Source organism: Anas acuta, chromosome Z, assembly GCF_963932015.1.
Source record: "Anas acuta chromosome Z, bAnaAcu1.1, whole genome shotgun sequence".
Lineage (NCBI taxonomy): Eukaryota > Metazoa > Chordata > Aves > Anseriformes > Anatidae > Anas > Anas acuta.
The window spans coordinates 60,463,542-61,040,257 of NC_089017.1; the positions used below are offsets into that span (position 1 = coordinate 60,463,542).

At 39.2% G+C, this 576,716-nt stretch overlaps 4 protein-coding genes and 1 long non-coding RNA gene across 22 annotated transcripts; 2 read left to right on the forward strand and 3 right to left on the reverse strand.

Annotated features, from left to right (window-relative positions):
* Nucleotides 1–191,045: 191,045 nt before the first annotated feature.
* On the reverse strand, nt 191,046–251,823 carry HSD17B4 (hydroxysteroid 17-beta dehydrogenase 4). 2 transcript variants are annotated; one of them, XM_068666468.1, is made up of 24 exons: nt 251,669–251,823; nt 249,173–249,226; nt 246,538–246,645; nt 245,965–246,024; nt 244,917–244,938; nt 244,768–244,814; nt 243,924–244,008; nt 241,065–241,252; nt 238,768–238,859; nt 238,141–238,165; nt 236,332–236,460; nt 226,561–226,667; nt 225,645–225,878; nt 225,115–225,166; nt 223,699–223,770; nt 222,210–222,313; nt 218,064–218,129; nt 207,350–207,419; nt 204,491–204,597; nt 204,131–204,217; nt 202,641–202,730; nt 200,776–200,914; nt 193,246–193,373; nt 191,046–191,469 (listed from the first exon to the last, which is right to left on the reverse strand). In XM_068666468.1, the coding sequence occupies exons 1-24, from the start codon at nt 251,724–251,726 to the stop codon at nt 191,380–191,382; spliced, it is 2,214 nt and encodes a 737-aa protein (XP_068522569.1). In that variant the 5' UTR covers nt 251,727–251,823; the 3' UTR covers nt 191,046–191,379. The 2 variants fall into 2 exon arrangements, with proteins under 2 accessions (XP_068522569.1, XP_068522570.1); XM_068666469.1 differs by lacking the exon at nt 251,669–251,823 and adding an exon at nt 249,452–249,534.
* A 14,075-nt stretch (nt 251,824–265,898) lies between these two features.
* On the reverse strand, nt 265,899–329,856 carry TNFAIP8 (TNF alpha induced protein 8). Of its 6 annotated transcripts, none has more exons than XM_068666957.1 (2): nt 329,702–329,856; nt 265,899–267,766 (listed from the first exon to the last, which is right to left on the reverse strand). In XM_068666957.1, coding segments are annotated over exons 1-2 (567 nt in total). In that variant the 5' UTR covers nt 329,703–329,856; the 3' UTR covers nt 265,899–267,200. The 6 variants fall into 6 exon arrangements, with proteins under 6 accessions (XP_068523058.1, XP_068523060.1, XP_068523055.1 ...); XM_068666959.1 differs by lacking the exon at nt 329,702–329,856 and adding an exon at nt 299,462–299,484; XM_068666954.1 differs by lacking the exon at nt 329,702–329,856 and adding an exon at nt 285,749–286,047.
* A 2,685-nt stretch (nt 329,857–332,541) lies between these two features.
* On the reverse strand, nt 332,542–424,356 carry DMXL1 (Dmx like 1). 10 transcript variants are annotated; one of them, XM_068665924.1, is made up of 46 exons: nt 424,111–424,356; nt 413,446–413,571; nt 407,828–407,905; nt 405,807–405,885; nt 405,070–405,202; nt 402,704–402,770; nt 401,093–401,268; nt 399,728–399,917; nt 397,219–397,387; nt 391,162–391,374; nt 388,504–388,754; nt 387,692–388,376; nt 387,035–387,156; nt 386,511–386,600; nt 386,098–386,200; nt 383,939–384,055; nt 382,458–382,697; nt 380,037–381,740; nt 379,330–379,440; nt 377,887–378,056; nt 373,974–374,071; nt 373,106–373,271; nt 372,065–372,317; nt 369,305–370,395; nt 367,961–368,152; nt 366,681–366,757; nt 366,343–366,470; nt 364,372–364,620; nt 363,876–363,989; nt 355,759–355,922; nt 352,246–352,385; nt 351,836–351,921; nt 351,090–351,291; nt 349,744–349,861; nt 348,383–348,445; nt 345,932–346,018; nt 345,142–345,263; nt 344,890–345,031; nt 340,941–340,991; nt 340,603–340,663; nt 340,046–340,173; nt 339,788–339,880; nt 339,253–339,344; nt 338,570–338,622; nt 336,651–336,868; nt 332,542–336,237 (listed from the first exon to the last, which is right to left on the reverse strand). In XM_068665924.1, the coding sequence occupies exons 1-46, from the start codon at nt 424,195–424,197 to the stop codon at nt 336,013–336,015; spliced, it is 9,324 nt and encodes a 3,107-aa protein (XP_068522025.1). In that variant the 5' UTR covers nt 424,198–424,356; the 3' UTR covers nt 332,542–336,012. The 10 variants fall into 10 exon arrangements, with proteins under 10 accessions (XP_068522025.1, XP_068522023.1, XP_068522026.1 ...); XM_068665922.1 differs by having other exon boundaries at nt 388,504–388,757; XM_068665925.1 differs by having other exon boundaries at nt 382,458–382,682; nt 388,504–388,757; nt 424,111–424,355.
* Nucleotides 424,357–424,438: 82 nt separating this feature from the next.
* LOC137847651 (uncharacterized) lies at nt 424,439–432,991 on the forward strand. The gene is made up of 5 exons (XR_011091019.1): nt 424,439–425,068; nt 425,185–425,292; nt 427,395–427,493; nt 431,300–431,366; nt 432,751–432,991. It is a non-coding gene; the product is annotated as an uncharacterized lncRNA (long non-coding RNA).
* A 12,964-nt stretch (nt 432,992–445,955) lies between these two features.
* On the forward strand, nt 445,956–552,218 carry DTWD2 (DTW domain containing 2). Of its 3 annotated transcripts, XM_068667205.1 has the most exons (7): nt 445,962–446,161; nt 469,371–469,469; nt 475,739–475,829; nt 480,978–481,072; nt 504,005–504,194; nt 531,118–531,246; nt 533,981–535,367. In XM_068667205.1, the coding sequence occupies exons 1-7, from the start codon at nt 446,007–446,009 to the stop codon at nt 534,149–534,151; spliced, it is 930 nt and encodes a 309-aa protein (XP_068523306.1). In that variant the 5' UTR covers nt 445,962–446,006; the 3' UTR covers nt 534,152–535,367. The 3 variants fall into 3 exon arrangements, with proteins under 3 accessions (XP_068523308.1, XP_068523306.1, XP_068523307.1); XM_068667207.1 differs by lacking the exons at nt 531,118–531,246; nt 533,981–535,367 and adding an exon at nt 552,086–552,218 and having other exon boundaries at nt 445,956–446,161; XM_068667206.1 differs by lacking the exon at nt 469,371–469,469 and having other exon boundaries at nt 445,963–446,161.
* Nucleotides 552,219–576,716: the final 24,498 nt, after the last annotated feature.

The window sequence follows — 576,716 nt, forward strand, 5'->3', positions numbered from 1 at the left end:
GTGACACAAGCTGCCAGAGCGACTGAAGCGATCTGGAGTTACGCTTCTCCCCCTTCTGCGTTCAGATCCGTGAAAGGAAGGAGAAGAGGGGAGAAGAAGAGGGGAGAAGAGAAGAGAGGGGGAAAGAAAAGGACAAGAAGGGAGGGAAGTGGAGGGAAGGGGAGGGAAAGGGGAGGGAATGGGAGGGAAGGGGAGGGAAGGGGAGGGAAGGGAGGGAATGGGAGGGGAGGGCAGGGCAGGGCAGGGGCATGTAGGGCATTGTAGGGGAGAGTAGGCTAGTGTAGGATAGTGTAGGATAGTGAGGGGAGTGTAGGGGAGTGTAGGGGAGGGGAGTGTAGGGGAGGATAGTGTAGGGAGGGGAGTGCAGGGGAGGGGAGTGCAGGGGAGATGAGCATAGAGGAGGGGAGTGCAGGGGAGTGTAGTGTAGGGGGGTTTGGGGGAGTGTAGTGTAGGGGAATGTAGGGGAGGGGAGTTTAGGGGAGTGTAGGGGAGGCGCGTCTAGGGAAGGGGAGTTTAGGGGAGTGTAGGGGAGGGGAGTGTAGCGGAGGATAGTGTAGGGAGGGGAGTGTAGAGGAGGGAAGTGTAGAGGAGCATAGGGGAGTGGAGTGGAGTGTATGGGAGTTTAGGGGTGGGGAGTTTAGGAGAGGGGAGGGGAGTTTAGGGGAGTTTAGGGGAGTTTAGGGGAGGGGAGTTTAGGGGAGGGGAGGGAAGGAGAGGGGAAGAGAGGAGAGGGGAGTTTAGGGGAGGAGAGGGGAGGAGAGGGGAGGGGAGTTTAGGGGAGGGGAGTTTAGGGGAGTTTAGGGGAGTTTAGGGGAGGGGAGTTTAGGGGAGTTTAGGGGAGGGGAGTTTAGGGGAGTTTAGGAGAGTTTAGGGGAGTTTAGGGGAGGGGAGTTTAGGGGAGGGGAGTTTAGGGGAGGGGAAGGGAGGGGAGGGGGTGGGTATTGGTGGGAAGTAAGGAATGGGCCAGGGAGGGAATGGGAGGGGAGGGGAGTGCTACCCTAAATAAAATGGCCAAATAAGTGACATTTTGGATCTGGAGCCAAATATGTATGTTGCCATTCATTCCACAACGCGATTCATCACTGCAATCTGCGTTTTGCACAGTGCCATTAAGGGTTTGGCATGCACAGAGGTGACTGAGTATTTTCAGAACTAACTTTCCTTCCTAACTGATTTGAGACTTTTGCTGGTGTTATAAATGGCTCGGTCTTCCAAATAGGGCAAGAATCAAAGTTTACAATGTATGAAAGGAACGCATTTCCCTTCAAGCTCTCTATTGACACAAATTGCTAAAACCTTCCTCACACTGGAATGCAAAAGATCAGGTGATTGGTTAACGTAGGGTTGGCAGCTGAGCAGGGGAAACATCTTCAAAACTTCCAAATATTTCCCCTATGCACAACTCCAACTCCTTCTTCTCTGCTCTCTGGTTGTGAAAGTTTCTGTCACCTGCTCAGGAAGCAGAAGCAGTCAAATGGGATTTCGAGGGATCCAGCTACAGCATCAGTGCCAGTTAGAGGAAGCAATCAATTCCCAGGTAGTCCAGGGTTTGAAGAGAGTTTAAGCAGCTTTCCAAGGAACATGTCCAAGTACAAAGCAACCAATTGATCTGACTCTCCAGTGAAAGAAAAGGAAGTGCAGAGCAGCAAATGCTTGAGAGAGGGAAACCTTTTTGAAGCACAGCCATTTTGGGCCGAGACCTGTTAATGTGCTAGGCAGTCCCAGGAAGCATCAAACTGTGAGCCGTGCTCTCCAGCACTGGCGTACTGCACTTTCTGGAGGTTCTTTATTCTGTAATCAGAATTCCAACAATCTCCTCAACAGCATACAGATCCAAAAGCCACAGACCCAGATCAAACAGCCTCCCATCTGGTTGTATCATTGTCAGGCATGCATTCTTTTCTAGTAACTGGTCCTTTCTTCCTTAGTTCAGATCAAACACAAATAACAAAATTCAGATGACTCCTAAACTCTCCAGACAGCTCTGGTGTTGCTGTAGGATGGAATACAATTGTTTTCCTTACAACCGACCAGTTCTTTCCATGTCTGTTCTGGACCTTGGGATCTCTTTTGGGAGCTACATTACGCAGAGAACTACAACAAGGCTGAGATCACCGCTGCCTCAATGTAATGCAAAGGTGAAGGCCTTTATGACAGCCAGTTTGGAAAGGAATGCAGCCCCATCTTGTCAGCATCAGAGCAGAGCCAGCTCCAGATGGCTCCAAAAAGGACCTGCTGCTGGCCAGAGCCGAGGCAGGGAGTGCTGCTGGGTGAGCTTCGGGGGAGCACATTTAAGGAAGGGGGGAAAATACAATACTGCTGTGCAACAGCAGCTGGGAGAGAGGATTGTGAAAGCGTGAGAGAAGCAGCCCTGCAGCTCCCAAGAGAAGTGCCGCAGGAGGGCAGGAGGTGCTGCAGGCAGGCAGGCAGCAGCAGTTCCCCTGCGGGCTGTGCAGGGAGAGGCCCCTGGTGGAGCAGGCTGTCCCCCTGCAGCCCATGGGTCCCCCATGGAGCAGATCTGCACGCTGCAGCCCCCCCATGGGTGGAGGAGCCCCCGGTGGAGCAGGTGGATGTGGCCTGGAGGAGGCTGCGGCCCATGGAGAGCCCCCGCAGGAGCAGGCCCCGGGCCGGAGCTGCAGCCCGTGGAGAGGAGCCCACGTGGAGCAGGGGCAGAGAGGGACCGAGAAGGAGTGGTGGAGATGAAGTGCTACAGACTGACCACAACCCCCAGTCCCCCTGTTCCCCTGCGCTGCACGGGGGGAGGAGCTGGAAGAGCTCAGATGGGGGGAAGGAAGGTGGTTTTGGTTTCTTTCCTTTGGTTCTCACTTGGCTAGCCTGGTAGTAGTAGTAGTTAGGCCGGAAATCTTCCTGTCTCCCTATGCTGAGTCTGCTTTGCCCATCACGATCCTTGTTGAGCGATCTCCCTGTCCTTGTCTCAACCCTTGAGCCCTTTGCATCGTATTTTCTCTCCCTTTCTCTTTGAGGAGGGGGAGGGAGAGAGTGGCCGTGATGGAGCTCGGCTGCCCACCCACCGAAAAGCACTGCAGCTGCAAAGTACTGGAAAAGTTTTCAGAAGCAACAAGGTGTTTAACAAGGAAATGTAGAGTTTGCTTTTTCAGGCTTCCTAAATAATTGGGCTTATTTCATACTCCCAACTCGGAGGAGGAGAATTGTTGATTTCACCTTTTCTCTTGATTTCACTTTTTTCTTCCTTGGAAATCAAAGGTGAACAGCTCTAAAAGGAAGGGGAACGTATCAGAAGCAAGCTTTTTTTTGCTTGTAATCCTTTCTTAAGGAAAAGATTTATCACACACCTTGCACAGATGTAGGGGGGCAGAGAATAATTTTGGAACTACTCCAATTAAAGTCAGCTTGGGGAGAGTGGTACTTCTCTACTTGTTTCTGAGACATTCACATTAGCAACAGAGTGTTGTGTTGCCGCTGCCAGGGGCCTACGGTGATGACTTCAGAAACAGAATTGAATGATGTCACTGTGACACCTTGGTAACAGCTGCCTCTGAGCAAGTTTAGCAAGGAGGGACAGAGAAGTGTGCTGGATGAAACCACGTGAGGACTTGTGGATCCCACGTTGAGGTGCATCGAGAGGGCCCACCCTTCTGTAAGTGTTTGGATGCTTCATCTTAGTCTTCTGTAGTTTGTGTCAAGTCCTTTCACAAGCATGAAGTTTGGTACTTTGGCTCAGTGATGTAGCTGCACAGAGTGACAGGTGCAAGATGTGGCTGAGGGCCTCTGCACGCTCTCTCTTTCCCACACACGATCAAGAGAGAAGGGTAGACAAGTAAGAGTGTGCTGTGGTCCTGCCATAGACCTCAAGTACTACAGCATAAACAAGAGACTTAAAAGTAGCCCATCACATTAAACTTCAGGACAGCAATGCACTTCATCAGCTGGTCTGGCCTGTTGAGTGGAGTGTCTCAGGATGGAGTGTATGAAGATGCACTCCATCTGCTTTCAGATTAGCACTTGCAGTGAGCAAGCTGCCTGGCCTTAACATTTTTCATTTCATTTTTCACCCGACTTTTGCTGGTTCTTCTTGGTCTAGAAAAAACAAACAAACAAACAAACAAACAAACAAAAAAAAGTGAACTCAGATCAAAATAGAAGGATTTCCTTTTCATTAATTCCATGTTCTTAACTTGACAGATTTGGTTATTGACGTAGAAGGGACATATCTGGCCTGACTGCAACACCCATGCTTGCAGTGTGGGACAGTTCTCATAAAGGTGATCCAGGGTAGTTTCTGGAAACGAAGACATCAGATGGCAAAGGTAATCTCCAAATCTCTTTTTTTTTATTTTTTTTTTTTGTGCTAATGCAGGAAAGGCAAGTAAGAGTAAAAGTAAGAGTCCAGATAGTGTAAGAAGCAGCAGCTGTGAAGGAAACTTCCTTCTGGCTGATATGGCTCCATATCTAGTTGTGGAGGTCATAGTGCAGGTGGAAGCATGTTCTCGTCCAAATACTTAGCTCTCTGTTCTCACAACAGGTCTAGCAGCAGAATGTCTTTGAAACAGCTGTGCCTATGACCAAGTTCATGCATCGTGGTAGACAAGGTAAAAGCTCTGGACAAGCAAAGGGGAGGGATGGATGGGCATGCAATACGATCACTTCAATCTTATCTCTCTAAGAAACCTTACTGAGAAAACAAAACAGAACAAAACAGAACAGAACAAATGAAACAAACAGCTAGCTTGCTGGAGACATTGTCTGGGAAACAGTGAAAACACTTGCAGACAAAAACATATCAAAGGACTAACACTTTGAGCTTAATTCTAAACCAACATCCTCAACTCAAACTCTTGTTTATGTTCGTTACAGACTGGTAGAATAACATGTCACATTTGATGACTGCAGCATAGATGTCAGGAATGCAGCTTGGGATCACCTGCTTCTACTTAGAGTTCAGTCTGAAGGGATGAGCAAGTAATTGTTCCTGGGCTGATGGAAATCTGTTCTAAAGTCTGTTTTCTAACACTCTTCTAGATGCTTCTCTGTCCATCGCTCTGACCTGCCAACTCTGGTGCAAGTGTGCAGTTGTGGCAAGAGGGATTTCCTAGTCCTGATTTGACCTGGTGGACACCAACTTTCCTAGTCAATTGCCGATGTTGCTGAGGAGGCAGCAGTATCAAAGCCCTTGTTGATGAAGACAGAACAAGTTTGGGGAGGCTTTGGCATTTCTGCACAATGCTGCTTCCTGATTGTGACCCAAGACGCAGATTCTGAACTAGGCAAAGTAAGCTAGAGTAAGCTAGACTGCATGTCCCGGTCATTTTCTTTTCTTTATTTATTTTTCATTCGTCGCTTGTAAGAAAATCTAAATCTTTCAACCATTTGTTTGAAAACACAGTGTTATGGAAATGATTGTGGGTGTGCTCCTTAACCTTGTTTGGAACCTGTTTAACCTCGCTTCAGTTAGAGGAGACCTGTGCTCAAATTTATGCTTACCATGATCAAGTGGCATCCTTTTTCCTTTTGGTATTCTTGACTTTGGCGCTTGCAAGTGAGGTTGAAAAGAGTTCTCAGGATGATTCTTCTTTTCCTTTGCAGTATCCCAAACTCCAGATTACATCTGATCTTCATCTCTGATCTGAAAAGCTTCGCAGGCCAAAAGAGAATTGAGATGAGGAGTGAAATACAGAATGCTGGTGAATCTTTCCAGTTCCCACCCGTAAGTTTTGTGAGAGAAGCAGGTGCGTTGCTGTAGTGGTAGGAAGTCAATAAGATAACGATCATGCCCTTGAAGGCGAGTAATGGTAGAAAGATGAAGAATGCAAGGCCCTGCTTAAAGACAGTCTTTAGGCTGCTTCTGGATCAGCAGTTTGTTTGGTTCTTGCACAGCCTCATCTCCACTTGCTTAGAAGCTGTGAAGATGGGAAGAACACTTGGTGTTTTTCATCCACTCTCAACCTCATCTCCATTTACTCCAAAGCTGTGAATATTGGAAGTACACTTGGTTCTTCCAATGATGTGAAGAGCCAAGTGTCTTGGGTCTTCCATCAACTCAGAGATAGCAAGAGAATAAGGTATTTGCTTGATAGGACAGTACTTAATTTAGGTATTTATTAAGTGAAGAAGAACGCTGAAACCAGCCAAAGCCGTATCAGACATGGTAAGGCCATGCTTCTGTTAGGAAGTAATTCAGAGTGCTTCCATGGTGTACTTTGGACAGATTAACTCTGGTCCTCTGGACTAAGCACCCCCAAGGGACAATTCTCTGAAAAATCTCTCGGAAGGATCTGTCCTTATCTCTTCCACTGTAGTCTCCATGAGGAAAGGATAAATATTCATTGCCCATGTGGAAAGGAGCTCCTCATGTAGTTGTTTCTAACCAAAATCTCCTTCTTGTGTTCTGTTGACAGAAACCACTTGGCGAGCCAAGCCAAATCACCGAAAATGGAAGTAGTGGAACTACTGCCAAACCGTGCTGCTGCTTCTAAAGCAAACTGCAGTGTAGGTGGGGACAGAGCAAGGGGACACAACCCAGCCAGGGCGAAATTGAAAGTCACCTGTCTGAGCCGCGGAAGGAAGTCAGCGTTTCCCAGTTTGAGACTGTTCCCTGACTGGTCCCACAGCAGCTGGAACGCTTCCGATTGCTGCTGATGGATTCCCATGGATCAGCCAGTGACACAAGCTGCCAGAGCGACTGAAGCGATCTGGAGTTACGCTTCTCCCCCTTCTGCGTTCAGATCCGTGAAAGGAAGGAGAAGAGGGGAGAAGAAGAGGGGAGAAGAGAAGAGAGGGGGAAAGAAAAGGACAAGAAGGGAGGGAAGGGGAGGGAAGGGGAGGGAAGGGGAGGGAATGGGAGGGAAGGGGAGGGAAAGGGAGGGGAGGGGAGGAGAGGGGAGGGGAGGGAATGGGAGGGAAGGGGAAGGCAGGGCAGGGGCATGTAGGGCATTGTAGGGGAGAGTAGGCTAGTGTAGGATAGTGTAGGATAGTGAGGGGAGTGTAGGGGAGTGTAGGGGAGGGGAGTGTAGGGGAGGATAGTGTAGGGAGGGGAGTGCAGGGGAGGGGAGTGCAGGGGAGATGAGCATAGAGGAGGGGAGTGCAGGGGAGGGGAGTGTAGGGGGCTTTGGGGGAGTGTAGTGTAGGGGAATGTAGGGGAGGGGAGTTTAGGGGAGTGTAGGGGAGGCGAGTCTAGGGGAGGGGAGTTTAGGGGAGGAGAGGGGAGGGGAGGAGAGGGGAGGGGAGTTTAGGGGAGTGTAGGGGAGTGTAGGGGAGTGTAGGGGAGGGGAGTGTCACGGAGGATAGTGTAGGGAGGGGAGTGTAGAGGAGGGAAGTGTAGAGGAGCATAGGGGAGTGGAGTGGAGTGTAGGGGAGTTTAGGGGAGGGGAGTTTAGGGGAGGGGAGGGGAGTTTAGGGGAGGGAAGAGGAGTTTAGGGGAGTTTAGGGGAGGGGAGTTTAGGGGAGTTTAGGGGAGGGGAGAGGAGTTTAGGGGAGGGGAGTTTAGGGGAGTTTAGGGGAGGGGAGTTTAGGGGAGTTTAGGGGAGGGGAGTCTAGGGGAGGGGAGTTTAGGGGAGGGGAGGGGAGTTTAGGGGAGGGGAGTTTAGGGGAGTTTAGGGGAGTTTAGGGGAGTTTAGGGGAGTTTAGGGGAGGGTAGTTTAGGGGAGGGGAGTTTAGGGGAGTTTAGGGGATTTTAGGGGAGTTTAGGCGAGTTTAGGGGAGTTTAGGGGAGGTGAGTTTAGGGGAGTTTAGGGGAGTTTAGGGGAGTTTAGGGGAGGGGCGTTTAGGGGAGTTTAGGGGAGTTTAGGGGAGTTTAGGGGAGGGGAGTATAGGGGAGCGGAATTTAGGGGAGCGGAAGGGAGGGGAGGGGGTGGGTATTGGTGGGAAGTAAGGAATGGGCTAGGGAGGGAATGGGAGGGGAGGGGAGTGCTACCCTAAATAAAATGGCCAAATAAGTGACATTTTGGATCTGGAGCCAAATATGTATGTTGCCATTCATTCCACAACGCGATTCATCACTGCAATCTGCCTTTTGCACAGTGCCATTAAGGGTTTGGCATGCACAGAGGTGACTGAGTATTTTCAGAACTAACTTTCCTTCCTAACTGATTTGAGACTTTTGCTGATGTTATAAATGGCTCGGTCTTCCAAATAGGGCAAGAATCAAAGTTTACAATGTATGAAAGGAACGCATTTCCCTTCAAGCTCTCTATTGACACAAATTGCTAAAACATTCCTCACACTGGAATGCAAAAGATCAGGTGATTGGTTAACGTAGGGTTGGCAGCTGAGCAGGGGAAACATCTTCAAAACTTCCAAATATTTCCCCTATGCACAACTCCAACTCCTTCTTCTCTGCTCTCTGGTTGTGAAAGTTTCTGTCACCTGCTCAGGAAGCAGAAGCAGTCAAATGGGATTTCGAGGGATCCAGCTACAGCATCAGTGCCAGTTAGAGGAAGCAATCAATTCCCAGGTAGTCCAGGGTTTGAAGAGAGTTTAAGCAGCTTTCCAAGGAACATGTCCAAGTGCAAAGCAACCAATTGATCTGACTCTCCAGTGAAAGAAAAGGAAGTGCAGAGCAGCAAATGCTTGAGAGAGGGAAACTTTTTTGAAGCACAGCCATTTTGGGCCGAGACCTGTTAATGTGCTAGGCAGTCCCAGGAAGCGTCAAACTGTGAGCCGTGCTCTCCAGCACTGGCGTACTGCACTTTCTGGAGGTTCTTTATTCTGTAATCAGAATTCCAACAATCTCCTCAACAGCATACAGATCCAAAACCCACAGACCCAGATCAAACAGCCTCCCATCTGGTTGTATCATTGTCAGGCATGCATTCTTTTCTAGTAACTGGTCCTTTCTTCCTTAGTTCAGATCAAACACAAATAACAAAATTCAGATGACTCCTAAACTCTCCAGACAGCTCTGGTGTTGCTGTAGGATGGAATACAATTGTTTTCCTTACAACCCCCCAGTTCTTTCCATGTCTGTTCTGGACCTTGGGATCTCTTTTGGGAGCTACATTACGCAGAGAACTACAATAAGGCTGAGATCACTGCTGCCTCAATGTAATGCAAAGGTGAAGGCCTTTATGACAGCCAGTTTGGAAATGAATGCAGCCCCATCTTGTCAGCATCAGAGCAGAGCCAGCTCCAGATGGCTCCAAAAAGGACCTGCTGCTGGCCAGAGCCGAGGCAGGGAGTGCTGCTGGGTGGGCTTCGGGGGAGCAGATTTAAGGAAGGGGGGAAAATACTGCTGTGCAACAGCAGCTGGGAGAGAGGATTGTGAAAGCGTGAGAGAAGCAGCCCTGCAGCTCCCAAGAGAAGTGCCACAGGAGGGCAGGAGGTGCTGCAGGCAGGCAGGCAGCAGCAGTTCCCCTGCGGGCTGTGCAGGGAGAGGCCCCTGGTGGAGCAGGCTGTCCCCCTGCAGCCCATGGGTCCCCCATGGAGCAGATCTCCATGCTGCAGCCCCCCCATGGGTGGAGGAGCCCCCGGTGGAGCAGGTGGATGTGGCCTGGAGGAGGCTGCGGCCCATGGAGAGCCCCCGCAGGAGCAGGCCCCGGGCCGGAGCTGCAGCCCGTGGAGAGGAGCCCACGTGGAGCAGGGGGCCTGGGGGGAGCTGCCCCCACCCGTGGGGGACCCGTGCTGGAGCAGGTTGCTCCTGGGGGATGGACCCCATGGGACGGAGCCGTGTGGGAGCAGTGCTTGAAGAGCTGCTGCCTGTGGGCAGCCCCCACAGGCTCAGTTGGGGAAGGACGGCATCCCTGGGAGGGACCCCATGTTGGAGCAAGGGCAGAGAGTGACTGAGGAGCAGGGGAGATGAAGTTATGTAGACTGACTGCAATCCCCATTCCCCTGTTACCCTGTGCTGCTCAGGGGGGAGGAGGTGGAAGAGGGTGGATGCAGACAAGGTGTTTTTGGTTTCTTTCCTTTGTTTCTCACTTCTCAAGCTTATCGCTCTTTCATTTCCCAAAACTTCTTCACCTTTTTCCTCCTGCACTTTATTGCCTAGAACAAGCCTACTTCCTAACATGCTTTCTACTCCTTTTACCTCTGCTTTCCCCAGGCTTTTAGGAAGCAATTGACATTTCTTTATTATAGGAATGACGAAGGAGGACTTTTTTCCTGCTTTTCTTCATCTTTGAAGACCTCAGCTACTCCCAGCTTCTGTAGGACAGTCAGAGGCTTCCTGTTCAATTTCTATTGAATCATTCAATAGCTGTGACCTCAAACATGATGTTTGTTTTAACCGTATGCTGATGCTTTCACCAATAGAGTAACTAGGCTTATGAACGACTTTGTTTTTTTTTTTATCATAAGGCAGGATTGGCTTATGCTGCTGAACCTTTAACTGGCAGTTTTATATCTGAAGGGTTAGGCTACTGAAAGTATGTTCTTTGACAGTTCCTTTTTAAACTTTCTTAAAAAAAAACCTGTCCCAAACATATCCTCAAATTCTAGCATCATGTATCTGTTCTTAAACTGTTCAGAATATAGGTACATTCTCACAGAGCTTGTTTGAATTCTGTGATTCTGTTTCTTCTCCTACTTCAGTTTCTTCCCATGGGGACATGTATGGGGCACAATGTAGTTTCATCCTTATCATTTATGTCTTACTATCATTTGGCATTATTAATAGTAGCAAATATAATTATATTCAAAACATTCCACATGGTATCTCAAGATTACATTGAAATAGTCTTCCTAAATTAGGTGATTTCTATTCCATATTTTTTTTTCCCCCAGTGATAAAAGATATCTCAGAACTTAATTTAACAATATGTTAAACATAATGGAAAGATACAGTAGGAGCACTCTTCCATGTAATTAAACAATAATGCCAATAATTAGATTTCATTTTGATGCTAAGAGAATTATCACATTTGCTTAGGCAGAAAAATACAAAGCTCATTTGAATCCTGATACAGTATTCTGCAAATATAAAATGAAGTAAGATGAAATATTCAAAGAAATATGAAATATTCAATGTAATAAAACTGAAAGGAAAAACTCTTCTGTTGTGTCACGTTTTGCAATTTCCCATCAGTTCATCAAGTTGAGTAATAGAGGAAAATTACAACAGAATATCTATTAAAATACTTATGAAATCAGTGAGAAAAAATCATTATACTAAACGTAAGACTGAATGCCTTTTTGACACACACTGACAAGCTACAAAAGACAAATATAGTAGAATAGAATTCTGCATAGAGACTGATATACACATTTCAGTATACAAATCATAAGGAAGACTTGACTACAAAAATGTAGTCCATGTAGATGACGGTATCTTGAAACTATCACGAATCTTTTCTCAATAAGTAAATAATAATAATAATAATAATAATAATAATAATAATAATAATAATAATAATAATAATAATAATAATAATAATAATAATAATAATAATAATAATAAATATTCCCTATTTCTCATTTTATGTTGTAAGGGTTCACATCCCTCTCCAATGCTGAGTCTGTTACTCACAGTCCAGCAGGAGGATAAGCTATTTCACTACCCTGAGAAACGCTTTATAATATTTTTCAGACTGACACTGGGGCATGATTTACGTAATGAAGTATACCTGCCTGGTAATTCTTGAGGGGGATATTCAGGATCAATTACCATAATTTAAGCAGAAGAAGAATGAATTAAAAATAGAGAACAATGGCAGCAGAGGAAAAGTATCAAGAATTTCAATAGTGAACCAAACTGTATTTTTACGTTTACATATTTAGATTAAAGAAAATTAAAGTGTGCTAACCCAGCCACAGAAGTCTTGAAATACCATTTCAATGCCAGTTTGCTGAATGATATGTGAACAACACTGGGAATATCAGAATGCAAACTGAGTTGGGTTTGTTGTAATTATGGGGAAGTTAATTAAATTATTTGCTTTAGTTGATAATTACAGCCACTTTAAGTGTCTATGTACATTGCCTTGCTTTTCATGTTAGTGACTACTAACATGACTTCTGTACCTAACTGCATGATTAATTTTTCCCAAGATTCATAGTACACAGAAAAGCTACATTCCTGTGACAATCAATGTAACTTATGTGCTCCAGTGACAGCAAATACTGCCAATATAGAGAAAGAGAGAGAAAAGGAGAGGAGAAGAGAGGACAGGACAGGACAGGAGAGAAATAACTGTACTACAGCCTGATGATTTCTCAACCTAAAACTGCCTCTTACAGAGATAGGAGATCTGCAAGGAAGACGGAGTTCAGCATGAGAAATTTCCATTGAGGAGTAAGTACAAGTTGAAAAGCAGATTCAAAGGGGCTGGATCTAGCAGTGGGAGAACAAGCACATTAGCTGTGCAGTTTGCAGGGAGCGAGGAAATCAGCAGTACAACCAGAAACATTTGAAGGAGCACAAGAGAGTCTGGAAGGGAGTATGCATAGGAAATTTTCATGTGGAGCTGCCTGCAGAGAAGTGGAAATGCACTCATGGATAAGGAATTAGAAGCGTATGATGAAGACAAAATAAAATGTGAGGAACTAGAAAAATGAGTCTCAAGAGAATAATTAGCTCCTTGGGAGACAAGTTGAAACAAAAGCAGCTGCAGGAAAAAATATATATATGTGTTTATTTATTTATTTATTTTTCGTTGAAAAGGGTGGGATAGAGTCTTCAGGCTCAGCCACTGCAGAGAAATGTGTGCAGCAAAGAGCTGGGCAACAGACAACCACCACCACCACAGCAGACTACTTCCAGCCAGGGTCCCAACCTCATGAAAACAGATAATGAAGTGTTGACAATGAGGTTCTGTTAAATCATTCCAGCCTCCAAAATAAGAAAGAAAAACACTTCAAGCTTATAGAAGGTGACCTTGATTTCATGTGACTTGTGAATTAAAGTACTTCCTGACATCACTACAAGAGATGCCTCAGGTACAGAAAGTATTATGCATTCTGTAGAATAATAAGAAATAATTGTGTAACTATGAGAGGCATTACATTTCTGAAGTTGCATGACAATAATCATTAAAGAACTTCCATAGTTCTAAGCTTCAATGTTAGGTTTTCCATGTCTACTATGGATGCACAATGTTTTGGTACATTAGACAGAAGGAAGTGCTTAGATGTTTTATGTGACATTTATTTTACTTTATATTGCATTTAATGCAATCTCTTGGAGTGTCTTATAGCACAAAAAGAGTATCAAATCAAATTACAACAATGTTAATTAAATTCCCCAACAAAGAGAGATTAAAAAAAAAAAAAAAAAAAAAAAAAAAGGCCAAACTTTGCACTTCTTAGTCATTCATTACCTAAGCAAAATATTTATAGCATTAATGTGAATTGTTTCAGTAATGGCTAAACAACTCAAGATATGACATAAACAATGAAAATGAAAGTTAGACTTTCACTGTATTTTATCCTGCAAAGCACTTTATCCAGATTAATTATTTATATTGTGAACACTTTTGGTGTAATGCTAAGATTTTTTACAACTCAATGCAACACCTAGCAGCTACGCTACTTTCTAATATGGAAGAGAGCTTCCACACATACTGTATGAAACAGCTAATAAAAAACATTATTTACAAACTAGAAGCTTTCCTGTGATGTAGTCTAGGCTCTGAGCTACAAGAGAGATCTTCATTTCTAGGAGAGGTCCCGGATGACTGGAAACTGGAAAATGTTGTTCCAATTTTCAAGAAAAGCAAGAAAGAAGACCCTGGTTATTCCACACCTATTAGTGTCATTTTAGTGCCTGGTAAAAGCATGGAGAAGATTGTTCTGGGAGTTATTGAAAAACACATTGATTGGTCATAGCCAACATAGGTCCATGAGAGGAAAGTCCTGTTTAGCTAATTTCCTTTAATTATAAGGTTACCCATCTAGTTGACTAAAGGATGCCAGCTGATGTAATCTTTTTGGATTTCAGAAAAGCTTTCAATACTGTTTCTCACAGTATCCTTCTGGACAAAATGTCCAGCATACAGCTAGACAAATATGTAATATGATGAGAAAACAAGTGGTTGATGGGTCAGGCTCAAAGGGTTATAGTAAATGGGTTAAAACTGGGTGGTGACCAGTTACAAGTGATGTTCCCCAGGGCTCCATTTTATGGCCAGTTCTCTTCAATGTTTTTATAAATGACTTGGATACAGAACTCAAATGTATACTAAATGAGTTTGTGAGTGACACTAAATTAGGAGCAGCTGTTGGCTCCCTCAAGAGTAGAGGAGAGTCCTGCAGAAAGTAATAGAATAGAGGGCTGGGCAATCATAAACTGAATAAAATTTAACAAAAGGAAGTGCCAGATTCTGCACCTGGGCAGCAGCAACCCTGGCTATACTTAAGGACCAGGGGACAAGAGGCTGGAAAGCAGACCTGCAGAAAGGGGTCTAGGGGTTTTGGTTGATGACAAGTTGAATATGAGTCAACAGTGTGGCCTTGCAGCCAGGATGGCCAACCATATGTTGGAGTGCATCAGGTATGGCTCTGCCAGCCAGTCAAGGGAAGGGATTGCCCCATTCTATGCACTGCTGCAGCCTCACCTTGGGTACTGTGTGTAGTTTGGGGCATCATAATAGAATGAGGATATGAAACTATTAAATAGTGTCCAAAAGAGGGCAGGAGGGCAACAAAGATGTTGAAGAGTCTGGAGAGCAAGATTTATAAGGAGTCACTTGGTTTGTTCAGCCCAGAGCAGAGCAGGCTGAGGGGAGGCCTCATGGCGGCCTGCAGCTCCTTCACAAGGGGAGCGGAGGGGCAGGCGCTGAGCTCTGCTCTCTGGGGACAGTGACAGGACCCGAGGGAACAGCATGAAGATGTATCAGGAGAGGTTCAGGTGGGGTATAAGAAACAGGTTCTTCACTGGGAGGTTTGTCTGGGCACTGGAACATGCTCCCCAAGGAAAATGGTCACAGCACAGAGCCTACTGGTGTTTGTACAATGCTCTTAGACATGTAGTTTAATTTTTAGTTAGTCCCAGAGCATGAAGACATGAGTTGTACTCAATGATCTTTGAGGGTCCCTCCCAATTTGGGATATTCTGTCTTGTTCTTTTACAGAGCTTCACTGAAGAGCAGGTAGAAACAACATCAGACAGTGAAAGGTATTTATAAAACTACTAGATAGCTCATAGTTTTATGTTTTCAAAGCAGGAAACATGATAAAGTGCCACACTATTGGGTAAAGCTCTTTGAAGTGTGTAGGACTGCTATAGAGTTTAGGGTAGTTTTTGTTCTGCTATCATGCTTTAATGGTCTCCAGCACTAGAGAAAGTCACAAAAGCCGCTGGAATATGACTATACTAGGACTTTTCTATTATTATTAATTGTATTCACTATTATATCCAGCTAAGGATATATTATTATATCCAGCTAAGGATTTATTTATCTAAATCTCTTAGGTGTTCTGTTAACCTACTGGACTGACTAACATGCAACAGGAATAAATTTCAGATTCACTGAATAACTGGAACTTCTTTTTAAAGTTTATTTTGAAAAAAAAAAAAAAAAAAGTTGTCCAACTTAAAAGTTTTAAAACTCAACCAAGAATATGCCTAATCATTGAAGTACACAAGGAGTACAAAGCTTTGCAGAACAGTTTCAATTTTTTTCTTCACTTAAACTCTTGACTTTACTTTTTGCCCTGAAATTGTCATTGAGAATTTCACAGATTTCTTTTCCTGACTGATTACAAGTGATTCAAACCTAAGAAACTTGGAAGAATCATTGTGTTTTCCCTCATCTACATGCAAATAGAGGTATTTGCTAGTGATAGATTTCATTTGCCACAGTTAGTAATAACTTTGAACTTTTGTGTGTGTGTGTACTGATTTTTTTGTGTATTGTTTAGCTGAATAATAAATCAACTGGCAAAAATTCCCAGTGTGGAAGCATTAAAATGAAAATGCTCAGGAGCCAGAATGTGTTTATAACCAAAGTATGGTTAACTTCTACCAAGAATCAATACGATGAAAAAGCACAGACACTAAAGAATCAACATGGTATGGTCATACTCAGATTATAAATAATAAATTTAGTAATTACAAACAACAATACATTAAAATAAATAATTTCTTCTCCTGGGGGGAGGGGGGAGGGAATCCCATCAAAACTAATATGCTATGATGGTACAAATTACTTCTTAATGTAATTGCTACAATAGAATCCTGCCAGTACATATCTGTTCACTCCAACTTAAAAAAGTTTATTAGAAAATGCTTTTTATACAAATTTGTTTCCTGTATCTATGGAGAAGTATAGCGTTTTCGTTCTCTGAAATTGCTTTAACTCTTAACAGCTATTGGAGTTTAATTAACAAATCCTTACACTGTAACAGCTAAGAAGCAAAGGAACAAAAATGGTTTTTTGGGCAGTAACTGGTGGCCCAAAGTAAGTCACCTTCCAGTTCTCCATGGTTTTGTCAGTAGCCTCAGATATGCAGCTACGCTTGTAGCCCATAGCATTGTCATCTTACCAGGTTGTGTCTACTTCTCTCCCTGTACTATAGTGCTACAAACACAGGAAGAAGATACTCTCTGACAGCTTGGTCAGGGAAAACCTTGTTCATGACCCTATTGTTCCATTGTGCTATCACATCAACTTCTAGCAGATTACATAATGGAAAAAGAGTGTTTTGCTACAGCAATCCAATAAGCAGTCCAATAATAAATTGTTATTCTTCGGGTCCAAATAAACCTATTCAACAATCATCCCTGGAAACCACACAAAGAATTAGTCAGAAGCTTAAATATTAACATTCTTCCTTATCAGAAAAAGTAATAGTTTGTATGCTCTTAGAAGTTACCCGTTGACAAAGAGGAGCACTAAATGTATATATTTTCCACATTTGTTACTATGTTTTTCTTCTTTGTGCTAAATGAAAGCTTTGAAACACAAGCAGTCACCCAGAACCTAAGAGAACATCACTGCCTAATCATCAATACCACTTTTTGTCAAAATTAATTTAATCTTAAATCTTGTTTACTGAAAGCTAGTCAATAGATAGTTGTCAAACATATTCAAAAAATACAAATTGTTTCATGCAATCAGAATGAGTCATGTCAATGAAAACTGCCCTTTTCACATGTAGCTGCAAAAATGTAAAAGGTTGCAGGGAAGAAATCATGTGGCATTTTATACCCGTCATCTGAAAGTCACTAACAATCCTTGTGGTTATTGCATAACCAGGGCTCATCAATCCTAATCAACTTCAGTTCTAAAAACCCTTCAGGACTGAACTGATGAGAGCAAGGTGAGGTTGGCTCAGAAGAAAGATTTCACAGGGAAAAGAGTCTGAGCAGCTGTACTTGAAGAGCAGTGCTACACTAGTGTGCTATAAGCTATTATACAGACTGAGAAATATGTAATCAGAAGACCCATGTTTGGCATAGCCTAGAGGGTTCACATTGCAGGAATGTAGGTAAAGGGATTCTCTTCCATGCCCACATGAAATGTGCAATTGCTAAACAAAAATGCCCTAGAACAGGCAGCAGAGCACTAGCCAGCAGGCTAAAGTAGTTAGCTGCGTTTCACAAAAAGAAGCATTAGGGCTGCTTCCTTCTGCCTGGGAGTTCTGGCAGCCAATATTTGTGTGCCTCCCTTTTTGTCCTAAGGCAAAGTGTCTCTGGACAGCTCCTGAGCTCAACATGGCATCAGCTCCTGAGCTCAACACGGCATAGCTAAGGTCAGGATTTTAAAAGGTCATGTTTAATAGAATTTGAAATGTACATAGCATTTAACTCTAGCACAATTAAGTGTTCAGTTCTAGGCATGTTTCTGACACAGCATCCAGAGGAACGATGCCATCAAAGAGAGTGAACAGGTCTAAAAGTCAAGGGTATTTTGCAGAACTCTTACTGCTGGGGACACGAGAGAGAAATTGTCTTTGAAAGTTAGGGAATTTTTAAAATAACCTAACATACTCACTCTAAATCATTTCTTAAAAATATTTCATATTTTTAATCATATTTTTGTTCATATTTTACAAACCGTATCTAAAGCTTAAAAAAAAAAAAAAGCTTGCACTCAAAGTGAGCTTTTATCTTTAGAGGCAGTGCAGGGAGAGAAAGTGAGAAGCAGTACCATTCCACATTCCTTTTTTTTTTTTTTAAAGCTTCAAGGATTCTTTTCTTTGTCATGTTTTCATAACACTGTGAGTTTGTTCAGTTTCAGAGAGTTGTGCTAATTAAACTATAGACTAGAAAATCAGACCCCTCTTCAATGTAAAAGCCTTGAATGAAATGAAAGATACTAATTTTTTTCATTTCATAGTCATTTCTGAAGTTTACTTTCAGATTGGCAAGTTTAAAAAGGTTACAAAGTGATAGGCACTTCCTGCCAGTTAGAAACCTGAAAAATATTTATAAAATTAGATTTAGTTTTCAGTTAAAGCTGGCCTTTTGTAGCATACTGTGGGTAACATTCATCTTGCTGAAAAGTGTAACTCAGAGTAACATATTTATTATGAATAAAGGCTCACCCTTTTTTCCTTTTTTTTTTTTCAGAGTGGGAGTGGTTGTTCACATGCTGTTGTTATCTGCTTAGAAGTAGATAATTTTCAGTATTTTTATTATACTAATTTCATTATTAATTATTTTATTATTAATAATTGTATTTTTTCATATAAAATGACAGTTTGCTCTGATTTTCATTCAAAAGTGTCTGGTCATTTTTTACTTTGACCCATCTCTGGAGCTGTGCAGACATTTCAACCAATACTCATTTTCTACAAGTGTTCTAATACAAACAGTATTTCAGGTAGATTGCAGCTCCTTGTAATTCCTAAAGTCACACTCTTCTTGGATAGTTGGTTGTGTACACGCTTAAGGCACACGTATTTTAGCATATACATTTAAACATGTTTTTCTCCTTTAATGTATGTAGGCATAAGTGTAAACATTTGTTTATAAATATACAGTACTAAGCTATGTAAGAGATGGGACTTCCAGTGGATTTGCATACATATAGGACAACACCAGACAGTAGGCATCCCTATAGATATCTACTCTTAGTATGGGCCCAGGGAAATTTGGTCAAACTTACAGACGTTTCTAGATCTGATACTTTAAGGATGATGCAGGCACATTTGGCTACAGCTGTCACCATGGGTGCAGGGATGGCTCTTTGCTTTAAAAGTCACAACATAACACATTTCACAGATGAGCAATTGAATCTAGTATGGAGTAGTTTTGTATTTCCATGTCTCTAAACATTTGACATTCAGAAGAGAAGTGTTAGACTAGAGACTGTATCTGGAGACCGACTGTTAAAGCCTTCTTTTTGCCATCAGAAGCACTGGCTTCACAGTCCTCAGACATAAGAGCATGGTTCTCCCAACCAGCCCAGCTCAGCTGGTCATCGTTCACCTTGATTGACAAGATAACACTGATCATTAACCTCTGTGCAAAGATACGGTGCTGATTGCATCCCTCTGCCCACTCTGATGTTCAGCAACACATTATAAACAGATGGCATATGCTATACGGCATAATTATGGGTTCATTTCTTTCAGGACTTTTTATTAGCTGTTTCATGACTCATTTTGTAAAATGCAAGAATCAATAACTACAACGCTAGTTCTTCTGGTCCTCACTACAGTCTCTAATGATTAATGTATGATTTAACTAATGTGCATTATAACATAAGATGATAAAGTAAAACTGTGACATAATTCATAAAAGCCTGGGTAAGAGAAGTCATTTTGATCAGGTGTTTCTACCCATAAACTACCCCCAAAAACTCTGTCCTAATTTGGTCAACTGCTTTTGAAAAGCTGTTTATGCAAAAGGCATAAAAATCTGAAATGTGCCATTGTGTTGGATCTGTCTGGGATAGAGTCACCTTTCCCTGTAGCAGCCCACACAGTGCTGTGCTCTGCACTTGTAGCTGGAACAGTACTGCTGTCACTGCAGTGTTGTGCCTATTGCTGCACAGTGCTGGCACAGCATCAGGACTCCTTCCAAGCCCCCAGGAGCCAGCAGCCTGGGGGTGGGTAAGTGATGAGGAGGGGACATCACCAGGGCAGCTGACCTAAACCAACCAAAGGGATATTCCATAACACTTCATGTCACACTCAGCAATGAAAAGGGGGGCTCTTGTGGGGGAGGGGGCTGTTCCTCCTGAACAACCCCTATGTGTTTTGAGGCCCTGCTTCCCAGGATGTGGCCAAACATTGATGGGAAGTAGAGAATATTTTTTTTTTCCTTCTCTCCGTGCTTCCGCGCAGACTTATTGTTTCTTTTGTTTCATTCCTTCCCATTCCCTTTAATCAAACCTTTCTCATCTCAAACCTTGAGTTCTCTGTGTTGTGTTTTCTCCCCCTTCCTCTTTGAGGAGAGGGGGAGTGAAAGAGTGGTTGTGTTGGAGCTCGGCTGCCCACCGGAGTAAAACCACCACAGCCGTTACATTTTTTCTTTGAACTGATTGCTGCATTAATTTATTTTGAAATCATTCAGATTATCCAACCTCACAAAAACATTTGCAGCACCAAGAAAATTAAAATGTTGGGTTCCATGACTTTTATATTCAGTAAGAAAAAGGTATTATTGATTCATTTAAAAATCCAGAATAAATTCTCACTTCTTTCAATATCTGAAAGGGTTGTTATAAACCTTTACTTAGAGCATCAGCTATGAAAAGCCTTCAGAATCCATTTTTAAACTGTAAGTGGTATAAAAAACCAGCACGTTTAAACACAATTAAACAGTACCCTGCCAGTAGCTTGAAATAAAACATGGTTATTATTTACTGCTGTTTTGAAAGCTGTTCATTTTCTCGAGAAGAATGTTCCATGTGTTTACAGTCAGAAACATATATTAGAATGTTTTATGCTAAAAAGTGTGTAGATTGCACTAAACAATAATCATAACTGATTTAGCAATTAACACCTAAGTTGCTAATTATATGACAACACATTTGCATAGAAATTTTAGCTGCATTACTACAAAGACTGACTGGGCCAATATCCCCCCTCAGATTTCATCCATTTTTTCACATTCACTATAAGCATTAGCTTAACCCCATAAAAACTATCAAGATAGAATCTGTAAGACATGAACAGCATTCCTACACAAGGCTTTATTTGACTTATTTGTTCACACAGTAATAGCCATAATGACATTATGTATTCTAAACAGGAAAACTGATTCCAATTTCATACATGAAGAAAAGATTAAGCTAAGTTAGTTTTGTGTACTTCATCTTTCACATGGGGTTTTGAAATCAGCAAGGCAAATCTTCTCATTCATTAAGCCCATCTAAGGACAGTTGCAAGTGAATCTACATGTTCTGCTTTTGTGGCTATATTAAATTTTTTTACCATTCCTGATGATCTTTAAGAAATCAAAGCAATCATACATATAGAGTTTTGAAAGAATAAACTCTTAGGAAAGTCAGAGTTTGTAACATAGGTTATGAACTTGGATTCAAAGGCAAATGTTTTCACACACTGCTTGACCTGATAATGGATACAGTGGGATGCTATTTATGAGCACAATAGCTCTGAGTTAGTGAGAAACAGAATGGCCATGGATGTTTGCCTCATTAACGTTTGCTTTATCTGTGCTTTAACTGTACTCAACCAGAATAACATCCAGCTCAGGACCTGAGTCCTTTTTACATTACCAAGACACTGTAAGGAGTGCTAAAACTCTTGACCTTGGGCCATCTGCAAATATTGGGTCAACACCCGCAGACACTTCCATTGATCTAATATTTTCACAGAAGCAGAGATCAAGGCATAAGTTCTGAAACTCTTACAAGCATAAATATTTTGAGGGGCCAAGGGCTATTATTTGGATATTCACTTACTGCTTGGTAGTAACTCAGATATTTACAGACAGAGGAGAAGACCTGCCTTTGTCCTTAGAGCAGTGTTGGTATTTTTTTTGTATTTGCTCTGCTAAGATAATTATCTTCCCTGTAACCTTTGGAGACAAGCGTGACTTGTAGCAATAAAGTTTCATCGGTCCAAACTAGTTTAAAATATTTATAGCTTTTGGAAACATACAGTTAAGGTGATATAATTGTTTAACAATTCCAGTCTAGGGAGCAACTCATGGTTTCTCATAAACAATATAAAATTGGAATGAAACATTTCCACATAAATCTTTTTCTATCGAAGCCTTTTTTTTTTTAAAGAGGCTAGCAGACACATTACTAGTTCTGCTATAAACTCAATCACCAGAAAAAAAAAGAAAAAAAAAAAAAAACACACAAAAAAAATGCAGTGTATATATCACATACACAAACTACTCTTTTAACATTTTTGTTGATAGCAATATTGTAGTTGCAAAGATCACCCACATTCCTTTTTCCTTTTTTTTTTTTTAAACCCATTACTCTACCCCATCAGTTTTCTTAGCTTTCTTTTCACACTTCTAGTTGATTCAGGGTTGCCCTCCTCTCCTTTGGGACCCCTTGCATATTTTCTTGATGAAGAATATACTTATTTTTAAAATGGTGTCAGATCAGTCACTCTCTTTTGTGCCGCCTCAGTAACTCCAGCTTTCGCAGGTTGTTACAGGAATGTTTTCAAATGCACTTCTCAGCCTTATGGCATACTCTCAACACCCAGTAACCTTTGTGAAAATTGGTATCCCAGGTTAACACTTCCCCCTCCCAATACCAAAACGAAACTATATTTTGCTGTGATGTGTAAAAATCCATTGTTACTTATGGAGGTTGTTGGGACAAGTTTGTTTTTATTTAGCAATATGAAAATGCTTCTAATTGATTTATTCTGGTGCATATGGTTTCCTCTATGATGGCCTTATGTTCCACTCATCCTATCCCACTACTCATTTGCCACAAACTGTTCAAAAGTAGATTTAAGTTTCTTGGAGTAGCAAATTTGTCTACCTATATGCTCATTTATATATGCTGTACCTACACGCTCTTGCAAAGGTGACTAAAAAGTTAGTTTAAGCCTTTAGACATTACTACAATAGAAGCAACAAAAAAAAGCAACATGACATCAAAGCTCTGTTTGGTTTTCCTGTGAGAATGATTGTTAAACTGATCACGAAATGGAATGATTTTTCAGTCTTTCTGGCAATGCTATGAGTCATCTGTTCTCTTCCTGTCCCTTTCTTTGACAACCTGCCTTGGCCACCATGTATCCAAGAGTAGTAACTCACCCCTGTGAATCACCATTCAGGATTTAGATATTTCCAATGAGTCATACTTAACCTTATAGAAAGTAGAATACTTAGACTACATAAATTGTGCACTTTAACCATGGTGTGTTTAGAAGTCCATGACTGGAACACAAAATTACATATTTCATTGACAGAATCAAAATCAAGTGCTGAACCATTTCCCATACTTTAAACTCTGCATAAGCAAATCCAACCTTTTGTATTCAGTTAAATAGTGTTGGTCAAAGTATACATAACAGATAGCTCCCTTACAATTTTTTTCCCTCACTGCAATCAACTGCTTACCAAATTTAAGAACAACTATACTACCATTGTATTTGCTGTCTACAAAGCCTGATAATATCAAAAAATACCAGCCACAAAACAAGAAAATTCATATCCAGAGATTAAAAATAAATTAAGAGACTGCATTTCAGAAATTAGGCACACTGAAATCCTCTGTTTGAGAAAATTTATTGCGTTACATTTCTTTTTATCTGCTCTTCATTGCACTGTATTATTTGATTACATTTCTGCCTTCTGTTGCATAAGTTCCCTGTAAGGGAAAGTTATTCATGATTAGCATTCACCGTCTCCTGCCTGCGGAGAGCACCTGTAGTTAATGAGAAAATAGGGTAGACTTTTTTCCTTTTTTTTTTTTTTTTTTTGGTTTAATTTCCATTCTTATTTAAGAAAGGATTTAGCTCTTCAGGACAATGAGTGTCAAAGAGATTGAGACACACACATGGAACAATATTAGGTAAGATGGTTTGCAGGCTGCATATTTTCAAAAGAATTTGTTGGCTCCAAATGGCCAATGTTTAGGGGAGATTCTAAACTAAAGCTATCCCCATACACAGCAAACTCACCCTCTAACCAGGAGGACTCTTGCTGTTCTAAACAAAACAGCTCCTGTAATTTGCCATAACTGTCTCCCTCACTGTGGAGAATAGTCAGACTTATTAGCATCACTGATAAGCACCAGCCTTTGGCAAAGGGGAATGAGCAGTATGTTCTTGTTTATCTCTTATACAAACTATGTGGATGGAGGCCTTGAAGGTTTGGTGTGAGAGGCTGCCAAAGGAAGGAGTCTTGCGTTGGTGGGAATAACCACATGTATCAGTACAGGCTGGGGGATGACCTGCTGGAGAGGAGCTCTGCAGAGAAGGTCTTGGTAGACCATGAGCCAGTAGGGTGCCCTGATGATCAAGAAGGCCAGTGGAATCTGGCATGCATTAAAAGGAATGTGGCCAGCAGGTCAAGAGGGGTAATCATCCCGCTCTAATCTGCCACAGTCAGGCAGTTCTGGTTTCCCCAGTACATAAAAGACAGGGATCTCCTGGAAAGAGTCCAGTGGAGGGCCACAAAGATGATATGGGGCCTGAAACATCTCCCCTATGAGGAAAGACTGAGACACCTGAGTCTCTTCAGCCTTGAGAAGAGAAGACTGAGAGGGGATCTTATCGATGTTTATAAATACATGAAGTGTGGGAGACAATGGGATATGTTCAATCTCTTTTCATTGGTTTGTAAGAACAGGACAAGGAACAATAACCACAAAATGGAGTACAGGAAGTTCCATACCAACATGAGAAATAACTTCTTCATGGTGAGGGTGGCAGAGCACTGGAACAGGCTGCCCAGGGAGGTTGTGGAGTTTCTTCCACAACGCGGCTGAAGGAGCTGGGCTTGTTCAGCCTGGAGAAGAGGAGGCTCAGGGGCGACCTTATCGCTCTCTACAGATACCTTAAAGGAGGCTATAGAGAGGTGGGGGTTGGCCTGTTCTCCCATGTGCCTGGTGACAGGACGAGGGGGAATGGGCTAAAGTTGCGCCAGGGGAGTTTTAGGTTAGATGTTAGGAAGAGCTTCTTTACTGAAAGGGTTGTGAGGCATTGGAACAGGCTGCCCAGGGAGGTGGTGGAGTCACCATCCCTGGAAGTCTTCAAAAGACGTTTAGATGTAGAGCTTAGGGATATGGTTTAGTGGGGACTGTTAGCGTTAGGTCAGAGGTTGGACTCGATAATCTTGAGGTCTCTTCCAACCTAGAAATTCTGTGATTCTGTGATTCTATGAAGATATTCAAGACCCATCTGGATGCCTACCTGTGCAACCTACTCTGGGGAACCTGCTTTGGCAGGGGGGTTAGACCCAATGATCTCTGGAAGTCCCTTCAAACCCCTACAAATCTGTGATTCAGTGATATGTGACTATAATACTCAACTCTTCATCCAAATCATGCTAAACATAACCACAGGGAGGGAAGAGATAAGGCGGAGATATAAAAGAATGTTAGGAGTTAGTTGGTGAAAAAAAAAAAAAAGTGTTAAGAAAAAGATTTAGAAAAATGGAAGAAACAGCAGGAGAAAAAGAAATTGGAAACCTGGAAAAGGCAGTCAATGGGCTGTGTTCCTTCTCCTCAACCAAGACAGGGAGCCCTCTTGATTGTAATGTCAGAGTTTTTTAACACCTTGTAGTACACCTATGCATTCAAATTCCTGACTATGGGTGGAGGAAACTTCATGTATTTATATTGATGTAAAACTTGCAACTACAAAATGTAACAATGGACAGAGCTTGCAGGTATTCCTTGCAGGTTTTGCATCAGATATTCCTGATGCAAAACACCACTGGTATACAAGTCCTACAAAACCAATTTTTTTTGCTCATATGGACTTTAAAATATGAGAAGAATGACAAGTCAGTGTGCTATTCCAAGCTGATACACAACAGCATGTCTACATAATAAACACAATGGGAAAAAGAATTAGTAAGTCCCTTGTATTCAAATCCAAGTCTGTAAACAGTTTTAAACATTCAGCAGATCACCATAAGAAAATGTTTTATAATGTTACAATATTTCAACATCAAACAAAATACAATAATCCCAAGGTTCCTAGAGTCCATTTTCCAAAATTATAAGTCACTACTTACTGTGTTATGTATTGCACCTTGCAACTTAAATAGTAAGAGAAAAAAAAAAAAAAAGAAAAAAAAGTTACCTTGGACGTTGATGCAATACTAGCTATCTGGGAATGCTCCTGTTCCTGAATAGATTCCTACAAAAAAAACAAACAAATATTTTCTGTACAGTGAACTTTGTCATCATCCACAGCCAATATAGTGGTACCACATAATTATAATACATATATTAGCAATTTTTATGTTAGGCATTGATAGTGTATAGTGATTTCAATCTGATGGGCAGCTAAGATACTCTGCACCATTCTCTCACCCCCTTCAGATGAAACGGGGGAGAAAATATGATAAAAAAAAGTTTTATGCCTTGAGATAAGGACAGGGAGATTACCCACCAGTAATCGTCAGGGGCCAGTAAGACTCAGAATAGGAAGATTAATAGAATTTATTAACTACTACAACTGCTAATAATTCTACAAGCTAGAGCTATGAGAAATAATAATAACAACTTCCCACCATCTACTCCCTTCTACATCCTCTCCCCAAAAAGCACAGGAGAACAGGAAATGGAGGCTGTGGTGAGCCCATGATACTTTGTCTCTGCCGCTCCCTCACAGTCCCTCCCTGCCCCTGCTCCCGTTGGGGTCCCTCCCAGGGATGCCGTCCTTCCCCAACTGATCCCACATGTGCTGACCACAGGCAGCAGCTCTTCAAGCACTGCTCCCACACGGCTCCGTCCCATGGGGTCCATCCCCCAGGAGCAACCTGCTCCAGCACGGGTCCCCCACGGGTGGGGGCAGCTCCCCCCAGGCCCCCTGCTCCACGTGGGCTCCTCTCCACGGGCTGCAGCTCCGACCCGGGGCCTGCTCCTGCGGGGGCTCTCCATGGGCCGCAGCCTCCTCCAGGCCACATCCACCTGCTCCACCGGGGGCTCCTCCACCCATGGGGGGGCTGCAGCGTGGAGATCTGCTCCATGGGGGACCCATGGGCTGCAGGGGGACAGCCTGCTCCACCAGGGGCCTCTCCCTGCACAGCCCGCAGGGGAACTGCTGCTGCCTGCCTGCCTGCAGCACCTCCTGCCCTCCTGCAGCCCTTCTCTTGGGAGCTGCAGGGCTGCTTCTCTCACGCTTTCACAATCCTCTCTCCCAGCTGCTGTTGCACAGCAGTATTTCCCCCCCTTCCTTAAATCTGCTCCCCCGAAGCCCACCCAGCAGTACTCCCTGCCTCGGCTCTGGCCAGCAGCAGGTCCTTTTTGGAGCCATCTGGAGCTGGCTCTGCTCTGATGCTGACAAGATGGGGCTGCATTCCTTTCCAAACTGGCTGTCATAAAGGCCTTCACCTTTGCATTACATTGAGGCAGCGGTGATCTCAGCCTTATTGTAGTTCTCTGCGTAATGTAGCTCCCAAAAGAGATCCCAAGGTCCAGAACAGACATGGAAAGAACTGGTGGGTTGTAAGGAAAACAATTGTATTCCATCCTACAGCAACACCAGAGCTGTCTGGAGAGTTTAGGAGTCATCTGAATTTTGTTATTTGTGTTTGATCTGAACTAAGGAAGAAAGGACCAGTTACTAGAAAAGAATGCATGCCTGACAATGATACAACCAGATGGGAGGCTGTTTGATCTGGGTCTGTGGGTTTTGGATCTGTATGCTGTTGAGGAGATTGTTGGAATTCTGATTACAGAATAAAGAACCTCCAGAAAGTGCAGTACGCCAGTGCTGGAGAGCACGGCTCACAGTTGGACGCTTCCTGGGACTGCCTAGCACATTAACAGGTCTCGGCCCAAAACGGCTGTGCTTCAAAAAGGTTTCCCTCTCTCAAGCATTTGCTGCTCTGCACTTCCTTTTCTTTCACTGGAGAGTCAGATCAATTGGTTGCTTTGCACTTGGACATGTTCCTTGGAAAGCTGCTTAAACTCTCTTCAAACCCTGAACTACCTGGGAATTGATTGCTTCCTCTAACTGGCACCGATGCTGTAGCTGGATCCCTCGAAATCCCATTTGACTGCTTCTGCTTCCTGAGCAGGTGACAGAAACTTTCACAACCAGAGAGCAGAGAAGAAGGAGTTGGAGTTGTGCATAGGGGAAATATTTGGAAGTTTTGAAGATGTTTCCCCTGCTCAGCTGCCAACCCTACGTTAACCAATCACCTGATCTTTTGCATTCCAGTGTGAGGAATGTTTTAGCAATTTGTGTCAATAGAGAGCTTGAAGGGAAATGCGTTCCTTTCATACATTGTAAACTTTGATTCTTGCCCTATTTGGAAGACCGAGCCATTTATAACACCAGCAAAAGTCTCCAATCAGTTAGGAAGGAAAGTTAGTTCTGAAAATACTCAGTCACCTCTGTGCATGCCAAACCCTTAATGGCACTGTGCAAAACGCAGATTGCAGTGATGAATCGCGTTGTGGAATGAATGGCAACATACATATTTGGCTCCAGATCCAAAATGTCACTTATTTGGCCATTTTATTTAGGGTAGCACTCCCCTCCCCTCCCATTCCCTCCCTGGCCCATTCCTTACTTCCCACCAATACCCACCCCCTCCCCTCCTTTCCGCTCCCCTAAATTCACCTCCCCTATACTCCCCTCCCCTAAACTCCCCTCCCCTAAACTCCCCTAAACTCCCCTAAACTCCCCTCCCCTCTCCTCCCCTCCCCTCCCCTAAACTCCCCTCCCCTAAACTCCTCTCCCCTCCCCTAAACTCCCCTAAACTCCCCTGCCCTAAACTCCCCTAAACTCCCCTCCCCTCCCCTAAACTCCCCTCCCCTCCCCTAAACTCCCCTCCCCTAAACTCCCCTACACTCCACTCCACTCCCCTATGCTCCTCTACACTTCCCTCCTCTACACTCCCCTCCCCTACACTCCCCTAAACTCCCCTAAACTCCCCTAAACTCCCCTCCCCTCTCCTCCCCTCCCCTCTCCTCCCCTAAACTCCCCTCCCCTAGACTCGCCTCCCCTAGACTCCCCTAAACTCCCCTCCCCTACATTCCCCTACACTACACTCCCCCAAACCCCCCTACACTCCCCTCCCCTGCACTCCCCTCCTCTATGCTCATCTCCCCTGCACTCCCCTCCCCTGCACTCCCCTCCCTACACTATCCTCCCCTACACTCCCCTCCCCTACACTCCCCTACACTCCCCTCACTATCCTACACTATCCTACACTAGCCTACTCTCCCCTACAATGCCCTACATGCCCCTGCCCTGCCCTCCCCTTCCCTCCCATTCCCTCCCCTCCCCTTCCCTCCCTTTCCCTCCCCTTCCCTCCCTTCTTGTCCTTTTCTTTCCCCCTCTCTTCTCTTCTCCCCTCTTCTTCTCCCCTCTTCTCCTTCCTTTCACGGATCTGAACGCAGAAGGGGGAGAAGCGTAACTCCAGATCGCTTCAGTCGCTCTGGCAGCTTGTGTCACTGGCTGATCCATGGGAATCCATCAGCAGCAATCGGAAGCGTTCCAGCTGCTGTCAGGGAACAGTCTCAAACTGGGAAACGCTGACTTCCTTCCGCGGCTCAGACAGGTGACTTTCAATTTCGCCCTGGCTGGGTTGTGTCCCCTTGCTCTGTCCCCACCTACACTGCAGTTTGGTTTAGAAGCAGCAGCACGGTTTGGAAGTAGTTCCACTACTTCCATTTTCGGTGATTTGGCTTGGCTCGCCAAGTGGTTTCTGTCAACAGAACACAAGAAGGAGATTTTGGTTAGAAACAACTACATGAGGAGCTCCTTTCCACATGGGCAATGAATATTTATCCTTTCCTAATGGAGACTACAGTGGAAGAGATAAGGACAGATCCTTCCGAGAGATTTTTCAGAGAATTGTCCCTTGGGGGTGCTTAGTCCAGAGGACCAGAGTTAATCTGTCCAAAGTACACCATGGAAGCACTCTGAATTACTTCCTAACAGAAGCATGGCCTTACCATGTCTGATACGGCTTTGGCTGGTTTCAGTGTTCTTCTTCACTTAATAAATACCTAAATTAAGTACTGTCCTATCAAGCAAATACCTTATTCTCTTGCTATCTCTGAGTTGATGGAAGACCCAAGACACTTGGCTCTTCACATCATTGGAAGAACCAAGTGTACTTCCAATATTCACAGCTTCGGAGTAAATGGAGATGAGGTTGAGAGTGGATGAAAAACACCAAGTGTTCTTCCCATCTTCACAGCTTCTAAGCAAGTGGAGATGAGGCTGTGCAAGAACCAAACAAACTGCTGATCCAGAAGCAGCCTAAAGACTGTCTTTAAGCAGGGCCTTGCATTCTTCATCTTTCTACCATTACTCGCCTTCAAGGGCATGATCGTTATCTTATTGACTTCCTACCACTACAGCAACGCACCTGCTTCTCTCACAAAACTTACGGGTGGGAACTGGAAAGACTCACCAGCATTCTGTATTTCACTCCTCATCTCAATTCTCTTTTGGCCTGCAAAGCTTTTCAGATCAGAGATGAAGATCAGATGTAATCTGGAGTTTGGGATACTGCAAAGGAAAAGAAGAATCATCCTGAGAACTCTTTTCAACCTCACTTGCAAGCGCCAAAGTCAAGAATACCAAAAGGAAAAAGGATGCCACTTGATCATGGTAAGCATAAATTTGAGCACAGGTCTCCTCTAACTGAAGCGAGGTTAAACAGGTTCCAAACAAGGTTAAGGAGCACACCCACAATCATTTCCATAACACTGTGTTTTCAAACAAATGGTTGAAAGATTTAGATTTTCTTACAAGCGACGAATGAAAAATAAATAAAGAAAAGAAAATGACCGGGACATGCAGTCTAGCTTACTCTAGCTTACTTTGCCGAGTTCAGAATCTGCGTCTTGGGTCACAATCAGGAAGCAGCATTGTGCAGAAATGCCAAAGCCTCCCCAAACTTGTTCTATCTTCATCAACAAGGGCTTTGATACTGCTGCCTCCTCAGCAACATCGGCAATTGACTAGGAAAGTTGGTGTCCACCAGGTCAAATCAGGACTAGGAAATCCCTCTTGCCACAACTGCACACTTGCACCAGAGTTGGCAGGTCAGAGCGATGGACAGAGAAGCATCTAGAAGAGTGTTAGAAAATAGACTTTAGAACAGATTTCCATCAGCCCAGGAACAATTACTTGCTCATCCCTTCAGACTGAACTCTAAGTAGAAGCAGGTGATCCCAAGCTGCATTCCTGACATCTATGCTGCAAAGTCATCAAATGTGACATGTTATTCTACCAGTCTGGAACGAACATAAACAAGAGTTTGAGTTGAGGATGTTGGTTTAGAATTAAGCTCAAAGTGTTAGTCCTTTGATATGTTTTTGTCTGCAAGTGTTTTCACTGTTTCCCAGACAATGTCTCCAGCAAGCTAGCTGTTTGTTTCATTTGTTCTGTTCTGTTTTGTTCTGATCTGTTTTGTTTTCTCAGTAAGGTTTCTTAGAGAGATAAGATTGAAGTGATCGTATTGCATGCCCATCCATCCCTCCCCTTTGCTTGTCCAGAGCTTTTATCTTGTCTACCACGATGCATGAACTTGGTCATAGGCACAGCTGTTTCAAAGACATTCTGCTGCTAGACCTGTTGTGAGAACAGAGAGCTAAGTATTTGGACGAGAACATGCTTCCACCTGCACTATGACCTCCACAACTAGATATGGAGCCATATCAGCCAGAAGGAAGTTTCCTTCACAGCTGCTGCTTCTTACACTATCTGGACTCTTACTTTTACTCTTACTTGCCTTTCCTGCATTAGCACAAAAAAAAAAAATAAAAAAAAAGAGATTTGGAGATTACCTTTGCCATCTGATGTCTTCGTTTCCAGAAACTACCCTGGATCACCTTTATGAGAACTGTCCCACACTGCAAGCATGGGTGTTGCAGTCAGGCCAGATATGTCCCTTCTACGTCAATAACCAAATCTGTCAAGTTAAGAACATGGAATTAATGAAAAGGAAATCCTTCTATTTTGATCTGAGTTCACTTTTTTTTGTTTGTTTGTTTGTTTGTTTGTTTGTTTTTTCTAGACCAAGAAGAACCAGCAAAAGTCGGGTGAAAAATGAAATGAAAAATGTTAAGGCCAGGCAGCTTGCTCACTGCAAGTGCTAATCTGAAAGCAGATGGAGTGCATCTTCATACACTCCATCCTGAGACACTCCACTCAACAGGCCAGACCAGCTGATGAAGTGCATTGCTGTCCTGAAGTTTAATGTGATGGGCTACTTTTAAGTCTCTTGTTTATGCTGTGGTACTTGAGGTCTATGGCAGGACCACAGCACACTCTTATTTGTCTACCCTTCTCTCTTGATCGTGTATGGGAAAGAGAGAGCGTGCAGAGGCCCTCAGCCACATGTTGCACCTGTCACTCTGTGCAGCTACATCACTGAGCCAAAGTACCAAACTTCATGCTTGTGAAAGGACTTGACACAAACTACAGAAGACTAAAATGAAGCATCCAAACACTTACAGAAGGGTGGGCCCTCTCGATGCACCTCAACGTGGGATCCACAAGTCCTCACGTGGTTTCATCCAGCACACTTCTCTGTCCCTCCTCGCTCAACTTGCTCAGAGGCAGCTGTTACCAAGGTGTCGCAGTGACATCATTCAATTCTGTTTCTGAAGTCATCACCGTAGGCCCCTGGCAGCGGCAACACAACACTCTCTGTTGCTAATGCGAATGTCTCAGAAACAAGTAGAGAAGTACCACTCTCCCCAAGCTGACTTTAATTGGAGTAGTTCCAAAATTATTCTCTGCCCCCCTACATCTGTGGAAGGTGTGTGATAAATCTTTTCCTTAAGAAAGGATTACAAGCAAAAAAAAGCTTGCTTCTGATACGTTCCCCTTACTTTTAGAGCTGTTCACCTTTGATTTCCAAGGAAGAAAAAAGAAGGTGAAATCAACAATTCTCCTCCTCCGAGTTGGGAATATGAAATAAGCCCATTTATTTAGGAAGCCTGAAAAAGGAAACTATACATTTCCTTGTTAAACACCTTGTTGCTTCTGAAAACTTTTCCAGTACTTTGCAGCTGCAGTGCTTTCCGGTGGGTGGGCAGCCGAGCTCCATCACGGCCACTCTCTCCCTCCCCCTCCTCAAAGAGAAAGGGAGAGAAAATACGATGCAAAGGGCTCAAGGGTTGAGACAAGGACAGGGAGATCGCTCAACAAGGATCGTGATGGGCAAAGCAGACTCAGCATAGGGAGACAGGAAGATTTCCGGCCTAACTACTACTACTCCCAGGCTAGCCAAGTGAGAACCAAAGGAAAGAAACCAAAACCACCTTCCTTCCCCCCATCTGAGCTCTTCCAGCTCCTCCCCCCGTGCAGCGCAGGGGAACAGGGGGACTGGACTGGGGGTTGTGGTCAGTCTGTAGCACTTCATCTCCACCACTCCTTCTCGGTCCCTCTCTGCCCCTGCTCCACGTGGGCTCCTCTCCACGGGCTGCAGCTCCGGCCCGGGGCCTGCTCCTGCGGGGGCTCTCCATGGGCCGCAGCCTCCTCCAGGCCACATCCACCTGCTCCAGCGGGGGCTCCTCCACCCATGGGGGGGCTGCAGCGTGGAGATCTGCTCCATGGGGGACCCATGGGCTGCAGGGGGACAGCCTGCTCCACCAGGGGCCTCTCCCTGCACAGCCCGCAGGGGAACTGCTGCTGCCTGCCTGCCTGCAGCACCTCCTGCCCTCCTGCTGCACTCACCTGCGGGGCTGCAGGGCTGGCTCTACACCCCTCTCTCCTAGCTGTTGTTTACCAGCAGTTCTTTCCCCTCTTTAATTCTGCTCTCCCAGAGGCCCAACTAGCATCACTCACGGCTTAGCTTTGGTCAGCAGCAGGTCCCTTTTAGAGCAGCTGGAGCTCGCTCTGCTCTGACACAGGGTAGCTGCTGGGCTCTGCTCACTGAGGCCACCCCTGTAGCCCTGCCACTACCAAAACCTTGCCACATAAGCCCAATACACAGTGCAAGTCTGTATATTTACAGATCAAAAGAACAAATGCATACTTCTGTTTGTACAGAGTTGTCTGTTATGAAAACCTGACATAGCATATTGCTTTAATAAAAACTTCCTTTATAGCTGGACTGTTGTAGAGCCCTGTTCACTGTCTGTTTTATACAGCAAAATAAAGACAAACTCTGAACTAATTGCCAGCAGCCAAACTTGGACTGTGAACTGTGTGAGGGTCTTCTAGGTGTATTAGTAATCAGAACTCTTAGATATTCATTCTCAACCTGCACTATGTGAACAATAATAATAATAATATCAGTGATCATCAAAATAGTTTTTAAAAGATAAATCACACATAAGTGAGATGCATGACTGTGCTAATGACGCTATTTATATAATCAGTATGCTATTTATATAATCACACTGTAGTCATAAACTAAATAATTTGGTAAGTATCTCTAGTTGCCTCTTGTGTCAAACCACAACAAATCACCAATAAAGCAGAGGTTTACTAGTTGTCAGTAATTTACTAATGCTCCCCAGTATATTCCTCTTTGGTCTAGCATTTTAGCTGAATTTTCTATATGTCTATACACCCAGATTTATGATGGAGATAAACAGTGTATTCCACTACTATGTGGAACAAAATAGGACATACCACTAAGCAGAGAATAATAGCTTGTCTTCTCTCTGTTTCCTCCCTTCTTTTATTCTAATTTGCTTCTGGAGGGCAAACCTGTCTCTGGCAAATGCAGCTGTACTGAATTACTTTTCATCTCTTAAAGAAGATCTCACAGGTGAAAGTCTTCTAAAGATACTGCCTCCATTTTCAGGACGCTTTTAGGATAAAATGATCCTAAATAGCAACTTCAACCAAATATGCCCTGCAAAATGGTGTTCTTCCCTTGTATAACCAGACCAAATAAATAAATAAATAAATAAATAAATAAATAAATAAATAAATAAATAAATGTTAAAAAGAATAGCATGTAGATAAGACATTTGAGTAGAGAAAATAAATGGAAACTTACCAAAAAATAATAATAATTCATACAGCATTTCAAACATACTTAAATCTTATTACGTACCTACAGCCTACTTAATTCAAAATATTTTCCAATCAAAAGATAAGAATTATCCCAATTTTAATATGCTGTCTTACCATTTCTTCTTATTGTTGTTGCTGTAACTAATTTTCTTTTAGCACAACACTGAGATCTTTGTGTTTTTGTGACCTTAGTTAGAAGCAAGGAGATTTGGACCAAAGAAATGACAAAATCTTACTTGTTTTTACAGAGTGTAATATAAGAATGCTGTGATTTTGTGGTGGTTTTTTGTTTGGTTGGTTGGTTTTTGGTTTTGGTGGGTTTTTTTTGTTTTGTTTGTTTGTTTTGTTTTGTTTTGTTGGTTGGTTGATTGCTTATTCTGTGTGTGGTTTGGGGTTAGAGGGTTTTTTTTGTTTGTTTATTTGGATTGCTTTTTTTCAACACTCCCCTACGGGCAAAGGGAAAGGGAAAGGAAATGTGAATGCAAAAGCTAAATAGCAAGATCAAAGCAAGATCAAAAGCTAAAGCAAAAGGAAAGAAAGATTGAGGGAAAAAAAAACAAAACATATATATATATGATACATATATACGATACAGATACCTTAAAGGAGGCTGTAGCGAGGTGGGGGTTGGTCTATTCTCCCACGTGCCTGGTTTAATACGGTAATTAATATTACCGTTTATTCAAAAAAATAATTAATTAATAATTATATATAAACGGTAATTAATATTACCGTTTATTCCAAAAAAAAAAAATGGGACTGTGAGTTTCATGAGCTAGAAAGGTGCCTCACATTAGGTATTGCCATGCTGCTACTCATAAATCCTTTCATGTTCCTAGTACTTTTTGTTACCTTGTTCCTGTAAAGGCATGGTTCACAGTAATCTCTGCTTTCATTTGTTCCAAGTTTTTAAGTGTCTGTAAGGAAACAATTGTTGAAACAGCTATAGAGCTTTCCACCTAAATCTTAGCTCCCATTCTAACTGACAAATATAAGTTTACTTTCTGTACATGTATCACTTCTGGGCAAATAGTCATAACACAAGCTTAAAATACTGTTAGCTGAAGCACTGAATTCCAGCTGCAGCACTTGGAACAATTACAGCCAATTTGAATCCAATAATTTTACCACTGTCTAACTCAATCCTCTAAATTGATAAGTATCACTTTGCAAATGCTAATGAAATTCATTTGACTGTGGTTGTTAATGTGTAAGTCCGTGTGCTCTGCTAGCAATAATGGCCTGGGCAAATACAGAATGAGGGACTGGGTGCTTACTGTGAGATTGTTGTTTTGCTTTGTTTGTTCCTTTGTTTGTTTGAAAGTTATTGTTATACAACTCAAAATCTTTTAGATAAAGCTTTCTGATTTTATTTTCCCCAGTTTACATGAATACTGATGCTCATAAATAGTACTACAAGTAGAGTACTGGAATCTCTATCTTGTTATAAAAATATCTGCAAAGCCTTTCACTTTCTTTTCCATTATATTGGGTCAAAGGAGGAGCCGTCCTTTCAAACTCTGAAAGAGGGAAACTGCTAATCTACCATACATGCACACCCTGTGTTTTTTTCCCAAACCTGCCTAAGTGTCAAATCAAGCTAAGATTTCATGAAGATACGTACACATGCTTTATATGACTTTGCTCGACTCTAGTGACTTCTTTCATAATAAGGCATTTGGCATCTGTCAGGAAATGATGGACAATGGCACTCTGACATCAGCTTGAACATGAAAAGTTTTCTCATCCCATGGGGCTAGTCTTCTGGAATGATTTCCTTGGGATGTGAATACCTTAGATCACCAGGTAGCTGGGATTCTTAATTCAACAGCTTTCAACTGTCACATATCTGTACACCATAAAATGAGCAAATAATATGTTGCACATAGCCATTTCCTGGCTTGCTCTTTAATAGCAGCTTTTTCTCACCATGAACTGTATCGGTAAATCTAACAGGTGGCATGTTGTATGCAGGTTAGAAAATGGAGATCACTTAACTGCCAGGTTTGCTGTGAGCTGAGTGGATGTTATTTATATGCCAGATTATTGGGAATGTGCAATCAACAGCAATAACATGAATGCTCTTAATCTCTCTGCTTTGTCAAATCTAGATTTAAATCATTTTTTAATCACTAATTTTGAAACATGCATTTCACCAACAAAAAAGACATTCTGCCTTTCAGTTATTTAAATTTAAAAATAAAAAGAGACAGAAGGGAGGGGAGGGAAGGGGATGGGAGCGGATGAGAGGGGACGGGAGGGGAGAGGACGGGAGGGGAGGAATTCAAACACTGGTTAGTTTCAAAAGTCCTTAAAAGAATTCATGTCTCATCAAAATAATATTGTTTACACAATAAGGATTTTATTAAAAAAAAAATGTTTACTGTGACAAGAATGTCATGAGTAAATGAGTATATCTAAACTGATAGCATGCTAACTGCATTCCTATTACTTTTTGTTGTTGTTGTTGTTACTAAAATCAAATACCTGTGAAACCTATAAACCTACCAAATCAGTACTTAACAGCAGATAACATCTAAATGAATAAACCAAGTTCCACACACGTAATTGTATGGACAAACACAACATTCATGGACCTAGATTATAGACTGCCTTCAAATTAATTTAAACACAGATTTTTAATAGATGTCATTTATATTTTTTTTCATCTGGTACCTCCTCTTTCTTTTATTACTATGGAAAAAGATTCATGGAAGATCTGGCAGTGTTTAAACATTATGTTAGGAGTCCATCTTCTTTCCAAAACTGTATATAACAAAATACCTCTCAAAAGCTACACAGTATATATGTGACGTATTGCAGTATAGCGTTTGCTTAGCAGTTGTTAGCAGCAATCCAAGAACCTCAGATTTCCATGGTGATACAGATCTATACATTAGACCACCCTTTACTCCTAGATGCTGACAGCAGAACCATCTGTGCTATATTTACAGTAACAGGACCTGCTGTTACCCTTTTGTGGTGTTAAAATATTAAGGCAGAGAACTGCACTTTCAACAAAGCTCCTTATTACCTATAAACTCTTCAGACTTTGGAAGACTTCTGGTGAGCTCCTTGCTGCAGACCACCCTCTTTCTCCCTGTACAGTCTGTGCTAGGAGATCAATAAGGACCTACACAATCTAGCACAGGGAAACAGGAACACTCATGCTCCAGCTACCCACTAGCCCTGTTTCTTCATCACCCAATTTCAGAGAAGATAGCAGCTAGGAATAGCTTCATAATGAGAATTTCGGTCTTCTCTTTTGTGAGCCTGGAGAGTATAAACAGGTATATTTCAATGAGCCAGCCATTCAGGGAATTCTTACCTGCAGAGAGAATATACTGGGGGGAAACTTCTAATGGAGAACAAGCCAATTCTTACCTTCTAACTACAGAATTAGAAGAGAATTCCTTAGAAAGCAAATGAAGTGACATAAATCACAGATCAGAAACCTGTCCTGAAATTTAGCTCATTCTGAACATGACAGATTCCATTTTAGAGATACCATTGGAAGCTTCACGTTGCTGTTTAGAAATGTATTTTGATTTGAAAATCCATTAAAAACCTTAATGTAATAATAATAATAATAATAATAGTTTCTTTTCTTAATTTTTTTCTTCACTCAAAGAGGTAAAATATTGCCTGACAAATCATTTTCCTTCTCCCTAAGAACTGAGAAACTGGTGGATGAAAGCAATGCTGTAGGTTAAATAAATTTGACTTTTATTATGACATTTATCTTCTGTTAAAAATGTTTTAGAACATAACATAACAAATTCTGACCTGCTTTTGTACACATTATATATTGTATGTATTGTCCAGGCACACTCATTTCTTTGATTTCTCATCTCAGCCTTTACAAATGAAAATTCTTCAGTAAAATTTTCATGGCCTACGATGCTTCCTCCCACTTACCTCTTCTCCATGTGCTGCACTGCACTATTGCATTTAGCAACTCTGTAGTCCACTCTTGTGATCCTCACCACAGACCATAATCCAGCTGCAATTTCCTGTTTATGTTAGACTTCCTCCAGGGATGGCATAACGCCCAAGGTTCAGTTACAGAGTTTTGCCTGCACATCAGGCTCTGCAATGGTTTTCTCCTCTAACACAAGATAACAAACTCCTTGGTGACCTGCAATCAAGACTATCTGCCCACAGCATTTTGCTTTGTCTCCTGTTCATTTCCAGCTTTCTGACTGATACATCTATCTTCCTCTTCTTGGATAGGGCAAAGTCCGTCCTGGTGCTGAATCCAACAAATTGCATGTCCAGTTCCACCAGCCACTCAGGTCCTGACCAGTAACTGCTAGATTTTGTCTGCAATACAGATAAGAAAAGAAATGTAGAAATAAAAAATAAATAATATTCCCAAAAGTGAACACTAAGCAGATGAAATGCACAACCAATAAACAACATAGTTGTATTTTGGAAATGACTGTGAATTTCCCCCTTGAAAAATTCACATCCCAAATTGAACAGCTAAACTCAATAGGTAACAAATGTGCAACCAACCTTATAATCACAAACCTTTACATCAAAAAAATATGAAGAACTGTGAAAAAGTGGGAAGCAATATGCAATATTGCAGCATAAATAAAGCTGTTTAAATGAGGTTTCATGAAAAGCAGGATTAGGACTATGGCTAATTAGTATTTGCTTTAACTATCATAGGGCATAAAGAAATATATGAGCAGTTGCATATAAAAACAAACAAACAACAACAACAAAAAAGAGCAGTCTACAAAGGTTGAAAACAAGTTGCATTGCTACAGTCTTCAATTTGATAACATTAGGGAGCATGTACATAAAAATAACTGTGTTCTAATCAAGGCAGCACAGCTACAGTGAAGTGGTGTGCATGTTTTACTAGTTCTTACAAAGGACGAGTGTCATCCCCTCTGGATGAGGGTATCGAGTGCACCCTCAGTAAGTTTGCAGATGACACCAAGTTAGGTGCGTGCGTTGATCTGCTCGAGGGTAGGAAGGCTCTGCAGGAGGATCTGGATAGGCTGCACCGATGGGCTGATGTCAACTGCATGAAGTTCAACAAGGCCAAGTGCCGGGTCCTGCACCTGGGGTGCAATAACCCCAAGCAGAGCTACAGGCTGGGAGAGGAATGGTTGGAAAGCTGCCTGGCAGAGAAGGACATGGGAGTATTGGTTGATAGTCAGCTGAATATGAGCCAGCAGTGTGCTCAGGTGGCCAAGAAGGCCAACAGCATCCTGGCTTGCATAAAAAACAGTGTGACCAGCAGGGCTAGGGAGGTGATCGTCCCCCTGTACTCGGCTCTGGTGAGGCCACACCTCGAGTACTGTGTTCAGTTTTGGGCCTCTCACTACAAGAAGGACATCGAAGTGCTGGAGCAAGTCCAGAGAAGGGCGATGAAGCTGGTGAGGGGTCTGGAGAATAAGTCTTACGAGGAGCAGCTGAGGGAGCTGGGTTTGTTCAGCCTGGAGAAAAGGATGCTCAGGGGCGACCTTATTGCTCTCTACAGGTACCTTAAAGGAGGCTGTAGCGAGGTGGGGGTTGGTCTGTTCTCCCAAGTGCCTGGTAACAGGATGAGGGGGAATGGGCTAAAGTTGCACCAAGGGAGGTTTATGGTGGATATTAGGAAAAACTTCTTTACCGAAAGGGTTGCTAGTCAATGGAATGGGCTGCCCAAGGAAGTGGTGGAGTTACCATCCCTGGAGGTCTTTAAAGGATGTTTAGATGTTGAACTTAGCGTTATGGGTTAGTGGAGGACTTGGTAGTGTTAGGTCAGAGGTTGGACTTGATGATCTTGAGGTCTCTTCCAACACAGACAATTCTGTGTTGGAATATTTACCTTTTCACAATAGCACAGTCACTTCAGAATGAAATAATATCAGAACAAAATGCTGCTGCCTGTAAATATTTTACATAAAAGAAATAGAATATTTTGATAGGGTCAAAATTATTTTTGGTATATTTTATTTCATACTGGAAGTCAAAAACTTTCCATTGCTACTAAAGAAATAGCTGAGTTATGTTTCTCTCCAGACAACAAAAAATACTCATGGAGTTCATAATGTGGAAGAGTAACAAAAATGTGCAATGCAATAAAAGTTTTCTAAACAAAGGTGCACCTGTCACAGAATAGGACATAAAAGGCAATTTCTGGAAGCTCTTGTGCAGTCTCTCTTGTAAACTATGACAGCAAAGATAATGGGAGAAATGAACTGATTTATCCCCCTGAGAACAGAAAACCAATGAGGAGAGGGGAAGAATTATGTTACCTGAAGTTGTGCTGATGCTGGTATTCAGTACACCCACCTTAGGTGAATCAGAGCACATAAGAAAACTTAGTGGAAAAGAAGCGGTTTCCTCCAGGGCAATAGAAAGTTCATGTGTGACATGCATCAATATCAAGGCACAAAACTTCTCTGCACTTCTGAGGGACTGAGGAGACCTGGAGCAGTCATCTGCCCATCCCAGTGGAAAGGGATCTTTCCAAGGAATAGTGTGCTGGAAACTCAGAAAGAAGACTATATCCGACCTGATGCTCTTCTAAGCTGGTTGTTTTCTCCACTCCCAAATTGTGTATCACTTACTTCTTTGTGCTGAGCTCAAAAGAAAACAACACAAATCTGAACTGGAGACTAAAATGTCCTGCAAGGATCTGTAACAGAAAAAAGGTTAAAAATATATATATATTTGAACTGTAAAGTTGTAGATGTACATGTATAAGTATCAACAGATTCATCAAGCAACAGTGAAGTTTTTAATTGTGAGAAATGAATATAAATGAATTCTCATTTTAATCCTCCCACTGCTTCTTTGTCTGTGAATTATGAGGGTATGGATGATAACAGAGGAGAAGGGGGAAGGAAAGTAGAGGATGGCATTATATACACACAGTAATAGGAAATATGTAAATAACATTCTGTTATCTCCTGAATCATTGTCATAAGACTTCATACAGTGATAAATGGGTGATTAGCTAAGAGGAAAAGAAGCTATCAAGGACTGTGGGAAGCAGAAAAATACATGCAAGTGGAATAGGGGGTTGGAAAGCAGAGTGAAATAAAGTCAATATTGAAGGTAATGTAAGAGGAGTCTTTTCCTGCAAAGTTACACCTGAAGGACAGAAACCATTAGAAGAGCCCAGGTAAATAACGTACTTGCAGCTCATATCCTTTCTTATATAAATCCCACAGAAGAGCTTGTTTTCTGGGCATGGTAAAAAATTAATATTGATAATATGCGAAGAAGTATTAATAGAAAAATCAAATATTAATAGATAGTACTAACCCATGAGGGTAATGTGCATATTTATAATACATACAGTCATAACAACCTAAGGCTTTTTAATGATATTCTGAATTAAATATGGTACTTAAATCAGTGCAAATATGTGTTCAGTTGTCATGTTTGCTCTTTGTAGACATTGTAGTACTGAGTTATCTATAAGATGACGGAGTTCAGGGAAAATACCGTTAAAAAGATAATATATTATTGAACTGTGATTCTCTCTTGATGTTTTCTATATCTCAGAAAGCAGACAGGTTCCATTAGACAGATGCTGCAGATAAAATATGTGTGTTTCCAGTCCTGTTCACAGAGTTTCTTCAACTGAAGAGCAAAAGTTAACATTTGCAAAGCTTTAGTACAAATGAAAAAAAAATGGCCATACAAAGGGCCAGTACATCAATACATCAATAGTATCTCAAGACCTGTGCTCATGTTCTGAAGTTTTTAGAGCCTTTGGGGTTATTTGGGGCCATACATCTCTGATGTTGGTTTGAGAACAGCCCCAGCTTCCAAGCTCTGAATGTCTGGATCACTCCAGACTCCTGCACCTGGCTGAGACCCAGATTCATGAGAGTATGGTGTTTTGCAGCTCCATAGTTCTTACAGTTATGGAGCCTGGGAGTTTTGTGAGGCACAACCCTATGCAGGAAATTTCAGTCAGAGACCCTCTAGAGGCTCAGGCAGCTGCTGGGAGGCAAGGTCAGAGCAGGGGACAACTCCAGGTCTGTAGGTCCTGCTTGAGTCTCTAGGGACAGCTCAAACTGAAGAGGCTGCCCAGATAGGTACCCCTAGCAGGGAAGAAGTAGTTGTAGATTTGCTTTATGGGAAATGTATAAATTACCATAAAAAGGCCCATAAAACCTATTTACATCTCCATCAGCACAACCTAAGCAGCCCCTTAACGGAGACATTGTATTCCCCTGACTAAACGGAGGTTTGTCCCGTGGAGTCATCTGCATCTGTCCCAAGTCCTCCTCAGCAGTCAGTGGCAATCTAATCAGGCTGATCATCAAGGGTTGGGACACTCTTATCTTAAAAGCAGGCATGTAAAATATATGAGTTAAATAGAACTTACTTCTTTCTATTAATAATGAAGCAAGCAATTATGCAATGACAAGTCTATGTGCAAACATCTGTACAGTACAATTGACTTTGAGTCAGTCTGATGCTCTTAGTTCAATAAAAGGCCAATTTGTGTTTCGAAACACAATCTGTGTTGCTTTGGTATCTAGCACAGCCAGATATTACAAAAGTAGTTTGTGTTTTTTTTCCCTACCTGATCTCTCCGTTCTGCTCCAGGGCAGTCTCCTTCATCAGTAATCCTGTACAGGCTTCTTAGCTTGACTGTGACCCTTAAGTATGCTAGAAAGCAGGGTTGAGTCTTTCACCCATCAACATTGCCTGTATCTTTTTAGCTACAGGTCATTGTCTTTGCAGTCCTTCATACTTTCAAGATTTTCTTCCTGAGCAGTTGTTTGGCATTTTACTGCTGATGTAAATACATCATATCCATATATATATATATATATATATATATATACACATCATATATATATACATATATATATATATTTTCATGATATATAGATATGTAAGTATATCTCAACATCTTGCTGTAGTAATTTTGTCAAATTTAACAAGTGGCATAGGTACATATGCAAATGTGCAGAAGAATATCAGTACTAAATTCTTCATAATCCAATTTCCAAGGTAAAATATTTGAAACATACAGTAAGGGGAAAAAAATATGGAAACTAGTTAAAACATTAAAAAATGCAATATTATAACTGAGTAAATTAGATCTAGTAACATTTTATTATTAGCATACTAATGTCACACTTCAGCTGTTCTTGTATTACCATGCAAGCCAGTTAGAATTTGACTGCTCTATTTATTTATTTTTTTGACTTTTCTGTTTTAATACCAATGCCAAATGCCCATGAATGGAAGAAAAGTAAGTTGCAAAGTTGTAAGAAAAAGAAAGTTTATTCACTACCATTCCATGATTCACTACCATTCCATGGTAGTGAATAAAAGAGCCTGAGTCAATCACATCATTTTGTTTAGGCCTGTTACTGTAATATTTTTTTAAGATATACCTCAGCTATGCTATTATATCTATACACTTATGTTAACATGTTTTATATTAACTTCTAGACAGAAGATGTAGCTATAGATTAGATATAGATGTAGACAGATATCGATATGACATGCACATATATATACACATGTATAAATCGATACATATACATACGTATGAACATAATATGAAATATGGTTGTTTTCTCTTCAAATACTAGGTATAAATGTCACAGTTTCATATTCAGATTTACAGATACTCATTTTAACAGAAGTGAACAGGGCTAGTTAAGAAAACAAGACCTCATCTTTATGTTTACGTCCCCTTCAGAATCTAAGTATGGAGGAGGAGGTAATTATGAAATGTCAGCTGTGCTCAGAAATTCCAGCATACACACAGTCTTTTTTGGTATGAACTTCAAATATAATAAGAGTCAGTTAGTTTTCAAAGGCCATAAGGCTACATCTTCTCTGTCAACTCTCAGAAGTGTTCCAGGGTATTTATTGTTGAGATGGCTGAATATTTTCCTTTCTGTCAGTTATGGAATGAAAATGACATATACATGTGATCCCTTTGTTCAATATTCAATATTAACACCTTTAATGCAATACAATTTGAGCATTTCAATTGGTCTTTATGTATCTCAGTCTCTTATAATCCTTTCTCGGCCTTACAAGTAGCAAAATAAAAGTTCATAACATGCTTATAAATGTATATAGACACATCTGTGTTATTGTTTGAATACATACACACACCTGAGTTAAGGAAAAAAAAAATCTTTGTGAAAGTAAAAGCTTCAGAAAAGTGGTAGTGTAGATCTTAAAGATGATTTCTTTGCTAATAAACTGATTTTAATCCATGCATTTTTATGTCCTACTAAAAAATGGAAGACTCACATTAGATTTAAGATTGCTTCCTGCACCAAACACCATGTATTTAGTAATCTTTTGAGAGGCATCTAATATAATACAGTACTCTATAACTGTATTAAAAAGCCACCATACCAAGTAATTTATTATCTGTGAACTGATGAACTCTTTCTTATTTATGAATTAGAAATACTTGGTATGATAATGGTTAGTTACCTTAAGTTCTGCAGGGATGAAAAACCCTCAGAGTTCTGGGTCTTCAAGAATTCTAGTATAACTGCTGGAAACCTCAGCTTAGAAGTGGTAACCTACTTAGTAAATAAAATACATGAATTTCAATAAATTCCAAATGTGTTTTGCTCATCTTTGCTTAGGAACAAACTATGTACATAACAGCTCAGAGAAAATAACACTGTTGAAAATGACATGACTGCTTCTACATAGCTTGTGTTTTCTCTCAATTATCTCAACAATCCTTCTTTCTTAAACACTTAGGACAACAAACATCTCCTAATATAACAAATAAAGTTTATCTGAAGGCAAAATTTCATAACTTAAATTCTAATATTCTTCCGTGTTAACAGTTAAGTTTTGTATAACTTATAGCAATACTATGTTATCAAACACTTCCTTAATTTAGAGGATATTTTATCACCTAAACTTATGGTTGCATTAAGTGCAAACATAATAGAGTCAACCCTCTAGTCATGTTAATAGAGCTGAAACTGACATGCATTACAAAGCACTGCAAAAAGGACAAGGTTTACACCTGGCTGAAATTGTTTCAATGGGATATCAAAATACTACTCTACTTTAAGATACTAAGGCTTGTCCTTTTAGGTACTTTGTCTATATTAGACATTTTTGATTATACAACTAAACAGATAAAAGTGATTTCAAGTTTTTAATATCCTTTGAAACACACCTACATGTATTTTACAAAAAAAAGTCAGGATCTGAGGATTATTGAAAATATTGTGTCCTGCAGAGCTGGAGAGGGCAAAGGAAATGACCCTCTCCTTTCCTTAGGGCTTTTAGCTGGATGTAAATGAAGACTTGGGACATTTTTTCAAGACTCCTACATGTCAGGCAGCTGTCAGAGCAATACTTCCAAACTGAAGACAAATGCCTAGAAGCAGCACTTCTGCCTCCCCAGCACCCAGCAGCCCACTCTTCTCTACACCCTGATGTTTTCAAAGCCCTCCATTAACATTTACATCCTCTAGAAGATCTTTCCTCAGGAATGATTTGGTGCTGCCCTGGTAAGTATATTGGCAGAAGTAGTCTCCCTTAAGGAAACTAGGAAGTGCTGATCAGTCAGGAGATGTGCTGGTGATAGACAAATTTCATTACTGTTACTTGGTCTTTTTGTATTATTTTCTCCTGTGGTATATTTTGACCCTTAAAAGGAATTTATATTTTTCTTTAATTAGTCATGCAGTAACCTGAGATGATTTTAGGATTTTATTAACCAACTGCTAAATAAAATAATAAAGGAACCTATACACTCTGAGGCTCATTGTCTGGTAAGAGGTTTTATTTCAACCAAAAAGGGAGCAGTAAACAAACCATAAATTCCAGTCAAGATTTATTTATAACTTTGGTATATATCTGTATATATGTTTTGCTATATTTTTCAGATAATACAAAAAAAAAAAAAAAAAAAACCTTCATTACTTTCTTGAAACTTTATTTCTCAGTGAAAAAGCCTAGGGGAAATTGTGTACTGAATTGGAATTTGTCATTTTCTAATTATATTTTTTAATGATTCCAGCTAACCAAATTTACAAAATAAGTTACCATGTTTACTATCATCATCTAAGACACTGCACCCTTGTGAATATGCTCATGTATAAATGGTTTGTAGTGAACATTACATGAACATAGCTCAAGTGTAGGTGCAGACAATCTACAGGCTTTTTCATCAACTTGATAACAAGTTACTACTTAAAAGATGTATGTGTGTTTACTTGAATCATATGGATTCCACGTAACCTATCCCTGTGAATATTTCAAATACCCAAAAACAAGATAGCTGGTCACTTAATTCAAATTATTTCTTACTGTTTCATGACTGCAGGAAAGGAACAGTAGCTTAAATTTCATTCCAAATAATCTCTATCTTTGACCGTTGAATGTAAAGCTCACCACAAAAGACCAGAGTTGTTTAAAATTTGTTAGATGTTTACCTGGCAACCTTGTTACCGTTTTGATGGCATGGTAGTCCTTTCATTGGCTTCACTCAAATTCAAACTTTGTAGCTTAGTATTTTTGCCCAGAAGTGGCCTGTACAGTACAGTACTTGCCTTTCTCCATGCCTTGTCTTCATTACATTCCCCAAGAGATGGTACAACTATGTGCCACTGGCACCCACCAGGGACAGGATGTGTGCTGCATGTACACAGTGCTTGTTTCTCTAATTACACAGTCCTCAAAAGGCTTTGGAGATAGAGATCAGTACTCCTGTGCTTGCCGTGGGTGTTGAGGGAAAGCCTAAGTACATCATAGCCATGCAGGTAACATTTGGGTATGTGTTTAATACTATCTGCTGTCCATAAAATTGTATTTATTTATATCAATTATATCTATATTCTTTAATTTTTTCTGTGGATAGACTCACATTTACTTTTTGGTGGCTATCTATTCTGATGTCCAACTAACTTGTCTATTCTTATCTATATTGTTCCATAGGCTTGTGGTATTTTTAGTATTAACAATCTCACTAGAAAGATAAGCCTTCCAAGTATTCCAAGATCCTGTGAAAATTGGCCAGCAAACTCTTTTAGAGTATCTTGTTGTAAATTGGTCAAGCTCAGTGAAATAAAAGTTTTGTTCTTTACATGCTCTTTAATGACTTCCAGGTTGCAAGGGGCTTAAGGAACATTACCAATATCTTCTGATCCTTCTTTTCAAGAGGAAAAGACATATTCAGTGAAAACTTTCACTGCTTTTGTCAAGCAAGCTATAAGGACAAAACTAGTTGTGTTGTGCAAGTTTATCAAATCCAATGCAACCCAATTATTAAGGCAAATGCACCTCAATCTTATGTTACAGTTTTTCCAGTTACTTTTCCACACAGTTATATCTGTAGATGTTCACAGTTCTTGCTGTTTCTGTTTGTTTGCTTGTTCTTCTTTCCTTCTTCCTTTCTTTCTTAGCCTCTGGTCCTATCCTATCTTGGTGGCCACATTCTCTTTTTTTATCAGCCTCCTTGAAGCTATCAAATCTCTCCCTCTTGCTTAGTTTCTTACAGCCACCTCATTTATTCCTCTTAGTTTCTCTCCCACTTCCTTCTGTAAGACAAGATTCCCACTGTCTCTTTTTGACTTCTTCCTTTGTCAAATGCCCTCAATGGTTTGGGGATTTCATGTCCTTCCCTGTCATGTGTTTATAAAAAGAAGACTCTGCATGAATTCTCAATATCTTCACGAAAGCAGTCTCAATAGAAACAACTGAGTGAAAATATGAACACAGATTCTTTATTGCCTCAAGTATCACATTTCTCATGCATGAGGGAAATAATATTACTCATTAAAAATATTATTATTAATATAAAACCTGATTACTTAAAGTATATGCACTGTGTAGTCCTTTAATAGTAGAGCTCCTTGTCCCCTTTCCTGAAGATTTTAAATGATCTATATAATTATTTGTTATATTTGTAGGCTGAACATTCTTTTGTATTAATTAATCTGCTCGGCTTCATTCCCACATAATAGTTCCCTGAAAGAATGTAAACATTAAAATACTAACAAATATTGTGTGGCTACTGTTGTTGAAGGAATTTCTTATTGTTGTTTCATTTTTTTGTTTGAGAGTAGGCAGGCCATGGAGGTTCATCTTGCAGTCTTTTATATTTCTGCTAATGTAAAATGACATAGTCTTTCATATTCCTGCCAAAACTTAAATTCTTTAGTCTATTAAAGACTAGGAGTTTCATCTGTATAAAATGACAAAATATATCACAATGAAATTGTCAGAACAACTATAATGCAAAGGAGATGTGGCTTAATTAGAGCCCTCTCCCTAGATAGACTGAGCTTGCCAATGTAATTTTAATTATTTCTGTCTATTAAATCTACGATCACCTATTACTATTGCTATATAACATATCAGAAAAGTACTTCCTTCAGGAAGGCATTGTCATGTTTAACAAGGATATATTATCATCTTAGTATGAATACCGTTATCATTACAATTGTTGTCAATAAGTTAAATTCAAAAATTATTACCAAATAGAAATCTTGATAGTAAATCAGGAATGGTTAAAGTACGCATATGGAAATATTGATTTTCTAACCGACCACTAGAAGTGAGAGGCCAGACTCTCCATACTCCAGAAAAACTCTCTGTGTTGCCTGTACTTAAACCAGTGAAGTATCTGACTCATTGCCTTTGTTTTCTGACTCATTTTTTCTCATACTTCATTTAGAGGCTTATTCATTCACCACCTTATTCATTTCCTGTCTGTTTTTAATAGACACATTTCAATATCAGTTTACCTGCTGTTTTTATACTTTTACTTCAAAGTGCAAATATTCATACAGTATTAAAATTGATTCATACAACCAGAAACAATGATTGCTGACCTAGCAAGGACAGTCAGAATCACCTCAAATGGTTACAACTCACAGACGACTGAGAGAATTTGCCTGTGTTTCATAAGTGGCTGGTTGGGTTTGGGCCCCATAACAAAACAGTGCTGAAGTGTTATTTGTCTTCTGTTTACATAGTCATCAATTTGTGTCCACCTTTTGTCAAGTAGCTGTTGATTTGTCAAAAATGAGAAGCCAACCAATACAGACAGGTGCTTTTTCATGCATTTTCCTGGGTACAGTCTCTTACTTCAACAATTATTTCTTTGAGCATGAAGTCAACTTTCTGTCTCAGATTTGGAGCTCTAACAATCTGTCTCAGATTTGGAGCTCTAAGTTCTAACACAGTTGTTTTTAAGTAAAACAGAGTGTAATACCATAATAATAGCAATCACTTACATTATTAGCCCCAGCTCAGAGACCATAAGTCCTATTATAAATGGATATTCCAAGCTAGACAGAGGAGTATAAATTACAGAGCAATAAACTGAGAAATACTATAAACTGAGATCTGTGTAACTAGGATAAAATAATCACCACTATAAGTCAGATAATTTTTTTCAGAAGAAACACATAAAAATACCATAGAATTTTTCAATCACTTCTACCTGTGAAATATATGACAGGAGTGAGAAGTAGTGTGATGACAAAAAGAAAGCAGGGAAGAGGCATTACCACAGAGTTCCCAACTTGGTGAGAATATTTACTTATCAAGGGAGATAACACAAGAAATAGGAACAGAAAATAATGTGGAGAGGAAAATAATTTTTAAAAACACCATTTATTGTGCTGTGGAAACACTTAATAGTGGGCTAGTATAGTAGGCTTACAAGGGTACTACTGGTTATATAGCCCAGAGACTTTTCAAAAACAGCACAGGTGAATGGATGCCTTTAAAACACAGAGGATGATTACAAAGTGCTTGCCAAAGCCTTTCCACCTTTACTTACCATATCGTTGTGTATCATCCTGTCTTTCCACATCCACACTGGAGATTCCAGGTAATAGAGAGAAATAACATTGTGTATTCCCATATGCACACATATTTACACCAGGTAATACACTCGTGTTAGAACTGCTGGTCTTTTGAGTCCTACAGAAGGTAGCTCCCCTTACTGCTCCTTCAGCAGAGAGACAAATTTGCTTGGTCAGGTTGAATTCTTTGCTCAAATATTTATCTTCCGAGAGAGAATACATAGGCCTAATCTAAGGTGTTTTGTGGGTTGGATTCGATACACAGATAGGTGGTGTGGCCATGCTAGATTGTTTGGTTTAATTGAATTTCAGAGGGACTCTTTATGAAGCCCAATGCTAGTTCAAGAAGGGGGCTTTATTTATATTTTTTTAATTAAAGACTTTTTAAATAGTAGACATAATATATATCAGAATGTTTCAATCAAATGAATTAATGTTTTAAGTATTGTCTGGCTTTGTTGCTGAATAATGAAATGAAAAAATATGTTTTTTTCACTAGTTATGGATTTTAAAAGAAGAGGTAATTTGACAGAAGCTATTCAGATTTCATTGAGTGTGAGATTATTAAGCACTTAATAAAAGACAAAGATTTTTTTATGCTTTTGCAGATTAAGAATGTGTAGTCAGTACAAGTTAACAATAAAACTTTCATACTGGTATTTGATTTGAGGGGGAACTGAATAAAAACTTGAGGAATGTTAGAAAGTAAATAAGTAGAGGTCAGTATGCCTATGCTAGTGCTTTTTCATAACAATATCTGTATTGCACATAAATACATTTCAGTTTTATTTTGACCAGTTATATTACCTGGCAGCACATCTGGATAATAAATAAGAGTTCTAGTACGTAATATTCACAGGTTAAACAAATATATTCCTCAGAAACTTCTGAGATTCATTATTAGCAATGCAAATGGTAATGAAAGTTCTCAATAAACAGACTTTACACTACCAACCTTGAATATTTTTGACCTTGTGAAAGATTCAATGTCATGCATGTTGCATTCAGTCTTCTATTTTTTTTCCAAATTTAAACCAATTTTGTAATGAAATACGTTTTCTGTATCTAAAACAATGGGTTACATTTTTGGTTTTGTTTTTTTTCATGTGTTTTCCAGATAAGCAAATAATTTTAGGCACTGTGCCTGATACAATCTGAATCGGGACAATGATCCAGCTGCAGTGCCACAAGATTGTTCTGCTTTTAGTGAGGACTCTCATTTTTCTTACCAATATTTTTCCATTTTGTGTCAATGAAATATGTACCAAAATTCAAATATAAGATAAACACCCCAATCAATCTTTTGATTATTCTCTAACTCTCAAAGTCAAACAAAATTTCACAATTCTAGGGGAAAAGACAAAAAAAAAAAAAAAAAAAAAAAAAAAAAGGAAACAGATTCACTAATATAATCAGTGCAATCAGTGAGTTTTCTGTAAGACCACCTGCAAAGCATGTTGACCTGCAAATGCATGCTGACTTATCCTAAGATTTAAAAGAGATGAAGTACCCTCAGTCTGAGGTGGAAATTGGTTCCAAATCTCCTTTACCTTGAGTGAATGCCTTAATGCAATGATTAAAAGCAACACCCCTTTCAGAACTTTGTCTTTTTGGGTTGTATCCATATTTTCTATCTTGTTATCTTTAATAACCAGTTTCTATTGGAATAGAATACAGCAACCAAAACTACAGGTTTGTAAATGCTACTGCTTTCTCTCTCCCTCTCTCTTTTTTTTTTCCAAAGTTACCTAGTTACATCAGAAACTGGGAAAGACTACACAACACACACACAAAATATGTGTAAATTCTGATAAGACTTCATCCCAACACTTTATAAATGCCACAGTGAAACTGCATCTTTCTGCAACCAATAGCGTGAATAGAGGTATGATGCTTTGAAGAACCCTTTGAAAAAGCAACCCAGAAATAAAAATAGCTGCTAAAAAACACTGGTGTCCAGCATAGAGCTGAGCAGGACATTCCCCCAGATTTGTTAGGCTCCTGCTGTCACTATTTTATTATGCCATTATATGTAACTTTGAATCGTATCATGTTATATTATTATACCCCAGTAATTGCATACAGTACATATTGTATGTTCTCCGTTCTAAAAAATGTGTGTCAGTAGCTGAAGCCAAAAAGCTCTTATTAACTAGGTGTTGGTACTTTGGAATCTCACCAGCAGCCTGCAATGGGGAGGACGTAGTGACCTCCTGAAGAACACCAGCAAATATGTAACAACACACAATTCCCCTGGACAAAACTGTTGATCTACCTGTTGCTTCCCAACAGATGGGGAAGACAACCTGGGACACTCTTAGAGCAGTGGAAAGGCATCTTGGAAGCAGACAGTGAATGTGCTTGCGGAGTTTGACCTGGGATTGCCCCAGAGCACAGCCGACAATCAGGATACCTATATCATCAGTAATATGCCTTAAAGATAAATATTCATTATTTGCATTCATCTTTATCTTAAAAAGAAGTAGTTTACATTATAAATTTTTAAAATACTATCAAACAAACAGTAGCCTTAACACATACCATTTTATAGGAGGCTGAGTAGACAAAATAGTTAATTTTTCGAGGGTCTTCTAAAGACTCTACTAAAATCTAAAAATTCTGCTAACATACAAACACTTGCTAAATATTCATCTTTTCCCAGTGGTATTTTTCACTTATCATGTTACAGAATATTTTAGCAGAAAAGATAGATAAGGGATAGATGTACATCAAACATAAAATAACAACCATCATCTTATTATTTTCACTTGGTAATATTAATTACGGGACCAATAAATTCCATGTAGAAAAAAAAGAAATGTAAATTGCTTAAATTGTCAATCCATGCTACTTAATACTCATGTAACAGATATTACTCTGTAAAATTAAACCCCTTACAAATACCAAAGAAACTGATAGATGCAGTGAAAATGACTATTTGGTCAACCACATCATATTAATAAATTGCAGGAAAATTCAGCAAGCAGCATCTAATCTTTCCAGTTGTTTTAAAATCCAGGTTCATTTCAAGACAAATAAACCAAGCTGTGTTTGTTATAACAAATTTCGTCACTGGGACAGGGAAGTGGGGGGAAAAGAGCAGAAAAAGCAACTGAGAGTCCAGACTGGGGAAGTATATCAAAGCTGTAGAAGAGAGCCCACATACACCAAAATGGCAGGTAATATTTGCAGCTACTATTTCATAACTTTTAATTGCTAAATCAGGATTTCTGTGAAGGCCTAAACAGAATTTGTACTTGTACTTCTAAACAGAATTTTGCACTCCTTCTGCTCTTCATAAATTGCCTTCTGCTGTTGTATAAAATTGTATCTCAGAGATATAGGGCTTGCTATTATGTACAAATACCACACAGTGGTAGCTGAAATACCACAACCAGTTCTTACTACATGTAACATAAAACAAAAGGAACCTAAATACAATTTTATAGTATTCATAAATACTGAGTTTTGAGGTGGCCTCAACATGCTTTGTGAGCATGTGTATTTTCACATACAGTTGAACCATTATTTGCTGCATAATTTTTTCTTTTCCAGAAATCCTCATTTTCAAGGATTTTGTTTTCCCGTATTGTATCTGGTCAGTACAAGCAGTCTTCAGACTCACAAGTAAAACAGCTTTCTTGCCCTGTCCTGTGCAACAGCACTGCTCAAAAGGTAAGGAAACTACCGGCAGCCTGAGACATCCTTATGTTGTTGTTTGTTTGTGTTTTTTTTTTTAATGATTATGAAGTTGATAAACCAGTTTTAGTCTGTGCAAAGCTTTACATCCATTTTGTCTCTGTCCACCTCTTCCCTGTCTTCTCTTAGACTCCCATGCATTAGTTAGAGGTGATTATAGGAGACAGGGTTATGCCTCCATACTTTGGAGATGATATTAGGCTCTGTCAAGTGGAGATATGAGGGACTCTAGCACACAAAGCCTCCTGGGACTTTTTACTGCAAAAGCTACATTATAAACCTTCACAGACACAGGAAGATTAATAGTTTAATTATGCTATTAACATGATACATTTTTAAAGGCTGATCACATACATACAGACGTGGCTTTACAAAGAAATAATGCAAAGGGGTGTTTAAAAAAAGAAAAAAAAAAAAAAAGAAAGAAAGAAAAAAGGTACAGTTATTAGAACCAGAACACTCTGTCTTATCAGCTCATGCAAAAAGGCCACTAAAAGACCTCTCTAAGCCCAGGACTCAGTGAAATTATATCATTTTGCAGCTACGTATTCCACATTAAGTTTAATTAAATAAATTTAATTAATTTAATAGTTGAATGAATTATATGTTGCTTAAATGTAATTCTGATTTCCCTGTTACATTCACAGTCTGTCAGATGTAGTTCAGATTATTTCATGAAAGTCCAGTATGAATTGTATAGAAATGCTCTCCATGTTAAATACCTCAGCCAGTGGGGAAATATGCACAGAAAAAAGGATGGCTTGAAAGAGCATAAGCTGCTACTGCTGATTATTGGATTTATTTATCCTAATATTCTTTCCTAATAAGAGAGTTAACAAAACCATGCATTGTGGGTAACTGAATTCTAGCTACAAATACAGGGAACATTTTACAAAATAAGCCTACGTAGATATGCATAGATATGCAGTGATATGAAGATGAAAAAATAATGAATACTAGAAATGACATATTTATATGCCCTTAAATAATTGGAACCAGAAAGCTATAAATGCAAAAAAATAATTCCAGCCCAACAGCCACATAATTTTCTGCTCAGCAAATATTATACAATTATTCGTTAATATTCATAAAATGTATCTTATAGGTTAACAGTTGACACTGTACAAAAAATAACTTGACACTGTACAAAAAATAACTATAATACTGTCCATTGGTTATATAGTTTGATGATGTTTTGAAGGTACCTGTTTAATGTAATGTAGTTATAGAAATCACAGTAGAAATACTGAGAATGTTGACTTCAATTTCTTTGTGCTGGTTTTGAAATTGTGGAAAAAAATGTTAATTAGGTACTTACTTTTCCCAAGAAGATGTAAATACATTTGATTCTGATGGCTGGTTGATTTCTGAAACTGGATTTATTCTAGAAAAGCACAATTACACAGGTAGTAATCGCATTAATACCTGTATGATCCGTACTGTCAGAACAGCAAAAACTCTTTTAAAATAATGGCGTGACAGGTTTACACAGGTAAAACAGTAATTCAATCTTCCCATATATCTATACTAAAGAATTAGTTGCATCTCAGAGAAGTTGTACTGACAACAATAGAGAAAACATTGAATTAAATCATAGCTGTTTGTGCACTGTAATACAATGATAACTTTTCAGTTGGGTGTGCTGTTTGTGACTATCAGATGTGGCTGGCAATCACCTCAAATTAAAAAAAAAAAAAAAAAAAAAAAGTTGAAAATACCTGTTAAAGATTCAGATGTTATCTCTCTCAGATGTTATTGTTGCAAATGATAACAAATATGTGAACTAATACTACCTAAGAATTATGCCCAGAAGTTCATGTACAACAAACTAATTGAGATCAGAACTCAGCCCATGTTTGGTGATTTTAAACAGGTTTCCTTAACTCTGGGAACAGTAAAACCCTAAGCAACTTGACTTCACATTCTGTTTTATGTTTCTTTTTAGATGTATAAAATACTATAAATTCCAACTGACTTGAAAATTTTCCAGGTCTGCTTTATCCAGCATACTCATTGGTATTTCCCAAATGTCAAAGATAATTTCAGGTATAAATATGTACTTTCAATTTTTTTAAGTTGCAATCTCATCACCTGTGCAAATCAGAGCTGATAATCTTCCAAGTGAGAACTCAAAATATTTGGAGATCATGATATTTACAAGACAAACAAAGTTGTCCACTGCTATATCATGTACTAGCACCAGTAACCAAATTAGCATAGTTGTTAAAATTGCAAGCATAATGCTGACAGCTGGCTGACAGCAGCTACTTATAATTCAGCATATAGTATTGCTGTTAGCTGCCCAAAGCAAAGAAACAGGTTCCACCGAACCTGGTAATAAAAGAATGTATATTAAAAAAAAAAAAAAAGCATTGTGAAATACCTAATAAATGTCTGCAGGCCACATCTTGCAATCAAATTGCCATGAGAGGAATGAAAAAAATGTAATTAAAAAAAAGCTTACTGCTGCTGCACAGGTGCAGGTGCTCTCTGCAGCACATGAAACAACGCACCGCACCAGCAGCAGGTGTGCTGCCCTCTTACATGCCGCACACAAGGGTGAGGTGAGCATGCACAGCTTCTGTAAGGTAGGTGCTGTGAGACATCAGCCCACTGAGGTAAAAACAGCACATGCTCTCTGCCACCTTAACACCAACACCATGCAATGCAAAGCTTTGTTGGCCACATGTTCAGCAATGTCTACTGCAGTAATACAGCTAAACACTTCCCAAAATCCATTTTTTACTACAATACCACTCAGTAAGTTATCAATGCAAAAGGAGGCATTCTTACAGATCACAGGGATTTAGCAGTAATTTCTGAAGTACAGCATACTTACATACGTGTATATCTGTTTGAAGAATAGTAGTAGAGTCTTGATGTGGTATATTGACCAAGGCCATATAATGGTCAATGGGCATCAGCAATGCACCCATCAGGTAAAGGTCTCAGGTACACGAAAGAGACAACAAGAGATCAGCAGGCAGAGACTATAACAATGAAGAAAAGTGGTAATCACACCATGCCAGATAGCAAAGGTTAAAAAATAATAATAATAATAATTAATAATAATAATAAGTGTAGAAGCTAACAGGTACTTGAACAGAGCAGCTGGACTTCACATCACTTTCTTAATATCTACACTCAGATTTGCAAAGCTAATTTCATTTTATGCACAAAAGCTGTTCATAAATGTTGGCAATCCATTTTCCTTCTCATCAGCTCAAACTGATTTTTCAGTTTCAACAACAACACGGTTGTTACTGTTCACAGTGCACAGTTAACATGGCACCCTTGTGTACTGCATAAATTTGAAGACTTCCTTTGCCTGCCTCATGAGTTCTACATTTAGGGACATGCAAACAATCTTTCTGGGAGTGCTAACTGACAGCGCTGTTAAAAATACTGTGTGAGTCTCTTGCTATAATTTAAGAGCTAAAGAGGTAGTATTGAAGAAATATCTTCTTTTTTCTCACTTTGTCAGCTCTGTAGCTGTCTCCTTCCCCAAGCACAGACCTGATCCTTCATGCTGTAGCTGCATGATCATAACAGAATAGTAAATCTCTAAACCCTCTGCTTGTAAAGGAAGAATGAGGGAACAATTTGCTCTGAATTATGTTTCTGGCTTGAGTTCAACTGCCAAGAACAAACTGGGAAGGTGTTCACTTTACAAAGAATAAAGGAAATTAAAGCAGCAAACATCAGACCACTTGAGAAGCCCACTAAGCCCAAGAAGAAAATAATATATATTCTCTGCTAATCTCATCTGGAGAGTTGTACATACACATATGTAGGTACACCAGCTGAAAATGAAAGAAATTCCATAAAAAATCATTTACCAAAATTGAAGTCCAAAAATTGAAGTCCTCAAGAGAGACAGCAATGGCCCAGCCTCTTGTAGTCACTGTTTGCCAATTTTTTGTACATACATCTTTCTGAAGTGATTTGCGATTTTGTTGTTTTCTTCTCCTTTTATTGCAGTCTTTTGTGAATGGATGCATCAGGAAAAAAAAAAAATATATATATATATATATATATATACATATATATATATATGCTTCTGAAAATATTGGGGCAATCTGTTACTTTACATCCATAGCAATACTGAAGACATCCATGGAAATTTTCCCAAGGTATGCATATAACAGAAAGAACTTTAATTAGTTTAAGCTGGTGACAGTCTACTATTAAAGCTAAAGTGATTCAACACCAGGTAAAAAGTTTGCAGCATGGCCTGACACATCAAGTATACTGTGTCACCCATGCAATCCTGTCTCTTCATACTGCTGAATGGAAAATGTGGGATTTACAAAAGGATTTTCAGGCTGTTCTCATATTCTGAAGGTCAAAAATCACTAATTTCTGATGTATCATCACAAAAGCTGTCTATCAGTGACTATCATTTTCTGTCCCTCACTGCAGTACCTTATGAATTTCAGTCTTACAGAAAATTATTTCAGTTTCCCCGTATTTTAAAGTTGAAGCCAAGAAAGCCCTGCTACTATTGCTATACCGTTCTTTCATTCCAGTGGCGTGCTAGAGATGCCAGACATCAGTGCATCTGATTTTCAGACACTGACCTTGCTGTTCTTTTGCCTGTACCTGTTCTGAGGACACAATCAGACTGCCAAGAAGAACTTACATTATTTACCTTATTCTAGTAAGAATTTTACCTTTTCCTGGACCTGAATCCTGCAGTGTTAAAAAGATGTTTGGTGTGTTTTGTTTTTTGTTTGTCTGTTTGTTTAAATCTTGCTTCTGACTAAAATTGAAAGCATACGTGTGTGCATATGTATAGCTTTTACTTCAGGCATATTATTCATTTTCCAATGAAAAATAAAACAATAATTAATGGATTACAACAGATTTTATCAGAATAGCCTTAAATAACGCTAAATGACAAAGAACGTGTACCTCATGGCATATGTTATCATGAGAAGATAAACATTGTACCACCTTGCCTGAAACAACCATTAGTTTCATTTCATCCTTGGAGTACAGCATATTTTTCCAGCTCATTTTAAAAACTGTTGGTCCTGAAAGGGAAAAAAAAGAAAAAAAAAGACATTTCTTCAGCACTGATATATAATATACAACCAATTGTTTTTACTGTAAGAAGGAAAAATGTCTTAGCTCTTAGTTCATTAAAGCAGCCATGGTCTGACCAAGAATATTACCAAGAACAGTAAACTGTAAGATGCCTACTGATAAAGTATGACTTAATATAAAGGCAAAAATAATTTATGTCTCTAGCAATATTTGCATTTACAGCCCAGGTTTTTGTTTTATCTACATGAATACAGTGTATATGCTGAAACTCATTTTAAGATAATCTTTTTTCCAGAACAGGTGTTCTTCAGTGTAACACTGGGCTGTAAGTTCCTTCTTGTCTCAGACTAATCAGAGGCTGCTAATATTTCTCATCCCAAATGAAATCTGGTTCAGAAATGTCTAGTTTTGTACTTCATGTCTTTCGTACTGCCAGAGCAATTACTGAAGCTTAGAGTTAATCAGCAACGTTCCAGGTGAAAAAGCTGTCATTTCAGTAAAGAGTTCTGGTGACATAACAAAATGCAAGGCAGCCATTTTATCAGAGAACACCTCTGCAATTCCATCCACTCAGGCTGTCAATTAAAACATTGTTTTACTGAATAACTGACACCAAATTCATAGCAAAGGAACTGTCTGACTTCAGATTCATTCTATTAAAAAAAATTACTGGGTGACACCTTAACAAAAGGAATATTCTGGCACCTGTATATTGTCATCTTCAACATCAAATTGCATAATACTGCCACAAAAGTGCTGACAAGTTCTGGTCACAATAATAGAAAAAACAAGAGCTGCTGGCTGTTTAGACACATTTTTTGCGCTTGATATATGTAATGGTGCCTAAAGATAGCTTGATAGCCCACATTCAGTACCTTACTTCCTCACAAGAAACAACCGGTCTGGGAATTTATTAGACTAATCCTACCCTAAGTTCCACAAACCTTCTGTGTGATTTCCCTCTCGGTGAAAAATGCCTGGCTAAGTAAGTTAATGGTGTTGTCCTCATTTTAACACTTGGGCTGAACAAGAAAAGCAAGCTGTTTGCAGGTTTGTTAGGATAAATGACTTCTTGTGCCACCTTGTTATGAATCCCAACCATTTGGTCCCAATAGATGTGTGTTCCTTAGATCATTTCAGAAAAAAAAAAAAAAATATATATATATATATATATATATAAAATAATAATTAATAATATTAAAAGAAATTAAAAGAAATCATATATATTAAAAAGATTAAAAGAAATCATATATAAGTCAAGTAATTATAAAATAAACAACAAAATAAAGCCCACATTTTAAAAAGCCCAGCTGTTAAAACTGATCTCGTCTCAGACATAATTTTGAGAATTTATCAATCTGTACATTTTTAAGATAAACTGTAAAAATGTCATTTTCATTTCTTCAAAGTTAGAAAAGCAGCCTTAACATTAAAATGAAGTTTTAACTTCATTTTCTTGGCAATTACTTTTTCCAAGTAGACCCAATCCTACATCACAGAAACAAACTGCAACTGTTCATGTTGACGAATAAGATCTTTATAGACTTGCATATTGGCAAAAAGAATAATGTTCAGACTATATATTACCAATGTGCCCAACTTTTTTGGAAGCATATAGAAGAAAGAAAAAGTATTTTCCTAAATAAACTGCCTTTCTCATGGAATCAAAAGGAGCTAAAAAAATGTTATATAAGTTTTCAAAAATACACTTGAACATCTAAAAAGAAAAAAAAAAGAAAAAAAAAAAAAAAAAGAAAAACACAAGTTCTTATACATCCCCAAATAGTTATTTCTTGCAACTTTCAAGTGAAAGACTCATTAATTTTATTTTATTTTTTATGAAAGTTCCCTGAATCTTATCTTGTTAGTAAGATTTTCTCCAAGTAACTTAAGCTCGTTAATGGCTACTAATGAGTACTAATGAAGTCATTAACATACATAAAAGTTGTTTAGAGTACGTACCTATCCAGACCTGAGAGTATGCTACAAAAAAATGTACAACCAAAAAATTAGCTTGAGTAAAAAAAAAAAAAAAAAAAAAAAAAAAAAAAAAAAAAACATGTAAATACAGAAGGCAATTTAGCTAATTTGCCACTGTGCTGTACTGGAGAAAGGAAAGCTCTCTGGAAAGCTTCTCTAGTCAATGCAGAAAAATATCCCCTAAACCAACAAGATTTTGATCTAAACAGTGATGAGAAAAGTCCAGATGTATCATTCATGTTGGTTCCTGTTCTAAAGGTTTTACTGCAAGAAGTAAAAGCCTGACAATCACAGAAAGATACCACCTATGAATTTTATCCTGAAGAAATAGGAGAAATGATTTCATCAAGACAACAAGACTATTATGCAAGATGGACTTTACATGTGCATAATGTTATAATAAAATTATACATGTGAACAACAAAGAAACCTTTTTGGATGCAAATCAAGAGCTATCCTGTCGATATAACCTAAATTCCAAGGAGGAGAAAAAGGTTTCTGGAGCATAAGCCACTGGTGTTTTCTAATAAGAAGCCCAAAAGAATGTAAAGGCGCCTTTGAAATACGTGAACATCTGGACCTTGCTAATTGAAAACAATGTTACATAAACAAGAAATAAAAGTTTTCCTCTCTGTCTCATATGTCTTTACTAGAGAGAAATCAATTTTCTTGACACAAGTACATTGATGTAATTGATAAAAGGTTTAGCTGGAGTATTTCACCATATGTGCTGCTTGGATCTGATGAAGTTTCATCTGCAATAAAACAATAAAAGCTACATTCTGCCAAGGCTTTAGAGGGATGGCAAGTTCTAGGGCACTCTGCGGAGTTTCTTTGGTGAATCTCTGTGAGCAAAATATCCACAGAGTAATGCAGATTGTTTCCTCTGAATTCAATCAGCAACAGAGCTTGTAATATCCAGCAAAGAAGTAGGGAGTGACCTACTCTCACTTCTGTGACACTAAGTACTACAAGTGATGACAAAAAAAAAAAAAAAAAAAAAAAAAAAAGGATCCTACAGTGAATTTTCTACACAATTTAGGGAAAAAAAAAAAAATCACACTGCAATAAGACCTTACAACTATTGCAAGCAGATTCAAATTCCAGTCTGGAATGTGCACACTACATTCAAATCAAACATACAGGCGGTCTTCTGTACAAGGACTGGTTCCTTACTCTCTCCACTGAGTAGCAGATTATCCCTGATGCCTTTTTTGCAGCTGTCAATTCTCAGTACATTTCTTTGCCAACTAACAGTCAAGACTTGACCATCCCCACCTTCAACTTCTGTGGCCACTATGTCTTCACCATCCCATATTCTGTAAGTTGTCCAAAACTATAGTGATGATCACTAACAGATGTACGAAAAGAACAACTTGAACAGGAGAATATGATCATTAATGATCACTGATCATTGTCAGTGTGCATTCCATGATTGAAAAGACTGTATAGACTGCAATAAATACCAGTCAGTCTGCCAATGGTAATTATATATTCATCAAAGAAAAAGTAAAAAAATAAAAATAAAATAAAATAAAAAATAAAAAATCCAGTACTGTTGAATTAATTTAACATGTTGACTTGTACCCACCCCTATGTTGCCACATAACTGTGGAAACTGAATACAGTTTCCCAGCATATTCTCCTTCTCCATGTTTTGCTTCTAATGCAGCTCCCCAGAGTCAGGAGCTCTCACATTCAAGGCTGTTGAGCACTAAGCACAGGAAGAACTCAGTCTTTGGGAGGATGGGTTTTTAGCCAATCCATAAGGTGAAGAGTAAGAACCCACTACTGAAACTTTTCTCTAGGTTTCTGTAATCTTTTGGCTTTGTTAGTCTCAGACTCAATTAAAAGAAAGGAGCAAAACATTCCTGCTTCCTTCCACCAAGTTATCACTCTATTACCCATCCTCTTCACTTTGCAGAGGGTGCAATAGCATTTGCCTGTTTAATAATTACATTAATCAGAGGATGCCCCTCTGATTTAGCTTACTACTGGCCTCCAACCTTGCTTAAAAAGAGTGTGTGCGTGCGGGGGGGTTGGATAGCAACAAAACAGTAATTGTTTGTAGTTTCCTTGTTTATGTTTTGAATTAAAGACCACTCACAACTCCACTACTTTCTGTCAGTCAGAGAATGAGCCAATAACAAAAACAATGCTCTATTATTAAAAACAATGATCAGCTTTTAACTTTGAGAATCTGAGTAAGATTGTGTTAACAGCACTGTAGCTATGGAAACACACTGCTGTTCTTATTTAAAGATATTAGTCTGCCCTAATTTTAAACAAGAGTTTGAATATCTATTTTGAGGAATTTATATAACTTCTGAAGAACAATAAATAACTCGGGTCAAGCAGAACATGTCAACAAGACAGTCAGCTAAGGATGAGTCAAATATCTACTAGTCATATTTGTATCATGGGACATTCCTGACATTATACGAGCTGCCAAAAGTGTATTGTACTTTAATCATAGAATCATAGAATGCCCTGGGTTGGAAGGGACTTCAAAGATCATCTAGTTCCAACCCCTCTGCTATATGCAGGGATGCCCCCAACTAGATCAGGTTGCTCAGGGCCTCATCTAACCTTGTCTTGAACACCTCCCAGGGATAGGGCATCCACAACCTCTCTTGGCAACCTGTTCTAGTGCCTTGCCACCCTCTGAGTGAAGAATTTCCTCCTAATCAGTAATCTAAATCTCCTCTCTTTTAGTTTAAAACAATTGCCTCTCATTCTGTTAATATCTGAATGAGAAAAGAGTTGCTCCCCATCTTTTTTATAAGCCCCCTTCAAGTACTGAAAGGCCACAATAAGGTCACCCTGGAAACTTCTCTTCTGTAGGCTGAACAGCCAAACATATTTCCACAACCATATACACAACTTTGTACCAACCATATTTCCATATATAGACAACTACTATCATTCTGTAGATAACACCATGCTGAAGACATCAAATATCATAAATGTCTAGAAATTTTGCTTGACTAGTAAATTAAGCAAAACTGTATCCATTTTTTGGTTCTCAAATAGTACAATTCATTTTTATGAAAGAACACTCTACTCTGAATCAAGAAATAGAATAATATCTAACAATAAAATTAAACCTGGTGTCCCACTAAAGTTAGAAAAACTGTTTAAGCACGCTTGCATTGATTTTGATAGTCTTATTTATGTAGAATCAATATAGAGCATAGAGAAATATGAGTTTAAAAATGAAGGACTTAAAATTAAAAGGTGGCTTCTTAATCATAAGATTCAGACAATTTAAAAATAAATATATTCTAAGTATTTAATGGAGGCTGAGCTGCATTTTAATTCTTGTTATATGAATACAAGTATCTTTCTTATTGGGATACTTACACAAGATTTACAATGTGTAGGAAGATGCAGCATGGTGGTTTTCATTCAAAAGCAAATACTGCACAATTCACATCTCAGCATGCATTGTGTATGATGTATCTGAAGGAGCTGTTTCCAGCTTCAGCAGTATGTCCCTATCCCTTTCTTCACTGCAGCTTAGCTCTGCCTCAATGCCAATGACTGGGTGAAGGAGAAGATAGGCAAGAAGAGCTCTATAGACTGTATCTTATCTCCTTTCCTCTTGACATTGCCAGGGGGTGTGTCAGCAGCTCTAGGACTAAACACATACACTGATGCTCAGCCCTTAGTACAGACTAGAAAGGTAAATAGCCTCTTTCATCTTGAAAGGGGAAACGAAATAAAGGTTGCTTTCATACAAACAGAGTAACAAATATTTTAGAAAAGCATTAGAACAGTGAAAAATTGGTAGAAAAAAAATATATATATTTTTTCCTGGTACTTTATGCCTTCCTTTTTTATTTGTTACTTTTGATCTAACATATTCTAACTTTGTTTTCCTTGTCTAACACTGCTATTGTAAAGGTGAGCCTACTGTAAAGTAAATTACTCTACTGTTTTCTTGATAAGAAAGTTAGAGTAACTGTACAAGATCAGAGTAAAGACGCAACTAGTGCCTCTCTTAGAAAGAGGATGGGTAAAGATTACTAGAACAGCCTATTTCTCTGACTTCAGTCCTTTGATGTTTACAGACTTCCTGTAGCAAATTCAGGTACATTGAATTCAGTAGGTCTCAATGGACTAACATTCCTATCAATAAAAGTGAGTGTTTGTTTTCTTTTTTTTTTTTTTTTTTTTTTGGTTTGGTTTGGTTTTGTTGGTTGGGTGGGTTTTACTGTTCTTATCATAGAGTCATAGAATATCCTGAGTTGGAAGGGACCCATAAGTATCACCAAGTCCAACTCCTGGCACTGCACAGGTCTACCCAAAAGTTTAGACCATGTGACTAAGTGCACAGTCCAATTGCTTTTTAAATTCAGACAGGCTTGGTGCAGTGACTACTCCACTGGGGAGTCTGTTCCAGTGTGCAACCATCCCCTTGGTGAAGAACCTCTTCCTGATGTCAAGCCTAAACTTCCCCTGCCTTGGCTTAACAGCATTCCCGTGGGTCCTACCACTGGTGTTTACAGAGAATAGGTCACCTGCCTCTCCACTCCCCCTCACGAGGAAGTTGTAGACTGCGATGAAGTCCCCCCTCAGCCTCCTCTTCTGAAGGAGGCTGAACAGGCCCAGTGACCTCAGCCGCTCCTCATACATCTTCCCTTCTAGGCTCTGGACACTCTCCAACAGTTTAATGTCCTTTTTGTACTGTGGTTCCCAGAACTGCACACAGTATTCGAGGTGGGGCCGCACCAGTGCAGAGTACAGCAGTACAATCACTTCCCTCGACTGACTAGCAATGCTGTGCTTGACGCATACCAGGATATGGTTGGTCCTCCTGGCTGCCAGGGCACACTGCTGGCTCATATTCAGCTTGCTGTCAACCACAACCCCCAGATCCCTCTCTGCGGGGCTGCTCTCCAGCGTCTCGTCGCCCAGTCTGTACGTAAAGCCAGGGTTGCCTCATCCCAGGTGCAGGACCTGGCACTTGCCTTTGTTAAACTTCATTCAGTTGGTGATTGCCCAGCTCTCCAATCTGTCCAGGTCTCTGCAAGGCCTTTCCACCCTTGTTCTTACCGTTTTGTTTTGGTTTGTTTTTTTATTCTTTGTAAAACAATAAAACCCAGCATCCTGATCTTCTAGAATACCTGAAAATACTATTCTCACACACCAATTTTTCAAAACTTCTTTTTATTTTCTGGTTGCTTTTATATTTATTTATTATATATATATATATATATATATAGGTTGGCATTAGGTTGCATTGGCATTATAATTGGCATTATAGGTTGGCAAATTATATATATATAAATATATAATAAAAATATAATAATATATATATTTTTTTCTGCTGAATAGTTTGATTTTGCAAATTGATTACCAACCAATGACATTGTGGTGGGTTGGCCCAAGATGGCAGACAAACACCCACACAGACTCTTAGTTTCTCTGCCCCAGTGGGACAAGGAGAAAGTAAGAACAGGAACCAAAAAAGGTCATGATGTTTATAGTCACAGGCAAAACAAATACAATTCCGGGTATTTGACTTAAACATTCAATTACTGAATTGGATATTGTAAACAAAACAGATAAGCATTTAAACACACCTTTTCTTCTCTTTCCCTCAGCTCAGCTTCATTTCAGACACCCTTTTCCCCCTTTCATCATCCCCATACCCTACCAAAGTTTATGCATAGTCCCATTAGTCATGGGTGACACTGGAGTTTGGGATCAGGGCACAGCAGCTTCTCTCTGCTCCTCTTTGTTTCTCAGTCTTTGTTGCTCATTCCTTACTCATTTGGTCTTTTCCAGTATGAGTCCACAGGCTGCACAGTTCCTTTGGGTGTGCCTGTTCTACCATGGAGCACCTATCATTTGTCTGGCTGTTCCTTTCTCTCAGTGTTTATCATCATCCCTTAGATGTGTTTAGATGCCACACAGTCTGCTGATGGCCTCAGCTGTGTCCTGCAGTGGGCTTCCTGCAGAGCCAGCTGGAACAAGCTTCATGAGAAACACAGAAGATGAGGAAGACATTTCAAAAATGACCCCCAAAACTCTTAAATTGTATCATCAACTGCCCACACAGGAATATAGATGACATTATAATTTGCAGCAGACTATTTCCAATAATTTCTATTCATCATATTTCTATGGCAATTTTTTAAAGACACATTTGAAATCACAGAATGGTTGAAGCAGGCAGGGACCTCTGGAGATCATCAGGTTCAACTACCCTACTCAATACAGATCACCTAGAGGCACTATCCAGAGAGCTTTTAACTCCAAGGATCCACAACTTCTCTGGGAAACCTGTGCAGTGCTCTGTTAAAATCTTCTAAAATATTGAGAGTTGTTATTTTTCTCCATGAAAACCCCAAAATTTTACTTATTATCTATTCCAAAAATTCTAGAAGGCATTAATTAAGCAGTCCTGAGAGGCTTCTTCTCATCTTACTTGTAGTAGCAACAAGTTTCAACTCCACAGCTCAGAACCTGCAATTCCATTGACCAGCCTACATTTCTACATAAGTTTTTTTGCCTCACATTTTATTCTGTCAGTTGATCTGAAAGGACACACTTCTGTTTGGTGCTTTATGCATTGTATCTATTTGAAGTGAGCTGATTTCTACAGAGACTGTACTAGTAGTCTCTCTTAGAAATGTATTATGTGTTTTTTTTAACTTTCATCAGACCCTTACATAATAGCAAAAAGACGGATGAATCATTTGTTTTCTAAGATTTGTAAGACTCTGAAGAGAGTTAGGGGCAATGACACTTTCTATGTTCTTACACAGCATATAATGCCTGTCAATATCTGTTCATGAATATCACTAATTCTTTTTGACCTTTATATCTGTTTCCTCTTGGCTGGCTCCCTCAAACTATATGTATTTTTAATTTCAGTACTGCAAACGCTTTTGCAGCCCCTCAGTTTATAATGATGTACTTTATCATCTCAAAGGTTTTCAGTTTATGTTAGCTTAACACAATAACTTGATAGTGTTATACCATGAGACATGCTTTGTGTATTATAAACTTTTGTTTATTTTATCAAGAAGATATGCAGATTTAGCAGTGTTAGCTAGTAAAAATAAACTGAAATGTATTTTACTGTGGCTGTCAATAGTGAAAAAAATGAAGTCTGAGTATATCATATATTAATTTAACAAAACAGGGCCCATTAATCTCATAAGGCCACTAAAAGAAACATACTTAAACATACTGGTTCCTTGATACTAAGCCAAACTAATTTGAATATCTTTCTCAGTCACTTCTCTGATACTTAGTATAAAAATTATAGTAAGATCTTATAGTTTTGCATGTAATTCTCTAAGAGAACATCATATATAGTTTAGTCAACACTGGACAGGATTTTTTGCCCTTATAAAGGGCAGTATGTTTGCCCTTTATAAGTCTTTAAACTACAAGTTTGGAGCTACATAAATAATTTCACCTTGTGGTGTCAGGTTGCCAAGCCCAGGCAATACACACCAAAATTATGAAAATATCCTCACTAATACAATATTCTTATTTTCTCATAATATGTGAACATTTTTAAACTATGCAAATGAACAAAAAGAAAACATTGGAAATATTGATACCCCCTTCGCAGCAATGATCCATGGGACAATTTAGCTTTTTAGGTATGCAAACCCAGAGCATGCAAAACACAGGAGACTAGAGATGAAGAAAAAAAAAATACATAAACACATAGTTTAGCAAATATTTAAGCAAATGCTGGCGTTTTCAGAGTACATATGTATAATGCCAGAGAATGTGACTGTCAGATTCCCAGCATGCTTACATTCCACACAGTATACGACAAGATATATAGAAAAAGACTGCATTTTACAACTTGCTGTTTCTTGGATCTTTCAGATCAATTTCATCATACTAGCCCACACTTTCATTAATTCAGATTATTAAACAGATATCATCAGTGTCTGATGCATCATAGCCATTTGTCCTGTTAATAGCTAAGCTTAAAAGTAGTCAGGCTTGGTCTCAGGATATACCAAACAAATTGCTGAGTGCCTGTTTTGTAGACAGAAGATCATAAAATCATAGAATCATTAAGGTTGGAAAAGACCTCCAAGATCAGCTGGTCCAACCATCCCCCTACCACCAGTATCACCCACTAAAACAAGTCCCTAAGCACCATGTCCAACCTTTCCTTAAACGACCCTAGGATCAGTGACTGCACCACCTCCCTGGGCAACATGTTCCAATGTCTGACTACTCTTTCTGAAAAGAAATTTTCATTTCATTTTCAACCTAAACCTCCCCAGCACAACTTGAGGCCATTCCCTCTAGTCCTATCTATCTGTGAGAAGAGGCCAACACCCAGCTCCCCACAACCTCCTTTCAGGTGTTCATAGAGAGCAGTAAGGTCTCCCCTGAGCCTCCTATTCTCCAAACTAAATAACCCCTGCTCCCTCAGCTGCTCCTCATAGGACTTGTGTTCCAGGCCCTTCACCAGTTTTGTAGCCCTCCTCTGTTCATGCTCCAGGGCCTCAATGTCCTTCTTGTAGTGAGAGGCCCAAATCTGAACACAGTACTTGAGGTGCGGTCTCACCAGAGCAGAGTACAAGCACCTCAGTATCCTCAGGTGGATCCCATCTGGCCCCATGGACTTGCGACAGTCCAGGTGGACCATCAGGTCTCTGTTTCTACCTGAACTGTGTGGGGTTTCTTTTGCTCCCCATACCAGAATTCCAGGTCAGGAGGCTGAGTACCCCAAGGATAAGTGGTCTAGCTAGTAAAGACAGATGTAAAGAAGGCATTAAGAACCTCAGCCTTTTCCTTATCTTCAGTAGTCATGTTCCCCCCAGGGTACAGCAAAGGATGGAGGTTCTCCTTGGCCTTCCTCTTACCATTAATATATTTATCAAAATATTTTTTTATCTGTAACCATAGTGGCCAAGCTGAGCTCATGCTGGGCTTTGGCCTTCCTGATTTTTTCTCTGCATATGCTGGCAATTTCCTTTTACTCTCCCCAAGTTGCCTGTCCCTTCTTCCACCAGATATAAACTTTTTCTCCCAAACATGGTAGAAGAATGGGTAACAACGTTTTTAAACTTAACCTGATACTCTTCAATGCTGCATAAAATTGAGTGTCTAACTAGCTTATCATTTGTGCCCACTAAAACTTTGCTTTAAGAGGAACTGGATGGATATTACTGAAGTATTGCTACAGTCCAGCAATGGTTTACATCTTGACAATTTCACATCATGATAATCAGTAACTGGTACTTGCATGACTCAGTATAGAATCATTATATAATAACAGTTAGTATATGCTTTTTTCACACACTCTTTATCACCCAAGGGAAATGCAGTCTGTTTTGGGCCTTCTTCCCTCAAGGATGATTCATCATTTAAAGCAAAAACTGAATAGAATACTGCCACTTTTTCTTGTATATTTATATACACTGGAATTTCTATTAGCTTATTCTGATCATTTCTTGTCCTATGCAGCCATAGCCGGAGGCAAATAGACTACATTGCTGTTAAAGTATAAGGAGGCCTGTGCTTAAGACAACAGGGCCCTTGTACATTGCTGAGAATGCAGTGCAATGTTATCTGTTATAAACAAAATAATGGCTGTCCCAGAAATAAATATTCATCTAGTGTTGTCTTCTAAAATTTAACACCAGCAGATAATATTACTGTAAGAAACTTAAAAATATGTAGGGGATAAAAGTTAAAAGACAGGTTGTTAACAGTTTCTTTTATATTTTAAATTAATTTATTTTAGTGAAAAACACTGACATTCTAGATGTCTTTTAAGGGTATATACACATTTGAACACTAGGATGAGAGTATTTGATACTTTTTTCCTTTTTCTGAAACAAATTTTCCTAGTCTGGTGAATAATTTAAGAAATATTATCAACACAAGAAGAACAAAAGCAAAATTTATTTGTGGCTTGTAAGATATTCTGGGTTTACATGTCAAGGTTTTGGTAGTGGGACACTGCAGGGGTGGCCTCTAAGATAAGCCCAACAGCTACCCCATGTTAGGTATGGGCCAGTTTCAGCCAGCTCCAAAGGGACCCGCCACTGGCCAGGTAAGACAATAAGCAATGTTGGTTCTGTATCTGGGAGAGCAGATTTAAGAGATGAGAAAAAGAAAAGAAAAAAAAAAAAATTAAAAAAAAAACTGCTGTGCAACATGCAACAGCAGCGTGGACAGTGAGGAGTGAGGAACAGCTCTGCAGCCCCCCAGGTCAGTGCACGAGGAGGGCACGAGGTGTTCCAGGCACACAGCACAAGTTCCCCTGTGGCCTGTAGAGAGGTCCCTGGTGGAGTAGGCTGTCCCCCTGCAGCCCATGGGTGGAGCAGATCTCCACACTGCAGCCCATGGAGGAGCCTCCGGTGGAGCAGGGAGTCTGGGGAGAGCTGCCACCCATGGGGACCTGTGCTGGAGCAGTTTGCACCTGGGGGATGGATGGACCCCATAGTACGGAACCATGTGGGAGCAGTTCTTGAAGAGCTTCTGCCTGTGGGCAGCCCACCCAGGCTCAGTTTGGGAAGGACGGCATCCCGTTGGAAGGACCCCATGTGGAGCAGGAGCAGAGTGACCATGAAGGAGCAGTGGAGATGAAGTACCATGGGCTGACCACAGCCCCCATTCCCCATCCCCTGTGCTTCCTGGGCAGACAATGTAGAAAAGGATGGATGAGGGGAAGTTTGTTTTAGTTTGTTGTTTTTTTGTGTTGTTATTTGTTTGTTTCTCACTGTTCTAGATTGTTATGAGTAGTTAATAAATTCTACTGTCTCTCTACTTTGAGTCTGTTTTGCCCAGGACGAGAATTGTTGAGCGATCTTCCTGTTCTTATCTCAACCCCTGTGCCCTTTCCATTGTATTTTCTCCCCCTTTCCCTTCGAGAAGGGGGAGTGAAAGAGTGACTGTGGTGGAGCTAAGCTGCCCACCTGAGTAAAACCAACAAAGATATCTAGGTTAGTGGAATGATATAAATATTCACCAGGAAATATATATATAGTTTTTATTATTTAATAAAAAATCATTTATATATATATATATATAAAATAAAAGTACAAACCAACAAATAAATAATTCCAAAATAAACCAATCCAAATTAATTATTTAAAAATATCATTCATAAATTAGGAAGGTTATTCATATTGATTAGTATGCAAAATTTCATGTTTTACAGAAGTTGATTTTGGAAATTACAGCAATTGCTTGCATCTGTCTTACATGCTGCAGGAATTATTCAAGTAACAGAACATACGCAATTTTTGAATCATGCAGTTGTCCCCATAGTAACATGCCTATCTTTATAATAAACAAAGTTCTTACGGTACTTACATTTATCAGAAAATGAGCTCTATAAACTTAATTTTACATGAAAGCATCCCACATCATTTCCATCTTCAATATTTACTGTAGAAATCCTTTTTTTTTTTTTTTTTACCTGAAACTGAAGACTACTTTTGTGATATACACCTTGCCTACAGCAAGTTTCTTTTCCACATAGAATATAAAGTTGATTATTTTACTCATGTAGCACATGGAACATGCTAGGCACTTGCAGAATAGCATGCTGGGCCACAAATATGCATAGTTTAAAGACTGCCCTGAAAGAAAATAGATATCTTTCTCCTGTCCAGTAACAAACATAGAATCATAGAATCATTTAGGTTGGAAAAGACTGGGATCATCTAGTCCAACCTTCTACCTGCCAACTTCACCATTAAACCATATCACTAAGCACATCATTATATGTTTTCTGAAGACCTCCATGAATCGTGACTCAACTGCTTCCTTGGGCAGCTTGTTCAAATACTTCACAACCCTTTCATTTTAGAAATTTTTCATTAATATCCTACCTAAATCTCCCCTGGTGCAACTTGAGGCTGTTTACTCTTATCACTGGTTTTTGGGAGAACAGACCAATCCCCACTTCTCTATAGCCTTCTTTAAGGTAATTGTAGAGCACAATAAGGTCTCCCATGAGTTTCCTTTTCTTCGGGCTAAACAACCCCTCTTCCTCTGACACTCCTCATAAGACTTGTACTCTAAACCCTTCACCAGCTTTGTTGCTCTTCTTTGCACATGCTCCTGTATCTTGATGCCCTTAATGTAAAGAGGGGCCCAAAACTAAACACAGTATTTGAGAAACAGAGCCATGTACAGAGGGACAATCACATTCTTAGACCTGCTGGTCGCAATGTTTCTGGTACATGCCAGGATACTGTTGGCCTTCTTGGCCACCTGATCACACTGCTGGCTCATATGCAACCAGCTATCAATCAATAACCCCAGGTTCCTTTCTGATGACTAGCATTCCAGCCACTCTGTCCCCAGCATGTAGCACTGCATGGAGTTCTTGTGCCCCAAGCACAGGACCTGGCACTTAGCCTTGTTCAACCTCATACAGTTAGCCTAGGTCCAGCCTTCACAGAGGCTGTATAAAAATTTAAAACCTATGTATCTCCTTTGGCAAAATCTTTATTTTCTTGATGAAAATGTAGGTGTCAGCTTACTTTTTTGCCCAGTTCTTCTGGTTTTCTCAAGATGTTAGCCAACACATCCTCATTTTCCTGTTCATGTTTCAACAACTTTTTATATTGGTGAAAACTCTGTAAAACACAAGGACTTTTTTCATTAACTGCTCTAAATATTTAGTTAGAGCAAACAACAAAAAAGCAGTCTTAAATAGGCTGAATAAACACTTCCCCCTTTCTCCTTTATATGGCTCAGCCATGTCAAACTATTAAGGTTCTACAATCCTATAGCTGCCCAATAACTCTGAAAGAAATTTCCACTCACATCAATATTTTGCACACTTCTGAAGACATGAGTGTTCAGAGTCCATGAAACCTACACATAGGAAGTTGGTCAAGTTAGCAAATAAAATCAACAATAAGGTACCCGGAAGTCTAAAATAAGTGAAATATATCTGTTTACTCTCTCCTTTAAGATATCTGCTATGGCATCCCAAAGTTTTAGGAAAGTTTTATGAAACCAAACTTCATACTTGAAAGTCAGCTTTTGCTGATTAAAAACACAGTCATAAATGTAGCTACAGAGTCAAATGATAAACAGGAATCAAACCAAATATATTCATATCACAGTTCATGTTCTCACAAGAAACAAAATAGTTCTGAAAAAAAACATGACACTTACAAAGCATACGAATGATTGTTTTAACACAGTTCATCAATATCTGGCCTACAGATGTCATTACAAGAAACACAATAAGTGAAGGTCATTTTTCTTAAATTAAGTTGTGGGTTGTTTTTTTTTTTTTTCTGGAAAAATAAAAATACATATGTAGCAGTGACTCACAAATGTTTAATTTCACAGTCTACAAATCTCAGAGTGAATTGCTCTGCATTGCTCCTGAAACAAAAAGCACTGAGAAAGTATACATGTACATCATTGAATTTCATTGTTGGATTACTGATGATGAACTGTCTTTTAAGAATAAGAAACTTCTTGTTGAATCAGTTACATTAAAAGCTTAGATATACATCAGTAAACAGATGCAAGAGCTGTTCTGATTTCGTAAACATCAGAAATTTACAACATAAAAAGTTTAAAATTATAACACTGTGCATACAAAGAAGATGCTTGAAAAGAAAATCTCATGGCTATTCATGATGACTTTGTGTCATATAAACTTGCTAAATATAATGGATGTTTATAAAGAAAGACTTTCAGAAAATTTGCAGACATTTCTGTAGTTATTTCCCTTACAACCCCTAAAAAAGTTAATGGTGTTATCCTTTAATTGAAAGCAATTAAATGCATGTTCCATTTGGAAGGCATAGATGAAGATCAGAAAAGATCTAAACTAAATCTCCTACTTAACCCTAGACCACCCCTAAACATTCAGCTGTCTAATGAATGACAGAGTGTAGAAGGATTCTACTTTGACTGTTGCAAAAACTGCTATTACAAATGTCCCAAAATGTTTTTGAAATTCCTTTAAATTTTCTTCATAGTTCAATGTTTTGTCATCTTATTTCATTCAAAAAAAAACTTCGAGAAATTAACCTGAATTCCCAGCATAAAACATATTTTTTAAGATAAATTACGAATCATATGTAATTTATCAACTGTAATTTATCAACTCCATGCAAAGGTGTATTTCAAACTCTATTCTAAGGAAATAGGCTTAAGTACTAACAGATACCTTACATTTTAGAATCTCATTAGCCATAGAGGAGTGCTAAAAGAATCTTTTTTCTCTGGGATGTGGTGGATGACATTTCTGAGAACAGGGGGGAGAATCACTAATACTGTACATAAAACCTCCTTCTGCTTTGCACTGAAATGAGTCTCAATCTCTTTCAATCCGCACCAGATGTGTCTTATTTTGTTTCCAGATGTTTGCCTTTGTACCCATGTACCCCGCAAACAAAGAACAGTGCATATGCCACACAAAGAGCTGCACAAATTTGCTGTGATGTCTTCTATGAATTATAGGGTTTGCTTTGATATTAGTCTGCATAGTTATTAAGTGGCAATGACTTTCAGGTTTAATGTAATGTATAATAATAATAAAAGGTTTTATTTCAGAATTGGATTGTTTTATTCAAAGACCATGATTTTGGCTAATTGAGAATGAGGAATCATTTTTCAGATTTTTACCAAATTTATTGCAAATCTATGGTTTGCTTTTAAATTCAGATGATACTCCAGGTTTGAGGAAAAAATGGGAATTAAGGTTATTCTGGGATAAGATGTCATTTCCAAATTCACTTTATTTAGACTTCATTATCCTGCATTAGTAAAATTACTCTGTATTAGAATTATATAAGTCTTACAGATGCTGAAGAGATTTAAAGTACGTTTGTTTAACCACTGTGAGTGTGCTAAAAATAGGATACCCACTCTACACCGCAAAAGAAAACATGAATGAAAAATTTGGCAGTTACCATTCAAGACAAGAGCCTTTTTACCTTGAATTGCTTGAACTCCAGACTTTTTTGGTATTAATGTTCTGACATATTTTGCTTGTGGGCAACACAAACATAAAAAAAGAACGTGCATATCTGTATGTGTTACATGGAGAGTGTAACAAACTATTGCTGAATCTGAGTTATTGCCCATATTGCCTGTTCTAATACATTCATGGAGTTTTGGCTTGAGTCAATATGTCACAGATGGCTCTTTGTAAGATATTTTTTTCTCACAAATAGATTAAATCATTATATAAATTAATTTCTGGATCCTACTTTTATTAAATGACATCCTACATACATCTATCAATGCAGTTTTTAGAACATTTCTCATCATTTAAGTTTTGAAGAACGATATGCTGAGAAATACCCCAGCACATAGTGGTGTCCATGTACACAGAATTTTCTTTTTTTTCAAATAAATATATATATTGAGCATTAGTTTATTACATTTAATTCACTGAAGCCAATTATCACACAAGAACCTTTTCTAGCAAAAATTCAATATATAAAGTTAATAAGAGCTCTATACACTGTCTGCTTTCCCAATACTTCGTTCACTTTTCACTGTTTATTTAAAGTCACTTTTAATTGTTATATCAACAATTAGTATTATGTAATATTTGTAAAATATTAAAATAAAATATCACTCTTTCCAAAGATAGAATATATTAAACATGAATATGAAAGGAGGATGTTTTCCAGAAGAGCATACATGAGATTTTATTTTACTTACACATCAAATTCTACTTTTAATGCTCTTTATCTTTCTGTCTAGTACAATCTTTTGAAACACATACCTGAAATGCTGTCTAACATCTGCAACAATAAGGATAGTAAATTATAATGCCTCAAGAAGGTTCTAGATCATAGATTAACAAAATAAACGTAGATTACATGACAAAGGATTCAACTGAATCCTTTCTCTTGTCAAATCATGTAATAAAAGAAAAAGAAAAAAAAAAAAAAAAATTGTATGGGAACCTTGTCCTGCATAAAAGGAAAGACCATTGCCAAAAGCAAAGCAATTTTTTTTCTCAGGTTTCAAGTATTTTCAGCAAAATATACTGTTACTTGTATTCTTTATAAATCAGTGTCTGTTCTGAGAGAACTATAAAAATGTATTTGTTGGCTTCTGTATCTACATTCTCATTTAGTTTGATTTCCACAACAAATAAGTGTTGTTATAAAGGAAAAACTACCTTTCTACTTTTTCTACACTATAAACTTAACTGGCTGAAATGAGTCCTCCCCACCAGGGGCACCACCGTCCCAAATAAAGCGTGTTGCCTGCTTGCAGGACAGCCATACTCAGTGTGTGCATATGCAATGGCCTTAAGGAAGTAAAGACAATTCCTTTGTCTTCAGGGCATAGTCAAAACAGATTAAAACTTGGAAACAGAACTAAATTGTAAGTGATATACAAGATGATGGGCTAGAATCCATCTTATCCTGTCAGTGCTCTCTGTGCCTTGTTAGGTAAACTAAATGCAGCAAATACTAATTTTATAACTGAAATCTGCAGGTATGTCACTGAATACCCAAAAACATACATATGTCCGATAACAGTCTCTCTCTTTTAACCACATTTCACAGTAGTGCCACACATTAAGCACAGACACAGAACTTAAAGGTGTTCTATAAAAAATCAGCCATGAAGGGCACTGAACTTGAAGAATGTGGTTACAGATTTCAAAGTTAGAACCTACAGACTCAAGAACAGCCCTGGGCTTTTAGATTTGAGCCCAGATTAAAAACCATTTTATTCTATTTTCCTTTTTATCTATACCTCTTATTTGTGGTTTCTCCAATAACTGAGTGCCACTAGGAGCAAAATAACTGAATATGAAATATTCTGGGTAGGCCGTACAATATAATCCTACTTTTCAACAGCAAGTTTCTCTTACAGAAATACAACAATGAAAAATGAAAAACTGCCTCCTGGAAAAGGAGCAATACATAAAGGTATGACCAGTAAAGCTCAAAAAGGTCAGGTGTCCTGAAAGAATGAGACCATATCAGTAAAATGACCAGCAATAAATCAATGGCAGGTGCTGCAAATGGATTTAAAACCCAGCTCTCTGTGTAATTTGTCAACAACCAGACAGTCAAAGTTGGCAGCTGTGGCAGGGACAAGAGGAAATCTCATAAAAGGGCCAGTTCCATATCAAAGTACCAAATCTTACATGTCAGGCTAACGTTGAGAAATATTTCATACTGCAAAGGTCTTATTTAGCATTTTCTGCTCTTAACTATGCAGTCTGCTGTTTGAATGCAGTTGTGAAGATTTCCAGACTTCATATTTTCAGTGTTCTAAGTAATAAGAAGCTTTGGCAGTGTTACAAGAAGTGTAACGAGGAGGCCAGTTGGGTTCATTTTGAGTCAAATAACCTGTTTCTGAAAATTACAGACAGCTATACACAGTGACTAGATTATTCACAATGCTAGTCAGTTTGCTTCCTACAGTAGAGAGCACAGTGGTCAGCAGTAGGGATAATTTAAAAACTATTATGTAATTATTATTCACTGCCAGTTTAATTGCATTCTGCAGAGAACATAATCATCCAACAATTTGAGCAAATATGCATATATTCTGGGGAAAAAAAAAAAAAAATAGGGATTAATAGAGCCCAGCTTCTTCATTCTCCCAAGATTTTAAACACTGCATCAGCTGTCAGTGCAAACCAGTCTCCCAGTACGAATGAGAGTGTGGAAAGGAAATTCAAATATAGTCAGCTATCATGGCTTCTCTGTCTTCATTTTTGTCAGATGTAGTCAAGCAAGACAAAAACAGGCAATGAAGTGATTTCATGACCTAGTAATTCCCAGATACAAAAATAATGATTTAATCGGAGCACTTTATGATGTTTTGCATTCCGAGGAGAACTGAGTCAAGGATTCAGAACGTATTAAGGTGGTTCTCTTTTTCCAACAAGGAAAGCTGAGCCTGGTTTAAACCAAAAAGAGGTTCCATCTGTTCTGGTTGTAGCAAGTTAACAAAACTAAATTAGTGCCTAGACTGGGAAAAGTTCATTATTATCTTCATCTAATATTGCAGAGAGAGAAGGAAAGCATCCGTTATCATAAAACCTTTTCAGTATCTTATTTTTCTTTTGTATATAGCAACAAAATCAATAGACCATTGAAATTGTAAAAATGGGTGTAGCAGTCAGAGCTGATAAAGCTCATTCACTACTGCCATACAAAGTAGGAGGCAAAACTAACTGCCTCTGGAAAGCCGTGAAGTACCTTACAGTGCTTCACATCTGAAAACTAACCTCAGCATCTGGTAGTAGCATGCTGCTGTCAGTGGTGTTAAAACATAAAAACACCCCACAAAATGGTCAGGTGCCATGTGAAGGGCCATACTACAATGATCTCTCCAGCTTCCTCCACCTCTCACCAAAGAGAGGGTTTCAGTGGACTGTGGATCTGGAGATCCCACCAGGAATATGACCATTCGCAACAGTCTTCAGGCTCTCAGCAAAAGCTGATGTCAACAACTGGGGATAACAGTCAACAACAACATATATCCTAAAACAGTTGTTTGGATGATGACCCAAGAGCAATTTAAAAATACATACACTGAATTGGTGCTTTGCCTCAGAATTAGTACAAATGCTAAGAATATTACACAAAATTGCTGATACATCTTCTTTAAAAATCTGAGATTTATTTAGATGTTAATTTAATATTTAAAATAATATTATAATTATAAATAATATTTAAAATAATAATATTTAAAGGGGGGGGGGGAAGGGGGCCAACAGACTTTTAAATATATTCTTTTAACACCTAAGCTCCCTTGAGTAAGAGTAGAATTTAGGGAAGAAAAATTATACTTAGCACAGATCAATTGGGGTTAAAGACTCAGGAAAATTCTAATAAAAGTATTGTAGAAATAAAAATAGAAACTCTTCTATAAATCTACCAAGACCAGTGAGGAAATACTATGATAATGCAGTTCCCTTACTGTAATTACATATCTTGAGTATATTTTCACTATTACAAAACACCAATTATTATATCTCCAAAATAAATATTCCTTAATAATGAAATCTGATCAATTCATCTTGTAGTTTAGAAGCAAACTAATTCTGTAACATTTGCTTTTTGTTTAAGAACTTTATTCAATATTATTATCTACCTGGAGATACATGGCATGTTTGTACATATGTCAACATCTACATCAAGTAAACTGGCTGTTAGGTCTGTGTTGTGAAAGCAAAAAAAAAGCCCAAATGTTGCTATTCAATGTTTATAAACCAAAAGAAAATTCCTTTCAGGTACTTTATATAAGAAAGGACATTTTATTACCAACAAAACAACTTTCTTTACATGCGAAGACAATCATAATAACTGATATTGCAACTCATTTCCAGTACCTGAAAGATGGCAGGTAAGCTCTTTGAACTTTTATAATTTTACTTTTTTTTTTTCAGCAGACTTTTTATTTATGCAGCAAAGGATTGACCTATCTTGCAGCAAAAGTTTGATATAAAATTCCTAGAAAGAACTGTTGTTTCTTTGTTTGTTTTTGTTTGTTTCTTTTTTATTCCCAAACTTCTTGAGGGTCTTTATACTGTGGGGAAAAAAAAAAGAAAAAAAAACTGTTCATTTGGTATTAATTTAATTCAAATAGAACGTACTAAGAATTATTTGTTCTTGAATTTCTTGAATTTATTCCAATAAATTCCTCAAAAATATTTATTTGTCTTTTTAACCACAGAACTCCTGCCAAATTTGAAACTAATTAAATTCAGCCTTTTTGCAAACACAACTGACTGGCTAAACACTGTTTAAATGCAAATCTGGTGTTTCCTCAGATACTTCACAGATCTTCCACTTCCAAGAGCCTGCCATTATAATACCCTTCCCATTCCCTATTTTTTACTGCACTTTACTTATTTCCATGATGATAACTTGGAAAACTTTTGTCATTAATTTTTTTTTTCCAATAAATAACATAAATAAAATTTATATTTCTGTGTAGAAATGCCTATGAATAAAATCTGTCAAATTAGAATTTAAACAGAGACTAAGAAATTTGAAACATTTGTCAATGGAATCTGGTAAGTAGATGTCTATTTCCCTTAATTGGTTGATCTGAACCTCAGAGCAGCAAAGGTAAGAATCCCCTGCCAGTAAATTTATTTTTTTAGCCTCCTGGGCAGGGAATAGAGAGAAATTTACTTTCCAATAAAATATATTTTACTTATGCTGTAAATTTAAAATCTATTCCTCCAAATTTTCGATTTAGTTACAGAAAAATTGTTGAATTAAGTAAAATATCTTTGCTTTGCTATAAAATTAGTGTGCCACATTGGATATTCAGTGGTGTCAACCACAAATTAAAGAATTTCCATCTCCCCATTGTACTGTTACATTATAATGTAGTAGGTTTACATGACAAGGTTTTGGTAGCAGGGGCCATAAGGGTAGCTTCTGTGAGAAAATCCAGTGGCCCCACATCAGGTAAGGGCCCCCCTGCCGTCCAGAGCAGAGCCAGTAACTGATGTTGTTTATGCCTCTGTGAGGGCAGGAGGTGCTGCAGGCAGGCAGGCAGCAGCAGTTCCCCTGCGGGCTGTGCAGGGAGAGGCCCCTGGTGGAGCAGGCTGTCCCCCTGCAGCCCATGGGTCCCCCATGGAGCAGATCTCCACGCTGCAGCCCCCCCATGGGTGGAGGAGCCCCCGGTGGAGCAGGTGGATGTGGCCTGGAGGAGGCTGCGGCCCATGGAGAGCCCCCGCAGGAGCAGGCCCCGGGCCGGAGCTGCAGCCCGTGGAGAGGAGCCCACGTGGAGCAGGGGCAGAGAGGGACCGAGAAGGAGTGGTGGAGATGAAGTGCTACAGACTGACCACAACCCCCAGTCCAGTCCCCCTGTTCCCCTGCGCTGCACGGGGGGAGGAGCTGGAAGAGCTCAGATGGGGGGAAGGAAGGTGGTTTTGGTTTCTTTCCTTTGGTTCTCACTTGGCTAGCCTGGTAATAGTAGTAGTTAGGCCGGAAATCTTCCTGTCTCCCTATGCTGAGTCTGCTTTGCCCATCACGATCCTTGTTGAGCGATCTCCCTGTCCTTGTCTCAACCCTTGAGCCCTTTGCATCGTATTTTCTCTCCCTTTCTCTTTGAGGAGGGGGAGGGAGAGAGTGGCCGTGATGGAGCTCGGCTGCCCACCCACCGAAAAGCACTGCAGCTGCAAAGTACTGGAAAAGTTTTCAGAAGCGACAAGGTGTTTAACAAGGAAATGTAGAGTTTCCTTTTTCAGGCTTCCTAAATAATTGGGCTTATTTCATATTCCCAACTCGGAGGAGGAGAATTGTTGATTTCACCTTCTTTTTTCTTCCTTGGAAATCAAAGGTGAACAGCTCTAAAAGGAAGGGGAACGTATCAGAAGCAAGCTTTTTTTTGCTCGTAATCCTTTCTTAAGGAAAAGATTTATCACACACCTTCCACAGATGTAGGGGGGCAGAGAATAATTTTGGAACTACTCCAATTAAAGTCAGCTTGGGGAGAGTGGTACTTCTCTACTTGTTTCTGAGACATTCGCATTAGCAACAGAGAGTGTTGTGTTGCCGCTGCCAGGGGCCTACGGTGATGACTTCAGAAACAGAATTGAATGATGTCACTGTGACACCTTGGTAACAGCTGCCTCTGAGCAAGTTGAGCGAGGAGGGACAGAGAAGTGTGCTGGATGAAACCACGTGAGGACTTGTGGATCCCACGTTGAGGTGCATCGAGAGGGCCCACCCTTCTGTAAGTGTTTGGATGCTTCATTTTAGTCTTCTGTAGTTTGTGTCAAGTCCTTTCACAAGCATGAAGTTTGGTACTTTGGCTCAGGGATGTAGCTGCACAGAGTGACAGGTGCAACATGTGGCTGAGGGCCTCTGCACGCTCTCTCTTTCCCACACACGATCAAGGGAGAAGGGTAGACAAATAAGAGTGTGCTGTGGTCCTGCCATAGACCTCAAGTACTACAGCATAAACAAGAGACTTAAAAGTAGCCCATCACATGAAACTTCAGGACAGCAATGCACTTCATCAGCTGGTCTGGCCTGTTGAGTGGAGTGTCTCAGGATGGAGTGTATGAAGATGCACTCCATCTGCTTTCAGATTAGCACTTGCAGTGAGCAAGCTGCCTGGCCTTAACATTTTTCATTTCATTTTTCACCCGACTTTTGCTGGTTCTTCTTGGTCTAGAAACAAAAAAAAAAAAAAAAAAAAAAAAAAAAAAAAAAAAAAGTGAACTCAGATCAAAATAGAAGGATTTCCTTTTCATTAATTCCATGTTCTTAACTTGACAGATTTGGTTATTGACGTAGAAGGGACATATCTGGCCTGACTGCAACACCCATGCTTGCAGTGTGGGACAGTTCTCATAAAGGTGATTCAGGGTAGTTTCTGGAAACGAAGACATCAGATGGCAAAGGTAATCTCCAAATCTCTTTTTTTTTATTTTTTTTTTTTTTTTGTGCTAATGCAGGAAAGGCAAGTAAGAGTAAAAGTAAGAGTCCAGATAGTGTAAGAAGCAGCAGCTGTGAAGGAAACTTCCTTCTGGCTGATATGGCTCCATATCTAGTTGTGGAGGTCATAGTGCAGGTGGAAGCATGTTCTCGTCCAAATACTTAGCTCTCTGTTTTCACAACAGGTCTAGCAGCAGAATGTCTTTGAAACAGCTGTGCCTATGACCAAGTTCATGCATCGTGGTAGACAAGGTAAAAGCTCTGGACAAGCAAAGGGGAGGGATGGATGGGCATGCAATACAATCACTTCAATCTTATCTCTCTAAGAAACCTTACTGAGAAAACAAAACAGAACAGAACAAAACAGAACAGAACAAATGAAACAAACAGCTAGCTTGCTGGAGACATTGTCTGGGAAACAGTGAAAACACTTGCAGACAAAAACATATCAAAGGACTAACACTTTGAGCTTCATTCTAAACCAACATCCTCAACTCAAACTCTTGTTTATGTTCGTTACAGACTGGTAGAATAACATGTCACATTTGATGACTTTGCAGCATAGATGTCAGGAATGCAGCTTGGGATCACCTGCTTCTACTTAGAGTTCAGTCTGAAGGGATGAGCAAGTAATTGTTCCTGGGCTGATGGAAATCTGTTCTAAAGTCTGTTTTCTAACACTCTTCTAGATGCTTCTCTGTCCATCGCTCTGACCTGCCAACTCTGGTGCAAGTGTGCAGTTGTGGCAAGAGGGATTTCCTAGTCCTGATTTGACCTGGTGGACACCAACTTTCCTAGTCAATTGCCGATGTTGCTGAGGAGGCAGCAGTATCAAAGCCCTTGTTGATGAAGATAGAACAAGTTTGGGGAGGCTTTGGCATTTCTGCACAATGCTGCTTCCTGATTGTGACCCAAGACGCAGATTCTGAACTCGGCAAAGTAAGCTAGAGTAAGCTAGACTGCATGTCCCGGTCATTTTCTTTTCTTTATTTATTTTTCATTCGTCGCTTGTAAGAAAATGTAAATCTTTCAACCATTTGTTTGAAAACACAGTGTTATGGAAATGATTGTGGGTGTGCTCCTTAACCTTGTTTGGAACCTGTTTAACCTCGCTTCAGTTAGAGGAGACCTGTGCTCAAATTTATGCTTACCATGATCAAGTGGCATCCTTTTTCCTTTTGGTATTCTTGACTTTGGCGCTTGCAAGTGAGGTTGAAAAGAGTTCTCAGGATGATTCTTCTTTTCCTTTGCAGTATCCCAAACTCCAGATTACATCTGATCTTCATCTCTGATCTGAAAAGCTTCGCAGGCCAAAAGAGAATTGAGATGAGGAGTGAAATACAGAATGCTGGTGAGTATTTCCAGTTCCCACCCGTAAGTTTTGTGAGAGAAGCAGGTGCGTTGCTGTAGTGGTAGGAAGTCAATAAGATAACGATCATGCCCTTGAAGGCGAGTAATGGTATAAAGATGAAGAATGCAAGGCCCTGCTTAAAGACAGTCTTTAGGCTGCTTCTGGATCAGCAGTTTGTTTGGTTCTTGCACAGCCTCATCTCCACTTGCTTAGAAGCTGTGAAGATGGGAAGAACACTTGGTGTTTTTCATCCACTCTCAACCTCATCTCCATTTACTCCGAAGCTGTGAATGTTGGAAGTACACTTGGTTCTTCCAATGATGTGAAGAGCCAAGTGTCTTGGGTCTTCCATCAACTCAGAGATAGCAAGAGAATAAGGTATTTGCTTGATAGGACAGTACTTAATTTAGGTATTTATTAAGTGAAGAAGAACACTGAAACCAGCCAAAGCCGTATCAGACATGGTAAGGCCATGCTTCTGTTAGGAAGTAATTCAGAGTGCTTCCATGGTGTACTTTGGACAGATTAACTCTGGTCCTCTGGACTAAGCACCCCCAAGGGACAATTCTCTGAAAAATCTCTCGGAAGGATCTGTCCTTATCTCTTACACTGTAGTCTCCATTAGGAAAGGATAAATATTCATTGCCCATGTGGAAAGGAGCTCCTCATGTAGTTGTTTCTAACCAAAATCTCCTTCTTGTGTTCTGTTGACAGAAACCACTTGGCGAGCCAAGCCAAATCACCGAAAATGGAAGTAGTGGAACTACTTCCAAACCGTGCTGCTGCTTCTAAACCAAACTGCAGTGTAGGTGGGGACAGAGCAAGGGGACACAACCCAGCCAGGGCGAAATTGAAAGTCACCTGTCTGAGCCGCGGAAGGAAGTCAGCGTTTCCCAGTTTGAGACTGTTCCCTGACTGGTACCACAGCAGCTGGAACGCTTCCGATTGCTGCTGATGGATTCCCATGGATCAGCCAGTGACACAAGCTGCCAGAGCGACTGAAGCGATCTGGAGTTACGCTTCTCCCCCTTCTGCGTTCAGATCCGTGAAAGGAAGGAGAAGAGGGGAGAAGAAGAGGGGAGAAGAGAAGAGAGGGGGAAAGAAAAGGACAAGAAGGGAGGGAAGGGGAGGGAAGGGGAGGGAAGGGGAGGTAATGGGAGGGAAGGGGAGGGAAAGGGAGGGGAGGGGAGGGAATGGGAGGGGAAGGGAGGGGAGGGGAGGGAATGGGAGGGAAGGGGAAGGCAGGGCAGGGGCATGTAGGGCATTGTAGGGGAGAGTAGGCTAGTGTGGGATAGTGTAGGATAGTGAGGGGAGTGTAGGGGAGTGTAGGGGAGTGTAGGGGAGGGGAGTGTAGGGGAGGATAGTGTAGGGAGGGGAGTGCAGGGGAGGGGAGTGCAGGGGAGATGAGCATAGAGGAGGGGAGTGCAGGGGAGGGGAGTGTAGGGGGGTTTGGGGGAGTGTAGTGTAGGGGAATGTAGGGGAGGGGAGTTTAGGGGAGTGTAGGGGAGGCGAGTCTAGGGGAGGGGAGTTTAGGGGAGGGGAGGGGAGGAGAGGGGAGGGGAGTTTAGGGGAGGGGAGTTTAGGGGAGTTTAGGGGAGTTTAGGGGAGTGTAGGGGAGTGTAGGGGAGGGGAGTGTAGCGGAGGATAGTGTAGGGAGCGGAGTGTAGAGGAGGGAAGTGTAGAGGAGCATAGGGGAGTGGAGTGGAGTGTAGGGGAGTTTAGGGGAGGGGAGTTTAGGGGAGGGGAGGGGAGTTTAGGGGAGGGGAGAGGAGTTTAGGGGAGTTTAGGGGAGGGGAGTTTAGGGGAGTTTAGGGGAGGGGAGAGGAGTTTAGGGGAGGGGAGTTTAGGGGAGTTTAGGGGAGGGGAGTCTAGGGGAGGGGAGTTTAGGGGAGGGGAGGGGAGGAGAGGGGAGGGGAGGAGAGGGGAGTTTAGGGGAGTTTAGGGGAGGGTAGTTTAGGGGAGGGGAGTTTAGGGGAGTTTAGGGGAGTTTAGGCGAGTTTAGGGGAGTTTAGGGGAGGTGAGTTTAGGGGAGTTTAGGGGAGTTTAGGGGAGGGGAGTTTAGGGGAGTTTAGGGGAGTTTAGGGGAGTTTAGGGGAGTTTAGGGGAGTTTAGGGGAGGGGAGTTTAGGGGAGGGGAATTTTAGGGGAGGGGAAGGGAGGGGAGGGGGTGGGTATTGGTGGGAAGTAAGGAATGGGCCAGGGAGGGAATGGGAGGGGAGGGGAGTGCTACCCTAAATAAAATGGCCAAATAAGTGACATTTTGGATCTGGAGCCAAATATGTATGTTGCCATTCATTCCACAACGCGATTCATCACTGCAATCTGCGTTTTGCACAGTGCCATTAAGGGTTTGGCATGCACAGAGGTGACTGAGTATTTTCAGAACTAACTTTCCTTCCTAACTGATTTGAGACTTTTGCTGGTGTTATAAATGGCTCGGTCTTCCAAATAGGGCAAGAATCAAAGTTTACAATGTATGAAAGGAACGCATTTCCCTTCAAGCTCTCTATTGGCACAAATTGCTAAAACATTCCTCACACTGGAATGCAAAAGATCAGGTGATTGGTTAACGTAGGGTTGGCAGCTGAGCAGGGGAAACATCTTCAAAACTTCCAAATATTTCCCCTATGCACAACTCCAACTCCTTCTTCTCTGCTCTCTGGTTGTGAAAGTTTCTGTCACCTGCTCAGGAAGCAGAAGCAGTCAAATGGGATTTCGAGGGATCCAGCTACAGCATCAGTGCCAGTTAGAGGAAGCAATCAATTCCCAGGTAGTCCAGGGTTTGAAGAGAGTTTAAGCAGCTTTCCAAGGAACATGTCCAAGTGCAAAGCAACCAATTGATCTGACTCTCCAGTGAAAGAAAAGGAAGTGCAGAGCAGCAAATGCTTGAGAGAGGGAAACCTTTTTGAAGCACAGCCATTTTGGGCCGAGACCTGTTAATGTGCTAGGCAGTCCCAGGAAGCGCCAAACTGTGAGCCGTGCTCTCCAGCACTGGCGTACTGCACTTTCTGGAGGTTCTTTATTCTGTAATCAGAATTCCAACAATCTCCTCAACAGCATACAGATCCAAAAGCCACAGACCCAGATCAAACAGCCTCCCATCTGGTTGTATCATTGTCAGGCATGCATTCTTTTCTAGTAACTGGTCCCTTCTTCCTTAGTTCAGATCAAACACAAATAACAAAATTCAGATGACTCCTAAACTCTCCAGACAGCTCTGGTGTTGCTGTAGGATGGAATACAATTGTTTTCCTTACAACCCACCAGTTCTTTCCATGTCTGTTCTGGACCTTGGGATCTCTTTTGGGAGCTACATTACGCAGAGAACTACAATAAGGCTGAGATCACCGCTGCCTCAATGTAATGCAAAGGTGAAGGCCTTTATGACAGCCAGTTTGGAAATGAATGCAGCCCCATCTTGTCAGCATCAGAGCAGAGCCAGCTCCAGATGGCTCCAAAAAGGACCTGCTGCTGGCCAGAGCCGAGGCAGGGAGTGCTGCTGGGTGGGCTTCGGGGGAGCACATTTAAGGAAGGGGGGAAAATACTGCTGTGCAACAGCAGCTGGGAGAGAGGATTGTGAAAGCGTGAGAGAAGCAGCCCTGCAGCTCCCAAGAGAAGGGCTGCAGGAGGGCAGGAGGTGCTGCAGGCAGGCAGGCAGCAGCAGTTCCCCTGCGGGCTGTGCAGGGAGAGGCCCCTGGTGGAGCAGGCTGTCCCCCTGCAGCCCATGGGTCCCCCATGGAGCAGATCTCCACGCTGCAGCCCCCCCATGGGTGGAGGAGCCCCCGGTGGAGCAGGTGGATGTGGCCTGGAGGAGGCTGCGGCCCATGGAGAGCCCCCGCAGGAGCAGGCCCCGGGCCGGAGCTGCAGCCCGTGGAGAGGAGCCCACGTGGAGCAGGGGCAGAGAGGGACCGAGAAGGAGTGGTGGAGATGAAGTGCTACAGACTGACCACAACCCCCAGTCCCCCTGTTCCCCTGCGCTGCACGGGGGGAGGAGCTGGAAGAGCTCAGATGGGGGGAAGGAAGGTGGTTTTGGTTTCTTTCCTTTGGTTCTCACTTGGCTAGCCTGGTAATAGTAGTAGTTAGGCCGGAAATCTTCCTGTCTCCCTATGCTGAGTCTGCTTTGCCCATCACGATCCTTGTTGAGCGATCTCCCTGTCCTTGTCTCAACCCTTGAGCCCTTTGCATCGTATTTTCTCTCCCTTTCTCTTTGAGGAGGGGGAGGGAGAGAGTGGCCGTGATGGAGCTCGGCTGCCCACCCACCGAAAAGCACTGCAGCTGCAAAGTACTGGAAAAGTTTTCAGAAGCAACAAGGTGTTTAACAAGGAAATGTAGAGTTTCCTTTTTCAGGCTTCCTAAATAATTGGGCTTATTTCATATTCCCAACTCGGAGGAGGAGAATTGTTGATTTCACCTTCTTTTTTCTTCCTTGGAAATCAAAGGTGAACAGCTCTAAAAGTAAGGGGAACGTATCAGAAGCAAGCTTTTTTTTGCTCGTAATCCTTTCTTAAGGAAAAGATTTATCACACACCTTCCACAGATGTAGGGGGGCAGAGAATAATTTTGGAACTACTCCAATTAAAGTCAGCTTGGGGAGAGTGGTACTTCTCTACTTGTTTCTGAGACATTCGCATTAGCAACAGAGAGTGTTGTGTTGCCGCTGCCAGGGGCCTACGGTGATGACTTCAGAAACAGAATTGAATGATGTCACTGCGACACCTTGGTAACAGCTGCCTCTGAGCAAGTTGAGCGAGGAGGGACAGAGAAGTGTGCTGGATGAAACCACGTGAGGACTTGTGGATCCCACGTTGAGGTGCATCGAGAGGGCCCACCCTTCTGTAAGTGTTTGGATGCTTCATTTTAGTCTTCTGTAGTTTGTGTCAAGTCCTTTCACAAGCATGAAGTTTGGTACTTTGGCTCAGGGATGTAGCTGCACAGAGTGACAGGTGCAACATGTGGCTGAGGGCCTCTGCACGCTCTCTCTTTCCCACACACGATCAAGGGAGAAGGGTAGACAAATAAGAGTGTGCTGTGGTCCTGCCATAGACCTCAAGTACTACAGCATAAACAAGAGACTTAAAAGTAGCCCATCACATGAATCTTCAGGACAGCAATGCACTTCATCAGCTGGTCTGGCCTGTTGAGTGGAGTGTCTCAGGATGGAGTGTATGAAGATGCACTCCATCTGCTTTCAGATTAGCACTTGCAGTGAGCAAGCTGCCTGGCCTTAACATTTTTCATTTCATTTTTCACCCGACTTTTGCTGGTTCTTCTTGGTCTAGAAACAAAAAAAAAAAAAAAAAAAAAAAAAAAAAAAAAAAAAAAGTGAACTCAGATCAAAATAGAAGGATTTCCTTTTCATTAATTCCATGTTCTTAACTTGACAGATTTGGTTATTGACGTAGAAGGGACATATCTGGCCTGACTGCAACACCCATGCTTGCAGTGTGGGACAGTTCTCATAAAGGTGATTCAGGGTAGTTTCTGGAAACGAAGACATCAGATGGCAAAGGTAATCTCCAAATCTCTTTTTTTTTATTTTTTTTTTTTTTTTGTGCTAATGCAGGAAAGGCAAGTAAGAGTAAAAGTAAGAGTCCAGATAGTGTAAGAAGCAGCAGCTGTGAAGGAAACTTCCTTCTGGCTGATATGGCTCCATATCTAGTTGTGGAGGTCATAGTGCAGGTGGAAGCATGTTCTCGTCCAAATACTTAGCTCTCTGTTTTCACAACAGGTCTAGCAGCAGAATGTCTTTGAAACAGCTGTGCCTATGACCAAGTTCATGCATCGTGGTAGACAAGGTAAAAGCTCTGGACAAGCAAAGGGGAGGGATGGATGGGCATGCAATACAATCACTTCAATCTTATCTCTCTAAGAAACCTTACTGAGAAAACAAAACAGAACAGAACAAAACAGAACAGAACAAATGAAACAAACAGCTAGCTTGCTGGAGACATTGTCTGGGAAACAGTGAAAACACTTGCAGACAAAAACATATCAAAGGACTAACACTTTGAGCTTCATTCTAAACCAACATCCTCAACTCAAACTCTTGTTTATGTTCGTTACAGACTGGTAGAATAACATGTCACATTTGATGACTTTGCAGCATAGATGTCAGGAATGCAGCTTGGGATCACCTGCTTCTACTTAGAGTTCAGTCTGAAGGGATGAGCAAGTAATTGTTCCTGGGCTGATGGAAATCTGTTCTAAAGTCTGTTTTCTAACACTCTTCTAGATGCTTCTCTGTCCATCGCTCTGACCTGCCAACTCTGGTGCAAGTGTGCAGTTGTGGCAAGAGGGATTTCCTAGTCCTGATTTGACCTGGTGGACACCAACTTTCCTAGTCAATTGCCGATGTTGCTGAGGAGGCAGCAGTATCAAAGCCCTTGTTGATGAAGATAGAACAAGTTTGGGGAGGCTTTGGCATTTCTGCACAATGCTGCTTCCTGATTGTGACCCAAGACGCAGATTCTGAACTCGGCAAAGTAAGCTAGAGTAAGCTAGACTGCATGTCCCGGTCATTTTCTTTTCTTTATTTATTTTTCATTCGTCGCTTGTAAGAAAATGTAAATCTTTCAACCATTTGTTTGAAAACACAGTGTTATGGAAATGATTGTGGGTGTGCTCCTTAACCTTGTTTGGAACCTGTTTAACCTCGCTTCAGTTAGAGGAGACCTGTGCTCAAATTTATGCTTACCATGATCAAGTGGCATCCTTTTTCCTTTTGGTATTCTTGACTTTGGCGCTTGCAAGTGAGGTTGAAAAGAGTTCTCAGGATGATTCTTCTTTTCCTTTGCAGTATCCCAAACTCCAGATTACATCTGATCTTCATCTCTGATCTGAAAAGCTTCGCAGGCCAAAAGAGAATTGAGATGAGGAGTGAAATACAGAATGCTGGTGAGTATTTCCAGTTCCCACCCGTAAGTTTTGTGAGAGAAGCAGGTGCGTTGCTGTAGTGGTAGGAAGTCAATAAGATAACGATCATGCCCTTGAAGGCGAGTAATGGTATAAAGATGAAGAATGCAAGGCCCTGCTTAAAGACAGTCTTTAGGCTGCTTCTGGATCAGCAGTTTGTTTGGTTCTTGCACAGCCTCATCTCCACTTGCTTAGAAGCTGTGAAGATGGGAAGAACACTTGGTGTTTTTCATCCACTCTCAACCTCATCTCCATTTACTCCAAAGCTGTGAATATTGGAAGTACACTTGGTTCTTCCAATGATGTGAAGAGCCAAGTGTCTTGGGTCTTCCATCAACTCAGAGATAGCAAGAGAATAAGGTATTTGCTTGATAGGACAGTACTTAATTTAGGTATTTATTAAGTGAAGAAGAACACTGAAACCAGCCAAAGCCGTATCAGACATGGTAAGGCCATGCTTCTGTTAGGAAGTAATTCAGAGTGCTTCCATGGTGTACTTTGGACAGATGAACTCTGGTCCTCTGGACTAAGCACCCCCAAGGGACAATTCTCTGAAAAATCTCTCGGAAGGATCTGTCCTTATCCCTTACACTGTAGTCTCCATTAGGAAAGGATAAATATTCATTGCCCATGTGGAAAGGAGCTCCTCATGTAGTTGTTTCTAACCAAAATCTCCTTCTTGTGTTCTGTTGACAGAAACCACTTGGCGAGCCAAGCCAAATCACCGAAAATGGAAGTAGTGGAACTACTTCCAAACCGTGCTGCTGCTTCTAAACCAAACTGCAGTGTAGGTGGGGACAGAGCAAGGGGACACAACCCAGCCAGGGCGAAATTGAAAGTCACCTGTCTGAGCCGCGGAAGGAAGTCAGCGTTTCCCAGTTTGAGACTGTTCCCTGACTGGTACCACAGCAGCTGGAACGCTTCCGATTGCTGCTGATGGATTCCCATGGATCAGCCAGTGACACAAGCTGCCAGAGCGACTGAAGCGATCTGGAGTTACGCTTCTCCCCCTTCTGCGTTCAGATCCGTGAAAGGAAGGAGAAGAGGGGAGAAGAAGAGGGGAGAAGAGCAGAGAGGGGGAAAGAAAAGGACAAGAAGGGAGGGAAGGGGAGGGAAGGGGAGGGAAGGGGAGGGAAGGGGAGGGAATGGGAGGGAAGGGGAGGGAAAGGGAGGGGAGGGGAGGGGAGGGAATGGGAGGGAAGGGGAAGGCAGGGCAGGGGCATGTAGGGCATTGTAGGGGAGAGTAGGCTAGTGTAGGATAGTGTAGGATAGTGAGGGGAGTGTAGGGGAGTGTAGGGGAGGGGAGTGTAGGGGAGGATAGTGTAGGGAGGGGAGTGCAGGGGAGGGGAGTGCAGGGCAGATGAGCATAGAGGAGGGGAGTGCAGGGGAGTGTAGTGTAGGGGGCTTTGGGGGAGTGTAGTGTAGGGGAATGTAGGGGAGGGGAGTCTAGGGGAGGGGAGTTTAGGGGAGGGGAGGGGAGGAGAGGGGAGGGGAGGAGAGGGGAGGGGAGTTTAGGGGAGTTTAGGGGAGTGTAGGGGAGTGTAGGGGAGGGGAGTGTAGCGGAGGATAGTGTAGGGAGGGGAGTGTAGAGGAGGGAAGTGTAGAGGAGCATAGGGGAGTGGAGTGGAGTGTAGGGGAGTTTAGGGGAGGGGAGTCTAGGGGAGGGGAGTTTAGGGGAGGGGAGGGGAGGAGAGGGGAGGGGAGGAGAGGGGAGGGGAGTTTAGGGGAGTTTAGGGGAGTTTAGGGGAGTTTAGGCGAGTTTAGGGGAGTTTAGGGGAGGGGAGTTTATGGGAGTTTAGGGGAGTTTAGGGGAGTTTAGGGGAGTTTAGGGGAGTTTAGGGGAGGGGAGTTTAGGGGAGGGGAGTTTAGGGGAGGGGAGTATAGGGGAGGGGAATTTAGGGGAGGGGAAGGGAGGGGAGGGGGTGGGTATTGGTGGGAAGTAAGGAATGGGCCAGGGAGGGAATGGGAGGGGAGGGGAGTGCTACCCTAAATAAAATGGCCAAATAAGTGACATTTTGGATCTGGAGCCAAATATGTATGTTGCCATTCATTCCACAACGCGATTCATCACTGCAATCTGCGTTTTGCACAGTGCCATTAAGGGTTTGGCATGCACAGAGGTGACTGAGTATTTTCAGAACTAACTTTCCTTCCTAACTGATTTGAGACTTTTGCTGGTGTTATAAATGGCTCAGTCTTCCAAATAGGGCAAGAATCAAAGTTTACAATGTATGAAAGGAACGCATTTCCCTTCAAGCTCTCTATTGACACAAATTGCTAAAACATTCCTCACACTGGAATGCAAAAGATCAGGTGATTGGTTAACGTAGGGTTGGCAGCTGAGCAGGGGAAACATCTTCAAAACTTCCAAATATTTCCCCTATGCACAACTCCAACTCCTTCTTCTCTGCTCTCTGGTTGTGAAAGTTTCTGTCACCTGCTCAGGAAGCAGAAGCAGTCAAATGGGATTTCGAGGGATCCAGCTACAGCATCAGTGCCAGTTAGAGGAAGCAATCAATTCCCAGGTAGTCCAGGGTTTGAAGAGAGTTTAAGCAGCTTTCCAAGGAACATGTCCAAGTGCAAAGCAACCAATTGATCTGACTCTCCAGTGAAAGAAAAGGAAGTGCAGAGCAGCAAATGCTTGAGAGAGGGAAACCTTTTTGAAGCACAGCCATTTTGGGCCGAGACCTGTTAATGTGCTAGGCAGTCCCAGGAAGCGCCAAACTGTGAGCCGTGCTCTCCAGCACTGGCGTACTGCACTTTCTGGAGGTTCTTTATTCTGTAATCAGAATTCCAACAATCTCCTCAACAGCATACAGATCCAAAAGCCACAGACCCAGATCAAACAGCCTCCCATCTGGTTGTATCATTGTCAGGCATGCATTCTTTTCTAGTAACTGGTCCCTTCTTCCTTAGTTCAGATCAAACACAAATAACAAAATTCAGATGACTCCTAAACTCTCCAGACAGCTCTGGTGTTGCTGTAGGATGGAATACAATTGTTTTCCTTACAACCCACCAGTTCTTTCCATGTCTGTTCTGGACCTTGGGATCTCTTTTGGGAGCTACATTACGCAGAGAACTACAATAAGGCTGAGATCACCGCTGCCTCAATGTAATGCAAAGGTGAAGGCCTTTATGACAGCCAGTTTGGAAATGAATGCAGCCCCATCTTGTCAGCATCAGAGCAGAGCCAGCTCCAGATGGCTCCAAAAAGGACCTGCTGCTGGCCAGAGCCGAGGCAGGGAGTGCTGCTGGGTGGGCTTCGGGGGAGCACATTTAAGGAAGGGGGGAAAATACTGCTGTGCAACAGCAGCTGGGAGAGAGGATTGTGAAAGCGTGAGAGAAGCAGCCCTGCAGCTCCCAAGAGAAGGGCTGCAGGAGGGCAGGAGGTGCTGCAGGCAGGCAGGCAGCAGCAGTTCCCCTGCGGGCTGTGCAGGGAGAGGCCCCTGGTGGAGCAGGCTGTCCCCCTGCAGCCCATGGGTCCCCCATGGAGCAGATCTCCACGCTGCAGCCCCCCCATGGGTGGAGGAGCCCCCGGTGGAGCAGGTGGATGTGGCCTGGAGGAGGCTGCGGCCCATGGAGAGCCCCCGCAGGAGCAGGCCCCGGGCCGGAGCTGCAGCCCGTGGAGAGGAGCCCACGTGGAGCAGGGGCAGAGAGGGACCGAGAAGGAGTGGTGGAGATGAAGTGCTACAGACTGACCACAACCCCCAGTCCCCCTGTTCCCCTGCGCTGCACGGGGGGAGGAGCTGGAAGAGCTCAGATGGGGGGAAGGAAGGTGGTTTTGGTTTCTTTCCTTTGGTTCTCACTTGGCTAGCCTGGTAATAGTAGTAGTTAGGCCGGAAATCTTCCTGTCTCCCTATGCTGAGTCTGCTTTGCCCATCACGATCCTTGTTGAGCGATCTCCCTGTCCTTGTCTCAACCCTTGAGCCCTTTGCATCGTATTTTCTCTCCCTTTCTCTTTGAGGAGGGGGAGGGAGAGAGTGGCCGTGATGGAGCTCGGCTGCCCACCCACCGAAAAGCACTGCAGCTGCAAAGTACTGGAAAAGTTTTCAGAAGCAACAAGGTGTTTAACAAGGAAATGTAGAGTTTCCTTTTTCAGGCTTCCTAAATAATTGGGCTTATTTCATATTCCCAACTCGGAGGAGGAGAATTGTTGATTTCACCTTCTTTTTTCTTCCTTGGAAATCAAAGGTGAACAGCTCTAAAAGGAAGGGGAACGTATCAGAAGCAAGCTTTTTTTTGCTCGTAATCCTTTCTTAAGGAAAAGATTTATCACACACCTTCCACAGATGTAGGGGGGCAGAGAATAATTTTGGAACTACTCCAATTAAAGTCAGCTTGGGGAGAGTGGTACTTCTCTACTTGTTTCTGAGACATTCGCATTAGCAACAGAGAGTGTTGTGTTGCCGCTGCCAGGGGCCTACGGTGATGACTTCAGAAACAGAATTGAATGATGTCACTGTGACACCTTGGTAACAGCTGCCTCTGAGCAAGTTGAGCGAGGAGGGACAGAGAAGTGTGCTGGATGAAACCACGTGAGGACTTGTGGATCCCACGTTGAGGTGCATCGAGAGGGCCCACCCTTCTGTAAGTGTTTGGATGCTTCATTTTAGTCTTCTGTAGTTTGTGTAAAGTCCTTTCACAAGCATGAAGTTTGGTACTTTGGCTCAGGGATGTAGCTGCACAGAGTGACAGGTGCAACATGTGGCTGAGGGCCTCTGCACGCTCTCTCTTTCCCACACACGATCAAGGGAGAAGGGTAGACAAATAAGAGTGTGCTGTGGTCCTGCCATAGACCTCAAGTACTACAGCATAAACAAGAGACTTAAAAGTAGCCCATCACATGAAACTTCAGGACAGCAATGCACTTCATCAGCTGGTCTGGCCTGTTGAGTGGAGTGTCTCAGGATGGAGTGTATGAAGATGCACTCCATCTGCTTTCAGATTAGCACTTGCAGTGAGCAAGCTGCCTGGCCTTAACATTTTTCATTTCATTTTTCACCCGACTTTTGCTGGTTCTTCTTGGTCTAGAAACAAAAAAAAAAAAAAAAAAAGTGAACTCAGATCAAAATAGAAGGATTTCCTTTTCATTAATTCCATGTTCTTAACTTGACAGATTTGGTTATTGACGTAGAAGGGACATATCTGGCCTGACTGCAACACCCATGCTTGCAGTGTGGGACAGTTCTCATAAAGGTGATTCAGGGTAGTTTCTGGAAACGAAGACATCAGATGGCAAAGGTAATCTCCAAATCTCTTTTTTTTTTTTTTTTTTTTTTTTTGTGCTAATGCAGGAAAGGCAAGTAAGAGTAAAAGTAAGAGTCCAGATAGTGTAAGAAGCAGCAGCTGTGAAGGAAACTTCCTTCTGGCTGATATGGCTCCATATCTAGTTGTGGAGGTCATAGTGCAGGTGGAAGCATGTTCTCGTCCAAATACTTAGCTCTCTGTTTTCACAACAGGTCTAGCAGCAGAATGTCTTTGAAACAGCTGTGCCTATGACCAAGTTCATGCATCGTGGTAGACAAGGTAAAAGCTCTGGACAAGCAAAGGGGAGGGATGGATGGGCATGCAATACAATCACTTCAATCTTATCTCTCTAAGAAACCTTACTGAGAAAACAAAACAGAACAGAACAAAACAGAACAGAACAAATGAAACAAACAGCTAGCTTGCTGGAGACATTGTCTGGGAAACAGTGAAAACACTTGCAGACAAAAACATATCAAAGGACTAACACTTTGAGCTTCATTCTAAACCAACATCCTCAACTCAAACTCTTGTTTATGTTCGTTACAGACTGGTAGAATAACATGTCACATTTGATGACTTTGCAGCATAGATGTCAGGAATGCAGCTTGGGATCACCTGCTTCTACTTAGAGTTCAGTCTGAAGGGATGAGCAAGTAATTGTTCCTGGGCTGATGGAAATCTGTTCTAAAGTCTGTTTTCTAACACTCTTCTAGATGCTTCTCTGTCCATCGCTCTGACCTGCCAACTCTGGTGCAAGTGTGCAGTTGTGGCAAGAGGGATTTCCTAGTCCTGATTTGACCTGGTGGACACCAACTTTCCTAGTCAATTGCCGATGTTGCTGAGGAGGCAGCAGTATCAAAGCCCTTGTTGATGAAGATAGAACAAGTTTGGGGAGGCTTTGGCATTTCTGCACAATGCTGCTTCCTGATTGTGACCCAAGACGCAGATTCTGAACTCGGCAAAGTAAGCTAGAGTAAGCTAGACTGCATGTCCCGGTCATTTTCTTTTCTTTATTTATTTTTCATTCGTCGCTTGTAAGAAAATCTAAATCTTTCAACCATTTGTTTGAAAACACAGTGTTATGGAAATGATTGTGGGTGTGCTCCTTAACCTTGTTTGGAACCTGTTTAACCTCGCTTCAGTTAGAGGAGACCTGTGCTCAAATTTATGCTTACCATGATCAAGTGGCATCCTTTTTCCTTTTGGTATTCTTGACTTTGGCGCTTGCAAGTGAGGTTGAAAAGAGTTCTCAGGATGATTCTTCTTTTCCTTTGCAGTATCCCAAACTCCAGATTACATCTGATCTTCATCTCTGATCTGAAAAGCTTCGCAGGCCAAAAGAGAATTGAGATGAGGAGTGAAATACAGAATGCTGGTGAGTATTTCCAGTTCCCACCCGTAAGTTTTGTGAGAGAAGCAGGTGCGTTGCTGTAGTGGTAGGAAGTCAATAAGATAACGATCATGCCCTTGAAGGCGAGTAATGGTATAAAGATGAAGAATGCAAGGCCCTGCTTAAAGACAGTCTTTAGGCTGCTTCTGGATCAGCAGTTTGTTTGGTTCTTGCACAGCCTCATCTCCACTTGCTTAGAAGCTGTGAAGATGGGAAGAACACTTGGTGTTTTTCATCCACTCTCAACCTCATCTCCATTTCCTCCGAAGCTGTGAATATTGAAGTACACTTGGTTCTTCCAATGATGTGAAGAGCCAAGTGTCTTGGGTCTTCCATCAACTCAGAGATAGCAAGAGAATAAGGTATTTGCTTGATAGGACAGTACTTAATTTAGGTATTTATTAAGTGAAGAAGAACACTGAAACCAGCCAAAGCCGTATCAGACATGGTAAGGCCATGCTTCTGTTAGGAAGTAATTCAGAGTGCTTCCATGGTGTACTTTGGACAGATGAACTCTGGTCCTCTGGACTAAGCACCCCCAAGGGACAATTCTCTGAAAAATCTCTCGGAAGGATCTGTCCTTATCCCTTACACTGTAGTCTCCATTAGGAAAGGATAAATATTCATTGCCCATGTGGAAAGGAGCTCCTCATGTAGTTGTTTCTAACCAAAATCTCCTTCTTGTGTTCTGTTGACAGAAACCACTTGGCGAGCCAAGCCAAATCACCGAAAATGGAAGTAGTGGAACTACTTCCAAACCGTGCTGCTGCTTCTAAACCAAACTGCAGTGTAGGTGGGGACAGAGCAAGGGGACACAACCCAGCCAGGGCGAAATTGAAAGTCACCTGTCTGAGCCGCGGAAGGAAGTCAGCGTTTCCCAGTTTGAGACTGTTCCCTGACTGGTACCACAGCAGCTGGAACGCTTCCGATTGCTGCTGATGGATTCCCATGGATCAGCCAGTGACACAAGCTGCCAGAGCGACTGAAGCGATCTGGAGTTACGCTTCTCCCCCTTCTGCGTTCAGATCCGTGAAAGGAAGGAGAAGAGGGGAGAAGAAGAGGGGAGAAGAGAAGAGAGGGGGAAAGAAAAGGACAAGAAGGGAGGGAAGGGGAGGGAAGGGGAGGGAAGGGAAGGGGAGGGGAGGGAAAGGGAGGGGAGGGGAGGGGAGGGAATGGGAGGGAAGGGGAAGGCAGGGCAGGGGCATGTAGGGCATTGTAGGGGAGAGTAGGCTAGTGTAGGATAGTGTAGGATAGTGAGGGGAGTGTAGGGGAGTGTAGGGGAGGGGAGTGTAGGGGAGGATAGTGTAGGGAGGGGAGTGCAGGGGAGGGGAGTGCAGGGGAGATGAGCATAGAGGAGGGGAGTGCAGGGGAGTGTAGTGTAGGGGGCTTTGGGGGAGTGTAGTGTAGGGGAATGTAGGGGAGGGGAGTCTAGGGGAGGGGAGTTTAGGGGAGGGGAGGGGAGGAGAGGGGAGGGGAGGAGAGGGGAGGGGAGTTTAGGGGAGTTTAGGGGAGTGTAGGGGAGTGTAGGGGAGGGGAGTGTAGCGGAGGATAGTGTAGGGAGGGGAGTGTAGAGGAGGGAAGTGTAGAGGAGCATAGGGGAGTGGAGTGGAGTGTAGGGGAGTTTAGGGGAGGGGAGTTTAGGGGAGGGGAGAGGAGTTTAGGGGAGTTTAGGGGAGGGGAGTTTAGGGGAGTTTAGGGGAGGGGAGAGGAGTTTAGGGGAGGGGAGTTTAGGGGAGTTTAGGGGAGGGGAGTCTAGGGGAGGGGAGTTTAGGGGAGGGGAGGGGAGTCTAGGGGAGGGGAGTTTAGGGGAGGGGAGGGGAGTCTAGGGGAGGGGAGGAGAGGGGAGGGGAGTTTAGGGGAGTTTAGGGGAGTTTAGGCGAGTTTAGGGGAGTTTAGGGGAGGTGAGTTTAGGGGAGTTGAGGGGAGTTGAGGGGAGTTTAGGGGAGTTTAGGGGAGTTTAGGGGAGTTTAGGGGAGTTTAGGGGAGTTTAGGGGAGGGGAGTTTAGGGGAGGGGAGTATAGGGGAGGGGAATTTAGGGGAGGGGAAGGGAGGGGAGGGGGTGGGTATTGGTGGGAAGTAAGGAATGGGCCAGGGAGGGAATGGGAGGGGAGGGGAGTGCTACCCTAAATAAAATGGCCAAATAAGTGACATTTTGGATCTGGAGCCAAATATGTATGTTGCCATTCATTCCACAACGCGATTCATCACTGCAATCTGCGTTTTGCACAGTGCCATTAAGGGTTTGGCATGCACAGAGGTGACTGAGTATTTTCAGAACTAACTTTCCTTCCTAACTGATTTGAGACTTTTGCTGGTGTTATAAATGGCTCAGTCTTCCAAATAGGGCAAGAATCAAAGTTTACAATGTATGAAAGGAACGCATTTCCCTTCAAGCTCTCTATTGACACAAATTGCTAAAACATTCCTCACACTGGAATGCAAAAGATCAGGTGATTGGTTAACGTAGGGTTGGCAGCTGAGCAGGGGAAACATCTTCAAAACTTCCAAATATTTCCCCTATGCACAACTCCAACTCCTTCTTCTCTGCTCTCTGGTTGTGAAAGTTTCTGTCACCTGCTCAGGAAGCAGAAGCAGTCAAATGGGATTTCGAGGGATCCAGCTACAGCATCAGTGCCAGTTAGAGGAAGCAATCAATTCCCAGGTAGTCCAGGGTTTGAAGAGAGTTTAAGCAGCTTTCCAAGGAACATGTCCAAGTGCAAAGCAACCAATTGATCTGACTCTCCAGTGAAAGAAAAGGAAGTGCAGAGCAGCAAATGCTTGAGAGAGGGAAACCTTTTTGAAGCACAGCCATTTTGGGCCGAGACCTGTTAATGTGCTAGGCAGTCCCAGGAAGCGCCAAACTGTGAGCCGTGCTCTCCAGCACTGGCGTACTGCACTTTCTGGAGGTTCTTTATTCTGTAATCAGAATTCCAACAATCTCCTCAACAGCATACAGATCCAAAAGCCACAGACCCAGATCAAACAGCCTCCCATCTGGTTGTATCATTGTCAGGCATGCATTCTTTTCTAGTAACTGGTCCCTTCTTCCTTAGTTCAGATCAAACACAAATAACAAAATTCAGATGACTCCTAAACTCTCCAGACAGCTCTGGTGTTGCTGTAGGATGGAATACAATTGTTTTCCTTACAACCCACCAGTTCTTTCCATGTCTGTTCTGGACCTTGGGATCTCTTTTGGGAGCTACATTACGCAGAGAACTACAATAAGGCTGAGATCACCGCTGCCTCAATGTAATGCAAAGGTGAAGGCCTTTATGACAGCCAGTTTGGAAATGAATGCAGCCCCATCTTGTCAGCATCAGAGCAGAGCCAGCTCCAGATGGCTCCAAAAAGGACCTGCTGCTGGCCAGAGCCGAGGCAGGGAGTGCTGCTGGGTGGGCTTCGGGGGAGCACATTTAAGGAAGGGGGGAAAATACTGCTGTGCAACAGCAGCTGGGAGAGAGGATTGTGAAAGCGTGAGAGAAGCAGCCCTGCAGCTCCCAAGAGAAGGGCTGCAGGAGGGCAGGAGGTGCTGCAGGCAGGCAGGCAGCAGCAGTTCCCCTGCGGGCTGTGCAGGGAGAGGCCCCTGGTGGAGCAGGCTGTCCCCCTGCAGCCCATGGGTCCCCCATGGAGCAGATCTCCACGCTGCAGCCCCCCCATGGGTGGAGGAGCCCCCGGTGGAGCAGGTGGATGTGGCCTGGAGGAGGCTGCGGCCCATGGAGAGCCCCCGCAGGAGCAGGCCCCGGGCCGGAGCTGCAGCCCGTGGAGAGGAGCCCACGTGGAGCAGGGGCAGAGAGGGACCGAGAAGGAGTGGTGGAGATGAAGTGCTACAGACTGACCACAACCCCCAGTCCCCCTGTTCCCCTGCGCTGCACGGGGGGAGGAGCTGGAAGAGCTCAGATGGGGGGAAGGAAGGTGGTTTTGGTTTCTTTCCTTTGGTTCTCACTTGTCTAGCCTGGGAGTAGTAGTAGTTAGGCCGGAAATCTTCCTGTCTCCCTATGCTGAGTCTGCTTTGCCCATCACGATCCTTGTTGAGCGATCTCCCTGTCCTTGTCTCAACCCTTGAGCCCTTTGCATCGTATTTTCTCTCCCTTTCTCTTTGAGGAGGGGGAGGGAGAGAGTGGCCGTGATGGAGCTCGGCTGCCCACCCACCGAAAAGCACTGCAGCTGCAAAGTACTAGAAAAGTTTTCAGAAGCAACAAGGTGTTTAACAAGGAAATGTATAGTTTCCTTTTTCAGGCTTCCTAAATAATTGGGCTTATTTCATATTCCCAACTCGGAGGAGGAGAATTGTTGATTTCACCTTCTTTTTTCTTCCTTGGAAATCAAAGGTGAACAGCTCTAAAAGTAAGGGGAACGTATCAGAAGCAAGCTTTTTTTTGCTCGTAATCCTTTCTTAAGGAAAAGATTTATCACACACCTTCCACAGATGTAGGGGGGCAGAGAATAATTTTGGAACTACTCCAATTAAAGTCAGCTTGGGGAGAGTGGTACTTCTCTACTTGTTTCTGAGACATTCGCATTAGCAACAGAGAGTGTTGTGTTGCCGCTGCCAGGGGCCTACGGTGATGACTTCAGAAACAGAATTGAATGATGTCACTGCGACACCTTGGTAACTGCTGCCTCTGAGCAAGTTGAGCGAGGAGGGACAGAGAAGTGTGCTGGATGAAACCACGTGAGGACTTGTGGATCCCACGTTGAGGTGCATCGAGAGGGCCCACCCTTCTGTAAGTGTTTGGATGCTTCATTTTAGTCTTCTGTAGTTTGTGTCAAGTCCTTTCACAAGCATGAAGTTTGGTACTTTGGCTCAGGGATGTAGCTGCACAGTGACAGGTGCAACATGTGGCTGAGGGCCTCTGCACGCTCTCTCTTTCCCACACACGATCAAGGGAGAAGGGTAGACAAATAAGAGTGTGCTGTGGTCCTGCCATAGACCTCAAGTACTACAGCATAAACAAGAGACTTAAAAGTAGCCCATCACATGAAACTTCAGGACAGCAATGCACTTCATCAGCTGGTCTGGCCTGTTGAGTGGAGTGTCTCAGGATGGAGTGTATGAAGATGCACTCCATCTGCTTTCAGATTAGCACTTGCAGTGAGCAAGCTGCCTGGCCTTAACATTTTTCATTTCATTTTTCACCCGACTTTTGCTGGTTCTTCTTGGTCTAGAAACAAAAAAAAAAAAAAAAAAAAAAAAAAAAGTGAACTCAGATCAAAATAGAAGGATTTCCTTTTCATTAATTCCATGTTCTTAACTTGACAGATTTGGTTATTGACGTAGAAGGGACATATCTGGCCTGACTGCAACACCCATGCTTGCAGTGTGGGACAGTTCTCATAAAGGTGATTCAGGGTAGTTTCTGGAAACGAAGACATCAGATGGCAAAGGTAATCTCCAAATCTCTTTTTTTTTATTTTTTTTTTTTTTTTGTGCTAATGCAGGAAAGGCAAGTAAGAGTAAAAGTAAGAGTCCAGATAGTGTAAGAAGCAGCAGCTGTGAAGGAAACTTCCTTCTGGCTGATATGGCTCCATATCTAGTTGTGGAGGTCATAGTGCAGGTGGAAGCATGTTCTCGTCCAAATACTTAGCTCTCTGTTTTCACAACAGGTCTAGCAGCAGAATGTCTTTGAAACAGCTGTGCCTATGACCAAGTTCATGCATCGTGGTAGACAAGGTAAAAGCTCTGGACAAGCAAAGGGGAGGGATGGATGGGCATGCAATACAATCACTTCAATCTTATCTCTCTAAGAAACCTTACTGAGAAAACAAAACAGAACAGAACAAAACAGAACAGAACAAATGAAACAAACAGCTAGCTTGCTGGAGACATTGTCTGGGAAACAGTGAAAACACTTGCAGACAAAAACATATCAAAGGACTAACACTTTGAGCTTCATTCTAAACCAACATCCTCAACTCAAACTCTTGTTTATGTTCGTTACAGACTGGTAGAATAACATGTCACATTTGATGACTTTGCAGCATAGATGTCAGGAATGCAGCTTGGGATCACCTGCTTCTACTTAGAGTTCAGTCTGAAGGGATGAGCAAGTAATTGTTCCTGGGCTGATGGAAATCTGTTCTAAAGTCTGTTTTCTAACACTCTTCTAGATGCTTCTCTGTCCATCGCTCTGACCTGCCAACTCTGGTGCAAGTGTGCAGTTGTGGCAAGAGGGATTTCCTAGTCCTGATTTGACCTGGTGGACACCAACTTTCCTAGTCAATTGCCGATGTTGCTGAGGAGGCAGCAGTATCAAAGCCCTTGTTGATGAAGATAGAACAAGTTTGGGGAGGCTTTGGCATTTCTGCACAATGCTGCTTCCTGATTGTGACCCAAGACGCAGATTCTGAACTCGGCAAAGTAAGCTAGAGTAAGCTAGACTGCATGTCCCGGTCATTTTCTTTTCTTTATTTATTTTTCATTCGTCGCTTGTAAGAAAATCTAAATCTTTCAACCATTTGTTTGAAAACACAGTGTTATGGAAATGATTGTGGGTGTGCTCCTTAACCTTGTTTGGAACCTGTTTAACCTCGCTTCAGTTAGAGGAGACCTGTGCTCAAATTTATGCTTACCATGATCAAGTGGCATCCTTTTTCCTTTTGGTATTCTTGACTTTGGCGCTTGCAAGTGAGGTTGAAAAGAGTTCTCAGGATGATTCTTCTTTTCCTTTGCAGTATCCCAAACTCCAGATTACATCTGATCTTCATCTCTGATCTGAAAAGCTTCGCAGGCCAAAAGAGAATTGAGATGAGGAGTGAAATACAGAATGCTGGTGAGTATTTCCAGTTCCCACCCGTAAGTTTTGTGAGAGAAGCAGGTGCGTTGCTGTAGTGGTAGGAAGTCAATAAGATAACGATCATGCCCTTGAAGGCGAGTAATGGTATAAAGATGAAGAATGCAAGGCCCTGCTTAAAGACAGTCTTTAGGCTGCTTCTGGATCAGCAGTTTGTTTGGTTCTTGCACAGCCTCATCTCCACTTGCTTAGAAGCTGTGAAGATGGGAAGAACACTTGGTGTTTTTCATCCACTCTCAACCTCATCTCCATTTCCTCCGAAGCTGTGAATATTGAAGTACACTTGGTTCTTCCAATGATGTGAAGAGCCAAGTGTCTTGGGTCTTCCATCAACTCAGAGATAGCAAGAGAATAAGGTATTTGCTTGATAGGACAGTACTTAATTTAGGTATTTATTAAGTGAAGAAGAACACTGAAACCAGCCAAAGCCGTATCAGACATGGTAAGGCCATGCTTCTGTTAGGAAGTAATTCAGAGTGCTTCCATGGTGTACTTTGGACAGATGAACTCTGGTCCTCTGGACTAAGCACCCCCAAGGGACAATTCTCTGAAAAATCTCTCGGAAGGATCTGTCCTTATCCCTTACACTGTAGTCTCCATTAGGAAAGGATAAATATTCATTGCCCATGTGGAAAGGAGCTCCTCATGTAGTTGTTTCTAACCAAAATCTCCTTCTTGTGTTCTGTTGACAGAAACCACTTGGCGAGCCAAGCCAAATCACCGAAAATGGAAGTAGTGGAACTACTTCCAAACCGTGCTGCTGCTTCTAAACCAAACTGCAGTGTAGGTGGGGACAGAGCAAGGGGACACAACCCAGCCAGGGCGAAATTGAAAGTCACCTGTCTGAGCCGCGGAAGGAAGTCAGCGTTTCCCAGTTTGAGACTGTTCCCTGACTGGTACCACAGCAGCTGGAACGCTTCCGATTGCTGCTGATGGATTCCCATGGATCAGCCAGTGACACAAGCTGCCAGAGCGACTGAAGCGATCTGGAGTTACGCTTCTCCCCCTTCTGCGTTCAGATCCGTGAAAGGAAGGAGAAGAGGGGAGAAGAAGAGGGGAGAAGAGAAGAGAGGGGGAAAGAAAAGGACAAGAAGGGAGGGAAGGGGAGGGAAGGGGAGGGAAGGGAAGGGAATGGGAGGGAAAGAGAGGGGAGGGGGTGGGTATTGGTGGGAAGTAAGGAATGGGCCAGGGAGGGAATGGGAGGGGAGGGGAGTGCTACCCTAAATAAAATGGCCAAATAAGTGACATTTTGGATCTGGAGCCAAATATGTATGTTGCCATTCATTCCACAACGCGATTCATCACTGCAATCTGCGTTTTGCACAGTGCCATTAAGGGTTTGGCATGCACAGAGGTGACTGAGTATTTTCAGAACTAACTTTCCTTCCTAACTGATTTGAGACTTTTGCTGGTGTTATAAATGGCTCGGTCTTCCAAATAGGGCAAGAATCAAAGTTTACAATGTATGAAAGGAACGCATTTCCCTTCAAGCTCTCTATTGACACAAATTGCTAAAACATTCCTCACACTGGAATGCAAAAGATCAGGTGATTGGTTAACGTAGGGTTGGCAGCTGAGCAGGGGAAACATCTTCAAAACTTCCAAATATTTCCCCTATGCACAACTCCAACTCCTTCTTCTCTGCTCTCTGGTTGTGAAAGTTTCTGTCACCTGCTCAGGAAGCAGAAGCAGTCAAATGGGATTTCGAGGGATCCAGCTACAGCATCAGTGCCAGTTAGAGGAAGCAATCAATTCCCAGGTAGTCCAGGGTTTGAAGAGAGTTTAAGCAGCTTTCCAAGGAACATGTCCAAGTGCAAAGCAACCAATTGATCTGACTCTCCAGTGAAAGAAAAGGAAGTGCAGAGCAGCAAATGCTTGAGAGAGGGAAACCTTTTTGAAGCACAGCCATTTTGGGCCGAGACCTGTTAATGTGCTAGGCAGTCCCAGGAAGCGCCAAACTGTGAGCCGTGCTCTCCAGCACTGGCGTACTGCACTTTCTGGAGGTTCTTTATTCTGTAATCAGAATTCCAACAATCTCCTCAACAGCATACAGATCCAAAAGCCACAGACCCAGATCAAACAGCCTCCCATCTGGTTGTATCATTGTCAGGCATGCATTCTTTTCTAGTAACTGGTCCCTTCTTCCTTAGTTCAGATCAAACACAAATAACAAAATTCAGATGACTCCTAAACTCTCCAGACAGCTCTGGTGTTGCTGTAGGATGGAATACAATTGTTTTCCTTACAACCCACCAGTTCTTTCCATGTCTGTTCTGGACCTTGGGATCTCTTTTGGGAGCTACATTACGCAGAGAACTACAATAAGGCTGAGATCACCGCTGCCTCAATGTAATGCAAAGGTGAAGGCCTTTATGACAGCCAGTTTGGAAATGAATGCAGCCCCATCTTGTCAGCATCAGAGCAGAGCCAGCTCCAGATGGCTCCAAAAAGGACCTGCTGCTGGCCAGAGCCGAGGCAGGGAGTGCTGCTGGGTGGGCTTCGGGGGAGCACATTTAAGGAAGGGGGGAAAATACTGCTGTGCAACAGCAGCTGGGAGAGAGGATTGTGAAAGCGTGAGAGAAGCAGCCCTGCAGCTCCCAAGAGAAGGGCTGCAGGAGGGCAGGAGGTGCTGCAGGCAGGCAGGCAGCAGCAGTTCCCCTGCGGGCTGTGCAGGGAGAGGCCCCTGGTGGAGCAGGCTGTCCCCCTGCAGCCCATGGGTCCCCCATGGAGCAGATCTCCACGCTGCAGCCCCCCCATGGGTGGAGGAGCCCCCGGTGGAGCAGGTGGATGTGGCCTGGAGGAGGCTGCGGCCCATGGAGAGCCCCCGCAGGAGCAGGCCCCGGGCCGGAGCTGCAGCCCGTGGAGAGGAGCCCACGTGGAGCAGGGGCAGAGAGGGACCGAGAAGGAGTGGTGGAGATGAAGTGCTACAGACTGACCACAACCCCCAGTCCCCCTGTTCCCCTGCGCTGCACGGGGGGAGGAGCTGGAAGAGCTCAGATGGGGGGAAGGAAGGTGGTTTTGGTTTCTTTCCTTTGGTTCTCACTTGGCTAGCCTGGTAATAGTAGTAGTTAGGCCGGAAATCTTCCTGTCTCCCTATGCTGAGTCTGCTTTGCCCATCACGATCCTTGTTGAGCGATCTCCCTGTCCTTGTCTCAACCCTTGAGCCCTTTGCATCGTATTTTCTCTCCCTTTCTCTTTGAGGAGGGGGAGGGAGAGAGTGGCCGTGATGGAGCTCGGCTGCCCACCCACCGAAAAGCACTGCAGCTGCAAAGTACTAGAAAAGTTTTCAGAAGCAACAAGGTGTTTAACAAGGAAATGTAGAGTTTCCTTTTTCAGGCTTCCTAAATAATTGGGCTTATTTCATATTCCCAACTCGGAGGAGGAGAATTGTTGATTTCACCTTCTTTTTTCTTCCTTGGAAATCAAAGGTGAACAGCTCTAAAAGGAAGGGGAACGTATCAGAAGCAAGCTTTTTTTTGCTCGTAATCCTTTCTTAAGGAAAAGATTTATCACACACCTTCCACAGATGTAGGGGGGCAGAGAATAATTTTGGAACTACTCCAATTAAAGTCAGCTTGGGGAGAGTGGTACTTCTCTACTTGTTTCTGAGACATTCGCATTAGCAACAGAGAGTGTTGTGTTGCCGCTGCCAGGGGCCTACGGTGATGACTTCAGAAACAGAATTGAATGATGTCACTGCGACACCTTGGTAACAGCTGCCTCTGAGCAAGTTGAGCGAGGAGGGACAGAGAAGTGTGCTGGATGAAACCACGTGAGGACTTGTGGATCCCACGTTGAGGTGCATCGAGAGGGCCCACCCTTCTGTAAGTGTTTGGATGCTTCATTTTAGTCTTCTGTAGTTTGTGTCAAGTCCTTTCACAAGCATGAAGTTTGGTACTTTGGCTCAGGGATGTAGCTGCACAGAGTGACAGGTGCAACATGTGGCTGAGGGCCTCTGCACGCTCTCTCTTTCCCACACACGATCAAGAGAGAAGGGTAGACAAATAAGAGTGTGCTGTGGTCCTGCCATAGACCTCAAGTACTACAGCATAAACAAGAGACTTAAAAGTAGCCCATCACATGAAACTTCAGGACAGCAATGCACTTCATCAGCTGGTCTGGCCTGTTGAGTGGAGTGTCTCAGGATGGAGTGTATGAAGATGCACTCCATCTGCTTTCAGATTAGCACTTGCAGTGAGCAAGCTGCCTGGCCTTAACATTTTTCATTTCATTTTTCACCCGACTTTTGCTGGTTCTTCTTGGTCTAGAAACAAAAAAAAAAAAAAAAAACAAAAAAAAAAAAAATTGAACTCAGATCAAAATAGAAGGATTTCCTTTTCATTAATTCCATGTTCTTAACTTGACAGATTTGGTTATTGACGTAGAAGGGACATATCTGGCCTGACTGCAACACCCATGCTTGCAGTGTGGGACAGTTCTCATAAAGGTGATTCAGGGTAGTTTCTGGAAACGAAGACATCAGATGGCAAAGGTAATCTCCAAATCTCTTTTTTTTTATTTTTTTTTTTTTTTTTGTGCTAATGCAGGAAAGGCAAGTAAGAGTAAAAGTAAGAGTCCAGATAGTGTAAGAAGCAGCAGCTGTGAAGGAAACTTCCTTCTGGCTGATATGGCTCCATATCTAGTTGTGGAGGTCATAGTGCAGGTGGAAGCATGTTCTCGTCCAAATACTTAGCTCTCTGTTTTCACAACAGGTCTAGCAGCAGAATGTCTTTGAAACAGCTGTGCCTATGACCAAGTTCATGCATCGTGGTAGACAAGGTAAAAGCTCTGGACAAGCAAAGGGGAGGGATGGATGGGCATGCAATACAATCACTTCAATCTTATCTCTCTAAGAAACCTTACTGAGAAAACAAAACAGAACAGAACAAAACAGAACAGAACAAATGAAACAAACAGCTAGCTTGCTGGAGACATTGTCTGGGAAACAGTGAAAACACTTGCAGACAAAAACATATCAAAGGACTAACACTTTGAGCTTCATTCTAAACCAACATCCTCAACTCAAACTCTTGTTTATGTTCGTTACAGACTGGTAGAATAACATGTCACATTTGATGACTTTGCAGCATAGATGTCAGGAATGCAGCTTGGGATCACCTGCTTCTACTTAGAGTTCAGTCTGAAGGGATGAGCAAGTAATTGTTCCTGGGCTGATGGAAATCTGTTCTAAAGTCTGTTTTCTAACACTCTTCTAGATGCTTCTCTGTCCATCGCTCTGACCTGCCAACTCTGGTGCAAGTGTGCAGTTGTGGCAAGAGGGATTTCCTAGTCCTGATTTGACCTGGTGGACACCAACTTTCCTAGTCAATTGCCGATGTTGCTGAGGAGGCAGCAGTATCAAAGCCCTTGTTGATGAAGATAGAACAAGTTTGGGGAGGCTTTGGCATTTCTGCACAATGCTGCTTCCTGATTGTGACCCAAGACGCAGATTCTGAACTCGGCAAAGTAAGCTAGAGTAAGCTAGACTGCATGTCCCGGTCATTTTCTTTTCTTTATTTATTTTTCATTCGTCGCTTGTAAGAAAATGTAAATCTTTCAACCATTTGTTTGAAAACACAGTGTTATGGAAATGATTGTGGGTGTGCTCCTTAACCTTGTTTGGAACCTGTTTAACCTCGCTTCAGTTAGAGGAGACCTGTGCTCAAATTTATGCTTACCATGATCAAGTGGCATCCTTTTTCCTTTTGGTATTCTTGACTTTGGCGCTTGCAAGTGAGGTTGAAAAGAGTTCTCAGGATGATTCTTCTTTTCCTTTGCAGTATCCCAAACTCCAGATTACATCTGATCTTCATCTCTGATCTGAAAAGCTTCGCAGGCCAAAAGAGAATTGAGATGAGGAGTGAAATACAGAATGCTGGTGAGTATTTCCAGTTCCCACCCGTAAGTTTTGTGAGAGAAGCAGGTGCGTTGCTGTAGTGGTAGGAAGTCAATAAGATAACGATCATGCCCTTGAAGGCGAGTAATGGTATAAAGATGAAGAATGCAAGGCCCTGCTTAAAGACAGTCTTTAGGCTGCTTCTGGATCAGCAGTTTGTTTGGTTCTTGCACAGCCTCATCTCCACTTGCTTAGAAGCTGTGAAGATGGGAAGAACACTTGGTGTTTTTCATCCACTCTCAACCTCATCTCCATTTCCTCCGAAGCTGTGAATATTGAAGTACACTTGGTTCTTCCAATGATGTGAAGAGCCAAGTGTCTTGGGTCTTCCATCAACTCAGAGATAGCAAGAGAATAAGGTATTTGCTTGATAGGACAGTACTTAATTTAGGTATTTATTAAGTGAAGAAGAACACTGAAACCAGCCAAAGCCGTATCAGACATGGTAAGGCCATGCTTCTGTTAGGAAGTAATTCAGAGTGCTTCCATGGTGTACTTTGGACAGATTAACGCTGGTCCTCTGGACTAAGCACCCCCAAGGGACAATTCTCTGAAAAATCTCTCGGAAGGATCTGTCCTTATCCCTTACACTGTAGTCTCCATTAGGAAAGGATAAATATTCATTGCCCATGTGGAAAGGAGCTCCTCATGTAGTTGTTTCTAACCAAAATCTCCTTCTTGTGTTCTGTTGACAGAAACCACTTGGCGAGCCAAGCCAAATCACCGAAAATGGAAGTAGTGGAACTACTTCCAAACCGTGCTGCTGCTTCTAAACCAAACTGCAGTGTAGGTGGGGACAGAGCAAGGGGACACAACCCAGCCAGGGCGAAATTGAAAGTCACCTGTCTGAGCCGCGGAAGGAAGTCAGCGTTTCCCAGTTTGAGACTGTTCCCTGACTGGTACCACAGCAGCTGGAACGCTTCCGATTGCTGCTGATGGATTCCCATGGATCAGCCAGTGACACAAGCTGCCAGAGCGACTGAAGCGATCTGGAGTTACGCTTCTCCCCCTTCTGCATTCAGATCCGTGAAAGGAAGGAGAAGAGGGGAGAAGAAGAGGGGAGAAGAGAAGAGAGGGGGAAAGAAAAGGACAAGAAGGGAGGGAAGGGGAGGGAAGGGGAGGGAAGGGAAGGGGAGGGGAGGGAAAGGGAGGGGAGGGGAGGGGAGGGAATGGGAGGGAAGGGGAAGGCAGGGCAGGGGCATGTAGGGCATTGTAGGGGAGAGTAGGCTAGTGTAGGATAGTGTAGGATAGTGAGGGGAGTGTAGGGGAGTGTAGGGGAGGGGAGTGTAGGGGAGGATAGTGTAGGGAGGGGAGTGCAGGGGAGGGGAGTGCAGGGGAGATGAGCATAGAGGAGGGGAGTGCAGGGGAGTGTAGTGTAGGGGGCTTTGGGGGAGTGTAGTGTAGGGGAATGTAGGGGAGGGGAGTCTAGGGGAGGGGAGTTTAGGGGAGGGGAGGGGAGGAGAGGGGAGGGGAGGAGAGGGGAGGGGAGTTTAGGGGAGTTTAGGGGAGTGTAGGGGAGTGTAGGGGAGGGGAGTGTAGCGGAGGATAGTGTAGGGAGGGGAGTGTAGAGGAGGGAAGTGTAGAGGAGCATAGGGGAGTGGAGTGGAGTGTAGGGGAGTTTAGGGGAGGGGAGTTTAGGGGAGGGGAGAGGAGTTTAGGGGAGTTTAGGGGAGGGGAGTTTAGGGGAGTTTAGGGGAGGGGAGAGGAGTTTAGGGGAGGGGAGTTTAGGGGAGTTTAGGGGAGGGGAGTCTAGGGGAGGGGAGTTTAGGGGAGGGGAGGGGAGTCTAGGGGAGGGGAGTTTAGGGGAGGGGAGGGGAGTCTAGGGGAGGGGAGGAGAGGGGAGGGGAGTTTAGGGGAGTTTAGGGGAGTTTAGGCGAGTTTAGGGGAGTTTAGGGGAGGTGAGTTTAGGGGAGTTGAGGGGAGTTGAGGGGAGTTTAGGGGAGTTTAGGGGAGTTTAGGGGAGTTTAGGGGAGGGGAGTTTAGGGGAGGGGAGTTTAGGGGAGGGGAGTATAGGGGAGGGGAATTTAGGGGAGGGGAAGGGAGGGGAGGGGGTGGGTATTGGTGGGAAGTAAGGAATGGGCCAGGGAGGGAATGGGAGGGGAGGGGAGTGCTACCCTAAATAAAATGGCCAAATAAGTGACATTTTGGATCTGGAGCCAAATATGTATGTTGCCATTCATTCCACAACGCGATTCATCACTGCAATCTGCGTTTTGCACAGTGCCATTAAGGGTTTGGCATGCACAGAGGTGACTGAGTATTTTCAGAACTAACTTTCCTTCCTAACTGATTTGAGACTTTTGCTGGTGTTATAAATGGCTCAGTCTTCCAAATAGGGCAAGAATCAAAGTTTACAATGTATGAAAGGAACGCATTTCCCTTCAAGCTCTCTATTGACACAAATTGCTAAAACATTCCTCACACTGGAATGCAAAAGATCAGGTGATTGGTTAACGTAGGGTTGGCAGCTGAGCAGGGGAAACATCTTCAAAACTTCCAAATATTTCCCCTATGCACAACTCCAACTCCTTCTTCTCTGCTCTCTGGTTGTGAAAGTTTCTGTCACCTGCTCAGGAAGCAGAAGCAGTCAAATGGGATTTCGAGGGATCCAGCTACAGCATCAGTGCCAGTTAGAGGAAGCAATCAATTCCCAGGTAGTCCAGGGTTTGAAGAGAGTTTAAGCAGCTTTCCAAGGAACATGTCCAAGTGCAAAGCAACCAATTGATCTGACTCTCCAGTGAAAGAAAAGGAAGTGCAGAGCAGCAAATGCTTGAGAGAGGGAAACCTTTTTGAAGCACAGCCATTTTGGGCCGAGACCTGTTAATGTGCTAGGCAGTCCCAGGAAGCGCCAAACTGTGAGCCGTGCTCTCCAGCACTGGCGTACTGCACTTTCTGGAGGTTCTTTATTCTGTAATCAGAATTCCAACAATCTCCTCAACAGCATACAGATCCAAAAGCCACAGACCCAGATCAAACAGCCTCCCATCTGGTTGTATCATTGTCAGGCATGCATTCTTTTCTAGTAACTGGTCCCTTCTTCCTTAGTTCAGATCAAACACAAATAACAAAATTCAGATGACTCCTAAACTCTCCAGACAGCTCTGGTGTTGCTGTAGGATGGAATACAATTGTTTTCCTTACAACCCACCAGTTCTTTCCATGTCTGTTCTGGACCTTGGGATCTCTTTTGGGAGCTACATTACGCAGAGAACTACAATAAGGCTGAGATCACCGCTGCCTCAATGTAATGCAAAGGTGAAGGCCTTTATGACAGCCAGTTTGGAAATGAATGCAGCCCCATCTTGTCAGCATCAGAGCAGAGCCAGCTCCAGATGGCTCCAAAAAGGACCTGCTGCTGGCCAGAGCCGAGGCAGGGAGTGCTGCTGGGTGGGCTTCGGGGGAGCACATTTAAGGAAGGGGGGAAAATACTGCTGTGCAACAGCAGCTGGGAGAGAGGATTGTGAAAGCGTGAGAGAAGCAGCCCTGCAGCTCCCAAGAGAAGGGCTGCAGGAGGGCAGGAGGTGCTGCAGGCAGGCAGGCAGCAGCAGTTCCCCTGCGGGCTGTGCAGGGAGAGGCCCCTGGTGGAGCAGGCTGTCCCCCTGCAGCCCATGGGTCCCCCATGGAGCAGATCTCCACGCTGCAGCCCCCCCATGGGTGGAGGAGCCCCCGGTGGAGCAGGTGGATGTGGCCTGGAGGAGGCTGCGGCCCATGGAGAGCCCCCGCAGGAGCAGGCCCCGGGCCGGAGCTGCAGCCCGTGGAGAGGAGCCCACGTGGAGCAGGGGCAGAGAGGGACCGAGAAGGAGTGGTGGAGATGAAGTGCTACAGACTGACCACAACCCCCAGTCCCCCTGTTCCCCTGCGCTGCACGGGGGGAGGAGCTGGAAGAGCTCAGATGGGGGGAAGGAAGGTGGTTTTGGTTTCTTTCCTTTGGTTCTCACTTGGCTAGCCTGGTAATAGTAGTAGTTAGGCCGGAAATCTTCCTGTCTCCCTATGCTGAGTCTGCTTTGCCCATCACGATCCTTGTTGAGCGATCTCCCTGTCCTTGTCTCAACCCTTGAGCCCTTTGCATCGTATTTTCTCTCCCTTTCTCTTTGAGGAGGGGGAGGGAGAGAGTGGCCGTGATGGAGCTCGGCTGCCCACCCACCGAAAAGCACTGCAGCTGCAAAGTACTGGAAAAGTTTTCAGAAGCAACAAGGTGTTTAACAAGGAAATGTAGAGTTTCCTTTTTCAGGCTTCCTAAATAATTGGGCTTATTTCATATTCCCAACTCGGAGGAGGAGAATTGTTGATTTCACCTTCTTTTTTCTTCCTTGGAAATCAAAGGTGAACAGCTCTAAAAGGAAGGGGAACGTATCAGAAGCAAGCTTTTTTTTGCTCGTAATCCTTTCTTAAGGAAAAGATTTATCACACACCTTCCACAGATGTAGGGGGGCAGAGAATAATTTTGGAACTACTCCAATTAAAGTCAGCTTGGGGAGAGTGGTACTTCTCTACTTGTTTCTGAGACATTCGCATTAGCAACAGAGAGTGTTGTGTTGCCGCTGCCAGGGGCCTACGGTGATGACTTCAGAAACAGAATTGAATGATGTCACTGCGACACCTTGGTAACTGCTGCCTCTGAGCAAGTTGAGCGAGGAGGGACAGAGAAGTGTGCTGGATGAAACCACGTGAGGACTTGTGGATCCCACGTTGAGGTGCATCGAGAGGGCCCACCCTTCTGTAAGTGTTTGGATGCTTCATTTTAGTCTTCTGTAGTTTGTGTCAAGTCCTTTCACAAGCATGAAGTTTGGTACTTTGGCTCAGGGATGTAGCTGCACAGTGACAGGTGCAACATGTGGCTGAGGGCCTCTGCACGCTCTCTCTTTCCCACACACGATCAAGGGAGAAGGGTAGACAAATAAGAGTGTGCTGTGGTCCTGCCATAGACCTCAAGTACTACAGCATAAACAAGAGACTTAAAAGTAGCCCATCACATGAAACTTCAGGACAGCAATGCACTTCATCAGCTGGTCTGGCCTGTTGAGTGGAGTGTCTCAGGATGGAGTGTATGAAGATGCACTCCATCTGCTTTCAGATTAGCACTTGCAGTGAGCAAGCTGCCTGGCCTTAACATTTTTCATTTCATTTTTCACCCGACTTTTGCTGGTTCTTCTTGGTCTAGAAACAAAAAAAAAAAAAAAAAAAAAAAAAAAAAAAAAAAAAAAGTGAACTCAGATCAAAATAGAAGGATTTCCTTTTCATTAATTCCATGTTCTTAACTTGACAGATTTGGTTATTGACGTAGAAGGGACATATCTGGCCTGACTGCAACACCCATGCTTGCAGTGTGGGACAGTTCTCATAAAGGTGATTCAGGGTAGTTTCTGGAAACGAAGACATCAGATGGCAAAGGTAATCTCCAAATCTCTTTTTTTTTATTTTTTTTTTTTTTTTTGTGCTAATGCAGGAAAGGCAAGTAAGAGTAAAAGTAAGAGTCCAGATAGTGTAAGAAGCAGCAGCTGTGAAGGAAACTTCCTTCTGGCTGATATGGCTCCATATCTAGTTGTGGAGGTCATAGTGCAGGTGGAAGCATGTTCTCGTCCAAATACTTAGCTCTCTGTTTTCACAACAGGTCTAGCAGCAGAATGTCTTTGAAACAGCTGTGCCTATGACCAAGTTCATGCATCGTGGTAGACAAGGTAAAAGCTCTGGACAAGCAAAGGGGAGGGATGGATGGGCATGCAATACAATCACTTCAATCTTATCTCTCTAAGAAACCTTACTGAGAAAACAAAACAGAACAGAACAAAACAGAACAGAACAAATGAAACAAACAGCTAGCTTGCTGGAGACATTGTCTGGGAAACAGTGAAAACACTTGCAGACAAAAACATATCAAAGGACTAACACTTTGAGCTTCATTCTAAACCAACATCCTCAACTCAAACTCTTGTTTATGTTCGTTACAGACTGGTAGAATAACATGTCACATTTGATGACTTTGCAGCATAGATGTCAGGAATGCAGCTTGGGATCACCTGCTTCTACTTAGAGTTCAGTCTGAAGGGATGAGCAAGTAATTGTTCCTGGGCTGATGGAAATCTGTTCTAAAGTCTGTTTTCTAACACTCTTCTAGATGCTTCTCTGTCCATCGCTCTGACCTGCCAACTCTGGTGCAAGTGTGCAGTTGTGGCAAGAGGGATTTCCTAGTCCTGATTTGACCTGGTGGACACCAACTTTCCTAGTCAATTGCCGATGTTGCTGAGGAGGCAGCAGTATCAAAGCCCTTGTTGATGAAGATAGAACAAGTTTGGGGAGGCTTTGGCATTTCTGCACAATGCTGCTTCCTGATTGTGACCCAAGACGCAGATTCTGAACTCGGCAAAGTAAGCTAGAGTAAGCTAGACTGCATGTCCCGGTCATTTTCTTTTCTTTATTTATTTTTCATTCGTCGCTTGTAAGAAAATGTAAATCTTTCAACCATTTGTTTGAAAACACAGTGTTATGGAAATGATTGTGGGTGTGCTCCTTAACCTTGTTTGGAACCTGTTTAACCTCGCTTCAGTTAGAGGAGACCTGTGCTCAAATTTATGCTTACCATGATCAAGTGGCATCCTTTTTCCTTTTGGTATTCTTGACTTTGGCGCTTGCAAGTGAGGTTGAAAAGAGTTCTCAGGATGATTCTTCTTTTCCTTTGCAGTATCCCAAACTCCAGATTACATCTGATCTTCATCTCTGATCTGAAAAGCTTCGCAGGCCAAAAGAGAATTGAGATGAGGAGTGAAATACAGAATGCTGGTGAGTATTTCCAGTTCCCACCCGTAAGTTTTGTGAGAGAAGCAGGTGCGTTGCTGTAGTGGTAGGAAGTCAATAAGATAACGATCATGCCCTTGAAGGCGAGTAATGGTATAAAGATGAAGAATGCAAGGCCCTGCTTAAAGACAGTCTTTAGGCTGCTTCTGGATCAGCAGTTTGTTTGGTTCTTGCACAGCCTCATCTCCACTTGCTTAGAAGCTGTGAAGATGGGAAGAACACTTGGTGTTTTTCATCCACTCTCAACCTCATCTCCATTTCCTCCGAAGCTGTGAATATTGGAAGTACACTTGGTTCTTCCAATGATGTGAAGAGCCAAGTGTCTTGGGTCTTCCATCAACTCAGAGATAGCAAGAGAATAAGGTATTTGCTTGATAGGACAGTACTTAATTTAGGTATTTATTAAGTGAAGAAGAACACTGAAACCAGCCAAAGCCGTATCAGACATGGTAAGGCCATGCTTCTGTTAGGAAGTAATTCAGAGTGCTTCCATGGTGTACTTTGGACAGATGAACTCTGGTCCTCTGGACTAAGCACCCCCAAGGGACAATTCTCTGAAAAATCTCTCGGAAGGATCTGTCCTTATCCCTTACACTGTAGTCTCCATTAGGAAAGGATAAATATTCATTGCCCATGTGGAAAGGAGCTCCTCATGTAGTTGTTTCTAACCAAAATCTCCTTCTTGTGTTCTGTTGACAGAAACCACTTGGCGAGCCAAGCCAAATCACCGAAAATGGAAGTAGTGGAACTACTTCCAAACCGTGCTGCTGCTTCTAAACCAAACTGCAGTGTAGGTGGGGACAGAGCAAGGGGACACAACCCAGCCAGGGCGAAATTGAAAGTCACCTGTCTGAGCCGCGGAAGGAAGTCAGCGTTTCCCAGTTTGAGACTGTTCCCTGACTGGTACCACAGCAGCTGGAACGCTTCCGATTGCTGCTGATGGATTCCCATGGATCAGCCAGTGACACAAGCTGCCAGAGCGACTGAAGCGATCTGGAGTTACGCTTCTCCCCCTTCTGCGTTCAGATCCGTGAAAGGAAGGAGAAGAGGGGAGAAGAAGAGGGGAGAAGAGAAGAGAGGGGGAAAGAAAAGGACAAGAAGGGAGGGAAGGGGAGGGAAGGGGAGGGAAGGGAAGGGAATGGGAGGGAAAGAGAGGGGAGGGGGTGGGTATTGGTGGGAAGTAAGGAATGGGCCAGGGAGGGAATGGGAGGGGAGGGGAGTGCTACCCTAAATAAAATGGCCAAATAAGTGACATTTTGGATCTGGAGCCAAATATGTATGTTGCCATTCATTCCACAACGCGATTCATCACTGCAATCTGCGTTTTGCACAGTGCCATTAAGGGTTTGGCATGCACAGAGGTGACTGAGTATTTTCAGAACTAACTTTCCTTCCTAACTGATTTGAGACTTTTGCTGGTGTTATAAATGGCTCGGTCTTCCAAATAGGGCAAGAATCAAAGTTTACAATGTATGAAAGGAACGCATTTCCCTTCAAGCTCTCTATTGACACAAATTGCTAAAACATTCCTCACACTGGAATGCAAAAGATCAGGTGATTGGTTAACGTAGGGTTGGCAGCTGAGCAGGGGAAACATCTTCAAAACTTCCAAATATTTCCCCTATGCACAACTCCAACTCCTTCTTCTCTGCTCTCTGGTTGTGAAAGTTTCTGTCACCTGCTCAGGAAGCAGAAGCAGTCAAATGGGATTTCGAGGGATCCAGCTACAGCATCAGTGCCAGTTAGAGGAAGCAATCAATTCCCAGGTAGTCCAGGGTTTGAAGAGAGTTTAAGCAGCTTTCCAAGGAACATGTCCAAGTGCAAAGCAACCAATTGATCTGACTCTCCAGTGAAAGAAAAGGAAGTGCAGAGCAGCAAATGCTTGAGAGAGGGAAACCTTTTTGAAGCACAGCCATTTTGGGCCGAGACCTGTTAATGTGCTAGGCAGTCCCAGGAAGCGCCAAACTGTGAGCCGTGCTCTCCAGCACTGGCGTACTGCACTTTCTGGAGGTTCTTTATTCTGTAATCAGAATTCCAACAATCTCCTCAACAGCATACAGATCCAAAAGCCACAGACCCAGATCAAACAGCCTCCCATCTGGTTGTATCATTGTCAGGCATGCATTCTTTTCTAGTAACTGGTCCCTTCTTCCTTAGTTCAGATCAAACACAAATAACAAAATTCAGATGACTCCTAAACTCTCCAGACAGCTCTGGTGTTGCTGTAGGATGGAATACAATTGTTTTCCTTACAACCCACCAGTTCTTTCCATGTCTGTTCTGGACCTTGGGATCTCTTTTGGGAGCTACATTACGCAGAGAACTACAATAAGGCTGAGATCACCGCTGCCTCAATGTAATGCAAAGGTGAAGGCCTTTATGACAGCCAGTTTGGAAATGAATGCAGCCCCATCTTGTCAGCATCAGAGCAGAGCCAGCTCCAGATGGCTCCAAAAAGGACCTGCTGCTGGCCAGAGCCGAGGCAGGGAGTGCTGCTGGGTGGGCTTCGGGGGAGCACATTTAAGGAAGGGGGGAAAATACTGCTGTGCAACAGCAGCTGGGAGAGAGGATTGTGAAAGCGTGAGAGAAGCAGCCCTGCAGCTCCCAAGAGAAGGGCTGCAGGAGGGCAGGAGGTGCTGCAGGCAGGCAGGCAGCAGCAGTTCCCCTGCGGGCTGTGCAGGGAGAGGCCCCTGGTGGAGCAGGCTGTCCCCCTGCAGCCCATGGGTCCCCCATGGAGCAGATCTCCACGCTGCAGCCCCCCCATGGGTGGAGGAGCCCCCGGTGGAGCAGGTGGATGTGGCCTGGAGGAGGCTGCGGCCCATGGAGAGCCCCCGCAGGAGCAGGCCCCGGGCCGGAGCTGCAGCCCGTGGAGAGGAGCCCACGTGGAGCAGGGGCAGAGAGGGACCGAGAAGGAGTGGTGGAGATGAAGTGCTACAGACTGACCACAACCCCCAGTCCCCCTGTTCCCCTGCGCTGCACGGGGGGAGGAGCTGGAAGAGCTCAGATGGGGGGAAGGAAGGTGGTTTTGGTTTCTTTCCTTTGGTTCTCACTTGGCTAGCCTGGTAATAGTAGTAGTTAGGCCGGAAATCTTCCTGTCTCCCTATGCTGAGTCTGCTTTGCCCATCACGATCCTTGTTGAGCGATCTCCCTGTCCTTGTCTCAACCCTTGAGCCCTTTGCATCGTATTTTCTCTCCCTTTCTCTTTGAGGAGGGGGAGGGAGAGAGTGGCCGTGATGGAGCTCGGCTGCCCACCCACCGAAAAGCACTGCAGCTGCAAACTACTGGAAAAGTTTTCAGAAGCAACAAGGTGTTTAACAAGGAAATGTAGAGTTTCCTTTTTCAGGCTTCCTAAATAATTGGGCTTATTTCATATTCCCAACTCGGAGGAGGAGAATTGTTGATTTCACCTTCTTTTTTCTTCCTTGGAAATCAAAGGTGAACAGCTCTAAAAGTAAGGGGAACGTATCAGAAGCAAGCTTTTTTTTGCTCGTAATCCTTTCTTAAGGAAAAGATTTATCACACACCTTCCACAGATGTAGGGGGGCAGAGAATAATTTTGGAACTACTCCAATTAAAGTCAGCTTGGGGAGAGTGGTACTTCTCTACTTGTTTCTGAGACATTCGCATTAGCAACAGAGAGTGTTGTGTTGCCGCTGCCAGGGGCCTACGGTGATGACTTCAGAAACAGAATTGAATGATGTCACTGCGACACCTTGGTAACTGCTGCCTCTGAGCAAGTTGAGCGAGGAGGGACAGAGAAGTGTGCTGGATGAAACCACGTGAGGACTTGTGGATCCCACGTTGAGGTGCATCGAGAGGGCCCACCCTTCTGTAAGTGTTTGGATGCTTCATTTTAGTCTTCTGTAGTTTGTGTCAAGTCCTTTCACAAGCATGAAGTTTGGTACTTTGGCTCAGGGATGTAGCTGCACAGTGACAGGTGCAACATGTGGCTGAGGGCCTCTGCACGCTCTCTCTTTCCCACACACGATCAAGGGAGAAGGGTAGACAAATAAGAGTGTGCTGTGGTCCTGCCATAGACCTCAAGTACTACAGCATAAACAAGAGACTTAAAAGTAGCCCATCACATGAAACTTCAGGACAGCAATGCACTTCATCAGCTGGTCTGGCCTGTTGAGTGGAGTGTCTCAGGATGGAGTGTATGAAGATGCACTCCATCTGCTTTCAGATTAGCACTTGCAGTGAGCAAGCTGCCTGGCCTTAACATTTTTCATTTCATTTTTCACCCGACTTTTGCTGGTTCTTCTTGGTCTAGAAACAAAAAAAAAAAAAAAAAAAAAAAAAAAAAAAAAAAAAAAAGTGAACTCAGATCAAAATAGAAGGATTTCCTTTTCATTAATTCCATGTTCTTAACTTGACAGATTTGGTTATTGACGTAGAAGGGACATATCTGGCCTGACTGCAACACCCATGCTTGCAGTGTGGGACAGTTCTCATAAAGGTGATTCAGGGTAGTTTCTGGAAACGAAGACATCAGATGGCAAAGGTAATCTCCAAATCTCTTTTTTTTTTTTTTTTTTTTTTTTTTTGTGCTAATGCAGGAAAGGCAAGTAAGAGTAAAAGTAAGAGTCCAGATAGTGTAAGAAGCAGCAGCTGTGAAGGAAACTTCCTTCTGGCTGATATGGCTCCATATCTAGTTGTGGAGGTCATAGTGCAGGTGGAAGCATGTTCTCGTCCAAATACTTAGCTCTCTGTTTTCACAACAGGTCTAGCAGCAGAATGTCTTTGAAACAGCTGTGCCTATGACCAAGTTCATGCATCGTGGTAGACAAGGTAAAAGCTCTGGACAAGCAAAGGGGAGGGATGGATGGGCATGCAATACAATCACTTCAATCTTATCTCTCTAAGAAACCTTACTGAGAAAACAAAACAGAACAGAACAAAACAGAACAGAACAAATGAAACAAACAGCTAGCTTGCTGGAGACATTGTCTGGGAAACAGTGAAAACACTTGCAGACAAAAACATATCAAAGGACTAACACTTTGAGCTTCATTCTAAACCAACATCCTCAACTCAAACTCTTGTTTATGTTCGTTACAGACTGGTAGAATAACATGTCACATTTGATGACTTTGCAGCATAGATGTCAGGAATGCAGCTTGGGATCACCTGCTTCTACTTAGAGTTCAGTCTGAAGGGATGAGCAAGTAATTGTTCCTGGGCTGATGGAAATCTGTTCTAAAGTCTGTTTTCTAACACTCTTCTAGATGCTTCTCTGTCCATCGCTCTGACCTGCCAACTCTGGTGCAAGTGTGCAGTTGTGGCAAGAGGGATTTCCTAGTCCTGATTTGACCTGGTGGACACCAACTTTCCTAGTCAATTGCCGATGTTGCTGAGGAGGCAGCAGTATCAAAGCCCTTGTTGATGAAGATAGAACAAGTTTGGGGAGGCTTTGGCATTTCTGCACAATGCTGCTTCCTGATTGTGACCCAAGACGCAGATTCTGAACTCGGCAAAGTAAGCTAGAGTAAGCTAGACTGCATGTCCCGGTCATTTTCTTTTCTTTATTTATTTTTCATTCGTCGCTTGTAAGAAAATGTAAATCTTTCAACCATTTGTTTGAAAACACAGTGTTATGGAAATGATTGTGGGTGTGCTCCTTAACCTTGTTTGGAACCTGTTTAACCTCGCTTCAGTTAGAGGAGACCTGTGCTCAAATTTATGCTTACCATGATCAAGTGGCATCCTTTTTCCTTTTGGTATTCTTGACTTTGGCGCTTGCAAGTGAGGTTGAAAAGAGTTCTCAGGATGATTCTTCTTTTCCTTTGCAGTATCCCAAACTCCAGATTACATCTGATCTTCATCTCTGATCTGAAAAGCTTCGCAGGCCAAAAGAGAATTGAGATGAGGAGTGAAATACAGAATGCTGGTGAGTATTTCCAGTTCCCACCCGTAAGTTTTGTGAGAGAAGCAGGTGCGTTGCTGTAGTGGTAGGAAGTCAATAAGATAACGATCATGCCCTTGAAGGCGAGTAATGGTATAAAGATGAAGAATGCAAGGCCCTGCTTAAAGACAGTCTTTAGGCTGCTTCTGGATCAGCAGTTTGTTTGGTTCTTGCACAGCCTCATCTCCACTTGCTTAGAAGCTGTGAAGATGGGAAGAACACTTGGTGTTTTTCATCCACTCTCAACCTCATCTCCATTTCCTCCGAAGCTGTGAATATTGGAAGTACACTTGGTTCTTCCAATGATGTGAAGAGCCAAGTGTCTTGGGTCTTCCATCAACTCAGAGATAGCAAGAGAATAAGGTATTTGCTTGATAGGACAGTACTTAATTTAGGTATTTATTAAGTGAAGAAGAACACTGAAACCAGCCAAAGCCGTATCAGACATGGTAAGGCCATGCTTCTGTTAGGAAGTAATTCAGAGTGCTTCCATGGTGTACTTTGGACAGATGAACTCTGGTCCTCTGGACTAAGCACCCCCAAGGGACAATTCTCTGAAAAATCTCTCGGAAGGATCTGTCCTTATCCCTTACACTGTAGTCTCCATTAGGAAAGGATAAATATTCATTGCCCATGTGGAAAGGAGCTCCTCATGTAGTTGTTTCTAACCAAAATCTCCTTCTTGTGTTCTGTTGACAGAAACCACTTGGCGAGCCAAGCCAAATCACCGAAAATGGAAGTAGTGGAACTACTTCCAAACCGTGCTGCTGCTTCTAAACCAAACTGCAGTGTAGGTGGGGACAGAGCAAGGGGACACAACCCAGCCAGGGCGAAATTGAAAGTCACCTGTCTGAGCCGCGGAAGGAAGTCAGCGTTTCCCAGTTTGAGACTGTTCCCTGACTGGTACCACAGCAGCTGGAACGCTTCCGATTGCTGCTGATGGATTCCCATGGATCAGCCAGTGACACAAGCTGCCAGAGCGACTGAAGCGATCTGGAGTTACGCTTCTCCCCCTTCTGCGTTCAGATCCGTGAAAGGAAGGAGAAGAGGGGAGAAGAAGAGGGGAGAAGAGAAGAGAGGGGGAAAGAAAAGGACAAGAAGGGAGGGAAGGGGAGGGAAGGGGAGGGAAGGGAAGGGAATGGGAGGGAAAGAGAGGGGAGGGGGTGGGTATTGGTGGGAAGTAAGGAATGGGCCAGGGAGGGAATGGGAGGGGAGGGGAGTGCTACCCTAAATAAAATGGCCAAATAAGTGACATTTTGGATCTGGAGCCAAATATGTATGTTGCCATTCATTCCACAACGCGATTCATCACTGCAATCTGCGTTTTGCACAGTGCCATTAAGGGTTTGGCATGCACAGAGGTGACTGAGTATTTTCAGAACTAACTTTCCTTCCTAACTGATTTGAGACTTTTGCTGGTGTTATAAATGGCTCGGTCTTCCAAATAGGGCAAGAATCAAAGTTTACAATGTATGAAAGGAACGCATTTCCCTTCAAGCTCTCTATTGACACAAATTGCTAAAACATTCCTCACACTGGAATGCAAAAGATCAGGTGATTGGTTAACGTAGGGTTGGCAGCTGAGCAGGGGAAACATCTTCAAAACTTCCAAATATTTCCCCTATGCACAACTCCAACTCCTTCTTCTCTGCTCTCTGGTTGTGAAAGTTTCTGTCACCTGCTCAGGAAGCAGAAGCAGTCAAATGGGATTTCGAGGGATCCAGCTACAGCATCAGTGCCAGTTAGAGGAAGCAATCAATTCCCAGGTAGTCCAGGGTTTGAAGAGAGTTTAAGCAGCTTTCCAAGGAACATGTCCAAGTGCAAAGCAACCAATTGATCTGACTCTCCAGTGAAAGAAAAGGAAGTGCAGAGCAGCAAATGCTTGAGAGAGGGAAACCTTTTTGAAGCACAGCCATTTTGGGCCGAGACCTGTTAATGTGCTAGGCAGTCCCAGGAAGCGCCAAACTGTGAGCCGTGCTCTCCAGCACTGGCGTACTGCACTTTCTGGAGGTTCTTTATTCTGTAATCAGAATTCCAACAATCTCCTCAACAGCATACAGATCCAAAAGCCACAGACCCAGATCAAACAGCCTCCCATCTGGTTGTATCATTGTCAGGCATGCATTCTTTTCTAGTAACTGGTCCCTTCTTCCTTAGTTCAGATCAAACACAAATAACAAAATTCAGATGACTCCTAAACTCTCCAGACAGCTCTGGTGTTGCTGTAGGATGGAATACAATTGTTTTCCTTACAACCCACCAGTTCTTTCCATGTCTGTTCTGGACCTTGGGATCTCTTTTGGGAGCTACATTACGCAGAGAACTACAATAAGGCTGAGATCACCGCTGCCTCAATGTAATGCAAAGGTGAAGGCCTTTATGACAGCCAGTTTGGAAATGAATGCAGCCCCATCTTGTCAGCATCAGAGCAGAGCCAGCTCCAGATGGCTCCAAAAAGGACCTGCTGCTGGCCAGAGCCGAGGCAGGGAGTGCTGCTGGGTGGGCTTCGGGGGAGCACATTTAAGGAAGGGGGGAAAATACTGCTGTGCAACAGCAGCTGGGAGAGAGGATTGTGAAAGCGTGAGAGAAGCAGCCCTGCAGCTCCCAAGAGAAGGGCTGCAGGAGGGCAGGAGGTGCTGCAGGCAGGCAGGCAGCAGCAGTTCCCCTGCGGGCTGTGCAGGGAGAGGCCCCTGGTGGAGCAGGCTGTCCCCCTGCAGCCCATGGGTCCCCCATGGAGCAGATCTCCACGCTGCAGCCCCCCCATGGGTGGAGGAGCCCCCGGTGGAGCAGGTGGATGTGGCCTGGAGGAGGCTGCGGCCCATGGAGAGCCCCCGCAGGAGCAGGCCCCGGGCCGGAGCTGCAGCCCGTGGAGAGGAGCCCACGTGGAGCAGGGGCAGAGAGGGACCGAGAAGGAGTGGTGGAGATGAAGTGCTACAGACTGACCACAACCCCCAGTCCCCCTGTTCCCCTGCGCTGCACGGGGGGAGGAGCTGGAAGAGCTCAGATGGGGGGAAGGAAGGTGGTTTTGGTTTCTTTCCTTTGGTTCTCACTTGGCTAGCCTGGTAATAGTAGTAGTTAGGCCGGAAATCTTCCTGTCTCCCTATGCTGAGTCTGCTTTGCCCATCACGATCCTTGTTGAGCGATCTCCCTGTCCTTGTCTCAACCCTTGAGCCCTTTGCATCGTATTTTCTCTCCCTTTCTCTTTGAGGAGGGGGAGGGAGAGAGTGGCCGTGATGGAGCTCGGCTGCCCACCCACCGAAAAGCACTGCAGCTGCAAACTACTGGAAAAGTTTTCAGAAGCAACAAGGTGTTTAACAAGGAAATGTAGAGTTTCCTTTTTCAGGCTTCCTAAATAATTGGGCTTATTTCATATTCCCAACTCGGAGGAGGAGAATTGTTGATTTCACCTTCTTTTTTCTTCCTTGGAAATCAAAGGTGAACAGCTCTAAAAGTAAGGGGAACGTATCAGAAGCAAGCTTTTTTTTGCTCGTAATCCTTTCTTAAGGAAAAGATTTATCACACACCTTCCACAGATGTAGGGGGGCAGAGAATAATTTTGGAACTACTCCAATTAAAGTCAGCTTGGGGAGAGTGGTACTTCTCTACTTGTTTCTGAGACATTCGCATTAGCAACAGAGAGTGTTGTGTTGCCGCTGCCAGGGGCCTACGGTGATGACTTCAGAAACAGAATTGAATGATGTCACTGCGACACCTTGGTAACTGCTGCCTCTGAGCAAGTTGAGCGAGGAGGGACAGAGAAGTGTGCTGGATGAAACCACGTGAGGACTTGTGGATCCCACGTTGAGGTGCATCGAGAGGGCCCACCCTTCTGTAAGTGTTTGGATGCTTCATTTTAGTCTTCTGTAGTTTGTGTCAAGTCCTTTCACAAGCATGAAGTTTGGTACTTTGGCTCAGGGATGTAGCTGCACAGTGACAGGTGCAACATGTGGCTGAGGGCCTCTGCACGCTCTCTCTTTCCCACACACGATCAAGGGAGAAGGGTAGACAAATAAGAGTGTGCTGTGGTCCTGCCATAGACCTCAAGTACTACAGCATAAACAAGAGACTTAAAAGTAGCCCATCACATGAAACTTCAGGACAGCAATGCACTTCATCAGCTGGTCTGGCCTGTTGAGTGGAGTGTCTCAGGATGGAGTGTATGAAGATGCACTCCATCTGCTTTCAGATTAGCACTTGCAGTGAGCAAGCTGCCTGGCCTTAACATTTTTCATTTCATTTTTCACCCGACTTTTGCTGGTTCTTCTTGGTCTAGAAACAAAAAAAAAAAAAAAAAAAAAAAAAAAAAAAAAAAAAAAAGTGAACTCAGATCAAAATAGAAGGATTTCCTTTTCATTAATTCCATGTTCTTAACTTGACAGATTTGGTTATTGACGTAGAAGGGACATATCTGGCCTGACTGCAACACCCATGCTTGCAGTGTGGGACAGTTCTCATAAAGGTGATTCAGGGTAGTTTCTGGAAACGAAGACATCAGATGGCAAAGGTAATCTCCAAATCTCTTTTTTTTTTTTTTTTTTTTTTTTTTTGTGCTAATGCAGGAAAGGCAAGTAAGAGTAAAAGTAAGAGTCCAGATAGTGTAAGAAGCAGCAGCTGTGAAGGAAACTTCCTTCTGGCTGATATGGCTCCATATCTAGTTGTGGAGGTCATAGTGCAGGTGGAAGCATGTTCTCGTCCAAATACTTAGCTCTCTGTTTTCACAACAGGTCTAGCAGCAGAATGTCTTTGAAACAGCTGTGCCTATGACCAAGTTCATGCATCGTGGTAGACAAGGTAAAAGCTCTGGACAAGCAAAGGGGAGGGATGGATGGGCATGCAATACAATCACTTCAATCTTATCTCTCTAAGAAACCTTACTGAGAAAACAAAACAGAACAGAACAAAACAGAACAGAACAAATGAAACAAACAGCTAGCTTGCTGGAGACATTGTCTGGGAAACAGTGAAAACACTTGCAGACAAAAACATATCAAAGGACTAACACTTTGAGCTTCATTCTAAACCAACATCCTCAACTCAAACTCTTGTTTATGTTCGTTACAGACTGGTAGAATAACATGTCACATTTGATGACTTTGCAGCATAGATGTCAGGAATGCAGCTTGGGATCACCTGCTTCTACTTAGAGTTCAGTCTGAAGGGATGAGCAAGTAATTGTTCCTGGGCTGATGGAAATCTGTTCTACAGTCTGTTTTCTAACACTCTTCTAGATGCTTCTCTGTCCATCGCTCTGACCTGCCAACTCTGGTGCAAGTGTGCAGTTGTGGCAAGAGGGATTTCCTAGTCCTGATTTGACCTGGTGGACACCAACTTTCCTAGTCAATTGCCGATGTTGCTGAGGAGGCAGCAGTATCAAAGCCCTTGTTGATGAAGATAGAACAAGTTTGGGGAGGCTTTGGCATTTCTGCACAATGCTGCTTCCTGATTGTGACCCAAGACGCAGATTCTGAACTCGGCAAAGTAAGCTAGAGTAAGCTAGACTGCATGTCCCGGTCATTTTCTTTTCTTTATTTATTTTTCATTCGTCGCTTGTAAGAAAATGTAAATCTTTCAACCATTTGTTTGAAAACACAGTGTTATGGAAATGATTGTGGGTGTGCTCCTTAACCTTGTTTGGAACCTGTTTAACCTCGCTTCAGTTAGAGGAGACCTGTGCTCAAATTTATGCTTACCATGATCAAGTGGCATCCTTTTTCCTTTTGGTATTCTTGACTTTGGCGCTTGCAAGTGAGGTTGAAAAGAGTTCTCAGGATGATTCTTCTTTTCCTTTGCAGTATCCCAAACTCCAGATTACATCTGATCTTCATCTCTGATCTGAAAAGCTTCGCAGGCCAAAAGAGAATTGAGATGAGGAGTGAAATACAGAATGCTGGTGAGTATTTCCAGTTCCCACCCGTAAGTTTTGTGAGAGAAGCAGGTGCGTTGCTGTAGTGGTAGGAAGTCAATAAGATAACGATCATGCCCTTGAAGGCGAGTAATGGTAGAAAGATGAAGAATGCAAGGCCCTGCTTAAAGACAGTCTTTAGGCTGCTTCTGGATCAGCAGTTTGTTTGGTTCTTGCACAGCCTCATCTCCACTTGCTTAGAAGCTGTGAAGATGGGAAGAACACTTGGTGTTTTTCATCCACTCTCAACCTCATCTCCATTTACTCCGAAGCTGTGAATGTTGGAAGTACACTTGGTTCTTCCAATGATGTGAAGAGCCAAGTGTCTTGGGTCTTCCATCAACTCAGAGATAGCAAGAGAATAAGGTATTTGCTTGATAGGACAGTACTTAATTTAGGTATTTATTAAGTGAAGAAGAACACTGAAACCAGCCAAAGCCGTATCAGACATGGTAAGGCCATGCTTCTGTTAGGAAGTAATTCAGAGTGCTTCCATGGTGTACTTTGGACAGATGAACTCTGGTCCTCTGGACTAAGCACCCCCAAGGGACAATTCTCTGAAAAATCTCTCGGAAGGATCTGTCCTTATCCCTTACACTGTAGTCTCCATTAGGAAAGGATAAATATTCATTGCCCATGTGGAAAGGAGCTCCTCATGTAGTTGTTTCTAACCAAAATCTCCTTCTTGTGTTCTGTTGACAGAAACCACTTGGCGAGCCAAGCCAAATCACCGAAAATGGAAGTAGTGGAACTACTTCCAAACCGTGCTGCTGCTTCTAAACCAAACTGCAGTGTAGGTGGGGACAGAGCAAGGGGACACAACCCAGCCAGGGCGAAATTGAAAGTCACCTGTCTGAGCCGCGGAAGGAAGTCAGCGTTTCCCAGTTTGAGACTGTTCCCTGACTGGTACCACAGCAGCTGGAACGCTTCCGATTGCTGCTGATGGATTCCCATGGATCAGCCAGTGACACAAGCTGCCAGAGCGACTGAAGCGATCTGGAGTTACGCTTCTCCCCCTTCTGCGTTCAGATCCGTGAAAGGAAGGAGAAGAGGGGAGAAGAAGAGGGGAGAAGAGAAGAGAGGGGGAAAGAAAAGGACAAGAAGGGAGGGAAGGGGAGGGAAGGGGAGGGAAGGGGAGGGAATGAGAGGGAAAGGGAGGGGAGGGAAGGGGAGGGAAGGGAAGGGAATGGGAGGGAAAGAGAGGGGAGGGGGTGGGTATTGGTGGGAAGTAAGGAATGGGCCAGGGAGGGAATGGGAGGGGAGGGGAGTGCTACCCTAAATAAAATGGCCAAATAAGTGACATTTTGGATCTGGAGCCAAATATGTATGTTGCCATTCATTCCACAACGCGATTCATCACTGCAATCTGCGTTTTGCACAGTGCCATTAAGGGTTTGGCATGCACAGAGGTGACTGAGTATTTTCAGAACTAACTTTCCTTCCTAACTGATTTGAGACTTTTGCTGGTGTTATAAATGGCTCGGTCTTCCAAATAGGGCAAGAATCAAAGTTTACAATGTATGAAAGGAACGCATTTCCCTTCAAGCTCTCTATTGACACAAATTGCTAAAACATTCCTCACACTGGAATGCAAAAGATCAGGTGATTGGTTAACGTAGGGTTGGCAGCTGAGCAGGGGAAACATCTTCAAAACTTCCAAATATTTCCCCTATGCACAACTCCAACTCCTTCTTCTCTGCTCTCTGGTTGTGAAAGTTTCTGTCACCTGCTCAGGAAGCAGAAGCAGTCAAATGGGATTTCGAGGGATCCAGCTACAGCATCAGTGCCAGTTAGAGGAAGCAATCAATTCCCAGGTAGTCCAGGGTTTGAAGAGAGTTTAAGCAGCTTTCCAAGGAACATGTCCAAGTGCAAAGCAACCAATTGATCTGACTCTCCAGTGAAAGAAAAGGAAGTGCAGAGCAGCAAATGCTTGAGAGAGGGAAACCTTTTTGAAGCACAGCCATTTTGGGCCGAGACCTGTTAATGTGCTAGGCAGTCCCAGGAAGCGCCAAACTGTGAGCCGTGCTCTCCAGCACTGGCGTACTGCACTTTCTGGAGGTTCTTTATTCTGTAATCAGAATTCCAACAATCTCCTCAACAGCATACAGATCCAAAAGCCACAGACCCAGATCAAACAGCCTCCCATCTGGTTGTATCATTGTCAGGCATGCATTCTTTTCTAGTAACTGGTCCCTTCTTCCTTAGTTCAGATCAAACACAAATAACAAAATTCAGATGACTCCTAAACTCTCCAGACAGCTCTGGTGTTGCTGTAGGATGGAATACAATTGTTTTCCTTACAACCCACCAGTTCTTTCCATGTCTGTTCTGGACCTTGGGATCTCTTTTGGGAGCTACATTACGCAGAGAACTACAATAAGGCTGAGATCACCGCTGCCTCAATGTAATGCAAAGGTGAAGGCCTTTATGACAGCCAGTTTGGAAATGAATGCAGCCCCATCTTGTCAGCATCAGAGCAGAGCCAGCTCCAGATGGCTCCAAAAAGGACCTGCTGCTGGCCAGAGCCGAGGCAGGGAGTGCTGCTGGGTGGGCTTCGGGGGAGCACATTTAAGGAAGGGGGGAAAATACTGCTGTGCAACAGCAGCTGGGAGAGTGGATTGTGAAAGCGTGAGAGAAGCAGCCCTGCAGCTCCCAAGAGAAGGGCTGCAGGAGGGCAGGAGGTGCTGCAGGCAGGCAGGCAGCAGCAGTTCCCCTGCGGGCTGTGCAGGGAGAGGCCCCTGGTGGAGCAGGCTGTCCCCCTGCAGCCCATGGGTCCCCCATGGAGCAGATCTCCACGCTGCAGCCCCCCCATGGGTGGAGGAGCCCCCGGTGGAGCAGGTGGATGTGGCCTGGAGGAGGCTGCGGCGCATGGAGAGCCCCCGCAGGAGCAGGCCCCAGGCCGGGCCGGAGCTGCAGCCCGTGGAGAGGAGCCCACGTGGAGCAGGGGCAGAGAGGGACCGAGAAGGAGTGGTGGAGATGAAGTGCTACAGACTGACCACAACCCCCAGTCCCCCTGTTCCCCTGCGCTGCACGGGGGGAGGAGCTGGAAGAGCTCAGATGGGGGGAAGGAAGGTGGTTTTGGTTTCTTTCCTTTGGTTCTCACTTGGCTAGCCTGGTAATAGTAGTAGTTAGGCCGGAAATCTTCCTGTCTCCCTATGCTGAGTCTGCTTTGCCCATCACGATCCTTGTTGAGCGATCTCCCTGTCCTTGTCTCAACCCTTGAGCCCTTTGCATCGTATTTTCTCTCCCTTTCTCTTTGAGGAGGGGGAGGGAGAGAGTGGCCGTGATGGAGCTCGGCTGCCCACCCACCGAAAAGCACTGCAGCTGCAAAGTACTAGAAAAGTTTTCAGAAGCAACAAGGTGTTTAACAAGGAAATGTATAGTTTCCTTTTTCAGGCTTCCTAAATAATTGGGCTTATTTCATATTCCCAACTCGGAGGAGGAGAATTGTTGATTTCACCTTCTTTTTTCTTCCTTGGAAATCAAAGGTGAACAGCTCTAAAAGTAAGGGGAACGTATCAGAAGCAAGCTTTTTTTTGCTCGTAATCCTTTCTTAAGGAAAAGATTTATCACACACCTTCCACAGATGTAGGGGGGCAGAGAATAATTTTGGAACTACTCCAATTAAAGTCAGCTTGGGGAGAGTGGTACTTCTCTACTTGTTTCTGAGACATTCGCATTAGCAACAGAGAGTGTTGTGTTGCCGCTGCCAGGGGCCTACGGTGATGACTTCAGAAACAGAATTGAATGATGTCACTGCGACACCTTGGTAACTGCTGCCTCTGAGCAAGTTGAGCGAGGAGGGACAGAGAAGTGTGCTGGATGAAACCACGTGAGGACTTGTGGATCCCACGTTGAGGTGCATCGAGAGGGCCCACCCTTCTGTAAGTGTTTGGATGCTTCATTTTAGTCTTCTGTAGTTTGTGTCAAGTCCTTTCACAAGCATGAAGTTTGGTACTTTGGCTCAGGGATGTAGCTGCACAGAGTGACAGGTGCAACATGTGGCTGAGGGCCTCTGCACGCTCTCTCTTTCCCACACACGATCAAGAGAGAAGGGTAGACAAATAAGAGTGTGCTGTGGTCCTGCCATAGACCTCAAGTACTACAGCATAAACAAGAGACTTAAAAGTAGCCCATCACATGAAACTTCAGGACAGCAATGCACTTCATCAGCTGGTCTGGCCTGTTGAGTGGAGTGTCTCAGGATGGAGTGTATGAAGATGCACTCCATCTGCTTTCAGATTAGCACTTGCAGTGAGCAAGCTGCCTGGCCTTAACGTTTTTCATTTCATTTTTCACCCGACTTTTGCTGGTTCTTCTTGGTCTAGAAACAAAAAAAAAAAAAAAAAAAAAAAAGTGAACTCAGATCAAAATAGAAGGATTTCCTTTTCATTAATTCCATGTTCTTAACTTGACAGATTTGGTTATTGACGTAGAAGGGACATATCTGGCCTGACTGCAACACCCATGCTCGCAGTGTGGGACAGTTCTCATAAAGGTGATTCAGGGTAGTTTCTGGAAACGAAGACATCAGATGGCAAAGGTAATCTCCAAATCTCTTTTTTTTTATTTTTTTTTTTTTTTTTGTGCTAATGCAGGAAAGGCAAGTAAGAGTAAAAGTAAGAGTCCAGATAGTGTAAGAAGCAGCAGCTGTGAAGGAAACTTCCTTCTGGCTGATATGGCTCCATATCTAGTTGTGGAGGTCATAGTGCAGGTGGAAGCATGTTCTCGTCCAAATACTTAGCTCTCTGTTTTCACAACAGGTCTAGCAGCAGAATGTCTTTGAAACAGCTGTGCCTATGACCAAGTTCATGCATCGTGGTAGACAAGGTAAAAGCTCTGGACAAGCAAAGGGGAGGGATGGATGGGCATGCAATACAATCACTTCAATCTTATCTCTCTAAGAAACCTTACTGAGAAAACAAAACAGAACAGAACAAAACAGAACAGAACAAATGAAACAAACAGCTAGCTTGCTGGAGACATTGTCTGGGAAACAGTGAAAACACTTGCAGACAAAAACATATCAAAGGACTAACACTTTGAGCTTCATTCTAAACCAACATCCTCAACTCAAACTCTTGTTTATGTTCGTTACAGACTGGTAGAATAACATGTCACATTTGATGACTTTGCAGCATAGATGTCAGGAATGCAGCTTGGGATCACCTGCTTCTACTTAGAGTTCAGTCTGAAGGGATGAGCAAGTAATTGTTCCTGGGCTGATGGAAATCTGTTCTACAGTCTGTTTTCTAACACTCTTCTAGATGCTTCTCTGTCCATCGCTCTGACCTGCCAACTCTGGTGCAAGTGTGCAGTTGTGGCAAGAGGGATTTCCTAGTCCTGATTTGACCTGGTGGACACCAACTTTCCTAGTCAATTGCCGATGTTGCTGAGGAGGCAGCAGTATCAAAGCCCTTGTTGATGAAGATAGAACAAGTTTGGGGAGGCTTTGGCATTTCTGCACAATGCTGCTTCCTGATTGTGACCCAAGACGCAGATTCTGAACTCGGCAAAGTAAGCTAGAGTAAGCTAGACTGCATGTCCCGGTCATTTTCTTTTCTTTATTTATTTTTCATTCGTCGCTTGTAAGAAAATGTAAATCTTTCAACCATTTGTTTGAAAACACAGTGTTATGGAAATGATTGTGGGTGTGCTCCTTAACCTTGTTTGGAACCTGTTTAACCTCGCTTCAGTTAGAGGAGACCTGTGCTCAAATTTATGCTTACCATGATCAAGTGGCATCCTTTTTCCTTTTGGTATTCTTGACTTTGGCGCTTGCAAGTGAGGTTGAAAAGAGTTCTCAGGATGATTCTTCTTTTCCTTTGCAGTATCCCAAACTCCAGATTACATCTGATCTTCATCTCTGATCTGAAAAGCTTCGCAGGCCAAAAGAGAATTGAGATGAGGAGTGAAATACAGAATGCTGGTGAGTATTTCCAGTTCCCACCCGTAAGTTTTGTGAGAGAAGCAGGTGCGTTGCTGTAGTGGTAGGAAGTCAATAAGATAACGATCATGCCCTTGAAGGCGAGTAATGGTAGAAAGATGAAGAATGCAAGGCCCTGCTTAAAGACAGTCTTTAGGCTGCTTCTGGATCAGCAGTTTGTTTGGTTCTTGCACAGCCTCATCTCCACTTGCTTAGAAGCTGTGAAGATGGGAAGAACACTTGGTGTTTTTCATCCACTCTCAACCTCATCTCCATTTCCTCCGAAGCTGTGAATATTGGAAGTACACTTGGTTCTTCCAATGATGTGAAGAGCCAAGTGTCTTGGGTCTTCCATCAACTCAGAGATAGCAAGAGAATAAGGTATTTGCTTGATAGGACAGTACTTAATTTAGGTATTTATTAAGTGAAGAAGAACACTGAAACCAGCCAAAGCCGTATCAGACATGGTAAGGCCATGCTTCTGTTAGGAAGTAATTCAGAGTGCTTCCATGGTGTACTTTGGACAGATGAACTCTGGTCCTCTGGACTAAGCACCCCCAAGGGACAATTCTCTGAAAAATCTCTCGGAAGGATCTGTCCTTATCCCTTACACTGTAGTCTCCATTAGGAAAGGATAAATATTCATTGCCCATGTGGAAAGGAGCTCCTCATGTAGTTGTTTCTAACCAAAATCTCCTTCTTGTGTTCTGTTGACAGAAACCACTTGGCGAGCCAAGCCAAATCACCGAAAATGGAAGTAGTGGAACTACTTCCAAACCGTGCTGCTGCTTCTAAACCAAACTGCAGTGTAGGTGGGGACAGAGCAAGGGGACACAACCCAGCCAGGGCGAAATTGAAAGTCACCTGTCTGAGCCGCGGAAGGAAGTCAGCGTTTCCCAGTTTGAGACTGTTCCCTGACTGGTACCACAGCAGCTGGAACGCTTCCGATTGCTGCTGATGGATTCCCATGGATCAGCCAGTGACACAAGCTGCCAGAGCGACTGAAGCGATCTGGAGTTACGCTTCTCCCCCTTCTGCGTTCAGATCCGTGAAAGGAAGGAGAAGAGGGGAGAAGAAGAGGGGAGAAGAGAAGAGAGGGGGAAAGAAAAGGACAAGAAGGGAGGGAAGGGGAGGGAAGGGGAGGGAATGGGACGGAAGGGGAGGGAAAGGGAGGGAAGGGGAGGGGAGGGAATGGGAGGGAAGGGGAGGGCAGGGCAGGGGCATGTAGGGCATTGTAGGGGAGAGTAGGCTAGTGTAGGATAGTGTAGGATAGTGAGGGGAGTGTAGGGGAGGGGAGTGTAGGGGAGGATAGTGTAGGGAGGGGAGTGCAGGGGAGGGGAGTGCAGGGGAGATGAGCATAGAGGAGGGGAGTGCAGGGGAGGGGAGTGTAGGGGGGTTTGGGGGAGTGTAGTGTAGGGGAATGTAGGGGAGGGGAGTTTAGGGGAGTGTAGGGGAGGCGAGTCTAGGGGAGGGGAGTTTAGGGGAGGGGAGGGGAAGAGAGGGGAGGGGAGGAGAGGGGAGGGGAGTTTAGGGGAGTTTAGGGGAGTTTAGGGGAGTGTAGGGGAGTGTAGGGGAGGGGAGTGTCGCGGAGGATAGTGTAGGGAGGGGAGTGTAGAGGAGGGAAGTGTAGAGGAGCATAGGGGAGTGGAGTGGAGTGTAGGGGAGTTTAGGGGAGGGGAGTTTAGGGGAGGGGAGGGGAGTTTAGGGGAGGGGAGAGGAGTTTAGGGGAGTTTAGGGGAGGGGAGTTTAGGGGAGTTTAGGGGAGGGGAGAGGAGTTTAGGGGAGGGGAGTTTAGGGGAGTTTAGTGGAGGGGAGTCTAGGGGAGGGGAGTTTAGGGGAGGGGAGGGGAGGCGAGGGGAGGGGAGGAGAGGGGAGGCGAGTTTAGGGGAGTTTAGGGGAGTTTAGTGGAGGGGAGTTTAGGGGAGGGGAGTTTAGGGGAGTTTAGGGGAGTTTAGGCGAGTTTAGGGGAGTTTAGGGGAGGTGAGTTTAGGGGAGTTTAGGGGAGGGGAGTTTAGGGGAGTTTAGGGGAGTTTAGGAGAGTTTAGGGGAGTTTAGGGGAGTTTAGGGGAGCTTAGGGGAGTTTAGGGGAGGGGAGTTTAGGGAAGGGGAAGGGAGGGGAGGGGGTGGGTATTGGTGGGAAGTAAGGAATGGGCCAGGGAGGGAATGGGAGGGGAGGGGAGTGCTACCCTAAATAAAATGGCCAAATAAGTGACATTTTGGATCTGGAGCCAAATATGTATGTTGCCATTCATTCCACAACGCGATTCATCACTGCAATCTGCGTTTTGCACAGTGCCATTAAGGGTTTGGCATGCACGGAGGTGACTGAGTATTTTCAGAACTAACTTTCCTTCCTAACTGATTTGAGACTTTTGCTGGTGTTATAAATGGCTCGGTCTTCCAAATAGGGCAAGAATCAAAGTTTACAATGTATGAAAGGAACGCATTTCCCTTCAAGCTCTCCATTGACACAAATTGCTAAAACATTCCTCACACTGGAATGCAAAAGATCAGGTGATTGGTTAACGTAGGGTTGGCAGCTGAGCAGGGGAAACATCTTCAAAACTTCCAAATATTTCCCCTATGCACAACTCCAACTCCTTCTTCTCTGCTCTCTGGTTGTGAAAGTTTCTGTCACCTGCTCAGGAAGCAGAAGCAGTCAAATGGGATTTCGAGGGATCCAGCTACAGCATCAGTGCCAGTTAGAGGAAGCAATCAATTCCCAGGTAGTCCAGGGTTTGAAGAGAGTTTAAGCAGCTTTCCAAGGAACATGTCCAAGTGCAAAGCAACCAATTGATCTGACTCTCCAGTGAAAGAAAAGGAAGTGCAGAGCAGCAAATGCTTGAGAGAGGGAAACTTTTTTGAAGCACAGCCATTTTGGGCCGAGACCTGTTAATGTGCTAGGCAGTCCCAGGAAGCGTCCAACTGTGAGCCGTGCTCTCCAGCACTGGCGTACTGCACTTTCTGGAGGTTCTTTATTCTGTAATCAGAATTCCAACAATCTCCTCAACAGCATACAGATCCAAAAGCCACAGACCCAGATCAAACAGCCTCCCATCTGGTTGTATCATTGTCAGGCATGCATTCTTTTCTAGTAACTGGTCCCTTCTTCCTTAGTTCAGATCAAACACAAATAACAAAATTCAGATGACTCCTAAACTCTCCAGACAGCTCTGGTGTTGCTGTAGGATGGAATACAATTGTTTTCCTTACAACCCCCCAGTTATTTCCATGTCTGTTCTGGACCTTGGGATCTCTTTTGGGAGCTACATTACGCAGAGAACTACAATAAGGCTGAGATCACCGCTGCCTCAATGTAATGCAAAGGTGAAGGCCTTTATGACAGCCAGTTTGGAAATGAATGCAGCCCCATCTTGTCAGCATCAGAGCAGAGCCAGCTCCAGATGGCTCCAAAAAGGACCTGCTGCTGGCCAGAGCCGAGGCAGGGAGTGCTGCTGGGTGGGCTTCGGGGGAGCACATTTAAGGAAGGGGGGAAAATACTGCTGTGCAACAGCAGCTGGGAGAGAGGATTGTGAAAGCGTGAGAGAAGCAGCCCTGCAGCTCCCAAGAGAAGGGCCGCAGGAGGGCAGGAGGTGCTGCAGGCAGGCAGGCAGCAGCAGTTCCCCTGCGGGCTGTGCAGGGAGAGGCCCCTGGTGGAGCAGGCTGTCCCCCTGCAGCCCATGGGTCCCCCATGGAGCAGATCTCCACGCTGCAGCCCCCCCATGGGTGGAGGAGCCCCCGGTGGAGCAGGTGGATGTGGCCTGGAGGAGGCTGCGGCCCATGGAGAGCCCCCGCAGGAGCAGGCCCCGGGCCGGAGCTGCAGCCCGTGGAGAGGAGCCCACGTGGAGCAGGGGCAGAGAGGGACCGAGAAGGAGTGGTGGAGATGAAGTGCTACAGACTGACCACAACCCCCAGTCCAGTCCCCCTGTTCCCCTGCGCTGCACGGGGGGAGGAGCTGGAAGAGCTCAGATGGGGGGAAGGAAGGTGGTTTTGGTTTCTTTCCTTTGGTTCTCACTTGGCTAGCCTGGGAGTAGTAGTAGTTAGGCCGGAAATCTTCCTGTCTCCCTATGCTGAGTCTGCTTTGCCCATCACGATCCTTGTTGAGCGATCTCCCTGTCCTTGTCTCAACCCTTGAGCCCTTTGCATCGTATTTTCTCTCCCTTTCTCTTTGAGGAGGGGGAGGGAGAGAGTGGCCGTGATGGAGCTCGGCTGCCCACCCACCGAAAAGCACTGCAGCTGCAAAGTACTGGAAAAGTTTTCAGAAGCAACAAGGTGTTTAACAAGGAAATGTATAGTTTGCTTTTTCAGGCTTCCTAAATAATTGGGCTTATTTCATATTCCCAACTCGGAGGAGGAGAATTGTGGATTTCACCTTCTTTTTTCTTCCTTGGAAATCAAAGGTGAACAGCTCTAAAAGGAAGGGGAACGTATCAGAAGCAAGCTTTTTTTTGCTTGTAATCCTTTCTTAAGGAAAAGATTTATCACACACCTTCCACAGATGTAGGGGGGCAGAGAATAATTTTGGAACTACTCCAATTAAAGTCAGCTTGGGGAGAGTGGTACTTCTCTACTTGTTTCTGAGACATTCGCATTAGCAACAGAGAGTGTTGTGTTGCCGCTGCCAGGGGCCTACGGTGATGACTTCAGAAACAGAATTGAATGATGTCACTGTGACACCTTGGTAACAGCTGCCTCTGAGCAAGTTTAGCGAGGAGGGACAGAGAAGTGTGCTGGATGAAACCACGTGAGGACTTGTGGATCCCACGTTGAGGTGCATCGAGAGGGCCCACCCTTCTGTAAGTGTTTGGATGCTTCATTTTAGTCTTCTGTAGTTTGTGTCAAGTCCTTTCACAAGCATGAAGTTTGGTACTTTGGCTCAGGGATGTAGCTGCACAGAGTGACAGGTGCAACATGTGGCTGAGGGCCTCTGCACGCTCTCTCTTTCCCACACACGATCAAGAGAGAAGGGTAGACAAATAAGAGTGTGCTGTGGTCCTGCCATAGACCTCAAGTACTACAGCATAAACAAGAGACTTAAAAGTAGCCCATCACATGAAACTTCAGGACAGCAATGCACTTCATCAGCTGGTCTGGCCTGTTGAGTGGAGTGTCTCAGGATGGAGTGTATGAAGATGCACTCCATCTGCTTTCAGATTAGCACTTGCAGTGAGCAAGCTGCCTGGCCTTAACATTTTTCATTTCATTTTTCACCCGACTCTTGCTGGTTCTTCTTGGTCTAGAAACAAAAAAAAAAAAAAAAAAGTGAACTCAGATCAAAATAGAAGGATTTCCTTTTCATTAATTCCATGTTCTTAACTTGACAGATTTGGTTATTGACGTAGAAGGGACATATCTGGCCTGACTGCAACACCCATGCTTGCAGTGTGGGACAGTTCTCATAAAGGTGATTCAGGGTAGTTTCTGGAAACGAAGACATCAGATGGCAAAGGTAATCTCCAAATCTCTTTTTTTTTTTTTTTTTTTTTGTGCTAATGCAGGAAAGGCAAGTAAGAGTAAAAGTAAGAGTCCAGATAGTGTAAGAAGCAGCAGCTGTGAAGGAAACTTCCTTCTGGCTGATATGGCTCCATATCTAGTTGTGGAGGTCATAGTGCAGGTGGAAGCATGTTCTCGTCCAAATACTTAGCTCTCTGTTTTCACAACAGGTCTAGCAGCAGAATGTCTTTGAAACAGCTGTGCCTATGACCAAGTTCATGCATCGTGGTAGACAAGGTAAAAGCTCTGGACAAGCAAAGGGGAGGGATGGATGGGCATGCAATACAATCACTTCAATCTTATCTCTCTAAGAAACCTTACTGAGAAAACAAAACAGAACAGAACAAAACAGAACAGAACAAATGAAACAAACAGCTAGCTTGCTGGAGACATTGTCTGGGAAACAGTGAAAACACTTGCAGACAAAAACATATCAAAGGACTAACACTTTGAGCTTCATTCTAAACCAACATCCTCAACTCAAACTCTTGTTTATGTTCGTTACAGACTGGTAGAATAACATGTCACATTTGATGACTTTGCAGCATAGATGTCAGGAATGCAGCTTGGGATCACCTGCTTCTACTTAGAGTTCAGTCTGAAGGGATGAGCAAGTAATTGTTCCTGGGCTGATGGAAATCTGTTCTAAAGTCTGTTTTCTAACACTCTTCTAGATGCTTCTCTGTCCATCGCTCTGACCTGCCAACTCTGGTGCAAGTGTGCAGTTGTGGCAAGAGGGATTTCCTAGTCCTGATTTGACCTGGTGGACACCAACTTTCCTAGTCAATTGCCAATGTTGCTGAGGAGGCAGCAGTATCAAAGCCCTTGTTGATGAAGATAGAACAAGTTTGGGGAGGCTTTGGCATTTCTGCACAATGCTGCTTCCTGATTGTGACCCAAGACGCAGATTCTGAACTAGGCAAAGTAAGCTAGAGTAAGCTAGACTGCATGTCCCGGTCATTTTCTTTTCTTTATTTATTTTTCATTCGTCGCTTGTAAGAAAATGTAAATCTTTCAACCATTTGTTTGAAAACACAGTGTTATGGAAATGATTGTGGGTGTGCTCCTTAACCTTGTTTGGAACCTGTTTAACCTCGCTTCAGTTAGAGGAGACCTGTGCTCAAATTTATGCTTACCATGATCAAGTGGCATCCTTTTTCCTTTTGGTATTCTTGACTTTGGCGCTTGCAAGTGAGGTTGAAAAGAGTTCTCAGGATGATTCTTCTTTTCCTTTGCAGTATCCCAAACTCCAGATTACATCTGATCTTCATCTCTGATCTGAAAAGCTTCGCAGGCCAAAAGAGAATTGAGATGAGGAGTGAAATACAGAATGCTGGTGAGTATTTCCAGTTCCCACCCGTAAGTTTTGTGAGAGAAGCAGGTGCGTTGCTGTAGTGGTAGGAAGTCAATAAGATAACGATCATGCCCTTGAAGGCGAGTAATGGTAGAAAGATGAAGAATGCAAGGCCCTGCTTAAAGACAGTCTTTAGGCTGCTTCTGGATCAGCAGTTTGTTTGGTTCTTGCACAGCCTCATCTCCACTTGCTTAGAAGCTGTGAAGATGGGAAGAACACTTGGTGTTTTTCATCCACTCTCAACCTCATCTCCATTTCCTCCGAAGCTGTGAATATTGGAAGTACACTTGGTTCTTCCAATGATGTGAAGAGCCAAGTGTCTTGGGTCTTCCATCAACTCAGAGATAGCAAGAGAATAAGGTATTTGCTTGATAGGACAGTACTTAATTTAGGTATTTGTTAAGTGAAGAAGAACACTGAAACCAGCCAAAGCCGTATCAGACATGGTAAGGCCATGCTTCTGTTAGGAAGTAATTCAGAGTGCTTCCATGGTGTACTTTGGACAGATTAACTCTGGTCCTCTGGACTAAGCACCCCCAAGGGACAATTCTCTGAAAAATCTCTCGGAAGGATCTGTCCTTATCTCTTACACTGTAGTCTCCATTAGGAAAGGATAAATATTCATTGCCCATGTGGAAAGGAGCTCCTCATGTAGTTGTTTCTAACCAAAATCTCCTTCTTGTGTTCTGTTGACAGAAACCACTTGGCGAGCCAAGCCAAATCACCGAAAATGGAAGTAGTGGAACTACTTCCAAACCGTGCTGCTGCTTCTAAACCAAACTGCAGTGTAGGTGGGGACAGAGCAAGGGGACACAACCCAGCCAGGGCGAAATTGAAGGTCACCTGTCTGAGCCGCGGAAGGAAGTCAGCGTTTCCCAGTTTGAGACTGTTCCCTGACTGGTACCACAGCAGCTGGAACGCTTCCGATTGCTGCTGATGGATTCCCATGGATCAGCCAGTGACACAAGCTGCCAGAGCGACTGAAGCGATCTGGAGTTACGCTTCTCCCCCTTCTGCGTTCAGATCCGTGAAAGGAAGGAGAAGAGGGGAGAAGAAGAGGGGAGAAGAGAAGAGAGGGGGAAAGAAAAGGACAAGAAGGGAGGGAAGGGGAGGGAAGGGGAGGGAATGGGACGGAAGGGGAGGGAAAGGGAGGGAAGGGGAGGGGAGGGAATGGGAGAAAAGGGGAGGGCAGGGCAGGGGCATGTAGGGCATTGTAGGGGAGAGTAGGCTAGTGTAGGATAGTGTAGGATAGTGAGGGGAGTGTAGGGGAGGGGAGTGTAGGGGAGGATAGTGTAGGGAGGGGAGTGCAGGGGAGGGGAGTGCAGGGGAGATGAGCATAGAGGAGGGGAGTGCAGGGGAGGGGAGTGTAGGGGGGTTTGGGGGAGTGTAGTGTAGGGGAATGTAGGGGAGGGGAGTTTAGGGGAGTGTAGGGGAGGCGAGTCTAGGGGAGGGGAGTTTAGGGGAGGGGAGGGGAGTTTAGGGGAGGGGAGGAGAGGGGAGGGGAGTTTAGGGGAGTTTAGGGGAGTTTAGGGGAGTGTAGGGGAGTGTAGGGGAGTGTAGGGGAGGGGAGTGTCGCGGAGGATAGTGTAGGGAGGGGAGTGTAGAGGAGGGAAGTGTAGAGGAGCATAGGGGAGTGGAGTGGAGTGTAGGGGAGTTTAGGGGAGGGGAGTTTAGGGGAGGGGAGGGGAGTTTAGGGGAGTGGAGAGGAGTTTAGGGGAGTTTAGGGGAGGGGAGAGGAGTTTAGGGGAGTTTAGGGGAGGGGAGTTTAGGGGAGTTTAGGGGAGGGGAGTTTAGGGGAGTTTAGGGGAGGGGAGTCTAGGGGAGGGGAGTTTAGGGGAGGGGAGGGGAGGGGAGGGGAGGGGAGGCGAGGGGAGGGGAGGAGAGGGGAGGGGAGTTTAGGGGAGTTTAGGGGAGTTTAGGGGAGGGTAGTTTAGGGGAGGGGAGTTTAGGGGAGTTTAGGGGATTTTAGGGGAGTTTAGGCGAGTTTAGGGGAGTTTAGGGGAGGTGAGTTTAGGGGAGTTTAGGGGAGTTTAGGGGAGTTTAGGGGAGTTTAGGGGAGTTTAGGGGAGTTTAGGGGAGGGGAGTTTAGGGGAGGGGAGTATAGGGGAGGGGAATTTAGGGGAGCGGAAGGGAGGGGAGGGGGTGGGTATTGGTGGGAAGTAAGGAATGGGCCAGGGAGGGAATGGGAGGGGAGGGGAGTGCTACCCTAAATAAAATGGCCAAATAAGTGACATTTTGGATCTGGAGCCAAATATGTATGTTGCCATTCATTCCACAACGCGATTCATCACTGCAATCTGCGTTTTGCACAGTGCCATTAAGGGTTTGGCATGCACGGAGGTGACTGAGTATTTTCAGAACTAACTTTCCTTCCTAACTGATTTGAGACTTTTGCTGGTGTTATAAATGGCTCGGTCTTCCAAATAGGGCAAGAATCAAAGTTTACAATGTATGAAAGGAACGTATTTCCCTTCATGCTCTCTATTGACACAAATTGCTAAAACATTCCTCACACTGGAATGCAAAAGATCAGGTGATTGGTTAACGTAGGGTTGGCAGCTGAGCAGGGGAAACATCTTCAAAACTTCCAAATATTTCCCCTATGCACAACTCCAACTCCTTCTTCTCTGCTCTCTGGTTGTGAAAGTTTCTGTCACCTGCTCAGGAAGCAGAAGCAGTCAAATGGGATTTCGAGGGATCCAGCTACAGCATCAGTGCCAGTTAGAGGAAGCAATCAATTCCCAGGTAGTCCAGGGTTTGAAGAGAGTTTAAGCAGCTTTCCAAGGAACATGTCCAAGTGCAAAGCAACCAATTGATCTGACTCTCCAGTGAAAGAAAAGGAAGTGCAGAGCAGCAAATGCTTGAGAGAGGGAAACTTTTTTGAAGCACAGCCATTTTGGGCCGAGACCTGTTAATGTGCTAGGCAGTCCCAGGAAGCGTCCAACTGTGAGCCGTGCTCTCCAGCACTGGCGTACTGCACTTTCTGGAGGTTCTTTATTCTGTAATCAGAATTCCAACAATCTCCTCAACAGCATACAGATCCAAAAGCCACAGACCCAGATCAAACAGCCTCCCATCTGGTTGTATCATTGTCAGGCATGCATTCTTTTCTAGTAACTGGTCCCTTCTTCCTTAGTTCAGATCAAACACAAATAACAAAATTCAGATGACTCCTAAACTCTCCAGACAGCTCTGGTGTTGCTGTAGGATGGAATACAATTGTTTTCCTTACAACCCACCAGTTCTTTCCATGTCTGTTCTGGACCTTGGGATCTCTTTTGGGAGCTACATTACGCAGAGAACTACAATAAGGCTGAGATCACCGCTGCCTCAATGTAATGCAAAGGTGAAGGCCTTTATGACAGCCAGTTTGGAAATGAATGCAGCCCCATCTTGTCAGCATCAGAGCAGAGCCAGCTCCAGATGGCTCCAAAAAGGAGCTGCTGCTGGCCAGAGCCGAGGCAGGGAGTGCTGCTGGGTGGGCTTCGGGGGAGCACATTTAAGGAAGGGGGGAAAATACTGCTGTGCAACAGCAGCTGGGAGAGAGGATTGTGAAAGCGTGAGAGAAGCAGCCCTGCAGCTCCCAAGAGAAGTGCCGCAGGAGGGCAGGAGGTGCTGCAGGCAGGCAGGCAGCAGCAGTTCCCCTGCGGGCTGTGCAGGGAGAGGCCCCTGGTGGAGCAGGCTGTCCCCCTGCAGCCCATGGGTCCCCCATGGAGCAGATCTCCACGCTGCAGCCCCCCCATGGGTGGAGGAGCCCCCGGTGGAGCAGGTGGATGTGGCCTGGAGGAGGCTGCGGCCCATGGAGAGCCCCCGCAGGAGCAGGCCCCGGGCCGGAGCTGCAGCCCGTGGAGAGGAGCCCACGTGGAGCAGGGGGCCTGGGGGGAGCTGCCCCCACCCATGGGGACCCGTGCTGGAGCAGTTTGCTCCTGGGGGATGGATGGACCCCGTGGGATGGAGCCGTGTGGGAGCAGTGCTTGAAGTGCTGCTGCCTGTGGTCAGCCCATGTGGGATCAGCTGGAGAAGGACGGCATCCCTGGGAGGGACCCGACGGGGAGCTTGGGCAGAGAGTGACCTTGAAGGAGTAGCAGAGACAAAGTGCCATGGGCTGGCCACAACCCCCGTTCCTCCTTTCCCTGTTATAATCACTTTATGATCTTTAAATCTCTGAGCACTCAAATTAAAGAAATACTGTCATTGCTACAGAATGTCTTTGCTGTGCTTCTGGTCAAACTCACCACAAAAGAAAGAAAGAATCAAGACCATGGATGGAAAAGGTGAAAAATAAATAAATAAATAAATAAATAGGCAAAAAAAAAATGTAGAGGCTAAATAATTAAACTAAATGGGGAAAATGTTTAATGTAGCAAAACTGTGTGATTTTTAGTGGCAAACCGAAGTTGTCTTGACTATACTTTTTACCATTATCAATAATTCAGTGATAAAAAATTGATTTTTTTACTACAAATTTTATTTAAAAGAATTGGTTAGTGAGGGCACAGTCATTGCTACCAGAAGTTTTTAGTATATTGACAGCTATAATCCATAACTTCTAAAGGAAAAAGTTACTATTTTCTGGATGTAGATGAATTAACAGCACATTAGTGGTTTCATAACACCTCCACAATACAGTCATCCTTATAATCAGTAAGATACTTTGCTCCCACACTGAAAGTGTTCTGACACTTCATGTACATTCAACATACTCACAAAATAGCTCAATATTTACATTTTAACTTGAAGAATATTATCTTTCCTGTTTGCATCTCAGCTATTACTGTGCTTCCAAATGGCAGACTGGAGATGGTAACGTGACTTTGATTTTTTTCCATGTTGCCTTCAATATTCACTGTGCAAACAGACTATGTCAAAATCCACAACTTAACTTGTACAAATTGGTATCTGAAGAAAAGAATAACTATAACACTTAATAAAAGTTATAAAGAGAAAATATAGAGTGTTAAGTACGAATCTCTTTTTTCTTTTTTTCTTTACCACAAATCAGTGAACTGCAGCCCAGATATAGAAATCTAAATCTAAATCTGATTTTTTGTTTACCAAGTACCAAAGTCAGGTTTACAATAACAAAAGCAGATGATTACTTAGGAAATATCGACATCACACCTATGAATGTTTTTGAAAGGTCAGAGAATGTTGTGCTTTTTAAGGTTTCAAAACCACACAACTTAAAACCAAGAATACTAAATATCACGGGATCTATATGGACATTAGAAGATATTGAATTACATATTAGGTGTGGGAGATATTTGGTAATGAGATCTCCAAGAAATATCACTTGTCTTTGCTTCTTCTGTCCCCTTAACCTTCCTGCCCCTGCCCTCCCCCCCCCCCCAAAAAAAAAAAAAAAGTAGGGATTTAATCAATCTGTATTGATTAACCAGTCAGTTTTAAACTCAGTTCAAAATCATAATTAAAAGACAAAATAAAATACCTGGGGAAAACATAACTTTAAGGATAACCAAAACTACTTTCATAAAATGTCATACTTTATACTATTAAGGCTATATCCATTTCGTCATTTTATATATATATTTATAAACAATTATGCATATTTGGTCACTTTATATATATATATATATATATATATATATATATATATATAATATTATTATATAATATATATATTTATAAACAAATATGCATATTATATATACTTATAATTTCCTGGTGACATGGCATTGTTTTTACTTTATAAATTATACAAGAAGAATTTAGCAAACATCCACTTCTACACTTCCTAGCACTGAATTTTCTGACTCAAAAAGTCTATTTGTGGAAGATTAAAATGAAAAACAAACACTTTAGTATGCCACAAACATCAGCAAACCAAGAGAGACATAATCCTGTTTTTCTTCTACCCCTCTCTTACAGCATTAATATCCTAACACCACTCAACCCAAGCTGAAAAGAAGAACTGCTGGAGCAAGGAAATAGTCCAGGCTTCATTGCAGTGAAGTCATAGCTAGATAAACAGGCAAAATTTAAACACACAGCGATACTTGGAATTGTTGTATTGTAAAGTCTTTCAGAAACAAGACTGAGCAAGTAAGAGTTTGGATGCTGATGTATTTTCCTTTATCTGCAGGATTTAAAGATTTCTGTATGATACTGTTGTCAAGTCACCACAGATTTCACAAAGTCAGAAAAAGTTATTCTCCGTGTCTTGAAGCTTCAAGGGTCTAAAACCATTTTGCTCTCTACCTGTCTCTGGGATGTCACCTGGGATAACATGAGCTTCTTTTATGCATTTGTGCTTCTCAGTGAGATCTGGCTGAGCCAGCTGGATTTTATAAATCATCACAACATTGACAGCTTCCTTCCACTCTTCACCCTGCACTGAAAAAAAAAAAAAAAAAAAAAAAAAAAGAAAAAAAAAAAAGGTGCTTGAGCATTTTCCAGGATAAAGCAATTTTCTACTCCATCAGCAACAAAGATGTGGTTAGCTGCAGTATAGTCTACACTGGGGAGAACTGCTGCAAACCACTGCACAAATGAAAGTGGAAGAAACAGACCTGACTGCTTTAAGCAAGTCTCAGCAGGCAAACCGACCCACTTGGTAAGGACGAGGAAAGGTTACCAAGGAGCACTCTTCAGGACCGTTCCTATACAAGCAGAAATTTAAGGATGTTTTTTAGAGAGCTGCAGCTAATCTGGAATGGTCTTCCAAAAAGAGGTTTAAAATTAATGAAAGGTCTCAGAAGCAGGACAACCAAAATGCTTGCCCACTCCACCAAAGGCAGTGTGCCCTCAGTGCAGCCTGAACCATGTCAAAGGCAGAAAAAAAAGACTAATTATCAAAGTGTGACATCGCCTCTGGAGAGGGAAGTAAGTGGGGGAAAGAGAAATAAAAGGACATGTGCTACTGTAAAAATAACAATATGACCTATAATGAGAGGCTATTCTAGCTTCATAGCTCAAAAACCAAAATGTTTTGTGTTGATTTTTTTTCCCTGGGGTTGTTTGGTTTTTAGGAATAATAAACTGTAGATCTCCAAAGAAATTGCCTTTTACAAAGTTGTCATATCAGGATGAACGAAAAGCAAATTGCTACAAGAATGAAAGAGTCCTCAACATATTATTTTCAAAGAACAATCTATTCTGTGTTTTGTTTTGTTTGTTTCTTTGTTTTTTTAATCGAAAAAGGACAAACAGGTTATAAAGGCATACCGTGGTCAGTGCTGATAGACTTACACATTAAAAACATGAATTCTCTTTTAATATAATCATTATTGTGTTATCAAACTTCAGAACAGCAAAGAGTTCATTTACTAGAGTATAGTAATAGTAGAGAAGCAGTCAGGGTAATGCAGACTGCCTTCAAGGATAACAACAAAGCAGCCCAGCTCAGCCCCTTAGACCTTACATAAAAGAAAACATGAACATGAAAAAATGAACAGAGGCTTCATCCCCTGAGGGCACAAAGAAGAAAACGATCAGCACCCTGATAATGCAGAGAGCACGGGCCACATCACTTTGCAGTCTTACTGATGTCAAAGGGAGCATCCATTAGGGATAAGCATCAGAGCCCACCATATGGTTTTCAGACACTGATCACAGTAAGGATGTTTTTTCTGGGTTTATATACATCATTTCTTTACTACAGACACAGTGGTGGGGACTTGCTAACTAAGGCTGCCTACTGCTTATAGCTTCTATTGTCTATATCATTTATAGAAATCAGAATGCAATAAATAGTTCTATTTAAGTTGCCTACTACCTTCTAATGTATCTACAAAGTATATTGTATTATTAAAACATGGAAAAAAAAGAGTACAATATAGAAGCAATAAATGAAAGAGTGAACGGATTCACTTTTTCAGTGACTAAGATCGTATTAAACCAAATGCCACACTAACACACACACACACACAAATAAAAATTAATAAAATAAATAAATAAATAAATAAAAAATCACCTGCACAGTATTCAAAGTCAAGGCAGTAAGAAATGGGTAACTGTGTGTGTATACCATTGGTAAACTAAAGGAAACAGCATAACACAATACTGTATGTTACTAAGTGGTAAGAGATAGTTCTCAATACCTGATATATTATTTTTATGACCCAATGCTCAAATGCAAATGAGAGCAGGACTACTTCATGTTATCTGTACTCTTCAAACATTTTACTAATGTGTTAAAAGCTTACTATCTTCTCCATACAAGTTATGTGAGGAAATGGTCCCTCTGAGGAACACATATAAGACGATGACAGAATCATTGTATAACTTCATGTCCAAATAGTTTCTAGGAGAAAAAGAAGTTCTGTTATTCCAGTAGCAACTGTTTCATTTGTCCCCAAAACAGGCACAGGTGTAATGTTTATCTGGCTTGACGAAATGCCACAAATCCAATATTTAATATATTAGATACAATTAATAGGAGGTTTCTTTAGACTGTTTCATATTCTGTATGTTGTTTGGGAGACCCTTTATATAATATGCCTTTCAATGATGTTTAGAATTCTAAGTAGCCCAAAGTTTCTCTTCAGACAGCAGAAAAAAAAAAATCTGTTTTTGTTTTTGTTTTTCTTTACATAGCTACAGAGAGATTTTGCAAAGAAACAGCACAATATATACATCTGCAAATTCATAACAAAATTCATACATCCATTCATACAAAAAAATCCATACATCCGTCCTCTTCATATTGTGCACATGGGTAAATTCCACTCAGGTCTTGGCAGAAAAGAAAGGTAATGACCACGCCTATTATTTTTTTTCAAACTACATAAGACAGGATGAATATTTATTGCTGTTTTCAGGTGTGATAAAGATGACCCAGACTGCCCAGAACATTCACGCGTAAGCTGTCTTCTTGAATCCAGTTATTCTCTGCAAGCAAAATCCAATTTCAATAGAGAAATGATGTGTAATCCCAGGTGAGAAATTCCAGGCCATGTCTCAGAGAATATACATCATAACGTCTTTCCAACTTAGAGGTAATAAAGTGAAATCAAATCACATACAGATTGTATAACTTATTAAGCACCTTTGCTGTAGTAACAGATTAATTGCATGACAGTCATTTATTTGATCTTTGCTTGCAAATCATAAATGATTTCAGGTCCAACTAACAACCTACATATCTGAGCAGATATTAACTCCTCAGATACATGGAAAAACACTTTTAAGTGAGTTGGTATAAAATGACTTAGATGTCAGTGCATGGATGTTAATATTTTCCTTGTTTTTATGCACTATATTCTACATTTAAACATTAAACATAAATTGTTTCTAGTAACTCCTACATTAACTAGACTATACTCTCTAGTGCTTCAAAAATAGAGTCTATCATCCTGTAGCACATTGATTTTTCTTTATAGGCACTTATAATATGAAACAATAGAATGTAGTTACGTAATTCTCTCAATTAAGCAGAAGTAGTTGCATCTATCAGCACAGTAAGATTATGAAGCTTTCTATAAGGCAAATGAATTAGCTCCTTTTAAATACAACACTAACATTTTGATTGGAATATGCAGTGACCCAACAGAAAGTTTATTTGTTTTCTGTAGTTCTCCAGGACCAAATGTTAGGACTAGAAAATTGAGCCTTGATGGGTTGGCTTTCACAATTGCTTTTACTGGGTAGAAACTTCTTCCACATACAAGGTTGTATCTTCCCTGTGGACAAGTATTACTTTTAAAGGCTAACTAGCAGACAGGTATCCAAAATATTTAATGCCTCCCTGACTGAACAGGTAGTCAGTCAGGTATCTGATAGTCAGATATAAGAACAGATATTAGATGATTCCAGTGAAACCAAAGTTTAATCTGTTTATTCAATCTGACTTCAATGAACTATGAAGCTTTGGGCTATATGGGTTTGAGCTGATGGAGTATGGATTGACTAGATGGTAGGCAAAGGAAAGTGGGAGTGGAATGAGCAGGCTGCAGCCAGAAAGAAGAAATAAAACATAGAAAAAAAAAAAAAAAAAAAGAGAGAGAGAGAGAAAAAGTAAATTTGATTTCATTTTTTAATCTGATGGAAAGTTTTATATAATGTGACTTTCTCAGGACAGATCAAATGTGTAATTCCATCATAAGTTATTGCCAAGGTAAGGTGTTGAATCAAACATTATTTTATTTAAACTAGCTTATTAATTTGGTTTGCATTTGACATCCTGAATACCAGGATGACACAGATATTTGTCCAAGGTTTAGAATCAGGATTTTTTTCCAAATGATTGTGAAGAACAACTATTCTAAAATACCCACATCTTTGAAAAATCATAGAATAGGAGTTAAGCATAGCTACTTCAGCAGTTGTCATCCCACAAAGCATAAAATACTCTATCAGTTTAGTTAATCTCAAATGGTTACTAACAGCATACCCAAAAGCACCTTGGTCAAAGCACAGAAACCTAATTATATGTTAGATGGATCTTTCAGCAGCTTCAGAACATGACTCAGCATCCAGTGTTACAGAGGTTTTTCAATCTGGAAAATGTTGCAGTATTTCCAATGCAAACATACAATGTAATCAATAGATATTAATTATAAGAGCTAAGCAATATATTTCTTTGTTTATTTATTTATTTACAGCTCATATGCTTTCTTCTACTATTTCTCTATTTCTCAAGTAGTCTGTCTTTTTCCACAGGTGAGCATATTACACACTTGCATCTTATTCATTACTGAATTCTCTCTTCCACTTATGATTATTTATTTCTAAACCATCATTCTTCTTCAGACAACACTGAATCTATTATCTTATTTCAGTGTGACAAGGAAACTACACAAGTATCACAGGAAAGCCTTTTCCTGATTTTTCCATGATTTTTCACCCAGAGTGTTAATGAAATGGGACTTTTCAATTACATTCGGTGGCAATGTAGAGAACAATATGAAATAGTAGTAATGCTACATCATTAAATTTTCAATAGCCTGAAATGTTAAGGAATAGAACTGATTATAGCAGATATTCAGCGTACCCCCAAAGAAGAGCATGACAGCCTCAAGAGTAGCCAGAACCTACTGCAACAGGACATTAATCCTTTCAGCAGAGGCTTTCATACACATCAAGTATGAAAAGACTTGGTCAACATGTACTGGAAAATTGAAAATGAATCAGCTCTATTTTTACAACTATAATTTCATTCCCCTTAGAAATATGTCTGCACGATATGTTTGTCCTTTATTTTAACGCCTACTAAATATAAGTGTGTACCACAGACCCATGGCTTATCTTGAACTGCTTCTTCAGGACACTGTGTATGGTTTGTTAACAAAACAAGTTGTGTGTGTGTGTAACAGACCAGTCTTAAATCCTCTCTTTTTCCTTTGCCACCAGTTTTACATCAGAAGTGGGAGAGCTGCATTTGTACTGTACCATTTGTACCACACCAGCAGAGTCCTCCACTTGGAATGCTCTCAAGCTGAACCTACCGTTTTTTTTATGAACATTTTCACAGCTTTTTTTCCTCACTGGAAATGGCACCTGGAGAACACATACACAAGTAGTGAACTATGGAAGAGTCTTTCAAATATTGATTGAATGAAAACACAAGGTAGTGATGTTGGTGCAAATATATAGCTCCTGCAAGTCATCCTGACAGTGAGTCAAGAAAGCTGGCACGGTCATTGCTAAGAGGCTAGTCCTGCCTATAAACTGTACTTCATTATTTTTCATTCAGCTCTGCACCCCACTGGAAAAACAATCAATTGGTCTTTTAATTTGCTCTGAAACTGTTAAGAGATAATCTGGCTGTAAAGAAGTTTTCAATCCCTAGGAATTTACTGATGGTTCATCCCACGTTAAATAAATAAATAAATAAATAAATAAATAAATATAAAACAAAAAATAATTAGAAATAAAGCTACAGGGTTTATTGTCTTGGTAAGGTTACTTTAAATGAAATCTATATATACATCCTTAATTTTCATTCATAGCAATATCTTCTACTAAGGATTTTAAACATTAATATGTAAGAATAAGATAAATTCATTTTCTTCTTTCTGTCTTACTTTCAATTCAAAGGGATTCCATGCCAATATACAAAACTGCATTAGACCATGGAATCTATTAACATGAGCCTCCCTTTCAAAATCAAGGATTCAAGCAGGTCAAACATTTCACGGGTATTAAAGTCAAAAGTAAGCAAAGTGACATCAACAATGTGGTATTTTTCAGTGTATACGTGAAGTCTGTCTGTGTGGTTTTTATTTTTTAATGTAACAAAATCACAATCAAATTCAGGAAGGGCATGTATACAGGTTCAAAAATTTTAAATCTATTAAAAAAATAGAATGCTTGAATGCAAGATTTTGAAAGTGAATTACACATTGATAGTGAAAACCTGATATCCTCTTGCAGGTTTAATACAAAAACTACAAATATTTAAACACCCATTAAAATACATAATTGTCATCTTGGGTCTTTTTTCTATGAAAGGTACCTTCAAGAAGTAAATTTGATTCTACTTGTGTGATAAAATTGCCTTCCCCAAAAAGCCAAGGCATTATAGGACAATTAGCAGAGCACTCCAGCAGTAGCTTCTCTGTAATAAAAGTAGTATCAGACTAGTGTCAGACACAGACGAGTCCTTTTTATTTGGTGATTCCTAGCCTTAGCTTTGAGCAAGCTAGTTCAAGCACTGTGCATTTGGAGTCACTGTTTAGACCACTGTTCAGGGTAATTTTTGTGGGTTCTCAGATCCCTTCTTAAATGCAGTGACCATAAGCAGTGTCTAGTCATCCTCTTCATAGCCAATATCTGTTTGCTTTGCTGATAACATGCAATTCTCCATCCCAAAGTTGCAGTTCCCCAACCCTATTTTCTCCCTTTTCCAAATTCCACAGTTCAGACAGGTAGTCCCAGACTCTTGGTCCCAGTCTAAGATGAAGAAGATATTCCCAAACATCTCCAGACTGGTTTTCCTCTTAGTCATCCTATGTATCCTTTAAATTAGAGCACAATTTTTCTCTCCTTCCCACACTGGTCCACATCTTACTAGATTCTTTACTCTAGCCTGCTCCTTTCTTAGCCTAAATTTTCTTCCATTTTCCTTCCCGCTCTGCTGAGCCAGGATGACAAACAGTTTCACTCTATGTTGCAGGAAAAGGGTCTTCAATAAGGTGCCAACTTTTACTTACTACCTGCTAGTAGTCATTCCAGGGAAAACCATTTTGGTCATGATTGGTCACTGTGCGATGACAGTACTTGGGCTTTCTGGAAAACACTGAGAAACTAGGAAAAGCATGTAGTGAACAAGAGTTCCAAACCAGTGTTGAAAATGCCAATTTGTGGCATTTAAGACAAGCCTGGATAGATTGTTACATTTATGGCAAATGTCATGCCTGGCAAATTTGTCATGCATTATAAATGTCATAGATGTTGTGCCTGACAAAGCCACACTGACACAGTTCAGATTCTCTGTGCAAAGCCTGGAGGTGTGGTAGCATATTCACACACAATAAATAAATAAATAAATAAATAAATAAATAAATAAATAATAAAAATAAAGAATAACAACAGCATTCATTTATTTTTTAAAGTACAACGACAAATAATATTTTTCCCTATTCTCCTGAACAGAACCAGTTTGGTCGTTTGGTGTTTCCAAAACAAACTAAGCATAAACACATGTCTAGCATACAAAAACAGACTAACCATGACAGATAAGCAAGTAGTAAACAAACTAAAACAGTCTTGCAAGATGTTAGCTATAACAATTTTGATTCTCAATAATAAATGTAATGAGCTACAAGATGGAGTCCACACAAATATACTTTATGAAGCCTGAAATGGCACAACAGTATATAGCCATGTAAAAACAATCAGACTAGGTCCAGAGACAAAATAGGTGAACCAACAAAGCACTCAGCATTTTTCTGCTCAAACGTCTGTGATGCTCTTTCTTCAGTCTTACTGAGGTTTTAGGCAGCACTCCCAGAGTCCCATAAGCATGCCCAACCGTTGCACTGTAGTTCATCTAGAGGCTAATACAGGGCATATGTTTATGAATGCTCTGCAGATTTGTGCTGAGACAAAATGTTTGTTGCAAGTCATTACGAGATTGTATGTGGAAAGCCAGGTAATGACAGCCTGCCAGTGGTACCCTTCTGGACTGGACACAAAGGTCTAGAAGTCCATTCCTCCCTTGGCAATCAGACGCTCTGACAGCTGTACAAGCCACTATCACCAAGTCTGCCCTTTTATTGGCAATGTCTGTATATAAATAGGGTTTTTGCCATTCTTCAGCTAAATTATTTCTATGAGTCAGCTCTCAGCCATCTTCCTCATGCTCAGACTTACTCCAGGCTACAGCACCATGGCCTCAAAGCCTGGTATGAGGGAATGAATTTGTTCCAGAAAGCCTAATTCACAACCAGCCTTCTCTTCAGCATGACACAGTAGGCTAGCAGTCATCTCACACCCATCTGCTCATTGTTGGTGACAACCAAAGTACAAAACCAGAAAAATATTCCTTCATTAATCATTCACAATGATTAAAATTTCATTCACGATTTATTTTTTTATATCAGCCTCCTGAGAGTTGTTTCCCAAATTCTGTGCAGAAAAAAAAAAAAAAAAAAAAAAAAAAAAAAAAAAAAAAAAAAAAAAAAAAAACTATAATTTGCATTATAAAAATAGATTTTTTAATATTTTGATAGTTATGAGCACCAAAACCAGACAAATAAATAATTAAAACAAAATGAGGTATAGATTAAAACAGCACTTTAAGCTGACCAATTTTAATTCTTGGATAAAAAAAAATTAATGTCAGCTTGACATTTTAGCCTTGGTTTTCTTAGGGTAAGGTTGCCTAAGAATAAGAAAAATTTTAAAGTATTAATATCAGCAAAAGCATGCAATTTCAAACTTTTTTCAAAGTTTTCAAGTTGAACAAATTTTGTCAGCCCAACAAGACACTCCATTCTTTATAACATGCAAGTTTGAGCAAGTTTGCTGATGACACCAAACTTGGAGTTGTGGACTCGAATGAGGGTGGAAAGGCCTTGCAGAGGGATCTGGATAGGTTGGAGAGCTGGGCCATCGCCAACCGCATGAAGTTCAATAAGAGCAAGTGCCGGGTCCTGCACCTGGAACGGGGAAACCCTGGCTGCACGTACAGACTGGGCGATGAGACGCTGGAGAGCAGCCTAGAAGAGAGGGATCTGGGGGTCGTGGTAGACAGCAAGCTGAATATGAGCCAGCAGTGTGCCCTGGCAGCCAGGAGGGCCAACCGTGTCCTGGGGTGCATCAAGCACGGCATCGCTAGTAGGTCAAGGGAGGTGATTGTCCCGCTCTACTCTGCGCTGGTGAGGCCTCACCTCGAGTACTGTGTGCAGTTCTGGGCACCACAGTATAAAAAGGACATGAAACTATTGTATTGTTTTATTTTGTTTTGTTTTAATTAGGATAAAATGGGGTGGCTAGTGTGCAGTGTCTGTTAATCCAGTTTAAGCACAACACAGTTTGTAATGAATGTATTATCCAATCTCAGCACAAACTGACCTACAGTTACCTGATTTTTTTTCTGGAAGGTTTTCAGCATAGAATTGATTACTTAGATAAGCTTCTGTTGAGAAGAAAGAAAATAAAATAACAGTAATACATTTTCCACAAATTCTTCCAGGGTCAAGTAAATACTAATTCTCACGTATTCTTCTATGAGTGCTGTCTGATTGCTTTTTAAACACATAAAAAACTACATGTTATTCAGAGACCCTGATTTAGCATACATACAATTTCCTACATTTTAGGTAGGTAGGAAAACCATATGCTGTAATTAGAACTTGAGTTGTGCAGAACTATCACATAGCACCAGCAATCTTCTGTGCATATATGTGGTTTAACAGAAAATTTTCAGTAAATAATATGGGAGTTGAGCTGCTTTCAGAATTTAGCTTCTTTCTGTGTTTTAAATTTCCTTCTTATTTATGCAGAACATACATTCAAGTCTATCAAATTTCACTGTTGGATTAGCAACTAAGAATTCATAACCTTCCAACTAAACAAAATCATTTTGTCTCCTTGGTTTACTGGTTTCAGACTTCACAAAGCAAAAAAGGAATACAGAAGAACTTTCCCCAATAATTTCTTTCTCATTTTAAAAAAACACACACATACATTTCTTAAATTTGCTCTTTCCACTACATCTGTATAATCAGTACTGCCAGTTCAATTCTCAATCTTCAATTTTATAAATTATCAAAAATAACAATGTTGTTGTTGGCAGAATCCATCCTGAAGCTGGTAAACAGAAACACTTTTCACCTGAAGCACAATGGAATAATGAAGTGTTCCTTTCATCTGAGATGTTGAAACAATAAAAGCCATCTCACAAACTGCATGCCATACTGGAAGGCCTTCAGGAATTTGAACTACATGGTCAAATATACTTATTATATATATATATATATATATATACATATGTATATGTATATGTATATATGTATATATTATTTATATATATTATATACTTATTATATATATATATATTTGCTATGGTAAATATCTAGGTAGGAGGACCAACTTGACTGCAGTTTTAACATTTATGCATATGCACAGAGAAAGTAGAAGAGATGCACTAAGAATAGAATAAGACGTCGGAAAAGATAGGTGTGGTAACTGAGGAAAGTTAGAACAGAGGGCTGAATACCATTTGATTTAGACATGGAACTCCAAGAGAAAATAAACTATTGTTTCCTGATTTTCAATTCCCACGTGTTTGGTGCTACTCAATGCTTTTCCATGTTTATTTGTTTCTGTGGTTGTGGCTGGTTGATTTGTTTTAGTTTGTTTAATTTGGAATTGTTTTATTGTTTGTTTCTTTCTTTGTTTGTTTATCCTCAAATTAATGGAATTGCAACAAATACTGTACTACATCACTAATTACTCTTAGCCAAGAAAATGTTTGATCATATCTTCTAGGCTATGTATAATAAGACCAGATTTTAAAAAGTCTCTACTCCCCATCACTTTTAAGACCCTCTCTGGAACAAAGTGAAGGTCAAGTCACATAAAGCAACAGCTGTCAAGCACTTTACTGGCTCATCAGTGTCTATGAGCCAGAAGTAATGGTGTGAAGAACACAGGAGAAAGTGCCAGTGCAGAAAGGGAAAACTCTCCAGAGAGCAGAGCACTGGTCCACAAGAAACAACTGGAATTAACAAACTAGACATGACAAGATGCGATTTTTCACCTTTTCATAGTCTCATAAGTCCAAAGCATGAAATAATTCCATTGCAAACAAAATAAAAAATAAAAAGGGTGCAATGTAATCTAAATAAAGTAAAAGTCATACAAATCCACTTTGAATATTAGAAGGAATGCCACTAATACTGAGGAGTTACTCAGAATCTTTTAGAAATTTGAAATAGGCATATCAAATCTGCAGACTAGAAGTATACTGCAAGTTTTCAAATTCTCACAACAATTCAAGCTTTCAGTTGAGTTTTCCTTTTTAGGCATAATGCAGTACAGAACAGTACATCAGCAGATCACTCTTTGTGATTGGAAACCTCTAAACTTTATACAGAGTGCATTCTGTTATGATACAAACATTCGTGCAAAATAAACACAGGTGTGCACATACTCAACCTCCATCCTTTTTCTCCTGCAAAGTCCAGTATATCTTACCCCTCAATAAAAGAGAAACACTGTTTTGTGTAAGGTCTTCTAGACAGTTATATTCTGTTCCTGGAGTTTCTAATGGGGTGAGGCACACGGACATCAACCGGCAGCATAGTGTGGTCTCAGATTTCTGTAAACTGCAGCCAGTTTGCTTTGTGGCGCTTGGTCTTTGTGGCCTCTTGAAATCTCTCCTGCAAGAATCATTGCTCAGACCTCCTCCAACAGAGTAGGCTTTCATCAGCCTGCCTTTTCAACATGCAGTCATCTCTTCAGTATGCCCAAAAATGTCTTTTGCTGTGTTTCTTTTTTTTTCCTTTTTGCCGGTTTCTTTTCTTCCCCAGAAACTCCTACACCCTGCTGCCGATTTCCATCCATCTCTCCCACAACACACCATATACTTTTCCAGAAAATGACAGCAGTAGGATACAAATAGCCTCCTCTGGTCAATGCTTCCTCTTTAAAACAAAAATCCTGAATTCTCTTGGTAAAAGACCTAAGGAACCCTAAGCAGTTAGTTCTTAAGTACATGTAAAAATACCATTATAGAAATGTCAGCTTGATTTTTTTCAGGCTGTGGCCATGCCTAGGACTGAAAGCAGATGATCACTTCCGATTGTGTTAGAATGTTTTAACAAAGCTATTATTTGACAAAAGTCATAAAGCACTGACCAAAGCAGCCCACATTAAGGACTAAACAGTATGAACCTACTCTATTTGTTCAGAACACATTAGAAAAGTTTTGACAAAAGGAATGCTTAGCAAACGCTTTCTTCCAGCACATATTGCCTGTTGTCCCACAAGCATCGTGGTGTTACTGGCATTCCAGCATGACTGACAGGAATTAAGCCATGGGCTCATTCCTAACAGGAACTTTTTTGTGTACAAAATTTACTTCTGCACATTAATAAGCATGGAATCAGAGCCTGTGTTACCACTCTCACACACCATGCAGCCCCAAAGCATTGCATGCTATTGCCCATTGCACACTATTGCCCATTACATACAATCAAAATGAATTAAATTAGTGAAAACAAATGTGCATGCTATTAAACTAAAATTAGAACAGTTTTACAATAATATAAATCAATGTCGTTACTTTTCTAATTTACATTTGGAGTAGATCATACCCTCTTTTAAAAATTGAACCAATGAATAAAAGTGTTTTAAGGCCAATGTTGAAAAACCGCTAAGAAGAAACCCATAATCACTTATTGGAAATCTATATAGCTTTTATTAGTACATTTGTGTGAACATGTATGTCTAATATTTTTCCGTGTCATCACACAATAAACGTTTTAAAATAAACATCACACAATAATTAAAATGTATCATAAACAAGTTTCAACAAAGAGAAGAAGGAGACAACAGCTGAGGATGAGATTCAATTTAGATTTTGCACAGTAAATATAATATATATATTTATTGAAAGAAAAAATGTTCTGTGAGTAAAAAAAAAAATGGTTGATTTGCTGATGCCAGATTATATCCACCCAGAGCAGCTGCAGGATGTGCAAAGCTGCATCTAAGCAGTCTCAGAAGTTCTGTCCAACTCTGTTCACTCTTATCAGAGCTGACACATCTTCCCCTCTTTTCCTTGTCTTTGCTCACCATCTCTTGCCAGCATAGGAACCATCACCTTACCTGCTCTCTCCGACCATTCTTGCTTTTCCAGGAGGCAGTAACAATAAGAAGTGAAACAAGCAAACAAAAAATGCCAGTACTGTGGAGGGATTTTTTATGCTTTAAGATGAGAAAGTTCTCCAAGTGAAACAAAGCACATTTAGTATTGTGAAAGCATATATTAATATGTATGCCTGTAAGAAAGTCAAGGGGAAAGATATATTTTGTCAGGCCTGCATGTAATATCCTTGAGAAAATGTTTTATCATAACTTCTTGAAATAAGTAGCTATTTTCTTAGCATATACTTTCACTCTTGGAAGATCTTAAATATTAGCATATAAAAATCTCAAAGCTGCTAGCATGGTTAATTTTGTATATTTACAGCCTGAAGGACCTTAGGAAATTTGTTCATCTAGTCCAAGCAGTTGTCACTGTAAACCAAAATAATTTTCTGAATTGGAATTTAAATATTAGGGGGGCAAAAGACATGATCCTGAGTTAAAAATTCCCAGTCAGGGAGCTTCTTCTATAATACATTAAATAGTCTTGTACTGTGTGTGTACCCAAAATTTAAACAGCTTCAGCTTCCATCTACTTGATGATGTTATTTTTATGCTTCTTGTAGATTATGGGTTTTGGTACGTATCAACTTTTACCTTTCTGCTTCAGAAATAAAGTAGACAGGAAATCTGCAGGTTCTCATAAAGCAAGGCTTTACAACTTTATTGTTTTTTGATGGCTTTTTAATTTTGTCAATGATTTATCAACTTCCATCTGTAAGTATTGGCACCTAATTTAATGTAATCGTAGAATGAGTGGGTGATATAAGGGCTCAATTAAGATTTCTCTGTTAATCCCATCAGGAAGAGAATTAAATAGAGAACTGATGTCATCTTTCTACCTACCATGCTTCCCTTTCTGGAGTTTCTGGAGTTGCAGCTTCCTGAGATCATAGAATCATAGAATGGTTCCAGTTGGAAGGGACCTTAAAGATCATCTAACTCCAACCCCCCTGCCACAGGCAGGGATGCCACCACTAGATCAGGTTGGTCAAAGCCCCATCCAGCCTGGCCTTGAACACCTCCAGGGTTGTGGTATCCACAATTTATCTGGGCAACCTATTCCAGTGCCTCACTACTCTTACAGTGAAGAATTTCTGCATTATATCTAGTCTAAAACTCTCTTCTTTTAGTTTAAGACCATTCTCTCTTGTCCTATCATTTTCTACCTGAGTAAAGAGTCCTTCTTCATCTTTTTATGAGCCCCATTTAAGTACTGAATGGCCACAATAAGGTCTACCTGAGGTCTTCTCTTTTCCAGGCTGAACATCTCCGGCTCTCAGCCTTTCTTCACAGGAGAGGTGCTCCAGACCTCTGATCATCTTTGTAGCCTTCCTCTGGACTTGTTCTAACAGCCCCACATCATTCTTGTGCTGGGGGTCCCAAACCTGGATGCAGCACTCCAGGTGGGGCCTCACAAGGGCAGAGCAAAGGGGTACAATCCCATCCCTCCACCTGCTGGTCACACCTTTTTGATGCAGCCCAGGATGCAGTTGGCTTTCTGGGCTGCAAGCACTCGAAGGGGGTGACACCCTCTTGTTAAAATATTGACTCTGTTCTTATATTGCTTCAGTTAGGGCTAACATAAAAGACAGGCTGTAGCAGTGGTTTATGTGGCAGCAGACAAACACACATTTTTGCAATCCAAAATTAGACATTCCTACACAATGATGCTCTTTCCATGATGTTATGTGTGTTGTGTTTTTTTTTCTTTTTTGGCAGGGAGAGTTAGTTTTACTCTCGGTATTTTATAGTTTTCTAGTCTTTTAATGTAGAATTTATGTAGAATTGAGTTAGGCATTTTTCAGAGGTCTAATTACATTGAATCAGTGTTACTTTTATTAATGTTATAGATAATATTGTAAAATAAGATGTTTTTAGTTAGACGGGACTGATTTTGGATAAATTAATGTAAATTAGACTTACAGTTCATCCCTGTTCCTCTTGTAAAAGTGAGTTAAGTGAGTCCTAGGTTAGCCAGTCCATGTTTTTTTATTTCAATGACATTTCTCACTTGCCTAAATTATAATGTGTTGTCAGACTTGCAGAAGTATATCTGTAATCAGAACACTTGAGTCCCTTTGGGAAAAAAAAAAAAAAAAAGAGAGATGTTATATTTTGGAGGTGTTTCTTCCTATCTTTTTGCTTGGCATCAGAGCTGCTTGGCAGCCAATGTCTAAGCCATTTTACTGTTGTTTACTCATCTTCAGTCACAGATGCTTTGAATTATCACATTATCATTTTTACAGACTTCCATGTTTCCATACCATTTTATCTGAACTCTGCAAATGATAGTCAGACCACTAGTATCTAAAGGCAGAGAAATATATAATATTTCTACAAAAAAGGTCTAGCAGTTATTGGGGTACTAACTACTTACATCTAATTTGTACCAGTAGAACAAGTTGTTCCTTTTGTTCTTTTTTAGCAGCATACTGTTAATTCCTTCAAACATTTGCTGATTTCACTCTTTAATCCATTTCCATTTTTTATCTGAGCACAAATAAAAATGTAGTTTGAATAAAAAGGACCAAAATTTAACAATATCAACGTGCAGTGTCAACCCATGTATACTTGCAGTCTTCTCTGCAGGGCAAGTACATTTCTTGCTTCTTAAAAAAAGCTTGAGACAAATGGTTCCTTTTATACACTTTTAAGTGTGTTTAAATTCACATCTTGAGCTTGTGATTTTCCTTGAGAGCTATAAAAAATATATATAATACAGAAAACACCTTCTTCTGTAACAAGAGAATACTTACATGAATTTGGTGTTGGTCAAGCAATTAAGCACAAGTAAACTTGTAGCACTATTAAAGTTTGTATACAAAATAAAGCAAGCTCTGTTTGGTCTCAGGAGCTTAAAAGAGAAATCTAACATAGATAAAAGCAGTTGTAAATCAAATATATTCTGTCCAACTTCACATGGTTAGATGGTCCTCAAAGCTCTGCTAGGATTACAGGAGACAATATTTTGCTGGGTAGTGCAGCATTAGCATTTTTTACTGCTTTATTATATTGAGGTTATGTATTTGGGAGAACATGTTATAACCCACTAAAACTAATAAATCAGCCTTGAAGATGCTGTTTACATTAGTGAGAATATTCACAAATACTACCTACAAGATGTGGCAGAGAATCAACATTGAAACAGAGAAGGGAACTCAGGCTGGCCAAGGACACATTTTTTAAAGACAATCTAGAAAACAGCAGAGATCATACAGAGAGAAAAACGATATCTACTGAATGAAAGGTGAAATCTAAAACTTCAAGTCTTACTAAGAAATTCTGACTACAATAAATTTTTTGAGATGCCCAAGAGCCAATGAAATACAAATAAAAATGTTTAGAAGGAGATCAAGTTTCATTTTTAACACAATGAAGTCAAATTTATTTTGGCTTCAAAGGCAAGAAGAAAGGGATGGAGGCTCCAGACTCCTGAAATGCTTTCTGTAGTTCAGAGAGGTTATCTTTCCTGAAGTTTTCCACTCTGCCATTGATCAAAAGCTGTACACACATCCACTATTAAGCTTCAGGAGTAAAGGGTCACTGGGCCACAGCTGATTGATATTCTTCACTCTCTCCTGTAAAAATCCAATCTCCTCAGAAAAAATATGTCTGACATTTATAGTATACACACACTGTGGTATTTGCTAAGGTTTTAAACTGTTATGAGTCTTAAATTCTGAGAAGGTGACTTTTTCCTGAATGCTTGATTAGCAGAGAGAGGAGAAGCCATATTCTGAAAACTTCTGGACACACTTGACTTACTACAGACTTCACCTGTTATACAAAGAAAAACTGATTGCTGCAGACTTCCAGCTCAGAGCTGTATCCTTCCCCTTCTCCACAGTGGTCTAAAAGGACAGATGTAGAGAAGCACTTCTCACCCTGGAACTTGACTGTGAAATCTAAGATTTGGAAGGGAGCCAGTCTAGCAGTAAAGCAGGAAAACACCGCATAGATCCTCTTTAAGTTTTAGGAATTTTATTTTTTCCTTTCATGTGGCTTTGAGTCCCTTCTCTAACAGAAGCAGGCAGTAGAAAGTTCAGGTTTTTTGCTCAGTACTGATTTTCAAATAAGAATAGTCAGACACTAAACTCTATTTTTCTTCAGGGCCTGTAAAACTATTTTATGTAGCATAGGAAGCATTTTAAATCAAATTAAAGAAAGCTTTTAATAAGAAGGTCTCTTAAACTTCATAAATTGTTGCTCTTTGTTGTTATATTGAGCCTCACAAGACCATAGTCATTGAATTGTAAATCTGCAAAGTCCTGAACATGAATAACTGTCAATCTGAAATAGGTAGGGATGCACAGTTGATTTCAGTAAGTGTGGAAGGTAGGAGCTGCTGTGCCTCCTACTGTGCTCCTAATTAGGGACAAGCAAGGGTGGTACCATGGGGAGCACACGGCTGTGTGTTGGTCACAACCAACAGGGAAGGGTCACATCATGAAATGTCAGATTTGAGTGGAAAAAAAAAAAAAGGAAAGAAAAAGGGAAGGAAAATGCACATATATTGTGGTCATGACTTTCTTAGACGTTGCTACCAGAGAGAGGTAGAATTAATATTATTAGATGGTGAAATGTAAGCACATTTTTTTTCTCCAAATTGCTTCTCAGAACCTATTGTGCAACTCAAACATTTTGCCCTCTTTCTCCCACCTATTTTTATTATTCATTCTAGATGTTTTACTTTCTCCAGTGTCATATACATATGCCTTTAGTTTCATTTAATGCAATCACACAATATGTGCAAGAAAACCAGGGGACTGGGTCCAGAGAGCACCATGAAAGGCAAACCCTACCTTGTCTCCATTAATGACTGAGTGATCTGCCTGGTGGATGAGGAAAAGGCTGTTGACGTAGTCTACCTAGACTTCAGTAAGACCTCTTGACACGGTCTCCTACTGTATTCTCCTGGAGCAGCTGGCAGCCCATGGCTTGGACAGATACACTCTTTGCTGGGTTAAAACCTGTATGGATGGCTGGGCCCAGAGAGTGGTGGTGAACAAAGTGAAATCCAGCTGGTGACCAGTCACCAGTGGTGTTCTCCAGGGGTCGGTGTTGGAGCCCATCCTCATTAATATCTTTATTAAGATATTGACTTATATGAGAGAATTGAGGGCACCCTCAGCAAGTCTGCAGATGACACCAAGTGGGGGGGGGGGGGGAAGTGTCAGTCTGCCAGAGAGTACAAAGGCCCTGCAGAGGGACCTGGACAGGATGGGTTGATGGGCAGAGGCCAATGGGATGAGGTTCAACATGTCTATGTGCCACATCCTGCACTTTGGCCACAACAATCCCTTGCAGTGCTACAGGCTTGGGGCAGAGTGGCTTGAAAACAGGGCAGAGGAAAAGGATGGGGGGTGTTGGTCGATGCTCACCTGAACATGAGCCAGCAGTGTGCCCAGGTGGCCAAGAAGGCCAACAGCATCCTGGCTTGTGTCAGGAATAGTGTAGCTGGCAGCACCATGGAGGTGATCATCCCACTGCACTCAGCTCTGGTGAGGTTGCACCTCAAGTACTGTGTCCAGTTTTGGGTCCCTTGCTACAAGGAGAACATCGAGGCTCTGGAACATGTCCAGAGAAGGGCTACAAAGCTGCTGAAGTGTCTAGAAGACAAGTCCTATGAGGAGCAGCTTAGGGAACTGGGGTTTAGTCTGGAGAAGAGGAGGCTCAGGGGAGACCTCGTACTCTCTGCAGGTACCTGAAAGGAAGTTGTGGGGAGTTCGGGGTCAGCCTCTTCTCACAGACAGCTAGTGATAGGACTAGAGGGAATGGCCTCAAGTTGTACCAGACAGGTTTAGGTTGGAAATTAGGAGAAATTTAGTCTCAGAAAGAGTAGTCAGGCATTGGAAGAGTTTTCCCAGGGAGGTGGTGGAGTCACCAACCTTGGGGGTGCTTAAGGAAAGGTTGGACGTGATGCTTAGGGTCTAGTGGGTGATATTGGTGCTAGAGGGATGGCTGGACCAGCTGACCTTGGAGGTCTTTTCCAACCTTAATAGTTCTATGATTCATTTCCCGTTTACTTATTCTGATCACCGTGTTTCAGTTTATTTAAACAAAAGAATGTCACTGTATTATAGACATGGAAATCTCCATTAAAAAGCTGTAAGATATAACCAATCCACAACCTTCTGCTTTTAAATCGGAAGAGAGATAGTAAAAAAAGAATTTCAGTGTGTAGGAATATATGCATCAAGTATATAAACCTCCTGCTAACTTATAGTTCAAAACTGTTCAAAAGATGATTAAGACCTGAAGATTGTTTTTGTTTTACAACATTTTTTAAGCTCCACTGAATTTCCTGTCTTACAGATGTGCCGTCACAACACAGCATGATAATTTGTAGGGAATGCAAGAATAGAGACATCTTGTGGTAACAACTAGAGGTATGCAAACAAATCACCAAATCATTCTTTTAGATACTGAAAATGCTCTTTAAATACACAAAAGGAATTGAGTTTACTACAATTTTTCAAAGTGAACCCAGAACAAAAACTTTCTATTAAAAATGTTTGATTAAAAAAAAAAAAAAAAAAAGATCTACGGATTCACAAACAATGGTGTTGGTTCTTGTTGGGCTTTTTTTTTTTTTTTTTTTTTTGCTTTTTTTGCTTCCCTGCCAATACAAACCATTCTAGAATTAATAAAAAATCTAAAGAATTACTTGAAAGTTTTACTGGCCAAATCAATTGTATTCAAATTGTATCTCTGGTTAAAAAATAAATAAATAAATAAATCTATTATAGAATCTGTTTGAATTTACTGCAATTAAGATTTTCACAGGAAAGAATTTAACAAAACAAAGAAAAAACAAAACAAAGATACGTGAAATCACAGATGAAAAGATGCATCTAAATAGCAACATGTAAATGCTGGGATAAATGTTGTACTTCTCAATGGAGCTCTTTAAAAAAGATTAGGTCACCATTTTAAGTGATGTCTAGAAGTAACAGGGTATAAGGAGACAGTGAGAACTGTTCTTCTGTGGTCTTCTCTGTGCTGGTTTTCCATTATTCAGTTTCTTCATCTTAGAAAAATGCTGATTATCACCTTTTTAAAAAGTTTGGAGTTTCTGCTGGAAGTATTAGCATCCACTACTTTAAACACAAATGGGATCCAGATCACCATGAAAAATACTTTTTTGCTTTCTCCGGTCAGGTTTATCAGATAAAAATGGGCAAATTAAGAAACGTGTTATACAGACTGATGCATAACAACATTGACTGCCCTAGAAATGGGAGTGATCCTTACATGAAGCATTTGTACATCTTTAGGAATCTAGACAAGCAAAACTGGTTGGTAAATTGTTGATCAATATTCTTTTATGTGAAAGGAAAGAATGAACATGCTAAATCTGCAAGATTACTGGAAAGCATTTCACCTCAGAGCTACAAAACACTGCTCAGTGCTGAATGACTGCTGGGTCCTGAAATTCAGGGTCATTTAAATATTTGGGTATGATCAGAGGACCAAGGTCAGACACCTGATTTGGAAAAATGTCTCACACCCCAGGTTTCTGCCTTGAACAACTGTGACACAGTCTCACAAAGGCATATTATTTTACCCTTTTGTTTATGGTAATAAAGTTATCCATGACTGCAAAGCTGTTTTTAACTAGTTCACATAAAAATAGAAAGAACCATCTTACCAAAAGAAAAAGAGAAGGAGAGAAGAGAGAGATCTTTAAACACCATGAGGCATAAGACTATGTTACTTTCTGAAAATGAAAAGAAAAAAAAATACAGTAGTATTTTCAAGTAGAAGACCAAAATCCTGCGAGTGGGTTTACCATGCCTTAACAAAACAAGATGGTCTCTTGCACAATAACAGATTAGAGTAATGAAGAACTACATTGGATTGGAATTGCTGAACAGGCTTGCAGAGTGACAATGGAGGAGATTGCTATTAGCTGACCTGGAAAACATCACAGGCTGTTTTGCCAGCCCTCTAGACAGTGAGACGTTTACGTAAGAGGCAACGTACAGCTCAGGAATTGTGCTGCTTGTGTTGCTATCACTTTTTATTAATATTATTTCCTTTTCTTCTGGAGACAAACAATCTTGCTCTAATGCAGCTTTCCAAAGGCTGCAGAGCAGGAAGAAAACAGATAAGATCAAGACCACACATTTCTGCTTTCATTAAGTTTTGCCACAGCTATTTTTTATTCTTTATTTTTTTAAATAGTGTTAAAGAAAATGTTTGGTTCATCTCTAACCAAGAAAACGTATTTTTTCTTATCAACAGCTTGATAGTTTTAACCCAATTCGCAATTATGAGTACAGCTTCAAGTCAGAACACACACTGTTTTTTGTTTTGTTTAAATCAAATGTAAGAGCTTTAAAAAAGATAAAATTTTGTAAAGGAAAGGCAATCATCCTGTCACCTACTCCAGGCTGTAAGTTGCAAGAACAAGGAAGAACAAGGAATGACAAAAAGTTCTGAGATCCACCACCAAATAGGTAATTAGTACAGAAACAGAACAAAATTAAACACTACATGTGACACAAATGGTGTTCAGAGTTAAGCTCTCCTCTCACAATTGTTTTTATCTAACCCACAGCTTTCACCGTCTTAAAAAAAAAAAAAATAGTGCCCAGAAATAATAACGGATATGGAATAAGGAGGAGCATAACTGCTTAACGAAGGGGCTAGGCAAGGCTCCTGAGGAGCCCTGACTGCAAGTGCTGCCCATGGCCAAGGAAACTACAAGGATTCAAAGCTTTAGCCAGGAAGCACTGCAAGAATGACAGGTGATAATGAGCTTCTCCACCAGCTTGAGTCCAAGTAAAAGCAAAGTTTCAGCTAAACAGGGTAAGAATAGCAATGCTGCTGTTAGGGATAGAAGCAATCCATGCCTTTGATTCAGAAAATTCAGACTATGGTGTATTTGTCCGGTAAGGGAGTTCAAACTCCGTGACGAGTAACTCAGATAAGTTGATATGCTATAAAATGGACGTAATTGGGTTGTTCTGGCTCTCTTCTTTTCTATAGGAGAGATAATTGAGGATCAGAAACTAACTCACCACTCTTTCAAGGTGTCAGAGTTGTTTGTTTGTGCAGCAGAAGCATGCAGTATGCGTAACTGGGACTGCTGACACAATCCTGGTGCATGCTGCACATGGGGTAACCAGAAGCACAGTGGCAGTGACCAGGATGCAGGCATGATACAGTCTCTCAAGAGTCTTTCTCCTTGCCTTCAACAAATTAAAAGCTTCTCTGGGATGGTGGAAAATTCTCATCCTGAGAGAGGGATCACACTTTAAAAAGGAACCGTGTGGTGACCACTCTCCTCAGTAGAGCAAAGGCAATGCTGCCCTTCTCTGCATGCACCAGTCGTGCCTGTTGCACCAGATGAGCAGTGCACCCCTGCAGGACACCAACACCCCTGCAGGATACCAGCATGGCTCCTCTGCATGACTGGAGCTCATCTACCACAAACCTAGTGGCCACTTCGGGATTCACCGACCCTGCACTGGCACCGATCATTCCTGTGGCAGCTGAGTTGATACTCTGCTCTCCAGACTAATGCCTGTTCTTTGCCTTTTGTTCCCATTCCACTGTGCTGCATGTCCCATTCACACTACCCAATGTCCATCAGGCAATTTTCCCCTCATTGAAATGCAAGTCTGCCTTTGCTTGGGAATCACCTTCAATTACTGTTTCTCAGATTTTCAGTCTTTCTCTTGCTCTTGAACCAAGACAAATCCAGAGGGACTTGTCTCTATTTGAATAGAGATTTGAAAATTGGTCTGTGTCTTTTGCCCACTATCTCAACTCCAAAAGAAGGAATATTCACAATAACAGTCCAGTTACCTTGCATATTTTCAGCAGGGGGAAAGGCATTACGCTGCAAGAACTGGACTTGCCTAGGACTCAGAAGAGAGTCAACTTGAAACCCTGTTCAATCAAAATTGATTACATTTACATTTTACTGCAGATAAGAAAATCTTTTATGTAATCTCTCAGGAATAACTGAACTATGCAGGGAAAAAAAAAAAAAAAAAAAAAAAAAAAAAGAGCATTCATACATTTCTGCAATGGTTGTAAAAGAACACAGATTTACCCTTGAAAGAAAGCTTTCCATGCTGATATTTTGTCCTGTCACAGACATACCACTGAAAACAGAATATTTGAATAGAAAGTGCAGATATAATTCTGCTTCATCATCTTCCTTTACTACACTCAAGAAAACATTTGCAGGGACTTTTTTGCAGGGGTGACTGAAGAAAAAATTCTGAAATACGATTATGGACCTCAAAAGTGTAATGCTTAGCTAAGTACTTGCAGTTCTCATTCCCTCACAACTATGTACTGGATGTGTTCAGAAAAACAAACCTGCTGGTGTTTCAAAAGATGTATACACGGAACAACATCTGCATCACTGTCAGGCTGGAGGGAGTAAGAGAAAATGAGGACAAAATGGTTCAGGCAAGAGAGAAAAAGCAGAAGACATGAAGAATAAGAATACAGAGGATTTTTTTTAAATCACAGGAAAAAATAGCCCTGTGAATGCACTCATTGCTATTGGACATAAGGTGAAGTATCAATATTAAGTCACCTCTACCAATACATGTTGTCCCCAAAGCAGTAACTTGCCACTGCTGTGCCTGCTGCATGTATTGTTTGACTTACAATCACTTTACTAAACTTTTAAAGAAAATACTGTCCTTCTGGGTCGATTGAGATGTTAATGCATTGTATGTCACAGTGTTTCTACAGGCACCAGGCCCTTTACACATCACTCCTACTGAGACCTTGCAAGTGTTGGGATGAAACAGCAATTTTACTTTACGTTTTTGAACAGTTTTGCTTGTGCTTCCCAGATGGCTAGACACTTTTTACAGCAGCATCACCTAGCTGGCTAATATTTAGCCAAAGATGTTATATCCAACTCCTTTTCTGCTGTGTGATTTTCTGATGCTGGCTTTATAGATGAGCAAAGCAGAGGGCTGCTGGCTGTGTCAGAACAGCAGGAATAGCCCCTCTCACCATCAGCTGCCTGGGTCTTGGTGCAGAGGAAAGAATCACTGCATGTTCCATCGCTCCAAGGCAAGACAGGAATTTTGGATGACTGTGCTTGTAAAAGCGGTCAGCCTTAACCATCCACAATGATTTTGGAGGGTGAGTAGTGAAAAGGAAACAAAAATCAGAATGGCTTTCACCTGCAGCAGCTGTGCAACTGGAGAGAGCAGGGCATGTACCAGCTAGCTCAGTTATCATTCATCACAGAATGACTTCTGCCGCCTCAGCAACAGCTCAGGGAAAGATCTTTAACTTCAGGTTTTGCAGAAACTGCATCATCTGAGCTTTGCATGCATTGCAAACACCAGAAAAGGTAAAATGATGGATCAGGAAAGCATCCTGCTCTGTACTCAATCCATCCTTCAAGCTGAAGCATTGGCTGGATAAATTGAACAAGATTTGGCACAGAATTGAGCTAGGAAAAACACCCCTCTGACTGTGAATGAAGTGAAACCCTGACTGCAGGCTCTAGGCTGATTTTCCTCCATTAATGACATTTATCCTGTCACTAGATATTGGATCTTTCATGTTGCATGTCAACAATTGACTGTGAGGTACTATTCATTTAAAAAATAATAATAAATAAAAATACAGCAAATCACAGCTGTAAAAAACTGTCTATCTCATAGAGGGAGACAGATTTTTAAGAAAATAAAATGATACTAGCTGATTTTTTTCCCAAACTTTAAATTGCTGTTGAGCAGTTCACACTACTCAGTGTACGAGTACTAGTTTATCCCACATATCACAAGAAGTTCCTTTTAAAATGTTTTGAAACCTTCAGTAGCTTAGCATATGCTTTTGCTTTATAAATAATACCACAATCTAGGTAATTCTTAAATATTTTTGACAGCCAAAACATCAAAATGTCAGTCTCAATCTACACTTTCTCCAGGTCTCTTTGTAATCAAGAACCTGTATTTAAACTGCTGTTTAAAACTTACACTGAAATTTAAAAAAAAAAAAAAAAATACAAACCCTTGCACAAATACATTTAATTTTAAATTGAGCAAATGTACTGGATAAACTACTTAGTTATTCTTTCTTATTTTATGAGAAAGGGTTCATATTGCTCTGCATATATGATTGAAGCAACCAGTACATAATGCTATACTTAATTTCTTGAGGTAAAGTGTTCCGCATAATCATGCAAACAAACAAGGTTAAATCACAAGATTGAATTTTTATGAATTTTTCTAAATAAATTTGTTGTTCATTTAGCCTTAGGAGTAGAGGTGTACACTCTAAAGTATCCACAAGGTCTGCCTCTGCCTCCAAATAAACAAAGAGGCACACTGAGAGAAAAACATTTTGCAGGACCAAAATAGAAAGCAAACAACTGCATCAGAAATTTCAAAATGGAGCTGGTGATGAAAACTACTTGGGGTTATGCTGAATTTGCACACATTCCCAGGGTATGGACACCACTTACCTTATGCAGAGGTCTCTTCACCACAAGCCTGAGAACAAAAGACAGAGGAAGCAGAGGAAAAGACCTAATATTATAACCACATCTCATACTCAGTCATTAGGTTTATCTGGATTTGCCTGGAAGCACAGACAATGGGTAGCAAACAGATCCAGGAAAAATGAAAGGAGAGGAGCTGGCAGTCCTCAAGAGGAGATGGGGTAGCACCAGCTGCATCTGGCAGCTCTCTACTCCGCTTTGCAAAGTGAAAGTGGATGGAAGTGGTCTTCAAGCAGTGTCCACTCTCAGGGCAGCAGTCTGTCTGCAAACTAAGATGCTGCTTAGATCTTTAGTTTGCTCTTTGGTTATCTGAGCGAGCATGGAGTAGCTCAGTTCACTGGTAATGCATATAATTTAACAAATGGAAAACAGGTGTGTTTGCACAGCCACTGCTGGATGAAATATTTCTAACTGTTTCTAAATCAAAAGACATTGCCTTGGTTTACAACAAAGTAAGAGTAATGCATGCTATTTGCTATTATTTAGTAGCTCCAACCTATAATTATATTGAACTCAATCCACTATTATATCTTTAATTTGGAGGAAACACATTGCCAAACATACTTGTCACAGACCTGCATTAATCTGCGTAATGGGCAATGTTCACAACATGACCAAAGCTGAGCTGGTCATTATGACTGCTTGGCATGCTCCAGATGATTTGACAATTATATCAGCATCTCCCAGAGAATTATGCCATAGTTAATCACCTCTCTTCTTGACACTGCTCTAGGTTTGTAAGACTTGCCTCATCAGCAGTGCTGCTGGAATGTTTTACATCTACTCTTTTTTTGAGAAGTGGCATTTTCATCGTAACTGTTTAAGGATCAGAACAAAGGAGACTTAAGTTCACCTGGCCAGCAGAATGGAATGTCACCCAACAGAAAGGTCCTACCAAACGCTTCCTCATTAGTGGTTAATACAGAGGAAATTATTAATAAGGAAAAAAAAAAAAAAAAAAAGGCAGTGCTGCTATAACACTGTAACAAATACAATAAGCATAAAGCTAAATCCCTTCTTCTGTTTCCAGGTCTCTGAAAAATACCCTGACTGTCAGAAACTATGTTCACCATCCTGTCCTCTAAATAGCAAGTACACAGAGCACGTAGGAAGTTTAGCAGAGCTATCAGGTTAAAGCCCCGCATTAGTCCACTAATACACGGGTGGTATCTGAGACACACAAGCATTGGTGCCAAATGGATGAAGCAGCATCTTCCATAGTCAAGTAAAAATGCAGAGCCAAACCACAGCAGATAATGTGTGTAAATCTCATAATCTCTGCACAGAGAAGTTTGGTTGTGTTTTCAGGACCAGACCACCACTGAAGCCAATGCAGAGACTGCAGCTAAGTAGAAAGATACTAGATAGGCTTTAACCAAGCTAACTCATCTGCTTGCAGAAGCATGGAGGCCAGTGAGAGGTTGGTTCATGGCCAATCCTGAGCTCAGGTTCAGTGGCCAACTTGGAGCCCATGATGTCCCTGTCTCCTGCAGTTCTGCAGGTGCAAGAATGGTGGCAGAGCTCCACCAGCTTAGGCTGAATTTGGTCTTCCTATTGGAGTGCTAGGTCAAACAAAAACATATTAAAAGACATAAGGAGGCCTGGGGCTGACAGAACCACTTACTAAGGCCCACCCCTAATATCAAATAGCATTAACATTTCAAAGAGGTTTCAAATTCCCTAACTCAGTTTCCAAAGTTTCCTCTTATCTAAGTTAAGCAAGTCTGAAATAATTCTCTCTGAGTCATCTTTGAAGTAAATACCAACAACCAGACTTCCTGGCAGAAATCAGCATGCAAGATAAATGCATTTCAAGGGCAGAGATGTATACTGGAGAACCAAAGCAGCTGACTCATGAAAGCCATTCAAAATGTTGGTTGTACCTACAGAACTTAAATGCCTTGCAGAAAAGACATACACCGAGGACAGCACCAAATGAGCAGAACAGGGCAGCTATGGGTAAATTCTCTGTGTGGTGAGCTGATTTCAGCGAGAAGTTTGGAAATGCAGAGCTTTGTGCTAGATTGTGACATGGGTGCCTTGTCAAGAAAGAATAATAGAAATTGCTAGCAAACACTACTGGATATGAAACATCATTGCCAGAGAGCTGTCACAATGCTAGGCTAACACTATTTATTTTGCCTCTCTTAATTCACCTACTTTCACTTCAATGTTGAGATCATGAGTGTGTGCAAGAAACTTATGCTTTTAAAATGAACTCTGAGTTGATTTTAACTGTTTTCCTCTTCCAGTTGGTTTTAACTCAACTTTCCCACATACAAAAAATGTAATAAAGAAAGAAAGATTAGTAATGAGAGAGAGACTTTGTCTTTGTTTACTTACAAACTTGGGAACTTCTGTTATAGCATTTTAAAATATGAGTTAATTTTAACACAGTCAGTAAGAAGATTAATATGCCTACTATGTTCATATAAAAAATGTGAACATGTTAATAAAATGCTGAATAAGTGTCATTAAAATTGATTCATAATCCAGATCAATATGTCAAAAAAGCCTCTCTATTAGCTTACCAATTTTTCACCAAGCCAGTGTGTAGACACTGGAAATCTCTCTTTGCATTTGGAAATAATTCATTCCTAAAGATCATCAATTTATGTATTTTAAAATATTCCTTCTCTGAATACACAAGGTCTGTTACACACAAGTTTTGAAATGACAGCATAGAAAAGCATATTGCAATAAAAATATGCCTATCTAAAGACTTAAAGGTCCTCTTTATGGCTGCTTGCATTTTCACAGCAGTGATGAATCGCACCCATTCTCCAAAGCCAAAAGCAGAAGATTTTTCCCTCACTGTTAGGAGCCCAGAAAAGCATACTTCAATCATACCTGCTATCAAAGTAGCTAGTACATGATGCATAGTGGAACAAATCTAACCTTGTCCCGTAGAGAAGTGTTCCTCATGACTAGCAACAGTGCACCTTATGTAATACTTCAAATGAAAGATATAATTCCCTAATGAAAGTTTTTCAGATATGAAGTGGAAGGGCATTAAAACAGATAATATAATTTTCATGGTTTCTTACTATTTCATGGATTCTTACTATTTCAGATAAGCACTTTTTCTTTCAAGCACTGATGATTCATGTAATTTAATATTCAACATAAAAGTAGAGTTCTATACATCACGTTAAATTGGAGATGGCAATATATAACTGTTCTCAAATATGGCTGGCTACAAGAACTGCAGTTTCTTCAGTAAATGTGATTATAACAAAACAAGGGACGATAATAGCATAGATATTGCTACTATGAAGCCTCATAAAGGTTTTAACTTGTTTCCATTTGCTCAGTACATAAGTCAATTAAATGGATGTTACTACATTCAGGCAAAATTAATACTTGCCAAGTTAGAAGAATAGCCCTGTTTACAGATGGAAACGATATGATGTGGCTGCATCTGGCCAATAAATACCAGCTCAAGACAGCTCATTTTCTTATGCCCTCTTCCCATTCATTTTGTATTTTTCATAATTTGATCCAAATTTGGATTTCTCTCTCACTCTTAGCTTAATGTCCTGGCTTTGCACACACCTTCAGAAGCCATGATGACTTTAAAGTCATCAACTTATTTCTTAATCCTTGCCTTTTATCATGATGAAGGGAGTATTATATCAAGACACATCAATAAGAAAAGTAATTACTCAAAAGGTTACATGCAGCTTCATAAATCTGAGAATTACCAGACTACATTTTGCTCTGAAAACACCTCAATAGGTCAGAAAAGTGCATCATTATCTCCCTTATCAAAAAGAATAAATATCACTTCAAAAGGGCAATGTTAAACACTGGGAAGGTAGCTTCAAGCTCTTATTGGTGTAGCTTTCTCAGGACAGGCAAAGAAAAAAAAATGCATGATTTTCAGCATTCACTCTAGGAATAACAGGGGAATAACCCCTTTAGCTCCTGGTTAGGGGGTAAAAGAGGAAAGAAAAAAAAATATCAATCTCATTCTGTCAATTAAAGTACTGCAGGATTTGAACAATACATTTTTAGTAAGAGATTCACAATTCTGTAACAGAAATGAAAGTTGTTATTTACCCAGGATATTTGGAAAAGCATAAGGTTGCATGTTTGTTTGTTTTCAGGGCAACATTACTCATTCCTCAGTGAAGCCTTTACCTCGCTCAATTTATTGCAATAAAATTATAGCCTGGTTATGAGCAGATTTCTCTCATGCAGGCACTGATTCTTTAATAAACAAAATCTGACGCCTAAAAAGACATAATAGAAATGTCATAGACTTTGGGATGAGAACACTCTATAAGTGCAAATCTCTCTGGTTTACAAAGCATGTAAGTTGATGCTGTTCAAATTTTACCAAAATCTAACAGGGAATTTTTCTGAGTTCAATAGCGTACTAGCTCCAGATTGATCAGATGAGCTGATTTCTATTTGCCTGACACAAGGATGTGGATGGTGGTAATGCACTACTCTGGTTCACTAAGGTCTGAGTTAACGGTTAGAAATGTCAAATTTCCTGCTGGGGGGAATTGCCAATGTGCACGTCTGATTGCACCATTTTAACATTTTGCGTTTGATTTTAAAATAGAAGAAAAAAATAATAAATGGTTGCATCCATGGAAAACTGCCAAAATAGAACAAGCTGTCATTGCCTATGAATGGCACCTATGGAACCACTTTTATTCAAAGGGGCATCCGACACTTAGACATGCAGCAGGAATATAAATTCTGGAGTACTTCAGCACAAAGCCAAACCAGTCATCTGGACTAATACATATAGATTTTTGCAAATTAATCTCTCACTAAAATGTATCTATCATTTAAACTACTCTAATATTTTTAACAAATTAATCTTTCCAACAATGTATTTATCATCTTTGGCTTTGCTAAATAAGCACTAAATTCATACATAACAAGGGAATTTCCATTTTAGCTCTTAAAGGAGATTTAATGTATTCACTTTATTAACGATTTATAACACCTTCTCTCAGATTTCATTCATTCTGCTGCTGAGGAGTCTTTTTTAAATTAGATCTTCTCTGACAGATAGCTATGCATGACTTTTAAAGAGATATTCATGCAGGAGACTGTTGCCAACATACTGGAGAAATGTTTTAAATACTTAAGAGAGTGTTAACTAATGCAGTGAAGAAGATTAGAGTAAAGAAAAAATACTGCATTGGAATCAAAATCTCTTTTTTCCCATTATTAGAAAGAAATTCTAGTCCAGGTATTACAGATGTTCTAGAACCTGTTTCACAGAAGGTGTTACACACCTTCAAACTTACAATAGACTAGAATTATTATATTGTTCTGACTTGGTTACCTTTAAGCTACAAGTTTCTTGAGGAAATGGGAAATGTAAACAGAAAACAAACACCCAGTTCTTTGCACACTGTTAGGATTTTGGAGACCTAATTTAATATCCAACTCTACGTTTTAGACATTTAGATGTAGAGCTTAGGGATATGGTTTAGTGGGGACTGTTAGTGTTAGGTCAGAGGTTGGACTCGATGATCTTGAGGTCTCTTCCAACTAAATGATTCTGTGATTCTGTGATTCTCTATTAATGTTTTATGTGGTCATGAGCAATTCTGATAGCTTGCATGTGTGAAATTTGTCTATTATTCTGGTGAGTTTAAAAATTATGAAACCAGAGGCTACATGTACAATACCAGCTGGAAAATAACTACTGCAAAGTACTATCCAAGGAAGGTGTCATCACCAAATCAAAACCAAAATCCCCATGCAAGCATATAAAAATAAAAATAAATAAATAAATAAATATTAGACACCATTCAAGGTCAAGATTTTCTGAAGCCAAATATACTAGAAAATTTAGAATGGAAAATGTCTGTACTGTCTGTAGTAGCCACTATTGAGTTTACTCCTCAAAAACAAAACACTAACGCTGTGGTTTAAACCAATTCAAGAAGATGTAGGCACTTGCAAACTTATTTTATTGAACTTTATGTCTTGCTGTGTGTTTCAATTAAAATTAAATTTAGCATAATCCCATATAAAAGTCCTGGAGAAAGATGCTGATGTTTGAGCATCACAAACACTCCATCTGACTGTCCTGCCAGGATAAAATAAATACTCAGCTGTAAGAAGCACTCTGCAGCACTGAAAATTATTTCATTCTCCTTCCTAGCTAGATTTTTAATTAAACAAAAACTTCCAAGGAACTTATTATCAGCAGCTTTTCTTCTTTTTCTCTGAAATGATTGATTAACATCACTACACTTGTTTTGTAACAGTACTAGCAATCAATAAAAGCAATTATGTTTATAATAGAGTACACAGAGGAGCAAAAGATTTGATGAACTTTTAAAACTTCAATTACCCTTCTAGCTAAATAATATTGCTAGCACACTCTGTCTATATTAATGATTTACACTGCTGACCAGTCCTACTGTGCTTAACCATTTGCTGTGCTAATTAGACAGGCTACCTGGGGTATCAAGTATTTCACTTGTTCTGGATTACAAAACATTGTGCTCACATAACATATTTCTTTCTGGTGGGTAAGGACGGCTAGTTATGTGCCTGAAAATTATTTTTTTATGAGAACATTGTTTTCATTAACTGGCCATACAGAATACCAAAAAAAAACAATATTGATATTCAACTTGCACAAGAAATAACATTTCTGGTCAAGCAACACTTTTTTTTTTTGTCTTCATTTAAATGTAAACAAACCATTGAAAGAAAGGTATACTGGAGATGCACGATCATCTAAAAGATCTGTGGTTTTGATTTTACTTATTGTGGTTTCTACCACATGGATCTCAAACATTTAAGCAAAGTACTTGGTTCATTCTATAATGTTATGGGTCCTGAGCCAGGACCATAGCAGAGGCATTTAATTTTCCACAGTCAGTAGACTGATGTACGTAACATCTAAAACTCCAGCCTCATTTATGGGAAGAGTATGCCCTCCTTCTTACTACCCCCCTCACCTTACCTCAGCTGTCCAGAGGAGTTCCCAGACTGCTGAACAGATGAACCAGAATGGGTTTTAACCAGCAGCCTAAACAAGAGATCATTGTCACAGATTAACAGGGTTTCTTATATATATATATATATTTGAATGACACTCTTGTATTATAAATGTCAAAGGACAAAACTACAGTTTCAAGCTGTAGGGTGTGCACAAAGTTAATATAGTGTTTAATTAATTCCAGTGTATATAACAATGCTTGTTAATCAAATCAGAATTTCAAGCTGGGTATATATTTGCATGTTTCTTCAGGAACACAAAGAAGTAAAATAATAGATTGTTTCAAAGGTGCATTGTTTCATGGACTTGAAGAATGATAATATGGTGTTCATGATGGGCAAAAGTGAACATTATTTATAGAGCCGACTTTATTAATTACTGATAACATTCATGCCCATCTCTGTATCGGCCGAGTTTCACTAAATTGTAATTATCTTACAGAATTGTTTGTCAACTGAGAATTTTTAAATCAGTAAGCATTTCCCAAGGTGCAGTTTGTACTGTCATTGTGACTTCAGCTACTTGACACAATGTTTCTCTTGCTTTGAAAAAAAAAAAAAAAATTGAAATAAGGTGAACAAACACTGAAAAGTTGTGAGTTTTAGATTGCCTTGTAAAGAGCTTTTGAGGCTGACAAAAAAAAAAAAAAACAGCACACACCACCTGTGTGTCTCAAACATACTAGCAGGAGGGGGTGGTAGAAGACGGAGCTCCTGCTCAATGAACATGAGGCTGGTAGCTCTGCAGAACAACAGGGTCGTGTCTCAGTGTCAGGGATGTAGTGACAGCACCCTGAAGCCAAAAATGGGCTAGTCGTCTTAGGCGCAGACCTCCAGAAGCAGCCACAATGGCATTAAATTATATTCCAAAATAGGCTACAGAAAAAAAAATATGATTCAAACTCCTTTTGTCACAAATCAGCTCAAAAAAAAAAAAAATGTCAGGGACCATAAAAAGTACATCTAAATGCTCAGAATACAATAGAAATTTAAACCAAAGTTTCAAACATCCTTATCAAGAAGACCAAAGGCGTCTTAGCCTGCATTAGAAATAGCATGGTCAGCAGGACCAGGGAGGCTGTTGTCGCCCTGTAGTCAGCTCTGGTTAGGCCGTATCTCAAGTACTGCATTCAGTTTTGGGCCCCTCACTGCAAGAAAGACATCAAGGTGCTGGAGCATCACCAGAGAAGGGCTACAAAGCTGGTGAAGGGTCTAGAGAACAAGTCTTATGAGTAGTAGCTGAGGGAACCAGGATCTTTTAGTCTAGAGAAGGGAAGGTTGTGGAAAAACCTCATCTTTCTGCACAGCTAGCTGAAAGGAGGTTACAATGAGGAGTGCGTCGGTCTCTTTTCTTGGGCAAGAAGTGCTAGAACACAAGGAAGTGGATTCATGTTGCACCGGTGAGGGGGGTGGGGAGGGCAAATTTGGACATTAGGAATAAATTCTCCAAAAGAGGGTGATCAAGCATTGGAACTTGGTGCCCAGGAAAGTGGTGTAGTAACCACCCCTGGAGGTCTTCAAGAGATGGTTTGACATAATGCTGAGCGATATGGTTTAGTGGTGGACTAGTGTTAGATGGATGGTTGGACTGGATGATCTCAGAGGTCTTTTCCAACCTAAATAATTCTACAGTTCTGTGATTATAAGAACCCCATGAAAACATCAAACTGCCATTATCACAAAGAAACCCAACAGACAAAATGCAAGCCTGCTACAATCACTGACTGCAGGCACGGAAAAAAAGGTGTAAGAGTGGCATAGCAAATCTTGTTTCAGGAAGCCACAGTCCCCAACAGTTAAACCAGGGAGGCTGGAAAGTATGCACAGCATGTTTGAGGGCACAGCATGGGCTGCAAATACCAGCTCACCGCCAAGAACAGAAGGGATGACTCAAGCTACTGTGTTGACACAATGTACAGATATCATTTTTTTTTTCCATGAGAACCTTATTTTTTTATTAAAAAAAAAAAAAAAAAAAAAAACTACAACTAAAAAATCTACTACGGTATTTTTCAACATGTGCCTAGAATTGCTAAAATTCAATGACTTTTCTCTAATAATGAAATTTTCTCATTTGTTCTGTGTGACATAGAACAACAACTCCTTTGTGAAAAGGGCACCAAGGAGCTGAAGTACATAATGCTGCAAACCTACAAGTCCATCTATGTTTAAACAAATAAGGGAGAAAAATAGGAAATTAACCAGCATGTAACAGCTAACTAGAAACCTTACATTAGCCAACAGATGTAAAAGCGAAAGCCAGAAATATATCCAAACACATTTTCCTAATTCACATACAAAACAGAAGTAAATTTCAATCTAAATGCAGAACATGAATAATTATTCTGAGTTAATTTAACCATGATAATTAGAGCACTTGAAACAGAAAGGTGATTGGTGGTACCAGGGCATAAGGGGGTGTCAGTAGCAAACATGGTAAGTCATTATCTCTGGTGGGAGGGAGAGACACAAGTAATTACTACCTGCAGATCCCTGAGGAGTTAGCTGAGACTGACAGGGGGGGAAACTGCCATGTATTACAAAACCAGCATCTTTATTAAGCCTACACTTCAGTGTCCAGAGCTGCACTCCCATCTAACTGGAAGCAGAGTCTCATGTTCCAAGCTTGCCTGTGGAAAGCCCTGCACAGGATTATCTTGAAGAGCAGGGCTGAGAGGCCAGAAACAGCACAGCTGGTTTTGTGAGAGGTATTTCATTATCAATTGTGTGCAAATTCATTAGAGTCATTATGATCTTTTGTGGTCTGGCTTCATTTGCTCTTTGTAAAACAACTGTAAACAACCTTTGTGTGATGAAAACAGTGACGACATTGTTAAGGTACAGCCTGGCCCCTTCACGAATTATTTAACAGTGAATAAGCCATAATGTAGAGTGTCTTTTGGCTGTTGTCTCTGTCAATCGCCTAGCAACGGTGACAGAGTGCTGCATTAAATATACAAGTTTAAAAGCCTGTAGACCAGAGAACAGTAAAGATGTTTACAGCCACATTCCGTTTTCATGGTGGTTAAATTTAGATGTAAGCAACAGACTCTGCACCTACCACCCAGCAGCATTGCAAAATCCAGTACCTCACTACTGCTGCTTTCATTTTACTTTGGCCTTGTCTGATGTGGAATGGCATGGAAACAACAAACTTCACTCCCCAGCTTGGTTGGCATTTATGAGTCCATTTTGGTCTCCTTATACATGGTATTACAGCAACTCGAGAAAACAACTTCTTACATAATTTTTGACCCAGATACAAAATTACAGTAACCATAAGATTTGTTTAAAACATTTGACCTTGAGAGTGCTCTTTAAAAAGATGACTTTCCAACAGGGTGTAGCAATGTACTTACTTGTGGAGCTTTGCAAACCACCCTGAAAATTTAAAACACAATATATATTATTACAAAATTTTGAGTCCAAAGCTACCTGTTGGCTTTATTTTATTAAAGTCACAAAATATCAGATAAATTACACACTCTAGTGTCTACAACACTGGGGAAAAAATGTTAATTCATATTCTGTGCTGTGCAGACCCTCAAAGCCTACCTTAGTAAATCTGGCTACTAGGCTTACACAAACTGCCATAAATAACCATGAAAAGTCATTCAGTAATTATGATCCTGCAAGGAAATAACTTCACCATATGATCTTACACTCTCAACCAAGCATTTCTTTAAAAAAGCTCTCAATCTCTAATGAGTGCTTTCACCAGTCTTGCAAAACAGAGTAAAAGTAAATAAAAACATACCACTCTGACTGTAACTTGTTTTTTTGTTTGTTTTTCAAAACAATCTATTGTGATAATTAACAACACTGTCCTTGGATATTAGGCTATGAAACTACTGAAATCACAGACTCAGTAAGTGCCTGGAATCAGTCACCAACCAAGCATGAAGTCGGAAAAGACCTGTCAATAAACACCTACCTCTCTCGTGGAAAAAAAAACACCAACAACAACAATAACAAAACACTGATTTCAAATGAATGACCACAAGTGATGAGACATTATTTTCCTTCAGATGTGAGTAAAATCATCTATCAGAAGAATTTCCTTAGTCAAACTGTAGTTTAGTTAGTGTTGGGCATTGCCAGCCTCACAAATGCCTTCTGTGTATTTGCTTAACCCAACTGAATGTTTGATGTGAGTCACAGACCACAGAAGGAAAATATTTCTTCTTGTTTAGATTTTTTCTTCATTTTCCTCGGAAAAATAAAAATATCAGGCAGGGTTGTTTGCTTGTTTGGTTTGGTTTGTTGTCTGTTCAATTATTTGGTTTTGTTTGTTTGCTTTGGAGGAGGGGGTACTATTCTCTACATTTATATTTTTACCAGCTGTTCTTGGTAACCAATGTGAAAACTAGCACTGACAACTCCCCCAAAAAAGTAAAAAAATAAAATTTAAAAAAAAAAAAAGAAAAGAAAAGAAAAGAAATGAAAATCATTTATAATACGCTTCGAGACAGGAAGGCTACTTTATATCTGATACAGTAATCAGGTGGCCTCATTTTGTCTTTATTAAAAAAAGAAACACCTAAAACACCACATGTATTACATTCAATCAGAAACTCTGCTATCTTTTATCATCATTTTCTAACAGGATTATGATGCTCTCAGCACCATAGCTATTATGAGCTCTGATAAGGTTACAGCAGATATACGGAATTGCAATGCCTGTTGTTCATAAAAATTAGACTCAGCTTCACACAACAGAAGGCTGAACAGTGCAGAGCTCAGATCAGTTTTGACCAGAAAAGAAAGAGACATACAGGAGCAGAAAACAGGAGGAACGAGGAGCTTCATGAAAAGGTCAGGCAGCTTCATGAGTCACATGCACTTTATCTCAATGGAAAGATCAGTACAAGTAGAAAACAATGCACAAAAAAGCACTGTAAGAAGAAAATACATAATGCTTTGAGGTTTAACCCAGGCATGTCGACTGATGCAAGCTGCAATTCAATTTCTATTTTCTATAGGAACCTGCTGTCCTAATAACATGTGTACCAGACTGCAAACTGTAGTATCATTCTAACACATCCATCTTCTTTTATTTTCATATTTATTTATTTATTATTTTCCCTAATCCTTTAAGGACAGGCAATTATTTGGGTAAAGACCAGGCCTCAGCAATGGACTGTGATTGTTTTCCTTACATTTATAATAATTTTCTTTTTTTTTTTTTTTCAATGGGTTATTCGTCGATACACTACTTACTCATTTTTTTTTATTTAGTCCCCAGAATTCCTATAATCCCAACAGCAAGACTTTTCTGCCAGCATCATTTCTTTCCAGGCTTAAGGTTCAGTGGGATCCAGGTGAAATCTGAGTGCAACAAAAGACATCCTTACCACTCCAGATTCGTCATTAGCAGCTGACACTGCTACTCTAAAATATGCTAGAAGTAATATACATGGAACTACATTCATAGTCTACTATATTTTTCCTGATGTCACATCAGGTTATGTCCAATGCTGTCTATGTCAGTCTACCAGGCATACAGCTGATGGTCTAAAGGAAAGAATTCCTCACTGCAGAGGAATCGTCATGGAGAACTCATTCGCATGTGAGTAAGAAAGATATCTGCACCAACTGAAGTAGAAGAAAAAAAACACTGTAGAAATTGGAAGATACTAATATTTCCTTTCTTCCTTTACCCTTTCAAACACCATGAACAGAAAGAAAATGCTGCAATGACACTCAGCTGTTCTTTACACAACTCTTTACTCACATTAGAACGAAGCAATGTTATATAAATGCTATCCTATATAAATGCTATCCTATGTTATCCTATCTCATTGTTATCCTAAATGCTGCTTTATCCCTGACACTTGTGAAGGGACAGAAGGTACACTTCCAGTGAAACCAACCTCTGTCAGGGTATAACATGACATTACGTTGAAGAGGTTTATTAAAAAAAAAAAAAAAAAAAAAAAGATTTTTTTAAATCTAGATTATGATAATTTATTTGTTATACTACTGAGTTCTTCCATTTTGCAACGCATTTTAATTTCTTAGGATGAATATTGATATAAGGACAGTTGCTTTTACAAGTAGCACAGTCCAACAAACATAAACACAAATAGCCTTAGGAGTATAATGTGCAATTACAGGTGGGCAGCTATTCCCTCCTCTAAGGAGGTGGGAATAAGCATTAGAAGGGATAGCAGGACATGAAATTTAAGTTTCTCTGTCTGAAGTTGCTCAAGTTCACCTCTCTCATGCCTCCCATTCTCCCCCATTTTACTTGTTTTAATGTTCTCTGATTATGAATGCACTTGTCAACATTTAAAGAGCTGTTATCTGTAATTATTGGTGACATCTGGAAGATGTATTGAACTTCACTGAAGTAAACTAATTAAGAAAAACTCTGGTGAATAGAAAGCATAAAATTCAGCACAACGTTCTTTGAAGCCAACAGTTATAGACATAGAGCTTATATAACTTCCCTCATCTGTTATTACCACACTCTTGCTTTAGTTAAGAGGACTCATAAATGACCGAAGAGGACAAGCCTGTGGAACTACAGTTTACTGTTTGGAGAGAGGAGATAATTGCTAGCCAGCAGGAAGACTGCAATGAATGTAAAGAGTAGAAAAAGAGAAATAAAAATTCCTGAGCCATAATTAAAAAACACAGCAATTTACGCAGCCAGATTTAGTGCTAACTCAAGTATTCCAGAAAACAAACTGTTTGCACAACGCTGTCAGACACATGGTCTGATTTTTGGGTGGTCCTGGGAGAAGGAGGAGTTGGACTCAGTGATTCTTATGGGTCCATTCCAACTCAGAAAATTTTATGATTCTGTGAGAATTTTCATGTAGCATGTGCATATACACACAACTGCAACAAATCCATTTTTCTAATACAGTATTTTTATAGAAATTCATAAAAGACACCTTCTGTATCTGTCACAATGTTGCTTGATAAAGAGCAGCTGTGCAGTACAAGCAATGATTAGACCCAACGTGGAAATAAGTGCTGTGGAGAAGGTTATTAAAGGACTTAAGGGGCATTTCTTCAGTGATGAGCACTGGATGGCCTCTTTGAGGAGGCAAACATCACACTTGTCCTGTTTCCAATCCATTTGGAAAGTGACCTTTTACATGGGCAAAAGGAACATGGGGGAATGGTTTCAAACTAGAAGAGGGGAGGTTTAGAGGTTAAGAAGAAATTCTTCACTCAGAGGGTGGTGAGGCACTGGCACTGGTTGCCCAGAGAAGTTGTCGATACCCCCTGGAGGTGTTCAAGGCCAAGTTGGAGGGGGTAGCATCCCTGCCTATGGCAGAGGGGTTGGAGCTGGATGGTCTTTATGGTCCCTACCAAGCCAAGCCCTTCTGTGATTCTATTCATGAAGTGATTTATGAGACACACTCTAACTGTCAGTTTCATATTTCTGTTTCAATCAAAGCCTAGCTGACAGTATAGCTGAGAAAAAATACTTTTATGAAGAATTTGACTCACTATTACAACGTGTAACATCTGTCCTCAAACTGCCAAACTCATCTGCAGTCCTAACAGGCTCTTTAATAAAGCTGCAGTCTACTCAGGCAGCCAGGGAAGTGATGCCAACTCCTAGTTCAGGGTTATAAATAAATAAATATTCTCTGATCCCAGGTGTTCAGGTGGCAAGCAGTATGTAAAAGCTGTGGCTATATGATTTACTGAAGAAACTATGCTATCCCAGTTGTACCCATATATACAAAATTAGTAATTCCCTCATACCCACTATCTTCTTAAGAATTAATCTACATCAGTGCTGTATAATACCTCTCAAATGAAAATGTTTCCCATAATTAATGCTTACCACTTCATCCTAGCCTCTCTTTTAATGCAACACTGCATACAGCATCACAGAACAGTTGAGGTTGAAATAGACCTCTGTAGGTCATCAGGTCCAACTTTCCTGCTCAGGCAGGAAGGAACCTAGAACAGGTTGCCCAGGTCCACGTCCAGACAGCTCCTGATGTTCTTCAAGCAGGGAGACTCCACAGCCACTCTGGCAACCTTTGCCAGTGCTCACACACCCACAGCAAGGTGCTTCCTGATGTTCACACAGAACCTCCTGTGCCCATTGTCTCTTGTCCTGGCACTGGACAACGCTGGAGAACCTGCCTACGTCCTCTTTGCACCCTTCCTCCCCACCCATCCCCTGCCCTCCCATCTTCGGGCTGAACAGTTCCCACTTTCCCAGCCTTCCCTCACAGGGATTACTAAACTCCAGCACTCCAGTCCCTTCATCTTCTTTGTGGCCCCTCGTTGACTCTCCCCAATATGTCCATGTCTTTCTTGTGCTGTGGAGACCACAGCTGGACCCAGCACTCCAGCTGTGGCCTCTCTCTTGCTGAGCAGAGGGGAAGGATCACCTCCCTCCACCCGCTGGCAGTGCTTTGCCTAATGAAGCCCAAAATACCATCAGCCTTCTTAGCAAGGGCACATTGCCTGCTCATGTTCAATTTGGTGTCCATCAGGAATCCACAGTCCTTTTCTGCTAAGCTGCTTTTTAGGTGGATGGCCCCCAGCATACATTAATGTATGGGGTCATTTCTCTCCAGGTGCAGGATTTTGTACTTCTCCTCATTGAGCTTCATGAAGTTCCTGTTGACTCATTTTGCCAGCCTATCCAGGTCCTTCTGGAAGTATCTGACAACAATTTCCATTTCACTCGACCTCATCATTTAATTCTACTACCTCAAAGAGACAGAGAATAACACAGAAAAAAACAGAAAAGAAAAACAAAACAAAACAAAACAAAACACCACAAACATTTGAGTCTGGCCCCCCATAAAGAAAAACTCATGATCCTTGTCTTCACTCAGCAGTAGGTATTTACAGGCAAGAAGCGTTAATGAGACTGGTGGGAAAGATGCAGATTATAAAACTGAGCATGTACATGCCATGAGCAGTACACCAACTCTCTCAACTGCTAGGGTAGCTACCTCTTCTAATTTCAGCTGTCCTATACTCTTAAGTAGTCACAAACCGTTGTTTCCTAGTGTTCCATATTAAAACAAATTTTTTCCCCAGCATGAAAGAGTTAATAAACAGACAAACCTGTTTTTAAAAGCATCTTCTGCAGTACTTGAGTAATTCTTTTAGTAAAAATGCACTTGGAAATGCTCTCTTGTTTTTTCAAACAAATAAAGACAGAAAGCCTTTAGAGTTCAGTGTGAAAAACCCCTAATTAAAATAATGAGGGATCCATCTCAAAAAGCCTTACTGAATTTCTGTATCAATTATAACAGAAACTTACTAAAAAAGTGACTGCCTGAAACAGGTTGGCAGAGCTACAGTTCAAGTATCTTCTGTACAGAAAAAAAAAAAACAACAATGACAAGATGCAAACAAATAGAACAGACTTCCATTTTCCATTTTTTTCATTGGGATTGTGGGAGCTTAAGATAAAACATATTAATTTTAATTACAAGCCAGTATGTTCAAAGAAATTAGGATGTCTAAGTAAGGTGATATAAATGAGAACTAACAGACACATAGATAATATTAAAGAGGTATATTCATTTAATTTTCATTAGAATTAATATAGAAATATATGCATCTTTGTAAGAACTACATACCTTTTATTCAGATAAAGACGTACAATGAGAAAAGTATGATTCTGTACTGATGCTGAGGAAGAAGGATCACTATTAATGGTTACAGTTATTTCATAATTGTGTCTACAGCAATTAAAACAGCTTGTATATTAGCAGTTTAATGAATCAGTACATTAACATAACGTAGTCTACAAAGTGTTTTAATCATTGCTTCTGAAGTAATTGAAGTTTCTGTTTTCTGAAGTTCTTCACTACTGTGGTAGATGATTGAGCAATTCAGAGTTTGGCATAATCTTTCAGGATTGTTTCCAGTTTCTGGCTCAGCATGATGTTCCCCTTCACTTTTAGTTTACCAGAAAAGAATGCCTACAAAAAGCAAAGAAAAGAAAAAGCGTATTCAACTGCACAATCCAAAGAATTGCTATCACCAAAAAAAAAAAAGCCAAAGAAGGTTGTGGTTGTTTAATGCTTACGTAAAAGCCTTCAGTGAACAATTACTACTGGTTTGGAGTTTTTAAAAGAAACACAATCTAAGATCCAATTTAATGGCATCCAGAATCACCATTTTCAATCTAGAGTACTGGAAAGAGTTCTAGTTTACCAACCAGAAAAGAAAGCAAAACCAAGTCGAACAAAAATTTAGTGGCCTCCATTTCTTTCCTAAGCATAGCACAGACAACTTCATCTGGTATAAGGCAAACTTCTTTGCGGAAGCTGACAAAAAGAAAGCTCCAAGTCTTCTCTTCCCTATGCAAGAAAAGTTATCCTCGTCTTACTAAATGAAAAAGACATCCAGTTGTTCAAATTTGTAACAATTCCAAATGGGAACTTTCACAATACACACGTGCATAATCTGAGGAAATATAATGGCTTTATACATAGCATATTGCAAACATACAAAAAATAGACAATACAGAGAACAGATTTTGTTGTATTTGCAGAATTAGAGATCAATGAATATTTTCTCTGAAATGCTGGTACATCGCATTCTTATTGTCCCTAGTTCAAAGAGCTATATACGCTGTTTCAATCTAGCTCTTTTTTTCTTTTAAACTTGTTTTGCTTTGCTGTGGTTTTGCAATTTGAGAGCTCTTTGAAAGTTCTCAAAACAACATGCTTTTGCATAGTTCCATTAACTTGAAATACATTCAATTAAGGAAGAGAGAGACAACAGAACAGAATTTGAATAGATACACAGAGCTTCTTTAGATGAAAAACTTCACAGAAACTCCAAGGAAATAATAATGCCTAAGAATAGATAATATGCCTAAAATTGCAATCATTGTTTTCTAGCTTTCTGGAGATGACATGTCAACATCTTGGTTATGCCCTACTCTACTGCTATATACAGAGGATCACGAAAGTTTTCACTTATGTGATATGTAGGACTTAAACATTTGCCACCAACATCAGTCTCCAATTTTAAAAACAAAGTCCCCAAGAACTTCTGCTTGGGATCAAAGAAAATAAACTGTTTGATACACAATGAGCTGATTACACTTTTCATGTGCTCAAGCTTTAATCTGTAAGCTGACGTTAAACTTGTGAGAGTTTAATTTATGTTTACACAAGGCATTTTTACACTGGTAAAATTAGTAGTTTTAAGCAGTCGATTACCCCAAGAAGCTGAAAGTACCAACTTAAGAAAGAAGCCTTTCTTAAATGTTCCCCTTAAAAAGTATCTAATTTGGGTGAAGTTTGCCCAGTTTCAATGTATATGCATTCATGCTCTGACAGTGATTTTTCTTTACAGCAGTAGTAGCAGTAAATCAAAGCACTGAAGCAAACACCAATTTCCTGTAGCACAACCAATCAAAACGGCCTGAGTGGCAAAACTGATGAACCCTCAAATCTTTTTGTGAAGTGCCAGAAAAACTAAAAAAATAACTTTGTACTGCTAGGCTTTATTTATGTCATTTGAGATTTCTTTGTCTCCCTTAGAAGTAAAGATGGCATAAATTCCTTACCTTGCCCTCTGTCTAATTCAGTACAAGGTTATATGTGCTAATACCTAATTTGAATCTGGTATGCACTGTCAAACATCCAGAGTTGAGTGTCTTGGAATGTAAACAGTCATGATTCAGAACTGAACTAAAGTAAACAGTAATTTCCCATGCAAGTGAGTACATCAATGACACCCACCTTTTGGGGGTTGGTCTTTTGTTGCACCACATCCATGAAATCCTGGTCTGAGAGAGTGAAGGTAGTATCAGCAGAACTTTTTGCAGGTCCTTGATAAACAGCCCCAGAGCCATTCTTCAAGTCAATTGCTGAGAAAGAGCAGCAAAGACAGTTTTAGAACAAAATAAAGATGAAATTCTCAGTTTAAACAACATTACCCTCTATATCTACTATTACAAAGTATCCAGTCGAAACAAACGTCATTACCTCGAAAATGGAGTGTTGTTTTTTTTTTGTTTGTTTGTTTGTTTCTTTTTTAAATTCTTCTTCTTTAATTAAATAAAATAACAGATTAGGAAAAAAAAATCTATTCCAGTACTGTTTGTACCTGTGTTGTTCTAACAACAGTTAATCGTGCACAGATAGTAACAAGTATTTTCATCCTCTAGGTCAGGAGGTAAGCAACTAAAATAGTAGTAAATCCAAAATTCAAACTCATTTAAGACAGTGGAGATTAAGGAAGTTTGTAGTTGATTTTTTAGAGCAGGTAACACAAGCCATTACAGACACTCAAAAATACAGTTGTTAACAAATCCATACCTCAGTCACAAGCACATAGTTTCATAGAAATTTAGAAATCCCTATTATAGAAATTTAGTCAAAAATCAACTTTTAAGTGAGAACAATCCCTACATCACCTGGAAAAAAAAACGTCCTTTCATTGTTATGAACAGACATAACTTAGATATTAGCATTGCACTTCCCTTCTCCAAGATCACTGATGTTTCTGTAGCTCAGACATTAGTCTTCAGAAGAAGAAGAAAAAAAAAAAAACACAGCATAAATTTCCTAATTATTTCCAGTGTCTGCTTCTTCAACAACTATGCTAGATTCAACTTCTGATATTCAAATAGAAAACTATACTTGTCTCTCTCCTTAAAGCATGTTTTTAAACAGTGCAAATGATTAAGGGACACATGCATGTAAGTTCTATTATTTTGTTTTACCATGGTTCCATGCATGTTGGTTTTAATAATCTCATTGTCATCAATATAATTTAACACAGCATGGGAGAAGATTGTTAGTAGTTTGGGTGAGAACTTTAGTAGATGAAAGGGAAAAAATCTATTGATATCAAGGCAGGAAAATACCCATTTAAAGTAAAACAGACAATTGCGCAATACTAAAACTTCTCTTGGAGGAATAAAAAAACGGATTATTATGAAAGTTTTTAGTTAAATCTCAGCTTTCTGGTTAGTTTTAAAAGCCTTGTAGAGACAACCTAGCTAATGGGTAGAGGAACTTACAGCAAGGACTGACATTTTGAAATTCTTGCAAACAGCACAAAACACTTAGAGTCAAAAGAAATAATGACTGCAAATAATGCAAAACCTTCGTATTAGCAGTGAAGTTTGAGGATTTTAAATTAGCATCCTATATTCAGAGAAATGAACGTGGTAGCTTTCAAATACATGGTAGCATTTTCCATATTTTGCCCAACAGGCAGTGTAGCACATTGTGCTTGGTGGAAAGAGCATTTAAAGCCTTGCCAAACATCTGTCGTCCTTTTCTGTAAAGCCAAAAATTCTCCTAAGTGCCTGGAGCTTCAGAGTGTTATTTTCCCACACCAAGTGGCCCGCCAAAATAATCTATTACAAGGCTAACACTATCCAGTATTGTGTCATTTGTTTAGAAGAGTATTTTGACAGGATGTACTCTGCCAACTCTTTCTCAGATTTTGCAAATACCCAGCATTTCCCTTTACACCTTTTCCTTTTGGCCCCCTCTTTTTTAAGCACAAAACAAAATCATTACCAAAGGACATGACATCTCTAATCACAGACTTAAGATTGCCAAACAGTTTCTTACAGTTGCCAAATTTTAAAACACGTGTCTAACAGTGGAGATTTATTTCTGCATAAACTGCCTCATGCTTATTTTTTTCAAGTAATATTTCTGAAAGGTTAAGGTGAACTAAACAGACTGACAACAGCTTTTTTGTCTGACACAGTTAAGCTTTTCAATTTTTGAAATCTCTTCTAAGTAATATTTAGCCAGTTATAACAAAACTACAAAGAGAATTGAGTGTGCAGTGTTGTTCAGTGAGAAAAGTGACATAACAGATAATTATTATCCACTTGATTTTAAGGTGAATTGTAATTTCAGGGATTGGTTTAATGGACATCACTAACTTGACAGTAAGAAAAAAGATGACTGAGCACAAAATGAACAATCTGCTTGTCCATCATAAAAAGAACTAGAACATATAGTAGTTAAGATACCACCATCCAAGTTACAAATAAACCTAAGTAACATTATAGATTTGATGACCTCTTCAAAATCATCTATGTATTTTTTGTTTTATTTTTGTACTCTTCACAGCTAGTGAAACAAAACAGATGAGTTCTGCCTCTTGCCAGATCACTTTCCCCTACACATATGCCAGAAGAAAAAAAAAATCCTTAAATATTTTGGTTGTGAAGCTTCACAGTATTTATGTGATGAAAATTTGCTTAAGAAAAAAAAGAGCAAAAAATAATTTGCCAGGGATTAGGGCCACAACAGTTTTTCTATACCTTCTGTGATGGTGGGTAAGAGCTGTGTAACATCCCTTTAATCCCAAACACCTACTATATAGTCTAGCATCATAAGCAAGCCTTTAAACATCACTCCCATGGGTTACATAGGTCCAGACTATTACGAAGTCTCACAAGGGATACCAGCTCCTAAGGTTAACCAGCCTTAACTGACAAGGAGCTCTTTATACCTCTACTCAAACGCTAGCAGAGTGATGAACCATGTCAGTGTGAGCTACGTGAGCTCAGTTTGAGCCACACAAAATGCCCTGATCGGAAAGCCCTGCTGTCCTGAGTTGAGCTCAGCTGGCTCCTCTCTCACGCCCCCTCCACAGCAGGACAGGTGAAGAAAATACAAAAAAGCTTGTGGGTTGAGATAAGGAAATACCACTCACCGATTACTGTAATTGGCCAAACAGACTTGACTTGGCGAAGATTAATTTTATTTATTGCCAATTAAAATTTGGGTAGGATAGCAAGAAACAAAATCCCAGCAAAACCACTTTCATCCTCCCAGGCTCAACTTCACTCCCAACTCTGAGCAGTGCTGGGGGATGGAGAATAAGGGTTGTGGTCAGTCCACAGCCATTCCTCCCTGATGCTCCTTTCTCCTCACTCTTATCCCCTGTAGGTCCCCCAGGAGAACCTGCTCCTGTGTAGTTTCTCCACAGGCCACAGCTTCCTTCAGGGCACATCCACCTGCTGTGGCATGCGGTCCTCCACAGGCTGCAGGGTGCAAATCTGCTCTGCCATGGTACACCATGGGCTACAGGACAACAACCTGCTTCACCATGGTCTTCTCCACAGACTGCAGGGGAATCCCCATTCAAATACCATGAACACCTCTTCCCCCTGCTTCTTCAATGACATTGGTGTCTACAAAAGCACGAGTCCTGTCTTGTGCTTCATTATGCATGCATTAACGTTTTGGTTGTCCCTACCTTTCCCAGATTCTTCCAGAAGGAAAGCCAGATGCTGCAAATGCCTGACGTAACATCTCATAAGACACAACAGACCCTCTTTTCCTCTACTAAGCACTGGCTGGAAAAGCAGTTTTGATGTATCTCATCAATTATATTGATTAGTCAGTCTCAGCATTGTGAAGTTTAGAAGACATGAAATTAGAGTTAAAAAATTGTGACTCAGGAAATTCTAAGAACTCTGAATAAAATACATAATCCACTGCTGCAAGCCCTGTTCTCCTCTATTTCACATCCAAATCTCAAGGACGCTGTTTATCAGCCCACATCTAAAATTAATTGTAAACTCTCCAAGCACAAGTATGTCTGTAAATACCACATGATCGTGGTACCAAGGATAAAATTATATTTAATCACATCAAATCCTTAACCCATCTCAAATTAAAACTTTTTTTTTTTTTTTTAAGAGGAGCTATCTAATATTATGTTCTTTCCTAGAAACATGAAAACCATGATTTCCATTTCCACTTTATTTTTTTAAACAGTATCATTATATCTGCTAAAGAAGACACAAAAAAATAATAATCACAGCATCCACAAAAGAAAAGCTCTGTAACAATACTGCCTTCTTCGTGAAGGATTATCTCCTGTTAATTGACACGTTTCCCCCACCACCACCTCCTTGCCGATTCCTTTCTTTTAAGCTTGTTAAGAAACTAAGTTTTCCTTTCTGGTGAACGCTAACCAAAACCACTGATATTTTGTATTGTAATTGTATTGGTAATCAATACATTGGTATTTTGAAGAGGGGAAATAAATTAATTCCTTACCGACAGGGAAAACTACCCCCAGAATTTTGTCTGTTCATTTTTCACAGGGAAAAAAAAAAGGTATTAGAAACATATGATCATTTTTTTTGATCTCCCAGCATATATCCAGAATAGAATATTCAGATCATAACTTAAAGATCATTAAACTACAGCACCAAAATACAGACAAGTGATCATAAACTAGCAATGAAAGAAACAAGCTGAAACAAGCACAGATTCCAAGCATCAGAGCAGAACATTTCTAGCTTTTCAAAATGATTTAAGACCAAAGAGGGTGCCTTATTTTAAAGTGTAACTTTATGAGACAAAGTCAAACACCACAGCTGTCTGATGCAGCAGGAAATGGCCTTGACACAAGCCTCCCCTATGTCTGTTGCTAGAGCTACCATCTCATCACTGCAACTTGCATGCTGCAGTACCACTGCAGCAGGCAGCTTGATAGTAATTGGTGTGTCCATGTCAGTGCTTGAACTGACAAACCCCAGGCTGCCAGTGGCCTTGGTAGGACCAGCACCTCTCACACTGCCAGAGCAGCTCCACAGCTACCAGCAACAGCTGAAGATGTCTCAGGTGACAGCTTTTCCCCTAGCCATTACACAGCTGACTTCATCCATTCAAAAAAGCAGAAGTCTGATAAACAGGCATGGTGCTCCTCAATATTGCACTCACACAACTTAAATGAAACTTAAAGCTGAAGTCCCTTTTTAATATTAACTAGTTTCTCAAATACATAAAATTTCAGTATTGCACACCTAGTGGAAAAACAATTAAACAGTTTCAGTGGATGAAGCAGTAGCCATTTTTCAAAATTTTGTTTTTAATTGTATACATAAATGTTATATTATGGTAATAAACCACCTATGAATTATTATCCTCCATAAGATGGTCTCATCAGAGTAGTAATAAAATAAAAAAAAAGCCCAAAATGACAGACAAAAACTCCATACAGTTCAATAGCAGGTAGTCCAAAAGCTAGAGTCTGATTTTTGTGGTATGAGTTTTGCCTTGCTTTTTAAGACTGCCATCCTTAGGAGAACGCTATCAAGGGGTCAGGCTTTGTGCGTGTGTCTTCTTGATGTTGTTTTTTGTTTTGTTTGTTTTTAAATTCTGCTTCACAGGGGATAAGTAACTGCAACACAAGGCTCATTCTCAAACCAAATGGAACCAAGTGTCACCCACTCTTCATTGCCCGGAGTCACTCGTGTCATAAATTATTAAGCAATTTCCCAGTGAATTCAGTGGCATTCCCAATCAAACACACATAATGATTTCTCTGCAGTTTTTCTACAAAAGTTTTATTTTTCCAAGAACTGGAAAGGAACAGAAGTATTTTTTGCCTTCAGCAGTGCCTTCAGAGACATGATGAAAAGCAACAGAAGGGGAAAATTCTGACTACTGTTCCAGAGAGCCATTAACTATCAGCTAATAAATCTCTGTGGCTATGTCTTCTCTCTATGGAAAGAGAACTTGAAATTAAGTAGCTTAGCTCTAAACAAAGATAAATATTTTATAAGTACTGAAAACAACAGAGACAATCATTGTACAGTAATAAATATGCAGGAGAGACCAAAGCATGCTTTAGGTACTAAAGCTAACTGTAGAAGCTGAAGTCAAAGCTGTGGGGTCTCTAATGAGAATTCTGTTTGAAAAACAGATCCAGCACTGCTAAGCTTATGGGCTTGATACTGTCAAAATCTATATTGATTTGTGTCCATTTTTAGCATCCTCTTAAATTAGAGCAGCTCGTTTCTTTAGAGAAAAAACATTAATTAAGATCAAATGTCAACGTATACAGTTCAACATTTTTCAAATACTAAATGATCTATTCAAAATTTCATATCCTGAGTACAAGACCAGTGTTTCTATATCCATAGTTTCACACAACCTACAGAAAGCTAAATAAAAGTAAAGGTCATTGCTGATTAAACAGACTAGTGTTACTAATATTAGTACTATCATCATAAGTGCCTCCATAACAACAGTTACAGAGTTCACAAATCCTATTTAATTTAAAGTAATAAACAATAATCTTGTCTTACTGTGCAGAATAGAGATCAAAAGGCTACAGTTACAATTAAAACACTAAAAGCAAATATAAATTAAAAGTTTGGAAACACTAGAATGACTGCTTAGATGAGAGAGAATTTTACAGCAGTCCATAATACCGCTGCTTTCTCTCATCTGCTTCCCTCCCACGCTCCTCACAGATCTGGAAAGCTCAAGGACATTAGCAGAAGACGCTGGAGCTACAATTACCAAGTGAGACATCAATGAGCTGCAGGGCCCGGATTGTTTCTAGCACTGTCAATTGTTGCAGTTTTCACAACAACACTAAGCTGTGCTTAGTGACAAGTCAAAAGATCAGAAGACAAGCCAGCACAACTAGGTAACACATTTAATAAAGGAAAGAGCCTAGCAGGTAGCCCAAGAGTACCATAAGCACTACTTGTAAGGTCCTAGGAGGCCCTTAGAAGTAGAGGCTTAAAAAGAGGATAGATAATGAAATAATTAGCATTAACTCAAAGCCTACAACAAAACAAAAAACTCCCCCAAATTAATCCACCTCCTGACATTTCAGTTGTTCCAATTATAGTATGTCAAGAACAATGAACACAGAGTGAAGGAGTATGCAATATTTACCTACAACAACCAAATTCTAAACTAATTTTAATTTCATATTTTTCTCTGCTCATATGTCATGGGATGTTGATCTCAAAAGAACAATTTTACTTTAAGAATGAGATTTCAAAATTATTATAAGCTAAATTAGCATAATGTTTAGAGAACTGATTTGCAATTAGTTTACACAGAAGAACAACTAAAAAACCACTGGGCCAAATTCAAATGTGGTTTAGAGAAGTGAAATTCTATGGACAAAGTTGACTAACATTGAAAATAAAACTTTTGAATGCCTGCCTCTGTTTAGCTTTGTGTTTTCAATTATGTTGAGGTTTAACCTGCAAAGCAACTACTTCCCTATCATATCCACAACAATGGGATGGAAGGATAGAATAATTGTGGGTTTTAAAAAGTTTAGTAACTTCCATTATTGAACATTACCTGACATCCTCGTTACTTGTGTATTCAGCACACAGGCAGATTTTTAGTAGACTCATCTGCTACTTTAAGCTTATTTTCAAGATACCAGTTGAATGAGAAAAAGTATAACTAATCTTGCTTCATTAAAAAAATGCATCAGGACACTGTACAAAAGCTATGACTTACTCCATTGCATTGCTGTTTTTCCATCTTTAGTTATGTCCCACTGGAATACGGCATTTACTTTCTTTACCAATTCATTTCCAATCTCTTTGACGCGACGGCCTATTTCTTCAAACACAAGGTCACTCTGCAGCCCTGCAGTCTTAAAAAACAGAATATGAAGAATTTAAAATTGAAAGCTCTGTTCAAAAGGGAAAAAATATGACTATCGGTTCAAGCATTGTGTCCAGAAAAGTCTCTATTGCAGAATTATTGAGAGTAATTGAGATGTCTTCCACCACAAATAATTACCGTTAGCAATTGTCAGCATTAAAGAGTACATTCAAGCAGAAAATGCTTCATGGACTCTTGCTTGAGAATTATTTCATCTCTTGCTTTTACAGTTTTTGTCATTTATCACTGTAATTTAAAATAAGCTTTGTAATTAGGGTTCTTTAACAGTTTCTAAATTGTCCTTTATTCCACTTCGAGGATAACCATTGCCACTTTTTCCAGACTGAACAGCATGTTAGTTTTCAGAACGCAAAAAATGTTTTCACCAGTATGTTACTTTAAAGATTTTCAGAGGCTGCGCTACAAACATGGTCACAATTCAGCGTGTCACGGTATGCTCATCAATTGAGAGCAAGAATAGTTATATTCACATTTTTAACTTTTCCAAACGTGTAATGTTTTGCAAGCCTTTCATTGCTTTACTTCAATTAATGGATTAAATGCTATGCTTCAGGAAACTATACCAGTGACATTCTTCATCCAACTGGAATTGAAGCAAAGAAGTTCTCATAGCTTTATTTTTTCTGCTGTACCTACCCATACACCTGGAGGTAATACTCCTCACTCTTCAATTTTGTCGTCTCCACAGTTAGGGTTAACAAACATTTTCCATGATATAACGTGGTTTCTGGTGACATCTAAATTTACCAACCTGCACTCATTCAGATAGGTTTTCCCTGGTGGATGACTGCCTTAGAAAATCAGGAGAGTTCTGCCAAAGCACCTTAATTTCTCAGAGTAAGCTTAAATAATAAAAAAAAAGCTCATCTGCCCATATTAAATAAACCCATGTAATTATTTCACTGTGAAGTTCTAATGCTTAAATGTTTGAATCTCAAACACAGATTTAGCAACAGTTCAGAATGTCAGAGGACTAAACACAATCAGTAAAAAGAAACAGGTTCCAGGAATATATCACAAGGTTTATATGAATGTGGCTATCTCAGTATTTCATAAAGTTCAATGCATTAAAGCTTCATCTCATCCTTTGCAGGCAAAAATCAATGGAGCAAACAAACAAACAAATAAATAAAAGAATTTTATTACGGCAATGTACTGTGCACCCTAGAGACCATGTTAAGAACTCTAAAAATCCTCAGTACTGCATGTGCAATTTTGTCTTTTGAGGCAAATCCAGTACCCCAAGTATATACTAGTACCCCATCTGCGTGTAACTGATGACAAGTTATACACACACACTACAAAGTGTAGTGTGTTAGGTGACATGCATAAACAGTACCCAGAGACTTGTTTCAAAATAATTCAAATGACAAAGCTGCTCTTTTCTGTGAGTACATCATTTCATTTCATTTTCACTTATTCTTTTCTTCACTTTACAGCTCAACTGGTAGAATGCACTTCTAACTGCATCATCTATTCTGTATATCCTAAAATATTAGTGTTTTCTCCCCAAAATAGATCCATGAGTTTCTAGATGAATAAACAAAGTGTGTGTTCACCTTTCTGCATTCATACTCGCTTAATTATTGTGAATAAGACTAGCAAATGTTTCTAATATTTTTCCCATGTTTTTTGCAAAAAGGAAGCTTAACCATGCTGCTTTAAAAATCAAGGCTTCTGTTGCTTCCCCCTACCTTCAAAGGCTCCCGATCAAAAGGCTTATTGATGGCTGAAGTTATATCCACATAGCCCCCTGCAATAGCAATGTCTCCAGTCTCTTTGACCTGTGATAGGGGAAAAATTACATTTATTGGCAAAAAAAAAAAAAATCACTAGAAGGAGCCTTCTTTACATTTTAAACTCATACATTAAGAAAGCAAAATATAAAGGTCCCAGGGAGAAAAAGAAAAATAACCACAAATGCATTGTAAAGCAAATTAATAATAATACCGTTTGCAAAAGTCTCTGTAAATGAAACAACTAATTGCTTCTTGACAAATTAACCCAAAAGATATTGACATTTTTCTGCTTAAAAGTTATCTAAAAAGCTTATGTATCTGAAAAATTACCTCCTCTGTTATAAATTAACTGTTAATGTTACTTCCCAAATAGCTCTGATGAAAACATTTCTGAAATGGTTTTCCTTGATGGAAGGTTATATAAAATATAATATAATATGAAGTTGACAGGGGTTCATCTGCAGTTTACGTATCTCCAGGCATCTTAGACTGCAACTTGCATTAGAAATGATTTGATAATTTTTATAAATTCATTAGATTTGCCTGCCTAATCCTCTCTTTAGCTGCCAGTATCGGAGCTGTTGTACTCACTGATACACAGCTTGTCTGCATTTTTACAGACAGGAGTAGCAAAACTTTGGCTAGCCAAAGCAATGTAGAATGCATCTGCATAAACCTATGCATACTGAAAAATACCAGTGGCAAATCACAGTTTAAAAAAATGCTAGTGCTATAGCATGCTACAACAGAAAACAATACAATTTACTTTTCACCTCTACACGAAGTATTTTCTCCTACCAATGGTATTGTCTTCTATTGTAGGATACTCACACAAAATGCTAACAGCAAAACAAAGAAAGTTGTGTAATATAATAAGTGAATTTATAGAAGAGTAAGATCTGTTTTTTGAACTTAGTATTTTGAACTTAGCTGCTATGAAACTGCTATTAAGTAAGCTCATCTGCGTAAAAGCAGCTGAAGTTTAACTAAATTTAATCTACACTTTTAGAAGTTCACCTTCATTAACTAACCATCAACATAACCATCGACAGTTCACTTATGTTATCTAAATAAATGTTAAAAAAAGATGCAAGCACAAGGTTAAAATTAACTAGAGAAAACAAATACAAACTACATTGGTTTGAGAATTACTTTTTTTTTTTCTTTTCCACATACAATTAAATGAGTTCTGCTAACTATTTAATACAAGGAGAAAAAGACATCCTATAACAATGCTTTTGATATTTTACTGGAATCTTTGTGAAACAACGAAATAAGTAAAAATATTCATTAATAATTAAGAATATTCAATTCTATTCATTTCTTTCCAGAACCTTCTTCAACTGTGTGTATCATGAGCTGCTTTTTTCACTTCCCATCATATCCACAATCTTTTACACAACCCATACATTTCACAAAAGTCACAGAGGTGACTGCATTCTGACCTTGGTCTGAAAATGGATTCTATCTCCTTCCTTCCACATTTCTGTTTGTAAAGTCTGCCCTGGAATGACTGGCTTTGCGAAGCGAACCTTAAAAAAAAAAACAGATGTGTCATACAAAGCTTAAAAGCACAGGCTCTACTAACATGAGACAGAAAAGAGAAAATGAGTCAACTAGCAAAATATCTAAATATTTAAGCAGACGTACTAGATAGAGGCATTAAAATGCATGCAATAATAAGTAAAAGCACTTGTGGCAGTCAGAACAATATAAAACTTTTTCCTACCATAAAGAATTTGCCACAGTTTTTTGGCACTAAGACTAAATTAAGGTAATTAGCTATTAAGAATGAAGCCACAGACCTTGATCGCCTTGAATCTGGTCACATCATTATTTGCAAACCGCTTCAAAACGTTTCTAGCAGCAAACCCAAAGGTGCATAGTCCGTGAAGTATGGGCTTCTGAAATCCTATTTCAAAAATTAACATTTTAGTGTTTGAAGCGTTAGGAGTTTGCATGTATCTTCTACAAATATCCATGTTTTATTCATAATATTTTCCTTCAGTAATGTTCTTTAAATTAGGTTAAAAAAAAAGAAAAAAAGACTGTGTTACTGAAGAAGCATCTGTTACTACTTGTTGTTTCCTCTTGAGGCAAAGGAATGTATTCACTGAGAACTGACACTTCAACGCTGCATATGCTAGACTCACAAGTAGAATGAGACCCTTCTGAAGAGGTGACAACGTGAAACTAAGGAGAACATCTGTGTTAGTATACGTGCATGGACACACCAGATACACAGTTAAATAGATGTATACGGATGCTAAGAGGTATTATAAGGATGGATAAGTGGTTTAATTAATATTATTTGATGTTTCCCATTTTGAAGTTCTATTTATAGTTTACAAATGCCTTAGTATTTAGTACATGCTTCGGGATTAACTTTTTTTATTTTTTTCCCCTCCTAAAGAAGGAAAAGTTCAGACATTCTGAACAAACCAAACAAAATAAAATAAAATAAAATGCTGTACATTTCTTATGTTGGCATTTTTGGTCAGGCTTCCTTGCAACACCATGCTTCGGAGCAGAAGCTGAATCTTGGCAAAGGACAAATTTTATATTAGCAATGAATCTTTTTCCAGTCCAGCCAAAGTCTGACAAAGTAAGACTTTAAAAACTGGCCTGAGATTAAAGCACAACAGTAAAGTTTTAAAGATACTGCTTGTACTGAGCATGTTCTGATCCTTTAACAGGTTGCTCTGACCTGACTGGGCATGTGAACAAAATTGTTCATGCTTGCAACAGTCTATAGATTTAAGACAGGTCCGTCCAGACTTGGCTCTGAAAATAGTTGCTTTGCCTGGAACTCATCTGCCACTCTCAGCTGTCACAATCTGTTTTTCTTGAGCTCTAAGCGACTCCTCACAGCATCTGCATAGCATGAAAAGTTGTTGCAAGGGACAACAGCTGGGAGAAAAACAAAAAAGGGGGGAAAAATAAAGAAGAGAGACAGAAGAAAGACTGGCCTAAGGAGAATCAGAAGATACAGAAGAAAAAGAAACCACCTTCAAGACAGAGACAGAAAAGCCACCAGGACTCAATGTAGGTAAATATGGGAATTCTGAGACACAGCCCAAAGGGAAGACAAGGAGGCCAGATGAGAGACAGAAATTGTGACTGGTTAGGTTAGGAAGAGAGACGTGACAGAAGGGCAGGCTGAAAGGAGCATAAGTCCATTTTCTCTCTGTAATAACTATTTCATTCTGATCATTCTGTCATTTCTTTCCGGTGAAGTATTTCAATATGCATGCTTTAATAACATTTTTATTTTCTACCCTGAACACAAAGTATTTCTGGAATGCACAAAAATACCTTGCAGTCAATTTTAAAACAAATTATAAATTGTAATGATATCAGTATTCAGTATCTCACATACAAAATGGTGGAGTGACAGTCAGCTGTTTAAAAGCTTAGTTCAATTCACCACTCAAGAGCCAAGAATTACCACTATCTTAAAAGTTCAACAACAGACACACAGTTCAGTCATATTTTCCCTGGCATTTTCATGATACAAAAAATACAAACTCAAAGGAAAATCTTTAAGCTACCTTTTACCTAGCCTAAAATGAAAGCAAAATTAATGTTTTCACATTCCAATACCTTAGAAATATTCATGTCCTAGAGGAATATAGGCACAAAACTATAAACACGTGTAGTGGTGTTTTTTTTAGTATATTCTGTGAAACACTGCCTACAGGAAGGCTTGGAATCACCTGAGTGTGTTAAGCTTAATGCTTGCTTTCCAACGCACATCAGTCAGCATTCAGAGAACTTAAAGACAAGAATGAATTTGAAAATATACCCCTCCCTTTCCCCCCGCCCCCCCCCCAAAAAAAAAGCCTTCCGCATAACTAGAAGAAATACTTACAGATGATCTCTTCAGTAAATTTGTTTTTAATCTAAGCATAAATCTGTTACAGGTATTTGATTAGGAGACTGCCACGGTTGCAGAACCCAGCATTTTTCTGTTCAGACAAACTCCTACAGAGTTAATTTTGTTTTTCACTTTAAGCACCAGTGCTCTTGGCACACAGAAAAAATTTACTCCTTTTGTAGGGATTTTTTATGTGTCATTACATAAACGACCAACCTCCTGTGCTACTAAGAGGTCCAGTTAAGCAATTTTACAAGAAAGTGCTACCAAAATCCTTTTCTCTGCTCTTTCTGCTTTTATTTACTGGGACTGAGAAGACTAAAAAGAAGCAGAAAGAAATCCTCCAAGACCAACATAATCTCAAAATCATTTAGATGGAATCATCTATCAAAAATGTTATGTTTTTCCTTCTGAAGCTTTTGCAAGTTGACTGAATTATATCTGCTTATGAAAACAGAGATTGCACATACATAAAGGTGGCAAAATATAAACTCTACTATGAAAATAGAAGACAGATTTCCACTGCAGTTAAGAGTCCAAGCACCATACCACACATTCCTAGCTTCAAGAATCAATGCTTCAAAGTGAGGTGTCACACACAATTTTGAATACATCTAAGGGTGACTTAAAGAACATCTATGAAAAAGCCTTGGTTTTCCCAGCTTCTTAAAGTCTTACAAACCTAGCAAAAAAATACATATATATATATATATATATATATATATATATATATATATTTACATCATCATTTACCCAAACATTAATGAAACAGCATCCCTCAACTTACCTCCAAGCGCAGCAAAACTTGGATCGACATGTAAAGGATTCCAATCCCCACTAAGCCGATATAAGGCAGCCTGCAGAAACAAAGAAAATGGGAGTATAGCTAGGCTTGTAGAAACCAGCAGGAGTCACACAAAACTATTAACAAGTTTCTCAAAATCTATTTCAGTAGTTTAGATAATAAACTCTATGATAAACCAGATAAAACATAAACTAATGTTATTGTATAGACAAACCACCAAAAGTCTAGGGTGAAGTACCACGAACTATGTGTAATGTTGGTACCTGTCAAAGCAATACAACTGCTTAATGAGAGGAAAAAACAGCATATTCTGCTGACTGAGAGATTTACTAAAATTTGACAACAGTAAAGTAACACCTTTCTTAGAATTTGACAGGAGTTTCTTTTGCTTGAAGAGCCTTCTTACATAAGATTCATCCACATGTTTAAATTACATGTGAAAACATTCAAAACAAACTGAAAAATACTACCATGCGTTTTCAACTGAGTCATTATGATACTGTTCCCTCAGCAGCTTCAAGCACAACCAATCCCCATGTTAAACAAACAAACAAGAAAAACAAAGTGGCAAGCCAAGCTTTCTAGAAGACTTGCACTTTATGTTAAACATTCTCTTTCAGTAGCAAAAAGACAAGTCAAATCCAGAAGAGCAAGCCAAATGGACCGCCAAGTACTTGTATGTCAGAGGCCATTCTAGCAGGGTATCCAAGGGTGCAGTGAAACGTACATTGCTATCTGAGAGGGGGCAACAAGGAAACATACCAAGATAACGGGAGTGATGTAAATATTTACGCTCTGTCACATCTAAGGCAACTGAAGTGAACAATGGAGAAAGCAAATTGCAAAGGAGCTAAACTAATATTTACTGTCTGTGAAGAGAACCTGCTCTTTTCATACACCCTTAGAACCACAGGATGGTTTGTGTAGGAAGAGACCTCAAAGACCATCTAGTTCCAACCCCCTTCCATGGGCAGGGACGCTTCCCACCTCAAAAAATTTTGAGCTTTGGGATGCTCAAAGCCCCATCTAGCCTGGCCTTGAACACCTCCAGGGACAGGGCATTCACAGCATCTTTGGGAAACCTGTTCCAGTGCCTTACCACCCTCTTCTGAGTGAAGAATTTCTTCCTAATATCTAATCTAAATCTGCCTTCTTTTAGTTTAAAACCATTGCCCTTGTCCTGTCACTACACTCCCCACCTTTCCTGTAGGCCCCTTCAGGTACTGGAAGGCCACTATAAGGTCCCCCCAGAGCCTTCTCTTCTCCAGGCTGAACAACCCCAACTCCCTCAGCCTGTCTTCATAGCAGAGGTGTTCCAGCCCCTTCATCATCTTTGCAGCCTTCCTCTGGACTTGTTCCGTCAGGTTCATGTCCTTCTAAGGCTGTGAGCCCCAGTGCTGGATGTGATACTCCAGCTGGAGTCACAAGAGCTGAGTAGGGGGAGGAGCATCACCTCCCTAACCCTGCTGGCCATGCCACTTTTGATGCAGCCGAGGACACAGTTTGCTTTCTGGGCTGCAAGTGCACATGGTCAGCCCACCTTGAGCTTCTCATTAACCAACACCCCCAGGTTCTTCTCTTCAGGGCTGCTCTCAACTCATTCTCTGCCCAGCCTGTATTTGTACTTGGGATTGCCCCAGCCCAGGTGCAGCAGCTTGCACTTGGCCTTGTTGAACCTCATGATGTTCTCACAAGCCCACCTCTCGACCCTGTCCAGGTCCCTCTGGGTGGCATCCTTTCCCTCCAGCATGTCAAACTACACAGCTTGGTGTCACGCTGTCTGATCTCAATTCTCACACCAGTAAAAGAAAAACTGGGAACTGGAGTGGCACCCCACTCCCCACTCTCACACACAGAAAACCCACAACAGCAGGGGTTCAGAGAACACATACATACTGCTCTTACGACTTGATGTGTTTCCACTTGTCCTCCCTGAGAAGCAGTTAAAACTGTGTTTTTACTATCAGAAGCCAGAGATAAGCAGCAGCTCTGAGGTGCCACTAGATTCTTTGCTAAGAGCTGTCTATTGTCTTAATGACACCAGTATCAAAATTACAACATTTTAGTGGGAAGCAGAACCTTAGTTCCATTATTATTTTTTTTTCTATGACAATTTAAAGGAAGTTGCACTTGACAGAATTATACAGAGTATCACCCTTCGTTACTGAAGTTTCCTTTCAATAGAGCCTAAAAGATAACAGTAAATCCCCACTCTTGAGATCTAGAAAATAAAAGCTGTCAAATGTGAACTGCACAAAATCATTAAATGACTTTTTAAGTAAAATTCTGAGGTCACAATTTTATTCTTTTAATTTGAATTGTTACAAAAAGCTGTCAGGAGATTGTTTTCATAAGGTAACTGTTTCAGTCAATTTTAAATCAAGTTAAATTTGAATTTTAACTCAAACTAATTACCATTTAATTGTAGCGATGGAAAATTCTATTTACATTTGAGAAAAGAGACCAAATCTCAACTTAAGTCTTGCTGTGCAGCTGTTGTTGCTGTACATAAGAACTTTAGTTGTAATAGGAACTAGCCATTTATTTGGGGTGATAATAAGCACTACCTGGGAGACAATACCTCTATCAAGCGCCTTTCAAAATAACTGTAGTGAAAAATATTGGTATTTCACTAACAAATAAATGTAGCATTCAGGAAAGAAATAGTTTCAGACAATTAAATGCGATCAATGTATTTTACAAAAAATCTGACACATGAATACAGGATATACTTGTCTTTTGTTGTTTTCAGCAACTGGAGTGGCATTGGTCACAGCTAGAGCACACACACACTGAACTGAGTAACACAGTAACACAGCAGGTTATTTCAGACTTAGTGCAGCCAAGTAAGGCCTGCCAAATTTATTTTCCTTTACCACAGTCTTTGCTATTACTTATATAAAATACATTCCACATCAGAAAAAAAATTGCTTTAAAACCTTGTTGGCTCTACTTTCTGTATTCCTACAGTAATGATATTTCTTGACGTCTTGAGTGATAGCATAAAAAAAAGTGATGCATCCTTGGAGGATGACAAGAGTCAATTGATGTGGGGCATTAGATTGAAGTCAGTCATAATATGGTTAGATTGTTCTCCAATTAATAGCACAAGCTGTCAGGTCTCATCTCCTAACAATTTAGGAGTTCTGCCAGACCACAAAAGGAAAGGCGATATTCAACCTGTCGGTGCCAATTTTTCAGTCTTGCCTGCAGACTACAATAAAGGTCAATGGTAAAGCTAACAAACAAGGAAGCCAACTCTCCAAATATTTTGCCTTCTAATTTGGGAGAAGAGAGAGAGAGCTTTGCCCTAGAGGTTATATTTCAAAGCACTTCTGTGCGTATGTGCATGTGTGTTTACGTGTATGTGTGTATATTTTACTGAACAGCTTATTTAAGCAATAGAAAGGAGCAAAGCCGTCTCAAAGAGAATAGAGTCACAAATCTCACCTACACGTTTCAATGAGCTCTGATTTACGTTAAGAACAATGAATGTTTCCAGTTAGAACTGTCAATGCTGGTATGTCAGAGGCTCAAATTGAGCACAGTACTTAAAAATTCATTGTACTTAAAACTAAGCAGTTACACTTCACCTGAGATCCTCATTTGTCATAGCTTCTTTTTAATTAATTATCTCTTTAAGCTGAAGTATAGGAAATCAGCACATAAAAAGGTAAAACTGTTTCTTTGTTGCTTCAGAAAACCAACCATTTTTTCCTCTGTGAAGTAGCCCATGTAGAAAATATAACACATACTATTAGCTGTCCATAGCAGCTTCCTGTGCCTAAGTATGTTCTGTGGAAGTATTACTTAAGATATTCAACCAAAATACCTTCACAGACACAGGTGTAAACTGTAATAGGTATAATAGGTATGGAGTAGCACAACATCTTTTCTCCTACCTTATCCCACATTTTTCACATCTTTTATCCCTATCACGTATTTTTCAACTTTAAAATCAAGTTATATACTCTCTGGCACAGGCTTAATAGAACATTATTTATCAGAAACATGGCAAATGTACAATCAGCCTTTTCTTTAGCAGGGCCTCTCTTAATTACAAAGTACAAACCACTCTGGTTTACAGAACTTCAAATGGAATAGCCATTTTTATGTCCTTTAATAAGATATGCACAGACAAGGAAAGAAAACAAACTCTTGGTATTCAAGCACATCTTGTTTAGACAAAATGAATGCAAACCTAGTACTGTTTTTTGTTTTTACTATCTTACCACACAAAATTCTATTCTATTCTAGTGTAATCAAAGCCCTCGACTATTTTCAAAATCAGCATTATTAGAAAATTATAGTCTGATCTTCCCAATAGGGATAAACACATTAAAAAAAAAAAAAAAAAAAGTTGACACAAGCATCTATATATTTATATCAACAAATTTCTTAAGTATAAGTGCTCACACACTACACAATTTCAAGGGTCTGAATACCAGGTCTGCATACCGTAATCTCTAGATAAATTAAGAAAACATTATCAAGTCTTTCCAATGGTTTCACATCCCTTTGTTTTCCCTGTATCATTCTTTGTTGTTAAGCACATTTTGTCTTCCATGCTCTGTGTATCTTTGAACACACTGCAGCATTTCATTCTTCCCATTATAAAAGAAATTATTTATGCTACAAACAGCAAAAATCACCTGAGGCTCTCGGGAGGTTCTCTTGCTCTGTACTCTGAAGTTAATTTAAATTTACATGTTTTCAGGCAATGCTGTACCACAATCTTTACAGAGCAGGACATAAAAAACCATTTGTCCTGTAACCATATTTTCCCCATCCATGAACATGCTTTCATCATCATCTCTCTCACAGGAACATATCGCACTCATTCAAAAAACAACCTTCAAAACATCCCCCTCCTGTAATTTTTTCTTCTCATCTTTTAAAAATATGAATAAAATCCTCTCCAAGGAAACAAATATAGTTTATACATACATACATAAACTTGTATTACATAAATGTACATATTACATACAATGTACATAAACTTGTACATACAAAGTTTATGTACATTGTCACAACGTGAAATTACTTATTCTACCTACACGTATGTTTTCTATGTTTTTCACACAAATATTTACATATGCTTAAAAAGAAAACATAAATGCAATGTGCTGTATGAAAGATGACTTTCCACAGGCGATTACCAACATCCCAATTACAGAGAAGCTTGTAAGGGTCTTAACACTTCGTACTCAAAGCATTTCTTATAGTACTAAACCTGCTGACAACAGGTAGACAACACTTTATGGTAGGTTTCAGCTTAATAATGCATTAAGCTTTTAAATGTTTCCCATGCATGTCTTTCCTTCCAAGATGCTCTTTTAATAAGGTTTTATTGCTAAGTCCACTCTTTTACAAGAAACTAATTTTGTATGTAATTGTCTTCGCAATTGTTTCCACTTAGATTAGGAACTGCAGTTTTGACAGAATGTGAGACAGGGAAAAGCTGAACTCAAGTAGCTAGAAAACAGCAGGACAAGCAAGAGGACAGCAGGACTGAGCATCACTGAGAACGGAGGGAGACACCTGAAGGCTTACTCACAGGATGCTGATGACACTACCTAAAACATTGTAGGTGTCACTTCGTTTCTCTTTTAGAGAAAACAAAGTAATCGTATTTTAGAGGGGAAAAGGAAAATAAAAAATACTAAAAGGCAGCACGTTCTTCAGGTCTTGTCTGTTAATGTTGTATCTGTACCTGGAACAGGCTTCACACAGCTTGTGTATCTTAATTCCTAACAGATTAATATAAGTACAGATTTACTAAATATTTCTTTTAAAAAAAAAAGTGAATAAATACAAAATCATTATATTTCCTAAACTGTTTTTTCTATGCTGCTTATTGCATCCCTTTCTGAAAAGGCACCATCAGACACTGGATGCCACTCCCTTAAACACGCTCTGTGGAGCTAAAATGACTCAAACATTTTATAAACATCTTTACTTTATAGACTGAAAACAATAAGACAGCAGAAAAGGTCATAACTGTCAGCAGCACAAACCAATTCTGGCTCTCCAATTTAACATTTGAAGGCCTAATTCTTCAAAGTGCATCATATTTTCAAAGTACACTTTACGAGTTCAAAACAGAGCTCCCGTGAATTTCAATTTCAGCATGCTCTCAGGTACCAAGTTTCATCTCCCCAACCTATCAGCACCTGTGCTGATTAAAGAGTACCTATGCCTGAGTACTTTGGGATATACGCATGAACAGTTGCCTACTGACCATAAAAAAATATACAGAAAAAGGAAAGAAAATCCGCTGTGGAAGAACTGCAACTCCAACCAGTCACTAACCACGAGATCTGCTTCCTCTCATTAATATTTCTCAGAACACTACTGCCTGCAGCAATAAGACAGGAAAACACACTTCCAACTCTATCTCAATTCATTCCCAGAGCCCCCTCCTTGCCTTTATAAAGAGCTCTTTAAGAGAAAACACACCATTCATACCTGTATGACTAAAACCTGCACCACAAAGCATTGCATACACGGTGGATTAAAGCTTGCTTTGTGTGTAATCTTATCTGGAATATTTATATCTTAAAGTATCTGCCATGTTTAAAATGTTATCATAGGTTTCCAAATAATAATGACAGGATATCAACAAAGCCATTCCTCTCAGCATGCCAGTATCAGTCTCAGTTTCATTTGCTTTCACAAGGAATTTTTTAAAAAATCTTTGAAACCAAGATATCCCAATTTTCCAGATCCTGGAGGTCAGGTATCAGAGCTAGTGTGTACTGCAGATAGGCAGGTTGCATGGAAAAGTAGCTTCAGGAATAATTCAGACCACATGACGCTGATTTGCAGGGACATGCTGGGGGCACAGCTACATGCACACAGGTTGCCCGAAGCAATGGAAGGCTGAGACACTTTTTCAAAATCTAACTAGGCTTTTCTACCTCTTTGCTTTGTCTACTTCTCCCTATCAATACCAGTAACACAAAACACTCCAAGTCAGAATTCAAAGTGGGAGAATGCTTTAGTGAAATATATGATACTGTTGCAAGCAAAGATAATTTTTCAGTCAGTAACCCTTTCTTAAAATACTAGACATTTTACTGAAATAAGATGACATTAACAAAAACTAAGAAGTCCTGCAAACTCCACCTGTTACAGCTTCTGTTTCTCCATGAAGACAAACAGAAAGCAATACAGAAGAGTAAAATTAAAACATCTCCATGAAAAATCCATTTAAGGGGCTACTGTGATACTGCGTACTTTCTGTGATAACACTGTGTATGCCAAATAGTAATTTTGATATAGACAGATAACAGTTCTAACTAACAGATAACTGCAAGAACAGATCACACCACACAATTCTCAGAATGCTGTATTTCCAAGACAAAAACAAATACAAAAGGAAAACAACAGCAGAAAGTCTCCAGCATACTCAATTCCTCATATTTATTTCCTCAGAAGCAGCAACAGTTAGACCTTACACATTTCAAATACCCACTGCAGCTTATCTTGTGTTTGTCATAAAAAAAATGAACTCCAAAAAATCAACACTTTTGGGAATGTGGTGAAAAGAAAACTCTCCAGAGATGCAGATATGTATGATTCACAGTTTGTGTATCTTAATTGCATAAGGAATCATTTAGCAAAATTTGTTTGATTGACCAATTTAAGTCCCTGGTTTGAAAACTGGCAAGAAAGGAGTAGCTTGGTGATACTGAAGATTTGTAACTACATTAAACATTCCCTACCAGGTTGAAATTGCATGATTCATTTCTTGCTAACAGGCTAATAGTCAAACACTCTCTAGACTTCTTGATCTTCTGTCAAAAGGTCTATTTTATTCAAAAGATTTATGGGAGTATATCCAGTAAAGCATGGCTCTGGTTGCAGAGAACTAGAAAAATGCCACAGCATGTGCACATCTCTACAGAGCAGTATGGAAAAAAAACATCACTTAGTACATTACGGAAAATCTCAAGAACATCCCAGAGGAAATATTTTATGTACTTCAGCAGGATGCAAATTTTAAGCTTTAAACCCTTTTAGAAGCTCAGATACTTCCAGAAGATTTCCCTTAATTTCCACATCTTCAAGCAGCTCACTGTACGGTACTTCAAGTCATTCATTCCCAAGTACTGTTTGGATGTTCAAATAGCTTCTCAGGAACAGGCACAGATTCAAAAGGGATAAAGATTGATTATACTACCTGGTTAATATATGGTAGTATACTACCAGGTACTATTTTATTATACTACTTGGTTAGTCTTTGATACCACTAACCAAAAGGATTAGTTTGTTCTGTCACTAGACATTTACATAAGAAACTAGCCTCCATTCTGCTGAACACACAGTGAAGGGCAAAAAATGGCTATTACACCTCTGTTCCTAGTATCCTCCTTGCTAATGAGTGATTCCCTCTGTCTGGAAACACAGACTTTTCCTCTTGCACAGTAACTTAACCCAGAGTATTGAACGGTCTTCTGATTTCCACAGAGTACACACACACCTGCAATTTGCTCTTTACAGTGAACCTAGGGAAATGGCAACACACAGGTAGTAGCAAGTAGTTCATTTAGAATTAAATGTAACTTCTACAACAACCAGAGTCACTGACTTCAGTGAAAAATAGGACTCGTAAAAAATTTTAAAAGATGCATGGTGGTCTGGTTATCAGGAAGTTTACTAGGTAATGATGCTATGAGAAGTTAATGGGAAAAAAACTTTTTTTTCTGAAATGAATTGTGACAACATAGGAACTAAGTGTACAATGCCACAACAATCATTGGAAACTACAACAGCTCAAGTTAGCTCAAATGCCACGTACAAATGGAGTCTCTCAATCTGCCTCCTCACACTCTAAACTAATCTGATGGCTGAGTGGCAACAGTCATTTCTGCCAACACTTTTGGCATTTAAACACAAAGAAAAAAATCCAGAAATATCAATGCAATTTGCATGCCAACTTCCATTAACAAAAAGGACTTTGTGCAACGTTGCATAAAATACAAAGACAAAAAGTTTTGGTAAACTTTCCTCAAGTTGTCCTACAAATGAAATTCTGTATTTCTGCCCATGAAGTCCCAAGTTCTGCACATTCTCCATCCCATAAATCGGCATCATCACTTATACACAGATGCTACTGAATAATTTGGCAGGTAGGTGGTCTTGCAGTTGCCTGAGACTCCTGAAAAATCTAATTGAAGAGGAATTTTCATTGTATACTTACCTATCGGAACATATCATAAAATAAAAATAGTGTGATGTCTACTCTTAGCTACTTTCTTTATTTTAAAAAACCTACTTTGCAGTAGCAGTTCCTGAACTTCTGCATTATACAATCACTATTACCCCTTTTTATCTCTTACTATTTTATACACAGTAACTAGACATAAGTATCAGAATCTAACCTATGAATGAGTGTATCACAAATATCATCTGAAAGCTGATAGGCCTAGGAATCAATTCTGATACAATCACACAGAAAAGAATCTGAACTAGGCTTCCAAGATTCAAAATACACGCTCTAACTACTGGGCTATTAAGGTTGTTGCATCGCATCTAATAGAGTGCCAGCTGCAAGACAGCACCTTCCATGGCATTCCTCCACCTCTCAGGAGCAGAGTACTCTTGTTTTCCCCTGTTCCTTGCTGTACTTGCACACATTTGATGAAGCCTATTAAGAAAAACTGGACATCTGCTTCTCGTAGACTGACACTGTAAATTTTAGGATGCAGCAAGTAAATTATCGACAGATACAGAAATGCTGAGCTTGTCTCTTTCTTGCTTAAGTAGGTAGGTCTAACTTGGACTTCAAGTACATGAATCAGATGGGTGAGACTTAATTTGAATTACTGTGTATATAATCAGAGACAAGCAGATATCAGTTACCACAGGTCAGCCGATGCGTGATGCTTTAATTTTATCTCCAAAAGTTATATCCTCCTGCCAGAACTATGTTGCTTTTGAAACTATTACTGAAAGTTGATGGGCCTGGGAATCAATCCTGATACAATCACACAGAGAAGAATCTGAACTAGGCTTCCGAGATTCAAAGTAAATGCTCTAACTACTGGGCTATTAAGGTTGTCTCCATGCTGATAGCTCTCCCTTCTTTGTCTGACTCCTGCATTTTTCCACCTTCTGAAAAAGATAGTTTTATTTACTTGGGTTTTTGCCTTTGGAAAGTAGATGCCTGCGAACCAGTGAGTGGGACTATAGAACAAGGGAAACACACCTGGAGAGGTATCTGTCAGTATTTTAGGTTTCCCTGACTACTACAAATAGAGAAATTTAAAATTTTCAGAACTATGAAACTTGAAATGCTTTCATTTTTTAAGCCACTGTTTGCATGAACCATTCACTGCAAATTGCAAAGACTTTGAATTTTTTTAAACTACAACTGAATATCAGCATGTTCATTTCCTCTTTGTGCAGAATTTTCTAATAACAAAATATAAAATATTTATATTACATATTATATATTTATATAATACATATAATAAATATAAAATTCTCACTGCTTTATTAAAAGGATGTTTTAGTATATTGAATATACCACTGTAACGTAGCATAAATTTTAGCTTCAAGTTATCAATAAAGTATACATAAATACCTGAGGTATAACAGAAAATTGAAAGCATGCATTAGTGAATATCATGCAATATTTTTTCTCCAAGTAAAACAAACATTTTCACACCTTAAGCATGTACGACTTTACCTGATCAGCTGTTGTGACATCAGAAAGTATAGCATCAGGGGGTCTCTTGGGTGGATTCACCGTTACCTGAAGCAAAAGTAGTAGTATCAATATTTCACTGCAAAAATCTTTTATCCATACCCATGCCAGAATCACTGGCAGAAACATACAAAGAAAAATAGCATTTGCCAAGTTGTTAGGGTTCATCCCGCCCCTTCTTCACGGACAAACAGGAAAAAAATAGCTTTCAAGATCACCTTTGCAGAGACTGAACCTGAAGCATCAGATCTAAGTTACACCTAGCTGATCAATTTACTTACTTTCCTTCCAAGCTATCTATAAAAGCTCAAGCCCCCCAAAATCAGTGGTCTCATTCGTGCTCTGGAACACAGATATGAAAGTGAAGCTTTTAATATAATATTCTAAAAAGCTCAATGGAATACAAAATAATTTATTACTTCACTTACAGACTACATCACTTTTGGCATTTTAACAGCTTACAGATTCATTTTTTTTTGCATTGCACTTTTTTTTTTACCTCTTTGCAATTACACGGTGCATATGAAGCTCAACCACATTGTAAGAAAGTTATTTGTCTGCTACCTGCAGCTTCATTGTTCGGTTTTGATTATATAAACTTTACCAGCTGACTGTCAGAGAATATCTTAGGTGATAATAAACACAAAGAATGCCATAATGAATTCAAATCTATTAAAGTAGCTGAAATCGTTTTTCCTCTCTTTCTGTAGTGTTTTCAAAAAAAAAAAAAAAAAAAGAAAGAAAGGAAACAAGCTATAAAACAAAAGCAATCAACTTGACTCTCACCTGCAGGAATTCTACTTAATCTTAACTTGTGTAAGCTCTTTCCCAAAGAAAAGAAAAATCATCAGAAACTGAGTACAGAGCAGTGTCACATCTAATAACAACAGAATCTTCCAATTTTATTAACAGCAAAGACATCTATTGGATAGAAGACTTGAAAACATCACTCCTGCATTTGTCCTTCAAAGATCCACAATGGATCTAGTGATTATTCAGCTTGATAACAAGAACACCACATAACATGCTTTCAGAACATAAACGGCTTCCCAATTTATCTCCAGTTTATTTAAAGAAATGGAACCTGAATTACTGAGCTATAAATCGGTTGAAACTAGCCAACAAATGAGTAATTAAGGAAACCACTGTCATTAGGGCAAGAACTCTAACTGAAGAAGAGAAACGTGACTTGCACAAGGTGTTGCTCAACACAGACCTCAATTTGCAAATTTCTTCTCCTTGGTTGGCAAGTGCAGTACATGTGCAAAGTGACAAAATCATATATTACACCACATGTCTAATCAGTTTCAGATTTCTTTTTGGCACAGGGGTACATGAAATGCTTTGGGCTTTGTTTTTTGTTCCCAAGAAGCTTTGCAAAGACAAACCAGAGGAATTTGTCATTTGAAACATGCAGAAAGGCCCTTGAATGTGCTATTCCTATCTTGTCTTAACTAGACAGTATTTATTTTCTTCTTTCAAAAGAGGGACTGTTACCTGAAACAGGCATTCTTTGTATTTTGAAATGTAAAATAATTTTTTAAGTAGCATTCTCAAACTTCACTGAATAGTGTGAACGAAGTTGCATTTGCCTTAAGTGCAAAACTTAAATAAAAAGTACCAAGGCGCTACTCTGGGCTCATTGATACCACCAGCACGAATTAACACCATTTCTTTTGGACCACTATTTTTACATGCACTATTATAAAAACAGAGAACAGAAGCATAAAGGGTTCCATCAAAGAATACTGCACATCATCTGGATGAATATTCTGTTCATCTGCTACACCACGCAGAAGCTTTTCCCATTTCTCTTTGGAGCATTATGCATTTCAAGATTTGAAAGTTTGAAGTTAAAATACTTTAGCCTAATTGATAGAGGTTATAAAGGTTAGATTATACAGATTAAAAGGTTACTTTATAAGGTTAACCTTCAGTTTATATAGCTATGCAGTATAGATTGTAGATTTTCATCCAAAAATCCCAAAGAACATCCCTCTTCTATGTCACAGATGTAACTAGGTAAAGATTATTGAAAATACTGAGCTTACAATAGCCTGTTGAACTGACTGTTGTTTATTGTAGTGCCTTAAGGCCCTAGTTCACAACAACATTCTGTCATAGCTGACACTATGCTTAAACACAGTATTCAGGGAAAAAACAGTTATGTGTCAGGTACCTGACTAGCGACATAATGGATTTGGACATGAATAGTGTGTGTTCATGTGGCATTGTTTGTCACTTGCTAACTCTCCTTCCAAATGCAAGAATTCCATTCCAGCAGAAGTGAGAAACAGTGATGATTACTTCTCTCTTTTCTTCTTCATGCTCTCCAAATCTCCTTCATGCAGAGGGATAGATTTATGAAGAGCTACACCTAGAGGTCTTTTCCAGAAACAGCATGTTCAAACCTAACACCAGTTTGAGTACTTGCTCCTCAGTTTTTTTGTTGTTTGTTTTGTTTTCTTTTTAATTAAAATGAGCTTTTCAATAGTGCAAAATCTTGCAGTATTAATACATGATCATACCTACTAGCACAAACTTAACATATGAAAAAAATACTTAATGAAACTTTATACTTCATATTAGTAATGATAAACTGATGAAGCACAGATTGTGTATTCCAAACTGGGTTTACAAGCACTGAAGCAGAAATAAAAGAGTGATCATAACAGCAAAGTTGAGGCAAGTTTAAAATCACAAAAACTGGAACAATCCAACAGCTCAGCAGCAGGCCTCTGGACTAAGTCTCTGAAATCTCAACCTCTTGTCACTCTGTCCTTGCTGCCTACGCTTAAATTTGACAAAAATTCTGCTCTTAAAGCTATGCATGAGAAGAAAAGCTCCCAGAATCTACTTGAAAGACTTAAAAGCCAATTCTCTGTTCTTGTTCTAATCTCAAAGGCCTCTACATTTTTTTCAGATCAAAAGTAAATTGAAAAAACAAAACCTTCTTCAGACTAGCTTTTAAAAAGAAATTTATAGTTTTCCTTATCAGTCTGTCTATGGAGAGTGTGGTTGAGAGTGATTAAATACATAGAATCAAAGCATGCAGTTTCTGTTGTTTGCAGAGCTTACATTTGGTCATCCTAAAAGCAAAAGTGAATATGACTCGTCAGTTGAACTGATCGTCCATCTGACTTACAGCAGAAGGAGTTTAAGGATTTTAGAACTGCCCAGACATGTTACTACATTCTTCTATCTCTGTGGAATTAACTGTGTCAAATTTAGCTACTTCATGTTGCAGACAGCTAGACTGTCAACTTCAAAAGGTCCTCTTCTAAAAGACCAAATACTAATAATCCTCTAGAGGAGCTTTGTGTCCACATCATACATTTCATGTGAATTTCAGTTTCACTGAAAGACTATTTTCTAATGCCGAGTCCACAGATTACTGCAGGTCATTTTAGACACTCTTAAATGACACTAAATGGCACCCTTGCCTGTGATGCAACAGTCTTCATGTAAGTCTTATTATTAAGGTATTGTAGAAAGAACTGGATGGTTACAGTGAAGCATACAGCTTTTGACAAATTTAGAGGGGTACATAATACAAAAATACCTGTTCTCAAAACCTCTTCTTTGCTTTTTGGTTGAGTCACTGCTAGAACAATCTAACTTAATTTAGATTCAAATCTAAATTAGAATCACCTATTACATAGTCTTTTAGGGTATTTTCTATCTGTAATTTCAAATATTTAAATGTAGGAATATTTGATCAGTAGCATGCTCAGCAACTCACTTTGCTCTCTTTTTTCAGGTCCGGACCAGTACCTTTTCTCACAGGTTCTTCAACAAAATGAGCTATTTAGATTCCAGTTTGTACTGCCCTCACTTTACTGTGAGTGTGATCAAACACTGGAACAGGCTTTCCAGAGAGGTGCCTGATGTTCCATGCCTGTTGGTCTTCAAAAGGATATCTGGATAATGCCCTCCATAATATGTTTTAATTTTGGTTTTGCCTGAAGTCCTCAAAGCAGTTGGACAGAATGATCTTTCAAAGTCTCTTCCAATAGAACTATTCTATTCTATACTGCTGAAATGGTAGTGTATCCTTCCTACTTGATATAGTATATATCCTTCTTTCAGCACCAACAATTTTTTCCCAGTATGAATGTTTGAATTTACCTTGGCCTTTTCTGATGTTCGTTTTCCACCAAACCCTCCAGCTCCAACAAAGAACAAGGAGAACTGGTTATAGCACACTAAATCGTTTCCACAATAGGTATTCACTGAAAGACAGGAAAAGAGAATGGTCATGTGCTGTCTCCTTTTTTCACATAGCTAGCATGTGATGGTACAAGAGAACAGTTTAGCTTCAGATATGCCAAAGACCATTTTAGCAAGTTAAGGGACAATAATTACAATTTCCAGTTATACTGCTGCAACTCATTTCTTGGCTAGTGAAAAAATGATCACGTTTTGAATAATACTATCATGAATTTTATCTATATGAAAGCATTGAAATTTAAAAAATGAGCTATCAAAATACTTTTTAAGTATTTAAGATGTTAAAAGCACAGTGCTGCAATTAGTATTTATTTCAGTGTTTGATATGGCATTAGCAATTTATTTAAATAGGATAGAATTGAGCCATAAACTATGATTTATTAGAAGCTATTAAGAAGCCTTCATGTGTAAAGCACACTACCATCTCTCAAAATGTAACACATTCTTCTAAGAAAAAAGCTCCAGAACAAGTTTATTTTAAGGTTATTTGTTCCAGAAGTTTAACTCCTTACACCGAATCATTGAAATTCAGCTTCCTATTTCCAGTTCATGCCTACTCCACTCCTTCACATTTTAGAGTGAAATTTATGGTATTGTTAACGTCCATTTCCAGTTCTGAAAACAATTTAAAGTCACTAACATTCTGTTCACAAAAATAGCTTGTGTGTCACAGAAAGACAGATAAAATTAATGTTAGCACAACACAAAGCAAAACACAATGAGAAAGAACATAAAATGTCTTTTTAAATGTTATATTAATATTTTATTATATTAATAATATTAATATTTTTTTAAATGTCATCTATAAACTGGAAGTATAAAAATACAAGAGGAATTAGAGATTCTTCTATTAGAGATTAGAATCTCTAATAGATTCCAATAGATTAGAATCTCTAATAGAAGAACAGACATTGCCCATTAATCTACTAATCTAATTTCTCAAGGTCCTTGGCATACCACACCTGAAGATACCAAAATTCAAAAAATGACAACTTACCAACTTCCAGAGATGTACTTAACTTGTATCCAAGAGAAAGAAAATAGGGTTTTGGTGGACAAATGCCCCCTAGCTAAAATTGCTACTTTCAGACCAGGCTAACTATTATTAATAAGAACTTTGTTCAGTTTGCACAGTGCACTATTCCACTTAACACAGGAAGAAATCAAATCTTCTCTGAAATCTTTTTCCAGTGTTTTTAATTTTAGTACCTTAACTGCCCAAGTACAATGACATTATACAGTTACAATTAACTCATTTCTCAGCTCTCAATAGAACTTAAAAAGGTGAAAGTCTTTACTGAAGAAAGGCTGGCAGATACTCTTACAGCTAGAAAATAAGCCTCTCAAATTTCATTTCATCCCCTAAGAAAATTATAAAATTTCTCACCATCTATTAGCAAGACTGCTCCCGAACCTTTGTCAAGTATATCAGCAATAGTTGAAACTGAAGTTAGTTGTCCTGTAAGGCAATAAGAACATGTACATATTTTAGAATCACTAAGTTTTGCTTCAAGAACTTTCACAGATCACTCTTGATACACTATTTTTATAGTAATAATTATCATAATGAAAGTCATAATAATCACAATCACCATGATAAAAAAAGTGGTAATATTTTCCAATCTTGATTGTTTGGTTATTTCTGTTTTTTTTTTTTTTCCTTAAATTTTGTAATTGTTCGTGTATGCAGAGCTAAACACAAACCATGCTTCAAACATGAATACATCACTTCACTAAGTCCAAAACAGATTCCACCACATATGGTTTGTCCACAGATTCAGAGTTTGTCCACAGTTGTTTCAGAGGGCTGAAACAACTACAGTTTTACAGAACAACAGCTCAACTCAGGTCCTGGGTCTGTACATTTATGAAGTTTGCCTTTAAAGAAACTATTGCTCTAGAAAGATGTTACCATATATACTTATATGGTCAGCCTATGGAATGGAAAAACAAACAGGTTTATGAGTACCGATAATCCATTAACAATTATCAGCCTTCTTTGAAATTAATAAAATTTTCACACACTTTATTTTGTTTCTATAAGATATGCTATTAATCCATTGCTTTTAAGATTTCTTTCCTTCTATAATCTGAAAAAAATCATTTCCGAAAACAACTAATGAGGAAACCCAGACACATGCATGTGTATCCTGAATGAATCTAATGAGCATCTCTCAAGTGCTGTAATCAGGGAAAACACAGCGATCTACAAAAGGTGCTTTTTAAAACAGTAACTAATACCTTAATTTTTACAGGAAGAAATCTAAGTGATTTTAGCCTCCTCATAAAGATGTTCATTACTCCCTTGCAGATATAGTTTAAATCTATTTCTCTTAGAGGCACAAGAATGAACCACAGCCAAAGAATTTTCTGGTAAACATCCCAAAAGTACCATGATACAACCTCAGAGAAAGAATTAAAATTTCTGCTAGTTGATACCAAATTTTACGTGTAATATACCTGCATGTTATGTATTTTCTTAATATTTGGCACATTTCTTTTCAGGCCAACTACAGTAAAACAAATGAACAAAAAAAATCATAGATACTTGCTTTTATTATTTCAGATTAGGCACAAGTTTACTAAACACACTATAGAACAGCACCCCTGAACCCCATAAACAGTGTTTCAGAATTCCTTCAATAATGCAACAGGTAGCCTCTCTTCTCCCTCACTCCTTGTAAAAAAAAAATGCAAAAAAAAAAATACAATTGGAAGCAGACCTTCCATATTTGCGCTTATGATGTGGCTACAAGAAGTGTTGTCATAGTGACAAGCAAATCAGCAATATAAAAGGACTGACCTGAGGTTGGTAATGGCTTATACAGTTCCAGATATTGCTCACCATGCAGCATCTATGTAGAGACAGGCAACACTATAACAACAATGTATTCAGTTGCCCCCCACTGTGCACAATCACAATGGCAAGGAAATATGCAGATATTTTAGTAAGTGTTCAGAATAAACAAAGAAACAAGAAGTGTGCAGGTTTTTTTGTTGTTTTGTTTGTTTGTTTTTTCCCTAATTTTACCTTGTATTTTCAAAGTATTTTCAAAGCAAGTACTTTCAAAGCAAGATTTAAGCTTTGGAGAGTTTAATAAAAACACAGTAGGCACAAACTACAATTTAACACAAAACTCGTAATTCATATTGTCTAACGCAGATATAGTTTGTATAAGTGAAATAAATAATTTCTTAGAATGCAATAATATAAACACCAAATTTTCCTTTTCTAAAATTGAGGGCACCTATTAATATTATAAATGTACTAATTAAAACAATTTTATAGTTACACAGAAGACAAACAAGATTAGATACTTAGCTCTTCCGTACCTTTGCAAGATCAATATTTAGTCCTGGAAGAGAAGGAATACCATCAAACATTGAAGTCTGAGCAGGAATTACTCCAAAAGTAGGTAAGCAGCAGAACTCTTCACTTCCTTCAAAGAGAAATTTCAGGTGATCTGGATCCTTAGTTGACATTCCCACACCAAGAGCATATAGAATAGGCTCTAAGTGAGTATATGTATACACCTTGGTAGTCAATTGCCGGCCAACGACGTTGGTCTGAAAATTACAGATTAGTGTAAAATAAAACTTCATAGTATTTGACACTGCACTTGCATTCTTTCTATAATTCTTATATCAAACAAAATTCACATTTGAACTTTTTTTTTAATAAGTATAGTCGCATGTAAACATGATGCATGAGAAATAAAAATACACTAACACGCTAGATTAAGGTTGCTTGTACTGCAACGAATATAGTAATGCATTATATCTTGATGCTAGGAATTTACTTCAAGAGTAAATGGTATAACTTAATATGTCTCTGCTCCCAGTAATGTGTAAGTTTTTCTGGAACAAACCATGAATGAAATAGTTAATACCATAATAAAATTGAAAGGAGGGAAAACTAGGAATATTTTAAAAAGGAGACAGAGCAAAAACACATTGCATGTGTTCTTTGCTTCCTCTTCTGAACAACACCTAGCTAAAAAGGTTTACAGAATTTACAAGCATTTGTATTCTACATTATTTGGTTTATTTAGTCTCAAGTTTTTCCATCAACAGTAAGAAAAATGAAGACTGAAGTCTGGGTAAGTTTTTTTATTTAGCTTCTTTTCTTCAGAGGTTACTACCTTTTTTTGGAGACAGCAAGCCAGAGTAGAAGTTAATCACCATCAGAACACGTGTCTATGCTGTTTTCAACTAGCTGTGAGTGTGTCTGTTAGACAGAGGTACTCACTGTATTAACAGATGAAGAGGCCACTGATCCAGAGCTTGTGGAATTCATGGATATGCTCCCTTGAGACTCTATCTGACTTAGAGCATCATTCAATACACTTATGGACTCTAGAAAGAGCAATTGAAAAATATTACTTGAAAACAGCTGTAAATAAGACACTCCAATTAGACAGAAAACAAACGTGCCAGCAAATGAGATACAGCTTCTCAATTTATTTTTAAGCACAGTAAGTAAACTTGTGCAAATTGAGCATAATGCTGCTTCCTTACAGACATCTAGGTAATAGCTGCTAAGTGGTCTCTGTAACTGTGTTGTGGTTTAACTTTGGCAGGCAGCTAAGTACCACACAGCTAGCTGCTTGTTCACTCCCCGAACAGTGGAACAGGAGAGAATCAGAAAGGTGAAGTGTAAGAATTCATGGGCTGAGATAAAGAGATAAAGTTCACTAGATGAAGCAAAACCTGCATGTGCAAGCAAGGCAAAAGAACTGATTAATTCACTGCTTCCCACTGGCAAGCAACCATTCAGCAATAGTTACTTGGGAAGAAAATGCCATCCATGTAACAACCTTCTCTCCTCCTCTCCCCCCAGTTTTTACTGCTGAGCACACCCTCATATGACATAGCACATCCCTTTGGCCATCCTTGGCCAGCTGTCCTGACTCTGTCCCCTCCCAGCTCCAGGTGCAACCCCAGCCACCTCGTTGGCAGGGCAACCAGAGAAGCAGAAAAATTTTTCTGTGCTACCACTACTCAACAAAAACTGATATATTTCTGTGTTATCACCACTGATTTCTTAAAACTCCAAAGCACAGCAACGCATCTGCCTTTATGACGAAAATTACCTCTGTCCCAACTAAGACCAGCACGACTTGCTCCATCAGCTCCAAGTAATCAACTAAGACATCTACTTAATTCCAGTGCCTGAAACACCACCACCATTCAGGCCAAGAGGAGTATGTCAGTAAATACTTTTGTTTTAACTCCCTGAACAACAGTATTAAGGAGAAGATATTGAGCACTGTTTTTTCAACTGCCTCAGCAGTGAGTATCTGAAAATTGGTACTGCTTCTCTTACCTTTAAAATTATTTGCTATACAAGTAACAAGCTACATCTCCAACTAGCTACTCTCTTTCCCAGAACACATTATACAGAAAAACCCACACACTCAAACTGAGGAACCAAGGATTGGACCTTCTGTAGGCCCAGGATTACAAAAAAGACGATGCATGGATGAGATACAGAATTCATTTCTGGTAAAGGCTGACCATCAAGAGTAGCTTGCTCCTCAAAGCTCGGTATGCTAAAATCAGTATTTAACATTCTTGTATTCGAAAGAAGTGGAGAGTCGGACAAGAAGTAGTAAGAAACACACACAGAAGTGCTTAAATCAGATGAACACAAAATCATTATTCAACTACCTTTACCTTGGAGCTGTTCTGAATTTCAAAACTCCTGAACCCGTATTGACTTGCACTGCCTCTCGGGTTAGCACCAAGTTGCTCTACTGTGTGGCACTCCCCAAAATACCCTGCTGGCTGAATATTCTCTTAAAGAATCTTGATTTTGTAAACAATTTCTTGCTTCCCAAACTCACTGCCAGAACTATAATAATGGTTTATTTGTAGCCCAAATCTCATGAACAAGAAGACCTACCTACCAAACAAACACAGTTGTCACCATCGCTGCTAAAGATAAATAAGTTTATGTAATGTGAAAGTGTGGAAAATAAGAGCTGTAGTTTATGAGAACCCTTTAACAAGGGTTCTCTTTTATCATTCATGAAACGAAGGAAAAGCAATAATGAGTTGCTGGGAGAAGCAACAGACTGTTTCTACCTTTCTTGCATAGGCAGAAGCAAGGCTTTCACATTGCTTTAAAATCTTCAAGGGAAAATACAGCTTTGATTCCCAAGTAAAACCAAATATCTCACCAACTTTTCAGGTCCACAATCCATTTCCATGCAGGAACACACATACCACTCTTGATGGTGAAATCTCAAAACAAGACTACCAACACGTATTACCCATGCAATGACATACATTAATACTAACAGTACTAGAGCAAATGGTAATTTAAACACGGTGTAGAATATTAAAATCTGTGGTTTTTTGGTTGATAAAAATTTTGGTTGCTAGTCGGCTGAATATGAGCCAGCAGTGTGCTCAGGTGGCCAAGAAGGCCAACGGCATCCTGGCTCGTATAAGAAGCAGTGTGGCCAGCAGGGCTAGGGAAGTGATTGTTCCCCTATACTTGGCTCTGGTGAGGCCGCACCTCAAGTACTGTGTTCAGTTTTGGGCCCCTCGCTACAAGAAGGACATCAAGGTGCTTGAGCGAGTCCAGAGAAGGGTGATGAAGCTGGTGAGGGGCCTGGAGAACAAGGCCTACGAGGAGCGGCTGAAGGAGCTGGGCTTGTTCAGCCTGGAGAAGAGGAGGCTCAGGGGCGACCTTATTGCTCTCTACAGATACCTTAAAGGAGGCTGTAGTGAGGTGGGGGTTGGTCTGTTCTCCCACGTGCCTGGTGACAGGACAATGGGGAATGGGTCAAAGTTGCAACAGGGGAGATTTAGGTTGGATATTAGGAAGATCTTCTTTACCAAAGGGTTGTCAGGCATTGGAATGGGCTGCCCAGGGAAGTGGTGGAGTCACCATCCCTGGAGGTCTTTAAAAGACATTTAGATGTAGAGCTTAGGGATATCGTTTAGTGGAGGACTTGGTAGTGTTAGGTCAGAGGTTGGACTCAATGATCTTGAAGGTCTCTTCCAACCTAGACAATTCTGTGATTCTGTGATCTCCTTTTCAAAGAGGAGAAAACTTATTTCTTCTAAAACGTACTACAATGAATGAATTCTCAATTGAGCAAATTCTCAGTTGGTCAAGTAGTCAGCGTCTGGGTAAACATTAAGGTGGTATGCTGGGGTTCACCTTTAACACCAAAGGCCCCATTAAAACCATTCTTTTATTTTATTTAAACTGTGCCTTATTGCTTTATTTGTAACCAGCAACAGTACTTGAACTGTGTCATACCAGAATCCTTTAGTTAGGTGTTTACTGAGTTTCAAGGTATATGTGGAAAAAAACATCTTTTAAGATTAATTGTTCTTTTAAGAACAATGGAGTTTGTCTTTAGAAATAAAGACATTAACAGCATGAGATACGTCTATAGCTCTAGGCCCAAGTTTTTTGAGAGTTATTGGGAGAAAATGTGTTATGCTTTATGTTTCAGAGAGGTACCAGTAGAAAGCGTATGTTATACTTAATGGCCGTTTTCATTCTTCAGTATCAAAAACTACCTTTAAGAAGATGCCCCCCTGGACTGCCTGAAAAATGTAAGCAAGCCAACAGAACGTCACAAAAAAACAGGCAGTAAAGTAAAGCTTGTTTGCCTTTTTTTTTTTTTTTTTTTTTAAGAGGGAGAGTACTTTTTTTTCCCCTGAATTACTATATTACATAACTTTTCCCATCAAGAAGCCCACCTATATTACTTTCATCTTTCAGAGACTGCTAGAGTAGCATGCAGTTGATGTGACTCATCATACTAATTCATTTCAGTCTTCATTGGCCTTCTGCTGCCTAAAATAATAAACTGGACTAGCACCTATAGCATTAGATTTACAGTGAAATTCTAGCAGTTGATCAGATATTGGTCGTTTGTGTTAGGCAGAGTTACACGAAAATCAGATTATTGCTTTAAGAAGTACAAAGGTTGTGATCAAGTACATTGTTATGAGCTAACAGCTTGCCAGAAAAGATTACAAACACAGATAAGTGTTGTTTGTACACTGTTAAGGATGTTTTCAGTAGTCTTCATTTTGTGTAGTGAAGTAAAAGAAGGAAGAAAGAAGCGCAGAGTAGTACATTAGCATGAAGTTTCAGTCAGCTACATGTGTGAGGATGTCTGAAATTGAAGTTTCACAAGTAGATAATGACAATTTTCACTTTTTAATATATGACTTGGCAAGCTGAGTATGGTCCTTTAAAGATTCAATAAATAGTATGACAGGAACACTTTTATCAAAAACAAAAAAGCGGGAAACCTTTTCATTAATATCACTATTTTTAACAAATTATTTTATTAGTTGTTATTCCACTACTGAACTCTGAAACCTTCAATGTCCACCACCACAGCATGACCTGCTCTTATAGAGCAAATGATTAGCAGACATCAGGAAAAGATTAACCTGAAGAGCAAAGGTTGAAAATTGTCATGGCAAAGCCTAGCTTTTTCCAGAAGCATTCCTCTCACTTTCTAATTAGGGTACACTGCCTATGAACCATAACCCTTAATTACAGAGGAATAAGAACCAATGTTTAAAATCTTTTCAAATGTGTATGATGGAAACAGAAGTTGAAGCTGGAATAGTTTCCTTCTTGTATGCAAAATACTTCTTTACATATACATCTAAAGATATACATACACATCAATGTGTTTTACATTCATTTGCTCTATACCAGAGAATGACCTTTGAAACTTGCAAAAAAGTCATCCAGCAAGAATATTCAAGCTGTTTTCTGCACCTACACAGCTTTTAAGACAATCAAAAATGGACATATACATGTACATAAAAGCAAGATACTAGATTTAACTGAAACTGGCTCATATTTTTATAATAGAGGTTGAAACTGAAAAAATGGGAGACCAAGAAATTGCCTCATACGGGTGGCAGAGAACACACAGATTCATTGCCACACCGTATTCAGTAACTTACCAACAGTCCTGGCTATCCAGGGAGGCCCCAGCTGACTGGAGGTTAGCTAATACGACATCAATCTACAAGAAGGGCAGAATGGAAGATCCGGGGAACAACAGGCCTGGCAGTCTGACCTTGGTATTAGGGAAGGTTATGGAGCAGATCATCTCGAATGTCATGATCCAGCATGCATGGGACAACCAAGTGATCAGATGCAACCAGCATGGGTTTATGGAAGGCAAGTCCTACTTGACTAACCTGATCTCCTTACATGACAAGATGACCCACTTATCAGATGAGAGAAAGACTGTGGATGTTGTTACCTGTGAAGTGTTTGATACTGTTTCCCACAGTATTGTCCTGGAGAATCTGGCTGCTCATGGCTTGGACAGGTGTAGAGTTTGCTGGGTGAAAAACAAGCTGTATGGTCAGGCCCAAAGAGCCCTAGTGAAGGGACTTCAATCCAGTTGGCAACTGGTCACCAGTGGCATAACCCAGCCTTCATTCTTAGAGACAGTTTTGTTTAACATTTTTATCAGTGATCAGGATGACAGGATTGAGTGCACCCTCAGTAAATCTGCAAGCAACACCAAGTTGGACAGGGGTGTTGATCTACTTGAGGGTAGGGAGGCTCTGCAGAGGGATCTGGGTAGGCTGGATTGATGGGACAAGTCCAGCCACGTGGCTTCCAACAAGGCTAAGTGCCAGGTCCTGCACTTGGGTCATAACAACCCCATACAGTGGTATAGGCTTGGGAAAGAGTGGGAAAGTTGCCCAGCAGAAAATGACCCGGAGGTGCTGGTTGACAGCCAGCTGAAAGTGAGCCAGCAGCGTGCCCATGCGATTAGAAAAGCCAAGGTCATCCTGGCCTGCACCAGAAGCAGCACAGCCAGCAGGACTAGCGACGCAACCATCCCCTTGTACACATTACTGGTGAGACCACACCTCTAATACTGTGTTCAATTTTGGGTCCCTCACTAAAAGAAGCACATTTAGTTGCTCAAGCATATACAGAAGACAATGAAGCTGGTGAAGAGACAAGAAAATGAGACATACGAGGAGTGGCTGAAAGAACTGAGGCTGTTCAGCCTGGAGAGTATGACACTTAAGGGGAGACCTCCCTCTCTACAAGTACCCACAAGGAGGCTGGACTCGTTTCTCAAGTGTCAAGTGATGGGATGTGAGGAAATAAGTTGCATAAGGGGAAGTTTAGTTTGAACATTTCAAAGATTTTCTTCATGGAGAGAATGGCCAAGCACTGGAACTTGCTGCCCAGGCAGGTGGTGGTGTCCTCATCCCTGAAGGTTTTTAAGAGGCACGGCTATAAAGGAGTATGGTTTAGTGACAGGACACATAGGTCAGGCTGATGGTTGGATTTGATGGTCTCGAAGGTCTTTCGCAACCTAGGTAATTGTATCATTCTATAATTCTGCGTGAACACAAGAGCACGTAGTGCTTTGTGGGGGCAAGGGCTACCAGATCTAGCTCTGTGAGAGGCAATAGAAGCGTAACACTGCACACTGTAACATGCAACTGTGACCGGCTGTACGTGACCACACATTCAGAAGCTTCTGCATCACATCTAATTCTGTCTTTCTGCTTATGCAGAGAGGTCCAGGACCTCTCAGTATCTCAAAACATGGAATCATGTTACCTTGACAAATTTGTCAGCGGGCTAGAGACAGCTGTAAATGACATTGATCAAACCTTCTATAGTACAAGCTAAGCCAGTAACATTTTGCAATTGTTGCTGCCTAAGAGTGTTGGTTGCAGTGGCTTGGCTGACTAACAGGAAGGTAGAAAGTCACTGTAACTTCATTCTGTGTCCTAATCTTAAAACTCAGATTATGCTCTGCTTATTTTCTTGAAAGACTTCTAGCTTGTTCTGAAATAGAAAATAAGCTAAAATGATTTCAGTATTAACATTAGTAAGAAAGTAACATAATCTAAATAAGGAAAAAGCCCTAACACAAGTTACTGCAGATTCACTGCTGCCTCCGAGGCAATGGCATTTTCATCTTGGGTTAAATAGATGTTTACCTTCCAATACTGGTAAAGAAAATGTGGGAGAATACATAACAGCAAAACTGTATCTTCAATTTCTTCAGCTTCCTAAGGCAAGACATCATGTAGGGATTGTGCAAGTAGTTGTATCTTTTGCTAGTTAACAAGACTATACCTGAAACTGTTTGGAAGTACAAAAGGAACTGCCAGAACTTCTCCAAGCACATAAAGTAATAAGCCTATAAAGTTTAAAGAACGGCTACAATGAACAAAGAAAGACACTTAAGGCATTAAAAGCAAAGTGCAAAGACAGGCATAGTCTGTTACTTCATGTCAACTTTTGGGGTAAGAGGAGGCAAGGACTACTGCACAATCAGCAACTGCTCTAGAAAAAGATATGGGTTAACTACCAAGGAAGTTCACTTTACTGTGCCCCCTATCATGAAAACTAAACAAAGACCTACTGAATCAAAAATGAACTGCTAACTTTACTGACAATTAGCTATTTCCGATTAGTTTTACAGAGTTCAAGCCCTGTAAAAATCACTTTCTGGTACACAAGCAAGAGCTTTGTGTTTTTTTAGCTTGACTCAATTTACATCCTGAGAGAACAAACTAAGCCTAGAAATTGAAGAAGGGCTTAAACTCAAAAAAGGTGGAAAAGGAAGTTCCTATTTTCACTTAAGCTGGTTTTAAGCAAAAAGAATCCAATCATTTTGCTTCTTAAAAGACCACTACTGTAACAGGAAGATGAGGCAGCATTTCCATTTAGCATTCAGTATTTGTATACCACCAGCAAAACACCCTTAGCTGAAATACACAACTAGGAACATGCTCTAGTTATACACCAAATGAGTGTTTTGCTAGAAAGTATTCTAGATGCATGATACATTACATGCTGAGCCTTTCATTTAGAATGACTTCACCTTTTGCTTGCAAAAAAAGAGAATTCTATGTTAAAAAAACAAATCCAAGTAATTTAAATATAGTTGGTGCAGATGTAGGAGACATTATCTTTGAAAACAAAACCAAAATACACAATGCTCCTAGTTTTTGCAAACTACAATAAATGAGATTGAAAGCACTCTTGCCAGCATGTCCGCATTATGAATCAAGATTAACATCTCTGATTATTCAATTTTAATAGTATATTACAGGCAAACACTTTATCTAATTAGTATTTTTTTCTTTATAATTACACATAATGGTTAGTACATGATTGCTTTTCCCAGCAAGTTACTTAAATTAATGAAATCTTCTGGGAGCATTTTAACTTGCAGATACTAGGTATTGTAGCATTCCATTTTTAAGGCAAGTACTCTAATTAGTTTCCCTAATTTAACACTTGAGTGCCATCAAGCAATAAAGTTGAAATATTGACAGTATGAAAAACTTTTTGTATAGAACTGAAAAATTAAATCTATTCAGACAATGTCTTCAACATTTTACTCAATCGTTCTGATAATTCTTATATACATGGAATTAACACAAATTATTTCATTTATCCTAGCATCATCTTTTGCTTGATGTCAGTGAAATGACAATGTTGTATTTAGTCTAACTTCGTAACAAAACATAAGCTAATGCATGTACACTGCATGGAAGACTCAGACTAACAATGTAAGAAAATTGTAAGAAAATGCAGAAACCTGTTATGTTGTACTGTAAGCATGACTACTTCAGGAGTCCAAATTCTCAGTCTTTTTTTTTTTTTAAAAATCTCCAGATAGCATCAAGAGGAAGATACTATCATATACAGTGCTTAAGCTGAAGCAAAAGAAATTCCCACCTACAACTGTTTCTCTACAACATTTGTTTTTGCCTGCAACTAATAAAAATTATATATTATATGTGACAGGTTGGAGAACAGATCAGACGATATAAAGCTGGAATTACATTTTTTTTTAAGATACCATTCCACAGAGGGAAGAACATTTATAAACTCAAATACATTTGGAAATGAGACTTCTGCAACGGAAGATCAGTGAAAACAATCAGCAAGTTGACAATGAACTAATATATTGCTGGTTACAGTCCTCCACCAAGATCCAAGATAAAGGACAGTCTGCTACTCTGGTTTTGTTTCAGGCAGATAGAAAACATATCCCTAAAGTTTTAATATAATCCGTTAGCAGATTTTAAGACCAACATCTTAAACATCTACTGAGCTTCTTAGCAATCTAAAAATCTCTGAAATTCAATTGGCATTGTAGGGGAAGAAAGAGGTATCTGTATGTACATGTATACACTGTCATTTCCTAATTTGACAAATACTCAAATTATTGGCCTAAATAACCACATTTATAAAAAAAATCAGGGATCCTAAGCACATGTAACATATTAATGAACAGTAAAGGTAACTAACATCTTGAGAAGTCTCAGTAAGCAGTCATAGAAAAAATAAACCATACAAACTAAACTATGGCAACTATTTACTAGAGACAGGCCAGACAGACAAGAAAGACAAAGAAAGCTTGGAATATGAAAGGGAAGCAAGTATGATATCAGGAAAGATCAGTGTCATTTTGGAAAAAAAAAGAAAAAAAAAGAAACTACAAGGAACAATGTAAGGAAAGAAAGAAAGCATTCAAAGACACAGTCATCTTGGTCACTAGCAAAGGGGTTGATGTTGTCCAAAAAGGTGCTTTGCTGTTGATACCAAATGACTTCTTAACCAGAAGAACTTTTTCGTATGGAAAAGGCTAACACAAACCAAGATTTCAGGACTGAAAAGCATGTATAACCTCTCTATTATGCTGCTATTACCTGTATTTGTGTCTAATCAAACAACACACTGCCTGTAATCTGGCTGCAGTACACCAAGTGACAGTAACGTCACCTTGTTAGAAAACTGACTCTTAAGATGGCTGTCTTAATTCTACAGATAAAAACACCTAAGTTGCCTTTAAAAGATCTAACTGAACTGAAATTGTAAATGATTGACACATTTACAAAAGAACTAAATGGTTCTGTAGACTATTTATTCGAAGTAAAGTTTTTGCAAGTGTCTGTTAAGAAAATGTTCTCTTCAAAGTTCTCTTGCCCTGACTTTCTACATTATTACAGTCTGGTTTACCTTGGATACTTCTGGGTTTGCTGGCGTTATCAAAGTCACAGACTTTCTCCCACTTATCTCTCACTGCTTCAGGAGTCATTGGCTGATCCTTTCCTCTGACAATAGCACCCAAGGATCGCTCCCAGCGCACTAATTAAGAGAACAGAAATGGGAGACATTAAACAGAGTTCAAGCTGTCTGTCACAGCAAGAAACAAACAAAAAGAACATGTAATTTCTTTGGAGCACTTTTCATCTAGGCCACTACTTTCAAGACTGTGTTAAGAGAGGAAAGGTTAAATGCACTCCAATCTAACCTACCAGTATAACATAGAGCTGGACTAAAAGGACTCACTGGTTTTCACTAGCATTTAGAACAGTAATAGCATTGATTGTAAATTTCATTAAAGCCAACAACAGACTGCTTTTTACAGATGCTATTACGTCAGTTTTCAGATTCTGTCTAGTGAAATGCTGTAGCTAGTATGTACCTACAGGCATTCTTTTCTGATATGATTTTGGCTACTGCTAGTTAGGGATCTTCTGAAAACCTTGGAAAACTATATGGAAAATGTGAAAAAGATTTGTTTTCTATGTTAGAATGTTTATACCAGTAGTCAGCATCTCTAAATGGTCCCTGCAGTCATATTTCAATACTGCCATTTGAGAGAAACCGTTAAAGCTAACATGAAATCAGCTCTGGGAGGATACAGGTTCCCGAGGCTGCAATTAATCCTTAAACTGTCATGTTGTTTTTGCTTTTAGTTATCAATAGACAATGAATAAACCTCATTAGCAACCTGCTTTCATTTTAGGGACAGAAACAGGAGCCATTATTATGATAAAGAATGGTATTTACTTTTGACCAGGGATATGAGGAGAAGCCAGAGACTTTCAGCTGCATCAAAAGTCAGCTCCTTGTGGAGAACAGCAAGAGGTTTGCTGCCCCAATTTTTTCAATCTATTTAACACAGAAAAAGCTATTCCACTGCCATAAAAACATCTACAGTTAGTGAGAAATTCACAAAATCCACTTTTTTGTTCATTTTTCTTCTTCCCCCAAGTGGACAAAACACATTTTGAAAAAAGGATAAAGCACTTTTTGAATTAAATGGCCCTTCCAACTCACGATATTCATGTACACTGAAAAATCTCTTAACAGTTTAGGAAAATAATGTCAGTATTAGGGTCAACAAATGTCTTTAGGAAAGACATTTCACACACTGAATGAAGTTTTCCACCTGGTAAGCACTCAGCACTATCTGTGAATTTTCTTTACTTGCATATTTAAGCTAGTTACTGGAGTCACTCAATATTTACCTGGCATAGCTACCAGTTATTAGAAGACAAATCACTTCCAACTGTTAATGTGTATCACTAGCATTTTTACAACAGTATAAACACAGCTGAAAAACATCTAAGACACAGCCTGTTTGCCAGTATGTGCTACATTTATACCATGAAAAATGGAAAGAATTGAGAAGAGGCAAAAACGTACACTTCGGACCGCCCCCCCCCCCAAAAAAAAAAAATCTCAACTGCAGCTATAGCCTTTGATCCGAGAATTAAAGACTAGTCAGGCACATTTCCAATTACTACTAATCAGCTCAAATCATAACAGAACACCTTCTTAAGCTACCAGCTTCCTCCATGCATAGCAAAATTTGTAACTTGTATTTAAAATAAGCAATTCCCCGAGAATGCTACATCTTTGCTTATTTTCTGTGCCTAAATTAAAATGTCTTAAGCAGAGGTTAACTGCAAAGTCTGCATACTTTTGCTTGCTGTCAATTCAGAAAACAAAATCCATCTTGCAATAAAATGTACTTACATTTTCCAATCCATCCAGCTCCCACCTGTTAAGAAGAAGAAAAATCATCCACTTACCATATAACTACGCAAACTTTTCATGAGGCAAGAAAACAAAAGTATACTTCAGAACAAAATCAGCATAATAAAAATTTCTGAACTGCCACTAACTGAATGTTAATAATGGAATGTGAGCAACAAAATTTTAAGAACATGACAACATCTTCCACCCAATTTATGAGCTAGCAATATGACAGAAGTACCTGTGTGTTTCATTAATTATTCATCCTTCCTGCAAGTTGATTTCTGTGTTTGAATGATTTATAAAAACACAAATTTCCTTTCGAAGTTGTTGCTTTGGTATGTTTTCAAACATATAAGGTTACAGTAACAATTGTAGCGATCAATCAGTATATCTGAGCTCACACCAGAATTTGATAACTTTGCTGTTATCTGACTTACCTGTCATAAACAGCACCACAAGGTGAATGCTTCTATCTGTGCTTTGAGTATGTGTTTTTTCCCATGTTAATTCAGTTTCAGCAAAAAAAGGTTAAGACTGCAGAGGCTAAAGCAAATATCAGTTTGCAGCTGGGACAGAGAAAGAGATGGGTGGCAGGAAGGAGCAGAAAAAAGAACGAAAAATTACCTCAAACAGACTGCCATTCTCCATACAGCTCTCGTGACAAAGCCAAAGAACTAATGGAGCAACATACTCTGGTTTGAAAGCATCGATCAGATCTGGAATAAATTTGAGGGGGAAAATCATAAATTAGAAATACAGTATGTTTTCATCAAACCTTGCTATATTTCCATCTTGCTGGCAACCTAAAACAAGGGCAAGCCAGACAGAAAAAAGCTTCACGGAGACTTATCTGAGCAATTTCCCTTTCAATTTGTTATGGAGTTATAAATAAGAGAATGTGAAAAGAATTGCAGCTGCTGATCTGAGAAACATCACGTTTGTAAATGTCAAGGTTTCTAAGGGATATACTGGGAATTATAAGCCCCACTAAATTTATGTATCAATTGATTTCTTTGGATTTACATGGTTATGTGGCATGGAAGAAAATCTTAAAATGGAGAAATTGTCATGGACCAAAATTTGTTGTCTAGGCAGCTCTTAGCATGCATTCTACCCACTTTCTGAAAAGCATAATCGAATTTGTTTAGCTTCCTTTTTCAGCTTACAGAATACTTTTCTTTCAAAAGTAATAGATACATAACTGTAGCTGAGCTACAGGTCAGCTAGTGTTTTCAAATACACTCTCAGAGATAAGAGCTGGAAAAGTTTGGCATTACCCACACTTCCTTAACAGCAAAGGTGAAGTAACAGAAGTTTATTTTTTGAAGTTCTACAAAGGTAACAGGAAACAGAACTCTATTTAATATTATGATTTTTAAGTACATAACAAAAGCTGTGAGGTTTTCTAAAGTACCGCATTTCATGCCATGCACCGGTTAGTGTCAGAAGTTAACACTAAGTGCCATCACTAATGCTATTAATCCACTATTAAATACAGAATTAGGTGGTAAAAGTTTTTTTTTTTTAAAAAGGAAAAAGATGCAAACTTTTGTACAACTCTAGCAAGAACAAAACTAAATACACTAAGTTGAACATACACAACTGTTGTAATACTACAGCATAGTTGCTTGCAGACATTTAAGAATGGATGACAGGGAAGTACTAACTAAGCTTCCAAGGATAATTTTACAAGACATATGAAAATATTTTTGAAGCACTGGAGTCTAAAACTCTCAAGAGCATTCAAAAAACAGGATAGGGAGAGAGGGAGCCAGGTATGGAGTAAGCAATCAGAGCTGCAGTCATCTTATGGGACCTAATATCATTCGTCTTAAAATGACTGAGAAAGCAAATTAGGAGACAGTTTTATCACTTTACGTAAAAAGTCTTCGGAGAATTCCAGCTAGTGAACACCTCTTTAAACTTCAAGAGCTCTGGGCTGTAAGCTCACATATGTGACACTTAGGTAAGTGCAATAAATCCATGGCACTGACAACCTATCGAGACACCAGATTTTCTGATCACTTGGACTATTTAGACCTAAAGCCTGATGCTTTACATAGGACTTAACTAGTGAAACAAAACCATGTATTCAACCTACGTATAACTATACAAAATATATTACTCTTGGCTATACTCTATGTCAGTCTGAAAAATGTAATGATTCTGCTAGCTTTGAACTTTCCCTGTCATTAGGCAAAAGAAGTAGGGCTGGGGGATGAAATAAGCTGACTAGAAGACTTTCTGAAAGCAATTTCTTTTTACAGAGTTTTCTTGCTTTGACTGCTTTTTGTTTCTCTGGTCATTTGCCAAAGAAATTAGTCACTCTATCCTAAATTTATACTTTAAACACAGCTGAATCTCATAACATACTAGTCAGTATACACATATAGTGACTTCTCAGTGCAACGCTCTATTAAAACTTGTTCAAGTACTCAAAGATACTCAAGTACTCAAAGCTGTGCAATACAGAAAAACATACTAGGTAACTCTGCTCATTATTGCATGCTGCTGATCATGGAACAAAGGAGTACACACACAACATGTTGTGTAAAAATGGTATTTGTAAATCAGACAATACTGGAAGTGCAGACACCCTATGCACATACATCATTCTACATCTAACAAAAACAAACAAGCCTTTTCACTACATCAGGGAGGATCTTGGAAGAGACTGTCATTAAAATGCCTTGCTACATGAAATTGCGTTTGCAAATTATAAAAATTGCTTCATATCTTATAGCAGAAAATAAGGATTCCTTAAAACAACCGATCAGTTGACAATCCAAAGACCAAAAGACAGTAAAATAATGAATTAGCAGTTTCTCAAGTGCAAAAGATTTGCATTTGCTAATAAGAAACTTAGCTGTTCTTCAATCCACTGAAAAAATGTCTGAACACATACACCTTAAATATTTCACCTTGTGGCATGACAGTCTGGGTCAGTCTGGATCCAGCAGTAGGAGCAATGGTGTTGCAGTGGATGTTGTACTTCCGGCCTTCAATTGCAATTGTGTTTGAAAGACCCAAAAGGCCAAGTTTTGCAGCACTGTAGTTGGCCTGACCAAAGTTTCCATAAATTCCAGCAGCTGAGGAAGTCATAATTATCCTTAAGGGAAAAGAAAGAGAAGTTACATGACTTCAAGTTGTTTAATTCTTCACAACAGTACTTTCCAGCTTTGGCATTTTATTTTCTGTATTCTACCAAAGTGTGGAAATAGGAATCAAAGCACTTTTTTTGGTAACAATCAGATGTCCTTTTAGTGTCTGACTGATGCAAAACACTGGACAAATCTTTAGGAGTTGTCATAGCAGAAAAAAACTGTGTGCCTGAGTTATACTGTGAAACAAGAATATACACTTGTGACAAAATTACGGCGTAGAAGAACGTATTTTCTTTTCCTGCTCTAACTGCACTTCAAATGGCGATATTAATAACAAATGACTTCAGCAGTCAGAAAAACTGACTTTATTGAAAATGGCTTCACCTTTTTATCTACCTTGTAACATACGGAAAAGCATTCTTACTGAATTCACAGAAAACTTCAAAGAATCCTAATGTGCATTAAATAAGCAAAAGAAGAAGTTCACCAAGTCTTGCCCTTTGCTGTTCCCTAACATTATGGCTGTGGAGATGACTGAACTGTTCACAAGACAGATCTGAAGTCACTGACGTTTATAGCTGTTCTGAGGCAAGATAACACTGTGCTGCATGTCTTCTTATAAAACAGAACTCAAAAGAAAAAAGAGTGTCTACACCTTCACATTTAAAAGAAGCCTTATCAGAATCACTTTGAATCTACTACAAGCCCATTGCATATCTAGGATCAAAATCTATTTCATCTTTTATTTTCACTTGCCTCACTGGCAACAACCCACTGTTCTTAATCTAATAAAGAGATATGTCTCCAGTGCTGGCTCAATATCACCAAGACATAAAAAGTTACATATACCAAACAGGCATTTTGCAGATGGCACACATCTATACATAAACCGCAGAAGTACAAACTACCACTGTTACCTGAGCAAATACCTAAAAGGAGCCCAGAGAAGCACATCCTAAATGGCTGCAACTCCTAGACTTTCCCCAGGTATTCTGCATGCTGATCTCTTCCCTCACCATTCTACTTTAGTTCCCTGGAATGAGAACGAATGCTAGTTTGGTCACAGAATGATAAAGAAATTAATATAGCTTTTGGCATGTGGGCACTGCCATTAAGATTAACATAATCCCATCACTGTTTTGATAAATGCAACAAAAACAGAAAAAGTAAAGATCTGAAGTCACTTCACCCTTTCCGCTAACATACAGAAACAAACTTAGCATGTACAGTCAAAGAATCATAAAGGTTGGGAAAGACCTCAAAGATCATCTGGTCCAACCATGCCCCTACCACCAATATCACCCACTAAACCATGTCCCTAAGCACCACGTCCAGCCTTTCCTTGAACACCCCCAGGGATGATTATGCCAACACCTCCCTGGGCAACCCGTCACAATGCCTGACTGCTCTTTCTGAGAAGAAATGTCTCCTCATTTCCAACCTAAACCTCCCCGGCACAACTTGAGGCCATTCCCTCTAGTCCTATCATTAGTTACCTGTGAGAAGAAGCCGAACCCCAGGTCCCCACAACTTCCTTTCAGGCAGTTGCAGAGAGCAATGAGGTCTCCCCTGAGCCTCCTCTTCTCCAGACTAAACAACCCCAGATCCCTCAGCCACTCCCCGTAGGACTTGTGCTCCAGGTCCTTCACCATCTTTGTAGCCCTTCTCTGGACATGTTCCAGGGCCTTCATGTCCTTTTGGGCCATGTGGAGGGCCCAAAACTGAACACAGGACTCGAGGTGCAGCCTCACCAGAGCAGAGCAGAGTACAGAGGGACAATCACTGCCCTGGTGCTGCTGGCTGCACTGTTCCTGATACAAGCCAGGATGCCATCGGCCTTTTTGGCCACTTGGGCAAGCATCGACCAACACTCCCAGGTCCCTTCTCTCTTCACAGCTTTTGAGCCACTCTGCCGCAAGCCTGTAGTGCTGGTTGGGGTTGTTGTGCCCCAAGTGCAGGACCCGGCACTTAGCCATGTTGAACCTCATCCCATTGGCCTCTGCCAACTGACCCAACCTGTCCAGGTCCCTCTGCAAGGTCTTGCTACCCTGCGGCAGATCAACACATCCCCCCACCTTGATGTTGTCTGCAAACTTACTGAGGGTACACTCAATTCCCCCATCCAAGTCATCAACAAAGACGTTAACAAGGATGGGCCCCAACACTGACCCCTGGGGAACACCACTGCTGACTGGTCACCAGCTGGATTCCACTCTGTTCACCACCACTCTCTGGGCCTGGCAACATGCCACGACTTCTAAGTCAAATACCTTTGCCCAAAGGGAAATAAAAAAAAAAACAAGCCCTTAAGACCCACAAGCAGAAGTGTATGCACCTGTAATCTGTATAAAGAGCAGGAGAAGAACCTCTCAGACTTGCAGTAACAGGCATGTAAGACACATTTCTAGTGAGTAACAATGAAATTAAGTGTTATTTTTATAACCCTACAGCTCCTGATTTCACCATCTACGTGGACATAACCTGTAAAGGTGGATGGGGCAGGAGGACAGAACTGAAAGTGCTGACACATGTGGACTGATTTTTGTTTAACCCCAGTGACCCTGAAAGAAAAGGATGCAAAACTCCTTTTTTAATGTAAAGACATGCATCAGACTGCTACATCTTACTGAAAAAAAAAAAAAAAAAAGAAAAAAAAAATGACATTTAAATTTTTACCTGCCAAACTTCTGATTTTTCATATGATTCCACGCAGCTCGGGTGACAAGGAAGGATCCCCTCAAATGAATTCTATGAATTATATCTAGGAACAAGTTAATTGTAATTTAATATACCCAGGATTTTGTCTGCACATTTGAAATACAACATTTGTTTCTTCTTGACAAAAACCGCACTCTCTTCACATTCTGAAACTGCGACTAGAAAGGCTAGTTTTGTTTTCTTTTTTAAAGACCATTTTGAAGTGTTTGTCTGAACACACACTGACCACCCCTTCCTCCTCTTGGGATGGAGATCTGTAATAGAATTTACAAGCATCCAAAATTCCTGCCCTTGAACAGAGTCAAGAGAGGCCTACAAAAGCTACGCCCTTTTTAAAGAAGACTACTCTACTAGTTTATCCGCACCTACCAACTCACTGGAGGTTGCCCGTGCTCTCTTCTGTCTCTTGGCACGTGAGTTTTCTTTCCTCTGTTTTTAGTTCTGGGTCTTTCAACCCTGTTTAGCATTCAGTCAGTGCTGGTGCTAGGAATGCATTCTGTTCACAAAAACTGTACTGTGTTTCTCACATGGCTCTTTTTTCTATTTCACTCAGCAACTAGAAGGGCAACTAGGGCCTTTCTTTCCCTTGAGAAACTCACCCACCTACCACGCATTGCAGCACAGATCTGGTTTGCAAGCTGAACACAAGACAAGTGAACACAAGCATGTTATAACTAAGCTCTCAAGGCAAAAATAATTCTCTGATCTGGCAGAGACAGCCTTCCCACTCTTTTCTTGCCTGAACAAACATGTACCTTCCATGTTTCACACATTAAGTTAATTTCACAGTTTATCAACTCACCCCAATCTTCATCACTTATCCGAACAAAAGACCGGTCTCTTAGAATTCTAAAAAACATAATCAGGAGAACCAAAATGGAAGATGAAATAGTGTTTACACAAAAGTAACATCCCACAATCATACAGGAAGATATTTTCATGTTTACTTACCCAGCATTATTTATAACAATATCTGAAAAGAGGAAAAAAAAAAGAAAAAGAAAACTTAGTGAATATGCTGACAAAATACAAGGTTACTTCAATTTTTCTCCCAGCTCTATAAAATACATAGAGACAAACATAATACTGCACTCATGCATTATTTTACTAATCTATACTACAGCTCCTTGTTCTGTTTAGGCAAACTCTACCACCGGACAACGATTAAGACTAAATGCCTAGGTACAGGCAAGTCTCGGCTTACTGACAGAAAAAAGCCAGATAAAGAAGTCGAGAAGTGATGTCTTCCTAGGAACACAGTACTTGCAGGATGCAGCCATCCTACTCTGTTTTGCAGGTTGCTTTGTATTTCACTGCACTCCAGATTATGCAGTTTGTGCCACCATCTTTGTTGAAGCGAATCTCAAAAGTTGGAATCACTAGAGGTGTACAGACACTAAAAAATCTGAACCATAACCTTTTATCGCATTTTTAATTTGAATTTTCTTGGCTTTTATCACATATAATATTAGCCATTTAAGCATAAAAAACTACATAAATTTCACAGTTAAGGAGTGGTAATCATATGCAAAAGAGGAACTTTACTTGGTGGATGAAATAACTCAGGCATGGCTGTTTGTTGTTGTTGTTTTTTTCCTTTTTTGTGTTAGAGCATTTTGATTTTCACATACGCAAAGAGCTTCCCAAACATGTCAGAGCCTATCTGACTCTCCTGCTCAATTATTTATCTTAATTTTATGTAATTAGTTATAATAATTGATGAGCTCTGTGCTTTGATACAGAAATTGTTAAACATTACTTCAGTATCAAAATTCTGCAGGGCAGAATTTTATATTAAGCTTTAAAATTTGGTAAAAAGTAACAGGAGAGAAAAGCTGCCTATTCAGATTTAAAGCAGCAAGTCCCTGCAATCTAATGAAATCAAGGGCTTGTAAGTACAGAGCAACTGCTATGATGCTGTATTTCATACACTTGTTAACTACACTGTTTATAATGCTGCTGCACTTGCAAACAAGTTGTAAGAATTAAGCAACTGTACCTATCCTCCCAAAAGCCTCAAGTGCTGACTTCACAAGCTTTTCACCATCTTCCACTGAATCTATAAGAAAAAAGCATAAATTTAAGTAAATCCAACATTAAACATCAAGGACATTAATATGTTTTCTTAGCTTTGTGGAATTACGTATCGTGTACAACCCCAACATAAAATAAATTTAGTCACCAAATGCATATGGCCTAAAGCAAACTCCATTCAGTAAGTCTAAATGCTGCAATGTTTGGCACTGCAAGAAAAACAAGAAGCCAAACAAGTCAGAACAGTCCATTTGCATTTTGCCTCTGGTAACTGCAGCTGGACACTTCTTCAGTAATCCAATACCGAGATAGTGTATGAACGAAAAGGTTATTAATAGAAGATTATGAATTACGAAACCCTTTATGAACTTGCTTTTAGCATCTCTGCTTCCTTGCTCCAACTTACGATTCACCTATTTAGTTTATATGATATTGGCAAGCTAGCAGTAGTCCTTTATTAAGTAGTGTTAGCTTTTCGTTTAAGATGCCCACTATAGCTAAAGATAAAGCATTAAAGTAGTCTGGAAGAATAACATACCATAATTGGGTACTGCTTTCCCTCCTTTTGCTCTGATTTCATTGACAACTTTGTCGGCAGCTGAGGAGCTCTTGCCATATCCCTTGAAGTCACCTCCAAGATCATTCACTGTGTATCACAAAGAAATATTTTTTTAATCATTAATCTTTCTTGTCTCTGATTATCTCATTATCACACTAGAAGTTTTAAGAAGTATGCATAAAATCTGGAGCATCTGGATCCTGCTGAAAATTTCAGACAACTAGAGAAGAACAGTAGGTCATGTTATTGTTTGTTTGTTTTTAAAAAAAGTAGTATGATATACACTATTATTTAAAAAAAATAACATGAAACAACTTTTGATTTTTTTCCCCACCATGCACATAGCTTATTTTCCTTGCCCAAGCTACTCCTCTAACTGTGTCACTGTATTTTAGAGATTGAGATATCGTACTAATTATAGGTGATTAATTCTGGTCTCCCATCAAACTGCCAAAGCTACTGCATGAACTGTAAACAGGACTGGGAAGACTTTCTGCCTGCTTAACAGAGTAGCCAGTGTTACAGGTAAACTTCACTATAGAACAGATCAAGAGATCTAAACAAAGGGAGAAGAGCTCCCCTGGAACTTCAGATCCTGATCTTTTAGGGACAAGAGGGCCACTTGACACAGAGAGCTGCTTTGTTTGCAGACTGCTCTACATAATGGGGCACACACGTCATTAACAGCAGCTGCACTGTACCAACACAATAGATTGCTGCATTTACATGTCACAAAAGTTCACAGAATTCATTAGGGAAAGAAAAAAAAAAACCTGCACATTACATTTGGTCAAAGAACTTCAAAAAAAAAAAACAGATTATTTCAACAGGTTTAATACGAATTTTTAAGAAAACTTGAAATGAATATGGATTGACATGACTGTCTTTTGCTACGGTGAACTCCAGCTTCATACCTTCCAAGTCCTCAAGCACCAGGCTATAGTGAAATTCAATTCTTGTGAGTCTGCTGTATCATCACAAAATACATGTTGTGCTTTGTTTTTTCTCCTTAATTCTGCATATAAAGAGGAACATGGCTTGCAGAACACGTGACAAAATCTTTCCCTATTACTCAAACCAAAAAGGTCTTATCTAGAATCCTGTATTAAGTTTTGTGTACAGTACTTCAGGCAAGATGTGGAAACACTGGAGAAAATCCAAGTGAGTGAAAGAGTCTTCCAAAGCCCAGGAGAAGTCAGCTATGGAAAGAATTTATTAAAAAAAAAAAAAAAAGTGCAATACTTGAAGCCGAAAGAAAGAATAGAGAACATGCTAACAGCTAACATTGTCATGTACATTACCGAACCGATGCAAAAGAGAAAGGAAATAAAATCTCCAAGCTAAATAGATCATCTCAAATGCATGCAGTCAGAATCATGAGAACAGAATAAAAAGAAATAAATACAAGCATGTAAAGGAAATAGAGGAATAGCAAAGCACTCCTGTATGAGCTGAAGAGGTGCAATTTCCCGAGGGAGACAAGAAGTTTCCCTTACAGACAGTCAATTCTTATCTTACTGATTTACGTATTATGCAATAGGGCCATGAGGGAAAGGGCCATATGAGTATAGCCAGGCAACGTAATACGAATGATCTCTCAGATCGTTCTGGAAAGTCAGAACAGTATTAACTGCACAGAAACAATACAATTAAACATTTTGGCTACTTTAGTGACCTAATGCTTGTTAGATAAGAACTAGAGATGAAGTACTCATATTCCCAGTAAATAAGGTACATATCAAAAGTAGAAATTACCAAAAAAAAAAAAAATTTTTAAGTTGTCTACAGAAATACTTCTCATTTTTAATCAAGAAAGGAAAATTAATATTTTTTATGAAAATTTATTGTAAATTTACTGTAAATTGAGATTGGGATGTTTATCTGAAAGCTGCAGAAATCAGCAAGTTCTTGCCCATACTCAAGAAAGTCTGCTTAAGCTTTTAATCTTGAACTCAGCAACAATACCTGAACAAATTCCCCTCACAGCCAGTGAGATGGTACTGGCTCACTTCTGGAGAGTGCCCAAGAACATAGCTTAACCTTCAGAATTGTGACACAGCACTTTACAGAACTAACGAAAGCTGAAGCAAACAACTACGAAACCATTAGGAATCCTCAACTGAGAGCTGTCGTTGACGACCCTTGTGCGATGCTCTGCAAAAAACAAACAGTGCAGTGCACTTTCACAGTATTTTGTTTTCTGGGGGGTAACTTATACTGCACTACCTTCTGACGTATTTACTCTCCTGGGAGAAGGCAGCAGAAGACACACATTCACATTTCTGAATGGTCATATTAAAAGTTTATGAACAGTACTCACCTGAAATTATACCCTTTGTCTACAACTCACAGTAAAGACTGGTATATATGGATGAAATACAAGTCAGGGCGATTATCTGACTCAAACTTTTTTCAACGATAGTAAGCTCTTGGACAATCTCAGGTAACTTGTTTCATAATAAAGCATTGAAGCAAAATTTAAATTGCATCAGATAAGACAGAAAATTATTGTATAACAAAGGTTACTGTTAGAAAGGGCACAGATTATTGAACAACAGCCATGTAAAAAGGTAAAGGTTAGTATCTTGATCGAGTTTGTTAAGATAAAACTTACCAACCACTGAAGCTCCTCTTTCAGCAAAAGCAAGTGCATAAGCTCTGCCCAAACCTAGTTTAAAAATAATTATAAAAAAAAAGTTTAAAAAGAGTTAAATTTTGGAAACAAAATAAAATGCATGAACAAAGATGCACCAAATCAACATAAGAATCCTGCAGGTTTTAAGTAAAATTCCATTTCCCCCTGGAGTAGTTGCACAAAAGCTGAAAAGCAGATCAGCAGATAAATTCTTGACAGAACCTCCAGTCAAGAGAAAAAAAAATTGCCCATGCTTACTTTTTGTTACTGCACTCAGAAGAACCATCAGGGAAAGCTACCTGCCGCTGTCTTTGTGTTTGTGACAGAAAAATATATTGGTAAAGCAGAAAATTTAATGTCTTGACACAGCTTTGCAGGAGGGGATGTTTCAAGTTAATTAATTACATTCCAAGTGAATAAGACACTTTCCTGGTTAAAGTTAGTCTTTGAGATTTGAAGAAGAAACTTACAGAACAACAAAAAATAATTAACTGTGACAGAAGATGTAGTGACAAAATTCCTCCAAGTATTTCAGTACAAAGGAATCACCTAGTACCACAGCTACCCAAACACATACATAGTTTACCTACTGTAACAGTAGAATGTAATTTTTACCTCACATACACAAGCAAGACTTTTGCACCTTTATTCTGATTTACATTCTAGGTGTGTTAAACACTAGTTACTTGCAGTAACAAACCATTTACTCACACAGATATTATTCACTGAATCAGTCAAAAATCACTATTGAAATTCACGATGAAGATTTCAAACTAAGATTTGAATGATCAAAAGATGATAAAAAACAAAACCAGAAAAAGGTTTCTCATGTATTTCTCAATAGTAGCTATTTGTCCCTCCCCAACACATTCAATGCTATTTCTCAAAGGAAAAAACAAAGAACGTCAGAACTGTTTAGACTGTTTTGAAATACACTAAACTCACAACACCAATTTTGAACTTTCCTTAAGGCTCCTGTGAGCCTCTGCAAGGGATAGTAACACTTGAGGTGCGTGTACTGCTTGATATAAACAAGGCCCCAAAAGAAAACTTTTTTTTGAAAAGCCAAATGACTGAGGTTTACAGATCCAGGTAATGTGCCAGTGCTCTCAACTGGCAAAGCTCATCTCAAAATAAAATACATATAAATAAATATGTAGTTTGAATTGCAGAAACAATGACAGTGCTGCATTACAGGCAAGTACAATGTATTCTTCATAGGCGATTTGCCCAAAGTGAAAGCTATCGTATTTTTAGATGCCTGTGTATGCAAAAACAGGTCTCACTTTGAAACAAAGGGATCAGCAATACAAATAAATTCCCAGCTCTCATGTGTTCACTGACATTCAAATAAAAGTCAACAAGCAATGCTATTAGCGGTATATACTAACTACGATGTTGTAAACTAGATGGAAGCAAACTAATAACTAACATGAAGTTAACAGAGCTTCCCTTTATGTAATCACCTATTCGTCAAAAAAAAATTGCTGTGAAATAAGACATACAACGACAGTTTTCTCTATCAACAAACCATTTTCGATCAGCCTAAAACTAGAAATGCAAGGGTGTAAGGGTCACGATAGCCATGCTTATGACAAGCAATTTTTGCCCCATGTGCTGGTTTCTGGAAGTTTTGTTATTGACACGGGTTTTTGTTTATTTGTTTTGCTATTACCTAAGAAATTAACATCTTCTTCAGAAACATTTGCTGTCTAGCAAGAAGCACATCAGTACAGGTCCGGGAAAAGCAGAAAAGCATCACACAAAAACCTGGCCTCAATGTCTCTTGAGGAGAAAGCGACAAGTATCCGTCAAGTGACACCCAAGTGACATGAATCTGACCACTCAGTGCTCTCCACAGAATTCCTCATTCCTTATCCACAAGACATGTGGTGCACAGGGACATGGTTTAGGGGGTGGTAGGGGGTGGCTGGACCAGATGATCTGGGAGGTCTTTCCCAGCCCTAATGGTTCCCTATCAGTTTGGGGCCCAGAAACAAGTTCTTGGTATGTGCTCACAGCTCCACAAAGGCATAAAAAAAAAAAAAAAAAAGGGAGGAGTTCACTGTGGAAACACAGCATGCCCTCGGAGGGTTGTGGAAAACAACAAAAACTCCTCCAGCAGCTGAGAACCACCCCAAACTTCGCACTCCCAGATGGCCATCACGGAGCTGCCCGGGTCAAGGCGCGGCTCTCGGGGCAGCCGCACGCCCCCGAGCTCCCCTCCAGGCCGGGGAGCGGCCAGCGGGCCACCAACATCGGGACGGGACGGGACGGGACGGGACGGGACCGCAGCCCCCCGGGCAGCCCCGGCACCTGCCGCCGCCGCCCCGCTCCCTTCCTCCCTCCCTCCCCGCCTCGGCTCAACGCGCTGCTCACGCCCGGAGCCGCTCGCACACAGCCGCGGCCGGGCCCTCGGCAGGGCCCCGGGAGCCCCCCGCTGCCACCAGCACCGCCGCCGGGGCCGCCGCTCACCTCCTCCGGCGCCGGTGACCAGCACCACCCGGCCGTCAAACCGCAGCCCCGCCGCCATGGCGCTGCGCTGCGCTGCCCGTACCCGCCGCCGGGACGGCCCCGCTGCGGGTAGGGCTCGGGGACGGGGATGGGGCCGGAGGGGGCGGTGTCGGAGGGGGCGGGGGAACCAGGCCGCCGCCGCCTTCTGGGAAATGTAGGCAACGGCGGGGGTGCTTCAGATCGAAAAATAAAGTGGAATAGATCACGGCTTTTTCTCCCAGATGTGCTCAGTGTGTGTGTGTGTCTCTTGTCCTGGCACTAGGCACCACTGGAAAGAGCCTGGCGCTGTCCTCTTTGCTCTTTCCCTTCAGGTATTTCACAGAATCACAGAATTTCTAGGTTGGAAGAGACCTCAGGATCATCGAGTCCAACCTCTGACCTAACGCTAACAGTCCCCACTAAACCATATCCCTAAGCTCTACATCTAAACGTCTTTTAAAGACTTCCAGGGATGGTGACTCCACCACCTCCCTGGGCAGCCCATTCCAATGTCTAACAACCCGTTCAGTAAAGAAGTTCTTCCTAATATCCAGCCTAAATCTCCCCTGGTGCAACTTTGACCCATTCCCCCTCATCCTGTCACCAGGCACATGGGAGGACAGACCAATGGACATCTCCCTTGGCCTTCTCTTCTCCAAGCTGAACAGTCCCCACTCTCCCAATCTTCCCTCACAGGTGATGCACTCCAGTCCCTCCATCATCTTTATAGCCCTTCACTGGACTCTCTCCCATATGTCCATGTTCCTTACACTAAGGTGCCCAGAACTGGACCCATCGCTCCAACGGTGGCCACACCAGTGCTGCGCAGAGGGGAAGGATCACCTCCTTCCACCCGGTGGTAATGCTTAGCCTAATGAAGCCCAGGATACCATTAGCTTTCTTAGTGCCAAGGGCACACACTGTCTGCTCGTGATTAATTACATGTCCACCAGGACCCCTAGAGCCTTTTCTGCTAAGCTGCTTTCCAGAAGGGTAGCCCCCAGCATAAAATTATTAGGGTTGGAAAAGACCTCCAAGATCAGCTGGTGCAACCATCACTTTACTACCAACATCACCCACTAAACCATGTCCCTAAGCACCATGTCCAACCTTTCCTTAAACACCCCCAGGGACAGTGACACCACCACCTCACTGAGCAACCCATTCCAATGCCTGACCACTCTTTCTGAGAAGAAATGTCTCCTCATTTCCAACCTGAACCAACCCTTGCACAACTTGAGGCCATTCCCTCTAGTCCTCTCAAGAGTTCACTCTACTGAGACCTGGGGTTAACATCAGCCCAGTACGTGGGCCTCTCTGGGAAAGTTTATCTAAGAATGGGTAAAAAGCACTGTGTAACTGCTGCAGGAGAGATGAGAGAAAAACATGCAACAGAAACCACAGTCAGTGAAGAAGGAGGTGGTGCTACAGAGCAGGCCCTGCAACCTTTAGAGAGGAACATGATGATGCAGGTTGTCCTCCTACAGGCTGTGGAGGACCACGTTGGAGCAGATAACCATACTGCGGCCCATGGATATGGCATAAAGGAAGCTGCAGCCCTTGGAGCCTACATGGGAGCAGGAACTGTGGGCCATGAGGGACTCACACCAGAGTGGTCTGTTCCTGATGGACTGTATCACATGAGAGGGACCTCATGCTGGAGCAGGGAAAAAGTGTGAGAAGAAAGGAGCAGCATAGAGGAATTGCTATGGACTGACTGAAATCCCCATTCCCCAACTCCTGCTCCGGCATGGGGGTAGAGGTAGAAGAGTCAGGAGTGAAAGAGTGGGGTTGAGCCTCAGAAGAAAAGGTGGAGGATAAGGTATTTTTAATATTTTTAATAACTTTTAAATAATTTTTAATATTTTTTTGTTTCTTTGTTTCTCAACATACTACTCTATTTAAGAATGAAAAAAAAAAAAAAAAAAAAAAAGTCTTCCCCAAGTCATCATTTTTTCCAATGACTGGTAAGTGATCTTCCTGTTTTATGTCAACACACAAGATTTTTGGTCTTACTTTCTCCCCTGTCCTGTTGAGGAGAACAGCTGGGTGGGTATCTGGCAGCTGATCAAAGTCAACCCACCACAAAGGCTTCGGTTCAGGAGAGGGAAATGTTAAGTCTGTGAATCTAGGTTCTCCAAGAATCAATACCATGAAAACATATCAATTTTAGGGAACAACTTTTAACTTCCTATATTTCCACATCTTAGAAATTGCTTTTTTCCTCAGAAATCACAGTGACCATAATGTGGTCACACTCACAGCTTTCAGATTTTTTACAGCCAACCTGATCAAAGCTTACTTATTCACAGATAGCAAACTGCTAAGTTAAAACAGAGATTGAAAAGTTTTATTTTTGTTTTCCTCATTCCATTCATAAATTGATGGTCTGCCATACTTTATTGAAATTCAGAGTAAATACGTTTGAATGAAGTTTTTCATTTCCATTTTCATTTTCCATTCCACAAAATTTATTTACTTTAAACAGTTTGCTAACATCCATCTTCTATGGGTATGCCTCATTGCTATGGAAAGTCAGTTTAAAGAAATCCATCAGCTTCACTGGGCTCAGGTCATAAAAGAATTTCATATAAACATTAACTATATTTACTTCTAAATAACCCTGAAAAATAAACAGCTTCCTTTTTATAGACTGAAAACCTCAGAAGAGATGCATAACATATACAGTTGTGGAGCACTGAGTACATCCTTTAACTTCGGGATAGTAATCCAAATGTTTTGTTCCTCACAATTCGCTTTAAGCAGTCGCTGGTAACTGTTTATGTATCCTGTGGAAGCAATCTGGCGTGTTAAGTAGGAGTGTGCATACCTATTCATTGTATCATTGCAGGTACAGTACAGCGCAAGACTCATTCATTCAGAATGTAATTATGCTGGAGTTTCCTAGAGCCACTCCTCTGGATCTCAGTAGTAGGTCTAAGCAGGATTTTCCAGCTTTACCCACCCAACTCTGGGCTGACAAATTTTATCTGAACTATGAACAGGGATCTCTGGGAGCTCTTTCTTCTTACTCGCTCACTCTTCTTACTCGCTCACTCTCCCAGCTGACTGAGAGCATCATAAGCCCGAGTCTCCAGGAGATATAAACTGCCTGCTCTTTTGCATTGTGTCTTAAACCTAGAAGGTGCTTAGGGAAGGGAGGTTGGTGTAAGGAGTACCCATTAATCAGAGCAGTTGACTAGCTCATTTTGCTGGGGAAGACAACAGCGTACTACATCTGCACAAACAAATTTTAATTCATGATAACATTTCTTGTACAGTTCACGTATTTACAGAGCTAGCAGAAAGAATTTTTTGTTGCTGTTGGAGATTATCTGCTGTGCTGTTAGTGCTTTGTTGTCTACAGTAAGGAGAGGTGATAGTTACTAGAGTTAGTTATGTGGAGACTTGTAAGTAGAAGAAGTTAGCATTTCCGACCTCAAGTAGTCTGTAACATTCACCATTTTAGAAACATTAGGAATGTAGAAGTATTGGCCGCGATGTTATTACATGCAGTTCAGTTTGTGGGGCGAAGTTACCCCAATTAAATCCGACAAGTGTAACTTATAGTTCGGACACTAGAGGGAGCGTGGTGCTTCAATACAACTCGCTGCGGCGCCTACGTTTGCAGATAGCCCAACACTAGCAAAGCAATTCGTATCCAAAAGAAAACTATAAAAAGGTTAAGCGCGGGTCACATCAAAGGGTCACTGATTTTATACACGCTGGTTTTGCTTAGCCGATAGATTTAGCCACATGATGGCACTTTTCTGGCTACACAGGCATGTAGTGCATACGTACTGGAAACTACCAAAAAAGAAAAAAAAAGTTCTGAACACAGGTAAGGGAGCAGGGAAGCTAAACAGTCTATTAAAAATCATGAATTTTAAGTGTGGGAAATATTGCTGAATGTGTGCAGAAAGAGCTTCGTCCACTGGGTGTGTGTTATGCTGGCACTGTATTAATCGGAATAAAATACACTCACAAGTAATTACACTTCCAGAGATCGCCTGTTTCATTTTCATACTGCTCAGCACAAGAGCAAATATTCCTGCAGGGAAAGGACCGGAGCAATTGGCTGTCTATTACCAAGAGAATACTTCTGGATGTGATTTGTCTGTGCTGCACTTGACAGTGGAAGGGAGCAGTTTTCTCAGAGGGACGAGCACTAAGTCACTGTGTGGTTGCTGTTCCTGAGGAAGTAACAGATGGAGCTCTTAATCTTCTGTGAGCTTTGGTTCATCCTCAATATTTTAGTTGTTGTTGCTACACGATGGGATCGGGCTCCCACCTGGGAGAAGGGAGGGAAGTCTTTCAGGACAACAGTGCTGCTGCCAGCACAGTGCAGTGCACAGAGAGCCCTGCAGAAAGGAGTTAATGTGCTGTCTGCTGAGCGCTGTGCACCCTCGCTCGCTGGTTCCCACATTTTTATTTGGGTGCCTGGGGGCACGTTTCTGTACCGCCCAGTGAGTTTAGGATACAATTTGTTAGGGGAATGCATGCAAACTAACAGCACAAATACCCAGCTTAGTCAACTGTGCATACACTTCTGGAAACCTCTGGTTCAGACTGGAAATACTCAGACACTTAGACAGGAACTAACCTAGTCATCCTTACGCCATCAAATATATTTGCATAATCCCTAATGTAGTGATATCTGTCTAACACGGAATGGTTTTGTGTACTTGGCTATAACTGAGTCTAGGAGAACTTGGTTCTTTTTTGGTACTTGTTCTGGATTCTTCCTTTATCTTGAACAAGCCATATCAGCTTTGGCCTTTTGGGTTCTGTATTTTTCTGTGCCCTCTTCAGATCAGGGGCTATTCAAAACAAAACAAAACAAAACAACAACAACAACAACAGAAAAAAAGAAAAAAAAAAAAAAAAAAGAAAAAAAAAAAAAGGACTGTGTTCTTGAATTTGCCTGGATTTGCCTGGAAGCTAGTGTTTACATGTCCCTAAGTAGGGTCAGGCCCTGAGGTACTTCTTATAGCATAATTTGTTCTTCAGGTAGCTAACATACCTTGTTATCAAGTCAGGATCTTTTATAGCTTCCTTGTTTTGGTGCACACACTGTGATTAGAATCAGCAAAAAGCTCACACTTAAGAACAATAAATAACATTGCAGTTTCCTCAACAGATTTTTTTATTTTTTTTTTCTGGAAAGCACAACATAAAGTGCATTAAAGTGAAAGTGTGTCACTTTTATATTTTTTAAACCAAACTTGACCCTGTAAAAGGGATCAAAATAAAAAGAGCCACTCAAAATGCAAAGGAATTCATTAGGTTCCCTTAACACTTTAAAGTAATTTGTTCCAAAAGTCACAGAGCTATCAGAAAATAGCATCAGTCTGAAAGCAGGTATGAGCAAAAAGCACTACCACTGTTAATCACAGCAGGGTGATGTTAGGTGGAAATTTGGATGGAGTAGGTGTCAAGCCACAAATCAATAGCAGGTGTCAAAGTGATTTTTAAATGAGTGAGTCATATTGCAAGAGTAACAGCAGGATATCCAGTTTCCAAGCTCAGCTAGACAGGGTTTAAAGTGGTTGAAACTGATAACGAAAAAAGTGAGTCAAAAAGGAAGATCAAGTCTACTTTATGTTGTCTCATAATAAGCAGTGTGAACCAGCAAATATTTGTCTTAACTCTTTTACTGACATAGCAGGCTTTTTAGACCAGCAAAATTTGCCAGCCACCCCCAAGCATTGGCCTGTGACGTTGAATATATATTTTTTTCTGTTATGGTTCTTTGTTTACAGCAGGTGAATTCTTTCTGTAAAAGGTGAATTTTCGTGTGGTGTACTATACAAAAGTGATGTATGTTCTAAAATCATGCGTTCAACTAACAAGTTAGATAACTGGAAGCATTACAAAAAAAAAAAAAAAACAAAAAAACTTATGGTTGTATGTATTGTTGATACCATAAGCCTTTTAATGCCTTTCAGAATGTTTTCTACTGTCTGCTGATGTTCACTGTTGGGTGAATAAAAGCATTGTCTGACTTACTTTCATATTCTATTTTTTAATATTGCTAAAAGATATGCTTGGGTCATAAGGCTTAACTTACTTTCTAAATGTTTTGTCTCGTGGTGATAGAGGCCTGTTCATGGGAAACAAAGATTTCTCCACAAATATAATAGTAAAAGGGGGCAAGGAGACATTTATTGACTCTACTGGCAAGCAACTAGGTATCGGTTCCATGTCGATAACTGCAGCACCTTCCATTAAGGAGTACAAAAGAAGAGCATGGCCTGCTAGAGATGGTGCATTCCTCATACAATTGATGAAAACCATAGAGCTTTAGAAGTCCCTGGTATTCTGAATATAGGTTTTTTCTACTCTAACCAAACAGACCATCATGCAGCCTAGTCACTGTCCCCATTTCCTCTCTCTGCGGCCAGCCACTGGCAGGCAGCACAGAGACACCACTGAGATGTCTCAGCCTTTAGGTGGTCTCAAAAGTGCATCTCATACAAACCACCAGGATGGCCCAGCTCACCCTGTTAATGAAAAGTGAAAAGTAAAAGTGATTATATTGATTCCTTTATCTGCATGTGGTGATCTTATCCAGCTGAGCAGCTGAGCTCCACCACAACCACTCTCTCCCTCTCCCTCCTCAAAGGAAAAGGGGGAAAAAATACAATGCAAAGGGCTCAGGGGTTGAGATAAGGATGGGGAGATCACTCAAATATTATCATCATGGGCAAAACAGACTCAGTGTAGGGAGATTAATATAATTTATTAGCTATTACTAACATGCTAGAGCAGTGAGAAACAAAACAAAACAAAACAAAAACAAAAACAAACAAACAAAAAGAAACACCTTCCTTCCATTCACCTTCTTCTTTCCCCTTTCCCTCTAGTGGTGCAGGGGAGTGGGGAATGGGGGCTGTGGTCAGTCCCTAACGCTTCGTATCCTCCACTCCCTCACAGACCCTCCCTGCCCCTGCCCCCCGTGGGGTCCCTCCCAGGGATGCCGTCCTTCCCCAACTGAGCCTGGGGGGCTGCCCACAGGCAGCAGCTCTTCAAGCACTGCTCCCACACGGCTCCGTCCCACGGGGTCCATCCATCCATCCATGCCCCGGGAGCAAACTGCTCCAGCACGGGTCCCCCACGGGTGGAGGCAGCTCCCCCCAGACCCCCTGCTCCTGCGTGGGCTCCTCTCCACGGGCTGCAGCTCCGGCCCGGGGCCTGCTCCTGCGGGGGCTCTCCATGGGCCGCAGCCTCCTCCAGGCCACATCCACCTGCTCCACCGGGGGCTCCTCCACCCATGGGGGGGCTGCAGCGTGGAGATCTGCTCCATGGGGGACCCATGGGCTGCAGGGGGACAGCCTGCTCCACCAGGGGCCTCTCCCTGCACAGCCCGCAGGGGAACTGCTGCTGCCTGCCTGCCTGCAGCACCTCCTGCCCTCCTGCTGCGCGGCCCGTGGGGGGCTGCAGGGCTGCTTCTCATCCCTCTCTCTCTCCCAGCTGCTGTTGCCCAGCAGTTTTTTGTTTTTTTTTTTTTTTACCCTTTCTTGAATCTGCTCTCACAGGTTGCACAAACAACCTCACTTACTGGCTGTGCTCTGGCCAGCAGTGGGTCCCTTTGGAGCCAGCTGAAACTGTCTCTGATTTGGCATGGGGCAGTCACCGCTGCAGCCCCCTGCTACCAAAAGCTCGCCCTGTAAACCCAATATACCGTAGAAATAGCAAGTAATATTATTCCCCATTCTAACTTGCCTTTGCATGTGTTCTTTTCTGTGAGCCTCGTTAGCAAGTGTTTTTTTTTTTTTTTGCCATTAAATCCAATGTTTTCCAGACTCAGAACTTGAAAAGCAGCTTTCATGGTGTGATGTTGAGGATCATCATATTGTGCAGTTAGCAGTGGATGTATTCTTATGAACTAATTACAAATGTAAATGTAAATGTTTTTATAGCTTTTGTCAACAGCCCACATTACAGGAGGTCTCTTGTCCCCACTCTGGCAACAAACACTAATTTTGCCATTTGTTGCACATACCACTCAATTAAGTGGAAAATCCATGCTGGGAGCGTAAGCAGAGCACTATGGAAGCTCTCCATTTGACTCCACAAGAGACCCAGGGTTTGAGGATGACTGAAGACCTGAGTTGTCAGGGCTTAGTGGACTGCTGAGCTGGTATGTGGTAACATATTAGTATAACGAAGTCATTAAGCAGAAACTAGTTACACGTGCACATCTACAGTTTTGAAAATGTATCCCATGGAGAGATGTTGGGGACATGCCAGCAAAAGATTGCTCCTGTAGCACAGCCCTAATTTCACCCTAAATGTCTCTTCATCAGAAATTCATTAACTTGATCTCCATGAAGGACAGAAAAAAAAAAAAAAAAAAAAAAAAAAGGAAGAAAATAAAAACCACATGGACTAAAATAAGAGGCAAAGAGACTGAAAAATAAACCTCTGTTGCATTCTCTGGAAATCAGATGCATATGGGCACTCCTACCATGTTATGAGTAAATAGATTCTACAGATGAGCTGAATCGTTACTGAATACATGGAAGAGTTGCAGTCTCTCCTGAGAAAAACTGATTCAGTGCAGTTGCTTCCTGAGCTAATGGCCATATTGAGCTCTAGGACAGCCAAAAATTCCAAGAGGTTCTGCTGTTACAATAAATCCAGGCAGCTCCTTTACTGAACAGCAAAGACAGGCTACATTTAAGCTGTGTCTCCTGAAATCGCCTCTTCTCTCGAGCTGCCTTCAGGCACATTCCAGAGTTCTTATTTCTGATTTCTACATTTTGTTACGTGAGTTTCTCAGTTCCAGTTTTGAAGTAAAGTGTAGGTTGCAGTGCTGTAGGATACTAGTGCTGTAAGATTAAACACACCTTCTTACTTAGACAAAGTTGAAGACCTGTGCTTACTGTAGGCAGTAGACCTTATCACAGTGAAGATGGTAAGTTAACCTTAATGAAATCTAAGTGTCTGATCACAGCCCTTTCTCCCAGAAAAGTGCTGAGCTTTCCTTTCCACTTTTCCTTAATAGTTTCTTTTTTGATGGCATATGAAATACACCTTTGGGAGTGTCTGTACCGTTGAAATCAAAGTAAGCAGCATATGATTGAGACAGATAACTTTCAAGTTGGGCAGAGACTCACCTTAGTTCCAAGCATGAGATCATTTTTCTGTTGCTGAATTATCAAGATCCTTGAGATACAGAACCAGCTTTTTTGAAAGTAGCAGCTGATCTCATGTCACATCCTGGGACCAATGCGCTTACTTCCCCTCGGCTCCAAGCACTGCCTCTGTGTTCTACTGCTGCATTCTCTTAGCAGGCCTAGCAGATGATGAACAGCTGTAGATCCTGACTCTCAACAAAATAAAACCAAACCCCAAACAAAACAAGGAAACCACAGTACCTCAAATCCAAACAGTGAAGTAAACTGTGAGCATCAGCTAAGCACTTCAGTACTGGGGAACGACTGTCTTCTCGTGTCATGGGATCCCTTAATTTGACAGTAGTGTATTTGGAACATCAACAGCCAGGGAACTTTCTCCTCAAGACACAAGCCAAGCCCAGCTACTGAAATTGGTTCTTCAGATTAAGGGAGACTATTCTGCTCAAGGGAGCCAAATAACTTCTAAGTGCTATTCCAAAATGGATCAGAAGTCCCTTGCCATTCCCGTACAAGAATGGAAGGGTTGGTGTTGTAATATGGGCTGATTTATTCCATCTATGATATCATACTCTCTGAATTAAAAAAAAACTGACACAACACAAATGTTAAAGTATTCTTCATCTGCTCCTAGCTGTGGCTTGGCCAGAAGAGTTAAAGATAAATGAATTCTGAAAAACTTAATATAAAATGTTCTGCAAAGGCTGTTGCAAATGAAGGGCTCTAAATTACCGTGTATAAGAACTAGTGGGGTTGCCAGCAGGAAACAGAGAACAAGTGGGTGAAAAGCCAACAATTTTCTCTCAGAACAACCTGCAAGTATAGAATAATACTTCAGAATAATACTGCCCAGAAATGTCTTTGTAGCATACAAAACAGACAGAAGAAAAAAAGGAAGACATAAAGGAAAAAAGATATATTGTAAAAAGCCGACCTTCACTTCATTTCAGCTCATACCTATGTGCATAGTAAAACAAACAAACGACAACAAAAGAAAATCTAAATATTTAATACAAACTGGAATACGAATTATTTTGTCATGAAGCCAACGGGAAGTATGATTTTAAAATCCAGCACTAAGGTTTTTAAAGTAGAAAGTGGAACATCTTACGAGTGATGGTAACATCACTTTATATCTAAATCACAGTAACTGTAGGAAGCTCCACCTTTGTCCTCCACCTACAGCAGCAAGACTTTCCCACAGGAGAGGACAACAAATAGCAAACAGGTTTTGGTTGCTTGGGAAAATTGGGCAAGTAACTTACCTCTTTAACTCCATTATTCGTAATTGTTAAAGTCTGCTGCTTTGCTTGATAGTGTGTAATTATGGGACACCCCAAAGCTACGAGCTGACTCTTTTCAATTTGCTCCCTAATGGAAGTAAATGCCATAGGGGATGTTTCTCCAGAAACTGGTGAGTAGAACGTTGCTAGATCGTTAGAAGATATGATTCAGTTCCTGTATTTCCCAAACTCATGAGGAAAAGCTGATACTGATTCAGGGATTCCTACCTATAAATATCAGCTTTAAAATTGGAAGATAGTACTCTACATAATAAAACTGGGTACTGAGGGGAAACAAACAAACAAAAAAAAAAGGTCACTTGAGCAATTGTGGTTTTAACACTAAGATATCTTGATTTGTGACATAGACCGAGCGATAATGTAATAGAGATATCTTTTAGACATGGCCTGTAAGGAGATACAACTACTATATCTTCACAGAAGGAAAAATCACATGGTAAACTAGAATATATAACGCTATAGATATTAATGTCAAAACTCCAATGCTACTTCAGATATTGTATGCAAACTCAAGTACCAATAATAATTCAGTATGGATTAGTTTTTCAGAACTTCTTTCTTCATAAGACCAAATGCAAGATTAAAACAATCAAACAAAAAAATAAAAAAAAGAAACAACCAATCCGCCAAAAAAAAACTAACTGCATCACTTAGTCTAAGTAAACTGTCCAAGTAGTATACACAGTGTGCTTTTGGGTAACAAGATTTTCACCATAGCAAACTTTCCTCTCCCCAGAAAGTTTCATTTATGTGAAAACCATGAAAATAAGGTATTATGGAACTTTTCTGGACAACTATAATCTCCTTTGACAGTTGTTTTATCCAGAGCACAGATGTTTGCCTCTTAACCATGAATGTTGGCTGACCTGCCCAAATCCCAATGAAAAACAGTTTTAAAAAATAAGCTTTTTCTGCAAATGGTTATGCAAACTGGAATCTTGATTTCACGTTAAAGTATACCCTCTGTCACACATTCAAAAGCATCTTTTTTAAAAAAAGAAAAAAAGAAAAAAAAAGGTCAGAGGTACATGTACTGAAATCACAGATAAATATTTGCTATACTGATGAGGGTATAGATTATATCCAAGGCAGTATTAGCAACTCAATCAAGACGTAGATTGTTCTTTCAGATTTCAAATGACTTAGGGGGGGGAAGGGGGGAGGAAGGGGGGAAAACAGGAAACTGCTATTTAGGTCTGCTTTTTTCATTAGGTGAAGTGGGTAACATATTCCATCTAACCTTCTCCATAGACGTGTACACAATGTACTATAATCCTGGGGCAAAAGGAGCAGGGAGGGAAGAGATGTAGCTGAAAAGCCGCTATTTGTGCTGCTTGGAAGGCAGGAAGAGCACATGAAGCCAAAGGAAAGCTATGGTAGCAGGTCACCGGGTGATGAATGCCTATCAAAGATCATAATCCAAGCCTGCAGAGCGTGCAGTTTACTGACCGTGGTGGACTTACAGGTACAGCATGAATACTTCTCTGCTAGGCCATGGAAACAAGCACGTTCCAGTTTCTCAAGGAGTTCCACGCACAGGTCCAGTTTACCTTTCGGTAGTCACACTATCACTGGTACGCCAGTAGCTGCGAGTTGCTGGAAAACAGCTGAAGTCGACTGTCATCAAAATGAGATCACTGCTTCCCTGGGACAATACAATCTTTTTTTAGGGGGAGATGTGAGAAAACAATTGGCCATCTCCTCATTCCTTTATTTTACAGGAATTTAGTTTAAGGGAGGGGCTGAATCTTTTTTTAGAAGAGACATGATTTGGTATTCTCCTAAATAAAAACAGTTCCTGAAAGCTTCCAGATTCCGGCTGATAATCTCTGTACCCTCCAAAGGGAGACACATTTTTAGAGAGCTTAAAGACAAGAACAATGCTTATTATCTTACCTAATTGTGTCCTTTTGTTTGCCGAAGCATACACACACATACATACAAATGTAGTTAAGGGATGGGCAGAAGTTGTAGTGAATCGCTGCTAAAACAACACACACAAAGTGGACACGATAACCGTGCTGTATCTTGTTTTCTTTGTATGGCTGAGATAGCAGTTGTTTGATGTCGCTTGTCAACGGCTTGCAAGGTCTCAGCACTTACTCAGCTGTAACATTAAAATGTAAAATGTAAAGGGCTGTAACATTAGTTTTAACTTCCACAAATCCAGCAACACACTTCAGTGGCATGAGGTACCACAGATTAACTACACATTAAAAGAACATTACAAATATGAAACTCCTAAGATACTGAGACTTGAAAGCCTGGTGTAAAATGAATCCATGGCAATTAGTTTTTAATATTTTAAGTTTTGTGGTTTTTTTTTGGTAATTTTTACACTATTAAAATAGTGATGCATCAGTTTTAATGCACACAATAATGACATTATTTATAACTAAACAGTACTGCTGTAACCTTTTCATTTTTAAACCTAGCTAGACAAGGAATATGTCAAAATTGTGCTAGAGGGCTGATGCAGGGATAACAGGTATATTAGAAAGAAAAGTGGTATCAATTTATTTCTGAAATTTTATACTAGAAGCCACTATTTATGTAATCTTGCAGGAAAAAAAAAAATGAATGAACTGCAAAATTGCACAGCTTAAGTACTATGCCATGTTATTTATAAAAGTAAGTCTTTGGAAATTCAGTTCAATTAGTTTCTTTCATAATTACAGAAGTCAATTATTCATAAGTGAAAATGAATACCAGAAAGGAACAATTTTTACTACATCTCAGAATAATGTAACTAGACTGTGAGCTAGGTGTATCTTCTTCCTGTTGCCAAGTTTTTATGTGTATAACCAAACCTCCAAGAACTTTTTCTAAAATGTGTACGGCCAGACGACGCAGCTGGTGATAATGCAACTGAATACTTTACTCCATTACTGACAATGCAAATAGTTCAACTGCAGAATGACTCACACACATTTAAATAGGTGTTTGTTAACAACGTACAAAGATCATTTAGGCAATTTTTGACCCAGGAAAAAATCGTATTTGAACAGTCAAAATATTCTGGGTCATGGCTGAAGAAAATCTTTTGTGGTTTATACAGCAAATGTGTGCAATGTGCCTGGCTCTACACAAAGTCCTGTCTTCCCTTCAGTACCTGTCACCATTCTCTATAAACTATGGCATCTTGTAGAATCAGCATGATTCAGAAATGGGATTTGTACAAAACAGCTTCAATTTCTAGTTAAGTTCCTTCCTATCCTCACCTCAGACAGACGAACTGGGAAAGAAAACAACTTCTCTTTCCATGTTGGAGAAAAATGACATAAGCCAGTAAGTCAGAAACTGCGTTCTTATGGTTTGTGAGATTTCCTTCATGATGTTGCATCCTCATAAATGACTTCTGATGGACTACAGTAAAACATAAGATGAGATCTTAACAGATACTCATTCAGATGTCACACTAATAACCTAACTCTTTGCAAATTCTCATGCACATCATTTTCCTGTCATTCCAGCCCTGTAGTACATTAATCTTTTCTCCCTGCAGGACACTAATGACTTCTATAAAAGGAGTTCACCTTTTGAACACACATTTATCCAGCATATTCCTAGTGTCTTTCTGGGAATACGCAGAGCCTAGTGACTGAATGAACATGAGTAAAAGTGAATTTTGCATTCTAAAAAAATGACAAGCAGTTTTGTCAGAGGCTGTAGTACTCTGGTTGCCTGCACAGTCCAAGTGTTATCTTTATGATTTACAATACAACGGGGGAAAAAAAAAAAAAGGAAAAAAAAGGAAAACATGAAAAGTTCAGAGTGCAAATATTCTTTGGTTTACTCATAACAACAACAACAAAAAAAAAAAAAAAGACACAGCAAACAGCAAAAACACTGGTAATTAAATAAACTACAAATTCTTTATATGCTTCCTAATAAAAAGTCTTCAGGTGTTTGAAATGTATTAACTTCATGCTTTTAAGTACATTACAGTGTCTAGAAAGTCACATTTTTCTTTTCCCCAAGGGCAAGGCAGGGAGAAGACGAGGGAGAAAAAAGAATGAAAGGTAGGAGGGGAGAAGAGAACAAATTGATTCAAGATGTCACTGTTCCGTTAGTTCAATAGCACATACCCCAGATTAATTTGTTTTCTAGATACATTGTACAAAAAGCAAACTGGCTTGGAATTTATTTTCAGATGCTCAAGCTTTCTGAATTCATATCCCCCCAACATGTAAAATAAGCTGACCCACACCTTTGCAAAAATAATTATGACTTATTAGCAGGGTTCTAGAAATCTTAAGGAATTGCACAAGTCACTGTGTGTTACCTTACAATCTTGTATGTAAAGTTAAAATCACGTACCACAGGTGTTGTCTAGGGAGTACTTTTTTTCCAATTAGGCAATTTTACTGTAGCTTATTGTTTCTGACATAATTAAAGGAAACAAGGCATCTGTGTAGATCTGTAAGGATCACTTAGTGGCCTTTCAGACATAAAGCTTTCACCACTGAGCTGGAGATGAACAAACCAGTTCAGACTTTATGTGACAGCATCACAGATACTGTGTAAAAATGAATGTTTCATAAGGTCAACACTAGGAAGCTGTGATCTGTGCACTGCTTATAAAAGACTATAAATGAATCAAATATATATTTTACAAATAAGATGAAGAAATTATAGACTGTACCATCACCACGTTAATTATTTACCAACATTCCTGGACTCTGATCACTTATATTTCTGTAAATATAAAAGATTTGGATTGTCTGACAGCTTATCATTTTGTTTTGCGTATCTGTCTTGCAAGACTCTTACTCTACTTGGACCCTTCTGTTTTATTGTCTTTTATCCAGCTGTTTTTGTGGGCAAAGCACAGTGAACAATGTCATGCGCTGTCTTTCTTCCATATGGACTGCAAATAGCAATAGACAGCTCATAACAAGGAATCAGTTTAATAAAGATCGTTCTGAAATATTTGTCAATATATATATATATAAAAAAAATCCCCAAAACGAGCAAAAAACCACCTTTTGCATGCTCCCTTATTCCTTCATAAATCAACAGTGTTCCATCTACAAATAATGCATAGGCAGTCAACTTTTATACAGGTACTTAAATGTTCCCCTCATCTAGCATTTTGTTGACACCATCACAAAGTTTCTGCAAATGGAGTTTATAAGGTCCAAAGGGATTGTACAAGGCAGCCAAAAATTCACAATCAGAGAAGTGATCAAACACGTTGTTGACTCGTCCATGTGACTTTGCAGTTAGGTGACGCTGAATGATCTGATGAAGCAGCTCTCTACAGTCATTTAACAGTTTGGACAAAAAATTCCTGTCGAAGGTATAATCCACCTGATGGAAACTGACCACGGTCTTAGCCAGCTGATGAACTTTCTTCTTGAATTTCTCCATCAATGCTATTTCATCTTGATTAAATTGGTTGTTCCTGTAGAGGATTGCCAATTTGAGGACTATTTTAATGAGGTTTTTAATGATCTTCTCTGCTTCCTTTTTATTTTGTGTGTATTCCTTTGTCACTCTGTAGAGCTCATCTAAAACATCACTGCTTGTATCATCTATCAAAGTAGTTGCTATTGATTTGGATACCATTTTTCCAAGGATCTTCTTCTGGGCCTGAATGGCCAGACTTTTGGAATTGAAGACATCAGTGGCCACTAGAAAAAAAGAAAGGGGGAAAAAAAAGAAAGAATGTATTCAGTACTTCATCACACACAGACTACAAACAGCGAGCTAAGGAGTATTTCTGTTTGTATCCGTTCATCTTACTCCCTATTACTTACCACAGAAATGTGGTATGTCCTATACTAAATGCCAAAAACAAACACTCCAGGGTTTGCCATTACATTTGCTAACATCACCTCATTAAGGAACTGCTCTATGATCGACAAAGTAGGTCCTACAACAGGGTTCTACCTCCAACACTATGCTTGCTTACACAAATATACCCAATGAGGTTCCACTCTTTGTGAGGCTTCAGTCTTTTGTAATTTCTTTAAATGCTTTAAAAAACCCAAACGTTCTTTCACACACTTGTTTTGTGAAACGTTCCCACCCATATTCTCTCATCAGTGACCATTATTTACTGCACCTTCTCCTCCAAGTCACGTGTGGATTTCTATTTCCATGGAGCACTGCCTGGAAGGAGGCTGCCTTCAAGCTGCAGCTTTTCCTAGGGTCTCAGGCAGACTGAAGGAGGGCTTCAGCTGTTTACATTTATTGCACATATGGAAAGTTTACTTTGCAAACAGAGGGCCAGGAAAGATTTTACTTTATTTTTCTTTATGAAAACATAAACTCTGCAGATGCCAAACAGTAAATCCCTGAAATTGGAAAAAGTTTCCTTCTGACTGTTTGTGCTTGGGCAATTGGGTGTGTTACGATCCACGGTGCCTCTGGGGTTCCAGCAAGGAAAAGGAGCTTGTCCTTCAGGAAGGACAAGTGAGACACAAATCTGTAATTTTTCTTGATTTTTTTTTTTTTTTTTAGAAACTTAGTAAAAGGCTGCTTTTCTATGATTTCAGAAACTTTCCAGCGAGTTTGTTTCTTCTTTGGACTTTTACTGCATACTTCTTTTTGAAGCACAAAGTGTTTGAATGCATTTTTAAAAAATCTTTACTGCATGAGGACACTCAAAAACCAAAGATCCCATTGTTAAGTATCTTGGGTAAAGCACCCAAGATCATAAGATGGACACGTTTCTAAACCACAAAGATTCAGGAAGAAGTTAAAGATGCTAAACAGTCAATCTGAACTGAAAACATTTGATTCAATGTTTGTGTTTTCAAATATAAAACTGTAACTCCCTTATTCAAATAAAACTAATCAAAACATTTCAAAGTAGTCAAATACTAGAATTCAGTAGCCAATGCATTACAAAGATCTACAGATAAAAGTTAGCTTTTATTTTTCTCTAAAACAGGAATATAAATGCTTCTTTCATAACTTTGCTTTCTTAAAACCTTCCGATTTCCTAGCTGCTCACAGTATCTTCTCATGTTCCACAAAGATATACAGATGATTGTACTAATATATTCACTATTCTTCCAAAAACTTGCGAAGAAAAACAAACACACAATACAATCTATATTTTAATATTTTAAAATGTTCTTCCCCAGGATGCTGTAGGTATTCTTATAAAATTGTGATTATACCACACAGAACGCTCCATTATAATTAAACAGAAACCAGTACAACCTTTCTCCAGCAAGTCACACAGACACTCAAATCTAGTTGTTACAATTTACACACATTAACTCAGGAAGTATCAATTTTAAGCAATTCAAAACTTGGCCATTTTCTAAAGATTCAACAGTTCTAAAAAAAAAAAAAACCAACAACAAACATTATGTAATTTCACATTTGACAAGGTGGAGCTCAACATGCAATTAGCATGCTATGCAGAACAGGACCTGATCACTTAAAAGAGGTATTACAATCTTTATGGCATTTCTAAAAATTGTTCTAGTTTTGGGACTATGCAGCAAGGCTTACTTTCTATATAGTTAGAAATACAGCAGTAGTCTACTTCTTTTTCTGTATTATTACATATGTTCTAGATAGATGGATAAATACATAAATTTCATACTTCAGCATTCCTGTCAATCAATCAAAAAAAACAAACTGCTTTTATTTTGTATTTTTTCCTCATGTCAGAGAGCTGAAACATACTTTGCAGCCAAATGTTTGAATAAAACTGAGTTTAAGGAGTAAGTTTACAGACCTCCTTCAGACCCAGCATACATACATGCTTCTTTAAAAAAAAATGTAAAATTATTACTTACTTGTTCAGCAAATGGAATTGCAATTGTTAATGCTGATAGCAGAAGCAGGGGAAAACAACCCAGGTGAAGACCGGCCTAAGACTTAATTACTCTGCTAAATCTAGCGTTTGCTTTATCACGCACTTTGAAACACTGTCAGAAGTTACCACGGAGTGAACATGTTTTCTTCCCCCTCTCCATTAGAGCCAATCTTCTCAGCTACCTTTCTCTTCTGTCCGAAGCACTTCATTTTACTTTGGCACCTCAGAATGCAAAAAATACATCGCGGTGGTTTCACTTCCTTGAAAAGAGAGCTGAAAGGAAATTGCACTGCTGAGCAAGCAGTGCAACGCCTGTACTGCTAACCGGCAACTGCCACCACGGGCAGACCGGGAGGGAGACAAGCGGCCCCAGGACTAGATGGGCAGGGGACTTGCTGGGAAGCAGCCAGAGCCCTTTGCCATCCCCTGCACCAGCCGGGAGCTGCACACCAAGGGTCTGGTTCAGCAGAGGATGCAGTGACAGCAGCAAGGGGCTGCCAGCCCCCGGCTCTGCAGGTCAGGAACTCGCTGTAGATGCTCTGAAATCTCAGATGCAAGCTACAGAAAATAAGCATGCAAATCCACACTTAGACAACTACCTACAGCGGCCCCGTTTTGTTAGGGTTGACCATATACGTAGCCACCATTAAGGAGCAACTGCCATGTGTGCTCAGTGCGCATACGTATCTGGGCACACCTGCTTTATGGACATGTCCCATCCTTGTGCTTTAAACCAAAATAATGCCATCTCTCTGGTGGCCTGCAGCGTCCCCAGAATTTGTGCAGGTCATCACACTAATTTTAAGTATCTTGTGTAATGCTTTTTCTCATGACTCTCCTTTATTACAGCTCCTATTGCTTTGCTGTGCAGTTTTACACTTCACTTTTTAGAAGTATATTGCCATAAAACACCCTTTAAGAATCCCTGGGATGTCATTTTCTGCACAAGATACACAAATAAACAATTCTGTGAGCCTGCCATGATGATGTTCAGTGGAGCCGTCCACTACAGAGCAAGGCAAGAGAGGCTCTCAAGGAGAAACCCGCAAGATTTTAGCAACAACAGGAACATCTGAAAAGTCTTTTCATCTATTTATGACTTAGATGAAAAATAAAATTGCAAAGTTGAGAGCTTATTAGTTACAAAATTTTGTAATTTTTGCAAAAAATAGTTCGCATGTTTAACACTAGTATTTTATGCATTAAAGTCAATAAATGCTAGAGATGTATTCTTGTTGTGTTTTTCCCCCAAAATGTTATCTTCCAAACATTTTACTTAAAACTGTGCTGGGAAATGTGAACTTTCGGTGAAAACTGGGAATTCTGGCTTAATAAACTCTCAGGAGAGTGGTATAAAAGTACTACAAAGCTTTCACTTACAGCTGTGATGCTCATTTTTCCCTGATATGGAAGCCAGTACACCTCCCTCCGTACTGTGGCAAATACCTATTACCAAATACCCTATTTCTCAATGCCATTTATACTAAAAAAATATAGTTGAAAAAAAGTTGAATCAGATGATTTCACTGCCTTACAGCAAGGCAGAATCTCTTTTTCCACAAGGTAATGGTCAATGGTAGATGCAACAGCACTCGCAGGGAGGTGTATTCAATCTCATACACATTGAGAATGAACACTTAATCACTCAATGCTTCTAGGCTTGTTGTCATAAAGATGGACCTAAAAGAAAACAAAAAACACTAAAAGCTTCCAGTGAACCCTGTTAGGGCATAGGCAAGTCAGGAGCTGAACTTTTTGACATGGGTTGTTTCTCTATCGTATGTACTCAGCATGTTGACATAACAGTCCCAGCTAAAGAGAATTTGTCTGCAGAGCCGCTAATAATAATGCTGCTGCATGAGACTGCTTTCACATCAATGATGTTTGACATGCCATGTACTGCACTGGTAGCATGTAATGTCCAGAAACTTCAGGGGTTTTGGGGTGAGACACAAAGAACACATACAGGGTCAGGAAAAAAAAAAAAAAAAAAAAAGGAAAAAAAAAAAGAAAACAAGCATTTCAGGCACCATTTAAAAGAGTGTATCACAAAGTTTTGAGAAATGTGGCAACTGATTTCCTGCCTGGCTTCCTGTGTGGACATGTGTGCTTGCCTCTGCACCGACAGCGGGTTGCAGCTGAAGCAAGAAGCCTGCATGCTGTATGAATCCTGTGTCCAGTAAGACTCCTGGAGTGGGAAAATATCATTTCCCTGGAGGGAGACAACCTGAAATCAAGTAGGACAGACAGCACTGCACTTCCCAAGTATATGTGACCATGAGTCTCACCCCTCCAAAATCCTGAAATCTGCCAGATACCGAAGGATAGCAAAACCTACTATTTTTTCCTCTGCCTTCTGTTTTGCAAGTCTTTACAGGGCTATATTTGTGTTCAAGAATGGTAAAAGCTAGAGACCTTTAGAAAATAAATGCACTAAGAAATAATGCATGGCTTCATGTATAAACACATGACTCCAGTAAGTTAAAGTTCCAACAGTGGTCAACTGCAGTGGTCAACAACAGCGAACAACAACTCCTGGTGTACAGAACAGGCATGAACAGTCACAAAGCTGTTACCAGAGCTGAAACAACTTTCACAATATAGCTATTACGTAAAGATAAGATTAAAAGTGAGTGGCAGAACACAGACTAAAAATTCTTCAGACATAAATAACGTAAGCTGATTTCTGTAACTGACACCACGATGTGTATCTTTTTAATAATTTTCTAAGGGAATGAGTCATGGCTTCAAAAAGCTTTTTTTTTTTTTTTCCTGTTTTTGTTTTGTTTTGAACAGAAGAGTCAGTGTAGTGGTTCTAGCCTGTACGAAGGTTACTCCTAACCTGTACAAAGTGCTTCAAAGTTTCTTGGGTAAAGGATATGTTAAATTTATCTTTTAAAAAGCACAAAGCCCTTGCAATGTGAAAAGCATTCAAAAAAAAATGACCATTCCCCAGATGGCCACTTCAGAAAGTCAGATGCTCTTTCTATTTGCAAATGCTTGTTCATGTGCTGGCTTTCCAAAAGCTGGTGCAAATACAGCTGGTGTGGGATGTGCAAGACCAGGCAGCTCTGACAGCTTCTACTGCTCAGCCTCGGACACTGGGACTGCAACCTGTAAGCTGGCTGACGGCAGGAGTGGAAGAGACCAGGACAGACATTGAGGAAAGGTCTGCAACAGGGCAGATTGCCTTGGTCAGACGCTTCGGGCAGCAGAAACAACAGAGGGCACACAGCTATGAGCTGAAGGTGAAAGGGGAAATAAAGCCTGAAGGAATGACAACAACAATAACAAAAAAAAAGAGTCCTATTCAAAAGGAGAAAAATGTATTAAGAGAAGCAAAACTGAACTGGTGAAAGAAAAGGGTGTTTTCCTGCAGGCATTGCTCAGGGAGCCGAGCCCAGAGGATCTGCCGCTTCCACACGCTGCAGGGCACAGGAGCGCCATGGCCTACTTCCTGCCCTGACGGCAACAGCGGTGGCTGAAAGGAAGCTGCTGCACAGAAACACCCGATTCTGGTTCAGAAAGTGTCGGGGGAACACCCAGCCTTTCCTATGACAGGACGCTGGTGACATTGCTGCTCCCTCGGAAAGGCGAGGGAACCTACGTTGCATTACGCTGGGCCTAGGGCGTGTGGTGCAGCCCTTAACCTGGTCCATGCTGCCACAGGCCTCACTGCGCTCGCTTCTTCCACACTTCTCCCCTTCTTTTGGTTCAGGCACACAAGGTCCGTATTTGAGGAGCAAATATTGTATTTGGCACCTTGTTTTTAAAAAGGGAGGTTTATTTATGAGTATCGATTTTAACTAGAAAGCAGTTCAAACTAAAATTTTCAACACATGCGAAGCGTGTGTTCACCAACACAAATAAACCTTGCCTACAGTTTTCTCAATAGGTGCACTGACTTGTACGAAATTCTCACCCACCATGATCTTCACCAACTAAGCATACTACAGGAACATTAATAAGTCGAGTGACGTGTACGAGTTTTAACATTCATGCTGGAAGATCTTCAAAAGGAAAAATAAGCAATCTGAAAGAAGCCAAGCCTAAGACATAGCAAATATTGCATGAGCAGCCCTACTGGATCTGGAAGTCAGCTCTGAGGCTGCAAATACTCTGAAGCAATAGTTAATCAAGCAATTTTAGAAAAATATCTTGTTAATCAAGCATTTTTTTGAAATATTTGGTATGTCTAATCTGCATGCTCATACTGAAAGTGAGCATATACACTCAGCAGCAGGGAACTTGGGAAAGATACAAGAAAAGCTAGCAAACAGCACAGGAAACACCTTTCTTATCTGACGAAGTCCTGAAGAACTTGTTACTAATAGGTCTACAGATACATTAGATAGTTGTATGTTCCTTATATTTCTATTTAATTCGCTGCTTTAGTGTATTAGAATAACGCAAATCTGACCAACAGCAAAAGAAGAAAAGACCCACTTTCTAGCTGCCGAAACAGAAACCATGAAAAACAGAAAACAAAGGTTTTTTTATGTTGGTGGGTTGTTGGTTGTTGTTTTTTTATGACCAAAAGGTGAGAAGAATTGCCAAAAAAAAGTACCTGGAGGTTAAGGTTGGGTAGTGTGGCAAGAAAGGATGCTATTACCAACAAGAATGTATGTGCAGCATTTTGCAGTCCCATGAGAGCGGTCTGTGCCAACAAGTTATTCTGGTTTTACATGCCGGTGCTTCCCACAGCCACCCTGTGCATCACATGATACATGCTGTAGCTGATTTAGAAATCTAAAAAGCCTTCTTGAAAGCTTTTTATCCTAGAGCCTCTGTATGTACTTTAATTAATAGTAAAGCTTTAATAAGAAAAAAAATAACATTAACCTCTGATGACTGCTGTTACAGAAGCATATTTTAAAATATATTGGATATTAAAAAGAGAACAAGAACATGACAGTCAAAGAGAGGAGGTCATGAACTTAATTTGGTATTTTACTCCTTTGCCACCATTTGCTATCCTTGCTGGAATGTTACAACAGGTGTTGCGATATTAAATATGAAGCTTGTATACTTCAGCTGTTGGCCATTTGATGACGACCCAAGTTCCTCTGTATCTACCAATATGCAGGTGTTCATGTATACTCAAAAGCAACAGTGCACAAATCTTTTCATCTGAAACAACGTGTATCCTAGGCCATTCCTTCAGAACAAGCAAATGCAGACCAGAAAATGTATGTTTTGTCCAGCCTTAGAAACATACACCAAACCACATCAAGGCCAGTGCCAACCTCCTTAACCCAAGAGGCATTTGCAATAAAATAATCTAGCCCCATCACAACTGAATCTTTTACCAAAAGTTAAAGTTTAAAAAGAGATATCTAACTGCTTTTACAACCATGACAGCAAAAGGAATGTCTTCTCACCAAAAAAAAAAAAAAAAAAGCTATAGGCACAAGACATTGAGATGCTGAACACAAGAGGAAAAGCACTGAGACAGGCAGCCCCTAGGAAACTCTGAATGCATGAAGAGCATTATTTTTTACCCAGAAGAGGGGAAAAAAAAAAAAAAGAACATGGTAGAGGAAGTTGAGGACACATGTGGCAAAAATACAGCCAACTGACACCTGCCCATAAGACAGAGAGAAGATGGCAATCTAGCCTGAGAGGAACAGGTAAATCAATTACAAGAACAAGACAGTAACTTGGTAGTCAAAATGCAAAGAGTATATATTTTGAATAACATGTAAAGAAAGCCACAGCAGAAGAGAGTTCAAATGACAGAAAGGTTTGTAGTCTTTCACTGACTTTGAAAATAGTTAATAATGTTTTTCCTGTATTTCTAGTTCCAGTCCTCTGTTCTTCTCAGCTTCTATCTGTATGCCACTGTTTGCATCCTGCAGACAGGATGGGACTCCACTGGTATCTCTCCTTCAGTTCTAGATTGAAAGACAACTCGTGCTTTGTTTATATATATTACTCTCTCATCTTCCACCAGTTGCCCCCAAAAACCTAAATGATATCCCTCCCCCCCCCCCCAATTTGTCTTTTCTTTTTAAAAACCTATTCTGAGGCACCAAAGATTGCCACATTTACAGACCAGACACAGAAAAAAAGTAGTAGTGACTCCCAGGGCACTTCTTCCATACCAAAACTGGAGTGCAGATTATAAAAACAAGGAAATATGCCATCTAAGAATTGTACATATCGATTACCTGTCTGGGATACTGGTGATGCTCTTCAGCTCTTTTGCTGCCCATACATCTGCAGTTTTAGTTTTACACTATGTTTTCCAGTTTTTATAGCATGAAACATGATATGTTTCCTGGCATGAACAGTTTGGTTGTACATAACCTTCATGCTTTGTTTACTCTACTGCACTAGTCATTTGTTGTGGTTCTGATTAGGGAGGATTATATTTGATGGCCCTAGTGGCCTTTTCCATTCCCACTGCTAACATATTTCCTTTGCTTTCCTCTTCCACAAGGAACAAAATAAATTAATACCTCAGTTTTCATTCTTTATCACAATGTTAAGTAGCCTGTTTGCTCTGTACACACACCAATACTACCAGGACTTCTGCCCAAACTTCCAGCCATGAAATCAATGGATGAGAGTATTTTCTCTCCTTTATTCTCTTCTTCCCTTGCTGTCAGTTCAGAACAAGTTCCTCAAGAACTAAAGGCACAGTCTGCCTCTTGGAGCTTTGCTGTGATTTATGTTTGTTTTCACTTGTTTTGCTTTATGCGGGGGGGAGGGGGGAAATGAACACTGCCATTCTTTTATGTCAAGAAGCAGTATAATTTTTCCTTTGTAGAACAGAAAAGGTTCTGTTGTAGACACAGAACCTTGACTGATACATAGCAAGGCAACAGCAAGCCGATTTACTTTTAAATGTTATAAATATTGACTAAATACTGACTAAAAATAGATGGTCTCCAGAGGTCCTTTTCAGCCTCAAATCTTTGGTGACTAAAACCTGGATCTATTTTGTAGTTTACCCCTTGGGGCAAGCCATAAGAGATTAAGTACATTGTTTTTTACCACTGTTAACTGTAGAATTTAAATGTCCACTCTCTTTGTACTGGCATCACATGTTATTTTTAAGCAGACTATGAACAGCACTGATCAGGTATGAAGTGATATCCACATGACCTTCCCCCATCAGGAAACGGTTTTGTAGCTTGAGATTCTCAGGGTTATTACCCAAAAAGAAGGAGGGAATGCAAATTTGAATTCTAGAGAAGGAAAAGCCACCAGTGGTGAAAATAAACACCATCAATTTAAATTTCAAATTAGTTGGGTGACATTTTTGTACTGTCAGATGAAATAAAATGACAACAATTTTATCTTCACCTCACCATGAGATACTGCTATCCTCACAATGAAGTAATAACCCACAGTGAACTATGTACATCTTAATCCAACATAATTCTTATCTCTGCCGACTGATTATAATAGCAACTGTTTGTTGTAAATAAAGCCTAGTTTAAACATCCATCCTGGATGTCTTGCATCACAGATTTTTAGATTTCTAGTCCACAGCACTTAAGACACGACTTTGAACTTGGTGGAGACATATAACTGGTGAAGACACCAGAGCCTTCATTCTTACCTCTTCCTGAAGGATACAGTATTTCTGTTCACAGCTGCTCAAATTCATGATTCATTGTTTCAAAATATTTGTAGTTCAAGATACAAAGACTAAGACATTATTTCTCAGTCAATATTTTTAATGCAAATATTTTCCATTAAGATAAACATTTTCTCAGCTTTTATGTGGGAAAAAATAGACCTGTGTATCAGTAGATAAAATATTCACCAATGTCACTTACTCATTTTGCTAACATTCAACCATAAATTTCATCTTTGTATACACAGATTTTGTAGAATATCTTGCTAAAGCAGCCATTGTAAAAACAAAAACAGATCCCAATAAAGTTTTGAGATTTAAAACAATAGGTTTTCTACACTTTTCAAAGCCAAAGCTATTCCTATGCTTCTTGATGAAGTTAATTAAGTGGAGGCTTGTCTGTGCATGCACTGATTCAGTGCTTTACTAATTCCTGTATGAAGTGCAGTGTAAACATTCTGGGATCAAGGCTAGAGGGTACCACATTCTTAAAGGTCTACTGAAAGCCCAGGTCAGCTTCCAATGCCTCAGGGAAACCTGCAAATACCTACCTTCACAGCTAATTAAAATATATCTTATGATACATTCCTGGATTTCACACTAGAAACCTTTCAAGGACAAATGCTCTCAAGTAAATGAAACACTAACTCTCACTTCACTGCAATTTTGTCTCACACTGTAAAGTGCTAGCAGGAACATGACTCTACAGAGACACCAAAATTTGTGTATTACCACGTCAAAACAAAAAGTAGATTTCTGTCACTGGTGTGCAAGTAAGACTGGCTGACAGTTTTTTATTGACCTGTATAGTTACAAATATTGATGTTGAGTGTAGCAACAAGTCAGGAAAAATATTTCCAAATTCTCTCTGCATTGCTCCTGCTGAAACAGATCTGCAAAAATTTCTGATCCCAAGTTTTCCAAATGTGATCTGCCATGAGATGCAGTCATGTGGCCTCCCTATTCATTGTTAGGCACTAGAAGCCAACACCAAAACATAACTGTGACAGGAAATCAACTGAAGAAAATGAACCAAAACAAACCCCAACCAAGGTAGGGAATCTTATGAAGAAAAATAAAACTTATGAGAAAATCGCAAATGTAGAATAAAACTCTTAAAGGTCAGGTTTCCCATTTTCTCCTGTCCTCACCCAAAACAAGATTGTGTCCAGCTGAGAGCTTTTGCTAACACTAGGGTTACAAGGAACCAATTTGCTTATAGTCACACGTGCATCACTAATCACACAATGTTTTCTGTTCGGTAGTCATTATGGAGATGTGTCCACAAAAGAAAAATTGTACACATAACTTAAAAAAAAATAATAATAATTAAAAAAAACTCAGCAAAGCAAGGGGCACAGACAGATAAAACGTGAAAATCTGTAATTTTTATATTTTCACACTAAGAGAAAATTAATGTTAATATCAGTATATATAAAACTGAGTTTCAGATTAGAGCCATTTATAAATGCAGGTACAGTCAGTTTAAGCAAGTTTCTTACAAAGACATACACAGCAACTTTTACTACCAACCAGAAGTACTTCTACTAGATAGTACTGGACCTATGAGGTATCCAACCAATGAACAAATGTGAAAAATTATTCCTTGAAGATGAAAATAGACTTCAAAACCATTTTGAAATAGACAAAGATTATTTTTAGCCTCCTACTTCTCTTAAATGTGATGTATGGAAAAACAGAAGGTTTTTTTCAAAAAGCAGCATAGAAAGTATTTAGTATTTTTTCATTTATTATTTCTTCATAACTCTTTATGAAATGCTCTCCCCTTACCACAGATTGTAATAACTGTTAAAAAAAAAAATATCAGTCCAGATGGTTGAGATAACACCTGGATAACACCTGGAATACAGTCCTCATTTATTTTATGTTTATAAAGACTCTAAATATTTTTGGGAAAAAAAAAAAAAAGCAAATTGCTTTTCAAAAAGCAATATTTACAAAACCTTATGAAACTGTCACATTTAACAGCAGATTTGTCCAAATGATAGTTACTGATGAAAGGAGTGATGTGTGCTCTTGAATAAGGGACACAAATGGTTATTGGAATCTGAGCATCACATTTTCCTTATGCCATCACTGGCACATGCATTACAAAATACTGAGTGTTCCTAGAAGCCATTCCTTTAGCCAGCTCGCATACTTGGAAATAACACTGTTCAGGAATACACCCTTTCCAAATGTAGGTTCAAGGTACAACACCCAACTCAGTAAAATGGAAGAAAATGGTCAGAATTCTGAAACAAAATATCATCGTCCTGTCTGTGGGGCACTGTGCCCAGTTTTGGGCCCCTTTGCATCTCTGCCAAAGGAACTGACGAACTGAAGCAAGTCCATGAAAGCCACCAATATGCTGAGGGAGCTGGAGCACACGATAGAGAGGACAGGCTGAGATGGCTGGGTTTGCTCAGCCTGAGGAGGCTAACAGGAGACCTAACTGGTACACCTGACTAACAGGAGAACTAACTGGTGAACCTAATGGCAGACCTAACTGGTACAACTAACTTGCTCCTGAAGGGCTTTAGAGAGAAAACTGCCAGGTTCCTCTTTGACTAACACAGCAAAAGAGTGAGGTACAGCAGATATGCTGCAGCAAGGGCAATTCTTGCTAGATGTAAGGAAAAAATTCTTCACAGCAAGAGGGAGCGGTACAGTACTGGAGGGTGTTGCTAGAGGAGCTGTGCGAGCACCATTCTTGAAGACACTAACAATTTGACCGGATAAAGCCTGAGCAACTTCAGCTAGCTCTGAATTTGGCTGCTGCTCCAGAGCTGTCTCTGCAGTAAGTGGGAGGTCTTGCCAGATGACCTCCAAGAGCTCCCCACAGCTGGCGTTAGCCTGCTGCTCGCTCTGTCGATGGTTCCCTCTCTTGGAGGGCCTGTATCTTACTCACAATTAAACACTTAGGTCCTGCAGTTCACTACGGATTAAAAGATTTGATTGCATAAGCGTAATTATCTTAATGGAATTTTCTCAAAGCAATGTAGCATTCAACCCAACAACTGCAGCTAAATGATTAACCAGTTAAGAGCTCCAGTGCTTCCCCGAAGGAGCCTACCAGCCACAGCTAGTGCTTATCCCCCGGCCTCTGCTCAGATTACCACCTCGCTTCCTCATCTGCCCCCGCTGCACAAGGAAGAGGTTGCAAAGTATGTGGGGTATGAAGACGAGCAAAGTGTTCAGCAGCAGACAGCTGCTGGGTATGGACTCCAAATGTGAGACAAGCGAAAAACACCAGCTCAGCACACCACACGCTAAGCCTGTAGAAGAGGCGATGGGGGCTGCCACCTAATCCATTCACAGAGAGGTATTGCCCCAGCTTGGCCAGGGAAATAAAACCAGCCATTCTTTCAGTTTTCGAGGGGAGACATGCTGAGCTCCTTAACAGCTCGAAGCCAGGGCTCTGATGGAGAGCTGCAAGTGCCTACATCAAGATGTAGCTGCAGCAGCTGTACTACAAACCACAGAAGTTGTATCTCCATCCTCAAATCCCTTTATCGGGTTTCTTGTATTCTGCTTCGTTACATGCACAAACCTCCAAACTGCGCTACAAATTCTAACAGTTTTGACTTGCCTGGTTTCCCTGATCTTATTTCCTCCAAATGTCCCATTGTTCCTTCTTCATTAAGGTGATAACTTCTTTCTTTTACTTCCACCCCCCCCACCTGCATCTTTGGCAATGTTTTCCCCAATATGTTTGTGGTGCAGTACAACCATGTCCATTTGGTAATTATTCTTTCTTTTTCATAAACTTTTTTTCCTTTTCTATCTTTCCCATATTAACATTAAATATTTTGCCTTTAGCTTCTCCTATTACTCTTGAATTCTAATAACCTACAGACAGGATTACATGAAATGCCACACTGTTAAGCATTGCACTAACTCACAGACCTGTGCAAACGACATTTATGACGCCACTAATCTCTTAAATCTCCTCATCTGCAGCAGGGATGTTATCTAGGCAATAAAAAGTCTTCAACTGACTAATCTAGATCTCGGACACATCCACTGGGGCCAGCAGTCTGAAATTTTCAGACTGCTCTCAACAAAAAGCTCCCGTTTCACCAGCCATAACGTTTTACGGAGATTTTTGTTATGACAATGGAAAGTAGACGAAGAGTAAGCAAAACAGAGGAAGCCCACATTTCATAGTCTGAGGGGGCAGAACGTGAGTTTAATACGTGGGGTTTAGTACTAGTTATTTGTGCTGCTCCACTGTGGCTTTGTACAGAAAACTGAGCTCTACAAAAAGGAAGGAGATGATCTCTAACTTTGGCAGCTGCCAAAGCTACCACAAATCACACAAAACCGCTCTGATTTGGATTAAAAAAAAGAGAGAAATTCAATTTCTGCTTAATCTTACATTTTTCATTTCATTTATTTTAATTATGACCAGAAACAGTCTGTAACTTCAAATTTTGACACGAAATGGGGCTGCCATCATCTGGTACATGTCACATTTAAGTATGGGTAACATTTTACTCGCACAGTTTGGATCTCCCCATTCACTATCACTAAAGCAGAAAAAATTGTAACAAGCACTGGCTATAGAGATGGTGGGATGCAGAATCCTGCTCTGCAGACTGCCAAGGGTGCTCTGGGTGCGGTAAGTGCCCCATAGGAGCACAACAGCAGAGAGTTAGTGACTTAAATAAAGATTCTGCCCTGGAAAATTTTCAGTGAGAGCTCAGTGCAAAATGTCAAAGCAAATCCATGACTACATGCAGGAGGGAGTATTTACTTCTCAAAACAGAGAGCACACTGTGATGTTACAACCTCCATGTCTGTTCTCTAAAAGGAACAAAACAGGTGAGCTCATTCCTCAGTAGTCTCATTTGGATTAGAAAATGCCAATTGTGTCTAATAAAGCTCTGAGCACTTTAAGGAATGCAGAGAGATCTCTCTCCCACGAAATGTGGTATTTGAGTGTGATAAAGGTGCAGTGCAGGCTCTCAATGCTTCTGAATTTGTAATGCATTATCCATTGTTTCACAGGCTCTGTATTACACTCCCTCTGATATCTGCAGTTATTTTCTTTTGAGATACTGTATTTCCTGTTGTTGTCTACTTATCCAACATAAAACCTGTAGAATGAAGCTGAAGTTTTCTGAAGCTTCATGGATATCACTTTTTCATTCTATTGAAGAAATATTCTTTAAAGACTCCATTTATACTACAGTAACTTTAAAATGCATTTGCATGTATTTAACAAGGAATATTCATGATACCTACTTTTCATGTGAAACCACTATGAACATTCCCTTTGGATCACAGAAAGGAACCGAGTCAGGTAACAGCCTGAAACCATTTGTTACTTTCCTCGGTGTGTGACATGCCACCATGCAACATCAGATTGAAATTATGCCATAAAACAGAATGTTTCTTTACTTTTCTACTGTTTATTTTTCTACTGTTTCTTTACCAAAGTCTTTGCTTCATCCACAGGAAAAGCAACTACAAAAAAATGTCCCAAGTTATTTATATCATGACAGTTGCTGGAATCTGTAAATGTAATACAGACTGGTGCCATATATACACAACACACTTTACCACATCATTGTGGTATATAGATGAATATGAAGATTGTTCTAAAGTTACTGAGCGGTATGACTGAAGAAAAAAAAAAAAAGAAGTTTCATGTTAGCATTCTAATATGTACCATGCAGAGATCAAAGGCAGAAACCGAAAAGTCCAGATTTGTACAAAATAAAGGCAGTAATGACTGCATTCTACTAATGTATTTCTTACTCCCAGTTCATACTATATAAAAGAGATTAGGCTGGAGATCAAGGATTATACCTTTATATGATTAATTAAAAAAAAGAGAAAAAAAAAAGAAGAGGAAAATCTTTGGGAGTTCGTAATTCAAAACTTTTGGGTTTCATTGTAACCATGACCATTCCTGAATTTCAGAGTTCCTCATATACCCCTTCATTAGCTCTCACCAGTGATACTGCCATCAACCACCTGACCATCTGTTTTAAGAAAAAAAAGAAATCTCAATCTTCCTTTGCTTGCAAACAACATTAAAATAATATTTTTCATGTACTTTTTCTCCTCTTTTCACTCTCTAGCATGTAGCAGATTATCTACTGCACTTTCATTTCTAGCTTTGGCCTTGAAATGTACAGACTTTGGCAAAATAACTACTTTATAGTCATGTAAATGTACCATGTATTCCTTGCACTACTAGCAGAACTTAACCTGCTGATGTCTTGGTGGAGCCTTGTAATTTGTGGGCAAATCAGAATTTATGTTTTAGGGACACCTTCAGTCTTGCACTTAAAGGAACAATCAACCACCCACTTTGCTAAACCATTTAAAAGTTTATATACCTTTAGTGTTCAAAGCCTGAGCCTTAAACTGAGGTTTGAATTTGTGACGTATCAATTTTGTTTATGCAAAAAGCACACAGCTCTATTCTTGATGAAGCAAAGAGATAGCTGAAAGATTCTGAATACCTACGTTATGCCACACACACCAAACCATTACAAACCCACAGTACTAGACTGCATTTTTCAGTATCATGATCAGTGATCTTTCATGCCGTGTTCAATCAGACTAGGCAGAGCAGTATATAAACTGCAGCTCTACAAATTCACCTGTCAATCCTGGTCTTTATTCCCACAGACTAAATCCCCTTTTCTCACAGATCTTCTCAATTACTCCTTTACAGACAGGACTGCATTACTAGGAATACATTTACAGACTGACTGATACCCTCTCAGTGGTATCTGTAGCTCATCTGCCCATAACAGTCACTGCTTTTATCTTCCACTCTATTAAAATCACAGTGCAGCAAAACCCAAATATCTTCCCAGCCAAAAATAGCTAACCAAGAAGTTATCCCTTCTTTCCTGTCTCAGCCACCTGTTCCCAATCCTTTTTTTTCTAGCATGAAGATCCTGGCATCTCAGATTGTATCAAAGGAAACAAAATAATATGCACAGAAAGAAACAAATGTTTTCAGAGCATCTTGAGAATTTGAGTTATCTAAGAAGGTAAAAGATTTATTTTAAAAAGAAAATTTACATTTCAAACACAGACAACATTATAAAATTGTCTGGAGCTTCCTGTATGTAAACCAAAGGATGGTTCATGCTGTGGCATGCATGCTGATCTCTCCTACTGTAAAACTGAGGGAGAATGTTCACATTGCCATATTCATTCTCTTTTTCAACCAGTTTCTATGGAGAAATACTTTTTCAGTTCTGCTTTTCAGTAAATCAGCCCCCCACAATCTTCTTGGGTAAAACCAAATTCTGTATTTAGTTCATCCACTCAATCAACGAGAAGAACAAAGGAAAAGAAAACAGGGCATTTTTGTAATTCTTCATTATTAACCAGGTTTTACTGACATTATTACCACAAGGTTTGACCCAGTACTTTTCTGTACGTCAAAAAAAAACACTCACGCCTGTAAGCAGAAGCAGAGGTCCACAGTAATGTTACTCCTGATGCAGGGGAAGTTGTAAGAGTGTGTGGGGAAAGCCAGCTGAAACACTCAAACCATTTCTTCTTTTCACCAACTACAGAACGCTCAGATTGCCATGCTGCTTCTTAACCTGTTAGTTGGTTTTGTGTGTGTTGTGTGTTTTTGTTTCGTTTTGTTTTGTTTTTTTCTTTCCATTTTCTGAGCCACACTGGATTCCGGTAACTCAGAGCCTCCCCGAGGACTACTCACAGCAACAAAACTTCAATCCTACCCTAAGAAATCCAGCTTACAGCCCTGCTCCCTCTTCCGAATAAGCGTCCCTTTGTACGTGGGCCCTGTCAGGAAGCCGCCCCCTCCTCTGGCAGCAGTGGCTCCCCACCGCCACCAGCGCCTTTGGGCCCGGCTCGCGCCTCGCGCTCGGCTCTTGACAGGGAAGTGAGCAGCGCCCGAGCTCATTCCCAAAATAATGACCTTTCACTTCTCCCCCACGCGACTTCCTCTTCTGTTGAAACACACAGCACTTCCAACTCCAAAGAAACCCTTCCTCTTTCGATACCCGACTGTTTGCGCCTTGAAGCACGGCTGCTCCCACCGATCAGCGCTCCACGCGCTAGGCCATGGCCAGGGACATGGCCAGACCTCCCTCTGCTTGGGGTATTTCATGCCCAGCGAAGCCCACAGGACGCCAGGCCGCTCTCCCTCCCCTCCGAGCACCCAAAAGTGAGCAGAAAACTCCTGCTCCAGCTGAGGACACGTCCCTGGGCCCTGGGGGTGCTGTGGAGATGTTCCCCTACCTTCCCTGGACTCGTCCGCCTCCGAGCTCATGGTGCTGTGGGCAGCCGAGGTGCGCCCTGAGGAGCTGCGAGTCGACTTCTCAGAAAGAAGAAAAAAAAAAAAAAAAAAAACAGGGGAAAGAAAAGAGAAAAAAAAAAAAAAGAAGAAGAGGGTTGGGATTTTAAGGGGAAAAGTCTGCGAATTCAGCAAATCACAGCTCAGCTGCTCGGAAAGGATTCCGCCCCTTTCGGAGCGGCACACCAGCCGCCGTCTGGAAAAGCAGCGGCACCTCAACAGAAACTCTCACTTCCCTTGCCAGCAGTTGCCGGTTATGCATTTCATTCTCCCTGGTCTCTAGAAAGGGTGGAGTTTTGCTTGTTACGGCTCGCCAGCGGGGTATGAGAAAGCAAGCACAGGAGACCAGAAACACCCTGGGCGAGGAACGGCGTGTGATCGCAGCAACTGGCAAGCAGACTGGGGCTCTGCTAACTGGGGCAGTAAAACCTAATTTAAATCAATTACTTTTTAAGCTGAAGTTGTGTGTTTCAGCACCGGCTGCTATCTGGGATGAGTTCTCTGCTATCTGTAATTGCACCGACTAAAGCAGGATGATTACACAAACGCTCAGAGGATGAGGAGCAGCAGCAGCCCTGCTCAGGCAGCTCAAGCTGAAGCTAAAGAACACTTTTTTCCCCTTCTTTTGGGCTGTGTGCGATGCCAGCCTTCCCAAAAGGTGCAACTCAGTTCTGCTCTGTGGAGAAGCTACCTGATTTGTTCGTGCCCACACCCCTGTGAAGATCTTTAAATCATCTTTAAATATCGCTCCACGCTGTTCTACAGCACAGCGAGAGAGCAGCAGTCTCCTGCAGCAACCCCCCACCTCGTCACACACAGGATCAGCAGCAAAAGCGGTGGGAACTATGTGCAAGCCTATTTTCCAGCTGGCACAGTCTTCAGTACAATCACTGTTAAAAGGAACTATCTTTTCCTTCTTATTCATTTAATTTATTTTTAGTACAGCAAACAGGACAAAAGCAGAGCAGAAGGGCTATTGCTCAGACCACAGCAGAGGCATACTTCTTTCCAGAGCAGCCCCAACTAAATCAGAGCCAGCTTTATGTGGGGACAGCGTTCCCTCCCACCTCCAGGTAACAGGGCTCAACACACACCTCTGTAGGGCTGCAAGGGTCTTGGTGAAAGCAATGCAATGAACAATGAGTGCACAGGTTCCTGGAGCCTCGTCAAGAAGAAATAAAGCATACTTCAAGATGAAATCAGAAAGCTGTGAGCTACACAAAATTGGGGTGCATTCAAAAATAACAGTAAAAAAAAAAATAAGCACTTCAGTTTTGTAACATTCAGATGTATTCATTAAAGTTTATGGGAACACTGTAAGTAGGAGGGATGGTTTCGCAAGTACAAGACAGTCAGGACCGATGGTATGAATTCTCTAGCCATGTCCCATTTGCTGCATTGACCTGAGTAAATAATACTTCTGCATGTGAGCACTTCTTGTGCTATTTTAAGTGATTTTATTCTTGATAAGGACTGCCTTTCCCCCCTGTACTTCACATGTGCCAAAATAAGATCTCATTTTAAAGGCACATGGCAATGCTGGAAATTTCTTGCTGACAAGATGTACAACCCCATGGGTCTCCTAAGGTTATTCTTAAATTCTTATTCTCTCTTCCACAGGCCTCATTGTACAGCAATTGTGTCCTTCAGAGCACAGAGAGAGAGAGCACATATTGTCCTATACAATGTCACTGAAGAAAAAGTAATTACAACACTGGACTGACTAAAAAAGCCACATTTTTAAATTAAAAAAAAATAAAAAAATAAAATCTTTTTTAAAGATTACTCCTCTGCATCTTTTTGCTCTCTGAACACTGGTTTGGGGTAATTACTGGATAGTAGACTGAAACCACCCAAAAACCCCCACACAGAATAGAGGAGGAACAGGAAGAAACAGCATAAGCCAAGATGAACCGCAATAGCTTTTGGGGTCCTTTGATTACAGGGAGTAGAGAGATCAAGAAGCCAGAAAATGGCCTGGTATCAAGAGCCTTCCACGAGCAGATTTACACAATAGATGTCTTTCAGTATTTTAGATGAGAGACAGGCATGGAGAGATAATGAGCTTTGTGATTAAACTTAGCAAGTTCTGCAAATTTACATTTCTGAAATCTCTCAGGAACTTCAGAGCACTTAGGGGAAAAAAAAAAAAAAGAGAGAGAGAGAAAACCATGAGAAAACCCTTACATTTTTCTTTAGTTTCTTCCCTACAGGGTCTAGATTGCACCTCCTTCTCTGTTCCTCACAGCTCCTAGAGGGTCTCCATTCAGACTTTAGATTTTTTTTTTCATTTTGATTTTGGTTGGCACACTTCTTAAGGACACATCCATCAGCTGAAAAGACCCCAACCAGAATGAAAAGAGGTAGGTAATCTTCTAATCTAGCATTAAACAGTGACTTCTAATGGCAGTAATTAGGATATTATCACCTTCGGAGTCTGCAACCAGTGAACTCCAGTGAACTTTATTAAAGTGTCTGAAAAAGTAACAAAATAGGGCAGATAAAAATTAAGTAGAGCCAATGGACAATGCTCAGGTATGGGACAACAGGATCTTCTCACCTGCAAGTAGAATCCAGACTGACTTTTGGGTCCTCTGATGAGTAAACAGCCTGGAAGCTTAATAAACTTCCTTAATCATAAGCTGTGCATGTGATACGGAGCGGGCTGGACACAAGAAAGAATGACAAAAACTCTAAAAATAGAGTCAGGAGACAATTTCACTAAATTTAACTAAATTTCATAGGACAGACAATTTTCAGGGGAAAAACAAAATAACTTGCAAAAATGAAGGGTTTAAAACCCATTAACAAACATTCATTTGGACAGGACCTACCTCGGAGGGGAGGCCAGAGTCCTCTGAAGAAAATTTTGTGGCACACACACAAAATCAGTTTGCATTCTAAATTTCAGTGGTTAAGAGTCTAAAAGCCACAAAACTGGGAAAGACAAAGGGATGGAGTGAAACCTGGTCAGTCCTTTACACACTCTCTACTAAAACAACAACAACAACAAAAAACCTTAATTTGTAAAGAATAAGCTCATTGCCGACATTTCTGCAGATAATACTGCACAGTGAACAGGCAGTAGCCAGCCCTTTGCTTATTTACAGAAATATACAAGGTAGTGTTAGAGGGTGGGTAGCCTTGGCAGCACATTCCCAAGTGAGCTTAAAATCTTGTTCATGTTTTGTCTTAATGCACTTAAACAGAAGCATTTTCTTAATAGATAGACAGGTGCCAAATATTATTACATCTTCTCTAAATATTTAAAATAAACAGTAAAAATAATAGTACACCAAAACCAGTGCTGAAATTACCGCTAAGAAGATACTGAAGCTCGATGCTGAAATGTCATAAGGGACTGTAATGTTTCTGTTCACAAAAAGAAGGAAACTACACTACTACGTGAAAAGTACCAGGAAGAAGCTTTCAAGAAGAGGCAGCTGCTATGGAAGCAAGAATAAATCTCCTACTGCAAAAAGAAACCGCACAGCCATAGAGCAGTTCTCGAGAAGGAAGCGGTAATGCACCATTTCAGACATTACATATTCATCGATTTATTTATTTTTTTAATCTTCCTCTGTTTGGTTAATGTGATTAACAGTGTCTGGTGATAACTTCTCCTAGTCCAGAATATCACATTAAAGGGCTTGCAGACATCTAAAAAAATAAAAAACAAAACAAAACAAAACACACAAATAAGATCCATGAGCAACTTTAGCTCCCTGCTACAGCCAGCAATCGTTTTCTCTTTATGAGCATACTGCTTGTCTTTTGCTGGTTATAACTGCACAGTTATTGAACCCATGTGACAGAAGTGATATGGAACCAGGGGAAATCTGTCTTCCACCTCACTCTAACTGTTGGACAACATAAAGAGGTGCACAATACCCTGAAAGAGCGATAGTACACAAAACCGCAGGTAGTGTTTCTTTGTGCTGTGTCAACAGCCATGTCATTGAGATTTTCTTTCCCATGAATTGTCAAGGATGAGGTAAACGTGAATGTTGTGTGATGAGTATGATGAACAAGTAAAAGTGGGGCTAGCTTTCAAACTACTGCTACAAGCAAGACTTTTCAAACAGATGTTTTCTCTATGTAAGGTGCCGTACTTAAACGTGTAACTGAGGCATTATAGAAATGTTGCAGTTTAGCAATCATGCAGTAATACAAAAGGAAGCTTACCCCAGAACCACCTCCCTCCTGTAGCCCCAACAAGTCATACCTATTTCTGATACAAAGGTTCCTGGGTGACTGATTTTCACCTTCTGGTACTCGTCCAGGGGAGTGGAGTACAGCCGCGTAAGGCACCTTTTCACGCAGGACAGGCAGAACATGGATACTGCCCTGAAGCAGCCCATCTCTGTAATCATGAGAAACTGTGTGGTACATCCATCTCTGTGAATGTGATTCACCAATTCTCCAGTACTGTTTCCCAAACTGAAATAAGTTTGGTAGGTCTGGTATGCAAACATTTCTGGAATACCCAGACATGCTGCCCTGTCAAAACAGTAACAACATGTTTATGCAGTATCTCAAATAAAAGGTACAAGTCAGTATTTAATGGAGAAAAAACAACTAACAGTTACATTCACAAGTCTGGAAGCCACGGTGAGACATAATTAGGAAATGAACCGTAGCTAACTTTTTTGCTAGTGTCTCCATGTTAACTTGTAGGTGTTACCAGGAAGATGCTTTTATGGAAGTTACTGACTGGGTAAGCTGTCAAAGACAACAAGTGGACACTTGACTTGCTCCTTTCCTTGGTCCTTTCCCGTACCTTTTGCATATTTTTTTCCCAGACAGGCAGACAATAATTGAACTGTATTTCAAGATGCACAAATGTTCAAAAGGGCAACGTTTTTGTTCATTTTTTTAGTCCTTCCCTGATACTGCAGACTGGCAGATGAGATTTTTTGGCATCTCTAGCAAGCCCTGAGCTCTTGCAGCACATGGTGAAGAGCTGCTGCCTCTCCCAGCAATGACTCCTACTCATCTCCTGCAGAAATGAACCCACCAGGCATCCTCCCAGGTGCCAGCTCTCACCTGGTGCTGCCACGTACAGACATCACCTGAGCACCATCGCACACAGGCATCACCTGAACGCTGCTGCACGTGGCACAGTGGTGCACATGGACATCAGCAGTGATGCACATGGGCATCAGCTGTATGCTGGCACACATGGGCATGATGGACACAAGCTCAGTGACAGCCTTGTGAGACCTGTTCCTACAAACTTCACGCAGGCTCTGCAGCAAGAATTAACTGGTGTCTTCATCCTCGCATGGGTCCTCTCTTGTGTGCTTTTTGCTATCACTGACAAATTAACACCAGTACAGGCAGAAGCAGCACAGGAGATGGACGTCCATCTCCACACCAGGGACATAACTGTTAGTTGTTTTTTCTCCATTAAATACTGACTTGTACCTTTTATCTGAGATACCGCATAAACGTGTTGTTACTGTTTTGACAGGGCAGCATGTCTGGGTATTCCAGAAATGTTTGCATACCAGACCTACCAAACTTATTTCAGTTTGGGAAACAGTACTGGAGAATTGGTGAATCACATTCACAGAGATGGATGTACCACAGGGTTTCTTATGATTACAAAGATGGGCTGCTTCAGACATCTCCACACTCTGACCGACATCCGGCACCAGCAGCACGTACATGGGCAACTTGCTTCAGAAACAACCTGCAGCCATTTTTAGTTATCCATGGTCTTGTTATAGGTACAAAACACTTCCTTCAGCCCCTCCTTCACTTAAATTGAGACAGACCTTATTAACAGGTTGTTCTCAGGTTCTCGCAAAGAACATGGCTAAAAAATTGAAGGTGAAACAATCCGAGACCGTCTTCCCTTAATAACTCAGGTTTTACCAAACAGGACTGATCAGGAACCTTAATGTCTAGCCTGCCTGCAGCCTAGCTGGTGCCTGAGTATTCAGCACATACATGGTGAAGAGATCAATCTGTATGTAATTAGGTACTGCCCCTCCACGAGTAGATAGCTATCCTGCGTTAAGCACAGAGCAGCTATGATCAACAGCAAACCATCTACACAATGGCTTATGATCCAAGTATGTGCAGAAACAAGTTTCTATCATGTGATGATTTCATGAAATAGTGGAATAGAGAAAGCTGTATATGCAAATTCTTTGACTGCTGCCCTAGTTTCAAATCTCCAGCACATTTCAAGACACAGCAAGGGATTGGGAGCAGACTGCTACAAGACAACCAGAAAAAACAGAGAAAAATCTGGTTGCAAAATCAAACACTATCTGAAATGCAGAATCTGTGTTATTTTTTATTTCCTTCTTTACACTTTTTTTCTTTAACAGGCCAGCAGAAAACAAAACACCTATGCACTAGCCAAATTATTTCTGGAACATGAGAAAGATTGAAAGAAAAATGAAAAAATGAAATACATTATACAGTATTATTTGTAAATTATAAAAACATAAATGTAATGAACTGAAGAGACAGCTGAGTGACAAATTAGCTACGCTTTCACAGACTTATGAACTCTTTCCACCTATCTTTATACAGTTAATGCTCGTGTGTAGCTAGAAAGTAAAAGGCACCTGGATTAATTTCTGCAGAAACCATTTATTAACTGCTAGATAATAATTCAGAGGAATCTGCTTGGAAGTATTCACATATAGATAAAAATGTAGGTTCTTTTTTTGTAGAACTATCACAAAAGAAAACTCAGACAACAAAAATGTTTAATAGGATTAAAAATATACCAGCATACCAGTATTTTAATTGAAACCATGCATAATGCCTTCTGTGTGCAGTTCCACTGTTTATTTCATTAGCATTCAATCTCATAAAACTTCGCTGTCTTATATGTTTGTTTTCCCAAGGTTCAGTAATAAATACATTGGATTTCTTTGGAGGAATTGTAAGTTGCTTCCAAATACCTAAAAAAGAACTCTACTCCTACAATATTAAAAACAGTCCTGCACAGAACATTTCCAGGGAGATTTTTTAAGTAACAGCCCAAAAGAGCAACAACCATCAACGTGGAGATTTAATTTATAAATAGATAAAAACTGTTAATCCTCTACTAAATGCTGATTGTGACACTTCTGATGAACTTAGAAACAAAGGAAAAATAATCACCAGCTATTAGTAACTGCTTTATTTGCACTGTTTGTTTTTATTTTCTACATCAACCCTTCACAGAAGAGGTCAAATAACTGAGAGGCTGTGCCAGAACGCTCAGTTGAAGTAGCCAACAGCACAAGTATTTTGTGAGTGTGTTTTATGGCAGCTAAAAGCATTTCTCAAACGTCCATGGCACAGGGCAAGGAAAGGTGTGAAGACAGGGGCATGGACTTACAGAGAAAAATTAAAATGTCCGTTTTCTTGCAATATATCTAACTTGTTCTGCTTTCAGTTCTGCACTTAAACAGCTATGCACAGACATTCAAATTAGCAAACCAAGGGGCTATTTTAAATTTATTACCTAACCGAGAGGTAGAGCAATAACATCTGCAGTTGTGTTACTTCTATTATTGCAAAATAGAATGCAATATGCTCTGTCTGGCAAGAGTGCAGCAAAAACAAACTCCAGCTCTTATGCAATCTTGCTAATTTGTGTTTTAATATTATTCTACATTAAAAAAGAGGACTTTTGTTTAGCAATGCAATTTTAATAGCACTGTTCTGCAAGTGAAAGGACGAGATACCATAACCCATCTGTTGTTGCTTTAGCCAGACTTTACTCCTGAGTTCTGTTTATTATCTTCTATAATAAAACACAGACACATCAAGATAATGCAGACAATGATTAGGTCTTGCTTGCTGTCAGAAGTACTGTTTTCAGCATACAGCATTCAGTGTTTTCATAAAACAGCACAATTCTAGCATCTCAGCTATCTATGGTGCAGAATTTTTAAACAACTCATCCTCATGCACACAAGCCACATATTAGGTTACCATTTTCATGTTAAGAAAACACGAAACATGTTCAGCCCACAGAAAGTTGGAAAGACAGAGTATACCAGAGCAGTAGGAGTTTGAATCCGCATGCCAAACATGAAAAGGGTGTGCACCTAGTATTTTGGCCTGATCCTCACACCATTATTATTCCTTATCGTTAAGCCTGTGCTTCGCTTGGCACAACGGACCTCAGACCACTTCTCATGATAACAGTGGTGCCACTTGCTGAGACATTCACAATACTTCCACCTACTGGGCAGACCCACAAGATGATCCTCTGGTGTATGTTTCTGTCATGCGGTTAACAAATCATAGCAAGTCCAGCCCCAAACATCACCAAGTGATCCCTCAGTGGCTTCTTTATTATGCCTGGTACCCAGTACTTTGCCCCGGTCTTCTCTGTTACCTCTTTGCTCTCCTTCTTGCTTATTTCTATGCCCTCTTGCTCAGTATCCCTTCTCCATCCTGCCAGTGGTTTCCTGAGGTCTGTCCATCCTCTCATTTCCAAACCTAGTGCCATATGAACCCGCTTCTGACTGCTGGTGCATCTTTCAGGTAAAGCAAGCAAAGCCCAGGGCTTCATCACAGAGTAAGCTGTGCAAAATTATGTCTCAAGGCCTGCTTTCTGGTCCGCTCACGGACAGAACAAGCAGGGGTTTATGGTGACAAATGGACTGAAAACACGGCTGCTGAGTTAGGGACAGGAAGAAAGGCAGTGCCGGGAAGCAGCAGGTACCACAGGCCCTGGCTTCCATGTGGATGCAGTAAAACTCACCTTCCAGAGGCTCCCCACCTCAGCTGGAGGGGAGCTTTTCCTCCCCAGACAGGAAAAGGGACAGTGAGAGGGTAAGAGGGGATATGCACATAAGGCCAGAGGAAATTGAAAACGCTGGACTAGTATTACACAGAGCTTTGTTATGAAACTTGAAAACCCCAGCAGTCTCCCCTGCACAAGTGCCCCACGTCCACCTGCGCAATACCCACAACTTTGTGTCTCTGTATTTTCAGTGTTGGCAGCCCGAGAAGACAGCAGAGAAGCAACCACCTCACACACGGCAGAGATGTCTCCGCAGTGCTGATCCTCCAAGCCCAAGCCCCTGTTACAAAGACACCAGCTGAGACAGCCAGTTCCCCACCAGTGACAACAGCTGCTTCTGAAGTGCCGCTGCCCCTATTCGGGCTCTGTCGTGAGGAGCTGGGGACATGTCTCCACCTGGCCTCCAACCACAGCTGTCCCGCACTTCGCAGGCGTGCCTTTTAACCTCCCAGACCTCACCAACCCACACACCATGACTTCTGAGATGGGAACTCTGAAGTATTTCTGTCGCCTTGGCTGCACGGATCCCGTTGCACAAAATGGGTAGCGATGCATCGGCTTTGCTGCAGCCATGCAGAAACCCTGCGCTGCCGACAGGCACCGAGGCACCCAGCAGTTACCACCTGCTGAAGACGAAGTTTCCGTGCAGGAAGTACCAATTTGTCGAAAGCAAACATGCTCAATAATATTTAATGACTTGGTCGCTGTCCACAGATAGGCAATAATCAGTTTGGTAAATGTTCAGAAGGTCACAGAGGACATGACAGCAGTCAAAGACAGATAGTCGAGGCTAGCCAGCTGTCTTTTGAGGGCCTTGTGCCAAGGACTGCAACAGGTAGTGGTGCAGGTTTATACCACCGTTTCTCCAGATATCATGAATTTCACTCACAAATTTAGTTTTTCCTTTACAAAGAGCATGTGCAGATTGCAACCACCAATGCAGCCATTCCAGGCAAAAGGCAGCATTGAAAAGAATGAGACAGCAATGAGGAGACCCACAGGATCACAGGGAAGAAGTGCAACCCTCCTCCAGTCTGGTTGAGGGGACAGCAGATCTGGGTTAGTTTCAAGGCTTTTATCACACAGAAAAATAAGCTTCCCAAAGGGAGTTTGTGATACTTACAAAATATTTGTGTTAGTACGTGACACCGCAGCCTTTACAGCACTGAAAGAAAGGTGTAAGAAGAAATCTGAGTGACAGAAGGCCAAACGTATTGTCATGGAAAAACTGCATCAGAAACAGAAAACACACAAAAGTGTCACAGATTCCCTAGATTACCAGAGAGTCAATATGCTATGCAGAGACCAACACTGTCACCACAAACCATGAGAAGAGATACTTACACCAGATCTGCTCTCAGCAAGACAAAAGACAAGAGGTATTGCCAGATACTTATGCATCAAAACACAGTGCTGGAATACTTTTAATTAAAAAGGGTTACTTTAATTAAAACCATAAGATCTAATATTACAGAGCCAAAAGCCAAAAAGAGTTTGAAAACAGACTGCCTGAAGTAGCGTTAAATATAGCATGATTTAAACAGTGCTTCTGGTGTTTATGGCTAATGTGGCACGTTTTTCTTTTTGAAAAGGTATTGCAGTGATGCTGACAGAATAGAAAATTGGATATTAGCTTAAAAATTGAAAGTTTCTATTCACATAAAAGCAGCATACATATGGGAAAACACATGTCTCTGTTTGCAACGGCTGTGTTCCAGTTCCAAGTGAATGATCCAAGTGTTTTGCTAATACGTAACAATCAAACTATGTCCTTTTTCTTTCAGACGCCAGTCGTTAATCATGCAAACAGTGAAAACTCCACTTGCATATCAAATAAAATCTTATTTAGATAAAATTTCAAATCAAACAAGACTAAAAAATATCAAGCTAAGAGAATAATCTCTTTTTAGTTCAAATTTAATTAAAATAGATTAAAAGAGGGATTTAAATGGATATTAAACCTAAGCAGAGTTTGCTTTCAAAAAAATCAGTTTAGCTATAGTTTACGTTCACAAGCCAGATGTACCTAATTATGTGGTGTTCGTTCAGAGAACCATATTGATTTCTGGATGTTCCAAATAGGTTTTAAATCAGTTTACTATTTTCCTAAAGCTTAGACTGAAGCCACATTAGGAATCTGGAAAAGCACTTGCAAGAACTGGGTTTCTTTGGGGAAATTATTAATTACAAATATGCTGAACATGAGATGAAAAAAAATCAGTTCTCAATATCCCCCCTTTTTTTTTTTTAATCATCACTTGCAGCAGCCTTAGAAGAAAAATTTTCAGCACTTGGACATGGGCTATAGTGACATTTTCAAAACTAAATCACACTTAGGAGATCAGCATTGCAGGCTGGTCCATGTCCAAGTGACAGTCTAATAAAGCATAATCATCATCTTCCTTTCTGTCCTACCATTACAGCATATGCAAGGGGTGTCCACATACAGAAGGTCCCAGTTATAGCTAACCTTTCTTATTTATTCCTTGGCTAGGACAATTTTAAACTAAAACAACTCTTTGGTTTTATTTATTTATTTTTTTTAACTTTAAGTATCTATATCTGTAACTGAAACCTAATGATTTACAGCTCAAAGTAGGCATTTCTCTCACATAAGAAGGACTTTGATAATTTCTAAGCTAATTATGATGACTGAAAATACATACTTTGCTCATTTTTCCCTACATTAAACAGACCAATGTTGGTGAGCACTGTGGGCAAATTTCAGGTGTAAGGAGCAGGTTAGCACCACACTAAAAGCTCAGGACTGGATTATGATTGATTGTCATAAATTCCAGACTTAAAAAGCTCGGGAATTCTTGCTGGAGTCCAAGTGCATTCATTTAGCAAAGCATGTGAAACCCTTGAAGTATTTTATCTACTTCACAGGAAATTCATACTTCAGCTCTCAGAATGCTTTGACAGTAAAAATAACCAAGTTTGCACTCTGGGGCTTGGCCAAACCGAATACCACTTCACAGGATTATTCCAAGACCTTCACAAACTATTTCAAGTATTGAGTTTCAAAAAAGAGAGCTGAATAGTATAATGTGAATCAGACTTCTTAGTCATTTTGCTTGACTTCTTGTTTGCTGAAAGCTGAATTACAGCCCAGCCTTCAGATGGTTAACTCTTTGGGTGGCTTCTCTGTTGGGACTGTGCTACTTAAAGTCTTAAAGGCTTAGGACTTTACAGCGCGTTTCCAAAATCTTAGACTCTGTATGTACAGTAGTTTATGTCCTTGACCACTGTGGAAAATAAATGGGGAGAGAAAAAGAATAAAGGCTACCCACACCTTCAGCCACCATTGGCACAGGTATGGTTTGTTCACGTGGGACTGGGCACGTCGTTGACCAGAAATCCCACCTAACACAGCTGAAAGCATTGCACAGAGGTAAAGCCTCCAAAAAAAAAAAAAAAAAAAAAAAAAAGGCCACGTTGCTTGGAGTGGCAAAAAGGGAGCCGTGGCTCAGAAGGAGCAGCTGGGAGCAGCGCAGCACAAAACCCCTCTCTCCCCATTTTTTAATCAGCCTTGCAACAAGCACCGGCTCCCTCCTCGTGGGCAGCACGCAGCAACACTTCCACTCGTGATTTCTGCCACCGCCTCCTCCTGGTCACGGAGCCCCTGCTGCTGGTTTGGGCCAACACCACCAGGTGGCAACACAGCCCTGAAAAACGCAGGTCTCAGCATTGCGTTGTTGTTCCCGCTGACTGGGCAGTGCAGGACCACCAGCACAGCACAGAAAAAGCCGACCAGCTAAAGGTACGGCCCCAAAGCAGCATTTCACGTTGCAGATCATGAAAAAAAATGTTTAAACGTGCTTCATCTGTGCACTCCGGAATGGAAAACACTGCGAACTGAGCACTTCTGATGTAGCAGCTGTCACCTGAAACCAGGCAGCAGCAGAAAGTCTCAACCATTTCCAACCCCAGTCCCAGCTACGTTTGAAAAGAGACTCTGATCTGATGTGCAGCAGGGAGATACAGCCAAGAAGTAACACTACTAGACAAAATTCAGCCACCCATCACAACCAAGGGATGCCATGGGTGAGGACTGCACACACAGTGGTCACGAAGGCTGCAGAACATCCCGAAGTGCCGCTCCTTTCCCTGTGTCCCTTGGAGGAAAAGACAAAAGTAATTCTGGGCCAGGGTAGAGTTCTTTTGAAAATGAATAGAAACTCAAATGGTGGAGAAAGGAAGGTTTACCCGATATCAGACAATAGGAGCCCTTCCTCTGTGAAACAGATTATCTGGGGGGAACACCCCCATAATATCTTTTTCTCAAGTGTTTTTTTTTTTCCCCTAGATGAATGTCAATTAAAACCTCAACCTACATTTTTAAAAAGTTATTTTTTAGTCATACAGATGCAACATAGGACAAATTGCGATACTCTAGTTTAATCAGTGTCGGGTAGAGACATCTGCCTATCGTGCCTTCAGACGTCTAAGAAAGAAAAAGAAAAAAATAATAAATATATATTTTTAACTTCCTGGTTGCAGCAGAACATTACATCCTAAATGAATCAACAAATGCTTTCATATGCCCCATGAAACAAGATGAAGCAGGAATTATTACCGCTGAAAACATTCCCATCATGTTAAACAATGCTATTCGAGCTGGTAAGATTTCCCCTGACATCTTGATCCATATCTAAAGCAAATGTAGAATTATCAATTTTCCATCTCCGAAAGTGAAACTGAAGAAACATATCTCCACCATTTATCAAATATCAGATATGACATATTTGTCTTCCGACAACTGTGAAACTAAAAGAAAACATTAACTGAAAGCAGTTAAACAACATCTTTTCAGCAAAAAGCTCATATGTTCATTTTGCTATGCAGCTGTCCCATTCAGACTGGATTTTTCATATCTAAACAAGCTTACTTGATCTCAGAGCAGTTGACTGCGGGTAGAAAACAGCAGCAGATGAAGGGGAAAGCAGAGGTGAAATGTAGCATTATGAGGCCAGGCTACAAATATATTTGACTCAAAGCTAATCCAATGCCTTCCCAAAACAGATCATTCCAACACCTACACAACAAAACTTATTTTTAACGTCAGGAAAAAGCCAGCAGAAGCTTACCTGACGGTAAACAGTGAACATGTTTGGGCAACATGATACTAAAGTCATCATGTTTCCATGTTTCCTGAGAATTTGGCTTCACAGTACTCTGTGTTTTTCACTCCAGTTTGTAGCACAATTGCCATTTGACCTTCAAGCTTCTGACCGATTCAAGATAGCTCTTCAGCCACGGCACAGCCTAATTTCTTTTCAAAATTCCTATGGAATTTAAACACAGCAGTCTCCACATAGATATATGGAACTCTGTAACTAGATTATCAATTCACCAAAGAGAACAAATCTGGTTTTAAAGAAGAGAAAAAATCACTGCAATATCATAGGCCTCAGTCCTTAGTTACAGGATTTTGACCCTACCGGCTGCAAGAAAGGTTCAGAAATTCCTATTTGTCATAGGGGATTTCTGGTATTCCAATACTAAGCAGAAATGAGGGAAATACAAACCATTAATAGTGAATGACTAGGGAAATAGCGAGAAGAAACAACAATCTACTGCATTAAAATATACAAAAATCTAATGCCAATCAATAAATACTTCTTAATGTAATACTATTTGGAGGAAAATATCAAAAAGTTTTAAAAAAATCATTAAACCCAATTGTATTTTGTAATGGTAGTTTGTTGACAAACCATGCTGCTTGGCTTACAGTTGTTAATGGGATACATTTTCTTATTTATGATTTTTTTAAGAAGGATGCAAACACACTCAGCATGAAATGTTGAAATTTTAAGTGAAAAGGATGGCAAATGTCAGTATCCCCTGCATGACCGGGCCACAAAGGTCCCGTGGAGCCTTCTTTGGTGACTTGTGCACATACAGACAAGAAAAGCACTTGTGGGATAACAATTACCCATTTGTTTTCCCAAGTCCTTTGCCATATGGCATATATGGAATATTTACCTTTCAAAAAGTGTTACGCACCAGTGCCATCTCCTTGTGTTATAAATACTGCTTAAAAATCCTTTGCTGAGCTGTCGGGGTACACAGATCAAAGTGCACACCAGAAACAGCTGGTAGTTACTAATGCTCATGCTAAGAAACTCTGAAACTAAGTAAAGTAATGTATTTGATGACCACAGAGATTTATGCTCATCATCAGATCTCTAATTCAGAGCTAGTTAGAGCACTTAACCACATGGTTCCTAAACAAAATCAGAACTGAACTGGGTTTGAGATACTCAGCCCTGACTGTGGCTTGGAAGAGGAATCTGTTAACATCTTGAAGCTCATATCTTCAGCAGAAAAAACACAGAACGGATACCTGAGCTGATGTGTCAGCACCTCCACATGTCGAATGGCCTTTTTTCATGGTGAAAGCCCCAGGCCACACACCTGGGCTGAAAAAGAGGCACTGCATCTCGATATGAAGTGGGATGCCTTGCTGCAGAGAGGAGCTGGGACCTCTTATTCATCAACTTGTCCTCCTGGTGCCCAGCAAGCCCTTACCTAACCTACTGGTGGCTGTGCATCCCAGGGAGGTTGGCCAGCTCTCTTCAGGGGTCCTGATGTCTGAACAAGGGACATTCCGTGCTGGAATCCCTTGATGAGTCAGACAGCAGTGCTCTTCTCTCCAAACGTCCCATGGCAAACCCCTCAGACATTCAGGAACGCAGCTGATATGACACAGCACTGGTTTTACAAGGTAAAAACACTGTAATCTCTGGTAACTACAAATACTAACTCTAAAATTGGCTGTACAGGGAAGTTAATTATTCACAGGTGTTTTATACTAAAACTCAAACAAGACATAAATGTTATTTTGGCTAAATAAGACGAATGTTACCATATCTTCAGTATCTGAGGAGAACTGCCAACACCCAACAAATAAATAGCATCTGTTTCTATGCTGAGCTAGAGACTACCTGTTGATCAGAGTGTCTGATAAGCCTCCATAAGAAACAGGGTTAGCAAGAATATGAAAGACACTGTCCAGGTAATAACAAAAATATCAACTGTCAGTATCTGTGAGGGCACTTGCTAGGCTACTGTTTAACTGCATTTGTGATACCTGATAATTCCTCAAAAAAAAAGAAAATGTATTTCTATATTTACATGTATTTCGGGATTACAAAGTTGCTGGGGACTAATTTCATTATGAAAATTAGGAAAGTTATTTTTACTCCAAATGATTATTTTGTATGTTACCACTCACTGATTATGTTCAGCATCCTGCCCCAAGCCTGTGCTATAATACTGATTTGTATAAACTACAATTTACTATTTTTTTTTATTTACTATAAAATAAGACAACATACATATATTATACAACTGCCTATCTGGTGTACAGTTCAGAAATATTCCTAAAACATGCACATTTCATCCACAGACCATAGTGCTCTCCATATCCAGCTCTGGTATATTCCTAAATGTGTATGTTAACAGTGATTGACACCTCAAAGAAATTCTGTCCACTTACATCATGGCTGAGCATGGCTTGAGCTGCTGGGACAGGGGCAGGGGATTTGTTCACATCTCTTCCCTCAAGGAGGAGATAAATAGCTGGAACACACTTCCACATTCTTATTTTTTTTATAATCTTCAAATCTCAAAATCAGATGACAGCAATTGAGGAAGAAAGAGAGTCATTAATGTGGATATACATGTAGAAAACACATCTGGAGTAACCTTCATTGACTTCAAGTGAGAGTTTATTAACACTCACCCTTCTTATCCTCTAGAAAGAAACAGCAGAACACTGATGGCTGCAGCCTTGAAAGGCTCCTTTGCAGTAGACATTGATGCCTGGTTAAGATGCCCTGTAACACAGTATCAGTGATCAATGGAAAATATTAGGGAACCTAACAGAGGCCTGGCAGGAGGACATGTGGTATCATAGGCTAATACTGCATTTAAAATTGATAACACATCTCATGGGGCTGAGAAAACCAAACACTTATGTGGCAGAAAGAGTCCAGATCACAAAAGGGGTAGGACTCAAGAAAGGAAGCTGTCCCAGCTCTCCAGGAATTCATTTCTGGACATTTTTGAAGAAGAGGGAGAAATGCTTGGTAGGAATGCACACAACAGACTGAGGGAGGAAGAAGGCATCCAGTTGTCATTCTGGGAATCAGTAGGCTCAGAAACAGAAAAGTCATCACTTCTTGAAGTAAAAAGAAAGACAGACCTTAGTAATTTCCTTATCTAAAATGTGATGCATTGAACCTTTGTGCTGGACCTCTCACTAATAGTCCAGATCCTTAACCAAACTCACTTATCTTGTAAGGTAACTGTCAAAAGGTCAATGACTTCGTCACACAGGAGAAAGATCTTAATGCCTCTGTTTATGTGATACATTATAGTTGTTAACTGTCAACAGTAAAGCAGGACGGCTGTAGACTCAGGGGAAAAACGCCAGACACCTCTCTGCTCCACGCGGGGCTCCTGCGCAGCACTGTGCAGAAATGCTGTGTCTGAACCAACAAAGTGCACTGCCACGCTGACCAGAGTGAGCTCCTTGTTACCCGAATCTGGATGGACAGCTCATCAGGAACACTGTACACCCTCCCACTGTCCAGAATTTAACATTCTCAGCAGAGCTGCTGAGTCGTGGGTATCTTCAGGCATCGCAGATGCCTTGCACCCATTTACACGAAGGCTGGCATGAGGTATTATGTCAGTTGATGGCATCACATGCTCTGCTATAGTTGGGAGCATGTCATAACCATCAGAAGTGATGTTCACGATGATACAGGTGCTAATGAAATGGCAAAGGCAGTCTGTGTCCAAGCAGAGAGTAAGAAGAAATAGAAAAACACAAAGGTGCTGGCACACGCTCAGAGATGTTGCGGTGAGATACATCTGGAGGCAAAGACAGGAAGACTGTCTCTATCAGCAACATCACTGCTTCCTTTTCTGAATATCTGGATGTGTGTGAGTAGTCGTACTGTTAAATAACAAGCAGAAGCTGTGGTTCTAGAGAAGGGTAAATTCTGTTCGAGCTTCTTTCAGACTGCAGAGTGCAGCCATCAGATTCTCCAAGACCTTGATGGAGTCCGTGACTCCTGCACCTCTTGTACAGCAAACTCGAAGCACAAAGATCTTCTGTAACAGTAGCGCAGTCAGCTTTCTTATTTGAGAAAGGGAATTTTTAAGCAACAAGGCTATTTAATATAAATGGACAACACCAAGTTGTGAGAATGCCATTGAAGAAGGACTGTCAAACTGCGTGAGGGCAGGCAGGCAGGCAGCGGGATCTGGGTAGGCTGGATCCATGGGCCATGGACATGGTGTCCAACAAAGTTACGTGCCAGGTCCTGCACTTGGGTCGTAACAACCCAGTGAAGTGGTATAGATTTAGGGAAGACTGGCTGAAAAGCTGCCCAGCAGGAAAGGACCTGGAGGTGCTGGTCAACAGCCAGCTGAATGTGAGTCTGCAGTGAGCCAAGCTGGCCAAGGGCATCCTGGCCCGTAACAGAAATAGCGTGGCCAGCAGGACTAAGGAACTGACTTTTTGTTTGTACGCAGCTCTGGTGAGGCTGAACCTCAAGTACTGTGTTCAGTTTTGGGCCCCTCACTACAAGAAGGACATTGAGTTGCTCAGGTATATACAGAGTGGCAGTGAAGCTGGTGAAGGGACAAAACAACAAGGCTTATGAGGAGTGGCCGAAGGAACTGGGATTGTTTATTCTGGAGAACAAGAGGCTGAGGAAATACCTCACCACTCCCTACAGCTACCTGAAAGTAGGTTGCAGTGAGGAGGGTGTCAGTCTCTTTTCTCAGGCGACAAGTGATAGGATGTGAGGAAATGGTCCGAAGTTGTGCCAAGGGCGGTTTAGCTTGCACATTAGGAAGATCTCACCATGGAGGGGATGGCCATGCACTGGAACTTGCTGTTCAGGCATGTGGTGGAGTCCTCATCCCTGAAAGTAATCAAGAGACGTGTGGGCATGGCACTAAGGAGCATGGTTTAGTGACGGGATGTGGTATGTCAGGCTGATAGTTGGACTCGATGGTCTTGAAGGTCTTTTCCAACCTATATGATTTCTAACCTGTTAGTTTTGACAGAAAATAATTAAAATTTACTATGTTAATCTGTGGAGTAGCTTGGAAATGGAATTTTTATTACAAAACACAAAAATATTTAGAGATTTTTGCCAAAAATCCAGAATAAATGTCAGTTATTTTTTAACATCAACAGCAATTAATTGATAAAGTCACTGAGTTATGCAGTAAAACCAAGTGAAAACTGCACTTCCCAAGTACTTCATATAGGTAGAATATGGTGATATTCCTAATTTCTGACATCCTGCAGTAGCCATCCACAACCTGCATAGCAATAGAGAAGCCTGGAGAACCTTGAGAGCCTCTGTCAGATTCCTCAGTCTTTTCACCACACATTTCAGCAATTTTGGTAAAGACCCTGGTCCTCCTCCACCAGGAATAAGTCCTCCTTGCTCCAGATTTCCCATCTGGTCTCAGGGGTCTGGTATTTCTGAAGGCCAGTCCTATTGGTAAAGACAGTGGCAGAGAAGGTAGTGAGCACCTCAGACTTTGGTTTGTCACCAGTTCCCATGCTCCATTTAGTGGCAGGCTCACATTTCCTCCAGCTCTACATTAGAAAAAAGACAAATTGCTCACAGCACTAGAAACCCCCCAGTTAATGCATCATTTCAAACTGAAGGGTTTGGCTGGGTGATCAAAAAGTTCTGGGAAGCATACACATCAGCAGCTTTTGTCACTGTGAACCTCAACATTTTTGAAACACAGCTTTACTAAGAATTGCATTTCATCCCAAATGCTTGAAGTTTTCCTCGCTTTAAGTAATCACTTGTCATCACAAAGAGCAGCTGTACCAGATCAGACCAGAGGTCAGTTTTTCCAGAACTTTGCCTTCAACAATGGCCAAAAGCAGAACGAACACGAGACATCTACAGCAATATTGCCACCAGCCACCCTTATGACCAGACGCAGCTCAGGAACCACCTGAGGCAGGGATAATCTATAGATGATCACGTACAACATAGCAGAACTTGAGCAAGAATTAGAACAAATAAGAAATAAAAACAGATACACACAAAAAGTATAAACAGGAAGGATGAAGAATACTTTTGAAAGTTCGTAAATCTGTAACAGGAAATACATTTCATCACTAATTAGGGTAAAGCTTTTAGCTCGTATAATGTGTAAATAATAGAGGACAACATCATATCAATCACTAGGGGTATGACAACATTTACTTAAGGTGTTTACATAGGAACTACTCGTATACTCAAACATCAGTTCAAGTTTTTTCATATCTTCACTTACAAATGCTTAATATGTTATTTGCTGAATATAGTCACAGTATCAACCTATCTGCATTCCTTAAATATTACTACTTTGTGGAATTAAGCAATGTATTAAGGTACATTGTATTAAGGTACCAGACCCAAAGATGTTATTAGACTTTAAGGATCAGCACTTAATTTGTTTTAACTCATTGTAATTAAGGGTCCTAGTATATAAGTTATCTACTTAAATTGTAGAAGTAAACATGAAATTAGAACAAAAGTTATACTAATTATCATCCTAACTTGTAAGGCATTCAAAATATCTACTTTTGTTCATTTACATCAGCAAAAAAAAGAAGCTACCAAAACTACTATGGTCTCATCTTCCTCTCTCTCTCTTTCCTTCTTGCTTTAAAGAGAAAAAGTAGTCCAGGAACTGTCTTGATGTTATATATTAACTCTGAGGGCTGAGGACTGTGCTGCAGTTGTTACATCTCTCTCTCTCCCAGCTGGTGATTAAGGACTGTGGACTTCAATAACCTCACCATGTTTGTCTTGCAAATGCGTCTGAGAAGCCCCAACAACCTCTCTTGACAGGCAACAAACAAACCTGGATCAAATCTGCTTGGACCTACTTTTTAGAAACAGCATTGCAAAATAACACCAGGTTACATGGGCTCTGGGGCAGTTCACTGAGTTTCTACACATCTCCTGGGGTGTTCAAAGGGCTTTCAGAATTCCCTAGAACAAATACAGAGATGCCCACAATGCAGTGGAGCACACAAGACACTCCAAAATCTTCAGCTGAAAATGACAAGCAAAGCAATCTCACTGCTTCTGTTTTGTCATGAATTTCTGAATGATCTTTCTGGTAGGCAGCAAAGTGAAGCATCACTTCTCCTACAAACCCATGGTGGTGCTTCAGCTAGCACTGTGACTCAGGACTCCAAAACGTTTGTCCCTGTAGAAAGAACTGTGCAGGTTTAAACATTCTCTTCATAATGAGCAAAATTGTTAATCCCAAAATCCATAACAGTTTGTGAGGAAATCTGCCTATTCTACTGCAGAACCCATTTTATGGGATTTGTTAATCTGAGCTTTTGAGTAATACCATGCACGCATCCTATCAACTTGGAGGATTGCACACACTTATTTGTTTACAACTGCATCTATCTATGTTAGTATGTCCAAATCCTTCACAACTATACACCGGATAAATAAGGAGCATATTTTCTGTATTTTTTACATAGTCAGCTGGATGGCAGTTTCCAAAGACACAACAGATACTGATCTAATTCACAAAGCTTTTAACTGTTCCACTTAAAGTTCAAAGAAAATGCTGAAATGTAAGACAGCCTGAACGACTTCTTTCATAATCTAGAAGATTTAGGATTCCACATTATTGTGGTTGTTTGTTTAAATCTTTAAGATACACTCTTCCAATAATATTCTGCATGATAGAGGGAAGATATTAATTATTCTTGCAATTTTACACCATAGCCACTATACACTAAGCATATCACATCAAATAACCCGTATTTCATCTTCAACTCAGAAAGCCATCATGTAAAACAAAATCCCGCTTGAAGAAATGACAGTTGGTTTTGGTTCTGTTTCTTTTTTTTTCTTAATGTAAACACATTATATGATATATACATTTGACTACAACAAAGTAATCTTAGGTGAAAACCTACAGCCAAACAGGTTTGCATACTTAAGTTATCTTTGCTTTGGTTTTGCATATTGATTCATTATTAAAAAAAAGACTTCCTCATTAAACGAAAAAAATTATTTTCCCTTCTCTTTATGATGGTTAAGAGAAGTCATATGCTGCAAAATACATCATAGTATATAATAGAGGGTAAGCCATTCAATTTCTTAGCAGAATGCTATGCTGCAAAGTTTAACAATACATTCATCAGTAAATAGAGATATGGAAAGCGCTGAACATGTAAAAGAAGAATTTGAACCAGTGGAAGAGGTTAAGCTTCTTCCTAATAATAATAATAAAAGAACTAAGTGTAGTTATTAGAAGATTCAGATATTTCATTCATAGCAGCTTCCAGCAGCATTAAATTTTAATTTAATGAGGCTTCAGATGGGAGGTTTGAGTTCAAGGGGAATGAACTGATAATTGACGATAAGCTCTTGAGAAGACCACTTTGGGCATTAAAATTTAATCCTTAATTTTGGAAGTAAAATTAAAATGTTTGCTGTATAAAGACTTGAGTAGACTCTCTCTATCTTGAGTAGACTTTCTGGATTTTCAGATCAAAGTTATTTAAGATTTACCCTTCTTGTTGCCTTACAGGTGAGTAAATAGATCTGTACTGTGTCTGGCTGATATGGAGTTAACTTGTTTCAGGGCAGTCCCTCGGGAGCTTCATTTTGGATCTGTGACCAAAGGTGTGGGTAACAGCCCTGTTTTGGCTCCTGCTGAACAGGGCCTGCCTAAAGGACATCTCAGTCTCGCTCTGACCAACAAGGAGGAGGCTGGGAGGGGATGCAGTCAGGACAGCTGACCCCGATGGCCAGAGGGACATCACCAACCACGTCATGTCATGCTCAGTGAGGGAACGGGGGTGGCAGGGAGTTTTTCCAAAGTAACCTTTGCCCCAGGACTGGCTGGGGATCAGTCTGCTGGTGGTAAGGGATGGCTTCTGCAAACACTTGTTTCTTTTTTTTTTTTTATTTTCTTCTTCTTCTCTCCCTTTCACCTATTAATCTGTTTTTATTATAAGGTTTGTTTCTCACTTTTGCCCTTCTTATTCTCTCCCCTATCCACAGCAGGAAGGGACTGTGTGGGCACTTAGCTGCTGGCCAGGGTCACCCCACCACAAGAAGGAAAGGCCTAAAAGCTCCCTTAGCAGACACCAATCGTACTACTAGCAGTAACACACCGCCCTCCGGGGCTCTGCCGACATCTCAACTGCTTTTCTCTCTTCTGTCTCTCTGTGGCATGCAACTTCATTAATATTTTTGATTAATGAATTTGGGGAAGGTAAGATCATGATTGTTGTTTTAAAAAGAAGAGCAAAACCAGGAAAATCCCTCTTAAAAAAAAAAAATAGGATGTTTTGTCACCCAAAATAATTCCTGTCATGCCATAATTTTGATTTTACATGAATAGTGATACCTGAGGAAACTGGAAGTATGAGTCTATCAAGCAGCATGAAAAAGCATGTACATTAATGACACTTCTTGTTCTGCATTTCACCAACTACATTACACATCTTCTTGTTCACTTTCCACCCAAGGATATCGGATGATCAGAAAACATTAAGTTTAATTACAGAATACATGATTTAGATATTTACTGCTTGCGACAACTGTGTGTGCAGTTGTAATCTGCCTTCTTTATTCTGAACTACCATCAGTAAATATCTAAGCCTGCTCAAGACTGTCATGTAAGGAATCCTTAAATAACATAACCTTCAGCTATCTGTTAAAGAAGTTGGAGAAAATCCTGAACAGCAAAATCAGACATCTATGGCTAAAAAGCTTTCAACAGTCTGCTTCAGCAGATAATCAAATCACAGAATCACAGAATTTTCTAGGTTGGAAGAGACCTCAAGATCATCGAGTCCAACCTCTGACCTAAAACTAACAGTCCCCACTAAACCATATCCCTAAGCACTACATCTAAACGTCTTTTGAAGACTTCCAGGGATGGTGACTCCACCACCTCCCTGGGCAGCCCGTTCCAATGCCTCACAACCCTTTCAGTAAAGAAATTCTTCCTAACATCTAACCTAAAACTCCCCTGGCGTAACTTTAGCCCATTCCCCCTCGTCCTGTCACCAGGCACATGGGAGAACAGGCCAACCCCCACCTCGCTACAGCCTCCTTTAATGTACTTATACAGAGCAATAAGGTCACCCCTGAGCCTCCTCTTCTCTAGGCTGAACAAGCCCAGCTCCTTCAGCCGCTCCTCGTAGGACTTGCTCTCCAGGCCCCTCACCAGCTTTGTCGCCCTTCTTTGGACCCGCTCAAGCACCTCGATGTCCTTCTTGTAGCGAGGGGCCCAAAACTGAACACAGTACTCGAGGTGCGGCCTCACCAGAGCCGAGTACAGGGGGACAAATACAACCATACCAGGGAAGCAAATCATAGCATCTTGGCTTCTGTGCATCATCTTGATTTGTTGAAGCACCTCTTCACAAATAACACTATTTGGGTGACTTTCAGTATTATGGTTTTTACGGAAACAGAGTAAGAATAACTGCAGCAAATAATTCAGAATCCAGTCTAACCAGTTTAAGGAAAAATATCATTTTAACTTTTGCTTTTAATTTGAAAAAGATACTGCAGATAAGAACTAAACAGGACCTCTTTGTATTCCTTAGCTGACATTTTTAAAAGATTAAAAAATCCCAGTGGTTCCTCCACATATACTGACTTGTGTAAAAGCTACACAGAAACAATTAAACAGCTGCTAAAGAAGTGTATTTTTTAAAACTGTGTATGACTACTAGTCCAAACACATGAACACTTCGACACACATATGCATGTCAGCCACACTTCTATTCGCTGAGATGTTCACACAAAGGGTTTGCCTAAGACACAATATCCACATGTGGATTGCAGATGCTATTTTGGCCCTTCTCATATACATACTGGAATGTAATCCTGCCTCTGCTTACAATGAATAGATGGCTATTCATAAAAGCTAGCTAAATATTAAAGCAGTGGGCATAGATAAAGAAAAGCTAAGATTAATGAAGAAATCTCAGTGTCCTGCATCCTTTGTTTCCTGTGTATCTATGGTACTTCGTCATGCCTGGGTCAAGTTCCTTGGATTCGGAGGTAAATCTTTTACTTTACTTTGTCAAGTTGTACTGACCAATGCTAAACACTACAACTGCACAACACACACTTCATGATCATAACAAAGGCCTGGTTGGAGATGTGAAGGCTGAGGACAGCCTTGGCTGTAGTGACCATGAGATGATGGAGTTCAGGACTGAATGTGGAAGAAACAGAGCAGCAAATAGGATTGCAACTTTGGATTTCAGGAGAGCATCTTGGGCCTCTTCAGGGACCTGCTTGGAGGAATCCCATGGGTGAGGGCCCTAGAAGGCAGGGTGGGTTAATGAGAGCTGGTTACTATTCAGGCATCACTTCCTTCAAGGTCAGTATTGGTGTATGTCTGTGAATAAAAAGTTAAGTGGAGGCGGCAGGAGACCTGCATGGATGAGCAAGGAGCTCCTGGCAAAACTCAAACAGAAAGAAGTATATGGCATGTGGAAGATAAGACAGGCTACTTGGGAGACATTGTCAGAGTGTGCTGGGATGCAATGAGAAAGGCTAAGGCCCATTTGGAATTAAGTCTGGCAAGAGATGGCAAGGACAAGAAGGGCTTCTTCAAATACATCAGTAGCTAAAGGAAGACTGGGGAAAATGTGGGCCTGCTGCTGAATGCTTAACCAACGTGATAGCCTTCTGTGATGGGATGACTAGCTGGGTAGATGAGGGGAGAGCAATGGATGTTCTCTACCCTGACTTCAGCAGGGCTTTCGACACTGTCTCCCCTAACATCCTCATATTCAGCCTCAAGAAGTGTGGGATGGATGAGTTGACAGTGAGGTGGACTGAGAACTGGCTGGACGGCAGCGTGATGAGCAGTGCAGTCTAGTTGGAGGCCTGTAGGTAGCGGAGTTCCCCAGGGGTCAGCACTGGGTCCAGTCTTGTTCAACTTGTTCATCAGTGACATGGATGAAGGGACAGAGTGCACCCACAGCAAGTTTAATGCTGACACAAAGCTGGGAGGAGTGGCTGATACCCCAGAGGGCTGTGCTGCCATTCAGAGGGACCTCCACAGGCCGGAGGGTTGGGCCAAGGGGAACCTCATGAAGTTCAACAAGGGCAAGTGCAGGGTCTAGGCACCAGTACAGGTTGGGGGCTGACCTGCTGGAGAGCAGCCCTGACGAGAAGGACCTGGGAGTCCTGGAGGACAGCAGGCTGACCATGAGCCAGCAGTGTGCCCCTGTGGCCGAGAAGGCCGATGGGATCCTGAGCTGCATTTGGAAGAGTGCTGCCAGCAAGCCAAGGGAAGTGATCCTGCCCCTCTATTCAACCCTGGTGAGGCCACGCCTGGAGCACTGTGTCCAGTTCTGGGCTCCCCAGTGCACAAGAGACATAGAGCTGCTGGAGGGAGTCCCGCAGAGGGGTATGAAGGTGATTAGGGGACCAGAGCCTCTTATGAGGACAGGCTGAGAGAGCTGGGCCTGTTTAGCCTGGAGAAGCAAAGACTGAGAGGACATCTTATCAATGTATATAAATATCTGAAGGGAGGGTGCCAAGAGGACAGGCCCAGACTGTTTTCAGTGGTGCACAGTGACAGGACAAGAGACAAGGGGCACAAACTGAAACACAGAAGTTCCAGCTGATTATGAGAAAAGATTCTGTACTGTGAGGGTGACAGAGCACTGGCACAGGTTGACCAGAGAGGCTGTGGGGTGTCCTTCTCTGGAGATATCCAAAACTCCCCTGTACACAGTCTGGTGCAATGAGCTTTAGATGATCCTGCTTCAGCAGAGAAATTGGGCCAGATGATCTCCAGAGGTGCCTTCCAACCTCAACCACTCCATGACTCTGTGGTTAAGCATGTAGCAAGATTGGCAAGATCTCCCCTCATTCTTCTCCAGGCTAGAAAGGCCCAGCTCTCTCATCCTTTCCTCAGCTTTTTCTGAAACACAAGCTAACATTGGAAAAAGAACACCAAACTATTCAAATACTCACTATTCAAAAAAAAATATATATATATTTATTTATATATATAATATACACTTCAAAAACTGGCTTAAAGAGAACCAAACACTTTTCCTAAGAATATTTAATAATCCAAATACTGTACACAACTTCCTTTAAAAAAATCTTATAAACTGATGTTAAGTATATTGATATATGCCTGAATAAATTATGTGTTAAGTTTCTAGGAAAACTAGAAAACAGCAAATGGAACGAACAGGAAATGAAAAATGTGACAGAAGCATCCATAAGTCTAGTTTCCAGCAGCAGCTCAGGTTATAGAAAGCTTTTTAAGGGGAACAAGATTAATAAAACCAAGATATAATTCAGAAATGGCTATCATCTCAGAAGTAGGTTATGTGAAAATAGCCTGTCTTTGCCTCTAGATTTGTGGAAAGCTAATCGTGAAAAATAGATGACAGAGTGATGTTGGACAATGGACTTACTAAAGGAATAATGATTACAGGCAGTACTGGAAGGGTAAGTATCAAGCTAACCAAAGGTTTCCTCTAGAGTTTAGGTAAAGCTACTTTGCAACCTATGTAACCAAAACTTCACTAATGAATTTTGTCTCAGAAGAATTTAAGAGTTTGCATGATGCCTCCCTCAAAGATGAGAGATATCCATAATACAGAAAGGCAAACAATGCAGAAGAAAGTGAATAAATCTGAGCAGGCCTTGTTTCAGTCAAAGGGGATACATCCCATGCAAAGTCAGAAAAAGAGACTTTCATGAATGCAAACTTTTAAGCATTACCTTAATGTGGTGGTTGCACCATTCCCAACCCTCAGAAATACTACACCAACTCAGTCTTCTCCCATCCTAGCCTGCAGTCACACAAGGATTTGTTTAGCTCAGTAGCAGACTGAATTGGAAAACTGATTCACAGAAAAAAAAAAAAAAGGCTAACCGATTTCCTGATGGAGTTCCTCAGTCTGATGAACATGAATGTTTCTGCTGACACAAGGAAGAAAGCAACATGAGCATGAGAGCAGGACTGAATGACATTTTTGGCAGACAAAGATGTGTTTTAAATTAGTGCTTACCAGCTTGAACCCTTCAGCAAAGAGAGCCTATCATCAACTAGGAACAAAAGGAAGAGATCCCATGTCAAAGGATCATGATGAATCAGTCAATCTGTTATTACTTGAAAAAAAGATAAGAAAACAATGGTGTGATGCACAGACTCCCATGTGCATACAAAGGATGATGCAGACACTTGGTATGTGGGTAAACAGTAAACCACAGCTTGAGCTCTTCTACTGAAACCCACAAAAGGCATGAACTGCGTGGGTTTAGGATGCCTTGTTTCTTATCCTGTATCCCAATGGTAAGCAAATATCATAATCCCTTTAAACAATTAGAGACCACATAGGTCAAAAAATGGTTTCAGTCATCTGTTTTCTTGAAACAGAGGTTGAAACAGAGCTTTCATGAGGTTGAAACTTTATTAGCTCGCATTAGAGTATTTCCTTCAATTATTCAGCCCTCAACCACAGCTACCAGTCCACTGCCCTATCTTTTTCTGTCATGCCTAATCTTTCACTGCTTGATTACACAGACACCCCTATATTTGAAGTAACAAACACACACACACCACAGTCTTCCAAAAATACCGTGTTTGGACACCGTATTTTTCAGCCCAGATTTCCATTACTTTCACTCAGGCCTTAAGGGTGCTTAGTAATTAAGGGACATTATCAGTCCTGAAAAGCTCTGTTTAGATATGCCATAGTACTTTGTATCAACCTGCCCTGCAACCAGCCTGTCAGCATTTTGACCATCTCAAGACCTAATTTCTGACCTCAGAATTGGGCTGTCATTACACCATACCTGTCCTGTCGGCACTGGTGACAGATCCAACATCCCTTTTGTTTTTGCAGCCACCACATTCATGGCAAAGCACACAGCTCTCCCAGTGGAGGAGGGCCTGCACAATCCTCACCCCATAGCCCTCCGTTGAGGCTCAGATACTTGCAACTCCCAAATGTTGTATATTTTTAATATAATGAAACATTACTGAGTTTCTCTCCTGCTGACTGGATGTCTGTGTTATTAAACGGAGCCTTCTTCCTCAAGCTGACTCTAGACTAGCAGCTCCCTCTGCTGCACTTGCTCAGGGCAATCCCTGTTCAAGATGGTTAACTTCACCTGCCCGAAGATTCTCCACCATTCTTCCAATTAGCTTGAAAGGACAAATGTGGTCAACATTTGCTGATGAGTGGTCAGTGCTGTTTCTCACACAGAGAATGAAGAGGCCAAACACGTCGCACCTCTTTTTGTTTCACTCAGGACTTCACAGCCGTGAGCATGCACCAAGGCTGAACTCCCCCAGGAGCTCGGAGCTCTGTATGCCCTCGTGCTCTAAAAGCATCTGCCACACAACCACATGCTACTCAGAGCAGCTTTAACAGCTAAGCAGGAAAAAACACATCTTGCCATATGTTCGTTCGCAATGGGCACAACAACCTGATGGCAACACAGCCAGACAAGCCTGCATGTTGACAAATAGTTTTCCACGTGGTACCCGACATGCTACCACAACACGACAGGTAATGCCAGGGTATGTTTATACCTTGTACCTGTAGCACCAGAAAATCCTTAGTTCATAAGCCCACCAGTGTCTGTGTCCAGAAAGATGAGAAAAAAAAATTGTAATGAGAAACATTTCCCGCAGAGAGAACTCTACCTAGAGATGCTATTTATGAAATACACATCTCTGTTTGTAAATAAGTATGCATGTATCTACACTGACTAGCACTCCAGTCACCCTGCTCCAGAGAACAGAATTCAAAGCAGATGAAATGCAAAGAGAGAGATATCAAGGGGAGGAAGTGCACATCCTCTAGCAGCAGGAAGAATGGTTTGGGATATTTACACTTTGAACAAGCAAGCTCATTCCAGAATACCTAAGCTTATAAATATATCCAGGGGTTGAACAGCAGGTGAAGGAATGAATTATTTCAGCTCACAAGCTGATATAAAAACAAGGTAGAACAGACCAGCCACAAAATACAAACAAAAGCTTAAAGATCAGAAGCCTCCAGTAGCACAAAACTCTTCCAGTACATACAGAGGGTGCCAACACATGAACAGAATTAAAATGAACTTTGACCACGATATGAGACACAGATGCATGCTAGAGCGGGGACCTGGAATTTGTGATTCAGAAGGCAGGCTTCTTCAGAACTACTCACCTCTCCTTAAAGCACAACCTCCACCCACCTAATAAAGTTAGCATGAACATCTGTGTGTATATATATGAATGCTGGTCCTGTGTGCAGGACAAGGACAATAGCGAAAGACCTCTTTCTTATAAACGTTATCAAAAATAATAATAATAGAGGATGCCTTAATAATTAAAGGCAGAAATGCTGGCAACTGTCAGCTCAATTCAGGTAAACAGCACAAACATTAGCAAAAAATATTTGCCATGCATCCCAAGGTGACTAGCAATAAAACATTAGAAACAATTGTTTATAAACCAACGCAGACAGTATTCAATATACTAACATAATTTTATTTTTCAAAATCGCACAGCCTTAGTTAGCAGAACTAACTAAATCGTCCATCATTAATTTGATTCTCATTCACATTTACTCGATATTATGAATGTTACTTTCATTTAAATTTCTTTAAACTCACCTTCCTATAAAAAAATAATTGTTTAATACAGCCATAAAGACTTTCCTACTTTTGCCCTGTTAAAAATATTTTAACAGACATCAAATGATATACTTTTAGCTTCTTCTTTGAGGAAAGAAGCTTGAGATGTGACCTTTTTTACAACTTCTATTTGAAAAGCAATGGAAGAGAAGAACCTGAGTGAAAGTGGCAGATGATTGCAGCACGAGAGCTGGTTTCAGCCTATGCCAGGGAAAGCTTGTGCTGGTATTAACCTGCATTGTCTAAAGCAGTTTCTTAACAGTTTGGATTCCTGGCTTCAAACTCTCCAGTAAGAAAAATAATAGCAGTCACTAGGGGATTTGCTGCCTTGCATACTCTCTACAACAAATACATTAAATATTTTGCAAGAGCAAATATCTCGACTTCCCGGAATGTGCTGTAACTGGTCATATTTACCACCAGGTAACATTAGCAAAGCTTGATGCATTCAAAACCAAAACTTACTTATTTATGAAATGGCTGTTGATGAAGTGTGCTTCCTTACAGCCCTATGCTGTAAGCCATATGCCGTAGTTAACACAAGGAGGTGCTTAATTGCCGTTCTGGATTACTGGTAGAACTTAACTCTAGGCTACTCAAATAACTTGGCAGCAGGGTTACAGATCTCCATAATTTTAGCTCTGAAAAGCATGTTCTCAATCTGAGCACACTACCTGAGCAAGCATGAAGAGCCGAAAGCTCAGACTTCCTGTGGCTGATAACGAAAGAGGTGCTCTCGCTAGGTCAGCCCCTGCAGCAGCACCTTCCCATTCAGACTAAACTTTCATCTGTGAGTGGCACACGTGGGGAGTCACTGCCTGTGTTCCCACAGTCAAACTGTGTTTTACACATAAATGGAGGTTGCAGGAAAATTAAAAAATAATACTTTCAAGAATGTACAGAATTGATCCAAGAAGAAATCAATACATTTTCTGCATATAAATTAAAAAAACTATTTCTTTTATAAGGCCTAGTACTCTGAACTGACCTGTTTCTTTCTCCTAAGTGATAACAAAATTTCATAAATTCATTATGTGTGCGTTCCCTGAAAACAATATAGACTGGAAGGTTTTAAAGCAGGATAACTTGTCATTTTCATTAAAGAGCCTTCTCCTCTTTTTGGTACCAGCTATTGCACACCTGTAACACTTTAGCAGCAGAATGATAAGGGGAGTGATAAGAGCCATAAATGTGTTAATGTGAATGCAAAATAATCTAAACCAAGTAGAGGGAAAATTAGAAGATGTAAGTTGACTGTTTTGCATTTCCTTCATTATGACAAAGCAGCTATGAAAAGAGCACAAACAGAAAGCTCTGTGAACTTTAAACTCCAGAATAAATATCACTTAGTACTATTTTCAGTTCCTGAAAATAGATTTGTCACAAGACTGACAGTTAACATTTTGTATTTAGAAAGATTAGAAATATGCCAAAACGGTATTAACCTTGGATTTCTAAACACTAAATACCTAAGAACACTAAATAAGATAATGGGAATTCCTTAAACTGGGATAAATCTGGGAGCACACAGACAAGAAAAGCAGTGAGTCCAACAGAATGCTGCAATTATCTCTGTACTAAGCGTTTTTCCAAGAAAATTCAGGGATGAAGTTACATTAAAAAAAAAAAGTTAAAAATAAAAACATAGAGTCTGTATATCTCAGCCAAATTATTTCAGTCCTATAATGATACAATAAAAGAAGGTAAAAAAAATTCTGAGAAGCAATTTAAGCTGTAATCCCAAACACTGTAAAACTTTAAGCACAGTAACTTCTGTATTTTATTAACACAGAGGAGAACACTGTTCAGACAAACTACACTTACTCAATACACAAGTATGTACATGCGGTTGTTACAGAGAAACGTAGAGAAACCTGTGAGAATGTGGCATTCTGCAAAAATCAGAAGAAACACAAACCGTATGGGGAAAGACAACTTTTAAAGCAATTTTCACTTTATGAATCAATGCAATAAACCAGTAGTAAAACCAAGTGTCTGAAAACTGTTTCTGTTTACAGGGACATTTAGCTTGGTATGAATTAACTTTTAAATTGTGCTTAAAGGTGGTTGTGTGTCATATGACAAAAACTTTCCAAATTATACTCTCTATCAAATGCTGCCTGTTACTGAAAACGCCTCATCTAAAAGACTGCAAAACACAATGGAAATCAATGTGGAAGAAAGCTTAACTAAAACAGAAGTCTGATCTCTTTCACTCATGTTGCATGAAATGAGCTTTAACACGTCACAGAGGATGTTTCCACCCACCAGACTGTTCTTCAGCTTGGTTTAGATTTGTTCAAAAGTCTCCACTTCAACATCCATAAATGCATTTAACCTCGATCACACAACCAGCTGTACAGCCTCCAGCAATAATTCACTTACACACCTCTACTGTCAATAAAAGATCCAGTGTGCTTGAAGCTTAGCCCGTTTTCCCTTCGTGACAATTACTAGGTCAGCTTGAGCTGCTTTCATCTTCACTCTTCAGCCATCTCTGGGGCTTTTGTGGAGAAGAAAAGCACGGGAAAGACGAACTTTGTACACGTCTTGGATGAAAACAAGAGGAACTGCAAAACTCGCTACTCAGAGTAAACAGCTAGTGTACACATGGAGGGATGAAAAAAAAAAAGAACACAACAAAAAAAAAACCTTTTTGTTCCTTTTCATTGTGTCCTTCAGTCACAGTATGAACAGTGAGTTCTAACAAGAGGTGCTGCAAGAGTAGATGGGTGTAAACTTCATTTGATCTTTCTCTAGCTTGAAAGTTTGCTTCCTTCAGAGCACTGAAAAATAGAGGGTACAAAGGGCAGGCAAGTCTTCCCATAGTTTTTGAATTTCATCTTCTTATTTGATCAGCTTCTGAAAGAATACCTTCATTAATTTATCTTCCAATTTTCTCTCTTTGTTAAATTGTGCTACAGTCTGAAAAAAGTCAGACCAATGATAAATTGCACTGATTGGCAAACAGCCTTGTGTTTCCCACTTGAAGAGTCAAAAATACTCTGTCATTGCCTGTTTATAACTAAAAATTGAATTACGCATAAATACCACGTAGAGGGGGAAAAGAAAAAAAGAGGTTATGGTTTTGAAGCACTTGACTGTGCCATTTTTATTCACTCAAAACAATCTTGCACTGAAAGTTTAAAGATTTGGATCCAAGAAGGGAGTTATTTTATTCGAAGGTGTCACGCATCAAGTATTACAGAGTAAATTTTCCACAATAATCACCTTCATACAGACAGCTCTTTCCTATTTCAGTGCTTAATGCGTTAAGTTTTCAGATACAGGAACCTAACTTGTGGACACAAACTGCCTGGTGCCATGCTCTGCTGCGGTCTCTGCACAAACCACAGTTCCGAAAAGTAATGGGGGCCGTGGGAGCCCCCAGTCCTCCCCCAGCACCTACCATATGCCTTCACTGCCTTCCACACCACACAGCTCTTAAAACTGCCATCAGACAGAAGGGATCCAACTGGGTATGCCTGGGAAACGACTTTTGTCCCTGCCCACGAGATGCTCACTCTACCACCAGGCTGCCCAGACAGGCGGAGATGGACGTGCCAGCCAGGGAAACGCCATCCAATTGCCACTTGAGAGCAATTTGCTCCTCATGCAGACCCATTTATCGGATCTGGTTTTCAGCTGCTTGCAAAGGACTGCCACACCACGCTCGGATGACCGGCACTGGTGGTAGCACCAAGTGGTAAAAGATTGCTCTGAGGCCTTACATAGCGAATGGAGCTTTTTAACTGAAAATCTTCTTTTTAACTGAAAAATCTTACAGGGTCTAGCAGGTCTCTGAATGTCTGCTTATCCAGTGAACATTGGTTTCCCCAGCTCTGACTGCGGAGGCCTTCTGCTATCTGGGCGTAGAGCTTTCACCAAGTGGCACTCACCCCGCAGTCTGAAACTTTTAATTACAACACAGTAAGGTATAAACAATCTTAAGGCACTCTATTTTCATGGGTACCCTTCAGCCACACGAAGCAGCTGAATGAATTACCTCCAAATTAGCCAGGCACAGAAGTGTCGCCCTTGAGGGGAACTGCGTGAGTGGAATTTATGCGAGCAGAGGAAATCAGGCAAGTGGCAGCAATTAACAACGTGCTCACATCCCTCGGCGGCATGCAGTACAGCCTCAGAAGATTCGCACTTAGCCACCCAGCTGGATGCAGGAGAGACAATCACCCCCGTTTGGCACTGGAGCATTGCTAGAGGCTGCTCCCAGTGGGTGACCACAATCCTGTGGCGTGTGTGAAGGCCTGGCACAGCACTTACCTGGTGCGCTGCCCACAAGGGCTTTGGGAAAGACACCACTTTTCTGCCCGTCACTGCTGCCAAATGCTTTTGGTTAGCCTTAGGTTACACTGCTGTGGTGTTATGCAGCTTTTCAGATCAAGGTAAAAAATAAACAAAACTTAAACATACATGAAGTTTTTATTTTAGGTCTATACATTTTGTTCTCAAGAAGTCCTTTTAAGATCCTTTATTGCTTCTTATCACTATTCCAGTTCTGGATCAAGTTCTGAATTCTTTCCTCCTAGCTAATTATTTAATTATCACTTTGCCCACCTGTTTATCTGTCCATCAATGCATTCATTTCCCTCAAGACACAGAACGCCAATTTTCAGGCTTGTGCTATGACCTCCTTTACAATAACATGCTTGTAAAGGCAAACAAAGGCAAAACTGGCCATAACCACACATTTAGCTGTGGACTTCTTTCAAATGCAGTAAAACTAATCTGTAAAACTAATATATAGCTAAATGGTGCATGCTGTGTTTAAGCTTGGCTTGTACAGAGTTCTGCTTTATTACCATTTTAAACTTAAATCTCAAAGTCCACCGTAATGATACACTCTCCTGCCCCAAACTGCCACCCAGTGCAACCTCTTGCACTTAAATAGAGAAGAGGGTTGTTGTTTTTTTTTTTTGACATGGTTTCCTGTGTACTCAACAGCAGTACACACTTTTTAGGCCCCTTCTCCTGACAGATCGTATACATCTGAAATGTTGGCTTCCCCTCAGTTGGGCTCAAACACTGAGAAAAGATTTTCAAAACACTTTGCTCTACAATGACTGAAACCTAAGGCCTGGCTTGATACACAGAACTGAACAGTACCTGCAAAACAAGATCCTTAAAAATAAGTCCTACTGAATGTATTCTTGTGTAAAGGTGTTAAATTTTAAACAACCTATTGCAAAACGACCATACTGAAATTCCGTAGAAGTGGAGAATGACAACAGAACTACAGGGGAAAAAATATCAGCAGAAAGCTCATTAGAAGCCACAGTAAACTAAGTCACAGTTTTTAGGGATGGCAGATCATGTGGCCAGCACTACACAAACTGCAGTTAATGGTCAGGGCCATATTCTATGTCCTTCATCTTTTGATGTCACCTGGAACATGCCTTCAATAGATGCTTTCATCTCTTTTCATGTGCTCTCTCCTATTCAGCCTACTGTTTGCAGTGAAAGAACACCTCAGAGGAATAAATAAAGAAAATGTACACAGCATTTGAGCACCTTCTACTGAGTTCACATTTAGCACTCATTCTCATCTGTTCCCAGTTGCCCTCCTTCCATCACCAGCAAAGCTCTCATTTCTGGTGACACACAGCTATCCACTTCTGTGTTCAGAATCACTTGTACAGCAAATACCACCAGTAACACTGCACAAAAGCATTTGATGGCAATCAGCATACCTTCTGCCTCACTGCCCAGCATGGTGCTCTGCAGACCAGCACAACACAGGTTGACAGCTTGTATTAGAGAGATTTCTCTGCAATGCAAAGATTAGGACAAGGGGCAACAGTTTTAAACTAAAAGAGAGTAAATTTAGGTTAGATATGAGGAAGAATTCTTGTCTCAGAGGGTGGTGAGGCACTGGACCAGATTGCCCAGAGAAATTGTGCATTCCCCATCCCTGGAGGTGTTCAAGGCCAGGCTGGATGGGGCTTGGAGCAACCTGGTCCCTGCCCATGGCTGGGGGATTGGAATTAGATGAAATTTAAGATCCCTTCCAACCCAAACCATTCTGTAAGTCACATTTCTGCCATTATTCAATGCTACACATAACTTTTAAAAAAATTTTCAAAAGCTTCCAAGCAAAAAAGGGTTTCCAAAGCTCTTAAAAAAAAAAAAAGAAAAAAAAAAAAGAGATTAATCAAATACATCAAAGTGCTACAGTGAACATTTTAATGGATAACAAATTAAGTCAACGTACCCAGAAATAATCAATTGAATTTACATAAGGTAGGAGATAAGACCTTGATGTGAAACTCACAGAAACAGAAGTATCATGTAAACCATTTTTAGAACACCTTCAATGAGAAACAATTCCATCTACCAATATATTGTCAAATGCTTGGAAAAAAAGGGCTGGCAGCTAGAAAAAGTATCAAGATTTCCATTACGCTGATTACAGTAACAGACCTATATTATCTTATTTCACCGTGTTATTTCATCAGACAGGAGGCTAAAGGATTCTGTCATTTAGCCACTTTATTGTTAATATTAAGTGCTACTCAGTGATAGAAAAAAAGAAAGCAGTAGTCAAACAGAGGAAAAAAACATTAATTGCCCTTCAATGTGTTTAAATCATTTTGAAACATATGTATATATATATATACATATATATATATATATATACACTTGGATATATATATCCAAGTACTTTGAAAAAACACAGGAATACATTCAGAATGGAATACATTTGCTACGCTCATCCTGAATCCACTTGAGACTTCAGCTGGAGAGATCCCTACAGATGAACTGCACATTTTTAAACTAGTTGTTTTTACTAACTTATAAGAAGCACAATAGGGGAAAAAAATAGAAATCTTTAACCTGTCATCTTTCCAGTGCAGATCTGTCTTTTATCTCAAATGCAACATAGTCAGTTTGTATCACAAGGTTAGCATAAAAATATTAGATGACAGCTTCTAGCTTTTGTTACGTAAATTATGCAGCATTTCAAAGACAGCAAAGACACAAAAAAAGCACTCAAGCCATATTATTCCATATTTCACTGTAATAATAGCCATAACTACACAGCTAAGGTTATCAACTGCCTCTTCCAACTTGACTTGTACATTTTTGAATGGCTAAGCAGAGTCCTAAAACAAGCTCTGCTTTGTCTCTCTTGCTTTGCCCTCTATTTACATTTTATTTCTCCTTTCAGAAGTCTTTTGCAAAGGATCCAACCTTTTTATCTTATAATAATTAAGTCCTACATGCCCCTAAGATACCCACTACTGTTTCCAAAATCATTCCTATCATTCCAAAACGATAGCACAGTTACAAGTGCTAGCAGTACCATAGATAAGACTAAATCTAGACTCCTTGAGGCAGGTTTTATGTCTGGAATCCTAAACACTACAAGCTGGAGGCCCAATAGTAGTAAATTACTTTCTTCAAAATAAAATCAGCAGTTAAAATACATCACTGAGCATGAAGCTCAGGATGTCAACAAACTCAGAAGTGGATTTTTCTTTTAAATAAAAACTCTGAAGTTAGTATTCATGAAGACAGTTCTGTAGACACAAAGATGAGAAAATTTTAAGCAATATCAGTGTCTATCGACTAAATAAATAGTTTTTGATGAACAATTTTTCTTGATTTTTTTTTTCACCTTGCAAAGAAACATGAACTACAAAAGTCACTTGAAGCCCAGCTGGTAAAACACAGAATTTGTGGTGCCAGCTGGGGAGGAAGGATGTGGGACAAGCTGAAGATGGACAAGGGTTTCTCAACAGGACTTGAAAATTACTTTACACACAAGGGCTACACACATATATGAAACAAATTTTCTTCCACCAAGAAGTCTGCAAGGATACCATAAATGACCACGTATCTAGCTAGAAATACTCTAAACTGGCTTAACAATTAGGACTTAACTACAGGGTACTTAACCAGACCCTGGTCTCTATTTTCTTACACCTGCACATACTCAGTACATACTCAGGAGAGTACCACCTGCAGCAGCTAAGACAGAAAACCATAGGTGGCCTCCAGTATCAATTAGCATTGTTTTTACAAGTATTTACGTAATCCACAATCTGAAAAACATCTTGGGATAGACATAAAGATAGGGGTATATTTTAGCCACATCTAACATACTTCGTACTAGTTAACCACAATATACTGGAGAGAGCTCTAAAAACTGATTGTTTCATGTAGAACTGCAGTGCTTTATTAATAGTAACTGACATAACAACTTCCTCTTCTTCCGTCAAAGCAAAGAAGCACCAAAAACCCCTGCAAAACTACTTGTACAAAAATAAAACTAAAATGTTTTCAGTGAGTCAAATGGCAATTTCTGACACTGACAAAAAGTTGAATTATATTTTAGGAGCACTTTGTTATTTATGTCTAACAGGAAAAAGGCCTTCTGCTTCACAGAGGACCATTTATGGATAAAAATGAGCTGCTGCCTAACACACATTTTGAAACCTGGTAGTCACAAAAAGAGAAAAAAAAAAGATTTTTTTCCCACCCTGATTTTGATACCAATGACTTACTTACACCTTAGATTTGCCCAGATCTAGAGGAAGCATGAAGGTAGGTTTTGGTTTTTTTAGGACTGAGTGAGAGCAGTGATGTGTGGATGTCTGGAAGGCTTGGTAACAGAGTTTTGACAGAGAACAGTCCTGATCACCTGAAATTTGGTTTAATTTCAGGATTTCTGGATTAACTTCCAGAATTTCAGTTGTACTTGCATATAAAATACTTTCTTTGGATAAATAAAATATTCTGCAGTAGCCCCAATATATTTTTGATAGGTCAGTATTACCTACCAAAGTCAAAGTGGTTGCCACAGCTATAAGAGAACTGGGTCCAGTACCAGTTTATTTCAACTTGAAACTACAGGGAAATTAATTTTCACGGAGAACCAGAATGCTTACAGATGTTATATTTGCTAATCAATCATTGAAATGTGTTAGCATTTCGTAAAGATTCCACTTTAACGTGTTTTTGAACAAGACCATCTCCTTCTTAAGCGCTTTTTCCCCTCATAGGTAAGTACTTTCTTTCTTGTTAAATACACTAATATTTAACACATCTTCCAAAACAGCCAATTTGATAAAGTTGCATGTTATATCTATGCTGGACTGAATGGTGGGCTTCAAAATTAGTGGTAGCTACATTTTTTTTTATTATTATTTCCTGCACAAATATGTATTCAACCTCAAAGTTCAAGAGGCAAAGATCTTCTAAATCATCATGTGTAGGTATGCTTTCTCAGGATAGACCTTACTATCCCATTTCTCAGTACCTTCCAGTTTAATTTATTCTGTCCTTTTCCATTTATTTCCCACACAGACGAATAACATGGACTATGGTTGTGTGTTTTGCTTCAGTTCAGCTATTTATGGTGGACAATCTTGAATATATCTGAGCCCCAGCAACTTCTGCAGACAAAGCATCACATAAGACAAATTACACTGTTCTTAAAAAAATATTTGACTAGCATAAAGTTAAACTGTAAATATGAAATGAAGACACTATAAGAAAGTAAGGCATATACAATTACAAAGTATCGAACACTAGTCACTGTTCTTTAAAAGCTTGCTTTGTTATCCCATTTCCTGAATTGCTCTCTCAAGATCAGCTCCTTAGAGCAGGCACAGCATTCAAACACGCTCCCATAAAGCTGTGCTGTTAAAGCAAAAATACAGTTACAATGAAGCCTTTCACTGTGGAAAGAAAAAGAAAAAAAGAAAAAAAAAAAAAAGAAATAAAAAAAAAAGACTGTATTTACTTGAGATAGCTAATTTTGAGTAATTGCCACAAAATAATAATTCAGCTACTGACCTCGGTAATAAATATAGAATTCCTATGTCACAGCATTTCCACTGGTTATTTCTGAATTCTGGGACCTTTGGACACATGCTAAATGTTAGCATGCTAAACGTCCAAGTATTCCACTGTGGATGCAGCCAGAGCCCAGCCTATTGCTCAAGCCTCCTCCAGATGATTTAACAACTATCACTCACAGCCAAACATGCATCTAAGTATCTACCATTAGAAAACACAGCACCAGCCTGATTTCTGCAGGATAGAGCTACTCTATTCTTCACTGTGTTATTCCATGAAGAGGAAGAAAACACTGAGTTTTGACAAGTACGTTTTATATTTTATATGCTCAAAGCCATTATTATTCAAGTAAGTCATGAGAGTGGCAAGTTTTGTTGATCCGATCATAGAAGCTGAATTTCACAACTAAATGTTTTGAAAATTTAAAAATACCCAACCCTAATTCTGGAAGAAAAATGAGATCTTAGATTAAACCAATCGTACTTATTACTAAAATTCACCAATTATGAAATATGCTTTCATTTAATGAGAAAGCATCACGTAAGATGCAAATTTTAATCAAGATACCTTCTTTACCTTAATCCTTAGCATGTATTTTAACAACTTATCAATGCCACCTTATGGTTTTATCATCTCAGAGGCAGGTAGCACTTCTGAAGTCTCTAACGTCTCTGAAGTCCTTGTAATGTTTGATCAACATCTGAGACACTTATCTTTTACCCTCATTTTTACCCTCTGGGGCTCTAAACAAGAACAGAGCTGAAATTAACAAAGAGCCTTAACTTGCATCATTTAAAGGGTATGCATTTTATCTGATACCTCACACACCTATCTTACTAAATTCAAGGCCACTGTGGAAATCCCACGCTTTATCAGAGTGACAGGAAGAGAGAAGTGGTATTTTGGGTTTAAATGATGGTTTGAATGACCAGTTCAGAAAACAGCACCTGAAGCACACGCTTCTAGTTTAAATCCGGTATTCTGCACCCTTCCCCTTCTCTGAGGCTCATTAGAAATGCTAATGAAACTGGCAAGTGCTCTGCACATCACATACCTCGATCTCACCACACAAAACCCAAACTCCTCAGCAGCGGGTGAGGTCAGTCCATGCTCAAGTTGCAAAAGGCAGCTCTGGTTTGAGCAAAGCATTACGTGACAAGGGAGCGAAAGAACTGCTGGTGAAACTGCTGGCTACTTTGCTGAACTGCCAAAATGCCATCTTAACTTCTTTGTGACCACACGTAACATTTATTCCAGGTCTTGTGATCTGAGGATGCTGGAGGCGAAGGGAAATAGACAAACCAGAACTAATTTGAAGCCATAACCACTTTCTTTGATTGCACAGCCAGTCTCCAATAAAGATGACCAGTCCTCCTGCTACATCACAGCTGAGAATGGATTTTCTTTTCTCTTCTTGCAACCTAAGGGACACCAGTCCTAAAGAAGTCCCTAAGCCATCTGCCATTAACTCTCCAGCTCTTGGAGCACAACATAATCTACATCAATCTTCCAGACAACAGACGAGAGAATTTGTTGAACTGCGGTACGTATCGTGGGAATGTATCCTGAGGCACGTTCAGACCTACCTTGCGTACAATCTTCCTGTATTTTTCAGTTATGTTTTCTTTTGTTCATCAGACCAATCTGATACACAAAACCTAACTTAAAAAGAGTAAGAAATTTGTCACTTTGGGAAGATGAAAGTAGTTTGCACGGCCTACCTCACAGAGGGAAAATACAACCAAACAACCAACAACAGCAACAAACAGGAAGAAACTACAAAGGGTGTAAAACAAAACAACAACAAAAAAGGAGGACAGGAAGTACATGTCCAAATGCTTTGTATTGCATCTCTCTGATGTAGTCAGCTACAAACCCAATTTAGCCAGACAGTACTCCCAAGCAGACAGAAACTACTCCAATGCAGTAAGAAATGTTGAAAACATATTTCCAACCACTTAGATTAAGCAGGTAATTTAGGTGGATTACAGCCAATGCTAAGATCACCACAAATATCACTTAGTGACTTTTTCGTTTTTAATCTTTTTAGGTACCTTTTTTGTTTGGTCTGTTCAGGTGTATGAATAACTTTAAAAAAAATGAAGGGAAATTCTAGGGAAAAAAAACAACTGTTAAGAGGTGAGCTTAGAGGGAACACTAGCAATTTAGAAGAGAATTTATCCTACGGATGTAGCTCCTCTCAAACCAGCTACTGTTTACATACCTTACTTTGTTATTCAGTACTTTTGCTGTTTGTATAAAAATAACCTGCAGGGACAGGCTACCTGCTTTAAAGACTACCAGGCATTCTACCAACCTCTTGCAGGACCTGTCCAGACAAACCGAAATCAGAAGTTGACCAAGGTTGAGATTCCTCAAGCATTTGATTGTTTCCTCAGCCATCTGAAGCAGCAGTTACTATTCCTTACCTAACAGCAAGTATTTGAAGAAAACTAAAAATAGGCAAATTAAGCCACAAAGTTCACTGACATCGAGGTTTGGCCAGATTACGCTAGTTACTATTTAACGGAAGCGAGCGGCTTCCTGTCACCAAGGCAAACAGCGCGCGAGCGACTTTCATTTCGAGCCCATGCATTTGCGCTCCTCCACGGGTCTGCACCGTAGCTTCGATGGCTTTCCACGTACGCTTGCTTCCAGGTTAAATAAACAAATACACTTTCTAGGACATTTTATTTCCTTCTTCCTGCTTCCCATCGCGTTCCACGTTCACCAATTTTTCCTTCCCCAAAAAGTTTTTGGGCTTCCTCCCACTACGCCTCTCTTCCACTCTGGATGTTTTCTCCTACCAGGCCCTGTTCAGTGTCTCCACAAACTTTTACACGGCTTATCTGACAGAAGCAGAAAACGCTCCTGACCTGTTAGGAAACAGACTTCTGAGATGAGCAGTGCATGTGTGGACACCTTTGTCTCATACCTAAGTAGCTCGTTCCCTTAAGGAGGCTTTTTTCTTCTTCTCCTCATTTTAAAGCGAGGCAAGGATAACAAGGCATCCTGCTCATTTAGCACTTGGCATGTGCTTCCTGAGGGATGCCTGGAAACACAAGGCGTTACCTTTCCGTCCCAGGGAGGTGGCAGCAAGGTAAGCCGGCAGGATGAGGCACGCAAGGCTGTCAGCCCCACTCTCCACCTGCGGGGACTGCGTGGGGCGTGATGGTGGGTGCAAAGCAAAGCAGCACAGGGTGCAGGGTGCAAGGCAAAGCGGCGTACCGGGAGCGAGGTGCGTGCAAATGGAAACATCGCTCGGGCTGATTTTGCTTTATCAGTGCCCACGGCTGGTAACTGAGGACACACACACCTCTCTGCAGGCACAGACCTCACGAACGGGGGAGTCTGGCTACCCAGCCCCCTAACAAGCCGTGCTCTGCCCCCTCGAGCTGCACAGGACCGGAGCCCCTTCCACCAGCACTCCTCCCGGCGGTACTCCAAAGCCAGACCCAGCCCTCCCGTAGCCGGCACCTCGTTTCTACCCTGCACTCCCTCAGCTCCGGGACCCGTCCCAGCCCGGCACCGGGGCCGGTTCGGGCGGCGGAGGCGAGGCGAGGCGAGCCCGGAGCCCCGGCTCCTGGCGCACTTACTGTGGGGGCTCGAAGGGGGGCGGCGGCGGCGGGGAGCGGCGGCAGCGGCGCGGTCGAGGCGAGGCGAGGCGGGCGCGGCTGAGGCGGCCCCGGCTGAGGCGGCCCCGGCTCCCCGCGGCGCGGGGCGCGGCAGGAAGGGGGGCGGCCCTGCCTCCTCTGCCCCGCCCGGCTCGGCTGGGCTCTGCCGCTGCTCCCCGTGGGCAGCCGGGGCAGCTAACACAGGGTAATAAAAAACAAAAAGTCGCACAAAGCATAAAGGTGGCTGGTGGGCACGACCCCCCCGCCGGGGTAGGTGGTGAGGGGTCACACACGCCCGGCTTGGTTCGGGGGAAAGGAGGCTCCTGGGGTGCTCCTCTGTGCAGTGCTTCCCCGGAGCAATGCCACAGGAGGTGCTGCTGTCGTATAGCAGCCCCCGGGTAAAGTCGTGCCTTTGTTCTGCTGCGCTCCGCAGGGAGGTGTTTTTAATTTTGGCTGCCTACCGTGTAATTATTTGAGTGGGAGCACACATCTCTCCAGAAAATTGGAGAGTTAAGCATTCCTTAAGACCTTCACAGCCTTTATCATTTAAATTAGACGGGTACTAAGGGAGCTGACTAGGAAAGGTGCCCTCCTGGATCTGTAGCTGGTGAACAGAGAGGGTCTCCGTGGGTGGCAGTCTTGGTCATGGTACCCATGAAGTAGCTGAGTTCAAAATCTTTGTTGATAGGAGGAAAACTGTCACCAAAAAAAACTTCAACCCTGGATTCAGTAAGAGCAGACTTCAGGCTGCTCAGGGAACTGCTTTTGGAGTCATCGGAGTCCATCAGTACTGGTCAATTTTTAAGTGCCACCTCGTAAGAGGTGCATACAAGCACAAGATCAGGCAATTCCAAAATTTTGGTAGTCAGGCAGGGCAGAAGGTCAGCCTGGTTGAGCAGGGATCTTCTTCTAGAGTTTAGGCAGAAAAAGAAAGTGTCTGACCATTGAAAGTGAGGTCAGGCAACATGGGATGACTACAAAAATGCTGTTTGCCTTTGTATAGAGAAAATTAGTGTGGTCAAAGCTCAGAGTTGACACTGTCCATTACTGCAGAGCACCATATAAATGGCTTTTTTTTTCAGCAAAAGGAGGACCAGAGAAAACCTTACTCCGTTACTTCATGAGGATGGTCACCTCACAAAGAGGGACATAACGCAGAAAAGTTTATAACATCCTTCACCTCTGTCTTCAACACTGATGATGAGCTCTGAGGGAGACAAACTCTATGGGGTCTGATGGGACTCATCCCAGGTTACTCAGAGAGCTGGTCATCACGAGACCCTCTTTGCTGTTTTTGAATGGTCTTGGGACCGTTCCCAGTTGACTGGAAGCTGGCAAACATCCTGTTTTCAAGAAGGACAAGAAACGTGACCCTGGTAATTACAGACCTGTCAGTCTCACTTCAGCTATAGAGAAGATAATTCAGGGAGTTACTGAAAAACATCTGAGAGAAAATGTGGTCATTGGTTCATGAAGGGGAAGTCCCATTTAAAAAATTAATTTCCTTTCATGACAAGGTCATCCACCTAATTGACCAAGGGAAGCCAGTTGATACGACCTTTTGGATTCAGCAGAGCTTTCAAAATTGTATTCTTCTGGAAAAAATGTCCAGCATACAGCTGGATAAATACATAATCTGATGGGCTTGAAGGGTTATAGTAAATGGTTATAGTAAATGGGGTTACTAAGGCAGGCAGGCAGTAGCAGGGTTCCCCAGGCCTCCAGTTTAGGGCCAGTTCTCTTCCATGTTTTCATAAGTGACTTGGATGCAAGACGTGAATATGTATTAAGTAGGTTTGCAAATGATACCAAACTGGGGGGAGCAGCTGACTTCCTTGAGGGTATCGAGGCCTTGCAGAGAAATCTTGGCTAGTTAGAGAGCCTGGCAATCACCAACAATGTGAAGCTTAACAAGTACTGGATTCTGCGCCTGTGAAGGGGCAACCCTGGCTATACATACAGACCAGGGGAGAACAGGCTGTAGAGCAGTCCCACAGAAAGGCAGGTACAGGTTTTGTTTGACAGCAAGTTGAACATGAGCCAGCAGTGTACTCTGGCAGCCAGGACAACTGCACCTCAAGTTGTGTATGCAGTTTAGGACATCACAATAGAAGGACACAAAACTATTAAAGTGCAACCAAAGTAGGTCAGGAAAGCAGCCAAGATGGTGAACAATCTGTAGGGTAAGACATAAAAGGAGCAGCTGAGGTCCCTTGGTTTGTTCAGCTCAGAGCAGAGCAGGCTGAGGGGAGGCCTCATGGCAGCCTGCAGCTCCCTCAGGAGGGGAGCAGAGGGGCAGGCGCTGAGCTCTGCTCTCTGGGGACAGCGACAGGACCCGAGGGGATGGCGTGGAGCTGGGACAGGGGAGGGTCAGGCTGAGGGTTAGGGAAAGGGTCTGCACACAGAGGGTGGTCGGGCACTGGGACAGGCTCCCCAGGGCAGGGACCACGGCCTTGAGCATGATGGAGTTCAAAATGTGTTACAATAATGCTGTCAGACATATTGTTTGATTTTTGGATTGTCCTGGGTGAAGGCAGGAATTGAACTCTGATCCTTGTGGATCCTTTCCAACTCCATATATTCCGCGATTCTATTTTAAAGAGTGAGCATTACCAAGGAAAATGACAGGATGCACCATGCACAGAGAAGTAAGACAACAAATGCAACTGATAGTTAAATAATGTGCTACACTTAAAAAAAAAAAAGACATAAGAAAGCTAATGTGCAAACAAAGCTAAGGTATTAAAATAAAGACAGGCAAGAAGATTAAAAAAAAGATAGATTTTAGAGCTAGAAATGGGGAAGAATAAAACACCAAGAAACTTGGTAAATCAGTATCTTTATTTTATAGAAAGTATTTGATCAGTGTGCTGAACCTGCCATTAGAGGCTGTTTTGCTACTTTTAGTAAAAATAAACATTTGAAAAATTATCTTGGAGAACATATCCAGGCTCCAAGCTTATTGTCTTTTAATCACGGTTGCTTATTTTCATACCTATTGCAACTATGCTAACATTGGGTGCTCTTAGGAGGAAGGGAGCAGTACCTAATGTAGAATATCCCCAAAAGTTTTTTTTCTTGCAAGTGGTAGCGAGGTTCCTAAAACACATCAGAACACATAAGCTCAGCTTGTGCCACATCAGTGTGGTACAAAATCTAAGTCTATTCCACTCGCCATCCTTTTCCATGAACATTCTGCGATATCAGCTGTCAGCTGAGAATTACCTGTTTTGCAAGTCACACAGCCAGTCAGTTTAAGTACCCAGATGGCCAGAGTTTAACTCTCACATGTTAATAAAGTAATAGTGAAGAACTTGGATCACAAATCTGCTTAAGGTAACCAAATCAATTAACAACACAAGTTCGAAAAACTGATCGCATTATGTATTACTACATGGACAAACACAAGTCACAACTGCTAGTCTATGACATTTAAAAGAGACATTATCAACTCAGTTTTGTTACGGGATTATTGGAGATTAAACACTGGGAAACGTAAATTTTAATTTAAATTTGTGCATACAGCTACCGCATTCATAGGACCCTGGGTAGCCAGTATCAACCTTCTGACTTACTTGCATAGCAATAGGGAGGAAAGCACTAATTGCTGGAAAGATGAAGTGGTGGAAGCTGTTGAACAAACAGCTAGAAGAGTTTTTGAGTTCGATTTTTCCCCAATGGCTTGATTTAAAGTTGAGAATGTCCCTTTAAAAAGTTTCAGATAGAACAGAATTTAACTCATCCATTGATTCCATCATTACAACAAAGTTACCAATAAAATGACTTACCACAATTGTTAAACATCAATTAACATTATACAAGCATACAACTGATTTGTAAAGGAAGTAGCAGCAACATGGAAATCTAGAAGGTTGACTTTCTGCATGATTTATTGGAAATATTATGAAGGTGTGGGCAAATACACAGTGATTTTACATAATTTAGTTTTGAGAGTAGCTTATGGTAACTATAAACATTATTGAAAATGCCTGCTCATAGTCATTACTCTTCTGGTATAAGCATAAGTTTTCCAGGATATTCATAGTGCAGCTCGATTCAGAAGAATGACAACATTGTATGTCTTGGCAAATTCCACATAAAATCTGCTCAGTTAGTTCACAGATGAAAAGACAGCTTTTTGTGAATGCCAGTACAATAAAACAAGCTTGAAATATTAAAGCTAATGAAATATCTATCTATATATATTTAAGGACAAAACATCAAGGACATCATTATACAATGTTGTCATAGTTTTGCACGTTTTTCCTTTTCTGAATATAACTTCGTTAGTTCAGTGGTTGCATAAAACTAATGCATGTATATAAGTGGCTACAAAGTCAGGGTTTCAGTCAATTCTCTTAAGGAGTGTGCTACTGGTAACTCCATGGTTTTCCTTCTTTAATAGGAATAGAGGTTATTAGGAACTCAGTCACTGAGCAGATATGACACACATTGGGCAAGTCTGTTCTGTAAGGTGGTGTCACTTTTCGTCAGTCACTTTTCTGGACCATCACTGTACTTAAACTGTTTTAATATCAATTTGATTTCAATCTATAACTAAGTGTTGTGGAAGAACAATTACAGTTGAACCACTGAACAGCTGTACCAGTTCGAAATGCTGTCACGATGTTTCTTCATGGCAAAGTTTTCACATTCTTTTTATTGCACAATTTGAAAATTCAGGTTATGTGCATAAAAACCTTCATAGTGTTTGCACTGCAACTTGCGAACATACATTTAAAATGACCTTAATACAATTTACAAAATCTTTTTAAACAATTTTATATTCTTAAGATAGAAGCATCCTGAGAATGTTACAAAGTTCATTTTACAAGCCCTTCACTTCTACTATACTTTATTTATCCCCATAGTTCCTAATCTGACAAGTTTATCTTACAATTAATATCTTGGTGCTATATTTCACAAAATATCTTTTAGCAAAAAGTACACCATTGGCATTCAAGTAACCCAGCCTCACAACTAATTTACAAATTAAACCTTTGTCAAGCTCTCAAGTTTTCAATCAGGTCAGGAAAAATAAACCAAAATACTTACAGAAAAAGTTTTTAGCTGACTAAAAAAAAGTAAAGGCTTTGTGCATTAATATTTTGGTCAAACATTTAAGTTATGCAGTTTAATATTTTGGCAAAAAAAATCCATCTAGCCTTTTCAATATACTTTTCCTTTCATTTTAAACCAGATGTAAACATACAGTACAAAGAGTGACAGTATTGAAGTACTTTGCTGTTGAACTTTTTTTCCTGTTTACTTTTTTAAAGTATTTAGGAAAAGCAGACAAACAAGAACATAAGTGCTAAGAATGAACTGAGTATCTTTGGGCTAAATAAAGTCTTACTGGAAAAAATGTAAAAATAAATTAGTTTTTTTTTTCCTCTACAGACATGCAAATAAATATTCTTTGAAGAAATTCTAATGCCATATCCTTAAAGTAGTATCTTCCTGTACTTTTTTGATCAAGACTGTATCTTCATGAATAATCTTGACAATTTTAATAGGAAGATATCCATTAATATTTACATATTTTTGTAAAGGGAGTGTTCAGGGTAAAAAAAAATATTTCTTTTTTAAAAGCTAAGTCTGCCATCCTGATGGCAATGAGTCAAGCTATTGAACAGAAGACAAGTTACGCAATGTCCTTCAGTTTCTTATACCCTAGATCAGAGGAAAGAGACCAAGTGAGTTAAAGAGGTATACAGCCTGGATTCCAGGAATGGAGACAGACAGCAGCTCATATGAATGTTGCATGGCCAGCTTCTGATACACTAGGAGTATCTAACTAAAATAGCCTTTGCTTCTTTTCCAGATACAGGTATGAATTTTTATTGTTGGCCAACTACACAAGATTATGAGAGACAGTTAAAGTTGCCACAGTGAAAGAGTAACATTACCTAAGGTTCCTATCCGGATCTGCTGTCAGAAAAAGGCCAGGTGTTGGTTATAAAGGCCATGCCCAGATGGTATACTCCTGGTGGGAGTGTAACTACCTAAAAGGAGGAGTAATCCGCTTCAGCAACATCTTAGGAAAATTATAAATATATAATTCAGAGTCCTGTATAGCTTTTATTTTAGGCAACAATCATAATCTGAAGGACCTTGTTAATCTTTAAGGCATCAGTGCATAAGGGATTAAAAGCTACAGGTAATAAATATGAAAACAAAAGCATCTTTGTGGCACGAGCTATCATTATATATCTGCTCTGTTGGCTAGTTTCAAGAAAAATATTTTCAGAGATGGCTGAAGGGGAATGTTATACACTGTGCTGAGAAAAATATTAGATCATAAACTTCACATCATTTTTTAACACTTCATTAAAGGGGCTGAATCTATCAGGCAAGATTCTCATCTTCACTGTTCCATCAGCACCACAGGAGAATATGTGATTTGCTGGTCCTGTCTCGATCTGCATGACTCCTGTCCCAATGTTTCTGAAGAGTGACTGCCGAGCATGCTCGTTGATGAATGTGTGAAGAAGACTAAATGTAGACAGACTCCATACCTGAAAAAGCATCAAAGCATCAATCTCTCATAATGGTAATTACCATGATCTTAAATCAGTAATAATATCTCACTCGTAATGAGTCACAGAAAAATTGGAGTGAACTACGTTCTGCATTCATCTTTCTGACACTAATTACAAAAGAAAAGATATGTAGCAATCTGCCGTTACAGGATATTAATATTCATGTTTTACACTAAGAAATATATTGGGTGACTAATGTAAGATTAACCGAGGTACTAAGATTACTGCAAGGTAAGACTAACATTTCTTAAGTAAAGTACTATATGTGAAAATGCAGGATTGAGAACAAATGCAGAATATGTGATCTCTGATTATTCCACACTTATGCATGGTGCCTTTTTATTAATTTACACCTTATCACCTCTCTGCTCCCTTCCTCTTATTAATACCTTTATGTTGCCTTCAGCAGATCCTGTGACAAAATACTCTTCCGTAGGATCAACAGCAATTGCTTTGACTGGAGAATCATGACTTTGGAGTAATTGTTGCTGCTGTTTTTGGCGGAGGTCAATTATACATGTGAAGCCTTTTCTGCCTCCAGAGATTAAGAGCTGATGTTTTGGAGCATATGCCAGAACAGTTGCTCCGCTGTCATGACAGATGAAAGCTGAAAGCCAAAGTAATTTAAATAAATACACTGTACTAATGTTAATTTGACAAGAACGTCTAATAGTTCAACACAGTAACAACAGTGGCTTTGAAGCCATAATCCAGCTGACCACAGCCAGCATACTTAATGCAGTACAATATATGTATTTGAAGCTCGGTTTACATCAGACATCCTGAGGTTGTACTATTGCCAAGTGAAGCAGTTATAATCTGTATGGAACAAAAGTTATACTCTTCTTCCTGCCCCTGTGTAATCACAAACTATTAAGCCTTGATCAGAAACAGGTACTTTTCAAGTTCTCTAATAACTATTGTCTCAAGGCATATTTCCTATACAAAATGTCCTCCTGAATTACTTGACCAGATATCTTATGACAATAGTTTCCACTGGCTATTTTACTTTAAATATGCTGGTTTACAGATTTGGGTATGTCTACTCTTCCAAATGAGTAGAAGTACAAGTAAGATTACAGTTATCAGAACAAAGCTCAGTATGTTTGAGACTACATGCTATAAATCCTAATAGGTTAATATATTGTACCTGTGATTCAAAGGGTTCTCTAAATCTGTTTTGAAATTTCATGCACCTCATATATAATGCCTAAGCATTTACCAGACTTCAGTTACAAGGAGTTCACAACTTCACTCTCTCAGACTAATCCTGTGTTTCAGACATTGGAATTTTTTTCTTTTCCACTGAAACAAAATATTAGTAATAGAAACAATGAAACCCAGCTAAATACTCATTACATCTCAAAAAACACACTTACAGGAGTATTTCTTCCGAAGTATTTTTTGTAAAGCTATATCTACACACACCCAGAAACCATTTAAAACATTCCACAATATATTTGGCATAATACATAGAATAAAAATGACTGGACAATCTTTGAAAGCAAAGGTGCACTGTGTATTTAACAAATATAGTAGTGAGCACATCTTTAAAATTTATACTCTGAAAATGACTATTTGAGATCTTCTTTGTACATCTGCTTGTGAAATCTATTCATAAAAAATCAAGGTAGATTTCCTAGAAAACGTGACGTATTTATTCATGTACATAACTTCAGAGAACCATTTCATAATCATGGTTTATGAGTGTAGGATTCTAACTGAGGCAATGAAATATATTACAGTTCTTAAAAAGCATGTCCACTCATATTCTTCAAACAGACAATATAACTAGAAGTGTTTAAAGTTATCTTTATAGTACCATTATTTGATCTAATGCTTAGTGTTGAGTGGGGCCTCTCTGACTTATGAGTACACAGCCATAGGAACTTGGAGCTCAAGAATGTGTATGCATACATGTATCCATTCAAACACAACTCTGGTAGCTCAGGGAAAAAAACATAGTTTTTACAGCTTTATAGTTATTGTTTTCTAAATATGTTAGTCACTATAAAAAAAGTTTTTATTCAGTCTTTAAAAAAAAACACAAATAACAAATGTCTGGCTTTCAGGGGTTGCACTAGTGGTGCAAAGACAGAAGTTATGCAAAGGAAGGTGTTCATGTCCATGAAACCATTTATATATAGTCTTGTATCATTTCTTAACAATATGTTTTTAGATTCCTGCTGATGCACCTACGTGGGGCAGTGAAAGATGTTCTACTACTAGTATTAAAACTGCTTTCCACAGTAACTTTTCCAGGTATTTTTATGGTGATCAAGTATTTTGCTCACTGTATTTTACTTACCATGCACCAAGCTATTTGTAGGTGAAACCAAAGTATCCCAAAGACAAATATTTCTGTAGAAAAAAATAATTTTAATTTGATGAGAAATGTGCTTAAATGTTTTGAACAACTGAGTTAAGTCTTACTAATCTTAGGAAAACTGTTTCAGGCATTAAGCGTGGGAAAAAAAAGCTTTAAAAATGATTAATTTTGAGCAGACCCCAAATTACTTTCGTTGTTACACATACATTGAAAGAACATGACAATCATTCTACATTCTACACAATCATTCTACTACCACTTATTCTCATAAAGAATTCATCTTGAGATTACAATCTTTTGTAGCTGAATGTTAGCAATTCTTGCTACTTCTTCATCCTAACCTAACTTAATCCCCAAACCTAAAAGAGTTAACTGAAGAGCTACTCAGAAGTACTTAAGTCTTTAAAAATACTTCTGCAGGTTCATATGGAACATGAACAGAGGTTTTGTGCCTCCTACATACCTTCAGTAAGCAAATGGAATTCAGGAGTAAATATTGCTTTTCTCTACCTCCCACAAAGAAGTGAGGAAGTATGCACATTGCTCTTAAACTGCCTACAGAGAATCACTAAAAAGCTGAAGCAGAACATGGGAAGGAGAGAAAAAACATGGTACCATTTCATTTTTACACATTATCAGAGCAACAATTAGTAAGTTGTTACCTGTTGTCAGAAGACAATCCTGCTGTAGCTATTAAAGATGATGAACTGATGAAAACAAAGTCATTGGCTGTTTTGTTATGACACTGCCAGATCTGAAAAAAGGCAGTAAGAAACAAATGTGTAAATGTGAAAGCCTAAACTAAGGAAGGTGGGTTGTTTGAAAAGCGATTTAAAGAACACAGGATATAAGGGGACTTGTATACCTTCTGATACTGTTAATTTTTCATGGAAGTATACTTTCCAGTCCCCCCTTTACTGATGATTATTTAACAACTGTCAGTTATTGGTAATTCTCAAGGAACATTAAAGTTATTTCAGTTATGACATTGCAATCCCACTCTGCAGCTTCAGTAGTATGATTAGAATTTGAGAATTTGTCTGTCAAATGAACTACAGAATAGCAACAATGTATTATTAAACTTTGATTAGTACGGGTTTATCAGCACAATATGCTCAGTCTTAACACGTCTAAAGATGCAAGGAAATAAAAGAGCACAACAGAAGTTTATGGAAGCAAGTTTAGTTTTCTGCTTACCAAATACGGTTTTGGTGAGGTTCCAGTAAGTGGGCAACATTTCCAATTTGTTTGATATAAGCTGATATACCCATCAGCATCAACAATTCCAAACTGAAAAGAGATAAATTGTAAATACGTATGTATATGTTACAGAGAAATTATCTCCCACAATTCAGAGAAGATACTTGAGACTGGAAGAATATGATAAGCATCAGCTGATTTACAACTTGTTTGAGGAAAGAGAATAGGGTAAATACAGAAGCATCCTCTAGTTACCTTATTTCCTTGGTAATTGAACCTCATTCGAGTTACCCTTGAGTTGCCACCAGACCGAAAACAAGTGATTTGCTGTGCATGACCCCATTCAAACATTCTTACGCTACCATCTTGAGCACCTGTCAGATCTGCAAAAGAAGACATTTAACCGACTTTTCGCAGGCATCCCTGTAGTTGAGCAGGAAGGTTTCTTCCAAAACGTTAGGAAATCTCACACCAGCTCACAAAATCCTCAAAACAGGTTTTGACAGAAGCCACAGCATCTGTCACAGTATCCAGCATAATCCACTGAAACTTAACCCATGCTATTCAAATCTTATTGAGCTGTACGTGTTTATTGTTCAACAATTATACTTAGATGGTTCTAAAATACGAAGCTATTTACTTGTTGATACTAATGTAGCTTTATCCTTCTATCCTTCATGCAAGTCAAAATAACAAAAAATACAATACTCATTCGGTTTAAAAAATCATTGTTTCCAAAGGCTATTCTGCAGTGTATAAACCTTACATAACTTTTATATAATCTGCAGTTATAAAAAACACACTGAACTTACAATATGGTAATGTTGGATGAGAAGCCATTCTTCTGACATTACTAATAGCCTTCTTGAGCATCTGTTTAATGCACAAAATAATAGAAAAAAATTAAAAATGGCAATTGAACAAAAAACTTACTGAAATAGAATAATTACTGATGGCAGATGATTTGTTTCCTATCGAAATGCCTACTGAAAGCAAGTAGTATGTTTAGAAATTCAGACAGAAGTCAGTTTCTTCCAGGACTAGCATAGATATTAACACTTCTATGGCTTTATACATGTTGGAAAATATTAATCTTTGGTTCAGAAACTTATGGATCCAAATATAAGAACTCCTCAGACTGCAGTCTTACCTCTTTTCTTGCCAATTCCTTTCTGATTCCATTAAATTTATTGGAATATTCCTGAATATTGTAAGATAAGCAAGAGAGAGGCAGAAGCATGTAAAGAAAGAGGTAAACAAACTTTAACAGACGTAAAAAAAAAAATAGGAGGGAATATATTAGTTCAAGTCTAGTTAATTTATTGTCATTGACTGAAAAGTAACTTATTATTTTTGGCCATCCAGAATAAGCAACATACCTAGTAACTGGTCAGTAACTGGTTAATCAAATATTATTTAAAAGCATTTACTGATTTTGCAAATACAGATCCAACAGATTTTGAGCAACGTTTTGGTTCCAAAAATTCCAAACTTTTCTGTAAGTTACATTACCAAGAATGCTGTTTATCCTTATAGGCTTAATTAATTCCTCACTGTGAAGATTTCAATACATGAAGAGGACTGGAGACATCAGACAATTAAGTTTAAAACCACATCAAATAAAGTCCAATCCACAATACCCCAACCGGAAAGACAACGTGGGGACTTCTCATCAGGCAAATGCATCTGGGTTTTCCTTGCATGCCTCTTCCCTTCTTTTCTTTGGCTGTATGTCAGAGTTAAGTCTTCATTCTTTTTATTTCTTGTGAGTTCTCATCAAAAGTATCAGGCTATTTGGAGGATTTTTTCCTCACAGAATTGTTGGATTTATCTTGCTCATGTAACCATTATTTATTTGAACATTCATGAAACAAAATAGCATAAGTTCACATTCAGGCCAGGTGTTAACTTTAAACATAATACAAGTCTGTTGACAGAGACCTCACTTTTAACACAGCAGTTTATCACTTACTACTCATTGCTACCAAGCTGGCACTGAACTCCTTTCAACAACTGTAATTCTGTACAGCATTTTGCCACTCATGCCAGTGGAACAGCAAATATCAAGTCAAGTATTGTAAGCATGCATGGTATTCTCCCCTGGCCTCCAATCATATTAGGGTGTCAACTGGAATACAGTATAAATTGCAAACTATTACTCGTTCTATATGCTCTAAACATATGCTCTAAAGAGCTGGAAAGCAATGTTTTCAACTGGCAAATAGTAGGAAAAACACTTTAAAGCGTTGCTAAAATTTCCTGTTTGTGGTTTTTGTTCGCGATTTTTTTTCTTCCTCTGATTAGTGCGATAATTGCAATCCTCATAATTGCATTTTGGAAGCAGATTTAAACCCTTCAGTTCTCAAAGCTTTATTATTTGTTTAAGCCTGTCGGTCACTGAAATTTATTTCCAAACACTTTCCTGAAGATAAAGCAACATATACATGTACGTCAAGGCTTTCAAATACACGTTTTTTCTAAGTACGTACTTATACTTACTTATAAAGTACTTATAAGTACTTACTTAAGTTCCTATGAGTACTTTAAATCATAAAGAAAAAAACTTAAAGGCCTCGTAAAACACTGGTGAATAAAATATTTTACCTGCTAGAACAAGACATAAGAGGACAATATTCCTCCAACACTAATGTGTATACCAGTCAGCAAACGATTACAACACTTTGCTCTCTGAATTCACTGTTTATGTATATATATTACTGAAAAAGAACTTGAAAGTTCTCATTCTATTTCTTCACCAAAATTGTGTTGTTTTATAGCTGAAGGATCAGGTGAAAGATCTGGTGGTGATCTGCACTTGCCTTGTATGAATTGAGTAAGAGGAAACAGTGAAGACTAGTAACAAAAAAACCTTAGAGCTAATAAAATGTAGTTAACTTTTTAGTATCATATAAAAGCCCAATAGTTTCCCTTGCTGATGGAAGTGAAGCAAAGACAACATGACTGAAAAGCCAGCAGTAGTAAAGAACAGTGGGCTATAGATCTACTAAGTGGGCTGCAAATCATGGAAAAGTGAAGATGGGAACAAAGATCAAAAGCAGTGTGTGAAGAACAAAGTACCAAACAGTAGCAACTGAAAATTTTTGTTCAAGCTGGTGTTCCTCCAGATTTGAGTAACATAATTTTCTCTCAAGAATCCTGTATCTTCCTTCATTTACTTTGTCCTTTATTCAGTACCTTTGTATCCCCTCCCTATTGGGCAGGTGTGGCTGCGTTCTCTGGTTGGTTCTCTACTCCTCTGCCAGAATCCAACAGAATGCCAACCAAAATTTAGGTCCAAAGTTTAACAGCAAATGCACTCAACACAAACACAGCCATATATCTTTAGGAAAGAAGTTTTGCAACACATAAAATAGAAAGCCATGTAAGAACAGTTTGCATTAACAGATCATGCAATTACTTTGTTGAGAAATACATGCACACACAAAGTATCTGAATGTATCTGAAAGTGAGAGGAGAAAATGGCAAGTTTTCAAAAAACACTTGTGGGTAAGACCTGATTGTGATAGCAGAGCTGGAAAAGTGATAACTGGGATCAGCAATTCCTAAATACAATGCAGAGATTTAGGTACCTGTACAACAGCCAATTCCACATGTGGATAACATTAGCATTGTTGCAATGCTCATTCTTTATTTACTGCTCCTAATACTCAAACTAAGCTACTTATATAAATATAAATTAACATATGGTTCTTTCATTCTGCTATACTTACTGACGCCCTGAGCTGTTAAATGCCCTGAAGTGCAGCCAAGTGACAAGACTTCATGCGTTCACTTACCAAGGAAAACTCCATATCTCTGTGCAGATAGGCTGAGATAAAGGTGCCTTGTGTGACTGTTTCAGCCCATTTAAGTGGCTCCAACTAAGCACCTCATAAGCTAACTAATCACCAGATATGCCTTATAAGACGGCATCTGCGCTGCATAGGAACTAAGGTAAGTATGCCATGGGCCAGAGTAGAATTATCATTTGATCAGAATTAAATGTCAGCAAATGTATTTTTGCTCAGGGTCAAGCTTTACTCCAGATGCAGTATATACTTCTAAAAACATAAGCCGCCATTGTACAGGTGTCACTTCAATTAGCAAAAGCATCACTTTAGTCATGTGAACACAGTCATGCTTTACTGGATGTTCCTCACTCTAGTTTTTTTTTTTTGAAATGCCGAACAGTGAAATTGATTACGTCCTGTAAAAACGTGATCTTCAGAACAGACACATTTAGTAACGCTACTAAGCAAAATTATGGGGGAAACTGCATAGCCCTTCAAAGAAAGCAAGATAAGCTGACAACAGCTTCGGAGCTTAAAAAAAACTGTCATCAGTGACGCATAGCTCAAGCTACACATTATGTCTGTGGCTGGTCCTGTTTCTGAAATACTGCCTTACTCATTTTTCTTATGAAGACAGGAATCTCCATTTTTCCCCAAATTTATTTGCTCAGTTCCAGAGTTTAATTCAATTCACTAGAAGCTTCTGTCCATCCTGTCCATCCAATAAGATCTGCTTTAGGAGTTCATTCATTATCCTTTCTGCAAGGCCCGTAACAATATACAGTGCAATAAAGCTGCAATTTGTACTACAGTAGTAATTGGTATTTACTTTTAAATAAAATCTGGAGTAGTCTGGAACTCAGAATGAAACTTGAGATTCTGCTTCAACTAAAAGCTACCTCAATATTTTACACAAATATTTCAGTCCATTTTCTATGAATATATCTCCTGACATCGGAATTAATGCACTTGCAAAATGCATTTGGTCTCAGCTCATTAAAAAAAATTTAAGCTGCAACTTCTTCACTCAACCTTGATCATTTTCAAATGACGTATCATAAGTAAAGAAAGCATAAATGGCCTGACTAAAAACTTTGCTTCCTTAGTTGGTGAATCAAATTCTGTGCAGTATTGTAACCTATTAATCGGATGATTATAAAAAAAAATCCAGTTCACCTTAATTACACAGAAACACTACAGTTATTTACATCTTAATCATAAGGAAAAAAAACACAACAGCAACAGTGAGCAGACAAAAGTAGAAAAATAGACTGAATATATAAGGCTAATCTTTGACAAGTGACTTACCACAGATGCACCCCTGCCAGTTTGCGTACTACCAAGCCAAGGCATATTGATGGGTGTGCCAGGATTACTATGGGTATAAGGAGTGGTTCCCTGAACATTTACCAGATCATCACGAGCATGTATAACTAAGAAATCATCTGTCCTATAAATGAAACAACATAAGTTAGATTCCAAATAACAGTATTAAATACTGTGCTTTGTTATGCTGATTTACACAGTCAACCTGTGATATTGGAAACATAGAAAGTATACCCTTTATTTTCTATTTCCACATCATCATCAATCCAGGTGTAGATTTGTGTAGCTAAAATCGCAGAAACGTCTAATTCTTGAATGTCATGACTTGATGCTATTGCAATGCAGTTCCGATTTGCCTGAAAAAAGTCACATACAGAGAAAGAGTTACAGAAGGAATACTTGGATGCTGGTGTGTTGGGTCTGTTCAAATACATCCCAAACAGTTAATCCATACACAAAAGCAAACATTGTCTACAAATCTATATACTATAACAGGCTAAGCTTGAAGTTTCCTTTTAAAAGCTTATTTCTATCCAGGACAGCATCACACCCAACGATTATTTTATACCTCTCAGGCAGCTCTACTTTCTCCTTGCTTTTCTCAGAGGATAATAAAGACTTAACTATCTCACACTGTACTATCATGCTTGGAATCAACCTCACTTTCACTCCTTTATTTAAGGATTAAATGGTTAAACAGGATAAGGTTGACTTATTTGAAAGAGAGAGGAAGAAGAGACAGGGAAGAGTTAAGAGGAGAGGAGAAGCTTGTCCTACACACAAACTTAAAGAAAAAGTAGAGGTCACTTCTCCCTTCCCTCCATCCACTCCACAATAAAAAAGGAAGACAATTTGTAATATTATCTTTAATTATGGCAAGATAAGTAAGAACTGCTTTAGAGAAGGGAGTACTGAGAATTCAAGCTGTACCAGGACAGCTTGCCATGGATATACTACCTATTCATAATGAGACTGCTCCCTCTTTAACACCACAATTAGATGATCCTAGATCCTTTATACTCACCTTATTGACTGCAAAAGCAGTAATGATGTCAGACTCTTTATGAATTATCCTTGCCTTGCCTCCTGGGTATCCCATATCTGTTTCTATCTGTATTTAAAAAATAAAGCATATTTAAATGCAAAAAACTTATGTGCAACAGTGCTTTTTTTTCTTTGTTTTTCCTGAAAGTACAGAGACCAAGCAACAGATTACATGAAATCTCATACTTCTTCCCTTGATTTCAATTCTAAAAAAAAAATGAAAAAATGTGACCATGTGACCTGCAGTTATTACAGTAAACCTGTTTCGTGTGAAATAATTTAGCTTCCCACTGACATCTTACGATTACCCCACCAACACAAATGACTTAATTTGTCACAGAAGTTGCAACATTATGTTCATTCTTAAATTTTTCAGGTATGCTGAAAACGACTGAGGCTTAATGTGGACAGTGACATCTGAGGGTGTCAATAATAAAAAAGTATAGAGTCTCAATGTACTTACAATTTATTTTTTTTAGCACTAGAACTGATGAAACAGTCTGCAAGAAGGTGCAGAAAAGATCCTGATCAGGAAAATGTATGACCTTTCACAGCTTCTCTATTCACCATTTTCCACAATTACATAAATCTGCTACGGTGCCCTGCCACATTTTAGTGCTACAAAACAGCAGCTATTATAAAAATTGTCTTTTTACTATCAAGTTCTGTTTTCTTTCATGTAATTTAATGTTGCATTTGAATCTTGCCTACCTTTTCTCATTCTAAAAGTGCATCCAGGTACACACTAGCATATAATAAAATTCTAGGCTACATCTTCATCGGCATTGTAGCACCCTCGTTCAAAATCGAATAGTGCAGCATTACATATATTAAACGGACATACTACAGACTCTGGTCTGTTGTAGTTACAAAAGAATTGTATGGTAAAAAAAAGGTACTGGCAAACATAAATGATGACATACATTCAAAGCTCAATTAACATCTGGTACTTTTTACAAAAAGATAACGTTATTTCAGAGCTCCGATTCCTTTAGCCTCTTCATCTAAATTTCTTACTTCTCTGAAAAGCAGTTAGATGGTGCTCTCAAAGTACAAATGATCTTTTTCAAGGTTTGGAAAAGAGTTGTTGCTGTTACATACCATAGAGGAGAATACCTTTTATTAAAAGTAAAACCAGAACCTGATCTTTTGGAATGGGTCTGGCTGTGTTGGAGTTAACTTTCCCTGCAGTAGCCCATAGAGTGTTGTGCATTTGTAGTCCTGATACCATACCAGTGTTTTGTGCTGAGCAGTGCTGGCACAGCATCAAGACCTCCAATCCCCACAGAGCCAGCAGGTTGGGGGTAGGCAAGAGGTGGGGAGGGAACATCAGCAGGGCAGATAAACCAACGAAAGGGATATTCTATACCATATGGTATCACACTCAGCAATAAAAGCTGGGAAAGAGGATGGAGAGGGTGGGGGTTCTCGTCATGAAGATGTCTGTCCTCCCAGGCAACAGCTACTTGCACCAAGGTGCTGCTTCCCAGGATGTGGCCGAACATTGCATGTTGATGGGTAATAACAGTAATTTCCCCCCCCCTCCTTGCTTCCACACGGCTTTGTTTTGTTTTGTTTTCCCCCTCTTTCTTTTCCCTTTAATTTAATCCTGATCTCAACCTGTCAGCCTTTTTCTTTGAGGAGGGCAAATGAGAGAGCAGTTGTGGTAGAGTTTAGCTGCGCAGCAGGGCAAAAACACCACAATTGTGTTATATGGTAAAGAAACCCTCAAAAAATTAAGCTGTTTTTTCCAGTCAGTTCCAATTACCTGCTTGCTAACAAGATTTTATCATAAAAAGGTAGCTCAGGGACATGACAATGTCTTTGTTTCTATCTTCTTACCTTTTTTTTTTTTTTTTTTTTTTTTTTTTTAAGAAAACCTGAATAATACAGTATTTCTCACTGTATTTGTAGGCATAACATAGTACCTTTTTAGTCTCTTCTACCTGTCTTTCAAGATAGTTTCTGGGAATTTGTTGTATTGGCTCATTTGTTACCATCTTAAAATTAAGACTCATCAAAACTTTTCAGTATCAAGCCAATGTGATGCTAATAAAAAGAAGCCTAACTTTACCATATTTACTTCTGAGTATCCTAGCCACTACAGACAGGTAAAAGTTCCTGTATATCACTTCCCATAGTACTGCTGAATTTTCCAAATCACTTCAGCAATTTACCACCTGAACATTTTCACTTAACATAGCTACGGAGTTTGGTAATGTGTATTATCTAGTTGTTTAATCCAGCCTTCTAAAATACTAAGCTTACTGGAAACCAAATGTAGGACGACCAGTGTAACTCAGTCTTTCGAAAAACTGTTTTTTCGAAAAAAAAAAAAAAAGTCTTTTTAAAGGGTACCATCACCATGTTAAAAAGGAAAGATTTCACAATGATGTATGGTCTAATTAATTTGATTATTATTACTGTGTACCTTATTGATGATGGGCTCCTCCACCATAGAATTTTTCATGGTTTCATTATGGTCCTCTAATGACTTCACCAAGAAAGAAACAACCACAGAACAAAGAGTAGAGATAAGACATAACATGCAAGATACCAAGGAAATCCTTAGACCCTTATCGTTTAGCCCAACACAATTAAAGCACAACAATTAAAGCACAGTCTGTTTGCACACACATATACTTCATTTACATATTCTGTTACCTAGTAACAGTAATTCCTAAATTTATGTTCTCTTACTTGATTTCAGTAAACACTAATTTTTTTTCCTATTGTAACACCACTGTCACATCCAGAGTCTAATTCCCTGGAATATAAGGAAACTCCACTGACATATTGTTAGTAACAAGAAGATACAAAATAAAGCTAATAAAATATGCTGGTGCAAGTCTTAGAAACATGTAAAGCATAGCTAAAATATTCCAAAACAGCTTATCATACAGCACAGCAACATGGCTGCATTAGCAAACAACATTATCAGAAATGGTGCATCTTCAAACACAAGACAAAAAGAACAACTTTTCTTTTAAATGTAGTCTATACTGAACACAAATAGATTCAACACAAATACCCAAACAAGGTAATATTCCAGCTGTGACAGTACGAAGATTAGCTCATACACAACTATTTGCTACCATTGTTTTATTAGTCACGAATACTCCTCCTGCATATTTTAGTTTGTTTTGACCTGCTTCTTTCTCCTCTAATTCCGCTATTCAGATTTTTTTTTTTTTGTGCATGTGTTTTAAGTGAAATAATGAGTTTCTTTGAACTTATGGGAGTAACGGTAAGCAAAAAAAAAAAAAAAAAAAAGGGCAACTGAAGAGAGGAAAAAAACAAGACTCCATTCTGGAACTGTACCTTGAACAGATTTAACAAAGTCTGCAACTTGGAAAGCTAGACCTGGGAGAAGTTACCAGAGATAAAACCTGTTACATGACAGCCCTAACCTCTTTTGTCCTTTTAAAGTTAAAATTGTATCATAATGTGATAAAAAAACAGTGGGTTAATCCAGGATGACCACGGTAGGGAGAAACAAACTTTAAAAATTTTGCTCAGGTCACCATTTTTGGCCTTTGAAATTTTGACATTTGTCATTCTTTTGAGGTAAGTTCTATACCAACCTTATAGAGAGGCTGACTTTAGCGAAGTATTTTTCTGTCAATTTACAATCGCAGACTGATTATTTCTGTTTTTAATAAAAAATACTATAGATTTTTTGTCAGGGCCAAGACGGTTATCCATTCATACTCTGAAAAGCAAACAAGCCACCCAGATAACTTCCCTGAAAGCTACCTGCAACATTTTATTTACCCTATATGCCATACCAACCTCATTTAAGCATCGCTTCTTTGTAAAAATATTTCTGATAAAGGTTTCCTGGACTTCTTCCTGTTTAACCAAGTACTGCCAGAGCCTCTTCACAGATAGGGCAATGTGACTGTTAGATCTACAGAACAAAATTAAATATTACTCATACTTACGAGACATTGCAGTAACTTATATTCTAATCAAACTATGGTCAGAAGAAATGCAAAGGTAAAACTACAGCTAAACACCATAAAACACCTATCCACAAACACTCTGGTACCATCTTCCTGATAAAATGACATGTGAGAGTAGGAAGAACACAACAAAGAAAAGAACACGTTGCATTTTAAGTGCCTATTTTAGGGCAGCTGAGATAAATCACTTTAGGAGATTATACAAAAATAAGGTCAATATACTACACAACATGGATTTTTTCTCTTTATTGCCACTGAGTGTTTCTACTACAAAGACAATGAATGACTGACACTTCCTTCCAGAAATACATTATCTGCATATATATATACAACATCTGAAAAAAACACATGACTTTTTAGTAAAAAAAACAAAAACAAAATCCAACCAAAAAATAATAAAAACCAGAAGGACTGTAGATCAGACTTCAAATGTTGATACTTTTCCCTGAAAACTGTATAGCAAAGCAAAACTTGTACATACAAACAGCTGACAATAGTAAGTCAAACCCATGAAACACTCAGATAATTTTAAATTATGATTTTTGAATAAAGCACAGGTAGCACAAGCTATTCATCTATAATCAACGCAAGTTACTAAAACGAAGCGTGATAAGCCTGAAGTACTTTACAATAAAAAGCCTTTACAATAAAAAATCTGTTGATTCTGAAACTAAAGGTGACAGTAAAATTAAGGCAGCAGAAATCTTTTTAAGAAAAGAACATTTAAGAAACTGAGAAAATCTTCTGACTGAACATATAATTATACAGAATTGTCACAATGATACAATTTATTAAATATTTCTTCTTTGGTTTTACGAAAAGATACCGACAAGAACAATTTTTTTTTCCCTCCAAAGGTGGGACAATTATTTAATTGTTACTAATCCTTAATTATCATCTCAGGGCAAATTTGGTATTCTTAATTTTATTGTCAACCACAGTTCTCCCATATTGTTACTAGTTAAAAAAGAAAAATAGAAACTTACTGATTTTTCTGGTTTTGCTCTGCACCAGATGTGCATGAATTCTGATGCATACCCACAGTTTTACAAAGGATTACAGTAAATCTAGAAACTAGCATGACACAAAGTTGTGGCCTATCACATGCACTGACAACATAGCACTTCATGTATTTACTATATTATAGTCAGCATTTACAGAAATTAGACTCACCTGAATGGAGTGTTTGTAGGTTCAAGTAAAGTTTTATGGCGAAGCAATGCAGGACCAGCAGCTAGAGCATCTTCAGAAGCATGAACTGAAATATAATGTTGAGGTGGACCACCATATAGCTCAAGACGTCGCTGAAGAACTTGTTCCCAGCGCTGTAGTGTTTTCAGAACTGCATGGCATATCGGGGAGCTAACTGGAAGCTCTAGAATGACATATAAACAATAATAAACTACCCTAATTCTCCCCTATAACCACAATGTAGACAACTCCTCAGCTGAATGTTTAAGTGTATTTCAAATATCTCCAAAAAATAAGCTTTATTCAAACTTCAACCTGACAATTGCAAGTATTTGCACACATTAACTACTTTGTGCTACCACTGCTACATAAAGGAATAGCCTTCTAGAAGAAATTAAACAAGTGGTAGGAATGATGTAACTTGAATTACAAAAAAATACAGGGTTTCCACCAAGAAATAAATATTGTAAACACTCTTGCATGACTTAGAGGCATAGAAAAAACTAAGTATGCAGAGACTCCTGCTAACTGCTGGGCATTCCTGCTCACCCACTCCTCTTAACCACTCACAATGTTATTTCATAAATATAACATTATGGTAAACATTACCAGAACAATTTAACCCCAGACTATGACAAAAAACTTCAGGACTAAAAATAACATTCAAACATATTTACTGTTCAAAACATGACCATTAAATACAAAGAGAAAACTCTGTTGCTTACTACCTGAAAGATCATGTCCAGCCAAAGGGTAGAAAATCTTCAAGTTGTGAAGTACCAGCTGAACCATTGCCAATCTCATCAATGACCAGCTATCAAGAAAATATAAGTCACTTACCAATCAGAAAATTATTTTTTTCAGGCATTCAGTTACAATTTCTTAATGCTTTAAATCCTCATGAAAAACTGTTGATTATTATAAACAGTATTTCAGAATATTATACATGTTTTAAATTAAAAGACCACTGTACCATGTATTAATGAATAAAACAATCATTGTGAAAAAATAACTAATAAGTCTAGAAAATATCACTTCCAGAAAATATCAAGTAACTGGTGTATTATCTCAAAAGTAAAAGGCCAGAAATGCAAATCTAACCATTGCAGAAGACCCTGCATTCTAAGAAGACACTCACCTGTACGAATTTGAATTTGAATGCTCCTGATTATGTGAGTTTGATGCAAATACATCTCCATCAATATCATCATCATCTTCACCGCTTTCCTGACTCTCTTCTGAATCATATTCCACTCTACTTTGTGATGGAAGAAAAGGCTAAAAAATTACACAATATTCCTTGAGTATCTTCTACCAAACATACAGTTTTACATTATCTTTTTAAAAATAAATCATTGTAATATTTAATGTTTTATAAAAAAAAGCAGATGTCTCATCTTACTCACTTTAGTAATATGGGGAGTTTGTACCTAATGAAAAGGTTAACTGTCCATAAATGTGGAACTTCAACCACCCAGATGTCTGCTGGGAAAGCTACAGTGCAGGCTGTAAGCAATCCAGAAGATTCCTAGAGTGTGCTAAGGATAACTTCTTGGTGGCCCTGGTGCTCACCAATGCAGATGAAATGGTTGATTGGAGGTAGTCTGGGCTGCAACGGCCATGCCCTGGTTGAGTTTGTGATCTGGAGGAATATAGGCCTGGCTACGAGCCAAGTCAGGACCCTGAACTTCCAATGAACAAATTTCAAGCTGTTTAAAGACCCAGTGGATTAGATCCCCTGGAACTCCTTAGGGAGCTGAACAGAGCTGGAAACTCTTTAAGGATGTTTTCCTTAGAGCACAAGAACTCTCCATCCTCCTGTGTAAAGAAAGTAGGCACGGAGGGCAGACATCTGGGATGGCTGAACAAGGACCTGCTGGTCAAACTGAGGCCCAATACAGAAATGCACAGGCAGCGGAAGCAGGGAGATGTGGCCTGGGAAGAAAGAGCACAGGGATGCAGTCCAAATGTGGAGGGGTAGGATCGGGAAAGCCAGGGTATGCATGGAACTGAGCTTGGCAAGGGATGCAAAGAATAACAAGAAGGGATTCTACAGGTACGTTGGTCAGAAAAGGAGAGTGTGCCCCCTCTAATGGATAAGAAGGGTGAACTGGTAGTAACAGACAGGGCTCAAGTATTCAACAACTTCTCTGCCTCAGTCTTCACTGGCAGTCAGGCTTCCCACATCTCTTGAGTCCCTGAACCTGCAACGAGGGCTCAGGGAGCAAAGTCCCTCCCCACTGTAAGCAAAGAGCAGGTTTGAGACCACCTGATGAGACTGAACAGGTACCACTCTATGACAAACACTGTGTACTTTTAACACTACCAACTTTAACAAAAATTTTTAAAATTATTCAAAATTCTAATGCTGAAAATGAAAGCCGTAACATTTTTACGGTTCTTACTTTGCTTTCCTTTTACATCAGGTGCATCAAAACACATGCAGGAAGCAAAAGCTTGGATTTGTCAGAGAAAAGCCAAAACCACCATTACATTCCCTCTCTTTCTAGTTCATCCAAGGGCTCAAAGCCCTAATGAACAAAAAAAATCCTATCCCCTGCCTACAGAGTTCAATATTTATGACAAGCCTACAATCAGTGCCCCACTGTGCTATTCAGTATTTGCAGTTTCTCGTTTCTCCTTGATCCTAAAATACTGCTTGCATACTTATTTTGCCAATATGGCTACTATATGATATAGAAATGCACCATAGGACTCCATAATAATAGGTAGTTTTCTACATAGAGAGATCTCAGACAGCAAACTTGACACTAGGCAATGTAGTTTGATTTCTATTAAATATAGGAGTTTATTTCACCTATTTTAAATAGATGATAAAAAAGCTTATCAGGAGAGATGTGGACATACTGGAGAAAGTCCAGCAGAGGGCCACGAAGACGGTCAAGGGACTGGAAGATGGAAGGACTGGAGCACCACTCCTACAAGGAAAGGCTGAGAGGTGGGACTGTTCAGCTTGGGAAGAGGAGGCTCAGGGGGATCTTATGAACTTGTCCAAATGCCTGCAGGGAGGGTGTAAAGAGGCTCTTTTCAGTGGGTTTACGTGGCAAGGTTTTGGTAGCAGGGGGCCATAGGGGTGGTTTCTGTGAGAAGGATCTAGAAGCTGCCCCATATTTGGGAAGGGCCCCATTGTTGACCAGAGCTGAGCCAATAAGCGATGTTGTCTTGCGCCTCTGTGAGAGCATATTTAAGACAGGGAAAAAAACGCTGCGCCACACAGCAGCTGGGAGAGTGAAGGGAGTGAGGAACAGCCTTGCAGGTACCAAGGTCAGTGTAGAAGGAGGGGGAGAGGTGCTCCATGCGCCGGAGCAGAAGTCCCCTGCGGCCTGTGGTGAGGACCATGGTGGAGTAGGATGTCCCCCTGCAGCCCATGGAGTACCACGGTGGAGCAGGGTTCCACGCTGCAGCCCGTGGAGGAGACCACGGTGGAGCAGGTGGCCCTGCACTGACGGAGGCTGCCGCCTGTGGAAGACCCCTGCCGGAGCAGATTCCAGGATGGACCTGTGGCCCGTAGAGAGGAGCCCACGCAGGAGCAGGTGACCTGGCAGGAGCTGCTGCCCATGGGGGACCCAGGTTGGAGCAGTTTTCTCCTGAGGGATGAACTCCGTGGTACAGACCCATATCTGGAGCAGCTCTGGAAGAGCTGCTGCCTGTGGGAAGCCCACACCGGATCAGTTCATCAAGGACTGCATCCCGTGGGCGGGACCCCACAGCACAGGGGACGAGAGTGACCGAGAAGGAGCGGCAGAGAAGAAGTGCTGTAGACTGGCCATAACCCCCATTCCCCCGTCCCCCTGCACCGCTTGGGGGGTGGAAGAGGAAAGAGGTGCTTTTGCTTTCTCTCCTTTGTTTCTAAGTTCTCTAGCTTGTTAGTAATAAGCAATAAATCCTACTGTCTCCCTATGCCAAATCTGTGTTGCCCATCACCATAATTACTGTGTGATTCCCCCATCTTTATCTCAGCCCTTGAGCCCTTTTCATTGTATTTTCTCCCCGTTCCTCGTTGAGGAGGGGGAGTGAGAGAGCAGTTGTGGTGGAGCTCGGCTGCCCACTCGAGTAAAACCACCACACAGGACAAGAGGCAATGGGCACAAACTGGTACACAAGAGGCTCCATCTAAACATCAGGAAGCATTTCTGTACTGTGTTGGTGACGAAGCACTGGTACAAGCTGCCCAGAGAGATTGTGGAATTTCCTTCCTTGGAGATCTTCAAAAGCCACCTGGACGTGGTCCTGGGCAAACAGTTCTGGGTAGCCCTGCTGGAACAGGGGCTGGACAAGGTGCCTCCAGAGGCCCGCACCTTCCAATCTTAACCATTCTGTGATTCTGCAATTCCCACATTTCCTCATTCATCAGAATAGCTAACCCACATGTCTATAACTGTAAAAAGTATTGCTTTGTTCATAACATTACCTGAGAATAAACTAATTTTGTAACAGCATTTTTAAAAGAACACTTTTAAATAAAAGTAGCTATAGGCAATATTTTAGAAAAAGATGAAATACGAGTCATAACAACAGGTGGCTTTTGTCATTTATCTAAATTTATACCTAGGACAAAGACTAAGCAGAAAATACTTACAGCTGGAGAAGTGATAGAAGATTTTTAACTTTCATAATAACCAAAAATTACCTTTGCAATGAAGTAATCCCAGATACTAAGCTCAGGAGGAATAAATCTTTCTTTGTCAGATGGAGACTCTTGATCTACTAACGGCAAGGCAGGTGACTGAGCACTCTCTTTTGGAGAGGTTTTTGATGAAAGCCTGAAATGTTTTTGCTGTTTCTCTCCATCATCTAAAGGAGAAAAAAGTACATGTTGCTTAGGACTGTCTGCTCTACCTCCCTACTACTTTTAATAATGGGATTCATAATAGAAAATAATTTTAAAAACCTTCCTCACTATAAGCTTTCAGAATTTTATCTTAACATTTCTATAGCAAATACACACAAAGAATGTTAATCTTCAAATATGCAGAACTAATACAGAACTGGAACTCCAGAAATGGACAACCTCACAGTACAAACAATATGGCATAGCAAAGTGTTAGGTTTTTTTAAGTATTATTTTTGCATTAGTTTTCTTCCTACAGATGCACATATAATGGCTCAAGCAACAATATTACAAATCCAAACCTTAATAAGCACTATAAGCACTAATGAATACTGATCTATGCCTTTTTTTTTTTTTTTTTGAAGACAAGCCAGCAGTGTTGTCTTCCAGAATACATAGAGCAAATACATACTCCAGATTGCTATTCCTACTCCAAATTTTAACCAACTGTTCCTTCCAGAGGAGGTCTGTAATTTCTCCTAACTAGCACAATTCTGATGTATCTGTTTCTCCTAACAATGTGTATCTCCAGCAAACATGAGAGGTCCCATTTTAACTAATACAATTCAATATATACCTTATTAAACAGGGAATAATTGCAAAATAATACTCCTGTAACAAAATTCCTAGGAGCTGAGGGGTCCACTCACTTCCCCCAGCATTTACTTTTTCCAGAATAAAGAGCATCTAAGAGATTTCTTTGAATGACATTCTCAAGAATTAGAGTACTCAAGGGAACACCTTATTCAGACTATTAGAGAAGTCTTAATGCAGTTATATGACAGATAAATGAACAGGCTTTGTTTCAGATCTCTCCTTGTTAATAAAGAGGTATGAACTTCACAAATACAGAAGTAATGGCTTACTTAAAAAGAAGCTCATGAAACCATCTAATAACCTGAAATCATTCTGGTTCTTAGTAGGTGAATTTTATTTCAGTAAAGCCTTTTTATTGGTAGAGAAGGAATGATACAGATTGCCACTGTCCTTAGGCGACAAATTAGTAGTCTGGCTTTAAAGAACACTTTTGTAGTGAGAGGGAGGAGGGAGAGAAGGAATTACAGCGATGTGATGTAACAAGGCAGCCTTAATTCAAGTGGACTTGAATCAGTTTCTTACTTGATTGTAAAATTTACTTATAACTTGAAAGTAGATACATATATTTTAGCTGTATACATTATACATGTATATTAGTTTCTAAGGTGAAAAAATCAGTGCAATCAAACTTTATTTTACTTGAGAAATTTAAAAGATTAAGATGAAAAGGAATCAATTTTTTTTTTAAACATTATTGAAATTAAAAAATTTTGCAACACATATTTTATGGATATTAAACTTTTACTTTTTTTCTTAAGTATTTCAAAATCCCCCTTTTCTAGGTAAGATTTAAGAACTGTATCACCCAGAAGAACCATGAAACATACTTAAGCACTCACTCACTTCACCCCATCCTTTGGTTTATTTTCTGCTCACTTAGAAAAAAAAAAATGGAGAGAAGAATCTTTCATTCAAATGCTTTTTTTTTTTTTCTTTCTCCAAAGAACAACAATAACACTAGGTAGTAACACTAGTTATAAAAGATCGTATCTAAACACTTCTACTCAATAAGGGGAATAGGGTATGTCTTATGGTTTAAGTCTTTGGCTGATGTAACAGCAGTAGTAAGATAAGGTGCCAAGACATGCAGATCCACAGCCTGGGGATGCAGAGCTGACTGGGTGATTAGATATCCATTATCACTGACTTCAATTCTCAACATGTTGGGGCCAGACATATTTATATGACCTACTAGTATGAACATCACAAAAGTAAAAAAAGTGATCTATGTTTTAATTCCATTATTTCTTTCTGCTACCTAGGGACCACAAAACAAACTTCTGAAGCTTCTGAAATTATTTCTCCTGTAATAAAGCTGGAGATGGCTCATGAAGAGCCAGCATCCTTCTGTATGTCTGGAGGGAGCTATTACATGTAACTATTTCCTACACCCTTGCTTTTTTTTTTTTTTTTTTAAAAATGTTTTATCCACAGAGGACTTTAGAGTCTGGATATATGCTGAAAGATCATTTCCTTCAGAACCCTTATGGGTGCTCCAGTGACTTGAAAACAGAAGGTCTAACGTAACACTTTGGACAAAAAAACAGTGCTCATTTAAGAACAGTTATATTCTACATATGAAACTCACATTCTCATCACATAAATTAAGCCAATTGTAAACTCAGGAAAGCAAGATTTAAGACAATTTTATTTAAAAAAAAGCTTTTGTATTTTAATGCCTCATATCTAAACAATGTTTCAGAATTATTTTTTTTAAAGTGGTCAAATTAGCACTCTGCATTCACAGTGGCTGATGGAATTTTATGTCAACTTTTTAGCTAGGAAAAAAATGTCTTTCCAAGGATTTTCAGAAACGAAGTGGACTATAAACAGTGGAACTATAAGATAATTTATATAGAATTTAATAAAAGATGAAGGCAGTATCTCATCTTTCAGCATAAACTTGAAATTGAGATATTTAAAATATTTTGTACTACTTTATTGTAACATCATTTTCTTTTTCCTGTAAGGGCTATTATTAGAAAAACACTTACCTGTATTAAAAGCCAAAAACATTACAGCTGCAGTACAATGCATTTTCATTATTTAAAGCTCATCAGCTAACAAAGAGCATGCACATGCATTACTCTGTATGAAATACTAGCAATTGCTTAAAAAAAATAGAAACTCACTCGGCATAAAGATAAGGAGCAAGTGTTGCATGATACAGAAATAAGCAAGTATATGCTTGCAGATTGTTTTTGTAAGCAGACTTCAAAAACCAAATGCTTTACTTTAAAACAGTATTCTTTCCACTCTGTTGGATTATTCTTTTTATTTTTAAGACTACCACAGGCTGCCCATTCAAATATAATCCAATATTAAAGGCAATGAAAGTACAATCATCCGAGTGGTTAGAAATACATAGTACTGATGCCAATCTATTTTTTCTGCATTCAAAAAAACTTTATGCAAACTAAGAATTTTTTTAAAAATCTTTGTCATTTGGGATTTCAGATCACCATTTATATTCATTTGCAAATTTTACATCTATTTTGTATTCAAAATATTTATTTTCAGTCCCATTATAAGACAATTGTAGTGTTAATGTTATCTTCCAAGAAAAAAAAAACAAATGAATCTTTCCAACAAGTAAAATGCTTCTATTCCTGCAGAGATCTAACAGATGCAACAATATTCAAAAGACCTGTTGCCCATGTGACCTCCTTTCCACCTCTCCAGAAAGTGCAAAGAGGCAGATCTCTTTCAATTTCCCCCCCAAAATAAAATGCAGGTCAGACATACTCTGCCTTATTGAAGATTGTATGCATGTATCAAGCGCCAACACCCCAATGTGCTAATAAAAATGCAAGTCTTAAATAGATATAAAATTATGTTCTTTAAAAAGCATCAACCCTGATTGCAATTATCAGCGCTGCTGAAGCCCAAAACAAGGTGGACTGGCAGATACATTACAATGAAATGTGGATTCTGAATCTCACCTTACATCATTTTCCTAAATGTAAAACCCTTCACAGATTCCTGTAATCCTTTGGGAAGCTATAAATGCCCATGTCAACAGCATCCTAGTAGAAGTCTACAGTGATGGACATTTTTGTCTCCAAACCTAAGGAGAATCTGCACTTTGCATGGTTACAAACTCTGATGTTTTCATCATCATATTCTGCTTATGCATGGACAACAACCCTGGTCTACGCGGCTCCAGTAACCAAGTTAATGAATTTGTTAAATTTGTTAGTTTGTTAAATTAGCACTTGACAGTAGTGATACCCATTAAGTTACACAGGATTACAGTAATCAAGTTGTAGTGTATTATATGATTATTTTATATGCATGATAACTTTTTTTTGTATGTTTATGTATCATTTAAGGAGTAGCAGTTCACTGAAAAGCTGTAAGTATATATTAACCCCTCAGATGTTTCTGAATATATTATTTATGTTATGGGCAGTTTAATAAATGGTGATCACAAACCTCTGAAAAAGTTAGATAAGCACAGTGAAGAGCTTTGTGGCATACACACACTTCGTAGGCCTTTTCTGTTGTGATCATTTAAGGCTTTTTCTACTGAGCCTAGATAGCTCTGTCACAAGGCAAACCTCAGGCCAATTTCTTATCTGTTTTAATGGCTGGCTGAAATAAGAATGAGACAGAGTAATAGCAAGAAGACAAGGACATTAATAGAGAATAGAAAGGCCACACAAGTAATGAAGTGCTCAGCACTGTTCTGATAAGCTCATCTGCTTCTCAAAACCTATGGGATGTTACGCAAGTCATCATAGTAAGAGGTGACAAAGTTTATCATTTCTCCCTACAGGAGTCCAACTATAGCAGCAACGAGGACTAATATTTGTGCTAAAGCTTTTTTAGTTGCTTGGAAAGTTAACATCATCACCAGAGAAAATTAACTTGTTCTAGCAGTCACATATTAACCAATTTCTGGCAATGTCTTTTCTACATCTGAAACCCAAAATGACTTTAATTCTATAAAGTATACTTTGCAAAATATTCAGTCTGGAAGAAGTTATGCATTTAATGTATTCTTGCAGCATGGAATAATTGAATATATGAAATGAAACTATGGATTTCTAACTGTTAAAACAAAATTCAAACTTTTCCTTAAGAACCCTCTGTATTATAGAGAAAATACCATCTCTATATAGATTTATGTTACACAGCTGTTTTGAATAGAAACTATAGGAAATATGATTTTAACACTATTTCATACAACAAATAATAAGGTTATTTTTCAGATGCTAATTACCTCTTTAAAAACATAATATATCCACTATTTTAAGACATAAGAAAGGATGGGAATTCTCAAATGCTAACTCAGTTTGTCAAATTCTTTTGTTGCAACTGCAAATACAATAAATGTGGCTGAGAAGTTTAATATAAGGAAGCATTTGAACTGCTATGCTTTTTCTGTGAAAAGAAATGGAGTGATAGTTTTTCATTAAACTAGTTCTGAACATAGGTCAGAATTTTACAAGACTATCAAGACCTATATATTTTTTTTTTGTTCCTGTTCTTTTATTTTGTGACTAAAAAACCCTAATAACAGAGATCATATTTAATATTACAAGGTATTTTCTTCCAAAGCTGATTGTATGCTAAAGTTAATGTAAGCAAGGGACAGCAAGGGAAATCACATGACAACTTGGCCAGCTATGTACGTATTGCTATGACCTTTTAAAACAAGTTTGAAACCTGTAGATTAACAACCACATTCAGACAGAAGTGCGATAGAACTGATGGAGACAGGGAGAGACGTATGCTGAACATATAAGACTATAGGATCACAGTGTTACCTAACTAGAACTCTTAGTGTTAAGAATTTTCGGCTTTTGATCTCCATTTGAGAGTGAAAACATGTCACAAAAATATAAAAGTAAATTTATAAAAATAATCAAGTTATACACAACAAAGTAGGACACTATTTCAAATCTAAATTAAGTGCTAGAGTCACTTCTCCGTGTTCAAGGCTGAATGCCAGAATTAAAATAGACAAGGGCACAAAAATAAGTAAGGGAACAAAAATGTACGTGATTTAAACCTGATTCCTCTGCTTACTGGAGTTCTACTTAATCATCCTCTACTTGCTCTAGACAAACATGCATTAAAAACAAATAACAGGATTATGGAATCTGAGAATCACATACGTTGAAAGAGACCTCTGGAGGCCACTGGTTCAACCCCATATTCAAAACAAGACAGGCTTAGGTCAAGTTAGTCAGGGCCTTGTTTATTCAAGCACTGAATAAATCCCAAGATTCCACAGCTCTTTTAGCCCCCTTTTCCAGTGACCAATTGTCCCTACAAATTGATATTTATTTTCAATTTCAGCTTCTTTATTCTTCCAGCAACAGTTTTACCAATCCTGCAATCAGACAGCCAGCAGTCATTTCTAAGACAAATACAAAGTAGACAGGCCTTTAGAAGCATTCAGGATATCTTGCTATGTAAAGACAGTTATCTCAATTTCAAAACAGTAGTAGCAACATTAAAATACCTCAATATACAGTTATCAATACCTACGAAACTTAGAACTGCCAATAAAAGAAGCCAGTTTTGGTTTCCAGTTATGCAATCCTGATAAGGCGAGCATATTCAACAAAATGTCAGCTGGAAATATTTATTAAATGCCAAAGAGAAAACTGATCTGATCTACAATGAGAATGAGAAGTTTGATTAAATAACACTACTCTGTAAATATTTTTCTAAATGTCTAGTAAAATCTGTATGTAAACATCTATTTGCCGCAAATGCAAGTTCGTAAGACATTTTTATATGTAACGTATGATAGCAATAAAAACAATACATAAGTTATAGATAGTATAAGTTACAACATATATATATATGTGTGTGTATATATATTCAGATATGAGTCAAAACCCATCTAGAGAAGGAGCTGAACAGCCTGCTGTAGCTGACCCTAGTCTGAATAGGGCCATTGGACTAGATGATCTCCAGAGCTCCCTTCCAAACTCAGTGGTTCTGTGACAAAGTTTACCACAGAGTTAGCCATGTACAGGGGAAGGCTACTCTTCAGCCTAAAAAACATCTTTCTTAGAAATAAATTATGATTTTCTTGTATCTGCTCTCCTCATATACCTTCTTCAGAATTCTGTTTCTTCAGACTTGAACCATTCAGGCAGCTTTTTAGTTCTCTGCCATCTATCCCAAGAAGATGACCCAGAAGTGATGGTCCCCCTTTTTTCAGCTCTGGTGAGGCTGCACGTCAAGTACTGCGTTCAGTATTGGGCCCCTCTCTACAAGGACATCAAGGCCTTGACATGTATCCAGAGAAGGGCTGCGAAGCTGGTGAAGGGTCTGGAACACAAGTCTTATGAGGAGTGGCTGAGGGAACTGGGGTTGTTTGGTCTGGAGGAGACTCAGGGGAGACCTTATTTCTCTCTACAACTACCTAAAAGGTGGTTGTGGGAGCTGGGGATCAGCCTCTTGCAGATTACTAGCGATAGGAAAAGTGGGAATGGCCTTAAGTTGCACCAGGGGAGGTTCAGTTTGGAAACTGGGAGACATTTCTTCTCAGAAAGAGTGGTCAGGCATTGGAAAAGGTTGCCTAGGGAGGTGATGGAGTCACCATCCCTATGGGGGTGTTTAAGGAAAGGCTGGATGTGATACTTAGGGACATGGTTTAGTGGGTCATATTGGTGTTAGGGTGATGGTTGGACCAGATGAGCTTGGAGGTCTTTTCTGACCTTAATTATTCTATGATTCTATGAAGTTACCATGGTTCAAGTAGATTAATATTTGTAAAAAAGACAGATACGATAGTTGATATGTATGATCATTGCTCTTGGTTTTACAGAAGTCCAACTACCTTAAAGTAGAAATCTGTACCAAAAATATTACAAAACTCATTCTGAATAATTTATTATCCGAATTTAAAACTTGAAGGTTGTTTGCTTTCCTAAAGGGTTCTCAGACTATCAAAATTAAACAGCAACAAGGCACTATTCTTTGTAATGTTTAGATGAACACTTAGAAATCCACATGCATAATAATGCTTATATTCATGAAGCAAAACAAGCAGCTCTCTAACAAAGATATGAAACACTTCTGATCATTTCAAACCATGGTCAAAATAACTGTTTAAAATTGATATCAATGGAAGTATAGTAAGATTACTACAACACTGTCAATTTAATGTTTTTTGTTTTTTTTTTTTTTTTTTTTTTAAAGGCCCAATTCAACTGCTATTATCATTACAAAACATCACTTTAAATTTTGATGTCATGGCTTGCAAACAGAAGTTTTTCTCTCTTTCTACATATGCAAAAAATCACACATAGCAAACTGCATGTAGAGGCCTAGTACTAAATCTAGTATCTTGCCTGAAGATTTGGTAGGACTATGAGTATTGAAGGCAGTTAGAGATTTGGAAAACCCCACGCATTCCATGGAGAACACTACTACCTGATGTGGGCTAGGCATTGAGAAGTGCCTACCTGCCAAAGAGAGAAAACATACTGTATTTGTAAAATGGGAATATATTCCTGTTAGGACAGAACCGGAAAGCTTTAAAATGAACATTAAAAACAAGGTCATAATAGTACAGAAAATTTTCTATATAAAATGAATTTAACCCCTAATATTACAGCAGTTGTACTACTTAAAAACTATTTCAATGCCATTCATTTCTGCTTCCTATTCTCTTCTACAGAATATCCGTGTTAATAATTTTAGTTCTTTGTTCTTCATTGCAGATCTAAAACCATATTGTGTTATTATTGAACACAAGCTGTTTAAATAAATTAGTCTTAAGCTTTCAGCAGTCAAATCATTTTTAACGTCAAAAAAAACACACACAAATATAACAAAAATACTAACCAGCTTTTGTCTTTAATTGCAGCTGTCCTCTATTGGGCGTATGAGCTCCTCCTCCAAAGATAGCAGACCACATTTTGTTGTTAAGTGGATGAGCCATAATTCGATACAATTCATTGCTGGAATGTGTTGCTAGGCCATGGATGAACAGACTCAGATAGACTGCAGTTAGAATTTCACAAAGTAAAACCGTGAGCCCTGGCTGAGCTTCCTCACCAGCAGAATTCAGGAGACGTACTAGAGCTGTTATTCCTGTCAGAACGACAAAAAAAAAAAAAGAAAAAAGAACAACTGTGTGCATGTGTACACACTGGGGGGAGAACTCACCCTTGACTATTTTGATATTTCTTGATCATTATTTTGAATGACAACTTACATCATTTACTACCTTTTAGTGTTGAAAATTCTAAGTTTGAGGATATCAAAAACTCCAGGAGACAGGGGTGACATGCTTATATTTTCAACAGTTTGTCATAGCTTTTCAGCTTCATATTTTGGACTTAAAAGTTGATGATATACTTAGCAACTTTTCAACAAAAAGAGAAAAGCCAGAAAAAATAATTCAAATTTTGTTTAAATATAACACTGCCAGCTCTGATATGCATGAATCTTCCTTTCCCTGTATCTCAATTTCTCTTGAAACTATTTCTCCTTATTTCTTTCAGAAAATGTCTTTATTTTCTATATTTAATCCAGTGCCTCACAATGTATTCAATATACACTACTAAATTCTTACACTTAAAATAAAAATATTAATCTTCCAACTGACTTTCCTATGGTGCTTATTTCACCAGTTATGAACCTAACTCCACTGTGTTGAAAATGCTGTATTCCCACTTAACAGTGGTAAAGCCATACAAAAATCATGGTTGTCAACTTAAACTACCCATTATCTTATAAGTGTTTTGCTTTGTTTTTATACCCCTACAAAGAGTTGTAGAGTTTCAGATATGGCATCATCTGTCTCACTTTGTGAACCATAAGTGAAAACACAAAAAGCTATAGACAAAGTTACAGCTCATATGTTACTCTTCCAATTGCACACACTGATCTCTCTCCAAAATCTCTAGATACAGTGACAGGAAGGCTGAGAGGCTGAAGTAACATAGCATCAAACACAAACACTAGATGAGGTTCTCCAAAAGAGTTCTTTAATGTGAAATTAAATCCCATATTATGAAAACATATTTCTTTGTTTTGCTTACACTGAAGTTAGTGCTGTAAACCGAAGCCCAAATATTTTATGTAGCTTAGACTCTCTAATGGGACTGGTACAGTTTCATCTTATAATGGGCTAACTGTTACCGTAAGTCGTATGCAGGCTTCACAGATCTTTGTATAATATATATTATTTATCATAAACTTTTATTTATGTGTTGAAAATGCTGTATTCCCACTTAACAGTGGTAAAGCCATACAAAAATCATGGTTGTCAACTTAAACTACCCATTATCTTATAAGTGTTTTGCTTTGTTTTTATACCCCTACAAAGAGTTGTAGAGTTTCATATATGGCACCATCTGTTTATTTTATTTTATTTATTTATCACTTTCAATAGTTTTAGGTTAGCTCAACAGCTGCACCTAAGCTACAATCATTCTGAGATGGAGCACAAGCTAATAATCACCTTTGAAGTCATTTTCAAGAGTAAAAAGTAGTGAGATTGACCTGCTGCCAGCAGGGGGAGCAACTACAGCACAGGACAGTAATTCACCAGACTTCAAGTTTAGTGGCCCTCTACTAGAGCACCAGCTAACAATTTTTAGTAAGAAAAAGATGCATCAAACAACTCAACTTACGGAATAAACACAATTACTAGCTTACAGATTTTCAAAACTGAAGATAATCTTTAATTGTAAGAACTTATTTTTACCATTATTTTGTTAGAAAGTCTGGAGCATGGCTACATGCTCGTAAGAGTGGATTTACACAATCAAGTTTTCATTAAGAATGAAACAAAACAACTCAAGATACCTGGCCACTGAGAAGGCGATGTATTTGGAGTCACTGTATCTTCTAAGCTTGTTGTTCTTAGAGAGTGGCGCTGAGTTAATAGCACTGTCTGATACACTGTTCCAGTGAACTGATTTGCTTGGAATGAGCTGTAAAACATAAATGCAATGTCATATTTATTAAAACAAACAAAAAAAAAAACCCTCATCCCCCACAGGTTTAAAACTATTCAATCATATCCCGTGCTATATTTAGGCAGATGTGAGTACTGCTTTCTGGTGCTCTGTGCATTGTATACACAGTACAGTGTAACTGCATCTTTACTGTTCTCTAAAAAGTGCTTCTCAAAGACCTGTTACCTGTAGCTGTGGCCATCACAAAGGCATTGGTAGATGCAAGCAGAGAGTGATGCTGCTAAGGTATGCATTACGTATATCTGGAAGACACAGATTTATAGAATGTATTACACATAAGATGAACAGGGTTAGCATCATAGCATTTAATGCATACAGATATGTAACAGTGGCACTGAATATGGAAGCTACAAGTACTGATGGCAAAAATTCATTAACAAAGCCACATTCTCTTCAGAATTAATTTCAAGTTAGGTTGATTCACTTTTCAGTAAAACTGATACAATCCAACAATCCATAATCAAAGCTCAGCTCTAGCTGCGCTGTCTTCTATTAAGAAACACCACCATCTTAAACCACTACGTAACAGTTCTGAGTTATACCTAAGACAGCATGTTAATATGTTGGCTCACAATTACTAATGCTGTGCTTCATAATGAAGACTGCATATTAGCTTTTCACAAACTCTCGTACAGGTCTCCGACACACACAATGTACTCAGTATCACAATGACCATCATTATTTTTGTCATAGCCGATAGATATTTTATGTATCACAAAACACAATTTTATATAGAGCTAGAGCATCTGTTGACCTAATAGTTTGGTTAAAATTTATTATAAAAACTTATTTGTCTGTTCCCTCTGAAATTAAGCACAGATGAGGAACTGAGAAATCAGTCTCATGAGCGTCCTCTATACAACCCTAGCAAAATTTAACACATGTAAAACTACAGGAAAGATTTAACCTAAAGGGTTTGGTCTAGCTTCCAGTCCCAGCATTAATACAGAAGAAATCTTAGGGAAACTTAACTTAAAAATAAAATAGTTATATTACACTGTATGAACATATGCGATGTTTGACAAAAGCATTTGAATTTTTTGCACCTGGCAGAAAATCAATTTTTACACTTCAAAATTTAATTTAACTTAGGTGTAGGACTGAAGATATGGAGTTTACCATTAATATAACAGAAATTATGACTGTATTCTCAGAAAGCTAATTGTGACATTGCTAATTGTGATGTTGGTGGTATAGTACAACATCTTTTCCATAACGGATGTCTTCTTGGACAAACATCCAGTCCTGAAAGAGGTCAGTCTACTAATTCAGTGACATTTTTAGCCTAAGATCAATATTACAGCAGAAAATATTTACATTCCGTGGTTTTGTTACTTACCTGGAAGACATATCAGGAAGTTTTCATGCTGTCAGAAAAACATTAATGACTTAAACCAACTGGACAACAACAACAAGAAATCCACAGTACTGCCAAAAATACGCACCTTGTTGTTCTGAGTATCTGGATGAGGTGGTGAATCAAGGTTTATTATGGCATGTAAAATATCATGAGTTAAGTTACCAAGATGTAACAATGGATTAGCCACCACTGTTTTGACACTAGCTGTGCAAGCAAATAGGAGAGGTATGGAGCTTTGCTCTGGCAGAGGTGTGGATGGTATCTGTACAGACTGCTCCTAAAAACAAGCAAGAAATACATGTGAACACACACAAAATGATAGTAGAGCCTCCTAAAGTGAACAAACCTTCTAAGAAGGAAAGGAAGTTCTAAAGTAACAAAAAGAAATCCATAATCTACAGAAAGCAAAGCATTACATTTATAATAAAACAAGTATATGCTATTAAAAAAATCAGGCCCATCCTCTTTCGTATCTTTATTGATCTGGATGAGGGAATTGAGGGCACACCCTCAGTAAGCCTGCAGATGACACCAACTTGGATGGAAGTGTTAATCTGCTGGTGGGTAGGAAGACCCTGCAGAGGGACCTGGACAGGGTGGGTCAATGGGCAGAGGCCAACGGGATGAGGTTCAACGTGGCTGTGTGCTGGGGCCTGACAATGCCGTGCTACACTACAGGCCTGGGGTAGAGAGGCTAGAAAGCTGTGCAGAAGAAAAGTGGGTGCTGGTTGATGCTTGCCTGAACATGAGCCAGCAGTGTGCCTAGGTGGCCAAGAAGGCCAACAGCATCCTGGCTTGTATCAGGTACAGGAAGGTGACCTGTACTCTGCTCTGGTGAGGCCGCACCTGAAGTATGGTATTCATGTTTGGGTCCCTCACTGGAAGGACATCGAGGCCCTGGAGCATGTCCAGAGAAGGGCTACAAAGCTGGTGAAGGACGTGGAGCACAAGTCCTATGAGGAGCAGCTGAGGGCACTGGGGTTGTTTAGTCTGGAGAAGAGGGGAGACCTTACTGCTCTCTACAGCTACCTGAAAAGAAGCTGGGGGGACCTGGGGGTCAGCCTCTTCTCACAGATGACAGGACTAGAGGGAATGGCCTCAAGTTGTGCCAGGGGAGGTTCAGGTTGGAAATGAGGCAACATTTCTTCTCAGAAAGAGCAGTCAGGCATTGGAACAGGTTGTCCAGGGAGGTGGTAGTGTCACCATCCCTGAGGGTGTTTAAGGAAAGGCTGGACGTGGTGCTTAGGGACATGGTTTAGTGGGTGACCTTGGTGGTAGGGGGACAGTTGGACCTAATGATCTTGGAGGTCTTTCCCAACCTTAATGATTCCATGAATTTATATTAAAAAAATTTCAACAGGAATATGAAACATTCAAAAAATCTACAACTCTGAAGCAGAGAAAACATAAATTGATTTCCCCCACATACCTGCTGAGATTCCTGCAGTAGCAAGATTAATTCCATTCTAACAGATGCCAAACCTCCACCATGAGAACCATGAAGTATGCAGTAACTAAGGAACATTCGTAAGAGAGACTGGTATTTCAGAAGCCATTGACGTCTTTTCTGAAAGTTTTCTTTCTGTAGCATGGCTTTTTGCTGGTCAGCTAAGTCTTCACTATTTTCATGTAATGCAACTTCCTCTGTCATCACATTAATTCCTGACTGTATCTCTTCTACTTCAGCACTATAATCACAGGTCTTTTGAAGAGCTACCACTTCTCTTTCAAGCCACTGATAAAGCTGATACCTCAATTTCCCACCATCTACCTCATAACCAGTGGACAGTGTTCGAAGCTCTACGGTAAGAATTTTCAAGCATGCTCTAAACTTCAGCTGAGCTGAAATTATATCTTCTGATGGGCTCAGAATATCTTTTTCATCAATTGCACTAAAAGATTCTGTGTAGCTAGAGCTTGTTTCATATGACTTTTCACTTCTCTTCATAGGTTTTAGCTCTTTCATCACCAGAGAGGAATCTTCACTCTCATCACCTTCATCACTGTCTGACTGTAGCTTCAAATCTTCATCTTGGAATACTATGCTTGGTTGGCTCCAGTCAAATGAAAGAGTTGAACTTGAGTGTTTTCCCGAAGAACAATCTGAAGATGACCCTAAACCATTCAATACAGGCTGTGACCAATCAACACTGGAAGCCTGATCTTTTGTTTCCAGCTCTTTAACTGGAGAAGATGGTGAGAAATCTTTACTGGTATCCATTAAGCTAGGGGATCTACAGAATGGCTTTGACCTCTTGACAACTTTGGGCATCTTTGATAACACTTCTAAGGCCAACATAGGACAACCGGCTTTTAAATGAGCATATGCTGTGGTGAAGAAAAGTCGTCTTTCACCTAGGTTGATTTTGTCAGCTAATCCATTTTCTACTGTCAGGCAAATGTGTGTAGGAAAAGCATCAGAAGAGCCAAAATGACGTCTCAACAGGAGAGGATGTGTTCTTAAGTAGTTGTAGAAGTTAAACACTGCAGGGTTACAACTTGATGAGCCACCTCCTTCATCTAAAAAGATATTGCATCATGAGGAAAATCTACAATTCCACATGAAATAATACATCTGAAAATTTCTCAATTAATCAGAAGGCTATTAGGTCTTAATATTCATTCTATTGTTTCCTTCATTCTACCCCTTTTTTCACCTTCATCAAATGGGAAGTGGGGAGGACATTGTCAAACCTAATCACTAAAAAGAGAAACTGGAATGAGAGCATTTAAGAAGTTTAATTTAAAAAAAAAATGCCATTTCTTTTATTTGAAGCAAGGCCTGTTCTACTGCAGTCAAAGGATACCACATTCTTGTTGGCAGTACAAGTTTCTGAAGTGTCTTCCACTAACTTGCATTAAGACGTTCCATCCTATTAAAGCTTTGTACTTGGGGGAAAAAAAGGCCCTTTAATAAGTTTTTGATTAGTATTTTTGACTACTTCCTAACAAAATGCAACTTTGAATAAAACTGGGGAGTCCGTAACGCTTACACATACTGATATCAGTATTGCATACAATAAGTGAATTATACAGCTGTGCAACTTGCACAGATTTCAATTTCATGTTCAAAAGCACAATAAGCGTATACAAAAAACTTCCCAACTTATGCTTACATTTTATGAACAGATGTTCAGAAAATCATTGAAAAGCTAGGAGCATCAACACAGGACAATTCACAACTTTCAAAGAGCGAAGGTTAGCTGAGATATACCCTTACTGCTTCTGCTATCAGGAGCTATGACACTAAAAACTACAGATAACAGGTATAGGTACATAAAAGATTGCCTATTAAATAATTAAAAAATGCAAAATGCCACAAATAAGACTCTAAATTGATTAGAGAAGAATTAGTAACCTTTAAAAATGATTAAACGCATGAGTATGTGAACAAGATGGCAACAACTGAACACTTTATTACTCATTTGTTTAAAATCACCTTCAAGTATTAAAGTCCTACTGAAATCAGTTTTTAAGATTAATTACACAGCTCTGGTGATTGAGTCTTTCATTTATCCCCGTAACATTTCTCTCAGTAGACAAGACAGAAGCCAGCTATAACAACTGCTAGGGACTTGAAACATTTAAATTATTTGAGAATACCAACTTTAGGAAATAATCTATCTGCTTAATAGAAGCAGTCTATAAAGCTATCAGCTGAACAGGGAGAAAATCCACTTTAAGAGACTTACATTATATATCTCATACAGTATTCCAGGACCCATGTGGATTTCTTTGTATCATAAATATCAAACTGATATAGAAAGGATTGTTTTATCAGTGTGGTCAATCAATCTTACTAAGGACTAAAAGCTAGAAAGCACCATGTATTCACAGCTCTGCTATATAAGTAATTATGTGATCCGTGACCAGGAATTTTTTCGTAGTTTGTGACAGAGTTCCTACTTTAAGTTGTCTCTTTCTCTTGAAGATACTACTGGAAAAACTGTGAAAATGCTGCACTACTGTAGGATTATTCTTGTTTTCCTGATGTTCACATACTTAAAGGATACATTAAGAACCCATTCATGCAATATAGGATATTAACAACACAGTCATCACATTTACTATAAATAGTAAACCTATTTAATGAGCAACTGTGCAGTACCTGATAACATTCAGACTATACCCTAATACTCTGTAAATTAATAGTTAAAACCAACCTAACAATCAGAATACTCGTTCTTACCTCCTTCATCTTCAACAGAATGTTTAATCAAAGTGTCAAGAGCCTTGCTATAATCTTCCAAAATCCAGTAAGCCATACTACGCAGAAAAGGATCACAGTACATGTTTCCTGAGCCTTCCTTTCCAGGAAAGGCACTTCCCAAAATTCTCTTCTGTAGTATAGATTTATAAGTACTAGACACTTCAAACTCTGACTCATAAAGTCTTGATATTACTAGAGCCAACTGAATGTCATTCAATTTTTCAAGGCAGACCTAAATGAAAATAAGTATAGTTACAAGATCAAACATTCTAATTTTTCTTCTGGTTAAAACAATCAGAAGGCAAGAAATGATAAGAATACATTCAGACTGAGATACAGGTATCAACTCCATTAGCAGAAAGCAGGCTTAATAGCTGCGGCCAACAATTATATAAAAGAGCTGATTTGTCATTTTTTCAGTTTAAGTCTGACATGTCACTAGATCTTTGAAATCAGCTGGCGTCAATGTCTCACTGTCAGCGTGTATGTGCCACATCTTGAAGTCGGATGTTTAGGTTCAGAAGCTCTACAGAACATAACACCTCACTATCAAAGAGATACTCCCTCACAGTTTTTCAAGTCTTATAAGCAGAACCTGGAAAGATTTTTATTTTGTGAAAGGATTCTAGGAGCCAAATCACACCACTGTCAACAAGCCTTCATTTTCAGACCTGAAACCTCTCAACGGAAAACATTTTCTTCACACAAGACAGGACAGAGAAACCAAAAGCAAGTTAAAGGTAGACAGCCCTCCCAATATTATTACAGAGAAATCAGCCATGAACCTAGCATCACTAGCCTGAGAGCTAAAACAGAATCAAAATGTCTAGATCAAGATCAAGGATTTTCATGCCATTAATATGCATGGGTGTGAGAGAGGGAAAGAGCAAACAGACTGGAATCTTCAGGGGTCATACTAATTTAAATTGCAAATTTCTCACGCATTTCAGTCACACTCAATACATTGGTAAGTTGGGAAAATATATCAGTCTTAAACAAAAAAGTTCATTATTTTATTACCTCCACTGCATCTTTTAAGTGTCCTGCCAACAAGAAAAATGCCGCAGAATGTTCAAAACGCTGTTTGCCAAGCAAAGAGAAAGCATTTTTTAATGCTGCTTTACGCCACCTGTCCTCAGTGAAGTTGTTTCCAAAAAACTGTGTCATCTTAGTATCTTTTCGGGACCTGCATATTGAACATAATTGACAAAAATATATTACACTTATCAAACGTATTTTGTCTCCTGATTTCTTCTGATGCCAGTAGAATTTTACACACGTATTTTCAATAAGAAATGCAGAGGCTGTGAGCACTGGGAGCATAGGAGGCTTTGTTTTTATAAATTAACAAAAACATTACTAAGTACAAAACTAATAGTATTTTTAGTTAGCTTCACATAAACACAGAAAAACTTAATTTTGCCCCAAGCAATATGTTCAAAGCAAGTCACATTGCAAACTACTTTTTAGAAAGGTTGCAAAGGTGAAAATTATTATCAAACTCCAGTTTGAAAAGCAGGCTTAATTCAGTCCTTTGAATTTATGGTAAAATTCGTAATTAAAGCCCCTTTTCTCAAGGATATCCATGTCATTCCAAACAGAACACAGGCAGTCCACAAGCAGTAAATCAGAATTAAGCAGTGAATGAAATTACAGGAGATTTGAGACTAAAACTTGAAAGCATTGACCTTTAGAAATGACTAAATTACCACATTAAATATAAAAAGCTTAGTAACTACCCATTCAAATTCAAAATAAGTTATTAAATTGGATCTCAGTTTCCAATGCTAACATTTGTGTTTCTTTTTAATCACCATAATTCAACATTTTTCCCCAAATTATACCAGACTGTTAAGAAACTCCACTTAAGATCCTGGATACCTCCTACCTGTATAGTCCCCAGATCACAGCCTTCTTTTTCATCGCAAGGTAGAAAATGGCTGCATCAAGTGGATCATTGTTACGCTGAAAGGCTGCTTTAGCTACCTGTGAAGACAATTCAACAAGGGTGAAAAAATACATACACAAGAATTTAAGAGAATCTTTAGTTGGGTTCCTCTTGCTTCTGATATCCCATGCCCCACAGAGTTTAGATGTTCTATTTAACAGACATCGATCGTGAGGTGAAGGATCCTGAAATAAGAGCATGTGAAGCTACTACTGCTTCAACACATTTTTATTGTTTCATCACAGAAACCTTTAGGTTGGAACAGACCTTCACGGTCATCAAGTCCAACCATCAACCTGACCTACTGCATCTCATCACTAAAGCATATTCCCTGGGGCTACACACACGTTTCCAGGGATGGGAACTCCACCATTTCCCTAACCAGCCCATTCCAATGCTTAACCACCTTCTCTGTAAAGAAAATCTTCCTGATATCCAAACTAAGCCTCCTCTCACACAACTTGACACTGCTTCCTTGTGTCCTATCACTTGTCACCTGAGAAAAAGAGACAAAAACCCTCCTCACTTCAACCACATTTCAGGTAGTCGTAGAGACTGATGAGTTCTTCCACCTCAGTCTCTTCTTCTCCATACCAAACCACCATCCAGACCATTGATAAAAATTTTAAATAAAACTGGCCCTAAGACTGAGCCTTGGGATATGCCACTGGTGACCAGACACCAACTGGACTGAACTTCCTTCACTAGGGCCCTTAGAGTCCAGCCATCCAGACAGTTCTTCACCTAGCGAAGTGTGCACCTGTCCAAGCTATGAGCAGCAAGTTTACCCAGGAGAATACTGATGGAAAGAGTGTCAAATGTTTTACTAAAATCTAGGCAGACAACATCCACAGCCTTTCCCTCATCTGCTAAGTGGGTCATCTTGTCACAGAAAGAGATCAGGTTAGTAAGGTAGGACCCGCCCACGTTGGCTCCATCATATCACTCGCTTGTTCCATGCATGCTGGATGATGACATTCAAGGTGATCTGCTCCACAACCTTCCACTGCACCAAGATCAGAATACCAGGCCTGCTGTTCTCTGTATCCTCCTTTCCTGTCCTTCTTGTAGATTGGTGTCATATTAGCTAACCTGGTCAACTGGGACCTCCCTTGACAGCCTGAACTTCTGGTAAATTACTGCAAGTGGCCTGGCGAGCATTTTTCCCCAACTCCTTCAGAACCTTTGGATGAATCACTTCCACTCTCAAACTTGTGAATGTTCAAATGATATAGGTGGTCACTTACAGTTTCCCTCTGGATTATAGGACCTTCATCTCACTACGATCTTCAAACACAGGGGGCTGAGTTCCCTAGCCTTACTAATAAAGGCAGAGGCAAAAGAGGCATTTTGCCTCTTGAAGTACTCATGAAGCCTTTTCCTCATCTTTTGTCTGTTTCCCCTCATACCCAATAAAGGACGGAGATTCTCCTTGTTGTTCCTTTTCTGTTAATGTATTTATAAATTCATTTTTATTGTCTTTTACCCCACTAGCCAACCTGAGTTCTAGTTAGATTTGGCCCTTCTCATTTTCTCCCTACAGAACTTCACAACAGCTCTACAGTCCCCCCAAGTAGCCTGCCCGTTTTTCCAGAGCTCTGTTTCTTCCCGAGTTCCTGAAGAGGCAATCTATTTAGCCACATGGGTTTTCTCTCCTGCTGATTCAACCTTTAGCACATTGGGACAGCCTTTTCCTTCATCTTTAAGAATTCATTCCTGAAGAATGTCCAACATTTCTGGATTCTTGTTTTTGACAAACAAGATGCACCTGCCTTTCAAAACTGCCTCCCAAGGGATTCTGTCAACCACATCTCTAAATAGGCCAAAGTCTGCTGCCTGGAAATTCAAGGTAGCAGTTCTGCTAACAGTCTTTTAATTTCACCAATGGTTAAAAACTGTATCATTTCATTACCACTATGCCCTCATAAAATGGGTTGGGTTGGAAGGGACCTTAAAGATCATCTAGTTCCAACCTCTCCCCACTCTGCCATGGGCAGGGACATCTTTTGCTATATTAAGTTAGCCCGAAGCCCCATCCATCCTGCCCTTGAACACTTCCAGGGATGGGGCATCCACAACTTCTCTGGGCAACCTGGTCCAGCACCTCACCACCCTCAGAATAAGGAATTTTTTCCAAATATCTGATCTAAACCTACACTCTTTTAATATTCTTACCCCTTGTTCTGTCACTACAGTCCCCAATAAAGAATCCTTCCCCACTTTCCTGTAGTCTGCCTTTTAGTACTGGAAGGCTGCTATAAGGTCTACCTGCAGAGCCTTCTCCTTCAGACTAAACTACCCCAAATCTCCCAGCCTAACTTCACAGAAGAGGTGCTACAGCCCTTTGAGCATCTTTGTGGCCCTCCTCTCAAGCTGCTTGAACACATCTTTCTTATGCTGGAGGCCACTTTACCTGTTTGCAGACAACAGGTCAAGTGGGGCACCTTTCTTAGGTGGCTCACTCACAACCTGTGTCAGGAAACTATCTTCCACATACTCCAGGCATCTCCCAGACTGTTTCCTCTTCACTGTACTTTATTTCCACTTGGCATCTGGGAAGCCCAAGTCCCCCGTGAGAACAAGTGCTAGTGATTGTGACCCTTTTGGTTGCTTATAGAGTATTTTTATCTATTTCTTCATCCTGGTTCAGCGGTCCATATAGATTCAAAACATACCTGCCTTCTTGGCCTTTCCCTTACTCTTACCCATACATATTCAACCCAGCTCCATGCAGACAAAGCAATCCCAAAGATACACAGCTATCTCACCTCCTCTCTTTCCTTGCCCATCCCTCCTGAAAAGCATGTAATCATCTATCACAGCACTCAGGGATGCAATCTGTCCCACCATGTCTCACTTAGGCCAATTATATCTTAGCTCTGTGACTTAACTATACCATTAAGCTAATGGTCTTCCAGTTCTAGAAGCTTTTTGGCAGATCAAATGGGAATGCCTACACCTGAAATCAGTTCCTGAAATCAAAACAAAATTAACTTATTAGTTGCTTTGGTAATCAAAGGATAGATGGAGACTTGAACAGGCTGGGAAAGGTCACAACAAGAGAAAATTTTACAGAAAATTATTTTTGGAGTTGAAAAGGAAAAAGGGGTAAGTGGAAGTAAGAATAGTCCAAGACCTATGTAAGATAACCTTAAATGCAGGCCCAGGAAACTTCATTTTTCTTTAAATGCAAAGCAGGTAATTTTCACAAAGTGATGATTAATTGCTGAAGACTTAACAGTAGAAGTAGAGACATGCATTTTACCACTTTGTGCTTTGCAGTCAAATTATCTTGTGCATGTCAGTTTCTAGCTCAACACACTTGGCTCTTCCAAGAGCTTAAAGCAACTGAGGTTAGGCTTATTGCCGCATCTGTGACAATTCAAATATGTATTTTTAAGAAATAAGGAAAAGCAATAGAAGGCCATGGAAGTAAATCAGCTTGCAAGACAGATGTACAATAACTTAATTGGCCTGACCTCTAATAGGTTTCTACTGAGAATCTTTCCCCATAAGTTGTTTCCTTACCTAGGAGAGGCCCTTGCTATACAAAAAACTAGCTCAACATGTATATTGAGCATCCACCATAAGCACTGTATGCTACACCTTCAAAACGTAGATTTTAAAAGCTAAAAATGTACTTCACACTGAATTTGAGACCTTAATTAACAAAGAAACACATTAAATACAGAATTGCACATTCATACAATAAACCATATTCATAACTAGTACAGCATGAAGCATTCTGTAATCCTGAACATAATCAAAATTTCACACTATATAAACAGAAAGTACCAGAGAGCAGATATTTGAAAAGAAGTTTTGCAATTTTGTTTCAGAAGACTCTGTTTACCTTTTCTATGCATTTCCGTAGGCTATGGATATTTCGAACCCACCATCCTATACCCATAGCTCTGAGTTCTGACCATGTTGGATCTCCTTTCTGCATTGCAGGGAGCATGCTCAGTAGCTCTTCTTCTGCTACTGAATGAAATGCCCAGGCAAAATGACTAGTAGATAAGCCTAGATAATCAACCATTAAAAAAAAAATAAATCAGTAATAAATAATCAATAATATACATTCAAGGAGGTAAGGGTTAAGAGGAGATAAAAAGGCTAAATTGTTCATTTTAGACTGCTAAGTGCATTAACAATGAAACAGCAGAAATTCTTTAATATTTAGTATGTAAATATTCTTAAAAGTTTATATGGATGAAAGCGATTTTTTAACTTGTAAACTGCTTAGATAGTTTGCAAAGAACAGTTATTGACTGAAGCTCAAATGATAATGGGTGGCTTTAAGATAAGCCATGACAGGAAGTGCAACATATTGATTAAACTTTTCAAAGTTTTCATTATTTTGATTTGGATTGAAAGAAAGTGAAGATTACAGCAGCAGAAAACAGGTTTGAGAACAGAGGTACAAAAGAACTCTGAAAGACAAAAGCCACGACATAAGGAAGACAGCAATTACTAATGAGCATAAAAGCTAGTTATGGATTACTGAAACACCAGGAATGACCACAGGTGGCTGCTTTGCACAGAAACAACTGCACCTCTACAGGCACTTCTCATGAATTTCTGAGCTCAGTAGAAGCAATGCATCTCAGCTAAAAGGGTACTAGGAGAGACCTAACTCAGCAGTAATGTACTGTGGCAGTCCTAGTAAGGTCCAATCTCATATACAGTGGAAGAATAACAAGCCATGACATTGAAAATGTAATTATCTGTTATGAAGACTAATAAGAGGGTGAAGAAATAAACAAAATCACCCCTTCAAATTTGGATAAGTCCTAATCAAACATGATTTTGTAATAACTGGTTGGAACTAGTCAAAACTACACCAAAGAAAGCTTTATTTGAAATAGTTCATTGGATAATTACACTAGGTATATGAAAAAGCTTCAGTGATTTAATCGATTTTTTTTCCCAAAAAAACAAAAAACACCTGAGACAGTAAGTACTCTCTATTTTCTACTTCATTTCTGCAGAAGGTTATTGGAATGACATGGTACTAGAAGTACAGAAGAGCCTGTTCTCTTGGGGAAATAGAAGAAAATTAAAACTACAAAATTGTAATAGTTAGAGAAAAACACTTCAGTTCTAACACCTGCGTCTAGAGTAAAGCAGACATCTTCCGGTCTGGCATGCATTTGGATTGAACAATAGTGGTGTTGTTCATTTAAGAAAAACAAAATTACCTTGATTCTGGACAGACATGTCAATAACACAGAATCATGTGTACAAATACTTCATTTAGTAACATTCACCCCCTCTAAGTAAACATGTCAGTTACCTTGGTGAAGCAGTTGAGCTCGATGTACAGGAGGAAGTGAAGTTGTCAGAAACGTGTGAAGCCGAACAGCCAATAAAAATTTTAAACCACACTCATCAAGAGTTTCTCCACCTACAATTAAATGTTTTGGTATGCACTTCAGACAAACTGTTAAAAATAGTCATTGGGTCTCTTAACAGAAGAAATACCTTAGTTCTACAACTATTGATGCCTTAAATTCATAAATATATTATTAGCATAATCCATAACACGTCCCTTAATACATGAGGAAAATCTCAAAAACAAGTTTCAATATAAAAAAAGAATCTCAATATAAAAAGTTGTGAAGTTACTTGTTCAACTGAGTGCAAGAAATGGCAAAAGTGTTTCTACCAAATTAAAAAAAACAACAACAACTAAAAATGTTTCTCCATTTCTCTACAAAATGGAGCAAACATTGGCTGTTAACAATGTTGTCTCTTCAAAAGTGGATCAGAAAAAGCTAACGTAGGCAGACTGATGAAGTATCACTGCCATTAACAGCAAGCAATACCAAATTTGATTTTATGAAGTCAGAAACGGGAGTTAAACAGTAAACATTGCGATGGCACAGTAAATCAGACACTATACTATGACAAGCTTTAATAGTAATACTCCAAAGTAACAGAGAAAAGTTACAAAAAGGGTTACAAAACAATAGTATGTAGAATTTGGAATAGATAGCTTACCCTGATTTCTGTCTCTGCTTTCTCCAATGTCAGTACTGGTGGTAGCAATTGTATCTGCCAAGGCCATCAATGACATTTGCTCCATCCTAGTCAGACCTGGCAAACTTGAATGAAGCAAGTGACGAGAAAGAACTTGAGCATGCTCTGGTCCAAAATAAGTTGGGCTGTATTGAGAAAGATCAATGACTTTTGGTTTTGCACTGTCGTCATCTGTATCAAAAGTTACAAGTTCATCTGTGCTTGTAACAGAATTTTGAAAGAGATCTTCGTAATTGTCATTGGGCATATCTTTTTTACGTTGGCTATTTTGATGATTTGACTTCTCTGAACAAGAATGAGATGAATCATCATCTGCAGCAAGCAGAGCATACAAGGGCAATGGTGGAACAGAGTCTATTTCAATATAGTCTGTAGTCTCAGTTTTGCTGAATGTTTTGGGGTCTCGTGCGGTACTTCCACTAGCACTGATGGTCAGAGATCTGAGTCTTCTATCATGATTAGGTTCAGATTCATTTATAGCAACAACTTCTCCAGCAATGCACTTCACCAGGTGGGACAGTATGGCTTTTGCTCTACGTACTTTACCAAGATCCATGAGTTCTAACAGTTGATGTGGATGGTACTGAGGTAAAGTGGGAGATAATGTATGAGCTGCTTCAAAAAGACCAGAGTCTTCCATTTCAGCAGAGAGATCAAAGGCAGATCTTTTCCCACTAAGTTTTTGTGCAAGGCTGGTCATAGATCTGGTCAAAGTTCGCTTTGGTGGAGGCAAAACTGAGCCAGCTGACTGGCTTTGTTTCATTGAGCTAGTTATACATGGCATACTTCCACTGTAGGAATCTGTACTAATTAGCTCCCGCTTGGCAGGAGGCTGCCACTGAGAATAGACATGCATTTCACAATCCATTCCAACTACAAGAATACCATCACGTACCCATGACAAGGAGACTGGAAAAGGAGGTGACCCCTCTACAGAGGAAACCAAGTCAACAGAACGCAGTAGAACAAACCTAGAAAGAGCTGTGGCCTTTGTAGTAGTACTGCCACTATGGGAGATTGCTATACTCTCCTTACCATTTTGTTCTTGCATTTTCCCAGACAGCTGGCCAAACAAAAAAAGTTTTGATCCAATTCCTACTGTCAAAATATGTGAACCATCCTCCCTAGACATCCAATCTAAGTGTACCAAGTGCTTAGTGCTGGGCATCACATTCCCACCATGAGAGAAAGAAACCTCTTGTCTGTTATATGCCACTAAATTACTATCAATACTAATAGCAGGGTCTAACATTGTGCCTATCTCATCTAAATGAAGAGTCTGCTCTAGAACCCAGGAAGAACCCCCTGTAGATTCACATTCAAAAATGCTAACATGCATTATAAAGTCGTGATGAAGGTGACTATTTTTAGGTGATACCTGCTTGTATGCTACAGCTAATCGGTTTGTGTGTGCACAACTAACTTCAGTTGGCCTTCCTGGAACAGTAATAGCACTACTACTAAGAAGTCCATCTTCAATCAATAATGGCCATTCTTCCCAAATATACGTAGCATCACTCTGTACATTAGATTCTGTCATGGATGAAGCTGATGAATCAGTGGTCACCCTGCATCTCCAGAATCGAACTTTTCCATCTGAGCATGAAGTAGCCAGCAGATAAGGTGCACGACAAACAGGATATATGGAAGATGAACTCAGATGTCCTAAAAATTAAGTATTTTTTATTAGTGCAAATAATAAAAAGTAAGCCAAAAGTAAAGACCTTTTTGTCCCATTATCATTTTATTATTCTAAAACAGACAAAAATATTAGGACTTCCTCATAAAAAGGGTTGTTCCCAGAGCTTTACAAGATTAAAAAAAACCTGTGAAATTATTTTACTATTAGTCTCCATTTCATTCTCTAGGAAGGAGTTACACTGCATGATTTAAATCAGAATTTAATATCACTAGGTGCCAGTTTTGCATTGTATGGGAAATACATTGTCTGATATACTTCTATCATCTCACACACAAACACTTCTCTTTTAGAAATCTAAAAATCTTTTCAAGATATTTTTGAGAGGCTTCTGATAGAAACCTTAAATTTAAGTGTACATCCCACCAAAAATTAATGATTTTAAAACTATTTGTTTTTCTACAATTCCTTTTATTTTCAGAACCTGGGTTTAAATAAACATTATGTCTTTCATAAAAAAAAAAACAAAAAAAAACCTTTATTTTGGTATTAGTTTCAAGATCCAGATTAAAAAGTCAGGGGAGCAGGTTTTAGCAAACAATTTAGATCTATCTACAGGTATTTTAATTCAAACAACAAATACCAAAATATTCACTTCTATTTTAAGCCAAAGTCAGAAATGCACTGATTCCACACTTTATTCTGAAAATAATAAGAAATTAAAAAAAAAAAAAATCACAAACCTGCTGAGGGCTTAACACTTATTATCTCCACTCCTTCTGGCAAATTCAACTCTTGACTATATACCATTTTCGAAGAGAGAGTAAGCCAGCTGGTGCTCTGAAGGTTTGCTCTACAGGCTTGATACTTTTGATTGAAAGGTGACTGGACCTTCTCTGGATCTGGTGAAGAATGCAGTTCTTCTGTTTGTTTTGTTACTTCAGGTGTATCTGAGGCTACCTTTTCACCTAAAAATGTATGCACTGTTAGTTAAAAAAAAATCAGTAATTTCTTTTAACTAGAGTCTAGTACCAGTGTCACTCATTATAAGTTCCAAAAAGATAGATAAAATGTTAAGAATTGTACTTTCCTTTCAATGAAAAGTGTTCCCAAATTCAGATGTAAAGAGAAATTGTAGCACACCTCAAATTAAACACTCCATAAATCTAGAAGTGCTTAGAGCTTCTTACACAGGAAACTCTTACTCTTAAAACAATCAAACTATAACCAGAAGCAGCGAAACTGCAAAAGAAAGAGGTAGGTATGTGGGCTTCCATGGAAATTAATGTTTCATGAGGCAGAGTATCTGCTGCAAGAGGAAATTAAATGCAGACTTCCATGTCTTACCTCATAAATTGAGGGAAAGTATTTTTTTCAGAAAAGTTTTGTCAAAATTCACTTAAAATGTATGATGTCAAAGATTATGTCACATGAATACTTCATTACTTTTTTAAAAAATAATAAAACCCAACAGTGTAAGTATGAATTTGAAACATACATTGGTTTAAAAAAAGAACTTTCCCAGTAGTGGCCTCACCATGTAAGTAGATTAGAAAATTTGTATCTTTTGTTATCTCAACAGTTTAGTAACTGCAATACTATTTAAAGTAACTGAAAATTCTTCCTGTGAAGGCAACTATGAGATAAATAACCATTTGGTTTAAACGACAGAAACGTGCATTGTAACAGGTTTGTCTAGTATGTGATGAATGTTGGATTTCTGTTTCCTTATAATCTTTGTGTACTTAGTTTTATAATTTTCATGGTAGGTTTGTAGTCTGAAAGAACCAAAGATTCCAGAACTTCAGATTTTTTTTCAGAACTGTAATCATACTCTCTGATGTTTAGGTGCTTCAGCATATAGCCCAATATAATTTATCTATAAGCTCAAAAACTGTAGACCACAAATTTCTAAGAAGCAAAGCATCTGAGCTGTTAGGCTCCGTTAAAACAAAAAAAAAAAACATTTGCCCTTTGAATACACAAAACTAACAATTTAGGCCTCAGGATGAATTCAAAAGCTTCAGCATTCTGAAAATTAAGAAGTGATCAAGAAAGAATGGGTTGTGATGAAAGATTCTAAAAGAATTATAGATTGTTTACAAAAAGCTGAAATGCCATTTAAAATACAGTGAATACCTGATTGATTTACAAGAGTGTGGTATTTTTGTTTTGTTTTATTTATTTATTTTTTAAAATCTAACCTACACAGAAATTGGCTTACCTACTGAGACAGGAATTGATTTCAAGTGTAAGTGCCACATATGTAGTAATGAACGGTTTTGAGTATATTCCATTACTATTAAGTAGAATTTTTCAGAGAATCCATTCTGCTGGTTTCCTGATGAAAATCAGAACAGAAATACTTCAGGCATTATTCAACTGCAAGTAGAACTAAATGTGCCAGCTAGCAAGTAATCTTAATAAACTACTGCCAGCTGATACTCAAATACAGTAGCCTGACTATATTCAACCTAATTATGCTAGTTTTATCAGTACTTCATCAAAAACAATAGCCCCTGCAATTATTATAGGCACAGATAGTAATAACAGTCACTATGCTCTTTTAGAGAGGTTAAAATATTTGTCATATATTTAAAGCTAAGTACCAGAATGTGCACTCAGCTCTACCTACTTATCTTTAATGGGTTGCTCTCTTAACACTTTCTTAAAGGTATCTGTTGCTGGCCACTCTAAGAGTTCAAACAGTGAACTAGACAGAGATTTGGCCTGACCCATTACAGCTGTTACATTTAATGTACAAAAACTACACACATTACATCTACAGAAGCAATTACACGTCAACAATTGGAAAAGTCACAGCTTGGTCTAATTAATAGTTCATCCATCACAATCCAGCCAAGATTGATTATATAGTCTAGAACACGCAAGAGGAAAAAGGATTCTTCCTAAAATTATTTGCTGTACTTCTACCCATTACGAAAAGAAGGCATGAATTGTTATCAATAGCAGCCCATTTCTGGAGGGTGCACCCAGACATTCTCCCTCCTTAGCACTGAAGTAATCTTATTAGGTCCAAGCAAGAATGGTTAATTTAGTGATACAACCATGTATAATCTTTTCTCCAGGATTCCTCCAACCTCTCTTTACAATTGCATTTTTAGGTATGCATCTACAAAAAACAAGATCTACTAAAAACTACATTTGCCCTGCGGGTCTCACACAGGGCTGCTCATGGTAATGTTCTTTTTTAAAAAAATAATATGAGCTAAATAGTTACATGCTTAGCTAAAAAGGAAAGAGCACAGGCTTAAAACTGATGTGCTTTTAAGTATTACATAGTTTGAAATGAGAACATAGGTCAATGGCACACTTCTAATTCACAGTATTAAAGAGCACATTTAGCTAAATTTCTTTCATGGCAGAAGCCCATATAGACTTCCAGAATGTACACCCAAGACTGAAGAGCTTCCATGCAAACGCACAACAAATTTATGCTTTAGCACAACACTTATTTCTTTTTCCTCTATTTTGTTCTTTATTTCCAAAATCCCACTTGTATATTTTGACCACTACTGAGAGTTAGGACTGATTATCTCCATTACTCCACATCTCCTTCTTGAGCAAAAACAGCTAATTCAGAAGCAAGCACTGTATATACAGTTCAGATCTTTTTTTTTTGGTATGTCTCTCTTGTCTTCTACCAAAAAATAGTTTAATGCATCGAGTTATTACACAGCATTTTGATACTGTTCCTTAATTTTCTTTCCTTTTATTCAGCATTTCCATTACCACTGCAGATGACTTGGTATCACAGGCTGTAATTTTATTTTGACCCTTTTTTTCCAAATCATTACATTGGAACCGAACAAAACAACACCAAGTTGCTTATATGTCAAAACTACTGACCGACTTCATCAACAAAAACTGATATTTTTATTTCAAGGCAATTCAGAGCTACCTTAAGACCCATAGAATGATAACCTCTAAAACCATAGCTGTGCGATGGTTTGCACCATTCACAGCATTGTACTTTAAGTTGTCTTTTTTTGTGTGGGTTGCTTATTTGGCATGTCACTTATCATAGAAGCAGTATGTAAAGAACCTTCAAGAATGGATGCAGATAAGTTTGCTGTAGGGTATGCTGTATCGTACCCATCATACAGGCTCTACTTTTCAAACACTTTCTCCTCCTGCAAGAACTGCATCAGCCACAAAATGTTTAACAAAGCTATCTTGTCTAAGATTTGGTTGAGTACTACCCTCCAGGGAAGTGAAACACCCATGACTTTCGTTAGACTAGAATTTCTTCTTCAGCATACAAAGTCCTTAAAAGAAAGATGCAAAAACCTATACAAGTTATGTGGAATGCACGGACGATATTTGTCTTCAACATTTTATGAAATGAAAAGAATTCTTTACCAGAGTCTGCTAAATTGTTTTTCTTTTCAGGTATCTCCTTCTCCTGGTTATTTAAAATGAAGTCTTCTTGAAAAACATGGAACAACTGTGTTTTTCTGCCATGCTAAGAAAGTAAAAGATACACACAAGTAGTGAACATCAGATAGCACTGCTTAAGGTTTCTCTCTAACATGCAGGCTTTTGAGCTGATTGCTAAGTTGCACACAACAAAAAAGATTTTTCAATAAGATACACCTTCATTATTCATGTTTTATTCATTTACAGATACTATGAAACCAAAAGCAAGTGTATGTCAGAATCAATATTTAAACGCTTAATTTTACTTGAAAGACAGCTAGAGGTGTAGCCTTTACTGTTAATACCTTTTAAGCAAGGTGATTATGGTATAAAATGGATAGAGATAAAAGCCTTACAAGCTCTGTGATGGCATCCAGTTCAATGATGCATCCTGGACGAGCAGTAGATTGCTGACTTATGATGTTAAAAACTTCACCAACATATTTCTGTTAAAAACAAACGAGATGCTTCTTTTGTCCATTTCTGCAACACACACTGCTGAGTAGATACAACATCTAAGCAAATGTTAAACAAAAGCATTAAAAGTACTTTGGCTCTAAGTTACCAGGAATACTAATAGCATTAGTTATTTTTTGAAGAGCCACTTTATTTTTGATGATTAAACAATGGCAAGAACTTGCAAAACCATCATCTGGAAAGCCTCACATACAGCAGTTTACCACTGACTAACTAAACCGAAACAATGTCTCAACTGCAGTATGCCTACAATACTAAAAAGCTTTATCGTATGTTTTTACAAAAAGAATTGAACTATCATAATTTGCAAAATTCTTGACAACAAGCTTAGTTTCTAGTAAGTGTAACTATTATTACTGAATGAAGTTCCAACCTTAAAAAACTTGAGACAGCTCTCACTTACAGAAATTTCTGGATTGGAAAGCTCACACAGAAGTTTTTTAGCATCTATTACAGCTTGATATAATCTTAAATGCTGTCCATCACTAGCCACAAAGCAGGCACTTGGAGAATTACAGTATGCACCTGAAAAATATAAATGCACAAAGTACTCAAATTTAAACACAAACCAGCTCCCTTATATGAGAAGAAATTTGAAGTTTATGAAAGAAATACAGAATGAGAAATATTCTGTCTTGTTAATTTCTGTTCACAGGCAAGAACTACAAAGTGTTGCTTAGCAACCACACCAAAGAATACAAAAGGAAATCAGAATTTGGTTTGCAAACTAGAGCAAAATCTACCTCTGCTTTTAAGTGTTCACGACATTCTATAATCAAAAGTACACATTAGTATCTAACAGCTTGACTTCATTAGCTCCTAAAATATCAAATACAAAAGGTGGCATACCCCCACTCCCCACCAATTCTTTAAACAAGAATACACAAGTACAAAATATAAGCAGCTTTGAAATATGTGAAATAAGGGATCCATGCTTAACATTCCTTTTTCAATCTATTCATATATACATATATCTACATCTACAATGCTACTTAATAGCATTATTAGCCTATATTACTTTTATTCTAGAATACTTAACAAATCAGGAAACTGAACTCACCGAGGCAATAACTGGGTATAAGAGTGGGCAGCCATGCAACATTAGAAAAAGCTGAAACATGGAGAGAATTGATCCGAGCAAGTTCAGATACTCCACCAGAAAAGGACAATGGCCCAACAGGATCAACTCTCCAAAGAATAAGTTCACTGTAAACTGCATTGGGATCCTGGGATGTTATGCTGGCATTGCCTCTACTCTGAAGTCTTAATGGTGACTCCTGAGACTTTAACGAATCATTTGCTTGTTTTGCATTCTCAACATCTGGTGAACTTAGAGCATTATGATGTGAGGTTGTAAGCAGCAGTGGTAATACTGAATGGCAAGCCAAGTCATTAAGATGAAAACGGTGACCACAATATCTGGATTTATGTGAAATACTGAGTACAGTTGAAAAAGCAGATTCTTCAGCAAAACTCACTAGCCATTGGTTCAAAGATCCATCTGCATGTTTGGAGATCATCATAACATTGGGTGTGAATATACTTAGTTTTAAACTGTTGGTTGATTTGCTGTGTCCAGAAGAGATAAGCATAGATGATGATCGTGTAAGGCCAGGAGGCTTTTGTTTGCCTTGTTGAATAGCCAAGTCAACATTTTTGGTACATGCATACATCACTATACTTCTGCAAAGAGAGTTTGCATCACCCGTTGGGAATGCAACAGGAATCCGTGAGACAAATGACACCTGGAAGTTTAAAAAATAAGGTATTTTAAGAAATAATTTTAAAATTTTAAGAGCAAGTATTTAAGTTCTTTTCTCAACATACATTTTTCTTTACACAAAAGTGCATATTCCAGAAAATGCAAAGTACCTGCACCTGTCGAAACATGCCAGGCTGGTATTCATCTAGCCAGTCCACGTGCCATACCAGCAATGAACCATCCATAGGATGTATACTGAATAACATATCAGCATTTTTACTCCATTCAGAAAGCAGAACTTCAATTTCATGATCAACAATAGCAGAAGATAAAGGGACAAGGTTTGATGCTGAAGTAGTTTTCTCATCACTCAATTCCTTCTTCTCTTGGTTTCCTTTTTGTTCATCTCCATTTTCATCAACTTCTAGAACAAAAAAAAATGTATTTAAAAGCTAAAGTTTAACAAGCAAGGTCATTCAGGCATAGAAGCACATTTCAACCTTTTCCTAAATCCCTCATTCAAGCACATTGAAGCAAGGCCTTTCCACCCTCAGCAGAGTCCACAACTCCTCCAAGTTTGGTGCCATCAGCAAATTTGCTCAAAACACCTTCTAGTCCTATATCCAAATCATTTATAAAGTCATTGAAGAGCACTGGCCCTAAAATGGAGCCTTGAGGGACCCCACTAGTGACCATCCACCAGCCAGATGTGGCCCCATTTACCACAACCCTTTGAGCCCTGCCTGTCAGCCAATTGCTCACCCATCGAATGATGTTTTTGTTAAGTTGTACGCTGGACATTTTGTCCAGTAGGACCCTATGCAAAAGCGTGTCAAAAGCTTTGCTGAAGTCCAAAAAGATCACATCAGTTGGTTTCCCTTGATCGACTAGATGCGTGATCTTATCATAAAAGGAAATGAAATTTGTTAGGCAGGACCTACCCCTCATGAACCCATATTGGCTGGGACCTTTAGTAGACCATGAATAAACTGGAATAGCTTAGTCTGCACTTGAATTTGGAATATTTATACTTTTCCATAGAATCACAGAATATCCTAGTTGAAAGGAATCCACGGGGATCATCAAGTCTAACTCCTGGGTCCCCAAAGGACCACCTCAAAAAAAATCAGACTGTGTTTGAGAACGTTGTCTAAATGCTTCTAAATGCTTCTTAAACTCCAGCAAGCTCAGTGCTCTGACTACTTTCCTGGGGAGCCTGTTTCAGTGTACAACCACCCTCTCAGTGAAGACCCTTTCCTGAGATCCAGTCTGAACCTCCCCTGTTGCAGTTTCAAGCCATTCCCTTGGCACCTACTGTTGGTGACCAGAGAGAAGAGATCAGTGCCTGTCCCCCCTTGTGAGGAAGTTGTAGACTACGATGAGGCCTCCCCTGAGTCTCCTCTTCTCTAGGCTGAACATGCCAAGTGACTTCAGATTATCCTCATACATCTTTCCCTCTAGACCATTTACCATCTTTGTTGCCGTCCTTTGGACACTTTTATACCTTTCTTATACCGTGGTGCCCAAAACTGCACACAGTGCTCCAAGTGAGGCTGCATCAGTGCAGAGCAAAGCGGGACAATTCCTTTCCTTCACCAACCAGCTAGCAGTGCTGTGCTCGATGTACCCCAGGATATGGTTGGCCCTCCTGGCCACCAAGGCACATTGCTGGCTCATGTTCAGCTTGAACCCCCAGACCCCTTTCTGTGAGGGTGCTCTCCAGCATCTCATCCCCCAGTCTATATGTTTAACTAGGGCTGCCCCTTCCCAGGTGCAGAATCTGGCACTTGCTCTTCTTAAACTTCATATTGTTGGTGTTGTTCATATTGTTGAATATGGTTCATGGTGTTGTTCACATTGTTGACCCAGCTCCCTAATTAGACCAGATCTCTCTGCAAGGCCTCACCACCCTCAACAGAGTCAACAGCTCCACACAACTTGGTATTGTCTGCAAACTTGCTCAGATAACCTTCAGGTTCTTCATCCAAATCATTATGAAAACACTGAAGAGGATTGGTCCTAAAGTGGAGCCCTGGGGAAACCCACTGTGACAGGTCATCAGCCTGATGTAACCCCATTTACAAGAATCCTCAGGGCCTGCCCCATCAGACTGTTGCTCATTATATTATGCTTTTATCTAACTGTATTCTGGTCACTTTGTCCTGAAGGATACTGTAAGAGATAGCATTGAAAGCTTTACTGAAATCCAGGAAGATTACACTGACTGTCTTTCTTTGGTCAACTAGCTGGGTGATCTTGTCATAAAAGGAAATTAAGTTTGTTAGACATGACCTTCTGCTAGTAAACCCATGTGGGCTCTGACCAATGACTGTGTTGTCCTTTAGGTGTTTTTCACCAAGTTCTAGCATAATCTTTTCCATAATTTTAACAGACACTGAAGTGAGATTTTCCCCATTTAATATATGTTTTTGTATGCATGCGCAGAACAAAAGCAGTCATTTCCCAACCATGTCTAACAATATGTATTCAATTAATGTAAATATAAAGCTGTTTAAGTTAGGTATAGCTTAACACTGAAAACAAGAAAGCTTAGCTCTATGATTGTATCAGCTTCCCTAAGCATGTCAAAACAACACACTTCTAGTTCAGCATCAGTTACTCTAAATATCTGGAAAAAAAACAAACACAATTTGTAGATACACATTTTTTAAGAGCCACTTAGGTACTTCCACTCGAAGGGAAGGAAATTCACAAAAATAATACTGCAATCTGCTTGCTTCCTTACATTCTAAATTGCCTCTCACTTGAGATGAAAGAACACATTACTTTGTGAAATGAAAGCCGTTTGTCCGTGATAAGACTTTTACCTTCTTCTGATCTGCCGTCCATCTGATTAGATTCCTCTGTGTTTGTCTCAGGAGAATGATGTTCAAAACTCTTTTTAAGTTGCTGCAAAAATACTTCCATGGATAAGGTAAAATGGAGTTCTTTATTGTTTAGCCAGTGCACAACAAAAGGTCCACTTTTTTCTTCATTTTCACCAAGACTCAAAGACGTGATAGATGGGAGTAGAGGAATATCTACCAGAAAAAATATTAACAACTTCATTCAAAGCCAAGTAGTTTGGAAAAATATAATTTTCTAGACATTATGTTCAAGCAGAAAAGCCATGGGGAAAAAATACACTTGGGAATAAGCAAATAAAAAAGACTCAGTCTGCTGCAGTTTGGTTTTGAAAGGATAAAAAAACCTCGAGGTTTCACACAGACACATCTCACATTCTGTAGGAGATGAGTTTCTTTTTCATCTGAGTGCATCTTTCTGCAACACTCAAACCAGGATGAAACTCTTTTGCTATTGTCTTTGTAGGCACACAAGACATTAGAAAAGGATGACCATTATCTTGATCACTGGTATAAGTAATATTCCTGCTGACTGCAGATAGACTGACTAGAAAACCACTGAGTGTATCCAGCAAGACCTACTGAAGATTTGACCGGAAAACCTGCTCAAAGGATAAAGACTTTCTGTGACCCTTTGAATGTAACTTACACTCCGGCATCATTACAAAAGGCTTTCTTGGACCGTGCATAAGTGTTTACAGAGCACACATTCACCTCCAACCCAGTCATACACAGAAACATCTAATGGTTCATCAATGTGAACAGAACCATATGTACTGACCAGCCTGTCCCAGAAAGATGCTCTGGGTTGCTAAGCTAGCTCATCACTTTATTGTCACAGATCTCTTCAAAGATAAAAGGCTTCCACTCCTGCATAATTTATGCAGATATTTTTTTAAATTAAAATATATATATATATATATTAAAGGAGACTTCTCCTTTCCCCATCCCAAACTGATGCCTGTGCCCACTGGTGAAGAACATGCCATTGGCCTTAAAGTTCTATTGGGTTTATGCAGCAAGGTTTTGGTGGCAGGAGCTTCAGGGGTAGCCTCTGGGAGCAGAGCCAGCTCCAGATGGCTCCAAAGGGACCTGCTGCTGGCCAAAGCTGAGCCAGAGAGCGATTCAGTTTGTGCCTCTGGGACACCAGACTGAAGGAAGGGAATAAACTGCTGTGCAACAGCAGCTGGGAGAGAGGGGTGAGAAAATAGAGCAACATCCTTGCACCCCCCAGGTGAGTGCAGCAGGAGGTGCTGCAGGCAGGCAGCAGCAGTTCCCCTGCAGGCTGTGCAGGGAGAGGCCCCTGGTGGAGCAGGCTGTCCCCCTGCAGCCTATGGGTCCCCCATGGAGCAGATCTCCACGCTGCAGCCCCCCCATGGGTGGAGGAGCCCCCGGTGGAGCAGGTGGATGTGGTCTGGAGGAGGCTGCGGCCCATGGAGAGCCCCCGCAGGAGCAGGCCCCGGGCCGGAGCTGCAGCCCGTGGAGAGGAGCCCCAGCAGGAGCAGGGGGTCTGGGGGGAGCTGCTGCCCAGCTGTGGGGGACCCGTGCTGGAGCAGTTTGTGCCTGGGGGATGGATGGATGAACCCCGTGGGACGGAGCCGTGTGGGAGCAGTGCTTGACAGTAACTGAAGCCCGTGGGAAGGACACGTATTGGATCAGTTTGGGAAGGACAGCATGACATAGGGGTGACCCCACAATGGAGTGGGGGAAGAGAGTAAAGATGAAGAAGCAGCAGACATAGCATTATGGACTGACCACAAACCCCATTCCCCTGCACTGCTCAGGTGTGGGATACAGAAGAGTATGGGAAAGGTTTTTAGCTTGCTTTTAGTTCTCACTGCTCTAATCTGCTATCAATAGGCAATAAATTATATTAATCTCCCTATGCTGAGTCTGTTTTGCTGGTGACAGTAATCGGTGAGTGGTCTCCTTGTCCTTATTACAATTCATGAGCCTTTTTTAGTCATATTTTCTCCCCTTGTCCTTTTGAGGAGCAGGAGTCCTCAAAAGTCCCACATAGTGGTGCTGAGCTGAGCTGCTCGTCAGTGTTAAGCCCCTCTGGGCTACATTTACATAATGTAACACTGTGCATATACTTTAATTTTCCTTGTTCTTTGCTACTATGGTTCAGAAAATAAAGCAAATAACTTGAGGATAATGTCACAGTGTTTGTTACAGAACAGAGGCTGCAGCAGTATCTAGGCTCACATACAACAGGGCTTACACTGGTGAGAACAGGGTGACCAAGAAACACGTGCTGTAAGGCTATTGCATTAAGCTAGGCTTTCTGATTCCTACAGATTCCTTCATTATTTTACATTGCCACATGATGCCACCCAGTGTGCCAGCTGCCTGTGGGGAAAAAAAAAAGTATCGGTAATCTCAAAGTAACTGAAGGAAGCAAGTATCAGACTGCTGCAAAGTTACATCATCTGAACCGAGTGGCAAGAAAGCAGCTAAGTGATGTGCTGTCATTTCTTCAAATGGGTCATACAGCAATATGCTAAAAGCTCAACCCACATTTGATTCCCACCTAGAAGCCTCCATAGACATTTTGCTTCTGATCTCTATTTATGCAGTGGTACTTAAATTATATACCCCAGGAGACAAAATATAAAATAAAATATTCTAATACTGTTTTTATACTTGTGATGTCTCTGAATTACTTACACTGCAGTCTAGCCTAAGAAAATAACAGAGTACACAAACAGAAAAAGGGACCAGCATGACTACCTAAAGTTTTATAGTGGGGAGAGGGGATGAAGAGAATATAAGAGAAATATGGTCCATCTGCTTAAAAAAGCAATTATTGACAGTCACAAAAATGGGTTAATACATTTGGCAAAAGCAGAACTTGGAAGAAAGAAATCCATTGAATTCTTTCATTGAAGGACAAAGCTACAGCAAACATGAATGAGAGGGTGGACTGGAAAGATGATTTCTCACATTACAATACAGATCTATGGACTTTTAGTGTGTAACACGAAATCTCTAAAGAAATCTGTTTTTTTCCCCCCTCAATTCTTCTACCTCAAAACTTCAGAGTTGTTCTATTTTGGAAAATAGAAACTTTTACAGCATCCTCTGGAGGATTTCCAACTTCCAGTTTGAAACTGCTCAGTCCTGGGTAAAATCCTTTTTGAGAATCTTTATTTGCTTCATAAATCACACTTTTTCCAAAAAGCTTTTGAAGTTCTTTGATTCAATAATTCTGTGTGTATATGACTAGTAGTAATCTTGCCTGCCCCTATCCACTCCCACCCTCCCCCCCCAAAAAAAAAAGCAATAAATTTATTCCTTTCAGTGAATGAACTCCACCCAGGCTGAATACTGGAGGGTGCAGCTGTCTCAACAAAGGGTGGGGCAGCCATCTAGAGGGAGCTTGACAGGATGGAGAAATGGGTTGCCAAAAATCTCATGAAGTTCAAGGAGGAGTGCAAAGTCCTGCAGCTGCGGAGGAACAACTCCAGGCACCAGTACACACCAGGGGCCACCCAGCTAGAAAGCAGCGCTGCAGAAAAGGACCTAGGAGTTCTGTTAGACACAAAGCTGAACACAAGTCAGTAACATGCCTTTGCTGCTAAAAAGGCCAACAGTATTTTTAGCTGCATTAGCACTGGCAAGGCCACACCTAGGGTACTGGGTCCAGTTCTAGGCTCCCCAGTACAAGAGGGACATGGGAAGAGTTCAGCAAAGGGCCATGGAGATGAAGAAGGGACAGCAGCATCTCCTCTATGAGGAAAGGATGAGAGATCTGGGACTGTTCAGCCTGGAGAACAGAAGGCCAAGGGGGATCTTATTAATTGTGTACAAATACCTGAAGGGATAGTGCAAAAAGAAGACAGAGCCAGGCTCTCTCCAGTGATGCCCAGTGTCAGGACAAGAGGCAGTGGGCACTAACTGGAACACCAGAGGCTCCATCTGAACATTAGGCAAATGGATGGTGTACCAGCACAGGTTGCCCGGAGAGGTTATGGAGTCTCCCTTCTTGAAGTTACTAAAAGCCACCTGGACAGGGTCCTGGGCAACCTGCTCTGGGGAGCTCTGCCTGAGCAGAGGGCTTGGACCAGATGGCCTACAGGGGCCCATGCAAACCTTAAACTGATATTACAGCATCACAGAATGGTTAAAAAAATATTATACTCTCAAGAATTTTGTTTCTTTACAAAAATAAGTTCAAAAAGTAACAACAGGAAACATTCAATAAAAATGAAGATCTCTTCATTTGCAACGTGATAGCATTACTCATCTTCTAAAAGGGATGTGAAGGACAGAAAATGCTGCTCTGGACTTATCTTTTGTCAAGTACTATGAACACTGTAGTAAAAGTAAACTTTGGAGTGAAATCATAAATCAATTTGGTTTAAATCAAAGAAAATGCAATTAGTGTTTTTTTTTTCCTCAGGTAAGGACATACTAAGAGGACTACTTAGAAAAACTGGTTAGACTGACGCTCTTAGGGATTTGACTGTGAAGGAAAACAGATATATCTTCAAATTAAAGCTCGAGATGTGAAAGCTGCTTCAAACAGAGGTTCCACAATAAAGAACAACCTTTCATTCCCCCATCTAGTAAGACCAAATGATTCAAAAGACGGTATCGAGAAGGATAATACTAATACAGATGAGAAAGAAGGGGTAAAAAAAGAGGTCAAGGACAATTAATTCTTAGACACCTAGGAAAATATTTTACTATTCTTTTCCAAAATTATTTTTTCTTATTCTGTGAGCTTGTTGAGCACATTATATTGCAAAGACTATTAAGAACAAATTAAAGTTTGTTAGATATGTATAAACAAACAGCAAAAGAAATGCATTAAGAATAGGTGCAAACAAGAACTCTGAAAGACTGCTAAATGCATGAAAAGATTAGTTAGCTCCTTGTACAACATGGAAATGCAGAATGCGTAGAGGGGAAGTACAAATCTCCAAGAAGCTTCAAAGAAACATTCCTTTAAGACACTGGGTAGTAATAGATACAGTGTCTGCAGATGTTTCCTGTAGAAACAGAGTAACTTGATGGTACAGCACAAACACTTTTTGTTACTGTGTGGAATTCTACATGTATCTGTGACAGAAACACTAGAGCTAATACTAAAAAAGATGAAGACTAACTCTGATTTTCTTACTGAACAAAGTGTTCACAGATTGCTTAACCTAGCATCAATAAAGAAACTCATTGTTCTTTGTAATCATGCCAAAGATTGTACAGCTACAAATATGACCTAATGCATGAAAGCAAAAAGTGGCCTTTCAAACAATGGTTAGACAGGCCAAAAAAAAAAATTAAAAATACTAAGTTTAAGACGGGCCTTAATAGGCAAATACATTACATAATCCTTTTCTTGAACTACTTAAGTCTTGACACATGAAAACACATCACAGCAGTAAAACCATAATGAAAGGCTCTTTAATAACACATTTCCATTTAGTTTTTCAATTGGTGGACATAATGCTTCATTTTCAGCATGGGCATAAAATTATGAAAACTGAAATATTAGTTACTAGAAGTTTTTTTTTTCTTCCCATAATGCCTTGCAACATAATGCATGAGCAAAACAATATTAAAGTTTATGGAACACAAGATGCAGATGTGTTTTGCCTGGTTCAGAGACAGAACAGTAGTAGGGAGAGGCATGGTTACTTTAGATGTTTAGTATTAGGTAATCATTTTAAACAAATAAATCTCCAAGCTTTTTATCACTGTACAGTCTACGATACAGTGTAAGCAGCCAACACAATTAACATTAAATTTGTAAACCTAGTCACAAATACTGCACCTCAGACCACTATGAATTTCTGCTAAAACATGACAGAAAATGAAAGTCATGAAAGCAGAGAAAATCTGCTCCAAGAATTTTATTACTGGATAAAGGTTCTTCCAAGAATTAAATGAAACCAACTTGCTAGTCATTTTGCACAGTCAGATAAACAGAACTGACAAATTAAAGCTTAGGCAGACAATGCATACCGAAGAGAAAACAGTAGTTGCCTGATAGTAAGGATTTACCATGGTTCCTACCTGTGGCTGGATTGATACTGGCAGCAATATGGAAGTGACAGAGTGCATTTGCATGAGGAGGAATGTTCCTGTGAACTTCGTGAGGATCTTGCTGATGTGGAGAGTATCCAGTATGTGCTACAACAGCACCAGACCTCCTCCTCCCTCGTCGAAAGTGCTTCAGGTTTAACTGCATGAAGAATAAGGTGTCATTTTTAATTCCTTTCAAAAAGAAAAAGCAGATTTAATCTGTAAGTGATTTTCTAAACATTAGGGCATGAAATATATTTTTCAGTTTAAAATCTACTTCATAGTATCAGCAGAGCTTCTTGCAAAAATTGCATCATTCAGATTGTACCTTTGGTAGAAAGATACTGAACAGAAAATATTACTGTTTCATAAACATCACACTTAGTAAAGATTCTGAATGAAAAAGGAAAGAAATCCAAATAATCTTGTTTCAGAGAGACTGTGAAAGTTTACATCAGTACTTTGCATATGATTAGATGAGTAATTCCCCCCTCTTCTCCTATAAGGGCTCTATGAGGAGCCCACAGGTTAAAGCCTTAGATTTTAAGGTTCACCCTACTATTAGGTTTCTGCGAGAAGATTTCGGTAGAAGGGGGCTGCAGGGATAGCCTCTGTGAACAGAGCCCAGCAGCTGCCCCATTGGTAGGGCTGACCCCCATCAGGTCAGAGCCAGCTCCAGCTGCTCCAGAAGGGACCCGAAGCTGGCCAGAGACAAGCCATGAGTGATGCTGGTTGGGACTCTGGAAGAGTAGATTTAAGAAAGGGAAAAAAAAACAACCTGCACTGCAACATCAGCCGGGAAAGGGGAGTGAAAACCAGCCCTGCAGACTCTCACATCAGAGCAGAAGGAGAGCAGGAGGTGCTGCAGGCAGGCAGCAGCAGTTCCCCTGCGGGCTGTGCAGGGAGAGGCCCCTGGTGGAGCAGGCTGTCCCCCTGCAGCCCATGGGTCCCACATGGAGCAGATCTCCACGCTGCAGCCCATGGAGGACCCACAGGCTTCAAGAACTGTGGGAAGCCTGTACTGGATTAGTTTGGGAAGGACAACATCGCATGGGAGTGACTCTGCACTAGAGCAGAGGAAGAAAGCAAAGATGAAGTAGCAGCAGAGACATAGCATTATGGACTGACTGCAGCCCCTGTTCTCCATTTCCCCTGCACTGCTCAGGGGTGAACACGGAGGCGGATGGAGGGAGAAAGTGTTTTTAGCTTGCTTTTAGTTCTCACTGCTCTAGTCTGCTATCAATAGGCAATAAATTACATTCATCTCCCTTACACTGAGTCTGTTTAGTCTGTAATTGTAATTGGTGAGTGGTCTCCTTGTCCCTATCTCAACCCAAAACACTTTTTTCAGTCAAATTTTCTCCCCTTGTCCTTCTGAGAGGGAGTGAAAGAGCAGTATGGTGGTGTTATCTGCCAGAATTAAACCACCACAAACCCCATCCACGCAAGGAGGTTTATTCCAGATGGAAAAACAATGGAATTTTTAATATCAACTACAACAGTATTAGAGTCACACTCCAAACAGTGCACATTTCAAGTCTGTTGTGCTGTAGCTATCTATATAAGCATGAAAAGGTATAAAAAGACACATGATTTCTATTACAGTTGGTATGATACTCTTGGTATTCCTTTACACTTGTTATCCTTTGCATCTACCCACAGCACACATGTAAAATAGTATCCTCACGATTTTTGCATTTTTTTAAACATTGCCTCTTACTTTCAAGAGAAACACAAAACTGTCTCCAACTTTTTTTTTTTTTAACTTCTATTGGAATAGTTTGTTTGCTCTGCTGTGTCTTTCAGTCTGACAAATTTTTCATCTATGCACATGCTATAGAGGTACCATTACTATGCTGACTACATCACTCAATTAATACAAAAGTACTAGGTCCACAAACACGGTCCACAGAGCTTTGCTGCAGAACTGCAATGCTTCACTTTATTTGTGTTTCCCATTGCTTAGAAAATATTTGTTACGGATCATTTGCCCTAGAGATACAGCTAGAGAGCTGCCTATTCTACCTAAGGACTGTAGCAGGAAGACAAAGGTCATCTCTCAGTCCACCACTTTTCCAACTGCAGAAGCCAGAGAACATGCCACACCTTCGGAGGTAACAAGTGAACCTCTACCATATAAAGGCAGCATTATTTGTGGGTTCTACACATCCTGCGTACAGAATGTGCTCCATACTGTTCCTGGCCCTTTGAATAACATAACATAAAAGCACTTTGCTTCAGTCACCTGAATAATGTATGTAGCAGTGACATGACATCATTGTGTTTTCTAACGTTAAAGCTCAATAGGATGGCTGTCAGCTCTTGCTGTCTGCCAGGTAAACATGAGAATGATTTCAATGAAATTTATTGTTTTATACCAATATACAGACCTATTCTCTGAAGGATTATGGTTTATAATACATGTTCAAGGTATCAGTTACAATCCTGCCTAAAATTGACTGTGTACATGTGTTTATTCTCAATGTTCAATTTCACTTACCTCTAATGCATTTTGCATTCGTTCCTTACTTGAAGTATTTCTCTTGAAGTTATTTGTGAAGTTCACTGCTTCAGTCCAATTGTTGTTTCCTCCACCATATAACAGGCTGTCATTGGGTAACAAAGTCTCTGCCCAGAGACGACAAACGTTATCCTTACAGCAAGTCAGGAGAACATTGCAGACAGCACCACTAATGAAAGAAAATTTAAGGTGTGAAGATGCCACTTACAGTCACATAGCATGAAACCAAAGCAAGAGCACCAAACTGTTTCCATTCCTGGTTTTTAGAATTGCACAAACTCGCTTATGTACTAAGGAAATAAACATTTGAGAACACATTCTTGGGAAAACTAATGCTATATGATAGGCTTTCATGTCTATTCAAGTATCCAAACATAAATTACTTCAATAATTTTCAAACTTAATAACAACTGTGGAACACTGAATCATGGATTTCAATTTACTGATTCAGTCCTAGCTCCAACATTGTTTATGTATTTCTTTTCAAAGCCCTTCACACAAAACACTAATCATACCCTGCATACCTTTCCTCAGTCCTCCAGGTCTTACTGTTACTTAGCACTTTCAAAACTACATATTCAAAGCAGAGAAACCAATGCAGTATCAGGAATACAACTACAAATTTAGAACTACAAACTTCTCTTAATGACTGTTTTTCCAAGTGCAATTTCCATTAGATATATCTGCAAAAAATCCAATTAACTTAAACTAGACACTGCAAAAAAGATATATATAGATCATGAGATTTCCAGCTCATGTAAGTTCACAATTTAGTTTTAGCCAAGATTCAAAAATGCCACGGATCTTCTGACACTGAAGTAGGCATCATGGAATAAGTGGATTTTCCCAACTTATTAAGGGACTGTGGTAACAGCTGTTTGTATAAAGGTTGTTTTTAAGGTTGGTACAAAAGAGAGCATAAACTTGCCCAAACACAAAGGTATGCAGAATTCAAATGGCTACCGATTAGAATAATAGTCACAGTAAAAGCCTGCCTGCAGAATACAAAATTGCTAATGTTATTTCAGTTTGAGATTACAGTTACTTACAAAAACTAGGGAAAGGATATTTAGGAATAGTCAGAACACAAAAATGAAAACCCCCAAACCATCAATTCCGAATGACCGTTTTAATCCAATTTGCAGATACTGTTTCTGACAGAGGTCTAGTTTTGTACTGGGTAGAGAAACAAATCGTAAGAACCTTAAGAAATATTTGAATACTTCTAAAAGAAACCATGAAGTGATAGGACTTTTGAACTGCTCTGACTTTTTTCTTTTGGTTTGTTATTATTATTTTTTTTTGAACAGTTTACAAACTGTTTGCATTGTTAGAACTACTCACCGTGGCATGAATTTGCTGGTCTTCCTCCATGAGAATGAGTTTACTGACCGAGGATGGGCCAAATAAACAAATGAAAAATCAATTTCTTGTGCTTCTTTTCCTGGACTCGCACCTGGTGGTGTTACGGCTGATCGCCAGCTGTCTGTGTTGTACCACACTTTCACAAGACAATCGTCCTAGGGTGGGGAGGGGTTGGCACAATAAGTAAGAATAAATAATAATGACGCATCGGAAGGACTTCATACTTTAAAATCCATCTCCTTGGTTTTAAATTTTCTTCCAAGTGAATTACTTCTCTGATGACAATAACTCAGCTCAGTAAATAGAACTTCAAAACCCGATTATAAAGTAAACATGGTAGCAGAGTTGCCTTTTAATCTGTCTTGCCATTACTAATTTGATTTTCATTTTGCTTCTTCTCATTAGCTGTCAGTTTTTAGCTACAAATCTTCAAGCTGTATTGCGATTCAAATACCAATAGCACCCATTACTGTACTTTGGCAGAAAAAAACAGTTACACACACAACGTTCAATTCTAGGAATACAAACAGGTCAAAGATGACATCTCAAAATTCAAGTTCAGTTCTCAAGAGAACACTTTTCTTACATATGCTAATAGAAAAATTGAAAAGTCATGTATTTAGAGACTGTCCATATATCTTTAAGGACCAGATAAACTAACCTGTTTCTAGATTTACAAGCTGCTGATAATATGTAAGTAGGTACATTCTAGCATTTTGTTTTCTTTTTAATAATTCTGCAGTGTCTGCTAGATTCTTTATTTTAGGCAGCATAAATTTCATCACTAAACTAGCATCTATCTGTTGATCTGTGTAAAAACTGCTCATAGTGTAAGGTTTTCTGTGTCTTTTTAAAAACAGTAATCTGGAAACATAACTTATTCCCTCTCCCTCCCCCCCCCACCTAATTTGAAAATTCCATTAATTCTCAGAAGATTTTTATTTTTTAAACTCATCTGTGTGAATCTCCCCTCATATAAAGACAACAGTATTACTTGGATCTCCAAGCTATTCATTTAGCATCCCCTAATAAGTAGTATGAACTCCTGTATGTATTTGTGATATTTTTTTCACTGGCTGCTTTACACCAACTTGACTTCTCTGCTCTCAGTTGTTAGGATATTATTCTTTTATAAAATGTAAACAAGAAGTTTGGTAGTATAAATAAAAGACAAATTTGATAATGCATAAGAAAGTGAAAAGATATGGTGAGATTATGCTTTATTTTCTCAAGGGGTTTTAATGCTTTTGCTGAGAAGCCACTAGAGAGGCAAACAAAGCTGATCTATAAGATCGACTACAGACTCATGTTAAATATGTGGGAAAGTATATTCTGATGTTTTACAGTTTAATACTGACTCCAAATAGGTATTTTAAAATAGTACTCGGAATATTTTATTGTTTTTCCCCATCTGTGTATTTATTATCTTTCTCCCAAATTCTCCTTTTAGTGAAAGTGTAAACGTAAACAGAGATCACTGGAAAGACTATGCAATAAAAAAAAAAGCTATAAAAATGAAAGTTTTCATTAGAAAACCTGAGAGAGAAAAAAAAAGCTATCTGAATTTGTATGAAACAACAAAAAGTTTACCTTTCCAGCAGTAGCAAAAAACTCCCCATCTGGCGAGAACTTCATTAAACAAACTTGAGAAGCAGTTCTACGAAATAAATACATTTAAAAATAGAAAATAAGTTTTAAGAACTCTTTCAGAACTCTAAAACAGTTTTTACCTTTGAATTGACAAAAGTGATCTAATTCTTATATGCAGGTGTCCAACGTACTATATGGAACAATTTAAGCTTTAACAAAGTTGAGAAGGAAGAGGCAAACTTGTGTACAACACCTGGTTATGGTTAAACAGGAAAAACAGGAAACTAAAAATTTGTAGCTAAGAGCAAGCACAGTATCCCATATTAAAAATTACTGTAATTGAAAAACAGTGGCTAAACTTGTGTGCTTCACCCCAAATATGCTCCATTTCCACTTTGTAAATAATTAGATTTCAAACGGAGTTCTTTCAGCCCACGTTACCTTCCAAGTATTCTGAAAAAAGAGAACTCAGTTTCTCATATTCCCCACAGTTATAACTGAAGAAAACAAAAATGTATAAAAAGAATAACACACTTAAGTATTTGAAATTAATTCTTATGTTAATAGTCAGAGTGGTAGAAGCAGCAACACTGAAAAACCTAGACCTAGTTCAGTGGTTTGTTTCTCCTGCATTTTACTTTCACTGGAAAATACAAAAAGTATTTTGCAGGTTTTCAGGCACTGAGCTGGCACCTACACGACAGGCTTATTACTGGCAACAAGAACATACAAGAATTTAATTATGCACTTAAAGTACATTGTATATTTTTCATCTTTAATTTATTAGACTTGTGTAACAAGTTGTAAAGCCTAACTTTTGAAAGGATTAAGTTAGCCATCGGGTCATCGCAAGCATGTTAGTATATGCAATAAGAGCAGCAAGTCAATTACAAAATCTGTGCATCAGAGAAAGGCAATTTCCAACTCAATTTCAGCAATGTGGTCCTACTACATCCAATATTAAGACATCTGGGAATGCCTCCTTCAGACATTAAAAATACTCTGGCATAGGACAGTATTGCAAAATCTCTATCCTGCAAACTTCTTAACAAGAAAAAAACTGTACTAAATCTAACAGACATACAAATGCTAGAAGACACAGGCACAAAAGCACTTGCTTGACAGAGCAAGTTCTGTTGACCCTTATCAAGGCCTGCTAGTTCAAAGTACGCAAAACCCAGGTCTCATTCCTCTGCAAAACTAATTTAGAGGTATTAAACGAAGACTGCTGTAAGGTTTGAGATACAAATGAGAAACTTACTGAAGGGACAGAGGAAGAGCAGTATCTGCATGTTACTGACTGCTACTACGACACTCCCAGATCCTCAAGCCATAACTTTGGCATTATATCAGCAACCTGACGACTCCTCCCATAAGGAGGAGAAATGATGGCCCAGAGGTTTAATCAATAAATTGACTAAGTCTTTATTTTGTAATTTAGAAAGTTTACCATATTCAAAATAAAATTTTTCTGCTGGATAATCTTGGGATTTTAAACACACTGCTGGTAAAATGTGGGAATACAGGGAAAAAGAAACAATTGAAAGATTTTTTTAAAAAAGGGCTTTTCCAGGTACGTCCAGGGAACTACCTCCTAATGCCATATGTTTCATGCAGAGTAACTGCAGGTGGGTCCCTCCAGCCAACCACTTAGGAAGACTTAATTAAAGAGGCTGCCATATGGAACACTAATCCCAAGCAACCAGTGCACTTGATGTATTAGAAGAGTCTTCCTACGGTGGGAAGGACCATGATTTGGCTTAAAAACAGAAGTACTGAACTAAAACTCTTCTGACTGTACCAATACACGGACACAAAAACTCTAAGGATTAACTAGCATGAATATGAGAAAAGTATTCAGAGATGTAGAAAAACAGAAACTGTCTATCTTTACATGAATCTTCTAGATATCCAAAATAAATACAGAAAAAGCAAAATGTGGGAGGGTGTGTGCGAAGCAAACAGAGGTGTAGTAGAAGAAATTTATCTGAATAAGTTTTATTTGAACTGTTACTGCAAGTATAATAACCTTCAAATATGCAACTTTCATCTTACTGTACAAAGAACAAAGTCTGCTGAGATGGTCACAATAGCAGCCTTCACACAGCATTCTAACAGTACTCAATATAATTGCACATCTGCTTAAAAGCATAAACTACTTCAAAACAACTAGTTACAACTACTTACAGCTAATCTTGTAGGAAGAAATAAATGTCACACATTCAAGGGAAATACAATTCAAATTTATCACATTTAATAATCTTTATCAAATTGAAGTAGGGTTTTGTTGTACTACAGTTAAGTATTTAATCTGAAAGGTATAAACCAGCAAGCAAAAAGGAATTTTTTATAAACCAGTTTCTTACTTGCATTGCCAGATACACCTCCATTCTCCACATCCAACATCTGTTCTTTCAGTGTTGTCATTGTCACAAGAGTTTTCAGAAGGAACATTGGACCAGAGCTGAAGACAATTGGAACCAGTCAAAAGGCGAGTGCCTAAAACATGTATTTATAACAATATAAGTACAAAACAAGTAGAAAAATATAGATTTCTCTAAAGACAGAAACAAGATAGTTCTGTGTTCTGAAACCAGATACACTGGAGAACAAAATAATACCAGATATTAAATGTATGCTTTTTTATATCAAAGTTACTAAAACAGCAGTGTGTCCTTCACCGCACTGATAGATTGGATCAATCCTGAAAGAAGGTAGCTTGTACTCTCCCATATTGAGACATATTGACTTCAGTATGTACAGCTGACATTGTGAAAATCCATCATATTTTCAGAGCAGTCTTTTCTAAAGAGAGGGACCCAGAGCTACTGTGTATGTCCCTCTTTCACTGCAATACTTATTTAAGCCACTTTTTAAAACATTACATATTGCTGAGATTAGGATAATCAAGTAACACCATACACATTCATCTAATAATTTGTCTCTCCTCTTGTTACAAGTAACCAAAGGCAGATTCCACTTCATTTTGGTATTTTCTATTGTGCTAGAACAAAACGATCTTTTTTGTCTCCAAGGAACAGTGAAATCTAAATGAGAAATCAGTTGCTCAAAGAGTTAAGTGTTTCTTATATTCTCTTCTTACCTGCGGGATCCCATGTTAGATTATGTGCTATACCTTCCAGTACGATTTGAGCATTCTTCTGCCACTGATAATGTAACCTCTGAAATGTTAAGTTAGCACAGAAATGCATTAGCACAGAAATGCTTTCTTCCCCTCCCCTTTCATACTAAAAACATCCCATCTTCACTACACTCTCCAATTTTAATGAAGGATGTTTCTAAAAATAAATGACTACTTATCTAACAAAAATTGTTTCATGCTGACTTTAAAACAAAAGAGCTTTCCATTTATGTGATCAAATAGAGGTTTTTAACTTAATAATAAAGCTTGAAAAAATTTTGAATGTATAATCATCATCAGGATCTGAGCTTTCTAAAAGGAAGTGTGATTTAATTAAAAAATACCAAAAGTACACAATGAATTTACTATTTGATATCAGTAGTACTGTTAAATGTTATCAGTAAGTTCAGGATCTAATATATCATACAAATCTTAAGATAGTTGACAACTCTAGTTTTTGGTTATTCCTTCTTTCCTTGAAACAATGTGTGGATTAGAATCACTAAATATTTATCCTGTCTGGCTTCATAATAGGTTATAACATTAAGAACACAGTGGTTTTGTTTTGAATTCACAGAGTTTTAAACTAATTACCCCCCACTACAAAAATATCAAATCAATGTATATGAGAGCTAAAATACAACCACTTAATTCCACCACTAGATCTTCTAGATATGGTGGAAAACAGTTAAAATGCATTTGTAGATAAGGATATGAAGCAAGTATTTCTGAAGCTGACTTTTTTTTTTAAATCCTGAATACACTAACAAATTGAAAAGACAGACAACATTATTAAAACTTAATTACCCTTTAAATTATTGCAGAGAAGTTAACTGCAAGAATGATGTAACTAAATATTTTTTGAGATGTGAATATTTGATATATTTGAAAGAAAATCATTAGCGGAAGAGCACTTCCTCTATTGCTTACTGGTACTACAGTAATTTTCAAGTTTCAAGACATAGGTATTGTTAATGGTACAGAAAAACATATTTAGAGTGGATTCAATGGCCCACTGATCAAACAGAAAGCAATGTATCTAAAAACTTCATGTGAACATACGAAGTCCCATTTTACCATGATTTTATTCCACTTCTTTCCAGTGGTATAAAACATAACCTGTATATTCAATACCTGCTATTTAGTAAGTATATCAAAAACACTGTTTTACAGATACAGCAGGAACCATATGACTGAGCTGCTTAGCATGAAGGGAACCAATTACATAGCTGTGCAAAAAATTTGTTAATGCAAACGGAGAGACCAAACCCTGTGAGAAGGGTAGAGAGCTCCTCAAGCAATCATTGCTCATATTGTGAAACTGACATTGATTGGACCCTAGTACTTCAAGTATAATGGTAATCCTTTCCATGTAAGATGCATGGATAAATAACTTGTTCTAAAACACCTTACTTGGCAGAAATTAATATTCAGACCGCTGATTCACTAAAACATTGTCACCAGCTGCAAGCCATGCTATCGAGAGACTAGAGTTTTATTCACCACTGTAACTCTTACATATAAGCATTCAGTTAGATGTTCTACAGGAGTCCTAATAGGCTTTTTGAAAATATTACACGTTTGAAGAAGTGTACGCAGTTCTATATAATGAGGTTAAAATAGAAACTGTAAAACATAGCAGGACATAAAGGCTACATAAGATGGTTGGAAAGGAATTCCTAAGGTAATGGCTATATTCTCTGGAATACACGTTTGGTTCTGGAATTTTTTGAATATAAATTTTAGAACTAGAAAAAAATAATCAGTAAGATGAAGCATTACAGGGAAACATATTTTTAAAGAACTATTTCAAATAACTTCTCTGCCCTCCTCCTACCATTTCCACTTCCCAATGACCATCCTATATCTCAATTTCATTCCAGCATTCAATGAAGACATTAAAGACATACTCAATTTTAAAATAAACCAGAGTTAAGCTTTACAACTGAGTAAATGAAATTAAGGAGCAACGAACTACTTACATTATGATGACTGCTGTTCTGCTTCAAAAGGCTAACTGGCTCAAAGATACAAATCACATTTCCATACGAAGCTGCAATCTAAAGCAAATTATATGTACATAAACACATGCATAAGGAACAAAGGTATAGAACAAGCAAGAATGAAATGGGGTTTGGTGATTCTACTGTTAACTTTCCTTTTAGGAAAAAAATGAAGCTCATATCCATATTAACTTTTGATAGCAGAAGAAAAATTACAACCAGCAAAATAACAAAGCAAGTGATGACAATAACAAAAGTACAATCCTTTAGTTACTCATTAGGCCCAATGAACTGTTAAGAGTATAAGTGGACACATGGATTTTTGTTTTCTTAGATCAGATTTATAACCAATATGTCTTCCATAAATAATTAGGTAAATACTAATTAGGACACTAAAGGAATCTGCTGAGTTCACATTCTAAGAAATGAAAACAAATCCAATTCAGAGCACTTTTGTCAACCTCCCCAGCAAGACAATACGTTACCCCATGAAACATTAATTCAGAAAACTTGAGCTACCCGAGCCAAACATCCAATGTGGAGATCACAAAATCAGAAGACCTACTAAATGCTAGCACTAAATATTTCAAGTATCTGGTTTTAAGTTGTAGCACAGTCAGCATTCATTGGTATTTCAAATTCTTATTTCATCAGTGGCATCAGCTAACCCAAATGTGCATTAAGGCAAAATTAGGACTAATTTATCTCAAGACATCTATGTAAAAGCAAGTTTGAAAGACCTTGTAAGAAGGGACAAAACATGACACATGCATGTATGTGCTTGTCTCTAAACTGGAGAGAGATGAATTTGAGCACTGAACTATATGGTGGATAAAGAGTTGGATGGATGGCCACAGCCAGAGAGCTGAGGTCAACAATTCAATGTCCAGGTGGAAATCATCTCCCTTGGGGGTCCATATCAGCGCCTGAAGGTGGTCTTTAAGGTCCCTTCCAATCCAAACCAAACCACCCAATGATCCTAACATGAAAGGCTTCATGCAGATAGTCCCAAGGCAATATTGGCTAGAAGTATAGGGATTTACAGAAATTATAAGTTTGCACAGGTCATGCCAATAACCAACACCCTAAATTCTAAAGTAATGCTTGACATTAAGAGGAGCAAGGTGTCACTGTTTTAGCTGGGATAGAATAAATTTTCTTAATACAGAGTTCTGTGATGCTGTGTTTGGTATTTTTGATGAAAATAGTGATGATAGCACACCAACATTTCAGTTGTTGTGGAGCAGTGCTCACACGGGGCGAAGGCCTTTTCACCTTCTAGTGCTCCCCCACCAGCAAGGAGGCTGGGGGTGCACCAGGAACTGGGAAGGGACACAGCCAGGACAGCTGGCCCAAATGGACCACAGGGATGTCCCGTGCCACGTGGTGTCATGGTCAGCAATAAAACTGGCGTAAAGAAGGAGGAAAGGGGGAGGGACATTGGGAGCGATACCGTTTGTCTACCCAAGGAACTGCTACGTGTGGTGGGCCCTGCTCTCTGGGAGTGGCTGAAAACCCATAAGTTCTCCCACTTTTACCTTTCTGATTCTCTCACCCATCCCACCCGGAGAGAGTGAGCGAGTGGCTGCTACTCATCTGCCTGCCAGGTTAAACTCAAAGCTCAAGATAATGCTAGTATCTACAGTTCTGATATTCTGCAATAGTCATTTTCTTATTTCTGTGAAGCTCTTGCTCAGAAAGTATTGTTTTTTAAAGCAACGTTAAGTCAGAGTCACTTTATAGAACACGTTTTGATTTCAGTATCAGCCACAAATGTTTTAAGGAAGAAAGTACTGAACAATTGTACATGGTTTCCAAAGAAACCTTCTGCATTAAAAAGAACAGATAGTTAAACCTCCGTCAAGCTAACAACCTAAACAGCAGCCTGACCCAGAAATGCCAACAATAATTTTGCCACAGTTACAAAACAGCTAAACAAACCTTTTCCTTCCATCTCAGGCTAATATCTGCCCTCTCTAAACCTCTTCAAGTACCTCAGTTACTCTTTTATTCCAGTAATTCCATTCCACACACCAACAGCAGCACGTCTACATAGAATCATGTTGATTTTCCTCTTCCTTTTTTTTTTTTTTTCAACCAAACGTGGACAGATCTTCTGCCTATTTATTTTTTTTAAGACAAACTTAATATTAGCATGCCAAAACACTACACAAGGAAGTGTCCAGAGCAACTGTTACCGCATGGAAGTTCCATAGGCTTCCATAGCATTACAGACACTCTCATTAGTCCTCATTCTGTCACTGAAAAGAATAATGCACATTTAAATGTTGACTAACTTCCCAAATTACCACAACAATTGCCCAGAAAAATTCTTGTGTTGCAAGGCCCTTGTATTGACTATGTGTGGAGATGCCTTACTGGGTTGTAAGACAGAGGTTACCACTATTGGTGTGCTACCATCAAGGAGTAAAACATCAGCCTTTGGAACAAGAACTTCCTTCACTCTCATTATTTTGTCCGAACTACTACTGGTCTCATTTTATGAAATTTTACTGTAATCTTATATATATCAGTTTATAATATATTAACGAAATATATAATTGCTATATTATATATTAATATTATTAATAATTGTTGTATTAATAATCAAATACTTTCTGGATACACTTATGTTTTTCCCCATTAGTCCCCCATATTAAATAGAATGACTCAACAATTTTCCCATTCATGAGAAGGTCTTACTAAACTACATTATCATTCACTACCAATCAACATAAAATAAAACAGTTACTTTGAAAAGAATCCAGCCTGCCTAAAAAAGTTCAGCTCATTTAATTATAACGCCTGAATTCATAACTCAACTTGCAAATTCAAAATAATTAGTAGCCCTACTGATAAAAAAAAGTCGTATTTAATGAACTGTTCTTACTTACAGAACCAATTTTCTACAAATAACCTATCAGCATGTAAATTAAATGAAAATTTTAATTACTACCTACAACTTTCTTCATTAGTAAAATATTGTGTTCCATAAATAAAACACATCATATATATTGTAACAGTGTTGTCACCAGCCACGACACTTAAAAACAACTTTGATTAAACATTTCGATTTATCTAAAGCTAGTGCCATCTTCTTGTACACTGTCATGTATTTCTACTAGCCATTCAGTCAGAAAAACTAAATTTTTGTCACATTTAAATCAAAAGTTTTGGTCTTAATTTCCATGTTAATTAGGAGAAGCAGCAAGAGGCTTGCAGCTTATGCTGTGTGGGAGATGGTCAAGTATAATACTCACTTCGAAATAAATCTTTCATTACCATGTTGCATACAACCAGAGGCAAGAGATTCAGTAGCCTACAATTACATTGTCCTCTTTGTAGAAGTAATTAGTCCTTGTAAATCTATGTTAGATTTATTTATTTAACATATATAGAAACAAACACTTGTAAATATAAACAGATACATGCATACCCTCTTGGAACGATTAAAAACTCTCATACAACTTATCTCATTCTTTGAGACAGAGTTAAGTTTCTCCCCAAAACTAAGGAAGTGAGAAGATGGTGGCCTACCATTCAAAGCCAAGGTAGGGGTTGATCAAGCATGAACCCCCAAGCTGTTGCTACTTTGAAGTAGTTTCACAAGGCATTAGCTTCCCAATAAACTAGAACTGGATTTAGAGGGCAAGCACAAACAAAAATTTAAACTTATTACTTTCATAACCAGTAAACAACCCTTTTACAAATGATGGGAAATCCTTCAAACAGAAGTAAAGGCCAGATATTTGTAGAAGATACTTCATAGCAGCTCTCCGTAAGTTAAAAAATTAAAAAGGTACATAATTCATACACTACAAATTATTAACAGATGTCTTGAAAGGTTCAAAATTACAGACAAATTAAGCTGCATTACTTGCATTCCATTTCTTCCTATTGATCTTAAAAAACAATCTGGAGGTTAACTGAAGACAAATTGTCAATACTGATGAAGATTCTGTAAGATATACCATCTTTGCAGCAGCAAGCTGGAAATACACTGACCTATCTAGTCAACAGATTCCTAGTTACTCGCTACTTATTCACACAGGTTATTTGCGCAACTGAAAGTTGTTTCAATGCCACGCAGATACGTCAGACTAATCACTAGCAGCAAACTATGCTAATTTGCAGAATCAAGGTGACCATGTAGGTCTATTTAAAAACTTGATAAAATCCCCAAACTTAGGAAGTTCAAAAGTTTGATATATATATATATAAATTTTATATAAAATTTTTTATATAAATAAAATTTATATATATAAGATATATATAGATATCTTTGTAGATATCTTTATAGATATAATAATATATATAATATATATATATTATATATTATATATATATTATATATATATATAATAATAATATAATATAATAATATATCTTTATAGATATATTTGTGTGTGTATATATAAATCTACAAATCAAGGGCAGTTTGTCATCTGAAGTTCAGAACTGCTCTCAGGAAGTCAAGATGACCTTCCAAAATTGCAGAAAAATATTATAAACTTGTGTGTTAAGTGATCCACACATGTATTTCACCATCCATTAATATACATCCAGTGAATTCAAACAAAAAAAACTTTCTAGTTAACAGCCAGGGGAGAAACAAACGTTCTTTACAGCTTTGAGCTATCAGAGATGGAAAAGAGAACACTTCTACATTTTCAATAATACTCCTTCACTACTGTTGCAAGAGTTCATCACTCAAACATTAAAATGCAGGAACTAAGAGTAGCTGTGGATCCTCTAGACTGTCATTCATAGACTTCACATGTAAACAGAACAGTTTCTATGCAGAGATCTTATCTCAAGACTGACACCATAATCTAACCAAAGTGCTCATCAATTTACAAGGCTTGTAGTGATACGCAGAATGATAATGTTACCACCCCTCTAAAGCTTAAAGAAATGAAAGAAGAAAAAAAAAGAAACCTCTTCCATAAGCCAACTTTTATTCATAGCTCCTACTTCATCGGTAAAGAGCTTAACAACACTATGACATCCCAACAGACAGAGCTACTTTGTTCATTTTTTTTTTTCAGTTAAGAAAGGTGTCTATAAGAATAATTTTAAACCTGTCTAAAATAACAATTTACCTACCTACACGAGAAGACGATGAGAACTCAAAAAAGGAAAATCTAGAATACTCTATCCAAAAGCAATTTTAAGCCTTTATGAATTACTTGAAAGGAACATTATTTTTCTAGAGATATGACCTGAAAGTGAATTTTATGGAAGAACTCATCTGCTGCCAGTCACCAGCATATCAAAGGATGACAATGACATACTCAGCAGTGTGAATATAGAGTGAATAAGTTAACTTTGATCCCACCTTTCTCATCTTTTGGTCAAATTATTGTTATCTCCTCTATGCAACTTCCTGTGCAGCTCTACATATCTTCTACAATCTCATAACCATGCTTACTATTTCACATTTCCTATACTGCTTACCATAAAGAAAGAGATGAAGCAATCAGCCATTTTACTATTCACTTTTGTGAACATTCACCTTAGCTTGCAAGCATCCATACCCCAGAGAAAGCACTTAACATGACACTGTTAGAACATGCTCATAATGAACACCTACGTACCTTTCCCTGCTGCATCGAACAGTCCACACACCCCACTTGGATGTTTCCATGTTTTGCTCCAGGGATTATCTGTAACCTTTCGAAGTCAGTCCCTAATACAACAATATCACATCCTGATGCATATGCCTAAAAAAAGAAAAGAAACCAGAAGAATTAAACAAAGCTGTAACTACTTATAGCATCAGTTTATCAGTGAAGAACGAAACGACATAGTGAGTGCATTTTATCCATGTAGAGCAACGCAGAGAAAAGTAGAAAGACAGTTGCAGAGATCAAACAGACGTCTACAATTTCAATCAAGCAACAGAAATGGCAGATTACACTCTCTCCATACTTAAAAGCACACCACAACACTTTTGTAACAAGGAAACAGTGGTTTAAAATTGAAGAGGCAAAATGGATGGACTTAAAAAAAAAAACACAAACTATGAGAAAAGAAAAAACACGAAAAACAATGTTCATGCAAAGCAGTATAAAGAAATTATATTTCCTAGACTCGAAAAAGAGACATCTAAAAAATTTTCAAAAAGGGGGAAGAGAGGTGAGAAGCTAAAATGCTGTTAGCCCTTTAGGAAAATATAAAATTCAAAAGGAAAACAACGAGGCTTGGCTATAGAAAAGCTAAAGTTTCAGACTAACAAATTTTGTGTTACTTGCATGCCCTGGATTCATTTTATCTTAAATTTATGTTGTCACTAAGTAACCTAACACCTTTATAGAGCCACCCGTTGAGTATTACAATGTCTGAATGAAATAGAAATTCTTATATTTAGGTCAATTATATTAGAAACTAGGCACTGATTAAAATGTCATGAAATATTAATGGTTTGGAACGTCTGGAAACAATAGTAGGCAGCATCATCCAATAAACATACAAAATACATCAAGTACCAAAGTCTAAAAACAAGGAATGCACAAACAACAAAAAAATTAAGAGCCAGTAAGCTAGTATCAAAATTATCAGCACCAACAACTGCATTCTGTCAAAAGACTGTGAAAACAGAGAGATAAACAACAAAAAGGACTGTGAAAACAAGCTGCTGCCCAGGAAGATTCAGTATCGTAAGTACTTCCGTAAGTAGATGGAAGACTGCAACCAATTCCCCTAATTTCTAGTATATTTACTTTAAAAAAATAAATAATAATACTCTTGACTTGAAAAAGGCAGAGAAGCGGAATGCTAGATTTGCAATTTTTAAATCCGATGCTTATGCTTTCACATGTTTCGGGTCAAGGAGTAATTCTCGTCTAACCTGTCCTAGACTATTGTACCATTGCATATATTAAAATGAAAAAATAAAACAAAAATGAAGATTTCAGTGCAAAGCTAATTTCCTCTGCAACATGTTTAGTCTATTTTACAAAACCATCTTGCCCAGAAAACCAATGACCATTCTCTGCCAATATTCAGTCATTATTTTTCAACCTTCAGACTATCACCCACCTTTAAAATAACGTGAATGTTGAAAGTGCTGTCTAGAATTCTTCTGTAGACTGAATACCTTTACTTATGATCATTTACTATCATCTTTGTGCCCCTTCCTGTCCTGTCTCCTCCTTACCTTCATGGAGTTTCAAGAAGTGCAGTTCCTCCGCCAAAAGTGGATCATTTATTACAAATGGGCAAACTGAACTGCAGGCGCTGATTTAAAACTTATTCCAAAAGAGATTGAGTTCTATTTTCTGTTCAAATTTTAAAGCGATTATTTTGACATCGTAGTAACATGTTGAATTTTTGATCTGTTTCTCACTGAACATTTTTCTGAAGTCGAAAACCATCTCATCTGGTGACTCAATAATTAAATCCTTAGTCCACTAAGCAAAGTTTATTCCAAAGTACAAAATATATATCTTTTCCCAAAGCCATTTTGTTGAACTTACTGTTTTGCATGATGGCAATTTTAATAAACAAAATGCTCCACTTTAAAGAGATAACACAACCTTATTAGAAATGTTTTTAAACAAATGAAGTGTCAAAGACTGCATAAAGTCCTCTGCCTCTTTCTTCTGTATGCCCCTCTAGTCCTCAACAACACGTTGTAAATTTAATAGATTTATCCACATCTGCTTCCCTCCATTTCTACATTCAGACAAGCCTGAGATCATGTGGAGTCACAACACTGCCATATTTCCAACAGAGGGAGTGAGAAGCAGCATAAATACTAATACAAAGTACCAGCACCAATCCCAAAGTTGGAAAACTAACCATTTTAACTGGATCAAGAACACTATCAGTCTTAACGTATTTATAAACGAATTTTGAATACACCTGGATTTTGCACTGGAAGAACTCTGAAGTAACTATCACACCCCAGTGTTTTTAGGAACTTGCTTATTCATCCATGTATTAGACATGAGGACCTAAAACAGTACCAGAACGCAGTACTGCTACTCTGTGCTTTGCTGGACAGTAGCAGCTCAAAGAGGTATGCAAACACCCTATACTCTTGCCGTTTCCCACAAACACCCCATTTATAAACATAAAATCTTGCTCAAGAGCTATACATCCTCTTCCCTTTAGCTACATTTAAACAATGATATTACTTGACGATTAATATTCATTTCTTGCCTAACTTCATAAGCAGTGTGTTTAAAAAGAGAGCATCAAATCAGAGATGGTATTTCTGACAGAAAGTTTGGGAACATCATCTCATTCCACCAGCTCTCAATTCCAATAAATAACTATAAATGTACTCATAAGAATCCAGACAAGGGTTGGGGTAAAAGGAGTGTCTTTTTATGATCTTCAATCTCTTAAGAAAAACGTTCATACTATCTTTGCATTCTGATAATTCTCCACATTACCTGAACAACAACAACCAAATTGACATCCAGGAAAAATAAATCACTTCTGACATCAGTCTTAGACAGATCAGATCATACTTGTTCACACTGACTTTCCAACCTTCAATAAGCTAGAGTACCAGCTCTTAAGCTTGCGGAGCAGATCTGTCCCCAGCAAAGTAAGAAAAGGGAAAAAAAAAAAAAAAAGCAAACATTTTCAAATAAATTCCTAATATAACTATAGACAAGCAGAAGGAAGCTGACTTAGGAGGTGACATTTGATGTTTCTTTGATAGAATCATAGAATGATTAAGGTTGGAAAAGACCTCTGAGATAATCTGGTCCCTACCACCAAGGTCACCCACTAAACCATGTCCCCAAGCACCACGTCCAACCTTTCCTTGAACACCCCCAGGGACGATGACTCCACCATCTCTTATTTCAATGCCTGATGGCTCTTTCTGAGAAGAAATGTCTCCTAATTTCCGATCTGAACCTCCCCTGGCACAACTTGAGGCCATTCCCTCTGGTCCTATCACAGGTTACCTGTGAGCAGAGGTTGACCCCCAGCTCCCCATGCCTTCCTTTCAGGTAGCTGCAGAGAGCAGTAAGGTCTCCCCTGAGCCTCCTCTTCTCCAGAATAAACAACCCAGGTCCCCTCAGCCATTCAGGTGAGCAACAACCAACACCCCCAGATCCTTTTCCTCTGCACAGCTTTCCAGCCACTCTGCCCCAAGCCTGTAGCACTGCATGGGGTTGTTGTGACCAAAATACAGGCTCCAGCACTTAGCCATGTTGAACCTCATCCCACTGGGCTCTGCCCATCGACCCAACCCACAGGAGAAATGTTCACCTGCAGGAGAAATTTAATTTCAAAGACAAAAGGGAAAGGACACAGAAGGCAAGCAAGTTATATATTCAACAAACGAATAAATAAAAACCAGTCAGAACAGATAATAATTAAGCTTTCTGGCAAATACAATTTGCATTCTCTTCTACTATTTCCTATCATTCCAGTCCCATTACACCTCATACTGACCAGACACCTCAGGAGAGAAGGTTGAGTGCTTCCCCTAGCCCAACTTGTCCTTTGCTGTCCCTCATGTAATTCTTTATTTAAACGGTCCCTGTGAAGAGAAGCCACATCCTCATACATGTTCAGCGGAACCCAGGTGCCACTTCTGAATGCAGTTTCTAAGCAGTAATATCCTTAAAAAGACACTTTTCTAGAACAAAAGCACAAAACTAACTACTGGACTTTTTTTTTTTTCCTCAGCTCAGAAAATAGCATGAGGTATAGAACCAGTTAGGTTGGAAAAGACCTCCAAGATCACCAAGTCCAACCTGCCAAGTCTACCACTAATCCGTGTCCCTAAGCACCACATCTACATGTTTTTCAAATACCTCCAGGGATGGTGACTCAACCACTTCCCTGGGCAGCCTGTTCCAATGCCTTACAACCCGTTCAATGAAGAAATTTTTCCTAATATCCAACTAAACCTCCCCTGCGCAAGCTGAGGCCATTTCCTCTTGTTCTGTTCCCTGCTGCTTGGGAGAAGAGACTGACCTCATCCTGGTACAATCTCCTTTCAGGCAGTTGTAGAGTTCACTAAGCCTCCTCTTCTCCAAGCTAAACAGCAGCAGCCCCCTCAGCCACTACTCGTGAGACTTGTTCTATAGACCCTTCACCAGCTTCATTGCCTTTCTCTGAACTCTCCAGCACCTTGATGAAGATGCTGAAAAGAATTGGCCCCAGTACTGAGCCCTGGGGGACACCACTAGTGAAGAACCTCCAGCTGGATTTGACTCCGTTCACCAGAACTCTCTGGGCCCAGCCACACAGTTTTTTAACACAACAAAGCGTACACACATTCAATCCATGACCAGCCAGTTTTTCCAGAAGAATGTTGTGGTAAACAGGGCCAAAAGCTTTTCTAAAGCCTAGGCAGACCACATCCACCGCTTTTCCCTCATCTATTAAGTGTGTCACTTTGTCATAGAAGGAGATCAGGTTCATCAAGCAGGACCTGCCCTTCATAAACCCATGCTGACTGAGCCTGATCACCTAGTTGCCCTGTAGGTGTTGCATGATTGCACTCACGATGATCTGCTCCATGAGCTTCCCCAGCACCAGAGTCACACTGACAGGCCTGCAGCACAGTATAATGGAAGTCAGTACTCAGCAGTAATGGGTACTTTCTCTACCCCAACTGTCTCAGACACAACAAAAATGAATTCTGTCGACTAGTCAACTTTTATCTACTTAATAGTTCACGTCACTCATTTTTGTTTTGACAGGTGCTGAGATTTTTTTTATTATTAATGTTTCTATAAGCTACAGAAGCTAAGAAGAAAAGCATGCAAGTGCTCTGTTTGCTGTAGGACAAAAAGCAACTCCAGAGTATAAGCCTGTCATACCTCTTATCTTGACTATGTCACCATGTTCTCTATTAGCTTTTTTTTTTTTTTAACTATTTATTTTTATTGGATGCAAGGAAGGGAGGAGACAGGCAGGGGCTGGAAAATGCTGCCATACTGTTAAACTAATAGAGAATCCCTAGATAAATTCCTAAATATTTTTTCAAAAGTCAAGAGTCTCTTAAGTCTGATTTCATTAAACAAAAGAAGCCTTTCACCTTAAGAATGTCCTGGAGTATTTACAAACAAGTTGTCTTTACAAAATGAGACAAGCAGATACTGTTTACATTATCATGTTCTTGGTGTGTTTATTAAACAATGCTTTGTTCTTTTGTTACACCAATGAACAAGGTAGAACTAGTTCAAGCTGCAGGAAAATGGATTTCACTGGCGGGTGACATAGCAAAACAAGCCTGAAATTAGGAAGTGAAACATGTTTTAGGCCTGCGAAAATAAATGTTACTTTGCGTGCCACACTGGATTTTCAGACAGTTTCTATCTGTTCTTTTAATCTGATGTCAGTTTTACTTCTAAAATCATATTTATTTGGAGATCATATTTTGACACTAATAGTGCATTAAAAGAATGTTAGCTTTAAAGGAAAGTGGTACAAACAATTTTATGAACTATTTTCATTTCTTTCTACAGTGAAAGTCTGATACACAAAACTCTTAGAAACCAAAGTCTGGTACTGGCACATCAGACTCCGTCCTCAACAGAAGAAGAGCAAGAGAGCAAGAGTCTTGACCTCTTACACAGTGCAGCACCTCTGAAACAGTTAGTTTCCTTTATACCCATCCTCTTTATATATTTTTTCCTATGTATGGACATACAAAGTTTGTGCTGTTGTTTTTGCTACAGCTACATAATGAATGAGAAATAATCCTATGTGACCTGCACAAACTTTATTTAACCTATATCTCTTATGTGCAGGGCACGTGTACACCTACCGTAAACTGCCCATTTCAGATAATATGCACAGTATGTGTGCACTCACAGTTACATAGTTTTCTATATGTATTTTAAAATTTATATAGAAGTATAAAACACGCAAATGTTTACAGGTTGAAGATATAGACTAGAAAAAAAGCTCAGAACCCTGTGCTGGGTACAAGGTCACCAAGAACCACCCAGCTGAAGCTGACCAGGGATGGCATGCAGCAGGACACAGTAACCGTGGACATGCTCTGTCCCCAGCTTCTGCACCAGAAGCTTACCTGCATGGCCACCCATGCTACCTCTTGCTGCTTCTGGTTTGCAGCCACTCCAGCTATTGTATCTGAGGTACTTCTCCATGGCTCATCCTGACCATTTTTACCACTCACGAGTCTTAAGGGTACTTGGGTCTCTCGCAAATGAAATGAGGCAAGTCCAAAAGGTCAGGATGTCAGGGTTTACAACCAAATTGACCGACAAAACAGATTCTATTGAAATTCTGTGATAGCTGAATGGTATTTTTATGACATGCTTGAAAGAAGTTTCCAATAGCTACTTCACTACCCTAGGGAAGTTTAATTTCCCACTTAAAAGAAAAAACAAAGCTACTCCAAGGAAAAAAAGCAAACAACATGTAGACTAAGAACAAATACTTATTACAAAAAAAAAAAAAGAAAAAACAACACAGAAAGCTTATCTTTATTAATTACCTGTTTCTTTTGCCGCATTGGGCACATAAACATAATACAACCTCAGTTTGCCTGGGCTGAATGATGCTTATATACAACACAAATTGCATTATGTCTCACTTCCCTCTGTTTTTCTCCCTTTCTCACCCCTTCTTCTTTAAAGAAAAATGTAAAAAATTCAGTCTCCTGAAAAGTAAAGATAAAGGCAAATAAATCTATCAGCTAGGTAACACTGAAAAAAAAAATCTGTGTTTTTCTCCTTTACACAGCACAGGGAAAATCAAAATGGACACAGTCACCATGAAACATCTCTGAACTATTCTATTAAAAATATATTTCAGGCAGACATTCATACTACTATTTTCAGCATGGTCCCTTTGCCCCCCCATCACATATTGAGGGTGATATGTCTTAAAAGTATAAACCAAAAAAGCAAGGAAACAGAAACATAAGCCATCAGTTAAAAAAGAGACTATGTACTCTGCATGCATGTTTTAATATTGAGAGTATTGCATTTAAATATCTAATTTAAAAAATACTTTTAGATAAGAAAAGTAATTACATTCAAGAAATACTCCTACCTGGGGAAAAAGTTTTTTTAATCTATGGACAGTATTTAAAATAATACAGTTCTCCAAGTGGTGAATTGATTGGCCATGCACTTAGAAACAAGGCCTACTGAAACTGCACTTTTCATTGAAAAGGTTCAGCTGTGTTGTTTTTTTGTTTTTTTTTTTCCCAAGTTTAGCTCAATTAAAAATATTTAATTTCTTAAGTTCAGAACAGGTTAACTAGGACATAGACAAAAAATAGTATCAAAAAAGCTTCCTTCCCTTGTCTAAGTTACAATCAAGAGGCAGGTGCAAAGAGTCTAACTTCTCAGAGGCTCTTATGACTACTCAGTTAAATTTCTTGACTATAGTTACCCATGAAGTATTTATAACTTCATATGGTTATATGGTTCATATGGGTTATAAATAAAAATGTTAAATACTTTCTAGACAGTCTAGGAACAATTTTACTGAGCCTGCTTTTGTTTATCAAACAATTTTATGAAGCTGGAAATCTCTACTTCATAATGCTACCCAGCATCTTTGGAAAAATTGAGTGTGGTCTTATTCAAACTACTCAAAAAAAAAAAAAAAAAAAACAAACCACATTTTTCAAATATTCTCTAGCTAACATTTTAATTTCACAGTTTTGTCAGTCATACAAAACAAGTCTCAGGTCCAAGACGACAAACTACACACACACACGCAGGAAATCTGTCCAAAAAGATTCTGCTTGCATTGACCTATGCAATTTATTTATCTTTCCCAATTTTTTGCCCCTACAAGCAACAACCCTTTTACAGCTACCATGACGAGTCCTAGGACATGTGCTTGTAATGTTCCTGTTGCTGATAGTGACTTTTCTCCCCTTCTGATATTTTTTGTTAAAAAAGAATCCAGAAAAAAAAAAAGTCACGAAAGCAGAACTGAATAAGGAAACACGCACAGAGCAAATCAATCACTAGAAGTGTTATCAGTATTGATTACCTAATAGCTTCTACACAACTTCCATAAAAACTACTATAGCCGTATCCTAAGTATGTGAGCATTAACTTATGAATTTAGGAATCAAATGTTTTCAGGTATGAAATACTCCACATCTGAAAACAAAGAAAGTAAAGGATGCTTTCCACTGCAAATAAAACGATTACATTTCAGGAGAAGCACATCAAGAGCAAATGGATACATTCTAACTTCTGTAGGCCAAGTTCTTTATACTCATAAGCATACCAGATGTTACTATCACATATTCTCAATAGATAAATAACAGGAATACTTCCTAAGTTATCTTGATCCTTATGAGCCTTTTCTATATATGAATGAAAGGCATACCAAAAACTCTTTACCAGAGTTCCCTCTAAGAAAGCTTAAGCTCCAGTTGTCACATCAGATCCTAAAAAAGAAATCCAGAAAAATGAAAGACAGAACCTCTGCCACCTGCACACCGTGAGGACAAGTACCTCACATGCCAGTTTAAAACCAAACCAGGTATTTTCAGAAAGGTTCATACAATTCACTGTGTATAGGTACCCCCTACTAATTTGATCTCCAACTTTAAAGTCAATAAAAATATATTATTTTCAGCTTAAAATTGAACGTTTTAAAGCTTTTTCACCTTCAGTCATATATGCAGTACAAGTGTGCACGCAATATTCGGGACAACACCATATATAAAAAAATCGAGGTACTGCAGAACAAGTTATCTTGTCAGACAATGACAACTCTCCCCAGCTTCAGTACAGCATCCTGACACATCAACTCCTGTGCTTCCAGTCTCTCTGACCAAAAACTCACAGATGTTTGATGAGATGTTTTTATTATTATTGAGTACTGATATGTGATTCAATAGTTTTTATACTTGTTAATGCTTACATCTTGATTTCAGATGCAGGAAAAGAACTGCCAATTTTCCTATTGGATTTTCTAAAGGTTCAGTCCACCATTTCCAGGAAAAGGAATTGGATGTAGTACCTTTCACTTGTTAATGTTTCTGAGCATTGTAGTGACTTTAACATGGTGTTATAAAACAAGTAACAACAGGAAAAAAAACAACAACAAGCCCAAGATATTTCTGTTGTCAGTTTTAAACCTGAGGAAAAGGAATCTATTAATAACCTTCTGAGCAAAAGGACAAAAACCAAGATGAATGTGTCTATAGGAAACACTGTTACTATATTTATGTCAAAACAGATCTTGGGAACAACAGACCAATAGAAACAGGGAAAGCCGCACTCTCCAGTGGTTCCTTTCTCCCCAAAGAGAGATCCTCACCCCTTTTATCCATCAGGAAATCCTGACACTTTCTGGAAGTTAGGCTGTAGTAAGAGAGAGCTCTTCAGTGACACCGACAACTCGACATCCTTCTCCCCAAGAAGGAACTTCTTGAGCTTCCCATTTGGACACCACATATCGAAACCTTACCAGCACTTCACTGTACGCTAAACTTTGCCGCCTCGCTACGGCATTTCCCTACCACCTGTGGGTCTCAAACACTTCTGAATACATGAAATCAGAAGATCCAGCACAGTGGGCATGGGAAGCCACAACTGCTCCAGCTGCAGAAGGCTCCCAACATGAGCTGCCTTACAGCGGGGGCTTTAGGGGAGCAGGCACAGCACTGACAAGGCCAGACCGGCTCCTCGAAGCCAACCCACGGGGAGCAGCGTGAGGGCAGGTGGCCCAGGACCCGTGAGGGTGCCCCGGCCCCCCTCCCCGTGCTGGCAGGGCACGGTGACATCCGTGAGCAGCGAGGAGAGGCAGGCTCAGCTCCTGCACCTCCATTTACCGCTGCCCTATCGGGCTCCGCACACGGCACAGCGACCAGAGGAAAACACGGCTAAAAACAGCCGAGTTTTCGCTCATTTCGCTCCTCGTTTTCGCCTGAAGAGGAGAGGCAGACAGGGAGGGGGCATTTTGGAAGGGAAGGGGGCGGGGAGGGCACCCCCTGCACAGGCAGAAAACCCAAAACAAGAGGGAAAAGGGGGGGGGGGGGGGGGGGGGGACACGGGTACAAGGCTGACACGGGGCAATACGGGACCCCCCGGCCGGCTGCGGGGCGCCCCCCCCGCGAAGGTCGCGCCTGAGGGGCGCCGTTTATATAACAGCCGGGAGGCCACCGCCACCACCACCGCCACCACCACGGCCACCAGGGCCACCACCACCAGGGGCCACCCCCATCTTCACGTGCGGTGCCCCGGCACGGCTCGCTGATGGCGGCCGCCCCCAGCCCGGCTGCCCCGCAGGTGCAGCGGGGAAGGTGCCCACCTCCCCGCCCCCCCCGGACTCACCGTGAAGGGCTGCCCGTGCAGGCTCCCCACCGAGAAGCAGTTGTCCCCCGGGTTCACGGCCCCCGTCAGCACCTGGTGCAGGTTCATGGCGACACGCAGGCGCCCGGCGCTGCCGGGACGCCGCCGCTCGGCCCTCCCTCGTCCCGCGGGCGGCGGCGCAGGAGGAGGAGGAGGAGGAGGAGGAGGAGGAGGCACTCAGCGTGGGGTGGAGTCTCCTCGGCGGGGCGGCGACAGCGGAGCAGCGCCCCCTACCACCCGCCTCGCCGCCCGCCCGCCACTGACTGCCGCCACTGCCCGCCCGCCGCCTCGGCGCGCTTGGCTCTCGCGAGAGGCGGCCGGGATCTCGCGAGATTCCTCCCGCCGCCGGGCGGCCATCAGCCGCTGCGCATGCGCGCTGCGCCGGCCGTGAGGTGGTCGGGGTCTGTTAGAGCGGGCGGGGGGCGCCTCACACCTCGCTGCCCCCGTCCCCGTCCCCTGTCAGGGGTTTGGGGTCGCCCGGCCCCGTGTCCCAAAGCAGCATCAGCGCTGTTGGGGCCGTCGCCCTCCCCCGTGAACCGCAGCGCCCGCAGTGACTTGCATTCTCTCGTTCCGGGGAGTGGTGCAAAGTCCGAGTCGCCCCTCACTATAATAATACACTATGTAATGCACTGCTGCTGCAGAGTTTCATGCAAATAAACGAAAGATTTCTCCTATCTCGTCTTCTGACGTGACGAAAATTCACATTTTTCACTGTGTGTACATAGACATCCCCTCAAAGGGCCACGTTTCTTATGCTAGAGATAAACTTCTGTCACCCTAATCACTTATTTTGTTTGGGAAGGGATCAAAAAGCTTATCAAATTACCAGTGAGTCCAACCAAATTGATCTTATCCTTGCCAGGAGCAACGCTCACAAACGGATAATTTTATCCTTCTTTCAACTGCAGAATCTGATAGAGCAACCCTATGGATTTTTAAGGTAACAAAAATTTTCACTGGTCCTGAGCAAGAAAGTGAGCTGTGGCTGAGCTCTGTCAGGAGCCCCCCCCCCCTTTTCTTTTCTTTTTTTTTTTTTTTTTTTTTTGTATTTTTCAGCGTGGCCATCCCCTTCTGGGCCCAGGCGGTGAACCAGCCCAGCCGTGGTTGCAGCCAGCCGATACTCCTTCCCCAGAGGATGGTTCCAGAATATGCCGGACAGAAAAGGTCAGAAATCCTGCAGAACTACCTCGTTACTCCACAGGAGTAAAATGCATACGATCTGCAGCACGGCAAGGTACCAGGGTGACAGCAGAAAGCAATCCCAGACCTCAGTCTGATGAAGAAGTCAGGAAGAAGGGGAAATTTAGAACACTAATTAAAAAAAAAAAAAAAAAAAAAAAAAAGAAAGAAAAAAGTGAAAGCAAAAGTTTTCCTGATAAGTGCTGTTTAACCTACATCTAATTACGACATAATATGGTATGTTTACAGCTGACATACCCAAACATGCTGATATGGCAAGAAAATAAGGAACCTCTCATTTCCTTTCTATTTAGATTTGGTCTTTTTGACTGCAGATTAGTTTGTTTGCGTTATTGTGTAACAGAATGGATGTTGCCTTTTTCTTCTCTTCTGACAGTGAGAGCCTATACAATGGCCTGCCAGGCACATACTTCCCATATTCTGGCTCCCACCTCACCACCTTCCCCTTCCCACCCTTTGCTGTCAGCGGTCAGCTTTTGCACGCGAGCTGTCACTCTATGCTGCCAATCCCTGAAGCTGCTGCTGTGCATCTTCCACTTCTCAGCCTGGGGAACAGCAAGGGCAGCCACCAGAAGTGGGGCTTGTGCACACTTTCCTCCACGTGGTGCCCCATCTCACTTCTCCTGCAACATCTGTGAATTCAGCTACAGACAGAATATGTACAGTATGTTTTGTTATATCAAAGTGAATGCATTGTTTGGCACTAATAAATTTCAGCTCTGGCCTGTGCGTTGTCATTCTACAGGAAATAAATATGTTTCAATACAATTCAAAGTATATTTATACCTCGTCTTTTTGAAGAAGCAAAAAAACAGGTTTTTCTTGGAGTTTCGAACCTTGACAGTGATTAGAAAGTTAAAAAAATATCATAAAGTTGATAGCCACCAAGAAAGTATTTTTTTATGCTTTTTGGTCATTTTGCTTATTTTTTCTCACCTTCTTCTAAGCAAATAGTTTGTCCAAAAAGCTGTTTATTTTTCTTCCCACTCAGAAGAGTCTAAAAAATGGGAAAGGCATTAAATTTGCCCTATTAGATTGCGAAACACCAAGGCAAGGTCCTTTTCATTGTTTTGCCCCTGACATCAGTAAATATTCTGTTTTACAGTCCCTGAGGAGCTGTAATTCTCACAAGCCAAGCTGCTGATTACCATCATTCAGAACTCCTGCTGCGCATGCTCACTCAGTTCTCACCTTTGGCATTTCAAGGGTGAACCATATAAAATATGCTCAGTATCAGAATAGCATAAGATGGGAAACACTCTTACTTCCTAGGGTAACATATAGTGGCTGTGGCCTTTCTGAAATGCTGCCAGAACTGCAGCTTTTGTGCATGCATAGAAAAGCTTGGAAGTGAATGATGTACAGCTTTTTGTATTATTGGACAAAGCATTATATTTTCAGTAACAATCAGACCGTTAAATGCTCCAAAAAGCAGTGTACCAGGTATATACAAACACATCGTGCCTTAGTCTTGCTAAGGCACATCTTGCTTGTATTTCACTAATAAATCCTGAAGAAGTCCAAATGAGAATTTTAAGTGATGTTCCTGCGTGTCTGTTCTAAAATGAAAATTGCACTTGTGCAAAGCAAATCCAAGTTAACGGTATTCTTTGGTGTAATGTGGTAGAAAATCAATGCAGATTTGTAAATTACTTCATTTGCACAAATGCAATGACATATTTTGTGTTCTTTCTCTGCAATAAATATCCATGAGTCACTCATTAACAGCAGTGAGCTTGCTTATGTCAATGATACACAGGAAGCTTTGAAAGAAGCTGACATTTTAAGTGGCACATTTAGTGTTTGTCAACAGTACTAGTAAATGTTGTTTTCTTCCCTTAATTTCTTAAAAATCATATACAGGTATGTAGGTTTTTCTTTTTTTTTTTCTTTTTTCTTTTTTCTTTTTTCCTTTTTCTTTTTTTTTAATCTTTTTATTTCTTATCAAAAGGAATTCATTATATTCTAACTTACTATTTAGTAAAACAATGCACTCTAGCAGGGAACAACTGTTCTGCCACATGTGCTCTTTGACTTTGTCTTTCATGCCCTTGATCTTTCTGCAGGGATGTGGACACCAAAGGCAAAATCCTGACCTTAGTGAGGGTAAGAGGAAGATTCCTGACTGACTTCCCAAAGATCTGGAGCTCACCCTCATTGCCCAGGTGCGAATGATGCGAAGGAGTACTTGATTCTCTTCTTGAGCTTTCAAGACGTTTAGCAATATAAAAAGAGTGAAAACACAGCAAGGCACATGAAATGTATAAATATATAAATATTGTCATTTAGTAGTATGGTCCTAAACAGTCAATCATTTTGTGAAGCCTTTCTTTTAAGGCAGCTTGTTTAGTTGATTTCTTCTGTGCCCTGTGTTTTACATCTGTAGCCTCCAGGTTAGAGTGACATTTGCTTGTTTTTTTTTTTTTTGTTCTGTTTTCGTTTGGTGAAAGACATTTTGTACCAGTTCACATTGTTGTCACCTCTCTTAACATTTGCAGTGCAGTACATTCTCTTTTACGTCTGTGATCTGACAGAACCTTTTACTTGTTGAAGGAGATACTTGCTGACTGGTATCCTTAGGTAAAAATACTAGTGAAGATGTTTTGATTTTTTCAGTTCATCTTTTATTTGGCTTTTGGTGAGGCTTCCATTTTGTAAGCTCAGAATATTTTCAGTAGTTGTTTCCAAGGCAAATGCCATTATTAGATCCTTTAGGTTTGCAAATGAACAGTTGCCAATTAACAAGCTTTTAGAATTCCCATTCATATTCAGAGTTTTGCACTCATTTCATAGACTGAGATTAAAGCTGCTTTTGAAGAAAATCACACATGGGCTGCTGTGTAATACATTAACTGCCCACTCTTTAATCACCAGTCATTATCAGTAATTTACAAAATGGAAATTAGGATTATTATATATTTTTTTACATCCTTTACTGGTGCCTTGAAAGCTCATTTTGTTCTTCCCAGTTTACCTGGAACAAGTGAGCTTGGTGGGAAGACTGGACCAGGGTCCTTGCTCTTGCCTTCTGTTCCCCACACCCCAGGCTCTGAGCTCCTGACAGTGGTCCTTCAAAGCACAGGTGGGGAGCCCTGAGTCTCACCCCACTCCCTGCAGCTGGTCTGTGTTTGGCTCCTTCCTAGCAGAGAGCAGCAGGGCCAGGGCCAAGGGCCAGGTGAGGGTGGGCAGGTGGCATGGAGGATGGCAGGGCTTCAGCACGGTGCTGCTATGCGGAGTGAACACCAGCAAAATCCAGAAGGATCCTGCATCGCCTCTAGGAGTCCTGTCACTATCAATGCTAAATAGTGCCAATTTCCAAACGGATCAGTCCATTTTCTAAATTTCTTCAGTCTCAGTGTTCACAGGGTACTTTTCATTACATGGTGCAAGACTCGTTGTCCTGGAAAAGACTGAGCAAGGCTTTCTCCTCACATACAGAGATGCCTTTTCAGCTGGTCCATTCCTTGTGTGGACCTGGGAGACCGCATCTGGCCCTGGAGACGTTCCTCAGACAGTTCACCTTCTGGTGCTGAACTCTGATTAGGCTGCTTGTGTGTAGTGTGTGATTTGATATGGACAGGAAAGGCTATTAAAATATGCATTATGCAGTGCTGTTTACCAGGATGTATGTGTCCTTTATATATAAATCCTAAATTATTCAGTAAATCTATACTTTTCTCAAAGATACAGTAGATTTCAGTTTCAGTATAAGAATAGCCGATATTTATTTATTTAGTTTAGTTTACTGTGAAAAGTAAGTTTTAAATGATATGTAAATATGTAGACATGTCCACATGCAGATAACGAATATTCATTCTGCCAGTCTGTTCTAAAGTTGAAGTTTCACCTATGTTTTCCATATCATATTTAAAAGGGTGACATCATTTATAGGTGTTCCTGAAAAACTTATTTGAAGAATAACTTTACTGTGCCTTTCACATCTGTGTTAAGCATTTGGTTATGTGTTTCCAAATTCAGTAAGAGGATGTCTCCACAAATCTATCACATGCAGATGTTTTTATCTAGGCCTTTAAAATGGCATAAGATGCTCACAGGATAGCCTGAAAAATAGACCTTATGCTTTTTTTTCCAACCTTTTATTTCTTTACATTTAGGTTTTAACCTCATAGGAGGGAGGTGTGATGTTTTGACAGGGGAGAGAGATAATTACTCCAAACCTGTTCACAGCTTCAAGCAGGCAGCCATTCAAGTATTGAGAAAGAAAAATGCCAAAACACATCAGTCTTTTTTTCTCTCCTTTGGTACTTTAACTCAGATATAACACATTTCTCTTTCAAAAGCACACACTCCATTCTACCTTGAAGCCACTTTGTGAGCTAGTCTCTCTTTTTCCTTTTCCTTTTCCTTTTTTTCCTTTTCCTTTTTTTCCTTTTCCTTTTCCTTTTTTTCCTTTTCCTTTTCCTTTTCCTTTTCCTTTTCCTTTTCCTTTTCCTTTTTCCTTTTTCCTTTTTCCTTTTCTTCCAGCAGTGTTAATATACAAGGCAAGTTCAGGTATTATTTAATTGTTTTTTTGCTTGCTACATATCAGAAAAGGAGCCATGTTACTCCCCTCAAGCACCCATATACACATACACAGTGTGTCTGTTCAGTGAGGAACACTTGCTTCTTTAATATTATCTTTTTTATATTCTGTTTTTATCACCCACAGTAAAGTGGAGAAGAGAAAGGAAGAGCAATCAGATCAAGGAGAGCTGATCTTTGTCTTACTGCAAATTCCTTCCACCATCTGATGGCATTCAAATCATATCTATTCATAGCTCTGCAGAAAAAAAGTAATAATAATAATAAAAAAAAAGAAGCTCAGACTAATAACTAAGACAGTAAAATTTTAACCTGGTTTTAAATTCACAGTTAGCTGCTATATGCTGAGTAGAAAATGACATTGCAGCTATGAGTTGACAGGATCTAAAAGTTACATATGCATTTCTTATTGAAGTAGGCTGGTGGGTTGTCCATCAGTATGAAGCTTCATCCATTTTGCAGATGAAAAATATAACTTATCAGCTAGATTAAAAAAAAAAAAAAAGGCACAATTTCCTTGTTTTAATTTTGCTGTGACTGTATATTGTCACTGGTTTTTATGAAGACTGTGACTTTCCTGAAACAGCATGTGGTTTCATGATGTAAACTGTTTAATCTGCCCAAGAGCAATAATGCTTTCTCGTGACTCTTCCTCCACCACATATTGTACACTCCACCTCAATGGACTGATTTTATTTACTGCTGAGTCAATATTTACCACTTTGCTACTGCCTGCAGTAGTTTTAATCCCTGTCTGAACAATTGAATGGTACCAGGAGCTTTTTAAAGCCTGTAGGCCTTAACCCTGTCATATTCAATGAGTTCCTAGGGAAAGTTAAAGGGGATCAACACCCCAAAGGGCTCAAATGGAGGTCTGATTACGGAAACCATGTGTAATGGAGCAGTGCTAAGAAATATTGTACATCGTTCCTTTTACAGTTTGTTTCTTTCCGTAGCATAACATTATTTGTGAGTGAATGTTGGTATTTCATTGCAGACACTTACCAGGAAATATTTTTGCTATCTAAAACACTTGATTTCAGATAAGATAGCTGGAGGGATAGCTGCAGAATTTCTGCCTCTGTCCTAGCCCCTGTTTGCAGATGGAATTGCAAAAGTCAGCTTACGCATAATGTGTAGAGGAAGAAAAGAGCCCATGCAGAATAAGTATATCAGTGAATTATCTCCCGTGTTTTGATAAGATAAGGGGCTATCTGATGTCACTGATAGTTGCACATGGACACATGTGCGGACAGCAGTATCACAAAAAGGGGAGAAATGCCTGCTGCCACCATCCATAGGAGAGGTGGGCACAAGAGGCCGGGGCAGCTGCCCTGCCTGGGAGTGTGCACAGAGCCACGGCACTGCCAGTTTTGCTGGCACGTATGGGTGAGAAGGAAGTTGTTGCTGATTATTGTTTGTATTGCAGGCATCCTGGAGGACTTCACTGGGACACAGGACATGCTGTGTGAGGCAAGGCACATAAAAACTCGAAGGTGTGTGTCAGAGGATATTTTCTGTGCGTGTGTGAAGAGAAAGGATCCTGCTTTGGCGGAAGTATCCACCTGAGAAAGAGCCAAACCTAACAGAACATAAGAGAGAAATGAAATAACGGCCGTCGGGAAGCTGGTTTCCTTCTCTGCTTTGTTATACCAAATTGTGTTGTATATACAGACTCAGATCCAGGCAAAGCTATTTCATTCTTTTCTTCCATGTTAGGTATATTTCTCTTTAAGCAGTTCACTCTGTCAGGTTTTCAGGCAATGATTAAAAACCACAAAATCTCCTTGAAACTTATGGATACCAAAACACCAACAGAGCTAATGTAGGTATCTGTGCAACGCTTTATTCACAAGTACAGTTAGTCCACATGTATGACACTGTAGCTTGTAAGGGTAGACTATCAGTGTTATAGATAAATGAATTTTAGAACAACAGAAATAGATTTCTGTTCTGCAATTCCAGTGTCTTTTTCTGTGTTTTAGCTGCTGAACCTCCATTACAAAGGCTAGTGTGATTCAGTAGTACTGATGTGTAGTATTTTATCAAGACCAGTGTCTATAAGGAATTCTTGTTTGAGCTTTACATTAAGTATAACTCTGTATTACGTCTGTTTCTCCTGAGGGACTTTGCAAAGAAACCAGTAGCAAACCCAGTCAAAAGTCAAAAGCATGACATCCAGGTTGGATGGGGCTTTGGGCAACTAGTGGGAGGTGTCCCTGCCCATGGCAGGGGGTTGGAACTGTATGGTCCCTAAGGTCCCTTCCAACCCCAACCATGCTGTGACTCTGATTCTGTACTAATTTGCTGTTTGCTTTTGCAGCTTGTTCAATCTTCTCCTTAAGTAAAAGTAGAAAGACCCAGCCTTTCCCCCAGGAGGACAGAGAAATGAGATTGATAGTAATCAGATATAATCTATAATTAGGTTCTGTGTTTAAATATACCAAACCAGAGGGGAAAAAAAAAATAAAAAAATAAACTCAAAGCACTCAAAAGGCCAAACTGACAGTTCAGTCTAGGAAATTGTTTCCTGCACTTGATTTCTATGTCACATTTAACAGTCATGTTTACCTTTATAGGATATAAAGTATGTAGTATGTGCCTGTATGTATGGTTTTGCGTGCAAGAAGGGGAGAGACTATGAATCATCACTAATGCATGCTACTTGGCATGTTTTCAGAATACATGGCAGTTGGCAATGATTACTTGAAGTATGAGGAGATATGAATCTTTATTTTTTTAATTGCTCAATGATTCAATCAAGATTTTTTAAAAGACTTTTACAATTCTAAAAATTAATAATGTTTTTATATTACATAAGTAGTACTATCTCATATAATGTATGTTTTTTTTGTTTGTTTGTTTGTTTTTTTCTCCTAGATAAAGCACTATGGTTTCTGCATTATCACCAACTGTTAATCAACTATTTGACAAATCAATCTGTGATTGTTTTAATGGGCTATGCAATAAGCAGCAGAAAACATGAGTGTGTACATATATACAGACACATTGATAACACCATTTTGGTTTTGGTCATAGCTAGATGAAATTACTGTGACAAAAGCAATTTTCCACTGTATGGTTGATACAGATGTAATTAAAAATAACAGTCCTTGGGCAAGTGTCAGTATAGTATCTTTGTTCTTGTACTTCTTACAACTGTTATCTGCAGAAACTTACAAAACCATAAGCTAAACTAAAACAGTTATGACAGCTTTGAATGGGATTCAATTTAAATACTTTGAACTTTGCAAATAATTTTGTTCTTTTTCTAGAGATATAGTGCATAACAAACATAAATGAATTTTAGGTTTGGGAAGTACTAATGTAGTAATGTCCATTTTGCATAATAATATATCAAATATAGTAACAGAGTTGAAAGAAATGTAAAGTTTAAATTTAAAGTTTAAAGCCTCTTCAGGCTCCTCGAGGATGGGCTGTGGTCATGGGCCACATCAGGAGAGATGTGCCAGCCAGTGAAAACCGGGTTATTTTACAGCTAGATGCTCTCCACTAAAACTGCCTGCACTTCTCTACCTCTATATATTGGAGATTTTTCAGTGTAGAGTGCATGCTGAGCACCTGAAGGTGGTGTAAATTCATGTTCCCAGTAGGTTAATATACTCCTTCTCACAGCCTTCTGACTGCAGTGCACACATCATCAACAAAATTTCTGTTGCACTCTAATAAAAAAAGCTGTCTGTGAGCCAAGGTGATCTGACGATAAACCTTTACAGGCTGTCTGTGAATTTCTCACCTTCATCCGTATCAGCCAGGAATTTTTAATGTAAAAGCAATTTTATTAATTTTGCAGCTGAGGAGGGCACACTACTGATGGATTACAACCGTTTTCCCTTTCTCTGTTTCGTAACTTTAGGTGGCAGCACCACAACAAAGGTCTTTGCTGTACATGACCACACACATTCACATGACAGCAAAATCTGTGCTAGAAGCAGCTCAAGTGACAGAAAACTCCAAAATAAAAAAGCTTTGCATAATATCACGCAGCCACAAGCAGTACAAGTCAACAATCTTTGTGTCATTTGGCTGTTGGGTGGCTTTCAGCATTGCAGGCACAGGGTTGCTTTTGAGACTTTTTTCACATGCGGACGTCACCTGAGCTGGCCTTGGACATGCAGGAGATGTATTCCCTCCAGCCTGTTTCCTACTGTTCACTGAAGTGCATGCTGATTTTTTTTTACTGATCTCATTGGAAGAGCACTGAGCCATCTTTTCCTATTATCTCACAGCAGCTCTCTTCACTCTGCTGGCCGCAGTGCTGTAGCATGTGACTTTGAATTCCTCTGTGCCGCAGATCACGCTTGCCATGGGAAATGAGAGGGTGTGATTATTTATAGGCCTGTTTAGCAAGGTGCTTCCAAATCCTCTAATAAAATCTGTATATACGCACGAAATTAATACTACGAAAAAATACAGCTTTCTATATTTATCTTTTCAGATTTTTTTTTTTTTTTTTTTTCCCACAAAGCTGTTTACAAGGGGAATGGTTCATTCAGACCTGCAGCCAGACTCACAGCTCAGACCATAAATACGAGGCTGGGGGACAAGGCCTGGCTGTGCCTGAAGAAGGGACAGGACCGGGAGCACCCAGCAGCACCCCTGTGCCCATGGGGGGCTGCCAGAGAGCCTGACCAGGCCTCTTCTCAGTGGGGCACAGTGGGAGGATGAGGGCCTGGCAGCTGGAAACCTCTCCCCAGGAGCAGAGGCGAGCAGGGACATGGGCTGCTCGGGGCTGTGAAGGCTCCTTGCCTGCCTGAGCAGCCTGGTCCAGCCCCAGGGCTGGCCTCTGGCAGCAGCTGTGGGCACCAGGACTTTTCTTTATAATGAATTGGTGTCAGTTAACGCTTTCTGTTGCCTTGGTGAAATGGAAATTTCTGGTTACCCTTTTATATTAATTAACACTTACCCTGAAGACGTTCTGTTTTTTTAGGTACAATTCTGAAGTTCAGCAGTGCCAAGCCTGGATCCTGCATTGAAGGCCAAACTTTGAAACATCCCCTTTATCCTTTATCACGCTTCCCAGCAAACACTTCTTTGGATAATATCTGGGAATGTATATTTCCTGTTTAGCTGTTTAATCCTCCACAATTAGTTTAAAATCCTGACCTCTTACAATGAACTATTAATAGACCCATCAATCCTAAAGGTTTTTGTTTGACAAATACAGATTTATGGTGTTCCATGAGATGATTTGTTATTAGAGCCTCTGATAATGTAATTTCAGCCTGGTGACAGATCATCATGGCACTGTCTTCCCAGGATGTAATTACTTTAGAATTTTCCTTCTACATGTCCAGAACTCCATGGATTCACTCCTTTCTCCACATCAGTACTTTTTACAAGTTTCATACTTTTTATTTCTCTGTGGACCTCTCTTTTTCAGTATGTTATGCCGTGTGTGACCTCCCCGTGTTTTTCAGAAGCCTGCTTAATCTTTGCACCAACATCATTTTATTACCTTAACGTAGGAAGTCATCAATGACACATATCTCTGAATTGAACAAGTAATATGGTCTCAGTGAGTAATTCCCCGGATGCTTTACTAGGGTGACCTTCAAAGTATCTGCAGTGTCTCATCTTTTGCTGTGATCTCTGCAAATTTATTCCTCATTACTTCTGACACTGGGTAATCTAAGAAAACTACTCACACTGTAAAAGTCTATCATTTTCAAGTAAAATTCTCAAATACTTCTGAGAGCATGTCTTATCTGATGTCTCTTATCAATCTGTATTTCCCTGTTTACATTCTGTTATTTAGTCACACGGTAATATCCAGGGAAAAAGAAAACAGTCACCGTGTATTGGGAAGCACACCATTTTATTTCTCCTTTCCATGTGTTGTGAAATTCTAATTTCCTTCTACTGCAAAGAGTATCTCCAACTTGATTAACCCCAAGCACCCCAGTCAGAATCTGTAATCTTTTTTTTTTTTTTAATGTACCAAAATAATTGGCTCTTCTGTTTTTTAATAAATATTTATAATGTAAAAGGGTGTTTACACTGTGCTTTGAGCTTTATTCTCCTGACTAGAGAGAGGAATCCTTGTGGGAGAAGGAATCCCTGGACAATTACCTGGTGTTCCACAGCTTCCTCAGGCAGTCATATTCTTCTGCTAAAGCTATACTGATGCCAGGGTGGTTTTTGTTTGTTTGGTTGGTGGGTTGGTTGGTTTGTTTTATTCATTCCTCTACATATGCACAGTGCAAATGGCTGCCAGAAGAAAACAAAACAAAATGAAAAGATTATATGAACTATTTTTTTGATAACTATATGAAACAAACCAGTTCCTAACTTTAATTCCTACTAAAGAAAGTGATATCTTGAGTGAGACAAAAAATTAAATTATTTTATTTGCTACCATGAATTTTCCTCTCTCTCATTTTTTTTTTCTCTCTCCTATTCAGCAGCTACAGTTTTAGCTGCAGTGTATGCCTGAGTATCAGTGTTTAATTTGCAGTTTGCATGAATGCCATCACCAGTGAAAGAAGCAGTTTTCTCAGGTCAGATTCAGCTCTAGCTAGTGTTCTTGGTTGCTCACTCCACTGCCTTTCCATCACTCCTTGTTTTCCTAATTGTTAGGCATTTTGTTTCTTTCTGTCCTGACTGCAAATTAGTGCAAATTGTTTATATATCTTTCTACAGCTGTTGCAGCATTTTTCAGGTGTTACACATTGTTTGCAGCTGTGCAGCTTCTCTTCTGAGAAATGTCCTGTCTTTCCAAGCTCTGTAGTACAGTCTACTTAGTGTATATGTATTTTTCCCTCAAACATTTTATTTCTAGGCATTTTTTCCCCCCCTCACATACCTAGAGAGATCGATAAAGGTTAGTCTGCATCTTCCACCAATCTTTTCCACATTTTGGTCCTTGGGTCTTCTTTCTTCCTGGATCCATTTTTCTATTTGGAATGGAGGACTTATGTTCAGAGAAGAGGTTGGATCGTGGGGGCCATGGACTGTTGGCCCACAGCCTGCACCCATGGCAGAGTCTGCACTGGCTGTGCCTTACCAGGGCACTGCTCCGTGGTTTTGAGCCAGCTCCAGGTAGCAGCCTTTCAGCCTGCATTATATGGCAAGTTCAAGGCAGAGTCCTGGAACAAAAATGGTGCCAGTAGGCTCTTTGGGGTTCTTCCAAAGATTTCACAGCTCCCACTGATTTCAGAGCAGGCTCTGATCCTCCTGAGGATGTGCTTGTTGTGGGAGCGTCGGCCTATTGCTCTGAGTGACCAATCTTCCTCTTAATGGACAATGTTATAAAATACAAATATATGCCTTAAACTCACAAACCTGGTGTTTCTTAATATGGAAGCTTCCTCATAACACCCACATATGCCTCTGACTCCAGTTTCATTGTGCTGTTTTTAATGATTCTGCCATCCTGTTTTCTATGATGGTACACAAAATAGCCTTTCCCTCCTTCTTCGTCTTCCCCTTCCTTCCTCTGCAGCCTCAGGACTAACATCAGGAGCCTGCACAGGGCAGTCCCAGAGTGCAAGCGCACCCTGCCACGCCATTTACCCCCATCACAGCCTGCTGTCCATGCAGAGGCAGTGTTGGGAAGAAACAGTCCCAGCATCCTTCTAAGCAAATCCCTCTTGTGGCTGGTTGCAAGGCCAGAGGGGATCTGCAGACTGCCAGAAGCCAGGTCAAGGTTGCTGACAGAAGATGATATTGATGCCACGTCCTGGGCTGTGAGGTACATTGCCCTAGGAGGTACATTGCAGGGCCATTATGTCTACACTGCATCAAGGTCTGCGCTGACATAATTATTTTAGGTATTGATCATGCCTCCTGCAATACCTACCAAGCAGATGGTAGAGCTGCAGTAGCCCGTAATAGTCAGTACTAACACAACTATTTACTACACAATGCCACTCCATGAAACTCCATATTTAGGTTATTTAGCTTTGTTCAAACTCTGCTCTGAAAATGTTAAAACTTCTTGGGAGAAGAGATTCAATCCAGTCCAAGGAAAAGAATCTAAGCAGAGCCTGGCAAAGCATTCAAATTACTCTATTTAAAAGGAAACTGGATGCTCAGCAAAATCGAAGGATCTCTAAAATAAATAAAGCAATTTATTTTTACTCTCTCTGATTTGCTAACTACAGGAAGAAAAAACATGTTTTGCTTGACAGTACTTTTTATTATGCAGACAGGTCTTTGTAGGGGAAACAGGCCCATGAACTTCAGTGAAAGCTTCCTTAAATGCCTGAGATCATTAACAATATTGTTGGGAGGATGAAGGATTGGCAAGTGTAAACCAGAGTACCCAAGATGACTAAGAGCAACACAAAAACAGAATCACAGAACCCGAGATGATTCAGCACAGATAACCACAGGGGACATTATCACATTGTGTATCACTACTAATATTTTGTCTAAAAATGCCCTTAGTTGTTTGCATGCATCCATTTAACAATTAAGGCTCAAATGTAAGAATAAATATCAGCTTAAGGGTATGGCTGTGATTTATGCAGTGTGTCTCAACATGGAAGACAGAGATTTGAGACAGTGCATCGGCACTGCTAGACACAGAGTGAGAGGGCTGATTTGCCCTGTGGCAGTGAGCAGGAAGCACCCAGGAAAGGCCCTGGCCAGCAGTATGTGGCACCCTGAATCATCCCCAAAAATACACTTGCCAGCACAGAGGAGAATAAGGTCTGCTTTGCTCTGTTCTTGTGTGGATCAGACATGGCTTTCAAATTTCCTTCTGCTGGAAGTGTGTATCTTGTAAATACACCTTAGTTTCTGTGCCATGTACTATTTTTACCTCTCCTAATGCAATGCATGAGGCTACTAACCTTAAAGTAACCTGTGCAGGCTGGTTCCATGTTTGCCCCTCTCATCCTTTGCAACCTTTGTGGTCTGACAGACCTTTGTGGTCTGTCCTCAAACTACGTTGTAGGCCTACAAGAGAGGGCAGATAATCTGCAGATGCAGGCCAGCAATAACATGTAATACTAACTTAGGGTTTGATCTGTAGGCAGTGGCTCTGCGTGAATACCTATTTGGGAGAAAAGAGCTTTTCTGTCTTGCTGCACGCTTTCACATCTGTCAATAATTTTCCTGAGCAGTGTACAGATGAAGCTGTGAAAGACAGATGCTCACATTTTACAGACTGATACTCTTATTCCATTGTGCTTTACAACAATTCTCAGCTGAATCTCCTGTGCCACTGCTGTTACCTGAGGCTTTTACACCATTTGATGTAGGCTTGCCTAGGAGTCTGTGTTAATGGGAGCAGAAAAACAGACCTATGGAAGGTATCATGCGGCTGTTCTGTGAAATTTCCCAGACTAAGCAATGGCAAGATGCTGCTAAGCACATGGGCATGAGTAAAATTACCCTGAAATTTCCCCTCTGAATTGTCATGTTCTCCAAATGACCCAAACCTCTTTGATTTAAAAAGAGAGCTACTTTTTTTTTTTAAGGTGCATTCTCATGGCTATGAATAAATCACATGCACCATCTTTCTTGTTTGTTTATACTGTTCTGATAGAAGGAACACTGAACAATATGCATGTTACATAGCAAGACAAGTACTGTTTGAACTTCTTTCATTCTTTAACTTTTTTTTGCTTGGATATTTGGAACAAAGGCAGTGCAGCCACACTTACTGTGGTAGAAGGAGCAGGGAGTATTATTCACTTGTGACTTGCCACGGCTGCCTCCTTTGCCCACATAGGAAAGGGCACACCATTACTGGAACCTAAGCAGAAAACACTAAAGAAATAGAGTAACTGTGATCTCTATTTTCTCCCTGTGATTCTCCCTGTTCCACATCGGCTGAAGGGGCAGGTACAGGTGAATTCTCCATCAGCGCTTGTCAACCTCCCAGAGACACCTGAAGTGCAGGAGTCACCACCGGGGCATGCTGAAAACAAGCTGTCTCATAAGCACTCTAAAGCTTCAAAGCTGTGGGGACATATTGACTCTTACATGCAGTACTTTAGCTGATACCACTTCAAAGGCTACCTCTCTGCTGCTTGTTTCCGTATCTCCATCACTTATTTTCACCTGTCTCATTCTGCATTTGCTCTTTGTACTTTCAGATGGATTTTATAGCTACCAAATGACATATCAAGATTATATGACCAGCTATACTTGTGTCTATACAGTACATAGATTTTGATTTTTGAATCTGGTTTTAGGCAGGGATTTTCAAATTAGCAATAAGTTCTCAGTTGACTATTACTGTAATGTGTTCCAGGTCACCCGAGTTGCAATTGCAGGCTGCAGTTACAGGTTTAGTAATTATAATTACCCTTGTTATTAACCCAGTATCAGGAGTGAGGCCATGGCACAATCAGCAGAACTGATAGCAAACTTTCAGACCAGTGCTGAAAAAACTGTGTTTGAAGATGTCTTTACATTTTAGAAATACTCACTTTTTTCTTTTCTAAAAAAAAACAACAACAAAAAAAGTTAATAAAAACATGTTTCATTTACCTAGGATGCATGGTCTAAGCTGTTTCAAACAAGGAGATGACTCTTGCATGTGAACTTGTAAGATAGGAAATGTTATGAAATTCAATACCAGTTTCTTATTCAAAATATGAGAGCTTCTTGCAATATATAAAGATGAAAGCAACCGAGAAGGTAGCTAATTTTTAAATACATAAAACCTGTGAGCCAGCTTTGGCACCCAAAATAATACCATAATGTATTTCCCCAAATTATTTTCTCTTCCATACCCTAAGCAACCTGCAGCGCTGAGCACTCCCCAACTGCAGAAGCACGGCACAGCGCAGCGCGCCACCACCCGGGCAGCAGCACACACACAGGAAAGCAGTTTTTTTCCTGGCATGTGCGTTTCTACTGCTGTTTTGGCTTTTTACCGACACCGGAGATCTGAACGATGCTAGCAGGGAGGGAGACGTGTTTCAGTCTGCAAGAAGGGGGTGCCTCACCCGGCTGCTGCCCGCCTGCCAGCGTAAGTTCGTCGGCATGGGCTGCCCCCAAATGATGGGCTTTTTCCTCTCCTCCTCATTTCTTCTTCCTGCATACTTATGCTAGCACTAGTACCTGGCTGGCCAAAGAGCAAACTGCACTGATCTGCCTGAAAATAAACCAGAGGGACAAACTTGCTGGGTGTTTGTGTGGCCACATGTCCTCGTGTCATCACAAGGGGCGATAGGGAGTTTGGGAAGAATGGCGAGATCATCACCTTCAGCAGCAGCAACAATTTATGGACATCTTCAAATTATGTATCACATTTAGAAATATGCTATGTCTCTTAAAGTTTGCTAAATATGTGTAGGCTTAAACAATGTGCCCATCTGAGCTTGATAGAAGATGACCGGAGACAGCTGGCACACAGCATCATCTAAGACCTGCTCCACTTCCAGTACCCACTGATCTCTGAGGTGGAACAAGCAGAGGAAGACTGGTTTTCCTCCACTTTTGTTTTACTGACAACTCAAGGTGTGCATGCTTGTTGAAAACTCTCACTAGGACGTGTAATTCAGTGTTAAAAGTGATTGTCTTACCAGGCACAAATACTTGCAGAGCCATCGTCACCTGCACAGAAAGCACAAAACACCCAGTTAGATTGCCAACAGCCATGCAGGCATTTCGGTATTTATTGCATTCCTTAGGAGTAACTATCATTCTGCACAATTTGTATCATTCTGTGGCAATAAATGCAAGAAAAATGCTCAAATGCTGCTATTCAGAATATCTGCTAGTGTAATTCTGCCTGTGCCAGAGACTTCAGACTCTGCCAGTCATTTGCAAGTGATGAATGATGCCCACAGAGCTCTGTAGTCACAGAGCAGTCCTCAGGCTCACAAGCTATTCTCTTTTCGAAATGGGACTAAACAATGTAAGCCACCAAGACTAAGCCAAGTGATACTTAAAAAACAAAGCTGAAGTCTGTACTGGTATTTGTCCTGCCCCAGTGCCTTCCATCTTCTTGGAAGATATATACTGTAATGTAAGTAGCTTTAAATAGTTCAGTTAAAATTAGTTCCAATGCAGATTCCTTAAAGGAATTGAGTGTTTAATACTGACAGAAGTAATAGTGATACACATAGCACGTATCAGTCTACACTGTTACCTTTGCAAAATGGGAGACAGCTATCCCTAAATGAAAGGGAGAGGAAAAACACTTCCTCATATTTACTGCATGTGGAAACACGTAAACCAACAGTGTTGTGGTGTAGTAGTTATCTTGCAAAGTCACACCCTTATTATGCCATGGTAGCTCATTTGTGTAGTCATAACCTAAAATAAAAGTGTACATATAGGAATTACTGTGAGGCAGCTGAGATGAAATATTTATTTTGAGCCATTTCCTCACATGGAAATAGTTTGTAATAACTTTTTCTTACAGAGTATCTCCAGGCTGTAGAGAAAAAAAAAAATAAAGTTTGAATGGATCAACATTATTATCCTCCAAATCCTGTGATTCTGAGAGGGAAACAGACTTGTGGGAAGTCTCTCTCTTTCGGCAAACAATGCAGAAGAGAGGAGCTAAAAACCAACAGTCAGCTCTGCCGAAAAAACTTTTATCAGACAAAATAAAGGAATAATCACTGTTGCAAAGCATTTTGGACACGGTTGCACAAATTTTAGCTCTTATGCTAACAGAAAAAAATGCAGGTGAAAATTAAGGAATAAACAGGATGTTTCTGCTGCTGCTGCTGTTCCTCTAGAGTATGTAAAAGACATTTCCAACCACTTGTTAATGACTAAAACACCTGAAATGAATTATGTGTTTTTCAAGTCACTTGCTGTCAGTTGTTACAAAGCAGTAAGTCATCAGAAATGACAGGCAAGTCCAAAGACTTTAAATAGAAAGTCTGAAGCTCACAAACTCAACAGATGGAGACACATGATGCATTCTACATTGTTCTTACTATGTAATCATTTTTTCAGTACTGGATGGCTAAATCTGTGTGTATGTGTGTGTGTATGTGTGTGTGTAACCCTTAGCTGCCCAGGCAAACAAACAGCATGGGATGGTGTATCCCCAGCTTTTGCAATTACTCAGTTATCCTATGGCAGGTCCCAGTATGGATATTGCCAGACTCAGCTTTTGCTCTTGAGCCTCACAGCATCTCTGCATGTGGAAAAATACTGCATCTCCAGTAGCAGCAGTCAGAAAATCCTTGGTGGGAGGTTGGAGTTGTGTTACACTGACCAGCTAGCTTGTCCCACTAAGCCCTTCTTTTTGCTTCAAAAAGGCCTGCATGAAGAGGTGGGCTGGCAAACCTGGTCAGCATGTGCTTGAGTCAAACAGAAACAAAGCTCTTCCCCAGAACTCACCAGTTCCTCATTCTGAGTAGTTCAGATGCTCCGAAACCTGTCCAGCATGTACCAATTGTCATCCACAGTAGTGTTTACCAACATAGCTGATGAACCCCCTTACAAAATACGCTAGCTTCTATATGTCCATATAGGCTTCCGTTCACAAATGTTCCCGGCTTAGAGGGTGCCTTGGCAATGTCATTTTTCTTTACAAACAACAGCTGTCTTCTGTTGTGAGAAGCTGTGATAGAAAAAAAAAAAAAAAAGAGAACAAACAAACAAAAAAAACACCTCTTCTTTCTCACTGCAGCATGAATGTTTGGGTGAGTATCTCCTGGCTTGCATTTTCCAACCTCGTTTCCACTTGTGACTGCACTTCCAGTTCTACCGCCTCTGAGTCTGGTTCACTGTTCTCTGTGCTGCTCAGTTCCCCAGGCTTGCTGGTGGTATGCTGAGACAGCAGCTTAGCCAGTCGTGGCTTCCAAGCTCCCAGCTCTGCCTCCGCGTTTGCACCCTACACTTGTTGCTGGAGCCTGTTTAGGCAGTTCATCCTGCTTAGCTGCTGGCTTCTGGAGCAACCCTGTGAATGTATAGCTACGTATGGGGGTGGTCAGGAAAGAAGAAGAAGTCTGAATTCAACATCTGTGAGCCACCATGAAAGCATATTCTGCGTGAGGCTGTAGCTTTTGCAAAAGCAGGTCATAAGCTCAGCAGAGTTTCATATGCCTTGTGTTGGTACTTGAAACCACGAGTTGAGACAGAGAGTAGGAATGTGGTACCTTGCACCAAACTGGCTAAAGCTGCTGGGGAATACCTGCCATTTGAGTGTGCTGCCCTCAAAAAGTGGCTTCTTCACGTCTCCTGGAAACAAATATATGTCAAATTGAATTTATCCAGGGGACTTTTCTGGGTACTCTACTGGTAACAGCAAGAAGTGTAACTTGTTCTTACTTGGTATGAGCAAATCCTGGAATAAATGTGAACTGATTTATATAAGAATACACAAGGGATTGGACATGTAGAGGAATGGTACTTTCCATAAAATGTAATGGACTTTCCATAATCCGGTGAGTCTATAGATAGTCACCAAACATGTGATCACTCACAGTCCCAAAAAAGGGAACAATGCAGTACATGAAGGAGTATTAAGTGCAGATAAGAAGCTCCCAGTCATGGTGTCAACTGGGAGTCAGTGAATTTATAGATTGCAAACATAGATCCAAAGAGATGCTTTGAGTTCCTTGGGTCTCCAGTAGGGTGGGGAAGGTGTTAATTTTATGTATGCACAGAAAATACTCAAGGTAGTTACGCATTAAATTTGTAGTGTAGTTTCATACTAGCCTGCAAAAAAATGATTATCAGGAAGTCATAAAAATATTGAGACATTTCTCTTAAACTTGTTTTAGACTCTTTGGCCTAGAAATTGTGCTTCTGTGCTTCTTGTTTTGTTTTGTTTTTAATGACTATTTGGTGTCAGATTCATAGTTTGATGGCCCGTAATTACAGAAGTTACTGGTCTGTTAAGTTCTGGTAAAATGTGTATATAGCAAACACTAACTCTGTCACCCACAAAAACTAGGGTTGGGCTGGTTTTAAATTCCTGTTGCTTTTGTTTGTAGTCTAGAACAGCAGTGTTCTGAAAACAGGAACCCTATAAATTCAGACATATGTTTTAGGCATGGGCAGTTTATCCCAGCTTGGTCTTGTACCAACATTTTACTTTGTTTTAAACTGCCCACTTTGTTCTTCAGATGGATATATACAAGAAAAGCTATATTTGTCTGTTTAGCCCGTGGCTTCTCACTGCTACATTTGCCCATTTCCTCATCAATGAAGTCACCCCATGTACCTTTATTATTACATTTCTTTTACACATCTGTCAGTATATTAATTTTATTCTGTGCGTGTATCAGACTAGAGTGGTTTACAATGGTTTGTTTTTAAGCTTATGACTGAAGCTGATTATCCTTACAAGACTTGCTATTTCTGGACTCCCTTGGGAAGCTGTGAAGACATGTCCAGGCTCCTGTCAGGAGCACTGCATGGGGTGTCCTTTTGGCAACTGGAAGTGTGAAGATGACCCTGGGCTAACTCAACAATCCTGTCCACTATGATGGCACTACTTCCAATAATTAGCCAAAATAAATTCTTTGCAGTTTATACCAACGTGTCTTGTGACAATGGTGTCTTTCAGTTAAGGGAAAACTGAACCTTTTTTACCTCTGTTGCCCCCCAAGCCTGTATTAGGTAGCATATAATATTTGCAATAAATAACTTTATAAATTTAAATTTGTAAAGCAGTTTATTGCGCTCACAGCAATTTTACAGCCAGCTTCAGAAAACCAATTCTTTTGATTAAAATGTATTCTAGTAGTAAGAAAATGAGTTTATTTGCATTGTATGCAACTACAAAATAAATAAATAAACAAATAAATGGAAAACATCTTGTGTGTGTACCTAGTACCACCAAGTCTAAACTATACCAAATGGCTCTGAAGAATGTGAATATGTAAAAGTGATGTTTAACACGCACAACATGGGGACAACTCGAAGTTGATACTTTCAGGGGAGGACCTTCTGCTTGCGGACTCGCTAATTACTGCACTCCAATTGCTTTCTGGGGTCAACTACAACAGCTTTGGCGACAGATTTTATTTCCTTTACATTTGGGGCCGGCAGCCCAAACCCTTGGCTCGGCTGCACTGGCTGAGGGAACACGGACCTAATCCCACCTCACGCTGCCCGCCATTAAGTTTGGGCGGCGAGGGAGAGGCGGGGCAAATGGCGGGCGGCGCCGCGGCGCCTCTCCCCGACCACCAGCGCCCCCGGGCGGCAGCAGCGGGCAGCGGCCCCCCTCTACCCCCGGCATGGAGCGAGGCGGCGGCAGCAGCGCTGCCGGCCCGTCCCCGTCCCCGTCCCCGTCGCGGTCCCCGTCCCCTTCCGAGGACCGCGAGTGCTGCGCGGGGCTGTGGGAGCTGCCGGTGGAGCGCTGCGAGAGGCGGCCGGAGTGCGGCCGCTGCAGGTGAGGCGCGGCGCGGCGCAGAGCCGGCGGCAGCGGGAGGGCGGCCGGAGATGGCGGCGGCCGCTGCGGGCCGGCCCCCGCCCCGCCCCGCCCCGCTGCCCGGAGGCTGCGCCTGGCGGCGGGGCTGGGTGCCCCGCGGGGCTGGTCCCCAGCCGGCTGCTGGGAAATGGCGTCCCAGCTGCTGGCAGGGAGGGCAGCGGGGCTTTTAGTGGATTTAAGGGCGCTGGGCGAGAGCTGCTGTTGTGCTTTCATGGAATCGTTGGGGTTGGAAAAGGCATTCGAGATTATCTGGTCCAAGCGTCCCCCAAACACCAGTGTCACTCCCTAAACCCATGTCCCCAAGCACCACGTCCAGCCTCTCCTTGAACGCCCCCAGGGACGGCGACTACATCCTTCTGGTGGAGGGAGTGGGCAGTACCTCAGTGGCTCCCGAGGCAAAAAGTTTGTGCAAAAAGCACCAAATAAAATATTATTTAATACTTGTATTGATTTGATGCGTTGCTGTTGATTGGCAAAACAAATAGATACCTGATTTTATGAAGTGTAGGTGTGGTCACTATAAAGTAAAGCTCTTCGAAACTTCAGGAGACCACTTTTGGTGAGGTTCCTGTAAACAGGTCTTGTAAGTGTTCCTTAAATGAAAGCTGATGAGGTTTACTAGCAGATCTGCTACGTAAACATTCTGATGCTATATCCAAATTCGACTACATCGCAAAGGTATGTATAGTGTCAGTCATAACATTTGTAAATGTAAACTTAGATATTGAAAAAAACAAACATGGGTAATGGTTGATGGCCAAGGTGAAAACTGGACAGATGAATGACTTCCCTTTTGCTATTCTCATTTTCTTCAAGTAGTTTTAGCTCAGGGGGCTTCTTGAGCCAGATTTGGCTTTGTGATTAATATGTCCCACTTAATAGTTTTGCTGCTGTGTGGTCTTCTCTGAACCCATGTAAAATTACTGTTTCCACAGCATCTTGTTGACAAAAAGACACCTCAGGCCTACAAAACCCAAATTGGAAGAATTACCCTTTTTAGTTTATTTTGATTCTGGCTTCTACCTTCTTCTTTTGCACGCAGCTTTCAAGGTGTGAGTGAGCTGGAGATTTGCACCTTGGGTAATGTGTTTCTGTTTATTTTGGTGAGGACCCTTCCTCATGCTGTGACTGCATAGTTTCCTGGTAACCTTTGGGTAAGGGACTTTGTTAAATGCCTTTTGGAAGCTCCAGGTTGGTTTTTACGAAGTAGAACACCCTCTTCTACGTGTTTGTTGACCATTTCTGAGGTCCGTAGTAGTCTTGAAAAGCAGCGTTTCCTTTTGCAAAAGACACGCTAATTCTTCCCATGTGAATCACAGAATTTTGTGAGTGTTCCCTAACTGTATTTTTAATTATAGTTTTTGCTTGTGTGAAATTTTACCTGTGGTAGATATTTAAGTTGTCTCACATTTGCTACCTCTAGTCCTGAGGGGCCAAGGAACTGTGAAATGAGAGTTAACCTGCTGTCATTCAGCCATTTAACTTTGAGTTCTTCTGTGATGCCTGTGGGGTGCTGCTGATTGTTGTTTATTTTGTCAGTGTGTTTCACAACCTCTGCTGTGTTTTCTTCAGTGTTGGACAGGCTCTCTGATGAGTCACATACAAAAATGGTTTTCAGAATAGGAATCTTTTTTTTTTTTTTTTCATAGTAAAAAGTGATTGAAAGTATTTACTCAGCCTGTCATCACCATGTAGTGTTAAAACACTGGCTTTGTAAAGAGCACTAAATGAGATCTACTTGTTGCAAAGAACACTAAAAGAAGTGCAAGGACAGAAAGAAGGGAGGATAAAGAGACCACGTGCTTTTTAAGAAACAAGGAGAGTGATGAGTGTAACAATTAAAACAAAAAAAAAGTTTTGATGGATATTGTGATGACAGACTGCATTGTGCAATCAGTCTCTTTGTGTTTTCTCTCCATCATCTACCCCAGGAACAGTTTAACTAAACCATGGTTTTCATTGAGCATAGCATTCTGAGGCACAGCTTGGAGTAAAAGTAAAAGTTGCACTTAGGCAACTTAGGCTATGTCATGGGAAATATTGTGAAATGTGATTTTTACCCTGAATATTACCATGAATGATAGTTGGGGGCAAGTATCTCTAAATGAATTCCTAAATTTTCTGAAAAAGTAGATTTAAAATAGATTTTTCCTGTAAAGCACCTTAGTGGATGTGATTTAAGAATATCTGTACTCAATACTTGTAGTGGTGATAGTCTGAATTCAGCACAAATGCATAGAATAATGGGTTTTCTTAAGCATGATTTGGTGATCCCTCATGGTGACTGACTTTTTGATATGGCAAGACAATTGACTTACAGCTTCCTAGCAAGTACTCAGTCAGTAAAGATGTGAAAAGGAGATGTAGGAGGAATAAGGTAGGCAAGTTTTCAATTTAGATAAAATGAATGACTTGTAAATGTTGAAGGAGTGGAGTGTTCGTAAGTATTATGCTTTAGAGAGCTTTTTTTTTTTGGTAGCAGAGAAAGTGGTGGCATTAGTGATAGCTTATGATGGTGAGTTTAAATTAAATATTGTAAAGAAATTTTATGTTTTGAAAGTATTTTTTTTTTCAGCGTGTGTGTACGCGCAAATGTGTGGAATGGCTTGTTTACAAAAAAAAAAAAAGAGATTGTGAGAAATGATCCTACTCTTCAATGGTGTTAGAGATGGTAAACTGCTGGTGCAAAAGAAGTACGTGCAGTGTACTTCATGCTGGACTATTCTTAAGGCTACAACTTGATAAATATTCTGTTTGCCTGCCAAAACCAAAAGGTGAGTGGTGATTAACTTTGAGTCACTGATGGCTATCTGGTCAGTTTTTAAGGCTTCCTTGGCAGACCTAGTTGTTGACTTTACCACCAGGAGTTGAATCCCTACTCCCATATATTTTAATTTGAGAATAAGCTCAGAATAGCATCCAAGTTTCTGCTAGTATATAAAGCAAAATAAAGCAAGCCCCACAATAGAATCCATACACAATCTGGTGCGATGTGACGTGGTGTGACAGTCTTGGAGCCACATAACAATTTGAAAGTGTGGGTCAAAGCTTGTTCTTTTTCTGGATGCCTGTTGTGCTTTTAGGCAAAAAAACATTTGGTAGTGCAAGAGTGATAAATGTAACTGTGAGAATCATTTACGATCTATGTTTGGGCATTGCTTGGTCTCAGTTTGTGGGCAATCTGAAATCTCTACTGGAAACTCCTGTATGTTTGCAAGACTTTTTTGTTGTAAAATTAGGGTAACAGCTGGTGGTGTTCTCTTAGGTTTTACTATGATACATGCTGTGATACAGTATTTGTGTTTCAAGTTAAAAAAAAAAAAGAGAGAGAGAGAAAAAAACTTTAATCCTTTAATGCCATTGCTCCCTGTGCCTATATCTAAAATATTACATATACTTAAAATTGGTGTTCTATGTGGTTATGTGTTAATCTGTTAAGGTCAGGAGACAGATAATGACATGTCTGGATAATGAACAGTCTGACTTCATACTTTGAGAAAAATATAACGTTCTTAAATAAGTATCCAATACTTACTAATAGTCGTATTGAGTCCTACAAATACTGAGTGAGAAAAAGTAATGTGATCGTTCTTCAACACAAGTAAATATATGCAGCTGCTTTACAGCGCATCGGTAAGGTATTTAAGTGTAAACATGAATTTTAATGTTTAATTAACAGTATCAGAGAAAGCGAAATAAGCATGCATTAATTCTTTTAGCAATGCCTTGTGCATAAATTGCTTCTTAGCCTTTGATTTCTTTGATGTTCTTAAAGTATGAGCTGTAGGCATTTATTTTCACTGCTCTAAGCATATTGCAATTTTTTACTTCCTGAAAGTACTGGTTGCTAATCACTGTTTAAATAAACTGCTTATGTAACTAAACCTATATATTTTCCTATGGTTCATGACTTGTAAGACATGACTGACTGTTTTGCAATGTAAGATATTTTTAAAAAGCTTCATGCATTTCCTGTTATATTTGCTTTGAGAAAAGGAAATATGCGTGGTGACAGGCATAACTCGAATGGATTTTACTATGCCAGGTTCTTAAGAAGTGCATTGAGGGTATTTTATTTTATTTTATTTTATTTTATTTTATTTTATTTTATTTTATTTTATTTTATTTTATTTTATTTTATTTTATTTTATTTTATTTTATTTTATTTTATTTTATTTTATTTTATTTTATTTTATTTTATTTTATTTTATTTTATTTTATTTCTATTAGTATTAGCACTTTCAAAAACTCCTAAATCCGAACAGTATGTATTTATGCTGTGATTATACATATCCTTTCTGCCCTGTTCTGTTAGGGTCCTGAACTCTGCCATCTCATGGTCACGGCAGCCAAGGCTGCCTCTAGCTTTCACACCCCTGAGCAGTTCTGCCTTGTTTGTACCTACAGGGTTCAGCACAGCAGCTTCCACTGGGGGCTTCTCAATCACATGAGCTGGGAAGTTAATATCAAAGCACTCAGGTCTGTATTGTTTGAGCCTGGCTGTAGTCCTCCGGCAGATACCAGGAAATGCCCAGGAGGACCAAGACCTGTGAATGTAAGGCTTTGTCTAGTTGTCTGAAGAAGGCTTTGTCTCCTTCCTGACCAGGAGAGCCAGAGCACTACAACAATGCGATAAATATTGTTAATAAATTAATTATAAAATGCAGTTATTTATAAAAATATAAATAACATTTACTGATAAAATTATTTATACAGAAAGTTTTTAATCACGAGTTTTAAATAATAAAATTTAATTCTGAGATGAAGTGAAAAACCTGTTGACATAGTCCTTTTAAAACATGAAACTGACCTCCTAGCTTTCCTTATTCACAGTCAGAGGTTACGTTACGATGATGCCACATACCAGAGTTTACGTGGCAGAGTCTCAGAAATGTCTGCAGTGTCAGCATTTGATGAGGAAGGTATTTTGGTAGATGGTATTCAGCATTTTGCTGATATGTCTTAACAGAACATGTGTGAGGAGTGATCATGTTGAAGAATTTAAATCTCAAGTCTGCATTTGGACATGTGTGTGGAAGATTTGCTCACTTTTCCAGTGGGGAGGAGGGCAGCGCCCAGCAGGAAGACACGGTGGCGAAGTTGTCCTTAAAACAGCTGTCCTTAGCTGCAGCTGCTAATAGCAAACAGGCTGAATTGTTTCGTCTGTTGCATTAAAACTGAAGGAATCCAGAAGTATTAAATCCTCATGGAGTTTTGCCTCTACAGCTTAACTTCATTTTCTTGTAACTTTGTCTGTGATTCTGTGCTCTTCACCCAGAGGGTGGTCGGGCACTGGGACAGGCTCCCCAGGGCAGTGGTCACAGCACAGAGAGTGACAGAGTTCAAGAAGTGTTTGGACAATGCTCTCAGACACATGGGCTGATTTTTGTGTGGTCCTCTGTGGAGCCAGGAATTGGACTCGATGGTGTCTGTGTGTCCTTTCCAGCTTGGGATGTTCTGTGATTACTTTGCAGAAAACACAGTGCATTTGCAATTCGGTGGTACATTTGTGTTGATCCAATATCTGCATGCGTGATTTTTTTAAACTGTAGCCCAAAATGTGGGCACAGCATTCATTCCCTGAAGTGGTGAATTGGTAATGCCTTTGTTTCAACACAGATAAGCATGATTAAATAGTTAGAGAAAATATAATCTTGCCACTCACAAGTTGTGTTTCTTCAAAAAATAGCTAGAATGTTGGCAAAGATTTCTCACCTCACTATTGTGAAAGTAAAATACTTATTTTTTTATTCTTATAATTTAGTTATTCTTCTGTACATAAATCGCTTCAAATATATATGTAATTTAATACAGAGAGGTAGAGATGCACATGTGTTCCAGTTTCCATAAGCTTAAGCAACTGAGAATAAGAGATCTTGGTGTAAATTGTGCCTGACCCTGATCTGGCTCTTTGTCAACCCTGTAGCTATCACGAGTGGCATGGGGAAGCGCTCTGTTGCCATGACAGCTTTCTTTTTGATACCTCATTTATGTATTTGTAGCCAGACCTGAGCCAGCCCCCAGACTTTGAGCTGATTGTGCTGTACTGGCCAGCTGAGAATCAACAAGTTACTGTTGTCTCTTGCTTAAACATTTGCGCATTTAAGCAAAAACATTCCTTAAAGGTTTTATAGCCTAATGCAGGGTTATTAAACAATAAACACTTATTTTTACAAATGCAAAAAAAAAAAAAAAAAGTATTGTGAAAACTTTTTATTTTTTGGCCTTGCAGTGATTTCAACTTTAAGTGATTATGTATGTTTTCCTGTCATTGGAGCAATAGAGGTATTTAGGCAGTAAATAATATGTCAGCTTTTCTGAAGAGGTTAAGAAATTTTAGTGGAGTTGTGGGTGTGGAAAGCAAGCATGCACAAGCCTGAAAGTCCCTACCAGTTAAGAATTACCTTTATCTTTCTTATATGAATATGTCTCAAATTTTTATTTTTTATTTTTTTAGTAGAAAACTCTCAAATAAAGGACTTTTAAACCATGCTAAGAGGGACTCCTGAAATTACTTACTAAGAAATAAAGTACGTGTAGAATTTACCAACTACAGGTAAGGATGAAGCTGGACTGAAATTGATACATACACCAAGATATATGTAATTTGTATCACATTTTAGGAAGAGATGCTATAGGTAAGGCAGAAGAATGACCAAGCGTTAGTACAGTTCCCAAGTTTAATGCCTGTGATTTCTTTTAACCTTGCCACGCTTTTATTAATGTTGCTTTAAAATGACTGTAGTGTGCATATTAAAATCTGTGGCTTGTATTGGTTTGAAATATAAAATATCAAACTAAACATTGTTCAGTGGGTTTCAGTTTATTTCTATTCTGCAATTAGTAGTTAATGTATCTATAATAATTTATCATGCTGTTGTTTCCTTGTCCTGAATTAACAGTAATGACTGGTGCCAGTGCTGTTGATGAATTGAAAATTTTACTGACTTGAATGCTACTTCTTTCTGCTCGGCTAAACTTCAAAGGCATTTATTCATTTCCTATTATATTCTGAACAGACTAATGAGTACTGACCTTTTTAGGCCACTTATTTTGTGCTTGGCCAACTTAGTAGGCATACATTTTGATCTGCTGGAATTAAAAAAAAAAAAAAAAAAAAGCCAGTGTCAGACTGGCCACATCCTTTTGACTATGGATAACTAAGTGTTAGTAGGAGCACAACCAGAGACAAGAACCGCAGCAGAGAATAATCTTGTTAATTAAAGCAACTGTAGTGCCTTTGATCTGCTGCTTTTCTGTAATTACATCAAGAGTAACTTTGCCTTGGGGATGGTAGTTTATTGTAAGAGAAGCCAAAGATGTTTCAACAGTGATCAAACCTCCTCAATTTAATCATATGGGATACTAAAAATACAAATGGTTCCTTTACAAGAATTGCTATTGATTTTTATAAACATAACACAAAGCAAAAACTAAAAACCAGTATGTATTTTTTTCCTGTTTACAATAGGATGGTTATGAAAGTAGATGAGAGCTGAAGACTCTTATCTCTATACCCAAAGGCTTGGTTTAGGGGCAGCCAATTCTTTAATTTTTCTTGCATTTTATGAGGGAGAATTTGGCAGAATTCTGTATACCCAGAATTTCTTTTTTTTTTTTTTTTTTTTCCTGCCTTCCCTGAGAATGAATTGTCAAGATCTTCTGACTTCTTCCACCTGTAGTTTTTTCTCATGCCTTTCATTTATGTATTTTTCTTGTCTTCTGTTTCAGTTACAAAAAGTGGTTGTTGCTGTCATCTCTCCTCCCAGTGGCTGTATTTCATTCCATCATCTGGTCCCTGTTTCAGATTTACCCCTTTTAATGTTTATGTTTGTTACTTCTTCATTTTTTGAAGTCAAATACTGTCTGCACTGGATTTGGTTTTCCCATGGCTCTTTTATAGCTTTAACTGGATCATAGTTCTGTTCCATGAGCTCTGCTGAAATGTTTTTTTGTCAAATTCTTTAGTATTTTTTGCTTGGAACAAATAATCAACCTTTGGATTCCTGGATGTCAGCCTGGTGCTCAACTGTGTTGTTACTGAAAGCACAGATTTCTTTTGCCTTTTAAAACATTGTCCTCAGCTACATGTATTTTTACCTGTGTCTTCCTAGGTACCATTTCCAAGTTACACCAATTAGGCCTATCATTTCTGTAAGTTTCTATAAATTATTTTCCTCAGTTCATAAAGCTATTAAGCTTCTAAGTCAATAATGAGGACCTTAAAATTGTCTGTAACAGATGGTTTGGGTTCACTTGTCTTCTCGCAAGCATCCAGCTGCATCAGCTTAGTCACACAGAGGAGAACGTGTCCTTGCTGCACTTCGTTTTTGTCTTGCTTGGCCGTATGTAAAGGAAACAGATGAAGTGTGTCCTGGGAGTTTCTTACTATGGCTCTTCTAGCACATCAGTAGTAGATTGTAGATAATTTATGCTGTAAATGTGAATGGTGTTTTTTCTTACCTAATAAGTAGTCAAATACTGTCCTGGATCTTTACTTCTCTCTACACATTTTTCTTAATTGCGACCATATTAGTGATTGATAACACACACACATATACATATACATATATTATTTTTCAAGCAGAAAATCAACTGGCATCCAAAATACTAGACATTTTACATAAAATTCTGTGTGCATGTTCCTTAGGTTTTGGAAGGAGCATCTTAAAAGGCATATCTTTTGAACATTTTTTTTTCAGTGTCTAGCAATACGCCCTTAGAATGTCAGTTACAAAATAATTTCATTTTCTTGTGGTGTTGTTGAAATTGTCATTCTTTCCAATACTTCTTTCTAGTTTCCAACCTTCAATTCTTCTAGTTATTTCAAAAGTTCAGTTTAATGAAGTTGAAAATAGGGGAATCATGTGAACAAGCGATAGAATAAATGGACCAAATTGGAATGAATGTGAAATGTTCAGGAATGATGTATTCAGATGTTCACATCAGAAAGTGGAAAGAAAATACTCCTTATCTTATATAAAACACCTATAGTTTGTGGGTTTGTTCAGGAAGCCAAACAATCTGGAGAAATCCAGTGCTGGAAAAACTGCCATGATTTTCCATGTGAAGAATAAAAACAAGTTACTTTAGATACTAGATGTCTGTTTACATTTCTTCTATATTCTAAAAAGAAAAAAAAAACCATTTAAAATTGTAAGAGGAATACAGGATATTTGTTTGAGATGGTAGCCTTTCCAGCAATACTTTGAATGCATGCTAAAATGGCAATTGCTAAAGCTAGAGGCCTGGATAACCTTTTTTATCCAAGATATTTCAAGAGATGTCAGTTTCAAAATTTTCTTTTGGTATCTAATTTTTTTTTTGAAGTCTTGAGTAATGGGGTGAAGAGTGGAGGAAAGCTAATGCTGTGATTACGTGTATTTAATTTCAACTTCACAGTGGTTACCAGCTTGACATAATTCTTCCAGACTTTAATGTTAAAAATCCTACAGAACTTGACATAGAACCATATTTATTAAGAAAACGCTTATTAGCAGGGGATTTTTAATTTTCTTTTTTATAAAGCCTGTAATACCTCCTTACCTTCTTAGATATGATTACGTATTGAGTCAGTAAAGGTACTGATATAATTCCTGTGAAGAAAAAAATATCAGTGCTGAAAAAATGATAGAGCGAACATTAACATTGAAAATTAGGTAGTCTCAGTGCAACTACAGTCAAGAAACCTAAACCCACTACTTCTTCAGTTAATCACCAGACAAACTTGGTTTTGGTCTTTGTGAGTATTTCTTCCTTGGGTGACAGGGAAAAGACAATGATTAATGACTGTTTTCTGATCTTAGAAGATGGATGGATAGTAAGAATTGTCCTTGAGTAATCTGTCTATGGGAACAAGAGGAGAAGTCATGTATCTAGCAGCAGAACCACGTGGTGGAAGCTGCAGTTTTTGAGAGGCAATTGGATGTTCCCTGGGTAATGGCAATCTGCAGCTTAACAGATGGGAACAGAGTTCCAATACTTTTTATAAGAAGAACTTTATAGGAGTTTTCAAAAAGCAGCCCAGACATAAGGTCAGGCTGTTGAGAGGACTGTGACTATCAGTGACTAGTTTTGTTAACACTTGTTTATATTCTTAACTGGTAGAAAATAGTAAATCAAGAGGGTGGTGTTTTAGAAAGAAAGGTTCTCAGAAAAGCAATTTTGGCATTTCTTTTGATTTATTACTTTTATGGGACAACAGTGGTGGTCCTCTTCAGTTTTATAATATATGGAACTTGGGTTTTTTTTTTTTTTGGTAGTTCTGAAGTGAGTATTACACTTAAGTAGTTGGGGATTAGTCCCTTTAGTGTTTCCTTTAGTATCTAGTGAGACTTCATTTAGAAACTTGGTAACTGCTCTCTCTTTATTAAGTGTGTTTATCAGACTGAGCTCTTAGTCTGTAATATCATTAGGATTTAAATGTGTTTTGCACTTTTTAATATAAGTGCTTGTTAATTGTACTCTCTAATAGGGAATTTCTTCATTAAAATACCAAAGAGATGAGCAATTAAATCCAGATGTGGTGTTTCTCTTGGAGACCTACACCTATCTCCAAGTTCTCTTGAACTTGGAATTTGACCATTTAAGTTCTTTTGAAAACCCTCATGTGGGCAGAAACAGTCATTTAGTTGAATGATGCAGTATGCAATGCATTAAGTTGCTTTTAAGTGCCTCCTTGAAGGCCATCTCCAAGTTGATTAAAAAAAAAAAAAAAGGCCATCAAGTACAACAAACTTTCTTCTGCATATTTGCATCTGCGTGCACTGTGGAACTTAAGCAGAGGTGCCATACCATTGCTGAATGGTATGTATGCATTTTAAACTCAAGCTGTTTCAAGGGATTTAGAAATCTAAGTATCTTAGAGCTTCAGTCTCTAAAACTACTTTGGTAATGTCTTTGACATTTATAACAGTACAGTGGTTATAGTCCCTCAAACCCTATTTAGTTATTCTTTAATGCCATTCTGTTATGAGCCACTGCTTTGGTTTGGTATTTATTAAATGTTTGCAAACGTAGGTTGTGTAGCAATTTTGAGGGCGGGCAGGGGGAAAAATGAACACCGGCAGTAGCAGAGGGCTAGTGAAATGTACTGCAAAAACAAGCGGGGGAAGGAGAGAAAGAAAAACAGCAAACCCACATTCATAGCAGATTGGTTAACAGAGCTAATAGCATCTAACCTGGATGACAGGTTTTGAGGCAGTGATGGTTATATTTGAGTGAAAAATTTTGGAAACTCATTTGACGTTTCTTGACAGTATCCTGGTAGCCAAACTGAGAAGATACAGATGAGGTGAATGTGTCTACAAATTAAGAGTTGGCTGACTGTGGAGATCCAGTGATCAACAATTAACAGCTGATGTGACAGCTGTTTAGGAGAGGCTTTCTTGGGGATTGATGCTGTATCAGAGGCTGCTGGTCATGTTCCTGTTAACCTGGTTGACGGGGTGGAAGGCATGAACAGCAAGGCTGCAGGTGACATGGGCTTGGGAGGAGCAGCTGCTGTACAGCAGGAGGGTAGAGCTGCCATTCAGGGAGATGTTGAAAAATTGTCATTAGGAACCTCGCAAAATTCAGCAAATTCAGCATCATACACTCAGGGCTGACCAAGACCTGGCAGCACTGGAAGCCTGCACAGGGGGTGGTTTGGGAGCCACTTTGCAGCAAGGAACCAGGGCATGTATGTGGTCAGCAGGTTGAGTGGGAGCCGCAGCAGTGTGGCCCAGCAGCAGAAATGATCCAGCTCATGCCAGGCTGTTTAACTAGGCTGTAGCAAAAAACAAAACAAAACAAAAAAAAAACAAAAAACACAACATAAAATACTTAGAGTGAGAGTGGTGTAGTACTGGGGCAGGTTGCTTGTTAAGGCTGTGAAGCCTCAGTTTATGGAAGTGCCCAGGTCAGTTTGCTCAGGGCTTTTGAAATTATTCCTGCTTTGATTGGGAAGCTGGCCTAGATGACCTCCAGAGGTCCCTTCCGATCTGAACTATTTTATGAGTCTGTTTATAGCTTTGCACTCTGTGCTCTGCCTGAGCTCTTACCTGTAGCCTCTCAGAACAGGCAGTGCTAATTTTCTCAGCACAAAATCTCACTGTTGCGGTGCATGCCATTCCCATCAGTCTTCTAATGACGTGTTTAGGTGCTGTCTATCCTCGTTTTTGTTGACTTTTATGAGAATGCTTGCTAAATACAGAATGTTAGTTACACAAGTTGTATTTTCAAGTTGCACAAGAAAGGTTCATTTCTGCATTGGACTTTCTTATTTGAAAGGAGGTATTATTGTAAGGAGCTTTTCCTCAGGAATGCTGTTAGCAGGGTGCCCTGAGTTCTCATTAGGTACAAGTTAATGTGGTTCCATTAGTTAATGGATTTGTTGGGGGACTGCTATATCCAGCATTTAAAAGCATGTGTGCTTAATTGGTTGTATACTTTAAAAGCAACATCTTAAAGTATTGCCAAAATCTTTAGAGTAACTTAATTAACTTGATGTCTAGATATATACATAAAAATGTCGTATAATAAGTAAAAATCAACATTTTAATGAAATCTAATAACTGTTGAATAACAGGTTTATTATTTTAAAATACATTATTTATTGTATTACACCATGAAATCAGCTTCTATTTGATAAGATTTATGTGGAAGATTGCTAAATCAAAATCAAAGTGAAAGAATGTGCAACAGAAGTGCCTGCTATTTAGAAAAAGGACACTAGAGTGTAGTATAGCATTTATGTACTTGTAGAGCTACGAGGTATCAGAAAGTCTGCCAAACAGGACATTAATCTGCTTGCATACTGCCTTTTTCATACGGTTTATAATTTATAGTCAGAGAACTTGAATATAGCTCTAAACAAAACTCCATTCTTCTACCACCTATGACAGAAGTGAATAGTTCACTAGAATTAATTGAAAGTTGTTTAATATTTAACCATTTCCTAGCATTGTTTATTCATCATATAAAGCTCTGTTAACTGTTTTTTTTTATGTGGTTGGTTGGTTTATTTTGCTTTCAGTTGAAGATAAACTGCGGTGAATGGTGGATTTTCATTTTAATGTGAATGTGTTCTGCTTTTTAGAAGGCATCCACTTTTATGTTCATGCTAAATATGGATTGGAATACGCTTTCTGTTGTGGATTCATCAGTTTAACCAAAAGAGAGTATAGCAATAAATTACTTTTGTTTCATTGCTTTTTTGTTGTTTGTGAAAGGAAAAAAATAATAATTCATAGCTCTAAGAGATTGGTAAGGGCATTGTGGCACGGATTGGGAGAAACAAAAACTTAGCTCTCCTTTTAACTTACTTCTGAAAGATGTGTGGGTTCTGAGCCTGCTTTCATTTAAAATGAATGGTAGAATTCACTTCTGAGTTCGCTTGGTGCAAGACTGAGCTTCTAATTTTTCACTTTCTCATCTGCTTTGTTTCAAGCTAAGATTTGGACATGGTTTGCTATTAGCAGACAGTATACATGGCAATAGACTGTCCTTAAAGTAATGTATTAAGTAAGGTAATGTTGCATAGGTAGGCCTAAATTTCAAATGTTAAGAGCTATTACTTATGTGGAGATAAAGTTACTGAGAAAAGTCAGTTGTATTAATTACGTGGTCTGTGTTTTTTTTGGTACAAGAGAATGTTGTGGATGTAACCTAGAAAAACTAACTTCAAAACAAAACTGAAAAATCTTCATAAAAGTCTTGGAAACTTAGTGCTAGAAGTATTTATTCTTGTGTAGATTCTTGCAAGGTTTTCCTTACTGGCAAGCTGCAATTATCCTTTTTAAATTAAAAAAAAATAAAATCCAACAACAAAGCATCAGCGGATTAAGCTGGTTAGCATTTTCACTTCTACTTTTAGACCAGCTTTACTCAGCTTCAGGTGCGTTTTGGACCACTGGAGGCAGCTGAAATTTCCTGTCATGAGCTTATTAGGGCAGTGTTGTCATCCTTCCCTTTCTCCAGCTGCCCTCTTCCACACAGGGTGCAGGAGAGCCTGTGCTCCCTTGCTCCAAGATGCCAAACTGGGAGGGAGAGAGGGAGAAGGGCTGGTCAGCTCCAAAGTGTGAGGGCCTCGTGCTGCGGTGAGGGGCCTCAGTTTGGGCAGGTACATGGGGGGCCAGCAAGGCCTGAGGCTGAAGAGTGACCTGGCCCGCTCATCCTGGCTGGTCAGAGGGGTTCATCTGCTGTACAGCTGCCCAAGAGTCACGTGTAATACATTTTTGGTCCCTTTCTGGATTAGCACGACAGCTTGGTGCCAGCAGAGTCAGCTGTGTGTGCTGTGTCTGGTGGCTTCCCTCACTAGGGAGGAACTTTTGCCTTCTGCTCTGCAGGCTGAGGGGGAGGCAGACGCAAACCTCCCTTGGTCTGCATTAAGGTTTTTCTAATACATCAGTTTGTAAGTTCCTGTGTGTGGAGCTGCAGGTGTTAGCAATGCACTGGACTGGATTGTCTTCCAAATCTATATAAAAACATAACAAAATTTAAGAGTAATTGTGTCAGCTGCAATTTAAATTTACATAGCTATTATTTGTTGCTAACTTAAAACAGGAACTGAAATACATCTAAAAATAATCTTGCTTGTGAATGTATTAATGCTCACTAACATGCCATTCCTTGGCGTTAAACAGAATTTATTATTGGATGAAATTCTTTGTTTTGAAGCCTGCTGAAAGTGGAGCGGCAGAGGGTGTTGCAGGTGCATCAGTGGGCGTCGGGATCCACGGGTGCCTGGTATGGGGTGGCGGGTCCACCTGAGTCAGGTTTGGGCTTGGTAGTGTTTGGTGGAGAAGCCACACAGCAGGTGCTTTCAGTGTTACGAACAACTTCGTTTCTCTGTGCTGTTTTATAGCTCAATGGCTTCTTGACCTGCTCCAGCCCACGTCTTTAAGATCACTTTAAGCTTTTTATTTTCAGTACTAGTGAAGAAAGTAAGATAATGGAGATATTTCCAGCCAGGTTAAGGCAGACCTGCCCAGTATATCGTGTTGCAGGTAAGCAGAAAAGGCAACAACACCACTTCCAGTGAAATGGCTGCTCATGACTTTTCTTCTTTTCCATGTGTGCACCTTTAGGAAGAGGAGTAGATCAGATTCTTTATCTGTCAACAGACATAAATTAAAGAAGGTTTGAGATGGAAACTTCAAGAAACTCTGAGAACATTTTTATAAACATTTTGCGTTCTTACATTGCAAATAGTTTGCTGCAGCATTTAGCATTTTCAGATGTAGGCATTTCTTAACCAACTTTGAAATAAGCTACATGTTAATTTAAATAAGCCGTGGCTGGACCCAGCTTTATCACTTCAGGCCAATAGCACAATTTCTCATTTTTTAATTATTGTTTCAAAGGCTGAAATAGTAACAAGCATTTGTGGAAAGAAAACTCTTCAGCTGGAAACAAACATTCAAACACGTACTTCTGTAGTCTCGCAAAAAAAAATCCGTGGCTAATGATATCCACAAACTTCATTTAACTTAGGAAGCATTAATTTAGGAACTTGATATGCTCTTTAAAATATACTTCTGTTTTTACTTTATGCTGTTAACTAGTTTGTTCTCTGCATATGTACAAATGGGTGAAGTAAGATCCTGATTTTATACTGTCAGATTTTTTTTCCCCCTTGGGTTAGTGAGATCCTCTGTTTCCAGGGAAATTCTGTGCTTTTTTTGGTTACAGAATTTTGCTCGTCAGTGGCAGCCTCTAAACTTAGGAGGCAAATTTGGAATTATATGGCTGGCAGTGTAAACCTTCAGTTTAACTTCCTAATCTTAATGTCTCAACTGCTCAGTTTAAATGCCCTTAGTGCTTCACCTCATTCAATAAATTTAAGGCTCTGCTAACTGTCTGGCATCAAGCTTGTCAGAATGCCAGCTATTTTGCCAGACTGTAGAGCCAAGATGCATGAAAATGTCAGCAATTTCAGGCTCATTAGGTTTTGGCTTTTCTGGCCTCTCTGTAATGAGTCCAGTGCTGCATAAGCTAAATGCTATTTTTTTATTTACTCCTATTAGTTATTGTGGAAACCACAGCCAACTTTAATATATACGGTTGAAATAGTTGCAAGGGTGTTCTATTGATTTGTTAATCTCAGTTATTTGTAAGGAAAGCTGCCTGCCAAGGTCTGCTTCCATATAATAGGTTAAGGAGATATCCATGGTGGGTGTTTTGTTCTTTGCTTCTTAGTATCTTTTTTCTGTTATAGCACTGGAAGATATTTGTTGTTTTTAATATGTTCAGTTTAGCTTTATAAAGCTGTCATGAAAATCATGGGCTAAAAAAACTTGAACTTAGTTGTTTGTCCTGTATTTATGATACAGTTGGTCAGGCAAAAAGGCTATTTGCCTTGGAAAATGGTCACATTAGCAGACTGCAGAGTTCAAAGTCTTTCATACAGGTGGTGTGGACCTTGTCCATGTTTCTGTTATATGAAATATATTCATTGTTGTCTATATCGCTTTAGCATGAGAATATGAGAATATAAGGACATGAAACTGTTGGAGAGTGTCCAGAGGAGGGCTACGAAGATGGTGAAAGGCCTGGAGGGGAAGACGTACGAGGAACGGCTGAGGGCACTGGGCCTGTTCAGCCTGGAGAAGAGGAGGCTGAGGGGAGACCTCATCGCAGTCTACAACTTCCTCGTAAGGGGGTGTCGAGAGGCAGGAGACCTTTTCTCCATTAACACCAGCGACAGGACCCGCGGGAATGGAGTTAAGCTGAGGCAGGGGAAGTTTAGGCTGGACATCAGGAAGGGGTTCTTCACAGAGAGGGTGGTTGCACACTGGAACAGGCTCCCCAGGGAAGTGGTCACTGCACCGAGCCTGACTGAATTTAAGAAGAGATTGGACTGTGCACTTAGTCACATGGTCTGAACTTGGGTAGACCTGTGCGGTGTCAAGAGTTGGACTTGATGATCCTTAAGGGTCCCTTCCAACTCAGGATATTCTATGATTCTATGATTCTATGATGTGAAAGAACACTCGATGTTTAGCATTCATACAAATGCTGTACTAATGAATTTAATAAATTTGTTGGATAACCCATTCTATTATAATGCCAAAGCCTGGAGTGAGGGTCCAAATTAATTTAAAATGCTTCTAATGTAATTGCTTGTCACTGTGTTATAAATTTATTCATAAAACCCACTTCACCCTTAAGAGTCAATTCTGTAGGATCAAGTGTCTTTTCAAATTTAAAAATAAATAAAGTCTGTTTTACAGTTTACTTAGTGTTCAAGACTAATATGAAAACTATGATAATGCAAAACAGAAGGGAAGCCTGGAATGATGCATAAACTACCAAATACCTGAAAGGTTATTTCTTTACTAATTTCACATATTTATACAAATCCTTTTTTTTTTTTTTTCCTGGGGAGAAATACTCACGCGCACACAAACACATTTACTTATTTGCCTATTGTTTCAAGAAACACAGTAGCTGGTGTTGTTTTCCGAAAGACCCGAATGTTGTCCTTAAGCAGAACTCCGAGCTTGTCATGACATAAGTGACTGCTTATATCCCTCATCTCCAGAGAGCTGCCTTTACTTGTCCAATTCTGGTCTTAAATCTAGGAAGAATGACACCTTGTAATCTTTGTAAGCAATGCTTTTCAAATGTTTTGCTTTAGTTCTTCAAATCCAGTCTAGCTGAGCTTTGACTGAAAATCATTACACACTGATGGGTGTTTGGTGCTAAAAAGGAAATGAATTGGTGATATAAATCCCTTTTGGGTGCCAATAGCAGAAAACACCAAGATCAAATTCAGCACTAACAGAACAGCTTCTCTAAAACATGCTTTGAAGATAGTTTGGATGATTTTGCTTTTCTTAGATATATTTTGTTGCTTCTTCTTCGGTGGGAGCTAAGGACATGGCTCCTAAAATGTATTGGGTTGCTCTGAAAGTAAATAGTAAAATAGGACTATGCTCCTGTGTAAAAGTATAGTCTGTGCTCTTGTCCTGAACACTTACTTTACTGAATGTTATTTTCTTTGCTGGTGTGTAGGAGCTGGACGTGGTCTATTGCCTCACTTTTTTTTTTTTTTTTCTATCTGTGGCTCAACAGCTTGCTGATGTTGTTATTCAGTAACAGTACAATACATAGTCATGCTGATGAAGACTGAAAGATCTGAGAGCTGCTTGTGCATGGCCCTACAACTATTTTCTTTTAAATATGTATCTGTGCCAGCAAATCATACTGACAATGAATGGGTCAGACCCAAGCTTCATGTGGTGGAGAGTTGAACGGTGGAGAAAAACAGGTGCCTGGGGATGAGGATAAATACAGGGCAACTGTAGAGTGATGTTTCCTGGCTGATAGGAATAGTGGTTCTGGGGTTTTCTGAACCAAAAAGCATATCTTCATGCTTAAATAGCTCTTCATGATGGATAGCTTTTTTCCTGTCATGAATCATTTGTTTCCATGATTGTGTGATAAGATGTATAATGGAACTATTCATGAAACAGATACAAGTAGGTGTTTCCTTTTGAACTTAGTATGTGTTGGTATTGTTTCATGCTTCTCTCAACTGCTTTATTCTTTGTTTAGGTTTTCTGAAGTCCTCTGCCCTGGGCAAAAGTCAAGGAGCATTTCAAATTTGTAAGATGTGAACAGTTTTCAAATTGATTGAGAAATTTCAGTTGAATATAATGGAAAACACATTCTGTGTTTTTGTAGGGAGATTTGTAGCCCGTGTTGCTGAGATTGAAAAACAGAGAAGGAAAGTGGGATGTGTCTTCTCACCACAGTGCTTAGGAATAGGAGAACTGCTGGCAACTGGTTCCAGGGGAAGCCCAATGCTTGGAAATAGTGCTGTGATCTTTTTGCTGCTCACAAGTAGCATGTGTGTTGTCTCTGTTGCTGTACCTCTTTTCTCGTCTTTAAATTATCTCTGACCATATCCCATTTCTTTCTCTGGGAGAGAAATCCCCTGCCTGCAGTAGTTTCGGTGATGGAATACTGAAAGGTACTGAAGGTTGGCGTAAAGGCACTTTTTGTGTAAATTATTGTATTGCTTTTTAGGTGCCTCTGTAGTGTATCATGCCTCTTCATTCCTTGTCAAAGCTTGGTGTGTTTGTAGTGTTTTGTGGCAAGAACAGATACTATATTGTGTCGACTTGTAAGAAGTATCAGAAAACTCGTCTGGAAACTAATTTATCAAATACAATGGCAGTGCATATTTAATAGGTTGCTCACATGCTTAAGTTGTATTGGAATTACCCCTTACGATTCATGGTACTATCCTGAAATATAGAATGGTTTCGGCTGGAAGGGATCCTAAAAAACATCCAGTTCCAACCCCACTAGACCGGGTTATTCAAAGTCCCATCCAGCCTGGCCTTGAGCACTTCCAAGGGTGGGGCACCCACAGCTTCTTTCAGCAACCTGGTCTAGTGCCTCACCACCCTCAGAGTGAAGAATTTCTTCCTCATATCTAATCTAAACCTACCCTCTTTCAGTTTAAAGCCATTACCCGTTGTCCTGTCACCACAATTCCTTGTAAAAAATCCCTCCCAGTCTTTTCCGTAGGCCCCTTTTAGATACTGGATGGCTGCTATAACGTCTCGCCAGAGCATTCTCTTCTCCAGGCTGGACAACCCCAACTCTTTCAGCATGTCTTCATAGGAGAGGTACTCCAGCCCTCTGATCATCTCTGTGGCCCTCCTCTGTGTCAGGTCCTGTTATGTTGGGGTCTCAGAGCTGAATGCAGTGCTCCGTGTGGGGTCTCGTTAGAGCAGAGTGGAGAATCGCTTCCCTCAACCTCCTGGTCATGCCTCTTTGATGTAGCCCAAGATACGGTTGGCTTTCTGGGCTGCAAGCACATGTTGTTGACTCATGTTGAGCTTCTCATCAAACAACACCCTGAAGCCTTTCTCCTCAGGGCTGCTCTCAATCCATTCTGCCCCCAGCCTGTATTTGTCCTGGGATTGTCCTGGCCCAGGTGCAGGACCTTGCACTTGGCCTTGTTGAACCTCATGAGGTTGAGCCACTAACCACAACTCTTTGAGTGCAACTGTCCAGACAATTCTTATCCTCTGAGTGGTCCATCCATCAAGTCCATGTCTCTCCAATTTGGACACAAGGATGTTGTGTGGGAATCTCTTCTGATACAGCAAGCTAAGCTTACTCTGGTATGTTTTAATGAATCTAAAATGTAGTGCGGTAGTGTCATTTCCTGGAACCAGATGGAACAGTTTTCAAACACACAGTAGAAATATTGGAGGTTCAGATAGATCCAGTCTGATCATGCATCGCTTCTAGGAGGACACCTCTGTGTTTCTGCCAGGCACTCTGGAACAATGGAAGCTGCCATTAATAGGTGTTTTCATGGAGCCATTGTAACATAGAATGCCTCTACCTCATTAGCAGAGGTCATATGTCCTATATATCTGAAAATGATCTCTCACAAAATGTAAAGACATCAAATGACTTATCAGCTCCCTCCTGCTGTAGCGATAGAGCTTTTTTGTGTTATAAGAACTTGTTATAAGAACAAGTATTCCAAATTTCTGATTGGATGAGTTAATTTATTACTGGCTCAGATTGTTTGTAATGCAGTTGCTGTATGTTGGCTGGTAATATAGAAATACATGTTTTTTTCCTGTTGTGCATGATCTTTTCTTTGGGTAGAATACCTTTTTTATATGCATTTTTGTACAGCAAGTTAGCAGAATAATTAGTCTTGTACTCTTTAAATATTTCCAGAACTTACGAAGAGGTTGAGAAGCTGAGGTGGAGAAGTAGTATTTGCATGTCTTTTCCCGTAATGCAAATTGGTTAATCAGCAAATATGATAACCAGCTTTGAAAGCTGTATTTTATTAATACAGACATTAATATATTGGTAACAATACATTTATAATAATAATAAAGTTAAATATATTTGATATAATAAATTAATAGCCCTTTAAGTTATATATTCAAAATTAAAAATATAAACAATTTTTGCTGTGATTTGTAGTAGATGTTTCTCCATATAAGTGAATAATTTTTTTTCAGGAAACTGGGATATGTTCTATTAAATTAACTGAATAAATCAATACACCTTTTAAAGCAAAACAAACAAAAGACCCAACAACTAAAAACCATACACCTGTTTTATTTCCTTTAACTTTTCATGGGAAACAAAAACTCAGCACTTTGCTTTTTTTTTTTTTCCTTTTTCCCTTCAGGAAGCTGGTGTTATATGAATTCACCAAGTGGAACAGGAAGTGCTTTGTTGATTGATGCCAGTACTTTCTCCACCACTGTTTCTGATTCTGTGTTTTTTCTTTATGTGGCTGTTGACTTTTATAATGTTTTTAAGAATTATAATTGTTTGTATGCCTGCGAGTTGTGAGTCTTTTGACAGCGGTTGGAGGAACGTAGTGAAGACAGAAAAATCTCTGAAGCATGACTTTTCTCAGGAAACACTGTTAAACTAAGGCTTGGAAGTTTTTCTTGGGTAAAGAATGTGCAAAATAAGCACAGAGAAACCTAAACGGTGCTGATGGGAGCAGTGTTTCCATGAGAGCTCTAGCACTTCTCAGAAAGATGGCTTTCTAAGACTCATTCTGAAGAGCAAGTGAAGAGCTTGGTGGGCATGGAGTTAGGAAGATGAAGCTAAAAAACCTGTAAGCTTTGATCACATTTTGCTTCTGATACATTTTTACTTCTTGATTTTTGTCTGTGGGAGTCAGTCTTGAGTAGGCTAGTTTGAACAGTCACGAGGATGGAGTTGCATTAAAGGGTAAGGAAGTTTGGTAGGACCTAAACCTCCATGTGGTAGGACCTAAACCCCTTTGTGTTCCAGCTTGTCCTCAGGTATCAGAGGGGCTGGGGTTGGCTGGACTTATATTCTGAGTTTTGCCCAATTTGGTGCTGTATGTCCAGTCACATTAATCACAATCACAAATGTGCAAATAGTGCAATACACTTTCAGTCTAGTAAAACAGTTCCATAGTACCATCCAGTTACCCATCCGTGCAGTGATAGCACAGAGCTTGGCTGTGGTGTCCTCACTCTGCTCCACCCTCCATACTCTATCTCTTACAGTCACCACACCAAGCTCCCCAAGCTCCCCTCATGTCACCAATACCTAAGGTTGCAGGCGATATTGCCAAAGGGACTATCGTGGAACAGATTACTTGCGTATCTGCCACATCTCACTCTGGAAGTTTCCTCAGTGTTGAACCTTCTCTTAAGATTTGGATGAACGTTTAGCCTCAATAAGTCACCTCCAGCAATTATTCCACAGATAGTAATAGGCAATTTAAAAGTGGAATAATGGAAGCAGGGTAGTCAAAATAACAAAGCATGATGGACATGATTTTCATAATTTAATCTAAGGTGTGGTAGAGATTATCTTTGATTATTTTTGTGCTCCAGAGTAACTAAGCATGAGACTGAAGGACTGCTAGTATCGCCTTCGCTTAAGAAATATTTACATGTTAGTGTTACAGAGACATCTTGTAGTGGCTTGAAGTCATGCCACATTACCTGCTACAGACTTCTACTGAGAAAATAAGGGCAGCTAATAGTAACCGAAACAGTGGCATTAGATGCATTGGCACATCCTGTTCAATTATAAAGCAAAGGAATACAGAGAACTCCTTCATTTATCTTTTTCAGCATTAAAGTTCACAGTTTCCCTCTTGTACCATAGTTTAAAAGCATATGTGAGCTTCAATTAACAGAGCAGATCAATAGAGCTCGTATATGTGGAACATCAGCTATAGAGTTTCTAGTTTAAATAAGATTCATATCTATTAGGATCAGGGGATGGGCAAGTTTTCAGAAATCTCAGGCATACTATGAAGACTTAGGCCTAAACTTCACGCTAGCTGTCTTTAATGTACAGTTCAGCTGGTGACCATGGCAGTTTGGCTGCTTGTGCAGGATCCATGCTTTTTATCAGCAAAGATTATGGGAATACCAGATGCTCCTGCAGGCTGCACTTGCCCTGGATTTCACACGTGGGTGATGGGTCTCGGCTATGTAGAGGACAAAGTAATCAATTATTTCACCTCCACTCAGTGCGCGCGAGAGAGAGTTTCTCATTTAATCAGGGTGGCTTTTTATCCGCCATGAATATTGGCAATTGCATCAGATCACACACTGTATATATGGAGAGTGAAAGCAGAAATACAATGTACCCTGCAACTTCTCTTTAAGATAACATTAAGTCCTGTCTCTTACAGAAGGCTACCCAGACGGAGTTGTTACATTTTGCCCAGGGAAATGCAGAACTGTGCACAAACACATTTTAGAGATAAAACGCAAAAAGTAAAAAGTTGCAGGTAGGTAATCCCAAGCCACTGCTGTTGGCATTGCATATTTTGCTTTAAATTGTGCAGAAGGATTAAGAATAGAAGAATGGTCAGAAATTGAGTTTGTCAAAGGTCCATTATGCCTAGAATGATGCCTCCAACCATGAGCAGATACAGTCTTGAGTATGTACCTCACAGCTAAGGAAGAACAGGGTAAGCATATGTTGCCACTTTTCTCCTTTCTTAAACTGCCTTTAGCTCAGGGGACTTTGAGTTGGATGCAGCTATGTACATTCATTACTGATGTTTGCATATTTCATGGATTTTCATTACAGGAATGCTTCCAGTTTTCCCTGAACCTATGTAAAGTTCCTGTATCCGCAGCATCAGTCAACAAGGAGATTGGAGGCTCTTGACACAAAGAATTACCTCCCCATGTTTGTTTTTAACCTGGCTTCTTCAGACTTCTTTAATGCTCAGAGTACAAGTTGGGGCTAAACCAGAGGTTCATGTAGTGGCGTAATAATGTTTCACCTTGCTGTGCAGCTAAACATCATCACAGCCATTCTTTCACTCTGCCTCCTCAAATGGAGAGAAAATACTATGGAAGAGGGCTCAAGGTTTGAGATAGGGAGATCACTCTCCAATTATCATCATGGGCAAAACACATTCAGAGCAGGGAGATTTACAAAATTTATTGCCTATTACTAACAGATTAGGCAGAGAAAACTAAAACTAAGAACGCCTTCCCTCCCCCATCTGCCCTCTTCTGCCCAACCCTGAGTGGCGCTGGGGAATGGACAATGGGGTTGCAGTCAGTCTATAAAACTTTGCCTCCACTGCTCCTTCTCGGTCACTCTGCCCCTGCTCCCTATGGAGTCCCTTCCAGGGATGCCGTCCTTCCCCAACTGAGCCTGCGTGGGCTTCCTGCAGGCAGCAGCTCTTCAAGCACTGCTCCCACAAGGCTCCGTCCCACGGGGTCCATCCATCCATCCCCCAGGAGCAAACTGCTCCAGCACGGATCCCCCACGGGTGGGTGCAGCTCCCCCCAGACCCCTGCTCCTGCGTGGGCTCCTCTCCACGGGCTGCAGCTCCGGCCCGGGGCCTGCTCCTGCGGGGGCTCTCCATGGGCCACAGCCTCCTCCAGGCCACATCCACCTGCTCCACCGGGGGCTCCTCCACCCATGGGGGGGCTGCAGCGTGGAGATCTGCTCCATGGGGGACCCATGGGCTGCAGGGGGACAGCCTGCTCCACCAGGGGCCTCTCCCTGCACAGCCCGCAGGGGAACTGCTGCTGCCTGCCTGCCTGCAGCACCTCCTGCCCTCCTGCTGCACTCCCCTGGGGGGCTGCAGGGCTGTTGCTCTATTTTCTCACCCCTCTCTCCCAGCTGCTGTTGCCCAGCAGTTCTTTCCCTTCCTTAACTTTGCTCTCCCAGAGGCCCAAGCAATGTCACTCACTGGCTGGACTCCAGCAAGCAGCAGGTCCCTTTTGGACCAGCTGGAGCTGGCTCTGATCTGCCATGGGGCAGCTTCTGGGCTCCACTCACAAAGGACTGTGCAGCCTTACAGCCCCCTGCTACCAAAACCTTGCCACATTAAACCAATGCATCCGTTTAATTCTTTCAGTCTTTCCTAGTAACACTTAAAATCTGATAGGCATTTCTGAGAACTAATAGGCTGCCATTTTTACAGAACTGTTTCTTATATTTACATAACTATTTCTTATACTGTAACTGTTTATTACTCCTGAATGTCATGCTATTTTAATGGACACCTTAGACCCTGGGTTTTCTATTGTTTTCTTCCAAGTGCATCATTTTGTTTTCATCTATGTTTAACTTAATCCACTTACTCTTTTAAAATCCTTCTGTAACTGTTGTGGTTAAGGTGGAGGATGCAAAATATAGTCTTAAAACCATTTTTAGTATGTTTGTCCTGTAGCATAAAACTAGCAAAAATATTGTTTGTTCTCAAATTTTATTCAATTTATGGGCTTATGACGCTAAACTTACAACATAACATAATAAAACTCTTGAATATTTTTTCAACGTATATGTGTAATGGACTTGTGTTAGTATAAAACATGTATTAAAACATTAGTACAGAACAAACATATGGTAACTGTGTGGCTTCCCTCCAGACTTTTCAGGTGGATCTTGACCTTGGAACCCTTGGTGTTTTGACCTAAACAGTAGAGAAATCTAATTAGCTTGAAGCAGCTATTTCTGTTTGGCCAGTCATGTTTCTTTGAAAATAGAGTCTGGGGCCTGACCTTGGCAATATGCGTTGTAAGATGAAAATGCTGCCACAATTGTTAGTAGTTCTAGTTCAAAAACATCAGCTTCCTCTTCATTCTAATATTGCAAGCATTGTTCCTGTAACATGTGTTTGGCACACTTAACCTCTTTATATGTTTCCTTAGAAAACCTACAAGTGCTGAGCATAAACATGTAACATCATTTTTCTTTGCTTATGGTGGGCTAAATCCTTGCTTTACCTTTAGTTTTCTGAATGTAGATGTAAGAGTGCACTTAATTGCCTTCCTGGAATGGTGTCTGTGTTCAGAAATACAGTGGACATGTTGTAGGAAGGCAATAGACCTGATGCAGGTACGGACATCTGTATTTTGTATGAAAACTGTAAAGGGACTCTTGGAAAGAGTTTCAGAATTAGTTTGCTATTTTCCAGGCTGCCACCTCTTCACTTTTAGACTATCTTTTCCCACAAACTAGTAATCACACTAAACCTGGCACTGCAGTAATGCACAGTCCACTGTCTTGAATCAGTTCTGCTGGAAAACAAACAGACAAACAAACAAAAAACGACTAAATGTTATTCTGAATCTGAACATTTCAATTTAGTTGTGAAGAATGAAAGGAAAGCTATGAGTTCTGTGCATGGCTGTCCGTTCAGTATGTGGCTATATATGAAGCACTTCTGCAAGACAGCGTTATTTTTCAGTCCCACCAATGTGACTGGTTGCTTTGTCATGAGTTTTTGAACTAGAAATGCTGTATTGAAAAACGGGTAGAAACCTGTTGAGTAGCTTTGAGCAATAGTGAAATTGCATACAGGTGAATAGTACTATAAAAATCGTCCTCCTTCAAATCCTACTCCCAACCCCGAGGCTTTTCCATAATATTTTGAATACTGCTGTTCTTGCCTGGAGTCTGGTGTAGATGGCTTTCATTTCCAGAAATGGATGAAAACTTAGGGTCATTAAATAAGTTCCCTGGTGCTGCCCCTACTCTTCTTTTACAGCAACATATGTAGGGCAAGTCTGTACCAAAAACTTTAAACAAAAGAAAAATACAAAAAGCCTTTTCTTTCTAGGTGACTTTTCTCAGAGTAAAAGCAGCCTTTGTGGCTGTGGAACAGGACGTCTCTTGTTTGGAAGTGTTTCCTATCTGACTGCTCTAGTCTCATAATGTAGGTTTCATGTAGGGATAAAGTTTTTTGTCTCAGCACAATAACCATTAGGTATCAAAGTGAAAGTACAAAAATAAGTCCTTGTGCCCCCAGGATGGGGTTGTAAAAGTACCTATTCAACATAATTAGGTACCTAATTGGGTTATTAAAGTTAAGTAATGTATATACATATGTAAGTAATTAAATTATATTGGAAAGTATTCTATTTGTAATAATGTGTGCTCTGCTCTCTACAAATCAAATTATAGGTAGAATTGATTCTGTGACAATTTAAAAATACTTGCTTTTTAGGTAATTTCCTTTACTTTTTATGTAACATTAACAAAGCCTAAAAAGCTACCTATGAAAAATATAAGCCAGTGTGGAAAATACAAAAAACATATACAAAAGTGAGACTTAAAAATAAGTAAATTGTATCTGGCCAACTTTGTTATAGTAAACACCCCGAGGTCAGAAATCATCAGAAACTGTTTCCGTCTGCTTATAAAAGCTAGTGAACAATGCAGCTCTTTGAATCGAAGTCACCAGTTGACTGTTTTGGAATAGCTTTATGTAGTAGATTTTCATGCCTTAATCTCTCCTTAGTAGAAAATGCAATCATGGGGAGAACTTTAACAATTTCTCTTGTTAATGAAACCAGCCATGTAATAATGGGAAGAAACTAAGGAATCAGAGTGCAAAACTTGAGTTCCCAGTAAATTTGTTGATCAAAAATAGGATGAGCTTCTATTTAACACTTGGGACTCAGGCAAGAAACAGTCAGGGGGAGTATTTGATGGTTCCAGGTTGTGAGGAAACTGTTTTCAGAAATTTTTGTTTAAATCAGTTACACGTGAAGAGAAAAAAACTGGAAAAAAAAAGACCGTGTTACAGCACTGGAAAAAAAAAAAAAAAAAAAAAAGTGTTATAGCTTTGGAGAACTGATAAGAGATTCATCAGACCTGGAAGTGAGGCTGGTTTTGGTAGGTTCACAGTGAAGGGCCTCGTTACACCCCACTGAATATCGAAGTTAATGAATGCTTAATTTTAGGCTCAAGGCCTGTAAATAATGGAACAGAATATACTGTATTTATGGAGGAGTAGCAACACAAAAATGTCAGCACTAAAAGGCGTTGAAGAAAGAAAAAAGGCACTGAAGCATTATTTCTGGAGTGCATGAGAATAATTTCCGTTTTGTCAATTTTTTGGCCATGAGATTTTTAGTCTAAATGTTTTAAAATACTTGTTCCAGTTCTTGTTTTGAAGAGTACCAATTCCTTCCCCTGCCCCCAGACTGGATTTAGATTGTTGTTAGCTAACCTTTAACTGTGTACCCCGTGGAGAAGGGAAATAATCTCTGTGTCGCAGTAGTTAGGGCTAGAAGTAGGGGGCTTAAATTAACACAACCTGCAAGCTGTTAAAGAGCAATTTATCCACTGTTATTGCCTTTTTATAGTGCTGCCATTTGCTGGTAAGAACTAATGTTTTGTTTTAAGATTGACTAGGGAACAGTTACGCTGGTTTAGATCACCAAAACATTTAGTGAGCTTGACTGGGTGCGTGCTCTCATGAACAAGCATTACGGTGTCTGTCAGTGGGGCTGGACACAAACTTGGTCAGGGCCTAACCTGAGAACTTCAGTAAATCACATCTGCGGCAGTGTTTGATTACTGTGTCTCATGAATGATCAACATACAAGCTTACTTTATTTTATTAATCATGGAGAGCTTTGTTAGCAGACACTGTATGATTTTAGGTGGTAAATACTGGTTCACTATTGCTTCAGAGTTCAGGAAATCCATCATTTTTTAAGTAACTAAATGATATACACTAGTAGCTGTTGTGCATCTGTGTGCGTGCATAACAACTTCAGTTACTCCTTGTTCATCTTTAAGCTTAATTCTTTGCTTCTGTTTATTCTTGGCCACCCAGCATATTAGTTTAATGCCAAGTAATATTTAGGTTAATTTATGTGTTCTTATGGTTCCACTAGTAATTTTAACAGCTGCAGTGCAACAACAACAAAAAAATCAAATATTTTTTGTTTTCTTTTTTTTCAGGCTTTAATTATCCTGATAAGTTTTCTTTTTTCTTGTCTACTATATGTTTCTGCATAGATGGAATTATAAAAAATGAACCTGGTTATAAATATAGTATGTTTGGAGTTTCCTGTGTATATACTTTTAAAATACTCTATTAGAAATAGTCTATCAATTATAATTATTATATATTCTATTCTAGTATTGTTAAAACACTAAGTTGGTATGAAATGCAGTAACAGATTTGTAAAACTGGGGTATGGTTGCTCCTCTTGAAGATGATGGAAAGGTTTTTATAGTGTTTTAGTCCTAACCAAATCACAGGAGGGGGTTGAACACTTCTCGAAACTATCTGAATGAAAACCTTGCCTTCTTGTACATGTATTTTTAGAAGCAGTAGAAATCTCAGAACAGAAGTTTATCACAGAATCACAGAATTGTCCAGGTTGGAAGAAACCTCAAGATCATCGAGTCCAACCTCTGACCTAACGCTAACAAGTCCTCCACTAAATGATATTGTTAAGTTCAACATCTAAATGTCTTTTAAAGACCTCCAGGGATGGTGACTCCACCACTTCCCTGGGCAGCCCATTCCAATATAATTATATTATATTATATTATATATTATTAATAATTAATAATATATTATATTAGGGTAGGACTATAACATATTAGGGTAGGGTATACCTACCCTAATTGTAGTGTATGACAGTGTATTTTAGTACACTGTCATAAGGAGGAGTTCTTAGTGTGCCTTTTTGGATACAGTATATATTTGTACAATATATTAATGCCATCTGACATAAATCGCTGATTAATTTTACTGTTTTCCTGCTCCCTTTTGTCTTGTAGCCGTCCTCAGAAGGTGTGTTTGTGTCCATTCCTGCCCATACATCCTCTAAAAGTCTCCACCTGCTTGTATATAATTCAGCATCCAGCAGAGGTGAGTAAGGCTCTTGTAATTTTTAAGAGTTCGTCTAGAATCTTAATGAAGCAAATGGCATACAAGAGAAAACAACCATGTTTTTAACATGATATAATGATTTTGCCTTTTAAACCAGATAATTGAAATGTCACTTCATCTGAATTATTGTGTCTTCTGAAATCACAACTGACTTCTGCAGTTTTCTTACACACAAGACATCTTTTCTAATTTGAATAGGCATACTAGAATTGGACCTTGCCTTGGCTTGGCACAAACTGTTCCAAGAGTGAGTATTGATACAGTATGGCACAGGGGCACTTGTAATCAAGAGGAAGGAATATGCTTTATTTATATCTGTTCTCTTTCATTGCTGTTAGTCTTCTGTTATAAAAATATAAGTTATGCAATGCATCTTAGTGGTGACCTTAAGTATTTAGCCAATGGAAAACTGTGGGTTAGCTTCAAAACATCAGGGGGGGCTGTGTGGGTGTGTGTCTGTGTGTGTGTCTGTGTGTGTGTGTGTGTGTGTGTGTGTGTGATTTAGAAGAGTGCGTGAGAGAACCACCAAAGCAGCAACTTTCTTTGAAGTTTGAATTGTTTTTTGCTTAAGGTACTTTTGCTTTTCAAAGATCCTAGGTGGTGGTATAGTGTGTCCTATACTGGACATGGTACAGGGCATTCTATGTTTTTGCCTGTTCTGTGCCTTCAAATATTGAACAGACCCTTAATTTTTGGTTTAACTAATAGGGAAATTTATGTTGGTGTTTTCTTGTCTGTTAACAATGGAGTATGATGGTGGATCACAAGTATTTTAGAAGCTGAACTGCAGTTACAGGGATCTGGATAGGCAGTGTGTTTACAAATTAGACTGTGTCATTCAGAACCTGTATTCTTCTGATCCAGCTGTTTACTTACAGTAGCTCAATCTGCAGGCAGAGTCTTTGCCTGAAGCAACTTCAGCAGAATGTAAATGACCAAATTAGAGAAAAGTGTCTAGAGAAACAAAACAGAAGTCATGATGTGTTTGGTCCCCAAACAGGAAAGCTGTGATTTTTAATTGGCTACTTACAGTGAAAATACTGTTTTTGTGTTAGTTCTTTTCTCAAAAGTTCTTAATTTTACATTAAGTCACTTGCTGGAAAAAAAGTTTCAAAATGTGCCAGAGAACTTTGAACTGGCATTTGATTTGTGCTGAATTTCTTATTCATGGTGGAAGGTATTTGAAAAAGTTTGCACATTCTCTTTAGATTCCATGCACTATTTCCGTGTCCTTCTGAACAGCAGTCTACACTTTTTATTTATCAGCTATCACAACAGTTGTCCACTAAAATGGGATGCAACTTTTGTTATATGGTATATGTAACTATTGGTATATGTTAATGGTGACAACTGATCCAGGCAATGTGATCCAAGTTATGATAATTCATATGATAAACTAGTAGTGGAGGACCACTTTAAGTGAAGACAATCTATCTTAGAGGAAAAAAATAACTATCTGACTATACAAGGGAACTTGGCTTATCGGAGATGAATACAAAGAAAGACTGAGAAGCTAAGAGCATGGTATATAAAGACCTTTGGAAATGTTTTAGATGATTACAGGTGATTCTTTTGATCTCAGAACGGCAGAGGCATGATTGCCAAAGGATAGGTTCGCTTTGCTGTAGCTGTCTACTCAAAATGCAAAAAGTCTTGAAGGCAGATAAGCCTTACAGATTTAGTATCAGTAGCTTATCCTTGAGTTTGCCTTATCATTACAGTTCCTTTTGAAATGGACTGTGGGGTATATCTCATTAAACTAACCAGACAGGCAATGTATTTCTCCTACTGCACATCAGTGCTGACTTGACTTTCATTCTCCACGTGCTTCATTATTTATTGGCTTTGGAAGTCTGCAGTGCAGCGAAGTAAACCACCAGCTGTGACCAAATGACTATTTAGACTTGTATTCAGGCAAGATGGTAATGGAGGAAGGTGGAAGCAGCATTTCCTGTGCTCTTTGATTATGTGTGATTATTTGTGACTGTGACTCCAGTCCTTACAATTCAGAGGGCATTCTGCCAGATACACATGTGAGGTGCTTCAGAAGAGAGAGGAACCTCTCCATGCACAGTAGTAAGGATTCTCTAAGATCCCAGGTTAGGAAACCTGTCACCCAACTTCCACCTTTGCATAGGTCCATTAATTTTTGAAGGAATTTTAAGAGAATATAGTATTTCACGTCGAGGGGTAAATACTTGTTTTCTGAATAGTGTTAGTGTACCATTGCTTATAATGAGAGTAATTTAAAAACAAAGTAGATACAAACCCACTATCCTAACTAGCAGGAGTAGTGGAAATGTGAAGAACTTATTTGCATAGCATAATTTCTACTTCTCTTCCTTCTTTGCACATATTTATTTAAATAAATAAATAAAACCATTTTCTCATCTTTCTTCTCTCATGCCTACACTTATGGATCTGATGGTCAGTGGCATAGGCAGGTGTACAAACTCGTGTGCACATTTTTCTTACCTTTGTCTTTTATTGTCCTTGGAGTGACCTCCAGCAGAGCTTAGGCCATTTTGTACTTTTCCAAACCTGGGTGTAACTCAGGACAGAAGCCTTAAATCACAGCAGAGAGTATCTGTGTAGATTGATACGTTTCTCTGCCTTCCTTCTTTGCAGAAGCAGAAGAATTTTCATTGCTAAGAAAACTTTCATTATAAAGAAAACTTGTGTGTATTTAATGAATTTATGTACTGATCTCATGCTAGTAATTAGCTTTTACTTGCTCATTTTAATATTTGTTTTGTAGAATAGTCTTTATTGAACAGCAAAAATCAAATATAATTTGCTATTTGTCTTAGCAATTCTTGGAAAAAAAGGGAAGAATTATATCTGTGAGCTTTAATAAATATTTGTATTTGTTAGAACAGTCTGTTCACTGTAGAAGGACAATGCTATGTTAACAAAATATACCATGGATTCCATTAAAGTAAAAGAAAAAAACAAACAATAAAAAACAACCTGAAAGCCAATCAACTCCTCCAATCCTATTTCTACTTCTGTACTTCAATACTCTAATAATGAATAAGCAAAGAATTGCAAATCACTATTGGGACACTAAGAAGAACAAAGTTAAGAGTAACTGTCCACTTTCAAACCAGAAAATGGAAACTAAGTGATATGGTAATGAGCTTTATATAAACTATTTAAATACAGACATTTTTAAGAAGAAAATTCTAAACAAATGAAACCTATTCTAATGGTAGTTTTCCTTAACCATTTTTAAGCTTCTGTTCACAAACAATTATTTTCAGCTTTGAATTTTATATTTTATCTTTTTGTAAACATAGATTGTTTTTTAGATTGGAAAGCTCCAACTTTTCTCTGCTAGTAAGAAAATGTGTTTATTTGATAGAAAGGTAATTCTGAAATAATGATATGACACTGGTTGGAATGGTTGAATGACTTTTCCTTGACTGATGATAGCTTCTTTTGGTTATCAGAGACAAAAAATTGATTTTCTTCCAGTTCCTTTATTGCCATTTTTTACATTCTTATGAAGAGAGTCTTCTGACTGGTGAATTGGAGTGTTATTTGATTATGATGAAATAAGGACAAATACTCCTGTACTACAATGATGGCTTGTTTAGCTTTGCAGAGATAGATGGAATGAATGGTAGATTGAAGGATATTTCTGCCTCCCTTTGCTAGCTCTTCATTCACCAGGTACTTTGATCTTCATCTATCCCTAGGACACATCATTCTGCTGCTGCAGTGCATAGTGGTGGTGTGTGTAGCAGGACTACTTCAGATCCCTGATGTTTTATTTATACTTTAGTGAATCAGTAGGTATGGAACAGAAGAAGCAAAATTAATAAAGGTTTTAGGCAACAGTGATAAAGGTACTCACAGAACTAATTTAACAGCAGTCTGGTAGGCAATGAGAGCTGTAGGCAGCAGCACATTGATACTTGAGGAAGGTAACAGCCACCTGGAGAGAACTGAGAGAGCTAATCAAGGCCTTACTTGTTCACAAATACTGAATTGTTGATATATGACTTATAAGTAAAAAGATGCCTCCCCCCCTGGAGGTTTTACGTTAATTAATCTTGTGGTTTAGGGACTGATATTTGGGTTTTCATTGGCAGAATCCTAAGACATTGAAACTGAGAATACTGTAAGAACTAATTTTTTATTGGGTTTCAGACTCTCATAATCATAGCTCAACCTGTAGCGTCTTGACTCCTGCTAAATTCAACTAATGTCCATCCTTTGTTCCTCATGTGATTAAAAAGACTGAAACCACTTTCATCTCAGGGTTTTCAGTGTTGGCTTTTTCTTTTCATCAAATGCAATATAAACCCACACTCCCTCTATTTTGCCTGGAAACCAAAACTGACATTTTCTCTGTACTCTTTAACATTTACTCATGAGATCCTAAATATTCAAAGTCAATTTACAGTACTGTCTAGATAGATATTAGTATGTTCCCAGCTGTGTTACGTAAAGTACAGAAACAAATACTTTCTTCTTCCTCTGTTTTCTGAAGCAGGTGTCCTCTAGTCCAACACAGCTCTCTTGCATGCTCTTTGAGATCTGCAGAGCCCCTGACCCCCTTACAGTCACGGTAGTCTTCTCTGCATGTGCTGCAAAGATGTAGGCAGATGCCTGGTCTGCACAGCCTGAGTGGCACAAGGTAGAGCACTTCTGGCAGCATTGGCACTGTTCTGCTGGTTACTGTGAAGTGACCATGGGGTGCAGATACTTGTATTGCACATTGTTTTGACACACCCAGTGCTCCTATTTTTAGCACCAACTTGTGAAAATCAAGCCCTCCTGTTATTTTCCAATATGGAGACATTCTATTATGTTAATGCTAACATTTTTTCCCCTACTTACTACTATTCAGTGAATTGTTGTTGTTAATTTTAATACTGATAACCCAGGTGAAACTTTTGCTAACGATGATGAGTTAGGACAATGTTGAGTTTAATATTATCAAAACAATATGGTTTGAATGTATCTGAATTGGGTATTTTTTGTGTAGGTCCTTTTCTATTAGCTGGTAAGATTGTTCTGTGTCTGTAGTCAAAATAACTTGAAAGTAAATTGAAACATTAATAATTCACAGAAGCCCTCCTTGATTTTTTATCAAAAGTAATTTTTTTTTTTTTACAGGAAAGTCGAGTGTTAAGGACAGTACCTTTGCTAGCAGCTTGTCTTCCTCCAGACAAATGTAAAATTTTGATTGGTCGACGTTTTAGTGAAGACAGGTGAGCAGGATTGATTATGCACATCTCTGAGTGTCTGTAAATTGTGGAGGTATTTCTTTCAGTATCTTTATTAATAGCAAGCATAATTCTTCATAGTTCTTAATTTTCATTTCTAGTGTGCACATTCCTTTCTGATATAAGCTTCTGATTTCCAGAAAAGATTTATTTGGTATGACAGTCTGAAATGTTTGATATGTCTTCCTCTAGTTTGTAGCTTCTACTCTCTCAATTTTTAGCAAGATGCTATAGCACAATGTTTTCTCTGTCATAATGGTCTGGTTTCTTTCCTTATTTTCAATTTTCCACTTTATTTGCTACAATATCACCAGTATTTCAAGTAGGAAGATGGTCCATTCTGTCTTTGCATTGGTAGTAAATGACAAGGCATCAAGTTTTTCAGGTCACTTTTTGCAGCTGTGGTGCTCTTCAAAAGTTCCAGTGGTTACTCTGCAACTCTTAGGATATCTTTTTACAATTCTTTTCTGACCCGGTACTTAGTTTGTCTTGCTGTTCTCTGTGATTCTTTCCATATTTACTTTGTTTGACAAACCACTTGATGTTACTGAGATGCAAGTTTGTATTTAAGTGTGGGAGATTGTACTTGCAAAGGGAGTCCAGAGGTGAAAAATTCTTAGAGAATGTATTTTCTTCAAATCCTCTTCTTTTTCCTCTGATAATTAATTATAAGAAAACACAGCTTTCAGATCTCTTTTTTTATTTTATTGTTTTTAGTACTCTGAGACTTTGGACAATATTGGTCTCCTAGGTAATGTCTTTCATCTTCATTAGTCTTAGAAACCAGTTCTTGGAACAAATGCTAATGAAATTTTACTACATACATTTTCAATAAAAGCAAACAAAAATCATGAATACTGATGAAGCAAATTAATTCTAAAATTGAGTTTAATCTTTGGAGAAAACTTTTCGTAGAGATCACTGAGCACAAATGTCAGAAAGTGATTCAGAATACTGCACCCACACCTTTGCGTTGTCTGTATGATAGCTACAGCACATTAGAAATACATCGCTTTTCTATTAGTCTTCTATAATAATCACTGTAATAATTATCTAAGAAGTTCCAGGCCACAGGGAAATTGTACTTTCTTCCCATTAAACCTGAAAATGAAGTAACTTTTTATACTGATGTTTGTAGGGTGGAACACCATCAATGAAGTCTATTTGTAGTAAATCTTCTTAGATTTTTTTTTTTTTTTTAGAAGTGATGACTACAATGTTCTTCAAGATTGAATATCAAAGTATTTATCTAACCTAAAGGATTCTCTTTAGGTCAGAATCAGTTGTGGAACATCTCAACCCCCAGTTTAAATAGATTAAGAATTATGTTGTCTCTATGAGAAGAGTATTTTCTGCCACAAAATATGTTGGAGATGGTGGAGGAAATTAAAGTCTTCCTGAGGTTTATTTGAATTTTGGGGATATGATTTTGGCTAGATAATGTAGTATCCATGATATGCGTGCTTTGTACCGTGGATATCAGACTGCAGAATTTTGGAATGCTCAGTCATTATCACAGAATCATAGCGTTGTTTGGGTTGGAAGGGACCTTTGAGACCATCCAGTTCCCTGCCATGGGCAGGGAAACCTCCTACCAGGTTGCTCAAAGCCTCGTCCAACCTGGCCTTAACTCAAGGGATGGGGCATCCACAGCTTCTCTGGGCAAAGTCATTGACATCATTTGCACCGTTCTGGGAGGTGGAGGGATAAGAAGAATGCATTTTTCATACGTTGCAACATATTATTCTACATTTTTTTAAAATCTATTTTTTATATTCTTTTTTCTTAGTTATAAATGCAGCTTGTCTGTGTTTTATTCCATATTCCTTATTTTAACTAGCACTAGGTACTTGAATACCTGTCAAGAGGATCATATCAATGTTATTTTGGACTTCAAGCATTCTATCAGGCCATAAACTGGGTAGGTGTGTTTAGATAGCTCACGGTAATGGAATGACTTAAGCTCCTTCTCTGGTGTGGTATATTCTAGTAGTAGGCATCTGAAGACATGGGTAGAACAATTGCAATGTTTACAGTGAATGGGGAGGGCTGTACTGGTCCCTGCCTGCCCTTAGAGTGAAAATCACTGCTAATGGGACTCTTAAAGGCCCATAAAATATGAGCCAAACCACTGCAATTTATCATATATTAAACTAAACTTTTTTTTTTTTTTTTAAACCTGCTTTTCTCAAAAGCCACACCATCTGTAAGTAATTTGTTAGCTGCTATACAGGTTAGTTAACCAACCTTGCCCCATGTGGGTGGATGCTTCTTTGTTACTTTGTAGAAAACAAATCATTAAAGAGCGCTTGCTGACATTTTATAAGGATTGTTGTTTTGAAGAATATTAAAGCCTTACCTTTTGTTCTTTTGAAGTTCTGTGTTTTTATTTACGTCCTTTGTAGCTTCCACCAGAAATGCATAGGTTGGAAGGAAATAGAAATAATGTAAGTAAATCCTGATCTTGCTCTGATCTTGCATGTAAACAGTGCCTACATGTAGAGGGATAATACAGTGCACACGTTCTTTTTTCTGCATTTAGGTAGAAGCCCTACCATGCAGTAGATCAAGGAGAGTGATATCTGTGGTGGTTACCTATACATTTGTAAATTCTCAGAATAAGATGATAGTGGGCATATTTGTATTATCACATTATCTAGCAGCTCTTGACAACAGCTAACAGTAACTGTCATTATGGTTCTGAGTAAAGGTTCAGCCTTACGTGCCAGCTGTTACTTTGAAGTCTCCATCACCACAGCTCTAGCAGTGGCACACCCAAACAGCAAACTGATCATTGCTAATCCAGTGGTCTGAAGAGATCTGCTTTCAGGTAGGGATGAACGTATCAGACGAGCTAGGTAGTTGTTTCAGTCTTAGTGCCCCTCTCCTAAAGGGGATGACAAGCTTGTTGACCAAATGTAGCTTATTTTTACTGTTTTGTCCAAGCTGTACAAAATTACTTGTTTCCTATGGTTTGTAATCAGCATCTAAAACTAAGAAGGAGCACAGAGGGATTTTATAAGAAACTACATAGATTTGGGTACTGTAGAGTAACTGGGATGATTGGAAAGCTTAAAATACAGGTTCCTGAAGCTTATGATGATAAGTTTGAAAATTAAGATTTCTTTTTGATTCTTACTTTGTGTGTGATTTTTTTTAAAAGCATATCTCTTTAGTATTTCATCTACTCAGCTCTCCCTTCTTGGGCTAGCTTTTGTTGTGCTTGATGACCAATACACAAACTATTCAGATTACATGTACCTTGTCTTTGATTGACCTATGTTGCAGACAAGTTAAAGAACCAGCTTTTGCTGAGTCTTTACAGAAGTAAACAGCTTATCAAAGGTTTTTTTTATCTTTAATATATAATTGACACAGCAGTGGGAAAGATGAAAAGTGATCACTCAAGTTATTTTTAATTGCTATTTTATTCCCCCAGTCTTGTCCATCTTTCCTGCAATCTGGCATTTAAATTCTGGTAAAAGTACGTAATGTTTCCATGCTGAATTGACTCATCAGATGGCATTACTGAATTGAAAGAGCAGTTCTGCTGATTATCTGCATTTTTTTTTCCAAGTACTTGAAGACTTAAACTTTTGAACTTTTTGGTGTTGATCATGTTACTGACAGAAATTGGGGTTAATTATTTATATAATAAAATGATTAAAAATGAACAGTTTACCACTTAGTGAACAGTATTATTGTAAAAATAGTACTTTTGTGAATTATTAGTATTTTTTGCTCACTTCTGCTTTTTGTACATTTGCAGTGAACTCAGTATTGTAGTACTGTAGCAGGCAGAAGTGTGAGAGAATGGGTCAGCGTCACTGTCGTATAGGAGATTTCATTTTACATAAAACTGTAAAATACTTACTTGCGCATCTGACATCTTGCTGGTACTGATTCTGAACCTATTAAGTACAGGCACCTTGCAAAAGTCTTTGTCTAGAAAAATGGCATAAACAAGCAGAGAGCTCAATTAACTTGTATTGACATTTTCAAAACTCAGAGCAAGCTTTCTTCCTTGCATAAAGTCAGACTGACTCCAGGAAAACTAGTTTTCACTTACAACTTCATGAAGTGGCAAAGTAACCTGCGGTGAGACACTTCCAAGATGATAGTAAGGATTAACCAGAGCTGCCAAAAAGGCGTGGAGGTCTCTGTTTAATTTCTGTATTGCCAATGGTTCATTGGTTTCATTGGTTTAGTGGTTACTGTATGTTGCTGGTTGTTTCATGTCTTTTTTTTTTTTTTTTTTTTAAGTGACTTTGCTGACGCGACATTCATGTTGCTCCTTTTCTGCCTGTCAGCTTTCAAATATGCACTACTTATATACATAATTTCCTTTCCCTTTTCCTCTGCCTTTCTTGTTATGTTCACATTACAAATTAAAGATGATCTTTTTCTTTTTTTTTTCTTTTTTTCTTTTTTTTTTTTCTTTTTTTTATTTCTTTTTTTATTTCTTTTTTCTTTTTTCTTTTTTTTCTTTTTTTTTCTTTTTCTTGTCTCCTAACAGCACAAATCCAGGTAACATTTCCTATCTTTTCCTCTCTTGTATCATTGCATCTGATTATTTTTCAAAACCCATACTATTTTCACAAGCTACTACTTATCTAAGCCCTACATGTTTGACTATGATTTCTAGTCTTCCTTACTTGATGGTATCTGTAGCATTACATAGTGTAACTTCTGGTTCACTGTTCTTTATCAAAAACAATTTTTATTTTATTGGTATCTCTGTTTCAGTGCTTCTGCTTAATAAAGGTATATGTAATTCTTCAAACTTAATGTTCTCTTAGATTTCTGCATACTCCAGACTCCCTCTGAGTATTGTTAAACAGTTTCCTCTTTTCTGCTGGTAATCAGTTCTCAGATGGTTTCCACTTTATCAGAGATCACTGTGGAGATTTTCAGTACCAAAGCTGATTTCTGTTCTCCATTGGTACAACAAACCTTCCAGTCCATGATAGAATTTATTTTCTTTGCTCACCTTAGTTTCTTCTTCACTTCTGCTATCTTTTCTAAATAAATCTAAATTTTCATTTTATTCAACATGGTGTATTTTGCAACCAACACTGCTATCATCTTTATTTCCTGAAACATCTTTGTCTACTTCTTTTGCCGTCTTTCCTCAGTACTGATGATTTTTCTAGGGTAAAGCTGACAGTGCGATAGTGTTTTTTTTTTTTTTAATCTTGGTTTGTTGTCTTTTCTCCATTATGCTGTGCACTGGCAAAATATATTTGTCTCATGCCTTCCTTTCTTCTAGCTATTGTATTTGATATAGTGGCATTGTATCTTCTGATTTCTCTCGGCCTGGTCTTACTTCCTCTCTTACCATTTTTTTCTAAACTTTATTTTGATCTTGGAACATCTTCTACATTTTTCTCTTCTTCCACTGTTTAATTTCTGTCTTTGTGTTATCACTTTTGCTTCAAAATGCTGTTCTCTGGTTCAGTTTTGTGTATGGGTGTCCCAGAGGGTTGTTTCTTTTCTCTGCATGTGATTTTTGCTGATTGTCTACAAACACGTGGTCATATCTTGCCCAAATACTGAACACTTGCAGATCTGTTCTCTTTTAGAATAGAATGAGAGGTCATAATTTTCTGATATGTTCTGATATGAATGCTAGGCTGGACATTAAAATTCTTGTCTTGACTTTTGTGTGTTGTAAATATTAAAGCATGCTTTTCTTGGCCTTGACAAACATAATAGTCCTTTCCCAAGAAGATCTATCCAAAATCTTACTGAGCAACTGTTTTCTCAGCTTATTGAACTACTTTGTCCTGACCATTTTACAAGTCAGAATGCTATCTCTTGTTGTCAGATTGAAAATAAGCTCATAGCTTTCAAAGCTTTTCTTTGTTTAGTGTGCTGTCATCCTATTCGCTGTTGAAATGTGTATTCACACCTCCTGTTACACAAAGATGTTTGCTTCTTTTTGATTAATGGTCATAGCTGTTCCATGTTTAGGCTTATTTGATTGTCCTGGAAACAAATGTAGAAGTAATTAGCTTCTGTTTTATCTGTCCTAAATACTCAACTTGCCATAAATTTTATTATGTTCATATAGAATCATGTCAGGCTAAAGTAGCTCATATTCATGCTCTCCATTAGTTTCATATAGGTTTCTTATTCCCTTACTTAATCTGTTTTACATCTGGTTTGTTAATTCCTTGATAGGGACTAGCTCGATTTTGTTTTGTTTTTACAATTCCTCAGTGAACTGAGGTCTGGTCTCAAAACGTAAGAGTCTGCAGTGCTTGAATAATGGAAATTAATGCATTAGAATTTGCATATAAAACAACTTACATATGCAGTTGTTATGCATGTGTTATGGTAATGTACTAGGTAGCATTTTTAGTATATTGTATGTCTGAGGTTTTCCAAGTGCTTTTAGCATGGAATTACATATGCAGCAATAAGTGTAGCTTGAATCAAATCTGGTCACGATCATGTTAGTGTGGGAACACTGAATATCTTTTTCTTCCTCCCTGTACTTCACTAAGTTTGTGCTTCTACATAAGAACTATTTAATACTGTGTTATATGTAAAAACTAACGCATGGAAAACGTTTTGCAGGACTGCTCATTAAAGAGCCTGTAAGAGAGGGTCTTAAATGTTTTTTCTGCGTCCTGAAGTTCTGACCTGAGCACTGCTAGCAGTAAGTTTAGGTGTATGCAAACATCTTTTGGTGGATCTTTTTTTCCTGGTGGTATGTTTGCCTTGAGAGTACTCCAGGAAAGAAAGATTGCTGGACTCCAAGTGGAATAGTAAAGTTGCATGGTAACAATGATTAAGGAAATAAATGGGAAAACAAGATGCCCATTTGTTCAAGGTGCTAGCACTCTAGAAAGGAAGATCAAATCCCAAAATCTGTTCAGTGAAATGTGTTCAACAGGAAGTTTGCTTTACAGGTTCTAAATTTCAGTCTCTGAAAATGCAATATACTATTGGTAATATATATGATACGGTAAGCAAGGGCATTGAAAATACTAAAAAATGCAGGGGCAAGACAGGCGGGTGGCTAGGACAACTGTCTCTTTTAGTGTAGGTCAGTTCTTCCTGAGTACAGAGTTAGTGTAGTTTATGTAGCTGGATGAACAGCATTCAACATGTGACTTATGAAACTCTTAACTACAAAAGCATTTACATTTGAAGAATATCTAGTAAGACAGTCTTGATAAAGATGATACTTTGAAAAAAGACAATGGAGGAAAAAAAAGTGTTTTGATGTCTTTTCCTGGGATCATTCATAGGATATTATCTAACAATTGCAGTACATTTTGTGACTGAGTAGTAGATTTGCTACACACTATGAAAATATAAGGGTGAAAAAAAAGTAGAGACTCATATTCATGAATAAAACATCACTACTGTGATTCATGCTCTTTTTAGGCTACTAATAAACTTTTTGTAGATGATTGTTCTTGAATAATAATACTGTTTGTTCCGCTCAACAGGAAATTCTGACATATTTAATGGCAATAACAACTGTATCTAACAAACCTAACATGTCAACAATTTGAATTACTTTAATTTGGTATCATAGCTATACAAACAGCCATGTCTCTACTGCTTGTAAGTTTCAGTTTAATACTTTGTTACAGCTTGGGAGGGGTGGTTTTGACTTTCCAGTAAAAAGAAAAAAAGTCTTATGTTCAAACCTCTCTTTAGTTTATTAGTTTACTAATTAGAATTAGTTTACTAATTCTGTCCACTTTGATTAAATAACATCCTCTAATGAATAATAACTATCAGGAAAACTGATTAAATAACTCTGCATCCGCCACCCTATCAGTGACAACAGTTGTGAAGCAATTACATGTTTATTTGCGTTGCTGTGTGAAATCAAGCTACAGAAATCTCCAGTACATTCTGTACAGTATAGGCGCTAGCTCTGCTACAGTAAAGTAATTTTGACCAGAAATGAATGCACCACTTGGGAGAAAAAAAAACAACAACTACAACAAAAAAACCCACCCTCAACTCATATTGAAGTTACTGAATGCAATTTTTTTTTCTGTTAATTTTGTAAAGCTTTTTGTGCTAATTAGATACTGTAGATAGGGCACTTTTCTTCTGCTTGTTGATGAATAAAACTGTTCCTACTGTATCAAATATCAGCTAACCAAGTCCATTTACCAAATGGTTTAAAAAAACATTTACCAAATAATTTCAAATAATTTAAAGCTATTTACAAGACATTATTTTTTATTTGCAGACTTTCTTGTTAGGCGTTTCTCATGTCCTTCAGTGTGACTATGTTTACTAAGCTAAATTTGCAGTTGTTGTTTCTGTATCTCAACCAGCAAGGTGTAGATTCAGCCAGAGATTTGAAATAAATGCTAACTCAAAATGTGCTTATTTAGTTCTGAAACTATTTAACCAAATTTCAGATTCCCCCATATAAGTTAGGTAACATTTTCTCCAGCTACTGTTGCTTTGAATTCGCAGCCTTCAGCTTGGCTGTTAATCCATTGCAATTCCTCTCTGCTGCTCTTTCCTTTTCACATTCTTCCTCTGCCCCTCCATGGGCTGCAGCCTGGAGATCTGGAGATCTGCTCCATGGGGGACCCATGGGCTGCAGGGGGACAGCCTGCTCCACCAGGGGCCTCTCCCTGCACAGCCCGCAGGGGAACTGCTGCTGCCTGCCTGCCTGCAGCACCTCCTGCCCTCCTGCGGCACTCCCCTGGGGGGCTGCAGGGCTGGCTCTCCCACTTTTCTTTCCATTCACCTCTCACTACATTTCTGGTGCTTGTTCTTAAACACATATTCCCTGAGGTACTCTATGTGGTGCTGTGCCCTGCCATGCCCAGCACGGGGGCCACTGGAACTGGCTGTCTGGCACGGGGAGCCCCCCACCTGGCCTCCCCTCATGGATCAGCCCCATGCCAGCGCTAGGCACCTGAACCCAACACAGCATTATGAACTTCTGCTAATGTTTCTGTTCTGTCGTAATATTCTGAGATTATTACTGATAGTAGTAGAAGAAAAAGATTTGATGTTAAGGGTTTAATGTTGCTTTATGCAAGGAAAGAACTGAGCAATTGATCATAGTGACTAATGTTCATGTTTCTTGAGCTTTGTAGGGATAATGTGATGGTCTACATTAGTCTGCACAGGATGATTCCTCTGAGCCCATCCCAGCAACAGCTTTGTGAATTAGTACCAAAATTTACTTTTTTTTTTTTTTCCTTTTTAACTTTGAATAAAAAGTAGAATTTATCTCACATTAGTAATTTTTGTTGTTTCGTTTGGAAAAATCATTTGAAATACTTTGTTACAATTTGTTGCAAAACTTTGAACCTTTTTAGAGAAACAATTATGGATGTAATTTGTTTAAAGGGATGTGACATTTCTAGATATTCTAATCATAGCTGATGTGCTTTGCTTCCTGGACTTCAATTCCTAACTTGCTTGGATATTTTTGCTGTATTTAGAAGTTGTGTTCTGGTATTTTTTTTTTTTTCTGTACAATTGTCTGCTTTCTTTTCCTGTCATACCTTGGGCTTGAATTAAGGTATGATATGACCTTTCCCTGTCATTCCAGGACTATAGCTTTAAAAATGTATTTTTTTTTTTTCCCTCTTCCTTCCCTTCTTCTTTCCCCCAGAGTTTATAAAGTAGTGTTTAGAGAATTTTTCCTCTACAAGAAAGAGTGGAAGTTTATTTTTGTCTCTGATGCCTTCTATTTCAATTTGGTCCTCCTTCTCAAAACAAGCACTTTGAAGAAGTACTGGCTTTTATGGTATTCCTGGATGACATACTAAAAAATGTAGCAAATGAGTTACAAATAGTGCAATAGAGATATTGAAGAAAAATGTTTAAAAGAAGTTTTACAGCCTCAGAGGGAGGGTCTTATTACATAAATTAAGGTTTTCAGATGTTTAGAAATGCTAATGGGTGGCTAGGTTGTGTTACATAAAAGACATCTTGAGACAGCAGAAAACCCACTACAAAAATCTGTTAGCATTACTGCAGTTTCTCTGTCCACCTTTCTGACTGATTCCCACAAGCTGTTTGAGAGAGGATTAGACCTCTTAGTCTGAATGTTTGTTGTAAAACAGAGAATTGTTTTGGCCTTTGATTGCAGCTTCTAGATAATGCTATGTACTGCTCTGTGTGATTAAAAGCTAGGTTTCTTCACAGTTAATTGATTAAAGAAACTGGGTGTAACTTAACCAACTGATGTGCATTACTGCTGCTTTTCTATGAAAAGAATATTCATTTTCATATACTCGTTCCCTTAATTTTTAAGATGAAGCAGCCATAAAATGTTTAGGTTATATGAGCAGTACATAGGAAGAGGTTACTAAATGCAGAGGAAAGGGAAAAAAAGTCTCTTTTATTTTTTAATTTTTGTTTTGTGATGAATTCATTTTGTTTAAAAAGTCATTAAGTATTTGAGGGAATTAGAAGTTCACAAAGGGAAAACTTGCCAAGATAATGACTCTGCTTTCCATTTCTTGACAGGACCTTACCTTTAGAATCATAGAATCATAGCACTTGGAAGGAACCTTCAAGACCAACCAGTTCCAACCCCCCTGTCATGGGCAGGGACACCTTCCACTAGACCAGGTTGCTCAAACCCCATCCAACCTGGCCTTGAACACCACCAGGGATGGGGCATCCACAACTTCTCTGGGCAACCTGTCCCACTGACTCACCATCTCTGAGAGAAGAATTATCCTCCTAGCATCTAATCTAAATTTTCCCTCTTTAGTTTAAACTTTTGTCCTATAACTATCTGCCTGAACAAAAAGTTGCTCTCCATCTTTTTAGAAGCCCCCTTTAAGTAGTAACAAGCTGCAATAAGGTCACCTTAGAGCCTTCTCTTCTTCAGGTTGAACAACCCCACCTCTCAGCCTTTCTTCAGAGGAGAGTTGCTTTAGCCCTCTGATCATCTTCAAGGCCGTCCTCTGGACCCACTCGAACAGACCTACATCCTTCTTGTGCTGGGGTCCCCACACCTGGATGCAGTCCTCCAGGTGGGGCCTCACAAGGCCAGAGTAAATGGGGTTAATCCTTTCCTTCTGTCAGCCTGATGGCCACTCCTGTGATGATGCAGCTCAAGATTCATCTGGTCTTCCGTTCATTTCTAAAAATAATTTGCCTGTGTTACTAAATATGAATGTTGGCATGAAAACTAGATAGGATGCTGTATCAATGTACATTCATGGGTGCTGATGGGTTTGTGGGATAGCGGCCAAAATATTCAGCTCTCAGATGGTAATAATATATAAGGAATTAAAGAAATGAGAAGTATTCTTTGTAGAAAACTTCAGCCTTCTTTTTTGTCTGGTGAATGGAGGATATAGAGGAATAATATGTATTTTTTCTGATTCAGTTCCTGTCTTGTATGTTGGTATGATTTTCTTTTCAATGTTTTTCATTACAGCTTAAATAAACGTACTTCAAGTAGCAGAATAAATATCTAGCATACTTTATAAAATAACATTTTATGTGGATGTGTTGATTTTCTGTTCTATTGTGACTGTGTATGTTGAGAATACATGTAGTAAATACCATGATGGTAGAGATGATCCAAATACTAAGATAAGTGCATATTAATTAAATATGATAACAAATTTCTTAACTTAAAATTTCAAATCATAAAAATGCCCTTCTACTATTAGATACTCTTCTAAGTAACCATTAGTTAGGACTGTGATAGAATACGTGGATGTTTATTTTGTTATAAGTCTCTAAATCAAGCTGTAGGAAACAGTACTTCTCTATGAACTGCAGTTATAACGAACAATATTTTCTGAAATAGTTGCCTGCAAGCTGCCACACTACCATATTTTTTCCTCCTCATCCATTCCAATGCAATCTCTTGGATTAATGCATTTTTTCCCGAATTTCATTTCCACTGAGAATGATTCTCGTGATTTATGCACAATGAATTTATTTATTTTTTTCAAATAGATGTATTTGGATTCATAGTGACATTCCTGGAGTTCCATTTTGACCAGTCATTGCTCTCAGTTGTGGTGGCTGATTGCTAGCTCTTGTTAATGGGGACATCATGAAAGGACTAAATGTAGCCTTTTCCTTTATATCTATCTATCTATCTATCTATCTATCTATCTATCTATCTATCTATATGTATATATATCTATATCTATATCTATAGATATATATATAAAGAAAAGGAAAGAAAAGAAAGAAAACAGCTAGTGTTTTGATTATAACAGAATTCATAATTGTGTTATTATCTTCATGCATATTGATTCTGCATAATGGAACAAGAACTGAGAACTATTCAGAATTATGTGCAGTTATAAATAAAAAAAGATGTTTCAAGCTGGAAGTGGTAAATAATATTAGGTAGAAAATAAGGTATTTATATGTTGAGATTGGTTAGAAAGCATTTTTGTATGAGTCTGCAAGTAATCAAATAGTACAGACAGGAAGTAATTGTCTATTTATAATATTTTTGTTTGAATTTAAGGACAACACATGAGAAAGGAGAGGTAAGTGGAAACAGGAATAATAAAAGGCATAGTAAAAAGAACCACTATTCTTTTTATTTAGTTGATTAAATGTTTCAGGCCAGCTCCACTTGCAACAGTAGTATGAAACTTAAGTTGTATGGTCCCTGTACAGACAAGCTGTTTTATTTATGTTTCTGCTGTAAAAGCTAATGTTATTTGAAATCATTGGTAGTGGTATTTATTTCTCTGGAGTATTTATCAGAGTTTTCACTAAGAAAGTATTTTATGTACAGGTTCTCATAGATTAAAAAGAGTCATTTAATCAGCTATATTTATGTCCTTTTTCCGTAGTAAATTGTAAAATATATAGCTGTAAAATTACAGATTTCCAAACCGTAAAAACGCATTTTGTGATTTGATCTCATAATCAAAGTTAATTTACATAACTGCTTTGTTTAAAAAGGGGAAAAATCCAGACTACATTTGAGACTAAATGCCACTTACCTACAAAAAAAGTAGTGTATCTTTTATGAAAACATGTTTTCTCTTTCTCTGCATCTCTTATTCAATCCTGATCCTGGGAGATGGCTTCTGAGTGTAGAGGTTATATATATATATATAACCTCTAAAGGCATACATATATATATATATATATATACATATATGTATATATGTATATATATATGTATATATATATGTATATATATGTATATATATATATATATATATGTATGCCTTTATTCATTTAACTACCTTATGTGAGTCACAGAGATCAGTATTTGTACAGTCTTCAAAGTGCAAGAGTGTGAAAAGGGGTCAAGTCACCTGTTTATGACCAAAGTGAAACAGCAACAATGATGAGAAAAACTGAGAAGTTTCTATTAACCTGATGGTTTTCCACAGATAATAAATTAGTATCCATTCTATAATGTCACTACCATTTGTGATGAAATGGCAATGTTGGATTTTTTTTTTGTTTAGAATGCTTGTGTTTGGCACTTGCAATGTTTAATAGATCCAATAGATCCCTGTTGAATTAAAACTACTTACAGAGTTTCAAAGAAATTGAATATAGAAGTGTAATAAAAATATTTATGATGCTACAACTGGATTATAATGAGATAAGATAGTGCTTAAATACACATCTCAAGAGCATGCATCCCAGAAATAATGAAATGCTACTTATCTTAACTATCATCATGAGAACTTATAAATCTGCTATTACAAAGTGGTGGGATACAATTCAGCCACAAATGAAAGATCAGAATATTTCTGCTTAGCAGAGGTTGTTGTCAGAGTAAATGGATTATATGTTCTTGCAATGCTTGCTGCATGCTAAAACGAAGGCTGAACAGTGATTTGCATGAGATGCAACTATTGCAAGTCAGAGTTCACGACCATAGTTGCATCTTTTCAATCACACCATCTTTTTGAACTTTGCATTAGCAGTCCATCATGGAAACATGGGTAACAGATAAGAAATTTTATATCGATATATTTATAGAAAGAGAATATTATGATCTTAAATTTGGTCTAATTTTTAGTTATTCAACTAGTATGTTAACTGGAGTGCCAGTTGAATACTGGCACTGTAGATAACACAAATTTGTTTTACCTGTTAATTCCAGCATTTTTTAAGTTCCACAAACTCTAATGAAATCTCAAAAACTAGTAATATATACAAATTCAGAAAGTACGGTGCCAGAAGCAAATGTTCGTAGGAAAATCATGAGGTGTTAAACTCAGGTGTTGGAACAGAGGAAGTATCATCACACGTTTGCAAGATAATCCTTCAGCATAGTCCCGTTACTTAAAATCACTATGTTTAAGAATATGTAAAAGAAAAGACCAACACTGGAACTTGACATTCATTATATACGGCTGCACAGTGGGAGAAGCACATCTGGAAAGATCCTGACGATGTCACTGTTACTCCCTTATGGAAGTGAAATCCATGGTATATAGATATTGTATTAATATAGTTGAGTACTGGAGAGTCTGCAGAAATCTCAGTGGGTTTATTTTAATATGTGAACTTAATGTTGAACGTTGTTACCACTGGAAAGATTGTGAGTTTTTTTTTCTTTCTTTCTTTTTTTCTCCCATTTAGTTTCAAACCTTATTGCTGCAGTTACAGTTATTATTTCTTTTGTTGTCCTCTGTAGATGTGCATAATAGGTTATTTCCTTCCCCTTGTGTTTTTGGAGACTATTAGCTAGGTTTTCCTTTGGCCTTCTTTTCTCTGAAGTTTCCAACCTCTGCTTATTCAGATTCTCTATAAAGACATTGATCCCTCTTGCTGTTTTCATTTCTAGACCTTCTCCAGCTAGTTGACATTCTCTTTTTTTTTTTTTTCTTTCCTATTTATTTATTTATTTATTTATTTACCCACAAGAAAACATAGTGTGCTTTAACTGTAGTAAATTAGTTTTTGATGTGGCCAATATCCTTATGTAAGAGCTGACTTGTTTATTGGTGCCTGTTGTGTTACTCACATGATTCCATTGAAAAGGGCAACTATGGAATTTGTTTATTCAGGTTCACCTTTTGTTGATTTTATTTATTGTTCTTTTTCCTCTTAGTTGCAGATCGATGTAATTTCTTCATTTTTTCCTCTCTGTTTCTAAATTTGCTTATTTTTTAACTAGCTTTCATGTTACTTATGCTATGCTTTTATAACCATCTTTAGTATCTCAGTAAGTATTCTCTGTCACTTTTTCATGTTCACTTATACTTCTTATACTACTTTTAGTTTTGACATTAGCAGAGTTCGTGATTTAGGTAGTGTTTTCATTGTTTTTTTTCCATCCTCCAAACCCTCTCTGGGCAACCTGTGCCAGTGCTCTGTCACCCTCACAGAAAAGAAGTCTTTTCTCATATTCAGCTGGAACTTTTGTGTTTCAGTTTGTGCGCCTTGCCTCTTGTCCTGTTGCTGGGCACCACTGAAAAGAGTCCTCTTTACAGCTTCCCTGAAGATATTTGTATACATTGGTAAGATCCGCTCTCAGTTTTCTCTTCTCCAAGCTAAACAGGCCCAGCTCTCTCAGCCTATATGACAGGTGCTCCAGTCTCCTAAGCATTCCTTCACCGGACTTGGTCCAGTAGCTCCATGTCCCCCTTGCACTGTGGAGCCCAGAATTGAACACAATTCTCCAGGTGTGGCCTCACCAGGGCTGAGTAGAGATCATGTCCCTCAACCTGCTGGCAACGCTCTTCCAAATGCACCCCAGGATGCCATTAGCCTTCTTTGCCAGACAGGCACATTGCTGACTTGTGGTCAGCCTGCTGTCCACGGGGACTCCCAGGTCTCTCTGTAGAGCTGCTCTACAGCAGGTCAGTCACCAGCCTGTACTGGTCCTTGGGGTTATTCCCCCAGGTGCAGGACTCTGCACTATTCCCTCAGGTGCAGGACCCTGCACTTGCCCTTGTTGAACTTCATGAGGTTCTCTGCCCAGTGCTCCAGCCTGTTGAGGTCCCTCTGAATGGCAGCATGGCCCTCTGGGGTATCAGCCACTCCTCCTGGCTTTGTGTCATCATTAAACTTGCTGTGGGTGCACTCTGCCCCTTCATCTAGGTCACTGATGAACAAGTTGAACAAGACTGGACCCCTGGGGGACATCAGTACCTACAGGCCCCCATCTACACTGCTTTGCTGACTCCAAACCTCTGAGCTTGCTGTTCACCTAGTTCTCAATGCACCTCACTGTCCAGTCATCCATCCCAAGCTTCCTCAGCCTATCTGTGTTGTTATGGGAAACAGCATCAAAAACCTTGCTGTAGTCAAGTTAGACAACATCCACTGCTGTACTCTTATCTACCCAGCCACACATCCCATCACAGAAAGCTACTGGATCGGTTAATTATGATTTCCCTTGGTAAATCCATGCTGACTACTCCCGATCAACTTCTTAGTCTTTATGTGGTTGGAGAAGGCCTCCAGGATGAGCTGTTCCATCACCTTTCTAGGGCTGGAGGTGAGGCTGTAGTTTCTTGGATCCTCCTTTCCCTTTTTGAAGACCGAAGAATGTTTTACTTTTGTTTTGTTTTTATTTTGTTTTTCTTTATTTGGAAAGCATGTTGAGAAGCCTCTGCTAGCTTTTAGCAACATACAAATTATTAGAAAAAAAAAATCCAGGCTTGTCTGATCCTTCATATGCCTTCATTTTATTCTTTTCCTATGTAGTCATTACTTAGACACTACACAGAGAAAAGATCTTTCCCTGCCTTGTAGACTTCAGAGAAAGTACCACCTCTTTTTACTGGAGTATACTTCTCCAGCAAGCTCTATTTCTATTAATGTCCAACACATGTGAATTTAATGTCCCTTTAGGGACTAATGTCCCTATCAAGTGTCACTTCTCTTACATAACACACATTTTTATAGTTATAACACTTAATTTTCACCCTACGTTAATTTACAAATGTGGATTATGTACAGGCAACCATGTCATGTTTGTTATGGTGTCCTTTTAGGTAATGTCAACTAAAAACTGTTACAAAATTGCTACAGTTCTTTAAATTTCCAAAAGGAAAAATGAATCTCCCACATTTTTTTTTCCTCCCCCCATAATAATAAGAATTAACAACTCAGGTAAGAATTTGCCATAGCTGGGTTAGAACATTACAGATCTGTACATATGTTGTGGTTTTTACAGGAATGAATGAGTTGTGTATATTTGTAACTTCATCAGAGATTCACTAGAGCTTTATTCTTTTGAGATTTTTATTTAAGGATGTGAGGTTCATGGCTTCAAAGTCTTAATCATAACAAATCTACACGAAGCTTTTGGTAACTGCTGTTAAGATGTTAAGAGTGCATGAAATACATGTGATTTCAAATAGATGAAGGATTAATTTAGTTGATAGTTTTCGTGGCTATTAAATAAACACACAACAATTTTGTACATTAATTTCTTTACTCTTTCCACTTCTTTAAGGAGAAAAGTTGTTTGCAAAATAGCATACAAAGAGAATTGATTCTAAAGCCCATTAAGTTTGGCAATACACTAAAGTACAGTTTCTGTATTAAGAAATGAATTTCTCATTTTCACTTGGCTAGGAGTTCATACCATTCTTTTGAAGCCTCTTTAAAAGCACTGGGGAAGAACAGACTGTTCTTTTTTTTTTTTTTTTTTTCATATATAACATCATTCTCTTTCTTTTTTTCTCTGAGTGACACAGAGTTGTAAATTCTTTAAAACTTCTGATCTGTAGGGAGAGAAGTACTTCTTGTTTAGAAGTTCAACTTCTCATTCACCTCTTGAGATTTGGTAGCTTCAAAGAGTCTGCCATCAGCACGTCAACTTTCCTGATAGAACTGGAAGGTAAAATTAAAGTCCCCATTAATTCTCTGAAGTTAGTCATGCTTTACACTAAGACTTCTACAGAAGCACTACAGAAAGGTCTAGGACACTGCACTCACCCTCTTCTTCCCCTCCCATTCCCTTTGCCATGTCCAGCATCGTCATTGTCTTTGACATGTCTGCTGGTATTAGGACACAGTCATGTTCAAGTGTTTGCAGATGAGCTTTCAAAGACAGCATGAAATGTCGATGTCTTGAACATTGGTGAGAAGGGATATGATTACAGGAAGAACTTCTTTCACTGAATTGTTCCTGAATCCAGGTTATAATAAGTTAGTAGGCAAACTTGTCTGAGGAGATATTACTTAAAGAAGGCTTTGCTGTGAAGCATGCAGTCCCACTGCCTTGTCTGCAGCAGCTGCTGCCCCCAGCACAAACATCCCTATTCTTCATCTGTACTGCCAAAGCTGTGTGTCTCAGTGACAGGCATGTTAGTCACAAGTGCTGTGAAAGCTGTGGAGTACTGCATAGCAAAAGATGAGAAGCAAGGCAAGAAGACCTCATTTCTGACTGGGCAGCTGCTGTATGATACAGTCATCTGTTTGTTCAGGAGCCTGGAATGGCTTATCCTGGTGTGACTGCCTGTGCTCATGCTTATCTTAACTTGTCCATGTGCTCCTAATGTGCGTCTATTTCTTTTGTGTTTAATTTCCCCACAATTACAAGTCTAGCTGAACCACAGAACTGCGTTCATGAACTTAAATAAAATCAGCTCGATTAATAAAAAAAACAACCAACCAACCACCACCACCACCAAAAAACACAACACACAGAAACCTAAGAAAATCTCACCCCCAAGGTTAAAAAGCTTAGAGAGAAAGAGTAGCTACAAGCCTGCTAAGCCTGTAGTGAGTCTTACTCAATTACTCATATCTTTTACCTGCTTCATACACTTGGAATCAGGGATGTTGCTAATCAGGGTAGCTAAGATGTTGCTTTTAGCTACCTCCTGGTACAGTGTGTGGGCTGAGCTTTCTATCTAGTTATTCTAAGGCAGTGTGGACAGTGCATGTAAGCAATGACCTATTGCTGAGCTTGTGACTCTGCCCTTGTTTATAGGGAAAAATAAGGTGGGTATGAAAAGCAAAAAGAAGTTTTCTTTTGTAGCATGGTGCTGAGCTACTTCAGTTGGGGCCCTAAGAAATTTCAAAACTGGCAGATATTCTTTAATATTCCCTGAGTTGTCATGAATACTAAAATCAATCTCAATGAAGTTATCTCCTATGTTTTTAACAAGCCATACTATTTGTCTAAAATCAGTCTTGTGCTTCAACAATGGTGTTCAAACACAATACTAATGGTGTTCAAAAAAAAAAAAAAAAGAGTATGAAGATTTTTAATGTGTTTTTGTAGTAGGATTATATGCACTTTTAGAAGATCTAATTGAAATCTAATTCTTACTCTTTTACTTCATGCTTTTGTAAATTTAAGCATGCAAGATAAAGCTTCTATAGAAAAAAAGTTGTACTGTGGATGTGGATCAGGTTTTCAAAAGAACTCAGTAGGCAAAAGCTCTTTTTCAGCATTACAGTAAAATGACTAATTTTTCACAATTGTTTCCTGTGAGTTTCTTTTAAAAACATCTGTCTCTAGTAGAGAAAATCATGCCTTATACAAGTACTCATAAGTAGTTTGTGATCAAGCACACTGTATCACAGTGTTTACCCAAAATAAGCATATCAGAAGCATATTCTTGCTCAGTGGCTGTGAAAAGTGGTAAGTGGTATGTACTTGCTATACCTATTCAATGAGTTAACAGCTTCATTCTTACTTATAAGTTACAAATTCAATATTTTGCTGAGACTTATACTGATCTCTTATACGGATTTCTTATACTAATCTATTTAAATGCATTTGAAAGATGCAGATATTTTCAGGGGCAAATTCTTAGTTGTTACGGTGTCTGAGCAGAAAAAGTCTAATTGTACTATGTATCATCAACAAACCAACAGGAAACAAAGCCTTAAAACCCAAGCAATACAAAACCTGCAGTGGAATTAATGTAACATAGGTATATAGAGATACATACAAAAATATATATATTGTTTGAACTTGCAAGTTTGTATAACAAGCCATGTGCTTTTCTAAGCTAATCATTAGGCATTTATGTTTAGGTCATTATTTCTATGTTTATTTTATATTTTATGAGTGGAAGAGACGTGATTTAATAAAGCTTCTGACATAGACTGCTGTAGTTCTGTAACTGTTTGTGTGAGCCATAACCTGCAAGGGGTTGTGTAGCATATATTTCTGAGAACCTGTAACTCTGAAAGGAGTAGCTCTCTGCATGTGCTCAGTGTCACTCCAGGATTAACTCGGTGGATAATAAGCTCTTTGAAGATACCAGTTATTTCCAGTTTCTAAAGCACTGTAGATTCTTATGGCAGTGTGTATAGGCAGCCTTCAAATCCTAGGATAAATATGTGGGACTTGCATTTTGAACCATTCCCTCCTTTGCTTTTGCATATAAACTGTTGTAAAATGAAATAACTGGAATTTTTGGAATGCATCAAAAGCTGTTGCTTCCATCTGAATTGTATTGCAAAGACACAGACTTTAAAATAACATTCGTAATTCCTAATGCATTCGTTTTTTGTGAACTTTTAACCGGGTGTTCATTTTTGCTCCTTGAAATCATCTTGGATTTCTATTTTTGGCAGTGTTTTGAAATACTTTATGTACATAATTTATTCTTTTAACACATTTTCATCCTTTCTGTTTCTTACATTAGTATGAAACTGTATGTACATATGGTCTTTAAATTATTTGTTGGGAAAAAAATAAAGATAGAAGTAAGTAATTCAAAATATGCAACTTGTTGTACTGGGTCTGCCTGGGATGTTAACTTTCCCTGCAGCAGACCATACAAACACATGGAGCCCCCCATAAAACACATAGTAGATAAATTTAGCCATGAATTGAATTAAAAGTAATTTTGTGCATTTGTACAAAGCACAGTCATTTTGGCAGTTGTGTAGTCCTTGAAAAAGCAAAACATGACTCGCAGTGCTGTAGAATCATTATGCTTTTGAATTAGTTTAAAGAATTCATTATTTTCTCCTACCTTCTGAACTGAATACACATTTCAAAGACAGTGTTTTCTTCTTACTATTATTTTTATTATTTTATTATTATTACGATCTAGGGGTTGTTAACTGTTTGAAATCTCTGTCAACACTGAATTAGGATACTTAGCTCTTCTGAGGATTTAGGTTCTCAAGACAAACATCTGAAATTAGTTACCAATTTTGTAGATTTAAACCTTGAATGCAAGGTAGCTTATAGTGAGATACCCCTTGCCTATGGTTTTGCATAGCATTATTTTTTTTAAGCTAAGGTGATACCAAGTTACTGTAATGTAACTTAGGTTTAAAAATACAGTGGGCAGGTAAGTTTCCACGTAGTTCTATTTGTCACAGACTCGTCTTACAGATTTCTCCATTTACACTTTTTACTGTTTATTTTGGAGGGAGAGATTGTTATTCGTTTTTTAGTAAATAATGTTGACAGTAATTAAACAGGTAGTGTTGAATCAAATCAATTTGGACTGTTTGTTTGGAAACTGAAAGTGGTCAAATATTGGAATACAAGATCTTGACATATTGGTACACTGAATTCAATTCCTCTTTCATTTTTGATGCCTCCCATATGGCCTTATATGAGTCTTAAGCTCGGAGTCTCAGTCTGAGGCACTACAAATGTGCCTGAACCAAATACTGGTAAAACTGTGTTTTCACATATGTCCCTGGAGAGAGATGATGGAGTGCACAGGTTTGAAGTACATCTAGTATATGTCAGCTCAAAAAACATACTAAGCATTGCTTTCATCCCTAACATTTTCACTGTTCCCTTTTCCTTTTTCCTGTCTTGTATTGTCATTTCATGTTTTATTTTTGTCTGTCTGTCTTTCTGTCTAATAAGGAAGGTAAGAAAGGAGATTCTTGCTTGAATTTTAGAGACGTGATGCAGGAATCCAACTTGCAGGGCTTAAAAGTTGTAAGGTCACAGTGTCAGCTGGAGTTTGTCTGTGTGAGCTAACATCTCTAAATCCTGCCTGTTTTGGAATATGTTCCTGCTCTTAGTGGTTCTTGATAGGTAGTATGGATAACCCACTCTGTGTGCTGTCTATACCTAACCTCATTCTAATTTTAGTTGTTAATAATTCTTACTTTCTCTGTTCTGACTTCCCTTGCCATGTCAGAGGACAGATAGTCACATGCTATTTCAGTTTTTAGTATTTTCATGCTATTGCTGTGTTCCTCCTACCACATCAGTCATTCTCTGAAGTGCTATGCAGATTAATTTCTTATTCTTTTTCACATGCTTTAGTCAACTCTTGTTTTGCATTTCTTCCTGCTCTTGGAATTGAGGCAACTGTGAAAACAACACTGTGACGCTGCTGAAATTGATTTAAGACAAGTATTACAGTGTTTGTTACAAGACCAGCTTTTTCTCGTGTTCTCCCTTGCCAACTTACTCTACTACGCATTTTTAAGGTTTTTGGTAATACTTGAATGACAATCCTCTCATAGGTTTTATCAACTAACTTAGTGAGTCTTGCAAAAACTTCAGGAATTTCTGTGTACATTAAGAGAATTCTTAATAGACAATAGCTATACCTCTAATTCCAGTGCCACATTTACAGGCCAACAAAAACGAAGAAAAGAATGTGTAGGTTTTGGGGCCATAACTGTAGAAGTAGTAATAAAAAAATAAAATTGAGGAGATTGTGGTACTTCTATACTTAGCACTTAAACAAATTTTACTAGAATAAATATGTTAAATTTTAGTAAACAATACAAAACATCTTTTGTTAGAGGATTATGTTAGAAGATGTTCTTAGACTTAATGATCAAAGTATTGGAAAATGTTCCTTACAGATTGTTTCATTGAGCTTTTTGCTGATTACTTTTTTGGTTGTTATTTTCTTGATAGGAGCTGAGGGACCAACACCTTCTCTTGACGTGTTGGATAGAGAGATTGATATGGATCTTTCTTGGAATATTAAATAAAATTTGGAGAAAATGAATTGAATTTAGTATTGTAATCTGGAAGTATCTATTTGTCATGGAAACCTTTAATAATTACTGTCATTCTGTGTGTGTGCATTAAAGGTACCCTGAGTTAGCAACTGTGTGCAGAAGTCCCAGTACTCTTATTTTGTATCCTGGCGCTGAAGCAACCAATTTGGAAGAAGTCACTTTGGGGTCTTCCAGTCCACCAATTATGATAATCATTGATGGAACTTGGAGTCAAGCTAAAGATATATTTTACAAAAATTCACTCTTCCGGCTTCCAAAACAGGTAAGTTGTAATATGTAAATTAAAAACGTGTGTATAGTAGATGCTTACTTTCTGATCAGCTAGAAGGAAGTGCTAAGTGAAATAATGGAATTTTTTATTCCTTTTCAAATGGAACCAGCTGACAAGGAAAGGAAAACTTGAACAACAACAATAACAAAGTATGAGTTTATGAGCAAATTCTTTATAAATATTGCTCTTTCATTTTGTCATTTGATTTTTTTTTTTTAATGAATGCATCTAACTTCAGTGTATCATGTGTTGTTTGCAAAATTGAAAACCAGCTTGTGTCAAAAATTTTTAACTGAGGTGTTAGACAATGTTCAGTGAAACATATAATTGTTTGCTACATTGCACAATAGAGAAGGTGGAAGTAGAAATTTGTAGTCACTTAAGAAGAGACAGTCTTTTTCACATATTTAGTCTTCACTATATTTAAACCTTTCTGACTTGCGGTAGATGTTCCTTAAAATTTAAGCAGAACAAATAATGGCCATGTGGGCTTGTTTGTTTGTTTGTATTTTAGGAAAATCAGCACCCACTCTGCTGTCCTTTACTTGAACTGTCAATAAGACTTAAGCTGAAGTTATACAATTATTGCAGCTCTCTTTGCCCTTATGAAAATACCTTAGATTACAATATAATGTTATTAACATTAACGGGTATAGGTTCCTTTCACTGCATGGTATAGCATCACTATTCAGGGAATTTTTTAGAGGAGAACTGAGTGAATCTTTGGCACAGGAATCTTGAATTTAAAGGTAAAACTTAAATCTTATGTAACTGAGTCGCTGTCACTGAGGAAGTGTTTGGCTATTATTAGGTTGAACTCAATTATATTTATATTGTATAAACACATCAGGCATATGCCCTACAATGGTATCTCTAGTTAAATGTCTAAATTTAGAAATAAATCTTAGAATTTTGCAAGTAGATTTTCTATACAAAGCTCTCATTTTGCGTATTTGTAGTTTTGTGTCTGCGTTGTGTGTCATTCATAATCAAGTACTTCTAAATCTGGAATTTTGAAAATTTTATTGGTTTGATTCTTTGTAAGTTTCTGAAAGGAAATGTAACTATTTTTTAAATGAGTTTTGTCATATGCTTGTCAATGGAGCATACTAAAACTGGTCAAACCTTTATATTTCTACTGTGGCTAGAACTTGTCTGCAATATTGTTGGTTTAAATTTGTTTGAAAGTCAGACTGATGTCTGAAGTTCAATGCTGCCGTTGCCTTAGGATTCCTGTTGTGTTGGTTCTTACAGCAAGGTCCTTGATTTTGTTCTTCACCAATTCCCTTACATTTGTAGTGATACAGAAATGGTGTGGTACAGCATGTTTCCTGGAGGGCTAAATGGCCTCTGGCACTCTGTAAAAAAAATAGATGCACAGCACCTTGAACTGTCAAATGCAGTGGAAGACTTGTGTAGGTCTATGTGTAGGTCTAAGTTTATAGCTTCCCTGCAATTTCTTGTTTATTATGCTTTTTTGAAACTTCCGTGGACTGCAAGCTTTTCATCTGAATTCTCAAATGTGTGGGTGTTCTGAAGTATTTGTTTCCATCGGCTAGTTCCGTTTGGCTATCCAAAATCACATGGAGGAGTGGTTTTGCTACAGATTAAAAGAAAAGACAGCATTTTCTTTTGGGTTATTGTGATATGGTATCTGTGAGATATTTATCCCCATATATTGCTATAATAGTATGGTTTGGAGGGAAGTTTTTCAATGGTTATTAGAATACTGCTTGCTTAGTCATATAAATGAAGCTTTTATTTTTATTTCTTAAATATTTCCATGAGACTGGGATTATTTGTCCAGGTGTAATTGGTGACAAAATTTCTTTTTCATTCAGGGGTGTTATTGAAATTATATTGTGGAAAAAAAGGTAAATACTGGCATTTTTAATAATGGAAAAAAAATTCCTTCATTGTTGGATCACCCTTTTGTCAGTGAAAAACTGGCTGTTACTTCTGGGGACAAACCAGAGGCAATATGCAAATTTATAAAAATCCAAGCCCTCGTTGACTATGATGTTAGAATAATTTAAATGGAATACGGTTAAGTCAACATGCTGCTAATTCAAAAAAAGAGCTACGACTGTAACTGCTTAAGTTGTAAATAATTTGCTTTAGGGGATGAAATCTGTTTGATATCAAATCTGGGAATTGCTTTTAAGCTCTTAGCAATCAAGTTATATTGTTGTAAATGAAATGGAAGAGTAGATTCTAGGTTTTAGTCCAATTGTTTTGGCTTTCAGAGGAAGATGAAATTTACAGCTAGGAACTTATGGGATTCATTTCAATGTATTTCAGTTTAACTGCAGTTTTATGAACAGATTTTATGGAATTTATTTCACTGCAATTCATTTCAAGTTCTGCAGAACATTTGTCTTACACTGGCATACTTGATCACTGATACATGACTTGCCTTTAAGTAAGAAAGTGGTAACATACATAATCTCTTTAGTTGGACCCTACCAAATTTGCCAAAAAGTCAAACATTCCTAAATCTGTAAAATGGCTATTCAAAATTCAGAGTGTATTCCTGAGTTAAGAAAAGCTGAAGAAAATGCCGTCTTAGCCTATTCACTTGGACAAGGGAGATAAATTCTATTCCTTTTAAAACTTGCAAAAACAGCTTTAGCTTTATTAGTCGAAACCTAACTATTCCTGTGCTTTTGCAACTTCTCTGTTTTATTATTATTATTATTTTTCAGCTGGGAGAAATTAATAACTGCAAATATAAGATCTGAATTTTTCAGCTGGATTCCAGCTTAGTATTCCACACACACACACAAAATCTTTTCTATTAATTTGTACTCTGATTTTTGTCCTTACTTGAAAATTAATTTGGTTGAGTAGCTTAGGTGTTTTAAGTGTCTGTGGCTTCCACTCTTTTACATCCTTACTGCTGGTAGAACTTCTCTCAGTTGCTATATTTGAGGCACGTAATCTCTGCAGAAGCTGGAACAAATAGAAGTGTGTTTTCTAAAGTTACTTTTTTCTCCCAATCCTTTTTAAAGCTGACTTGAGTTCTTCTGTTTTGTGTCACTCAACTTTGTTTGAAGGCCTGAAATTCGTGCCACTTTCTTATATCGATCTGAAACCGATACTATTTTTTTATTTTATTTTATTTTATTTTATTTTATTTTATTTTATTTTATTTTATTTTATTTTATTTTATTTTATTTTATTTTATTTTATTTTATTTTATTTTATTTTATTTTATTTTATTTTATTTTATTTTATTTTATTTTATTTTATTTATTTCTGCTAGCTGTTGAAATGTTTTCCACAGATTTGTGAAAGAGCAGTTATTTGAGTGACATTCAAGATAATTGCTCATTTATGCCACTTTACTACTAGCTTCGTCTGTCCCAAGACATTTGGCAGATCTGATCAGTAGGAACATTATGGTAAGAGAGGACTGTGTGTAGATTCTCCATTTTGTCATCTCTGTCTGTCGCGTTAAGGGGTGTAGCTGATTAACCGTTACGGGCCCGGTCGGATTCAGAGTACTGAACCAGTCGGACATTCACCAAAAACACGTTAACCATCTGGGGGTCCAGTCAGACATTCACCATCAACGCATTAACGGTCTGGGGGTCCGTTCAGACATCCCTGGAAAGGGTGTTTTAAACGTCTTTAAAAGACGTTTAGATGTAGAGCTTAGGGATATGGTTTAGTGGGGACTGTTAGCGTTAGGTCAGAGGTTGGACTCAATGATCTTGAGGTCTCTTCCAACACAGACAATTCTGTGATTCTGTGATTCACCAAAAACGCATTATAACCGTCTGGGGGTCTGGTTAGATTCAGAACACTGAACTATCACGGATAACCACCCTCACCCTAGTTGCACTTAATGAGAGCTATCACAATGCAATCAAGTATGGTTTATTACAGCAACAGATAATCAGGTTCTTTTGGATTGCCAGCGATAGTTACTGTCTGCAAAAGCAAGCTAGTATGCATGAAATACACAGATGTTATAGATGTTACAGGTGTTACAGGTGTTACAGATGTTATAGATGTTACAGGTGCACAGCCTAGAAATAAACGCGTCAAAAGGATCAAAGACTCTATAGAGATTTATAAGCAAATATTCAGATCTCACCCAAAGGCGTCCCAATGGGGGGGAAGAGAGGCTCAGCCCGTCGACTGATCCCAGGAGTCAGGAGGTCCTAAGGATGTTGTATGTCCTCGGGATGGTATCTCCCCTGACGGTGGTATCTTCCCTAACATCCCCCCTCTCTCGGGCCAGTTTATATTATTTTCTATCTTTTAGGTGGAGCTTGAGTGGCTCTAGTCAAGCGTATCTTAGTTATGATTGGTGTAAAGTTTTCCCGTCTCCGTTTAAAGTAATAGGCTCTGAGAAATTCAGGGCGCATGCTCAGTGAGGGGTGGTCGCACCTTGGAGGCGGGTAGCTTTTGGGATGGAGGTGTGTTTTGGTATTATAATGATATTATAATGAGCAAAAAGTACACTAGGGTACAGCATTTGTCAAAACATGACAGGTCTTTGGCTTAGGGTGGCAAAAAGTGCAGCTTTGTGCACAAGAACAATCGAGGCCCCACCTGATTACAGAGCCTAGCTGTGGTGTCTCCACTCCACTCTACGCTCCGTGGTGTTCCCTAGGGCTAGCACACCAAGTTTCCCCAGCGCGATAGCATCTAAGGTTGGGAGCCTACGGAATGCTCAGGTAATGCAGTTATGCCCTACCCTGAAAGCCTGTTCAATGCTGTGCCGTTTCCTTAAAAATGTGAATGTTAGTTTTATTTTCCTAGTTACTTCAGGCAATTACACCACACTGTCCTCTTCCTGGTATTTTATTTCTCTTTCATTATGTTGGTGAGAATAGCTTTTGATTTTTTTCCTACTGGGTTGAGATTACTGCTATTTCTTAGTATTTCTAAGTACCCTTCTCTGAGGTCCATGACTGGAGGAGATGGCTAATTGTTTTTAAGATTTTGCTCTTAAATGTTTTAAACTTTACTATTCCAGAATATTGCTGCTGTAGAACCTGTTTCTTATTCTGTATTTGTATCTTTTTTTTTTTTTTTTTTATCTAATAAAGTGTTAACATGTAAGGTAAATCTAGTTTCTAAATGACTTCAAGAAATAAAAATATCTGAATATGAAAGAAATTGATGATATATTTTTTTTTTTTCAGAAAAGAAGCTAATGTTTTGCAGATTGTTATCCTGCACCTAATTTTATTTATTTATTTATTTATGCAGTGAAGTTCAGCTTATTTCACTTTATTCCTTCTTAGCATTAAAACTTGCACGTTATTGTTCAGGAACAAGTCATAAAGTGACCAGCTAGCGAAGCATCATTTGATAGAAACAGCTAACTCTTCTGAATAATCAAGAAAATTAAGGGACATAAGGTCAAGTCACACAAAAGGTATTGGAAACAAAATATTTTCCAAATACTTTTCTTAAACAGCTTTATTGAAATAAATATAAAGAAAACCTTTATTGAAATGAATATAAAGAAAATAGTCAGTCATGCATAAGCCGGGAGAATTCATAGAGCACTACAAAATTGGAAGGGTTATAGCCAATCTAGTTTTTCGTAATAGTTGAAAAAGTTTTTTAGGCACAAAATTGGAATCTTCAACACAGCAAAAATTGATAAATTCATAATGCAAACGAAGTGACATAAAAAGGATCTGTGTTAATGTATAAAGCTGAAGTATTTGTTCTAAACTGCTAAACATACTATTGAGTATATAAAATGTAGAAGGTCAATAAAAGTTCAGGATAAATTCTGCTCTTAATTAACCTTATTTATTGCAGATTAATTTGTTTGATCATCCTGATGTAACTAAAATATCATGCAGGTGCTTGTCAGGAACACCGGATAAGAAACATAGCTATGAAGAAAATCAGCCTTCTGACATTTTAGTCATGCAAATTCTGTTTTGCCTATTTCTTATTGCAGCAAGTGTCCGAAGGAACAAAGGAAGTTATTAATCAGGTTCATATATTGTCATTATATGTATATGTTATCATCATTGTTGAAAATAAATTTCTTAAAATGCTTAAATTCTTTTATTTTATTATTTTTATTGCGTTATATTATCTGTAGTATTTAAATCCCATCCCAGTGGTTTACCTTTTTTTTTTTTTTTTTTTTTTTTCCAAATTGAAGAAAGAAGGGTGAAATTTTAAGTCTCATACAGGGTCATTATTTATTGACTTGAATTCTGCTTGTGGGACCACTTCTTCACGCTGTTCCTTTGTTCTTTCACACTGGGCCTCTTGTAGAAGTCTGCTGGACCAGAAGGATTTTAATGCTAGATGACAATAGGTAGATAATAGTCAAATTTTGAAGATGGTGCACCCTTCAAGATTGAAGAAGCTCCAGTGTTTAATTCCATTTAAAAATGGTTGGCAATTCAGGAGTCTAAAAATCAAAAATCCCTCTCCGTTGTAATTGAGAGGGATGTTCTGCCGATGGTGCATATTTCCTCGAGCTAGTTTTGAAGCTATCAGTTTAAACTAGGCTGTTTTATGCATCAGTAGCAATTTTACGGCACCAGTGTGGTGTGACACAGCATGTGCTGTATAAGTGTGATTACAATCCTGGTAAACACTTATTAGCTTAAGCCCATGCTGTTAAGTGCTAGCTGACTTGAACTTATCTATGTAAATGCTCATATGGTCTAACTGAAAGTCAAAGAAGTATGGGCTAAATACATCTGCAGTTTGGCATTCTGCCTGTGTAAATTTTTTAGACCTCATAAAAAATATAACCCTGTAACTGTTAAAATGTTTGTTTTATTGAAAGAATAGACAGAAATTATTGATCACTAAAATACCAGTGATTCTTTTAAAATTCTGAAATCTTGCTTAATGCAAAATGAAACTGAAAAAAATATTTGAGGTAAGACATATAGAAAACGGTTTAATAAAAATAAAGTAAGATATTGGATTGGAATATGGAATTAATATTCACCTTCATAAGCTTTCTCCTTTCATTCTGTGATTTTTGAGTAGTGTTTTTTTTCCCAAAACTTTAATTTCATAAGAACAAATGATATTTAATAAGTGATAGTATTAAAAGATCCAGTTAAAACAGTACATTACTGTACTTTAGATTCACTTTACTTTAGGTTCACTATTAATTTAAAATTTATCTGCGTCCTGCAGGAAATTAAAAAATAATTGCTGTTTACAAATGAATCTGCTAGTACTGTAGGAGTTTATTACACCAGAAAGACTAGGTATAGATTACATATACATGTGAATTTGCAGAATCTTCACTTGCACATAACAATTTTTGGTCTTTTTGACACTGTGTTTTGAACAAAAATTAATATAGGTAGGAGCAAAGGTAAATGTGGTAATGTTAATCTGGATCCCTATCCACATGAAAATGAACAAAAGCATGTAATCACAAGGTAGTCCTGAAAGCTCAATTGCAGTCCATTGCAGTGTGTAGCTGTATACAGTGTTTAAGACTGCAAAAATGAACTGTCTTGTTATCGTTAGGGCAAATCACAGACTTCTTTCTGAGACAGTTTTGAGGCTTTTTTTGAATGATGAAGTACTGATACAAATGTTGATACTCAGTTCCTATGGAAAAATATGAGAAAACAGCAGAAATATTTTAACAGTTCATAGCAGATTTTCAGCATTGCTTGGACCACAGCCTTAACAACTGCATTTGCAGCCTGTCTGAATTAGCATTCTGAACTTTAAAGAAAAGAGTAATCTGCTGTCCCTACCCTTCTTTTTACTGGAATTCCATAGCAACTGCTGTTTTAAAGTGTTTAAATTCCTAGTGAAAATGAAGTCCACAGGGACTCTTGAAGTTTTAAGAATTAATAAATATATTAAGATATTTGTGATACTGATGGATTGTTTGGTTGTTACTAAATGTAACAGTGCTAAAATCAATATTTAGTCTGAAATATTTTATATGCTAGTTGATCCTTGCTGTTATTCAGATCACATTCAGCTGCAAGAGTTTTAGTGACATTGTTAGAATTCTTTATTGAAAGTACATCTCCCTGCAGGAAAAAATAAATAAATAATGTTGTCCCATGTTGAATTGTGACCTAATTGGCTTAGGTCTCTTTCGTCATGTTTAAAGTTTGTATTTAATGGTTTGAGTGTTATTTTGTCTTTGCTTGTGCAGTTCTGATAGTACAGTATTAAGTCAGAACTTCTGCTGTAATGACAAGTAGCCATCTATCAGATGTGTAGTACTGAAGGTACCAGTTTAACACGGAGCACTGTGAAGTATATATACTTAAGCACTGTTTCCATAAGTGTGTGTTATGTACTATTTTGTGCTTAGAGGTACTTATGCAAACCAGCATAACCTCTGAATAGTTAAAATTAGCCATCAGGTGGTAAAAGAATATACTAACACTGTCTGTAAGCAAACACCAGCAGTCTTGACTGCTTAAATTTTATTCACCCTGTGACTGTGTTCTGTGTTTTGTCTGTCTAATTGAACTGGATGCTGAGGCCAACACTGCAGGATTTGCTGTCTTTTGCCAATTTTTGTAGTTTAGTTTTTGTCTTAATTAGAGAAATAGGGCTGGGCCTCTGTAATTGCTAACTCTTGTTCTGAGCACAAGGGTTCCTCCTATATTCAAACTGTGATAGTTTGCCTTAAATTCAATTACATGAATATACACACTGGCTTTTAATAGCCTCTATTTCGATGAACTTTGTGAAAGATCAAGACAAAAACTAGAATTGGGTGAAAAGAAAGAGACTGTCATGCATGTGCATTATAATGCATGTTTAAATATTCTGTGAGTGATTCTCTGTGTGACTGTGTGTTTTTTGTTTCGTGTTTTGAAACTCTGTGTTTATAATGCTATTTTGCAAGATCAAAATGAGTAGAATGTCATTAGATGTGGAACTTTGGAAGTTTTTTGTTCTAGAGAATTGGGTAGATATTATCTACCCTATGGTAGATATTATCACTCTAGATAGACTAGGGTGGCTACTCTAGACCTTACGGTCACTTCAACTTGCCAGACATGAACTGGGAGTACCACACAGCTGATACAAGCAGGTCCTGGAGAGTCTTAAAATATCTTGATAATAACTTCTTGGTACAGGTGCTGAGGGATCCAACTAGGAAAGGTGCCCTCCTAGATCTGTTGCTTGTTAAAAGAGAGGGTCTCATGGGTGTTGTGGCAATTGGCGGCCGTCTTGGCCGTAGTGACCATGAAGTAGTTGAGTTTAAAATCTTTGTTAATAGGAGGAAAACTACCACCAAAACTTCAGCCTATTATTATATTGTATAATTTATATATAATAATATATACAATACAATACAATATAATATATATAATATTAATATATCATAATATGATTTTAAAGTTACTATAGGATATTTTAATAACTTTTATGTTTTTTTTGACAATGTTTTTTCTTTTTGAAAAGAAGACTTGGAAAAGTTCAGCTTTTCCAGAAAATCCCAGAGGAAATATATTTATGGCTATAATATACTTTATCATTATTATTTTAATTTATGTCTTACTGTCTGATATTTTTTAAATGAAAAATAATGAGCTTGGAAAAACTTTACAGCAGGAACTTACAAGACACATTGCATAGGGTGACTTTTATAGTTTATAATATGATTACAGCAATTGTGTCTTGTACTCTATGAGCTGGCACCCTTTAGAGAAGCACATTATCCCGGGATGTTTTGCATAGCCACAACTGAGGAAGAGACCACAAGCATTAGAATATGCACTACAGGCTTTCTTGCAACAGCTGTTGTGCTTTGCAAAGGTAGTACAGAAAAAGTATTGCATTAACTTGGACCGGTGGATGCAATTATTTCAGAGGGAAGAACAAGCTGGTTTGCACAGCAGGCATGCTTGGCACAGTTAGGCTGCTAGTATATTGTATGAAGCAATCACAGAGCACTGTGGGTGAAGCTGCTTCCATTTATGAGGAGATAAGCATAGCATAGTGGGAACAGATGGCTAAAAACCACATTTGACCTTCTACTACTTCATCACCAAAAAAAGGCTGAAAAAAAATAACCTAGGGACAAGCACAAATATAAAAATATGGGCAAGCTATCCCTAGTAATTACCATTTTATTTGATGTAGGTGATAAGTGAATCAGTTTTATTTATGTTTTAGTGTGTCTAGGACACTGTAAATCTAAGCATCTGCTAGCAAGTACCTAAATGGATTAATTCTGTCATCTTGTTTTTCTTTTTTTTTAAAGAGCTATTTCTATAGAGTAATTATGTTTATACTTGTAGAAAGAAATGAATATTCACTTCTTAAAAATGTTGAACTTTGAAAGTGCTGCACAGTTGAGTTTGAGAATTGGGGTAGGGGAGGAATTCATATACTGGTGTTAGGGTTTCAAATAATAATTTACACTGGATGTACAATAATGTATGAAAAAAATAGGTTGTTTCATTTAATTTTTAAGCTGACATCTATCTAGCCAATTGTCCAGAGAAATGTTATTTCAGACAGTCAGGAAAGGGGTATAAGATGCATTTCACTTTTAATTATTTTGTGTTTTCTGCTTGTATGTTTACGCATAAGATTTATACCTAATCATCTGTGATTCCTTGACATTTTGTAGTCATGCAATACTTTTTTTAACACCTCAGAAGAGCACAGTACGTTTTTATGAAGTTTGATTTTCCACTTGTAATGTTGCTATTTGCACAGGCTGTGTGACTTCTTGCTTCTGGCCTTATTCACCTGGTGTGCCTGCTTGTGCTTGAGTAGGCGTGGTTTGAGGCTAGGGGTAACTTCATATTCCCTTTCCGTCTATGATTCTTTGTTTTACTCCTCTGCTAGTTAATGGGCATAATAATGCCAGCAGCATAATGCCAACAAATCATCCTGTCTATTTGTGCATTTATCACAGGATTGCTGTTATGGAAATGTTCAACACTTCATTTTCTTTTTCTATCAGCCTTTAGCAGGTTTTGACACATCTTTGTTTTGCTTATACTTCATTTTTCTTGTAAAAATTGGTATCGTCAGCTTATATCTGGTGTCTTGCAACAAATTTTTAACTCTTAAGGTACACTGTGCAGTTTCAGCTTGCAGTGTATGCTCTAATGAGCTTGATAGGTGGTTAAGGTTTGTGAGTATATGTTCATACAACAGCGCAAATTCTCACGTGAATTGATATTTTGATACTTCAGATGAGATTATGCCTGTGATCTCTTGCTGTCCCTCTCTCTCTGTCACCACCCTTCATCCCTGACAAACTTATTTTTTTCTGTGAGGTAGCTTTCAGATCAGGGAATCATTGGTAAATCAGGCACATTGTAACTGGTAATTTAACAGTTGTAAGTTATTTGTTTATTTCTCCTCTTGGAAAAGAAGTGAGTTTGAAGCTTATGGCAGAAGCACCCAGAAATGATGATAATGTGTAAATGTGTTATTATTAAGAGGTTTTGACAAATACTACCTACAGTAATTTTTGTGCATATTTGTAGATTTTTAATACTAGTTTTTGATCATCTAGAGTCATTGAGAGCATCTATTTGTAGTAATTCTTAGAGAAGAACAACATATGATAGACGTTATTTCAGCTGGCACAAAGTAGACTATCTGTGGCTGTTTTTTAATGTGGGCCATATCATTAAAGATTTAATTATATCGATCTAAACACCTAGCAGTATTTGGCACATGCCTAAAATACCTTTATCAGAAAATATGCTAATCTTCTGTATTGTATGCATCATGCTGTATGTACAAGGATGTGCAGCTAAGAGACTGTCATTCTGACTGATGCTTTAAACTTCCAGGGCACATTTGATGCAAAGGAAGTTCTCAAAATGAGGATAGTTTATTCCAGAAAAATCTTTTGGTCACAAAATTTATGTTCAGCTCTAGAATGATCAATATTCTGAACTGTTAAAATTTGTTCAAGTTGACAGCTTATTGTCTTTACTTTTTTCCTTGAGGTATTTTCCAAATAGCAATACTTACTTCCCTTCTGCTAATTCACTAATTTATTTGGAGCTTCCATCTTGCTTCTTTCTTTTTCATTGTTCTTAAATATATTTGATACAATGGGAAACAGCCAGTGCCTTGCTCTTGTGTCTTTTGTCTGTACAGCAATATCTGATTTTTTCTTAATTGGGCTTTTGGTTCTACCTTTCCAGTGGTCTTATGTGTTACTTGGTATGAGAAGGTTATGCAAATCTTCTTTTTGGCCTCGCTAAATAAACGTTCACAAGATCAAAATTTTTTACAGAAAAGTAGAATGTTGTTTTGTTTTGGAATTTGTCATGGAAGTTGCTGGTATTGATAAAAGGCACTTCGCAGCCATTCTGGAAGAGTGAATTTGCCGGATTGGTTATGAATCAAGGGGACACCTATGATTTATTTTTAAAAGTAAAATTAAGATGATCAGATGATCATCTCTGTGGCTCTCCTCTGGACTCATTTGGATATTTCCATGTCTATTTTATTCTACTATTACAAAAAGTCAGAGACTCAGAGAAGTGTCCCCATGCTCGTTCTCCAGTCCCCTCACTACACAATCCACTTGACCCCTTCAGTGAGGAGCTGGGCAGTGAATGGTGGTTCCTGCACTGTTAGCACTCTCCTCTCTTCATCCAGCTTCAGTGTGGTCTTTTTTTTTTTCTGTCTCCACTTTCCTCCTACTCTGTCCCCCCCTTTTTTTTTTTTCCTCTCTGTTTGCTACACTTTGTTAAACAATTGTGCTACAAGATCCTTTGCTTTGTTCAAAGACGCTGCATGCTTGGCTGATGGGCACAATGGTAGGTCCCCTGCAGATCTGGCTGGAACAGCCGTGTGTGGCACAGCTCCTTAAGCATCATCAAAGCTTAAACAGATGTGCTATCAATTCCATACAGGCTGTGGGAATTGACATGGTAGCAATGTGCACATGCATTCAGCGAAGCTCCACCCCTCACTCCTGTGCAACTCCCCAAACCAAAAGCATCACACTGATTTTATCAACAGTATACATTCTATACAACGATCCATTGCTCCACATATCCCTCTATCAGCTGACCCCAAACACTTCTTGTCCTACAGAGTACAGTGTTTACAAGTGTCAAAAGCCCCAGGGCTCTGCTTTCTGGTGCCGTCAGTGGTATTCCACCAGCTCTGGTTTCCCAGCATCTCCATAGCCAGTACAGAGGCCTCTCTCTGGGACAATAGTTGCAGACCTCCCTCATTACTGTAATTTCGTTCAGAGAGATCATGCCCCAGCAGACTGATGTAACTGGATTAGTCTGTATGGGCTCTGTTAATTTACTATTAGGCTACTTAGTTTTCATATCCCATATGTCGGAGTGCCCTGTTCCTGCTCTCTGACAGCTTCCACCTTTCACAGCCCAGGCAGCTCTGAGCACAGGTTCCCACAGAGCTCCAGCACTGCTAGCTGCTGATTCCAGTTTGCACTGAGCTCTCACTAGCTGCCCCTGTTACACCAGCAAAGCCTGCTGGTTGGACTCCTCAGCTCTGCTCAGTGGTCCTGGTCTGCCTCTAGTGCTGGTCCAGGCCACCATGGCACAGCCTTGAAGCAGGACCTGGCTATTGTGGAACTGTCTGCAACTAGCTGTATCTGGCACAGGAAACCTTCCACCAAGGTCTGTCCTCCAGCTACAAAAACCCTGACAATTAATGTCCAATTGACATTGACAAATGAGCAGGTTCTAGGTCTGAATCCCTGTAATGTGACTCACCTTGTAGGGACTCCAAAACGGGCTCAGAAATGCACAGGGAGCATGCCTCTTTTCCATAAGAGAAATGGGAAGGTGTCTTCCTGGCTTCACAACACTGCTCCAGGCAGCCAGGGCAGTAATGGCTGTGAGAAGACAAGTGTAATAGGTGACAAGCTGTGGAGCATGAGGTTTTCACTTTGAAATAGGTTGTTCTAAGTCATCAGTGCTGGGTGCACAAAGTAAACAGCGGGTTTCTTTCAAAGAGGGCCAAGTTTTTAGATCCACTTCTCCGCTAGGAAGGAAGATGAGTTTAGGGAGCCCCTGTTGCTGAAGATGCTGTTTTGCTGAAGTGCTTTCAGCTCATTTAAACAACAACAAAGCAAGGTTTTTATGACGTGTTTCAACGAGTGATGGGCTGTTAGTTCAAGCATCCTAGCCAAATTCTTCCAATGTAATTAAAAGTTCTCTAAAACTCAGTTTCTCTCATTTTTCCAACTGAATTAAGTGTTCATTGTTGCACAACTTTATGGTCTTGAAATGAACTGTATAATGAACTAGAAAAAACGGTGACCTACTGGTAGGTGAGGTAAATGCTACCATATGCTTTCTTTTTTAATTATTGTTTTTTTCCTGCCAGTTACTCATATTTGAGTAACTTTATATGAGGTTTTAGGAATCCTGTGATAAAAGGTACTTTGCAAATGTGTAGTCTTACAGCTCTTAAACCTTTCAAGAAGCTCCACATTTACATGTAAATGATAGTTTGAAGTGAAGACCTTCAGGGCAGTTTGTTAAGGAACTTGTTTGGGGCAGTAAGCCAAAAACTTTCAAGGTATTGTACAAATATTCATACTTGACACTGCCTGTATAAAAGTATAATTCCTGCTGAGTTTATTTAATCCCTTCTGCTTGGCCTTTGTGTAAAATTCTTACTTTATGCACAGGATAGGCACAGTCCACTAAATGTGCTTGTTTCCAAACAATGTGTCAGCTTGTTAAGAATGCTTATTGATAATCTAAACTACCATAGTACTCAAAAAAAAATATAAAGAAAAAAATCTTCAAAATACTTCATCTTCTTTAATAGAAAGGAAAGTTTTACCAAAGGTGTTACTAATGACAGAAAGTTATGATCTTTGACCTCATCTTTGACCTCATAAACTGGTTAATTAAAGGCATTGCTGCCACTTTACGGTCAGTGTGTTGCATTCTAAAGAGGCCCTAAAAGTTTGAAGCATCAAGGCTATATGTTATTTTGAAATGCAGTTAATGAAAGAGAATCTTAACAATGTATTGGGCTGGAGAAACTCTTTTTTTTTTCTAGCTTCTGAGAAACATGCACCAAAATGTGTTTTACAATTTGGAAAACAGTGATGAAGTATTTATGAAGAACTTGTGCATTTCTGTTTCTTCCACATATTTGCTGACAATCTTATAATGTGCTTGGACAGTTATGAACACAGACTGCTACTTAAGTTTCCAGAGTTTTGATCTTTCACCAAAGCCAGACACATAAACATCTGCTGTAAGAATTTATTGGCAATTTACCCTGTTACTCACATCAAAACTTCATACATGTGTGAACAGCACTTACTAGATGAACTTCACCGTTTCTGTGCTGCCTCTGCTGAGTGAGCATGGGCTCACAAATACTTCAGAGAGCCTCAGAGTATGTCTTATCGAACAGCTTGCTTGAAGTGCTCTCATTGTAGGGAATCTTCTGAAGAACGTTTTCTTCTGTAAGTCAGAGAAACGATGCTCAGATGATTGGCAGAACCTCACTCACTGTGTGCTGCGTCAGCAGTAAGAAAGGGTGGCACTGCACTAACAGTGGGAAAGCAAGGTGAGGGATCTTTGTTCAAACAAGCTGACATAAAACAGTTACTAATTTCAAACAAACAAAAAGAAAATTAAAAAAAAATTATTCTAGGTATCCATCTCCTTTTCAGCTCTGGCTGACAGGGACTTTGGACAGCACTTCAAGTTGCAGCAGTGCTCTAATTATCGATGCAAAATTGACAGCATACGCAGTTGAGCAGAAGCTGAACTTTATTCTGCTACTTTCCAGTACTGATGGGTAAAGCCTTGAAAGAGTTCACAGATGAACTGTAATGGCTTGAGATGTGTGAGTAGTTGTATTGATGCACTTTTAAAATACAGTGTTGTTAGTAGTCTGGTCTGTTGTTATGTTTAGATAATAAAGCTTTATTTGGGGATCTCCTGTTTTCAAGCCTGGAGAATTAAATAAGGGATAGCAGTCTGTTACTGAAAGAATGTCCAAAGAGCAGGAGAATTTCTGTGCCAGGGCTAGCAGCTGTTCTGAAATGTAATCTGCCATGTAGATAAACCCCTCCCAGAGGGGGTTATCAACTACCTCCTAATACAGTTAATGCTCACAGACATGGGTGCAATACAGATTAAGATGTATAGGCAATTGTCTGAACGCCTTGAGAGAGGGCTACATGTAATGTAAAAATTCAAGCGTAAGACAATCCATTCACATACATACAGAAAACATATAGAATTAGAGTGAACAAAAGACAGCAAGAATCACTATCATTATCTGTCTGCACCTTAGTTCATTCCTTTTCCGATGTTCACTTTCTAGATTATTTTTATAAAGTAACCTATTCAGTTTGCTCAGGACATACAGAGAATAAAACAAAAGAGCTCTTTCATTCTCAACAGCTATGGGACTTGGCAAGTGGATATATGAGAACCAATTGAAAAACAATGCCAGGTAGAAAGAGATAGTTAAATACTTAAGTTTGCCATAGAACCTAAGTAAGTGGCCTATGCCCAGTTTAATTATGAAAGGAACAGGGTTAAGGTGGTAAATAAGGGGTGCAGGCAGGCAGGAGGCTGATCAGAACCCAAGGCAGTGGAGGCCAGTCAACAACAGATCTATGAGTTGCTGACTCCTTGGTGGTTTGGTTTTGGTTTTAGTTGGGTTTGGTTCTTTTACCTGTAAATATGCTTCTATAGGGGTGGAGAGGTGTACTGTGTGTGTGGAGTCTGTGTATTTGTAGCTCTCATTCTCTGTATTTCTGTATATCCATTTTTACAGAGGTTTATGCATTCAGTTGTGCATCCTACTGCTAATGGGAGAAAATACCTTGTTTCCACTGACTTGTTCTATAAACATTTTTGCTTTAGATCTATAAGATTTTACTGATAATCTCATAGAAGACAGTCACTTGTATCTGCAAACTTGGATAATACATTTTTGTTTCTGATTTATGCTGGTGTTTTTGAAATGTTTTAATTTTTGAAGTTGCAAGAAAACTTTGTTTTCATTAAATAAGCAGATTGCGTCTTCCTACTGAATGATGACTTCAACAATAAAAAAAAAGTTAAAATGTGTTATATGTTCTGAAATGTTTGAGTGTGTTTAGGTTTTAGCTGCTATCTCATTTCAACTGAAACACTCAAGAAATATTTTTGGACCCTAAAGAACACTGTGTTTTATGCTAGGACTGTCTGACACTGATGTTTGAGAGACTGACATCAGTGGGTGAGAACTGAGAATTACTTTGGGTCAAGACTTTATTCATTCAAGTAGAGATATGATGCTGAGCAATCACCAGGAGTCTGTCCTTCTGACATTTAGGTTAATTTGAATTACATTTGTCCACTTTGACATTTTTCTGTTCATAAGTATATATTTATTGCCTCAATACAGTGACATTTCCTTTGTGACTGAAAGGTCTCAGTTAATTTGTCAGATGTCTGTAGGCTATGCTATTTTCGTTCTTGAATTGTGGGCAGAAACTTTGCTTTTAAACTATTTCTTTGCACTTTCTTTCATAATTATTGTTAAACTCTTTGCTTCTATTTCATATCTATAAAATTGAATACTACTGCTGCTAGAAAAATTCAGAAACAGTTGCCAGTTTTGTACTATAGTGCACATACTGAAGTTCTTGTGGTATATGAACACTTTGTAAAAAGTAAGCTAGAAATAGTTTTCGTTTTGATTGAGCTTGCTTTCAAAAAGAAAACTATATGATTAATTGAGAGATTTTTTTTTCTTTTAATCTTTCTTTACTTGTTCCCTCCTATCCCCACCAAAGTTCTCAGGAGCTTCTTCCACTGCTTTTTCTTCCTTAAAAGGAAGGTCTTACTACTATTTAACACATTATAAGTAAAAAGAAACCAGAGAAAGCAAAAGTAATTAGTAAGTTCCAAAGAACAAAGCCGTTGTGTTGATGCTACTTTATGACACTGAGGTATTTAATTTCCCTTTTCAATTTTCTGATATTTGCAGGTAATTAAAGTTAAATGGCTGTGACAGTACACGTAATTAAATTTGCTTTCTACATTTCACGAACCCATTCTCTAGATCTGTACTCTGCTCATTGACTGAATTTACTTGCAATACTTTCCTGTTATATTAATTATTGAAAGAATAGTGCTGCATAAAATATTGATCTGTTGCCTGACATTCGTTTTTGAAATGTAAGCAAAGCAAGGGAGATATTAACCAAAATTTCTGGATCTTTCCTTTCCCTGAATACAAAACCACAATGAATGGAAATGAACTAAGAATGCATAGGCATTTTATGAAGTGCCAAGCATGCCCCGTAAAACCCATATTTAAATATAATTGCTTTTACATAACATAATGTCACTATTAAATTATATAATTCCTTACGTATAGGTAAAAACATGCAGTTTCAGAAGCTGAGACCCAGGCCAGATGGTACTTCAATTATCTGTAGACAGAATTTTGTCTAAATATCACTAGGTCAGTCCTATCCTCTGTTTTGTCTTAGTTGCAAGACTTTTCCTTTCATTACAATTTCACTGTGTTAGCTGTTAACTTTATGTTAGCCATTTGGGTTAACCTAATAATATATTCTCTTACAAAAATTTGATCCTTTCGATTAGGACTTCAGCCTGTCTGCACTAGGACTTTATTTCAGTTACGTATGTTAAGTGAAGACCATACTATTTTGCCTTCTTTAAGAATAGTAAGGGCTTCTTTATGATTTTTTAAATGTTTGCAAAATATTCATGCTTGTAAATATTCATACAAGAATTACAGCGAAAATAGTGAAGGGAACCCTGATTTCTTTTATCCCCATATGTAAGAAAGAATGGCATAATTAGCTTGCTTTTTTTCTCCTTGTCTCTCCCATAGCTTCTTAAAAAATCACACACATACACAAATGAAGAAGGAAAATACTCCTTCTCTTCTCATTTTCAGAGCAGCACTTTTCACATGTGTCTCCAGATTCTCCATCTGTCTTCTAAGTGCTTTACAGTGTTGGCTACAACTGGAGAACTTAGAGCTCAGAAAAAAACCAAACACGTGACTTGCCTAAATTGTCACTATGGTTTAGTGAGCATTTTGTGACATCTAGACCGATGTCTTGTCTTTCTGAGCAGGATTCATGCGTACAGACGGAGGCTAACATTACCTGTCACTGTTAGTAGCCTGCGGTTCTGACATCTTAGAAAGTGCTTTTCTAGATAACTTTCACACATTAAAATTTTTAATTAATTTGGAAGTTCCTGTTCTTCGTGTAGTTAGTTAGATACTTTGTGCAGAACAGTGATTAAAGAGAATACCTTCTTTTTTACATACCTACAACTTACATGTCATTTGTACAAAGTAGGCCAGAATATCTTGTCTGCTTCTTTGAAAAAGGAATCCCTCAGGTAAGCACAGGTTTATTTGTGTGTGTGTGGACAGTTAATTCTTACTGTACATTATCCATGCATGAAACAAATGATGACAACCATTTTGGGAAATGGTTTGAAACATTAAGGTTCTGTGATTTTACCCTTTCTATATTGTATGCAATGGTAAGGCCTCAAAATATGCAGATGGGCATAAGCAGCTCTTGAAACAACTTTAAAAAACGTTGTTTATTTTGCTGGTACTTCTAAACTACTAAAATTTGCAGGTGTCTCGACTACCTTATTTGAGAATCTAAAGAGGAGGCAATTTTATTTGACTTTTTCAATATGTGACAAGTAAAAGAATCTGTTGGATTCTCTTAGCTCCTCTGAGAATTTGCTCAAAATTTGAGTTGTTATGAAAACTGTAATGACAGGTAAAGAACACTTCAGAAATGACTGAATAGGCCAGAAGGACCTGTTGTAAACAGTTTTATAAAGCAGATGAGATGTTAAGGAGGCCACTAACAGGTCTTATGTGTTTTTATGTAGCTCTTTGATTTTGTAGTGAATTGAAGAGAGGGTAAGGAATTTGTTGGTAGTTGATGGACTTTCTCAAAACAATCTGCATATGTGGTACTAAATATTTTGGATTCCCTTTTTTATTCCATAAAATTATGTTTTAAAAATTGAATTTTACCTTAACTTCATACAGAATAATATGTAAAGACGACCAATATGGATATATGGATTAAATTACAGGTGTATTTTTAAAAGTGAGTTATCTATTTTGGTTGCTACTTTTTAACCTTTAAAGGTATTTAGCAGGTATTTTAAGTATTTAGAAGGTATTTTAACTATTTAATGAATGGAACTTTCTTGTTCAAGTATCAAATACTACAGTCTTTACACAAACTTTACTACAAAGTAGAAACCGTGCTAAGTGGGAAACTTGTCTTTTGTAGATAAATTATGCCATCTGCAAGGGTTTATTTTTGTTTGCTTATTTACAACTTTTTTTTTTAATTCTGTCCAACCCAATTCCTGGAGGTCTTAAGAAAAAAATACGTAGATGCAGAACTTAGTAGCATGGCTTAGTGGTGGACTTGTCAGTACTAGCTTAGAGGTTGGACTAGATGATCTTTAGAGGTCTTTTCCAGACTGAATGAATACATGTTCTATGATTCTATCATTTAGCATATTTTTTAAAAATGTGGAATATGTGATGTTATCTTTTAAGGTCATAAGAGCTTTGGATTTATTCTGATTTCTTTTTAAAGTCAGTCTTTTATTTGTGGATTCATTGCTTCCTTGCCCATGTCTTGGAAAGACCTGCTCAGGAAAGACTTCCTATTGAACAAATTTGCCTGAAGTGTTACACTCTAAAAACCTTCAATTTTGCAGGGATGGTGTGGAGAAAGACAATGTGCACACTTGTGCTTTCTGCTGTTGTTGTTGTTTGTTTGTTTGTTTGTTTTTGCCACGTTTCTTTTTTTTTTTTCTTTCAAAATTTTCTGTGGTTATGTAGTGTAAGAATCTCTGTCTCTGAAGAGCATGTTCCTTTTGCAGTTTAATTTCCTTTCTGCCAGTCAAGTATATCTAAAAGTGAAAGCAAGGCACACAGTAAAGAAACATTCTGTACAATCTTAATTATCTCCATCAAAAAGACATTTAAAAAGAAAGGTCAGAATATTGCAAAACACTGAAAAACATTTTTTTGAGAATGTACTTATAAGATTCTCAAATATTTTGATTAATATCAAATTACAGCACATTTATTTTCTTTCAGACTTCTGTATGCAGTAACAGGAAAGAGATATAATGAAATCCAGAGATGCTGGTTTTAAAAGAGGTGTCATCGGACATAGTCAATGAACAAAGAGACTTCTTGTAGGATTATATTCAGATGATGAGCATTAGGTCACTCAGTGAATAGCTCTAGTGATTTTTTTTGGAACATTTATCTTTTGTGTACAGTGCCCCACTGAACTAACATTTTGGTTCTTAAATTGTTTGGGTTGCAGAAGCAAAGTAAAGGCATTCTTGAAAGTGCATAGAAATATAACGCATTTTCATATTTTAGCCACATATTTAATGACCTTGGAAAGAAATTCAGGTACCTTTTATAAGGGTGTAAGAAGGTTTCTGTTCTTGACCTGTGAAATACTGAATGAGAATTGCAATTCTGTGTTTGTGTTCTTGAGCACAGGAAGAAAGGAGCATGGGTTGACAGAAAGTTTTGCAGCCACATTGTGCTGTTCAGCAGAAGCAGTTCTGCTTTTCTAGGAAAGAGAGGATATTACGTGTTTACTTCACAGCAGCAGTGAGATATCCCAAGGCTTGTTGTAGTGATAAAACTCTTGAGTGTAACCCGAAGTTATAAATTGCCTGAGAGGAAAGTTACCCAAGGAGAGTGGTTTTGGGGGGTCATTGGATATTGTCCAGGAAAATGTGGAAAATATCATTTCATAGAAATTGAACAAATTGCTTTTCTAAAGTTTACCTGAAAGTCACAATGCAGTTTACATGGAATATACACAGGAACGTCATGGATATGTCTAAATATTCAATGAAAAGACATGCGGAGTGGGTAGAGGTTTTTGTGACATCCATTTACTTTTTCAGGCTATCCATTTGTGACAGTTTCATGGCATTTATTCCCTGCAGTACTTGGAAACCGTGCTCTTAAGATGTCACTTTAAATTAAAGCCAAGATTTTTAACAAAATTACTTATTTATATTCCTGATCTAAATTTCAGTGGCGTGCTGAGGCTAACTTTGCTCAAGATATCTTCTCTGTCACGAATGTAACTTTATTTAACTGTTTGAGTTTTCTGTGCTTTAATATGTACAATATTTTGCATTGGCTTGCAGGTAAAAGGTACCAGTACCAACTAGATACTGAGTGAAAGATGATCTTCCTCATGTCTGACTCCCTTTTCTGTTACAAGTTGTCTGTGAAGTAGCACACAGACAATACTTTTCCTCTTCAGTACCCTTAATTTTTTTTTTCCTAGTTTCTAGCATGATGTGCAACATGTTGGGAAGTGTTTGTAGTCTCTCTTCTTCTGTGCCTTTTGAGTTCCTTTTAAAAGAGTTCTGTTGTTGCTGTTTTCCTTTTTTTTTCCCCACTTTCATTTTTTTTCTTGGAAGGTAATTATTAAAATAGCAACACGTATGAATAGTAAACAGTGTCTATGTAAAATGGGATGACTGATGGTACTTGCTTGCATTCTTCTTTTAGAGTTAAGCAAATTAATTCCCAAACAGAAATCCAGATTTTGGAATTTCTGTTCACACAAGTAAGGGAGGAGGGACTTTAAAATAAGTGCCAGGATTTTCATTGAAGCCATGGTAGCATGTGTTCCTGTACTTGCTTTGACATGCCTATAGCCTAATTGCTGAAAATGACAGAGAAAACCAAAAACTGCTGAAAGTGTGCCCTGTGAGATGGGTGTACTAACTTTATAGCTTATCTTTGTTCTTTGGGATGTGCTGTTTTCCAAACACATTTGTGCATTATGCTGTAGCCATTGGAGACTAAATCTAGTAACAATAATGATGAAGAAACTGGCATAGAAAAGGCGAAAAGATAAAGAAGTTGACATTAAGGAGAGAACTGAATTAAAACTTCCTGCGAGATCTCATGTCCTAATTTTTAAAATAAGAGCAGAAATCAATTGCCTGACTTAACTGACTTAATTTTTGAAAATTTCGAACAGCTGCCTTGACCGTATCAAGGCAACATTTTTGCTTCTATCAGTTCTCAACAGCTAAACTGGATCAGTGTTTTTTTTTTTTTTTTTTTTGCCTGGGACATCTCCAAAGAGGGAAGAAAAACTAAGCCCTCAGAAATTCTGAAGGACCGCTATTTCTACGACAGAGTTCAAATACTCTGTAAATGCTCAAAGGCTCTAGCATTTGCTAAGAGTATGTTGGCAGAGAAGCCTGTGTTTATTAAATTAGTGTAACAGTGTGAAAGAACTGCTGACATGTGGGTTTCTGGAAAGCCTGGGTCTTAAGTTACACGTATAAAACTCTACTGTATGTGTTGTTTTATGCTTCTGATGGCTTGAAAATTAAGTCCCCAAACTCTCTTGCACTTACAAAAAGCATAGATACCCTAATTTCAATGTTTTGGCTAAACTCCAGTGTGTAATTGCATTCAGCTTATCTAAATTCCCCTCTCTAGTTTGAATTGATTGAGTTAGTCTCTATTTTCTGCCTTATGCTATTTATTTTGGTAAGTGGCATTAAATGGGCTGCTGTTTCTTCAACCTGATGTTGGTGTGTTAATAACTGAAAATATTCAAAGTATACATATAGTTTGCAAATTACTCTGACTAGCTAAAAAAATAATTATTGTACCAGTATATCTTCAATATTGTATAGCGAAATGGTTATAAAATACCATGATTCTTTTTTGAAATGGTGTAATGGTGTTTATTTATACTCATTGTGAGATTTTGACGTGTAATGCTGGAGTCAGATAATCCAGTTTTGTTTGCAATAACTGTGAAGATACATTTCTTTAACTTAGAAGTAATCTTGCTGATTTGAGATACCTAGGTAACAGCCAAAGGATTAATCTGTCTGGATAGTGGAGAATTTTTGATGAGATGGTTACCATGCCCTACCTGAAGTGGCATTGGATACTGTTAACTGAACTCCGAGGGAAGTTTTATTCCCTTCGGGAATACTATTAATTGAACTCCAAGGAAGTTTCAGACTTTTTGGCTGAAAGTGGTAACATCATCCTCCTTCCCAACCACATTCAAGAAGAGAAAATGTTTTATGTATTTAGGCATTTTTTCTTTAAGAAAATATTCTTCCCATATGAAATATGTATTGATTCATTCATTCTGATGCCTGGCTTTGTCTTACCAATCAGTTTATTCTCAAAGCTGGTAAAGAATAAACCTCCTTTGTGTGTTTTATTCATTCAGTGTGTGTACCTACTTTGAGATAGACAGTCATTCAGTTAATGCATCCAATTTGAGATGAATAATAAAGCTGAAATATAGCATATTTCAGATGACGTTTCTATGACTAAGGATCTCTTAGTTAGATACCATGCTTCTTTGGAGTTAAGAGAAGGTAAAATGCATGTTTGTTGAAAGAAGCTGAAGAAATTAACTTTAGGAGGGAGTTGTCCTGGAAATACATTCTTCCTTCAGTCTCCACCACTGTGCTGTCTGTCTGTGCTATTTTCATCTCACCACTGTGAATTTGTCATTTTTCAGGAAAATGGATTAGGAAAATGAATAGTTTCCATCCTCTCATTCTTACCCCCAAAAAGAACAAAGAATCTGTTTGCTGTTGCTATTAGAAGTACAAATTTGCCTTTTCTACAATGTCAGCTGTTTGAAATCTGTAGTTACAGACTTTTGGACTCCACAGTGTAAGGTAGAGTGCAGGCTGCATTTCTTCCATAGAAGTTGTTTTGCAATCCTAAATAATCATTTTCTTTCTGGAATACTGATCATCTTAAAAGTATTACAACATAAGCAATATGCAATAATGTATAGAAACTACCAGATAGACCTTTTCCCAGACAACTCCTACAAAGAAAAAAAAAGAAGCCTTAAAGCATTGTTGACCATGCCTAAGGAGGGAGAAGCCAGTGCTTCTTTAGTTAGTTGATGAGGTGGTTTCTCTCAGTCTCTGTAGAAGTACTCTGTGAAGATTTTGGTTGTCTGGTGTTGTGGAAAATAAGGGTAGGCATTTGGTCTGCTGCTCAGCCTACATCCTGGAGCAGCAGTGTGTTGTTTGGATTTGCCCTGTTTTTTAATACCAATCTAGGGAGTTCTGAGAAGGCTCTAAAAGCTTTCTGAAGTTCTGCGTGTAATTGCAATAATCTAGATTTGTTATGATCCTTCCATTGTCCGAGAAGGGGAATATAAACACAAATCAAACCTTGAGGAACAAATGAAAATATTAATTTGCCAAATTTTCATTTACTTTTGCTTTTCATTTTTCACACTGAGGTCCAAATTCTACATTTTCTACATGTTCTCTTCTAAATGTTTGTTCCCATTTGATTTTTCAATACTGCAACAAATCGGAGGAAGTAGTTGATAAATGTATCTCTGAAAACGGTCTCTCCAAGCTATCTAAACAGTCCTTGCTAGAAACTTTTAAAACATTCTGAAACATCCACATTTTTGTCCTTCAAACAAATTCAGTAAAAACACCAGAAAAAATCAAAATCAAAACTTTCCTTTGATAAACAAGTTAGGACCTTTTGTCTCTGAGATACATTTTTCTCTTTTCCTATATTTCAGTATATTAAGCTTTTATATCTAACTTGTTTGGCCTTTCTGGAATGGCTTTTTTTTTTTTTTCCCTCCCATTAAATTGAGGTCAGTTAGAATTTGATCTAATTCATTCAAAGTTGTTCAGCAGCTCAGAGGTTCCCTTTTCTATACGAGGTGTCTTGAACTTTTAAGAATGGGTAATTGCATGTGAAAGAGATGATGGAAAATGACTAAAATAAAAACAAAAATGGGAAAAGTGAAGAGGGTGAATAAAGTGAGAAATGCTGAAAAAACTTTGGCAAGCAGGATGGAGGCAAATATCACAGTGTAGTGATAATCACTCATTTTCCAGAGAAGACAGGAATATAAAGATAGGTTTTAGGATGAAATTCAAAAAGGAAATGAATTGACTTGCATGTTTATAATAATTCCATAGGGTTTGTTGCATCATACTATATAAATTTTTAAAATAAACGGATGTTTTATTACGAATAAATCATGCTGATAAAACATTAACTTGTATGGTAAATTATATTTTAAACTTATTTCTTTATATTTTCATATAGAGAATAATATCTGAATTTTCTCATGAAGTCTAATTATGTAAATTCTGTGATGTTTAAACAGCTGTGTAGAAAGGCAATAAAAGCTTTTGTGCTGATAAAACAGACAATGTATTGGTTGAATTACATTTCTTCTTCTGAAAAACCTTTAACTTATAAGGTGGTTATTACTTGAGGCAGAGCAAATAAATCAATTTCAAACATGATTTAGGTAAGCAAAGACTTCTAATAAGTTACCTAAAAATTATATGATTGAATGTGGTTTCTAAAAGTCTTTCATTCAGAACATGACAACTTTTAACCAGTGGAAATGTCAATGACTATTCAGAGTTATTATATACTATGATGTGTGTGTATAGGTTACTGTCTAGGCTCATGTATGTTTAGATTGTGCAATAAAACAAGCATGTGTGAATAGTTAAGTTTTATTTTTGTTATAGGATGTCTATGCAAACTGAAATTGGTTGTGAAAATTTCTTTGTTTTGAGGGTTTTTTCTGGTGAAAAGCACACAAGAATAACATTTTATATTGTACAACCTCTATTTCACTGAGTCTTTGTCTAACAATTGTGTTTTCTTTAGATGTTTGTACAGTAATAAATGTGCAGTTCTTGTCTCTGATGGTGACTTGTAGATTATACAGCATTATACATAGCAGTAGCATATCATTGCTAACTGGGAGACAAAGCATCATAAAAGGTTAGAAGGCAATTAGCCACAGAGGAGAAGGGGCTTTGTTTTGCTTAATATTGGGAAGAATTATCTTGTTTGCTATATCAATGATATTATTTTAGTAGAGTTTGCTATTTTTCAGGTGCAGTTAAAAACCAACATTTCAAGTCAATATGTAATTCGTACACAGCCAACAAACACCTGTCTCTCTACACTTGAATGTGCAGCTGTTGCTCTTACTATTATGGAAAAAAATAAGAGTATACAGGAGGTACGTAACTAATTTTAAATACTTGAGTTTTTAAATGGTGGCATTGGACCACCTTTTGTCTTTTCTGGAAAAATTCAGGGATAAAATTCTTGCCTTGATGATGTTAAAAGTACCAACTAGTATCAGATCATCTCCTGAATGTATTTGGTGCTGGAATATACACCTTGGATGAATGCAGAATTTATCTCACAGACCACTTGACCACTTTTGCCTTTGGTAGTGCTCCATTTTGTATATGGAGTAGTTATTAAAAATAACTCATATCCTCAATTCCTCTTTTTTTTTTTTTTTTTCCCTCTCCTTTTTCTTTTCTTACTTTGTCTAGTGCTTTCTCTGGCACTTCAACTTTTACAAATTTTCACTGTGCTGTCATGAGGTTACTTTGTATCAAAATTCCCTTTTGAGCAGTGCAGTGTTCAGTTTTATTTTTCTCAAGATTTAAGTTCCATTTTTCTTGTACTTGTTACTCAATCTCCTTTTTTTCCCTCTTATTTTTCTCCTTTTTGGTTGCTCTTTCTCTTTGTTACATTATCCCATCCTATACTAATTTCTTGCACACTTCTTCCTGTAATTTGAAATTTATTGAGAAGGGTGACTCAGATTCTCTTCATCCATACATTACATATTTTTAAAAGTTGATTTATAAGGCACCACATATATGCTGTTCTGACAAAGCTTAGGATTTAGTCCTAAACAGAAGTACTATTGTGTATATTGTAGATGCATGTGATGCATAGAGGCACTGTTGTAGTTATCTTTTCCTGTGTTTTTTCTAAGTTTCTAATTTGGGGGTGGTGGGGGTGGGGTGTGAGGTGGAGGTATTTCTTGGAAAATTATTGGATTTTATGTTTTTCCAATATTCTATTTAAAAGTTGGAAACTATTGAGAATTTAAAAAATAACTTTGGATAGAATTTGTTGAAAACAATTTGGTTTGAGACAGATAATTAAGTATTTTACTGCATGGAAAATAGTAAGTTTTCCTCTGCAAAAGCTAGACTGCAGAGATGATTTGAATATCCTCTCACAGCTAGCTTGGAGATAAAGTGCTTTTGTAAGCCTGTCCCACTGACCTCCAGCACCGTGGAATGCAACACCCTGGCTTATGTCTTCCTGCCAGTCAGCTCACAACTCTTAGGTGTCATTCAAGGAATTTGGGATTTAACAGTGCTTGAGTTTAAGTTTATCCCAGGTCAAAGAATACTAATTAGACATTATCCTTTTCCTTGCAAGTTGTGATCCCTCTAGTCTGTGATGAAAGAGATTATGTCCTTTTATAATCTTTTATTGTTGATATTAATAATAGCATTTAATAAGCCTTTTGAAATAGACATAAGAGTAAATCCCAAACATAGACCCAGATACTGCAATCTGATTATGTGCCCAAAATGTGGTATAGAAGGATCCATGAAAAGAGATTTAAAGCTCATTTGTGTTTTCACTAGATTCTAGTGTCCACCCTGAGGTGTTTATATCCTTCTTCGTCAGATAATGAATATTGTGATACCTGACTTCTGTTTAGTGAAAATGGCTCACAGGTCAAAAATTGCTTGCACAATTGACATGGCATAGAATATACCATCATCGTGTCAACCTCTATGACACTAAAGAGTCAACTCAACTTTCAATCAGTTGCTTTTAGAATCAAGCTAGGACAAAATGCATGGCTATGGAAGTTAAGCCCAAGGAAAAATGTGAAATACTGAAATTAAAGTAGGTTTTGCATATTTCTTTTTTCCTTTAGTTTGCTGGGACAGTGTTGTCATATTTTTCCTTCATTAGGATTCCTGTATTTTACAGGCCAAGGGTGGACATTTCCTTAGTGTCTACAATTCATGGTCTTGCATTCTTGCTTTATCTCAGCCACGCAGAATTTGACCCAACCTACTTTTCACAGACAAGATTAGCAGTTTCTCAAAGGTGCTTCTACAAGTTTGCCAGTAGCCAAGTGCTTCATAAACATTAGTGAAATTTTTTATAACCTCTTTGACTTAAGTGCGTGCTATAACATATAAGATGGCAAATTGAAGTCCAGAGCAATGGAAGTTAAAGATGAGCGCCTAATTTGGTGCCAAAAGTAAGTCACTTGATTTTTTATGTGCTCAAAATAGTCACATTTTACATGAAACTCAGCTCCTGCTGACTGCACTTACACTTATGATTGCTTTACACATCTGCACATATGGCCCCATGATACTTATCCAGGCAACCAGAAAATGAAGAACCCACAGTTAGTAACCACTTGAGTTAAATCAGTGGCTTCATTAGTCCTACATGGACTGGCACTGGGCAGAAGCAGTCCAGGTTAGCAGTCCAGCTACCTTGATGATCCTCCCCTCTTTCTAAAACCCTGCTTCAAGTTACTCTGTTGTTACCCAATCACAAACAGTTTAGTTACTGTTACTTATTTTATTACTGTCTGTTGGCTGAGTCGCACTAATGATTGTAGTCTATTTCTAACATCAGGCTAAAACCATAGCTTAGAGTAATGTAGCTGGTACTGAAGATGGCATTGAGTGTGTCTGAGGAAGAAGTAAGGAATGACAGTATGTGGATTTGACATGTCTCTTATTCAGCTGTGTCTTCTGTGGCTCCATATGTTCTATCTATGTTGTATTTTATAAGCATTTTAAAGTAGTTCTGGAATACAAAACCTCTGATAAATGATGTCTCCAAGGTGGCTTACTAAAAGTCTTTTTTTGTCTCCTTTACCCCACCCTTCCATCTTTCTGCAGACTATACTCCGTCCACTTCAAGCTTTATGCTCTTTCCAGCTTCAGCATGGTGCCCAAATCCATCACAGCAAGGAACATCTTCTCAAGAATGGCTTGTATGACAAGCCAATGCCAAAGAATAAGCGCAAACTCAGAAGAATGGAGCTTTTGGTGAATAATGTAAAAATATAGGTAAACTGTACCTACAGTACAGTGAGATTTATTTGCAGCTAGCAAATGAATGTTAATCTGGATTTAGTCCAGACAAATTCCCATACAGTAATAAAATAATTTCTAGGCCCTTCATAGTCGAGCGTTTATCTACCAGTATGACAAACAGCAGTGGACAAACTTTTTCATTTTGCAGTAGGCCAGATGCCTTTGTTTAGATGATAGATCATTCTCATTTCCTATAGAAATGGAGAAAATTCTGAGCATAATTTAGAGTTATATTATCTCTTCGGTGAATAGTATGATCCTCAATAATACTGAATAAATTTACTTTGAAGAAGCTTTTATGAGTATGAAAATAAGAAGAATGTCAATGTAATCTAATGCTAAGGTTTCACTGTTTAGAAGTATATTGAATTTCTGCTATTTTAATTTCAATATCTAATTACAATAGGTTTTCAAACAGTAATTCCTTATGTTATTTAGTTCTCCTGAGCATAAGGCATGGTATTTGTATAGTTCTTTTGACTTTGAGATTTTTATTTCTTCCATTATTAGAATTCCTTTTTGTAATTGTTTGTAACATTTTACAATGCAGTCAGGTTCAGTTTGTATCTTAGTCTTAGCTGTTCAAATTAAGCTCATATATATGTATATATGTATGTATATATATATGTATGTATATATATATGTATGTATATATATATGTATGTATATATATATATATATATATATATATATATATATATACACACATATTTACCTGAACGCTTCTGATTTAAAAACAGAAATAAAAAAAGATGTGGAGAAATCATTTTGGAATTGTAATTCATGTACTTTTTTTTTTTTTTTAGCAAAACCGATTTTTCTTCAGAAAGAAATGAAGGGGACATTTTATGCATAAGACAGGCAATATATATCATATCCATACCCTTACATACAATTGTTATGACAGTTAGGGGATTAAATAAACCCAGTGTAGACAGCACATTCAGAAGTATGATGCAATGACAAATGTTTATTTTTAGATACAGCCTACTAACATGTTTGCAAATCCATTGGATTTATGTGTGTTCTTTAGTTCGTCTCTTTTAACTGTGATACAAAATGTATTTCTTTCTAATGTGAATTGCTACAGACAGAAGGATTGGGTATTTTTTACCGACTTTGTGAATTAATGTTTTATGATCTAGAGAAAAAAAAAAAAAGGATGAAATAAAGGTTTTGATGTTCCTTTCTTATTGTTTATATATTCCTCTGTCATGAAACTGATGAAAATGCTTAATGTTTGTCTTCACTGTCCATTCCACTCAAGATAGCAGCATGGATCAAATTGGTACTAATTAGTCTTTGACCAGATAAAGACATTTTGTCTTTAAGTTATGAACAGCAAATAAGGAAACTATTGAATTGGTGTGTAAACACTGCTCATTAGTTTATTAACTGAAAACATTTCTGCAATTAACAAGAGAGGTCAAAATTAGGTCAGAGATTAGCTAAGAAGTTCTGGTTAACCCTAAACTAATAGTGACCTTTTGTTTAGGAATGGATTAACAATTTAATTTGTCTGGCTAAGCTAGTTTATATATATATATAGTTTATATAATCTTGTCCTTTTCTGGTCAAGATAAATGCTGTATTTGTCACTAATATCAGTAAACCTGAATTAGTTTTGACAAATCTGAAGCAGAACAGTCTCAAGTGACTAATGGTAGTGTAGATGCACTCTCCATTGGAATGGAGAAAGGGTATGTTTATTCTGGTAGCAAAGCACAGTGCAGAAATCTCCAGCCTAGCCTGGAGTCTGAACTTTCTGTCTTGTGCAACTTGTGTGTGCAGTCTTTTGTGTGATGCTGCCTCTAGTTCTGGGGTTGGCATTGCTCATACTGGTCTGTGAATCTGTTTCCCTCATGATCTGGGATCCAAGCATTACTAAAAGAAATGGCAGTATCAGTTAGGGTTTATTTTTAATGTCACTTTTACATATATGGATGATGTTCACATTTAACACTGCATATTAATTTGGTTTACCTTGTTTTAGAGTCATTTAGAACAATAATGTATTTTTTGATAAATATTTTGAAGATTATTATTGTAAACAAAACTGTAAATGTGTCTTTCAGCAGAATGTGAGCTTATATTATGCAGAACAGAAAGGCATTTTTTTACTGCCTGGGATTCACAGACATCTGTAAAATGCCTTGGAATTACAGGATCAGAGAAATAGTTGTCCTAATTGAGTTATAATCCTGCATTAAATACTCTTGTGTATACAATCTGTGGATTCAGAGTTTTCATGTTTTTCAGTGAAGGACAAATTCCACACAGCTTAGTTTTTACTTTTGTTGATTCCTCTTATTCTTCTAATTTTGCTCCTGTGGTTAACAGGATTTGTAGGATATAATGCTGGATACATGGAAGCCTTTAATTGCTAATTTCCCATGCTGTACTACTGTACTAGGTCAATCACTACGCAGCAGTTGCTGAAGAAATGAAAAACAATTCACTGAAAACCTCCAGGCATTTTCTTTTTTAAGATTTTTGCATATCCCATTGCATCTCTGTTAGAGTGATAATTTAGGTGCAGCACAGCAATCATATGAAGTTCAATTTCAGATTTGTTTGAAGCTGTTAAACACAAAATACAATACCTTTTTTTTTTTTAACTTTTTTGTTTTTTACTTTTTTACTTTTTTACTTTTTTACTTTTTTTTTTTTTTGATAGAACTTGCCTGGCTTTAAAAATATATGCTGAATAAAAATTTAAGGGTAAGAGTTTAGAAAGTTGTATTTCAAGTGTTCTGGTTTCAGAATTTACCTCTAAATACACTGCCTCAAAGAAATGGGTACTCCACAGTCCAAACTCTTTTGAGGGAAGTTGTGCTTGATGAAGCAGCGCTCTTTGCAGGCAATTTCATTAGAATGAGTTTAATTTGCAGTTTTATTTTTTGCTGTAATGGTCAATCTGTTTCATTTTTTGTAGTACCAAAAGATTAATGAGTCAAAACCACCAGTCTAACAAGATATTGATTAGGAAGAAAAGAATGCATTTGCTTCTAGTGTTTGTTTCTTTGTCCTTGTCCACTTTATGTTTCCAAATATTACTTACCAAAATGAAATCTGCCTTATATGTTCCACTACATCATGCTTTGGGGAACCTTTGTCATGGATAGCAGGCTTTTAAACGTGTATAAGTTTTGCAAAAGTGGGCACTGTTAAATCTGTGTGTTTTCATAATCCACTAGACGAAGTTTGTTGAAAAAAAAGGCAAAGTGAGAAATCTTTCAAATTAAGAACAAAAGAAAACCCTTATGTTTAGAAAGCTTTCAAATTAACAGGTTCAAATTTCTTAATTTCAGATTAAGAGATGCTCAGGACAAACATAATTTTTCTGGGCTATGATGTTATATTAATAAGAAATTACCTGTTGATTAATTTTCCTTTAAATAAATGCAAAACTTTTCAACTAACTTAAAAATTGGCAAAAAATATTTTAAGGCCAGGGGTTTCCTTCTCAACTGTTGTATTAGAATAAAAAACTGCTTATGTTGCATTATTTTCTACAACTTTACTGCTGATTTTGAGATTCAATTAAAAGCTGAACTTTTAAAAAGAGTAGCAGTTCATGCTTTTCTCTTGAGGTTTCTGTTTATTATGCCAATATATGGGAATATACATAAATTATATACTTGTTTTTGCTTTGAAGCTATGGAAGATCTAATTTGCTGTGTTCATGTGCTGCTGTGTCTCTACATAATTGAATGTTTGCATATACTGATAACACAAGGATGTATACCAAATCCTTTGTTGTACCGTTTTAGCACCTTTAATTCAGTTAATGAATAGACATGGCTTTTTCTGTGCTATTTGAAAAGGGTTCCTTTGTTATCCGTTAAAAACTGCATCAAGATTAAATTTCTGTGGCAGTATCTTCCAAGCATTTCAGTTTCAGTGCTCTCTTTTTTTCTGCAGTAGTGGCTGACTCCTGTTTGCTACCCCACAAACACACATGCCTTCCCATAACCTCATAATGATGCATCTCCAGCTCAGTGGCCTACCAGCAGTAATGACCTGAACACGCTGTATCGCCTATGCCCTTTCCTTCCCCGCATTCTTATATTCAAGTGAAAAACAAAAGAAAGCTGATTCTGTTCTTCTCTTCTCCCTACTACAAAATGTGTGTTTTAGGAAGTTCCATGCACCTGCAGCTACCAGATTTGTTCCTTGTGTTCCTTGTCACAATCCCTCCAAACACCTAGCACTTCATGTCTTGAATGTTGCTTCTTATGTAGTGGGGGACAGATGGCAGGGAAGTGAAGAGGGGAGAAAACAGGGAAAAGACTGTTTAAAGAAATTGGTTAGGGGACTTAAATAAAAGTTGCTTCTGTTGTCAGGTGTAGCTGGTATAAAGCTTGATACATGTCACTGTGGCTTGGTGTTTGCTTAATACCAGGATATTCCTAACAGTTTGGCTTGTTTGCAGAGCGTATCTCAGGGTGGCTTCTTTGTTTAATGCGTAAGATGCATTAAAGACTTTGGACTCCTTTATATTTTATAAAAGAGGCCAATTATATTTTCTACCTGAGAAGGTACTTTTATCACTAAGCAACAGAAAAAAATGCTGTCCTTATGTGGCTGCAATGCTTGCAGCACAATTAGTTATAGCTGAGGCTGATGTATGTGCCCCTCTTGGTCTGGGTGGATTGTGTTTGCCTGCATATTGCACATCTTCTGTCATGGATGTAAGAGGCAGCAGATGCTCAGTTGGAAGTGGCTTTGAACTGTTCTCTCTGCCCATGTAAGTAATAATTAAAAACCTCAGTAGATGTAACAGACCATATGCTATGCTGTGGCCTACTGTGTCTGTAAGGACAGGTAGCAAGTTTTAAGCTCTTATATCTGAACTGAAACCAGGAACTTATCTGGCATATGAATACTTCAATCAAGGAGTGTTATTTGGGCTTGAATGTTTGAATATAGCCTCAATAAGGATGCACATAAAAGAGTATATACCAGTGACTTAAAGCACATTGAGACAAATCTTATCCTTTGTGTGTTAGTGGAACAGAGCAATTACAATATTTGGCAAATCATTCTATTTACATATGTAAATATAGATAATATATTTATTATATGAATATAAAAGTAGTTATAAATTATCAGCAGCTTTTAAATAGCATATCAAAATAAAATTAACTGTCTATTTAAAAAAAGTTAGTGGTTCTGGCTTCTTGTCTTTTTGCTGTACATGTTTGCATTAGTATTTGAAAATATAACATATGGTTAGATAAAAGTAATTGTATTTTTTTTCTCAATACATATGTAATTTAAATGTATTTAGAGTGAAATGGGTTATGTACTCGTTGTGATTCAGCATTTGCAGAATTGAGGTCTGTGTTTGAACCTTTTCAGTAAGTATTAACAATAGGCAATGAGAAAAAGTGATACTATATTATATTAATTTATCAGTTAAGGTACTTTATTATACTACAAGTAAACCTATAAGGGAATTTAATTTTACACAGTCAAAGTCCTTATTTTTTCAGTTCTGGAATTATGTAGGATGTTTAAAGTCAATGCTAGATGTGCTAGTGTATTCTAAAAGTAGAGTAAGTGTTGGGAGCGGTAGTGGCTTTAGCTGAAAAGATCACCTATACAATTTTCCTTTGAAAAGTTGTGAGAATTTGTTTCCTTTTTCAGTAGGCAAGTCTATGGTATACACTTTTTACATTTCGATTTAAGTGTAATAAAATTGTACAGAACTTATTGTTCATTCTGTTTCATTATGGATTACATTAATAATGGATTTGTTAACGAAAGGTGATAGGAGTCAGGTATTAGCCAAAAGGTCGAACACTGACCCTTTGTTACCCTTTCTTTATCCAAAGCAATTTTCTGTCTGAGTTTTTAAGCATACTTTTTTTTAATTATTATTATTATTATTTTTTGGTAGATGAAATGTGTGTTGAAGTTGACTTTGAAACAGTTGTTAGCTTCTTGTACTGTTTTGCTTTATTCACCTGCCTCCCCCCACAACAGACAGTAGTTCTTTCCTCTGGGGTTCATACTGTTGCTCTGCCTGTGATCAGCAAAAGTTTCATATTCTTTTGCAGGGCATGCTGAATGTACACCTATTCCTACAACACTAAATCATCTTGGACTCTCTCTTCAGATAGCAGTCATGTTTTGGTTTTGACCCCATCATCGCTTTGGAGTCACAGATGATATTATGCAAGGCTGTTCCGTTTTGTTGGGGGCATTACATGTTTTTGATAGGAGTAAAGAGAACAAAGTATGAACGTGAATATCCATTGCAGTTATTGTTTAACAGAGGTTTATTTGAAATGGAGAAAATAAAAAGTCAATATTTGTCAAATGATAAAGGACAAAATATGGAAGTGAGCTTTTAAGGACCTAAAGGACCAGATTTTATACCTTGCCTAGGAGCAAGGTGCAATAATAATAATAACGGGAGAACCTTCTTTATGCGCCCTTCAGAAGGAAAGTCACTGCCCCTCTATTCAAAGCAATTGAAGAGCAATTCCTTCTCTGTGTATAGACATGCATTGTTTCAAAGAGGGAGACAAAATGGCATGACTATTACTTAACCTTAAAATGGCTGTAACTGTCTGTGTTACTTCTGAAAGAGCAAAACTCTAGATAGAATGCAGCCTCTTCTTTGGGATGTTCTCCTTTAAGTTTATAAGGGCTTTGAAGCCCTTATAAAGGGAAGTTAGGCGTGCTTAAAAACTGATCAAGAGAAGCATTCTTTTACCTGACAGCATTGCATACCCCAGACATAAACTGGTCTGAATTACTGTTGTTATTTTCACAGTGTGTATACAAGAAAGTGATACCTAATTAAAAGTGTTGCTAAAGTTTGGGAAGAGAGAATTGATTGTTACTGGTTTTGTTTGTTTAATTTTTTCAAAGGTAGCTATAAACAAATTTAGGAACAGGGGATTAGTTTTTGAAGAAATTGCTTGGATGTGGAGAGAGGTATGAATGACAGAAACAGAGAATTTAGACCCTGTGATTTACATCTGCTCTGACTCCCCGTCACTTTCAAGTCAGAAAAACTGTAATGTGAATGCTATAACCTTTCAGAGAGCTAGGTCAGTCTTTGTGTTCATATTCCACTGAAATTCTCAAACAAGGTCCTGTGCTGTCCTTTGCAGAGATATGAACTTAACCTTTGTAAAGCTTTCATTGAAATTCTGGAGATTTGGATTGAGTTAACTGTAAGTTTTAAATCTGACTTCTGACTTTGATTTTTTTTCCTTGTAAAACACTGAGTGCATTCTTCTGCCTCAAAACCACTGAAGATGGAAACCTATTTGTATTATTATAGTTCTTTGTACACGTCTCAAACTTCTGAAATGAAACATCAGCTTCCTGTAATAATTGTATGAATTGTGTCCATTTCATGGCAATGGCTGAGTTCTTCCCATTTATAAGTTCATCTAAAGTTACTGTCATACTAATTCATTTATTTTGAGAAAGTTACTAGTTCCTAGAAGTAGGTGTTTGGCAGGTAGTTATTTATCTACTTATATCAAAATGGTATTCATATCAACCTATTTGTATTTACTCACAAATTTTTAGGAACTTTGTCTAGTGCTCTAGTGCACAACAGATGTCCCAGCTTTTAATCCAAGATGCTGTTTCTGATGTGTGGCAGGTAATAGGCATCCATAAATAAATACTTCATACAATCATTTTTTTTTTTTGAGGGAAAAAAAAAGGCAGCACTTTTGCTTTACATTGGAACCTAATGAAGGGGAAAAAATAAAAAATGACAAGAGCGTTCTGCTGAGTGATTCTTCCAGTTAAGTTAATGATTTCTACAGGGGAATGCCTCATGAATAATTCAGATGAGACAGAAGCAAGTGCCTCACTGGCCTATGACTCAATGAAGAAATCATGTTGGAACCAAAGCATCCTATGTAAAATGTATGATAGTGTTAATGCTGATGTTTAAGTATTAATAAGTTTTGTCCTGCAGAGTAGCCAGGGGTGCAGTAGGATTGAATCCAAGACAGCATTTGTGTATATCTCTTCTGAAGCTGTCACAACTGCTTCATTTTAAAATAGAGCTAAGTGGATGGTCATTGTTGCCTGAAGTAGGCACCAGTTCTCAGGCAAGTTGAATTGGCTTTCAAAAGAGCATATGCTGTCAAAATTATACACGTAGGTGTGTAGGAGTAGAGCAGGCACCCCATTTCATATTGCTCAGCTTCCTGAAGAAGTGAGCTTTTTTTTTTTTTTTTAAGTTAAATATTGTAAGCAGGGACAGAAGAAAACCTTCAGAGAAATTCAATGTCTTTTAAATATGAACTGTGGTAGCTCATGCAGGAAATGTATAGCAAATATGAAATGCTGAGTTTTAATTTCATAATTATTAATCAAATATATATTTGTTGTGCAAATATGTCACAGTTTTGAATGCAGTCCATAGTTAAGTTTTACAGAAGGTAATGAGTGTTATCTGAGGAGCTTTGAGGAGCTTACAAAAACTGCATAATTTAATCATTTTTATTTCAGTGCCAAGAACTGATAACATACTTGCTCTCTGCTTGAAAGGAGTTTTAGGAAAGTAATTGGGTCAGTTTTGCCTTCCTTATTTGTCTGTTTCATTAGTGCTGGCTAGTAAGGCTAGATTTCTTCTTCTGCAGTGATTGTGCCTGACTGCTCCCTTAGCATTTGCCTTACTCTCCTCGTGAATTTTTATACAGGAATATGGACTTCACTGCAGCGTGTAAAATTTGTTTTAACATGTCAGAGCTGAAAACATGTTCTAGTGTGCAATGGCATTCTAAAGCTCAATATAATACCTGGATAGCTTATGCAGAGACAAGACTTTGAATCTTTTATGTACCTGCAAAGAGAAATGGAAAGTGGCTACATCTTCCTTACAGAGTGGCTCTGACATAGCTTTCTGCCAACTACACTACAATGCAAAAGAAATGTGACACAAATCTAGAATATGACTATAATCCAACAGAGAGAACACACTCCACAAGAATTAAATATCTAATTAGTAAGGTTGAGGAGATTATACGCTTAGGGACACATATATATATATATATATATATACACACACACACACATATCGTATTTTTAATCTTAAAGGTTTAAACTTAAAATATACTTTACTACAATCTAAGGTGACTGGTTGAAATAGTACTGTACACTATTTTGCCATTACTTTGAGTCGTAACAGCTTGCTGTTTTTGAACAAACAGAACATTTCTGCTTGGCAAATTTTTAACTTTGTTAACAGTAGCAATATTTTCTATAGCTCTTGCATGCTATCCTTATCTTTAGCAGTGTGCCTTACCACTGTATAGTAGGATGTAATAGATTTTAATTAAACCAACTCAGTTTGACAAAAAATATTTTAATGATGCTCCATAATGCCAGAGGTTTTATATTTAATGTCACTTAGAGAACATTGACACAGGGAACTCTTTTGACATGTTTATATTTCAGAGGTCCTTGGATCAAAAGTCTGTTGTAATAAAAAATGACACAGTACTTGTGATGTGATACATAGGTCATCAGTTCTTAAGGCTGCATGGAACAGTATGGCTTGATTTCAGGAAAGTAGATGTCTTGGTGTAGAAAATAGATGAACCCTCTGAAATTTAATGTAAGTTTTATCAGGAGTATCAAGAATTTGGATTCACAGTAGCTTTTAATTCTTTTAAAGAAATTAAATCTCAAACTCTATATTGAGCATGATTTTTGGTTAATGGCACAAACAAAAAGATTTCAGATAATGTTGCGGAGTAATACTATTTCTTAATGGGTGAGATGTGGTAACTGGTCACATTTATCTTTCATATAAGCTGCAATGTAAAGTGGTGAACTTTAAACATCATTATGAGGGTAGCATATGTTTTGCAAGTCCATAAGCTGTCCAGTTAGCTGCAAATATTCAGTGGAGTGATGTAGGTCATATTAGTCTTTAAGCTTGTCCCTGCCAAAGTACTTGAGGAAGAAAAAACAAAACAAAACATCAAAGCTAATTTCAGTGTAGATAATGCAAACTTCACCTATGCATTTTTCTGTTCTCTTAGGAGACTTTTGTGTGTCTGTGAAACAGAGAAATCAGGTTTGCAGTCTTGCTAGGGGTTTCTCAGTCAGGCCACAATTTATTCATAGCAAAATCCTAATTCTCATAAATTGCAAACATAGTTTACGTTTTACAAAAGCATGAGATACTGCAGATACCTCTTCAAGAATGCTTGTGTTTCCTGAGCCTTTCAAATTCCTCTGTTGTCTTTTCCTTGATTTTCAACACCTCCTTTATGCTAGGAATTGTATCCCAGGCTCCTTGGTTTCTCTCTTGACATGCCCTCTTCCCAAATTAGGGCATAAACTGACCCACCTCTTACAAAAGCCACATTTAAATATCAGTGCCTTGGCTTTTGCCTGACAAGTTGCTAAAAAACAGATTACCCAGTTTTCCCAACTAATAAATTATCAGATCCTTTCTCTTACATGTCTAGTTTTTGATTGGACAGAATTGAGAATACTTCTCAGAGTCTCTGGAGTTTAACAGTATATAAATTAGTTCTTTCATTTGCCCTACTGTGCTAACCACTTTCTATTAACATTGCTTTCAAAGATCACTAGCAACATTTTCCATTTTCTTTGCTCCAGAGGCTTTGTATGTGAATGTGAGATTACAACACTTTATGGTTCATAAGGCCGGATCTTATACTAAAATGGCAACATACAATTTTCTGCTGCCGTGGCATCTGTTTTCTATAAGTTGTTGTGTTTTAAATTTGCTCCTCAGGAAGATCTCTCTAATTTTCCCATTTGGGACCTCTTTGGCCTTCATGTGTGAGCTGACATTTTATCAGATTGTAACTTTCTATAGGGCACTTACTGTGTAATAAATTATGAGAGCCAGCTCAAGATTTGTTAATTAAATTATAGGAGATGTTCATGGATGTCTTTTTAAGGTCATGTTGGTGCTCTTTCGTCTTCTCACTTGAACCCTGTCCTTCAGTCATCCATATGCATGTGGCTACTTCTTCTCTGTCTGAGGAAGGTCTACAGAAGAACAGTCCTTCCTTTTTTCCCATGCAGACACAACTGGTGTGTTCCAAAGGGGCCCAAGTGCACGCTGGTGGAGATGCAGCTGGTATACACAGTGCCCAGTGAATTTAGACGTAGAGAGATGTTTACCAGAGAGGTAGTAGAGGTATCTGAGAGGTAGTTCTTGTGTCTGTTCCTTGAGGTAACTGAGCGCCTCAGTCCTTCACAGGTCGTCTCTGGACTCTGCTTGCTCCACAAGTAGCACACATCCAGCACAGCACAAAATGTCCGATCCTGCCAATGTTCACAACAGCACCCAGTTATGTCAAGGCACAGGTCTGCAAAAACAATTGGTCCTCCTCCTCTACTTACTTTGCCCCTGTATCTTTCTCATGCTTCTTTGGGCAATGGAACAGACTTTGATGGCCAAAGGAAAGATATGTTCAGACACTCTCTTGAAAGTAATTTTGTTTAACAAAACATCACATCACAAAACCAATATTATTTCTCCCTTGGGAAAAAGATTAAGCACTGTTAATGTTTAGTAATGAAAAGAGCTGCATTTTTTTTTTTTAACCTTCTCAAATTTTGCCTTAGCGTTTGTTAACATTTCTGTCTAGTGACAAAATACCATCTTCCATTAAAAAGAAATTTGTGGCTCTCATTTCTGAGAAATCCCCAGGGAATCCCATAGTTTTGAGCGCTGATCCTGCTAAAAGTCATTTATACCAGTCATTTACTTTAATTAGTGGCTGTGGGAAATGGAGACATAGGCTTCTGATATTTACTCAGTTTTTGCTGATATTATTGTTTAAGCAACTTTTCCACAGAATGGAAATGTTTATGTAAAATTTGACTATACAAGGCAGTAGTAGTGAAGTGTTGTCAGACCAGTGCCTGTTGTGAACTCCCTTTAACCAATATGAGGGTTCAATAGAAGCTGTAATGTTTGTTAAAAATTTTCAAGTTATGTCTGTGTTAAACTGGAACTGAATGGCTGAATGGGCATATAAAATGTAGTAGATATGGCCAATGGGAGATTCAAAGTCCGCTTACTTTCTCTTGTTTTGTATCTGCTATGAAAATGTTTATGTATGTTTATGGCTTTAACAGAATCATGTCAGTGATTCCATTTTGGCTAGATAGCCTTATGTGGCAACATGAAGTATTGTTTTAATACTTTTTGTAAACATTGGGTGCTCACTTCTAAACATATGTGAGCGCTGGAGCTGTTGTTAAACTTGAGTTCCACCGTGTGCATTTGAAGTGTTCTGTTTTTAAGAATGTTGAAAACAAATTTTGAGTTTCAACTAAGTATCCCCTTGGTGAAAGAAGTGAGTAATAGCAAATAAATTGATTTGCCTCTTAGGGAATGAATCTTCTGTAGTGATAGAATACATAGTTTAGTGCGGAAATAGCAGTATGACACTGGGGAACAGAGATGGTTGAGAAGCAGTATCAGTTCAAGGGAAACATGTTAGCAAGGCATTCTTAACTGCGCAGCTGGGGGAGAAGGAAAATAGCTAGGAAATTTCCCAGCCTAAAGAGAGAGACTGTTGAAAAATATGGCTAGAGGTTTAGTGGAGCAGAGAAAGTACTAATATGACAATGGGAAATTCAATAGATTTGGTAGGTGCTTTTTCAAATTGTATGTTTTATTTGTATATATAAAAATGTATAAATAGACATGCAAAATATTGTGTGATTAAAGAGAAGAGAGAGAGCGTATGTATACTTTGTCACCAAATAGCACATAAATGAAAGCTATTTTGTTTTGCATTTCCAAGAATGTGCTTTTCAGCTGTTTTTCTTTAGTTTCTGATTTCAGAAGAATCCCTTTGCTGGGGTCGTGCTCTGTGGTGCATTGTTAGGGGAACTTTACTTATAATTTATTTTCAAGCAAAATTAATTAATGATAACCCTAGACAATATGTTTCTCCAAAGGAGAAATTATATAGTATTATTCTGAATATATTGTGCATAGAAAGTAGTTTTTGGAATTTGTCTTATTTTTTATTCTCTTACATGCACTGTCTTTTCATGCTACACATATGTAATAGTGGAGTCTTACAGCTACTTTCCAATTTCTAATATCATAGTTTGAGGGGAAGACTGGCATAAATCCTGGAGTAGGTAAAATTTGTGGGCCTTCCATAACCAGCTACTTTTTTACTCAGATACATGGTCATAAAATAATATGTCTCCTGGTTTGGGCTGAGATTTTGTTAGGTACCAAGTCTTGCAATGAGATTTGGGCATCCTTGTATTTCTTTGAAAATTCAGGTACCAATAGTAGCAGAAGCTGTTTTCCAATACTTTATTACAGTTAAAGCTCAGCAATAGCATCTAAGCTCAAGTACATAGACAAACACTTTGCCTAAAGGAAGTGCTGTATAGTAGCAGCTCCCTTAAACTACAACAGTAGTTGTGGCTGCCGATCACTAGGTGTCAAGCTGGAGGCATTTCCTTTGTGGGCCATTTTAAGTTCAGCTCAAATATTTGGGAAACATAGGACAAACAATGAACCTGAAAATTTTGAGGTTGTATGTAACTTAGAAAGAGTTTGAATATTTACCCAGATAACCCATAGAGGCAAGGGGAAAAAGACAGATCTAAAGGCTATTTGAGTTTTTATTTTTTTTATTCTGTGCAATGAATCAGGAATACTATTATCCGTTGTTACTTCAAGATGAATTTGATGATTTGCATCATCTTTCTGACAGAAAGAACATACCTTATCTGAGAAAAGTGTTATTTTGTTTTTGTTTATAATTCAATCCTTGTTCTTCACACACGAACTGTTTTGCTACAACAACTTTACTAGCACCCAGTAGAGTTCATACATAGCTTGTAAACAATTTTTTGTTTTTTTTTCTTTTTAAACACCTTCAAAGCAAAGACTTTGTCATGGTTGGATGGACCAGTACATTGTGGAAGCAGTCATTAGACCTGAAGACAGACTAATTGGATGTCTGCCTTTTGGTACATGATATTAAGACTTAAATTCTAGCACACCTAAAGTTCATGCCATTCCACGCATCAGTCAATTAGACAAAGGAAAAACAGTTCAATTTATTAGACTCCATGACTCAGGCAGTTGATTATACTGAGAAAACACAGAACTTGGTGCTTTAGCAAAGGGTTTGCTTTTGTAATTGACTAACTGCTGCCTCCTGCTCTATTGACCTTCACTAATTTGTAGTATTGTCTGTCATTCCTTATCTGCAGCTGAGTGGGGAGGTTCATATGTAAACATCAACATCATTAAGGTCAGGGGGGACTACATCTGTCTCTGTAGTCTGTTCATTTTAATTGTGTGTACAGTCAGATTGCAGGCTTTCTGCCATTTCGTTCCGCAGATCTATCTGAAAATCTGCAGTCTTTGTCATGCTGTCACTGTTTTAATAATAATGCAATAGATAATGAAAATAGCTATGGATCATTCAAAAGCATTGAGAATTTCTTCTGGTACAGTCCCCGTGCTGCCACATAGTCCAGTGTCCCACGGACCTGAGGGGGGGCGGCTCAGCTGTGGACGCTTTTTGTGTACAGCTTTTCTGTGGCAGCTTTTTGGGTACACTGCAGGCTGTGCCACTATGGCCTCTGAAACATCAAGAGGTATGTCCTGTTGTTCTAATTGCTGTGGGCTTCTTTCCCCTCAGTATATCTGCTGGGAGGCTGAAACAGAGAAAACTCCCCCAAACTTTCACTTTGAAAAGTGGCATAAATACTCCGAAGTTGCATTCCCAATGTCTATATGAAGTGAAAAAATGTGCTCGTGTTTACAAGAGCCTGCCAAGATTACAGCTTTTTAAGGAGAAGGCTATTTCCTGCTGTTATCTATGCAATATTTACGTTTGCAATTTTTGAAGACATTAGCTGTTGTGTTAGATAAAAATATTGTGACAAAAGAGGTGTAGGATTAATGCTATTTGCAAGTTTCTATATCATGTTAATTTCTGCTTCAGAATGATTGTATATAAAAAAATTGCTCTTTTCCATCTCTAAACACTTTCAGTGTTTCAGTTCTGTTTGTGATAATTCGCATAGCTTAATATATTTTAGCATTTTTTTTTGTATTAGCCATATTGTGTCCTTATTTTAATTTCATCTTACTGTTCAACACAGCAAGCTTTGTATTACAGCAAATCATTCTTATTCCCTTGATGTTTCTTTCCTTCAGATATTTGCATCTTCCATGCTTTATTTTCCCCTTTATTTACCCTGGCTAAGCTGATACACATGGTAGTCTTTTAAGAGTTTTTCCCAAAATTCTTCCTCTAGTCTGTTATGCTGTTATTTCTGTTAGTCTGAAGCTTTTCAGTAAGTTGTCTAGATATATACCCAGTAGACTTGCTGTTAACATTTTGCTAACAAATGACTGCTCCTTCTCTGCCCCCTAATGAGATGCAGGACCCAAACATATATATATATATTTTCACTTCCCTGCTATGTATCCTATTAAACCGTCCCAATTAATAATCAGCTCCATTTCAGTATCAGGATTTTGAATTGTTTTGCACGAGCTGGTTCTAGTTTGACGTTTTTCAGGTTGATTTGCAATGTGTTTTTTTGTTCTTATTCCAGAGCTTCCATGTTTTCCAAACAGTAAATTTATGTGTTCCTAACCTCTACTGATGTGGTATCAATCAGGAATAAAATTGACACATTTGCTTCCTGCTAAAGACTGTGGATGAGAACGCTAAATAAATGTGCTTCTTATGCTCTCATTTGATCACAGAGTACAAAAGCGGAGAGGGAGTAGATACTTCAAGGTCTGATTTCAAAGTAGTCTTGAATATATGGAAAGATGGTGGCTGCATTAATGGGCAATCAGCAGTTTCACTTAGGCAGAAGTTGATGAAAGTGTTTTTAATGGCAGTGACCTACCTGATCCTCCCTCCAGCTTTGCCTACTTCAAAATGATCTTCAGAAACCAGTGCTAACCCATATGGAATGCTGAGAAGCGCTGAAACTCATTCTGTGCATCGTGATGACTAATTGAAAGAAACAGCTTGATGAATTTTCTAGTCCAGTAAGTCTGGCTTTTGCAGAGAAACTGCATTTCTGAATCGTGGCAAGCAGAGACCAAAAAGTTATTGCCTCCAGCAGTAGGTCTTTGATCTGGCTCTGACTGATGCTGTGTAGCTGTGAATTCCTCAAGGTGATGCAGCATCACTTCTGAACCATATTACTTACAGATCTGGATGATGAAGCATAAAAATAACCTGTATACATATTTAACCCTGCAGCTGTGTTACACTGCACTTCCTTGAGCTCAAGGTCATGTTTACTCCTTTCATTGCTTTCTTGAGAAGAGCAGGGCTGTTTATGTATTTGAGAGCCTTAATAGTGGTATCTGTTCTTCAGTGTGACCAAGAATCACTACTGCTTACTAGGAAAATGTATATGAAAGAAAATAAACTAATTGATGCCCTTTGGCAACTGCAGTAAAATACTATCCTCTTCCATCAAATTTGCACATTACAAGGGTGCTAAAAGAAAGCAAGCATCCCACAATTCACTGCAAGCTGAGAAGAGGATAAGACCAGCTAGGAAGTGTTGTAAATTTATTGTACAGCTAGTGGGAAGAAGGAAAATCCTCAAAAAATTTGGTTCATAACAGAGTTACATAGAAATTATATGTAATTATATGTAATATTATATTAAATAATTTATATAATAATATAAATAAATATATATAAAATAAATTTCAATATAAAATTTGAAAATAAATAAATAAATATATAAAAAATAATTTAATATATGTACATTCTTGGATGTTATTTTCCTAAACGAGCCAGTTGACATCTGTTTCTCTGCCTTAGTAACATTACAGTAATGATGAGCAGATGAGGAGTGAAAGGAAGTGAAGGCAAGGGCAGCCCCCAAATGAAAAAGCTTTCTGTTCCACCAAGTCTTTTTTGCCCAGATAGGGAAAGCTTTTCTCCTTTAAACAATGCTCATCTTAGTGACAAGTGAATGACTGAAACACAAAGTGAAGTGGAGAGCAAGGGGTAATTGGGTTAATTCAATTTGACCTATATTTCCAAGATTTGATCAAAGACTGACTAAATAATTTGATGGAAGTTGTTTGGTTGTTTTGTTTTGTTTTTAAAAAGATTAATTACAGGCTGTAGGAAAATCGTCACAACATTCTAAACTTGACAAATATTGTGTGAGATCTGGATACAACACGGATACTGACCAAGAATAATTTCAAATTCCTCAGGAAATTAGTAGCTTATGTACAAACCTATGCAGTGGATGACAGAGGCTATGTGAGTCTAACTACTGTCTTAGCGAATTACTTTGAAATTACTGGTGAGCAGAATTGCCTTTATTAGATCATGGTGAAAAGGTGAGAGTGGCTGGGAAAAGAGATCATCTGGATGCTAGGGAAGGCAGCCAGGGAGTTCTGGAGAGACTGGCATCAAGACTGGGAGGAGGGAGCAGTCCGACTGGGAGGAAATTCAGGTATCATTCAGGTGTGAATGATACTTAGTGTGAGAAACCTTGGCAGATGTAATCTTGGCATGCATAAGTGACCACACTCTTCTTTAAACTGACTTGTTCAAAGGAGAGAAACAGAGCTCTACAAGGAGAGAAATTGCTATCCTGCATTATGACAAAGAAAGTAAGTGGGAAATTGTGTTAGCAGATTCATAGAGACCAGTCTGAGATTTAGTGGTAAAAGGGCAGAAACTGGCTGATTTGTAGAACCTGATAATTAGACAGCTAGTTCACATTAAAGAGGAATCACAAAACAGTGAAACCTCCTGAGCCTGCTTTTCTCATTTTACTGTTCTGTGTATGTTGATTTCCCTTTCACTTCTCATTGTCTAATTATATTAAGAATTCCAGGAGAGAATGTTAATATTTTCATAATTTTTATGCTTCTAGGCCAGAGATCCCCAGCCTGCTTTACATGGAGATAATCACATATGCAGCACACTGGATGAGTCAATGCCATACTTCGGAAAAGAAAAAGTATACTGTAAAAGTACAGGGAGATTATGAGAGGTAAATTTCAAATGTACAAGCAGTTTTTGCTGTAGTGCTGTGTGTGTGTGTTTTGCTTGACTGAAAGTAAATGTGATGCACAATGTGATGTACCATGGTGTAGTGCTGCTGTTTTATAAACCCAGGTATTGTCTACTGCTCTTCTTCTCTGTCCTCACCCATGAACAGAGGTTTTAATAAGGCATCCGGCCATGGCCTCCACACTTCTGGGAGTGTGATACTTGTTTCATAGTGCCAGAACACCCCCAAGGTGCTGAAGATCTCTACTATGGAGGTAAAGCCAACAGGGACCGTTGAACATCACTGGGATCAAGTGCATCTGTGATGAGAGAAACTGGATGTTCTTGGTGGTTGAGGTTATGGGGGTAATGGGGGTAATTGTGCTTGTTTCTTTCCACTTTCCACAGGGTTGTTTTTAACTAAGCACGACTCCTGGTTTATGTCAAATACCCACTTATGACCCCAGGCCTTGTCCAACAAGGTCAAATGGGGTTAACTGCTGATGAAAACGGAAATACATTGCCACGTTCTCACAGTTTCTGTTAACTTACAGCACAAGAGCGCCCTGAGATAGAAACACACACACATACATGTCTTGGTTCTCTGAATACAGTCCTGCAATTATTAGATTTAGCCTGAGTTACCAGCATGAAACACTGGTATTTGCTAACAACATTTTCTTTGTTGCAATGTTCAAGTGGAACTACATATAGGTAGATGGAAGAACTTTAAAAACTCCTGCTTACAGAGGACTAAAAGTCTCTTTTCTACCTACTTGAGGATGCTAGCCCATTCGAACAAGATGCAGAATTTCAAAGACAGTTGCTCCTGTGCTGTAAGGCAGTGGTCAACCACAGACACTCACTTCAATCTTATTAATGCTCATACACTATACATGATTAAGCTATTTTAGCTTGCTTTGTATCTGATGTCATGATGGTAATCAAATACTGAATCTCACATGAATTTTATATATATATATATATTTTTTTTTTTTTACCCTCACCACAAACCTATATTTGGACTTTGTTACTTAAAGACCAGGCACAGTCACCAGCCCTCAAGGTTTTCTCATTTAATCTTCTTTTTTTGTTCTGGTGAAGGCTAGACTTGACAGGACTTGGCAGATCTGTGCAGACCAGATATCCCATCGATCAGTATTGCCATTTTGTTGGGTAGATGGGACCAAATAGGTTAGGCTGGGGGGTAGGATGAGGTACTTTCCCCATCCTCCCCTGGACAAGTCACATCCATGTTGCATATAGGTTCCAGTCTTTTCTGGTCTCTTACATGCAGACTTAGGACCGAGGCTGAAAATATAGCGTTGCTTATCACTTTTGGGTATTGGTGAAATATACATTTCACCAATATGCATATGTGTATTGCTGAAATGTACAGTTAGTAAAGCACCTGTTTGGATTAGGATAAGAAAACACTTAAAGGAAAAATTATTTTGTCAATACTTAAAAGATTTGGGAAGGCAGATGGGAAACTAGGCTGGTGCAGTGCAGGAGGGCTGAATATCCAGCAGGTGGCACCTGAAGTATTGCATTGCAGTGAAAGCAGACACGAACCTAGAAGTACCTAGGCTTCTGCCTCTGTTCAAAGAAGGCTGAGCTTTGTTAACACGTTGTTGAAAAGAAAAGTCATAATGGATGAGTGTTTTTATCCCACCATCTCAAACACCCATTCCAACCTTTGAGCTGGGTTTTACTGTGCTTTTAATTCTCAGAATTAATTCTAAGCTTGGAAAATTTTACTTATTTTCCATTTCATGCCTGTACCTTTCCTTTTTTGATTGACTTGAAAATCACTAGATAAATTCTGGGCTTTGTGAGGGTGCACTTGTGATTTCTTTGGTACACTTTGTTTTGTGTTATTTCCAGGGGCTAATGTCAAAATTTTTTCTACTTTGAATGTCATAGGCAAATGGAATATTTTTTGTTATGGCAGTGATTTTGATATTACCAGTTGGGTCTAAGTGGAGTCAACAGAGCTTCCATCTGACTAATAATCTAGTCTATACGTAAATAAATAGACCTGAAGTGACTGTTTAGTCTGCAAAATAACATGAATAAGGAGAAAGCAGAGCTTCACCAGAAGGCCCTGTTACCTGACTGAGCAGAAGATTTCTAGTAGAGGGCATTGTCGACTGCCCCCTTAATGTTACGGAGAAGAAGGCTGTTTCAGCTACTTGTATTTTATGGTTAGAAAATTACAAGCTACTGTTGGCTTGAATTCTTCTTTATGAAAAGAAATTACATAGACAGCCTGAATCATACGTATTTAAAACATTTTCACCCTTAATGAACTGGAACAGCTAGCTGGAGATTTGTAGCTTTTCAGTAAGTGTTTGGAGCAGCCAAGCCTTCAACTGTACAACCTCAAAAATGGCAGGTGTTGACTTTTCTCCCTCAGGCAGCAAGTGAAATATTAGCTATTAAATTCAAACTGACAAAAAATACCAGGTTCTACTGTTTTAAGAAGAATCTGTAATTCTTCACCAGTCTTAAAGATAAGAGAAGAGGACTTCTGTCCTGTAAGACCCTAAGCACCTGAAGCTTTAAGTGTTGCCCCGAAACAGATGGCTAAGGATGTGTTTAAATGCTTTCCAGGTAGGAGCATGATCTCTTCCAAGAATACCTGCATAACGAGGACAAATGCTGCCTGGCTGTACATGATTATACCTCCATTGGAATGGCTGCAACAACAGCAGTATAAACTTGAAGAGCTGTAGTGCTCAATCAGATATTTCTTGATAGCAAAGTCTTGATGGTGACAACAGTATTGTTTTAGTTCTTGAAAGGAAGAGAAGGATAAGTAGAAAATACATTATTCACTCTATACCCAGTTTCCCAGTTAATTATGAGCAAACTATTCTTGACCTCAATTATTTGCTATTGCTGTCAGAGAAACCTGTACAAATTAACTGTGAATGATCTATGGTACAGAACAGATGGTTCAACAGACAAACTTTTGTTAAAGTTTCAAAGCTCTGTATAAATTAATTTTAAAGACCAGTATTTACATATGGTTTCTGTTTGTCTTTCAAATCCTGGATTTCAGTTAGACTAACATATTTAGGTCATACTTTGGCAGTGTAAATGGGCTTTAAGTAGGACTCCAGAGGCCAGCTCAGGAGAGACAGCACAGATGCAAGTCATATATGCTTCTTAGGCTCTAGGTAAGTAGCTAGATGCTTTGGATGGCAGCTGGCAGGTAGATGCCAGAAGTACGTGGAGTATACTCCTAGGTGCTGTGTGAACTCAAAGCCTACACTACAAGGGTGAATTTGCTGGGAAGCTGAGGGACTCCGCCCTGTGTCCTTGTTAACACTGCCCAGGAGTGGACACATTTGTCTCCGTGTTATGGAGACAGAAAAAATGTATAAACCTCCAGCCCTGGCTTAAACCTTTCTTTAGACTAAAAGAAAGCTCTGGCTGTTTTCCTGGAAATGAAGGAGCTCTGGGGGGAAAAAAAAAAGAAAAAAAAGAAAAAAAAAGAAATACCTGTTCCCTCACTGAATGTTTTTTCACCCTGGTTTCTCTTGCACACTTAAAAATTCCCATTTTCTTCCCAGAATATTTTTTAAAGTATTTTCCTAGCTGGCAAATATTAGTAGCAGAATAAATGTTTTTATATGAAAAGTCTGTTGAAGATGTACACAAGACAGCAACGGTGTAACATTTCAGGAAATTCATGAAACTTACATTCATTACATGTAAATCTATCTTTGAACTGTCCTCCTCATCACTAAGCCCATCCAGTGTTTTCATCCATTCCCCTGGCTAAAGGCAAAACAAACGAAAAAGCCATCTCCAAAGCCACTCTCCCCCTAGCTGCTGAGGCTTTCCTGATATCCAGGAATGTTCAGTGCAGATCTGTCAGCTATGCTTTGCACAGAAGCAGATTTCTTTCCTGTCAAGGCCTTTAGACTGGTTAACAGACGAACTGGGACTGATCTTCACATATTCTGTGGTCTGTTCTTTTCTGGTGTAGGCCCGAAAGCACTGGAAGTTCAGGTCCCAAAGAGATTGATACAAGTCTCTTTTGGTGCTGTCACAGCACCAGCTGCCAGGAATGACTGTCCACAGATACAAACAGGTATGACAGGAAATACTGTAGCCAGATTCTCAGATTTTATGTCATTTGCATTTGAAAGTTTATAACAGCAGCAAGTATTCCTGATAAACTTTCCTGCCATCCTAAAGCAGCTGTTTATCAGGAGCATTCTTTCTGCTCAGCCACTGGTTATCTTTTTAAATGATCTGTGCCACTGAGTGGAAAAATGGCAACGAAAAAGATTAATAAAAAAGCTTAGTTTCCTGGGTTGCTAAATGTTGAAATTTAGTTTACTTTATTGATGAGCCAAACCTAATTTTATCTTTTAAAATTTCCTACAAAACATTACCCATTTCCCTATGAGTTCTGCCAAAACAAATATTCCCACTATGTTATCTTGTGAGGTAAGCTGATGTTCCATATACTTTGTTTCTAGTTACACTTTTATTATAAAAAGACAGTCTGTATCCAGGATGAGTTTCCAATATTCATGCCTTGCTGCAGAAAACAACAAATGCTCTGAGAACATTTTTTGCACTGATTTCTGGTATTAACCCTTACACCAAATGTAGCAACTGGTACGTCTCAGTAGAAGACTTCACAAAGGAAGGTACTGAGAGTATTAGCTAGACTAATACTTATGCTAGCTCTATGTCAGCAAGCAATTTTGCCTTTCTGCAAAGAAGAACTGTAAGAGTGTTAAGATTAGTGAGTAAATTTTCCCCACATGACTTATTACTTGTGGCCTTTCATAGTAACCCTTTAGCAACTATTACATGGCATGACCTTTTCAGCATATTTATCAGTCTCAGCCTTGTGGATGATGCAGTCAGAAACGTAACTTGCCGGGGAGAATGACTAATTCCAGAAGACTGCTCCAAAATCAGTTTTTGGCAGGGGTGCTTTGAAAATCTAGTGTCCTGGTATGTGCAGCTGAAGCTCTGATATCCAAGTGTAGTGTGGAATTCTAATTCCACAGCAAGAAAAACAAAACAAAACAAAACAAAAAAAAGCAAAGTCTTGCTCCTGAATCAAAAGTACTGCAGTAGTAATGAGGAAACTTGTCTCATTGAATAACAACATAAATTTGCTGTTTCAAATGCTAAAATAGGAACTTATGGTACAATATGTTGTTCTCCAATGAAATAGCTTTTGATTTTGTGAAAAGTTCTTTCTGCCTTTTTTTGGTATGTTTGGTATTTTTTGGTATGTTTAAGTATGATCATTCTTTGTCTCCTTTTGTAGAGATTTATATTTCAAAGGCAGAACATCTGATGTTTGAGCAATATATTATATGTGAGGGATATGCTGACTTATTAATTTGGTTTCTTGGTTCTCCACTGTGGCATTTCTTGCATGTGTCTATGAAGTTTCAAATATTGGCTGTGGCCAGAGTATATCTTCTTTCTATTGAAACCAATGACAAAACTGCTGTTAATTTCAAAGATGCACTCTCAAGACCTGAACGATCTAATGTACTAATTCAGCTCTTCTACTCTTTACTCTTGAAAGATCACATACAGTGTCTCATTTGCAAAATACCAACAATAAAAATCTGTCTTCCTGCATTAATCCACATACAAAGAAATTAATAATATATCTATGTTGGCCCATATGTTTCTTTCCTGGCACTGTTTGGCAGGAAACTGTTTGGCACTCTCCCTCCCAAAGCTCTTATATCTCCCGTTGGCAGGTACGCATAAACAAAGAAAGTAAAATTGTATCCTATAAAGCCAGATGGGGCTGAGACAGGGGAACGGTGCAGTCCACTGTTAATGATACTGGAAGAAGGAAAGACATGATGCTTAAATAGCTCAATATAACCTGTAATTTCTGCATGGTGTCAGTGACTTAAGTGTTGCTATTTGAACATATTTTAAGCAGTTATTTCTGATGTATTATAAAGTTGGTTGCTTAGTCTACATTTTTTTTCCCTCATCTTCTGTTTTATGGCTACCCTGCAGGACTTGTTTTTCCACTGTGACTCAGTTACTGACATTAACACCTGTTTTAGAGCCTGGAGCTTTTCCAGAGCAGGAATTTATTTTATAGTGGGTGCTACATCACACGGCTGTGAAATCTCAGATGTGAAGAGTGGAGAAATTCTCATCGTGTGCTTTCCTAAAGCTTTAATTTTGCAATTTGTGTATGTAAATAATACTCCTTTTTGCTTGCTGGCTTTATATCTCTGAACTTGTCTCAGAGGTCTGTTAAAGCTCTTGCTGAATGTCGAGATAGTGCCTCTGCTCAGGCCTGTCCCTGCTTCCTGCTGGGGCTTGCTGCTTTGGGAAATAAGGCACTCTAAGATATGAAATGGGGTTCGGTTAGGCACATTTTGATTACAGAATCCAATAATACTTTCAATTTTCTCCTATCTCTAGCATCTGCTCATTGCTGACTCTGATGTGATTTGTGCTCACAGAAAGGAATTCCCAATTATTGAGTCCTTTCTACATCATGCTCTCTATGTAAATGATTTTAATAATGAGCAAGCTTACATGTTATTTTTGGTCTATATATTCTGTCAAGAATGTGAAAAGGAGCAGACTTCCAATGTTTGTATTTTGCTGTCCAAAATACCCAAGACTCCCCAGTCCAGGCTTACATGAGGAGATCAAGTAGAAAGAAAACATGAAGACCTGACAAATTTCTGGCTTCATGAGGTGAGGCCCATAGAGAGGGAGTTGTGTGTTAGTGAAAATGCATGAAATGATCAAGTACAGCATAGGATATGTTTAAAGAATGACCTCTTGTAAACTTCTATAGACAATTCCTCTAGTTGTCTAGAATGGCTCCCTAAGGTATTGTTGAAAAGTCTTGCCAGAAGTAACAGGTTTGAACAGCAGACATCTTATTCAAAACACTTTGCAGCTCATAAACAGAGCTACCTTCATAAGAGGCAAATCACTTCCATGGATCCCTGCTGTAGCTTGTGACGTTTTTTAGATCGTGGTAGTGCTGTGACACCTGATAGCCTATGGTTGCTAAGCCAAGCACACAGAACAGTTTATCCTACAGCAATCATTTTTGCTTTTAGCATCACATGAAGAGGCAGTGATAGGCACACATCTGAAGGTTACGAGTCTGCTTCAAGCTCGAATCCACAAATTGCAACCTTCTGAAAGCCTGTGCTTTATTTTATCTTACAACAGAGTTATTTCCTGTCCCTTTTCCCCAAGTTTCATTATGCTGCAATGATTTCTTTCATTATGCTGCAGTGCTGTTAAGTGCTGACTTGGAATGGGGTCTGAGTCATCACCATGGTCCAGCAAAGAGAAGTGGGGAAGCTAGGAAGGACCAGAGGAAAAATTAGAGGAGGTTGGAGGTACTACAGTACCTCCTTCAGAAGTACTACAGAGATGAGTTTGGGAAAGACTGCATACTGAGCTACAAGAGAGGAAAACATGTAACGCAAGTCTATCTTTAAACTTCCAACATGATGGTAAGACCAGATTCAAACACCGCTATTAAACAAACAAAATCCCATACTCCTATTTTTAATGTATTTTATTTTTTACTTGCCAGCATGCTTCCTATTATTATTATTATTATTATTATTATTATTATTATTATTATTATTATTATTATTATTATTATTATTATTATTATTATTATTATTATTATTTAGTTCTGTTCAGAACTATGTGAAAGTATCCTAAAGAACTGAGGTTTGAGATATTAATCCCGGAAATATTGATGCATAGTTAAAGCTTTAAACATTAAGGAAGTCCACAAAGGTAAGCAGGTTTGTATAAAAGTCACCAGGATGAAGAATGTTAGAATACAGTGTCCTACTCTTTAGACCATTTTACAAAGGAAAAAAAAAAAAAAAAAAGAGAGAGAGAGAAATGAATCTCTAGGTTAAATTTCAGAATTTATGTTGAATTTATGTGTTTTCAAACAATGCGTGGCAGGTTTTTTTGTTTCTTTGTTAGTTTTACTTATATTCCATAAAGTTTCAATTCCTGTACAATAAAGAACATCATTTTTTAAGGAATGTGAAAAGTAACATTATACTTGCCCAGTAACCAGAAAAATTATAGTCCATGTTATACGGGAACACATTTCTGAGAGCAGCTGTCAGAGTGGTCAGATGTAGATTTGCAGCTAGCAACTATCATCAAATGAGAAAGAGGAAGGAAAATGTATATAAATGATTGTAATATATTCAGTTGAAAATAAATGGCATAATTGTGGAGAGAGTTCCAGCTGAAAGATCTCATGCTTCCTCTAGTATACATACCCCGAAGTTTTAAAAAAAAGTATGCACCTTGGACTTCTGTAGAGGTCGATGAAGCTGAAACTTAAGTGGAAGAAACTGAAGCTTAAGTGGAAGTAATCGTATTAGTCAGTCATAACCTAATATGTCTAGAATCTGTATGTCCACTGGAAATAATAACATTTACTAAAATATTGTCTTTTTCTGTCGTTAAACAATTTAATATTAAGAAACATATATTATAGTCTATGCTGTTGAAGACAGTATGAATTGTAGAAAAAAGAAGAAATATCAGCTGTCTGAGATAGTTGGTAATATTGCTGCTGGATGCTTTTTTTGGGCAAAGAAGATTACATCCCCACATTCCCATCTTTTCATTAAAAACATGGAGAATTCACAGCATAAGGACTTCAGTGATGTTATGCATGTATTTTAAGGAGAGTAAGAAAATGAATAACTTTTTGTGTTGATTTTGCAGTGTGTTCCAGTGGAGCTCTACTCTGTCTTCAGGAAAGGCAAATAGAGAAATAGAGGTCAATTTAATTGAGCAGTTGAGTGACTTTCTAGTTGAAAAAGTTTTTTTTTTTTTTTTTTCCTTTCCCCAGCATCAGTCTCTATTATTAACTAAGATGACATCCAATCCAAACTGTTTCCAGCTACCTGGGAATTCTCATTATGTAGTAGGAGTGCTGATACCTCTACTATGCTTGCGAGTAATATCTGTACTTGTTGCTGCTTGCGAGTAATATCTGTACTTGTCAGCGGGGACAGATCTGTAGCACAAAATTCTGAATTTCATGTCTCACCATTGTTCTTCAGTAACTGCACTGTGGTAATGCTGGGGACATCACTGGTGACCTATGGAAGATCACTATTCAATCTATGTAAGGCTGTACTAGTATGTGCTACAGAATGCCTGCAGACTCCTGCATACGAGCTGTGACTGAGCATGGAAAGCAAAACAGTGCAAACCTGAATGCTGCTCTCTCATGCAGAGGCTAGGGACAGTTAGGGCATAGAATAAATAATTGACAGAATGATTTACTGATCTTGCTACAAGCTCTGTCCAGTGGATAGCTTTGGTTTTTAGAGATATTATCTGAGATTAGTTTGAAAAACTTCAGAGAGGCTTGTTTTTGAGTGGTAATATTTAAAATGGTGTATTGAAGGAGTTTATCAGCAAGTTTTGTTTATTTCTTTTTCTGATATCTCCCAAAGGGAATTACTATGAATGCAGCTCAGTTGCATTCTTGCTTTGCTTTACTCATTTTTCCTGCCAGCCTGCTGAAGTTCTTCAGTAGGCTATGTAGAAGTTATGTTGTGTATACTGCTTCTACGCACATGTCTTTTCAGGTTTCTCTTTTGCACCACATTTATTCTTTATTGTCTTGTTAGGCTTGCTAACCTTTTTCATTCATACAGCAACCTGGATAGAAAGAATGATTTCTGGCTTGGAGTCCCATAGAAAACAATTTCTGATCTTTTCAACTTGAATGTGAGGAATAGGAACAGCAGTATATGAAACCTGTTATGGCTAGATCTTGACAGATAGTATTATCTTTCAGAAAGAAATGAGTATGCTTGCTGCCAGAATGCAGTGCTGTCTCTGCCCCAAATTCTATTTCTATTTCTGTTCTCCTTTGCAGAAGTGAACAATAATAAAACATTCTTTTGCTTTTTTCAATATCTTTTTTCCTTTTTCCTTTTTTTTTTTTTTTTTTTTTTTTTTTGAATTGTTTTCTAGCCTAACTAAGAACAGCCTGCCAGCAGAGATGAGGTCTTTGTAGAATGGCAACTACTGATTCTCCATGAGGGAGTCTTATCTGGATAGATATCTTGGCAGTGCTGCATTAACCCTGCCAGGTGAGAAGTGGGCTGTTTGCAATCACACTTCACTTGGCTGGCCCAAGATTTTTATTTTTATTTTTTATTTTTGTAATGCCTTTAATTTTCCAGGTTAAGCTTGAGCTAGAATTGAATTTTATTAAATTTTTAGCTTAGCTGAATCTTATTGCCCAAAGCAATAAGACCAAAGTGTAACAACTGACTGGATTATGGCCATAGAGGAGAGAAGCAGAGATGGGAGCAAAGTACCTGGGGACACTTGCTGCTGCCAGACTGGAAAAATGTGGGAACAGTACTCAACACACACTAGCTCCTTGTTGTGTTGGTGCCCATTGCAACCAGTCTACCACAGCTGTCCACTTCACCTGTGCAAGATAGCTGGCTCTATCCTTAGAATTCCAAATAGAAATTACCATTTACTCTTTTATTTCTTTAACTGGAATTAAAATGTTTGGAGAGATAAAAGGTATTTTTCTATAGAATTAAGCATGCACACATTTCTCCTTTGTACTTCTCCCTTGTACTATTTGATAAAGATCAGAGCAATAGCATGCCAAATTCCATGCAGCTTCTGCTCAGTTAAGCAAAGTCCACATCCTTGCACAAATGCTTTAGTTTTCTTGTGTTATCTGGGTTGCAGAAACCATAAAAATGCTGAAAGCTGTTGCACAAGAGGAAAAACTTGCAGACAATAGGTGGGAAAAAGAGAATCTGATTCTTTACAAAAGCTGACATGTAGAGACAATTTTGAAGTGGAAGCTGTTCCACCTTTTATCCGTGTGTAGGTGGATAGGATAAATTGTCTCTGAAGTTTTTCTCATAAGTGTACTTATAGAATTTTAGGATCAGATAAGACCATATGTGCTAAAGATTTTTTTCCTTCCACTATCAAAACAGTCATTTCATTAGAATGGCACTGTAAGAAAGAATGCATTAATTTGTTATCAAATACTTTCACTTCTGGTTTGAGTTGCACTGCTGCTCTACAGTGTTTCTTCCCAAATTTGGGTGAGTTTTTAATTTGTCCCTGATTGTGTCCCTATTTGATGTGATGGGTGGGTGCTCTGAGTTTATAGAGAAATAAAATGGTTTTAAAGAAAAAAAGAAAAAACTTTAATGTCAACTTTGTTAGAGAGTTTAAATGAGCCTTGGGGCTCTATTTCATTTTGTTTGCAAAGGTAATGTTCTCTAGAAAACTGTGCTGTACACTTCTGAAGGGTCTGATCTCACAACCTGAAGGGTCTTAAGATTTGTTTGGTCTTCAAGACTTTTGCTTGTGTTCTGCCTCAGAGTTTCTGGCAGCTGAAGGGAGAGAAGGTAAATCTTTAAAGCTTTCTGAGGAAGGCTATTATCTCTTTTCAGGAGATAAATTTGTAATTGTGCCTAATAAAAGGATTTTAAAAGTTTATTTTGTCATGGGATTACAGAGTGGTTCTGAGTTTCCAGACATTTATACTCTGGTGTTTTCCTTATCTCTTCCCATTTTTTTTTCTTGACGTGTCATGTCAAGCTATTGAAAGGCTATTCTGTTAAAGTCTTTTGATTCTTTTTTTTTTTTTTTTTTTTTTTTTTTTGTATTTGGCTTATTTGGAAAACTTCAAATAGAGTGGCCTCTCTAAGAGGGAGAGGGAAAAGGGGAGTATTTATTCTCTTTGATCATAGGCCAACACTTGCTTTGGAAAAAGTATTGTTTTGTATAAATAAAGGAGAAGGACTTCAAGAACTTCTGCCTACAGAGATGGGTGAGGACAGAGGAGTGATTTTTAGTGAGACAAAGATTTCTGAGGAGTAATTACTGGCAACATGCCCATAAAGCTGAAACTGATGCTTGGCTTTCATGTCTGGTGTTACACTTCTATTGCTATCTAGTTAGTATAGACCAGGTTCATCTAATAAAAAGGTGGTATTGTTTTGTTCCCATCAAATTAAAAATTCTGGCCAGACATGTTCTGTTTGAGCAGAAGAACAAATTACAATTTATTGGGCAGATAAAAGCTTTCTCTTAAGAGAAAATATTTGCATCTTTAGCAAAAATAGAAGATGCTTATTTATTTATTTATTTTCCTGTTGTAAAGTGCCTGTACAGCAAACAGAAACAATTCTAAGACAGATGAGTTTGCACACGGCAGGAAAATAACCCATGGGGTTTTTAATGATAGTCCATGGTTTGGGGAATGCCAAGAACTAGGATATTGCACAGTGCAAAAGTTCACAGCCATAACTGTTTTGCACCTAGTTGTCTTTTCAAGAATCACAGAATCACAGAATTTCTAGGTTGGAAGAGACCTCAAGATCATCGAGTCCAACCTGTGACCTAACACTAACAGTCCCCACTAAACCATATCCCTAAGCTCTATATCTAAACATCTTTTAAAGACTTCCAGGGATGGTGACTCCACCGCTTCCCTGGGCAGCCTGTTCCAGTGTCTAACAAGGAGTTGCATAAGTATTCACTTCTATTTTCTACCTCACTGTTTTGTAATATAAGATTATTCCTGAGGACTGCAACAGTTGGGAGTGCCTATTAGAAACATGTAACATTAATAGTGTGATAATTTTGGATCACTGCAGATGTTAGCAAATTAACATACAGTTATCAGAAAATAAATCAAGATGGCATTTTCCTCAGCAACCCAGTTTGGGATTTACTCTAGTAAAAATAATAATAAAGTTAAACATTTCAGGGCAAAATTGTATTTTGAATACTACTAGCCTTTCTTTTTCAAAGTGCAAGAAGCTTCTGTGGATTTATATCAATGTCATTGATGCCTCAGTTTGCATCAGTCTTCTGTTTTGTCAAGATTTACTACTTCATGTTAGAGAAATGAATGAATATGGATATTTCATTCTAACAAAAAAACTTAAGCGTACTTTCACTCCAATCACAAAATTCCCCCAAACATCATAACACTTTGCGAGTGAGAATGGAACTTCAAATACCTGATAATCAGCCATTGCGTGTTTGAGAGCCAAGGCACCCAGCACTCCCAGACTTTGGGAGTGACAGACCATCATGTAACATAATGTTCATACACACAAAGTAGACAGGAAATTAAACAACAGAACAAAAGATGGAATTGGATGTAGCAGAGATCTAAAAAAATCATGAATGATAAAATCAAAATTTTTTTTTTTTCTTTTTCTCCCTATAATCTTGCATCTAATGATGCAAGGTCACTAGTTAAAAGAAATCATCAGTTTCACAATAATTTAAATAAATAAGATAAATAAGCTAGTCTTTTTTTTTTTCCCCACTTAATTTAAAAAAAACAAACATTTTTTTTCCCCAATTCAGAAGATACAGCACAGAGTGAATACAACACCTGGATTAAAAATGTGGCCTTTTACTTGAGAGAATATAAAAGTTTTCTTGAAATAATTTAAAGAGATTATTTGCCTAGGTGTTCTCTAAAGTATCTTTTATATCCCTGAAGATAATTATGAACCAGAAGAATGAGATGCTTCTTTTTTTCCCTTACTGCACCCATGAGACAAAATGCTACAGTGAAGCATGGCCATAGGCAGCTGTAGTATACCAGTGTTTGTGACTAAAGCTTACACTTATTTACTTCCAGAATATACAGTTTCCTGAGGCCTTAAATCTGAAAACAGATTTTTTTTTTTTCTTTTTTGGAAAAAGGTAACCATGACACTTCATACCTAAGATATAAAGCTAACAAAGAGCAACTCATTCTTTATAAAACTTTATGCAAATTGATCAAATTAGATTTATTAAAAATTATGAAGGAGAACTAGGAAGTTTTAATGAATAACTATACTGTGCATTATCTGTGCACAAGGCAGATGTAATGATGCATTATAAATGCTGAGAAAATTTAATCAGTGTAGAAAAAATATAATGAAATGCTTGTTTAAACACTACAAAACTAATGTTATAGTAATTACTTCCCATTGAAAAAGACATGATGCACATTATCTAGGCTGTGTTTGATTAGTGATCCTGTCTATGACATCTTGCCTTTTCTTAATTTTACTTCAATATCATTTAAAAAATAAAATCTTCAGTTCAAGCCCCAGTTAGAAAAACACAAGTGAGCATGACATGAAATCTATTTCTTATTCCTTTTCCTTTCTAACTCAGCCTGTATAGAAGTCTCCTGTGATTTAATATGTCTGTAAGTGGGGAGGCTGAACACTTCCACTTACAGAAAACATAGTACTGTGGATTCTGATTTTTTCCTACCCCCACTGCAAAGTGATAACAGCAGCATTACTTGTAATGATGCTCATATATTTCAAAATGTCCTTGTAGAAGGTGGATTGGAATACATTGAAGTTTTGCTCTGCATTTCTTGTGAGAATTCTTTTAAATGAATAAGACATGGATTTCACCACAGATCTTTCTCAGTTCTTCAGAGCCTACGGGGATATTTTTTTACTAATAGCTGCATGTCAGTCCCTTAAATGAAGTGTATGGAAATTTCAATTCATAGCTCCCAGTACAACTATAAAGCTTAGGTATGGTTTTACAAGAAATTCTTATTCACTCTACTGATTATTTTTTGGGACTTTTGTATTTTAAAGCCATAGAGATACTGAATTGTGGCTGATGTTCTCTTAGCTACGTTGGGTCACAAATTATAGGTTTTTGTTTGTTTGTTTGTTTTGTAACAGCCAGTCAACAAGACTCATTTTAGATTTTGAGTCTCATTCAGCTCTCACTGAACACAGTGAGTGAGGGCTTTTCACTGATTTTATGATAGTTGAATTAAAAACTTTTATGCAGAAGGTGTTGGAACCTCCATCTTGCATTACTTCATACCTGGAGGGAATTATTTTGCAAATATAGAGTAACAACCTTTTTATAGAGCAACAAGACCTAAAGAAGAAATAGTAGGCATTTAAAGAAAAGATGTAATATTCTCCCAGTAAATATCCTCCAATATACACAAACAGAATTGGACTAATTATAGCTATATTACAAACTTGTTTGCATTATATACATGTAATTACATATTAATTATATTATTTATATACATTATAATATATTATAATATATATCATGTACTATATATTTATATACATTATATATGCTATATAAATATATATACAATATATAATATATTAATATATTAATTATATATATACTATTTAAGTATATATAATTATTGCTATATTACAATTTGTGTTCACAAATAGAAGAGTAAATACATAAAAGACTGAATTTATTGCTTTTAGTTTGAAGCAAATAACCTATGCATGTTTCAGCATTCTACAAGATTTTTCTTTTATTGAACAAATATTTTTTTCATTGTTATAAACTGAACTTTAACTGTGATTTCAAATAATAATTTATCTGTGAGCTCTAAGTTGATATTTTTAGGGTAAATTTTTCAATGAAGCTATCGGAGTGTCAGTAAGATAAAAGATATACAAAAAGTTTTAAGTCTTATATGTAGTCTTTAAAAACATTAACAACTTGGTAACAATTTGAGTTAGGATAGTTAGGTAACAATTTGACTTAGAACAGTTCTATTGGTCTAATTTCAGGATTCATAGACTGAAACAGTTTTCAACATTTTTTGGGGTAATATTCATTTCTCAGTTTCTTGGAGGTGACATTATGTACTTTACTGTCCCTAAGATACAAGAAGGTATACGTATTGTGTTTTGCTTGTATTTTCCCCAGGAATAATTTCAATTTTTTTTAAGCTCTTGGGCTAATTTTCTAAACCTTTGATCCCATTCAAATCAATTAAAAATACGTCATCTCAGAAGTCAGTGGCCCTCTCATCTTAGGCCTAGGTACCAGTTGGTACAGTTGCTACTGTTGGCATAAGCCTCTAAATGAAAAACAATTTTGGGCTAATTTGAGAAAAGAACAGGTGAAGCTCAAATAATTTTGGAGCAAGGAGAAAAAGAGCAAGTGGCAGCTGCTCCAAGAAACATTGGCTTGTGTCAGTGCAGCATATGGAGGGGCAAATCATAAGCACATGATTTCATCATCTCTGTGATGAAGGCTTTGCCTTCAAATCAATAGTACAAAAAATTGTTGTTATTTTGGTTAATAAGGAAAATTGGGTTATGGCTCCTCCAGGAGGATCCTGCAGAGTCACAAAAGAAGCCAAGACATGGCTTCCCTCCAGAAATGCTCAGTGTTGTGAAAAGGGTGTTAAATCAATAACCTCACTGCTAAACTGAACTGACAGTGAATCAAACTGATATTCACTTACATAGAAAATAAAAGACAAATTTGTATGCGGTTACCTAGATAGTGTCTTTGTTTTTACAAACAGAACATGCAGGCTTGTGCTGTGTTTAAAGCTCTTTTAATATATAAGATTTTTTTTTTTTTTTTAACCCTGATGTTGCATGATTCCTGTAATCTTTATGAAAGTAAATAGTGTGTCACTGTGATGCATCCTACTTTGTACAGAGGCTGCACTTTGGGTGCATGTCTGTAATTGCAGTCATGACATGAAGATACAGGGCAAAACTTACAGACTGATTTATCTTTGTCAGAGGGGTAACAATGCTCAGCACTGAAATCCAGTCTATACGTGACTAAATAGAGCAATTTGTCAAGTATTTCATTGACACAAATTGAAATGAAACTAGTTCTCATACTCTAGAGGTCACTTTGCAACAGGAAGAATTCATTATCTAAGTATACACAGAGGAAAACTATTTCACAATTGAACTTGATTTGTGAGAGATGGATGTACACACATAAAACTGAAAACTCATAGGTCACTCGTGCAAAGTAAACTATAAAAACCTGCAGGCTCAAGTATTCCCAGCAAATAGCCCATTAGTTCCTCTGAAAAAAACAGGACAACCATTGTGATATTGAAGTCTATTTCAGACTTTTTGCATAAGAAAACACACAAATTAACAGCTGCAAGCTTATATGATGCAAATATTTATTTATTTATTTTTCATCATATATATATGTTTTTGTACATTAGGGTACTGGAGACATATACACATGCTGTCCCTTCCTAATAAAATGAACTTTAAATTTCAGGTATTTTATTTCACCTACTGCCTACAATCAAAATTTATTGTAATAATGCTTCTCTTGTAAGTGTGTTCACTTTCAATGCTGCTGCTTTAGAGGCCTGATTAAAATCATTCCTGAGTTAAATCTTGACTGTCCTGGAAAAAGAGGAAATCTGCTATAGATGAACTTTTCTCATTTACTCAAAAATTGCTGGATATGGAAGAAGAGGTGAGAAAAGACAAAGGAAAAGAAGAATCAATGATAAAGTTATGAGTGAAATGCAGGCTTATAGCTGCAGTGAAGTTTATTTGATGTGTGGCATTGTTTTATTGTGGCCATAACCACATGCTAAAGTCATCAAAAGGATCAGTAGCTACACCAGCATGATCCCAGTGATGAGGATCCTCCAAATGGGTGGTATATTGCAGAACTCCAGTGGTACATAGGCTAGCATGCAGGCTATCTCCACTGTGGCTTGTGTGGGCACTCTGGCTGAGAATGACAGCAGTTCACAGCCCCTGTGCCCATGTAACAAAGATCCCTGGCTGTGGCAAAGAGGCCTGTTGCCTAGGCCTTTATTTCATGTGGTAGCATCCTTTCTCTCAGAAATGACAGTCAAGTTTTGACTCTTTCATGGGAGGGGTGGTGGGGGTAGAACAGATAAAGTAAAGCAAAAGCCAGCCTTTTCTTTGTTATGAGTGTTCAGAATATCTTTAATGTCCTACTAAGTAGAGGTTATTGACTGGAAGTATTTCTTTATGTTTTGTATTATATATGGTATCTCATAATTTATCTCAAAAATGTTTTCTAACCAATTCTTTCTTTGCAGAGAACTGGCTTAATTGTCAATTCTACTAGTAGAAGCATATATTTTGATAGAAATTTTATACTGGGAAGTAAACTTTTTTTTTTTTTTTTAAATTCTCTTGTCCCATTCTGCAAATTTTTGTTAATATGTTCTGATTAGCTCTCCTACATGGTATGTACTGCTTTTTATTTATTTATTTATTTATTTATTTATTTATTTATTTATTTATTTATTTATTCTGAAATAAAGATAAACCAGAGTTCTCAATTGCAAAGAGCAAGTTGTGATATAAACTACAAGAGAAAATGTAAAATATTGAAATGCAGATTCCAGTGCTATGTATTATCCAAGAAAATAGGTTCAAACAAACAAACAAACAAACAAACATTGACACAGATATTTAAAAGAGCATTTATACTGGTATAACTGTAAAGAGGGTAGATAGAGAGGCTGTATATTTCTGGCTAATGAAAAATGACAACCAGGACAACCAGAAGTTACTCAGTTTGGCTAGAAGTCTTTTATTTTTCTAGAAAATGCACCAGGAGCCAACCACTGAAAGGAAAAAAAAAAAAAAAAAAAAAAAAAAAGGACAAAGAAAACTTATCAATACTGAAATACTGAGATGCCTGATAATCTGTTTGCTTTTGACTAGTTGTAATTCATGAAAAAATACGAATAGCATAGTAAACAGAAATAAAAATACAGTAAATATAAACAACAAAGAAGAGGAAGTTGTAGACCCAGATAGTGAGAAAGTTTATTTAACACACATTTTTAATATCTGATCAGAACTGTTTATCACTACTGAAACATTACCAACCAGTCAAGTCTGTTGGTAAAATTCTGCTTAGGACATTTGAAGTAGTTTAGAAATATGGTTAGGGAAATGCGGTCATGATCATAAAATTGCTTTCAAGTAATCAATTAATAGTAAAAATATAAAGTGGAACCATAAGAATTATGGTTGAATATGTAGTCTAAATTCTGAAATGTTGGAGACATTCAGCACTGAATACTCATTACATAGTAAAGAATAATAGTTTTAAACTACAAAAAATAGATTTAGATTGGATATTAGGAATAAATTGTTTACTCTGAGTATGGTGGGGCATTGGAACAGGTTGCCCAAAGAAGCTGTGGATGCCCCATCCCTGGAAATGTTCAAGGTCAGGCTGAGTGGGGCTCTGGGCAACCTGGTCTAGCAAAAGGTGTCCCTGACATCTTGATGTCACTTGCATTGGAATGAAATAATCTTTAATGACCCTTCCAAACCAAACCATTATATGCATTATTAAATCAGAACAGACAGTAAGAAATGTTACTCTTCAAGCACTGTTATGAATATATAAAAGTTAGACCTTTTGGTACTGTGCAATTTCAATTTGGAAGAAACATGCAGTTGCAGTATAAAGTCAATGAAGTTGCTAAAAATTGCTGCTGATGGTTTTGTTACTCTAGTGAAAGTACATAATTATGTGTGTCACATTTAGAACCTAAAATTGATGGATTGAGGTAAAATTCTGAATGGATTAGAAGTTGGATGGTGGCTAATAAAATAGTAGTTATGATCTGTTTATTTTTAATATAAGAAAAAGGGAAGATGATTCCAAGTAGTGAAATATTTATTTTAAGTTATAAAAACCTTATTTAGTGAAGATAAGGATGGCTATAAAAAAAACTCTGACAGCAAAACATGAGTAAAAATTTGGATCTCACAGTTTATGGGAAATGAAAAACCTGCAACGTCTTTACTAAGATGTCCTGATTCAGAGGATAAATTAAGATATAAATGAAAACAATAACAGCAATGTTTAAATAAAAAAGAAATGGGGAAGTATGAAATACTATAAATCTTAAAGGTTTGGAATGTGTGGAACAGAAGAGAATCTAGAATTATTGTGCTAAGAAGGAAAACAAACAAACAAACAAACAAAAACAAAAAAAAACAGGCAAAAGATTTAAAATTTCATGTAAGTAGGAGACAAAGAATGGCAAAGCCCATTTATAAATGGAGGTGATAATTTGATAATGAAAGGAAGAGAGAAGTATTCGTAACCATTTCTGTTGTGTACTTGAAAATAAATTGGATGATGTGTCAGTATCACCTGAAGATGTCATACTGCCTTCTCTTCCAATAAGGGGAATAATAAACAATGTTTAAAGATAAACACTTTAGACAGAAAGCATGGACAATTAATACACAGTCTAATACCACTGGGTAAGATGTCTTTCTTGCTAACATTAATATTTAATATACATGGAAGATTATAATACTTCAGAGAGCTATTAGCAGTAGACAAGCATAAGATGGGAAACTTCTTAAACTGAGTTCAGCTTTAGGCGCTGTAATGGAAAGGCCTATTTAATCAATATAGGAATTGATTAAAGAAAAGAGAAATACAGCAAGTTCCACATTTTTCTATGGAAATCAGGTCCTGTTCTGTGTGATTATAACTCTGCATGCTCAAGGTAACTACATAATAAATATTTGAATAGCATTATCCAATGATATTCTAATGTTAAATGGACACTAAAGATATCAAAATCAAGTGTGTTAAAGAAATTCAAAGGCGGATAACTGACATCTCAGGGAAGATCACCTTTAAGAGTGATATTTCTAGTGTATTTGCTACAGCATGAACTAGACAGATAGAAGCATTGAGTAGCATTGACCATTTATTACCTGTTAATAAATAAAGTCATGCTTGTTAAAAAAAAAGAAAAAAAATAATTATAAAGACTATAAGAAAAGTAAATAAAGTAAGAAATAGGTTTAATTACATTACTTTGTATTATTTCAGCATTTTATCTTAATATAGATCATTGTATTGCAAAGGAAAAAAAAAGGAATGAAAATATATAGAATTGTTTAAAGAACACACTGAATTAAATTTAGAAAAAAATTAAATACCACAGCTGACAAAAACTCTGATGAAGGTCTCAAAAATAGCTGTAGATGCTTTTCTGGAATAAGTAAAAAGAGTAGTGAGTAGGAGAAAATGGGAAGTATACTTCTGGTGAGTTTGGTTTTAGACTATTGTATTGTATACAATTCTGTAGTTTGTGTTTTGAAAAAAGGAATTAAAGAATAAGGAGCAGTGGAACGAATATCTACCCACATGTTGAGGCATTTGGGTAAAATATGTTGATGTGAGAGGCCTATACCTCAATACAACTAGATCATCAATAAAAGAAATTCCTTTAGAGAGAGTGACTGTTTTATCAAGGGGAGTGCAAAGTATTTAACCCCAGCTGAGAAAAGGACCAAAAGGAAGGACCAGTGGCTGGATACTAAAATCAGATAAATTCAGGTAGGAAGTGCGGTGAAATTTTCTCTTGTTTGAGGGATAGAGATGAGTCACTAGGGGGAAGCTATCAAGAGAAGTGCTGTTTTTATCCAGTACTTCCAGTCCTGTTGTTTTCAGGTTAGGACTGAGGGGCTGTTAAGAAAATCTACTTTAGTCAGACACAGTTTACATTTTAGTACCTCTAATTATTAGAATTTATACAAGGGCAGCAAGATTAAATTTTGACCTCAGTGCCAGGGAAGCTCATGGAGCAGATTATCTTGAGAGTCATCATGCGGCACTTGCAGGGCAAGCAGGCGATCAGGCCCAGTCAGCATGGGTTTATGAAAGGCAGGTCCTGCTTGACGAACTTCTATGACAAAGTGACGTGCTCGGTGGATGAGGGAAAGGCTGTGGATGTGGTCTACCTTGACTTCAGCAAGGCATTTGACACCGTCTCCCACAGCATTCTCCTCAAGAAACTGGCTGCCCTTGGCTTGGACTGGCGCACACTTCATTGGGTTAGAAACTGGCTGCATAGCCAGGCCCAAAGAGTTGTGGTGAATGGAGTCAAATCTAGGGCTCGGTGCTGGGGCCGGTCCGCTTTAATATCTTCATTGATGATCTGGATGAGGGCATTGAGTGCACCCTCAGTAAGTTCGTAGATGACACCAAGTTAGGTGTGTGTGTCGATCTGCTCGAGGGTAGGAAGGCTCTGCAGGAGGATCTGGATAGGCTGCACCGATGGGCTGAGGTTAACTGTATGAAGTTCAACAAGGCCAAGTGTTGGGTCCTGCACCTGGGGCGGAATAACCCCAAGCAGAGCTACAGACTGGGAGAGGAATGGTTGGAAAGCTGCCTGGCGGAGAAGGACCTGGGAGTTTTGGTTGATAGTTGGCTGAATATGAGCCAGCAGTGTGCTCAGGTGGCCAAGAAGGCCAACAGCATCCTGGCTTGTATAAGAAGCAGTGTGGCCAGCAGGGCTAAGGAAGTGATCGTCCCCCTGTACTCAGCTCTGGTGAGGCCGCACCTCGAGTACTGTGTTCAGTTTTGGGCCCTTGCTACAAGAAGGACATCGAGGTGCTTGAGTGAGTCCAGAGAAGGGTGACGAAGGTGGTGAGGGGCCTGGAGAACAAGTCCTACGAGGAGCGTCTGAGGGAGCTGGGCTTGTTCAGCCTGGAGAAGAGGAGGCTCAGGGGTGACCTTATCACTCCCTACAGTTACCTTAAAGGAGGCTGTAGCGAGGTGGGAGTTGGTCTGTTCTCCCATGTGCCTGGTGACAGGATGAGGGGGAATGGGCTAAAGTTGTGCCAGGGGTGTTTTAGGTTGGATGTTAGGAAGAACTTCTTTACTGAGAGGGTTGTTAGACAATGGAACAGGCTGCCCAGGGAAGTGGTGGAGTCACCATCCCTGGAGGTCTTTAAAAGACGTTTAGATGTAGTGCTTAGGGATATGGTTTAGTGGGGACTGTTTGTGTTAGATCAGAGGTTGGACTCGATGATCTTGAGGTCTCTTCCAACCTAGAAATTCTGTGATTCTGTGATTCTGTAAATTTAATATTCTGCCATATAAAAGGGTTGAACTGTATGTCAAAATGTTCCTTCTTAACTTTGTCTGCATCAATACATGAAACAGAAGGAATACCTTATGCTATAACTCTTGTCTGTTTCTGCAGATAAGAGCAGAGGACATTTTCTCAATAGTTGGAAAATGAGGAGAACTGAGCATAATAATTTCTTGGGGTTCTCACAAAATATAATCTTCTCCTATTCCTACTTAAGTGTTTGGAATTTTTGTATTTGGAGTCAGTATCACACAGGTCAAAGTCAGCCTGAGGGACCTGCTATAAAATGTGTGTATTTGCCTCTAAGCATTGCTGTCAATTCCTTCTGCTTGATTACCATTTAATGTCTTGCACATAATAAGTGCTAAAGGTATTTTGAGTGATTTCTTCTTTCTTTTCTGCCTGCAGCAAAACATTATGAGCACAATAATATTCTATATCAGTGAATGACTCATCCTTCAGCCAGATTTAACTTAATCAACAATGTCTAAGTAGTGATGATGCTACACATAGATTTCAGCAAAAGCAGAGCTTTTAAAATTACCTTCCAGTTCCTTATTAGACAAGGAGTAAAGGAAATTGATTTCCTGTTTTGACTAAACGATCAAATGCTAAACAAGAGTTTGATGCAGATTTGCTGTTATTGTATCGTTATCTTGAAGTGTAAGATAAAAGAGTTGTAACTTACTGAGTTATCTCATTGATTACTCTGTTAGCTACAGCTTACTCAGTACTACCAAGTGTAGGCAAGAAAATGAAATACTGTTATTAATTTTAAATCATCAAAATTCAGGTTCAGAGTATTGATGTTAGGATCCTATATATTTTGGTGCCATAAACATAGCTAGTCAGCTAATGCTTTATAAACCTATTATCTTAATTCTTCATGTTAACAATAAACATAGTCCTTCTTCTTGCAATCCTATTGTTCCCCAAATAACTTTTCAAAGTTGCTTTAAGGATGAAGGTAATTGTTTTTGTGAGCTGTAGGAGGTATATGCTGAGAAATGCATAGCAAACTGTAGAAGACCTACTTTATCAGCTTAACTGCAGACATTTTCATGTTGATTTTTATTTTTTTCTCACTTGTGTATCAAGATAGGACTAATTTGACTAATTTGGAAAATACATTGAGTGACGCTGGTGTCAGGTGGTACTGTTACACTTATTCTTGGCTTCCTGTATGTCAGCGATTAGTGTGGTATGTAACCTCAGAGCCCCATAAATTTGTTTTTATATAATTAAAATGGTAGAAAACAAAACATGGCAATGAGATTTGAACTCCTGGAAGCAGATGACATAAGTAATGTGAGCAGAGCTTCACACTGACTAACATATTGCTGATTCTGCTTTTATTATTTTACTAAATTTTGTAGAATCTCTTGAGGAAAGATTGGAATTATGTTTGTGAATGGTAGAAGAGTTAGGTTTACTGTGACTGAAGTACTAGAGAGAAAGCAGTTATACATCTTTCCGTTTCTAAATTCAATCCTATTTGCATAATCATGGATTCATCAGGAACAAGAAAAGCAGAAGTGGTTTCCAAAGAGCACTGAATACAGCAGCACTCAGAGAACAGATTTCTTTCTATGTGGAAAGTGATTTGTATCTTAGCCTTTTAAATTTAGAGTGTTTTCAAGGCCTTTCTTTCCCATCACAGTCATAAATTGACTCCATCTGAGAATCTAGATGTTTATCTTGGATACAGTTGCTCTATACAAGTTGTGTGGGTACTACTGATCTCACCTCTGTTGTCTAT

Bases quoted from the DNA above. Each gene is read 5' to 3' on its own strand.
- HSD17B4 (XM_068666468.1), bottom strand. From the start codon at position 251,726: ATGGCGGCGGGGCTGCGGTTTGACGGCCGGGTGGTGCTGGTCACCGGC. The intron at 244,009-244,767 runs GTGAGTTGATAA...ACTTGTTCCTAG, and splicing joins GATAAGTGATGAAGATTGGG to ATATAATTCATAGAATTCAT. The intron at 191,470-193,245 runs GTGGGTGTCATT...TGCTTTTTGTAG, and splicing joins AAAAGACCAACCCCCAAAAG to GCATTCTTTTCTGGTAAACT.
- TNFAIP8 (XM_068666954.1), bottom strand. From the start codon at position 285,779: ATGAGCTCGGAGGCGGACGAGTCCAGGGAAG. The intron at 267,767-285,748 runs GTAGGGGAACAT...CTTTTTTTCTAG, and splicing joins GGCGGACGAGTCCAGGGAAG to TGGCCACTGATGTCTTCAAT.
- DMXL1 (XM_068665922.1), bottom strand. From the start codon at position 424,197: ATGAACCTGCACCAGGTGCTGACGGGGGCCGTGAACCCGGGGGACAAC. The intron at 370,396-372,064 runs GTAAGAACGAGT...ATATCTTTTTAG, and splicing joins TTCTGTTGAAGATGAAGGAG to ATGAAGGAGGTGGCTCATCA. The intron at 336,869-338,569 runs GTAAGTAAAATA...TTTGGCTTTCAG, and splicing joins TACAAATAGCTTGGTGCATG to CTTTCATCTGTCATGACAGC.
- DTWD2 (XM_068667205.1), top strand. From the start codon at position 446,007: ATGGAGCGAGGCGGCGGCAGCAGCGCTGCCGGCCCGTCCCCGTCCCCG. The intron at 469,470-475,738 runs GTAGGTAATCCC...TTTGTCTTGTAG, and splicing joins CAAAAAGTAAAAAGTTGCAG to CCGTCCTCAGAAGGTGTGTT. The intron at 475,830-480,977 runs GTGAGTAAGGCT...TTTTTTTTACAG, and splicing joins TAATTCAGCATCCAGCAGAG to GAAAGTCGAGTGTTAAGGAC.